Source organism: Cryptomeria japonica, chromosome 1, assembly GCF_030272615.1.
Source record: "Cryptomeria japonica chromosome 1, Sugi_1.0, whole genome shotgun sequence".
Classification (NCBI taxonomy): Eukaryota; Viridiplantae; Streptophyta; class Pinopsida; order Cupressales; family Cupressaceae; genus Cryptomeria; species Cryptomeria japonica.
Genome location: NC_081405.1, coordinates 392947286 through 393524001, shown reverse-complemented (window position 1 = coordinate 393524001; position 576716 = coordinate 392947286). Strand labels below are relative to the sequence as shown.

Genomic DNA, 576716 nt, shown 5'->3' with positions numbered 1-576716 from the left:
TTTCTTGTCATACCAGATTTCATATGGTGTCTTCAAAGTTCCTTTCTTTAGTTGTACTTAGTTCAGGGTGTAAACTGCAGTGCTAATTGCTTCTCTCCAAAATGTTTGAGGTACCTTCTTTTCTATCATCAAGGTTCTTGCACAATCCATAATTGATCTGTTTCTTCTCTCAGCTATCCCATTTTGCTAGGGTGTTCACGGTGCAGATACTTGCCTCTTTATACCATGATCATTGTAGTATAAGTTAAATTCATCAGAAGTGAACTCTCCTTCTCTATCAGATCTAAGACATTTCAGTTGTCTTCCTGTTTCATTTTCAACTCTTGCCTTGTACCATTTAAACATTTGAAATGCTTCTAATTTTTCTTTTAAAAACATTACTGACATCATCCTTGAGTAATCATCCACAAATTATATGAAATACTTATCACCATAATAACTCTAAACTTCATAAGACCACAAAGATCAGTATGCACAAGATCTAAAATTCCCTTAGAAGTGTAGGACTTACTTATAAAGCTTGATCTTGTCATCTTACCCATCTAGAATCCTTGGCACATAACATTTTTCAGGTTTCTCAAGACTCGGTAGACCTCTTACTCGGTGCTTCTTGCTTATTTTGATCAGATTATCAAAATTTACATGACAAAACCTTTTATGCCATAACCAGGTATCATCTATCTTTCCATATAGACACTTATTCCAAGTTGATTCAAGGTGAAATGTGTTACCTTTTGTTTGTGTCCCGGTAGCTGCTAACTTTCCATGTTTGTCATGAACTTTGACAATTCCTTTCTGAAACTCTATTTGGTATCTTGTATTGTTTAGCTGTGCTACACTCAACAAATTGTATTTCAAACCTTCAACCCAATAAACATCATTACATTTAGCATTGTCAAGAAGTGTTATAGATCCTTTACCTCTCACTGGACATGGTGCATCATTACCTAATCTTACATAACCTCCATCATAATCTTCTAATATAACAAACTTGTGTTTATCACCTGTCATGTGATGTGAGAATCCACTATCTATGATCCAAGAATCATTAATATTTATGTGAGATATTAAATCTTTTTCTTCGTACCTTTCTTCATCTGATCCATCTTTGATAGCCACATAAACAACTTCCTTTGTATCAGTTTCATCTGATTTATCATCATTAGATTCCTCATCAGCTATTAGATGTCTTTTTATCTCTTCTTCTGAATTCTCAGTGTCCTCTGTAATGATTATCTTTCTGTCTATCATCTTGATAATCTCTCTTTTCACTGGATTCTTTGTCAGGACAATTAGAAGCCATATGTCCTATTCTATCATAGTTAAAACATTTCAAAGGTAACTTTCCTTTGTACTTACCTTTTCCTCTCCGTGGCCTTCTGGCTAATATTGCTTCAAACTCTTCTTGCTTTCTGATTTCTTCATAAAGTTTGTGTACCTCCTCCATGTTTTTGCAAAATCTTTCACTTGCTCCACTGTGATTCCCTTCAGAGTACTTATACTTTCTATCATTGTAATCATCAAATTCATCAAGATGAAAAGAACTAAATGTAGACTCAACTTTATTTACCGAAGACCCACTGTTATCAAAGTTACTTAACTCAAATGCATGTAGCTTACCAATAGTAGCATCCAAAGAAACTGGCATATTGGGTACAGACCCCAATTCATTGATTACAGAGACTCGGATTGCATAAGCACGTAGAAGGGTTCTTAATAACTTACTTGTGACATCCTTCTCTTCAATGGTTCATCCTGCTCCTTTGATTTGATTGGCAATCTCCTTTAACCTTGTACTGTACTAGATTATGTTCTCACCTTCATTCATTCTCATAGATTCAATTTGTCCTCTTAGACTATCCACTTTTTCTCTTTGCACATGCTCATCACCACCATACATAGATATGAGCTTGTCCCACATTGCCTTGGCATCATTGCAGCCTTCTAGATCATTAAACTCTGAGTCAATCAATGCAAATGTTATTTTAATCATTGCTTGAATATGTTCTTGCTTTGCCTTTATCTCTTCCATTGTCAATGGATATTTGCTAGGTGTAATGAAATCATTCTCCAGATAATATACATCATATTCTGCAATTCCTAATAGGTACAGCTTCATCCTTTTCTGCCATGTAGAGAAACTTGACTTGTTCAACTTCGGTGCATCCCTCTTATACATCTCTGGATCTTTTCCTCAAGTACCTTTAAACTTTTCTTTCGGAGTCCAAAGCTCCGATACCAATTGTTAGCTCTGATGCCAATTGTTAATAAGATGAGAGGGGGGGCTGAATCATACAAACTTAATCTTCAATATATTCAACAAATTCAACCTCAGTAGCTTTAATAGATATATGTAACCAAAACTATAAAACATGCAAACTTAAGAACACATAATCTTAACAACACTCATAACACCAAATTTAACGTGGAAACCCAAATAGGGAAAAACCACTGTGGGATTTTGGACCCACTACGAAATATACTCTTCTAGAGTATGCTCGGTTAAAAGCAAATCCTATTAAAGGTTACAAACACATTGCTAGATGTGACCCGGTTAAGGGATTTCCCTCAGATCTGTTAGGATCTTCATCTTGTTAGAGGTGACCTTGTTAAAGGGTTTCAAACACTCAATCAGAATGTCACCTTGCTAGAGGATTTACAAATAAGACTGTTAAGTCCACTCAGTTAAGAGATTTTCTGTCACTTACAAATAAATAACAGTAATGAGTATGTCTACAACTTTGCATCTAAAATGCTAAAGCGAATTCTTATTTGCTCAATACAATGTAGTCATAGGACTTATCTTGTCCCTTTGCTGGGCTCCTTACTCTGTTATTCAAACAGGTCTTCAAGCTTTTGTGCTCGGTAATCACTATGTAGCATCCCTGTGCTTACACTTACCCGCATACATTGTTTATCAACAATTCCTTATTTATAAACAATTTTCTAACCGCTTAATCTCTTTGATCATATTTCCCATGATCAATCATAGCCATCATATCTTCAATCTTGACCAAGTTCAGTGTATCCTTTGATTTGAAAATGTTTTACCTCACCTTGGAACTTACATACATTTCTTGGAACTTGTGCTAGGGTATTGTGGTTCAATCTAAGCCGTAGATCTTCCTGTCGATCTTCCATTGCCATAGATCCTTAATAAACTTCATACACATTGTATCAATAATTTAATCATAACTAGCTCATCAGCTTCCATCATTAAATAACGCATGTATTCATCCAATGCATTCTGTTATTACTCGGTTGCAACTTGGTAAATACTAAACTTCACTCGATAGACATTCCGCCTTCATTAACCGATACCGATAACCTTAGGGTTTACCGACTAGGTTCCTTAGGGTTTACCAACTAGGTTCCTTACTTGGTAACATAGTATAGTATTAACCTTACAAATGATAGCATATGTAGGATATCAAAACAATATAAACAACATGATCTCATCATTGTTTAACTCGGTAATAGTTGCCCATTGAATAACTTATTCCTCCCCTTATTCATCACATTCTTTTTGTGTCTTTTACCGACATCTTAATTCTCTTCAAAACATACTTCTTAAGGTATGGCTACATCATACTAAATTAGAAAATCAATTTCTTGACATCAATGGCAAAATAATTTTGTGAAGACAGTAAACATCCTTAATCAGTTATATCCATAATTATCAACAACCTTCTCAATATTTTAATTGAAATGCCAACAATCTCTTATTGTCTGTTATAATGCCAACAATCTCTTATTGTCTATTATAATGCCAATAGTAATCAACTTGTAACTTACAAATATCCAAACGCTTTTACTGATATAAGTAAAACTTCATATTGCTGCCAGTTATAATGACTTATCAAAGTGGATTAAGTAGTTAAGCAAATCAATCATAATGAAACATAGCCACAAAAACATTCACCACTTGACACAATATTTTTGACATGGAAACCCAAATGGGAAAAACCACAATGAGATGAGACTCACAAGATAACTACCTGAACTCTTTTGAAGTTTGCCCTGTTAGGAGCCAAGCCTTTTAAAGCTTTTACAAAAAGTCTTGTTAAGAACTCATCCTATTAGGAACCAGCCGGTTAAGGGATTGACTATAATGCCTTGTTAGAAGCAATACCCTATGAGGAGTAACCTTTGTAAAGGATTTAGAATCCAAGATAATGAATCACCTTGTTAGAGGATTTGAATAACACCAAGCTTGTTAGAGCTTACCCGGTTAGGGGATTTAATGGTTGTAATTGTTAGAAAACAACAGGAGTTTGCTGATCTATTTGAATAGCACTTCACTTGCTTGTTCAGATCCTTTTCATGCTCCTATCTGCCTTTACTCAAACTGCAGACATAACATCTGGTTCAACAACCACACACTCAATTCAACTTTTCCAACACACTCAAACTAAAACAACTCATCGACCTTATAAACAAATCAACTAGGTTGGTAACACAACAAAAATCTAATTCTCATAGAGATTACAAACAAGTCGGTTCAAGTATGACCATTGGATTACATAACAATATCTACACATCATTCAAGAAAGCCTTGACCGCTCCTTAATCACCTCTTCATTAAACTTAGTAACTCATCACACGCTTTGCATTATATGAAGTATACTTGCTCATTCCCAAGACAAAAAACTATCACCTCAATGTGCCAAAATCACTTTGAAGCTCTCTTCATACAATATGCATATGTGTCATAATCATTACCACTCATCATCATATCATAAACCAATATAACCAATTTACCAAACTTAATCAGTTAGGGTTTATCAAAATAACAGGTAGGGTTTATCGGTTCAACTCTCTAATACTTAGCCATACTGGTTCACTCCACAAACTAACATCATTATCGGTTAATTGACATCAATGACAATATAACAAATCATTAATGCAATCTTCATGCAAATGCCAACAATCTCCCCCTTTGGCATTGATGGCAATACAAATATCAATACCATTGATTGTTCTGATTGTGAATAGGAATCCTAGTTTACATTTTACCAAGTACTCTCCTTTTCTTCAGCTTGTCTTCAGTTTGTCTTCAATTTCTAGCTGGTCATACATCTTGCCTTTGTCAATCATACAATTCTTCTCACAATGATCACATAGTTCTTCTCCCCCTTTGACAACAATGCCAAATAGAAAGTAAAACATGCAATTTAAAACTTCTCTATGTAGCATCAACAACCTGCAACTTGATGCTCCCCCTGTGGAATAACTCAACTTCTACACCAATCCTGCTATAAAATTCTACAAGTAGCTCCGAGACTAATGTAATCTACATCATGCTCAATTTACCTCATGAAGGGGTACAACCCCTAGCTGACTTCTAAGATACTCAAAAGTAGTCTTAGGCAGAGGTTTAGTAAAGATATTTGCAAGCTGCTCCTTGGTAGAAACATGCTCTAAGATCACATCTTTACTCTGCACTTTTTCCCTCAAGAAATGATACTTCAATTCAATGTTCTTGGTTTGTGTGTGCAAGAAAAGGTTCTTTGAAATATTTATGGCACTGGTATTTTCACATAAGATCTTTACAGGTTCTGTAAACTTCATCTTAAAACCTTCCAAAATGTGCCTCATCCAAATAGCCTGGGTACAATTCATATACGTTGCAACATACTCAGCTTCAACAGTAGACTGTGAAATACAACTCTGCTTCTTGCTACTCCATGAAACAAGTCTTCCTCCCAGAAAGAATGCTCCATCAGTTGTGATTTTTTGGTCATCAACATTACCTAGCCAATCTGCATCTGTGTACACATTCAAATAAAAGTTTCCTTCATATGGATACCATAGTCCATAGTCAACAGTACCTTTCAAATATCTGAAAAATCCTCTTGGTTGCTATCAAATGTGTTTCCTTTAGATTCTTTTGAAATATTGCAACTAGACCAACTGCATGAGCTATATCCAGTCTGTTGTGAACAACATAGTGCAATTTTCCAATCATTGACCTATACTCTTTCTCATCAATAGATGTGGCCTCATCTTCCTCAGACAACTTACAACCTGTAACCATTGGTGTCCCAACTGGTTTACAGTCACTCATACCAAATGTCTTTAATACCTCCTTCACATACTTAGACTGTGTGATGAAAATACCACTCTTCATTTGTTGTATTTGCAAACCTATGAAAATTTGTATCTCTCCCATTAGAGACATTTTAAACTCACTTTTCATTTCATTTGCAAATTCATTGCTCATGTCATCATTTCCTCCAAATATGATATCATCTGCAAACACTTCACTAACCAGTATTTTATCTCCTTCAGATTTGAGATACATGTTGTTGTCTTCACTGGTTCTCTCAAATCCTATCTTCATCAGGTGTGAATGAAGCCTTTCATACCATGCTCTTGGTGCTTGTTTTAATCCATATAGTGCATTGTGCAACTTACATGCCATGTCCTTCTTGTCAGTTAAAGAATAACCATCCAGTTTCTCAATGTATACTTCTTCTTCCAATATTCCATTCAAAAATGCAGATTTCACATCCATCTGATATACTTTGAATCCTTTTTGAGCTACAAAAGCCAATAAAGTTCTGACACCTTCCAGTCTGGCCACTGGTGCAAAAGTCTCACCATAATCTTCTCCTTCTTCTTGTGCATAACCTTTGCAAACCAATCTAGCTTTGTTCCAAACTACAACACCATCTTCATTCAATTTGTTCCTAAAAACCCACTTAGTGCCTATCACATTTTTATTTACCAGTCGGGGTACTAGATTCCATGTGTTGTTCTTCTTAATTTGTTCAAGCTCCTCCTCCATAGATTTAACCCAATGATCATCACAAAATGCTTCCTTAGCAGTTTTAGGCTCAATAGTGAATATCATGCAAGAATTATCCGTGATTCTTCTTCTGGTTAGCACTTCATCATCCTTATCTCCAATAATTTGTTTAGGATTGTGATTGAGTCTCACATACCTCAGAATAACATAATCATTATCTTCAAGTTCATCTTCATTATCATCATCTTCTCCTGAATCTACCTATTTAGGTTGAACTGGTACATAAGTAATCTCTTTACCGGTTTCAAGTTTCACAAGTTCTAGTTCCAAAAACAAAATGCAAGGGTCTTCATCCTTTTTCTCCACACTGGTTTCCCCTAAGACTTCAGGATACTCATCCACTCGAACATCAGAACTCTCTATGATTCTCTGTGTCCAGTTGTTAAAACACTTGTAGGCCTTACTCTTGGTGGAATAACTAAGAAATATACCTTCATCACTTTTAGCCTCAAATTTGCTAATATAGTTGCCTCTCTTAATAAAACATTTGCTACCAAATATCTTGAAATAACCAAAATTAGGTGATCTACCATAGCAGTATTCATAAGGAGTCTTGTCCTTACCTCTGTTTACCAAAATCCTATTCATTGTGTAGACAGATGTGCTAACAGCTTCTCTCCAAAAATTTTTTGCTACACCTCCTTGTATCAACATCATCCTAGCAGCTTCAACGACTGACTAGTTGTTTTTCTTTGCAATACCATTCTGTTGTGGTGTCCTTGGTGCAAAAAGTTATCATTTGATACCATTCTCTTCAGAATATCTAGTGAATTCTCTGCCTTAATCTATCCTCAGATACTTTATCTTGTTTCCACTCTCCTTTTTCAGCTAATGCACTAAATGCCTTGAACTTACCAAATGCCTCTGTTTTATCCTTCAAGAATGTGACCCACATCATCCTTGAGAAATCATCAGTGAAGATCATGAAATATTTATCACTTTGAATACTTCTAGTCCTTATTGGTCTAGATAGGTCTGTATGAACCAAATCTAACAAATGCTCTGCTGAAAAAGACTTGCTCTTGAAAGTTGAAGATGTCATCTTTCCCAATTGGCATTCCTTACAAAGAGCATTAACTAGTTTGTCCAATTGAGGAAAACCTCTCACTGTCTTTGACTTACTAACTTTAACAATGTTATCAAAATTCAAATGACAAAACCTCCTATGCCAAAGCCAACTTTAATCTACTTTAGCAATTAAACAGTTGATGACTGTAGGATTCAGGTGAAACAGGTTACCTTTAATCTTCTTGTCGGTTGCAATTAGTTCACCTTTTCTCCCATAGATTTTTCACATGCCATTTTTAAACTCCAATGGATATCCTTTGTCATTGAGTTGGGAAACACTCAATAGATTGTTCTTAAGACCTTCAACCTAGTAGACATCATCTGCACTACTCTTTCCATTAAGAGAAATAATTCCCTTACCTTTAACCATGCAGGGTGAGTCATTACCAAATCTTACAACTCCGCCATCAAATTTATTTAAAGAAATAAATTTTCTCTGGTCATCGGTCATGTGATGTGAACAACCACTATCAATGATCCAATCATCAGAACTATCCATTCGTGAAACTAAAGCTTTCTGATCAGATGATCTTCTTTAATAGCTACAAACACAATGTCTTCATTAGCATCACCATCAGATTCCTCATCAGTGATACCACCATCAACTGCAATAAGATAATCTCTCTTTCCTTTTCCCTTGTACTTCTTGAACTTGTCTCATTTGTGCTCATTAGCACCTTTAGGATAGTTAGCATCTATGTGTCCAATCTTGTTGCATTCAAAACATTTCAAAGGTAATTTACCTCTATATTTGTCGATACCTCTAGGCAACCGCTTGGCCAACAAAGCTTCAAGCTCAACTAAACTGTCTTCATCATCAACTTCTTTGATGGATCTAGATTCATAACTGTGACTGACATCTCTACTTTTTCTCATAGATGGGTCAGAAACAGAAGCTCTAAATGCTGATTTAGATTTCTTAATACTACCATCATAACTATTTAATTCAAAAGCAGTAAGCTTACCAATGATGGAGTCAAGGGTTACCTTGGTTTTGTCAATAGATTTCAACTCCTAAATGGCTGCAACTCGAATAGCATAGACCAGTAGTAGGGTTCTCAATACCTTACTAACTACCGTGGCATCATCCATTTTACCACTAGAACTCTTAATCTCACCAACTATCTCTTTTATCCTCTAACCATACTGTTGGATATTCTCACCTTCATCCATCCACATGTCATCAAACTTCCCTCTTAGACTCTCTTAGAAATCTTCACATGTTCATCACCACTATAAATCTCTTCAAGTTTCTTCCATACCCCATGTGCAATATCCAAACCATGAACATCAACATATTTAGCATCAGATAAAGAACTAATAATAGCCTCTAGTGCTTGATTGTTTTCTTGTTGCTCTTTCTTCTGATCATCAGTCATAATCCCAATAGGTGAAACATATTAAGTATTAACATGTTCCCAGTCTTGATTTCCAAGACTCTTGATATAAATTTTCATTTTGTCACTCCATATCCTATAGTCCTCTCTATTAAACTTCAAACCTTCCTTCTTCATCATGATCTACAAGATCTTTACCTCAAGTTGTTAGGCTTAGACCTTAGAGGACCTAAGAAGCTTTGATACCAATTGATGGTATGATGAAAGAACAAGGATATGGTCAACTACTGAGAGGGGGGGTGAATCAGTAGATAGAAAAACAGATAAAACTTCACCAATCTCAAAATCAATCTCTCAAAGTAAACTTAGAACTATCAATGCAATATCTTTGTCAAGATAAAAATTGTAAAGCTAAACCGGTTGACTATTAGAATAGATAACAGTAATCAACTTGTAACTTACAAATATCCAAATACTTTTACTAATATAAGTAAAACTTCATATTGCTACCGGTTATAATGACTTATCAAAGTGGATTAAGTAGTTAAGCAAATCATTCATAATGAAACATAACCACAAAAACATTCACCACTTGACACAATATTTTTGACGTGGAAACCCAAATGGGAAAAACCATGATGAGATGAGACTCACAAGATAATTATCTGAACTCTTCTGAATTTTGCCCTGTTAGGAGTCAAGCCTGTTAAAGCTTTTACAAAAAGTCCTATTAAGAACTAATCCTGTTAGGAACCACCTGGTTAAGGGATTGACTATAATGCCTTGTTAGAAGCAATTCCCTATGAGGAGTAACCTTTGTAAAGGATTTAGAATCCAAGCTAATGAATCACCTTGTTAGAGGATTTGTTAGAGATTACCCGATTAGGGGATTTAACTGTTGTAATTGTTAGAAAACAATAGGATTTTGTTGATCTGTTTGAATAGCACTTCACTTGCTTGTTCAAATCCTTAATGCTTCTATCTGCCTTTACTCAAACTACAGACACAACATCTGGTTCAACAACCACACACTCAATTCAACTTTGCCAACACACTCAAACTAAAACAACTCATCGACCTTATAAACAAATCAACTAGGTAGGTAACACAACAAAAACCTAATTCTCATAGAGATTACAAACAAGTTGGTTCAAGTATGACTGTTGGATTACATAACAATCTCTACACATCATTCAAGAAATCCTTGACCACTCCTTTATCACTGCTTCATCAAACTTAGTAACTCATCACACGCTTTGCATTATATGTAGTATACATGCTCACTCCCAAGATAAAAAATGGTTACCTCAATGCGCCAAAATCACTTTGAAACTCTCTTCATACAATATGCATACGTGTCATAATCATTACCGCTCATCATCAGATAATAAACCAATATAACAAATTCACCAAACTTAATTTGTTAGGGTTTATCAAAACAACAAGTAGGGTTTACCGGTTCAACTCTCTAATACTTAGCAATACCGATTCACTCCACAAACTAACCTACCAATTACAATTTTCTTTCACTAGCTCTTCCTACCAGTTACAAAACAATATTACAACAACATCATACCGGTTAATTGACATCAATGACAATATAACAAATCATTAATGCAATCTTCATGCAAATGCCAACAATATGATGTACCTATCCCAGTATTTGATGATGTGGTTTAGTGGATGCTCTTAAAAATGTGTAAATTCCTCAATTGTATTTATAATAGAAAAGGTGACCCCTTAACTCATGTGAAAACATTCTAAATTTTGTGTAGTGATTTCTCCCATGATCATAGACTCGTGGAAAAAACATTTTCTTGCATTTATAGAGATAAAGCTTTGCAATGGTAATTCTCTTTGCCTCCTTATTCTATCACTTCTTTTCAACAAGTAGCTAATTCATTCATTCAACAATTTCAAAATAACATTGGTCCTAAAATTACTTTGACCAATTTGATTCATTATACACAAGGAGCTAAAGAAAAAGTGAATAATTTCATTAGTAGACATAAACATTTGCATTCACAAATTACTTATCCAATGTCTAATGGTGATTTTCAAAGAATTTTCATTACTAATTTGCAAAAGGATATTAGAGATAATCTTCTATTTTTTTCATTTTAATCTTTCAAATAATCGTGAGCAGTGCTTCATAACTATTAGTTTCAAGTGAGCTAGTTTGAATCCTCATCTTCAATGGTTCTAGTTGATAATAATAAGAGTGCTCAACAATCATTCTAAAAGTTCCAAAATAAAAAACAAAGGTTTTATCAAGATCAATGATAATTCTTCCAATCATATTAATACACAAGTGGCAGTCACAATACCAAGTGTGATGCCTTTACATAGTATAATGCTTAGATTGATGAATGTTGATGTGTTGCACCTCCTAATCAAAATTTGTAAATTTTTCCTAATCCTTTGCCTTCTCATTATACTAATTTCATTGAATCTAATCCACTCACAATTTCTCCTAATGATATGGGCACATCATCTAACAATGTTGTGAACCTTATTGAATAAACCAAACCTAAGCCTAAACCATCCATTACATTTGATTCTAGGGATACCATTGAAGCAACAGATGGACCATTACACATTATTGTGAAGATTAAATGAAAGCTCTCATGAGGAGTGTTCATTGATTCAGTATGTATGGTGAATGTTATTAATGAAGAATATCTCTTTACACAACAATTTTATCAAGAAACATATGACATATCTAATTTTATTATTAAGGTGCATGATCATTTCACTTTTCCACTATAGGCTTTATGACTCTTCCAATTAAGGTTAGCACTAAGTGTCTAGATTTTACCTTCACTATTATCCCTACTTTCGATCAATTTTGAGTGAAGTTGGCACATCCTTGGCTCTCTTCCATGAAATCTATCCTTTCTACCACTCATAAATGTTTGAACTTATCTCATAATGGGCATATTATCATAATCAATAATAGCCTTTTTCAACCAACAACAAGATGTAAAAAGTTCACCCTTGATTAATTTCGCCCTTGGCAGCCTAAATTTTTGAAACCTCAAAATGATTTTCTTTACATATCTTATCAAAAATGGAAAAATGAGATGATATAAACCTTGAGTAAACCTAAAGACATTCTCCTCCTTGTATTGGACTTAGACTTCTTCCTACTCCTTCTTTTCCCCCTCTATATGTTGTGGTTCCACCCCCTACATCATATAAAGGAAAACACCCAACATACTGTATCTCTCAACCTAATGGGGTTTCTTCCATTCATCCTATTACAAGAGAAAAAAAGAAGCCTATTTTGATTGATCCTCAACCTTCACAAGTTTTGATTAGAACTAAAATAAATTGTAGTGCAAGACAATGTCGATGAAGACATTGTGCCAAGCTTCATGAACTTGATTCCAAAACCAATTCCTTCCCAAAGACAAAATGTTGACTTGGTCTCATTTGTCCAATCTTCATCTAACTCTAGGGAGGAATTCCAACTTAATCCACCACATCAAAAGTTAAAAATGTCTATGAAAAATGATGGTTCATTTATTTTATGTGTTAAAGCTATTATTGTGATTAACTTAGATGATGATGTTGATATTGATGTTAATGCTAACAATGTTGATACTAATGGTTTATTAATATGTATGTCATTATAGAGATTAATTAGAACTATCTTCATAATTTTTAAAAGCAATAACCCTAGCTCCTAGTGACAAACAAAGTGACTCATCATTAGAGCATGGTCCTTGTTTGGAAGTCACAATAGCTCCATCTATCATTCTCATCGTTTCTCCTTTTGCATCTTGTCTCGCACCCCTAAGTGATGTTAAGCAAGAATAGGGGGCAAATAATTTGCTTATGTAGCAAACTCTTATGTATGTTTTCTTGTATGTAATATCCTTCACCCATGATGTGTTGCTTGATATTTCTTTGTGTTATGTTACGAAATATTTGGATGACCCTTATTGCTTCATTGGAATAAGGTAATAAAGAGGTTGAATCTATCATTATTTTATTCTATGTGTATCTCAATTCTTCTATATGTTGTACATGTGCAATTTTTCATAAATGTGTTTTTTTGTTGTCTAATGATGCAAGGAATTGAGATCTCTCTTTTTGGTATCTACCATGTTGACCCAAAAGACTTATGTTTGTTTATCTTATATGCTCTTCTTTCATTTTTCTCATAGTTCCACTACCTTTGGGGGATGAGGTTATTCATTGCAATCACTTGATATACATGATTTAAATCAAATGTGCATATTGACCATAATTAGTAGATCTCTTATGTGATTTCTCATTATTTTTTGTGACCATTGCCCTTGATTTGTCCTTGTTTGGGGGCATATCATTGTGACAACATGTTTTTCTTATTGATACATGTATGTTACATTAAAGATATTGCTTCACATAATGCATATGCAATCACTTTAACATGGGGGCGTACACTTTTCTCATACCATACTTTGTGCACACACTAAGAGACTTGATTTGTATACTTTTGATCACACACCATGACATTTTCGATAGATGTTCTCATACCCACTTTATGGTCAATTCAATTCACTTATTTAGATTACTTTGCAAACTAAGCCTTTTGCTTTGTGATCTTTTACACCAATTTTTCAATTCAATTTTTTTAAATTCAACATGACTCTTAGTAAGAATAAGCCTCACTAGGCCAACATTATAATTATCTATTTTCTCTTCATATGTTTCTCCTTTTATCTTTATACTAGATTGATAAGATCTTAAGTCCTTGGCGGCTTGGTGTGTCTTTCCCTTTTAGTGTCTTCATAAAGATATTCCAATGCTACTCTATACTTTACCAATAGTAATGTGGGCTCATACTCATGCTAAAATGGGGGCTATGTGTAGTGTTGTAAATTATATCTCTATGTAATTTTGTCCTTACCCAGGCCTCACTTCTACATTCTAACCTTTCATACCCTAACTCTATTCACACAAACCCAAAGTAGAATCTTCAGCAATTTTTGGAGGTCCTATCCAAATTTTAATCTTGATTGGCAAGACTGGGACACCTTGGTCCTCCCAAAAGGGGCCTAAATTTGTACCTTGCAACAATCAGATTACTTTACAAACTAATTCTTTTTCTTTGTGATCTTTTACAACAATTTTTCAATTTAAGTTTTTTTAATCAACATGACTCTTAGTAAGAATAAGCCTCACTAGGCCAACATATTCATGATCTTTTTTCTCTTAATCTGTTGCTCCTTTCATCTTTATACTAGATTGATAAGATATTAAGTCCTTGGGGGCTTGGTGTGTATTTCCTTTTTAATTTCTTCATAAAATTTTTCCAGTGCTACTCTATACTTTACCAAGAGTATGAATGTGGGATCATACTCATGCTAAAGTGGGGGCTATATGTAGTGTTGTAAATTATATCCCTATGTAATTTTGTCCTCACCTAGGCATCACTTCTACATTCTAACCTTTCATACCCTAACTCTATTCACACAAACCCAAAGTAGCATCTTCAACAACTTTCGGAGGTCCTATCCAAATTTTAATCCTAATTGGCAAGACTAGGACACCCTGGTCCTCCCAAAAGCAAATTTGTACCTTGCAACAATCACATTTTTCAAGTGAGGAAACCTTCTTAGTGTCATTAGGTATAAAAGCGAGCTTCCTAACCCCTTCATTTTATGGATCTCTAATATATCTATCATATATATCTCAATTTGGAATTTCAATCCCTATCAAGCAAATTCAAGTGAGAAAGAAATTAAGCATCATCACGGTAGTGAAGGAGAAGTCAAGTTTAGATTTTAAGCATTCATAATGGCATGCATTATAAAGACACTATACATGATATCATTAACCTTTGCATGAAGACTTCAAGGAAAGATTTATCAAGGTGTCAAGTTCCAATTGAAGCATTTCAATTCAGATTTAAACTTGTCCTCAAAACTCAAACTTTTTAACTCAATAAATTGCATTACAACTTCAATTTTAATTTTAGGGTTAATTCCAAATCTAGGGTTTAACCTAGGAAAACCCCTATCAACAACACCATTTATCTTCTTTTTGTATGGAGGTGATAGACCTAGAAGCTACAAATTAAGATTCTGATAAAGAATACAATGATGATTAAATCTAGCTTTTGCAAGAGTAAAAAGTAGAGGACCATGTCACCCTAAGCATCTTAGTTTGACAAATTTCTAGTGAACTTATTAGAAAATATTTTAAGAAACATTCTGATTTTAAAAGTTTCTTGTTTGCCTAGATCTGATATCTAGAGGATTGGGTCATCCAAAGCATCTTGGTCATGTACTTTCAAGCCAAATTTTTTGACATAGGTGCTTCTTTATTCCTTCTTCTTAGATCTAGCTTTGTGTCTACATACTTCATCTGAAACCTACTATTCATATTATTTTATGTCAACTTTCAATCATTTGCCCTAGGTCTAGCATCTAAATTCAATAAATACACATTCAACCTCAATTTTCAAAAGGAGAGGTGAATTTGATTTTCATGCAATCCACTTCATACTTGAAGAGGAGTGGATCAATCAAATTCATTTCACTTTTTAATGTTAGATTTGAAAATAAGTGGATTTCCTAGTCTACATATCTTAACTTGTGATAATGTCCTATTTTCCACCATTACAATAAGTAATCACTTTATGTCTCAAGTCATAAGATAAAGATGCATGTCATAATATTATGCCATCCTATGTTCACCTTCGCTTAAATAACTAAAGGTTCGAGCCTTTGTAAAATTCATCCCATCATCATTGTATCATTTGAATTCTTGATAGAATATCTTTATTCTCTTATTTTTATCTCTCTTAAGCTTTCATGAATTGCTTTGATCTTAGGTGGTTATAATATTCAACCAACTTGCATTGTATACATAATTTTATACCCAACTCTAACATGGTATCAGAGCTTGTAGGATCGCTTCTCGTTAGTCTTATTTAAGATATCTAGAGTTGAAATGTTGGTACATTTTGGGGGTTTTGATTTCGTGGCTTTGTATTGAAGATCAAAATTGAAGCTTGGTGGGTCGATTCTAAGTTTTCCACTAGGTTCAAAAGGTTTAATAAAGTTATATTTTCCTTTTATTTCATCCAAATTAGGCATCAAAGGCTAGATCAATGAGGGTTTAAAGTTGGGAGATGGTTCCTAGATTTGAGAGGTTACCTACCATTTCAAAGCATTTTGACCCAAAATTGACCCTTCCATCATGCTTAACAGACCCAAAAACCCCATGATTGGCTATTAATTCATCAAAATTTGAGTACATTGCCCACAAACTTAGAATTTTTTTCTCTACCCAATCATACGAAATTTGTCCTTTTGTTTCATCCAAATTAGGCATCAAAGGTTAGATCAATGAGGGTTTAAAGTTGGGAGATGGTTGCTAGATTTGAGATGTTACCTACCATTTCAAAGCATTTTGGCCCAAAATTGACCCTTCCATCATGCTTAACAGACCCAAAAACCCCATGATTGGCTATTAATTCATCAAAATTCGAGTACATTGCCCACAAACTTAGAATTGTTTTCCCTACCCAATCATACAGATGTCATAATGCATACTTGGGTACATATTAAAAAACCAATATTTCATTTATTTTTTGATTTTCTAAAAAATAAAATAAAATAATTTAAATTCTTCAAAAAAATTGAAAAATAAAAAAAATATCAATTTTTAAACTAAATAATTTTTTTTTTTAAATACCATGACAAGGCTACATAGTAGACCTACATAGGTTGTATGAGCTATAACCATGTTGTGCAACAACACCACTTGGCATGTGCTTAGTATTTGTCTTGACCACCACATTCAATCCTATGCATGTGCAAGTAGCACCACCATGAAAGACCCCTACTTGACAAATGACATTATAATATTTTTTGACAAATTGAAACACTAAAATGCATTCAAAACACATCACCATCGACATAGGCATGTCATGTCAACATTTCTAGTCACCAAGGTATTTATGTCATCAATATGTCATCGATGATGTCACCTCCAAAACTAGTCATCAAATTTGATTGGGTTGATTATTAACATTAGCACTACATCATGCTAACATGAGGAGGGGTTAAAATATTTTACCCCCCCTCCGCTGAGCTTCTAAGTTTCATAGAAAAACATGAAATGCCCATAACTTGATCACCCAACCTCTTTTTTTGGAGTAATTTTTTTTAGGGGGTATAATTTCATGCTCCTTGTAGTGGTGCAATTGGTTGTTAATTTTGGTGCCTTTTTTCTATAAATTACATATTCTCGTAGATTTTTTTGAGCAATCCTTATTTTTGACCTTTTGGGGCTCCATTTGGGCTCATAGAGTAACTTTTTTAGAGGTAATATCTTTCATTTGAATAACATGAATTACAATCTAAATTGAAAACTTAAGCACCAAAAATGTGCAACAAAGTTCACTAGGAGTTTGGACCAAACTGCTGCAAACAAATAAAGTTACCTGCATTGCACAGAGATGTAACTGCAAATAAACTTTTGAACTTACATTTAACCCTTCTTTGTATTGTGATTCAAACATTGCCATAGCAGAAAGAGATCCAGAACCCATTGTGGCAAAAGGTAGAGTGTCTGTTGATCCATGAGGATATACCTGTATCCCAAAGAAAAAGTTCACAGAGAAATATATCTTTTAACCCGTGCCCAGCAAGAAAATGAAAAATGAAACAAATTACAAATTCTGATTGTGTATAAGCTGCTTACCGTATGTAAGTGTGGTCCAGTAATATCCACCCCACCAAGTACTAAGGCTGCACTCACATGGCCTTGGTAACTACAACCAGAAAATTAATATGTCCCAGTAAATTAATATGTCCCATTGATCCATAGTCTCTTTTGAAATTTCATTTACTCTTCTTGCCATCAGTGCTACATGCTAGTGATATTGAAGGTACTTTGTAATGGTGTGATTAGATTGATCTCATTCGATGTAAATCTTATTGTAGCACTCGCCAATAACCCTAGGGAAACTTACAACACTAGCTTAAAAGAGTGGAATTTTTCTTTGTTTACTAATTAAGTATTCATTTAACATAAACTAGGTAGTGCATTATACAATTTAGTTCATTTAGTTTTATCTTAGTGTTGCATATCAACCATTGTTTACCTAACTATGCTCACAACACAAGTGGGACCATATTTACTTAGTCACATAACTCCCTAGCGTGTATTGACGTCACTACTAAATTCAATGTTAAGCTTATGATTCATAACCAATGCATTAGATTCACCACCATCATACAAGCACGTCTATGCACCTAATGTTCTAGCTTATCATGGAACACCTCTACAAATGCACATGTGCATACTTTCTAACATAATATCCTCACACGAGGATAAACTAAATATGCTTCCCTCTAATCTCATAATGCGCCCTATCAACAATAAAGTTTAACAACTCCATACTAAGTAAGTTATGCACATTTCTAATCACTCACTCATCTAAGAACTAAAGTCGTACATTCCTTCAAACCTACAATCACATATGCATATTACAATCTGCATACTATGACATTACTAATGCATTGATACACCATACTCCTCCTAGTGCATGACATGAAATAAGGAACTACCATTATGTGTATTGCTTATGATAATAATGCATGCAACTCAAATCATAACCTATAGCCTTCATGCTTATGCTTCAACATGACAAGTATGAACTACTACCACTATGATGACTATTTTCATATCGCTGCCCTCTTTAAAATGCATCACTTAAGTACTAATTAACTAGCTCTATCACACTGCAAGAACACTAGCTTACTAATGCAGCTATATACCACCATGACATCGTTCAAGTGTTATTAGTTTTATTGCAGAATTCACATAATTATAATCATCCCATTTAAGTTCTTTAGTTTATCAATCTCTAGTTTTATTATAGTTTTCTGCCTCATGGTTGATTGGTTTTCATGTTACTAGCTAACTAGTTCTATCGTAGAATACATATGCACTAGCTTACTCATGTTTATATATGCATGTAGGCCTTATTTAGTTATTAGATATTTAATTGCAACCATCTCATTAGTGCATGCATATCCATATAAGTTCTTAAAGATGTAATCTTTCTAAGTTATATTACGATTTACAGCCTTATGGTTGTTTTAGGTTCTATGATGCTAACCATAGTCTCCATTGTAACTCATATTTTCTTATTCTAATATTGATAGCTTGCTATGGTCCTTGTTTAAATGTCATACTTAAATAAAGTTTCTCATAAACAAAGTACTTTCATCCATTGATTTTGCACCATCATTCACATGTTATTACATCCTTACCATATGCTATTTCATTTCCATTGCTTAAAGCTTAACATGAGGATAGTAAATAAAGCCTTTTTCCTTTATTTTCATATGATCTTATCCACATACATCTTTATATTTACTACTTAACAATATCCATGTCATGTAAAGGTCTACCTTGCTGATCTAACAAATCTTAACTATGAATTACTTACATTACAACTTCCCAATTTACATCATAACATAAGTGTGGCAATTCAATTACAAGGTTTGTGTTTTAAACAATGTTACGATGCTTCCAACAATGAAATACAATATACAAACGGAAATGATTACATCTGCATTCTATAATAATATTGCCTTACAAGTTTCCATAGAAAATCTACATCAAATGAGAAGTCATGGATACAATAATGGCTATCATTACATAATGAGTACAATTGTGAGTTCAACTCACTTCCTTTCCAACATCCCTATTCTATTACATAATAATAACATATAATATACATGAAGCATCCAATACAAGAATCAACTCCACGAATCCATAACTAACATGAAGAAAGATCCAAGTCCACGCAAGAAGAGAGGCATCAAAAAAGAGGGAAAACCCCCAATGGCAAAAAGCTCCATCCACCCGACCAATGTGGAACCTACAAGGAACCACCCCCCGAGCTAGGAGATGTTGCTAGGTCCCAACTCACACACTAAGCCTAGGTGACGCTTTTTGTAATGCCCCGCCAGGAAACCCCGAAGGGATAAGCTAAAATAACAAGAATAGAGTGCAATTTTTTTTTTTTTTAAAGTTACAACACATAAGATGCAACAAGATAACAAGATTCAGATTACATAGCGGAAGACTTCAACTAACTCCTAAAGAGTTTCCCAATGAGATTACTTAAATTTTCACCATACACTTAGCTCACACAATTAATCCATTAAGCCAAATATCTTAATAACGAGGTAATTCAAACTCAGGATAATTTCTTTCAAGGATGGAAATATAAACCACAACAAGGATTCATCATTAAGATCCCTTCCTAATTATCATTCAAGCTTTTCATTTAAAATTGCAACCCAAACATCTAACATTCTAATACACTAAGATTTCATCATAACATAAGAGATCTTTCCAAGCATATCTAAATTCGTTAACAACAACTGAGTATAATTCATTACTCTAAGATACATTATTTCTATGTTCCAACTTATTGCATTAAAAGGACGATTTCACACATGCATTACGATAAATCGCATCTCAACCAATTATGCATTCGATCAACATGGCATTCAAGATAGAACTGAATATAAGCATTTAAAGTTAATTCCAATTATCCACTTAACCATTCTAACATAAGTTAAACATACATGATAAAGCTGAATAAAGGAAACATAAGAGAATACATCACATAACACCATAATGATCTCGGAGTTCACCCCTAAAGGGCTACATCTCCGGGTCTACGCAACTGCAAGACCCCTTTGATAATTAATAAAGTTAAGAGTACAAGAGTTTACACCAAGTACTATCCAGCCATCAAGGCGATACATAAGCAATATACAAACGACCACATCGGTCAATCAATATATAAACGATCCTTACAAGGAACAGGATCCAGCTGAACATAATCAAAGCTAATATCATAAGAGTCCATGAGAGCATCCATAAAACTGAACCATCACCACCCAAGGGTCTAACATGAAACCGACACTCACAAGGGCAACGACGAAGGACGACTCACAAAGGTACTCAAAACAGGACAAGACGACAACACACTAGCGGACGTAGGGACAAGTGTCATCACACCACCTGGTATGGATACCATGGCAAGTCTTCATAGGTCCCGGCCCATACACTGGTAACCCTGGCAACCTAATCCGAACTTCCGGCCCATCCAAGCCTCATGTGGACCCACACATCCTCTCGTGAAGACAAGGAAGATGGTTTGCCATTTCAGGCCTTCTCACAGCATGCCGAATCTATGATAGCACTCGTCCCATGTGTGAGGCACATTATCTTATTTAGAGATTATTTTCTAATCTACTTAGGTTATCACTTATTAGACTCACTTTCGATGGGTTATCCAGCAGCCACTTTGGGCACGGCCCCCAATCGAAAGCCACTTTCCCATACGACACTAGACTAACTCAGACGAACTCAAACCACGGAATACACATGGTAAGACGAACGGAGTTCAAGAAGATACAATCATCAGGTCAAACACGACTCAAGATGAACACTTACTGACGGTACTCAATCTAGAGACCTGACAACTAAGGTCAACCATGAATCATCATTCGACTCACACTCAAGGAGGATATGACCCAAACGACACTACCACAATACAACAGTCAACTTGGGAATCGAGGACTAAAACAGGAACACCAAATCATCCAAACGACAGGGTCCTACTAAACAAAGCAATCTTGCCATTTCATAATAAAAGGCGATTACAGAAATTAAACTCGCAAGGCAATAATCAGAAAAGACAATATTTTCTCAAATTGATTTAAGCATTAAAATCGATCAAGTTTTCTACAAGATCTAAAAACAGGTTACAGTTATCTACCTCATCAAGGGATAAGTTGTTCTTGGTTTTCTAACTCCTAAGTTTCAAAGCATCGAACAGGCAAATTATGCCATAATGAGTTCTTAAACCAAATTCATACTAATTAAACTCAAACAACCATTAATCAATTAAACAAGGTATTTAATCTCCAACAAAACATCATTAACACACTGGTCTAAAACCAACTTCTACAGTTTCGTAATTTCAATTCCAGTTACGTAATACGGATTTCGGAAATAAAAATGCAGAAAGAGAATCTAAAGAAGCTAATCATTTCCAAAGTATATCATTTAAATTTCTAGTGCCCAACGATAAAGGTTTCACCACTTTTCAATTACTCAAATGATAAGAATAAAAACACAATATTCAATTGCGAAATAACAGTTGAAGCACTTGATTAGGAAGAAGGCATACGCCACGAAATGACGTTGACAACAATTAGCCTATAAACTCCTTTATAACGTAAATCAATATCCAATCAACCTTTCCAGATTACTGCCACCTCATTCATAATTAGGGAGCTAAATAACATTTAACATTAAAATATCTTTCATTAAAATGACATAAGATATCATATGTTTTTCTTTTCTTTTTTTTTTTAAAACTAAAAATTTCATTGTAACCGCATTTCAAACATTGTTTAAAACAAACTACAATTAAACAAAGAAATGCATTTAAATAAAACTAAGTTCCTTTTTATAAAAAAAAACGCATTTAATATACTATGTTTTAAACAACACAAAAAAACGCATTTAAAAAAATGATGGAGGCGAGCTGGGCGGGCCGTGCCCTAACCCTAGCCGCCGTCCATCCCAATCCGCAGGGGAACACCCTTACGGGCGGCGCCTCTGCGGTGCCTGCAGGCCCGCGGCGCCCTGCGGCCACCGCAGTGAGCCGCGGCCGGAGGCCCTAACACAGCGAAAGGCGGGGAGAAGAGTGGGAAAGGGGAGGCGTAAGGGGTGCGCGCGGGGGAAAGGGGAGGGGAGCGGGTGGAGCTCCGCTCCCCGCTCTCCCAAACCCCAATCTCCACGGTGAAATATACACTCACACGCCCACTTCGAAACAAGGCGTTAAAAAAAAACCCTCTTCGAACATACAGTTCGAAATAAAAAAATAAATAAATATTTTCCCTTTCCATAAAAAACACAGTCCGAACTAAAAATGGACGCACAGATCATTACAAAAAAAAACGTATAAATTTTCTTTTATTTTCTTCGAAACACAGTCCGAATTCCCAAAACCAAAAACGCCCAAAAGGGTTTGCTGAAGTTTTCGATTTAAGAAGGGTTTAGACAAAACAAGAACTATGTTATGGTATCCATTTCATTGATAATTTCCATTCTTCCCCAAGCACAATGGGATTCCAAACCACCCACACATCATTGAGCAATAACAAAACTTCAGATAAATCTCCAGCCAAATTCAAAATGGCTAACCGAGGAACTATTTTATTTTGAAATCAAATGGTTAAACAGAGCCTACCTGATCTCGCATTCCTGGCAAGACGACCTGTCGAAGAGTCCAAATCTCCAGCTCCCAAATCCTCCTTCTTCCTCCAAATTCCTCCAATTCATCTCCAAAATCTCCAAAATTCCTTCCCAACCAAATCTTCTCCAAATTTGTCCCTCCTCTCCAAATTTCCCAAATTGGGTTATATGGAAGAGTTGACCCAAAATTCACTATTTGGAATTAAAACTTTTATTTACAAAATAATTCATGAAATTAATCCTTTCTCACAAACACAAGAAGTTAACTTGCCTTTTCAATTCAAAATTCGATTTCCTCAATCAATTAAATCTAACCTTTCAAATTTCAGAATCCAACAGAATGCAATTAACTCTATGGCGATAAAATCTAAAACTTTCTTTTCAACAACATATAAAATGCATCAAATATTCGAAAACAGTCATTAATTCAAATTTACTTCCAATTTAAAACAGGCAATTCATTAACAACGAAAATCGCATAACGAATACCTAATTAATTTAATCCATTAATCCTCAATGCACAAACGCATATATTTAATCAAGAAATTACTAAGGACTAATTCATCAATTAACCAAACACACCAGGCACGCAAACCGAGAAGGTCAACCAAACAGACGACTCGCAAACCCAAACAAGAAGGGATTACCGACGACGACTGACGATGCTCACTTGAGCACGACTAAGGTCGACTAGGGTCTTATGACCACCTAATCCAACTCTAAGGATTAAAAGGTATGCTCAAACCTGCAAAACCAGGTGACGACGAACCTCGCACTCATGCGACTTCGTACCTGAAATCTCCTGCAACCAACGATCATACATGCATACATATATAATAACTTAATGAATGCGTTAGCTCGATGAATACCATGAAATAAGAACACTAAACAACTAGCATAAAACTAGTGAGAAAACCACATCAATAGCTATGCGTAAAATCAACATCTGATTATAATCATAATATCACGATAAACTGATCAAGATTAAACCAAGGTTAGAGATCGATTACGGTAGGGGTACTACACTTTTGACCAAAGAGACTAACTTTTAACACTTCACATACTGAACATACTTCAATATAACACAAAGAACAATAAACTCTAGAGGCTAGTAGAACATCAGCAAAATGCAAAATAAACACAGAGGATTCACATGTACAAGGGAGTGTCATCGTGTGTTGAAACAAGAACAGGGCACAAGCCTATGGGTATGCAGAGCCATCTCGACTATGGGAGAGAGACCAAGGGATATTGACTTACCATCTCCACGATCTTCTCATGCTTAGCCTAAAACATCCTCCCTAGGACTAAGTCATGAGGCACTGGTAAATTATTATCTTTTTATATTATCTAGCTACCCATACCCATTTATTATTTAGTTATTACTTGATTAATATACAAAAAGATCCCTTAGGCCCGAGAGGTCTGGACTTCATGTATCCTTTCAAGGAACCTTGTGATAGCCCATCTCTCATGACCCCTGGTAATGTAAAGAAGCCCACTCCCTTGACATTGATCCAAAACATCAATATAAGAGGCTCTTAACAGCTAAGTAAATCTAATAGAAACACATTCAAGTCATACCGCAAAACATCACATACCCAAAAGACCAACATCAATTCAAACAAAAAGGGGAGCCTCTTGACCAAAGGATAGCATAAAATAGATCATAACATGACTGCTATTAAGTAACTAAAAACTTAGTGAGCTCTTCACACTCGTTGCCACAAAATCAGCAGCATGAGACATCCATCCTCATGGTAATAACCATCATGAGGGTACATACAATTAGCAAAATCCAACTTACAAATAACAAGGAGTAAAAGTAAAGTTAACTTTTGTTTAAATAATTCACTCAAATGGCCTTTGGAACTAAAACATCCAACACTTGACATTTGAATTATGCTGAAATAAGTGAAGAAACAATTTGTGGCAGCGAGTGTTTTACGCTTAGCACTCACTAACACTCGCAGGATCACCCCAAAATTACGGAAAAACTTCACCAATAACTCATTTAGACCAATGACTAGCATTTAAACAATCAAATTCACTACAGCCACAAATACATACAACAAAATCATATTTGACAACTCAAGAAAAGAACCAAATCAAAAATACAATATCAGCTTAAGAAAGTTACTCATATCAGAACACCAATTTGCCAACATATTAAATAAACAATCATTGAAATCATACATGTATGGCAGGCTAAAAATGAAATAAATTTCATAATTTTTATATTTTTGACTAAATCTACCTACTGGAATTACGTTTTTGTTTTGGTTTGTAATTTCGTTTCACTTTATATTTTTCTTTACTAAATTGTTTGTTGGGAAAAATACAATTTTTATTTCATGTTTTTTTTTTAATTAAAATATTTTGTTTTAATGGGGGAGGTCATTTTGCAGCAACACACTCTCAAACCCATTGATTATGGGTGATAGAACAAAAAATTCAAATACAATTTGAGACATTCACAGTCACAATAACATAAAGTTATCAACAGTTGAATACTTAGACAAAGAAATTTCTTTCTCACATCTTTTAAAATCAATTGTAGGTTTGAAATAATAATCTACACCCAATTTCCAACAAAACCACAACATTCAAAATCCAACCCAGAGAACCTTAAATCCTTTCAGCATGTAAAATTTTAAGACAGAGAACCAGATTGAAGCAAAGAAACCCTTTTTAAATTTTACTTTTTTTTTTGAGAATTTGAAAGAAAGAGGGGAAACAAAATCCCTATCTTTGTCCTGTGTAATGGAGGAGGAATTTGAAGCATCTCTTTCTCCAACACAGCTGCAACACTCCTCCAATGCAAGCCTCCAATGCCCAAATCATCAACCAACGAACCAATTTCTTCCAGAAATCACAAATTGCCTAGAGCCAAAACTAGAGAGAGCTTCCAAAGAAAAGAAGAAGAAAAGCCCCCCCAAGGAAATGCATTCACGGAAGACAAAATAAAAATCCCCCAAATTCCATCAAACCCTAGCTAAAATAATAAAATATCTCCATATAATGATCTTTATGACTTTTTAATATTAAGTTTGTTTTTCCATTTATTCCATTGGATTCCAAAATTAAACTAATAATACCATAATATCATTTCTAATTAAAATTGTCATGGGGAATATAATATTGAAATAATAATAATAAAAAGGTAAATATGTAGAGGGGCTTATTTTAATATTCACCCTCATTATCAAATATAGCCAATAATTAAAACTAATTAAATAATCAAGTCACATACAATAAATAATAACCGAATCGCCAATAATTTGATAAATATTTGGGGTGAAATAATTTAATAATTATTAATCGCCACTCGATTTCAAAATCGCTAGATTATGATAATAATTTGAATAAGCGAAAATAAAAAATAATATTAATGTAAATCTCAAAAGCACAAATAATGAAATAATCAAAGATTATTAGAATATCAAACATCAAACTTTAATAAATCAAATTAAACATTATTAAATAAATCATTTATTAATATAAATGGCCACTAAACATAATTGATCAACGGACATAATTAAACAAATTAAATTAACTGACCAAATACACAGCTCACCATACCACACTCACATATCATGACGACATGATGAAATGGGGGTTCATACCAAGACTGACAACAACACTAGCAACCAAACTAGACCTAGGGTCTGAGTAGGGAACTAATGTCATCTCCGACCACATATTTGCCATTGGGAAGAGGCACGCTCGCACCTATCAAGCCAGGAGAGCTCACACCTAGTTGCCCAGGAGGAATGAATGCCTTAGTACCTGCAACCTGCAACCACAAAATGATACATGTGCATACATACATATATACATTTACATAGCAGACAAGTGGAGGAATTTCACAACGGCACGTCCCGCTCACAATGAGTGACGTGACGTTGATTCCCCCATTTAGATAGTCACACAGTAACCATACTGTAAACACATAGCATATGCAACATCACATCATGGGTAGATCGAACAAAGGTTAGCATATCCATTACACAATAAATAAAAATCAATAAAATCTATCAAAGTACATGATAAATTGAAATTCTAACATTATCTGTCTATGCATCAATTTTGACATAAATACACATAGAAATTAATCATCATCATATTAACATCTAAATCACATAAAGTCATAACTAAACATATGTATACTCACTATTATCAGGAAACATGAAATCGTGCAATGTATGTCTACAATCATCAACAAGATACACATGGAAAACCAAAATAACCTCCACGCATCATGCATGTCTAATCATATCTATCATACCCATCACTCAAAATAAAGATTCGATCAAGTCTACTAAAATAGAACAGGAGTCGACTCAAGGGTGAACTCTAAACCATCATTCATGCAACCAACAGATAACATGAGTCCCCATAATGTCTAACATCCTAATCGAAATCCTGAACACCCTTCAATGCCCTCGGTGAACCTATGGCGGGTATCACATCAACCAGGTCAAGGAGGGGTAATACACCTATACTTTGAGCATAGGGACAAATTTGGCATCTGTAAGAACTAAGATCTAGCTTGTTATTTTTGACTTATAGAACCTATAAATGCATTGAACCTAAAGTGCCAAAATCATGTTTTGTTGGGAGGATTCTTGATTGAGTAATTTGGTGGGATAATTTTGCATTGGCTGATTCCTTTATTTTGCATGTTTTTTTTGTTTGAAAGACAGGAAAATCACAAATTGTATTCCAAACATTATATAATTATATATGAAGTGTTAGAATGTTCTAATATCGGAGGAAAACTAAGAGGGGGGGGTGAATCAGTTTTCCACAAGTTTAATAGTTAAAGAAAATTGTAATCCTTTTACCAGAGCAAAATAAGAACAGCACAATGAAAGATAAAATATGAAACCACAGTACACACAACACAAATATTTTTGACATGGAAAACCTGGTAAAGGGAAAAACCACAGTGGGAAACCCTACCCACAATTAGATAATACTTCTATAGCAGTATGTAAAATAATTATAATGGGGATTACACTTGCAATCAGGCCAACCTCCTAGAGCTCATTGCTCATCACAAAAATAAGTTTCACTGACTTGCATAAACATCATACTACAATCCAGAGAAAATGAACTATGAAAGTAGCATCTCCTAATGCTTGATACAGTTTCGGTTAAGCACAGATCTATCCTGCAACACCAAATGTTTCAAAACCTTCATTGAATGATCTAACCTTGCTCGCACATAAACCTTTCTCTGATAATGCAGACATAACCATCGATACCCAAATTACATGAATAAGTCACCTATAAATATAGATCATCAACCTTGATAGCAAGATCGACTAAACCCTAAACCCATAAACCTATAATTACAAAAATTACATCACACGATACCACCACACCAATATTATGATTTACATTACATAGCATGGACCTAATTCAAATTCCCAAACAATTATATCCACCGAAAATCATGGTAAGACCAATCTCCAACCGATAGAAACACTCAATGAAATAACACAAAATAATCAACCAGATCCAAATAGGACCATCAAATCATCATGCTAGCTAATGCAAAGCCATCAAACAATTAGGACATGATCAAGAAGCACCTTCAATATGTTAGGAACCAATATAGTAAGCTAGACCAAAACCACTTAACTAAATCATTAAATATCACCAACCGGTAAATCTAACCGATACCAAGAATATCAATCGGTAAACCAAAACATAAACAATAGGTTTTGGAGCACCAAATCAGGAACCAATTGAATATGACAAGCATGTAGCCATCCTGAATAACCATCCAAAACCAAATCCAAGGTTCTAATACCAGAGGAAAACTAAGAGGGGGTTGAATCAGTTTTCCACAAGTTTAAAAGTTAAAGCAAATTATAATCCTTTTATCGGAGCAAAATAAGAACAACACAGTGAAAGATAAAACATGAAAGCACAGTACACACAACACCAATATTTTTGATGTGGAAAACCCGATAAAGGGAAAAACCAAGGTGGGAAACCCTACCCACAATCAGATAATACTTTTGCAGCAGTATGTGAAATAATTACAATGGGGATTGCACTTGCAATCAGGCCAACCACTTAGAGCTCACTACTCATCACAAAAAGAAGTCTCACTGACTTACATAAACATCAGACTACAATCCAGAGAAAATGAACTATGAAAGTAGCATCTCCTAATGCTTGATACAGTTTCGATTAAGCACAGATGTTTGCCTTGTAACACCAAATCCTTCACAACCTTCCCCGAATGATCTAACCTTGTTCGCACATAACCTTTCTCTGATAATGCAGACATAACCATTGATACCCAAATTACATGAATAAGTCACCTATAAATACAACTCATCAACCTTGATAACAAGGTCGGCTAAACCCTAAACCCATGAACCTATAATTACAAAAAATTACATCACACTATACCACCGAACCAATATTATGATTTACATTACATATCACAGACCTAATTCAAATTCCCAAACAATTATATCTATCAGAAATCACATTAAGACCAATATCCAACACATTTCACCAACCAATAGAAACCCTCAGTGAAATAACACAGAATAATCAACTAGATCCAAATAGGACCACCAAATCATCATGCCAACCAATGCAAAGCCATCAAATAATTAGGACATGTTCAGGAAGCACCTTTAGCATGTTAGGAACCAATACAGTAAGCCGGACCAAAATCACTTAACCAAATCATCAAATATCGTCAACTTGTAAAGCTAACCAGTACCAAGAATATCAACTAGTAAACCAGAACATAAACAATAGCTTTCATAGCACCAAATCTTGAACCAACTGAATATGACAAGCATGTAACCATCCTAAATAACCATCCAAAACCAAATCCAAAGGATCTAATCATACCAGATTAGAATCTGCCAAAACCAAGTCCAACCGGGACTAGGAACCAACCGGGATAGCAACAACCAACTAGGAAAGAACCATATCCAACTGGAGCACAGTGTTGAAATCAATGACAACACATAATCAATATTTCCAATAATATCCCCATTTGGCATTGATAGAAATATTAAATGTGAAAAACATCCAAGTACTAAGGAATGCCAACAATCTCCCCAAAGAATCAAGAACCAATTAACTATATTTCCCCCTAAGATTATCAGTTTTTCACATGAATACTATCTCTCCCTTTGACATAAATGACAAAGGGCTGATGCCAAAACAAAATACTAAACTAGATAGTTGACTACTCCTCCTGAGCAGGAGCATCATCTCATCAATCCAAATCAGAATATATGTCTAATAAGCTCACTAAATTGGTGCATCCCTGCATCACTAAGTCTCTGTCGGAGGGGTGGTGACCCCTAACTGATTTATAAGATATTCAAAAGTATCCTTAGGCAATGGTTTTGTTAAAATATCTGCAATTTGTTCCTTAGTAGGCACATAAACCAATCTGACTGCCTTTGCTTCAACCTTTTCCTTCAAGAAATTATACCTTATAGAAGTGTGTTTTGACTTGGAATGAAATGGTAGATTCTTTGGCATATCAATAGCAATAGTGTTATCACAATGAATAACAATAGGATCATCATAACTTACCCTTATATCCTTCAACATCTACTTCGTCCATAAAATCTGAGTACAATTAGTTGCAGCAGCTACATATTTAGCTTCAGCAGTAGATAATGAAGTGCATGATTGTTTCCTGCTAAGCCATGAGACCGATTTCTTCCCGAGAAAGAATGCAACACCTGTAGTTATCTTCATGTCATTAACATCACCTACCCAATTAGAGTCTGTATAGGCACATAATCTGAAATCATCATCCTTTGGATACCATAACCCATACTCTATTGTTCATGCCAAGTATCTAAATATTCTTTTAATAGAAATGTCATGACTTCCTCTCAGATCAGAGTGAAATCTAGAAGCAATGTAGACAACATTCATTATATCAAGTCTAGTATGAGTTAAGTATAGCAATCCACCAATCATTGATTTGTATCTAGATGGGTTCACTCTAGGGGATTCATCTTCCTTAGTCAATTTGCAAACAGTTATCATAGGAGTACCAACAAGTTTTGAATTTTCAAGACCAAATTTCTTTAATAATTCCTTCACATACTTAGTTTGACTAATGAAAATACCTTTATCAATCTGATTGATCTACAAACCTAAGAAGAATTCAATCTCTCCAATCATAGACATTTCAAATTCATTCTTCATATCATGAGCAAATTGCATGCATAGACTTTCTTCTCCTCCAAAAATGATATCATCAACAAAGACTTCAATGATTAGGATGTCATCATGTTCAATCTTATAATATAAGTTACTATCAACATTACCTTTCCTAAAACTAAGCTTTAAAATATATTTGTCTAATCTATCATACCATGCTCTAGGGGCTTGTTTCAGCCCATATAAAGCTTTCTTTAATTTGCATACCATGTCCTTGTCCTCTGATAAATAAAACCCATCAGGCTGCTCAATATAGATCCTCAAGGTCTCCATTCAGAAATGCACATTAACATCCATTTGATATACCTTGTAGTTCTTGTGTGCAGCATAGGCAAGAAATAGTCTTATCGCTTCAGTTCTTGCAACTAGAGCATAAGTCTCATCATAATCAACTCCTTCTTCCTGTGAATATCCTTTGCAAACCAATCTAGTCTTGTTCTTTACAACCTGACCTTTCTCATTCAATTTATTCCTCAAAACCCATTTAGCTCCAATAACATTTTTATCTTTAGGCCTAGGAACCAATTCCCATGTTTTATTATTTTCTATCTAATTCAATTCCTCTTCCATAGCTTTCATCCAATTCTCATCTTTACTTGCTTCAATAAAATATTCCAGTTCAATTTGAAAAATTAAACATACCTCTTCAACAGCTAACCTTATTCTTGTCATCACACATTTCCTCTTATCTCCAATGATCTGATCTTCATAATGATTCAACTTTACATATCTGGGAGTCTTAGAATTATCTTGACTTTCTAACTCTTTATGTTCATCAATAGTCACTATGGAATTTTTTGATGTTATCGGAGCAACTAGATCAATTCTCTAAACTAATTCTTGCACTATCGAATCTAATCTGATAAATTCATCTTCCGACCCATAGTAATATGATCTGATCTAATTGTTACCTTTCTCATCCACCTTGACATTTATGCTTTCCATTATCCTATTCAATCTTTTGTTATAACATCTATATGCTTTACTCTTAATAGAATAACCCAAAAATATGTTAGACAATTCAAATAACCGGAAGCCAACTGAGAGGGAGGGGGGTGAATCAGTTGTCACATATTACCGAAACCATTAGCAATTGGAACTTTAATACCAGAACCCAAAATATTGATATCAGAATAGCAGTTAAACCAATTAAGCATAAACAGTAATCGCAGAATAAAATCCATCCACATAACACCAAGATTTGTACGTGGAAAACCAGGTAAAGGTAAAAACCACGACAGGAATCCTACCCACAGTCAAATAATACTTCTGCAATAAGTATGTGAATTACAATTAAGGGGCCTACACTTGCAGGAAGGCCAATAGCCTAGAGTGCACTTCTCATCATAAAAGGAGCCTCACCGACTACATAGAAATCCAAACTACAATCCAGAGAAGTGTTGAACTACAAAAGATATCATCTCCTATGCCTGAGTACGGTTTTAGTTAAGCTCAATACCAAAGGACTAAATCCTCTTACATATACCCAATTCTATTTCTAATGATCGACCAACTCCTCTGCATGAATGATATTACTTTATTTGCACATTACATTCCTTGACCATAAACTCTAACAATAACCATGATGATCTACAATGAGATCTTACACCTATATATACAAACCCTCGACCATAAATAATTAGGTCGACCACCAGACAATAAACCAATTACATAATTATAAACCATGTCGGCTAACCAAACAAATAATATCAACATATAAGACATCCCGAAAATATATCAATAGGTCCTATCCACATATTACATTAAAGTCTGTCCATAACCTAGATCAACCAGGACCCAGTATAGGTCCACACGCTACAGCAATGATCTCCATCAGCCAAGTCTCAGATATGATCACCAACAACATCCTAAAACTCCACTAGAAGCTACACCAACACCACTTATTCAATTCATCAAAGATCTCCACCAAATGCTCTGCCAGTGAAACCCTCGCCAGAACCAGAAACTAAGCTTCTTAGCAAGTAGGATAGCATCTGATCATCAGACCAAAACCAACTATCCAAATATGAGTAAGAGTATTGTGAACAAGACAATTCCATCACCAAAATATACCGGAGCCTAATAGATCATGTTGGATCCAAATTAACCAGAAACCACTCAACCTACCAGGACCAGAAGGGTGTTGGTAAAGCATCCAAATAGCTAGTGTTGGCATCAATGACAAAACATCAATGCAACACATAATCAATTCCACCAAATAGCCAACAAAATGTTCATTCATCACATCTAGGATCAAATTTCCCTAATGCACCATCTCTTCTAATATAGCATTTACTTCCAAATATTCTAAAATATCTAACAATAGGAGTATGACCAAACCATAATTCATAAGGAGTCTTACCGGTATCACCTTTTATGTGTACTTTGTTGAAAGTGTATACCATGGTATTGACAACTTCTCTCCAATAGATATCAAGCAATTTGGCTTCCATCATCATTGACCTTGCAACATCTAAGATAGCTCTGCTCTTCCTTTCCACTATTCCATTTTGTTGTGGGGTTCTAGGTGTAGAAAAGTGTCTTTTGATTCCATGCTTCTCATAAAAGTTGTTTAACTCACCGGATGTAAATTCAGTGCCTTGATCTAATCTTAAACATTTTATCTTCAATCATGTTTCCATCTCAACCATAGCTTTGAAAATTTTGAATTTCTTAAGAGCTTTTGATTTTTCTTTCAAAAATGCAACCCGCATCATTCTAGAATAATCATCAATAAGCAACATAAAGTATCTATCACCTTGAAAACTTTTAGTCCTTTCTGGTGCACATAGATCAGTATGAATAAGATCAAGAATTTCATTAGATCTATCATGTATGCTTCTAAAAGAAGTTCTAATTTTCTTACCCATTTGACATTCTCTACATACCGGATTATGATGCTTGATAATCTTGGGAAAATCTCTGATAGTCTATGTTGAACTAATCTTCACTATGCAATAAAAAATGGTGTCACACATCCTCTTATTCCATAACCAACTTTCATCGATCTGAGCAATCAACCAAGCCTTCTCACCGGAGTTCAAATGAAGATATTTTCTTTGGTCTGAGTTCCAGAGGCAATTTCCAATCCAGATCTATTAAGAATCTTTCACCTTCCATCTTTGAACTGTAAATGAAATCCTATATCCACCATCTGACCTACACTCAAAATATTATTCTTCAAACCTTCAACATAATAAACATTGTCAGTATCAGTCTTACCATACAAGGATATAGTTCCTTTGCCTTTGATCTTGCATGCCTTGTTGTCTCCAAATCTGAATAGTCCACCATCAAATTCTTGCAAAGTCAGGAATTTCCTCTTATCACCAATCATGTGATGTGATTAACCAGTGTCTATAACCCATTCATCCTTCTCTTCAATTTTAGCAACTAGAGTCATCTCCTTAGTATGAGTTGTATCAATGACAGGTTCCAGAGAATCATCCTTAATAGCAATAAAGACCCAATATTTACCAAAACTTTCATTATCGGATCCACCTATAGGTTCATCATCACCAGCATAGTAACATGATTTATCCTTATTCCTTCTAAATCTAGGTCTACTCTGATATTCTGAATTAGGCTTATAACTTCTCACAAATCTTTCTTGATTCCTAGCAGCTCTTTCAGGACATCTAGAAGCAAAATGACCAATCTTATTGCATGAAAAACATTTAAAAGGAACTTTTCCTTCATACTTACTTCCAGCCATTCCTTTAAGGATTCTTCTAGAAATTAGGGCTTCCAACTCTTCAAGTTCTTTGTCTTCTCTCTCAATTTCTTCCAAATCATTAGCATATAAATCCTTCCAGTCTATCTTCTGCTTACCGGAGACAAATGCTTTAAATGCAGTCTTAATTTTAGTAACACTTTGATCTCCAAGTTCCTGAAGTTCAAAAGCAGTCAACTTCCCAAGTAATGTATCTTTGGTAACAAGGGTACTTGACATTGTCTAGAGTTCATTAATTGTAGTAGCCTTCATTTTGTAAGCCAGAGGTAGAACTTTCAGAATATTTGACACAACCTCATCCTCAATGAAATTTCCACCGTAGCATTTGATTCCCATGACAATCTCATTTACTCTATCCATGAAAGAACTGATCTTCTCATCTTCTTCCATCTTCAAAGTTTCATATCTCACCCAGAAACCTTCATGTTTTCCAATCTTAACTGCTTGGTCACCCTCATAAAGAGTTTCAAGCTTCAACCAGATCTGGTTTGAATTTTCCAATTCTATGATATTCAATAGCTTCTTATCAAATAGAGCACTTAACAATTCTTCTTTTTCTCTGACATCATTATCTACTCTTTTCTTCTTAGCAGGAGGTGTCGGTGTTCTAGAATTAGGATCACAAGGTGTATACCCTTCCTCCACTATGTCCCAAACTTTAGCTCCAAGACATTTCAGATGAATCTTCATTCATTCCTTTCATAATTTTTAATTTGTACCATCATATCTAGGACTCTCCTTCTGATAGGGATTAAATGTATAATTTGATGCCATCGGATCTCCTCAAGCAATTAAGCTTCTAAGAAGAGGACCTTGCCCTGATACCAATTGCTAGAATGTTTTGATACTGGAGGAAAACTGAGAGGGGGGGTGAATCAGTTTTTCACAAGTTTAATAGTTAAAAAAAATTATAATCCTTTTACTGAAGTAAAATAAGAATAGCGTAGTAAAAGATAAAACATGAAAGCACAATACACACAACACCAACATTTTTAACGTGGAAAACCCGATAAAGGGAAAAACCACGGTGGGAAACCCTACCCACAATTAGATAATACATCTATAGTAATATGTGAAATAATTACAATGGGGATTGCACTTGAAATCAGGCCAACTACCTAAAGCTCATTGTTCATCACAAAATAAGTCTCACTAACTTACACAACATCAGACTATAATCCAAAGAAAATGAACTATGAAAGTAGCATCTCCTAATGCTTGATACAATTTTGGTTAAGCACAGATGTCTGTCCTACAACACCAAATCCTTCATAACCTTTTTTGAAATATCTAACCTTGTTTGCACATACACCTTTCTCAAATAATACAAACATAACCATTAATACCCAAATTACATGAATAAGTCACTTATAAATACAGATCATCAACCTTGATAACAAGGTTGGCTAAACCCTAAACCCATAAACCTATAATTATAAAAATTACATCACACAATACCACAGGACCAATATTATGATTTACATTACATAGCATGGACCTAATTCAAATTCCCAAACAATTATATCCATCGAAAACCATGTTAAGACGGTAAACAAGAATTAATGCAGTAAATAAGAACAGTAAAGACAGCATAGAAAACACACCATAACACAAGATATTTAACAAGGAAACCCAGTGTGGGAAAAACCTCAGTGGGATTTTTGACCCACAATATTCACTCACTGGCCAATGAATGGATATTACTTACAAGAGGGGCCTGCACATGCAGAAAGGCCAACTGCCTAGAGCTCACTGCTCAATCACAAAAAGGAAGTCTCACTAACTTACAAAATGGATTATGAAAATCCAATATAATGTACTACTATAATTCAGCATCTCCTATGCCAAGTTCAATACTGGTTTAAGCTCATACAATAACCATAAACCTTATACAAAATATTTGCTCATCACTTCAACCATGTATCCATCCTGTCTTCTATCCTTACAAAATGATTTAAAATACCTCATACATATATGAGTCTTATTACAATATGCCTTGTCAGCTTTACAAAAGACATTTACAATTAAATACAACAAACAAAACTTTATTCCTAGCAGCTTGAGTGCCAATATACATTATTGCCACTGCAGATGAAGTGTATGTCAGTGTCGATGCTTGCTAGTGTCGGTACTTGAAGATATCCACAACGTTGCTGGTAAGTTTCCATCAATGACAACACCATCATTTCTCACTAGAGTATAGAATGCCAACATAGGTTCCCTATGACTTGGATAGAAGACTTGATGGACTATCTAGCAAGAGCCAAGTACTATTCTAAGGTGGATTTGAAGAGCGGATACCATCAAATCAGGATAAGAAAGGGAGATGAGTAGAACAAATCCTTCAAAACAAATGAAGGACTTTACGAATGGATGGCTATGCCATTTGGCCTCTCAAATGCTCCTAGTACATTCATGAGACTCATGAACGAAGTCTTGAAACCCTTTATCAATCATTTTGTTGTTGTGTACTTAGATGATATTCTGATGTTTAGCAAGAATAGGGATGAGCATCTAATACATTTGGATTTGGTATTGAAAAGGTTGAATGAAGAGCAGTTGAAGATCAATTTGAAAAAATGTGTCTTCTTGCAGGAGGAGTTAGTATTTCTTGGTTTTGTGATCTCCAAGAGCAGCCTCAAGATGGATCCATCCAAGGTGGAAGCAATCCTCAATTAGCCTACACCAAGAAATGCAAGTGAGGTAAAGAGTTTTTATGGTCTTGCAAGCTTCTATAGGAAGTTTATTAAGAATTTAAGTGGTGTATGTGCACCTATGATTGACACTATAAAGGGGGGTAGAAAATGTCAGTTTGTATGGATTAGTGAAGTAGATAAGTCCTTTGAGTATTTGAAAAGAAGGGTAGCAGAGAAACCTATATTGGTTCTACCTGATTTCCATAAGGTTTTCACCATAGAATGTGATGCAAGAAACAAGGCAGTAGGAGGAGTATTGAGTCAAGAAGGTAGACTAGTAGCCTTCTTTAGTGAAAAATTGAATGAAGCCAAACAAAAGTACTTAACCTATGACTTGGAGATGTATGCAATGGTCCAATCTTTGAGGAAATGGAGGCATTATTTGTTGCCTAAGGAATTTATAGTCTATACTGATAACCATGCTCTGAGTTTCTTGAATAGACAGGACAAGTTGAACCACCGACATATGAAGTGGATGAAATACCTTCAAGCATTCACTTTCACCATCAAGCACAAGGAAGGAGTGACAAATAAGGTAGTTGATGCCCTTAGAAGGAGGAACTTGATAGTGAATGAGATTCAGTTGGAAAGCATAGAAATTACTTCCATGAAGGATATGTACCAAGGACATGAGGACTTCAAAGAAGCATACCAAGTGTGAAAGGAAATGGGTGATAAGTACCACAAGGAGTTCTCAGACTTCATTTTGTAGGAAGGTCTACTTTTCAAAGGAAGCTAGCTTTGCATTCCTAAAGGCTCCATGAGAGAAAAAAATATGAAAGAGAAGCATTATGGGGGATTGGCAGGTCATTTTGGGATTGATAAGGCCCTTGAATTGGTTAGAAGATTCTACTTCTGGCCTAAGATGCAAACTGAGATCAGAAAGTATATGGAAGGGTGTATGATTTGTCAAAAAGCCAAGGGTAGTAGTTCAAATGTAGGTTTGTATACTCCTTTGCCCATACCAAACAAGCCCTAGGATTCGGTCGGCATCGACTTTGTATTAGGACTCCCAAAGACCAAACAAGGTTATGACAATATCTATGTAGTTGTTGATAGGTTTTCAAAAATGGCTGACTTCCTACCTTGTAAAATCACACATGATGCATCTCACATAGCAGGTATATTCTTCAAGGAGATTGTAAGGTTACATGGTTTTCCATTGTCAATTATCTCAAACAAAGATTCCAAGTTTATTGGGCATTTTTGGGGAACACTTTGGAGAAGGCTAGGTACCAATCTGTCATTTAGTTCAACCTATCATCCCCAATCTGATGGATAGACTGAGGTCATCAATAAGTCACTTGGAAACCTATTAAGGTGTTTAACTAAGGATCAAGGAGCTACATGGGATTCAATACTTCCTCAAGCATAATTTTCTTATAATGACTCAGTGAATAGGAGCATTGGTCACAGCCCCTTTGAGATAGTGTATGGGTCACACCCTAGAGGAGTATTGGAGTTGAGAGATGTGAAGGATTTGGAAAGAAGAAGTGCACAAGCAAAAGACTTTGTAGAAGTGATGAGAGACATACACTGACAAGTAAAATATAGGTTGGAAAAAACCTCAGACAAGTACAAGCGTGCAGTAGATAGGAAAATAAGAGATTTGCAGTTTAAGGTTGGATATATGGTGATGATTCATCTCAAGAAGGAGAGACTCCCTATGGAGAAATACACCAAGTTGATGATGAAGAAGATAGGTCCTTTCAATATCATCCAAAAGTGTGGAAACAGTTCCTACAAGATTGATCTTACTCTAGACATTGGTCTCTGTAACACTTTCAATGTTTCAGATGTATATGCATCTAAAGGTCCTTCTACTGATGTTTGTGATGCAGGTCAAGATGACTTTAGTAAGGAAGAAATGTTACAAGACCTACCTAAGCAGCCTAAGCTTGAAGTTGAGAATTTACTTGACAAGAGGGTGAGTAAGAAAACAAGGAGGCATACCTACTATGAGTACCTGGTCTAATGGAAGGACAAACCCTTAGAAGATGAAACATGGATGATAGAGCAGGCCGTAGAGAATATTGGATGCAAGGTTCCATATTTGCCAACTCAAGAGACTTGAGTTTTTTTCTATCCCTGGGAGTATGGTGCAGGGCACCTCTTGGTCTCTTGATTTCATTTTTTGTTTGAGTGTTAGATAGGTGGTCTTAAATCCTAGGTTGATGTGTTGGATCAGTTTGGATCCTCTGGATGTAATAAAGAACCCATTTGTAAGGCTAATTGGCTCTAAGGTCATTTATAAACCTGGAGACCAAATTAGGCCATGGGGTTCATATAGTGTACGATACATGTTGATAGGTTTTTTGGAGTTGTTTTAGGCCTAGGATAGGTCTACAAAGTCCATTTGGGGATTTGGCATGTCAAAAGTGTCAAAATTACAAAATTACAAAATTGTAAAAAAGTTGCTAAGCAACATTTTCCACCGATTGGGAAAAGAGGTTCTAACAACCATAACCAATTGGAAATAGTTGTATCCACTGGGGGAAGGCCTATTTAGGCCTCTCAGATCATCCATGTTGGTGTTGGAAGAGGTGTGTAAACATTTGGTGGATTGAGCAACAATAAAACTCAAATTTTACCCAATTTTCACTATTTTCCGTACAGTACGATCTAAAAAAGGAATTTGATTGCATGGAATTTTGAAGTGCTTGTGTAGTGGTGTGAGTGAAGGTTATAATTCAAGTGGTATGACTCCAATTGACATCATTTGGATTGAGTAGTGGTCAGTTTACTAAAAACAGTCATTCAAAACCCCGGTTCATAGGGTTTCACCATGATGTGGCCCTAACTTGAAAATTCCATTGAGGAATTCAATGAAATTTTGGAAAATGCAAGTTAGGGGAGTTTAAATTGAGATTCCAAAAGGGTCAAATATGGGAGTGAGGGTTGGTGTGGTTTCCACCGAAACCTAGGCTAAACAAGACAATGTGTTTAGTCTAGCCTACAAGGAGGAATGAACAAACAGTCACCTAGGGAGTTTATGGTGACCGTTTTAATGGTGGTTTTGGTCGATTAGAGGATAGGGGAATATGTCCAAGTGGTGAGTTTATTTTTGCAAACCCATATTCAAGGGGTTGCTTTGGAAAACAAGCCTAATTAGGCCTATTAGGTTCGTGTCCACAGTAGGTGCTTAGGGGTGTTGGAGAAGAGACAAGCCTCAATCTCTTGGTATTGGATGTAATCCCCAAAAGGGTACTCAAATATACATTTTTTCCAAGGGATATTTGGAATAATTTTGAATAAAGTTAGGATTACCGGTCTGGCAGGGCTAGTAGAATTAGGCCTAAATAGGGGTTTCTTGACCCGGGTGCACAAAGAAGACTTCCAACTTGATTGGAAGGTTAGGGTGCATTATCCTAGTTGTGAAACAGTCCAAACCCTCCCTAAGGAGTACCATAGGTGATTGATTGCCTTTAGTGTGTTTATAACCCTAGTTGTGGGGTTGTAATAGGCCTTAGACAAGGCATAGAGGGGTGATTTTGGGTCTTCTCTTTAGAATTCAAGGGGGGGAAGTTAGAATAATAAAACAAATCTAGATCCAAAAGTTCCTCAAATAGTAAACTACTGAAAACTTTTAATTAAAGATTTTATTACGAGAATGAATTAAGTAATAAAATCTTTAATCATTCTTCGAAAACTTCTATTCCTTTCTCTTTCTTCTCTTTCTTCTCTTTTTTCCAAATTGAAAAGAAAAGAAGTAGATACGATATCCAAAGTAAGTTACATGGCCAAGGGTAGAAATGTAAGTCTTCTAGTTGCCCACTCTGCACCATAACTCAACACATTTTTAGTTTTAGAAGCATTTTTAGAATTGTAACAATAAAAGACTTTTTTCAAATTCAATAAAGCTATGGTTCTTTCAAGATTTTCTTTTTTATTATTATCAATGGATGATTTGATTTAATTATTGTGATTTTCTTTTAAATCCTTTAATTTGTGTCATTTGTGTAATGCTAAAGAATAAATTTCACAAGCAATAAAGGTTATATGATGTGTTTTCATTTGTTCAATCAAGTCATAGTTGTGAAACTTAGTTTCCTTTACATAAATATTGAAAAACAAAATCTTCATATGAAACATTGATGTATTTTCTAATTCTAATCAGGTTGTGAACAAATTCATGTTTTTGTTAGGCTAGTTTGTGAGTCAAATTCAATAGTTTCAAACATAGTATTGGTGTATCACCTCCATCTAGTAGTAGTTTTTCAGTTTTCAAGCAAGCTTTCTATCCTTTTCCTAGGTAATCAATAGTCTTAGGAGGTGTTTTAGAAGGGAACTAGCCCATAATCTAGAGATTGATCTTCACAATAGGAAACCCATAGGCTTGAATATAATTCCATGTTGCATACGATTATCAAGCTCTTGAGTTTGACATAGGGTGCAAATCCTCATGACAACAATTTTTGGCATTCCCAATGGGATGATTGGACTATTTTTAGTCCATAGAATTTTCATACTTGTTGCTATTTTGGTGTGAACAGTAGTGATTCCAACCTTTTGAGGTGACAAACATCATACCTGGCGATTCAATCTCTCTCGCTTGAAGTAGATCTAGTGAATACAACCTATAAGAAGGATATAACTAAGGCCAAGCTCAAGGTAAACAAGGTAAGGTTTGACTTTTATTGAATATTTGCAACTTTCATTGCTTAAAAGAAAAGGGAGAGTAGCAAGAAGAGATACAGATCCTTCTTTATCAAGGAGGACACAATCTACTCCTTATTTTTAGATCTTCACCCTCAATACCTAGTAGCTCAAATCCATAAATAAATCCTCTAAAGAACCAAATAGTGAATCTTATGGCTCATAATAATCTTCCTCAAAGAGTTCAACCTTTCATACCATTTAACAAAGGTGTCCCTCTAAACCTTGCACAACATGATGGTATACTTGTAAAAGCCCTCAAAATTCTACCCCTTTTCACCAGATGAGGATCAAACCAATATTGTCAAAAACATCAGAGACATAGCTTCTTTGTGTGGAGTCCATAATATCACATAAGAGAATGTTGTAGTCATACTGCTTACAATGTCCTCTAAAGAAAAGTTCTTAAATGGTTTCAAGAGCTTGACTATAGGCTCTATTACTAGTTGGTATCAATTGTGTGGTCCTCTTTGCAATCATTTTAAGGACAAATCAGACCATTTATCATTGGTGGAGCAAATTAACACCATAAAGAGAGCCCCTCATGAGAACATGACCAATTTCAACTTCCATTTCCATAAGACATGGAACAAAATACCAGCTATAGTAAGGCCCTCTATTGATCATGATTTCTTATACTATCTCAAAGCTATCAATAGTGATATTTTCATCCTGATTCAGTTTACGGGTGGTAGTTCACTACCACAAGCCTTTAATATTGCTATTACGGTAGAAAAAAGTTTGATCCAAGATAGTAAAATAGCATGAAGGCCCCTAATGCCCATTTTTCCAAAAGTAAAACCACCTATACCCAATCAAATACCTACTATAGTTGTTTTCCTTACTGCTCCAGCATTAGGTTATCAAGTTTGACCTCAAGAAAAGGTTGTCCTAAATTAATCCCAAGAGCTACCGGAGATAAGAGTCTTGTTAAAAACTTTGGGCAATGAAGTAGTAAATATCAAGAAGCAAGTATGAAAAAATCCTAAACCTTATCAAGCTCCATATTAGGCCCTTATCAAGCTCAATATCAACCTAATAGACCTCCCAACCAAGTTGATCAGGGTCAAAAGAAGAATTACAGTGCAAAACCTTTCAATCATACAATCCTAATGATGTTGTCTCTTCAAAAGAGCTCATACCAATGCAAAATAACATGGCACAAGACTATGAGCAGTGTTTTCCAAGAAACCAACCTCATAATTAGGACACTTGGTCAAATGGCATGTTGAATCAGGCTCTTATGGTTCGTAATGCTATGTCTTCTCAGGATGTAGCACAAGAGACTAATGAGGAATAGGGTAACTCTAATGTTACCTTAATGAATTGGCAAGGTGAAGAATTTTGTGGGGTCAATCACCCACAAGGACAAAATTAGTCATATGTTCTTGTAGTGATCAACACAAGGTCAAGAAAGAGGGCCATAGACATGGGACAACAAACTGATACAAGCCAACAAAAAGCTAATAAGGGTAAAGATCAACCTTCTATGAGCCAACAAACCAATAAGGGGCCTCAACCTACTCAGAATATTCAGATTTTGCCAAGGGGTCAAACTATAGCAACCAAGGATCGGCCAAAAGTCTAGCCACAACCAATATAAGCACAAGTAGATGCTATTGTTCCAAAATTATAGCAGAAGGTTAGTACAATCCCTATCAATCTATTGGATCATTTGAAAAAAGTAAATGTTAGTGTGTCAATGTGGGATTCTTTGTCTCTTCCTGGGCAAAAGGATCTATTACAAAATGCTTTATCCACTATATGTTTGTCTAGTGAAACCTCTAAGGATTAGCCCAAAGTTGTACTTACAAATTATCTCCATTTAGAATGAATAGCCAACCAAGGAGATCAAACCCCCTCCTTTCTATGTGACTCTAATAATTGGCCCACTTTTAGTCCATAATTGCATGTCTAACTTAGGAGCAAGCAACTCTGCGATGCCAAAATAGTTAGTTGATAAGCTTGGTTTTCCATATGAGCCTTTTTCAAATGGGTTAGTTCAGTTGGATGGAACAACAATAAACACCGTTGGAGTGAGTAAGAATCTAGACCTTACCTTGCATGCTTGTTCAAAATTTTCAATCCCACAAGAAATCTATTGTTGAACAATCTAGAATACTGAGAGGGACAATGAATCAATATTCCCTTTTAAAAACTAAATTTCTGAAAGTCATTTTATTCTTAATTAATCTTAGCACAAATACAATGCATGCAACATAATTTAAAATGCAAGAGATGCACAAACATAAGAGAGACACCATATTTTTGCACATGGAAAACCCAAATGGGAAAAACCATGGAGAGGGTTAACTCTCACAATAATATAACTAACTATATGAGATTACAAGACTCATTGCCAAAGGACTCACCACCCAGATTACAATGGCTTACTACCATAAGGCTCACTACCAAGAGATAGAAACAAATATGAATTGAGAAAATTGCATCTACATATGCATAGGTTCAGTTCCTGATAAGTTCATAGATCTAAAAAACCACTTAAAATAGATCCGGTCAAGAAAATTTGCAACTCTTTTGCAATTAGCCTTCTCTAATCACACATACATCCACTATCGCACCAATTTTGCCTTTCTTCTTCACACACAACATGCTTAGCAACCATACATCTAAAAGACAAAACACACACACACACACACACACACACACACATATATATATATCTCTCTATGTATGTATGTATGTATATATACATACATACATATATATGTATGTATACATATATATATATATATATATGTATGTATGTATGTATGTATGTATATATATATGTATATATATATCTATGTATGTATGTATGTATGTATGTATACATATATATCTATGTATGTATGTATGTATGTATATATACATACATACATACATACATATATAGATATATATATATGTATGTATATATATATGTATGTATATATATCTATGTATATATATATCTATGTATGTATGTATGTATGTATATATACATACATATATACATACATACATACATATATACATATATGTATGTATATATATGTGTGTGTATTATGTGTATGTATATATATATACATATACATGTACATGTACATGTATATGTATATACATAAATATATGTATATGTATATGTACATATGTATATACATATACATATATATGTGTGTGTATTTATATACGTGTGTGTGTGTGTGTATTTATATATACATATATTCAGATATATATATATATATGTATATATACATATATATATATATGTATATATACATATATACATATATATATATATGTATATATACATATATACATATATATATATGTATGTATATATAAATACACACATATATATATACATATATACATATACACATATACACATATGTATATACACATATACATATATAGATATATGTATATGTATATATGCATATATCTATATATATGCGTATATATAAATACATATATATGTATATACATATATATATGTATTTGTATATACATGTATATATACATGTGTATATACATGTATATACATGTATACACACGTATATATGTATATATACATGTGTATATACACATATATGTATATATACATATGTATATACACATATATACATATGTATATACATGTGTATATACACATATATACATATGTATATACATGTGTATATACACATATATACATATGTATATACATGTATACATATATATAAACATGTATATATATATGTATACATGTATATAAATACATATACATGTATACATGTACATGTGTACATGTACATGTATATACAAGTATACATACATATGTATATGTATATATATACATGTATACATATGTATATATATACATGTATACATATGTATATATGTATGTATATATATATATATGTGTATATATGTATACATGTATATATATATATGTGTGTATATATGTATATATATGTGTATATATATATGTATATATATATATATATGTATATATATGTATAAATATACATGTATATCTATATATTTATACATATACATATACATATTTATCTATACATATATATTTATATATATATACATATTTATATGTATATATATATATATGTATATACATATATACATATACATATACATGTACATGTATATGTATATATAAATATATATGTATATATATACATATAAATATGTATATACATATATATACAAATTTATATGTATATATATATACATATATGTATATTTATATATACATATACATATACATATGTATATATACATATATGTATATTTATATATACATATACATATACATATGTATATATACATATATATATATATATACATATTTATATACATGTATATATACATATTTATATACATGTATATATACATATTTATATACATACATATATATATATATGTATATATACATATGTGTATATATATATACATATATGTACATATATACATATATGTATATATATATATATGTATATACATATATGTATATACATATACATACATATATATACATATATATATGTATATATATATACATACATATATGTATATATATATATACATACATATACATACATATATATATATGTATATATATACATATACATATGTATATATATATATATACATATATGTATATATATGTATGTATATATATATATACCGATAGGTATATATGCACCAAGTTGGCCTCAATAACACTTTCCCCAAGAATACTTGTCCATCAATCTTCTACATGTTTTCTTTCAAGAAACTTTCAATGATCAGATCACACGTTACAAGCACAAGATAAAAAAAAAGCATTCAAGGTTGGCTAGACCTGAAATGATCATGTTCCCAAGCATCCACAAGCACATTTTCAAAGCACAAAAACATGATCCAACTTGACATAAAGAAATTAGGGTCATAAAAAATAAATTACCAAAAGATCATCATTAGAAACCAAAATGTAGAGGAATGTGGAGCATATAAAACTATCAGAACTGTCAAATCATCAACCACCATTGCAATTGTATATACTTATTGAGCACCAAAACCTAAATACAACAACCTTAAGCTATGTCCACCAACATTCCCAAATTGCGTTACCATATCTACAACGACATATAAATGAAAAGCTTTGCAACCTTGAGATTTTTCAATTGTATGATGTCAGATGAGATTACCATTACTGCATATACATTCGTAGTAGAAACTCAATTACCACAACCAATATGAAAAACATATCCACATACTATCAACACACATTTTTGAAGTGACATCCTTCCACAAAACACATTTGCAACAACTGACTTTGAAACACTAACTTCCTGACATAACAACAAGGTTCTTCATCTTCATACAAACATACCTATCTTCCACTATTTTGCATCTCCTTCATACATACATACCTATCTTTCATTGTTCTACATTACCTTTGCTCTGTACACTGCCTTACAGTATCTAGACCAATCGAGATCACCAAGTCTGACATCAATGAATACCAAACATACATTTCTAACATCTATGGCATTGATTCCATATGTCTTAGTAGGAATTTCATTGCAAAGTTGGAGGATATTTTTCATCGGATTGGTCACATCTATTTTTTTGAGCTAGATATGGCACCAAGGTGACCATAAAGTTAGAGTCCTTGTTGACTGACCATATTGAAACTTATACTCCTAACCCCATTAATGCTAATATTTCCATTCATGATCATGAGGAACAATATGTTGCAAGGTGTGTTCCCTTGGTCTCCTTATGTTGTGCAGAACAGTGCTCGGGTTTGTGACATGGCTTAACCACATCATGTGGATTCTATAGGTCTAGTGGTTGTATCAGGCATTAACAAGTCAATCTTTTGCTGCAACGACAACCACACTTGTAACAAGTGGTATCAGAGCTTGGTCACAAGTTCAACCCCCTTGCTTGCATTGGGGGAGATTGTTGCAAGGTGTGTGCCCTTGGTCTCCTTGTGTTGTGCAGTGCAATGCTCGGGTTTGTGACATGGCTTAACTACCTCCTGTGGATTTTATGTCTAATGGTTGTATCATGCATTAACAGGTCAATATTTTGGTGCAATGACAACCACACTTTTAACACAATATGCTATCTGAGAGCCAAATACACCAATAGAAAACATACTTGACATAATTTTGTATGAGCGAGCAACTAAGAGTCATGAGGTGGACCCTTTTAGTCATATGGATGAGGTAAGGTTGGGTATTTATATGATTTATGAGCAAGATGTTGTTGTCCCAAACCTAATAAAAGATAAAAATCAGTAGCATGAACAACATTCTAACCAGCTTTGGCAATTGTACTATGATAGTTCAAGGAGCAAAGTAGGTGTCAGTGGAAGAGCGATGCCTATTTCTCCAAGTGGTGAAAAGTATTATTCAGCTATGAGGTTTGTTGTCATCTATACTATAATATAGCAAAGTATGAAACACGTGTCCATGGTCTCGAATGGGCAAGAAAGAAGAATATTAAGTGTTTGTAAGTGTTTGGTGACAATGAGTTGGTGGCAAATTAGGTGATAAATCTACATGTAACTAAGAATGATTTGCTCAAGTTGTGTAAGCATAGGAATTGGGACCTTATTGAAGAATTTGATGCTTTTAACTTGTTGTCCATTCTAAGAAATCAGAATAAGGAAGTTGATAGGATGGTTTCCTTGGGGTCACAATTTGATATTCCAAGTGAGATTAAAAAATTTCAAGAACAATAGTATGTAAAGGTGGTTGTAAGACCATCAGTACCTGATAACAACACCAATTGGAAAGTGTTTGATAATGATGAGAAAATCATTAATTTTTTGATTGAATAAGTTGAATTTTCAATTGAGAATCAACACAAATTGCAACAACAATATGATATTCAGATTCTACAATTGACGTCAAACAAGTTAAAAAAAGAATTGGTGGCTCTGGAATCCATTTTCAACACAGATGATCAAGTAAGAAAGGATAAAGCTAGCATATTAGTGATAAAAGACCAAAACAAGGAATGGAGCAAAAGAGTGTGTTTTAGACCCTCAATGTTAGGTCCCAGAGACAACTGAGTGGGGGGGGTGAATCAATTGTTTAATAAATTCAAACCAAAAATAACTTTACCAATTTAGTGCTTAACACCGATAAACCAGTCTTTTATGTCGATAGTTAGTTTTATCAGTTAATTGTAATACTGGTAAAGATTAATGCATGAAACAAAAAGACAAAGTCATCCACAACACATAACACCAATATTTGTATGTGGAAACCCTATAAGGGGAAAAACCACAATGGTAAACCTTACCCACAATCAAATGATACTACTACAGATAGTATGTGTATACAAACAAATGGGGTCTACACATGCAGAAAGGCCAAGCGCCTAGAGTTCACTGCTCAAACACAAATAGGAGTCACACTGACTACAATTGGATGGTTAAATCCAATAAGGATGTACTGCTCAAATTTGCATCTTTCTATGCTGGATTCAATACCGATGTAGTTCTAATTGTTTTCACAAAAACCCTCCTTCAACCTTCAAATGATGTCTACGTGTATAGCTTTGCTTATTCTCACATATACCTACACACAATCCTTTTCATATTCCACACGTGATCTTACAAGTAAGATCATACATTTATATCATAACCTAAGACCAATTTTAGTAGGTCGGCTCTAAAGGATATTACAATAAAATCAATTTACAAACAAAATAATGTCTACTGCAATAACCAATTCAACATGTCGGCTTGATGCATTTACAACAATAAAGAGACATCTCCATAGCATGTCGTGCTGATCTAGAAAAGATAAACATGTCGATGTATATCCTGGACCTATTTGCCGGTAACAACAAATATGCAAATACGAATATGCCAATGAACAAAACTCCAAGACAAAGTGTCCAAACGATGTCTTCAACATAACTAGGTGTTTTCCATGCTATTCCAAGTGCTGGTGAACATTATATCCTGTCGGTGTACCAAATACCGGTGACTGTGCATAAGTCACTTGCTTGCTAGTGAATGTTGCTAATTCTCTAAAGTGCCAGAGTTGATAAGGTTTAGTAGGTGTTGACATCAATGACAAAACCATACCAAAATACCAACAATCTCCCCCTTTGGCATTGATGGAAACACAAGATGGAAAAACCATCAAAGTGCCAAAACAGAAATGCCAAATACCAAAAAGTAACAATCTCTCCCCCTGGGAGTGTCATGAGTTTACCTTGTGTTTTTCCATACCAATCTCTCCCCCTTTGACATCAAATGCCAAAGCAATATAAAGACCATTTTTCAAATACAAAATACCAACCAATTCACTATACCAACTACTCCCCCTGAGAAGTAGCTTTCTCATCAAAGTCAGAGTAAGATATTTCTCTGTTATTTATACCGGTTGATGACTATCATCAATTGTCTAAGTTTCTACCGGTGGGGGTATGACCCCAAGCTATTCTTTGAGATATTCAAAAGTCTCCTTAGGCAGAGGTTTAGTGAAAATATCTACAATCTGCTCTTTAGCATTCACATAAACCATTTTAATTTCTTTTGCTTCAACATTTTCCCTTAGAAAATTCAGTTTGATAGAAACATGTTTGGTTTTGGAATGTAGTACCAGATTCTTAGATATATCAATTGTTGCAGTGTTATCACAATAGATAGTAATAGGTTCCTTGCATTTTACCTTTATATCCTTCAACATTTGCTTAAGCCATGGTACCTGTGTACAGTTGGTTGCTGCTACAACGTATTCTGATTCAGCTATTGATAAAGATGTACAACTTTGTTTCTTACTCAACCAAGAAATTAACCTGCTTCCAAAAAAAAATGCTTCGTCGGTGGTGCTTCTTCTATCATCCACATCTATTGCCCAATTTGCATCTGTGTATGCACATAATTCAAAGTTTTCATCTCTAGGATACCATAATCCAAGATTTGTAGTGCCTTACAAATACCAAAAAATCCTTTTTACTGTTGATTCATGATTTTCTCTAGGATTACTCTGAAATCTTGAAACAATACATACTGCATTCATGATATCAGGTCTTGTTTGTGTCAAATACAGTAAACCTCCTATCATAGATTTGTATCTAGTCGGATTAACAGGTGTAGATTCATCCCTTGGTGATAATTGTCATTTGTAGTCATACGTGTGCTTACTGGTTTAGAGTTCTCCATCCCAAATTTCTTTAATAACTCCTTCAAGTACTTGGATTGACTCAAGAATATACCTTTATCAGTCTGTGAAATCTGCAATCCTAAAAAGAATTTTATTTCTCCAATCATAGACATTTCAAATTATTGCTACATTTCAATACAAAATTCTTTACATAATCCATCTTCTCGTCCAAAGATTATATAATCAAAAAAAACTTCTATAACCAAGATGTCATCATTTGTCACTTTATAATATAAGTTGTTGTCAGCATTACCTTTAGAAAAACCAATCTTCAAAAGATACTTATCCAATCTTGCATACCAAGCTCTTGGAGCTTGTTTCAATCCATACAAAGCTTTCCTTAACCTGCAAACCATATCTTTGTTATCTGTTAAAGAGAATCCATCAGGTTGTTCAATGTAAACTTCTTCTTCAAGATCTCCATTCAGAAATGCACATTTAATATCCATTTGATATACTTTGTAGTTCTTATGTGCTGCAAAAGCCAAAAATAATCTGACTGTCTCAATTCTAGCTACTGGTGCAAAGGTTTCATTATAATCAATTCCTTCTTTCTGAGAATATCCCTTACACACTAGTCTTGCTTTATTCTTGATTACCTTACCATCTTCATTAAGTTTGTTTCTGAATACCCACTTTGTTCCAATCACATTTTTGTCTTTAGGCCGGGGAACTAATGTCCATGTGTTATTTTTCTCAATTTGTTCTAGTTCCTCTTCCATAGCTTTAATCCAGTGTTTATCTTCACATGCCTCATTAATTGATGATGGTTCAATTTGAGAAATAAGACATGCCTCTTCATTTTCCAGTCTTCCTCTTGTCATAACTCCTTTATTTTTGTTTCCAATTATCTGATCTTCAGAGTGATTCAGTCTTACATATCGGGGTGTCTTCGTTTGCTATTGTTCCTCAGTTACTATGGAATTTTCAAATGATACCAATGTAACTGGATCTTCATTCTGTACTGGTGGGTTCGATGTAGGTTGATTTGTTAGAATCTCTGCTGCCGGTTCAGAGTCTATGTACCTTGAAGTTTGTCTGAATTGTTCATCAATCTTCACATTTGTACTCTCAACAATTTTCTGCAATCTTTTGTTAAAACATCTATATGCCTTGCTCTTAGATGAATAACCAAGAAATATTCCTTCATCACTTCTAGGATCAAATTTGTCAATATACTCATCCCTTCTAATATAGCATTTATTTCCAAATATTCTGAAATATTTAAGAGTAGGAGTAATACCAAACCATAGTTCATGAGGGGTCTTACCGGTTTCACCTTTTATGTGAACTTTGTTGAATGTATAGACCGTTGTACTAATGCCTCTCTCCAATACACATGTGGTAGATTTTCTTTTGATAACATACTTCTTGCTGCATCCAAGATAGTTATGTTTTTCCTTTCAACAAATTCATTATGTGGTGGTGTCTGGGGTGTTGATAGTTGTCTTCTAATTCCATTCACTTCACAGAATGTATTAAGTTCCTTAGATGTAAATTCTCCTCCTTGATCTGATCTCAGACATTTGATTTTCTTACCGGTTTCATTATCTACCATTGCTTTGAACAGTTTGAACTTTCCAAGTGCTTCTGAACAGTTTTACCATGCAATCAAAATTTACATGACAGAGTCTCTTATGTCATATCCAACTTTCATCAATATGTGCAATCAAGCATGTCTTTTCACTTTTATTCAAATGAAAGATATTACCTCTAGTTTGATTATCGGTTGCAATTTCCAAACCAATTCTATTCATGATTTTGCATTTTCCATTTTTGAATTGTAACTGAAATCCTTTTTCAACTAATTGACCAACACTCAAAAGATTATGCTTTAAACCTTCAACATAGTAAACATTGTCAGTATTATGCTTACCATCAAGAGATATTGTACCTTTACCTTTGAGCAAACAAGCTTTATCATCTCCAAATCTCACTAAGCCTCCATTATATTTCTGAAAGTTCAAGAATTTACTTTTATCTCTAGTCATATGATGTGAGCATTCTGAATCAATGATCCATTCATCCTTTACTTCAACTTTAGCTGCCAGGGCCTGCTCTACCAGTTGAATAGTAAGTGTCGGTTGATCTTTTGTTATAGAAACAAAAACCCATCCATTGTCTGTCGGATCTTCATCAGAATCATCAGTTACTCCTTCATCAACAAGATAACAAGATTCATCTTTTTTCTTCTTAAATCTGTATCTCTGGTATTCAGGGTTAGGCTTGTATGTTCTCCTAGCTTCTTCTCTTAGTCTACCATGTCTATCAGGGTCTATCAGGGCATCTAGAAGCCATATGAGCAATCTTATTACAGTTAAAGCATTTAAAGGGTGTTTTACATTCATACTTACTTCGAACTGGACCATTAGGCATTTTTCTTGCAAATAGTGCTTCAAGTTCTTCAAGTTCTTCATTTTCTCTCTTGCTTTCCTCAAGTTCTCTTGCATAAAAGGCTTTCCAATTAGACTTGTCAAATGATGGTGCAGATGATGTTGATGCCTTAAAAGCTAGATCTGTCTTTATAGTAGCAACGGGACCAAATTCCTCAATTCCAAAAGCTGAAAGTTTTCCAATCAATGTATCCCTAGTTACTGATGTATTAGGCATTGTTCTTAACTCATTTATAGCAGTAGTCTTCATTTTATATGTCGGTGGAAATCCTCTTAAAAATTTTGAAACAATTTCATCTTCACTTAAGGTTCCTCCACAACATTTAATACCCAAAATAATTTCATTAACTCTTTCCATAAAAGCAAAAATCCTTTCATCTTCTTCCATTTTCAGATTTTCATACCTTACCCGGAAGCTTTCAAGTTTTGCAATTTTGACTATGGAATCTCCTTCATTCAGTGTTTCCAAATGATCCCAAATAGCTTTAGTAGCTGATCTATCTGATAATCCCATGATTTGTTGATCTATTAATGCGCTCAGAAGTGCTTCTCTTGCTTTGCAATAATTTTCTTCATCTTTTCCCAAGGTAGGTGGATTAGGCTGACTGGGAGTAGGAGCAGTATAGCCATTCTTTGTAACTTCCCAGATGTCCTTTCCAATGCAATTTAAATGTCTCCATTCTGATCTTCCATATGCCATAGTTGGTTCCATCAAGTTTAGGACTGTCCTTCCTAAAATAGTTAGTAGACATTGGATATCCTCAAGTTGTTAAACTTCTGCAAAAAAGAGGACTAAGCTCTGATACCAATTGTTAGGTCCCGGAGACAACTGAGAGGGGGGGGGGGGGTGAATCAGTTGTCTAATAAATTCAAACCAAAAATAACTTTACCAATTTAATGCTTAACACCGGTAAACCAGTCTTTTATGTCGGTAGTCAGTTTTATCAGTTAATTGTAATACCGATAAAGATTATGCATGAAACAAAAAGACAAAGTCATCCACAACACAACACCAAAATTTGTACGTGGAAACCCTGTAAGGGGAAAAACCACAATGGGAAACCTTACCCACAATCAGATGATACTACTGTAGATAGTATGTGTATACAAATGGGGTATGCACATGCAGAAAGGCCAAGCGCCTAGAGCTCACTTCTCAAACACAAATAGGAGTTACACTGACTACAATTGGATGGTTAAATCCAATAAGGATGTACTGCTCAAATTTGCATCTTTCTATGTTGGATTCAGTACCGGTGTAGTTCTAATTGTTTTCACAAAAACCCTCCTTCAACCTTCAAATGATGTCTACATGTATAGCTCTGCTTATTCTCGCATATACCTTCACACAATCCTTTTTCGTATTCCACACATGATCTTACAAGTAAGATCTTACATTTATATCATAACCTAAGACCAATTTTAGTAGGTCGGCTCTAAAGGATATTACAATAAAATCAATTTACAAACAAAACAATGTCTACTGCAATAACCAATTTAACATGTCGTCTTGATGCATTTACAACAATAAAGAGACATCTCCATAGCATGTTGTGCTGATCTAGAAAAGATAAACCTACTGGTGTATATCCTGGACCTATTTTCCGGTAACAGCAAATATGCAAATACGAATATGCCAATGAACAAAACTCCAAGACAAAGTGTCCAAATGATGTCATTGACATAACCAGGTGTTTTCCATGCTATTCCAAGTATCGGTGAACATTATATCCTGTCGATGTACCAGATACCGGTGACTGTGCATAAGTCACTTGCTTGCCAGTGAATGTTGCTGATTCTCTAAAGTGCCAAAGTTGATAAGGTTTAGTAGGTGTTGACATCAATGACAAAACCATACCAAAATACCAACACTCAAAAGCAAAGAAATAATTATGTCATGAAAGGACAGTCATAATCATAGTCACAGTCACAGGCAAGCTTCTCAGAATTATACCAATAAAAGATGTGATCATAAGATCACAGTCCATTCCTTAGAAAAAGGATACCTAAAACAAGTATAGAAGAGATCAAAGGACAATATTATTGTCATAGGGATGACAATGATATTGGTAAAAGATAGTGATAGATGAATCTTGGAGAAATGTAGAAATGGAGTGTGACAAGCCATTGAAATATTGCAGTCAAGTAATCAAAATAAAGATGCAAGTTTAATGGAAGGAATTTAAGAATCACAAGATGTGAACTAGGATGAATAAGGCAATGAGTCAGTGAAATCTTATTCCTAGTGATGAAAATTGGATCTTAAAGTTCAAGTGGCTTCTAGTGACTTGCAAGCACCTATGAAGGCACACAAATAGATAATCATCATGCACATGAGTTGAACATCAGTTCAAGGATTAGTCAAAGGAGGAAAGTGGTAGAATTTTTAATTCAAGGAGCATTTAAGGCCTGAAAAGAATGGATTTTGAAGTGAATATAGCAATTGTACATCAGTTGGAGATCCCACATAGCTAGCACATGGATTGAAAAGAGTCTTGGACCTGTTAACCTTCAGTTAGAATTGGCTTTGACTGCTTCCTTACAAGCTCTTCAATCAAATTTGACCCCAAAGAAAAATTTCATGCAAAGTAGATGAAGATTTCAAGTTGGAAGTAGTCAATTCAAGCTGAGTTTGAAGATGAAGAGGTGGAGTTCAACATTGGTCTTATCAATAAGTCGAGGAGAAAGATCCTTTTCTATAAGTCTTATTCTCTCTTTTTCATTCTTTTCTAGCACTCTCTTTGCTTGCATTCTTAGCAAGAAGCATTGTAACTCAACATATTTTCGGTTTTAGAAGCATTTTTCAGAATTATAATAGCAAAAGACTCCTTTCAAATTCAATAAAGCTATGGTTCCTTCAAGATTTTGTTTTTTCCTTGTTATCGATGAATGATTTGATTTAGTTATTGTAGACACCTAAAATTGTCTCATCTAATTAAATAAATATTTTTATTTATTTAATTATTTTATCCTAAGTCTTCTATTAATTAAATAAATTCTTATTTATTTAATTAATTCATTAATCATCTTCTAAGCCTTTCCTCATTTAAATAAATACTTTTATTTATTTAATTGATCCCACTTCCTCTATTAATTAAAGAAATCTGTATTTATTTAATTAATTCATTAGCCTTTTCTACCCATGACAAATTTCATTCATCTCTCAATTCTTCTCTTACTTCCCCCCTTTATTATTTAATTATTTTCTCTACCTACCCTTTAATCCTAGCCAACAATTTATCCTCTTCACCTCTTAATCTTATCCCTTCATTTCTTAAAGTGTCTTTTGTATAAGAGTATACCCTCTTCATTATCAACCCTAACAACTGCTTTAATCAAACCTTCTTGCGATCAAGCTATCAATCACAATCTGTTCTTTGTTGAGCTCTTGTGCACATAAAATCTGAGAGCAAATATATCAAACAAGATCAATGGAGATAGAAGACAATGGATATTGAAACCCTACTTGACATGTGAATGGTAATATTGTTTTATTTTGTTGATTTGCATGATATTAGGTATCTCCCTTGGTATTAGTGAATGTTTCATTGTAGGACCTAGATTGTTTGTGGTTGGATCTTTATGGTTTTACAATAGTTTAGATCATCATCACTTTTCACCTTATACATTTTGGCACGCCCGGTGGGACATGGATTTTTGTTGGATCTATATTTTTTGCATGTTTTTCTAACCCTATATTGTTGTTTTATAAAACAATTTGGAGAATAACCTTGTGCGGCTAGGGTTTTGGACACAAGATTAAGATTTTGGAGAGATTTTATCAGATCTCACAAATGGCTTGGAATTTTTGCATCAAATTTTTTTTTGTAGGTTGGGGACAATATCAGGAGTGTTCAATTTGAAATTCAGATATTTGGGAGCATATTTGATATTTTTTAATGAATTTTGTATGATTTCTCATTAAAAAAAAAAAAAAAATTGCACATAAATTAGCGAATTTTTGGATTTTCTTACATTTCTGGAAATTTCTCAGAATTATATAGGGGTTCTTTTTTTGTGATTTTAATTTGGGTGCAAAATAATTTGTGAAAAATCATATCTTTAAAAATTAGGGTTTTGCCATATTTTGATTAGATCTCACAAACGAATTGGAATTTTTGCATCAAATTTTTTTTCGAGTTAAGAAAAATATCAAGAGTAATCAGTCCAAAATTAAGATTTTTAGGAGCATATTTGAATTTTCTATGAATTTTTTATGATTTTTCATTAAAAAAATTGATTTTGGGAGAAAATTAGCAATTTTTTTAAATTTTCTTAAATTTTTGGAAATCTATAAGAATTATACAGGTGATCTGTTCTTTATTAATTTAATTTTAATGCAAAATAATTCATGAAAAAATATATCTTTAAAAATTAGGGTTTTTTCAATATTATGATCATATCTCACAAGCTACCTGGAATTTTTGTAGGAATTTTTTTTTGTGGGTTGGGAATTGTATCAGAAGTTTCAAGTGAAAAATTCAGATTTTTTGGATCAATTTTTAATTTTTATGAATTTTTTATTTATTTTTCATAAAATAATTTTGGGAACAAATTAGCATTTTTGGGGATTTTCTTACATTTCTGGAAATGTCTTAAAATTATACATGTGGTAAGTTCTTTATAAATTTAATTTTGATACAAAAGACCTCATGGAAAATCATATCTTTGGATTTGTCAAAAAAAACGTATTGTCGAAGGCCCTTATTTCACAAAGTCTTTTGGAATTTTTTAAAATTTACCTAACTTGTGTGCTTGCAGGAGGGGAATCATTTAAAAATTACTAACAAGTTTGGTACAAGACCTTTGGCAAGTATTTTGATTTTAAAATTTCTTGATTTGTCTTCTTTAGTCTAGCAAAACACTTCAATTGGTCCTCTAAAATTAACAAGTGTCTTTTGTGTCTTGAGCAATAGGCTCTTTTTGTTTTACCTTTTAGAGGGTTTTCCTCCTAAGTAGCCCATAAGGTCAAGTGAGAGGGAATGACCCAAGTGGTAACAGGCTAAAGCCAAGCTCTTCCAAGCCACTATAAATAAATGTGTTTGTGACAAAAGTTGCAAGCAACGGGTGTTACATGCTTCTATAACGGTGTTATGACTCCCCATAAACCCTATAGAGCGCAACCTCTATAGGTTGGGAGGCCTTCCATTTAATGGAGTGTAACACATTGTTGATTATAGCCACCCGAACGAATGGCCTTGATATACACATTTTTATGTTAGAAGCCAAAAACCTTCTAGTTGTTGGTGCAAGAGGTCGGACCTCTGAAGCGGCTCACATTCTTATGGTTCTTAGTAGAGATACAAAGTTTGCCATAGGGAGTTTTCATGGGGACTGGTGTTTGGCTGCTCCAGAGAAGTGAGTGTCGAGGGTGGAGCCAGTGGGGTCAAGCATCTAAGTATCCGCTCTTAATTGCGTAGATCGGGGTAAACCCCCAAGTGAGATTCAACAACTATTGTCCAAGCCAGCCCTACAATTTGTGCTTGCATGATCAAACACTCAAACATTTTCAAGCAAAAAAAAGAAACATTGTGTCTATCATGTCTTCCAAGTGTATACAAAACAAACAAGGACATTTATAATCACTTTTGAAACTGAAACACATTATCATTTTTGGACAAAAAAACCTTCACACATTGGGTCTTCACTATTTTGCTATGTTTTCTTGCCACTAAAAGTCAAAATATTGAGATTTGGTCACATTCAACAACTTCACAATTGGACAGAATTGCAAAACATTTTCAAAATCACGTATGGGTTTACTTAAACTGCATGTGTGTTCAGAACTAAGAAATTGCAAAAGGTTTGTCAAGAGAAAAAGGACTTAAGTTCTCATATTCAAATAGCTTCTAAGGTTGCTTCCTAGAGGGCTTCATTATTCAGTCAACTTGTCTTGGTCACACAAAGTCAATCATTTTCCTTCACTTGCATTGCCCTCATACATATTTTCCAAATTTGAGTCAAAAGGTTACTTTGCTTGTCCTCATCAAAATTTGCAAATATACTACAACACAACACTAGGTGATTCCCATATCTAGATCTATCATCTTAGGGTCTCATTTGGTCTTCTTGAGTCAAGGTCAACTTACCTCATCAAGAGATCCATCATCTCTTTGGAAGCCACACCTTACTCTAAAAATATACATACTTTGGTATTACACTCTTGGACATTGCAAGGATTACCCTAGATTCATCTACATCTCATACACCTCTTGCTCTTCCATAGTCTTTGCATTGTCATATTACCTTTCATTTTGGTCAAGACTTTAGTCCATGGTTGAAACCCATTCACAAAGGTCTAGAAGGGAAGTCGAAGAATCTTTAAGGTCTTTAAACATGAGTACCTATGAATTTGATGGTGACAAATTTTACAATCCATTTTACAATTGCAGTAATATACCAGACAATGACAATGACAACAATGATAACAACAATGGAAATGATGATGACAATGACAATCTATCCATGGATTGTGCAAAAGTTGAGGAAACTATCATGGATCCCCATTTTAACAAATTGGTTCAAGAGATCATGAAAAGGGATAGACAATATTTCCTACAAGTTATGGCACAAGTGAAACAAGATTACCCCATGATTTTGATATGTCACAAATTTTGGAGGATGATCCAAATCAAGAAAATCTAGCTCATACAAGGCTTAGGAGGCCCAATAATGGTAGTAATAGGAGAGAGGATCTCGTGCTTGAGTCACCTTCATCTTTATTTCAAAAACCAAAAGTTCCTAATACCTATGCTCATGCTTATTTTACTAGGAACTCTCATGAACAACCCCACAGTTGTCATTTCCCATGGAGAAGAACTACCACCACACATGCTCATGATGATACCCAAGATCATACCAATGCATACAATTATACTCAAGTGAATATTCAAAATCATGACACGAGGAGACCCTATGTCAGATTTGGGGGCAATAGCCAAGATCACTCTTATGATACCTCCTATCCTCATGATCATGACATGTATCGACCTAGACCTAGTGCTCCTCATTACAACACTATACCAAGTTGTCCATATACAAGCTATAACTATGTCCCTCCTCCATATCAACACATCTATGATTAATACCATTCATATATGCATTATATCCCTCCTCCTCCGCCTAGTGGCTCAGGTATGGGACTAGCTCAAAGAGAAAAGACACCACCCAAGAAAGACTTTCAACAACAAATCAAGGATTTGCAAAAGAAAATGGCGGACATGAATACACCAAAGCAACATTATACAATGAAGGACATATGTCCTTACCCATTTGATAGAAGCATTCCAATGCCTCCATTCCCTCCACATTTTGTGACACCAAATTTTGATAAATATAAAGGCAAAGGGTATCCTAAGGCACACATAAGACAGTTTTTCATAGCTTGCATTGAGGTAGCAAGAGAAGAAACATACTTGATGAGATTGTTCCCACAAAGCTTAGGTGAACAAGCAATGGAATGGTTCTCCCAAACTCCACCCAGAATTAAGTCATGGGATGATCTAGTAGAGGATTTCATACAACATTGAAATAGATGTGTTAGAAGCTACCTTGTGCAATACTAAGCAAAAAAATGGGGAATCTTTCTCTTTATTTTTACAGCAATGGAGAGGTCTTGTTAGTCGATGCTCTTGTGATATCCCACAAAAACAAATGGTAGAAATGTTCACTCAAAATGTCAACAAGGATATTAGATATGAGCTAAGAAAAACTTGTTTGTCTACCTTCAAAGAGGTCATTGAGAAAGGATTGGTGACAGAAAAGGTCTTTATTGAACAAGGTGTCATCAAGATATTCAAAGACAACAAACAGGAATCAAATGGGAAAGACAAACCCCGGTTTTGGAACAAGAATAAGAACATAGTCAATGATGGGGTAGTAGATGCAAATGTTGTGAAGCCTACTATAACTTTCCCTGGCACAAGTTCTTATAATATGAACAATGAAGTGAACAATCAAAGACAATCAAAACCTCAAAGAAAGTACAATCCATTGAGAGAGCCAATTGAAACAACATTTAAGAAATTGGTTGCAAACAAGCTAATAACACTACCAGATAATCCACCATATGAGCCGAAAGTAAAACCAAATTTGTGGAATGATGATGAATATTGTGAATATCATAAGAGGAAAGGGCATTTAACTAGCAATTGTCACAGATTAAAGAATATCATACAACATCTCATTAACAAAGGTGACATAGAAGTTGATGGTCACACCTCTAATCAAGAGCATGCGATGTTTAAGGAGCCATTTCCTAAACATGACAAAGGAAAAGACAAAATAGATAATCAAGCCAACTATGCTAAGATTTCCTATGATTATGACTCAACCATTAATCACATTCCAGTGGACAATCGTGTTTTGACCATTATCATAAAGGACAAAACTCCCAAAAGTTCTACCCAAAGGAGTAAAGTTGTTTTGAAATGCATTGGACCATCTTCCTCATCTTCCAAAACTGAAACCTCTGAATGTAAAGTCACCTTACAAGGCGTTCCATCCAAGACCACGGCCTCAGCATCCACCAAGAATGAGTATGACCCTATAGATCAACAAGGGAAAACACCTGCCCTCATTTCTATCCTTGAACTTTTATGCATATCCCCTTCACATAAGGCCATCCTTGATAAAGTATTGAGAGAGACCTTCGTACCCACTGATCTAAACATGGACTAGTTTCAAGCAATGGCGGGATACCTTTCCATTATGCATAGCCTCACATTCACAGAAGTCGATAATGCATCTGTAACCCAGCCTCATAACACACCTTTATATATTGAACCCTTTATCTATAAAAACCAAATAAAATGAGTCCTCATAGATGGAGGAGCGGGTCTGAACATTTGTACATTGAATACTATTAAACAATTGGGATATTTTGAAAAGGTTGTGAATTCTACACATGCAATCACCATAAAATCATATGATGATGAAGAGCGCTTATCCAAGGGCATAGTCACCTTACCTCTTAGAGTTGGGCCCGTTACAAAGGATGTGGTTTGTCAAGTCCTTGATTTAGAACTCAAATATAATATACTCTCTGGACTTCCATGGATTTATAAAATGAGAGTCGTTCCTTCAACATATCATCAATGTATCAAATTCCCTTAGAATGGAGTTGAAGTAATCATCCATTCATATATTGCAATAACCTAGGACCAAGATCTAAGATAATAATTCCAACCAATAGAGAAGCAACTCCATCATTAGCATATGTGGATCCAAAATTTGTGAAAGCTTCTACATCAAAGCAAGTAGAGCTCAAATAAAAATTCAAGGTTAAAGACATGGGATGTGGTGAGTATATATTTCATGTTGATGAACTCCCACTATCTCCTAAGACATTTATTTGATAGGAACAACTTACAAACAATTTACAATATCAAGGAATTGTGCATGAACCACCTAGTGTTGTGGCTACTAAGTATGAATGCAAATATCCTCTAGTGGTGCGAGCAGCTCTTGATATCAATAGTCCTAAGAGTGGTTCCAACAAAGAATCTATTGAATATATCACCAACCCTCTGGAGAACTCCTATAGCCTTACCATTTCATCCACTCATTCCATTTCTACTCCTCTCCTAGACTTGGATCAACAAGAATTACAAAATCCCTTACTTATTGGGGATCAAAAATCAATATTTGAAAAGAAAAATATAAAATTCAAAACTAAAGAGAATTCCTTCAGTCCAAATCAAAATCAAAAGCTATTGGACTCTATAAAAATCAAATTCAAGGATAAAATTTCTATGAAGAAAAAAGAACAAGAGTTAATCTCTCATAATATCAAAATAACTGGGGGCAAATGTTCTAAAATTTCAAGTCAAAAAGAATACTTGTTGATCCTAAGTCTCCATCATGCCATCCTACTTTCACTTCTTTTCACAATCATAAGCCTTCATTCCTCATCCACTTGTTCCACACATGCATCTCCTTTTGGTGATACATCACATCAATGGACCTTTAATGGAACTTTCTTGAGGGACTTTGTTATCAGGGATGCCTAAACTTCTTTAGGTAACACGCATATGGGCCTACATAGTCCACACATTAGTAATTCCATCATAAAGGAAGACAATCATGGGAGCAACATATCATTCAGTCAAGGAATGTCGCAGCTATGAAAACCAAGTAAAGCCTCACACATTTGAGGTGGGTGACTTAATTCTCAGAGAAAATCTTAAAAATCAGCAAGATGGAGAGAAGAAGGGCAAGTTCAAACCAAATTGGCTTGGTCCTTATGTCATCATAGTAGTCTATGTATCAGGTGCATATCAGCTCTCAAAACCAAATGGTGAATCTTTGGAGGATCTGATTAACAGCATGCACCTTCATAGGTTTTACATGTAGCTCTTTAGAATATCCTAATATCAAAAATACAAAAAAATCATTAAAAAAAAAATTGTTACTTGGTGAAAACCTGGCAAACAAGCACCTTGTGACACACAAAAAAATTGAAAAATTAGAAAAAGTAAAGAAATAAATATGTCCAATAGTGAAAACCACTTCGGTGGCATCGTGGGAAAGTACCATGGTGAAAACTGGGTTATCGGTGCCATGTGTAGAGACATTGCTCCTCCCTCCTTCAAGATTCAATATTATCCTTTCACTTTGCACATGCTTACAACCTATCCATCCATAATAAATTTATTCATTCCCATCATGGCTTGTTATTGATCTACTTGTTGGTGCCCAAAACCACAGATTGGAAAACCTAAAGATTTGCCAAATCCTCAAGCAATCCAATCAGCCTTGGCCAACGAACAGGGATAGTCAAAGAGTAAATCCCTTTGTACTTTAGGCTCCACTGAACCTAGGTGGGTATACCTCACCCTCTCAAGCACAACAAGAGTTATTTAAAGTGGATTTAAACTTTGCTAAGACAGCTCTTTGCAAGAATGGCAATAATTTCCTGTTAGTGTTGAGTGCTTTTATTTGAATGCTTTTGAAATTGAAACTGAATGTAAAGATAATTGTGTATAAAGATTGTTGTATTTTGGAAATAAAATGCTTTTAGGACATACAAGAAATATTCAATAGATTAGTTCAAAAGGCTTTAGAAGAATGTTTCTCTCTCAAGGACCTTATGCATATCAAATCAGAATCTCAGAGAATGAATAACAGACCAGTGCCTCTATCCAAGAATATATATGATACTTTGTGGACAAATAACTTTATCAACTTGGGAGACAATGTTAATCATCACTATAAAGGTTTAGTATGTGTCACATAAACAATAAGAACCCAATCTCACATTTAATGTAACAGCATGTCATTCACAATATAGCAAATCCTTAAAAAGATTTATCAAGAGGACAAAGAATATTTCATCAACATAGAAGTATACACTATATTTGAAGTAGAAACAACAAACCTTGTATATTAATCTCTAAGAAATGACAGCACACAAAAGCTACACTTGGAGATACTTCATTACAATTTGCTCGCACAAAATGATACTTCTTCTTCCTATAGGCTTCCCTAATACAAATGACTTTCAATCCTTACAGCAGCATGATGTTCTATCACCATCTCCCCTATCCCAAACAAAATTACTCCCTATAAGTATGTCAATGAAAAGGCATATATGAAAAGACACACCCTTTCATATACAAGAGGGAGTTACAGACAGTTGCATTCCCAAAGGACACACCCTTTGGTTTGAAAAAAAATTACAAGTAATAACCCTAAAATCAAACTAAAGAAATGCTTTAATAATGTTCTTTTATTTTCTTCCTTAATGAAGTTCCTCCGTAAATCTTTGAATATTCATTATCTTCCCAAAATCTCCTGCACATAAGATAAACCAATCAAATCCCTTGGTTTGAACATTAAATATATCTCACCTTCAATTAGGTTAGAAAATATTATTTGCAAAATCAATCAAACTCTTATTCATAGGATATAAATAATTTTCCGTAAAGAACATTTTAAATATATTGACTTAGGGTAAATAACATATGAATAGATTTCCTCATAACACTCAAATCCACTTTAATAAATGCTACTCATCATTTTACCTTGGGTAAAAAGGAATTAAAATACATTTTCTCTTTTAACAAAATAATAATCACACTTTGATTCCTCACATACATTATAAATATTTACCCTAACATGTATTCAATTAAGTGTTTTTAGGGGTAAAAATATTTATAAGAATACAATATAATATCTACTTTGGTAATAAAATGCTTTCAATGATTTTCAATATGCATTTAAAACATTTGCAAATATAATGTATTTCTCTCTTTTGACAAAAAATATTTATTTGAAATTTCTCAAAAGGCAAAGTAAAGAATACTATTCATCTAAATATAATACATTTACTTTCAAAACGCCTCAAATAATAAAGAACACTACATCTCAAAATAGAATATTATTCTTGGATAAGGAATACTCCCTGCTCCTTAATGTGCCTAGAAATTTAATTTTTACCATGTGTAACATCCTACACAAAAAATGACAAAGTTAGTTTATTGACAAATAAAAATATTTACATTAGGGATACATCAAAAATAGAATCTTTAATAATGTAATCCCTAGGGCAAAATATTTAAAAACAATAAATCTGCCTTAAAAGAGATATATGTATCATTTCTTTATAATATAACACTTTTAAATTTAGGGCAAAAATATAATGTGAAATATTCCCAAACATTTTATTTTAATAATGAAGTGATTTTTCTTCTTTAAATAAACTTTAATAATAAAAATCACTTTAAGAAATCCTTCTCAAAATTTAGTAAATAACATTTAAGAATATTTCCTTTTAAAATTTTCAAGAGTAAAAAATGATATTTAATAATGAATCATTTTCACCCTTAATAAATAAACTATTTAAAATACACTCACCTCATGGAAAAATTAAAATAATAATATTACCTCCAAATCTTTCATCGAGGTAGCTTACTCTATCGGGTTAGTGCAATTTATGTTAAAAATAATAATATTACCTCCAAATCTTTCATCGGGGTAGCTTACTCTATCAGGTTAGTGCAATGTTATGTCGATCCCCGATGACTTACTTATTTTTCTAGAATCATAAAACCATTAATAAAAATAATTTACCCTAAGAAATGTATTTTAGCAAAAGTCAACCTTTAGGGCAAAGCTATTTTTATTGCAATAAAACCCTCATAAAATTCTCCTAATACTTAGGATATTTTCAAGAATGATCTATAAAATGGAAATCACCTAAAATAAATAAAATTTCAAGATCAAGAAGTCCCTATAATAATGTCTTTGGAGAAAAATTCATAATTACTCTACCTTATGAGATAAAAACCTTTTACCTGTCTTAAAATACTTTAAATCTTTTATTTAAAAGATTCAAAGTACGCTCTTCATAATGTGCCCTTAAATCATTTATTTAAATGATTTAAATATATATATGGAAATTACAGTATTTATATATTGCTTTTGAAAATAAACTCTTTATTTCCTTCAACCGACTACATAGTGTTTGATCATTTCATTTGATCAAACACAAAATCTTTTATTTCCAGCACATCACACGAGCTCAAAGTTTGTGTTAGTTTTTAAAACATCATATAGTTTCATAACACAAATAATTTAAATGCTATAATATTAATTGGAGGATAAAAAATAATAGTTTTGAACTTAAACACTCTCCAATTAATATAATTAAGACTGATTGTGAAAAAAATAAAAATACTGTGATGGAATTCAATCAGTGTAACATCCCTGTAGGAGAAAACCGATCAATGTCTAGATAACATGATTTTGAGAAAAATTTAACATTGCACACAGTAAATTGCATTTGGATTTATTCTACAAGATATATAAAATAATATAATACTAAAATTTGACATAATAATACTTGCATGTAAACAGAAATGCAAAGGCATCTTACTTTCGAGCAAAAGAATTAGGGTTTGAGAGGGCACACCTGGAGAGATCCGAATTTATGAAGCACATACATACCTCGCATCATAGGTTCCTAAGAGTTGATCATAGGTAATACACACACTCGAATGGAGAAAATTGCTTTCAAGTGTGAACTTGGAACTCTAAAATTTGAAAATTTTAGGGTTCCAACACTACCTAAGATTGGTTCCCTTTCATATACCTTCCCTTTCCTTCCATAATAAATTAGGTTCAATCTGCAACTAGGGCGAAAATCCTAAATCTAGTGATGGAAGTGGTATCCTGAGCATCGCATGTTTTGAGGAGCGTCGTCTTTTCATTCCTACTTATTTTCATCCACAATTCGCAATAAAAGATCACTTGCATCATCGATCCACAATAAAGTTTCATTCTTCTTTGCAATAAAGTATCAGTTTCATGGATTCAGTTAGTTTCAGGTGAGACACAAGCAGTAGTGGGATTTCAACAAATCAAATCTTTCAGCAGACATTAGCAACAACATGGTTTTTCAACATTATATGTCCTTTATCAAGATGACAACATTTTGACCAAATCAAACATGTTAACATATGTGGCAAGAAACACAAATAAGTTGAAGATTTCATTGTGTGTCAGTGTCAATTCTTGGTTTTCTTTTGATTTTATCGTTTGGTGACATGTCTTTTAGCTTTTTTGGGATGTCTCTAACTAGAGATTATATCTCCAGGATGTCTTTGACTAGAAAGGCAGGGATGGGATATGTTCACCTATTGTTTTGTTGTTTGTGGATTGTCTCTTACTAATTCTATGACTTGTCCAAGGATATGAGGATACTATGTGTCTAGTGTGAACTGTGGCATTCCTTGTTTGTGACTGTCTAGTCTCCATGCAAACAGGTACAATGACTTTTTGGATCGAACCTATACCTCGATTTTCATAACCTATTTTCCATAATAAAGCTCAATGATGATAAAGCACAAGAAGCTCTTTCACTTCCATATATTCTACCTTCCATCCTCCTTTTGTGATTGTCCTCCATCATCCTTCTTGAGTCAGTGTAGCCCACTATCACATGATTGAGTATAATGACACACCAAAAATTTATGCATTTCATGTAGTTTACACTTGCATCATCAGATATTAGCATTTCATACATACATATAGATATCACAATCGCATCACATCTTTTATATATCATTGGTTAGTATCTACATTCTCATATATAAAACATAACATGCCAAAATAATAACACATCATGCATCTCATCCTGTAAATAATCATATCATATCATTACCATATACTCATCTACATTTAGTAAATATAAACCCATAAAAAGAACAAAAATATATTGCATTTCATCATGCACATATTTGCATCTATATCATAAGAATCATAAAATAAGCATAAAAGCATATAGAAACATCACATAGGAACACATGCATATACTTGCCACAAGGAATGGATCATCTCATATCTATCTATATATCAAAAAATAATAATAAGTGTCATGATACAATTATGTCAATATCACATATGGCTACAAAATCACCCAAAGGTGTCTACATCATCATACAAAAATTGATACAAAATGGGATCCAAGAGAGCTATGATGACCCTCCCTCGGAGCCACCTGGCCTTGATGGAATCTGAGCTATTGAAGGACCAGCCCCTGAATCATCTTGTTTGTCCCCTCCTATAGACCCTGTGAGACCATATTTTCACCAAAGCAATTAATAGTCTTGTGTTTGCCTAAATCTCAGGCATATATATAATGTGTCTCAATCCCATCACCTTGATCATGGTGTGGTCCTCAGAAGTCAAATCTATTCGTAACTGTTGTGTCATAGGGAATCGCTCTCTAGACTCAATCTGGGGTAAGTAATCCTGCATCCAATCAAATCAATCATGTCAAAACTAGTGGTACTCATTTTTATCACATAGTGTTGCTTATCTTATCCTATCCTAGCATAGTGGTACCTATGTCCATCGCATTGTCTTGCTCATTAGGTTGCATCCTAGTGTATATGTTTGTCACATTGCACTATATCCCATTATACTAGAGCACTCACCAAATTTTATCAATTTGATGGCTTATCCTATACTTAGCTTAGCAAACCTACCTATTTTAGGGCACCTGTTGAGTGAATCCTCTCAGCAGCTTATCCAATTGGCAACGTATGTTTATCACAAAATTGTTAATTCGAGCCTTTTTTTTAGTTTGTCTTCCCTAGGGCACCTATTTGAGTGAATCCTCTCAGTAGTTTATCCAATTGATAGCGTATGTTCATCACAAAACTATCAATTTTGGCCTTTTAAGACATAGAAATGATTATGTTGATTCCTCTTGAGTCAGTCTTTTTCCTGCATGACCTTGTCACCCTATCTTGTCAGTCCTCTCTAGCCTTTATTTCTTATCGAGAGATTATCTGCGATCTTTTCAAACATTTTCATCCAATCTCTCAAGGGGGCATATCATTCCCATCATGGGGCAACTTTGTATCAGTTTATCTTATCTTCTTTGAGCCAATGCGACAAGTTGCATTGTCTCAAAGAGGGGCAAAATGTAGATACCTAAAATTGTCTCGTCTAATTAAATAATTATTTTATCCTAATTCTTCTATTAATTAAATAAATTCTTATTTATTTAATTAATTCATTAGTCCTCTTCTAAGACTTTCCTCATTTAAATAAATACTTTTATTTATTTAATTGATCCCACTTCCTCTATTAATTAAATAAATCTTTATTTATTTAATTAATTCATTAGCCTTTTCTACCCATGACACATGGAATTCACCTCTTAATTCTTCTTTTACCTACCCCCTTTATTATTTAATTATTTCATCTACCTACCCTTTAATCCTAGCCAACTATTTATCCTCTTCACCTCTTAATCTTATCCCTTCATTTCTTACAGTGTCTTCTATATAAGAGGATTCCCTCTTCATTATCAACCCTAACAACTGCTTCAATCAAACCTTCTTGCTATCAAGCTATCAACCACAATCTGTTCTTTGTTGAGCTCTTGTGCACCCATAAAATTTAAGAGAAAATATATCAAACAAGATCAATGGAGATTGAAACCCTTCTTGACATGTGAATGGTAATATTGCTATATTTTGTTGATTTGCATGATCTTAGGTATCTCTATTGGTATTGGTGAATGTTTCATTGTAGGACCTAGATTATATGTGGTTGGATCTTCATGATTTTACAATAGTTTATCATCACTTTTCACCATATACAATTATTATGATTTTCCTTTAAATCTTTTAATTTGTCTCATTTGTGTAATGTTGAAGCAAGAAATTTCATAAGCAATACAGGTTATATGATGTGTTTTCATTTGTTCAATCAAGTTATAGTTGTGGAGATTAGTTTCTCTTAGATAAACTTGAAAAATAAAACCTTCATATGAAACATTGATGTATTTTGTGATTCTAATTAGGTTGTGAACAAATTCATATTTTTTTCAATTTTATTTGTCAAATTCAATAGTTTTAGACATAAGTATTGGTGTATCACCTCCAACTAGTAGTAGTTTTCAATTTACAAGAAATATTTCTATCCTTTTTCCCAACAAATTGATAGTTTTAGGAGGTTGTTTAGAGGAGAACCAACCCATAATCTAGAGATTGATCTTCATAATAGGCAACACATAGGCTGAGGATCATTCTATGTGTTAGTTAGATGAGAGAGGGGGTGAATCAGATAACCTCAATAATTATTACTCTAATCAGATTCAACCTCGGTAGAATTTACTTGATATGCAACTTATGACTGTAAATCATTCAAACTCATAAACAAATAAACATGAAATATTAAATCACATTTGACACCATATTTAATGTGGAAACCCTAATAGGGAAAAACTACTGTGGGATTTCAGACCCACAAGAAAATATACTCTTCTAGAGTATGCTCGGTTAAAAGCAAATCCTGTTAAAGATTACATACACATTGCTAGATGTGACCCGGTCAAGGGATTTCCCTCAGATCTGTTAGAATCTTCACTTTGTTAGAAGTGACCTTGTCAAAGGATTTCAAACACTCATTCAGAATGTTACCTTCCAAGAGGATTTACAAATAAGACTGTTAAGTCCACTCAGTTAAGAGATTTCCTGTCACTTACAAACATAAATAACAGTAATAAAATATATCTGCAACTTCACATCTAAAATGTTAAAGCAGATTCTATGTGCTCAATGTGCTCAAGATAATCTTGTCATAAGACTTATCTTCCTCCTTGTTGGGCTTCTCAATCTGTTCTTCGATCAGATCTTCAATCTTCTGTACTCGGTAATCACTTATGTAGCATCACTGTGCTTCAGTTTTCCCGCCTTTCTTGTTCAACAACATTAATTTATTTATAAGCGATTCCCAACCGCTTAATCTCCTTAATCACATTTCCCATGATTAATCTTAGCCATCAGATCTTCAAACTTGACTAGGTTCATTGTATCCTTCGATCTGAAAAATGTTTTATCTTGCCTTGAAACTTGTATACCTTTCTTGGTACTTGTGCTCGGTTAGGACCGTTCAATCTGTGCTATAGATCTTACTCTTGAATTTTAATTATCGTTGATCCTTAACAAACTTCTTGCATGACATTCCTATCTTCAATGAACCTCTAGCTCATTGGCATCCTTCATTAAATAACGTATACACTTTATTTAATGCATTTTTTTACTGCTCGGTTGATACTCGGTTAATACTGAACTTTACTCGGTAGACATTCTCTTCTCGGTGACTTTTTCTTTCATTAACTGACATCGGTAACCTTGGAGTTTACCAACTAGCTCCATGCTCGGTAAAATAGAATAGTATCAAACCTTTACTCATTCTATTACATGAAATCTTTTCCCTTTCTTGTTCAATCTTTGAATACATATATGTAGGATATCAAAACAATCAAAACACCATAATCTCATCAATGTCTAACTCGGTAATAGTTGCACATTGAATAACTTATTACTCCCCTTCATTTTCACATTCTTTCTGTGTCACTTACTGACATCTTTATACTCATCAAAACATACTTTTTAAGATATGGCAACATCATACTGAATCCGAAAATCAATTGCTTGACATCAATGACAAAATAATAATATTAAGACAGTAATCATCATTTATCAATTATATCATTCATCTCCAACAACCTTCTCAATATTATCAACCATCAAACTTATTGTAATGCCAACAATCTCCCAACTTATTGTAATGCCAACAATCTCCCCCTTTGGCATTGATGGCAATACCAACTTGATTTATTCCAATTGATTCAATCTGTTGTTATTCTTCTCCTGTTATCCTTGAGCTATATAATTGTCTTGTAATCTTCTATTATTAGTCTTCTCCCCTTTGAGTTGTAACAATCATGTCCCCCTTTGACAACAATGCCAAAAGTAAGACTGATCCATACTTACTCCCCTTGTGAAGTAATTTCCTTGTAGTTCAGACATATACAAATGTATCTCGGTCAGAGCAACTTGTCTTCATTCATTATTTCCTGCACAAATTTAGACATCCTTCTAAAGTGTGTAAATCAACATCAACTTACAAATAGTATTCTTTGGAGTCATAGAATTGATGATGTCACCAAACTCTGTCAGTGAGTGCTAGATAGGGGTAGGACCCCTAACTTACTTCTGAGATACTCAAAAGTGTCCCTTGGTAGTGGCTTTGTGAAGATGTCTGCGATTTCTTCCTTTGTGCTAACATATTCCAGCACAACATTCTTTTCTTGAACTTCTTCTCTAAGATAATGATACTTTATAGAGATATGTTTTGTCTTAGAGTGCATTATCAGATTCTTTGAAATGTTAATAGCACTTGTATTATCATAAAATATAGTTACTGGCCCGGTAACTGTCTCATTCATTCCTTCCAACAGTTGTTTGATCCATGCTACATTGGTACAATTCAATGCTGCAGTGACATATTCAGCTTCGGTTGTTAACTGTGAAATGCATCCTTGTTTCTTGCTAAGACAACTTACTAGTCTTTCTCCGACAAAGAAAGCTCCACCCCTTGTGCTTTTCCTGTCATCAATATTTCCTGCCCAATCAGCATCAGTATAGACTTTTAAGTCAAAATCATTCCTCTTTTCATATAGTAGACCATAATCTTCAATGTCTCTCAAATATTTGAAAATTCTCTTGACTGCTGTCATATAAGTTTCTTTGGGATCAGCAGAAAATCTTGTAGCTATACCTATTGCATGTGCTATATCAGGCCTGTTGTGAACTACATATTGCAACTTTCCAATCATAGATCGGTAGAATGTCTCATCAACAGATACAGATTCTTCATTCTTTGATAGTTTACAATTAGTAGTCATAGGAGTACTTACAGGTTTAGAATCCTCCATTCCAAATTTCTTCAAGATTTCCTTTATATACTTGGATTGAGTAATGAAAATCCCATTTTTCATTTGCAATATTTGTAAACCTATGAAATACTTTATCTCACCGATTAATGACATCTCAAATTCTTTGCACATTTCATTTCCAAAGTTCTTACATAAAGAATCATTTCCACAAAAAATAATATCATCAACAAATATGGCTGACATTAGTATTCCATTCTCATCATTCTTCATATACATATTGTTGTTCTCACTAGTCCTTGTAAATCCAATCTTTAATAAGTAAGAGTGCAACCTTTCATAACATACTCTGGGTGCTTGCTTTAGACCATATAAAGCTTTGTTCAACTTACATACCTGATCTTTATTCTTCTCTTCAATAAATCCTTCAGGCTATTCAATATAGACTTCTTCTTCTAGTATACCATTCAAAAATGTAGATTTAACATCCATTTGATATACCTTGAAATTTTTGTAAGCAACATATGCCAACAATGTTCTTACTCCTTCAAGTCTTGCTATAGGTGCAAAAGTTTCTCCATAGTCTATTCCTTCTTCTTGAGCATAACCTTTGCAAACTAGCCTTGCTTTATTCCGAATGACCTCACCTTTTTCATTTAGCTTATTCCTCAAAATCCACTTTGTACCGATTACATTTTTCTCTTTTGGTCTTGGGACCAGTGTCCATGTTTCATTTTTCTTGATTTGATCAATCTCTTTTGTCATAGCATTTATCCAATATTCATTGCTTAATGCCTCTTTTACTATCCTCAGTTCAAATTAGGATATCAGACATGTGTTGTGTCTCAAGTTGTTCCTTGTCATCACTGGAGCATCCTTATCTCCTATAATCTGACTTGATGCATGATTTCTTCTAACATATTTTGCTAATATAGGCTTGGTAGGCTCTATATGATCTTCTTTATCACTCAATAACTGAGTAATTTCTTCATTGGCTTTCTCGGTAAGACTTGTCAGTTGTAAATATACAAACTCTTCATAGTCTTTTGGTTCTTTGGAGTTTCCTTCATCATTCCTTTCTGCAAATTCATCAATTTTCAGATTTGCACTTTCCACAATTTTATTAGATGATTTGATCAAACATTTAAATGCTTTACTCCTAGAGGAATAACCAAGAAATGTTCCTTCCACGCTTTTTTGATCAAATTTTCCATTTCTATCATATTTGTGAACATAAAATCTACTTCCAAAGATTTTAAAATAACTTACATTTGGTTTCTTGTCATACCAGATTTCATAAGGTGTCTTCATAGTTCCTTTCTTCAGTTGTACTCAGTTCAAGGTGTAAACTGCAGTGCTTATTGCTTCTCTCCAAAATATGTGAGGTACACTCTTTTTTATCATCAAAGTTCTAGCACAATCTACAATTGATATGTTCCTTCTTTAAGCTATTCCATTTTGTTGTGGTGTCCTTGGTGCTGACACTTGTCTCTTTATACCATGATCATTGCAAAATAAGTTAAATTCATCATAAATGAATCTCCTCCTCTATCAGATCTAAGACATTTCAACTGTCTTCCTATTTCTTTTTCAACTCTTGCCTTATACCATTTGAACATTTGAAAAGCTTATGATTTCTCTTTTAAAAACATAACTGACATCATCCTTGAGTAATCATCCACAAATAATATGAAGTATTTATCACCATAGTAACTTTGAAATTTCATAGGACCACAAAGATCAATGTGTACAAGATCTAAAATTCCTTTAGAAGTGTAAGACTTACTTGTAAAGCTTGATTTTGTCATCTTACCCATCTGGCATCCTCGGCATATTGCATTCTTAGGTTTTTCCAAGCTCGGTAGACCTCTTACACGATGCTTCTTACTTATTTTGATTAGATTATCAAAATTTGCATGACAAAACCTTTTATGCCATAACCAAGTATCTTCTATTTTTGCATACAAACAATTGTTCTGAGTTGAGTCAAGGTAAAATGTATTACCTCTTGTTTAAGTCCTAGTAGCAACCAACTTTTCATGCTTGTCATGAACTTTGACAAATCCTTTCTGAAATTCTATTCGGTATCCTGTATTATTTAGTTGTGCTACACTCAACAAATTGTATTTCAGACCTTCAACCCAATATACATCATCAAATTTATCATTGTCAAGAAGTGTGATTATACCTTTACCTTTCATAGGACATGGTGCATAATTACCAAATCTTACATGACCTCCATCATAATCTTCTAATTTAACAAACTTGTGTTTGTCACCTGTCATGTGATGTGAGCATCCATTATCTATGATCCAAGAATCATTTTTATTTACGTGTGATATTAAGGCTTTTTCTTCATACCTTTCTCCATCTTATCCATCTTTGATAGCCACATATACAGCTTCCTTTGTCTCAGTCTCATCAGATTTATCATCATTGGATTCCTCATGAGCTACTAGGCATGTCTTTCTTTCTCTCCTTCTGAAGTCTAAGTGTCTTCTGTATTGGTTGTCTTTCTGTCCATCAACTCGTTATTCTTTCTTTTCATCATCTTTGTTAGGACAGTTAGAATCCATATGTCTAATTTTATCACAGTTAAAACATTTTAAAGGTAACTTCCCTTTATACTTACCTTTGCCTCTCGGTAACCTTCTGGCCAATAATGCTTCAAACTCTTCTTGATTTTTGATTTCCTCATATAGTTTGTGTACTTCTTCCATGTTTTTTGTGAAATCTCTCACTTGCTCCACTATGATTTCCTTCAGCATACTTAGACATTCTATCATTATAATCTTCAAATTCACTGAGATGAAAAGAACTGAATGCAGATTCAACTTTGTTTACCAAAGACCCATTGTTATCAAAATTACTTAACTCGGAAGCATGTAGCTTACCGATAGTAGCATCCAAAGAGACTGGCATGTTTGGTACAGACCTCAATTCATTAATTGTAGAGACTCTAATGGCATAAGTAGGTAGAAGTGTTCTCAGCAACTTACTTGTTACATCCTTTTCTTCAATAGTTCCTCCTGGTCCTTTGATTTGATTGACAGTTTCCTTTAACCTTGTACTATATTGGATTATGTTCTCACCTTCATTCATTCTCATGGATTCAAGTTGTCCTCTTATACTGTCTGCTTTTTCTCTTTGAACATGTTCATCTCCACCATACACAGATGTGAGCTTATTCCACATTGCTTTGGCATCATTACAACCTTCTAGATCATTAAACTCTGAGTCAGTCAAAGTTGATGTTATCTCTATCATTTCTTGAATGTGTTCTTTCTTTGCCTTTATTTCTTCCATTGTCATAGGGTAGGTGCTAGGTGCAATGTAATCATTCTCTAGATACTATATTGCATATTCTCCAATTCCTGATAAGTGCAGCTTCGTCCTTTTCTACCATGTGGTGAAACTTGAATTTTTTAGCTTTGGTGCATCCCTTTTATACATCTTCGGATCTTGCCTCAAGTACCTTTAAACTTTTCTTCTAGAGTCCAAGCTCTGATACCAATTCTTAGTTAGATGAGAGGGGGGTTGAATCAGATAACCTAAATAATTATTACTCTAATCAGATTCAACCTCGGTAGCATTTACTTGATATGCAACTTATGATTGTAAATCATTCAAACTCATAAACAGATAAACATGAAATATTAAATCGCATTTGACACCATATTTAACATGGAAACCCTGATAGGGAAAAACCACTATGGGATTTTGGACCCACAAGAAAATATACTCTTCTAGAGCATGCTTGGTTAAAAGAAAATCCTGTTAAGATTACATACACATTGCTAGATGTGACCCAGTCAAGGGATTTCCCTCAGATCTGTTAGAATCTTCACTTTGTTAGAAGTGACCTTGTCAAAGGATTTCAAACACTCATTCAGAATGTTACCTTCCAAGAGGATTTACAAATAAGACTGTTAAGTCCACTCGGTTAAGAGATTTCCTATCACTTACAAACAAAAATAACAATAATAAAATATATTTGCAACTTCACATCTAAAATGTTAAAGAAGATTCTATGTGCTCAATGTGCTCAAGATAATCTTGTCATAAGACTTATCTTTCTCCTTGCTGGGCTTCTCAATCTGTTCTTCAATCATATCTTCAATCTTCTATACTCGGTAATCACTTCTGTAGCATCAATGTGCTTCAGTTTGCCCACCTTTCTTGTTCAACGATATTACTTTATTTATAAGCAATTCCCAACCGCTTAATCTCCTTAATCACATTTCCCATGATTAATCTTAGCCATCAGATCTTGAAACTTGACTAGGTTCATTGTATCCTTTGATCTGAAAAATGTTTTATCTTGCCTTGAAACTTGTATACCTTTCTTGGTACTTGTGCTTGGTTAGGACCGTTCAATCTGTGTTGTAGATCTTACTCTTGAATTTTAATTGTCGTTGATCCTTAACAAACTTCTTGCACGACATTCCTATCTTCAATAAACCTCCAGCTCATTGGCATCATTCATTAAATAATATATACACTTTATTTAATGCATTTTGTTACTGCTCGATTGATACTCGATTAATACTGAGCTTGACTTGGTAGACATTCTCTTCTTGGTGACTTTTTCTTTCATTAACCGACATCGGTAACCTTGGAGTTTACCGACTAGCTCCATGCTCGGTAAAATAGAATAGTATCAAACCTTTACTCATTCTATTACATGAAATCTTTTCCCTTTCTTGTTCAATCTTTGAATACATATATGTAGGATATCAAAACAATCAAAACATCATAATCTCATCACTGTCTAACTCGTTAATAGTTGCCCATTGAATAACTTATTACTCCCCTTCATTTTCACATTCTTTTTGTGTCACTTACTGACATCTATATACTCATCAAAACATACTTTTTAAGATATGGCAACATCATACTGAATCCGAAAATCAATTGCTTGACATCAATGACAAAATAATAATATTAAGACAGTAATCATCATTTATCAATTATATCATTAATCTCCAACAACCTTCTCAATATCATCAACCATCAAACTTATTGTAATGCCAACACTATGTTGCACAAGATTGTCGAGCTCTTGAGTTTAGCATAAGGTGCAAATCCTCGTGACAACACTAACATTTTTTTATTCTTAGGGAATAGAAGAAGAAACCATTCCATCTTACAAATTTGATATTATATTGTTTCTATTAAAGTTGTGTGATGATCTACATTATTAAAAATAAAAAAAGATATCCTTCTCAATATTAGGATACATACCTTTCATCTTCTTCTTCTCAAACTCTTGCAAATTTTCAATGCAATATTTTGAGAATTTAATTAAACTAACCTTTTTTTATTCTTAGGGAATAGAAGGATAAACCATTTCATTTTGCAAGCTTGAAACTACATTCTTTGTATTGATAATGTGATGATTAACACAATTAGAAATAAAAGGAATACCTTTTTCAACATTAGGTTTCATACCTTCCATTTGTGATATTGTCATCTCCTTCAAATTTTGCATTTAAGTAGTTGGATCTACATATCATTTATTTCAACTGGTATTCTTAATTCTTTTCACATGATTAGATCATTTTCCTTTATGAAAAAATTGTTGGAAATCTACATAATGTCAAACACATCAATGCTATTATCATTTTCTTCAAATTTTGAATTGTAATCATAAGAGTGATTAAAATATTTACCTTTTTCATCCTTAGTGAAGTTAAGTTTTTTTTATTCTTAGTGAGTAGAAGGATAAACCATTGCACCTTACAAACATTATAATGCATGCTTTGTCTTGGTTATGTGATGATCTAGACACCATAAAAAAAATGTCTTTTTCAATGTTAGGTTTCATATCTTCCATTTGCTTCTTCTTAAACTCTTGCAACATTTTTTTTTTTTTGTGCTTAACTATTATGATTTTAGACTCATAAAATGAATTTGTATTTTTTTCAAGAGTGGTATAATTTACTATTTCTACGTCTAGGGCAAGAGTTGTTTTATGTATAAGGGATTCATGTATTCTCTACTAATACCATCCTTATGAAAAATATCGTCATAGAGTTTACTTTTAATTGTTGAATAGGAGATTTATAAAAGATTTTAAAAAAACCCTACCACTCTTGTGAATCATGCTTTAAATGAATTTTAGAGAGACAAGATTCAATGTCATTCACACATTCATAATTATTAGTACCACTATCTTACATAAAGACACTTTGAATATAACCAGAGATCATTATTTTCTAGATTTGAAATTTCAATATGAGTATTTTGGACATCACTAAGAATCATTATAAAATTCTCTCCACTTATTTTATGTTGAGCTTGCATTATTTATTAAACGTTAACTTCATTAGAAAGAACATTTTTCCACTATGAGAACTCATCAAAAGGATCTTTACCTTCAACCTATATAGCTCATTGTACCTATTGTTCTAATTCTACTTTAGACATCATTTCATCTTTTCTCTGGAATTTATTACTCCAGTCCAAATATTCTTTAGATGAGAAGTCAATTTTATTTCTTCTAGGTGGTTCCTGGAAGCATTTTTTTATTTTCTCTTTTTCTTATGAATGGAAGGAGACAATTCTTGTTCTATTGCTATAGATCACTTAATGGTTTTGTGAGACTTTGATCTTAACTTTTTTTCTTCCTTCTAACCTATCAATTATTTGTTAAATATTTGGATATTATTGTGAGGTCGGTTTTATTGAAATCCTCTTGACGGATACCTCATTTCTAAGTAACATAATTCTAAAAAATAGATATGTTTACAAACATCAAAATCAATACTTTTATACATTTTATGATAGGGTACGATATCTTCAATTATCCAACTTTTCCTTCCCATGCTTCCTTCATTGTGTCTGCCTTAATTATCATTGTTATTTTCCCTTGAAGAGTTTATTCCACCATACAATAGATATATAAAGAATCATCCCTTGATTCACAAGTTGGTAGGAAACCTAGGTCTACTATGATTGCAATGTCTTAGGCCAAAATAATAATCCAAATCTAATTCCACAAATATTTATTAGTTGAATAACAAAAATTTTGGGCCCATTTATATTACTTAATTTTAGAAAGCATATTTAAAATACTATTGATACATCAACAATTTGATATACTTGAATCAACAATGTCAACATAACATATAATCTTATTATAATGAGCAACAAATATAGATATAATTTGTGCTCTTTTTTTTACAATAATGATTATATTATATTTAAATTATTTTATTACACCATTTGATTCACACTAACAATAATGGAAAAACAAATCAATGCAATGCTATTGGATTATGTGTCTAATGAAACAAAAATGTGAATTTTGTTTGAGATTTCCATTTGAAATCGATAGGGTTTTCATTTTTAGATTCTTGTGTTCAAACACAAGTGCTCAAAAATAATTATAAAAGGAATTTCTTTTATGTAGATGTTTCCCTTTGAATGCATATATTTACCCTTTTATATCCATCATTACAATAATGGTTTGGACAAGATACAAACTCGTAACTTCAAATTAAAACAATGATTAAAAGCGAGAAAAAATCACACTTTAAAAAATCATGGTGCCAAAACTAACCATTAACAATAATACCAAACATGTTAGGTAATTATGGAGAGAACAAAAATGAAGACAAGATACTTGAGGGTTAGGGGTTAAAGTTACCACATGACTCATACCATAGGTGAAGGCATTAGGGTCTGAGCAATAGGAATGCTAGTAAAGACATGTTTTGAAAGTGTGAACAATACAAAGGATAGGGATATAATGGAAGGCATGATAGGTTGAAATAGCCCAAAAGTTTGAGAGGAACCAAGGAAGAGTTGGACTTAGATGAGAAGGTAAGATTAGACAAGGAACTTTTAAACTTTGATGACTAAACCAAGTTTGGAAGATTGAGCATCCCTTCAAACTCAAAGACTTGATAGTGAGGGAAAGAAGAGGAAGAACATGTATGTAAAATGAGAGATGGAGATTCAAATAATACTAAATGGATAGTTAGATCCATTGTAATGCCCGCCAAAATACCCTAGATAAATAAATCATAATCTACTAACAAATGGAGATAAAAAAATTTCTTTTAAATTAATCCTCACTACCACGCTAACACTAAAATATAGAGTGCAACATTACTACTATTGTTCATCAATGCAATATTAACTATATACATGATCACATGAACATAGCCATAGTAACATATTACGTAAGTGGAATAACCATTTAACCATTAACATATATCTACACAAACTCATACATTATATCCCTTCCCTAAGGTATCTCAACGTCACTACTTGACATTTAATTAACACATCACATATCTATCTAGAACACCATATACTATCAACCAACTAAACATTTACTTCCCATGCGACTATGATAAAACATAATCACATAAACATAACACTATCACCTTTCATACTCTTTAGGTTCATTTTAAAGTACCAATCGAATGTTCCTAATACCCATCTTTACTCATTTGAACACAACACATTAAGAAACTAAATGCATTTATCCTTATTTTACTAATGGTATTTGATAATTTCCTTAAGCACAACTCATCAAGAATACTATCCAAGTACATATTCAAGATCATAATAGCAATTACTTATCTACATCCAAATAGGATTCCATGATACTAAACAAATGCAAGTCATATGTTACCTACAAAAATAAACACAATCTAGTATTTCAATTCCTTAATTCATAATAAGATCTCATTCCCAACATGATGAGCATTTCTACAACACAATCTATATATTAATACATTATATTATTTTCAACAACATAGTCCTATAACATCAAGTTACATAGACACATATTCATATTATTCATTTACAAGACATCATAAACAACATTGTCACTAATATATAGAAATCAGCTCAATAGATCTTCCACATATTGAAGAGTCATACAATCTATAACTACACATTTATTTTCCATATCTCAAGATAACTAACATTGAAGATTAACATCTTTCCAATCAAGGTATACACAAATCTACTACAAGTCCTATTATACATGTTCTCAATATAATAAATACATAATCTTCTCTACAGTTGCATCCTTCATTTCACATGACATCAATTCAGGTTACTTAGAATATACTCCAAGATCCATTCACATGATGAAATAATATAAATCCATGTCCACGCACACTAACATCCAAAGAAGAATATCCCAATGGTAGAAGACATAAAATGACCTGACCATGTGGAACCAAATAGGAACCACCCCCTGTGCTAGGAGATGACATAAGAATCCAACTCACACTCAAGACCTAAGATGACACCTAACAACCTGACAACATAAGACCCCAACATAATAATCCAACAACATCACAAGGCTAAAACAAAGCAAACAACCTCCAAAGGCACAAACAACAATAAGGGCATATGGATAATGGACACGTGTGGGATAGAGTGTCATCACATGATAACCTCATGTGGCATCCATCTCCGCCTTGGAGTCACTCAAGGGAGATCAGGTATACCGCTCCAATGGTCTTCCCAATATTGGATCCTAAAACCCTCTCCCCGGGTCTGTCCAAAAGAGGCATACAATGTCATATTATCAATCTTAAATGGTGAATTCCTAAATACCCTTCCCACTAATCAAGTATTAATTATGTTATCACTTGTAATTAAACCATAATCTCTTCATGTGGTTCCATAGGTCTAGACCCCCTTCCTAGAGATCTAGTGCTCATAACCTAGGTCCAACACATGCAAGAGCCCACTCTCCCAAACATGAACCAATACCATAGGGTAGAAACATAGCAAGATACATCACAATAACAACATGAAGCTCATCATGGAATGCATCCAAAAATCATTCCAAATTTGATACAACTAAATCTTAAAGATAATCATCAACATGCAATTCAAGAGCCACTTAACAAGAACCAAGCCATAAGCTCAAATGCCAAATTTCAACAATAAAGAAAGAGAGCCTTAAGAATGTTAAATGCACATAAAAGTGGGCAACACATGAATCTGATAACATAGAATAATCCTCCACAGTGAAGCAAAATGTATCCTCTCATTGGAGCTGCAAATTATACTTCCTCAACAGCAAGGACACACTTAACTTGCTGGAGCAGCATATTAATACCTCAATGATCAAGCACAAAACCACTTGTCAAAGATGAAATGGATTCATACATATCACAAATGAATAGAACAATGCCCAAAAACCACCAAACATGATAAATCAAGCCTCTTGAATGAAGATCAAGCCAAAAAGACCAACTGAGGACCTCAAAACTGGCCCAAAAACATGTTAAAACTACTTTGGCACTTTTACAGCCCAGAGTGGCGCTTTTGCAAATAGTTTTAGCACTTTTGTATCTGAGTTGCAACTTTTGAAAAATCGGATGCAGAGGTGTTCAAACTTTCCCAGATTTGGGCACGCACTCAATCAGGGTCCAAAATCAACCCAAAACACATAAAAGACCATCACAAAGGTAGATTGGGATTTTTATAGAAATAATGAGTACATTCATTCAAAGATTTCAACTTTCATGAGCAATCCATATGCACAAAAGAATCACAGACTCAACCATACTATTGCAAAACATATCAAAATGACTCCAAATATAATGATAACTTGAAATAGGATAAACAAGGGCCAATAAAGCCTCAACAAGATACAAACAATGCAATAGAACATCATGCAGAAAATTAATTCAGACAAGAAGACATTTCCCATAACCATTTCTAGCAATATCAAGAATTGAAATCACTCCCAAAATTTTCCAAAACAATCTTTTGACAAGCACTTGCAAGCAATCTTTCTTGAAGATCAAAACCAGGAATAAAGTATTCGGATCCAACCTGAAAATGAAGCAAGGCAATGAAAAATTGATGAATAATCTTCCAAGAACCAGCAAGCTTCAATCACAATCCAAAACCAAGCCAAATCCTCGAGCAATATGTCAATTATGTTGGAAGCCAACCTCCCTTGTATACACAAGAAATCATTAAAATACCCAAAAATCAAAGCCTAAACTTTATTAAAAATCCCCCAATCAAAATATTCCCAATACCAACCCTTTACAAAGTTCGAGGAAGGTATTAAATAATATATATTTCATTTACCTACCTCCCCATCTGACCAATTAGATAAAAGGGTAGGTAGATTAATATTATTTCAAGTTAATATTATTTCAAGTTAACCAAAGAGGGGAGAAAAAAGATAAATAATTAAATAATAGTTTATACATCCCATAATAAAATATTATTCATAAATAGCAATATAATAAACTGCCACATAAATTAAATAAATAATCATAAATGAATTATAATAATTGAAAATAAAAAAAACATCGTTAAAAATAAAATAATTATAAAATCCAATAATCAATATTCAATAAAAATCAATTGAAATATAAATAAATAATAATAAACAATAAATAACAATTAAGCTCTTGATAAACAATAAATCATTAAATCAATTAAACAATAAATAAACGATTGATCAAATAAATCAATAAGTAAATTAATTATGAAATCTCAAAAAAATTAAATAATCATTTAAACACTGAACTAAAGTAAAATAAGATAAACTTCATAACCCAATAAATAAATAACACCAATAAATAAATAAATAATCAGATAATATTAATATCTCAATCTAGCCACTTAATAAACTATGCAATAGAATCAATTATTAATTTAATTAAACAATCATACTCACAAGACCACATAACAAGGGTCCTAACAACCACAATGTGCCGCAAGACAATACTAACATGACTCAACTAACAGGGTGACAACTTAAGCCTAGAGTGTGTGAGGGAAACACATGCCATCTCCAATAACTTTCAATTGGGATAAAGACATGCTTGGACCTCTGAGACTAGGTGGAGTCAATGTCTGGTACCTGCAAACCTACATCCACTACTCAACACAACATATACAATACATATACATCATAATAATCAGACAGGTGATAGAGAATCACAACATCACATCATGCTCTCTATGAGTGATATGACATCGTCTCTACTCATGAAGACAGTCACACAATATAGCATCAAAGCATCGCATAAAATCATGATCATGAAATAGGGTTAGTACCATAATAACATCATGTCATATAGTCCACATCTATAACAAACACATATAGATCCATAAATCATATAAATTCATCCATCATGGTGATTCCACTTGATAACATCCACATTTATCATCAAATGCCACATGTCATATAGTATGTCTAGCATCATCTGTCATATAAATCTCCAAACAAAATGAGTCATGTCAAATAGCATAAATCCACATAGAGTAACTAGCATCATCGATACCATCTAAGATAGAAGTAGAAGTTGTAAATAACCATCTAAGCATCATCCATATGTCTAAATAAGTCTATTAATATGTACATCAATATGCAAGTCTAGGAGGGGCACTACATCCTCCCCCCTTGGGCTCGGCCTACTCCTTGAAGTTGCCAAGGTTTAAGTTGAAAACATACACACATCAACACAAAATTTCTTAATCCAAACATTTCCTAGCTCAAGTGAGACGATGACTTACAAAAGTTTATTTTCTATGCTTCAATTAATAGAGTAAATACACTATGCACGACATAAAATAAGTCACAAAACTCTTGCTGGTTACCATAATCATGATAAATCATTGAAATATATTCAAGAGAACTTTATTTAATCACATTTTGAAAGATTAAAACTATAATTATTGTATCTGAGTTAGCATCTATAAGTAAAAATCATGACAACTCACAACATTCAAGCATGGCAACTCTTCTCAAACATCTAGTTTAATTCAATTAAGAGGACAAATATAAATTTTATACCATTTTCTACACATAGGCACATCCTTAAGAAGCCACATATCATACGCTTTTATGAGGAAATTTTGATTAAACTTCCTTCAAGACCAAATAGAATCAAGAGAATCACGCATTAACCAAAAAAAATACATTCTATAAATCTCAAAGGAAAGCAAGATTTGTAATATTCAACTTCTCAATCTCTACCACACTTCCGCTATGCTACTCTAATGCAAGCACTTATGCATCTATCATCCAATAAATTATTCAAAGGCATTCTATTCACTTTGCATGGAATATATACATAAACACTCAATGAAGATATGAAATCAACAGTTTCATTTGCTTTCATCCACTTACAAATTCCTTAATTTGAATGTGTTGGCAATTTGGAGGAATTGATTATATGTTGCATTGATGTTTGTCATTGATGTCGATACTAGTTGTTTTGTTGTCTATCAGGTTCCGGTAGAGTGGTTGGATTATGATGTTGATCTGGAGATCTTCTCCGGTATGCTTCGGCTTGTGGAACTGGTTTGGATCGGTTATTCATGTGTTCCTGATGTGTATCACATTCAGTTGGTTTGATATTTGATGATCTAGAAGATATCATTTGTTCTAGTAAGCCATTTGGTTACCGATAAGGGTTTTACCGGTAGAGCTTTGTTGAAGATCTTTTGGTGAATATGATAAGTAGTGTTGGTGCGCCTTCTATAAGGTTATCAGGATGCTGATGGTTATCTTGTTTGTGTTCCAGTTGATCGGTGGTGTTTCATTTGGCTTATGGCGACCTATTTTAGGTCTGGTCTTATTCTACTAGGTTATGGAGCGGTTTATGTAACGTGTTGGTTGATGCTCCTGATGCATTACCGATTGGATTTATTGATTGGTTTATGTTGTTTCAGTCTTAGGCCGGCTTGGTTTATCATTGGTTTGTGGGATTATGTAATAGATTTATTGTATTATCTTTTAGGTGGCCAACCTAATTGTTTAGGTCCCAAGTTGGTATAAATATGATGTAAGATCTCTTTGTAGATAATGGTATGTATGGGTTATGGATTATTTGTGTGTGAATAAAGTTGTAATCATATGCAAAGGATTTTTTTGATCATAGGTGATCAAATTGGGTTTGTCTAAGAGGTTTAAGACCTCCAATATTGAGCTTAACTGAAACTGTACTCAGGCATAGGAGATGCTATTCTTGCAGTTCATTCATCTTTCTGGATTGTAGTCTAGATTTCTTTTGTAGTCAGTGAGGCTCCTTTTGTGATGATAAATGTGCTCTAGGTTGTTGGCTATCCTTCATGTGCAGGCCTCTTATTGTAATATTTATTCATCTAATCAATGGATAGATATTGTGGGTCTCCAATCCCACCGTGGTTTTTCCTCATTGAGGTTTTCCACATATAAATATGTGGTGTTATGGTGTTCATCTTTGTGGTTGCATTGTTGCTTATTGTTATATGCTTTTATGTTTACCGGTTGCTAATTTTTTGTGTTAATAAGGTTAAATTTCTCCATTACGGTAGAACACTGATTCCCCCCCCCCTCTGTGTTCTTGGATCCCAACAGAATGCACTTCTATCTAACTTTCTTAAAATCTAACAAGTCATTAGTATATTTCATCCCATTAACATGTTCTCATTTACTCAATTGATACTAGCACTACCTAATTGTTTATTAAAGTTGGTGCACTTCTATGCGGTGTCCTCCCTTACACACACTATCAGAGGTTCCAAGTGAACATGATAGAGACAACACTGACACAAAATGAGGGCCCACAACACTCGATATACGGAATGACCCCTATGAAAAAAAAGACAAAGTTTAAAGTTAAGATCCTCAAATCTAATTATTAAATCATGAAAAGAAAGAAAATTTGCCAATGAAATCGATCAAGAAATAAAGTGTGACAAGTGCCACCGCAAGAACAAAGCAAATAAAAGAAGAAATTAGTGGCCAGTCCTAAAGAAAAGAGATCCAAGATCAAATTAACTCCAACGATACTTTACAAAATCACAAAATAACCAACTTATCCAAATCTACATCACTTTATGACCAATATCAGTCACACCAAAAGGGAGTAACCGCTACACAACACCCAAGGGTACAATGCCCTGAATGTGTTAGAGAGTGCGCACCAATATTTAAAATCATATGTTTGTTTATATATCATATTCCTTTATCATTTAATACGATACAATCATTTGCGATAATCTAGACAAGTATTTTTTTATGAATAATAACATATGCAAGGAGGAAATAAAGTATTTCATACAAGCAATACACTCATACATGATTATTGTTCAAGATATACTATCTATAAATGATCACATTTACCGATTTATAATAGAAACAAATCTTATAACTTCAATCATGCACCTGATGACATACTTTAACATGCATACACCATTTCAATGCTCAATACATAGTAAGCAAATGATTGGAATGTTCTACATGATGTTGCTAAACATTTGGTCACTCATATTTTTACTCTAACTAATAACTAAAAACAATAAAATATCATTATTTAAAGCAAATTTCAATATCACATTTCTACTTCAACCATCTATGGTCATTTCCCTACATGCCATTAACTAGAAAATTGTCTACATTAAGCATAAAACTTGATATCCTAGCCTTACTTGCCACCACTTAGTTTTCATTCAATATCACATACAATTTCAACTACATACATATGTTACCTTATCCAGCCTCATTTCCTATTATCACTTAATAATAATCATTCACAAACTAAACATTCTTAGCTATCAAGAAGCACACTTTATTTGAATAGGATAAGGAGATATAATCATGTCTTAATCCATCCATTTGATCAAGTAGGATATTTCATCAAACACGCAGCTCCTACTCAAGACTAGGACTTTTATCTTGCCAAACTAAATAAAGACATAATGGTATGATTTCAAATTTTCTATACATGCAATGGACCAAGTTTTTACTTCATTCAACACACATATTATGACATTATATTATAACCTATTAGTTTATAAGAACTTCCTACATTAATTATGCAAAAGAGATTTCTATCTAATCAGTTCTTCCTTAAAATAAATCATGGATACAATGCACAAGTCTCAATCTCCAAACAATTTCATTTATCCAAATTTTTCCTTTGATATTTATACGCGATACCACATTTCAACAATGAATATCCAAAAATCCTACTCATTATCAATAGACTCCTAAGTGCTATGATACTTCTACCCAAACAAAGAGGAGAGGGAGGAAGAACACTGCCAATCAACCAAGGTGTACACACAAGAATTATGCATGAATAGTTTGAAATTCCTAGGCATGCACCTTTATCATGCTATGCTATTCACATAATTTTCTAAGATATGTAAATCAACCTTCCATGAGATCTCCTAACATTACAAATGCAGCTACAAACCTCAGGTCCTTATTCAAATAGACTTTACTTAAATGCAAAATCACACACACATATAATCATCTAATAGTTCCATTGGTATCCATACTTCACTAATTAACTTCCTTACATTGACATATAAGAATAATTAAAAGAGAAGGGCATCCTTAGACTACCATTTCCTTATGTAGATGCATTCCATACAAGTTCTTCAATTTCACCTCATAGTCTTCACTGCATAAGACAAATACTCCATCTTGCTATTCATTAAAAGGCCAATGTAACAATCTCAAATACAATGCAAGTGCATGAAACTCACTCTTTCTTTTTCCACATAGAACTCATAACCTAACATTACCTAGTGAATACCCAATACGTCAATGAATGTACAATGAGAAATCCTCCTAAACTACTACATCATATTCCCTTTCAATTACTTCAACAAATACATAAAGATATATATCACAAGAATACATAATCTTTTTTACCTATACCAATCATCAAGATATAATGTTTTCTATTCCATATACATATCAAAAATAGATGTAACAAACTAATCCTATAATCATGACATTAGATAATCTCGCAATTTTCTTTCATTCCATGGCATGATCATTTATATAAGAAAACAACCTCTAATATTCAGGTAAGCACTAGAAATTGAAAACAAGCAAGACCATGTAGAGTCATATGAACATCACACTCATCTAGGGGCATGCATAATGAATGAATACACATATTACACACAATTATGATTCCTAGAAGGGATTAGGGAGAAACACATAGCATAATCATATAAAATCTCCTAAGTACAAATTACATTTTCCATCTCAAACTTTCAAAGATCATCTCAAGTCAACAGAATATTATAATAGATCACACAAGGCCAAGAGAAACAACCTTAACCAAATATCCTACTATTTTCAACATGGGTTCTGATACCAGATGTAATACCCGCCCAAATACCCTAGAGAACTAAATCATAATCTACTAACAAATGGAGATAATTTTATTTTCTTTTAAATTAATCCTCACTACCAACTAACACTAACATCTAGAATGCAACATTACTACTATTGTTCATCAGTGCATTATTAACTATATACATTATCACATAAATCAACATGAACATAACCATAGTAACATATTACGTAAGCGGAATAACCTTTTACCCATTAACATGTCTCTATACAAACTCATACATTATATCCCTTCCCTAGGGTATCTCAATGTCACTACTTGACATTTAATTAACACATCACATATCCATCTAGAACACCATATATTATCAACCAACTAAACATTTTCTTCCCATGCAACTATGATAAAACATAATCACATAAGTATTACTCTATCCCCTTTCATACTATATAGGTTCATTTTAAAGTACCAATCGAATGTTCCTAATACCTATCCTTACTCATTTGAACACTTAACACATTATGAAACTAAATGCATTTATCCTTATTTTACTAATGGTATTTGATCATTTCCTTAAGCACAACTCATCAAGAATACTATCCAAATACATAAGCAAGATCATAATAGCAAGTACTTATCTATATCCAAATAGGATTCCATGCTACTAAACAAATGCAAGAGTCATATGTTACCTACAAAAATAAACACAATCTAGTATTTCAATTCCCTAATTAATCATAAAATCTCATTCCCAAAATGATGAGCATTTCTACAACACAAACTATATATTAATACATCATCTTATTTCAAGAACATAGTCCTATAAAATTAATTCCAAATATACAAGAGCACATGGAATAACACATAGTCTCTTATGCTACATCCCATCCTAATGTTTAATAATACAAGTTACATAGACACATATTCATATTCTTGATTTTCAAGACATCATAAATAGAATTGTCATTAATACATAGAAATCAGCTCAATAGATCTTCCACATATTGAAGAGCCATACAATCTATACAATCTACAACTACATATTTATTTTCCAAATCTCAAGATAATTGATATTGAAGATTAACATCTTTCCAATAAAGGCATACACAAATACTAACATATTAGCTACCATCCACAAGATGTACACAAGACATTGCATGTATATCTCTCATTCATCATTCCTCTCTAATCAAATAACCTATACAATTGAATATCTGATTACAGCAATCTCACTCAATACATCTCATTCTGAATCCAATCTACTACAAGTCCTATTATACATGTTCTCAATATAATAAATACATAATCTTCTCTACCAATTGCATCCTTCATTTCACATGATATCAATTCAAGTTACTTAGAATATTCTCCAAGATCCATTCACATGATGAGATAATATAAATCCATGTCCACGTATGCTAACATCCAAAGAAGAATATCTCAATGTTAGAAGGCATCAAACCGTTCGACCATGTGGACCCAAATAGGAACCACCCCCCATGAAAGGAGATGACATAAGGTTCTAACTTACACTCGAGACCTAAGATGACACGTAACAACCAAGGGATACAACCTAACATCACAAGACTCCAACATAATAATCCAACAATATCACATGGTTAAAACAAAGAAAACAACCTCCAGACGAACAAACAACAACAAGGGCATATGGATAATGGTCACATGTGGGATAGAGTGTCATCACATGCTAACCTCATGTGGCATTTGTCTCCACCTTGGAGTCACTCAAGGGAGTTCAGGTATACCACTCTAACGGTCTTCCTAATGTAGGATCCTAAAATCCTCTCCCTAGGTCCATCCAATTCGAGCATAGAGCATCATATTCTTTATCTTGATTAGGTGAATTCATAAATACCCATCCCATTAATCAATTATTAATTATGTTATCACTTTCAATTGAACCATAAACTCTTCATGTGGTTCCATAGGTCTAGACCCCCTTCTTAGAGATCTAGTGCTCATAACCTAGGTCCAACACATACAAGATCCCACTCTCCCAAATATGAACCAAGACCATAGGGTAGAAACATAGAAAGATACATCACAATAACAACATGAAGCTCATCATGGAATGCATCCAAAACTCATTACAAATCTAATACAGCTGAATCTCAAAGGTAATCATCAACATGCAATCCAAGAGCCACTTAACAAGAACCAAGCCATAAGTTCAAATGCAAAATTGCAACAATAAAGAAAGAGAGCCTCAAGAATGTCAAATACACATAAAAGTGGGCAACACATGAATCTGATAACATGGAATAATCCTCCATAGCGAGGCACAACATATTCTCTCATTGGAGCTACAAATTACCCTTCCTCAACAGCAAGGACACACTCAACTTGCTAGAGCAACATATCAATACCTCAACAGTCCAAAATGGATTCATACATATCACAAATGCCCAAAAACCACCAAACATGATAAAACAAGCCTCTCAAATGAAGATCGGGCCAAAAAGACCAACCGAGGACCTCAAAAATGGCCCAAAAATGTGTTGACACTACTTTGGCACTTTTGCATCCCAAAGTGGCACTTTTGCAGTTAGTTTTAGCGCTTTTATATCTGAGTTGCAACTTTTGAAAAACCGGATGCAAAGGTGTTCAAGGGCACACACTCAATCAGGGTCCAAAATCAACCCAAAACACATAAAAGACCATCACAAAGGTAGATTAAGGTTAATATAGAAACAATGAGTCCATTCATTCAAGGATTTCAACTTTCATGAGCAATCCATATGCATAAAAGAGTCGCAAACTCAACCATACTGTTGTAAAACATAACAAAAGGACTCCAAATACTATGATAACTTAAAATAAGATAAACAAGGGCCAATAAAGCCTCAACAAGATACAAACAATGCAATAGAACGTCATGCAAAAAATTAATTCAGACAAGAAGATATTTCCCATAACCATTTTTATAAATACCCAAAATTGCAATCACAATCTCTTTTCAATAACCAATAATAGATAACTAAAATCACTCAAAATTTCCCAAAATAATCTTTTGACAAGCACTTGCAGGCAATCTTTCTTAAAGATCAAAACTGAGAATAAAGTATTCAGATCCAACCTAGAAACAAAGCAAGGCAATGAAAAATCAATGAAGAATCTTTCAAGAACTAGCAAGATTTAATCACAATCCAAAACCAAGCCAAATCCTCAAGCAATCTATCAATTTTCCCAGAATCCAACCTCTCGTGAATTCACAGGAAATCATAAAAATACCCAAAAATCAAAGCCAAAATTTTATTAAAAATCCCCCAATCAAAATATTCCCAAAAACCATATATTATACCAACCCTTTTCAATGTTCGAGGAAGGTATTAAATAAATATATTTCATTGACCTACCTCCCCATCTGATCAATTAGATAAAAGGGTAGGTAGATTAATATTATTTCAAGTTAACCAAAGAGTGGAGAAAAAAGAAATGATTAAATAATAATTTATACACCCATAATAAAATATTATTCATAAATAGCAATATAACAAACAACCACATAAATTAAATAAATAATCATAAATGACTTATAATAATAGAAAATTAAAAAAACATCGTTAAAAATCAAATCAAATCCAATAATCAATATTCAATAAAACTCAATTAAAATATAAATAAATAAAAATTAATTGACAATAAATAATAATAAACAATAAATAACAATTAAGCTCTTGATAAACAATAAATCATTAAATCAATTAAACAATAAATAAGCGATAGATCAAATAAATCAACAAGTAAATTAATTATGAAATCTCAACAATAAATTAAATAATTATTTAAACACTAAACTAAAGTAAAATAAGATAAACTTCAAAACCCAATAAATAAATAAATAAATAATCAGATAATATCAATATCTCAATCTAGCCACTTAATAAACTATGCAATAGAATCAATTATTAATTTAATTAAACAATAATACACACAAGACTACATAGCAAGGGTCCTAACAACCACAGTGTGCCACAAGATAATACTAACATGACTCAACTAACAGTGCGACAACTTAAGCCTAGAGTGTGCAAGAGAAACACATGCCATCTCCAACAACTTGCCATTGGATAAAGACACGCTCAAACCGGTGAGACTAGGTGGATTCAATGTCTGGTACCTACAAACCTTCATCCACCACTCAACATAATATATACAATACATATACATCATAATAATCAGACAAGTGATAGAGAATCACAACGTCACATCATGCTCGCTATGAGTGATATGATATTGTCTCTACTCATGAAGATAGTCACACAATATAACATCAAAGCATCGCATAAAATCATGATCATGAAATAGGGTTAGTACCATCATAACTGTTTGCAAAATATGTAGGATATTGAGTAGGATCAATAGAATATACATGTTGTTGTTGTTGGGGCTTGCTATTAGGATTTGGCATGGGTTGAGCTGGCAGCTGGGTAGGTTTAGATGTAGTAGCATTAGGAGTAGTGGGTGGCATTATAGTAGGTTGTTGAGGTTGTTGTAGTGGTTGTCGTTATCTCGAAGATTGATTTGACCAATGTTGGCCTCCTCTCCATTGAGGAGTGGGTTGCCAACTCCCTTTTGATGGTTGCCATGCTCCTTGAGTTTGAGACCAATTTCCCTGTGGTTGCTGCCACTGTGGAGATGGGTTTGAATAATTTGGGAATGAACTTTAGGGATTATACCAATTTTGAGGTGGAAAGTTCCAAAAAATTTGAACATATGGAGGTTGCCACTGATTATTTTGTGGAAGAATTCTCATTATAACAGCAAAAGATAATGGATTAGGAGGCATACCTTGTCTTGGGACCCATGGCCTTCTTTGAGAAACATAGAAGAGTTGTTCATCATCTCCATGTACTGGCTTGAACTCGAGAACATCAAGATTTGCAACCAACTTACATCTACAGTCCTTCTTCTTCTGCCTACAATGAGGTAAAAAATTTGCAAGCATTGTTTCAGCTTCCTCGTGCTTCTTCTTATCTTTAAGTGTATCTAAATGAGTGGCCATATTGTTTATGATATCCTCCTTAAAATCCTTCAATAAATGACTCATCTCCATCATGGAAACGCCACTGGTTGATGTTGATGAGGACTTCCCAAGCCTATAATGCCTATTTTTCTTGGTAGTGGCCTTGGAATATTTCTGGCAAATTTTACTCATATTGTCCCATGATTATTGAGTGATATCTCCTCCTCCCATAAGGTCTAGAGAATCTATAAATTCATCATTGATAACCCTCAAGAATTTGATCTTGAGAAATTCTTCATTTAAATTACTGTGTTTTGATTTCTTAACACAAAATAGAAATCTCTCAAGATAGTCTTCTAGACAGTCATCCTCCTTCTGTGTCATTCCAAAGATATCATCTCCATTATGGTTAGTTCCCCTACAATAGTCCTTATATTTCTCAAGAAAAAATTGTTTCATCTCATCCCATGTATCAATTGAACTATTCCCTAAACTCATAAACCATCTCAGGGTAGATTCTTTAAGAGTAGTAGGAAATATCGTTAATCTATGGGTGTTTGGGGTACTACTTCCTCCCCCCTAGGTTCCGACTTGCTCCTGGGAGTCGTAAGGATAGAAGGAAAACATGCAGCACACATTAGCACTGAAACTTATTTAACAAATATCAAATTGCACATAAGAATCTTTTTACCAATAAATGAAACATTACTGCTAAATCTTTTACGAATGCCATCATCCATTGGTAAGATACCTCCAAATTCATACATTTTATAACATTCTAGGAACTATCTATAATCATAGCAGTGAAACAAGAATCTTCTTCTTTTAATCACACCAAATTAATGCATTAATTGAGGTAAACAATAATTACAACACTCATCTACCAAATACGACAAGAAACATACCATCAAGATCAATTTCTTTTACCATTCCATTCTCTTCCTAATATATTATCGCACAAATATAGCTTCAAATTTCAAATTCTACAACCAAGTTAACTTTCATGAAATAAGAGCAACATAAATTACACAATTGCTTACACTTGTCAGGTATATAAAAACCTTTCTAATGACTATGTCCCATAACATAGTGACCAAATAACACATTTTACTCCATGATAAATATCCATCCACATAACTGGAATGTACAACTCATAAGGCCACATGTGAGCATGTCTAATTCTCGATCATAGATAACATGCATGATCAACATCTCTATGCTCGATCTCGGAATGAAAAAAATAACCTGATCAAAAATATCCAACATCTCACTCAAAGGCTTAATGGTGCTAGTGCACACACATAAGGGTGATACTTCCATACAAGACCCTCGTGACCATCCCTTGTTTAGTAAGGTGGTTAGCCTCTAAGAGATAGTCACCACACATAGGTAGGTAGTGGATCCTAGTTGCATCACAGCCTCACATACCCCCATCCTCAAGGTTCCCTATATCTACTTCCTCATATACACTCAACCAAGACTGTCTCATACATCCTTGGAGAGGAATTCACATTTCAACACAAGACCAACATACGAAAACAATGAGGATAAATCAGTTTAGCCAACAAAATACAGATGAATAAATATAATAAATCATCAATTCCAATAGTAAGGCAAAAAAAATCCAGAATTGCAACACCAAATCAAGTAAGCAAAAGATCACAAGATCGTGGCTAAACCTTCAAAGTCAAAATAGAATGAATTGCTAGTCCACATAAGAAATAAATAAGAATATCATAATTGCACATAACATCACTATGTGACTAGAATCTAGCCACCAACAAGGAAGGACAGAACAAATATCTAGATATCGCATTAGCTCATCATGTGGTGCGGCCTAGTCACACATCCACATGGCATGGCAGTGTGCACCTCGACATCACTCTGCATCATGTCATCACGTGGCATGGCTCTACCCTAAACAAGTCGGTAGGTCACATGGTAATGCCTACTACATCCTGCATCGTGTCTCAGCACAGCATGGAAATACTCCAAGAGGAAAAGACACGCAATGGACGTATCCCGCATGGTAGTGTACCTCACGGATAAAGGCACGCGCAGGTCACACCCCACATAGAGATGTACCTCTCAGGATACTCATCGTAAGCTAGAGGTATACATGGCTAGGGTCCACCCACATGTCTACCAATGCCTGCCATCTTGCAACTCATGTGGAAATAGCATACCTTTCATGAATACAAGGCAAAAGATCCTCCAAGACACACCATCACTATGCTCAAGAACTGCCATCAATATGCTCAAATAAAAGAGGGGAATAGGCTGGCACAAATAAACCATATAAATTGGTTCATCAAAAAGGGAAAGTATTGAGTACACCTTTAATATAGTTTCGTTATATACCTATATTTTCCCTTAAAATAGAGAAGCTAAAGTCGCTTCGCGCCAACATTACTCGTACATTGATCCATACTATTCGAGGAACGGTGACTTCTGATACTACCCCTCCACATTTTGAATTACCAACAAACTACATGTTGGCACTCAATAGGGTAACAAATAAGCAACATCACATAAATAGTATGGTTTCCCCATACTCATAAGTAAGCATACCCTCCATGGTTGATTACTTCACCATCCCATTGGCACATATAGAAAGCATTGGTTTCTCACAATACACAATGAAAGCACTAGTACTAGTTTATTCACATTTACGGGGAGTACTTTTCAGTAACGCTACCATCTACTCAAGGAAGGTCTCAATTGTGCTTCCTACATGAATAACTGAATAAAATTTATTCTCGATACAAGTACTGAAATTCTTTACAATTCAAAATTACTAAAGGAAGTAACGTCATTCCTATATCTTTTACTAATTCCACACAACATTCATACTCACATTACTAACCATGCAAATTTTCTTTCCAAAGCATAAGACTTCCATCTTTCAATATGAAGCCAAAATGCAAAATACAATTTTATATTCTTTATATACATTTTATTTAAATCAATGCATTCTTTAGTAGCATTTCTAAAAATCTTATAACTAGGTAAAAAGAAGGGGAAGAGAGTTTGATAGTCAACCTATTTCATACATATGCACAAAATAAACAAGATCACATAAACATGCTTAAATTTCTCATTATATATGCCTATCATCTTAATGGTGTGGTTTTCATTTCACTACCATTTTAGAAGAATGCCAATTGGCCTAACATGACATTTCCAAATACTATGGCTGCAACTGAATGTCCTAAATTTCCAAAAAAAAATCAAGATAGACAATCTTTTTCATTAATGCAAGACCTCTTGTGAACACTTACTACCCTTAATTAGTACGACATATATCATAATCTGCAACCTTTCATCACAAATCAAAGTACGATAAGAAGGTGAAAGAGGAGCTATCAACTAAATAATACGTATTTATGCATGAACATCAAACATGATTCTCATTTGTACCTTCTATTCATACTAAGTCAGTTATATATATACAAAAGCAAGTTCAATGTAGCAATGTTCAAATAGGTCCTCAATTGAGTCAGTATTATGAAACACATCATTACACTCCTAGCCACTATAACATGTTCCCTTTCCAACAAATTATTACAAACAAGGCAGTTTCACATATCAACTATTCGTACAAAATCACACATTACCTAAGATAGAAATTCCATTATGTTACTCCTACAACACACATGGTGAATTCCTTTATGAAAACATATAATTTCCTCTTAATAACCCTCATGATCTTTTAAACCCATAGCCCTCTTATTATCTAAATGTATAGAAGAATCATTAGGCTCACACAAGGGTTCAAGAAGTCACAACCTTTCTCTCGCAATTAGAAAACTTACATAAGTGATAAATACACATATAACAAACATTTTAATTTCTATAGAGAAAGAGGAGGAAGGATGATAATCATTCAATTCACTACATATAAGCACTCAACATCTACCATAAAAGTCCTTCAAGTTCACAACACTAAGCTAGATCATAATCATAATACAAGCACATTTCATACTTCCATATTTAAGACAAGCACTGCCCAACCCAATGGGTTAGTCTAGAGAGTACAACAATAAAAAATGGAGGTACATATGACTCTCTCTGCAATAAGAGTAATCATAGACCAAGATATATAATAAGCAAACAAAGCACATATAATCACTCAAAAGCACCAACATCAAGAGGGTGAAAGCACGATGTGAACACACATGTTATACACAATTAAGGTTTACTTGAAATAATACGCAAAAAGAACAGAGCACGAGTCCTTAAGATCTTCAAGATCATATGCCTCAATCACACGCATACAATAGGAGGACAAGCATACAACATAAGGTCTATACACCTCACACCAACTAAGGGCACAAGCGACATTAGAGATCCCAGTGTTTGCAACATTGGCTTTGATACCAAATGTAATGCCCCGTCAGGAAACCCCGAAGGGATAAAACTAAAACACAAGAATAGAGTGCAAATATTATTATTTTTGAAAGTTAAAACACAATAATGATACATTGAGTTAACAATAAGCTCATATTACATAACGGAAGACTTAACTAACACCTAAAGGGTTTCCCAACGTGATTACTTGATTCATCACTAACTCAACTCACGCTAAATAATCCAATTAAGCTGATTAAGCTTAATAACATAATTATACTTAAACAATGGTTAAGTTCGTGTGGTAGGTTAAATTATGGTTAACATGATTAAGTCCATCCATTGCAATTTAACCATACATTACATCCAACCTTAAATTAAAACATATGCCATGCATCTAATTCCATGCATACTTTAACTGCATTAAAAGCTAATGAATACTTTCCATTATAGTAACCTACATCCATCTTCATGACCCATATTACTGCATTTAATAACTTCATGCATGCATTTAAGATTAATATCATCTAATCTACATTATACATTTTAACCATAATGCCATTCATACATGCAAAATAAAAAGGAACTAGATGAACACAAACACCACATAACACCAAATTGATATCGAAGTTCACCCCTAATGGGCTACATCTCCGGGTCTGCTCAACTGCAAGACCCCTCTAATAAATAATAGGGTGAATAATACATAAGGTTCACATCCATTACATCTTGCCAATAAGGCATACATAAACAAATAATACATATGACCACACCGGTAAAAAGATACATGAATGATCCTAGAAGAAGAAAAAGGATCCATCTAAAACATAATAAGAAGCAAATACAAAAGAATAACTGGAGCACCCGCAAAACTAAGTCCTTGCAACCCATCATAAGCAACCCATGGTCTAACATGAATATCAAGTACTCTCAAAGGCATAAACAACCAGATATGACTCCATAATAGTACTCCTAGAAAAGACAACACAAACTACACAATAGTGAATATAAGGGACAAGTGTCATCACATAGCTTGGTATGGTTACCTTGGTAGGTCTCCATAGGTCTCGACCCCATCCACTGGGTTACCCTGGCAACCTTTCCTGAACCTCTGGCCCATCCAAGTCTCATGTGGACCCAACACATCCTTTCGTGAAGACAAGGTTGTTGGTTTGACATTTCAGGCCTTCTCACCGCATTTCAAGTTTGTACTAGCACTCATCCCATGCATGAGGCACAATTATCTTACTTAGTGTTTTCATTTACTAAACTCTCTAATATGCTATTAGGTAATCACTTATTTAGACACACTTTCGATGGATTACCCTGCTGCCACTTTGGGTGTGGCCCCCACTCGAAAGCCACTCTCCCGTATGACACTAAACCGCACTCAAACGAAACTCCTAAAACCAAGGTATACACAAGGACTAGCGTACGGAGTTCAATATGGTAGGAAAACCCACTTGGCCAAACAAGTCCTCACACAAGGTGCACTGACTAACAAATCCCTGACTTAGAGACATGACCAGCTATAGTCAACCACATAACAACATCCAACACTCGCATAAAGGACATGACCAGATACAAAAACATCACATGAAAATAATCAATACTCGAGATCAAGGACATAGCCAAATACCAAAATAACCATATGATGACCTTGCCTAAGGCCTCTAGACGAGGCAAAAAAATCACATGGAGAACCATTCAAAATTATTGAGAATCTAGTTGTGCTAATACAAGCCTGAACCCATTTGACCCATTTAATTCCAAACCCAAATTTCTTGAGCACAGTCAAGAGTGCCTACCAATTTACCCTATTGTAAGCCTTCATCATATCCAACTTGAGAATCATGGCCGGAATAGATAACTGAGAGATGGAATGAAGAATCTCATGGGCCACAATAGCCCCTTCTATCGTCTCCCTACCAGGGACAAAGCCCCCCTGCTTGTAATGCCCCGCCAGGAAACCCCGAAGGGATTAAGCCAAAACACAAGAATAGAGTGCAATAATTTTTTTTTTAAAAGTTACACCACATTAAGATACAACAAGATATCAAAGATTCAGATTACATAGCGGAAGACATCAACTAACACCTAAAGAGTTTCCCAACATGATTACTTAGTTAACACATTTCACTTAACTCACACAATTAATCCAATAAGCTGATTATCTTAAAAACGAGATAATTCTTAACTAAGGATAATTTCTTTCAAAAGATGGAAATATAAATCACATGCTAATGTTTATCCATTATGATTCATTCATACTTTACATTCAAGCTTTTCATTAAAATATAAGCCATGCATCTACTATTCTAACACACTGGAATTTTATCATAAACATATGAGATCTTCCATACACACTTAATTTCCTTAATAATGATTGAATATAATCCATTATCCTAAGCTACATTCTTTCATATTCCAATTTACTGCATTCAAGAAAGGACTGCCTATAAGCATTTAAAGTTAATTCCATCTTATCCACTTATACATTCTAACATAAGCTATTCATACATGATAAAGTTGAATAAGGGAAACATGAGAGAATAACATCACATAACACCATAATGATCTCGGAGTTCACCTCTAAAGGGCTACATCTCTGGGTCTGCTCAACTGCAAGACCCCTCTAATAATTAATAAAGTTAAGAATACAAGAGGTTACACCATTTACAATCTGGCCATCAAGGCGAAACATAATCAATATACAAACGACCGCATCGGTCAATAAATACATAAACGATCCCTGAAAAGAAAAGGATCCAGTTGAACATAATCAAAGCTAATACAAAGGTCCATTGGAGCATCCACAAAACTGAGTCATCACCACCCAAGGTCTAACATGAAACCAAGTACTTACAAGGATATAGACAATAGGATGACCCACAAACATGCTCCTAACAGGACAAAATGACAACACACTAACGAACGTAGGGACAAGTGTCATCACACAACCTGGTACGGTTACCATGGCAGGTCTTCATAGGTTTCGGCCCCATACACTGGTTACCCTGGCAACCTAATCCGAACCTCCGGCCCATCCAAACCTCATGTGGACCCACACATCCTTTCATGAAGACAAGGATGATGGTTTGCCATTTCAGGCCTTCTCATAGCATGTCGAGTCTGTGTTAGCACTCGTCCCATGTGTGAGGCACAACTATCTTACGTAGAGATTAACATCCTAATCTACTGTTAGGTTATCACTTATTAGACTCACTTTCGATGGGTTACCCAGTAGCCACTTTGGGCGCGGCCCCCAATCGAAAGCCACTTTCCCATACGACACTAGACTAAACTCGGATGAACTCAAAAACCAAGGAATACACATGGTCAGACGAACGGAGTTCAAGAAGGAGGGAACAACCATTTGGTCAAACATGACTCAAAAGAGGTACACTTATTGACGGTACTCTAACTAGAGACCTGACCACTATGGTCAACCATGAATCATCATTCGACACCCACACAAAGGATATGACCAACTACGACACCACCACAATACAACAGTCAACTCGAGACAGAGGACTGAAAAAGGTACCCCAAATCAATCCATACGATAGGGTCCAATCAAACAAGTCAAAGCTTGCCATTATTTAAACAAAAGCGAATACAGAAATTAAACTCGCATAGGCAATATCCAGCAGATATAATCTTTTCTGAATTGATCTAAACGTTAAAAGTCGATCACGTTTTCTACATGATCTATATTAGATTGCAGTTATTTACCTCATCTAAGTATAGGTTGTTCTTGGTTTTCTAACTCTCTAAGGTTCATTAGCATCGAACATACATAATAAGCCATAATGAATTCTTAAACCAAATTCACATGAATATAATCAGACAACCATTAACCAATTAAATAAGATATTTAATCTTCAATTAAAACATCATTGACATACTGGTTCAAAATAAATCCTACACATTTGTCTTTTCCAGAACCAATTTAGACTATACAGATCAAGGAAATACACATATTTAGGGAAGCCAAATAAAGAAAACCCATTCCAGATTAACAGATTGCACTTAATAAAAACATCATTGATATTCTCTTTTGAAATAAAATAACTCAATCTCACTTCTTCAAATAAGTATATAGTTTCCAAAAAAAAGAAATATACCCTTAGAAAGGAGCTATAACAAAATAGGTAAACATTTTCCGAATTAACATAATATTTTAATTCCACAAAAACCTTTTAACATAGCGGTTTATTTCCAAGAATTAACAACTAATAAATATTTGATTTTATTCTTTCTTTTCAATTTGCAAATGCCTATATTAGATCCTTGCAAATACATCAAAATGCAATTTAACCAATTAACATATTTATTAATTACTCATTAATCAATTATATACATTAATTAATAATTTAATGAATAACATTTATCATTAAATAATATTAAATTGTTTCATTAAATAATATTAAATTATTATATTTTTTTTTGATAAAAAAAAATATTAAAAAAAAAAGAATTTTTTTAAAAAAAACTAAATTTCAAAAGGGCGAAATGGGGAGTCGTGCCCTAGCCGCAGGGGCGCCACCGCGATGGGCGCAGGACCTGCGGCTCCCACGCGGGGGAACGCAACGCCCTGCGGCCACCGCGGGGGATACGCCGCTCCCTGCGGCCACCGCGGCGGAGACGTAGAGACTGCAGCCGCCGCGAGGGTCGCAATGAGCTGCAGCCTCCAATGGCTACGGCCTGCACGAAAAGGGGGAGGAGGAGGTGGGTGGAGCTCCGCTCCCTACCCTCCAAACCCCAATCCACTTTTTTTTTTTAAATCTCGATTTACCCCCAAAAAAAATCGGTTTTCTTTAAATTATAGAAATGGGTTTTTATAAATTTCTTTCTAACAGCAAAACCCCCATTTTTTTTTTAAAGAACAGTCTCATAATGAGACTTAAAATATTATTTTCCAGAATGATAAGATTTCTAAATTTAGAGGAGTTTATTCAATAACCCTCCAAAATAACCAATTTGGGACAAAGAGGAACTCATTCTTCATACAAAATTATCAGCAATCAGCCAAACTAACTAATTTCCACAACAGTTCTTAATCTTGGCAATCAATGGAGAATCTGGAACCAAGATAGCATGAAAAACATTCAAACCCTCTTTTTTTTTCTTTTTTTTTAAACAATAACTAAATTGATAAACAGATCCTACCTCGATAAGCATTCCTGGAAGGGATCTGATGGAGAGCCCAAACTTGCAGCTCAAGAAATCCTTCTCCTTCCAAAACCCCCAAATTTCATCCAAAAAATATTTTTCCAACAAACATTTTTCCAAAAAAATATCCATCCCTTAAATTTTCCAAAAGTCTAGGTTATATGGAAAAGTTTGACCAAAAAAACTCATTTTTGGATTTAAAATTTTTATTTAAAATGAATCACAAAAATCTTTATTTTCCACTATATCAACAAATTAAATTGCTTTTCAATTCAAAATTGATTTTCTCAATTAATTCAATTTAACCTTTCTATTTCCAAAATGCCAAGAAGATAAAATTAATTCTATTTCAATTAAAATTAAATCTTTCTTTTCGTAGGCATAAACATAATACATTTAATATTCAAAATCAACCATGAAATTTAACTTGCTCCTAAACTGACTCGAGCAATTCAATATTAACGATAATCGCATAACGAAACCCTGTTTAATCTAGTCCATTAATCTTTAATGCATGAACACATATTTAATCAAATTAAATACTAAGGACTAATTAATCAATTTAACCATACACACCAAGCACGCAAACCAAGAAGGTCAACCAGACAGACGACTCGCAAACCCAAACAAAAAGGGAATACCGACGATGACAGGCGATGCTTACTTGAGCACAACTATGGTCAACTAGGGTCTTACGACCACCTAATCCAACTCTAAGGATTAAAGAGGTACTCTCAAACCTGCAAATCCAGGCGAAGACAAACCTCGTACTCATGCGGTGTGGTACCTGAAATCTCCTGCAACCAAGAGTCATACATGCATACATATATAAACTTAATGAAAGCCTTAGCCCGATTTTAATACCACGAAATAGGAACACTAAACAACTTGCATACAACTAGTGCAAAAACACATTAACAGATATGCACTAAATCAATACATCTGACTATAATCATTATTTTATGATAAACTAGCTAAGATAAAACTGAGATTAAAAATTGATTAGGGCAGGGGTACTACACTGCTCACCCGAGATGATTTTAGGAATGAGATTAGCAAGCCTTAATGAAATAGCCTTAGTAATAATTTTAAATAAGGTGTTGCATAACGCAATTGGGTGAAAATCCACAAAAGACTTAGGATTCTCACATTTCAGAATAAGAGCAATTAAAGTTGAGTTAAGCTCTCTTAACATAGTCCTATTACATCTAGCTTCTTCTAAAACCAAACGAAGATCCTCCCCAAGAAAAGACTAGCATTTTTGAAAGAAGAGAGCAGTAAAACCATCAGGACCAGGAGCCTTATCCGGTGACATTAAGAAGAAAACATCTTTGACTTCTTGAATGGAAAAAGGAGCCATGAGCATTACATTATCCTCATCAGTTATAAGCTTAGGAATGGAAGAGGCAAAAATATCATTAGAGACAGATAACTCTTCTAAAAGCAAAGACTTAAAAAACTAGACACCCTCAGTAACAATCTCCGATTCTTCAATGAATACAACCCCATCAGAGTTCTGAATACAAGAGATCCTACAACGTTGGCATTTCAACTTGGTTGAAGTGTGGAAGAATTTGGTATTTTGATCCCCATCACTCAACCATAAATCTCTATATTTTTGTTGCCAGTAGATTTCTTCTCTGGAGAGGATCTCTTCTAACTGAGAATTCAAAGACTTATGCTTCTGAAAAGTAGTAGAATCCATGCCACCAATCATAACCCTATCATTAAGAGCTTCAAGTTCTTCCTGAATCTTAGCTTTCTCAGAAAAAATATTTTTAAAATGCAAAACATTCCATTTCTCGATTTCTAGCTTAAGATAAGAGAGTTTTTTAGCAAACCGAAACATCCTAGTACCTTGAACATAAGGAGCCATAGACCACCAGGATTGTAAGAGCAAAAAAAAAGAAGGATTACAAAACCACATAGGTTCAAACTTAAAAGAAGAATGACCAGGGGCTTTGTCATCAAAGATGGATAACACAACTGGAAAATAATCTGAGCCAGCATAAGGCAAGACCGAGGCAACCACATCCACATTAGAGGAGATCCAATTGTCTGACACCAGAAAATGATCAAGTCTCTCAGCAATCTGTGAGAAATCCTTCCTCCTATTTGTCTAAGTAAATGGCCCATTCAAAGTTTTACATTCCACCAGATCATTATTTAAAATGAAAGCAGAGAAATCCTCCAAGATACGTTTATTAGGAAGAATTCCCCCACACTTCTCATCATCAGAGGAGATGGCATTAAATTCTCCTCCAAAAACCACAAACTGACCATGAAGAGGGGAAAGAGTGAGGGATAAGGAATCCCAAAGAGCTTTCTTATCGCCAATTGACATTGGACCATAAACATTAAACAACTGTTTAATATTCAAAACACAACTTCTAACCAAAGCCAACATCCAGCAAGGAGAAGAAGCAACCAATTTCAAATCAATAGTCATATCCTTCCAAAGGAAGGCCAAACCCCCAGAATCTCCCATCGAGGGGGATACACAAAAATTCCAAGGCTTCCATTTGGAAAACAACAGATCAGCACCTTGGCAACTTAACTTAGTTTAGTTTTGGGTTATTGTATGAGGAATGGGAGTGAGTGTAGAGCGAAAAGAAGCAGGAATCCCATATTTTAAATTGGGAAATGGCGGAATCCCTGGGAACAGCGGATTTCTTGGAGATTGCAGTTTTTCTAGGATCAGAACTGGCAATCAGATAGGGGGTCAGGCACCTCAAGGGTCAGAAGAGGACAAGGAAAAAGAAAAACCGGGAGAGGACAAAGATTCAAACCCCAGGGACCCACATGACAGAGGTAAAGGAAAAAAATCATCTTCGCTCTTTGGAGTGAAGCCGCTGGTTAAATCTGGACTCCTGGAAGTAACAAACATTTCAGACCCCGCCTCTGGACAGTTTGCTATTTTTGCTCCAGACAAAGTGGTTGATATGACTGTTGATGGCCTTTCTATGACATTAGTAGGACGATTCTCTGGCTTTAGGCCTAACATTGATGATGTTAGGAATTTCATAAGGAGAAAATGGCTTGTTAAAGGACAAGTGAAAGTGGCAGCGCTGCCTAGAGGGTTTTTTACCTTCGCTTTCAACTTTGAAGAAGACATGAATAAAGCTCTCTACAAAGGCCCTTGGATGTTTGGCAAGTCATCCCTGACTCTTCAGAAATGGGCCCCGAATCTCATCCTCGACGAATCCTTCTTTGTTTCTGCACCAGTCTAGACGTGCCTCCCAGGTCTTCCGTTGGAACACTGGAATGAGGAAGTTTTCAAGGGCATTGCAAAATCCTTTGGAGAACTCTTGTCGATCGACCCGATGACGGTGGCTAAATCAAGGTTAGTCTTTGCTCGCATCTGTGTAAATGTTAATCAAATGACAGATATGCCTCAATCCATAGACATTATTTCTAAACTTGGAAAATGGTCCCAAGCTATTGAATATGAATCTCTACCGTTTGCTTGTTTCCATTGCAAAAAATTGGGGCATTGGGCTAAATCATGTCCACTCAAGAAAAACAAGGAAAACAAGATTGATAGCAACAACAACAAAAAGACCTAGAAAATGATAAATAAAAAAGGAGACTCATCAACAACTGAGTGTAACAAAAATAAGGATATAACGGATCTTATGAATGAAGCCAAGAGGAATGGGAGTAGTAGTAATGACCAACAAGATTGTGTTTGCTCTAATGACCAACCACGGAGCTCTAAAGAAGTAGAGCAAGGAATTGAGTTGAACAATAAAAAAAAACCCAGAGGACCAGGAGACTGGATCTGTTAGTCAGGAGAAGGAAGAATCCATTCCGGACCAGGAGGCTGGATTAGTGAGTCACGAGAAGGAAGAGACCATTCCAGCCTTTTCACTCTCAAAACCGGTTGAGGAAAACTTTAATGAAGCTCAAGACCCTTCTGATACTGAGCCTTTACTGATTTTAACCAATGGAAGCCCAAAGTCTCTCCTCTGTAAAACCCCTTCTCAAAGTGTGGATTTGCTAGATGGGAATCTCTAGATATTCGGATCGAGAGAAGGAAAATTGAACAAGGAGGAATTCAATGGAGGAATCTCAACTAGAAGCAAGATCAAGAAAAAGGCAGATGTTGGAAGTCAGAACAAAAAGCGGGGAAGGCCATCCCTAAAACATCAAAGGGAACAGGAAAGCTGGAAGAATCATGCTAATGGAACACAGTGTTCCATTAAGTCAGCCCTATCCCCAGTTAAAGTATGAAGATAATATCCTGAAATATCAGAGGGTTGAACACCCCTCATAAGCAGGATGTGTTACGGAACATCATCAGAGATCATAAACCGGATGTGGTCCTTGTTCAGGAAACCAAGATGTCTAAAGAAAAAGTTGAAAAGATTAGAATTTTCAAAGAAAATGGAGTCATAGGATCGAACTCGTAGGGAGCTTCTGGAGGAACTACAATTTTTTGGAACCAAAAACCATTACTGGAAAGGAAAACATCTCTGCTTCTAATAGGATCTCTATTCAGCTTGAGCATATTAAGGACAACTTTGTTTGGGTGTTATCTAATGTCTATGCACCTAATACCAAATCCGAGAGAGCTAAATATTGGGAAAACCTTGCAGCTGATAGACTCCAGTTTGCTGATCAAAGCTGGATTATTATGGGAGACTTCAATACCCCGCTCAAAGATGAAGAGAAGATGGGAGGTATCCCTTTACAACTTGATGTGAAACAAGACCTCATGGACTTCATTAATGACCAAGCTCTCATTGATGTGGATCTCCAGGGCATCAATTTCACCTGGACCAATAGAAGAACCGGAGCTGATCTGATTCAAGTCAAACTTGATAGATCTTTAATCTCTCCTGACTGGCTTTCTAAGTATAATTGTTCCCTTGCTTCTGTTATCAAAATTGGTTCAGACCATTACCCAATCTCCTTTACTGCCAACTCTTTTTTGGCAAAGAGAAACTTCCCTTTCAGATTTGAAAAAGCTTGGCTCTCCCATCCTTCTCTGGAAGCTTGCATTGCTGAATGGTGGAACTCTAAAGTGGAGGGTAAGGCTCTTTTTAGAAAAGCCAAAATTAAAACCTGGAACAAAGAGATTTTTGGGGACATATTCAAGAACAAAATTCAAGTCAAAGCTGAAATAAAGTATGTTCAGGATAGAATCCAAGAGGTGGGGTTGACCGAAGATCTTAGGATGGCTGAAAATGATCTTTTATCTAAATACCACTCCATCATTTCTAATGAAGAGACTTTCTAGAGACAAAGATCCAGAGCCTTGTTCCTGAAGGAAGGTGATAAAAATACCCGCTTCTTTCACTTAACTGCTCTTAAGCATAGGGCAGCCAACAGAATATCCAAACTAAATTGCAATAAAGGCATCCTAACAAAGGACTGCGACATTAGCAAGGAAGCTCTCAAGCATTTCAGCACCCTATTGGGTGATGTGGATAACCTGATTTTCAGCAAGCAAAACACCCTTTTACAAGCTATCCCTCCTATCCTGTCGGAAGCTGACAACCACCTTTTATCCCATATTCCCTCTAATCTGGAAATCAGAAAGGCGGTGTTCTCCTTTCAGGGTGATAAATCCCCTGATCTGGACGGCTTCCCCATGTTTTTCTTCCAAAATTTCTGGCACATAGTGGAGGCTGACATATGCAATGGTGTTAAGGAATTCTTTGGCTCCAGAAGACTTCTTAAGGAACTGAACGCCACCTTCATTGTCCTAATCCCAAAGATCCCCGGAGCTGATTCTCTTAACAAGTTTAGACCCATCAACTTGTGTAACTCTGTCTACAAGATCTTATCCAAAGTTCTGACTTCCAGGTTATTGGAAATTCTTCCAAGGATTATATCTGTCTAGCATAATGGCTTTGTCCCTGGAAGATAGATTTTGGACTCCATTATTTCCGTTCATGAAAATATCCACTCCCTGAAAGTGGCAAATAACCAGGGATTCTTCCTAAAGTTAGACATGGCTAAAGCTTTTGATAGAGTGAACTGGCAGTTTCTCCTTAGGATCATGAAAGCATTTGGTTTTGGTGACAAAGTTATTCAGCTCTACTCTCAACTCATGGAAACTTCCTCCTCTGCTGTTATTGTCAATGGCTCCCTGTCCAGTTTCTTCAAAAGCTCTAGAGGTCTCAGATAGGGGGACCCCATATCCCCTATCCTGTTCACCATTCTTGTTGAATGCCTGGGTAGATTCCTCCTTAAAAATGTAGAAGATGGAAATCTTAAGGGTCTGAAACCTTCTTCATCCAATGTTGTCTGCTCTCATGAACAATTCATTGATGACTCTATTACCATGGAGGAAGCCACCATCTTGGAAGCTAAAAATATGAAGATTATTCTGAATACTTATGAATCTACCTCTGGCCAAAAAATCAACGATAAAAGCTCTCTGTTTTTCATCAATACCCCGGTCCAAAGACAACTAAGGATTGGCAGGATTCTTGGCTGCAACATCTATGAGTTTCCCTCTACCTATTTGGGGCTTCCTTTGTGTCTCAAGCCTGAGGATTCCTTCTGGAACAAGCTAATTGACAAAATTAACTTGAAACTTGCTAGCTCGAAAGGGGCTATCCTAAGTCAAGCAGGTAAAATCACTCTGCTCAAAGCCACTCTCCAAAATCTTCCTGTGTATGCTCTTAGCTTGTTCAAAATCCCCTCAAAGTTTGTGGAAGCCATTGAAAGAATCCAAAAAAAGTTCCTTTGGTCGAGAGTGGAAGTTAAAAATAGAATTCCCCTTATTGCTTGGAATAAAATTTATTCCCCTAAGGCCTCAGGTGGGTTGGGCTTAAGGGACATTGGTTCTATGAATAAAGCTTTATTAGCCAAACAAATATGGAGATTCAAAGGGGAGGAAAGAGAATGGAACTCAATCTGGAAAAACAAATATCTCTATATGCAACCTTCTGAGGAAGAATTCTTTGACAACTCTTTTAATGTTGAAGGATCCGCCATATGGAATGTTGTGCAATCAGCTAAAAGCTGGGCTGCTGCTGGCAGAACTTGGAACCTTGGGGATGGGAGGAGAATAAGATTTTGGGAAGATAGATGAATCCTGGATAAACCTCTGGAGGAAATCCCAATCCTTAAAGATTGGAAAGACCGATTCAAAAGCAGGTATGGTAAAATGGTAAGAGATTACTGGAGAAATGGGAACTGGATTGATTTTAGCCAGCAGTGTCCGGGACTCAAGTTCCTTCAAATTGCTCTCTCTGCTAAAATCCTTAGAGACAACAAAGATGATAGATTGATACGGAGGGAAACTCTGGATGGGAAATACTCTGTTTCCTTTGTTGTGGCTATACACAATGTCCCGGTGGAAGAAATTCCCATCTAGGCTAAATTCTGGAATAAGAAGTTAGTTCCTAAGGTCAATATCTTCTTTTGGATTTTTATCCAAAATAAGGTATTAACCCTGGACAATCTTCATAAAAGAGGTATTATTTTTCCTAATAGGTGTTCTCTTTGCTGCAGGGAAGAAGAGATAGCTTGCCATATTCTCAATCAATGCACCTTTAGCCAGGATATCTGGAAAATCATCCTTACTAGGTGGAACCTGAGCTGGGTCTTCCCGAACTCTCTTGGTGACACCTGGCTTCAATGGCATTGCCCTAATTCTAATCCTAAAATTGTGGAGACTTGGAAACTTACTTTGTTGATTGTTATCTGGAATATCTGGAAAGAGCACAGCAACATAATTTTTAGGGATAAAAGGGCTATTCCTAAAGTGGTTGCAGATAAAATCTTTAGGAGTATTTTTTAATGCCTCTACTGCACTGATCAGGGACTTGCTGCTAAAGATGATTTTAAAGACAGGTGGAACCTTTCTACCACTACTACTAGCAAGGAGACTGGAAGAGAAGGTCTAGTCTGGTGTTTTCCCCGCAGGGATGGATTAAGGATAACTTTGATGGGGCTTCTAAAGGGAATCTGGGTAAAGATATGGGGTCATTGTCAGGAATTTTGCTGGAAGTTGTCTTAAGGCGGTGGCTGGTCCTCTGGGGAATCAAACTAGCCATTTTGTTGAAGCCTCTGCCGCCTTGAATACCTTAATTATAGCCAAAAATCTAAATTATGATCAAATATGGCTTGAGGGAGACTCACTTAATATTATTAAGTGCTTAAAGGGGGGATCGGAGCCTTTCTGGTCTATTGAAAATATCATCATGAAAGCTAGGGAGATCATTGCCAGTTTCAAAGAAATTATTATTCAACATGCCTTCAAAGAGAAAAACAGTGTTGCGGATTGTTTAGCGAATACTGGAGTTAACTCTGACTCTCAAATGATTTGGCATGAGGAGGATCTCAATTTAAATATCAAAGAATTCCTTAGAAAGGACCATTATACAGGCAGAGAAGGACAATTTAATCATGACATGTAAAAAGCATCATTTATGCCTTGCTGGAAAGGCCATCATTACTTGGCATTGCGGCAGATCTTGTATTATCTCTAATAAATTGTCGTACGCTTTGTGGGTTACTCAGTTCAAAAACTTGAGCAACATCGGGAAAGAAGGTTATAATTTGCAGAGAAACAAAGCAGATAGCTCGTATCCGAAGATGGGAGGAAACCTAAGGCGGAAAGAACCAGACAACATGTCGACCTGGAAAATGATGCCAAAAGTTTGGGCAAAATTGGAGAAGGGCTCTCTTACTAGCTTCATGGAGAAGCTTGAGGACTATGACAAAGGTAGGGTTAACTTAGCCATTTCCAAGATTTCTGAAAACTGGTCTAATGGCTCTTTTAAACTTTATGGAGTTAAGTTTAAGTTGGATGTTGGGTTCATTTCCACTGTGACCAGAATGCCCCACACTGGGCTTAATTTCTTTTGAGACCTTAAAGTCCCCAACAACGCAGTTAACTTGTTCCTGCGGAAAGAGAAAGAGAGGGCTAAAATTGGCAAGGCTACTGGGGGCTACTACAAAGCTGCAAACATCAATAAGTTGTGGGGTTGGCTTCTGAACATAATTATGGAGTACATCACAGTTGAAGGTCATTTCTCCAGGGCCCACACCTACCACTTCATGCTCTTAAACCATTTCAAACACGACAAAAAGATATCCCTACCCTACTACCTTTTTCGGTCCCTCTCCAGGTCCCTCAACAAACACAGGATTAACCCTTCTAGCCCGATTCTCCACTGTGGGCTTCTGCTGCTCATCTATGAGAATTGCAAAACCCTCGCCCTGGTGGAAAATAAGAGGATTTATGCCTCTCCGGGCAAGAAAAAGATGGAAGAGGGAGAAAATAGCAAGGAGAAGGCATCCTCCAGCAAAAAAAAGAAAAGTGTCCCTGGGTTGGAAACAGAGGACATTGTTCAGGAAAGCAGCGGAATGAAGATGGACGACTCCAACAGTGAAGACAGCTGGAAAGATGAGGAGCTGGGTAATGAAGAAGAAAGTGGCGATAATGAGCCTGGTCAAGAAAGCCCTATCCTCAGCGAATGCCCTAGTAAGGACAACATACCTTTTGATGGAAGAAGCGGATCCCAAGGTTAACGAGGAAACTACAGTGAATTCTGAGAAGGAAATGAACAAAGACTCTGAGAAGGACCTGACTAAGGATAGGGATAGCAAGGACAAGGAAAGTGTTGGTAAAGGGCTTATCCTGGATAACCTCGAGAAGCTCTCTGAGGCTAGAATGAATTTCAATAGATGGACCTATGAAACCCTTAAAAACCTGGAAAAGAAAGGGATAAATACGGATGAAAAGAGGGAGGATGAAAATAGAGAGCAGATTAATTGGAAGCAGGAAATGGAGAATAAGGTAAAATCACTGGAAGAGGGAAAAGAAGCGATGAAAAATCTAATGGGAGTTATCCCAAGTATCCTCTCTACTGTCACTAAAAACCTGGAGGACATTGCCAAGGTCTTTGATCATACTTGCACTCCTAAACCGGTCATGGATCTTGACCTGGAGGAAGAGACCATCCAGATTGGAAGCGGTGATGCTACTCCGGTGGGTGGTATTGCGAAGAGAACTAGGGCCAGTATCAAGAAAGTTGTGGCTGCTTCAGCAAAGGATCCCCCTAACTTCAAAGACAACATCAAAGAGTTGTATGAAATCAACAACACCCTGGCTAAAGCCCTAGAAAAAATCTGAATGCTGGAAGGTCTGCTGGCTTTATGGCGCTTTTTTGGGTTTTCTTTGGTTTTTCGCTGGTTTTTTGTTGTTTTGTTCTTTTCTATTTCTCGTAGCTTTGTTGTTTAAGTTCTGCTTGTAAAGGGTTTCGGGGCCCCTTCAAAACCTGCTTTTTCCTTAATCAAAAACTTAACTTAGTTTCTTGCAAAAGTAACACATCACACCTCATTAAATCCAACTGAGATTTAATGAGATGTATTTTGTTAGGGACATTTAAGCCCCTAACATTCCAAGATACAAACTTCATTTCCCTCGAGGGGAGGCATCCTCTCCCCTCTTCTCAATTGCTAAAATCAGCATTCTCCAGCTCAGACTTCAAGCAATGTTTAGAAGCCACAGACCGAGTAAAAGGTGGATTAAATTTTTTTTTTTTACCAGACCCTGATTTTGGGCTCAAGAGTGTAGACTGAATGCCAGCATCAATTTCTAATTGTGTGTAAAAGTTCTTCGGCTTCCTACCCCTCTTCGCAGGAGAAGGAGAAGGTAAAGTAGGGGATAAAGGAAACTGGAGTAGGGGTTTATTAATCAAAGGATCCAAACCTACATTCCCAACTCCCTCCCCAGATAAACCCAAAGCAACTTCAACATCATGAATTTTATCAGATAGAATATTAAAAGGATTGCCAGTTTGGGGGATAACTAGAGAAGAGTTTAAATTAACAAAATTTTGATCAATTGTATCAACTATTTTATCCGTAGCATTTGAATTCAAAGTAATGTTATGATCAAATACAACTTTCTGGACTTTAGAAATTAAATCATCATCAAGAAGGAAAGATTCCATACAATTAGCCATCAAACCAACATCTATCGGTGAATTGATGAGCGGGCCATCCTTCATAGACGAAGGGAAACCTAGAATTATCGCACCTTCCCCACCCTTCTATAAAACTGAAGGGTTATCGCCATCATCTTGCAGAGGAGGGGGAGGAGGCCGACAAACCTCATCAACTTTAGAAGTGAGAGGAACAGATTTAGATTTTGAAACATTAATCTCAGGCCGCGAGACCTTATCTGTAAAAGATAAACCCCAAAGAGAAACAAAAAGACCAACATCCATGATTATAGAATCCTTAGAAAACCACGCAGAATCACAGACAATACTCTGACGCCAAATACCATCAATTGACTTCAAATTATAATTAGAAGGAATCACAACAAATGAAGCAATCAAAACATAGATTTTCACCAAAAAAAACCCATCCCTGAAAACTGAATGTGAATGGATGAATTTCCCAAATGAATCCCCAATTTTTTGCAAAATATCTAAATCCGAAAATTCATAGGGAAGGCTAGGTAATGAAAACCAAGTGGGTATATTTTTAACATTATCTTGTGATATAGAAAAAAAGAGGTTTCCAACCTTCTACAAAAATTAAATTACGCCCTACCCACAAATATGATTTTTCCAAAGCCTTTTGTTTAGCCTCCATAGAATCAAAAATGACAAGGAAAGTGTTTGCAAAGAGAACCTGAAAGTATAGCATGCCATACCAAAGAGAATGAATTTCATGATGGAGCTTAGAAAGAAAAACATTATCTCCCCAAACCTGAATAAGAACTACCAAGGAATGCAAATCCCTCGCTTTCTTGTCAAAAGGGGCGTCAGCCGTAGAAAGACATGGCATTGGAGACCAAACCTTCTTTGGTGAATCTAAGCGTTTATTCCCCATAGCTGGGGCAACAAAGTTTGGCTGAGCCACGCGAGCAGGGTTTCTCCGAGGGCTATGGTGAAGATTTAGCCAAGGATTTTTTCCAGACCCTCCAATCCCACGTGACTTAGCATGCCTCGGAAAATTCTGTCGCGGCCCAAAGAAACCCTTAAAATATGAAGAACACGGTCTACCCGGATGCCCCCAACGCCACTCCGAATGAACCTTTGATAACACATCCACCCAAGCGCCATTCTGAAATACCCATTGCGGGACATGGCCAGAGTGATTCTCGAAAGGATCACGAGGCAGCAGAGGGTCACAGAGAGCTTCCTCACCCTAACGCCGCTTATCCTCAGAAACCCTAAAGTGTGAAAAGTGTGAATTTTTGCCCATTTTTCGCATCTGAACAAACAACAATTGATCTGGAGATTGGAAATGAAATCAAGGAGGATTCAAATTTGATATTTAACTACTACTCTTCCTTATTCCACAAATTTGAAAGATTTTTCAACAAACAAACACAGATTTCTTCAAAAACAAATCAATAATTTCTTTACAACAAAGGAGATTAACAATAATCCTACCTCCATATGCAATCCTGGAAGTGATTTGATGAAGAGCCCAACCTGCAAGTTCAAGAATTTCTTCTCCCACAAATTCCCAAAATTTTCCATTCCAAAAACAACTCTCCAAAAATCTTTTGAAAACCTAGGTTAAAAGGAAAATGTTTGACCAAAAATCCTTTTTTTTGGTTGAAATTATTTTTCCCCAAATAAAATCATATCCAAAATATTTAATATCAAAACATTGCTTTTCTTCCCAAAATTGATTTTCTCAATTAAATCAAACTAACATTTCTATTCAAAATGCCAATGAGGGTCATGGATAATAATTTTCCAATTCTATTTAACCTTTTCTTTCAAAATGCATATACTTAATTAATTCATCATTTAAAAATAATCATTTAACCAAACTTGCTACAAATATGAATTAAGCAAATCTAATTGTTGATTAATCACACAAAGGGGTCTTATTTAATTTAGTCCCTTTAATTTACGAATGCGTAAAAATACATTTAATCTAATTAAATACTTAGGATTTAATAATCAATTTTTTTACCAAACGCACAACATGCAACTCAAGAAAACCAAAGAAATACATGACTCGCATACCCAACCAAAGGGGAAACTGATGGACGACTAACAATACTCACTTGAGTGCGACTAAGGTAAAACGTAGGGTCTTACGACTACCTAATCCAATTCCTTTAGACCAACAAGGTATGCTCAGACCTGCAAAGCCAGGTGGCGATGAAACCTCGTACCTATGCAGTATTGTACCTGCAATCTCAAGAAACAATGAACCACACATGCATACATTTATATTCAATGAAAGTGTTAGCCTGGGGTTAATAACACGAATCAAAAGAACAACTAATGATACATAAAAATCAATGTGAAATTAGCATTTATGGCACACACATTAAGCATAATACCTAACTATAACCTTACAACATGGTAAATCAACCATCCAAGAATCTTGATGATACTAGTAGATGAGAGTTGTTACATGTTGACAGATGATACAATATGCTTTATATGGATGATGATATATTATGGTCTATGTTTATGTTGAGATTTATGTTTTGATAGTTATGCATATTTAGTGGTTTATGTTTACTTATGATGTTATCATGTTATGAGCTAACATTATTTTATATTATATTGGATATGATGATGATCTTTGATATTATTGATGATGTGTCTTCGTTATGATGTATTATTGCTACATGTGTGAAAAGAACAATGTCATACCACTCATTATGAGCAAGGTGTGACATTGTGATTCTCTTTCCACTAGTGTGTATACTTTGTGATTGTATATATATGTATATATGTATATATGTATATGTGTATATATGTATATGCGTGTGTATATATGTGAATGTGTACATATGTATATACTTATATGTACATATATATGTACACACACACACACACACACACACACACATATATGCATATATGTATACATATACACATATACATATATATGCATATACATATGTGTGTGTACATATATACATAAAGATATATATGTACATATATACATATACGCATACATATACATACACACACACATACATGTTGTGCATAGATATTTGGTGTTATGCAGGATTGCAGGTACTAGACATCGACTCCACCTAGCTTCACAGGTTTGAGTGTGTCTTTATCCCAATGGCAAGTTGATAATAGAGAATGATATAATATCCTATCACATTCTAGGCTTAGTCAATACCTTGTTAGTTCTACTATTATGGTTAAGTTGTCATGTGATATTTATTTAATTATTATGTGGGTTGATTCTATTGTGATAATCAATTAATGATGTTATGAGTTCTAATGTGTAATTAATAAATAATATTTATTGTGAGTTTAATGTTATTAAATAATTATTTAATTTAAAATTATTTGTTGGAGCGTTTTTGGGAATAATTGTTATTTATTTATTTGTTTGTTTTTTATTTATTTATTTGGAAATTTTATATTTAATTGGGATTTTAATTAATTGATTTTATTGGACCTTTTTATTTAATTATTAATTATTTATTCTTTTATTTTATTTTGCTTTGCTGATTTATTGGGTGTTTTATTTAGTAATTAATATTTTTATTTATTGTCACTTGTTTTCGAAGGTGGAACTCGAGTGAGCCTTATGCTTTGCATTGAGTCTTTATTTAGTTTTATGCATGTAAGATTTTCTGTGATTATTATTATTATTATTGGGAATTTCGCATTATACTTTTTTTAGGGCTTTTTGAGAATTTTTGGAAGGGAGTTTTGCGTTATTATTATATTGGCTAAATTTTGGAGAAGTTTTGCATTGTGTTACTTTGGAGAAATTTTGGTGAATTTGGAAGAAGAGTTGCTTTTGGTTTTCGAAGAGATTTTTGTATGGTTGTTCATTGTGATTTGCATATTGGAAGATTTATTGGTTTGTGTGGATTTGCTTGGCGTATCTAGATTGTGGTTGCGTCTTCAATTTCTTCTCTTATTTTTTAGATCTTTCTTCTATATTCCAAATTGGAGATTTTCTAATACCTTTGAATTTGATTTTTGAGAAAGGAAAAGATTGTATTCTCCATGTTTGGATATTGTTTTCTAGAATTTGGGAAGAATATGGAAAATTCTATATTCAGGAATTATATTTATTATGTATGGGTATTTTTCAGAATTATAGTTGTGTTTTATTTGTGTTATCATTAATTGTTTCTTTGGAAATTTATTTCCAGATTTTCTATTTTCAGTTTATGAGAATATTGGTTGATTTTGTGGAGAGTCTATCTCTATGTATTTGTTTTGTAAATCATGCCTTTTAGTATGAAGTTTGGATTTCTTTTGGTTAGAGTTACCGGGAATTGTTTTCCATGGTTGTGATCTTTTTTTTGTGAAATTATTGTTGTGAATTCATTTCTCTTTCTTTGGATTCTCTTGTTTTGACTTTTGGAGCTTAAATGCTTTCCTTCGAGTCGGTTTTGAGTTTTATTTTTTGTCTAAGAATTATCCTTGGTCGAAATAATCTTTATTTTACTTTTGAAATCATAAATTTACTAATTTTACTTATGTGCTAAAATAATCCACAGATGTGCTAAAAGATGCACCGTATGTACTAAACTGGGAGATTAATATGCTAGACTGTGTTGTAAAAGCGCTAAAAGATTGGATAGATGTGCTAATCTGCTTATTTTGATATTTTTAATCTTTTTGAAAATTCTGGGTTGTTTTTGCCAGTCTGAGTTAGACTAGAGACTTGTTTCTGAACTTGAGATTATTGAGATATTTTCTAGAATTGGGTTATTGGGATTTTGATGGTCTCATTATCATGTTTTATTGATATGGTATAAGTTGTCATCAGTTGGAGTTATGATCATGGATTAGTTTTATTATGATGATTCAGATTGTTCTATGAGAACTTTTAATTATGCATATCATGGCTATTATGAGATATATTGGAGATTTTTCATTATCCCTAGATCATAGGAACATATTAGGGGAAACTGCTTCCAATGAGTGTCAAGGTCACTCCCAAGAGGGTTATGTTGATGAGCCTTTTATAGTCACCTACATGCAGGTTTCACAAATGTGGAACCTCTCCTGAGAAGAGCAAGGATTGCGAAGTTTGTGCCCCCCAAGGTCATGTTAGTCAGGTCATGACAATGCTTGGGTAGCTCAAGGTCTATGCAACTTGTTCATCAAAGCGATATTGTTGGTTGCAGACAGTGCTTACACAGATCGCTTAGAAACAAAACTCAAAAGATATAAGGGTGAGAGAAAGGAAGATAATTGTAATGCCCCGCCAAGAAACCCTAAAGGATTAAACTAAAACACTTGAAAAAGAGTGTAAATATTTTTTTTTAAACATTAATAAACTAAAAGATGCATTAAGATAAACATGAATATAATTTGCACAAATGGAAGACTTAACTTAAACTCCTAAAGGATTTCCCAACATGGTTTACTTAATTAAACTAAACATTGCTTAAGGTTAATTAATCCATTTAAGATAAATTTGAGCATTAAATCTCAATTACACTAAACAATGATTGTTTCATACAATTGCATGTGATATCATTAACATTGCTATGCTTCATTCATGATAATACTTTCAATTACATTACATCAATTATTCTAATAAAATATATAAATCCTACCATCTAATTCTTGTCATAATACATTGTTTTTACATTGCAAGATTAAAATAATATTACATTGCACTTAAACACTAAGTCTCATAAGAATACATAATAATTACATCTTGCCATGAAGGCATACATGACAAATAATACAACTAGTCATATAAGGTCCAAGAACTACAAGAATGATCCAAGAAGAACAAATGGGATCCAACTAGAAATACTAAATGATCGAATACAAAAGAGAAACTAGAACACCTGTGAAGACAACTCTCACAAGAAGGAACAAACACACCCAATGGAAAGTGGCACTACCACTTGACTATGTGGCTCAAAAAGAACCACCCCACTATACTAGGAGATAGCAATAAGTGTTGGAAATTTGGAGGAATTGATTATGTGTTGCATTGATGTTTGCCATTTGTGTCAACACTAACTTCTTTGGTTGTCTACTAGGTTCCGGTAGAGTGGTTGGACTTTGATGATGATCAGGAGATTTGTCTCCAGTATGCTCTGATTAGTGGAATTGGTTTGGTTCGGTCATTCATATCATTCAGATGCGTGTCACATTCAGTTGGTTCAGGATTTGGTGATCTGGAAGCTATCATATGTTCTAGTAAGCCTTTTGGTTACCAGTAAGTGTTCTACCAAGAGAGCTTTGTTGAAGATCTTTTGATGGATTCGATAAGTGGTGTTGGTGTGGCTTCTAGAAGGTTTTCAGGATGCTGATGGTTATCATTTTCATGTTCCAGTTGATTGGTGGTGTTGCATTTGGTTTATGGTGACCTATTTTAGGTTCGGTCTTATTTTCCTAGATTATGGACCAGTTTATGTAATGCGTTGGTGGATGCTCCCGATGCGTTATCTGTTAGATTTATTGTTTGGTTAATGTTGTTTCGGTCTTAGGCCGACTTGGATTATCATTGGTTTGTGGGTTTATGTAATGGATTTATTGTATTATATTTTAGGCGTTTGACCTAATTGTTTAGGTCCCGAGTTGGTATAAATATGATGTAAGATTTATTTGTAGATCATGGCATGTGGTCGTGGTTATGGGATTATCTGTGTGCGAATAAAGTTGTAATCATATGCAGAGGATTCGGTCGATCATAGGTGATGGAAGGGTTTGTGTAAGAGGTGTAAGACCTCCAGCATTGAGCTTAACCGAAACTGTACTCAAGCATAGGAGATGCTATTCTTGCAGTTCATTCTTATTTTTGGATTGTAGTCTGGATATCTTTTGTAGTTAGTGAGGCTCCTTTGTGATGAGTAGTGCACTCTAGGTTGTTGGCCTTCCTACATGTATGGGCCCCTTATTGTAATCACTTACTTACTGCAAAAGTATCATCTAACTATGGGTAGGCTTCCCACCATGGTTTTTCCCTTTATCAGGTTTTTCACATACAAATCTTGGCGTTATCTGTTGTGGATGCATCGTATTTGGTTTATAATTTATGTTTGTGCTTAATTGATATATCTTATATTTGGGTATTTGGTTTATGCATTCCGATAAAAAGTTTAGTGTGCTTAAAGTTTCATAATCTGTTAACAATTGATTCACCCCCCCCCCTCTCTCAGTTGTTCATCGATTATCCTAATAATTGGTTTCAGAGGTTGGTCCTCTCTGCAAAAGCTTAACCACTTGAGGAATATCCTATGGCAAGTAATCATTCAACTTCAATTACTTACCAAAAAGACAGCCCTAGGCTTGAAGGAACAAATTACAGAGTATGGAAGCTTCAAATGGAGACTCATCTGAGATGTCTTAGCAAGGAGATTTGGGAGATCACTGAGAAAGGATATACCCCTTATGGTCTGATGTCTAGAAACCCTCCTCCAACAGACTTGGATAAGAACATTGAAAATGACTGTAGAGTGAGAGAATCCTTTTAAGCACCTTTTCAAATCAGTAGGTAATGGGATTAACGAACAAATCATCTGCAAAATCTATATGGGATAAGTTGGAGACTCTGAATGAAGGTGAACCTACTGTTAAAATTGCTAAACTTGATGGTTACTGGGTAAAGTATGAGAACCTAAGAATGGAGGAATATGAAAGAATTATTGCTTTTATGGAAAGAGTCAATGAAATTGTCTTGGGAATTCAATGTTGTGGTGGATCTCTGAGCAAAGATGAGATTGTTTCTAAAGTATTGAGAGCTTTTTCATCGGCTTACAAGATGAAGGCTACTACAATTAATGAGCTGAGAACAATGTCTAACACTTCTGTTAATAAGGATACTTTGGTTGGAAATTTATCTGCTTTTGAGCTTGTAGAATTTGGTCCTCAAGGAGCTGCAAAGACAAATTCTGCATTCAAGGCATCTACATCATCAACTAGCAAGAGTGATTGGAAAGAATTATATGTGAAGGAATCAGAGGATATGAGGAAACAAGATGAAGAGCTTGAAGAACTTGAAGCCCTTTTGCTAGAAGAGTACCTAAAGGTCCAACATGAAGTAAGTATGAAGGAAAATCACCTTTCGAATGTTTTGCAAGTAATAAGATAGGTCATTTTGCATCTAGATGTCTTGAGAGGAATTCAAGATTTGAAGAGAAATCTAGAAGATCTTTTAAGCCTAACCACGAATATTAGAACAAGCATAAGTACAGGAGGAACAAAGATAAATCTTGCTACTATGCTGATGAGGAAGGTGTAACTGATGATTCTGATGATGAACCAACAAAATATTCAGCTAGTGGATCTGGCAATGGAAAGGAATGGGTATTCTTAGCTATCAAGGAAGATGCTCTGAAACCTATCATTCATAATGAAGAGAAGGACCTTGCTTCTAAAGTTGAAGTTAACAAGGAATGGGTGATAGACAGTGGATGTTCACATCATATGACTGGAGATAAAAGGAAGTTTCTATCTTTTCAAGAATTTGATGTTGCTCTGGTCAGATTTGGAGATGACAAAGCATGCATGATCAGAGGAAGAGGAACTATATCATTGGATGGTAAACATAACACTGATGATGTTTATTATGTAAAATGTTTAAGGCATAATCTTTTGATTGTAGGTCAGTTGGTGGATAAGGGATTTCAATTACTATTCAAGGATGGAAAATGCAAAATCATCAATAGATCTGGATTGGAGATTGCAACCAATACTCAGACTAGAGGTAACATCTATCATTTGAACTCTGGTGAGAAGGAAAGTTTGATTGCACATATTGATGAGAATTGGCTATGGCATAAAAGGTCGTGTCATGTGAATTTTGATTGCATTGTAAAGATCAGTTCAACTAAGGTAGTTAGAGATATACCTAAGATTGTGAAGCTTCATAATCTGGTATGTAAGGAATGTCAAATGGGAAAGCAAGTCAGAACTTCTTTTAATAGTATTCAAGACAAATCTAATGATGTTTTTGATCTTATTCATACTGATTTATGTGGTCCCGCTAGAATAAGAAGTTTTCAGGGTGATAGATATTTCATGCTAATCATTGATGACTATTCTAGAATGATGTGGGTTACTTTTCTAAGGGAGAAATCTGAAGCCTTTGAAAAATTCAAGAACTTTAAAGCTATGGTTGAGATAGAGACAAGATTGAAGATCAAGTGCTTAAGATCCGATCAGGGTGGTGAATTCGCATCCGGTGAATTTAATAGTTATTGTGATAAACATGGGATAAGGAGACTGTTGGTTGCACCCTGGACACCTCAATAGAATGGTGTTGTGGAAAGAAAGAACAAAACTATCCTGGATGCAGCCAGATCTATGATGATGGAAGCTAATTTTCCTCATATATATTGGAGAGAAGTTGTAAGCACGATGGTGTACACATTCAACATAGTTCATATCAAAGGAGACACCAGTAAGACACCTTATGATTTATGGTTTGGTCATACACCTACTATTAAGTATTTCAGAATCTTTGGTAGTAAATGCTATATCAAAAGAGATGATTCCATTGGAAAGTTTGATCCTAGATGTGATGAAGGAATATTTCTTGGTTATTCAAATAAAAGCAAAGCATATAGATGTTATAACAAGAGATTGCAGAGAATTGTGGAGAGCACTAATGTCAAAGTGGATGAGCAGTACAAAGGACAAATCAGAACTTATGAGAGAGAATTGGAAGTGGAAATGATCATAACTAAACTGGTAACACCTGTACTGGAACATAATGTTGAGCCCTTTACCCCAGCAGTATCAGATAATTCAACAGTAACTAAAAATCAAAGCAGAGAAACAGAAAGTCAGAAGACTCCTAGGTATGTAAGGTTGAATCATTCAGAAAATCAGATCATTGGAGATAAGAGAAAAGGAGTGATGACAAGGAGAAGGTTGGTATCCCAAGAGGTATGCTTAATTTCTCAAATTGAACTAGCATTAGTAGATGAACCATGTAAGGATGGATGTTGGATGAAAACTATGGAAGAGGAATTGGATCAGATAGAAAAGAAAAACACATGGACTTTAGTTCCCCAACCTAAAAATAAGAACGTTGTTGGAAGTAAATGGGTTTTTAGGAATAAATTGAATGAAGATGGACAAGTTGTGAGGAACAAGGCTAGATTGGTAAATAAAGGATATTTTTAGAAGGAAGGAATTGATTATGATGAAAATTTTGCTCTGGTAGCTAGGATTGAAGTTGTGAGATTATTTCTTGCTTATGCTGCCCATAAGAAATACAAGGTTTATCAGATGGATATTAATTGTGCATTTCTAAATGGAGATCTTGAAGATGAAGTCTACATTGAGAAATCTGATGGATTTTCTCTTTCAGGTGACACTAACATGGTTTGCAGATTGAGGAAAGATTTATATGGATTAAAGCAAGTACCTAGACCTTATGCTAGATTGGACAAATATCTTTTGAAGCTTGGTTTCACTAAAGGTAATGCTGACAGTAACTTATCATATAAGATCACTAATGATGACATATTGATTATTGAGGTCTTTGTGGATGATATCACTTTTGGAGGTGAGGATAAGTTATGTATGGAATTCTCTGATAATATGAAGAATGAATTTGAGATGTCTATTATTGGAGAAATGAGATTTTTCTTAGGTTTGTAGATTACTCAGACTGATAAAGGTATTTTCATTTATCAAACTAAGTATGCTAGAGAGTTGTTGAAGAAATTTTGTATGGAAAATTTTAAACGAGTTGGTACTCCTATTATTACAAGTGAGAAATTGACAAAGAAAGATGTATTAGCTCTGGTAAATCCTACAAGGTATAAATCTATGATTGGTGGTCAATTATATTTGACTCAGACTAGACCGGATATAATGAATGCAGTTTGTATTGTATCAAGATATCAGAGTGATCCTAGAGAGAATCATGAGAGTGCAGTGAAAATAATTTTCAGATATTTACAAAGAACAACTGAATATGGTTTGTGGTATCCTAAAAATGACGACTTTACATTATGTGCATATACAAATGCAGATTGGGCTGGAGATATAGATGACCAGAAAAGCACATCTGGTGGAGCTTTATTTCTTAGAAAGAAACTTGTTTCATGGATCGGCAAGAAACAATCATGTACTTCTTTATCTACTTATGAAGTTGAGTATGTTGTTGTTGCTACTAGTTGTACACAAGTTCTATGGATGAAGTATGTTGAAGGATATAAGGCTAGATTGTAATGAACCGATAGTTATTCACTATGATAACTCTGCTGCTATTGACATATTAAAGAATCTGGTATTTTATTCTAAGACAAAGCACATATCAATCAAGTATAACTTTCTGAAGGAAAAGGTGGAAGCAAATGAAGTCAAATTGGTTTATGTGAACACTAAAGAGTAGATTGCAGATATCTTCACTAAAACTTTTCCCAAGACTTTAGAGACAAATTGGGGGTCTCTGCCCCTCCAGTTGAGACTTGAGTGATGTTGATTGGCTTTAGTCTGGTATGCATTATCAGAACTATCATTCATTATGGATTGATGAGATGGTGCTACTACTCTGGGGGAGTAGTCAGCTATGTGGTTCAGAGGATCTATGGTTTTTCTTTGATGTTTATGTCATATTTTTGGCATAGATGTCAAAGGGGGAGAGATATACATGTGAAAAATAGAGCTTAACAAAGACATTAGTCACAGGGGGAGTTTGGTCTATGGTTTGGTTAATTGGTTCAGAACTTCATTGATATATCATTTGTTGGATGTTTTCCATTGGGGGAGACTAGTTTGGCACTTCTTGGCACTTGTATGTTTTTCACATCTAGTGTTGCCATCAATGCCAAAGGGGGAGATTGTTGGAAATTTGGAGGAATTGTTAATGTGTTGCATTGATGTTTGTCATTGATGTCAACACTAGCTTCTTTGGTTTTCTATTGGGTTTCGGTAGAGTGGTTGGACTTTGATGATGATCAGGAGATTTGTCTCTGGTATTCTCTGATTGGTGGAATTGGTTTGGTTCTGTCATTCATGTTATTTAGGTGCACATCACATTCAGTTGGTTCGGTATTTGGTGATCCGGAAGCTATCATATGTTCTAGTAAGGATTTTGGTTACCAGTAAGCGTTCTATCGACAGAGCTTTGTTGAAGATCTTTTGATGGATTCAATAAGTGGTATTGGTAAACATTCGAGAAGGTTTTCAAGTTATTGATGGTTATCGTGTTCATGTTCCAGTTGATCCGTGGTGTTGCATTTGTTTTATGGCTTGACCTATTTTAGGTCTAGTCTTATTCTGCTAGGTTATGGACCGGTTTATGTAATGTGTTGGTGGATGCTCCCAATGCATTACCGATTGGATTTATTGTTTGGTTAATGTTGTTTCGTTCTTAGGGCGACTTGGATTATCATTGGTTTGCGGGTTTATGTAATGGATATATTGTATTATCTTTTAGGTGGCCGACCTAATTGTTTAGGTCCTGGGTTAGTATAAATATGATGTAAGATCTCTTTGTAGATCATGGCATGTGGTCGTGATTATGGGATTATCTGTATGTGAATAAAGTTGTAATCATATGCAGAGGATTTGGTTGATCATAGGTGATCAAATTGGGTTTGTGCAAGAGGTTTAAGACCTCTGGCATTGAGCTTAACTGGAACTATTCTCAGGCATATGAGATGTTATTCTTGCAGTTCATTTTTTTTTTGGATTGTACTTTGGATATCTTTTGTAGTTAGTGAGGCTTCTTTGTGATGAGCAATGCACTCTAGGCTATTGGTCTTACTGCATGTGCAGACACCTCATTGTAATCACATACTTACTGCAGAAGTATCATCTGATTGTGGGTAGGCTTCCCACCGTGGTATTTCCCTTTACTGGGTTTTCCACGTATAAATCTTGGTGTTATGTGTTGTGGATGCATGGTATTTAGTTTATAATTTATATTTTTGCTTAATTGATATATCTCCTATTCTAGTATTTTGTTTATGCATTCCGATAAAAGGTTTTGTGTGCTTAAAGTTTCATAATTTGTTAACAACCGATTCACCCCCCCCCTCAGTTGTTCACTGGTTATCCTATCAATAAGACCCACTAGAAAACTACAAGGTATGCACACATGGTCTAAACATGACATTGGGTAATCTCACATAAAGCATATACTCACAAACATGACTCCACAGTAAACTCCAGGTGATATCAACAAGACTACACACTAGTGACCATAAGGGAAGAGTGCCATCGCATAGCTTGGAATGGTTATCCTGGCAGGCCTCCATAGGCCCCGACTCCCATCTTGGGTTATCCTAGTAGCCTCTCCCAAATCCCTAGCCCCGTCCAAGTCTCATGCGGACCCAACAATCCTTTCGTGAGGAGAAGGTTGTTGGTTTGTCATTCAAGGCCTTCCCACTGCATCCTGAGTTTGTACAAGCATTCAACCATGAGTGGGGTACAATTAATCTTAATTAATGTTTAAGCTACACAAACCCCTAATATACTGTTATATTATCACTTAATTATCCAACTTTCGAGAGGTTATCCTGCTAGCCTCTTTGGGCCCGACCCCCACTCAAAATCCACTCTTCCTTATGACACTACACGAAATCCCAAAAGAACTCCAAGGCAAAAATACCAAAGCCAAATTACAAAGGGAGTTCAAAACAACTGAGTAAACACTTGGTCACACAAGCCCTTGCATAAAGGTTTAACGACTTGGACAAATCAGTCTACTCGCGACAACATGAAAAAGTCTAATTCCTTAAATAACCAAGGGGCTTGCAATATAACTTAATTACAAAGACAATCAAAAACAAAACAAACACCATCATTCATTCTAGAATAAATATTTATTTGTTTTTTCATCTAAATTCACATTTGACCAAGTTTACTTAAATTTCTAAAATTTGAAATAAATCAATTACTAACAGTAATTTCCCAAATTCAATTAAAAACTTCCAAATCAATATACACTAAATCAATTTAAAATACTAAAACCACCATAAACACATTTGAATCATATATATCTAAATCTGATTTTTTTTTTATAAAACAAAAATTTCTATTTTTCTTATTTCCCAAAAATATCTTTCCAAATGTAAATTTCCCAAATATATAAATATATATACTAATATATGTGTGTGTGTGTATTTAATTAGATAAAATAAATAAAAAATTAAATTAAATAAATATTTTAATTGCTTCCACGCAGCATACGGGAGGGGCGAGAGATGTGGGGCTATGCGGTGGTTCCCCCCATAGACTATAGGTAGCCATGGTTGTGGCTTCCCACAACTATGGGCTCCCCACAGCTCCCCACAGCCATGCGTGCCATGACTGTGAGGAACAGGGGAACTCCCCCCCCCCCCCCCCCCCATTTAAAATTTTATTTTATTTTTTCTCTTTTTGTTTAAAACAATAACTTTAAAAAAATACATGCCCAGAAAATATAAACAACCAAGTAAAAAATATCACAGAGTATAATTTACTCCTCTAAATTTCATTTTAAAAAAATAAAAATAAAACAATAACAATAAAGAAAAAATATTTGTAGCTCTGATAAAAACATAAAAATTTGGACAGCATAAGCCCCCATTTGAGAATAAAAAAATTATTTTCTTACAAAGCTTAAACATACAAAATTTTGAAACAAATTCATGAAATCACACGGTTGTGTATAAACAACAACCGTAGATTCTTGAAATTTCAAACCCCCAATTTGAAATTGATAAGAAAAATCTATAGAATTCTTACATCAAATAATAAGTACAAAAAAGCATTTTAGACACAAAATAAACCCTAGATTCATAATAAGAAACACAGACGTTTCTTCATCAGCACAAAAATTTCTAAAACAAAACAGAGGTTTTAAATCCAACCTAATAAGCTTTCTTGGTACAAATTTTGGAGAAGAGCACACCAATCCCTTTCCAATACAAGAGTCCTTCAACATAGGCAGTAAGATTTTCCAAAACCAAAATTTTTCCAAAATGCAAAGACACTAGAATAAAAAGAGAACCCCAAATTTTGGAAAATTCCCCAGAATATAAAGGGATTTTCCAAAAAAATATCTTTTAGGTCAAATTTCTTTCCTCATGAAAATTGAAAATGTATTTCCTTTTTTTATTATTATTAAAAATATTTACATGATTAAAATTTAAAAAAATAAAATTTCTCACACACAAAAGCCGTTAGATATTTTAAATTACAAAAAGGTAAAAATGACTTCTTATTTTTTTTAAACAAATGAACAAGGCAAAATATAAATCTCACTAATAAATAAAACCATCAATTTAACTAACCAAATAAGAAGAATTGATTTATCTATTTAACCACAAAAGTGCCCTTAATAATTTTTCCTTAATTTAATTTAATAAATGCAATACCCATTAATTATTAATAACCATAAGGTATTAATAATTAATTTCTTATTAAATAACATAAGAAGAGATAAATAAATTCACAAACGCAATACACACAAACTCAACTAAACAAAGCAAAGACACAGCTCACATACCAACATAGGGAAGGTTGACAAATGACTGACAATGCTCACTATCGAGCAAGGCTAAAGATAAAATTTAGGGCCTTAAGACTATCTCCTCCACTCCCATCGGATTAATTAGGTACGCTCAAACCTATGGAACTAGGTGAATGCAGTACCTTGTACCTGCAATTCCTCTATCACCGAACCACACATACATATACATATACACAAATACAGTAAACATGTCGGTGAAAGAGAATTGTGACTTTTTGTGTCTCATCGAAGTGAGTGATAGGAAATCATCTCCTCGCACCCCATACACTTTCCACACATACATGAAGACATATACATAAAGCATCTCATGTATAAGGTAAATGTGTTAGTCCATGGTCAATAACACATAATAAAATTATCTAATCATCTATAAACAAATAAAGCATAAACAACATTCACTTAATCTCAAATCAAAGCATAATCCAACATAGCATAATATCCGAATAAAAACATCACCACATAGTGTATCCACAATATCCACTGAAAAGTCAACCATGGTCAAAATAGTATCAAAAAAGTCTGATCGAGAGAGGGGTACTACAATAACCATACAAGCTTGTTGAATTAAAGAAAGTGAATTAAAATATTTAGATATTATCAATAAAAATTCGAATAGGATCACATGTGATTTTCATTGGCATGCGAGACCTACGATCTCATGTGCATGCAGAGCTAGTTAACTAATCTCATATACATAACAATAGAATGCATAACACTTAGATCATTCATGCCATCCAAATTGAGAGAAGATACCATGATAAAGAAAATACTAACTCAATTCAACATCAGTCATGGAACATGTGATCCAAAACAATAGCTTGCATTGATTATTCATGAAAAAATAAGTGTAATGGCTAGCACTGGTACTTAAGAAGTTCAACAAAGTCTAAAACTAGATGCTAGAAATGAAAGAAATCCTAACCTATGGCCTCAAATCATCAATTTTTGGACCCCTCAAATGGCATAATTCATTACAGTTATAGAGAAGTGCATCCTTCTTTTTAGGAACAAAATGTGTCTATGACCCAGTTACAAAATGGTGGGAGTCGTAGTCAACATACAAGTCACTACCTATGAACTTCACTTTACTACTACTAAACTAGTGTCATCAAAAGATGCCTCCTAGGTGTCATTGCTCCACAATCCCCATGTGTACAGTATCTTTTGTGGGTGGTGATGGTGCATGACAAGTGTAATGGGAAGACTGTGAGTGAACTGCAATGACCTCTTCAAGGTGATTCCTCCTTGCATATACATTTGCCTATTAACTACCTATTTGTCTTTTGTTCTTCTTGTAGTCTTGGTAGTTGTCAACGGAACAGTCTATAGAAGTGGTCGGTGGGTTGGCGACATACTCCATTCTGAATTTGGATACTCTAAGTATCTCCTTTGTACTCCCTAGCCTACTAACCATCTCATCCACCATTGCCTCTACTCCCTAACAATGGAATACCACATACATGTATCTGTTCATTATTTCTATATTCAATTCATTATTGGTTTCATAGTGGTCAGCCATGTAAGAATCCAATCTATTGAGTATGGTTTCCTGATGAAATTCTCCATCTTGCTTAAGGTTGTAACCATATTTGCAATTTAGTAATGAACTGCTCATACTATTCAAGTACACTGAGGAGTGGGGGATGTTCTTTAAGGACCTTGATGCGACACTACTCCATCATCTCTATCTTTAAGTCCAAATTATCTAAGCATGACTGCAGGATGTCAATAGCTTCCCCTCTCAATAGGTCTTCCTTTGTAATCACCTCCTCACCTAGTCCTTGGATTTTCTTAATTATCTTATGTTACCTTGAGAAATTAATGAGTTGTTGCTCCCACTGTGTTGAACAGATAATGAGGACTTTCTCATTGAATTGAGATTCTTCAAATACCTCCATGGTATCCTATAAAAACAATTTTACCATGTTCAATTGATCTTGAGCCCATGTTTTTACTATGGTAGCCACTTTTCTCATCTCGTACAATGCTTTTATTTCACTTTGCGGGAGAGATGAGGTAGATGGCAAGGTGTTTTCTATCCTGGAATCCAGTGGCTTGGCTATCTCTTTGATCAGTTGTTTATATTGTCTCAATTGTGCCTCGACTTCTCCTTTTGATTCATGTTCTTTCTCTATTCTAGTCTTGATAGTAGAAGTCACATCATCTAAAGAATCTATTTCCCCCCACTTGGTTTATTTACCCAGATTGACTTCTGACACTTGGTGATTTGGAGTGGTTTGGGGATATCCTTTAGGTGCTGGTAGAGGAGCTACTATACTGGCATTCATGTCCTCTGAGTCACTTCTTGATAGATGATGAATTGTTCTAGCCCTTTTAGTTCTCCTTGGGTACACAGTAATTGCTTCTTGTAACATGATGTTGGGAGGAATACTTTCTCCTTCTTAAAGGTGAAATTCAACCATTGAGGCATGTTGTTGTCTTGATCTCATCCCTGTACCATCACCTCTCCAATGACTCTGTGTGTTACAATATGTTTTTCTTGTTCTTCCCCTTGTTGCTCTTGATCCTGAGGTTGCTCATGAGTTTGTTGTTGTGTAGGATCTTCTTGTAGCCGATGAAGTTGAGGAACTTGTTGAGCGAAGCTGGCTTGAAGCACTTGTTCATGAGTTAGTTGTTGTTGCTTGGCTAACTCTTCTAACTTTTCAATAACCTCTTCCTCAAACACCTTTTATGCTTCATCTATGTGTTTATGTCCATTACCTTCCAATTTTTTGAGCAACATCTCTTGATCTTGAGGAGTGAGGACCATTCTTTCATCTTGTTCTTCATGTCCTTCTTCCTCCAACATTTGTACTTGCACCTCCATAGGTTGTACTTGAACTCCAGGTTCCTCTTGGGCCTTAGGTGTTGTATGAACTATAGTGGGTTGCCTTTTCTTTATTTCACCTTTCTTTTTCTAAGCAATCACTACAATAGGTTCATCATCCTGGTTGGAGTCAGTTTCGATATTATGAATAATTACCCGCTCTTATGTTTGAACGGGAACAGGTGTTGGTGTCCATGCCATAGGAGGAGCTTACTCTTTAGTGGTTTCAACATGCAAAGTACCCTCTGCTTGCATGATTCCAATAGGTGGAACAACGGGATGGATGGAAGCTTGAGAAACCGCTTGTAATCCAGTGGTTATCATGTTTTCAGCAGCAGTCTTGAGTAATTGTGATTCTTTCATTTTTGCATCCAATTGTCTTTTAAGCTCTTAATTGTTAATTGTTTGTGCAACAGTTTCAGGATCAATAGGAGTATTCTTTCTAGATTTTGATATTGTCCTTCTGATATACTCCTTGGTTGTTTTGGATTGAGGATTACCCATAGCTTTACCTTTTTGCTTGTCTTTTATGGTGCTTGGCTGGATCCTTAGACCTAACCATTGCATTGTCCTTTCTATTACCTTTTCTAAAACCATATCCACAACAACAATTTCTTGATTTTACCAATGAATAGGAGAGATATTTTTCTCATCAATCCCTTTTTTTCTTGTATACTAGATCCAATATCACTTTATCATCCCTAAAATCCTTGGGGAGATTGGTTTTTATGTTAAAGTTCCTAATCTGAGGAACTGTCGATCTGTGATATCTCCTCTCTCGAGCCTCAAAATTATCTTGCATGTCAACCCAAAAGTCCTCCAAAGATTCCTAGTGACTTGAATATGAAACATGCATCATTTTCTTCAGTTTACCTAGGGGATCATATTTCTCTCTTGCATAGTCCAATTCCTTCAGACTAAGATCTCGTAACTCTTGTTCAGCTACCTTAGTTGCTTGCAGGTTTTGACATGTATAATATTCCAGTGAGATAGGGAATGTAACCCTAGTTTTATGCTTAAGGGTTAAAAGTGGTTGCAATCCAAAATCTTCCTTTTATACTCAAGAATAATTATCTTGTTGCTGCAAAATATAGGAAGGAGGAACAACCTTCCAGTGAATCCACTTACTCTAATGTAAGTAGAGCATTGGTTTTGAAGTAACCAACATCCCCACTCACTTACCATCTTCATTTCTTCCCATGAGATCCTATAACCCACATCACCTATCAATTTGCAAATGATCGCATATGTGAATGTATCATTTATTCTTCTGAAGTGAAACTTAGCCTGTGTGAAGGGGAGATGGGTGTAATATTCCCACACCTTTTGTCTGCCCTAACTCTTCTCCCAACTTACCTTCTTTGTTTAGACCTGGGCATTTGCCAACCCAAGCTACTACCCATGTGATATAAGAAGTCATGAAGAACTTCTTTTATTGCAAAATTGTGGTTAGTTGTTTATGGATATTATCAAAGGCAATCTATGCCCAATCAAAGTATTCTTTCCCTATTAAGATTGTATGCATGTAGTGGAACATCCATAGATGGAAATGTCAGAAATATAGCTTATCAAAGGCACGACTTAGCATGATTACTAAATCCTTTGGTGCATCCTTGAAGTTTGTCCTCGGGATGTCTATTTCTTCTAAGTCTGTCTTTCTAGGTTCTTCCAGCCAAGCTTCATTGATGTGGCATTTATAATTGGAGGCATTCTTATTGAATATGGAGGCTGCCTCTTCCTCTATAGTTTGGTGGACTTCATCCATCTCAAAAAATGTCGAATTTCATACCAATCATCTCAGGAGAGAGATCTATTATCACATTTCCTAATCTCCTGATTATAATGTTGAGCTATTGTTAGGATAAGCTCAAGAGATTGTAGGGCTTGTGGAAAGATCATGGCTTCAACCAGTCCGGACCTCTTGATCCATCTTTAAGGTGCATCTAAGTCAGTTCTAACCACTTCCTTTCTTATGTCCTCTATCTCGATGTGACCTACCTTAGTATCGGGCACAAATTGTACCTATTTTTCAAGTTTAGATACCAAGGTTTGACCCTGATACTGGTACTTCATCGTGAGTGGATTTCTCTCTAGCTTTATCTCCTCTTGGGTCTTCTTTTGATTGGATGTGGATTGTTCCATAAGCCTACTTCAGCCTGCAATGAAAGATATTTAATCAGCTACATGATATTTGAAAAAGTATGAGAGACTTCAAAAATTTGGGGTTCCGAGGTCTAAAAGAACCTATTACAAGTGATTTCAGGATTTTGGGGTTTTGAGATCCCAAGGTTTAAAATGTGGAAATAGAGATCTACTTTGGGGTTTCGGGATTCCAGAACCCAGAACTGAGATAAGGCACCAAAAAGATCATTTCAGAACTCCAGGGTTCCAGGGTGAAGAAAACTTCAAAAGTTTGGATTTCGTGACTTCGGGAACTTGAAGTTCTGAGGTGCTTAAAATAAATTCTTAAGAAGATCTCCAAGATTTTTGGGGTTTTGTAGTCCCGAAGAGATATATTCAAGACCAAGAGGGACTCCAAAACTTTGGGAACTCGAAGTTCCTAAGTGGTCAAAAGGGAGTTCTGGGACCTCTGGGATCCAAGATCCCAAAATAGCGATACAAGGCCACCTAACCCTAAGCATCAACAAAACATCAATTTTATTGAAAGCATAAAATATAACTTAAACCCTAAACTACAAAAGCTGGAAACACACAAAATGAAAGGAAAACAAGACAAAGAAACAAAAGACCAACCTGGAAAAGGAAGGATGACGGAAAGGGGGTATCATGGGAAGCAAGATCACCAAAGGAGAACAAGAAATTTTAGATGATTGAGTGCACAAATATGCTGAAATAGCTCATTTACCACTATTTATACCCCCCCCCCCCCTTCGGGAGATTGTATAGTGCCTTTAATGCGAATGACCTCGGGGTTTCGGGATTTTGAAACTCCGAAATCGGGCAAACAAAATGCAGAGAAGCTTAGGATTCTGGGATTTCAGGATCCTGAGGCTCTGGAAAACAAATCAAACACCACCTCAATAACATGGGGTTCTTGAGTGCCAAGGCAAGGCAAAAACAAAGAGAACCTAGGATTTCAGGATTTTGGAATCTTGGGGCTCAAAACTAAAAACAAAAGAATAGACTTTGAGATTCAAAAACTCTGAAGTCTGACAAACAAACAAAACATGAAGAATCTGGGAACTTGGACACCCAAGATCTCAAAGCTCCAAAATAAGGAACAAAACAAACGCAACAAGACTTCGGGATTCCGAAATCCTGAAACCTTGAAGCCTTTTTCTTTCTTTCTTTGTTGTTCTTTAGAAATCCAGGTTCCCGGAGTCTCGAGGTCCCGTTTCTTGAAAAATAAAACAAAAGACAAAACAAGACCTCAGGACTCTGGGAACCCAGAGTTCTGAAGAACAACAAAGAAGGAAAGAAAAAGGCTTTGACGTTTCAAGATTCTGGAATCCCGAAGCAACACTCCAGGGTTTTGGAAACTCGAAATCCCAAAGGAGAAAAACACAACAAAAAAGGAAAGAAGAAAATAACAACTACAAACAAAAAAGGGGGGGACCCACATTTCAAAGGTTGAAATGGAGGGCATGAGTATGCAGAGCACAACAGGTTCCTTGTAAGGATGCTTGGAGGAATGCCAAAGGACCTCATAAGAGTTATTTGTAAATAAGTCATAACCTTAATTAATTTGTTTAGAGGTTGGGTAGTTTTCATATTAATAAGATAATAAATTGTTTTGGATGCCCCACTCATGACCTAGAGTGCTAGTATAGGCTCAGGATGAGATTGGGAAGGCCTCGATGGCATGAATGTACTCCCTTGTCTTCATGAGAGGTTGAGTTGGTTTTGCATGAGTGTCACCTACCTAGAGGTTCTACGTAAGGATGCTTGGAGGTCTAGGCTACTGAGAGGTTCCCAATAAGGATTCTTGGAGTTCTAGTTGTCAGCATGTGATGACACTTCTCCCTACATATGTGTCCTTGGTCTTAACCTTGTTTCTTGGAAGTCTCTAGCATATGTCTTCATTTTATTTGTGCCTATGTCTTGTGGGACAGATCTTTGTTATGTCATTTAGTTGCGTTCTTTGGGAGTCAGGTGTCAGTCTAAGTTTAGTGTGTGTGGGACCTTATATCATTCTTCGAGCACAGGGGGGTGGTTCCTTTTGGTTCCACATGGTCGAGTGGTTGATGCATTTTCTTCCATTGGGATATTTCTCTGTGTTGGACATTCGTGAGAGTGTTGGATATTCCTATTTCTATGGATCTTGAACTATAGAGCGTTTGTACCTCATGATTACTTATTTGTAGCGCATGATGTTATTTTGTGACAAGTTACTTGTAAATGATGTAATATGTAGTCTTATACATTGAAAATTTATGAATGTTATATATTATCTTATTTGTAATTCAATAATGATGTTATGATACCCTAGGGAAATTGGAAATTGTAGGATTGTAAAAATGTAATGAAGTTAAGAATGTTATCTGTTAGTATAGTTATTTCCATTTATGCACTTCATTGATATGATCAATTTATGCATGTAACTCATTATATAATTATGGAATTTGTGTCGTATAATGTGTTGTTATCTTAAAAAACAAAACACTCTACTTTTCAAGTTATGTGTTAGTTTCTCTAGGGTTTCGTGGTGGGCATTACAACTATAATGTATTGTAGATATTACTCATGATGGTCATTGTTTATTACATGTAGATTTCTAGAAGTCTGGTGAGGGATTATCAAGAGTATATGTAGTTATTGATATCATATCTCTTTTAATATTTTTATGTGTTGTTTATTTTGGTTCACTGCAACTTTGTAATCCAATATAAGGCATTAGTCCTAGAAGTGTTTGACCCTCTACACACCTTGAAAATCAATAATATCTTTAACTAGTAGCTTAGCGTAGGATGTAGCTCATATGGATTTCATGATTTAGTAACTTAATTAGGGAAATTATTTTAAGTTATCCATAACATTTTCATCTTCAAGAATCATCAGGTTAATAGAGGTCACATGTGTAATAGGTTAGTTTCGGTCAAATGACAAGTTTTGTGACCAAGTGAGGTACTATTACAATTATTTTATTTGTATATGTTTAGTCATAATTAAATTTTGTTAAATATTAACTCTAAGAACACCCTACTAGGTCCAATTAATCCCAAAGGAAAGGAAATATTGTACACTATCAACATTTGGCATATTATTACACACTCTTTGTTGATAAAATAGTCTATCCACTCTTCAAGAATGGCATATCCTTGGCCTTGGAGAGGGTTGATCCCTCTAGAAGTGTGAGCAACGAATTTAGACCCAACATGTCATTTAGAAAAATAAAACATTTATGTACATAAATATATAGTACGATATCTTGGAACAATAAGTCGTAGGAAATTATGAAGTCACACTACACAAAGAATAACTAAATTCCTTTCACATTATGCAAAATTTCCTTCTTTTTTACTACACCAATATTGTTTTGATACTTCAATCTACTTTGACATATGATATATCTAAGCGACTTCTTCAATGGAACCATGGAATAATATTTCTTGCAATACATAATAAGTTATTTTTGTTGACAAAGCTAGACATGTTCTTCTAAGGTTTGAATGTGTGCACTCTTCACTTTGTAAATAAACTAGTTATTAAGAAATCTTTTGAAGTCAATATTTTTAAAATGTGATGTATAATTCTTTTAAATATTGATAGAGGTTTCTTTGGATGCATTTACTGATGTGAATGTAATAAGTATTTGATAAGTGTCACAACACTATAGTGCATTGTAGATATTATTCATAATGGTCATTGTATTATTACTGTAAGTGGAAAATTGGATCCTAGTGACTCCCCACCTAGGAGAGAGAAAGGAAGCCACTAGGATGATTTTCACTTGGGAGGAACTTTACATTCAAAAGAGGGGTTGAATCCACTAGATCCAAATCCAAGAAAGACAAGGATCTAAATAATAAGTGGATTGCAAGTGGTTGAAGTGATTTACCCTCTTTTGTAAATAAGAAAGTTGACCTATTGACTATGTGGAAAAGAGAGAGGAAATGAGCGAAATGAGGAGCTACTAGTTCGGGATCATGCTGTAACTTCAAAACTGAGCTAATTAAACCGACACGGATCTGCCCTGTGAATTCAGAGAAAAGTCGTCGGGACCATGGTAGGAATGTACATGGGTTGCCGCAAAATCCTCGAAACGAAAAGGGTTCTTCTGTCTTTGCAAATGAATCTCAAACCTGTAATTATAGCTATGCACCTCAACCTACACACAAAAAAGAGAAGAAAGGGGGGGGTTGTGGATAGGGGTTTGCCTTAGTCAAACGTCGGTTGAGGAATCAACCTAGAAAGTAAGTAATTGCAAATGCTTGAATGTAAACAATGGAGATTTATACCTTGTAGATTTGCAACTTGTTGATGATGATTGCTTTGCTTCTTGAATTTAATCACAGATGTTGTATGAAATGACACGTAACATGAAAAAACCTAGCACATACACATGCTAGCAAATGAATATTGTAATGTTGCTCCCATGGATGAATGAAGAAGACTTGAATGCTTGATGATGACCTTGAAATCTTGTATCTTCTCCTTATGCTCTCCATCTATCTATGCGCTATCCATCTATCTATCCTCTATCCTCCTCTTGAATGAGGGTATTGAATTCCCTTTTATACATGCCTCAAGGATTAACTTTCAACCACCGAAGGCTGACAAAGTGGAATAACAAACCCCAAAGACAAAAAGTGCATAGGAGACCGGGCAACCCACAAATAGGACCACCCTAGGAGACGGGGACAGGGGCGCCATGCCCTTGTCCTAGGGGGGACAAGGGTTCCATGCCCCTATCCTACCTTATTTTGGGCCCCAGGCAAGATACAGAGTAGCCACAAGACATAAAGGAGGAAAGGAGAAGAGGTAGAAATGTAGAAGTAGGTCCCGGTTAGGGAAGGAGATGTTGTCGCCAAGGTGAGGACCCCAAATGTGGTTAAAAGTGTAGGGGTCCCAATTTTATGACACTACAATTACATGTAGATTTCTAGACATCTGGTGAGGGATTATCAAGAGTATATGTAGTTGTTGATATCATATCTCTTTTTATTATTTATAGGTGTTGTTTCTTTTGGTTTACTACAACTTTGTAATACAATTTAAGTCATTAGTCCTAGAAGTATTTGACCCTCCACACACCTTGAAAATAAAAAATATCTTTAACAAGTAGCTTAGCATATGATGTAGTTCATATGGATTTCATGATTAGGTAACTTAATTAGGGAAAGTATTTTAAGTGATTCATAACATTTTATTCTTTAAGAATCATCAACTCAATAGAGGTCATATGTGTAGTAGGTTAGTTTTGGTATAATGACAAATTTTGTGGCCAAGTGTACATTTGGGAACTATTACAATTAGTCTATTTGTATACATTTAGTCATTGATTAAATTTTGCTAAACATTACCTCTAAGAACACCCTCCTAGGTCTAGTTGAGCCTGATGTAAAGGGAATATTGTACACTCTTAATTAATTTGGGAAGTCAAACCAATCACCTTGCTAAAAGTTGTTGCTACCTACCATGGTCTGAGCATGGCCTATCAATTGAATTACAAAAATGTTTGGCTCGAAGGGGATTCTAAGAATATAATTCAATGTCTTAATTGGTCTCAGTGTCCTTTGTGGACTATCCAAATTTGGGTAAGGGAAGCCATCAAGATTATTGATTCTTTTGATAATTGTATCATTTATCATGCTTTTAGGGAGGCCAATTGTGTTGTTGATTATTTTTCTAATGTGGGGATCTTTAGCAATGCCAAACAATTATGAACTAAGGAGCATTTATTATGATTGAATGTTATGGATTTGATGGTGTATGACAGGCTACACTCATGTGGGAAGTGTTGACTAATTGGTATGGTGAATTCCTTGCATTATATCTTTCGTGTCATGTTGCCAGACTCCCACGCTTTATGAGTGATTTTCTTACTTGCTAGGACTTGGAGTTTTTAATTTCCTTGGTCGCTAATTACTAGTGTGAAGTGCAAAGATTCTATTATGGGGGGAGATAGGAACCTTCTGGAGCTAATTAACTATGAAGGGGTGAAGAAGAATGCTACTATCTGGTAGATTTAGTAGAAAGGGGATGTTACTCCTTACCTGGAAAGGCTTCATGGGTATGACCATAAATTGTCCAATTTTTTTGTTAAGGGATAGAATGAGACCTATGTCTCTATGTATGAAAAGAAGGTTGACCTCATGATAGAGCTTATCATTGAGATTACTGGCATGACAATGGATGGTAAGAAGGTTTTCAGAGACAAAAAGGCCTTAGTGGAAGCAGCGCAAAAATTCCCTAAAGGTAGAGGGGAAGCGTCTAATTAGGAAGCCAAAGTGTGGCTTTGAAATGGGCTCCTATCCTTAAGGTACTTATGCAGTATTTCTCCCTTGATGGCTGCTTTACTAATGATTTTGGGTATCATTTTGTGCTGGTTAATCACTTCCTTTTTATCTTTTATCAAAAGGTTGTGACAGATGTAGCTAGTTTAAAATCATATTATTAAGGGTGTATTGTGGCCCTGGAAACAAAAATGGAGAATATCAATTCTAACCTGGTTAAGTTTAGCATTGATAATGTGATTAAAGGGTCTACGAGCAATATGAGGATTTTGGTTGACAAACTACAACAAGGTAATCCTTAATTTATTGATCTAGAGGACAAAGGTAATCAAGCTGGTGTTGAAGAGGGCAAAGGGTCATGCACCCATACTAGAGGCCATCTTAAAAAGGCTATTGATTAGTTATTGAAGGACTTGCAGAATATTAAGAAGATTGCTTGAGAGGCTTTCAAGCATGAGCCTAAGGTTGTTGAAGTCTTAAAGAACCTAAAGTAACTACTTTCTTGTGTTTTTTTCTTGTCTTGGCCTAATACCTTGTTCTTGTTTGGTCTCTTTCCTCTGGATTTTGTTTAGCTTTTGTGTTTGTGTTGTTTTGCTAATGACAGCTTTTTGTATAGAGAGTTTCAAGTTCCTTCAAAACCTATTTGACCCTTTAATAAAAAACAATTGGCCTGTTATTACCCACTCTTTGTGTATTAAACGGTCTATCCACTCTTCAAGAATGATATTTCTTAGCCTTAAAGAGGATTGATCCTTCTAGAAGTGTGAGAAATGACTTGAGATCCAACATGTCATTTAAATAAACAAAACATTTATGTACATTTATATGATACCATATCTTGAAACAAGCCATAAAAAATTATGATATCATACTACACTAAGAATAACTAAATTCCTTCCACATTATGCAAAATTTTCATCTTTTATTACTACACTAATATTGTTTTGATACTTCAATCATCTTTGGCATATTATATATCTTAACAACTTCTTAAATGGAACCATAGAAAAACATTTCTTGCAATACATGATAAGTTCTTTTTGTTGACATAACTAGACATGCTCCTCTAAGGCTTGAATGTGTGCACTCTTCAGTATGAAAGTAAACTATCTTTTGAAGTTTTCATTGTCAATAATTTGAAAATGTGATGTATAATTCTCTGAAATACTAATACAGCATTGCATAAGACAAATTTTGATTGTATATAATGACACAATTTTCGATTTTACCTTTCTTTTAATACTAATTTAATTGTACCTATCAAAATTATTGATAAATAAATATATCTTATAATACTCCACTTTCTAAAAATTCATGTTAACAAATTTAATATTTTTTTTCTAATAATCACCTCTCCAACACCTTTCGTATCTTCTAGAATGAGGTTTATGAGACAACATTGATTCTACTTTGAAATATCCACTATGGATATTTGCTCCAGATTCAACTAAATGTTCCAAAGTAATTTAAACAAACAGTTTGCATGAAAACTGATTTTAATATATTGATCAATTGATTATATTGAAAATCATATAGTATCAGATTGAAATAGAGATCTAAATATTATCATCAATAAGATAAATCATTACAACCTTCAATAGAAAAACAACCAAATTATCTTTCCAATCATAACCCCAAAACTTATAGAATGATTGGATGCACAAGAAACCTCCCAATCACAATTACAACATGTACAGAAGGATTGGAAATCCACATACCAACAGTAGATATGATTGATATCTTCAACAAACACTAGCCAGAGTAGATCTTTCACCATCATAGCTAGTCTTCTCCATGAGGGATTCTGTCCTCAAGAAGGCTAATATGGACCAAGTCCAAATCTCCAGAACCTCACAAGGTTACAACCAAGAAATAATAAATCCAACCTATCCTCAAATGCACTCTCTTAGCTCTTTTATAACCTTTTGAATTTCCCTTGGCCTTCCATTTCCTTTTGTCTTTTCATTTTCTATTCTCACTTTATAATGTTATCCTTATGATGCATTTTAAAAAAAGAATAATATTACACTAATGGCTTATTAAATAATTAAACATGATTTTTATTATTTAATTATATCTTAAGCCAAAAGGGGACATTACAAGTCCTCCTGTCCAAAATTGCTTGTCCTCAAGCAATTATCACCAGGATCCCATACTAATCTTGGAGGTTTCCATGATCTTATTTTAGATGCACTACATACTATTGTCACCTCCTTATTTGTCCCCAAAAACATATTGATGATTATCTATATTATATTTGCAAACTCATCTTCAACATTTGATGAGCCCCATGTAATCCCAGGATTCCAAGTTAGTCTTAGGAAAGAGCCACCATGTTGATGTTGCACCATTCTGATTAAAACAAATTGACTTGTGTTGTCAAGGTATATCCTCAACTCCCAACATTCCAAGAAGTGCCCATCACCATAACCCAGATTGAAAAATCTGGATTCAATACTCGGGAACAAATATCGTGCCAACATCCCAATGGAGTCTATGTCATCATCAAAATAGAAATCAACCAATGTAGTATTTAATATAGTTCTCGCCACCATCTACATTAAAAATTGTGAGGACTCATCATTAATCTACCCACAATCAAACCAAATAGAACTTGATTGTTGATCATAGGGAAATGCACTTATTTGCATATCATGGATTGCAATTCTACGAACTATTGTGGGAATAGTACCATTACTAGAATAAAACTCACAACTCCCATCCTATCTCAATACTATACTATTGTGCTCAGCTTTATCTTCATCACTATAATTCAATGGAACTCCATCATCCAACTCAAAAAATGGATTGTCATGAATCACATCATCATCAAATTCAAACAAAGGATTACCAATTATTTCAAACCATTGTTCTTATTCATCCAAATTTCTAATTTCTGACTTTTGACAATGCTAGTCTAAACAAAAAGTTTCATGTATATTATTAAGCTCTTCAATTGTCTCCTCTATCGCCTTGGCCACTTCCTTATTCTTTTGTTTCCAAGATTGTTTAGTAGCAATAAACTGATTTTCTATTTCTCGTGGGTCCTTTGAGCAATCTTCAACTTCTTCTGAGTTTCCTTATATAATTCTTTGGCCTCTTTTGCAACCTTAGTGGCCATATCTCTATATCATAAATTACATTCAAGAAATTTGCCTTGATTTCTTCCATATTATTCTTAATTGATTGTAAATCAGAAAGGGGGATGTTAACCAAGTATTTTGATCTCTTAGTATGTTATGAATTAAATTTTCCACATACTTGTGTGTGCCATCCACTGTAGATAAAACCTGAACTTCTTTTTCAGCTGATACCAAAAGATGTCTTTCCCAATCTTGATCACCTGTGGATGATGAATTGTTGTCATGTTGCATGATGAAATCAAAATTCTTCTCAACTGTAGAGTTGTCCACAATTTAATGTACCTCATCCTTTATCTTTGCAATAAAAAATTGAGAATCCGAAACATAAGGGATACTAGGACTTTGCTCCAAATTAGATGCAAGCAAGAGAAAATTAGATTTGCACTTGATAGAATCAACACTTCCAATATTATTCCTACTACATGAATCTTGAGGGAAAGATTTCATTTTGCATAGCCAAAGACTTGTTTTGGAAATCAAACTAGAAACCTTCTGTGTCATTGAAATGAAAGGATGAATCACCAACATCTTCATTTCTAACCTCAGGTAGTGCACACTATTTTTGAATTTGTATCAACTTCTTGGGCAATCATAATTGCTGCTTTGACTACTTCATTGCTTTCATTTTCAGCGTGTATCGAAGCATGGACATCAAAAGAATTTTTTTGAAGAGTTGATACACATTCATCTTTAGGAAAGGAATTCTCTTTGTTCTCTAAATTGAATCTCTCATCTTCTATTTTCTACTCTTCTTTTTTCAAAATAGGCTTCAATTTTCCCTCACAAGAACTAAACACGCCTTGGAGTAATTCACCTGCAATGGAAAAAACAACCCACTCATTTTCTTGAACAATTATTAGCATGGATAATAGGGGCTGAATTATATACTCTCATTTATACACAAGACCATAATGGTTTTCATGGTTGCAATAATTTCTTTGTCATGTCTTCCATTGGTTGTGACCAAGAAATAATGAAACATATCATAGATCAAATCATGCATTTCCAAATCTATTAAAAGATTGCTAATTCTGATTCCTACAAATATTTTAAGTATAGCAATTCTTCTTGAAATCATCAAGATCTTGAAAACTATCTATGATCAAGTGCAAAACTCTGTCATTATCTACCATCATATGGAACTTGAGGTACCAAAATTCTCATGATTTCACTCAAACAAATTACAACCATAAGTCTTATATTACTGTAGACGTATAAAAATGACCACTTTCTTAAGTGAATATTTAATATTCATTTTACTCTCATTATTTCTATTTTATTTAATTTAATTTAAATTATTCACATTCATCTATTTGATTAAATAAGTTATTTAATTAAATTCACCTAAGTCTTTTCTACCCCTTTAATTAAATAAATCACTTTATTTAATTAATTTCCCTTTCTCCACTTTTAATTATATTTATATTTAATTAAATTGTTCATTGCAAATAAATAAATCTATTTTATTTATTTAAATCCCCCACTTGTATTTATGCAAGTTGCATCTATTTTAGTTGAAATAAAGTAATTTATTTTAATTAAAATTACCCTCCATCCACTTGCATTCTCCCACATCTCCCACTTGCCTCTCTAAACCCCCTTCTAGATTCTTCTAATCATTTCTAAATTAGCCTAATCTATCTCCTAAATATTGTCACATCCCTAAACAAAGGGAAGTCACTTCTCAAACCTTCAAAGTCTTTGAAAACCATTAAAGGCTTTATGTCTTCAATAAGTTAACCTTGAAAGTCTTCTAAACCATTAATGGTTAACTCAACCCTCTTGCATGATTAGAGACTTTCTCTCTAACTCAACCCTCATCTAACTCAAGGGTCTCATCAAGCATTCATTGCTTTGAACATGGTTATCCCTTTAACCCTTGCACAAGAGTTTACCCTTTGGGTAAAAGCTTTATCCATTGGATAACCCTAACCTAACCTTAACCCTTACCTCCTAAGGTAACCATGAGGTCTTTTCAAACATTTAATGTTTCTTACATCTCCTCTCAAGTAGTCTTATGTTGACAATTGTCACCATTTCATTGGTGAGAATTGTAAACATGGATTGATAGCTTTCAATCCTAGCCCTTGTTAAGATTATCCAATCTTGACCCTTCATTGCCTTGTTTTTCTTATAAATAGAACCCTCATTTCTCCATTTTCATAATCCAAGTTTCATGCATCTAATCTATACACATTTTTATAAAGCATCGAGTCTCTCTTTGAATAGAAATAACCTAAACTAGCATTTTAGAAGTATTTCCATTATCATAATAATCATATTAAGCTAGTGTATCATGTTAGGATAGTTCTTTTACTAATCCTTTCATCTTATCATCATATACATGTTAGTTTAATTCATATTTGTTAATATCATGCACATTTAGGATTGCATTCATGTTAGATTGATCAAACATCCCTCATTCTCATGATTGTCATCCCTAAGTCACTTTGTTCAGTGATCTGAGAGCAAAGGCATTAGCTTGAGGGGTCTTGTGAGATAAAGAACAATGGAACATCCCTTGGGAAGTTGAGTTATTCCATATAACTCCATAACTTGCACCAAGAGTCCCATTGGTGCGTGGACTAGTCCTGAATTCGTATTTTCCGTTTCATCACACCACTTTTCCCGCACATAATTACCATCTGAATGGCTCAACCATTTGGGCTGACTTAGGAAAGTCACTGTTGGAGTAAGAGCTTTTTCCAACTGATTTGAAGTTGATTGTCCTGCTATGCCTAAATATCCTTCCAATTGATTCAGAGTAATGAAAACATCTCTGGCTTTACTTTGTGAACTAAGTTTGATACCAACATCACTTAAAGCCTTTTCTATTGAAGCCATAGTTTAATTGAGAAGATCTAGATTTTTTCTTTCGACAAATAGTGTGCAGCCTTATTTGTTATAAATTTTGTCTTCTATACTCTGAATTATTTTGTCAAATGCTTGTCATGAAAAGGAGAGTTGAAGAGTTCTTAGATTTATCTTGGATAATGTAGATTTGTTTGTTCAGTTTCATGCATAATGAAAAACAAACAATATTCTATATTCAACAAAGAGAGTAATTGACTTGCATGCTCTAACCTTTAATAATTGTAGCAACACTTGCTCCAAAGAGTTACAAATACCACTTAAGAATAGCAACCTACCAAGCAAATACAACTGGAATTGATAGAGAAACCTACCAATGGCTGACATTTACTTGTCAAAAAATGCTCAACTCTGACTCTTATGTTCTTGCTATTTGTCCCTTCCTCCCATGTCACAATGAAAGAGCCCAACAAAGTCTACTATTTTAGAATAAGGAGCTATATGTCTCCAAAATGAATGCATATGAATTTTACAATTAGGATTCCACAACCAGGAACCATACTTGTGCCTTGAGAAGTACCTGACCTCACAAAATGAAGGGAATGAGAAGTTTTGCTTTGTGAAACTTGCTCTCGACACTTGTAGCCAAGAATGTCCAAGATGATGTATGCTATTCTTCTTCACTAAAACCTTTGTGTTCCCAATTCGCAAGCCGCACAACAACATACTCTGATTATGCAATACTGAGATATTGCCGGGTTGAAAGCTCTCATGAACAGGCAATGACCTCACGAACTGGCCGAACTAAACAACAATGAATATGTGTGCTTGACTCTTGAATCCTGTAAAAAATGAATCACCCCAAACTTTGACAAATAATTCCACGACTTCTTATTTTATCACCAAAAAACACATAGATTTGGCCCTTTCCTATGACCTCGAATAATACTATGAAGCAGCACCAATGTATCACATTCCTTATTCCTCTAAGAGAAGAGACATCACATTTTTCCTTAGTCTTCATTCATCTTGACAACAGAGTCAAATCGAACCCAAGATAAACTCATGAAGCAACAATTAAGCACCCACAAGATGGAAAGAGAATGTTGTGTTTGAGCAATACTATCCCTGCAACTAGAATACTCCTTACGCCAAGTAATGAGGATTGGCCACCAATAATGCTATCGATCGGCTTAGGAGCCAAATCGTCCCACCAATTACTCCCATGCAACGGAGTAATAGAGTCAGTTTACTGTCTACCAACCGTTTGCTCATGCAGATGATGCAAATATTATCTCTCCGCTGGAAAATGAAGAGTCACACTTGGAAAGAGACGCCATTTCTCGTATTATAGATTCCTCTTCGAATCGTATCACTATTGATATTTGGCTTTCATTGGACATCGCCACAAACCAATTACACTCGATACTTTGTTTGGCAATTGGCAGATCAGTTACAATTCCCTTCGTATATAGTCGCTTCTAACTTTTCCTTTTAAAAAAAATATTTGTCAATGAGCTTGACGGCAGATGAAACGACAATACAGAAAGAACCTGATGCTAAAATTTGAAGGGCCATGCAGAATAATTACGCTAAGAATTAAAGATACATCCTCGTTGCAACAACTGTGATGTGAAAAGGTTGCCACACAGACCACTCATCTTGAATAATCGAGGCCATGACAGTGTTCTTTCCTAGCAACGACTGAGTAGATACAACGATAGATATGATTTGGCGTTGAAAGTCGCCAAACACAGACTCTCCACACCACAGGTATACTGACTCTAGCTGTTTCTCAATGTGGAAATATCTCTGCCACGAACTACTCTCAACAAATAAATAAGAAGAATGTGAAATTCCTCCAAACCCACAGCATAAGAAGAATTGATCAGAGAACCCTCAAGCTGCTCATAGCCAATGTCGGGTCGGAAATAATGTCCACTATAACCAAAATATGATTTGCCCGCACAAATATTTGCTATGCTCGATAGTATCTAAAAAATAATATTGCAAACTATAGTGGAAGCCTCAAATAATCACCTTCTTGTATTAGTCGCAATATTACATCGAATGCGCCAGCCAAATGTGATTCGGCCCACAAATGTTTGGGCGCAATAGATTGATAGCATTGATAGAATATTAAACCCACGATAGAATTTGGAAGCACCTGAGAAAGAAATATCCAATAGCATCTGCAATAGAACTATATCACTTCACCATATGATAATTATAAACTCAGCACCAAACATTATGATATTTAAACAAGCTGACTTAATGCAATTCGAACCATTCTTAAAAAATTATATAGGATACAATATCTTTAGAAGCAAAATATTATTATTTCTGAATCAAATCCAAAACCTTACTGTTGAACCAATATATTTTCCAGCCAATTTATATTATCAGACAACCAAGGCTGCACTCATCTATCACTCATGAAACTTCACAGGCTGGTAAGAAAATCAGTTCTGATACCACTAAAATATCCCTTATAGATATTTGCTTTAGATTTAACCAGATGTTCTTGTTGAGTGAACTCGAGCATAAAATTTCACCTCAAGATGAAGTTTATTTACTTGAAAGATGGAGAAAATCTTAGTCTCAAGGATCAGAACATCTTTTTGTGACCCCGTGGTTTTACGTAGTACGCAGACATCAACTGTTTTACGAGGGGATTCCAACTAGTTTCTCTAGAATTAGCAAATATTTCACACCCTGGAGTAATTACTTTAACTTGCCTCTCCTTGAACAACCCAAAAAAAGAAAAACTTGAAATGAAATAAATTTCTATCTACGGGTTAGTTTCATAGTTCAATGCCTTTTCAGAAATGATTTGAAATAATGAAGAAAAACTTTATGAACAATAAGAAATTTTCTCAACTATTCATAAAATTTTGTAATCTTTTAAAGAATATTGCAATTAACAGAGAAGGGAATATGACACACTAGAAAAGATACGTAGAGTCATAAATTTCTTTGTCAACAACGACTTATAGTCTAATTTGCATTATCCATTGACCTTCAAACTTCATTATAACAGTCATTTGCAAAGAAAAGACACTAATATGATATCTATATACGTAAGAGAACCAAGAACCAGAGTCTCTAAGAGTACATGGCTCATTATAAATCTACAATTCTCAAACTTATGAAAATGAGGAACACTTTCTGCTATTATAGCATTTTTACAATAAAAGACAAAGTTATGTCAGCTCAACATCAGCGTTGGACTTGGTCAATGGGCTTTTCAACATTGGATTCTTGAGCTTCTTGCTCCCGTGTTATATACTTTTGGAGATTTAATAATGCTTGGGTTTCTCCTTCGCTTTTTGATTCTTCCACTGTGGATAAATTGTGTTCCTGCATGCGACACATGATCCTTAAAGGCTCTGCCTCTTGCCCTTTTGGAGTAACTTTCTCATCATAATCTCTTATGAAACTTTGAATCTGCACCATGTTCCTTCAAATTCACGGACTATCATACTTATTTGAATCCGATAGCCTCTGGTCCCACATATCCTCAAATTCCTCAAGCACTCCCTCTTCACCTAATTTGACCACATCTTCAATTAACCTTTCCATCAATATTTGTATAAATGTATATTTACCCTAAATGTTCGCTACTTCATTCCTTAGTTTTTGCAACTTGTCTAGACCATCTCGCAATCAATCCACTTTCCATGCATTGATTGCAATCCACATTCTGATTTTAGACAATTGTTTCGTAGTCATTATTCCCTTCTCTACAACTTCATCTGGAGTCATATATCCTATCACTTGTAGGTTGATCCTTTCCATCTCTATTTGTTCCAATATCTCTGCATGCTTATTATGAGCATAGGCTCTTCTTCTGATCAACTTATTCCATGCAAGTTATCTAGTCGTAACTACTTCTAATGAAGACTCAGCATGAGCTAGTACTTTCCCGATCCACTCATCCACCACTTTTGCCTTGCATTTCAAAGTGTTCACGACTTCTGCTTCTTGTGACATCAATACTGGATGAGTTGGAATCTTCTGCGGAATATCCCCCTTCTGAGTAATGCCTTTTATGAATTGTACTAATTTCTCTATTTGTGCCTTTTGTTCCTTCAACTTTCTTTGATCTTTTCGCAGTCTGTCTTCCATGATGGCTATCCCTTCCTGACTAATTCTTGGGCCTTCAAATCTTGAGGGTTTACCTAATTGCATGGTGGTTATCTGATAATCCTGTGTTGTTAACTCTTCTTCACCCTTGCCCACTATAGGCTCAACAATATGTAACTCTTGTTCTCCTTTTGCATTTAGGCAGGTAGCATACCTTACCTTAACCTTCATCGTTTTCTTTGCACTTGGTGCTTTGGTTAACAAACTATTGAAATCTAAAGGAACCACTTCTATCTGCTCTCCAAACAAATTCTATTGTTTTAGTCAATTGAGGATATTCCCACGTTCTGTGTGCGCTATGAATTTTCTTTTATGTGGTGTGTTACTTCTTTGTTCATCTTCCTGCACACCTTCCTTGAGCCTTTTCTAAGTTGTATTCTCCTTTTTACTTATTTTGGGGTTCTCCGTCGGATTATTATGAGATGTTCCTACCTCGAGACTTTCTTTTCCAACTTTGGATTTATTCCACTGTCCACTATATTCGGTGGATTGTTTAACATCACATCATCATTTTCTTTCCTTCCCTGAAGGTTTTGTGTAATTCTTGCATTTCTTGTTGCGGAATTTCCAACACTTCTTCATTTTGATCTTCATTTGCTTCTTTTTCACCTTCAATCAAATTTCCTTTTCCCTCTGTGGCCTACATTTTTTCATTTCCTCCCGCTTGTACACCTGGATTATTTTGGCTGTGTGCAATATTCTCGCTCATCCCTTCTTGTTCTTTTGCAGGTGGACCTTCATTTGAAGGCAATGTGTTCCATTCCTCAATTTTTTCTCCTTTTGACTTCGCAAAATCCATTTCTAAATTCACTGAATTTTCCATCACGCTTTGGCTTGTGGTTACTTTTGTTCCAACGGGTATTTTAGATGACAGTTTTTGCGAGACATTCCCTTGTTCCATCTTCTTCCACCATTCCTCCAAATTACCTTTGCGATGCTTTTCAAGTAGTTGATTTAAATTATTATTAAACCTTGGATTTGTTTCTTCTCCACCTATGCGAAGCATTCCTACTATAGGATCCAAGGTGTTATTCACAGATGGTGGGGAGGTAAATAAGTGAGTTGCAGTGTCATGAACCATATCTATCAATAATTATGTTATTAGAAAATAATGTATACTTTTCATTTATGTGATAAAATTGTAATGGAAATGAAATTTTTCTATGATGATAATACAATCAGAATTCAAATGCAATGAAATGATTTACATTACTTTACTTATGTAAATACAATTGAATGACTAGTGTTATTTTTACTACAAATTGGGATCATCATCATTGATGAGCTATTGAGTGCAAGTGGATGCAGGGACATGTGAACACAAATGAAGACGAGAACATGGTTCAGGTAGAGTTGTTGTAGCTCTTGGACTTCGCTAGAATAGATGGGAATCTCACACACCACTGTAGTATATGTGTGCATTGGTTGCATGATTTTGAATTACGATTGAAATTTCGTGAGTGATGGCAAAATATTATGTTTTATTTGTCTATGGGAGTGTAATTTGTTAATGATTTGAAAATAGATAGTGACCCTATGATTACACGTTCTTTGTGCAGGTGTATGTGATTTGGTGAAACTATATTTAATGTTTGGTTTTCAAGTTATATATATATATATATATATGAGTTCGAATAACTATGACTCAATCATATACAAATATATGTAGGTAACTATGATATATATATTGGTTACTCATAATGTGATTACTTTCTTATTAAAATTATGTATATGTATACATATACATAATCATTGAATATTATGTATATATATACATGTACATAATCATGATGTATGTATTTACATTTTCATAATCTCTATGTTCATACTTTCATATAAGTAATCATTGTTATATATATATATATAAGGTGGCAAATATTTTTGAATAAACATGAGTTAAGTAACTATCATTGCATGTTAAGTGGTAGTCGATACTAATCGACTTGGCAAAGAGACTTAGAAACTGTTTGCAAAGGTTAAGTGATATTAACATTGACCTTGCCACGAAACAAGCACTTAAGTGTTTGTATTGAACTCAAACACGAACTGCATATGTGGTGTACCATTGGACCAAGCCCACATAACCTTATTTGTAGCAGAAGGAAGTCGATAGTGGAGACTCTATTAATGGCGATTGGTAGTAAACAAAAACTGAGAGTAAATACCACTAAGACTTGGTGGTCACAACAGTGAGAGTAGTAGTAAATGCGACTCCTAGGAAACTACGAGTCAAGGAGAAGTTGATATTAATGTCGACTCTTGCAGTAAACAATGGGGATTCAATATGGTTACGGACCTTAGCAAGTGGAGTTTAGTTTAACTTAAAACACTTTGCATATAATACATTGTTGTGTGTGAGGAGGTACGTGGAGAATTTAGAGAGTAAATAAGTCTTTTGGCCAAGTTAGTTGTTAGACGTGGCAAGAGAAACTTGAACAATATTGTGACTCGCCCAAAAATATAGGAGACTAAATATCTGAAGTTTAGTATAAAATGGAAATTTAGCTCACGATAGAGGGGAGAGGAAAAGCAATACCATAGATCAGAGAATTCATACACAGGCATAGACATTCTTGTGAACTTGGAAGAGATAGAAGAAGTTTTCAGAGCATTTGAAAAGAGAAGGAATGTAGTAAGAAGACTTCCATAGGTGGATTCACATCTAGTATTTCAAATCTAAAGCTTGAATTCACAGGTAGGCTCTTAAACGAGCAATAGTTTATATATATTGAGAAGAAAAGAATGGTATTATTTTGAAATATGCTTGTTTAGATCAATATAAAAGAAAGTAATCAGACTTAGATTTAGTTCCATGCATTAGAAGTCATAATGATTCTTTTTGAAATGAAATATCATATTATTTAATACTCGTTGAAGGAAATTATTGAATTTAGATAGCTAAGTATGAAAATCATTGAAAACATAGATTAAGATCAAAATATATCTGTTATTTAAAAGAATGTGTACTCATTTTCTAATCAATTATATGTAAAGATACATACATGTGTTACACCTTCTTACTTTAATACTTGTTTTTTATTTACTTTTAAAAATAGAAGTGAAAGATTGTCTCTTTTCAGATATATATTCGTTTATGCATGAAAGATTGTTTTCTCAGTCAGATATAATTGATTGTAATGAAAAATTGATGTTTTCTATTTCTATTCAATGAACGATTGTTTTCTATATATATATATATATATATTATTCTAGATTTATATGAACAAAGCTAGATATGCTTGTGTTGTTGAAAGTTACCTTCCAAGATGGGTGCCGAATGTGGGTTATAGAGAGAGAGTTTTTTTTTCCAAACTAAATTTTATTGCTATGCATGGCATTATACTCGGCCGAGTAATCGAATAACCATTGAAATAGATGGATTCATTTATTTATCCACTCTACCATATCCTTGATTGAACTTGCTTGTTTCTTTATTGAATTGGAAAATTGAAAATGCATGTATTATTTTAGGCATGCACCAGATTCCATCTTGTCTATTGAATTCTTTTTGCTAAGCAATTCGTGCAGGGTCGGGTATTCTTGATTGACCAAGAATTCCGGGGAAGTGTAAACTTCAAGGCTGGGCGGAAAAAGCACCTGAATCTTGTTCTCATCTTCATTATAAAGATTATATTGAAGATAGCTTGGATTGCAGATTAAAGGACACATCTCTTTATTTCCTTTATGTTATGTTATTTAAACTTAAGGCATTAGAAAAGCCTAAGTATTGTATGAAGATAAGATTAAGATACTTCTACAATTTTCCTATTTTATGAAAATTCTTTATCTATTTATAGAAATCTCATGTTTATTATGATATCATTGGAATCATCTACAAGAGCTTAGGATGGAAAAGTGTTTGAAATAGACTTGTTAGAATAATTATGAGTTTATTTAAGAATAAAGAGTATTTTGTTTCATAATTGAATATAGAATAAATTACGTCTTTACATGCAGATTGGAAGATATTTATAGGAATGGCATACAATATTTTCTCTTGAGATGTCCTTCCCTCTCTAACTTCTCTAGATATCGATGCCTGTACATTCCTATTGCTTTGATCTTGGGGTTCTGCCATCTTACTTCTTGCTATTTGATTCAAGTCTGCATTAGTGGTGACCACCTCAACCCCATCTTGGTTTATATCTTCCATCATCACAGTACCAGGTTCTATTATCTTAGTCATATCAATGCTCCTTTTATGTACTAAGAAATCTACATTTTCTTTTGCATCCTTCGTTTTCCTCTTTCTTCTAATAAAGAACTTGTTGCCCTGCTTAACCATGTTCACCTTATATTCATCTAACCACCTTTTGGTTGCTTCTAGAACTAGCTGATTTACTTTCTCCAATGATACTAGCTCAAGCTCATTAGGTCTGGGTTTCATTACAAGCCTTTTTTCCACATTATCAGATACATAATTTGGCCTCAAAATTTCCTAATCATCATCAACTATCTCAAGGGGCACTTATATCCTTGTTTTAATTGGTCCTAGCCTTTTTACTTGACTCGATGTTAATATTTGGTAGTATTTTCTCTTCCATACTTCCTTCTCATCCTCACAGTCTATCCAATAGTCCTCCATGTCAGGGATGTGTTTGACCTTCTTGGCGATATAAGATCCTATCTTGCTTAGAGGATCATAATATTTTCTTTCATATTGGAAATACTGTAAATGTTTGGCTAGTAAATCTTGTTATGTCTTCTTAGGATTTTGTAGTCACCCACATATGAAGTCTTCCATCTTTACAGGAAACTTAAAACCCAACTTCCTATGAGAACTTAGATAGTTATCATCAAATTATACCATTTGTTTATAGAACTCCGTAAAACATGGCCAGATGGAAAGGTAGCTTAGCAGTTTGAAAGGTTGTCATGAAAACCCTTGCGTCCTCAAATAGGACCAACTAGGAAATTGAATATACCACCCTTCAAAATATTAGATCACATTCTGTACTTCTTTTGGCACTCTTTCTCTAGGTCTCCCTTCTAATTCTCGAGAAACCTTCATTATGAAATAATCATTAACCTCCTTGTAATGTAGCATGGCCTCGCCTCTCTCAAGTTGAGGGTAGTAAACATATACCAAACTCATACCTGTTGTTGTACCAAGAATACCTATAGTGTTTAGACCTTGGATGTTTGCCTTGACAACACATGCATATACCACATAGGAGGACATATAGAAATTCCTTGAAGTTTCCTCTATGTAGTGGTATATAGAGTCACTAATGAACTAAGCCCAATGAAAGGTTCCCGAATTCTTCCTGAGACTCTAGATATATGTAAATATCCAGCCATGGAACTAGCCACTGATTTCCAACCCTGCCATCCTACTAAGGAACATGATTGCTACAAATAATTCTAGGTGCATTTCTTTTCTTAGCACCAGGGTGGGTAATTTGGATAATATTCTACCCTGCCTTTTAACATACCATTCTTCTCTTATTGTTTGTTCACAAGCCTTCCTGAACCCATTAAATTCCTATTTTATCCGCTCTTTGGTTCTATCTATCTATGCTACAAGTATAGGAATCCCTAACAAATCTTTCAACCCTCCAAGCATTAAATCTGCATATATCCTTTGGTTGTAAACCACTCGTCTCTACTTGGCATCATAATGCTGGATGTATTGTTTCACCAAACCATGCGTGTCTGTAGCAGTCGAGAATCTAGTAGCTTGTATCAAACCGCTCCTTTCCATGTTTAGCATTTTCTCTGTTGCAATTGGTTCTCTCATTCTATCAATTATATCCCTAAGACTACAATCACCTAGGTGCATGTCCAGGTAAAATCTTGTGTTGGGTACCACTTGTGGAAACTTTCATTCAAATTCTCTCTTTAACTCCATTTTTTGGGTGGCCATATCATCTATTTCTTGGATCCCTATCAAAATTTTCTCAAATTACCACTATGTGCTACACACCAAGTTGCTAAAATATAAATATTTAGGCTAACTAAATTCTACCTTTTCGATTCCTCTTTCTTAAGGTACCCAATTTCACTCAAATATTTGTGCAGATTCATTAAGCTGAGTCAAGAATACTTACCTATTTCGCTATGTGAGTCACCTGTAGAGTCTGAGTACGGTACCACTTGCGATTCCTCTGGTGTATTCATGTAAGCTTCTTCGATCTGCCCTGTTGCACTTTTAGTATTGCAAATTATACCATTGCGTGATTTTCGCTTATAACATTACACATTAGTTACAACCTCGCATTATTAGCTTTCAACCTAGAATGGAAGGTAAAACATAAAAAAAACCTAAAAGATGCGGTGAATTTCGAAAACATGCATCCAACGACTATCTTGATGGCTTATGTATTTTTATTACTTCAGATTGCAGGCTTATAGATGTATCAATGATGTACTTTGATAACTATTCATAGTCCATTATTTGTCCACTTCTCGCTAAAGTTTGCTCATTCAATCCTTTCATAATCTCACTTTGGAGCATGTATCGCATCCCTTAAACAATGTTGGGCCTTAGGTTAAACTGATAAGTACTTTGGATAACTTTTAAATCAACTTCCAAGAATCCTTCACTCTCTACTAAATTAAGCTAAGCTCTCATGTTAACATTATATTTGCGGGATATCGGTCTACAGGAGAAATCCAACTTTAAACTTTATAGACTTGTGTTTTCATCTTACCCTTCTCTTCCCCACAAACCTTGAGACATTAATTTCCGAATAGTACTTCTATTGTGGATTAAAATGCTAGCGAAAAAAAAACTTGAACTTTTGCTATTTACTTAACTCCTAACTAAAAATCACTTTATTCTGCCTTATGCTACTATCCCTTTTAAACGTTGCTTATCTTTAGAATCCTTAATTAGCAAAATTTTGGCGGGTCCCCATTTTGTAACATAAATGGGGCATGTTGTGTGTACACATAACAGTTCCAAATTAATTTAAACAAACAGTTCACATGAAAACTGATTTTAATACATTCAACTGATTATATTGAAAAATATAATATCGAACTGAAATAGAGATTCGAATATTATCATCAATAAGATAAATCATTACAACCTTCAACAGAAAAACAACCAAATTATCTTTCCAATTGTAGCCACAAAACTTACAAAACAATTGGATGCACAAGAAACCTCCCAATCACAGTTACAACATGTACAGAAGGATGTAAAATCCACATACCTACAACATATTTAATTGATATATTCGTCAAACACCAAAGTAGATCTTTCACCACCGTAGCTAGTCTTCTCCATGAGGGATTCCGTCCTCAAAAAGGCTAATATGGACCAAGTCCAAATCTCCAGAACCTCACAAGGTTACCACCAAGAAATAATAAATCTAACCTATCCTCAAATGACTCTCTGAGCTCTTTTATAACTTTCTAATGTGCCTTGGCCTTCCATTTCCTTTTGTCTTTTCATTTTCTATTCTCACTTCATAATATTATTCTAATGATGCACTTAAAAAAAAGAATATTATTATACTAATGATTTATTAAAGAATTAAACATGATTTTAATTATCACGCCGAAGGCGTCTCCTACTATGAAATGCACCAGTTAACTTTTGCAAATCAACGGTTGGTATTGTCTAAATGCAGTGCAAGACGATTGAAACATCTTTGACCGTTGATCGATTTTCATCCGCATTTATTTTTGATTGTCATTTTTCTTCAGCATTTCATTTTTGTCCAAAGTCTGCCCATCTCTGACGGCAATATATTTGTCCGTTAGATTTTTCTCACTGACAGTACGGGCAGTTCAGACTTTTAAAAATCTGTGCACAATCGTTTAATATGTAAAGCGTGTTAGAGTGAATTATTGGAGAGACATTTTTTGGGTCGTATCACTCTATTTTTAATTAATATTATATTATGAAAAATGCATCGTATTGGCCTCGGTTTAAACAATTTCTAATGTTGATGGGATAAGAGTCCGTATTACATTTTGTGTGAGTTTTTGATCTGAAACCTGTCTCACGCCAGGAAACTACTCATCTGTTTGGTAAATCGTGCATAAAACAAGCCGATAAATTGAATGCATTGATATTTCTCTTTCCCCAAAGATTTTCATTAAATGCTAATAATAAAGTTTGTCAGTATTGATGGCTGGTGAAGATGGAGTGGAGCCAAGGTAAACATCGCCGAATCTTCTCTTTTTACTTTTTTACTTGATGTCCTCTTCGAGTTTCCATATTCTAACATTGGAGTGCGAAGTAAATAAAAAAACTCTTTTCAAAATAATACAGGGGACAAAATATATGATAAAACTAAAGGAGAAATTTAACATATGATTAAATGAATAGGGGAAAACTTTAAGTATGTTTATTATTCCTTTTAAAAGTTTTAGCTTTGTCATATTTTATTTTATTTATTAAATTGATTTTACTTAAAACTAAAATGAATTAAGATTAAGGGTCAACGTAATAATGCTTTCTCTATATTTTTAAAATAATAATTAAAAATACATTTAAGATTAAATTGTTAATAATTTTTTTAATTAATATTAGTATTATATAGATTGAATTATGTTTATTATTATATATTTTAAATTAAATTTGATTAAGATTATAATTATTAATTAATTAAAATAAAATTTAGTTTTTTTAATTAGAATTAGAATTATATAGTTTTATTTTAATAAACTAATTATTAAATTTTAAGATTGGAAAATACAATAAATATAAAATATAATTGATTAGTTATTATTTCAAAATTTATAATAATCATGAAATAATTATAAATATTTTAATCAAATATATTATAATTATAATTGTAATTAACAATTATTTTAACATCTATAATCATTTTGAATGTTTACAATTATGAATTATTAGTTAGGATTATTATAATCAGAACATTTAAGTAGTGAATTCCATTTTATATTATGTTTTATATAATGTAAATTCATTTTTTAGATAATATTATATATATTTTTCATATTCATTTGGGTACCTATCAAATGATCTTTGGACAAATCAAATCAAATAAAGTTTGAAGTGTAAGACAAAATAATCTTCTTATTTTTTAGATAATATTATATATATTTTTCATATTCATTTGGGTACCTATCAAATGATCTTTGGACAAATCAAATCAAATAAAGTTTGAAGTGTAAGACAAAATAATCTTCTTACACTCAATGAATAAATTTTGAGTATGCATTTATCTTCCCAACACGTGATGTTCAAAAATGCATAGTTGTCACTATTGAGTAAAAATGTCTAGCAATAAAGTTCTAAAATTAAAAATTGTGCAGATAACTCCAAAACAATGCCTCACCAGCCGGTCCTCCTTTTGTCGTAGATTTTATGATGGCAAATTAGCATATGTTCCTTAGGATGATTATATATTACTACCTATTTTGGGCATTTTGCACAATTTTTTCAATTTCTTGCGTTGAAACATTATCTTGTTTTACTGATAAATGCATTGTTTGCAAGTCAATATTTGGAGATCGAAATTGGCAATTGATTTCATCAGTGCCTTGGAGAGTATTGGCAGCCCTTAAATTAGCCTTCCTTTCTTAATGATCAGTTTCGTGCACATCTAAAATTTTCTCAGCAAATAGGAAATTTTCAATAGAAGATATTTTAATGATTGTTTTAGTCCCTTTAAATGTTACCACCATACCAAGAATTTGGGTTTGAATTTTTTTAATAGATCAAATAAATTGATGTTTCTTATCCTTTTAAAACTTCATTTTTCCTCTGTAATTTATTTCATATAGTTTTCTTGCAATTAGATCATTTACACAATTGATAAAACAAATGCTTATATTCAATAAAAAATAATGTAAGGCATATATTCAATTCCATAGTATTTGTAATTATATGAAAGGTGTTTTATCGAACTAGATATATGACATATTTTTGGTGTTTTGTAACCGTGTATTAAGTGTTTAAAAGAATGGCTTTGGTTCTAATCATATTTTACACATGACAAATTCTAAAATATAAATCTTCCTATCCTTGATTTATCCTTGATTTCAAAGACCCAATATTGGTGATAAATGAATGATCTCTATAGGTCACTCATCAAAAAATTAAAATTTGCATTATATCACTTTATCAATTATTGTTTTGGCTATTATTCTTCTCTATAGTTTGAAATCAACTATGCAACTATGTATTCTCTTGCAATAATCAAAATACAATTGAAACAAAACCTTTGAATGAGGAAGATATGCCAAAAAAAATTAGGACCTACTCTACACATGTTGATTTTGCATTTCCTTGAGAGGTTCCAAGGACATTTCAAATGATTATATTCAAGCAAAGATAATGTAAACCATGTATTCAATTTCGTGGTGTTTTTTATTATAGTGTGCATACTTGCTTGTAACACTATTAACAATTGATCATTTTTTCATGTTTATATATACTACCAAGTTCTAACGTATGATTCTTCTTATCCTTTATTTCAATGACCTCTTATTGGTGATAAAGGAATTATCTCTATATGATGAATTTTAAAAAATTATGATTTACAATGTCACTTTATCAATTCTTTTTTTCCCAATATTCCTCAATTTTCCAATGTTTATTATTTTGACCAATATTCTTTTATTCGGCATACCCATTGCACACCAAGGTGCAATTGCTAGTTTAAATATATTTTAAGCCCAAAAGGAAACATTACATAATAAGTTATGATGAATTACAAAACCTTGGAATAATTTTGGTTTGTTGCATGAATTAATGGGCATTCAGAATTGTTTACTCCTTGTCATGACTATATCCATCACATTCTAGTGCACCTTGCCCATTTATCACAGAAGTCCAACGTTCTATAGATTATACCATATTGTATAAAATCTAGGTCAAAACCCTCCGTACCCTTCTCCCAAGCCAGACTTTTCTCAAGAAGAGCGTCTCATATAAGCAAAGGTTTACTCGACATGGAAGGTAAGTAATTAGTATCACGATATTGGCACAAGTTAATTATCAAGATCTCTCTTAAGACAAAGGCGGGTTGCCACGGATATATTTTCTCTTAAGACAAAGGCGGGTAATCCTGAATATATTTCTCATTTGTTCACATTTTTAAGAGACTGATACTTGATTTCATTCCCAATACAACTAATCTTGCTAATTTTTGCTTCAAAGAATCATACTTGCTATGTTGGGTGGATAACTGTAATAGCTGAACTCAAAAATCAATATTGATGTTCAGGGAGAAACATGGAAACAGGTGCAGACAAGATGGATTTGAAAGGGAATATGGAAGACGAAATGTTGTTGAAGTCAACTGTAGAGGAAAACTTTCGTAGGGATCTGTATCCGCCAATTGAACCATACAATTCAGGATTCTTGAAAGTTTCAGAAATTCATTCCTTGTACTGGGAGCAAAGTGGCAATCCAGATGGACATGTAAGCAGCTGACTTTGAATCTTATCAGAATTTGGAAAATCTTCTGTAACTTTGAAAAAGACCTTATATTAGTGGACATTAGAATTGCATGGATCTCTAACAGATTTATGAAAATATAAACACCAACTACATACGTGATCCGTGAATGAAAAAGATAAAAAACATGCCACCAATGTTAAATCCATAATATTGTTTTGAATTGTTACTTATGGCTATTTGTATTAATGATAGTTCTCAAGCCATAAACTATGATGTAAATAATCACACTTGTAGCCAGTTGTATTTCTTCATGGGGGACCTGGAGGTGGTACAAGCAGTGGCAATAGAAGATTCTTTGATCCTGAATTTTACCGTATCATCCTTTTTGACCAGGTTTGCTCTTTGATAATTTGTATTCTAATTTAAGTAGCTTTTATTTCGCACTTGTTTTGTACTAACAAGTCAACTCTGCAGCGCGGTGCAGGAAAAAGCACGCCACGGGCATGCCTAGAGGAGAATACAACATGGGATATTGTTGAGGACATTGAGAAACTTAGAAAACATTTGGAAATTGAAGAATGGCAGGTGTGAATTTTTTTCTAGAATGATATAGGAAGTTTCTTACAAAATCTCATCCATCCTTCATGTACTTATTTTTTCAAAACCGTAGTGTGTAGAGGTAAAAATCGACAACTTGCTAGGTATTGTTGTTTCTTATTTTATATTCCTATTTCAATGTCACATAGGTGTTTGGTGGATCATGGGGTAGCACTATAGCCCTAACATATATCCAGTCATATGTTGAGCATGTGAGCCGGATTCTGCCCTGTATTCTTTTTAATGGATGATAATTGCTTGAATGTTTTTTGTGTATGACTCCTGCTTCATAATTTACCAGAATGAAAACGTTCCTTCTATTTTCTTAAATATATTGTTGATTTGACTTGCTTACTACTTGATGATGATTTCTTTCTAGATCACTGGGGTTGTCCTCAGAGGAATATTCCTCTTAAGAAAGAAAGAATTAGACTGGTTCTACGAGGGAGGTGTAGCTGCAATCTATCCTGATGGTAAGCCTCAGATTTCTTTCGTTAAAGTTTCACGATGCTACTCATAGATATGTTCTCGTAAAGGTTTTTATTAATAATTCTGAAAAGGAGAAATTTGGAGCAATATTAAAGGAAAGTAGAAGGCTGGTAGAGCTTTTACATCTATATTTTAAGGAGTGGAATATGGTGCGGAGTCTGACCAGGTTTTCAGAATTTCACTACCTTTGAGGAGCTCTACAATTATCATTTACTTGTAAGTTTTGCTATTTGAAAAAAGTTCTTCTTCCAAGGTGATCTGTGTGGGGTCCGAGAGTTGCATAAAGGAAAATTGTAATGTCCACAATCGGACGAACCTAGCAAACATGCAATTTTATTTGTATTTTTCTGAATTTTCTTGAGAAAAAATTAAGACCAAACAGCAAGTACAAAATCTGGTCACGAATTTCAAACCATTATTTGTTGATGTCAACAAATCATAAAACCTAAGATGATAAATATACTTAGTTTCAGCAACATGAAACTCTCCAAAAGATATTCAATTTATTTACAACTGAAAATTACGATGCTGATTCAAATAGGACTGGGCACTAATTTTCAGATTTTTTAAAAACAATTTATTGTTACTCTCAAGGCCGTACATCTGTACATATTGCTGATGCAAAGTGTATGGGGGATGGGAAAGTGTTTGCAATAGTCACAAGGCTGAAACATTGGTGTGTTTGAGTAATCCAAGCTAGGGAACACTAAAAGTTGTCGATAAACAGCTGCTAATTATTGCTGATCTTCCCTGGAAACATATGCAACATGTCCAAATCTAATTGTAATCTCCTAGAAATGCCTCCTAACTACTGTTTGCTGATGTATGATGACTGAAACAAGGTAAACCAGCAGCTGATGTGGCCGATCCAATGCACAAATGACTGATTTTGTTCCTCCAAATGTGGCACTCAGCTAGGTTTGCACAAATTACTGATTGAATGTAAAAATGAATGATTTGTTCCTCCAACGGTCTTGCCCAGCTAGGTTTGGCTGATCCAATGCTAAAATGACTGATTTCCTCCAAGTGAGGCACTCAGCTAGGGTTAGCAGATCAAATGCTGAAGACAAAAGTTCGAAGTTTATATAGAAGCTCCCAAATATGATATAGTGATAAACGTTAAAACAAAATTATTTGCTTGCAAATCCAAATTGCCCTAATGCTGGTATCTTGCTTGAAATCCCCAAAAAATCAGCAACAAACACGGTAGTGGGATTGTAGTAAAGTGAAAAATATTTTCGAATCGTCAACATATCAGCACAATTTTGATCCCCAGATGGAATCAGTTAAAATGGGAAACAAGGGTTTTTGTCATCAATCCCAAATGTGGAATTCAAGAGTGTCTTCATTCCTTCAGACCTTGAATAAACCAAGGGTTTTTGTCCTTGGATGCCCTAGATTGAACAAACTACTCAAATCATAAGCTTGGATGCAAAATGATAACTTGAGTGATGATCAAATGAGAAGCCAAGTGCTTAAGACAAAAAATTGAAAGTTTGTGTAGAAACCCTCAAATATGATATAGTGACAAAACAAATTATTTGCTTGCAAATCCAAATTGTCCTAACACTGGTATCTTGTATGAAATCCCCAAAAAATCAGCAACAAACACGGTAGTGAGACTGTAGCAAAGTGGAGATTATTAGTATTATGGTATTCGAATGAATTAACATTAATAATGAAAAGCTCTTAAAAGAGATTACAAACCAGAAGTTTCTAAACAAAACAAAAAAAGTAATTTAGAAACTAGCTAACTTGACTAAAAATTACATAACTGACCATTAATATTAAATAGGCTAAATATTAATCTAATACCCTCCCTTAATGGTCAATCTGTCAACTACACCAAGTTCCCCCTAAATTTAACAAACTTATCCGGACTTAGGGATTTGGTGAGAATATCTGCAGTCTGATCCTTTGTCAAAACATACTGCAGCTGAACTGATCCGTCTTCTACCAACTTGCAAATCCAAATTGCCCTAATGCTAGTATCTTGCATGGAATCCTCAAAAAATCAGCAACAAACTAAAGAAACACAGAAAATACTGAGAGGGGGGGCGGGGGGCGTGAATCAGTATTTTAACAAATTTTATCTTGAAACTATCAGAACATGTAACAAGGAATTCTCAAAAGAACATTAACACATGATATCACGTGGAAAACCCTTTCAGGTAAAAAATAACGGTTCAAAAGCTTTCAATAGCAATATATGGGCACCAATCTAGGATACATAAGTGAGCACCAACTCACACACAAGAGCACAAACTCTCAAAATGCTCAAGCACCAACTTTAGATCACTGAGGCACCAACTTTGAACACTTTTAAAAAAAAATTCTTCAAAACAAGAAGATCATTGTATCAATCTGAACATTTAAAATTATAACAGCAGCATCTTCAAATGAATAAAGGTTCTCACATAGAAATAATCCAGTCAGCTGCACCATGAAGATAATTATATTTTTCCTTTGTAGACACAATTTCTATCATCAGAATCCCCACAAATGACATAGAGGTCATATCTATAATATCTCTTCCATAAACTTAATTAAAGCCAATATCAATTCATGACTTCTTCAGCTACATACAACACACTAAAAAATTTGTAAGCAATTTGGAATTTATTGTCCGGACTTTGCAAAATCTATGAACCATGCTTATGCCCAAAAAGATTATCATCAATATTTTTAAGAGTCTTCATCCACGAATCAGCTTTCTGCATTAACACATGTGAGAACACTCCATATTCAATAACAACATCATCAAGATTTTTTAATACACAAAGCGCTTTTCACAAAGATTTCCAACCAACTTTTAATATTCAAGCAATTCCCCCTAAATACATTTGTGACACAGACACCTTTTTCTTCACACACCATCTATCATTTTAGAAAAACAATACATCACTTGTCATAATCACTTTTTGCAGAGATGAATGAATCATCCTTGTCGCAGAACAAAAAAAAACGGTTCTGCAAATCTGCACCTTAAAAAAAAACGACCCTTCATGCATCATATCCTTTAAGAGAGCTACACGCACTTATCACACTTCAACCAAAGAGCTGCCAAAACTCCAGTCTTCAGAAAATACGATATTACTTTCCAGCAAATACCATCATTTCAAAGCGAGTCCACCCGTGCAAGTAGACATAATCAAAGAATTTCAGCATGTGCAAATCACTTAACCATTTCCAAAAACGCAAGGAAACAAGATGTTTTTTAAAAAAAAAAAACGAAAAAATGCTGCCATAGCCAAAACAATGTTTTTACATACACGTATCATTGTGTTTGTTAAAAACAAACATTCTTTGAACCGCCATTGCAAAAAAAAATGGACCACAACCTTACGTGTCCTTACTCGTCCAAACAGAAAAAGCACAACCTGAACATGATTCCAACGAACCACTACCTATCTCAGCCACATAAAAAAATTGTCTTTATCTTATTGAGCTGCTGAAAACATACGACTTTTGGAAGAGTCGAAAAATAAAAATGTTTTTTTTTACATAATTCTTAACTGCACTACCTGTAGCAAACGAGCTTCTTTAGTTGAAGAAAAAAACAAGGAAACTTTGCTTTACTCCAAAACAGGAGACATGCCATACGTGAAGAAAAGATTACAAAGCATTGTTGAACCGTCATGGAGACACAAAAACAACTAACTCATGGAAGCTGTGGCATAAAATGGCTTGATAAGAACATGTAGGCAAGCAGAGAGCTGAAACACACAAGTCAAGCAGCTCAAATGAACAAATTATCAATGACAAAATAAACTCAACAATCTCCCCCTTTTTGACATTGATAGTAACCCAAAAATACTGAAACAAACTGAACCAAGAAGCTCCCCCTGTCTCACTTCTCCCCCCTTGACATCAATGACGAAACCAAAACTGAATAGCTGAAATCAATCGGTATACCTGAGCTGGGGCATGAAGTGAATCATTAAGAACTCCCCCCTTGAGTCCATCCTATGAATCAGTGTTGGAGTGAAACCACTCCAAGTTTCTGCCTTAGAAATTCAAATGTCTCTTTTGGGAGTGGCTTGGTAAACACATTAGCAATTTGTTCTTATGAGACACATATTCCAACTTAACAACTTGATTAGTGACCTGTTCTCTTAAAAATTGATATTTAATTGGAATATGTTTAGTTCTAGAGTGCAAAACAGGATTTTTTGAAATATTGATCGCACTTGTATTGTCACAGAAAATAGAGATAGGATTAACAGACTCAACCTTAAAGTCTTCCAATGTGTGTTTCATCCAAATTACTTGTGTACAACATGATACAGCTGCAATGTACTTTGCTTCAGCTGTAGACAAAGAAATAGAAGCTTGTTTTTTGCTTAGCCAAGAAACAAGACAACCACCAAGAAAGAAAGCACGTGCTCTTTCTATTATCTACTGAACCTCCCCAATTTGCATTAGTATAGGCTGCTAGTGTAAAATCTTGACATTTAGGATATCATAAGCCAAAATTCATTGTACCCTTAAGGTATTTAAAGATTCTCTTAATTGCTTGCACATGAGTGTCTTTAGGTGTAGCCTGAAACTTTGCAACATATTCAACTGCCTATATAATGTCAGGTCTAGTAGCTGTAACATAAAGCAAACTGCCTACCATAGACGTATAATATGTTTGATTTACACTAGGAGACTCATCATCTTTACTAAGTTTACATCCTGTTACCATAGGTGTACTTACAGGATGACAATCTTCCATTCTGAATCTTTTCAGCTTCTCTCTAATGTACTTGGTTTGAGAAATAAAAATACCTTCTTGAGATTGCTGAATCTGTAATCTCAAAAAATAGGATAGTTCTCCCACATAGACATTTCAAATTCTTTCGTCATGTTGGTAGCGAAATCCTTACACATACCTACACAGTCATTGCCAAAGATTAGATCATCCACGTAAACCACAACAACCAAAATGCTTTTACCTTTCTTTTTCACGTAAAGGTTGCTGTCCGCTACTCCTTTTCTAAAGCCTTGTTGTGTAAATACTTATCCAACCTGCCATACCAAGCCCGTGGAGCTTGTTTAAAGCCATACAATGCCTTTTTCAGCTTACACACATTATCAAGCTTCTTTGACAAAACAAATCCATTAGGTTGTTCAACATAAACATCTTCACTTAAAGTTCCATTAAGAAAGACAAATTTGACATCCATCCGAAATACTTTAAAGCCTTTAAATGAAGCAAAATCAATAAATAAATAATTGCTTCAAGACGTGCTACAGGAGTAAAAGTCTCATCATAATCTATACCTTCCACCTAAGCATACCCTTTGCACACTAACCATGCTTTATTTCTCACAGCCTGACCACATTCATTTAATTTATTCTTGAAAACCTATTTTGTGCCTATTACTTTCCTGTCCTTGGGTCTAGGCACAAGTTCCCATGCATACTTCTGAATTTGATTGAGCTCTTCTTTCATCGGTTGCTATCCAATGCTTATCTTCAACTGCTTCTTCAAAATTCTTAGGTATAAACATAAACAACAAGGAAACATCTTCATCTTCAAAATAATTAACATTCCTCCTAGTAGCTCTAGTTCTATTTTCAGGTAAGATTTGATCAACAGGGTGATTTTTTTGCACAAACTTAGGAGTCTTAAAAGTAGTCTTACCATGATCATTTTTTGATTCATTTTCAGAATGTGTATCTGCTGTCCCAAATTGCAAACTAGAAGAAGGAGAAGTGCTTGTTACCTTTGATTGAACATTTTTAGAGCTATTTTGAACATTATTATTTGTTGTTCCAGCTTGTGTATTTGAAGAAGAAGGTTGGGCAACACCTTTGCTATCTCATTTTGAGCACTGTTTCCACCATTTCCATTCTCATTACAAGTGTTAGTAATCTCATGAACTTTAACATTAACGCTTTCTACAATTTTATGTAATCTTTTATTAAAGCATCTGTAAGCTTTACGTTTAGAAGAGTAGCCGGAAAAGATACCTTCATTAGATCTAGGATCAAACTTACCTAGATTATCATCATCTCTTTTTATAAAACAGGGACTACCAAAAATTCTGAAATACTTAACAGTAGCTGGCTTACCTTTCCAAAACTCATAAGGAGTTTTGTTATGCTTTGCTCTCAACAAACCTTTGTTCCGAATATAAATTGCTGTATGAACAACTTCTCTCCAGAAAATGTCACTAACTTTAGCCTCATTCATCATGCTTTTGACCATTTCTTGAATAGTTCTATTTTTCCTCTCAACAACTCCATTTTGTTGAGGTGTTCTAGGTGCTGAAACCTGTCTCTTAATCCCATTTTTCTCATAGAAACTAACAAACTTGTAGAAGTAAAGTCTCCTCCATTATTAGAATGTAAACACTTGATTTTTAAATCTTTTTCATTCTCAACTAAAGCTTTGAATGCTTTAAATTTTTCAAGAGCTTCAGATTTTTCTTTCAAAAAATTCACCCAGGTCATGCGAGAAAAATCATCTATCAAAGCATAGAATATTTTTCACCTTGTAAACTTGCTGTCCTAGTAGCTCCACATAGGTCAATATAAACTAATTCAAGTGGTTTAGTGCTGTAAGTCTTTAGATTTAAAACTTGTTCTAATTTGCATACCCAGCTGACAATCCTTGCAAATAATATCTGCTAGTTTCTCAAGCTGTGGCATGTCTCTAATAGTTTCTTTCTTGTTGGTTTGAACCAGATTGTCAAAATTCATATGCCCAAGTCTCCTATGCCACAACCAAGTTTCATCAAGCTGACTCAAACAACACTTTTCACCATTAGAATCATCAAGAATATATAAATTATTTTCTGCTCTAGTTGCATTAGCAATATACTTTCCACTTTTACTTATGACACAACAGTTTGAATTAAAAACAAGATCATATCCTTGATCACATAACTGATTGACACTCAACAGATTGTGTTTCAAACCTTTAACATACAGGACATTCTCAATTTTAGTTTCTCCATCATTTAAGACAAGAGTACCTATACCTGCAACTCTTGTTGAAGAGTTACGTCCAAATCTGACTTTACCTCCATTCATTCTTCTAAGAGTCATAAATTTGCTCGTCACTAGTCATATGCCTGGAACAACCACTATCAACGTACTAGATGTCTTTCTCATTTTGTGCTAGGAAAGTAGTTTGCACAACTAAAGACATTTTGGAACTTGGCTTCTCCTTTTTCCTCCAAAATCTAACATTCTCCTTTGCTTTTCGTTTTCATCCACCTTTTTAGATGAATCTGTCAAGACACTTTTACAAAACTTTGCAGAATGACCAAAGTTATTGCATTGATAACAAATGATATTGTAATTCCTTAGAGAAGCAAAATGATTTTTATTCACAAAACAAAAATTTCTTCTAGGAAACATTCTGTCGTTTACAACTTGGTGACTAAAATAGTTGCAAGAAAAGCTGTAACCATAAAAATAAGCATTGTTAGATCTAGTCATATGAGTTTGTCCAGCATGAGAAATCTTATTGAAATTACCATTTCTGTTTTTAGAATTAGAACCAGCATTAGGCTTCTGTTGTTCACCTTCAGAGGATTTAGGACATTGACCTTCATCATGGCCAACTCCACTTTTGTCAAGTGAATGTTTTTGAGAATTCTACAGGCCATGTAGAGTCATGGTACCTTTCTGAAAAGTGTTCTCATTACTAAACTGCTGTGAGGATTTTTCAAAATTTCATAACTAGACAACTTCATTTTCAAGCTTTTCACAATCAAGCTCCTTGTCCTTGAGTTGTTTTCTAAGACCTTCTTCAAGCTTCTTGGCTTTTTTAATCTGCACTTTAAGATCTTCAATTTGTCTTCAGCAACCTCTAATGCAAGAGTTTTTTTAGAAGCCTTGTTACCTTCCTCTTGTAGCAGCATTTTTAGACCCTATTTCTTCTTTCTAAGCTTCTTAATTTCATCGAGTGCACAAATAAGTTCTTGTTCCAAATTAGTTTCAACTTTTTCATCGTATTTAGACAAAGTTTCTTCTAAAGCCATGAATAGGACTTCTCATCATTTAATGACTCTCCTTCACTAGCTTCTAATGAGCATCTTTTCTCTTTCGAATAGACTTCTTTTGGAATAATGAAACTTTTTGCCTTTCCTTAGGAATTTCTACTTGCTGTTTTTGTATTCATTTTCCCAACTGCTGTCTTCATCCTTCTCATAAAGACATTTTGAAGCAAATTGTCCTTTCTTCCCGCAATTAAAATATGTTAAGGACAGCTTGCCCTTATACTTACCAGAACTCTTCTTTGATTTTGTCACAAAATGAGCTTCTTCACCATCACTTTCTTCCTCTAAACTGTCATTAGATGCAAGACTCTTATCTTTGCCCTTCTTTGATACTTTAAAAGCAGTTTCCCGTTTTGAAGATGCTTCAACATTTGTTCTCATTTCATAGCTATCAAGATCCTATGTAACTTATCAACTGTAAGCTTATCAAGTTCAGCCATCTCTTCAATAGCTGAAACTTTAGCATCAAATCTTAGAGGTAGTGACCTTAAGATTTTTGGAACAACAATTTTATTATCCATTTTCTCTCCCAAGCCTTTCAGGGAATTAAACACTTCATCAACTCTCAAGAAATATGTTGCTATGCTTTCCTCTTCTCACATTTTGAGACCTTCAAACAGCATCCTATGTGTTCGAACTTTTTGCATTTTTAACCTTCTTGTCTCCTTCGTAAGCATTCTGAAGTTTTTCCCACATAGCCTGAGCTGACTCATAATGCATGACTTTAACAAACTTTGCCTCCAACAATCCACATAAAATCGCATTCATGGCCTTGACATTAATTTCAAAGGCCTTCTTTCCATCAACATTTGTGGGTGGGTTAGAAGGAGGTGTGTGGCCATTAACAATACTCATCCAAACATCAAAACCTAGAGACATAATATATGTTTTCATACAAACATTCCATGATCAAACAAGGGAGCTCTGTTGGTTGCTAGACCTTCAAGGGCATTCATTTTAAACTAACATGATCAGACCCTCAGGCTTTCAAGCTTTGACAGAAGGTGATCGACTCTAATACCAATTAAAGAAACATAGAAAATACTGAGAAGGGGGGGTCGGGGGGGTGAATCAGTATTTTAACAAATTTAATCTTGAAATTATCAGAACATGTAACAAGGAATTCTCAAAAGAACATGAACACATGAGATCACGTGGAAAACCTCTTTGGGTAAAAAACCATGGTTCAAAAGCTTTCAATCGCAATATGTGGGCACCAACCTAGGTTACATAAGTGAGCACCAATTCACATACAAGAGCACAAACTCTCAAAATGCTGAAGCACCAACTTCAGATCACTGAGGCACCAACCTCGAACACTTTAAAAAATAACTTCTTCAAAACAAGAAGATCGCTGTATCAATTTGAACATTTGAAATTATAACAGCAGCATCTTCAAATGAATAAAGGTTCTCAAATAGAAATATCTAGTCAGCTGCACCATGAAGATAATCGTATTTTCCTGTGCATACACAATTTCTATCGTCAGAATCCTCATAAATGGCATAGAGGTCATATCTATAATATCTCTTCCATAAACTTAATCAAAGCCAATATCAATTCATGACTTCTTCAGCGACATACAGTGCACTCAAAATATTGTAAGCAATTTAGAATTTTATTGTCTGGTCTTTACAAAATATATAAACCATGCTTCTGCCCAAAAAAGATCATCATCGATATTTTTAAGGTCTTTATCCACGAATCAGCTTTTTGCATTAACACACGTGAGAACACTCCATATTCAATAACAACATCATCAACCATCTATCATTTTTGAAAAACAATACATCACTTGTCATAATCACTTTTGGTAGAGATGAATGAATCATCCTTGTCGCAGAACCAAAAAAATGGTTCTGCAAATCTGCACCTTAAAAAAACGACCCTTCACGCATCATATCTTCTAAGAGAGCTACACACACTTATCACACTTCAACCAAAGAGCTGCAAAAACTCTAGTCTTCAGAAAATACGATATTACCATCATTTCAAAACGGTTGCACCAGTGCAAGTAGACATAATCAAAGAATTTCAGCCTGTGCGAATCACTTAACAATTTCCAGAAACGCAAGGAAACAAGACGTTTTCTTTTGAAAAAAACCTCCAACAAAGAAAACCCTGCCATAGCCAGAACAATTTTTTTACATACACGTATAATTGTGTTTGTTAGAAACAATTTTTTTTTGAAACCGCTACTGCACATAAAAATGGACCACAAACTTAAGTGTCCTTACCCATCCAAACAAAAAAAGCATGACATAAACATGATTCCAGCGAACCACTACTCCCTAGCTCAGCCACGTAAAAAAAACGTCTGTATCTTATTGAGCTGCTGAAAACATACGACTCTTGGAAGAGTCGAAAAATAAAAATACGTTTTTTTTGCATAATTCTTAACCGCACTATCTATAGCAAATGGGCTTCTTCAGTGGAACAAAAAAACAAAGAAACTTCGCTTCACTCTAAAATAGGACACGTGGCATACGTGAAGAAAAGTTTACAAAGCATTGTCGAACCGTCATGGAGACACAGAAACAACTAACTCATGGAAGATGTGGCATAAATGGCTTGATAAGAACATTTAGGCAAGCAGAGAGCTGAAACACACAAGTCAAGCAACTCAAATGAACAAAACATCAATGACAAAAACAAACTCAACACAAACATGGTAGTGGGACTGTAGCAAAGTGAAAGATGTTTTCAAAATTTCAACAAATCAGCGCAATTATGATTTTAAAATGGAATTCGATTAAAATGGGAAACAAGGCTTTTCCTCCTTGATCCCAACTGTGGAATCCAATAGTGTTTTCTTCCTTTCAAACCTCAAACAAACCAAGGGTTTTTGTCCTTGGATGCTCTACATTGAACAAACTTCTTAAGTCATAAAACTGGATGCGTAAGGATAATTTGAGTGATGATCAAATGAGAAGTCAAGTGCTCCTTTTATACTTTCTACTTTCCTTTATATTAAAAAATGGGCTCTAGCAAATAACAATACTATTTTTTAAAAGTATTAATGTTAAAAAATGTTTTATTTTAAGTGTTGAAAAACTCTATTATACTAATATTATTAATAAGTTGCCGCTTTTAATTAGGAATTAGTGGGCCTTTGTAATGTTCCCTTTTTGAAATAGGATTTAATAATAAAATTTATATATAAAAATACAATATAATATAATTAAAATTTACTTAAGTTTAATGAATGGCCAAAATACATGAAAGAATGGAGCATATGAATTAAGGAAGAATTAATGGAAGAAGAAAGGAATGGAAAGAAATTATGGAAGTGACTCTTTCAAAGGGTAGACATGATGAATGGTTGTATTCTTTTAAAGGGTTGTAATTGTGAAAGGCTGTGACTCTTTCAAAGGGGAGAAATTATGAAGGGTTGTACTCTTTCAAAGGGTGGTAATTGGGAATGGTTGTAACTCTTTCAAAGGGCAGAAATTATGAAGAGGTGTGACTTCTCTCTCACATTGGAAGATATAAAGGGGAGAAGGTTTCATTTGAGGACATCTAAGAGAGGTCAATTCAGAAAATAACTTATTATTCTCAAAGACAGGAATGAGGGGTAGTGACTCAATCTTAATGAAAGGTGATGACACTTTTGCCAATAAAGGAGAAATCATTCCAAGCATTCAAAGAGCACTTATCAATCATTACTCATGAATCCATCAAGCAATCATCAACTATCAAATCATGCCAACAATCAATTAGCAAATCATCACTCTATCAAATCAACATCCATTCAATCAACATTCACCAATATATCAAAATAGTATTCATTACATCATCACTCATCAATCATCTAATCAACAATCACTTAGTCATTGTTATGGGAAATCGATGTTATGTTAAACAATGAAGACGAAGTCTCCTTAGATAGAAAAATACAAGACGATGTTTTTAAACATAACAATTGTTAACTGAAGACGAAAATAGAAACTAACTAAACTAAACAAGATGACCATTAAAGAACATTACATTATTCTAATACCCTCCCTTAATGGTCTTCGTACGAACTACCCTATAGAAGATAATCTGCAGGTCGTTTGATCACAAACGCGAAGAAGGCTACTCCTTTTCTTCAGAACACACTATTGCTGTTGACACCCTCCATGGATTTGCAGAATGCTAATGATCAAGATAACCAAAAACCTTCCAACCTAATGTTGGGAAAACAAAAAACTGCCCCTCCTTGTAGCTAGAGACACCGAGAACAACTTCTCAAATTGAAACCGCGATTTTGAGGGAAAATTGGCAAACCCTTGTGCAGATTGTTGCCATAGCAACTCTATGTGTGATCCATAACAACTGCAAGAAACCACGATTTTTGTGGACAAAATTGTCAAACCCTTAAAATTGAAGTTACAAATTATCCTTTTTAAAAAAAAAGGGTAAAAACACTAGAACAAGAACACCTGTCAATTTTTGAGGAAAAAATTATAAACCCTTACAAATAATAATTTTTCTCAAGACAAAAAATTAGAAAAACCCAAATAACCAAAATCCCATGTGAACTTCGTGAATTACAGATGAGACATGATTTTTGAGGAGAAAAATTGATAAAAACACTCACATGATTTTTTGTGCAGAAAAATAAAAAAACCCAACAAACAATTTTTGAGGAAAACTCGTCAAAACCCACAATAATTTTTTAATGTAAAACCCACAAATAATTTTTAAGGAAAAAATTATTAAAAACTAGAAAATAATTTTTTCCTTTTTAGGGACAAAAAGTTATAAAAACCTAGAAACGAAAAAACCGTTGCACAGAGAATACATCGCCAAAACCCTTCACGTGCAAAAACAGTCACTTGCATAGATTTGTCGTCTTGCGCCAAAAACAATAAAAAGCAGGCTTGAAAAGGGCCACAGTGCCAGAAAAACGTGTTGGCAAAATGTGAAAATTGCGGCAAAAAAAAATGCGATCAATTTAGAAAAAAAATGCAATGTAGTTTTGCAAACAACCTTGTTGGAAAAAATCGCGAATAAACACGCTGCCTTCAAAACGTGAAATCTTAAAAAATGCGGGTAGAAAATGAAGATTGCTGCCCAGAACCTGCCGCTTAGAAAAAAACACGGGCTGAAACAAACCCACTGCCACTACGAAAATTAGAGAACAAAAAAACACGTGGAGTAAAAAAGTGATCCAAAAGAAATCTTCACGCGACCCAGAAAACGATAACTCAAAAACCCTAGTGATTTAGACTTTTTTTCATTAAAAAAACCTTAAATTTTTTTTTTTGGAAATTATATCCAGGTAGCAAGAGGATAAAAAATTCGCCAAATTCTGAAAAGCCCCATTGACTTGCTCTGATACCATATTATGGTAAATCGATGTTATATTAAACGATGGAGATGAAGACTCCTTAAATAGAAAAATACAAAATGATGTTTTTAGACAAACAATCGTTAACTGAAGACGAAAATAGAAACTAACTAAACTAAACAAGATGACCATTAAATACACCTGCGCACCGGTTTGAATGGGATAAAGCCATCAAGTACGAAGAATCCAACGTGAAGAAAGTCAATTTGGGGAGCGATGGCAATCCAAAGGTGATCCTGGTCAGGGACGATTGGAAATCCATACTGAAAGCAATAGCGTTTAAATTTTTTTTGGAATACAAGGATGTGTTCGCATATACGTATAGAGACTTGAAGGGAATACCTCCAGAACCGTGCGTACATAGAATACCCCTTGAACTTGGCGCCCAACCCGTACGGAGAAGGTTGTACAAAATGAATAAGAATTACGCGGCAAAGGTGAATGAAGAAATTGAGAAGATGCTAGAGGCTGGCATCATCTTTAAGGTTGAAACCATCGATTGGGTCTCAACAATTGTTGTCTCCCTGAAGAAAGAAGCAAATCAGATCAAGATGTGTGGATTTTCGTTGCCTAAATGCCATAACCATTAAAGATCCCTTCCCAATCCCGTTCACGGACATCATCTTGGAGGAGGTGGCAGGCCACGAGATATACTCATTTCTGGATGGATTTTCAGGATATAGCCAGATTAGCATTGCAGAGGAAGACAAGCTGAAAACAACGTTTATAGTGGAGGACGGGGTGTATGCGTACAATCGGATGCCCTTTGGCCTGTGTAATGCTCCGACCACCTTCCAACGGATCATATTGCACATTTTTGACGGGACGTCTGTTGGAAGTTTCAAGGCATTCCTCGATGATTGGTCTATCTACAGTAAGCAGGGAACCCATTTAAATGCACTCAGGGAATGAATGGAGAGATGTCGGCGGGCCCGATTGGCCCTGAACCCCAAGAAATGTCGATTCATGGTACCACAAGTTAAGCTTCTGGGGCACATTGTGTGCAAGGAAGGGTTGAAGACGAACCCCGATAAGGTAGGAGTTATTGTGAACATGGAGAGTCCGATGGATGTCACGGGAGTAAAATCCTTTCTCGGACATGTCGGCTACTATAGAAGATTTATCAAGAGTTTTGCACAAGTCTCTTGTCCTTTGGACAAACTCACGAGAAAAGGTGAACCGTTCAAGTGGGTAACAAAACAAGAAGAAGCATTCAAGGAGTTAAAATCCCGACTAGTGAGTGCACCAATCCTAGTGTACCCTGACTGGGACAAAGAGTTCCATGTTCACATCGACGCCTCCAACTATGCCATTGGTGCCACTTTGGTACAGGTGGGCGTTAAGGGATTGGATCACCCCATTTGCTTCGCCAACTGATTGCTTTCCAAGGCCGAACAGAACAATAGCATGACAAAAAGGGAGGCACTTGGAATGGTGTACTCCATACAGAAGTTTCGCCATTATCTCCTTGCAACACCATTCACCTTTTATGTGGACCATCAGGCCTTGATATATTTGGTGAATAAGCCAATAATCCAAGGATGGGTAAGCCGATGGTTTTGATGTATTTGGTGAATAAGCCAATAATCCAAGGATGGGTAAGCCGATGGTTTTGATGTATTTGGTGAATAAGCCAATAATCCAAGGATGGGTAAGCCGATGGTTGTTATTGTTTCATGAGTTCACTTTCACTATCATAGTACGGTCGTGGAAGAGCCATATCATCGCCAACCAGTTGTCAAGAATCAAGTTTGGTGAACCCACGGAAGGGGTGAATGAAGATTTCCCAGATGCCCATTTGTTTCAAATAGTAGCATTACCTCCATGGTACAAGAATATTGGGGAGTGTTTGTCCACTTCAACATTTCTAGGGGACATGCCGCCAGGGGAGCGACATAAGTTGACACTAAAGAGCAAAACCTTCCAGCTGATCAATCGCCTACTGTACAAGATGGGACTTGATCAGATCCTCCGTAGATGCATGATGGAGGAGGAAATTCTGAGTGTACTAAAAGAAGCTCACGACGGACTTGCAGGAGGCCACATGGGACTTGATGCTACCGCACGGAAGGTACTATTGGCAGGGTAGTGGTGGCCAACCTTGCATAATGATGCATGAGAAGGGGTTGTGGGATGTGATACATGCCAGCGTACGGGGAAACCACTTAAGCGGGATTTTATGCCTCTGTTCCCTTCTCAACTGTAGGAACTATTCAAAAGATGGGGTTTGGATTTTGTGGAACCCCTGAAGGTGAGCAACATGTATTGATGCCGATACATTGTCGTGGCCACATAATATCTCACCAAGTGGGCCGGAGCGAGAGCTCTCCCAGACAACACTACCGTGAGTACGACAAGGTTCCTGTACGAGCAAATTGTGACCAAGTTCGGGATTCCAATTCAGATTACAAGTGATCGAGGAGTTCACTTTGTTAACCAGGTCATTCGAATGATGACAACAAAGTTTAAAATCTTCCACAATCTATCCAGTCCGTACTATCCTCGAGCAAATGGGGCGGAAGCTACAAACAAGATACTCGTATCCATCATTTATAAGCCATGTGGAGTGGAACAGGAAGACTGGGAGGAGCGTCTTCCTGCGGTACTCTGGGTGTACCGTACAACATACAAGGTGACAACGAGTCACACCCCGTTCCAACTTATGTACGGCCAGGAAACCGTGGTGCCGACAGAGTACACTGTACCAAGCTTAAGAATTGCAGGAGACAATCGGCTAGGGGATGAAGAAAGCTTGAATGCTCGTCTTATGAACCTCACCAAGTTAGATGAACATCGGATGGTGGCACAGTGGGCGATGGAAGTGGCCCAACGTTGATGGAAGTATTGGCATGACAAACATCTTCGACGGATAAACTTCCGTCTCGGTCAGTTGGTTCTGAAGTATAACGACCGCGATGAACTTTGACTTGGTAAGTTCAAAGTTCGTTGGTTGGGGCCCTATAAAATCAGGGAAGTAGGGAAAAATGGAGCAATAAAAATTTCCACCTTGGACAACAATCCTATACGTGACCCTGTAAATGGCTCCAAATTGAAGCTTTATCGAGAACGTGATAAACCAGTGGTAGCCATCGATATGTTGGGGCCTTGGGCCATGCAACGAAGAGGGACTGGACAATTGGAAGGAGTAAGGAAATAGAAGAAGATCCGGTGGTCGTCGTAGAGCCTTACAGAGTCAACGAAGGTTGGGCCAAACCACTCACTTTCATAGAAGAAAGGTTGGTGCTGAAGCAAGTCGAAGGCATTGCAATGCCTCGAATTTATAACCACCTTACGAATGCCTATTTTGGTGACTCAGCCGTGTGGATACGCCTCACCAAACATTGGAGAAAAAGGGCCCTGTATGAAGGACCTCGTGAGGGTTACACTGCATATGACATTGACAAGGAAGCGGAAGCAAGAAGAAAGGAGGAACTTGCTGGAAAGGAGGAAGAGCCGGTCGACCTGGAAGAATAGATAGATTTGGAGGAGTACGGTGCAACTCTGGGACCATGTTTGAAGATGGTACTAAAGGTTGAGGATTTGTTTGTGGTACCAACACGTCTAGGTGAGTAGGACGCAAGCCCCAACTCGCTTTATCGAGTAATTCCTAATCCTGCAGGCCCACTTCAGGTTGATGGCGAAAAGGTAACATGGTACCAACTGTACGGGGGACGGTATATAGATGGACGCTACAAAGGAGTGGGGCCGACACCACTTCTTGATAAAATTTGGGACCTGGAATACGTAGGTACGTGTTGCTCGGAGGAATGCTATAGAAGGCCACCGTACGTGTGCACATGGCTACATGATTCTGAAATCAAAGTGAGACCTGAGGGAGATTCCACTGGGGTAAAAAGGAAAATGCAAGAACTGGAGAATGGGAATGATGTTGAAGAAGGACCGAGCAGAAAGCTAAGGAAAGGAGTTGGCAATAGAGTAAAACTGAGGAAGTGAACTGACAAGTACCATAGTAAATTGAAGGTATGAAGGTTAAAATTAAGAAGTACTTGCCAAGTGAAAATATTAAAAGAATATTTTAAAAGGAGAATACTAAAAATGGAAAAAGCAAGGCAAGTATCAAACATTAAAGGGAAAGGGTTAGGAAATATTAAAAAATTAAAACAAATGGGAAATATTATAAGGTTAGTTAAAGAAAAATTACATGTGAAAAAATGAATATTTTATAAAAAATTGAAGGCATATGCCCTAACCCTGAAATTGGAAAAAATTATTTAATACTTCTACTCGGCCAATTTAAGCAAATCAAACAGGCCAGAAGTTTTTAGCAAAGCCGTAGGCGAAGTGTAGAGGAGAAGAGTGAAGGCAGGTTCATACGGACCCGTACGAGCAAGGGAAGAACAATTGTACGAACCCATACAAGCATTGCAGGAAGACACATCAACGTACGACTGAGTAAGGAATTCGCAGGAGGAAGGAACATCAACGTACAAGGTTGTAAGGCAGCGGCAACACCAGAAGAACATATCCGTATGAACACCAGAGTAACCATCAGGAAGCAAATCGTACGACCATGTATGATCAAGAGGAGGGGTTTCGTACGATACCGTACGAACACCATACACGGGGATAGTACCAAGGAGGTGGCATCCGTACAGAACAATGTCGTACGAGCTAGTAGCTAGACATAATGGGATTGAAAGGTTGTACGGACCCATACTAAAAGCAACAGGCATACAAGGACTAGCAGGCAAGGGGGTTGCGTACGGTTCCGTACGACTGAGGGAAGCCAGCAGAGGAACGAACTGCGGTGAAGGGAGATTCCGTACGAGGCGTGATAGAGTCAGAGAAAAATTCGTTGGCATTCATACAAGATTGTAGGAAGTCCATACAGAGCTAGTTGGAGGGAGTCCGTACGGTGAAGGCTTGAAGGCATTGTACGACACCGTACCATGAACAACCATCAAAATTGGCGGTATGGTGAAGACAAGTTGGGGAGAGCCCCGCCGTGCTTGAAATTCGGACTGTTATAATAACGGTCAAGGGGAGGTAAAAGTAGCAAAAAAGTTAGCGGATCTCACACAGGTAGCGAAGGGAACCGGCATGGGGGAGGCAAGCAGCAACAAGAAAAGCAAAGTCAGGCCAAAAGTGCAATGCGACCAGGAGAAAGTAATTGTGGACACTCACATTCGAGAGTGTGACAGGGAGCGAGTGCCGCAGTTGGTGGGATGAAACACCGTTGGATTATGAGCTAAAGAACTTGCTCAGGAAGGCAGAAGTGGCCCATGCAATCTAGATGCCGATATTCAACATTAAGGAATTTGAGCCAGTCCTGCAAACTATGGTGGTAGGGTATGATTTTTGTAGTCAGAAGTCCATTGTGCAGTACGAAGGATGTACCATCATGCTCTCATTCAAGCCGTCCGACTTTCGACAAGTCTTTGGCATTCCGGACCGAGGAGAATCAACTACGAAGCCGACTAGCAAGCTCACACGAGAAAGAAAAGAATTTTTGCTAAAGTTAGTTTGCCGCAGCGACTTGACTCTTGCAAAATGGAACAGTTTGTGGAGTACCAGCAACAGCAGGGGACTGAAGCGTTCCTTCATTGCCAATGCGGACTGGCGATGCCTGATGGACCTCGTCAAAAGCAGGCTTACAGGAGCAAGTCGGGCTTCCGACATTGCAATTTCGATGATAGCACTCATGAACGACATCAGTATGGGTAAGGTGTACAATTGGTCGCAGTTACTTGTGGACAAAATTCATGATTTCCTGTCGCTGGAAACTAAAACATTGTACATGTGCCACCATGCAATTGCCCTTTTCTTGGAGGCAGTACGCACATAAGTACCCTTAGAGAAGGGTAAATTTCAGCTGTGGAGCCGGGTTGAGCCGAACAAACCAACAATGTATTATTAGGCCCATTGGGACACCCTCGGAAGTGACACCGGTCAACTTGCCAGGAAAGAAAGGAAGCAGGAGATAGAGGAAGAAGAATCTTCAAACGACGATATAGAAGCTGAGGAGGAGGAAATTGAGGATGTGGAAAGCAGAAGTAGTGATGAAGGGTTTAGGATGGCACCCCATAGCGGGGACTCTGAGGAGGATGAAGAGGTTGAAGGAGTTGGAATCCACGCACAAGGAGGGGAGGACAATGAAGGGGCAGAAGGGGACGTACACACATGGCAACAGGAACTACCGACACCAGAGAGAGTTGTAGTTGTTAGGAATCCCACAGATACTGAGAGGTGGGGGTGAATCAGTATCTAACCGGTAACAAGTATTTCTTAACTTAAAACATGCAGAACATATTATAATAGTGTACCGGTATGCAAGAAATAATGTAATAAACAGAATTAAGAACATCCACATGAAAAGCACACCATAACACAAGGATTTAACGAGGAAACCCGGTGTGGGAAAAACCTCGGTGGGATTTGTGACCCACAATATTCACTTACTGGCCAATACTGGCCAATAAGAGAATATTACTTACAATAGGGGCCTGCACATGTAGGAAGGCCAACTGCCTAGAGCTCACTGCTCAATGGGTAGTCTCATTGACTTACAATGTGGATTATACAAATCCAATATCTTGTATTGCTTTACAATAGCATCTATAATGCCTGATCCAATACTGGTTGCTGCTCTGCTTCTTACATAAACCCTTCAACCTATATTTCGCATAATAGGTCTGCCTTAATATTTCGCATACATCACTTTCTTTTCTTACTTCCTTACTTCTTGAATGTCTACAATGATCTCTTTTATATATAAGAGTCATTTTTCAACATGCCAAGTTGGCTTACAAATTTTTTACAATAATAAACAAAATATAATATAACAAAATCTTGTTGGCCTCTGTGCCGGTATACTTCCTTTCTTTGTGCCGGTGCCGGTGTCCTGAATGCCAGTGTAGAGTGTGATCTGCTGATGCCGGTGCACTAACTTGCCGGTGTAATGCCTTGCCGGTGCCATAGGATTGCAAGGTTGCCATCAATGACAAAACCTTCAATCACCTACAATGTCTCATTGGAGTGTGCATATGCCAACAATAGCACGGGTCAAATTTGCGGCCCTAAAATTGTCCCCTTCCGCTCACCTAGTATCTACACAGTCATTGACAGTCACCACGCCCCATGGAGAAGCCATGACCGTGGGCGTACTGTTCCAAAAGGTACTTGAAGGGTCCCCACAGGCACAATTACGAGTATCCCTTCTGTAGGTTGTATTGACAATTAGAGGGGTAGTTCACTCGACTGAAAGAGCCGTACACCTACAGACAGCTACGGCCAAGACCCCCACTGTCGAAGGCGCACAACACCAGGAAACACCTACGGCTGAAGGTGTTGTCGCAGGTACCGTATATGGGAAGACCCCTATGGAAACACCTACGATTGAAGGTGTTGCCGAAGGTACTGTATAGGGGAAGACCCCTATAGATGGCGGGCTAGTACAAAAGCTAGGTGTATTGGATGTCTTGTTGACGAAGGAGATAGGCCAAGGGTTGGATGTGGACGCATCCTTGGATAGCTAGCTGGGCCAGTTTGCATTGGCACCACATGTACCTCCACCCCCTTCACCACGCACAATGGCAGTTGGTCAGATCATGTAGGAAACAATCAAGAGCATTAGGCAGGCTCCCAGTATAGGGGGACGGGAAAAGGACGTACATATTGTGATTCATTTGGAGAATGAGAGCACCGAGTATGGGGACCATAGGCTGCTTGACACAGGGCCACCACTAGTGGGAAATGATGCAGACATGGATCTTCATATTTCTCAACCCGACCTGCAGGATCCAGTAGGGTCCATTCAACGGTTCATGACTGAGTTGGAAGGGTTTACCCAAGTGGCACGGGGTATTGTTGACATGGCTCTACGGGTAGTTGCAGGAGCAGTTTCGGAGGTTGGGAATCTGTTGGAGTTTATGAGGAGAGGATGCCAGGAGGAGTTTGAGCAACACTTCACCTAGCAAGGCTGGCCGGGGGCGAAGACTGAGCAAATGGTCACCACTTGGTAGCAGGGGCAGATCATGCAGGATCAAGGGGTGCTGGACCTTATCTTCCAAGGCATGGAAAGTTCCTATCGGGAACTATTTTTTCAGATGAGGCGGGCCCAGGCAGAACAGGATGTTGCAAAGGAAGTGGCTGCTAAGCTCCAAAAGGAGTTAGATAAATGCGCAAAACTTGCCACCGCGGAGAAACAAATCTGAGCTGAGTTGGAGGAGATAGTTGCGCACTAGGCGAGCTGTGTGTCGGAGCAGAATGTTAAGATAACAACACTGGAAGATAAGGTGGCAGCCTTGACAAGCCAAGTGGAACAGAAAGGCAAGGATCTACTGGAGGCATCACTATGGTGAAGAAAGCTCATGAGCGCCAACTGGTGGCCGAGCATGACCTACGACTCTGCACGACACAACTTCAACAACTTCAACTTTAGGCTCCAGATTCCACCACCACTCCAGGGACGTCCTCTCATCCCACTTTTGAGCAGTAGTTTCCTTTCTTATCCCCATTTTTTGTTGTCGTTTGGAAGACGACTTCCTTTTGGGGGGGCTGACGTAGAAGGCAATTATGTTGTCATTAAATAAAACTTAGCTGTCAGCATAATCTGGCATGTAATGGGTAATTTTCCAAAGGTAGTTGGTAGTTTTGGCAGTTGGCATTCCTGCCAACCGACTGAAGATTATATAGTCTGGCATTGTATCGGGATAAGGGAGTGTTGATTGTATATCCATTACCGAATGCGATAGAGACATATCTTTCCTGGCCTATATGATTTTATAATGTTCTGTTAATTACTTTATGAATATTGTCTGTGTATCATTTCTGTACCATGTAATTCAAACTGACACTTGTGGGACCAAACAATGAACCCCCATCATCCTTTGTTCTTGGAGGTACTTGTTGCTTCATTTTGAGTGAGGTTCTTAGTTGGGTAGATGCTGTTCTAATCTATAACAACAACACATGGTGGATTGGTCTCTATTTTGGGATACAAGATAGGGAGGCAATTTTGTGGTAGTTTGGCATTCCACCTGTAGCCAATGTTGAGTAGATGGAGTTTTTAGATATTGGGGAAGGTGGATGGCCATTTTTCCTATGGGATCTAGGTGGAGCACTCCCATGGATAGTTATGTTACAGGGAGTTGTCGGCAGCTTGAGGATGCTCCCTTTGGTGGATTTATGTGAACATGCTTATCCAACCACTCATAATATATTATGATTCTTAGACTTGGGATCTAGGGATTTACATGATAGATGGAGTGCTTCTTAGGTTGCTGCAAATCGATGATAGTTATATCAAAGTCATACAGCAAATTGGTGGAACCATATTACTGAGATTGATATGGGATCTTGGTATTTGGACTGGCATACAGGTGTAAATAGCATTTGGTTTGGTATGCAGATGCAGATTGCTTGAGGGCAAGCAATCTTTGGGAAGGGTGGATTGTAATGTCCCCATTTTTGCGCTTTCCTAAGCACCAGTTATTTTTAGAGGTTAGCCTATTATCAGTGGTCCTTGTAGGCTAGTGTGGTGATTAGGGGGCCCTTTGAGGGTGATTCAGGGTTATTCAGTTGGCCCTTTGGGTGTCCATTTCAGTACTCTCCATCTCAATGCATCATTTTATCTGTAGTTTGCATTCCAGAGGTCTTTCAAGCTCCATTTATAACACTATTTTTAGTAAGTCACCTGGATGTTTGGCTCCATACTTACTATTTATGGTAAGCCATTGGGATGGTTAGAGGGCACCACGATTATATCTGGAAAGCTGGCTAGATCGGTTTTAGGTTTGATATTTGGCATTTAATGGAGTTTAATGATTTAATTTAATTAATTAAACTCTAATCTAGCATTGACTTTTAATATAATTAATTAAATTAAATATCTTTATGATTAAAGGGGATATTGGGGGTCAAATGTGCATTTAATATATTAGTCTCATAAAGTGGTTAATTAAAAGCCATAAATGGGGTGCCAACTCAAGGAGTTATAAGGTTTTTGATTACGGTAAACGCAGGTTTTGAAGGGGCCCCGAAACCCTTTACAAAAGATCCTTAAGAAAAAAGAGCATTAAGAAACAAGAAGGAACATACATCTGAAAAACCAGTGTAGCAACTAGCAAAATCCAGCAAAAAAGCCCCACAAAACCAGCAATGACTAGCCAAAACAGACAAAGCACAGAAAAGGAACTACTTTATGTTTTTCAGGGCATTAGCCAAGTTTTCGCTAATCCCATACAGTTCTTTAATATTATCCCTAAGTTTAGGGATTTCCTTAGAAGAGGCCACAATGACTTTCTTCATGCTCGCCCTTGTTCTCTTTGCCGCTCCACCAGAAGTACTTTCCGCAATCCCAGTCTCGATTGCATCTTCATCAATGTCAAGGTCCACGACCGGTTTGGGAGAGCTGGAGCTTTCAAGGACCTTAGAGATTTCCTCTAGGTTCTTAGTGACAGCTGTCAAGATATCCGGAATCATTCCCAACAGGTTTTTCATTGCAGCTTTTCCTTCCTCCAGATTATCAATCTGAGCTTCCATCTTCTTAGCTTTTCCTCCATGTCCTACTTCCATTGCTTCTGGTACCTTTCATCTTCCTTCCTTTTCTCTTCCAACTGCTTCCCATTTTTTTCCAGATTCTTTATAAATTCATAAGTCCACCTGTCAAAACCAAATCTAGCCTCAGTTAGGTTTTTGAGATTATCCAGAAATAACCCTTCTCCAGCACACTCCTTATCCTTGCTCAGATTCTCCTTGACCGTTTCCTGCTCGGGTTCCTTATTCTTCTCCTTCTCAATATCCATTTCTTTTTCTTCATTAATCTTATCATCCTTCTCCTCCATTGGCTGGCTGTTGTCATTGCCTAAGCTAGCACTGTGAGTAGGACTATCTTGGTCGGACACATCCTCAGCTTCACCTTCCTCTTCCCCCACGTCCTCATCTTTCCAACTTTCCTCCCCTCCAGACTCATCCGTTTCCATCTCACTACCATCTTTTCCGGTATCCTCTGAATCATTCTTGTCCTCTTGGATTTTCATCCCAGTAGCACTTTTGCTCTTTTTGCTCTGAGTCGACTCTTCCTTGCTGGGTCCGCCTTCCTCCACCTTTCTTTTGCCTTTCCTTGGAGACACAAACAATCTCTTATTTTCCTAGATAGCAAGGATTTTGCAGTGCTCATATATGAGCAAAATGAGGCCACAATGAAGCACCGGATTTGAAGGATTCTTGCTGTGCAAAAGTCACTTTATCATATTTCTCCAATTACAAGTAATTATTATAGTATTAAAAGAGAGGGAAATTATAAAGAGTTGCTGGAAGCTTCTTTGGAGATTTATAAAAGGGCTCATTTGGAGCTCATTTGATATGTTTTGTTTGCAAATTTCATGTGGAGAGCTGAAGCAAGGGTTTGCTGGTTTGTGAAAGCCATATTTTTTCGAAGATGAAATCCCTCAAAGAGAACAGCGTTTGCAAGTGTAGAAGATCACCCAAGAACACTTAATTTGATAATCTCATTAGAGGTTATAATTGTGCTTCTTTGGATTCAATTCATCAAAGTTTGATCAAATTTTCAAGAGATTGAACGACAGCAGATTGAAAGGTTTTAATTGCAGATTGGAGGCATTGAAGATTCAATTAAGAGGGTTTCATGACAGCATTATGGCAATCATTTTGATATAATATTTGTGGGTTTTGTTGCTGGTTGAAGCTTGCATAGCTGGGTGCTAGGGTTTTGGACCCTTATTTTGAGATATCTTGATAATTTTGTGATCAAAACATTTTATAATAATTTTCTACATAGGGGCAACTGGTTTGGGGAATTTTGGAAGCATTTGGCAAAGGTTCTAGGTTTATATTAGCTGGAAAAGTTTATAAAATTATTTCTGCATATGGGTGATTGGTATTAGTGAAGATTTAAGAGGAAATCATCATTTCAGTCCAAGTAAACCTAGGGTTTGAAGGCATAATTGATATTGTGGATTTATGTGAGAGATTTCAAGCTTCTTTCCAAGTGTTCATTGCTGATTTGGAATTATCACCTACAGCCGTACCTCTGATGCACCACCTTCCTTGGCAAAATGATCATATGGCATCCTATTGTGTTACTACATCATTTGTATGATCTGTGTATGTTTTTATTTTATTTGGAATAAATATATATTACATTATTGAAGTAAATATCTTATTGTTGTAATTATATCAGACCTATATTAGATTTGATATTATTGTACCTTCATTGACATTTGAGGAGAAATAAGAAGTTTACTTTGTGTTCCTTCATTGCTTTGTATTCTATATTATTTTATGTACTTGTTTATGCCAAAACCCAATTGAAACAATCATACAACATTCAACTCAAGAATAAATGAGAAAAAATCAACAGGGCAGATTTAGTGTAGGATAGGGTAGGGCATTACACATGGAGTCATTTCCCAATGCATCATATTGATCACCCTCATCTTCATAGTACTTAGAAAAATCTTCCTCATAAGGAAGATCTTCTTTGCTCACCAATAGTGGAGCATTTGGATTTATAGGGATGGTAGATTGAACCTTGTGTAGTTGATGCTCTTTTTGTTCAAGGTGATATATCATCTCTTCTTCTTGTTCAACTTTTCTATATGATCTTTTGGAAGGAAGGGGATATTGGCCAATATAATGTGTTTCCACATCTGGATAACTCATGCCAATTTTCTGTGCATCCTAAGATCTATCCCAATTCATCTTCATCCTACCAAAAAACATATGTTTCTTTCTAATTGAGCCTCTTGTTGTTCAACAAGTGTCATTTGTTTTTGTATCTCCTTGAAATGATTTAGCAATTCTTCATTTCAATTTTTAATTTATATGATGTGCTAGGAGAAGTGTTATCCACCTAAGCATTAGTGGTGGTTTCATCGTGCATGGAGGTAGGTGGATGAATAGTGAAAATAAGGAGTTCCAAAGTTTGAGGGTTAGAGACCTTGTCATGTCCCCCCCCTTGATTGTTATATATAACCTAAATGGAACAATTATTATTTATTAATTAATATAATATTTATCAACAAATGATTATTTCAAATTATTAAATATTTATTTTTTAATTAATATTTATTTATCAATAATAATATTCTTGAAATATTTAAATTAATGTTATTAAAAACAAATATTACAATCTGTCATGGTGATGTTTTGATAGTTGATTATTTATTTAATATATTTGATATAGGAGTTGATTAATTATTTATTTAATTTAATATATCATCAATAAGTCAGCGATTAGTATACAGAAAGAATAAGTCAACGTTTAGCATACAACAACAACTAATCTCTCATGGGGATTACATTGATTATTATTCGACAATTTTATTGACAAATGATAAAGCAATGTGGCATGGCTGTTTGCTTAAAAGTTGGTGACTTGAACAATATACAGCAATTACCTTGGAAAACAAAATAATATTTTGTTTGATACATTAAAAGTATTAAAGCAATGATTATACTGTTGTCATTTTATGACACCCTTGGTTCATCAGTGAGAACCGATCAGAGATATGTTCCATGGACCAGCACTGCCTCAGTTGATCAAAGAGAAAACAATGGAATCATGAAGTGTGAAGTGTTGTCTTGTCAGATGGACGTTCCTAAGTCTTTCCTTCCTTGACCCCGGAACTTCAGAACCCCGAAGTTCCCAAGTTCCTAAGTCCTCAACCTCGGAACTCCAGAACCCCCAAGTTCTTAAGTCCTCTTCTCCAAAACTTTGGAACCCCCAGGTTATCAAGTTCCTAAGTCCTCTTCCCCGGAACTCTGGATCCCCGAAGTTCCCAAGTTCCTAAGTCTAGTTCCTAAGTCTTCCCTTCCTCGGAACTCCAGAACCCCTAGGTTCCCAAGTTCCTAAGTCCTCAACCTTGGAACTCTGGAACCCCCAGCTTCCCAAGTTCTTAAGTCCTCTTCCCCAGAACTACAAAACCCCCAAGTACCCAAGTTCCTAAATACTTAACCCCGGAACTTCGGAACCCCCAGGTTCCCAAGTACCTAAGTCCACAACCTTGGAACTCCGGAACCCTTAAGTTCCCAAGTTATTGAATCCTCTTCCCCAGAACTCCGGAACCCCGAGGTTCCCAAGTTCCTACGTCCTCAACCCCGGAACTCCGGAACACCTAGGTTCCTAAGTTCCTAAGTCCTCAACTTGGGAACTTCGGGTTCCGAAGTTCCCAAGTTCCTAAGTCCTCTTGCTCGGAACTCCGGATCCCCAAAATTCCCAAGTTCCTAAGTTCTGTTCTCCGGAACCCCGAAGTTCCTAAGTCTTCCCTTCCTTGACCTTGGAACTCCGGAACCCCGAAGTTCCTAAGTCTTCCCTTCCTTGACCTTGGAACTCCGGAACCCCGAAGTTCCTAAGTCTTCCCTTCCTTGATCTCAGAACTCCGGAATCCCGGAATCCCGAGCTTTAGTCTTCCACACTTCGGGAACTCGAGTTTCTGAAGTCTTCGGACTCCCTTCCGACTTGCAACACTTCCAGATAGTGTGATCAACACTCAAGGCTCTTAATGCTCCACCAACTCTTGCGACTTGTACTCTTTCTTTCATGGAGCTACAAGAGCACATTCAATGTCTTTTGCAGGATTTCTGTCAGGTGGAGTACAAGGCCATGCTTATTTGTGGTTACTTATATCATGTCTGCATGCTCCGACTTTGGAATGTCAGATAATCCACCTTCTGGAAGTCCTTTTCGCCTTGGGATTGCGTTGTCAGGGTATGGCTAGGTTGCTTGCATTGTCATAACCCCACATTTTTGTAATTATTTAATAAAAGATAACATTTATACCTCCCATTATTTAAATAGGAAATGACTCCTTGTTTATATTAATATAATGATCATGTTTTAATTATTAACTCTTAAATTAACTTTACCATAAAATATTGTTAAATAAATATATATTTATTGATACATAACATTTACCAAATAATGTGTTACTAAATAAATATAAACTATAAATATACAGTATAAAACTTAATGCATTATAATTATTATTATTATGAAATAAGATATTATCACCATGCGATATTATTAAATAGAACCATATTAATACACAAAAACAAAATACTTGCAATCTATCGTTGCCTTATAAAATAATGTTAAAAACCTTATATATTATTATGGGCGTATTTTACCTAGCAAATCACATTATATGTGATACAATGCGTATGATGGTAAGGCATGATGCGGTGCGTAAGGCTTAAAGCGCCGAAAGGAGTCACGGGGGAACCAGGGAGCGGTGACTCCAATAGTCACCACCGCTCACCCCTCCCTCAACAGTCACGACCCATGGTCGGGTCCGCGCCAACCCTCCCGATTGGTATTTAGAGCATGATGTGAGGCGGAAGAAGGGGGAATGCGCCAGGGATAGGATCGGGTGAAGACAAAGTTAAAAGCGGGAAGTACACAGGTAAGTCACTCATCCGCCAATATTACTTCTGCAGTAAGTTTATTTGTAAATCAGTAGGGTTACATACCTAAGAGTAGATGTTCATTAAAACCATCAATACATAAATGTATGTAGTTTATTTAATGCAGTTCATAGTATATACATAGATATGGCTAGAATACAATGGTATAAGATTAATATAATGAAAATCAATATATATATATATATATATATGGGTATACAATGTGAATAAATTTCCCATGGACTAAATTAACTAATAAATAGATTACAACTACAATTTGAGTAATAAACAACATTATTCAATTAAGGACTAGTAGGAATGAATTAAGATATTACCATGTTAATGAATGAGGCAATTTGCATATCCAAACCTAATGAGATTAATGAAGAATAGAGTAATAAGGATAGCAGGAACTAGGCCTCTGTCAGGTAGGCCACCCACTGTGGATGACTAAAGGTCTGCCGACGGTTGGGCCAAGGGGGAGTGTACCGCCCTTGGGCCTGATAAGCGCTACGGGCATCCTATTGTAGCTAGACCTCTTGATCTCATTAGGAACTAAATATGGAAATTGACTTATTGATAACAAGTGACCTTAAGTGAATTGGCTAATTACACTCTAGAAAAATTATTCATACCCAAAATCAATTGTTGAAATTCATTGTTTATATGTTTTTTTTAGATTGCGGATTTGGGGACATTACATGCATGTACACAATGTCAGGTGCATGCACTTCCCTGCATTCCTTGACTGACATTTGCTTGTACACACAAGGGTCAAGGCTTCTCTTCCTTGACCAATGGTCTCTTCTTTGCGGCCAGTTTTCTATATAAAGGTTGTTAAGCCTCATTGTAAAGGGTTCTCTCCCTGCTGGCTTGAGCTTTTCTATGCTCTTTCATTTCTCTTGAAGACTTGTATTTATCTTGCAATTCTGCAATTGTAAGTTTGGCCATTGGCCTTATAATGAATTGAAATCATCATTCTTGCCTTATTTCAACTTATGCATGTTGTGTATGTGTTCTTACCTTCATCGTAAGTGTATGTTTGTGGCTTTCTTTCACATATATGCCGTGTTAACCTTTTTCTGGGTGTGATATGTGGGAAGCCTTCTCCCCTCTTGACATTTAGCAAGTTCTAACTCAATACATGTGTTGAGGTCATTCATGCAACTGAAGTTTGTGCATCTCTTGGGTATTTTAGTTGATCCTTTGTGCCATTTCGGGTGGGGAGAGAAACATCTCTTATCTTGGTGCATCACCTCGTTTCATTTTAAGCATTTCTCTCTTCTTTTTTCCTCTGCAAGTTGTTAGGATAGGTTTAGAAGTAAAATTTGGAGTGTTGAGTTGGTTCAACACCTGCACTTGGATTTGTGAAGGAAGTCGACTTTCTCCGGAGATTCAACCCCCTTGCGCAAGGTCTCACACTTCGGGGATGTTTCCATGTTTCACAAGGTTGCTGAGTTGATAGTTCAGCAAGGGTGCAAGCTTTTGTGACAACAGTTTTTGGGACGCCCGGTGGGACAAGTTCTTTATCAAGATGAAGATTGGTGCTATCTTCTGTACACTCAACCTTCAAGAGGCACGTTTCAAGGACCTGGTGATGCTGTGGTTCAATCAATTTGGTGACCCTGCTGGTATGTGCCTAGCTCTTTGGTTAGAGCAGATCTATTACTCTTATTTGCAACATCTTTTAAATAGGCTTTGGCTTTCTCTATGCTACTGTCATGGAAAGATATTATGAACAGCGCTCTTTTCCCCCTCCATTTTATGAATATGCAAGTTATTATTAGCCTCCTTACCAACGAGATCAAACTAGGACTGCTCCTAGTTTCGACCCAAGCAACTCCACTCTAGTAGTAGGTGGGTACTTTCCTAGTGCTTACCACCCACCAATCCCTGCTCAACCTTCTTGGCATCCATCATATGTTTATCAACCCCAAGATGCCTCTTTTGCTCCCATTCAACATCCACATTGATGCAGAGGAATGCAGGGAAGTGTGATGGTTATGGGCCTTTATGAGGTATAAGGGAAATACAAGGTATTAAGATCTCAAACCCTACTAGGTCTACTAGCACCCAAATGGCTTAGATAGGTCAAATGCAAACCAAAGCTTCTCCAAATGATTCCAAAGGTATGGAAGGTGTCCTTAAGTCCAAAATGAAAGGATTAACCAAGTTTTGCCCTTCTGTGTGGTTGTTTACTAGCCAAACCCCAAATTCTGCCTTGTAGCCTATTTGCCCCTATTAGCCCTACAACGATGGAATTTAATTGTTTCCACTCAACTTTTCCAAAGAACTAAACAAATAAATCATATATTCTAGCACCTTTTTGGCTCTACTTTGACATATCAAAAACTTATAGGTGGTTAGTTTGGAAAGTATATGCTGTCCCGCAATTGTGCACTGTTTTGAGACCCCAAAATGGCAAATTTACAAAGGAGGTATGTGATGTCTTAACTCCCTGACTCCCAAACTTTCAACAGTCATCAAATATGGTGCAAAACCAAGGAATATGCAATTGGTTTCAAGGTTTGACCCCCCTAGATGCAAGATCCCAATTTAGTCTTCCTCAAACCCTTAAAAGTAGGGTTTCACACATATCCCTCTTCCAAACACTATTCCACCCAACTGCTAATGGATTCACCTTTTCTTGGACATATCTTAACACTTCAAACCATAAAATATACCCCTCATTAAGTCAGATCAGCTATTGCTACTCCTTAGCAAGCAATTTCTTCACTTTTCCACTCACTGTTTTTGGATCCTCCACCCAATCTGCACATTAACCTGTTAGAACTTTATTGTACATGTTAGAGGTGTGCCATCCCATGAATATTAGGCCTTTTACATTCATGGAATGACATGTGTCTACATCATTTTAATTCATGGTTATGTTAGGAATAAAATGTGCAATGTGTTTGTTTGAAGGCCTATTGATTAGGTCTAGACAGTGTAATAAGCCTTGAGGCTCCAAGGTGTGTCAACTTGGTCAAAGGCGCATAAAGGTACTAGGTGCATTTGTGAGGCCAAATGGCATCACCATCCACTCATATAAGCCCTCATTGGTTTTAAAAGCTGTCTTCCACTCATCACCAGGTCTGATTCTGATTTGATGATAACCTGACTTCAAATCAATTTGCAAAGTAGCATGACCCTCCAAGATAGTCCATTAGGTCTTCAATCCTAGGCATAGGAAACCGGTACCTAATTGTGATCTTGTTGATGGCTCTAGAATTAGTGCACATCGTCCATGTTCCATCTTTTTTTGGTGCCAACACAGTGGGTACAATACATGGGCTCAAACTCTTCCTAATCAACCCCTTATCCAAAAGGTCTTGCACTTGTCTTGCTATCTCCTCATTTTGACTAGGAGTCATCTTGTAGGCAGCTTTATTAGGCAAGGTCACTCCAGGAATTAGATCAATTTGATGACTGATTTCTCTGATGGGAGGCAAGTTATCAGGCATGTCTTTGGCCACAACTCCCTTATATCTATCCAACATGGTTTGCACTTCACTAGGAATCTCTCCTTTCTCACCATTTCCTTGCTTGGACTCATCTTTTGGGTGTAAAACTAAAGCATAGCCTTGGGTCTCTTCTTGTTTGGGGACTTCCAAAAACTCCTTTCCACTAAGCAACATGACATGTGGACTAACAATCTTCTCTTCTCCTTGATCCGGTAAAGGATCCATCTTAAATTGTCTACCATTCTTGGTAATGACATACACATTTTTCTCACCATCATGCTGTGCTTTGACATCATACTGCCAAGGGCGACCTAACAATAGGTGACAAACATCCATAGGAGGGATATCACACAAGATCCTATCCTTATAGTCCCCCATTTCAAAATCTACCCAAGTTTGTTCATCTACTACTACATGCCATCCCTTGTTAAGCCATGATACTCTATAAGGACTCAGATGTGGTAACCTTTTCAATTTTAACTTCTCTACCATTTCTAAAGCAACAATATTCTCCGTGGATCCATAATCAACAATCACTTTGCAAACCTTACCATGAGACTTACAAGTACTTTTGAAGAGTGACTTTCTTTGTGGGGGCTCTTTGCATTGGGGTACCTTCAACAATGTTCTCCTTAGCATAAGGCTTTCTCTATCCAAGGTAGGACCTGCACTTCCCATGGGTGAAATGACACTTTGTCCATCATCTTCTTGCACAAGTTGAGTCCTTCTTTCCAGTCCATGTGAGCTAGAAGCTTTCTCCGGGCATCTACTCATAGTGTGACCCACTTGGTTGCAATTGTAACATTTACCAGTGAGAACAGTAGGTCCTCTGCCTTGGTTTCCTTGCCTACCCCTACCAAAAGGTCTTCTTCCTCCTCTAAAGCCTCCATTCTTATTATTGAACTCTCTATTGGACTCTTGCTAGTTAGAATCGCCATTTTTAAAAGGAGTATTCCTTCCTCCAAAGCCACCTCTACCTCTGAAATTTCTGCCACCTCTTCCTCTATTATTTTGTTCTCCTCTCCTCTTTATCTTATCTTCTACCCTCAATGCCAATCGGAAGCATTTGTGCATAGTGTCTGGAGCCATGATGCTGATCTCATCTTGGATATTTTGTCTTAACCCATTCAGGTACCTAGCCACCTTCTCCGCCTCTTCTTCATGCTTCTTGGACCTAAGACTTAGCTTGTGAAATTCTTCAGTATATGCATTCACATCCAACTCCCTCTGTCTAAGATTTTGCAGCTTCTTATACATCTAAACCTCATAGTCTATTGGTAGGAATTGGTCTTTGATTTTGTTCTTCATCCTCTCCCAAGAGGATATCTTCTTCTTCCCTATGTTCACCCTTTCTTCTTGCAGCACTGTCCACCACAACAAGGTAGACCCCTTGAGTCTAGACTTTGCCAAACTCACTCTTTTCTCCTCTGGGACCTCTTTGTACTCAAAGTGGTTATTGAGTGCTTCTATCCATTCAAACACCTCTTCTCCATTCAGGCTACCGCTATAGATAGGTAGACTTTCCACATTATCCCTGTTTACTGACTTCAGGGCATCCAAGAACATCTTTTGATCAGGTGCCATATTCTGAGGGATGGCCTCCTACTCTTCATTCTCCTCTTCTGATTCATCATCATAAGTTCTGTCCTTTCCCTTGGACTGTCCGGTCTCTTTGAGTTTCTCTTCAAGCAACTCCTCTACCATCTTCTTGATGGCCTCTGGGTTCATTGCCTTAGGAGGCATTGTAACAGCCTCTACTCAAAATTCTGAGTCTGACATACACTATTCCACCCTTGGTATAGCTCTGATACCAATATGATGCAGAGGGTTTGGGATGCTATATAACTTTCTTGGTTTTTACTCAAAAAGGGTCTCCACTTGGTATCACCTAATGGACCAATGTCTTTAACCTTCTCAAGGTTTCTAGAGCTTTCCCTAGATCCTTCCCAAGGATCTCTTCACTCGGGACAACTCACAGCTGACAAGGAGTCTCCTACTCCTAAGGTTCCAACCCTTCAACCAAGGAAACCTAACAACCCCAAATCCCAAGCAACAAGATCTTTACTCAAAAGGTGGAATCTAACCAATGTGAGTGTTTACATTTGTTATATGGCATTTGCATTGATCTTGACCCCTTAGATGGGTGTTTACTAGCCCTTTGTATCTTTTCCCCTTTTGGACCTAGGAAATAGGGCTACAAGCAATTAACCCCCCATTTGGACTTTTCTTGATTTGTCTCACAACCTATCTGAACAACCCCCTCAATAAATTTGATATTCGAATACCCTTTTGGGCATTCTACAAGATTCCAAACTTCTACATCTGGGTTTTGAGTACGGATGGTCAAACCATACTGACCATATTTAGCCTCTTCTAGCCGGTATTGGGGTTTAAGCTCTCAAAAGCTTCACGAGACACAAAGGAATGAAAGGATAACTCTTGCCAAGGGTTTGCACTTGTTCAAGGGTCCTTCTCATGCCAAGTTTGACCATCCTTCAATCTGCTGTTCAAGGTTTCCACCCTCTTTTCCTACTACACAGGCTTGCCACTTGAGCGACGTCAAGCCAAGGGCATCATCTTAGGAAAGACAAATGACACTTCCTGTCTCCAAAACCACTAGGAACATCTAGTATACATGTCAAATCAAAATCCTTCCAGGTTTCAGATTGATCCCATAGAGAGATGTTGATTTGTGTCACTGTTTGCATCCAAACCCTGGTTTTGAGGATTTTGTCAGGCCATTGGGATAGAAAATTCTCTTTCTTCCAAACTTGAAGGCTTCAAGACCTTAGATCAACTCCAAATGGACGGTGAACCTCTGTTACAACTTGCCAAATGTTTAATTCATGCCCACCATTCACAGGGAATTATGCAAGAACAGAAATTCAAGAAAAATACAAGAGAACACAATCACTATTTGCTTGAAGACAAGAAATTCATTCAATATCATCTCTCTAACCAATAGGCATCATTCCTCTAGGCTTATATCACGCCAAGGAACTCCTCCAACTACCTCCAACGCATACAATCAACCAACTAACTGTAGGGATAGCCATATTTCAAAATCTTGCAAAAAAAGTTGCTTAAGACAACAATGCAACTTTGCAACTTTTGACAACTTTCTACAATTTGGTCTTGCCTTCACACCAAAGGTCAAGAATGAACATACCACACATTGCAGACCCCTAAACATAAAAAATACATATAAAATGCCCATACAAGGCCTACAATTTGGTCTTGCCTTCACACCAAAGGTCAAGAATGAACATACCACACATTGCAGACCCCTAAACATAAAAAATACATATAAAATGCCCATACTTATTGCACTGTCTAGACCTAATCAATATGCCTTCAAACACACATTGCACATTCTTTTCCTAACATAACTGTTGGTTGAAAATTTTGTACACTTGGGGAAATATACAAAATTGTGGTTTAAACCACAGTGTGTGAGTAAAACTCTCCTAATTAAGGCAAGGCTCCCCCTATCTAACTACAACTTTAAAAATAAAATAGGATGGGACAACAATCTTTCTTCTTCTTTCACGAAAGACAATATCCTTTTCTCTTCACAGAAAAGTGATAGCAATTCGATATAAAACAGCAGTAACAACTTTCGAAATGAAATGAGAGAAAGGAAATGAAGTTTCCTGAAAGCTCAAAGACTTCCGTCACTTCCTTTAGGACGGGACAACAGTATCAAGCTCAAAGACTTGATTATGTGAAGTCCTATCTACCCTTTTCTATACTAATTCTATCAAGAACAAATTATAACAGCTCAAAGACTAGAATATCTTATTCTTTTCTACTTAAAACAATGGGAAGCAATATAAGCTCAAAGACTCACAGCTATTTCTCACAAAATCTACTTCTAAATTTTGTTACGAACAAGTGTAAGAACACAGTTTTATAGCTTTTTCCCAATAGAACTTCCACTTTAACTAAATTAATCTTCAATACTTGCAGCTCAAAGACTGCAAATCAGATTCGATTAAGTTCTCAAAGAAACACTTGCAAAAAAGGAAATATGGGACTTACTCAAGAATGTAGCACAAAGACTCAAAGCTTGAGAAATTTTCTTCTATTCCTTTCAATTTTTCAATTTACACATAAAAGCTCAAAGACTTCTTTGCTGCAAATTTGGCAGAGTTTTTGCTTGCTTTCAAAAAGATAAAGATTACAATAAACCCCTATAGTATTTATAGAAGAGGAGCCTTGAGAAAAAGGTGGGAGGATCCTAACTAACTTGAGAGATTCTCTCAACCACCAAGACTAATTCAATAACTAACTATGACTTATTCAAACTTCAGTCCTAACTGAACTCAAACGGTAGTTGCCTTACATGTAATTACAAAAGTGCAAGTAATGACTTATCTTGCAATTTACAAAAAGGATTTTACATGTAACTTGTCAAAAGAAAAACTACAACTAAAAGATGACAAATTTGGAAAAATACAACTAAGTGTTGAAAAACACTTAAGCTGCAGTATGTGAAGACATGAATCCTTCGAACTTTTGGATGATCATTTGTAGCTCATTAGGATCCGGTTCATGGGTGTTCTTGGCCACGATCATGGTTTTCACAACAACATCGCTGCAACGAAGGATTGTGGCATTATTTCTCTCAAAGGAAGACTGATTTTCCCAGAAGTAACCTTGATAAGTCACTAAGGCTTGAATGGATGCTGCTGAAAATGGTTCACTTTTCCACTCTTGACGGATCTTCAACTGTAGATTAGAAAGAACCTTTTCTTCTATCAACAATTCTCCATCATGACCCATGATGGTGCATGAAGCTTTTTGACAATGAGAGACCATATCCTGAAAAACTTCCATTCGCAGCCTCATAGCATCATCAATGTCTTCAATAAGTGACTTAAGAACAAGGGCTTTGTTCTCCAAGAGCTCCTGATATTCCAAGTATACAACTCTTGAAGGAATTACCTGATGTTCTAGAAGAATGCTTAACTTTTGCTGAGGAATTTTAAGCCAAATAGTCAAGTTGTCTTCTACCTTTTCCAAGTTCCGTTTGAAAGTATCAGAAACTTGGTTCAATTGTTCTTCAATGGTTTTCAACTTGGCCATCATTTGGAAAACCTCCTTCAAGACTTGTGCAGATAGATTATGAAGCTGATCAACCCAAGATTCCAGTGCTTGTACCTTTTGAGCAGCTCTCTCAACTCCCTGGATTGATTCTCGTGCCTCGGAAGAACTTGTAGGATTGCTCACTTCACCAGTTGGTTTTGTGATTTTACGAACAGTTGCAACGAGTTGCCGGTTGTCCTCTTCTAGTTTATCTTTCTTAGCTAGAAGTTCATAGTATCACTGCACCAGTGAGGCTATAGAATACTGGGCATCATGTTTAACCACTTCATGCGTTTACTTGCCCAATTCTACCCTTGTGACTTTGTAATCAGCAACTGACATCTCTTCAAGTGGCTTATCTGCTAGAGGCTCAACAATTTCAACCACTTTCATCTTGTTGCTATCAACAGTTACTCTTGAGATAGTCTTGGCCTTTTTAGCAACCTTGGGTCTAGACTGTTTAAGTTGCTGATAATCAAAGGCATCAGGTGAGATTTCTTGCTTCTTCCTCGTTGGAGTAAAAGAACTAAGCCATGGAGGTAAAGCCATCAACTCTCCTTTAGTAGCAGCTGCGAGCAAAGGAGAAGCAGTTTCTGTTTGAACAACTGTGGTCATCCTGGGAGGAGTATCTGTTTGGATGGCGACCATGGTTTGCTCAGTAACCAATGGGCATGAAGATTGCCTCATAAATTCTTCAAAACCAGAAGTGGAGGTATCAATCTCTGACAGCTGGATACATGCAAGAGTATCCTCAGGAATTTCAAGCACACTCTCTCGTTGATGATCAGGAGGCAGCTCGTATGCTGAAATAGGAACGACATTCTGAGGAGACTCTTCCACCATTATATCAGGAGGAGAAAGGGGCGTCTCAATGCAAACTAAGGAAGGAATCTCATGAGGTGAGTCCGAAGTTGGAGACTTAGGAGCATCATCAGATTGCTGCTTTCTTCTAGATTATCAAGATCGATCACTTGAACATGAAACCGTGACTTTTCCTTTCCACGAACTGTCGCCTCCTCAGGAGGAAGCACTACTGCCCGACTAACTCACGATTTGATCCTGGTGCTAGAAGATGATGCACCTTCCTTATTGTCAATCTGAATCTTAGACTTACGTCCAAGAGGCCCCGTAGAATCATCTTCTTTTCCAACCTTGATTTTGATGAGTCTAACACCATTACCTTTGAGCCAAGTATTGGTGTTAGCTAAGATAGGCTGAAATCTTTCAAGAATGGACGTGCATTCTTTATGCGACCATTGGATTAAAGGAAGTGGAGCTTCCTCAACCCTTCGTGAAATATATTCAGGATCAAGTACATGCCCATCATCAATCATCCCTTGTGGAATATCCACCAAGTTCAAATCAACAACTTGCTCAATAGTAAGCCTGCAGTAATCCATCTTCAGAATTTCCACTTCTGTATGAAGATCCACCCAGATATCCTCAATACGATGCAAGTGCATGAAGGACTTTTTGATTTTTTCCTTCATACCCCGGTAATCAGAATCAGCTCTGGACATAAACCTTTTGAGTTTAATTTCTTGCATCTCATTCTCCATAGCCTTGCCTTTGACGGATGTGACAAGAGAATACCGGCCAATTTTCAATGGGTTTGTTGTAGAAATCTCCATTCCGACCTTATGTCTGACAGACTGATGAGCGTGCACAGCCATGATCTGTCTTCCCAATTCCATAAGTATGATCTTATCAGTCGGGTATCTAGGGAGCATGTATGGCTGCCCACTATAGCATCCGACTCTCATATAGGTAAAGGTCGGGAATTGAAGAAACAAGCACCCATACTCATTCACTCTTTCCCATGCCTCATCTGATACCCTTATGTTCTTCAGAGTTTTGTCAAACTGACACATGAAGTAACCGAAGAATGCATCTTGAACTCTGCTGAAATGCAATCTGCCGGGTCTCAAAGGCAGCTGATCATAGTATTCCCATACAGGTATAAGCGAGCAGTCACTCTTGGTAGAAAGTCCAGGGAAATGTCTGAGTGATGCTGCCAAATACACTAAGTATGAATTCATATAGAAAGTCATGGTGGAAGGGACTGCTGCAAGTTGCTCGCACAAGGCATCACTATGATAATTGGTGGTTTAGGCAAAGCCCATGATGTTCGAGTTTGCAACTGGTGCATAGTAATGTAATTAAGAAACAACATGCTAAGTATAAGGCTAGCTACAAGTGAAGTATCTTGTATGGACACAAGTGACATTTGGCCTACTTGAGAATCATTAAGTTGGTTGTCTAGAATTAAAAGATGAGAAATTATAGCTCATGATTGGAGACTTTGTATCACAAAAACATGTATACAATTTCCATCAAAATTTGTGTCTTTTCCTTGTTTATGGTCAATCACACCTTCCTAAACTATAATATTAATTGCTACTTCAAAGGAAATTCCGATTCAATTTGCTTTTTCATATGCATCCCTAGATTTGATTTTACGTGATTCCAGAGACTGTCATTTAGACAAGATGCATGAGATTGAAGAATTCTAAAAATGATTGAATTTGCATTCTAGTCATCCAAAGGTTTATAAGTACTAGATCTTCCATTTTATTTCAACATCATATATTTGCCATTATATCTTGTTGTGATTTGTTGATTATATTTAGTGATGAAGTAATAGGTTTCATCAAACTCTACTTAGTCTCCACTAAATATCTTTGAAGAAATATACCATTGGCCATGATTTGTGGCTTTGAATATTGATAATTATATTGGGATGTGTTGTGATGTTTTCACACCGCCCCATTGCAAATGGCGAGCCCCATTTTTTGCTTTCTAGCGTAGTTGTTTTAGCCGGTCGTCTAGCTTGGTAGTAGTTTCTTTGGTTATTAACCTTTTCCTAGTGAGAGATGCAATGCCTTTGATTGTCAAGATGTGATCAAGTCAGGTAGTCTAGCAGCAATCAGGTTCCCTTCTGGGCTAGTTTGGAGTCTTTGCAGCTCTAGGTGCTCAAGTGATAGGTGCAAGCCAAGTGATAGATGGAGTTTAAGGTGATTATCGGGTGATGCTTCATAGTGCAACCTTTAGGTCGAGCTAGGTTATGAGTCTCAAATGTAAAAGCATGGCCTTGCTAGAGCAAGTGGATATCTTTAGGATAGGATGGGGAAGTGAGGATCAATCAAGGTCTAAGTCATGATGAAAATTCCTTATTGAGTGATGACAAAAAATTACCTTGGTGAAATAAGATAAGGATGATTTGAAGTAAATTGAAGGTGGCAAGGTAAGTTGATGAAGGATCATGGCAAATAATGACTTGGAAAAGTGAGGTGAATCTTCCACTTCCACATCACTTCCACTTCCCCGTCAAAAGCCCGGCCATCTTAGAGGACTTCCACTTACCCCTCAAATCCCCAGCCTTCCATACTTACTTCCACTTCATCTTGAAATCCACAACCTACCTTGGAGAAGTTCCACTTCCCTCACATTCTCCCAACTTAGATGCACCACCCCCCTCACTTGCTAGGATCCACACCTTTTGGAAGTCAAGTACTTGAAGAGTTTCGAAAGACAATAATGAATAATGCTGATGAAGTTGACGTAGTGAAGAAAGATAAGGATGCCTTGAAAGTTAATTAAGCAAGAGATGTTAATGTTGAAGGAGAAGGGCAGTGGATTACACCACTTCCACTTGCTGGCCAAATGTCTGGCCTATCTTGAGCAACTTCCACTTGGCCTTCAAAACCCCGGCTATCCTTCATCACTGCCACTTGGCTTCCAAAAGTCTGGCCTGCCTCATCAACTTCCACTTGGCCACCAAAAGTCCGACCATCTCCCTTCCATTTCCACTTCATGCCTAAAAGCATATCCACCCTTAGTAGTCTTCCACTTCACTTCAAAAACCCTGGCTATGATTGATTTTCCGTTAATTTTGCAGTGAAAGTACATCATCATTGATATTTGATCAGGAGAAAGGAGGATTTTGATGAAGGGCAGAAGTGATTAAGATCAATAACTTGAGAAAGTCATCTTTCTTTCAACTTCCAATTGCCCTCCAAAAGTCCGGCCATCCTTGGAAAACTTCCAGTTGCCCCCCAAAAGTCCGGCCAGCATGAGCACACTTCTAGTTACCCTCCAAAAGCCCAGACTACTTTGCAAAGTTCCACTTCCCTTCAAAAAGCCCAGGCATCATGAAGAAGTCTTCCCTGGCACATCAAGATCCACAGCCTATGAAAATCACCTTGAAGGACTCAGAAATCAGAGATCAGACCTGAAACATAAGGAAAGTCAGTCTTGAAGTATCTCACAAACCCTCTCTAACCTGTAAACAATCAAAAATCAAGTCGGAAATATGAGATCAGACCTCATTGCAATATCAAAATCAGACCTGAAGCAAACATGAAAGAGACCTAAACCAGATAAATCAGTCCCAATTCATTAGCTTGAGTGACAAAAGCAAACATTTCAGACTGAGGAATTTGATTAATTTTGTCAAATTAATAAGTGTTTCTTTCAACTTACAATGTAATAATTTGTTATTTGCCTCTTGCAGGTCTGATTGCAAGTGAAGGTGGAATGCACCTTATGTATATAGTTAAGGTGAAGTCATGGTCTATTGAAGAATAATGCAAGGTAACAATCAGTTGGGCAAGGATCAACATACTTCAAGGTTGATTCAACATAAGCATCAAAGGTCTAGACATGCAAAAGAGTGAAGGTAGTGAATGAAAGGTAACTACAACTTAAAGATGTTGGGTCTCAAGTCATGCAAGCACAAAAGGCACTACAACAATATCAAGGTTGAAAGCTTCACCGCATAAGAGGAAGGTAACAAAGGTACTACAGCAAGGAGGAGAATTGACATAAGGATAAGACCTTATTACAATCTTGAATTTCCTTTGGAAATCCAAGAATCATTACTAGTATAGCTAGCATGTAATCCAAGACAAGGCTCCAAGTGAAGGAATTCAGGATAATTACAAGCATGAATAGTGAATGCATTACACTAAGAAGGAATTCTCCAAGTCAATAGGCGAAATTTTGTAAGGGGATCAAGGTGATAGTTCCAGAAGAGTTAATCAAAGCTAGAAGTTGATGCAATTTGGGAATATCTCTTGCCATCATCACCTCATGTGCTTGGAAATGTTGAGTATCAAGAGATATTGCCTGAATCACAAACACTTGTGATGAGTTACAAGAGGAATGAGTTGAGGTGGTGCCTAGTCATCTTCAACTCAATCACATCCTTCCAAGTCAGGGCATCCAGATTCAATGCAGTTGACTCATCCAACGAGGAGGATAACTACCACATGTGGAGGCACAAAGCTTGATGTACCTAACATCACCATTCATTGGTCAAACATTCAAGGAAGGAAATGTGTCCTATCTATTGTAATTTTATCATTGGTCAAGCATTAAATGTTATGTAATGGGTATAACAAACCCTAATTAGGGTTTCTATCTTTCAATCTTGGTCATTGATGTGGATGTAATCCTGGCCATTCAATTGTATTGAGAGCACTATAAAAGGCTCCACTCTCTCATTTGTAAAGGTCAATAGCAGGTTAATAGTTGATCAATAGTTGATAGCAGATAGCTAGAGTAGAGTAGGAGAAAAGGAGATTGTTGCCAAGACTTGTTGTAAGAAGCATATTATTTTTATTGAAGATATGGTGAATCTCATGTGCTGATTCAATATTTGCATGGTCTCTACTTCTCATTTATTTATTCCCATGTTCCAGCAGCATTCAAGCAAGAGTTCATGCAAAACATAAGTCCCCCTTGTGATTCCAACAATATCATATCAACCATCGAGCTTATCCACATGTCAAGACCCGACATTTGGAACCTTGGAGTCACCTCATATGATCATGAATTTTAACATTTGAGGAGATTTTGTTCAAGAGAGGATAAGGTACCTTGGTATTTTATTCTGTGTATGAAGTGCATAAAAACACATCAACAAGATGCTTGGGTAAAGTCTCACCAAGGTTCATCTTGCTAATGGAGAATTTAGAATTACAAGATGAAAGGTGCTACAAAAAACCTATCTTGCTTATGAAGTTGAAGAGGGATATGTAAACACCTAGTGCCTCCTTGCCAATGAATCTTTATAAAATGAAGAAGTTGTGAGAGTATGTAATGTTGTGGGCTCCAAAGCACATCAACACCATTGCTAATAAATAATTGACATTTATCCATAAGAGTAAAGCTCTAAAGCTTAAAATCCTGTTATTTTGTAAAATCATGCTCTAAGGATCTCACCAATGTGTGCAAATCATTGCATGCAATAAACATTTGAAGTGTCAAAAAACTTGTTAGACACCATTGCTATACTAAAATGTCCCTTGCTAATTCTGCCCTCAAATCACTGATTTCTACCCCTAGAAATTTTGTCAAACACTTGCCTTGCGAAATCTGAACTTGCTTGATTGGTGATTCTTTTTCGTATTTTCAATGAAGATAATGATAATATGCATTCAATGGATTCAAATGAATGTATGCAAATGACTGAAATGAATCTAGGATGTAATACAAGGTATATGTAATGCAATAAGATCGTTGATGTGCACCTACAACTAAAGGACATTAATGCATATACTTGGCAAGCAACCTACCTATGCAAATAAACACCTACAACAAGAGGGTATTTTTGTAAACAATTCAATGCAACTCCAAACTCCTTTATTTCAGCCTTTAGACTGATTAAATTGACTGGAAATGTATAGGCATAATCACAAATGGTTGGTGATGCATGGAAAAGGGGACATAGTCACAAACAAAGTTTAAATGTCAATATGTTAGTTTCCAACCAAAAACTAAAACAAATGAACTAAAAACCTCTAAGATGCACATCAAAAGAGATTAAGCACACAAATGAAGCATAAACAAAACAAAAGAGAGAAGAAAACTCCCTAAGATGCTCCCATGTTGCTTGGTAGCTCTCCCTTGTTCTTCTCCTCTCCAAGACCCAAATGAGTGAGTGTAGCTCTTAGTTTGAGCATAAAACTATGGATGCCAATGGAGGATTGAAATGGTTGAAAATAAAACACTAATGCTATGCAAATGCTAAACTAGTGTTGCTATGAGAAAGCCTTAAGTGTGAGCATCTATGCAAGTATAAGAACAATGCTAAAAATGTTTCCTTTTTTTGCTTGAGGAATGAGGCTCCTTTTATAGGGAAAATGGTTGATTGAATGGTCAAGATTGATTGGGCTTGTGAAGGGCTAGGATTGCATGATTCTCAATCCATGTGATAGTTCTCAAACCAATCCCATGTTGACAAGTGTCAACATGAGAGGGCTTGTGAGGAGATGGAAGGAGCATTTAATGCTTGAGAAGGCATGATGGTTATCCTAGGGGGTTTGGTTAGGGTTAAGTTAATGGATAAAGCTTTTATCCAAAGGATAAACTCTTGTGCAAGGGTTAAAGGGATAACCCTTGTCAAAGCAATGAATGCTTGAAGAGACCCATGGGTTGAAATGATGGTTAAATTAGAGAGATAGTCTCTAACTGAGGGCCAAAGGTGAGTTAACCATTAATGGCTATGTAAGAGCCTAACATGCTTTGGAAGACTTTGGAGGTTAACTTGTTGAAGAAATAAAGCCTTTAATGCTTTATGAAGACTTTGCATGTTTTAGAGAAGTGACCACTTAAGGAATGTGCAAATGTTTAGGAGGGAATTAGGCTAATTAGAATGGATTAGAATATTCTAGAAGAAGGGATTAGTGGGCAAATGGAGATGTAGGAGAATGCAAGTAGGGGGATTTTAGGATTAGGATTGTGCAAGTGATTAGAAGGGGGTTTAGGCTAATTTAGAAGGGCTTAGAAGAATCTAGGAGATTAGTGAGCAAGTCGGCTTGGCAAGTGGGTGAGGATAAATAGGCTTTTTGATTAAATGATTTATTTAATTAAAATAGTTGATGCAACTTGCATTTGTAGGAGAATGCAAGCGGATGGGGCTTTTAAATAAATATTTATTTATTTAAAATAGGGATTTGATTTGTGATTTTTAAATAAATGTTTAATTTATTTAAATGAGAGGAAAGGGGGGGATTAAATAAATTGATAAATTCATTTAATAGTTGGGCTATAGTTAATAATTTTTAATTTAAATAAATTTATGAAATATATTTAATTAAAATAGCAGATTAGGGGTTGAGTGAATTAATTAAACGTGAATATTAGTGTATTAAATAAATAAATATCTATTTAATTAGTGGACAAATTTATGTGTCTACAGTTGGCATGCAAACTTATTATGACTGAAACTAATACCCATATGATGGTGCAGCAATAATGCATTAAGGCAAACAGTTGTCTTGCATACTAAACTCAGTAAACCTGATTACAAGTGGATTGCTAAGTCTTAGCATACCAAGGAAAGATTGATTACAATGCAAGACTGTTTGATGAAACAATTACAAGGCTTCCTCAACATAGATTTAACTGAGTTAACTATATGCAAACTAGCATGAGAATGAATTTGGAAATCTTGACAGCAGATTGTAAACTTCCATGTGGCTGTGTTGAAGATTGTTTAGTAGCGATAACATGGCCTTCCAATGATGACTCTTTCAATCTGCTCTTCAAAACCCTTCTAGCTGCTCAAACGACTTGGATAATCTTTCACCATTAAGCTCGAACTTGACCTCTGGATGAAGCCAACAGTTAAACAATCTTCAGTTGATATCTCACAACCTCAAAATGTTGATACAATGAAGAAGCTATGCTCTCCAATGCTAAATAAGCAGAAACCCTAAGGTTCCTGCTCCAAGAGAAAAACTCTCCAAATGTACAAGTATAAAAATGATCTAATAATCCTTTTTTCATTTCTTTTGGTGCCTTTTATATTCATCTCCAATTAGGTCGATTTCTCTAGAAGGCTCTTTTAAATCTTTTAAATGATATTTAATATTTGCCTTTCACTTTAATAAATGCTTTAATAAATGGGCACACAAATAATAATATTTAATGTACTTTAAGTGACCTTTTTGAGGGTCATGGCCTAATTAGAGATAAAGTGAATTTTAAACTTTATAATTAATTATTAATAAAGTAATCACTTTATTAATAATTAAATAACATAACTCCACAAATAATCATTATTTCTCAATTCCGTCTCAAGCTGAGAGTTAACCATCGTATCCTTTGTGCAACCAATTGCCTTACTAAAAATAGTAAGGGTCCCTCTTTGACATCCACTGACTAACTATTAATAGTAAGTCCCCCAAAACCAAACCAAAGACCTTTGAATATGAATTCCTCAGAACATATGAAGGGTTTGGAGATGAAAACACCAACAATTGTGTCCTCTGGAGAGCCAAAAAACTCCACAACAGGGTTCTCTAATCACCAGTATTAGCCTACAAGGACCTAGTGATAGGCTAAATCCATTAACTCTGATGCACACTCAAAATGGGGACATTGCAAATACAAAATAGGCCACTTGCACATGCATTTTCTTTAGTGATTTGGTTTTGCATGATTATTCATAACTGGAATCAAACCATTGAGGTATGCGTTCACTTATAATGAGGAATTGTCTCTTATAAAGATGTTTGCAACCCACAATAGTGAATATGTAACAAAATTGAGTATTTGCTTAGACATTTCCGTTTGAGAAATTACCCAATAACATTCATAAACTAGGCAACGTCTAAGTTTCACCACAATAGGTTTGATGGACAAAGTTCTTCTATCATAAATAAAAGAAACATTTCCAAAATCTTCTAGCTTCTTGCTCTCAATTTTAATGGAGCCCCACATTTGCATTAACATGGACCCAATGCCCTCTACCTTCTTAGACTAATTAAAAGTTTCTATATTACATCTACCCCTGCAATAGCTCTTTTCGTTGCCTTGTTTAAGGGTGCTATTGTATGTGAAAGCTCTTCAACATACGTTATAAAATTGCTGAATAGGCTAAAGAATTTTCTGAATTGAATTGGTGTAATGAGGAATTCTAGATTAGAATAATTTGAATCCTCTTATTATCTGCTTGCGTGTCTTGAGCAATAGTGACAGCCAATGTATAAAAATCTTTGTGAGACCAAACTCACACTTAGATTCTCCTACAAATAGAGCTTGTTGCTTTAGAATCTCAATGATCAATTTTAGGTATCTCCCATGGTCCTTCCATGCTTTGCTACCCACCAAAATATCATCAAAATTTATCAAAACAAATTGTCCTAATTGACCATTGGATACTTGTTTTGCCATAAATTGGCAAGTACTTGGGGTAGTAGTCAAATGGGATGACATGATTAAGAACTCAATATGACCTATGAGGCATTTGAGAGATGTCTTGTGCATACATTTCTTGCAAACACAAGCTTGGTGGTGGCTTGTTCTCCAACCAAAAGATTTACTTGTAACCAATTTCTAACTCTATGGCCTGTTCAAATAATGACCTATGTACTGAAATAGTATGTAGGCTATCCACCACTAAGCAACTTGCCCCTTGCAAGAAGCCATCTTTTCTTTGTCTACTTCCATTTCTTTATTGGAGACATCTCTAAGCACTAAATATTTTCTTTTAGAACTAAATTGCTGATTCCGCGAAGGTCACCTAGGGAATGCAACCAATGCATACCCATACACATTTCCATTCCCATAATAGTCACTACATTACATACTTAATGCTCATCCATAGCTACATTGACTAGCCAACTTATCTAGGTATAGGGCATGCTAAATTTGTTAGGAGCAATGATATCAAAGTCATCAAAAACTTATTTTATTAAATTTTGCCTGCCTTTGAACTCTCATGTGGACACAATTGTATTAGTAGACACATGAATTCTCTTGACTTAAATTAGGCCACCAAGAGGGACAAGAAAATTTTGCTTGATCAAACTTAATGAGATCATTTGTTGCAATGATCTTCTATTTTCCTATTACATAGTTGTGATGTTTTCACGCATCACCCCATTGCAAATGAGGAACCCCTCTTTTTGTCAAATAAATCAAGTCTTTTGTGGTTAGTGTCATCTCCCAACCCTAAGGAATAAGGTCTTGTTGGTTTGGATTTTCGCCTTTGAAGGTGATGAAATGCCCAAGTATGGAATGGATTTTAAAGGGTATAGAGCCTTGATAGTTGTCGTCAAGTCGAGAATTATGGTTTTCAAAGTATTTTCAAACTGCATTGTGTTTATTGATTATCCTTTGAACTTTGCTTTTTGTTAACTTATGACTTGATTGATACTTGTAAGACTACAACATTTTCTTGTATTTTTAGGACTGATGTGAGATAAAGACTTTGGATGCTAAGAAGAGGACTTCGTTGAGAGGATGATATCATCATCCAAGGAAGAGATTGCAATGATAGAACAAGGAATTCACTAGCAGAAGGATGAATTGATGCAAATTTGACTAAGTATTGAAAGGTTTGCATGAACGAATGAAATTGAATAGCCAAAATTTGGCGAAGTATGGGAAAAATCCTTCACAGAGGTGGATTTGCTCTCATGATAGAAATTCCTCCTACACCCCTCAATTGCGCCCAAGGAAGAAATTCAATACATCCTCCTTAGGGTCTTATTTGTGCTCTGAGAGAGTAAGTGCAAGGCAGGAAGCAAGAATTTCTTTCAAGGCAAGGAAAAATCCTTCACGGGCCTTGGTGGTGGTGTTTTTTGGTGCTTCTGGTAGAAGTTTCTATTTTTAGTAGTGTCTAATTTTAGCACTTACTATTTTTAGTAAGTTCAACATGTCTTAGTTTTGGCCATTTTGGAGTTTGGAAACGCTATTTTTAGCAATGGCTATATGTAGTAAATTTCATTGGGTCTTTGTTTGGTCTAATTTTGAGTTTGGACACTTTTTTTAGCAGTTTCTATTTTTAGTAAGTCTTCTTTTGGGTTACGAATGAATGTCGACAATGAAGGAATAGGGAATATCCAGATCTAAGTCGATTGAACTGAAGGTCTAAAGTGAGGAAATTTGGCTAAGCCATGGCAATAATCCAAAAATCCTTCACTGCCTCCTAGGTGCACCAAGTAAAGGGAGTTCATCATGATCAAGGATTTTCTCCCAGTTTCAAAAATCCACCTCCAAGCTCAAATTGCACCTAGAGGCACAAATTCCTCACTATCAAGAATTCCCCCCTCACCTCAGAATCCTCCTCCAAGCTCAAATTGAGCCTAGGGGCTCAAATTCCTCACTGCCAAGGATTTTCTCCTAGTTTCAAAAATCCTCTTTTGCCTCTCATTTGCGCCTAGGAGTGCAATATCATAGGTGTCAGGGATGAACCCCTCAGGGAAAAAATCCTCCTTCACCGCTTAATGGTGCCTAGGAGCGCAATTTCCTTTAAGTGGATTCACGCCTAAAGACATAATCTGTGTGGCTATCTCAAATGTGCCCATGGAATAGAGGTGACTGAAGACATAGAATTGAAGTTCCTAAGGAGATATTTTGATAAAACATGGCATTCTTGACAAGTCAAAAAATGATAAAACATCAAGGATACGTCTATGCAATCCAAAGACAACATCAGGACATCAGGAAGCATGGAGATCAAGGGTGAAGAAGTCTAATTCAAGACAATCTAGTTCAAGGTATTAAAGGTTCAAGGCCTAAAAGATCAAAGTTCAAGTACAAATGTAGAGGGAAGAATTTCCTTTGGAAATCCAATATCAAAAGTCAGAAAGTTTAAGTGTGAAAGATTTCAAGATGACAAAATCCTTGACAAGGGAGTCCAATCCATTTCAAGAAGGTGAATTCCCAAGCAAGTACATGGAAGGAAGAAGATGATCAAGGAGATAGTTTCAAAAAAGTTAATCAAAGATAAAGCCTTGATCACAAAATGATGCAATTTGAGAATATTGCCTGTGATGAGTTATCGAGTCTACATGGCACCCATCATGTTGATGTGGCACCTACTCACCTTCACCGGCCAATCATGTTTATTCAAGTTGACATGACCAAATTCAATGAACCCGACATATACAAGAGAGCTTCTAGAAGGTGCTGATAATATTTTATTATTGGTTTATATTTGAAAGAAGGATACGTGTCCCCAAATGCAATTTCTCATTGGTCAATGATCCCACTTTTTAGTGTCACGAAAGCTATTGTTAGTAAAACCCTAATTAGGGTTCTATCTTGTAATCTTGACCCTTGATTTCAAATCAATCTTGGTCGTTCATTTGTGGGAGGAGCTCTATAAAAGGCCCCGCCTTCTCATTTGTAATTCACTAGATAGCTCATCAATTCAAGTAGAGAGCTCTCGCTCTTAGAGTAGAAGTAGAGTAGAAGGAGAAGACATTGTTGTAAGACTTGAAGGAATAAAGCTTGATTTCATTGAAGTTATGATGGATTCTTTCTCATTTCATCTTGTTGCATGGTGTTATTCCAATTTCTCAAAATTGTTAGATAAAGTGCTTTGATTTCAATGGAGAATGTAATGGTGTTTGACGAATTTTTGTGGCTCATAATTATTCTTATTGATTATAAGTTGCAGTGTACAGTTAGCTTGAGCCTTTTATATGGATGCTTAACTTCAATCATTGAATGTGCATTGTTCATTATGATATGAAATTTCTTTGCATAACCCTTGGAAGATTGCACCAGTTCTTGTGTTGTAGTTGATCTTGGCGAAGCAGGACTTGGTTATTTGGAATTCATCTGTTGGAGCACTATCCATTGATATCATTGTCCTTAGGAGTAGAATAGATTCTCTAACCCTTTCCTCTTTTTACTTTCAATATATATTTCTGGTTCGTTTGAAGAGAGACGTATCACAAAATTGCAATATCTGATGATCATGTTCCAGCTAGCATTGCAGAATTGAAGAATGATTCAAACATAAGTTCCTTTATGTTACTAGCATATGGCAACTACCATTGAACTTATCCATATGTTAGGATCTGACAAAGAAGAACCTTGGAGTCACTTGTATGATTTTTTGCAATCTTAGCGTACTTGAGATTTTGCTCAAGAGATAATAAGATACCTTGGTATTTTATTTTGTGTTGATGTGGTCATAAAACACTCATAAACAGAATTGGCGCTAGGAGGGCATGAACATCAAATCATTCATTTTCGCAAGCGAAGAAAATCAAGCTGGTTAGAACCAGTATGAGCTTTCAAGTGCCAAATCAAAGATATTCTAGATCTCTTATATTTCAAAAATTCAAAAAAAGTAGAAAAGTTGAGAAAATCCTTAAAAAAAAGGTAAAAAATCCAAAATTGAAGATAAAGTGAAAAACAGAAAATTCAAGAAGAGATTTCTCAATGAAGCAGTCACAGTTTCATGGCAAAAATGATCAAGAAGTTGATATTCTTCAGCTTTGGTGGAATTTGAAAGTGCAGCTACATTCATGCACCTCGTCAAAATTTGCATTACCAAGAAAATGGAGGATTTGTGAGACTATGAAGCATGATGAGATGCATTGCCTAACATTCTTGTCGAGGATAGGAGTGGTCTTACACGGAAAAATCTTCTTTTGGGATGTTCCAAAACCAAAATTGTGCATAAAGCTTGACGGTGAGGTCAATGGAAATGATCCTTTCTCAATATTCAAGTTGAGGATTCAGAGTCAAATTGAGATTGGTAATATAACACTCGAAGGTGTGTTGCTTCCCTGTTGGTGTTGAATTCACAATGCACCTCACTCAGAATTCACTTGTCCAATATGTGAAGACGCCATCAACCAAGCTAGATATCAGTTTGGATTATCAGAAATTAGAATTACCAAGAAAATGCATTTGGAACTAGCATCTTAGTCTTGCATTAGAAGAACAAAGCATTGCAACATCACCAAGTTGTGAAGGAAGAAAATTAGAAGAAGATAGTACAATTGATCAAGCATTTGAGTAGATGAAGATTGTTCCTACATCACACCAAATGAGAGGCCGTTGGAGTAAAGATCAATGAAGCAATATAATACATCCAAGCAAGGAGAACCACCCAAAGCGATTATTAGCATATGGAAGTGAATGAATATACAAAATTGCAAGTTATTGAAGGTCATCAAGAACTAGAAATGAAGGACCTAGCTTAAAGTGGAGATGATGTGAGAGATTTCCAAAGTTCATCCATCTAGGGAGGAAAACATGAAGAGGGAAGTGGTTCTAGTGTACTTGAAGAAGGAATAGTCTATGATGAGGAGGTCCGTGCATGTTGGCTAAGATGGAGGAAATGATAAGCAATTTGAGGCAAAAAGAAATATTTGACAGTCTATGGGCCACCCAAATGGAAATAGAGTATGAAAGGCAATTTGAATCGGCGCTTGAACTCCAAGGGGAACTGTTGAAACAAATTTTAATGTATGAATTGCCGACTAATGAGCAAATTGCCATGACAAAAGAAGAGCAACTCGAGTTGGTGCTAATGCCACTGATGGCGATTCAAAAGGAGCCGATGACTGAAATAAATCATGTTTCCAAATTTCCGTTTGAATCTAGTTCTTACAATGTGCCCATTGAGGATTGGAATTTCAAGTTGCATGTTGCGGATGCAAGTGGAATGATACATCACCAACTCCAGCCTTGTGATAAGCAGTAGACGATATGCAAGAATTTTTGCCCGAGAACGAAGATTGCCAGATTGCCTCTTTCTTTACTCCTGTATTTAAAAGCTATGAATTTGATTACGAAAATTTAGGAAGAATAACTTGTTTATCGATTAATCATGGTTCAGATGAGTTGCCCCAGTTGTTGATCTTTCTTGAAGTTTTGTTTGAGTTTGAGATTTGTATTGTGAAAGATTACTTTTCCAAGTTTAAAGATGAATCTGCAAAGCTTCGAACCATGACTAATGCCATTGTTGCTCTTGTACGTCCTAAGAAATCATGTTAGGAGTTGTATATATTTGGGTCTTGTGAATATTGTTTGTTCAATTTTTTTTTGTTTCTATTAGTTTAGGTTTCCTTTTCCTCTACTTTGAGTTGTTTGACTCGAGTTGTTGCCATTTAGTTTAGGTTTCCTTTGGGGGATCCCATTTGTGAGAAAGGCGTTATTTATCTTAAGCCCACTCAAGCATCTATACTTATTTATGTTTAGTCCATTTCTTGGATAACTATTTATGAAGTGCTTTGGAATCAGAGGTTGTTCTTTCCCGGTTTTATCATTTGGTTAGGACTTGTACTTGACCTGTAGGGGAATCACTTATTGTGTCTAGACACCGATATTGTAATGTCTCTACTAGTTAGAGATCACTGTCCTGCAAAACAGATTGTTAGAATACAACAAATATATATATATATATATATATATATAACTAATCTAACTTGCAATTTAACTTTAAAATACTTAATTAACACAATCACAATTCTTATCAAATAAAAAGGATACGAATGCCATGTGGAGATATGTCCTTAGGCGGCCGTGAAGCTCGCCTTCTTGGAACCCATCTTGGTTCCAAGCCATCCAGGAAATCGAAGGTGAATTCGATTCCTGTCTTGGATGTAATTTCCTACACCCAAGCCATCCAGGAAGTCAAAGGCTAATTTGATTCCTATCTTGGATGTAACTTCTTACACCCAAGCCATCCAGGAGATCGAAGGTTAATTCGATTCCTTTCTTGGATGTAACTTCTTACACCCAAGCCATCCAGGAAATCAAAGGTTAATTCGATTCCTGTCTTGGATGTAACTTCTTACACCCAAGCCATCCAGGAGATCAAAGGTTAATTCGCTTCTTGTCTTGGATGTAACTTCTTACACCCAAGCCATCCAAGAAATCGAAGATTAATTCGATTCCTGTCTTGGGTGTAATTTCTTACACCTAAGCCATCTAAAGAAGACCATATGTCAATTCCTTGCCTTGGATGATGCATCCCATCATCCAAGTCCTCAGAGGGGACCGGCTAGATCCGTCTCTTCTTGGATGAACTTAGTCAACCAAGCCATATATATGCATATAGATATTCAGTATATATACTGCCCTAGGGATTATCATAATCCCTCCCTTAGACTAAGGGAGTTTCTGTAATGTCCCCTTATGTTAATGTTTAGGAAATTAGGGAACAGTTGTATTGCAAGTCAATGGCAAGAGACTTCTTTAATCTCTAATAATGTCTAAAATGATAATGATTCAAGTAAGAATAATAGTCTATGATACCACTTCTAAGAGATTTATCCTTATGTTATACAATTGATATCATTTATAATCTGATGATATATGATATATGGGAACAATTCCACTGCTATCTCTGATTCAACACTTAGGTATATGCAAGATGATTTTGATCTATACATCCATACTTAGAGGAATGCAATCAATGTTAAGATTATCTCTGCGGTCTCTAATATGATTGATGACAATTGTGCAAGGATGATCCTAATTACAAAACTAAGCTTCTGCTAAACAATATGTATTATGCAATCAGATTTGTGTAATCAATGTGATTGGTAGCCGTCTCTGATTCGACAATGGAAAGTATGCTGTAATATATTCTGATCAGTATATATATATATGTATATATATATATATCGCTTATAGCGATGGGTGATCAGCTGCTCCTGATATGTCTTTATGAATATGCAAATGTGTATGATATCATTTACAGCGATATAGTGCTGTTTCTGATCTGTCTTTGTAAACTTACAACAATGGCGCTCTTCCTGATTTTGTACTTTATGTCTATGCAACCAGTTTATGCCGACGGCACTTGCTCACTTGAGTGATCCAACAAGGATATAAATAAAAATAAGAAATGGTTGATGATCCTCTAATGAATATGGATTCCTTATTAATATCTTATAATCCTGAATAGTTACATCTCTTTGATTTGGAACAGACACATCCTTCTCTTAATCGTGGCTCTCCGTGAATATTAATCGCATCCCTTAGTAGGAAAATAAGTTATTAATCGATGATGGTTAGTTAAGGTCTTAACCTAAATGTATAAACTATTGGTTATTTATTCTTCAACCCTTAATCGGATCTTTAATCAGCGATGATGATAGTGAGCAAATCGCATGTCTTTATATCTGCGTCTTGGTTTGTAAAGGTGTGATTCTTCTCTAGAGTCATATCCTTTGATAAATTATATTAACCTTTAATGAATCGCACCTCTTGGTAATACAATTTCTAATTAATTATTGATTAGTTCCCGATGGTCCTTTCTGAAATAGTGAAGGTCTTGATTTAATTATTAATTCTTCTCGTTATAGTAATCAATAGTGTGGAGCATTTGGGCGGCACCATAGTTCTGATACATATTATTATCCACGACACTCTCAAATGACATATTCATGCTTTATCGTATTTGGAAGTATCAATTGCTCTATTCATACTTCTTATAGGGGATCGACCCATGATCATAGTGAATTTGCTTCAGTTGTACTATCAGTCAGTTATTTTAAACATAATCTTTATGTGGTCTTTCCATCGTTTTCTTTATAGAATCTCTTGAGAAGTTATCTCAGACTATGGTCAAAGGAATTGGCCACCAATACATAAAGGCGCCTCACTTTCATCATACCCAAAATCTGCGTTCTCATTCTATGATTCGGCAATAGAGAAGATTTTCCTTACCGCCGTTAAGTTTGGTTCTATCATTGAAGATATGGATATATCAATCTTCGATATACCTTCAATTTTATGTGGCGCTCAATATAATGTGATTGCTGAACATGAGCAAGTCTGGGAGCGACGGATATAAGAATATCGATATTACTACTCTTATTAAGTCATCGTTTTCTTTAGTACCTCATTACCAATATTACCGCATCTTAATTTCTCCAATTATTCCTTGATAGCTTTTGTTTACAATTATGAGTGACTCATATGCGATTATTTACTGTGAGTGGCACGTCTCGATATGGCTATGATGGACCAGGGTCTGGATGTTGTAATATGGTCAAGCATTAACACGTCTAAAAGACTAAGTTAACATGTTTTAACAAAGAGTCAATTCATATTTAATCATAACATAGAACTGATTTATATAATAACCAATTTATATATATTAAGCATTACATAGAATCGATTCATATTAATTATCTCATAGAATCGAATCATATAATAGTTGATTCATATACATAATACAATGTATATTAATTAGTGAACTAAGTTGACTCGGTCAGTGTAATATATTCAATATATCTATTTTATGTTTTAATGGTAAAACTTCTTTAATAGTTAATATAATATTAATAATTTGAAATATGAACGTTACATTAAAATAAAACAATAATAATAAATAATAATCATAACAAATAATAAATATTAATAATCATATATTAAAGGAAAATCGTGAAGTCTCATAAATGAGACGATTTTCCAATATTATTAAATGTTAATTAATAAATGTTTTAATTATCATCTTTATTTAATCCCATGTCCAAAGAGGGGTTATGACAGTTTCCTCCCTATAGCCTCCAACATGTGATTACATTTATAATACATTTTTGCATTTTATTACTATTTTCCTATTCCATAATCCTACATGTACATATTCCTGATTTAACATGTATTCACTACATATATCCATAAAAATGTTCATTAACCAATATTCACATTTATTTCTTAACATATATGCCTACTATTCCTGATATGTATTTACTACTTATGTTTATACACATTCCTTAACATCTAAGAACCTTTCATTAACATATGTATTAAAATGTTCATTATTTCTATTCGTTAATATATATATTAAACTATTCATTATTTATATTCATTAATATATATATTAAAATATTCATTATTTATATTTATTGATACATATATTAAACTATTCATTATTCATATTCATTAATAGATATATTAAACTATTCATTATTCATATTTATTAATACATATATTAAACTATTCATTATTCATATTCATTAATACATGTATTAAGGTATTCTTTATTTATATTCCTCAACATATGTAACATCATGTTTATTATATATATTTATTAACATGTATAATAAAATATCCATACAAACTTACCTGTGCATAACCTGCTGGCGTAGCTTGCTGACTTTTCTTTCCACCCACGTAGCAAACCTCCCCATCCTTTCCACTCTACACTTCTTAAATATATATTTCTTTTTCGTGGCATGCACCTCACACGTCTGAGAACTACTTTATTTTCTGAGTTGTAATCTCAGAATTATTCTCTCACACACTCAAACCCATTATTTTCTTTTCTTCTTATGGGCCCAACCTCTACGTATGCCTTTTGGCTTATATAGAAAGGCATTCTTTTGAATGGTCATAGCCTTTAGTTATAGTTACTTTTTCTTAATCATGTCTTTTACTTATTACTAATCGCTGCTTTTGGTTAACTTTAAATGTTGTATCCTTCCATCAAATATTCTTTTATTTATACATGGGACTCCGAGTGCATATCCCCTTTCATACGAATCGCATCTCTTCTGAATAGAAGTTTACTGCATTGTTGTTCAAATATGTTATTTATAAAATCCACACTTTTGTATTGTCTTTTTGTTTGTGATTAACACACAAACTCTTATTGCCTGGAATATTAAATGATTCATTATTCTTCAGATCTGGGAATAAAGGATAAAAACTCATTCTCTCCTCCCCCATTTGTGAAGATATGATATCCTTTTAATACGTGATGAAAGGTTGTGATGGTGAGGAGATAAAACCTTTCCTCAGTCATGACCCTTCATAATGTCCAATTGAACTCTTAGTTATAGGTTGTTAGCTTATCCATCTTGAATCAGATTTCTCTATAATTCGTATGATAAGGCGTTAGTCTCCAGTTCGATGATAAGTGGCTATCATCGTGTTTCTTCATAATTAATTACTGATCATTATCATAGCAGTATTCTTTGTAATTACTGACAAATAGAAGATTACTGTTTGTCTACCATATATCGAGGTGCTGGAGTTGAATTGATAAATCGAAGGAATAGTTCTCTATGAATTGGTTTATAGATTTCCTTCCTCGATCATGACTATATGGCAATGGTGTGCTGTTGTATTTCAAATCTGATTATTATCTTAAGATCATGGATGACATGCTGATAGGATATCCTTAATATGCTGAACATTATATTGATGGTCTTGAATTCTTGCTTACCCAGATCGGGTGTAGATGTATTATGTAATTATTGGACTCATCTTCGATGCAATTCTGTTAACATTTCATTATCAGCCCGACTTATGGATCCTCCGGGGTACTTCACGAACATATACATGTTTACCATTTTACTATTTATACTTGTTGCTTTCTAACTTCTAAATATTGAGGCGGTCATCCTTGATCGTGCAAATGTTCTGCTCTTTACTTGCTATGCCAAAGATGGGGACATGACAGATATCTTGTGATTACTATATTTTTACACACTTAATCAATTGCTCTAAGTCATTGAGGTTTCCTTAGGAGACGTTGTGGCTAGTGAAAAATCCTAAATCTTGCTTCAGCGCCATTGTAATTCTCAAACCCATTGTGAACTTCATTGCTTATGAGCCAATCGCGGAATTGATGGAGAAAAAAGAAAAGTGATATCAAAAGAAAAGAAAGAAAAAAGAGAAGAGAAATGAAAAGAAATATCAAAGTCATTGGCTTTGGGAATTTGCGAATATGTCCATCAGGGCTATGGATACCCGGACTAGCAGTGGAGCAATGTTCGTGGGAATTATAGTGATAACCTCGTCGAGGCTATGGGTGCTTGATTGGCAGCGAGGCAATGTCCAGGATGCTTTTGGAGTTAAGATACCTACGTAGCTCGCCACGGGGGGGTCTTAATTATCTTATGAGCCGGAATGAATTGAATCGCACACACTTGGGTAATCCGAGATTGAGTTACTTGATTCAATCTGAGATTCTACTTCCTTTTTAAGTGTGTTTCTAACTATTTGATAGGTTGGATGTAATTTTCCAAAGATTCCAGGTGTGGATTGGGTTTTTATCTTTGCAATGTTCAGGAACATTTATTCGAATTGGCGCTAGATGTTGTGACATTCTCACACATCACCACATTGCAAATGGGGACCCCCTCTTTTCGTCAAATAAACCAAGTCTTTTGTGGTCAGTGTCATCTCCCAACCCTAAAAAATGAGTTATAAGGAATTGTTGGTTTGGATTTTGGCCTTTGGAGGTGATGAAATGCCTAAGTATGGAATGGATTTTAAAAAGTATAGAGCCTTGATAGTTGTCGTCAAGTCAAGAATTAGGGTTTTCAAAGTGCATTGTTTTTATTGATTATCCTTTGAACTTTGCATTTTGTTAACTTATGACTTGATTGATACTTGTAAGATAATGTTTTCTTGTCTTTTTAGGATTGATGTGAGAACAAGACTTTGGATGCTGAGAAGAGGACTTCGTTGAGTGGATGATATCATTGTCCAAGTAAGAGATTGCAATGATAGAAGAAGTAATTCACTAGCAGAAGGATGAATTGATGCAAATTTGACTAAGTATTGAAAGGTCTACATGAAGGAATGAAATTGAATAGACAAAATTTGGCTATGTGTGGGGAAACTCCTTCACAGAGGTGGATTTGTGCTTATGATAGAAATTCCTCCTCCACCCCTAAATTGTGCCCAAGGAAGCGGTTTAGTACATCAACAGGATGTCCCCAAGGACAAAATCATCCTGAGGGTCTTATTTGTGCTCTGAGAGTTAGTGCAAGGTAGGAAGCAAGAATTTCTTCCAAGGCAAGGAAAAATCCTTCATGGGGCTTGTTGGTGGTGTTTTTCGGTGCTTCTGGCATAAGTTTCTCTTTTTAGCACTTACAATTTTTAGTAAGTTTTAGCACATCTCAATTTTGGCCAATTTGGAGTTTGGACACACTATTTATATCAATGGCTATTTTTAGTAAATTTCATTGGGTCTCCATTTAGCTTGATTTTGAGTTTGGACGAACTTACTATTTTTAGCAAGTCCTTTTTTGGGCTACAAATGAACATTGACAATGAAGGAACAGGGAATATCCAGATCGAAGTCAATTGATGTGAAGGACTAAAGCGAGGAAATCTGGTTAAGGCATGGCAGTAATCCCAAAATCCTTCACTGCCTCCTAGATGCGCCAAGGAAAGGGAATTCATCATGATCAAGGATTTTCTCCCAATTTCAAAAATCGTTCTCCAAGCTCAAATTGTGCCTAGGGGTGCAAATTCCTCACTGTCAAGAATTCCTCCCTCAGCTCAAAATCCTCCTCCAAGCTGAAATTGCGCCAAGGGGCGCAAATTCCTCATTGCCAAGGATTTTCTCCTTGTTTCAAAAATCCTCCTCTACCTCTCATTTGCGCCTAGGAGCGCAATTTCACAAGTGTCAGGGATAAACCCCTCAAAGAAAAATCCTCCTCCACTGCTCAATTGCACCTAGGAGCGGAATTTCCCCTATTAAGTGGATTCATACCTAAAGACATAATCTCTGTGGTTATCTCAAATGTGACCATGGAAGAGAGGTGATTGGAGACATAATTGAAGTTCCTAAGGAGATATTTTGATAAAACATGGCATTCTCGAGAAGTTAGAAAATGATAAAACATCAAGGATACACCTAGCCAATCCAAAGACAACATCTAGACATCAAGAAGCATGGAGACCCAGGGTAAAGAAGTCTAATGCAAGGCAATCCAGTTCAAGGCATTCAAGGTCCAAGATCTCAAAGATCAAAGTTCAAGTACAAATGTAGAAGGAAGAATTTCCTCAAGAAATCCAAAGTGAAAAGGGAGAAAGTTCAAGTGTGAAAGATTTCAAGAATGACAGGATTGTTGACAAGGGAGTCCAATCCATTTCAAAAAGGTGAATTCCCAAGCAAGTACATGGAAGGAAGAAGACGATCAAGGAGAGAGTTTCAAAAAAGTTAATCAAAGTTAGAACCTTGATCACAAAATGATGCAATTTGAGAATATTGCTCGTGATGAGTTATTGAGTCTACATGGCACCCAACATGCTAATGGGGCGCCTACTCACCTTCACCGGTGAATCATGTTTATTGAAGTTGACATGACTAGATTCAATGAACCTGGCTTATCCAAGAGAGCTGCTAGAAGGTGATGATAATATTTTATTATTGGTTTCTATTCGAAAGAAGGACAAGTGTCCTTAAATGTAATTTTCTCATTGGTCGACTTGGCCCCACTTTTCTGTACCACATAAGCTATCGTTAGTAAAATCCTAATTAGGGTTCCATCTTGTAATCTTGACCCTTGATTTCAAATCAATCTTGGCCGTTCATTTGTGGGAGGAGCTATATAAAAGGCCCTGCTTTCTCATTTGTAATTCATTAGATAGCTCATCAGTTCAAGTAGAGAGCTCTCGCTCTTAAAGTAGAAGTAGAGTTGGAGAAGGAGAAGACATTGTTGTAAGACTTGAAGGAATAAAGCTTGATTTCATTGAAGTTATGATGGATTCTTTCTCATTTCATCTTGTTGCCGGGTGTTCTTCCAATTTCTCAAAATTGTTAGATAAAATGCTTTGATTTCAATGGAGAATGTAATGGTGTTTGATGAATTTCCATGGCTCATACTTTTAGCATCTTATTGAATGTGCATTTTTTGTTATGGTGTTCATTATGATATGAACATTCTTTGCATAACCCTTGGAAGATTGCACAAATTGTTGTGGAGTTGTAGTTGATCTTGGCGAAGCAGGTTATGGTTATTTGGAATTCGTCCATTGGAGCACTAGCCATTGATATCATTTTCCTTAGGAGTAGAATAGAGTCTCTAACCCTTTCCCCTTATTACTTTCAGTATAATTCCGGTTCGTTTGAAGAGACATCATGAAATTGCAATATCTGATGATCAAGTTGTAGTTAATATTGCAGAAGAAGTGAAGAATGATTCAAATGTAAGTCCCTTTGTGTTGCCAGCATATTACAACGACCATTGATCTTATCCATGTCAGGACTTGATAGAGAAGAACCTTGGAGCCCCCTATATGATCTTTTGCAATCTTAGCATACATGGGATTTTGCTCAAGAGAGGATAAGATACCTTGGTATTTTATTCTGTGTTGATGTGGTCATTAAACATTCATCAACAATACTCATGACAGATATTGGGCAGCATATACATATTCTTGATCGTCATTGCTAAGAATCACTATGACAACAGAGTACCTCATCCTCTCCAAGATGCATTCTAGGAATGCCTTAAATACTAGGATCTCACTTCTTTGTGCTTAGTCAATTTATTTGAGTGAAAGTATTTGTGTCCTTTATTGCTAGTGGTATTCTTAATTCTTTTCCCATTTTTAGAGCACATTCCATTATGGAAAAATTGCAGGCAAGACGTAATCTCAAGTGCATCTGTGCTGTTATTTTCTTCTTTGAATTATAAATTGTTTTGATATGAATGATTGAAATGTTTACCTTTTCCCTCCTTAATGAAGTCAAGAAAAATAAATGTTTTTTGTTCTTGGGGGATAGAAGAATAAAACATTCCATCTTGCAAACCCAAGATTGTGTGCTTTGTGCTAGTAACATCATGACTTCTATATTCATGCTGATTAAATTCTGACAAAGGATTTTTCATCAGTTTATAATTCATATAAGGGCTCACTTGGCTGAAGTGATAAATTTCTCCGTTTCTGGTTCTTGGGCTGCAGTTTTTGTATCCCCATATAAGGGATTTATGTAATTTTTTGTAGAAGTGATGACTTCCATTTTTTGCAACTCAAATTGTTCTTTCTTTTCTTCTTCACGTAGACTATGCTCGACTACAATCATCACTGATTCAGGTTCCATTCTTTCTTCTTTATCTTCATTATCAGGATCATGGTCCTTTGTATTCTAAATTACTTCAGGCTCATCTAATTCTTAGTGCTTATCCAATACTATCATTTTGTGTGGGACTCCCTTTGATTTACTGCCATAGGGTATCTTAGGAAATGATTTATATTTTGGTCTTTGTTGTGGCTTTGGGTCAGAATGCTTTCCCTTTGCAAGGACATTTTCTTTTTGCCATGCTCAATGGTCCCCTCAGCCAATTTTGACTTTCCTTCATCTGGTGATGTTTCAATTGGAACTAGAGTTTGCTTGCCATTCTGTGGCTGCAACTTTTCTCTAGCGGTTTGTTCAATATATCTTATTTCCTTTGTCCCACTGTACTCTTGGCTCCCTTCATTTTTATGAAATCTGAGAAAGGTATCTCTACTGGGAGTCTTTTATATTCTGCATAATTAACAATGATATCTTCGTTAAAGTTTGAATCCTTGCCACAGGAAAATCTTTTTCTGATAGTAGGAAGGTGGGTCAGAGAGGTTCGTCAATAGATCCACCTATTGTCCTTTGCTTCTTGTCAGCATCGTCTATGTTCTTGTTATTATTGGCTCTTGAAGAGCTTGTTTTAATAGTAAGTTGGTTTAAAAATGTTCTTGTTATTATTGGCTCTTGAAGAGCTTGTTTTAATAGTAAGTTGGTTTAAAAATGTTATTTTTGGATGTAGAACAATCAACTATCCAATGACCTAGAACAAAAGAACAATGACAACAAAATACTTGCTTCTCATTATCAAGTTGTTGGGTCCAAATGTGATTTTGCACCTTGAGCCTAATCTTTGTTGGTAGAACTTTCAATAAATCCATCATCACCAATATTGTTGTCCTCAATTTTTGATTTCAAAAATTGGACTATCACATAGAAATTTTTGTTAAAAAATGAAAAATTTTACTCTATGGCACGTTTTTTGAGGCATAAATTCGCCCCATCCTTGGAGTGGATCGATCGTTGATTCATCCCCAAGCTACGTTTCGAATTTCGTCGCGTTTCGAGTCCGTTTGCTATGTTTTTGCTTCAATGTAGGGGAATTTTTCGATAATTACCAGTAACTGGTAATTTGTCATTCAAAACCCCCTTGAAGCTTTTAGGCTTGTAGGGGAATTTTTCTCTAATTGCAAGTTTTTATAAAAACTTGTCATGGGGGTTTTAAAACCCCCATTACAAGTAGTTTGACTTAAAGTTAAAATAAAACTTGTAAATGGGATTTTAAAACCCCTTTGCATGTCTTTATAACTTAAAGTTATTTTTATAAAGTTAAAATAAAACTTGTAAATGGGATTTTAAAACCCCTTTACATGTTTTAAGTGAAATCACTTGTAAAAGGAATTCTATATCCCTATTACAAGTAATTTAACTTGTATTTCCTTTTCTAAAACCCGAAATTTGCCTTAGAGGCAAAAATATGAACATTTTGAAAACTTGTTGTTTTGTTTCTAAAATCCGAAATTTCTTCCATGCCTTTGCAAGCTGATTTGGGTTCGAATTTTTTGGAGGAAATATAGGGATTCCTTCCAAGTGTGGATTTGCTGCAACTTTGAAGGATTCAAACCCTTGTTCTGTGCATCTATCAAACTGATTTTCGCCATTTGTCTTCTTCAACGTTTTTTTATGAATCTTGCATTCATGCCATTTGCCATGGTTTGGAGGTTCGAATCTACCCATTCCTAAGGCATTTTTGATTCAATCATAAATGCGTTGGATTCCAAACTTCATTCAATCTATTTTATGCGCATTTTTGGTAATCGATTTGCCAAAAGGGCCCTAAAAACCAGTCACGTTTTTTGCAAGTTTTGCACCTTTCTCATTCAAGGTATGCTTTCAATCCTAAATCGTTTTTGCTTTCTCTTGTATTTAATGATGAATCAAATCATTTTCGAACTACTTCCTTGGCATTTTTCATGGTATTTTTGTAGCAAATCGGTTTTTCTTTGGTCACCATGCATGGCTAAGTTTCTTCCTTTGTTTAAATTCTATTTAAAGGGTTTCATCTTCCATGTTTGGTTAATTCTACAAGCTTGGATCTCTCCTCATCTTTGCAAGGTAATTTTTATTTTTGTATTTCTTTCTTGTTTCTTTCCTTGCATTTTCTTGTTTAAGGTTTAGTTTTGTTCATGTTCATATTGGGTTTATGAGAGGAAATTCCCCATTTTACAAAGAAATTTGTAAAGTAAAAGTTGTTCTTCCCCTTTGGAAATTCTCCTTCCTTACTTGCATTCGGGTTTTAAAACCCGATTGCAAGTAAGAGGAAAATTTGTGTTCTTCCCTTTTCGGACAAAGACTTAACCTTCTTTGATCCAAAAGATCAAGTTTCAAAACAAGAAAGATGTGTTCTTCCCAATGTGTTCTTCCCAATTTGCAATCTTCCTAATTTGCAAAGAAATCCGCAAGTGTGAAAAGTTCTACCTCAAAATGTGTTCTTCCCTTTTTTGGACAGAGACTTAACCTTCTTTAGTCCAAAAATCAAGTTTCAATGACGAAAAAATCAAGTTCTTCCCAATTTCGGGTTTTGAAATCCGGATTGCAAGTTGAAAGTTTTTCCCATTTTGGCATGACAAAGTTCCAAGTGATCTTCTCGAAATTCATTTTTACCTATCCGCTTCCAATTCCCTCATCCGTACTTATCATCTTCGTCATTTCCCGCATGCCTAAATACCTTTTTTTCGTCCATTCCTTCGATTTTCAGTTTGTAAATAAGTTTGCATTTGGATTTAGAAAACCAATTGCAAATGTGTTCTTCCCAACTTCCAAACTGAAAATTCATTCTCCTTCCATTTATTCATACTTCGTGTTTTGCAAGTATAATTGCATTCGGAATTTAAAACCCGATTGCACGTTTGTACTTCCCTCTTGTGTACTTGCAAAACATGTTTCAAAACCTGAAATAAGTTAAAAGCTTATTTTTCCACCTCTTATATTTCCTCTCACAAAGCCAAAGTATGAAAGTTGAACTTTCCCATTTGGAGGAGTGAAAATGTGTAAAGATACTGACTTTGATGTTTCCTTGATACTCTTGAATTTACATTGCAGCATTCCCAGTTGTTTCTAGATGACAGATGTATCATCATCTCCCACTCCAAAAAAGATGAAATACAGGTATGATAAATACCAAAATGAAGTTCCGCAGTCACAGATTTCCTCCTCCCTTGATCATATCAAGGATACTGAGATAGGGCATGTTGACATGTCCGAATTCATACAAAGGATTGAAGATCCGAAGGAGGGTGATATGCAACGGTTGCTGGACAGCCATATCCATCATGCCGCATCCTTTCCAGTTGCTGCCCTAGAACCGGAATTTGTTCTAGCATGTGCTCATCATTTTGACAAAGAGACACGAGTTATTAAAAATGATGATGGAGAAGTGATCATTCGCCTGGATGCAGAAGCTATAGAGAGGGTTTTCAAAATACCTTCTGAAACCGTTTATATAGAGATCTCCAAGCAAAGTGCAGCTGGATACTTTGCCAAAAGGGAGAAAGACTGTAAGCGTCATATCAACAAATGGATTCATGAACCTCGCACTGCGCTTACCAGATGGGCAAAGTTATATTGGTCTGATTTCAAGAATGAGATCGGTGATACTATTACTCTTCTTAGCCGTATGATGAGATTGGAGCATTCCAATGTTTTTGAACCTTGGATGTACCAATTTATTATGTTAATAAGGCAGTCTCAGCACATCTGTTGGGGCGAGATCATCAGTGATGCTTTGTGTGAGCAACTTGTAGTCGTCTCTACTACCTTCACCTTCTACATGAATTCATATTTGGTGTATATTGCTGCATCACTTAGACATTTCCCAGGTCTTTCCACCAAGGGTGACCGCATGCTTGTACCGGTTTGGGAATACTATGATCAGTTGCCCCTAAGATCAACTAGGTCTCATTTCAGAAGGGTTCAGGACGCTTTCTTTGGTCATTATTTGTGTCAATTTGACAAGAACCTAAAGAACAAAAGAGTCTCAGATGAAGCATGGGGAAAGGTGAAAGAATATGGTTGTTTGTTTCTCCAATTTCCAACTTTTACCTACATGAGAGTTGGATGCTATGGTGGGCAGCCTTACATGCTCCCACGATACCCAACAGATAAGATTATTCTCGTGGAATTGGGAAGGCAGATCATGGCTGTGCATACACATCAGTCAGTTAAGCACAAGGTTGGCATGGGTATTTCTTCCAACAACCCATTGAAGATTGGTCAATATTCTCTAATGACTTCAATCAAGGCCCGAGCTATGGAGATCAAGTTACAGGAAATTAGACTCAAAAGATTCAAACCTAAAGCTGATTTCGATTACCGAGGCATGAAGGAGAAGATCAAGAAGACCTTCATCCATGTACACCGGATAGAAGATATCTGGGTTGATCTCCGTACCGAAAAGGAGATTTGCAAGATGGATTACTGCCGACTCACTACAGAACAGATTGTGGATCTAAACCTCGTGAACGTGCCACAAGGTATGATTGATGATGGCAACGTTCTTGATCCTAAGTTTGTCAATCAGAATGTTGATGAGGCTCCACTTCCTTCTATCCACTAGTCCCATAAGGAAGGCACTTCTATCTTGGATAGATTTCAGTCAGTTCTTGCCGATACCAATATCTGGCTTAAGAATAATGGTGTCAAGCTCATTAAGATTAAGGTTGGGAAAGAAGATGATTCAACAGGTCCTCTTGGGCGGAAGTCTGAAATTCAACTAGACAACGAAGAAGGTGCATCCTCTTCTAGTACGAGGATTAAATTGCGAGTCAGCCGTGCAATGGTGCTTCCTCCTCAGGAAATAACAGTTCAAGGCAAGGAGAAGCCACAGTTGGAAATTCATGTGATTGATCCTGAAGCTTCAGAGGAAGAAACTCAATCTGATAATGCTCCTCAGTTGCTTTCTACAGAGTCCCCACATAATTCTCTTTCTTCACTTCCTATTGAGGTACCCATGTTTCCTCCTGTGATAGATGTGAGCTCTCAATCTGCCCCTTTAGTTTCAGAATCTCCGCAGAACGTCCTTCCACTTTCAGCAGCAGAACCATCTCAAGGTCATTCTCAGGAAAATTTGTTGAATATCTTTTCGGAAGATCCTTCATATGTACCTGTGTCTGATATTGATACTTCTATGACCTGTTTTGATGAGTTCATGACATCTTCATCACATCCTGTCGTCACTCAGCAGACTATGGTGGCTATCCAGACGGACACTTCTCCCAAGGTCACCACAGTTATTCAAACAGAAACTGCTTCTCCCTCTATCCCAGAATCAGAGTTGATGGCTTTACCTCCATGGCTCAGTTCCTTCACTGCAAAGAGGAAGAAGCAGGTGATCTCACCTGATCCCTTTGACTACCAACAATTGAAACAATCAAAACCTAAAGCTGTTAAGAGGGCAAAGACAGTTTCAAGGGTGACCATTGATGAAAATCGGATGAGAGTGGCAGAAATTGCTGAACCAATATCAGATAAACCAGTTGAAGAAATGCAAGCAGCTGATTATCGGATCACCAAAGTGCAACTGGGTAAGCAAACTCATGAGGTTGTCAAGTATGATGCTCAACAAACAGTGGCTACATTGGTACAACAGTATGATGAGGTGTTGGCCAAGAAAGATCAACTAGAAGTAGAGAATCAAAGACTCATGGCAGCCATCCAAAGTATTACTCAACCTTCAAGTGGAGAAGGCCAAGTACCTATTTCTTCCAGGGTCAGCGAACCAATCCAAGGTATCGAGAGAGCCGCCCAAAAGGTTCAAGCCTTAGACACCTGGGTTGATCAACTGCATGACTGATGTTCACAAGTCATAAGACAGGTATTTGAAACAATGGTTAAATTGGAGATCATCGAAGATAAGTTGAATCAAATCTTGGGTGCTTTCAAACTAAATTTGGAGAAGGTTGAGGGAAATTTAGTTTCTTGGCGAAAGATGCCTCAACATCAGTTGGGCGTTCTTCAGGTGCATGATGTAATTCCTTCCAGAGTCATGTACATTGAATATGAGGAACTTCTGGAGAACAAATCCCTTGTTCTCAAATCACTCATTGAAGAAATTGATGAAACCTTAAAGTTGCGTGAAGCAGTCTTTCAAGATGTTACCTCCCGTTGTAAAAAGGCATCTTGTGACATTTTAAATCAGAATGATGAGCTGCTGCCCGAGGAAGAAGTTCTTGCAGATCTGCAACTCAAGATTCATGATGAATGGAGAAGTGAGCAATTCTCAGTCGCTTGCATTCAAATATTGATTAAGTATCAAACTGAGCTGTAGGAAATCCGGTCAGCATTGGAAAAGGGCAATTCCACGCTATGCCAATGCCATGATGCCATCGTAAAGACTATGGTGGTGGCTATGAACACTCATGAACCAGATCCTGATGAATTGCAGAAAGTTATTCAGAAGTTCGAATTGTTCATATCTTCAAAAGGTGCAACTTAAGTGTTTTTAACACTTGTTGTAAAATTTTAAAATTGTAATTTCAGAATTGTAGTTTCCCTTTCGGCAAGTTGTCATCACTTGCATTTTTCTAATTACTTGTAAGGCAACTACAAGTTGTGTCCGATTAGGACTGTAGTTGGAATAAGTCTTTAGTTAGTTAATGAAGTCATAATTAGTTGTTGAATAGGTCTTGGTGGTTGAGGGAATTTCTCAAGTTAGTTAGGATCCTCCCACCTTTTTCTCAAGGCTCCTCTCCTATAAATAGAAGAGAGGGTCCTTTGTAATCTTTATCTTTTGGGAAAGCAAGCAAAAACTCTACCAAATTTACAGCAAGAAGTCTTTGAGCTTATGTATGTGAATTGAATGTTTTGAAGAATGATAAAGAAGGATTACTCAAGTTTTGAGTCTTTGAGCTACAAGTTTGAGTTTGATTCTTTTTATTTATTCTATGCAAAGTGTTTCTAAAGGAGCTTAGTTCAATCTGATTTGAAGTCTTTGAGCTGCAAGTAGAGAAGATTAATTAAAATAGGAAATCTCTAGAAGGAGCAGCAAGTCTTTGAGCTTGCGTCTATTCTTGAGGAAAAATTATTGTTTGATAAGAAATAGCAGTAAGTCTTGGAGCTTGCATTAGTTCTTGTTTTTGTGTTGAAAGAATAGATTATTCCAGTCTTTGAGCTGTTATCTATTATTCGTTGTAAAATTTAGTATAGCAAAGGGTAGATAGGACTTCCAATAGTCAAGTCTTTGAGCTTGATATTGTTGTCCCGTCCTGAAGGAAGTGACGGAAGTCTTTGCGCTTTCAGGAAACTTCATTTCCTTTCTCTCATTTTACTTAAAAGTGGTTACTACTGTTCATATTCAATCGCTATCCTTTTCTGTGAAGAGAAAAGGATATTGTCTTTCTTGAAGAAAGAAAGAAGACTGCTGTACCATCCTGTTTTTATTTCAGTTTTAGTTAGATAGGGGGAGCCTTCCCTTAATTAGGAGAGTTTTTACTCGTGTGCTGTGGTTGAAACCACAATTTTGTATATTTCCCCAAGTGTACAAAATTTTCAACCAACAAATATGTCAACAGAAGTAGCATAACAGGGGCTATTAGTCCCAAAAGACAGAGAAATGAAAGAATCAAAGTGCTTTTAATAGCTTCTAGAATTGGAGAGGAAGTTGGGTGATCTGATCCAAACAAGAAGCATGGAAAAGGATTTTGAAAGGGGATTGAAAGTCGTATATGAATTCATCATAAATGCAGTCTTGCTCTAGAACCAAGACCCTTCTGACAAACAACAATAAAGAAATTCCATGTATAGGGACAGATGTCATCATCACTATCAAAAAATGGTTCCTGTTAAAGGTTACCTAGTCATGTAGGTTACCAAGATTAGGCCAAAACTGATTGAATTTATAGATTAGACCCTTCTCCTTATAGTGGGCTACCTTAGCTAAAACTTCTGACCCAAAAACAACTAAGGGAGAATGCTTAGAGCACCAAATTAGAGGAGCACTGTGTATAGGCTTACCACTGTTTGTGGTAGAAGTAGTGTGAACCCCCATAGCAACCGTGTGTCCTTGGGCATGAGGAAACAGTGGGAGCTAAATTAGAAGATAAGGAGGCTAAAGACACAACAGGAGGCCATAGGGGAGGGGTGCTAAAGGACCTTAATCTGGGTGTCCAGTTGTGGAAAGAGGAATCATTATAGGAGAATCCACCTCAGAGATAAAAATGGCGTCAACCATTCCATGCAAATTCACCTTTAAGCTTCTTGTAGAGGAAGGAAAGACACTGGCTGAATTGGGTTTGGGAAGAGCAGCTACAACAGCAGCTGAAATTGCAGAAGCCATTATGGAACCTTTTGTAATACTTGGATGTTACTAGTCCGATTGAATATGTTCGTAGCTAGTAGGTATATTGGACTCCTAAACTTCTCATGTCTTTTCTTGAGTTCACATGTAAAATACTGTATTTCTTATCATCTCTCAAAAGATTCTCTAACATGTGTCCTAGTTTTAACATTTTCAACTATAACCCTTTGTTGACTCCATCTTTCCTTGCTGAGAATTGCCAGTTCAGTATAAATTTGGGCATAATATGCCAGCACCCTTCGTTTGACATGCATGCCAAAAGATGATGCAAGGGAGGCAAAGCTGAACCCACTCAGCAGTGACCTGTCAAACTTAACCAGGGAGTGTTGAAAGTCTTATAGCAGACAGTCTCTCTTACAATGATATTGACAACAATAATGCTGATATTGTCAATCACAGATTTATTAAAATATTGATGTGTTTCTGCCTGTGATGATTGAAGAAGCAACAACCACAAAAATACAGACACAAAATTTAATGCTAAAACTTAAACTGATTATTCTACTACTTTTGTGAAAAAACACATCAACGACAGGTATTATCAACTATGACAACTGATCCTTTGTTTCTGTGTTTTTTCTTTTTCCAGATGTTACAGATATGATAGCTTTTAGGAAAATGTACAACAAATTTAGTGAGAAGTTGTTTCATACTGTTATGAAAGAAATACCAATAGTTGTACAGAAAGTTCTGACTCTACATTTCAATTTCTTTTTTTTAAAGGAAGTTCATTACAGGTTAATCTTAAAGACGTCCATGACAGATCAGAGACACTTAAAGAAAAAAATGAGTCTGCTTGTATTAATTTAAGTCATAATGATTGTACTCAACAACTGCATAATTCAGTTGTGACTTTCAGTACAATTAACACTTGGAAAAGTGTTTGCATTTATGCAACATAGAAAAAAAACAAATAATTGTTGACAACAAGTCAATTTTATGGATTTTGTGCATTACTTGCATTTTTCTGTTAGTTATCATTCTGTTGACACCTGAATAGAAGAAGGAAGAAATGAGTCAGTGTAATGCAGAAGAATTTATCTCGCATTTTGAAAATCTTCTAATAATGTTTTGTGATCAAAGATTTTTTTGAGTGATGTTAAATTCTCTCATGTCAATTTAGTATGTAACATAATATTAAATAGTAGTTCTTATACAGTGTTATATTGTGTACACCCTTTCATTCACCTTTTCATGTGAAAAAATATCTATCATGTACCACGCATGCATTGCAATTCATTTATCAAGTAAATATTTCTTGTAAAAATATTTCTGCAGATATTATTTAGTAGTCCTACTAGACTGATTTAGCTGATAAGAATGCAGTTTCAAACCTTTGTGATCCTTTTTGTCTGATCGTAACATATATCTAGAAGGTGCCATTCAATCAGCTTCTGGAACAAATTGCCATGGTTCCCCATCACCTTGCATAAATTCTCTATGCTTTTCCACTTCTTTTTCTCCATATATACTCAGCGAGTATACGCTCAATTGGCATTTTCTCTTTTTAATATCTATAGAGTATATTACTAAATTAACTTTCATCAGCCGAAACCCTAGCAAACAGATGGTAACAATAATATCTATTATCCTCTGTTTCTATGTTCTATTAAAATGACTAAGCCTATTCATATTGATGCATTAAACACCATTTCACACTCAATTGCACAGGAGTTGGTAATACGAGATGTACATGGATTCAAATTAATAAATATCAAAGAAATGATTTTTTTCCCCTCAAATTACATCAGTCAGGAATATGAGTAGGTATAGCACTAGAGTGGAACAGCATGATAATTATGTCTTATCCCCTTAAGGAATCTGAAGCTAATTATTTTCTTTTCAATGACTTGATTAGCTTGGGAATCATTTAGGGATTTCATACCAGAGGAGGAAAGAGGTGACTTCGTGAATGCATATCACAAGCGATTGAATAGCAGTGACAAAGAAATACAGGTATGTAGCAAGGATTATAATTACAATTTTTTAAAATCTGTTCATACTGCTAAATTTTCTGTTGAGTTCTTAAACTATAAGATTTTTCGTAGTTGCAAAGCATAAATGATGCAACTTCCAAATCACGGATGCAGTGGGATGAGATACTGGACATATAAATTTCCTTCATGGAAGTTCATGTTGTACTGCTTTGTGGCTTGCTTTTATGTCCTACGACAAGGTCTATATCACCAACATATGGACAAACAAAATGATATTGATGCCTTATTATTTTTACCATGTTATCATTCTTGCCAGTACTTCAATCTGTTTGAACTCCATAGAAGTTCAATTTTTTTTAACATTTTTGAGACACTTCTCTTTTATTGTCTGGAGTTTAGCAATAGTTTTTTTATCTTTATCATGTTAAGACATAACAGAATTCTAACTGGTCAATATCTGTTTTACTTGAAGCATTTATTTAAATTTTACTAATACTTACTAATATACTTGAAAAGATTATATCTAGATTTGAAAATTATACGTTCAAACTAGTTAGGAGTTGTCTTACGCAGTTCCTTTCTTTATGAGTACTTGTTCTACATTATCAACTGATAAACACATTTTCTTCTTGAAGGATATGTATATTAGTCAATTATGCAATTTCAGGATTAGATTGTGTTAATCAAGAAAAAAAAAACAAAAAAAATTATTAACACAATCTAATCCAGAAATTGCATATTTGAATAAAACTTATTAAGACAATCTAATCCAGAAATTTGCATATTTGACTAATATTATGGATATGTATATATTTCATTTATTTAATCTTATATTTCTTTCCTTCTATTTCAATTTGCAACCTAACTTTAAGCATTTCCTTGCAGAACAAGGCCGCCAAAATTTGGACTAAATTGGAGATGGCAACTTCCTATCTTCTTCCCAATGAAGATTCTCTAAAGAAAGGAGAAGATGATGGGTTTGCTCTGGTAACAACAACTATTCATTGGGGAATCTGATTACATCTGATGGTGTTTCTTTGAAATTCAAGATGCAGTGATCATAATTAGGTTCAAGCTTCACAATCTATGAAATGATATCTTATGTTTGATCTCATATGCACAATGAAATTAATCATAATTGCTTTTATTGCCAACAAAATATAGCGAAGTCCAGAATCAGGTATGCTACTTGTATGAGATGTTGCCCACCACATCTCTTTTTTCTATCAAACGAAAGGTATGTTTTCTAGATGCTGAAAGAAACCAAAAGGTTTACTTAGGTAAATCTGTATCCACATATTGATAAGAAAATAAAATATTGTAGATAGGTATGTTACCATTAGCAAATGTTTTTGAAGCTGATTTCATCAAATTTTTGATAAGATGATGGCTTAGGTATAATGTCCCTTTTCCGCTCGACCTTTAAAAATAATTAAATATTAAAAATTAAGTTGTCAAAGCTAAATTTATGTTATATTTTAAAAGATGACTTTGCTAGTCAGAGCTCGTCTGGCAGTCCTATGGAGTTAAGAGGATATCGTGTAGCCTCAAAGGGAGTCACATTAGGATTTTTGAGGAACAAAATTGGCATGTCAAGGTTCCAATAAAGGCCAGTGCAGATCTGAGCGTATTCAGTTCGACCTGTAGTAATACTAAATTGCTGTCAAAGCCAGAAATAATTCGTTATTTGGGGTAGTCGCCTAGTAATGTATTGTTATCCCAGCAAGGTGTTCAAGTTGGAGGAGAACCATAGTTATTCAACTCTAATATTTGTATTCAGGATTCTTAAGTTTTACTGACAGGTCAGAATGATGGTTCAACTTTGTTCATTTATAATTTGAATTCAATGATTTGTTGAAGCTTCATGTGAACTGTTAAAGTTTAATTTGCAAAATCAGCACTATCATATTTGGTTCATTATATGCATGCAATTTTGTCAAACACTTATGCAACTTCTCAGAGAAAACTTTGCAAATAAATGAACAAACATTTCAAAGCACAAAAAAATGGGTACAGGTTATTACAGTGGTATCAGAACCAAGAACCTGACAGCCTGTGTTTTGTTTTTCCATTGCGGATTTCAGTGACAGGGGATGACAATTAGATAAAAGAGCCCTTCAGCAAAACATTTCAGCGACTTGTCCAAGCTTATCCAACCTAGGTCTTTATTGAAAGGAAAGTGTGGAGTTATTTCAATTTCAATTCAAGAACAAGTTATGAACTATGTATGCTATAAATGGATATGAGGAATTATGTCAATGTCTGATAATTCTGATTTTATCTGCAGGTCTGAAGGAGAGAGATCATTTAATATTTTCTATGTCTACTCCAAATGAATTCAATTGGCATATATATCATTTAGGCAACCGGTCAATTGGTGTATTGACCGGTCATGCCTTTTAGGCATGACCGATCAATGTAATGAATCGGTTCATATAAACACCGATGATTCAAAGTGCACGATGTATGTAATCCAACCGGTGCAGTTGTTAACTAATGTTAATTCCAAATGAAGCGGTGTATTCATTAAACCCGATAACAAATATGCCCGATATAATTACGCCTGATAACAGATGTGAACCGGTGCCAATGGTTATGCACCCGATAGCAAGTATGTATCGGCTAATAACCCGATGACTTATAGCATTTAATATGCTATCGGGTTAATACCCCGATATCATATTAATGCCAATTAATAATTGACATTAATATGCTATCGGGTTGTTAGCCCGATAGCATAATGATAAGTGATGTTTGTACAATCCGATAATCATATGCAATATAAATCTGACATGAAGCATGTAAATAACAGAACAAGGAAGGTTTAGGAAGATCTTATCTTGCATAAGCTACCATGCATTAACACTCCCTCTTAGCTTTGGAAGATAGATAAGGCAACCTGCATCACATTTCCTTTTCATAACTAAGATAATGTCAGTCAGCAAAAAAAATCATTTATACATGAGAAGTACCATCAAGACATATGATACAAAATAGAAGAACATCACCTGAGCATGTGACATAAAGTATTATTTTAACATGTGATAAAAGTAAGAGAATCATCACCTGATCATGTGAGAAATCATCAAAACATGTGATCTGTAAGATTCATCAAGATATCACCTAACACGTGACATTAGTATTGCCTAACACGCAATACTTAAGGATAAGTCTATGAGAAAGGTTAGTTTCTCATCATATCCAAGTTGTGATAAGTGCAATAACATTTATAAATGTTTATCACAACATAGTCATGGCAAATCCATGACTTACCAGAGATCCAATCATGATCAATGGTTGAGATATCACCTACACGTGATATCAGTATTGCTTAACACGCAATACAAGGATAACCATATGAGAAGTGTTTAAGTTCTCATTATATCCAAATTGTGATAATGCAATAACATTTGTACAAATGTTGTATCACAACATAGTCATGACACATCCATGACTTACCAGTGATCCAACATGATTACTGGTTTGACTATCATAAGATCATCACCTTATGATGTCTATATACAAGTGTTCAGTGTCTAAGAGATCGTCACCTCTTAGATATGAACACAGGTGGGAAGAAGCCAAGAGATAGTCCAGACATGACAAAGAAGTTTACACATTAAACATCTTAAATATATGTAAGTATAGATTACAAAGCAGATTACCTTTCTATCATACCTAAACCCTTTCTGAAGTGATCAACCTTCACTCTGGAAAGTGGTTTGGTTAGAATATCTGCAGTCTGATCTCCTGTACACACATATTCTAACTTTATCACATTCCTGTCAACCATATCTCGTACATAGTGATATGGGATCTCAATATGTTTGGACCTGTCATGAAATACTGGATTTATAGAAAGTTTTATATAGCTTTGATTATCACACTGAATGACTGTAGGTTTCATAGGTTCTCCAAATAATCCCACGAGCAATTTCCTTAGCCATACTGCTTCTCGGGCAGCCATTGAAGCTGCAATATATTCAGCCTCTGTGGAACTCTGAGCTACTGAAGATTGTTTTCTGCTGATCCAGGATATCATGGCTGACCCTAAACTAAAGCAGCACCCTGAAGTGCTCTTTCTGTCAGTCACACTGCCAGCCCAATCTGAATCTGTAAATCCATGTAGATCTATGTCAACCTTTTCATATTTAAGACCAAGCTTTAGGTTACCTTGTAGATATCTCATTATATGCTTTACTGCAACCAGGTGTATCTCCTTAGGTTCACACATGAACTGACTTAAGGCATTAACAGCATAGCAGATATCTGGCCTTGTATTTACTAGATACATCAGGGACCCAATCATTTGCCTGTATTGAGTGGGGTCAGTAGGTCTTGATTCTGCTGCTGCTTCTTTAAGTTTATGGAAGTTGGTTTCCATAGGAGAGGTCATGGGTCTGCAGTTTAGCATTCTAAATCTTGTCAATATGTCCGAGGTGTACTTCCCTTGGTTCAGTACAATATTATCAGAATTCTGCCATACTTCCAATCCTAGGAAGTAATGAAGAAGCCCCAAGTCTTTCATATCAAATTCTGTAGATAGATCTTTCTTGCATTGATCTATTAGGTGATTATCTCCTGTAATTAATAAGTCATCAACATATAAAATTAATATTAACATATCACCTTTATTTCTTTTGAGATAGAGATTAGGATCTGCATCATTCTTAGAGAAACCCAGCTTTGAGAGATAGGTGTCAATTCTTTCATACCAAACTCTGGGAGCCTGTTTGAGCCCATAAAGAGCTTTCTTGAGTCTACACACATGAGACTTTGCATCATGAATTTCAAACCCTTCAGGTTGCTCTAAGTAGACTTCTTCCACGATCTCGCCATTTAGGAATGCTGTCTTAACATCCATCTGATGTACCTTCCACCCCTTTGCTGCTGCAATGGCTAGGACAGCTCTTACTGATGTGTACCTGGCAACAGGTGCAAATGTTTCTTCGTAATCTATTCCTTCCTTCTGTGAGAACCCTCTAGCTACAAATCTGGCCTTGTGTTTTTCAATACTGCCATCTGCAGCATGCTTGATTTTAAACAACCATTTAGAAGACACGACAGACTTCTTGGTTGGCCTAGGAACAATCTCCCAAACATCATTCTTCATAATGGACTGATATTCTTCAGTCATGGCATCTATCCATACTTGATGTTTGAGTGCATCTGAAACATTGTTAGGTTCAGCTTTAGATAGATCATTCATAAGTGCAACATAGTTGATGAATTTATTAGGCCTCTTGCTTTCCCTGAAGGTTCCTGAAGGAGCAGCGAACTTCTGAGCTTCTACTATAGTTTTGGTGGCCCATAGTGGTCTTTTCTTGCGATTATCTATAGGTGGGTCTTGTGTTTCACTTATAGTTTCCTCAAGATACTCCCTCTGAAGCTCAGGAGTAGGTTCTTCTTCTAGGTTAGGAGTAGGATTATGAATTTCAGGTTCTATTATATTTTGGGCCCTTTTGAAGGCTAAATCTTCTTCGAAGATTACATCCCTACTGAGTTCAATATTTCTCTGTCCTTGTACATAGATTCTGTAGGCTTTAGAAGTTTCACTGTATCCTACAAGTATTCCCCTTTTTCCAGAGGGTTCTAGTTTTAGTCTTTTCTCTTTAGGTACATGAATATAGACCGGACACCCAAATATCCTGAGATGGCTGATATCTGGTTTTGTCTTGGTAAAGACTTCCTCAGGAGTTTTATCTTCAAGGTGTGAATGAGGACATCTATTTTGTATGTACACAGCAGTGTTAGTTGCTTCTGCCCAAAGGTTCAAGTTTAGATTTTGATCTAGTATCATGGCTTTGGCAGCTTCTACTATGGTCCTATTTTTCCTTTCAGCTACTCCATTTTGTTGTGGATTATAAGGTATTGTCAACTCCCTCTTAATCCCAGAATTTTTACAAAAGTCTTTAAATAGTTCTGATGTGTATTCCCCCCCATTGTTAGTTCTTAAGGTTTTAATTTTGTTTTTAGAGAGATTTTCTGTTAATGTTTTAAACTCTTTGAACCTACTTAGGATCTCTTCTGATTCTTTATATTTCAGAAAGTAGATCCATGTCTTCCTAGAGTAGTCATCAACAAAAATTACATAGTACAAAAATCCCCCTAGCGAGGGTACGGACATAGGTCCACATACATCAGAATGAATTAACTCCAAAACTTTGCTAGTTTTCCTAGTACTATTCTGAAATGCATTTTTGGTATTTTTACCTAAGGCACACCCTTTGCATGCCTCTGAATGATATTGCTTCAACTTAGGTAGACCTGTGACAAGGTTTCCCATGGTTGACAAAGCTCTATAATTCAGATGACCTAATCTCCTGTGCCATACTTCATTTGCATTAGTTGCTTCATGGATCAATGCTAGATTGGGCTCTATACATAGCTCATACAAATAACCTTGTCTTCGACCAATGACCTTAGCGTCTTTGATGGAGGATCTCTTTGGCCAAGCCAACACCTTGTTTTCCATGAAGGTCACTCTGTATCCTTGATCTTCTAGTGCTGATATGGAGATTAGATTTCTTTTGATGCCTGGAACATATAGTACTTCTTCAAGTTGTAGTGACATGCCTGACTTCAGTTTGATGGTGTAGGTTCCAATTCCTCTAACTGGATGTGAAGAATCGTCTCCGATGGTTACTTCCTCATCATCTTTCTCTATCATGGAGTCTAGTATTTCTCTAAAGCCGGTGATGTGTCTGGATGAACCACTGTCAATCACCCATGAGTTAGATTTGTTTGAAGTATGGCTTGTAAGTGCTGAGTAGAGGACATAGTTCTCGGAGTCATTTTCTTTTCTAGATTTCTTCACTTTTGCAAATGTGGCTTGCTTCCCTTTCTCCGGACAGTTTGCAACATAGTGTCCGAATTTGTCACACCTATAACATTGAACATGTGATAGGTCTTTCTTAGAAGTGTTCTTGCCTTGTTTAGCTTTTCTTTTCCTGAATTGCTTCTTTTTGTATTTTTTATTGATGTTTGTATTTAGGACTTGCAAGTCTTCATCTATATTCTTCTGTTTTATTCCTACCTTGTTCAATCGGGATTCTTCTTGTAGACAGTCATCTCTTAGTCTCTCAAACTTAGGATATTTAGACCTTGCACTGATGCCTTGGACGAATGTGCTCCATCCACTAGGCAACCCATCTAAAGCAATGAGTGTTAGTTCTTTGCCTCGGATCTCGTAGTCCAGAGTTGCAAGTTCATCTTTTAGAACCGATATCCGCATGAAGTAGGCGTTGATTGTCTCCCCTTTGTTCATGGTGATATGATTTATTTCTCGTTTTAGTGCTAGAGTACGACTTGCATTTGATATCTCAAATGTCTTTTCAAGTGCCTTGAACATTTTATAAGCCGTCTCCTGCTTTCTAATGATGGGCATTATATTATTTCTTACCCCATCCACTATTATTTTAATGGCCTTATCATTTCCCTCGATCCATGTGGATTTCTCGGTTTCATCTTCTGGTTGTGCACTTTCAGTTTGGACATATGAATCAACTTTGTTTTCTCTTAAAATCATTTTGATTCTAAACTTCCAAGCTGAAAAATCTTCGCTACCTCCAAGTCTATCTTCGAATCTGATAGCGTTGGCCATTATGGAAATGTGATGTAGTTTGTAACTTAGTCCTTGAATTTTATCAAAATTGAATAGCCTTAGGTTCGATTAACCTGGCTCTGATACCATGTGGAGTTATTTCAATTTCAATTCAAGAACAAGTTATGAACTATGTATGCTATAAATGGATATGAGGAATTATGTCAATGTCTGATAATTCTGATTTTATCTGCAGGTCTGAAGGAGAGAGATCATTTAATATTTTCTATGTCTACTCCAAATGAATTCAATTGGCATATATATCATTTAGGCAACCGGTCAATTGGTGTATTGACCGGTCATGCCTTTTAGGCATGACCAATCAATGTAATGAATCGGTTCATATAAACACCGATGATTCAAAGTGCACGATGTATGTAATCCAACTGGTGCAGTTGTTAACTAATGTTAATTCCAAATGAAGCGGTGTATTCATTAAACCCGATAACAAATATGCCCGATATAATTACGCTTGATAACAGATGTGAACCGGTGCCAATGGTTATGCACCCGATAGCAAGTATGTATCGGCTAATAACTCGATGACTTATAGCATTTAATATGCTATCGGGTTAATACCCCGATAGCATATTAATGCCAATTAATAATTGACATTAATATGCTATCGGGTTGTTAGCCCGATAGCATAATGATAAGTGATGTTTGTACAATCCGATAATCATATGCAATATAAATCTGACATGAAGCATGTAAATAACAGAACAAGGAAGGTTTAGGAAGATCTTATCTTGCATAAGCTACCATGCATTAACAGAAAGTTAGTGGGAAATATGCTTTATGCATTGGGAAAAGATCTGGAGTTTCTGCATCCGTCTGAAGATGCCCCACTTAATAGATTGAAGGAATTAGAAGCTCTTTTATTGAAGGTTGACCAATCAGATTATGAGATTTTGAAATGGGCTCTAGAGGAATCAATGATTGCTTTGGTCTGGCCCAAGCTTATGAGTCATCCTAACGAAGATGTAAGGTTTGTACTTTGTAGTCATCTCTTGCCTCAATGAACTCATAATATAGCTTCTGAAGTTCCATACAGACATAATGAAGGGGATATTCTAGCTGATTGAGGAGACTTTTCATGGTTTGGATAATACCAGACATCCTTCTTTTGCTAAGAGGGTTAAAATTCTAGAAATCATTGCAAAGGTTAGATCCTGTATGGTGATGCTTGATCTTAAATGTGATGATTTAATTCTTAAAATGTTTCACTGTTTGTTTGCTAAAGTCAGAAAATATCATGAGAAAAATGTTATAAGTACAATGCAACTATCTTGTCCTTGATTATGGATGAAGGTGATGATATATAGAAGCTATTGTTAGCTAACTTGTTGGGCATTTGGAGAAAGGAACAGGATGTTTCACCAACAGCATGAGTTGTCAAAAAGATTGGTTGAGCAGAAAATTGAAAAATAAAAAAATCAATTGACGGAAGATGAATTGGTTTCTTGTGGTTCACAGGTTAGGATCCCCCTAAAATGAGCAAGAACCAATTGAGAAGAGAGCTGCATTGTTCCACATGCTAGGAGGCCTAGACGCCTAGTCACACATGTAGAAACAACAAAGAAAGTGAATTAGTGTCTCCCATCACATTTTTATTGCAGCCAGGTGATGATGAAAGTAAAGAAGAAACTGAGACAATAAAACTTGAGGAAGAAGAAAAGGCAAAACTTGAGGGGAAGCTCCAAGATGATTTGGATGAAAGGTGTGTAGATGACACAAATTTTGAAGACGCTAATGATAATATTTGGTTTGCTGCAAATTCTAGATTTATAGATAATGATGAGCACTCAGATCAAACCAGGGAAGTGTATTCTGAAATTGAAGGAGAGGCACATGAGACCTATGGCATCTATGGTGACACTGTTGGAAGGTATGATGAAAATTCTGATTTTTGTATACCTACTAATAATAGTTCATTAACTTTGCATGATTCTGGCATTCATGAGGAAGATTGGAAGAAACAATCATTGGTACAACTTAAAACAAAGTGCAAACCTTATCTAAGTTAAATGACACGAAAAGCTTCGTTGAAAAATTAATGCAAAAGGTGTAAAGAGATCAGCTTGAATAGATTATTACCTTTTCAGATTTACAAGAAGTAAAGAGTACAATGGAAGAAATGAAATCAACATATTTGCACATGATCAAAGGTAGAGATATGGCCCAATTTGCAAATGAGGCTTTATCTATATCCAAAGAAACAAAGGCAAAGGTTGATGAACTCACCTTTGAGCTTAAATCAATTAATGACTTTTTGGAAAGAACTCAAATAGCATTACTTCAGGCAGAAGAACAAATTTCTACTCTCACAAAAGTTAGGGAGCGAGAAAATGAAAAGAGGGCTAAAAAATCAAGTAGGTGATGATGAGCTTGATGAAATTCAGGGAGATTTTGATTTAGAACTTTGTCCTAAAATTTCTCTTTCAGATATGGGATAGCGGAGGGATAGTTTAATTTAGAGAATGGTAATAACTTTCAATTCATAAATAATCCACTTTTTGACTTGGCTAATCCACTTTTTGACATGGATGCAAAATTAACATTTGATAATCACCTTTTGTGATGCATGTTGACAACATTTTGGAAGAATTTCAAGGGTGTAAACTCATGGGTTTGGAAGAGCAGTTTACTCATGATGAGTTATCTTTTGATAATTCACCTATTCTTTTGAATGTTGAGACACTACTTGATTGAAGGAACACAAATAGTGACAAAAGTAGGAAATGAGATCTAGGTGTTTGTTTAGGATATCCAGGACTAAAAACCAAAGGGGAGCATGCAAGTGAATGTCACAAGGATGTCATGTTGAAATTTTGCAGGTCTCTTAGTTTGTTTCTACATGATGGTTATTATGTTGGGCCAGAAGAAAAGGGAATGGAAACTTGGCACATTGGTATTCTAGGTTTATTTAGAGTGGTGCAACGAAAGCATGAGATAGTGTTTATGGAACGAAGCTACATCCTAGATATGACATTCCATGATAGTCCTAACATTCCTTGCATCATGAAGACATCACTAATGGTTATCTCAATGTATGTGAAGAATTTGATATCGTAAAGCTAGAAAGAGTTGAGTTTGCATTGGATGCATCTTATTGAAAAGATGATTTTAGAAACAATGAGATTACCTTTTGGAAAGATACTTCATTATAATAATGTTTGGTTTGTAATGGTCACTCTCTTGAGGAGGATATTGAATAAGAAATTCATTGTTTCTGATTCCCAATATTTTGTTCTCCATTTATTACTAGGGATGAAAAAATATATCCTTCACAAGTATCACAAAGTTTCAGCAGTAAGCAGCGAATTGTGGGAGAGTTTTTAGTCATGGTTTAGTTGTCTCTAAATTCCACATTGGCGATTACTGTTTGTTGCAATCATTTCATGTCGCTAATCTTCACATTTTCAGAGGCTGTATTGATGATTTTAGTTGATTTCTTGAATTTGTGTGCATGAGACTGCCATTATAACACTTGGAGGTTGGGTATTAATTCGGTGTTATTAGTATACAACAACAAGAACATTCATAGGATAGCTATGAATTCAATTGTCATTTTCAACACTGCTATCATCATTTGTATCAGCCACTTGAAAGGGGCATGTGTGATTGTTGTTGGTAATTTGATGATAAATGTTTTTCCTTCCAGCCTCAGTGTGTATGGTGATATGAAAGTTTGGGATCTAGGAATACACATGATTGGTGGAATTGCACAATGTAACAAATTCGTAGCGGATGATTGTATCAAAGTGGAGCAGTGGAATCATGGTGAAGGAATATTCTTTAAATTTATTTGGGATGCTAGAAACACATTTATTTTTATTTGAGATCAATTAGTGGTATCAGTGGTTGAGTTGGCATTGTTTGAGGACAAGCAATATTTAGGGAGGGAGGACTGTAATGTCTCTTTTTTGCCTGATCTTTAAAAATAATTAAATAGTTAAAATTAAGTCATCAAAGCTAACTTTATGTTATATTTTAAAAGATGATTGTTGAATATTATTCATAAAGTGTTTTAAAAATGACTTGAATCGATTGCTAGGCATTGGGGTACAAAACTTGCCCTTGTTATGAATGTCGAATTTTCTTAGAAAATGATAAATCTTTCCAAGGTTGCAATATACAAAATTCATTTCGGGTTTTGCAAGAAAAGAATAAGTTTAATGGGATGAGTTTCTTGTGAAGATTAGTTCAATTACTTTGGCTATATCATTTTAGTAGGTAACTTTGTTTAATAAATTTTTGAGTACAAAGGCTAGTCATTTTTTAGTATATGAGAAGCTGTAGATGTAGTGGAATCTCCTGCAAATATATTTTGAAAATTCAACTATGCTAGCTGCCCACAATTAGAACATCGGCAAGCAATAATATATATAGATATATATATTCTAAAAAGGGTATCCTGGAAATTTATTGAATCAACTTGTCGCTTGATGGAAGTTAGAGAGCTTGTAGAGTGTCCACATCTACTAGAAGGAATTTTCTTATATTTTTCCTTTTAGTCGTGACTGGTTGTTGTCCTCATTTTTGTTTCCAAAAATGAAGGACCACTACGTTAAAATTTTTGTGAAAAAATGAAAATTTTCACTCTATGGCACGCTTCCTGTTGTGACATATTCACACATCGCCCCATTGCAAATGGGGACCCCTGCTTTTTGCTTTCTAGGGTTTGTTTTCTAGGTCTTTTAGGGTTTTGTCTGTTAGCCTTTGCAGGATGAGTGTCGCCAGGGGATCAATAGGATGGTAGGCTTTGCTTGAGCCTGGGGAGTCAGCAGGTGCTCCAAATTAGGGTTTCTTTGAGAGTCTTCCTTAGGGCTTGGTTTTGCTCTCGTTGCTAATTGTGTCTTGCTTTGTGAGTGGATATCATTCTTGAAGGTCCGAGCTAGGTCGAGTTGGTGAGTGATGAAGTCTGAAATGTCATCCTGATCTTCAAATGCCCTGAAATTTGGCTAAGTCTGGAATGTCCTGATCCTGAAATTTGGCTAAGTCTGGAATGTCCTGATCCTGAAATTTGACTAAGTCTGGAAAACTGAAGAATCCTCCAAAAGTTAGATTTTGCAATATAACTCCTGGAGGTCCGAAACCACTCTCAAACATCCTGAAAGTATATATGGAATATAACTTAAAATATAAGAAATATCTTTCTTCTTTCTTATACTTAAATGTTATATTCCATAAAATGATCCTGACGGAGAGTCCAAAATGTCAAATTTCGCTCCTGACCCTTCCAAAGGGTCCAGAGCGAAATTCTCCATAAGACATTCTACTTTGACCAAAACCTAGAACTAAAGCATTCCCAAGCTTGAATGAAGGCAAAAGAACTTGTTTGAATGAAGAAATGCAAAAAAATAAAGTCAGGATCATGGCCTAAGGTGAATTTCGCTCCTGACCCTTCCAAAGGGTCCACAGCGAAATTCTTATTTCCTCTATTTTCCTCCTTAGCTTGACCAAGTTTGTAGACTTTTGAGGCATAATTGAGAAGGTTTGATGCAACTTTGCCTTGGAGAGGAGATTTTAGACCTTGGGATGATGGATTCTAGCCTAGGAGAGGAATTTCGCTCCTGACCCTTCCAAAGGGTCCAGAGCGAAAATCCTTATAACTCTTGTTTTCTTCCTTATTTTGGCTAGGCGTTGGCTTGATGGGAGATGAATGGGTATGTTTTTGCCTTGAGAGAGAGTTTGATTGATTTTGAAGAACAAGATTTTGGCCTAAAGGAGAATTTCGCTCCTGACCCTTCCAAAGGGTCCAGAGCGAAATTCATCATAAACTTCATTTGCTACCTTGTTTGACCTTGAAATATTCTTCCTCAGGTGGAAAATGATCTAAGTTTGCTTCTTGAAGTGGTTTGGAGTTTGAAAAGTGAGTAATCTAGCCTAGAATGAGATTTTCGCTCCTGACCCTTCCAAAGGGTCCAGAGCGAAAATCCTCCTAAGGCTCATTTCCTCCCTAGTTTGACCAAATTTTGAGTTGCAAGGCATCTTGAAGGAAAGTGTGGACATGTTTGGACTTTTGAAATGTTTGAAAGCGTTGGAGAAATGAAAAATCAAGCTCAAAACATGATTTTCGCTCCTGACCCTTCCAAAGGGTCCAGAGCGAAAATCTTCATGGACCTCATTGTCTTCCTTGTTAGGCCAAGTTCTTAGTGTCCAAGGCATGTTGGAGGAGGGATTAACATATTCTTGCCTTGAGGAATGATGGAAAGCAACAAAAGATGAAATTTCAAGCCTAGAGAGGGAATTTCGCTCCTGACCCTTCCAAAGGGTCCAGAGCGAAATTCCTTGTAAACCTAGTTTTTTGACCTTGCTTAGGCTTCAATCCTTGTTCCTTGGATGAAAAATGATGAAATGTATCTTGTAAGGAAGAGTGGGATTGAAAAAATGAAGAATTTTAGCCAAGAAGGTGAATTTCGCTCCTGACCCTTCCAAAGGGTCCAGAGCGAAATTCCTAAAATCCCTTATTTTCCTAGCAAAGTCAAGTCAAACTTGGGTTTTTGTAGCTTGTATGGGTGAGGATAAGTGTCTTCTTGCCTTTTAAGGTGGATTCAAGTTGAAATGATGGAGGAATAAGCCTAAAACAAGATTTTCGCTCCTGACCCTTCCAAAGGGTCCGGAGCGAAAATCCTAAAACCCATCATTTTCTCCAAAATTTGTACCAAGCCATGCCTAGACCAAGGTGAGGGATGCCCTTGAGATTGTCCTTGAATTGATTTTTGTCTCAAAAAATTATGATTTTGGGCTAGAAAGGGAAATTCGCTCCTGACCCTTCCAGAGGGTCCAGGGCGAAATTGTGCAAAACCTATCTTTTCCCTTAGTTTCATGCCAAATCCAGTGTGGATCATGATTAAAGAAGGCCTTAGGAATGACTCCAAATTGCCAATTATTATCAAACTTGAAGGAATTGAGCCAAAAAGTGATTTTCGCTCCTGACCCTTCCAAAGGGTCCAGGGCGAAAATACTAAAATCTCCTATTCTGCCTTACAAAAACAAATCAAACTTGGATTGGGTGAAAGAAGAAAACTATTTCCTAGCCTTGTGAGGTGGATTGAAGTTGGAATGATGAAAAATGAGCTACAAAAAGAGAAAATCGCTCCTGACCCTTCCAAAGGGTCTAGAGCGAAAAACACTAAAGATACCTTTTCCTTCAAGATTTGAGTAAAACTAGGCCTGGATTACAGTGAAAGAAGCTATTTGGAATGCCTTGGAGAGATTTGGACCTTCAAAAAATGTGAATTTTGAGCTCAAGAGAGAATTTCGCTCCTGACCCTTCCAAAGGGTCCAGAGTGAAATTCTGATGGAGCCTATCCTTGGAAAGAATCTTAAGCAAACTTCATTTTGATATCTTCTTGTTGATGATTTAAGGTAGGAAATACTATGTTGAAATGAATTTATTATGTGTCCTTAATCATCTCTTGTGGTTTGTCTTGCAGATGAAAGAAGACCAGGCCAGATCAAGGACGACCTCCACAAGACCAGACCAAGACAAGGACAACCTTCTCCAGCCCGGCATCAACAAGGACGACCTTCTCCAGCCCAACATCAACAAGGACGACCTCTTCTAGTCCAACATTTGAAGGAAAGACAAGGTGGCATCCCAGTCATCACTCCTCCAGTTAGGTTGGTCCACCTCAGCGTGTCCAGATTCAATGTACTTGACTCATGGGAGATGGCACAAACTTTGATGTACCTACCTCGGTTCTCCATTGGTCGAATATTCCAGAGAAGACATGTGTCCAAATAATGCAATTATTTCATTGGCCAGAATTGAGTTTATTGTAACAAACCCTAATTAGGGTTGTAAAATCTTGGCCATTGATCTCAAATTGATCTAAGCCATTGAATTGTATTGTGGGCACTATATAAGCCCTGGCTCCTCATTTGTAAAGGCTAATAGTGAGTCAATAGTTGATAGTAGGTGAATAGTTTGTCATTAATAGCTAGAAGGTTAATAGTTAGTTCATAGAGGTTAGAATAGCTAATGATTAATAGCAAATAGAATAGCAATTAGAGTAGAATAGGAAGAGAAGGCAAAGATTGTTGCCAAGATGTTGTTGTAAAAGACTTGTAAACTTCATTGAAAAAATGGTGAAATCTATGGGTCGATTCAACAATTTGCATGGTCTCTATACTTCTCAGATTTGATTTCATGTTATTAGATGAGTGGAAGAAATGTGTTTGATTGATGGTGAAATTTGTATATCCATACTACTAGCAGTTTGTTGATTGCAGACTTGCCTTGTGTAGTCAACTGGAATCATTCAGCTTGAGCTTAACTTCAATTGTCGCTTCTTCATTGACATCCATCAGCTTGATGGTGTCTATGCCTGTAGTGATGATTTGAACATCATAAAGCTTTCCTCCGAAGATCGCACTAACCTTGTGGAGATGGTCCTGGGATGTCAAAACAAGACTTAGTTAGAATTTCATCAAAGGTCATTCATTGCTCCTACATTCTTAGTATCAGAATTAGATCCTTCCCTCACCCTCATCCTTTTTCCTTTTTTTTCAAAATCTAGGCAAGTGAAATCTTGTGATTCCAGCAAATCAGACGTTCAGGTCATCGAGTGTAAGTCCCCTTGTGATTCCAGCAAAATCACATCATACCACAAAGAGCTTATCCATGAGTAGAGATCCTACATAACAAGAACCTTGAAGCTTCTCCGATTGATCCTTCTGCGATATCTTCAGCATTCGGGAGCTTTATTCAAGAGAGGATAAGGTACCTTTAGGTATTTTATTCTGTGTTTGGTCGTGTACAAAATACACATCAACACTTCCCGAGGCATAACTTCGACTAAATCTTGGACTGGCTTTCCTCGGTCCATCCTCGAACTACGTTTCGAATTTCGTCAAATTCTGGGTTCGTTTGCTATGCCTTTCCTTCAATTTCGGGTTTTAAAACCCCGACTACAGGTGGAGAATTTTCTTCAAACTACAAGTTTTAATGATATCCATTGTTTTGGGTTTTTGTAGGGGAATTTTTAGCTTATTACATGTGCATTTTTATTAAAAGATGTTACTTGCAATTTGTTTTAAATTTTCCTTCCTTCCTTTGTTATTTTTAATTGTTTTTTGGTCATGTTTAGTTAAAATAGGGATTTTTTGGCTCAACTGCAAGTAAACTTGCAGTTTGGTCAAAAAACCCCTACTTTAATGGTTCTTACATGTAATAGGGATTTTAAATCCCCATTACATGTGTGCATGTATTTCTAACTTGTTGTAGGGATTTTATTTCCCTTTTACAAGTTTTTAAAACTTGTAGTTTGCTCCAAAAAACCCGATTTTGCCTTGCAAGTGCATTTTATCATAATAAAACTTGTCATTTGGTTGAAAAAACCCGAAATTGCCTTGTAAGTGAAAAAGTAAAAAATAAAACTTGTCATTTGGTTCAAAAAACCTGAAATTGCCTTGTAAGTGAAAAAGTAAAAAATAAAACTTGTCATTTGGTTCAAAAAACCCAAAATTGCCTTGTAAGTGAAAAAGTAAAAAATAAAACTTGTCATTTGGTTCAAAAAACCCGATTTTGGCCTAGTGAGTGAAAAAGTGAATTTTAGAACTTGTTATTTGTTCTAAAAACCCTGATTTTCATTCCCTTATGCATTTCGAACTTGTCTTTTGCTCCAAAAAACCCGAAATGCAAGAAAAAAACGATTTTTGACCATTTCAAAGCAAATTTTGTGGAGAAATTGTTGGAGGAAGGAGGCGTTTTGGTTTGCATCCTATTCATGCATTCTTGGACATCTTTCACGCCATTTGGAGGATACATTTGCTGGTTTTTTGCCCTAAATCAGCAACCACGTTTTTCTTTAATGCCACATTTTGAGGGATTAAATCTTCAACAAAATGCAAACTCCTAAATCGTTTTGCCCTTTCTCACCTAGGCGTGGAGTTTGTAAGGAGTTTTAAGCTATTTAATGATGCCCTCCAATATGCAACAAGTGCCAGGTTTTTTCCTCCACGTGAATCATTATGGCTGCATTTTAGAAGTGTTGAATGCCACGCATCTTCAAGGACATGGATCGTTTTAGCTTGAAGTACCAAGGCGTTGAGGTTTAAGAAGCATTCAAGCATTTTCCATGACATTTTGCTCTTGCTTGGTGCCACGTTTTTCCATATAAGACATTTTTGCAAAAAACGTGATAAGGGTTTGGCATTACGGATTGCTCCTTTTTACCGGTTTTGCTTCTTCATTCCAAGAATTGTTGCATTATTGGAGAAGCATTTTGCATTTTTAAGAAAGGTATGTTCTCTTTCCTTTCTTTCCTTCATTTTATTATTTTCTGGTTTTCTTAATTTTCGTTCTTAGTTGCATTTTTGGCATGTGTTCTTCTTCCCCCAAAAATTGGTTTTTGTGAAAGAAATGTTCCCCTTGGTATGCAGTTTTTGAATTGCATTGTTCTTCCCAAAATTCCCTCTTTACTTGTATTCGGGATTTTTAATCTCGATTACAAGTTCGTTGGAAATTCTTGTTCTTCCCCTACAGTTAAGGAATTTAACCATTTTTGGTTAAAATTCCAAGTTGAAAAGTGTGAAATACCCCTCCCTTGCAAATTCGGGTTTTAAAAACCGGATTACATGTCGAAGAGTTCTTCCCATTTTCATGAAAATGACTTTCCCGGATTTTCCCATTTCTATCCATTCATGTTCCCCATATCCATACTTTCCATTTCCATCATTTCCCGCAAGTCAAAATCTCATTTTTTGTCCATTTCTCCATTTTTTGAATTTACAAGTGTACTTGTATTCGGGTTTTAAAACCCTGATTGCATGTATGTCCTTTCCAACTTGTATACTTGCGAAAATTCTCCCAAGATCCGAAATTGGTCAAAGTCAAGATTTTCCCATTTCTACATATTTCCCCTCTTCCTCTCACAAAATTGTGAAATTCAAGAATCAAAGTTTTACCCATTTGAAGAAGGAAGAATGATATTCGCAGCCGACTATGATGTTGCCTTAACTCTTTTAAGTCTTCATCATAGCATTCCAGGTTCACAATCAATGTCAGATTTGCCGACATCTCCAACTCCAAAGAAAATGAAATACAAATATGACAAATATCAGAATGAGGTTGCACCTTCCTAGGTTTCTTCTCCTTTGGATCGCATCAGGGACACGGAGATAGGGACACGGAGATAGGACACGTTGATATGGCAGAATTCATCAACAGGGTAGAAGATCCACAGGATAACAACTTGCAGCGGCTGTTGGACAGCCATATCCATCATGCATCTTCCTTCCCAGTGGCTTCCCTAGAACCTGAGTTCGTTTTTGCATGCGCCCATCATTTTGACAAGGAATCAAGAGTCATAAAAAATGATGATGGTGAAGCTATAATTCGTCTTGATGCGGATACAATCGAGAAGGTCTTCAGAATACCTCCTGCACCTGTTTATATGGAAATCACCAAAGAAAGTGCAGCAGAGTATTATGTGAAAAGGGAAAAAGATTGCAAGCGACACATCAATAGGTGGATCCAAGAGCCACGTCCTTCCTTCTCAAGGTGGGCAAAGTTGTACCGTTGTGATTTCAAATGGGAGATAGGAGACACCATCACTCTTCTCAGCAGGATGATGGGCCTTGAGCATTCCAATGTTTTTGAGCCATGGATGTATCAATTCATTATGTCCATACGGCAGTCACATCACATTTCATGGGGTGAAGTCATCAGCGATGCCTTGTGCGAACAACTTGCAGCAATTCCTACCACCATGACCTTCTTCATGAATTCTTATTTGGTATATTTAGCAGCATCACTTAGACACTTTCCAGGTCTTTCTACCAAGGGTGATCGCTCGCTTATACCAGTTTGGGAATATTATGACCAGTTGCCATTGAAACCCAACAAACTACATTTTAGAAGGGTCCAAGATGCATTCTTTGGATATTTCATGTGTCAGTTTGACAGAGATCTCAGGAACAAAAGAGTATCAGATGAGGCATGGGTCAAGGTGTCTGAGTATGGGTGTTTGTTCTTGCAATTTCCCACTTTCACCTATATGAGGATAGGATGCTATGATGGTTAGCCATACATGCTTTCAAGATACCCAACCGATAAGATAATTCTTATGGAGTTGGGAAGACAGATCATGGCTGTTCATACTTTTCAGTTTGCTAGACACAAGGTTGGAATGGGGATCTCTACCACAAACCCATTGAAAATTGGTCGATACTCCCTTGTCACATCTGTGAAGTAGGCCATGGAGGCTGAATTGCAGGAAATCAAGCTTAAAAGGTTCAAACCTAGAGCTGATTTTGATTATAGAGATATGAAGGAGAAGATCAAGAAATCCTTTGTGCATGTTCATCGCATTGAAGACATTTGGGTAGATCTCCACACAGAAGCCGAAGTTCTGAAGATGGATTACTGCAGGCTCACTGTTGAGCAAATTGTTGACTTGAAGTTGGCGGATATCCCACAAGGGATGATCGATGATGGGCATATACTTGGTCCTGAATACACTTCACGGAGGGTTGAGGAAGCTCCACTTCCTTTGATCCAATGGTCACACAAGGAGTGCGTCTCCATCCTTGACAGATTTCAACCTATCTTGGCTAACACTAACGCATGGCTGAAAAGTAATGTTGTTAGACTTATCAAAATCAAGGTTGGTAAAGAAGATGATTTTACGGGGCCTCTTGGACGGAAATCTGAGTTTCAGATTGATAACAAGGAGGGTGCTGCATCTTCGGGCACAAGGATCAAGTTACGAGTTAGTCGTGCAGTAGTTCTTTCTCCTGAGGAGACGACTATTCGTGGGAAGGAGAAATCATGATTCCATGTTCAGGTGATCGATCTGGATAATCCAGAAGAGGGGCAACAATCTGACGATGCTCCTAAGTCTCCAGTTTCAGACTCGCCTCATGAGGTCATTCCTCCAATTTCCATTGAGACGCCTCTTTCTCCTCCTGATTTGCTCGTAGATGAGTCTCCTCAGAATGCAGTTCCCATTTCAGCATACGAGCCTTCTCTTGATCGACAACAAGAAAGTGTGTTGAAAGTTCCTGAAGATAATCCCACTTGCATTCAGTTATCAGAAATTGATACTTCCACTTCTGGTTTTGAAGAATTCATGAGGCAATCATCATGCCCATTGGTAACTGAGCAAACCGTGGTCGCTGTCCAAACAGATATTCCTCCCAGGGTGACCACGGTAATTCAAACAGAAACTACTTCTTCTTCGCCTACGGCTGCTACTGGAAGTGAGTTGATGACTTTGCCTCCATGGCTTAGTTCTTTCACCTCGAAGAGGAAGAAGCAAGAGATCTCACTTGATGCCTTTGACTACCAGCAACTCAAACAGTCTAGATCCAAAGTTGCCAAGAAGGCCAAGACTATCTCTAGGGTAACTGTTGATAGCAACAAGATGAAAGTAGCTGAAATTGTGGAACCTATTGCAGATAAGCCATTTGATGAAATGTCAGCTGCTGATTATAACTTTACAAGGATAGAATTGGGCAAGCAAACGCATGAGGTCATTAAACATGATGCTCAGTTATCTATTGCTTCATTAGTGCAAAGGTGTGACGATCTTCTTGCGAAGAAAGACAAGCTAGAAGAGGAAAACTGACAGCTTATGGCAGCCATTCATAAAATCACAAAACCTGCTGCTGAAGGTAGTAACTCCATAGGTTCTTCTGGTTCCCAATAATCGATTCGTGGAGTAGAAAGGGCTGCTCAGAAAGTACAAGCATTGGATTCCTGGGTTGATCAGCTTCATGATCAATGTGTACAAGTAGTGAAAGACATTTTTCAAATAATGTCTAAGTTGGAAACCATTGAGGAGAAACTGGATCAGACTTCTAACACTTTCAAAAAGAATCTGGAAAGTGTTGAGAAAAGTCTGACAATCTGGCATACCATGCCCCAACAACAGCTGAGTATTTTGCAGGAGCACGCCATCATCTCTTCCAGGGTCATGTACTTGGAATTTGAAGAACTCATGGAAAACAAGACCCTTGTTCTTAAATCCCTCATTGAGGAGATCGGTGATGCAAGGAGATTCCGGGATGAAGTTTACCGAGGTATTGTCTCACATTGTGAAAGGGCCTCTTGCAATATAGTAAGTTAGGATGGAGAGCTGGTTCTAGAAGAAGTTCTTGCTGATTTACAGATGAGGATTCATAATGAATGGAGGAGCGAACAATTCTCGGAAGCTTCAATTCAAGCATTGATGAAACACCAAGCCTTTTTGCATGAAATCCAGTCTATCCTGGATAAAAACAATTCCGCGCTCCTCCGCTGTCACAACACTATTGTGAAGACTATGGTTGTTGCCAAGAACACCCATGAACCGAATCTTGAGGAATTACAAGCGAGCATCCGGAAATTTCAAGGATTCGTGTCTTCACAAAATGCAAATTAAGTGTTTTTCAACACTTAGTTGATGTTTCCCTCTTTTGTAATCTTTAGTTGTATTTTAGTTTTGACAAGTTGCATGTAAAAGTATTTTTTGTAAAATGCAAGTTACACATTACTTGCACTTTTGTAATTACATGTAAATCAACTACAAGTTGTGTCCGATTAAGACTGTAGTTGGAATAAGTCTTAGTTAGTTGGAGTAACTCTTAGTTAGTTAATGAAGTCTCAGTTATTTATTGAATGAGTCTTGGTGGTTGAGAGAATCTCTCAAGTTAGTTAGGATCCTCCCACCTTTTTCTCAAGGCTCCTCTTCTATAAATACTTGAGGAGTCCATTGTAATTATCATCTTTTGGGAAAGCAAGCAAAAACTCTGCCAAATTTATAGCAAGAAGTCTTTGAGCTTATGTATGTGGATTGAAAGTTTTTGAAGAATAATAAAGAAGGATTACTCAAGTTTTGAGTCTTTGAGCTACATGTTTGAGTTTGAATCTTTTATTTCTTCTATGCCAAGTGTTTCTAAAGGAGCTTAGTCCAATTTGATTTGAAGTCTTTGAGCTGCAAGTAGAGAAGGTTAATTAAAATAGGAAATTCTCTTGAAGGAGCAGCAAGTCTTTGAGCTTGCGTCTATTCTTGAGGAAAAATTACTGTTTGAGAAGAAATAGCAGCAAGTCTTTGAGCTTGCATTAGTTCTTGTCTTTGTGTTGAAAGAATAGATTATTCCAATCTTTGAGCTGTTATCTTTTATTTGTTGTAAAATTTAGTATAGCAAAGGGTAGATAGGACTTCCAATAGTCAAGTCTTTGAGCTTGATATTGCTGTCCCGTCCCGAAGGAAGTGACGGAAGTCTTTGCGCTTTCAGGAAACTTCATTTCCTTTCTCTTATTTCACTTGAAAGTAGTTATTGCTGTTATTCAATCGCTATCCTTTTTTGTGAAGAGAAAAGGATATTGTCTTTCTTGAAAAAAGAAGAAAGATTGCTGTCCCATCCTATTTTATTTTCCAAGTTGTAGTTAGATAGGGGGAGCCTTCCCTTAATTAGGAGAGTTTTTACTCGTGTGCTATGGTTGAAACCACAATTTTGTATATTTCCCTAAGTGTACAAAATTTTCAACCAACACTGGTGTAGAGGGTGTTTGAGAAGTTGTGGGTCTTTAGTTAGACTATTGAAGTATTTTGGGCTGCATCAAGCCATTGGTTGGGGAGGAAGACATTGAAATGTTATGTGCCCCCTTTGATGAAGAGGAAATTAGGATTGCTGCTCATCAGTTATGCCTGGACAAGATATCAAGTCTGGACGGGTTTACGACTCTCTTTTATCAAAAGTGCTAGAACTTCATTGGGAAAGATGTTTGGATAGCTGCAGAAGAATTCAGGAAAAAAATAAGTTTGTTAAGGATATAAACAATACTATGATTACTTTGATTTCAAAGAAAATAAATTGCCAACCATTCTCTGACTTTAGGCTGATATCTTTGTGTAACACAATCTACAAAATTATATCGAAAGCAATGGCAAATAGATTAAAAAAAATTGTTGGGGAAGATCATATCTGAAAATCAAAATGGGTTTTCTCTAGGAAGAGACATTATGGACAACATAATTTTAGTCAATGAGATTATTCACTCGATAATGGAATCCTAGACAAGTAGCATGCTAATCAAATTGGATGTCAGTAAGGCATACAATAGGGTGAAGTGGCATTTCCTCGTAAAAGTGATGGAGAGATTTGGCTTTTGCAGAAAATGGTTGGATAATTTATTTTATTGTATTTCAATAGTGTGTATCTCTCTCGCTATCAATGACTCTTTGAGCAGTTTCTTTGAGTCAGCCCAATGTTTGTGGTAGAGGGACCCATTATCCCCATTTCTTTTCATCCTTATGGTGGAGGCCCTTGGTGGTTTGATTCAGCATCAATAGAGTATGGGAAGGTGGAAGGGGTTCCTAGTGGCACATGGGGTTGAGCCAATCACACATGCACAATTCGTGGACGATACGATGGTTTTTGGGGAAGTTAACATAAGGGAAGTGAAGATTATCAAGGATACGCTTGAGCTGTATAGTTGGTGCTCCGGATAAATGATCAACAAAGACAAATTAAAGGTCTACTTTTTTAATACCAACAGAAGATGGCAGTGTGAAATAGCACAGGTTTTGGGATACGCAGTTGACACGGTGCCAACTGAGTATTTGGGGGCACCCATCTTCAGTGGAGTTGCTAGGACAAAATTATAGAATGAAGTGATCGAACAAAATCAAGGTAAAGCTGAGGCATGAAAAGGAAGATGGTTGATGCTTGTAGCTAGGATCACCATGTTGAAGGCGGTGCTAAGTGTTGTCCCAATATTTATTATGTCTTGCTTATCTCTGACAAGAAAAGCAGCTTCAATTTTTGAAGGATCTTGGAAATTTTTTTGTAAAGTTTATCTCTGAGTATCTAGATAAGTTTGGTACTTGTCAAACTCATTTGGATGAATTTTGATGTGTTTGGCAAGTTTTGCACATATAATCTGCATGGTTTTTACTAATATAATGGCTGTACAACTTAAGCTGTTTTTTTTCTCTTCTTTATAAAACTAGCATGCTTCTCTTCATCACACACTAAAGTGGATCTTTGATTCACATTTTTTCTGTTAATTGTTGATATTTTAAAAATGTTTCTTTGGATCCCACATGTTTTTTAAGCTGTGTTTCTCTGTTATTGTTTATATTCAATCATGCTGGACAAGTTAAATATCTTTGTACAGACATAGAGCATGTACACATGTTGCATTGTGATACATAAGAGCATATTTAGTCACCAGAAAGTTTAAATCTATGAATCTTGGTTTGCTTTGGTATGGCAGGCATTCGCTCGAATTGAGAACCATTACTTCAAGCATAAGGGTTTTTTCCCCACAGAATCTTTTTTGCTCGACAATGTAGACAAGATCAGACACATTCCTGCCACAATTGTGCAGGTAAGAATTTAAGCTCTGCTCATTATAGTCATGTTGACATCAATTTTTTTTGATTTGTATGTAGTATTTGAGCATCCATACTATGTGCCTTGGACTTTTGAGGAGCACTGAAGTTTTTACTAACACATCTTACAAAAATATATTTTGATATATTCCAGCCTAGATCTTAAATGTTTAAATGGAACAATCTACTTCAAAATCAAGCAAGTGATTTGATGGCAGTAAGATACAAGATGTCAGGGTATGAACCTATGGCAGTTGTAAACGCTGCTCGTGGAGCTAAATGGCCGAGTGCAATTTTTAATTTTCAGTACTCTAGGTGAATGCAACATTGGTGTTTTGTGACACTAAAACTATAATTAAGCTGGCAAAAATCCAATACAAATTATGTGAAAATATATCAAAACCTCATTAGAGAAAAGATTTGATTTAAAATTTGATTTCCTATATCATGTGACCCAGGGCCAAGAAAATGATATATTCACAAAATATGAGTACAAAGAAATTTGTGAGGTTGAGATCAATTAATGCTTAGATAACCATCAAGTATGGGCCATTATAGAGGGGTGTTATAAATAATGATCATCTTCTATGAGATTTAATCATGCAGGTCCATTAATCATTTATCATGATGAAAATATACTAACAATTCCTTGCATTTGAAAAAAAAAAGTGACTGTGCCTCATAAAGGAAATGTTTAAGTGTTTTTAAAGGGAAACATTGGTGATAGTGCAGCACAGAGGGAAACTCACATGTAAAGGTATGTAACATAAAAGTAATCTTCAATAAGATTATCAGGCTTTCTGTCATTCAAAAGAACCATTACTTTGTATTATAAATACTTAACAGTTAACACATAAATGGACTTTGTGTTCTGTGGAAACTATGCTGCTCTTGTGCACTTGCATGTTGCTGTTCTCTTGTGTTTGTTTTTGTGCTTTCAAGAAGCAGGTTACAGGATAAGGACTTTCATTTCTGAGTTATTGCCTTGCACAATGCTCTCAACTTTATGCAAACACACATTGTGTTCATTCTGTAAGCATAAAATTGATATCAGCACATATAATAAGCTGATAATCAATGCCTTCAAATTTTCTTTAGATATTTTTCACTAATTTAGGCTTTATTATTTTGAGAAACAGGAAATAAATAGCTCACAAATAACCTTTGACTTTTCAAACTCACTTATTTAATGCCTTTCGAAGTAAAAGTCTACATATATAAAACTTTTAGAGTTCCTCTCAATCTTCAGAAATTTTAAGCAATAAGAAACCACATTTATAAAACATTAAGTTATAAGCTGTTGGACTTTGTTTTTCTAGGCTTGGATAATGTAATAGTTGAAAGGATATTGTTGGAATATCAGGGTGCTTAAGATGAGATGCCCTTTTTACAAAATTCAGCAAACACAATCCTTCTAGGGGAGTAAGGCCTAGAAAATTGGACATTTATGATGAAATCGCCAAAACAAAAGAGAGAGTTGTATCCACTGAGCATATTGATGTAAAATATAAACAAAGCCAGTAAAGGCATCCTTCAAGACATTTGGGAGTAAATTTTGAAAGACATTTGAATCTGAACCAATGATTTATAAAGCTTCTTTTACAAGGACTGATAATCTCGTTAGTGTTGTCAACAGGTTATTGTAGGAAATACTACTAAACAAGAGAATACTTGTATAATAAAACAGAACTTTTTTGGGGAGATTCCTTTCTTTCTAAGGGAATGTTTTTTTTTAAATAAAAAAGGGTAATGATTATCGCATATAATTTATTGAAAGGCAAAGAATATGAAACGGGATGGATTGATAAATGCCCTCATGAATTACATTTTTTTTCATAAGAAGAAATCATATAAAGGGGGTTTGTGAAATGAAGTGCTTAGGATATGTTTGAAATTAAAAAGGAGTTACATTGACAGATTAAGTGGAGAATAGTAAAGACATTTAAAGAAAGAAGTTTGAATATTTAAAAAGGGACTCAAAAGAAAGGTATGTGAAAAAAATATCTTAGGACTAAGGACATGTATGAAATTGAAATGGAGTTACATTAAAAGATAAGGAGGAGAATTTCAGAGACATTTAAATAGAATTTCAGAGACATTCAAATAAACAAGTGTTGAACTTATAAAAGGCGATTAAAAGAAAGGTACATTTTTAAAGTATTAAAGGAACAATTGAAAGAGGTCAATTTTTTTTAACTTAAATGGATAAATAAGATGTTAAAAACTTAAAACTATATTGTAAACAAAGTGTGTTTTAGGTTGAACTTGACACCTTAAGAATGAAACTTTATCATGGTATCTTATTTATGTACTCTTAGAGCCGTCGATGCCACATCTTGATGCTTTTGAAGACTCTTATGGTGTATTTAGAGGATAAAATCTAAGTAGGTTAGGAAGGAGGTTGAAGGATGCGCAAGAGGATGGAGGCACTTTCCCATCTTGAGGTAGCTTCTCACTCAGAGATGGTACAGTACATGAGAGGCATCGTTTCTTCAATTTGTGTTGGATTGTTTTTGTTCCTGTGGATAGTTGAGTATGTCTTGATCTAGAGAGAGAAATTTGTAACTATTGATAGTTGTATTTGTCTCGATCCATGGGAGTGGATGGTTTTGGATAAATGAGCATGTCATTGTGAATAGTAGACCTGTGATGAAAAGCAAGGGTGTCATTGTGAATAGTAGACCTGTGATGAAAAGCAAGTGTCATTGAGTTTTATGCATATATGATCACTTTTCATCACTATCTTTTTGGTTGTTCCCATTTAGAGGGTATATGTTCTCTACTCTTTCCTCTACTAGAAAATATTTTTCACTTTCTCTATCATCTTCCAATGGGGGCAATTGTGTGTCTGCTGAATTTGATTGAAGATCTCAATGTGGAGTTGATGCCAAGAGAGAACTTGTGGTGTTCTCTTTGGATACTATTATCATGTCGCAGATTCTCTAGATGCCACTACTATGTTGTAGATTTAGATTGATTTTGTGTGCCGAAGTTACACCTGATGACGATGTTGCAGATTGTTGATGATGTTGACATGAACATATATTATGTTGTGACTGCTCTGTTTTGGCTTCCTGATTATAAATTTTATTGATTGGCTAGTAATAGATTTTGTTGAATGGCTAGTGACTGCCTGATTGAGATACTTGTTGCATTCTAGAGATTGTAGATGGCTTGTTAAAGCTTATTGATGCATTGTGACACCTTATGATAGTGCTCAAATATTTTTGGTGATTGGCAAGTGGTTAATGGTGTACCTAATCCCCCACATTGATTCGACTGGTGATGTTGTGACATTGATCTTACACTTGTGTCATTTGGTTGCACCTATTGATGATTCATGGTAGTTGATGGACGTTGGATATGTACATGTTCCTCCTGATGATGCACTTCTTTGAGTTGGTTCCACCTATGTTTGCACTTGATTAGTGCTACTAAAGAGTTTGATGAGTGGGATGCCAGCTTGTTAAAAAGTTTGTCATTGATGCCAAGAAGATATTCATTATCTTTGATAAATGAATGAGATTAGTAGACAATTGAAAGCTGTCATTGATGTAGAATTCATCATTAATGTCAAAAGAATTTGTTGATAGAAATATTATCATTCATATGAGGAAAATTGGACTAAGAGTGAAAATAAGAGTAAAGGTGATATAAGGAGAAGAAGGAAGATATCAAGAAATCATAGAGACATTTGTGAGGAATGGACTTCAGAATGAAGCAAGACAAGAGCCGCATTTGGAATGTTGGATGGAATTACAAACTAATTGAGGTTATAATGTCACGTGGAGATTACACTTCAGGAGCAGTGATTCGGAGATTAATAAGGTAGCAATAGAGATACATTTATAACATGCAGAAATTAAATATTAACGAGACATTGATTAGTATAGGTAGTGATAAAATGGAGTAACAAAGATAAAAGTGAACACTATTATGAGGAGCAGCAAATTTATTGAAAAGAGCAGATTACACAATTTATAAATACAGTGATTTTATTTGTATTATGAAAAGCAGCAATATTACATAAGACAAACTCAAATAAAACAAAAAATCAAATAAGAAAAAATATCAAATAAGACAAATTTGTCTTATTCACCTTGACTTTTTCACAAGAAAGAAAGGCAGCGCTCCTTTTTAAATACAAAACTATATGTCTTATTTGCAGCGGTTTACTATGACAAGAGGTGTGTTTCAAAAAAGTTTGCGAAGGATGTGATAGTAAAGTACTACTTGCTAAGGAAAAAAGTTGTGATTAAGAAATGAATTTTGTTAAAGTAACATCACTCCAAGAGGTGCAATTTAGTTTGTCTTGTTGGTGTTGGAAATAAGCCACACCCGAACCGACGATGGACTGGTCCAAGAGGGGCCAGTAGCTCAGTGGTAGAGCACTACAACAGCGTATGGAAGGTCCTAGGTTCGAGTCCTAGCTGGTCCATGTCTCAACATGGTATCAGAGCCAAGTCCAGCCTAGGAGCCCCAAGCACACGAGAGGTGTGGCTTAAGGGGGGGTGTTGGTGTTGGAAATAAGCCACACCCGGACCGACGATGGACTGGTCCAAGAGGGGCCAGTAGCTCAGTGGTAGAGCACTCCAGCAGCGTATGGAAGGTCCTAGGTTCGAGTCCTAGCTGGTCCATGTCTCAACATGTCTCAAAGAGGTATTCTAATAAAAGTCATATCTATTGGAAATACATGACTTAGAAGATATAAATAAAGATGGTGAATGGTGGATAAAGCAGGTGTGGAGATATGTGAAGTACATTTGAAGTGTGGAGAAAAAGAAAATATCAATTAGACATACACAAATCTACATTTGAAGGCATAGAAGAGAGATCAATGATGATATAGAAAAGAAATTCATACAGATATAGAAGAGAAGTTCATGTAGGCATAAAAGAAGATTGTGTAGACATAAAGGAGAAGGCATATGCAGATATAGGAGGATTATGCAGTGTTGATGATGAAATAAAGAGAATAATCTTGGAGTTATAAAGAAAGGGAAAACACAGTACAGGTTAAAGAAGAGAATGCATATAAACATTGCAATAATAAGGAGATCATTTGCAGATCTAATGAGCAGATTTTAGCAGGTCTTCAAGTGGAGTTTGTGATCACTCTTGATTGATGATCAGATTTATAGCAGATTTAAGGAGATTATAACAGTTTGAAGAAGAAAGTTATAGCAAATTTGTGGAGAAAAAGGTTATCCATCATCTGTTGAAGAAGCAGCATTGATAAGGTGGAAATTTGAATGAGGGGTTGATGCCTCTAGTGGTCTAGTGCTCACAAATTGAATTAGAGTTGGTGCCTTCAATGGGAAAGTTCTCACAAATTGAATGAGAGTTGGTGCCTTCAATGGGAAATTTCTCACAAATTGAAGGAAGGGTTGGTGCCTATAGTAATTTGCCATGGTTTTCTCCCGTAAGGGTTTCCACATATATCTTGTGTTCTCTTTGTGCAATGAATAGTTTATGAGAGTAAGTTATATGCCTATGATATTAAGTTGATAAAGTAAAAGTTTGTTGTTATATTGATTTACCCCTCTTTCACCCTCTCCCTCTCAATATAACTGTGTGCTCATCACAATTTGTGACTAACACAAATATTTGCAATTTTTTTGATGTTTTAAGTGACAATGATTCATATTTTTCCCAAATTAATCAGCTGGAGATTACTCATATTGGCCACTTGTAGATTGGTCCACTTTCGTGCGAAGGTCACATTTTAGGATGTCTCTTTGAACAAACTGTTGATCAGATTTTTGATGACGAGATTGCAATTACTAAATCAAGGTGTTGTTTATTTGGACAAGCCAAAATTCACCAACTCATCCCTATGAGGCATTAGTCAAAACATATAAGGTAAGCCTGATAAAAATATAACATTAAAGCTTATGCATTAAACAAAGCATTTTCTTTCACTACAAGAACTTTTTCTAAAGACATAATTATCATAAACTTCATAAAAAATTTGGTGTGTAATGATGTTATTTGAAGAAGCATTAATAATATATCAAAGTATCTTAATAAGAGTTCCACCAAAGGGACTGACGTTGATCTGCGACAATTTTGTTTTTAATTGCCTATATACAAGACACATGAGGGTGAGCCCAAAATAATTTGTATGGATAAATTTTATTGTTATTATGATAACGATGATAACAGATGTTACTTTTAAAAGCCAAAATGGTGCATAGTATCTAATAAAATTACTTGACAATGCAATTCATTCATCTTCCCTACAAAGTATGGTCTTCTAATTGTCTTGTTCATGCTATCCTTGGATAGGGTTATTATGTGAATATTTGGTAGGTACCCATGTTGCTACCCTTATGTAAATTTGCCTACAATCATGTTGGTGGTCTAAGATTAGGTCATTCTTGTCATGATATTAATGTCAACTATGTTCTTCTCTAGTCAAGTTGCAAAGATGTCTAGTTATGATTTAACAACTTTTACAAATTGTTTGAGGTTGCACTATGTCAAGTGAAAGATGAAGACGCTCTTGACCAATGGAGGTTGAGTAGTTACTAGAAATAGAATGAAATGGCCAAGGATTGGGCCTAAAATCATCAAATATTGGCAAATAGTTAAGAAAATCCCTCTAGCAATCCAATCAAAAGACAAAGTAGGGACAAATCTTAAAATTGGATACAATTTGAATTCAATGCCATAGGGAACAAGTGCCTAAGGTGACAAACCTAGTCCAAAACCATCCCAAGGGTCAAAATATGGTTAAGCCAAGTGAAACTTCTACCAACAGAACATTGTTAACTTGTTAAGTGAAGATTATATTTAAAACTTTGTCTTGGCAAAGCCAACCCAAATGGCAACAAACAAGTGGCAAAGAGATGAGAAAATGTGCAACAGGGAGAAAGTGTTCTCAAAAACATTAAGTGAATGTAACAACTTTCATTTGGCATTGCAGATACAAAATGGCAGTCAAGATGGTTGAGCCAACCAAAAACCCTACCCAAATTGGCTAAGTTTGATGAAATTGCGACAAGCAAAGAAGAGTTTAAGTACAAAGAAAAATCACAACTTTAAGTTGGTAAGTGAAAAAATTTGATAGTGAAAATGCACCAAATGAGTTAAAAATAGAAGTGAATTGCACCTTTTTAAGGGCAATACCATTCTAAAAACATTACTTCAATGGCAAGTAATGATCAAAATTGTGACTAGCATGAAGTCAAGTTAATAAAAAAAGAAAAGTTGCACATTTTCATGGCCAATGCCCTTCCAAAAAGGTGATTCAATCAGCAAACATAGACCAAAATTGCACTTAAATCGACGTAACTTCAAACATAAAGGAAGAATTGGACTTTTTACTTTGCAATGCCATCCACAAAGTGCACCAAAGGTAGGAGGGGTTTTATGAAGTTCCAACTAGAGAAAGAAAAAGTGTTAAAAGGACTAAGGCACACTTTTGCATTAACAATGCCTGTGGAAAGTGGTAGGGGTGTTATAAAAATGCACCCAAGGAGAAAACACATGAAGTTATGTGGTTCCATTTTTGAGTGGAATAGCCATTAATGAATGTTGTCTTCTTGGTTTTGTTGCCCTTTTTCCAAATTAGTGCCTAAATTAAGTGCTTTAAAGAAAAAAGTGGTGTAGGAGCACCTAAGGTCTAGTCAATGAGTCAATTAGGGTTTTGAGTGTTAGGAGTTAGGGGTCATGTCTTTTTGATTGAATAAGGTCTATTAAGACCATTTGTAATCTTATTTCATGTTTTTAGGTCGGTATGTCAAATTTGGAGTCGTATTTTGTAAAATTGCGAAGTTGTCAAAAAGTTATCATGCAACATTTTGCAAGTTTTGGAAGTCGAACGGTCATGCAACCCAAAAGCTTGTTGTGGCCGTGGGAAACTTCATAATTTGGTATAAATTGTATAATCCAACTGTTGGGAAAGGATTCTGCAACATATTTTTCAAAATTTGAAATCATTGGCATCATTTTGGGAAGTCTAATTTCTGCAAATTACTCTGTTTTCTGCATTTGTACGGTGTTGTACGGATTCAAATCAATTGGACAGCTACATTTGTGTGTGGAGTAATGAATTACTTTCCATTTGTCGGTGGTTTGAAGTTCTAACTCGTTGCAAGGATGAAGTTATTGCAGTTTTTCACGCGATGACCTGGTTAACTAGGGTAACTAGGGTTTCAACAACAAATTTGTGATTTCTTTGTTTTTTGCATTTGTACGGTGTTGTACGGATTCAAATCAACTGGACAGCTACATTTGTGTGTGGAGTAATGAATTACCTTCCATTTGTCGGTGGTTTGAAGTTCTAACTCATTGCAAGGAAGAAGTTATTGCAGTTTTTCACGTGGTGACCTGGTTAACTAGGGTAACTAGGGTTTTGTTGTGCGAATCACACACCCATCCCCGTCTTGGACAGGGACCCCCCAGTTTGTGCCTTTCTTTCCTGATCCTAAAATTTGGCTAAGTCTGGAATGTCCTGATCCTGAAATTTGGCTAACTCTGAAAAACTGAGGAAACCTCCAAAAACTAGAATTTGCAATATAACTCCTGGAGGTCTGAAACCACTCTCAAACATCCTGAAAGTATATATGGAATATAACTTAAAGTATAAGTAAGGAAATATCACTTATACTTAAATGTTATATTCCATTAAATGATCCTCCGAGGAGAACTGGACAAACTTGCCCAAGTGCCCAAGCTCGCACTTCTTGAGAAAACGTTTAAAATCGCCCAAAATGCCCAATTTTGGACCCTGGGGCTAAAATATGAAAAAGTTCAAAAGTTACGAAAATGCCCCAGAGGTTCGAATTTCACTTAAGTTGTCCAATTTCGGACCCCTGGGCCAAAAAAGTGAAAAAGTTGACAAAACTGGTAGGAGGTCCGAAAAAGTGAAATTACAAAAAGTGCCTTCAGGTCCGAATTTCACTTAAAGCACCAATTTCGGACCCTAGGGCCGAAATTCGAAGTTTCTTCTAAATTTGCAAAACGCGTTTATAGGTCCGAAATTCTTCTGAAAATTACGAAATATGTCTTATGGTCCGAAAATGCCTTTCGGCACCAAAGCGCGAAAACTCCAAAATCGCAAAGGCAGAAAGTATGCTAACACTCCGAAATCTTCAAAATCGCGAAGGACGCCTTAAGGATCCGGAGTTTGCTATAAATTGGCGAAAGTCTCCAGTTCGCTAAAGCACCTTTGCTCCAAAATTTGAAATAATGGCAAATCACAAAAGAGGCGTTGAAGCTCTGAAATGTGTAAAACCCTCTATGTCCAAAATTCGCCTTAAAATCCTCATTTTCGGACCCTAGGGGCGGAATGTGAAAACGTGAAATCTTGCAAGGCTCCTCCAGGTCCGAAGTTCGCCTTAGACACCCATTTTCGGACCCCGGCCCCGAAATTTTAAAAACCCATCAAACTTGCAAATAGTATGAATGCTCCGAAAATATCTCCAAGGTTGCAAAATGCTGGGAGCTCTGAAAGTTGTTTAAAATTTCGCAAAATATGCTTCAAAACGCTGAAAGCTCCAGAAGGTTAAAATCGCGAAAAATACCTTGGGCACCAAAACGTTAAAACCTCCAAAAATCCGAACTTCAAAGATTCGCAAAAACGTTGAATGGTCCAAAACCCTGGACAAGTTGTAAAAGGCACCTTAAGTTCCGAATTTGGCATTAAAATCACAAAATTCCAGAACGCCAGGAGGTCCGAAAATGATAAAGTTGCAAAATTCAAACAATCCGAAATTTCCCAAAAGGGGTGCTTTAGGTCTGAAAATGCTTAAAGTTTGTACGAAACCCCAAGAGCTCCGAATTTCGTCCAAAACATCAATTTTGGATCATGGGGCCGAAATTTAATATTTGGAAGAGATTGCCAAAATCCCCATGGTCCGAAATTTCACTTAAAACGCCAATTTCGGACCCTAGGGGGCTAAATTGGAGAATATGATGAAATTACAAAAGGTTCCCTCCATTCTCCGAAATTCACCAGAAAAGCATGAGAGTTAGAGTTTTAAAATTTGCAGAAGCTCTTCAAACCTCCAGAATCGCGCCATAAGAAGATTTCAAAACGCCCAACACTCGAAAGGTAAAATCACGCAGAAGTAAAACGCCCAAGGATCAGATTTCACATTCGAAGAGAAAGAGAAGCATTTTCAAGATACATCTCACAAAGAGCTTCTCAAGCCAAACGTCGTAATTAAATTTAATATTTGTTAAATTAATTAATTAATTTTTCAAATTGATTTAATGAAATGAAATTGGTTGATTGATCGCAGGATGTCATTGGAGAACCAAGAGAAAAAAAACTTGAAACGCAAATCAAGGAAGGATCGCAATCAAGGCTAGGCGCTGAAGATTGGAAAAAGAAAAGATACAGGAGCGCAAGAGCAACCAAACATTGGGAACCGTGCCGCTGAACAAAAATGAAGTCCACCATCGAGACCACAGACCAAAGAACACTCTAAATGCTTCAAGTTTATGCAGTCTCAAAAAAGCACACAGCTGGATTTAAGTCCAGAAATTCAGTTTTAAAGCTGAAATTGCTTTATTGTAAACTGCCTATGGGTCCCGTGCAAGATATTTTTGTGGATAACTATTCCCAACCACCAAGAAGATTGGATAGACTTGAATTAAAGCCAAATAGTGGCAGGTAGTTGAGATAGTTGCTGGTTGGATAACTGAGAATTAATTCGGCATGGGTCAAAGCTGTCAGCTTCTGGAAGACAGATCAGGGCCCTTGGATGCAGTCCATCCTAGCCTTCGGTTCAAAATTGTAATATCTATAAAAGGCAGAGGCCTTTCTTTTGTAAAGGGTTGGAGATTGTTAGATAGGGAGATGGTTAGATAGTTAGATTTTAGAGTTAGAATAGGTTAGATCTTAGTAGTAGCATAGAGATGCTGCAGAGATTGTTGTAATAGGCAGTTGAAATCAATATATAAACATTGATTTGGTGTTTATTGTCTTGTTTTCATCCTGTTTGCATGGTTTCTTTTAGTATTTTAGATAGATCTTTCTATTTTGGGTGTGCAGGTATTTGATAGATTCGGGCTCATACCATTGAGGATATGCTGATTGTGTATCCTTTTGTGTGGTTAACCTGAGCCTTCGATTGTGCTTAGTTCAATTGCAGGTGTCCGTCTGAGCTGCGCCAGAATTGGGTGCTTAGCCGTGCGTCTCCAGTCTGAAAATCTTCCAAGTCCCTTTGAAAATTGCACCGTTCCTGCAAGGTTGTGAGCCATTCTGGCCAAGCAGGAATTGGTTATGTTGAATCCGTCTACCCGCATACCCGTGTTGTTAGTTTTAGATCTCCTAACTGTAATGTCCCCATATCAGATTTGGTCTAATTTTAACCATAATCAAACTATTTTCAAAATACTAATGACTTAGACAACCTTGATTAAGAATCAAGTCTATCTTACACGAGTCAAATCTGTGATATTTGATCTTTCTTTAATCTATCAAGTACTTGCTAACTTACCATATTAAATACCCAATCTTATTTTGATTCATATAATTCTTTTACGCATTTATTAATTATTATTTGTATAAATTATTGCATGATATTACAAAGTAACTTCTAAAGTATTATGTAACCTTAACTATTTTATTAATATCTATTATTATTAATACCTATATTTACATATCATTATATTACTCTTATTCTGATTTGAGTATATATATATAAACTAAATAGTATTATCAATTATTTATGGATTACTAGTCTCCTTTTATATTATTACTATACAACTAAATAGTATTACCAATCATTTATGGATTTGCTAGTATCCTTTATATTATTACTGTATACTTTTATATTATAGTAATGTGTTTAGGGGCTGATATTGGCAGACAGATCTGATGCATGTCAGGTCTGGTCTGCCACTGGCTTGATATCCTTATTAAATATATTACACTCTATGTTAATATTTTCATTAATATTAACTTCTGCATAGAAACATATATATATATATATATATACATTATGTCAGTAGTTGGTTATTGCTGAACCCATTTATCACATTGATATTAACAATGTTACTAATATCATCATATTGTGTTATATTATCAGCATTATTTTATGTTATCTACATTTTATTATATTACATTTCGGTATTGTATTACATTGATAATATCATACTATATTAGCAATTTTATATCAGATTTTACGAGACATATTAGCTTCAGATTTTATTAACATCATTCCGTTAGTTTGACATCTTTATGTTATATTACACTAATAGCATTACCATGTTAAAATGTGAGTAAGTTAATGTGTTGTATTACATTAGCAGCCTTAACAGTATATCAATTTAACCGTATAAATTATATTAGTAGCATCCTACTGTATTAACAGCATTGTATTATATTAGCAGTACCATTTTGTATTAATAGCAATCCTATATCCTCATGTTCATACCGTACGTATTTCCTAAGCAGTGTGACTGCTGGCCATCTTTCCCTGCCGCTATTCCTTTCTGCCCTTTCCTTCCTTTCCTCTTCCTCCTCACGGTTTGTTCTTTAATACCAGCGGGGGGGGGGGGGGAAGTGTTGGAGCGGTCCCTACAAAGGACGTGGCTGCTGAGGGAGAAGGTGAGCGGTGGTGACTGTTGGAGTCACCGCTCCTTGCCCAATCTGCACTACCCCTTGGTTAATCGCATATCACCAATGCGCTCACGGGAGGTAATAAATAATGTATTAATCATAATGTTATCACCAATGCGCTGACGGGAGGTAATACATTATAAATAATGTATTAATCATAATGTTTTGATATAAATAATCTATATTGCATGTTATATATTTTATATCGGTTAATATCGTATGGTAATGTGGTTTTATTCCATACTAATGATTTGTAATGTATTTTGATAATTTATATTTTATACCAATATCATTTTTTATATTGAATAACACATTATAGGGTAAATATAATATTATATTATGTATCAATAGATCTATTTTATGTTTTAATAGTATTTTATGGTAAAACTTCTTTAATAGTTAATATAATATTAATAATTGAAATATGAACGTTATATTAAAACAATAATAATAAATAATAATCATAACAAATAATAAACATTAATAAGCATATATTAGAGGAAAATCGTGAAGTCTCATAAATGAGACGATTTTCCAATATTATTAATGTTAATTAATAAATGTTTTAATTATCGTCTTTATTTAATCCCATGTCCAAAGAGGGGTTATGACACTAACCCTTTCCTTTTGCTCTTTATTGCGTAATTCGAGAATCACAGCAGACTAGCTTGTTGCAAATCGTAAGTCCCCTTGTGTTTCCAGCAAAAACACATCAAGCCACTGAGAGATCCCGCAGTCAAGACCTGACAAAAGAAACCTTGAGGTAGTCTCCTTTGATCAAACTTAGAAAACAGCATTAGAGACTTCCTTATCTCAAGAGAGAGTAGGATAATCAGTCGGCTATTCTATTCTGCGTTGGCCGTATGGAGTTTGCAGCAATGCGGTTTCATCCACGTCAACAGGTTTCAACAACAAATTTGTGATTTTTCCCTACCCGGTTACCAAAACAACTTAAAACTTGGTGTGTGGATAGGAAATTGACTATGCTAATAGATTTTGAGAGTTTAGGCAGGGGCAGTTGACTGAAAGTGAGTTTGAACCAACCCTAAGCCTGGTTTATAGGCTTTTCCTAGCTTTTGTGCAAGTTCAAGCTACTAAGGGGACTAATACTGCACTGTTTGATGTTATCACCCTAAAACCGCCAAAATGCTTGGTTTTGACATCTCACCTAACTGTCCAAGGGGTTGAGCTGGTTTTCCAGGTTAAATTTGAGGGTTTGCTTTGTAAAAGAGGCCTAATTGAGCTCGGTTCAGTCATAGTTTGCTGACTTGGTCTGAAACAACCTACCCCAATTCTTTGTCAGGGTGTGTAAGGGATTAATGGTTATTCCCATATGCAAGGGTTTGTGATTTGGAGTAGAGGAGTGAAAGTTGTAAGTCAAAAAACCTAGTAGTAGGGCTAGTAGGAAGTAGCCCACCTAGGGTCCCAAATTGGAAGCATATAGTAACACCAAGCCAAATTGGTGATTGATTGAGTCAAGAAGGTTCACTCTCCCCTGTCTTGCATCAAGTGGTATCAGAGCTTAGGTTCTGATTGGGAGTTGCGTGTGTGAAGATAAGGTGGAAATAGTGATTACATAGAAGAAGAAGGGCAAGATGCCTCCCAAGGGTAATACAATCCTCACAAGAGAGATGAGGTCAGTCAAGGAGAACCAAGATGGTATGATGGCCGGGATAGCAGAACTGGAAGCAACTTTGAGAAGAGCTGGGGTTGCTAATGTGGATAGTGACCCGGAGGAAGAAGTAGGTGAGGAGGGGAATGAAGCTCCCCAAAATGTACCCCAAGAGGAAGAGTTGGGGCCAGAAGAGAGAAAGTTTATGAAGGTTCTCAAGGCTGTCAAAGGAGACCATTCTGACATGAAATTGGATGAAAGATGCCGGCTACGGAATGTAGCAATCTGACTTAGTTTTCTGATTTTTAAAATTCTTTGGCCAGCGGAAAAAGAAATTGGTTTTGTTTGCTTGTTTTGTGGTTTTTTGTTTTTTTTGTGTTTTTGCAAAGTATGCATGCCTTGGGATTTAGATAATGCAATTGAAAGACAACAATAAACATAAACTAATGACTGAAATAAAATTTCAGATTGAGTGATTTTTGTAACAGCAATTATCAAAATCCAATAAACAATGGAATTCACGAAAGACATGCCAAAATTGGCTTGCCAGAGGTCCAATGCCTTACCTGGAGGGCTACTTTATTAGCATAAATGAGTCCAGGTGCTGCTACAGGAGCTACCAATGAGTTTATTCCTCTAGAAAATAATTACCAAAAGCAAATCTAACATAAATAGACTAAACTGTTGCTGTTTCCTTCAAACCCCCAGGAGACTTCATTGAAAATGGACAATTTTGCACACTGATTTGCTCCTATCTCTCTCCAGTGACTTCATCAGCTTGAAAGAATGATTCCAATCTTTATTCCTACTACTGACAATGAGATTTGTACAGAAAATTCCAAGTAAAACCCTTCAATTTATTGTTTATGAATTCCTGGCAAGCTACGGGTGTACGGCTAGGCTGGGAGAGGTATGGCTGGCCACAAACTGCAATAATTCACCAAAATTTGCCCTCTGACTGCTCAGATCTGATTCTCATGATTAGTTGCTGCTGTAAGTGTCAAAATTCCTCTCAATAATACCCTTGTTGGTCAAATATAAGCATTCCCAGCACTCCAAATTGACAAAATATGAAAGCGTTTTTGTCCTTTCTCTCAGAAATGGAGGTCTACGTCCCCAATTCCAATCCACACACCTGCAAAATACGTTGCAGACCTGCAAAATAGTTTTCTTCTCAAAAATCTTCAATCACATAATGCAAAAATGAGCTCCCAAATGCTCTTTTAACATTCCTCAAACCCTAATTCGGATTTGGGGTTCGGGTTGGACTTTTGGCATCATTAAACATGTTAAAATGTTTATTTTTATTAAAAAAATTCTTCCCCTAAGTGGTTTGACCCATTGAGGGTCTAATTCTTCATTAAAAGTGGCCATATATTTAAGTTATAACTTCTAGGAAAATGTGCCAAGGGGCCACTTTATTAATATAAAGTGATTGTATTATTTCAGTTTATTATTATTTATTCATAAAATGAAATCCGCGACTCAGATTTGAATTCCGTTTGAAGCATTGTGATCACTGGTGTTGTCTGAGTCTTGCAGGCCAACTGACAGTTCCTCCTAAAAAGTAGGTGAAAGATCCCTGGTGGATCTCTTTTACCAATCTGCTGTAATTTTTATTTATTTAAATTGATTTTTCTTGCTTATTAATATTTTCTTTCAGAAATAGACAGAAGTTGCAGAAGGGTTGAATTCTTTTTGTATTTTGATGATTTTTCAACAAGTAAATAATGAAGTACAAGTACATGAACAAAGTACTGAAAATGAAGTTCATATACAGCCAAAACAAATTCGATTCAAGGCAGATTTCTGAATATAAAATCAAATATTTGACCAGATGAAGATTTCCAATAATTTCAGGAAGATTACAATCAGGAATAATTCCAACCTGGATGCTGAAAGAGTAACATAACTAGGAATGAAGTTGTGGCAAGATTCCAGCCCTCCAAGTGCTGCACGTGGGAAGGAAAGTGGCTGCCAGGTACAGCCGTACGGCTGCCAAGTACACCCAACTGGTTAGAAACCCCAAACCCCACGCTGAACTCTGTCAGAATTGCTGAACCTCCAGAAAGAATGCCGTACAATCTCCAAGATGCTAATAGCTGCAAACAAATCCAAACCACTGTATTGGTGGCTACGTCCCAAACAGGCAAGGCATTGGGGTTGGCGTCCCAGATGCTGAAAAGCTCTTCCAGAGCCAAATCTCAAATCCAAGATGTAAAATGTGTAAAAGATAATCATAGAATGAAGCTCCTATCCCCTTATAACCCCTCTCAATTGCAAATCGAACCCTAATTGTCTCCAAGTGGCGTGGTCTAGTGGAAATGTTATAATTTCTTATTTTAAAGTGGTCATGTTACTAGAAAATGACCTTTTTCCCCATAGACAGAAATCCGCTCACTGAATTGCCCTGAGACCAAAGAGAAAGATTTAAAGAATTTCAAGATCTTTCCAACGAGCTATCACACAATAGGATGCGCATCCAGATGAGACCAAAAATCCCCTTATTACTCCAAAATGGCTAACAACTTAGCCTTATTTAATTATTAAACGCTAACTTAGGAAATATTAAAAATATAACCCAAATAGCCACAAAATGCCCAACTGACATTACAAACCCTAAAATCATCCTGTCACCTGTCTGTGACTGAAGTCGGAAATCAAGGATTCACTGGTAGTCTCATCCCTAAAATCTAGGGATGTTCCTAAAATTTAGGAAACAAGCCCAATCTCTTTGAAACTGAAACCATCTAAAAGGTCATGAATAACCTCACGACTGGCAACTGTCACGACCTCCTAAAATTTAGGGATACCCCCTAAAATCTAGGAACTGCTCCAAACTGGCTCCAAACTGCCTGTAAAGCCAAAATCCAATCACTATATGCACTGAATGAGTCCCAATCAACCTCTGCTAGCCTACGAGACTCCAATGATAGGCCAACTCCTCTGTCTCCGATGTCCACTCTAGAAAGGGGACATGACAAGCCTCCCCTCTCGGAGTTGCTTGCCCACAAGCAACTGAAACACCAATCCTCCACCATCCCAAATAAGATGTAAACAAATCATTGCATGTAACTGCTGCTCATCTCTGATATAAACAACATGCAATGCCCCGGTTTGGAATGGCTCCTCAAAATGCTGAAGCACCTGTGCTGTCAAATCAACACTGTCTGGGTCCCAGAGCGAAGCATAGCTCCCGCTGAATACCTCAAGTGAGCAATGGAAAACTATATCATGTCCATAGATCAAATATCCATAAATGCCAAGACCACTAGTGTGTCTGTGATCACCAACATGCATAACATCCGTCATAATATCCAATGAATGCCAATCCATGGAAGACCCTCTGTGATCTGACCCCATCTGACACAAGTGACACACAACTGCCACACACTGCTGCTGATGTGCCGGAAGATCTAATGCCAACTCACTAGACAATATATAATACTGACTAAAATCATCACTGTCCAAGCTGGCATCTAAAAATATGTAATCACCAACTAGCAATGAAACAATCACCCTGTCTAGAGAATCAGGTGAAATTGCCACATCAACTGGCTCAAAGTACTCACTAGGAGTAACATCACATAACTCATCCACGCCAGCTATCTGATGACAATCAACCTGTGGATCAACTGTCGTCCCACTCTGCTCGAAAAACTGAGATGGATAGTGGGTAAACTCCAACTCCATCCTCGTGATATTCCGAACATACCGTCCAAGTGTCAACAACCATTGTACACCCACGACTACATCTATACATCTGAAGTGAAGCAACCCATGTAGGATCCACGAAAGGAAGGTACTACACATGTCTATACCATGATCCCACACAAACCACCTGTAGGACATAAACTGCTTCTGCTGCTCTCCTCTGATATAAGTGCCATATAATCTTAATATCTGGAGCAACATACTATAATCCCTATAAGACGCTGTATCAAATGAATCAACACCTGGATCCCAAATAAAACTAAATCCACATCCATCTGTCATGAAGAGACAATGATAGTAAGAGGCATCGTCGATACCGTGTCTCTCTATAGCCACTGTGAAACCATAAATACCACCAATCTTCAATGTTGAAATGGACCCATCAATAAGACAATTTCCAACAAGCAAAGTGTGATGGAAACCTCTCCAAAACCTTTGATCAGCGGCTGCAACTTGCCCAATTTCTCCACAAGTTAGTATGTCTTCATTGGAGGATGCCAAATAAATATATTGTTTAGCCATGCACCAAATATAGTCTCTTACACGCTGATCTTCATAGCCCACTATCACATCTAAGAAAACTGAGTCACCAATTAATAAGTACATCGCTGCCCTATCATATGAAAGAGGTGACAAGTCCACAAATGAATAGTAGATGTTTTTGTTCTGCAACATGGATAAACCTTCAGTGGCTGGTCCACTATGAATGCCACCTAACAACTCATAAACTTCACACCTAGTCTTCCCAACTTGAATGTTCTCAATGCAAGGTTTCAAATTTGACTCATTAGATGAAGGAAAATTGCTGATCAAACTCAGAAAATCAAACTGATTTCTATTTCCATTCAATATATCTTCGCTGTCCTTTTCTTCCCTTGGAAGAAATAAAGATCTAATGGATGATTCTCTTTGTATCCTTGCGTCATCTAACCGATTGTGACGCTCTTTGAGTCTTTGGAGGTGGTGTCTTGCTTGGGCAGCAAGCATTTTTGCTTGGGCAGCTCTATGTAACCAATCTTTGTTCAACTTTTGGCAATGTTTTATATCAGCTGCCACAAAGTACACAAAATCAGACTTATGGTGAGTTGTATTATTTGCATCAGCATAACCCATGCTTGTACCATAAGCACCCGCAAATGTAGAATGCAAATCTCTATTCTCTTCATGACCAAAGGCTGTCATATCTTGAGGGAGATAAGTTATGTCACTGCTGTTATGGACTTCAGAATTATGATCATACTGTGGTGACAAATCTTTGGATTCACTACACACCATTAAATTTCGACTTTCCTCATGGTCTTCCCAATTGAGAAGAGGAAGTAGTGTGACAAATGAATCCAAACTTACGCTGTCCATTTCAACCTCATGTTCTTCATCAATTGCTGATTCAAAATCAGTCTTTGGGCAATCTGAAAACTCATCAAACCTCTCATGAATGTCTTGTGTATTGCTTGAAGTTACAAACTCTTCCTTCACATCTTCCACCAAAAATGATGGGACAGCGTTGTAACCAACCAAAGAGGCACCAATTGGATCTACATGTCTCTCAAAATCTTCAAATAGTTTCCTACCAATCTCACTGGTAAACATCATATCTGCTCCTCTTCCTTTGCTTCCCTTGCTCTCAATTGACTCTTGTTTTGTTCTTGGTTGATGACGTGGACTTGAAAACATCAAGTCATCTTCAACTGGTACACACATGAATTGTGTGAAGGAAAGGTGGTCACGTATCTTTTTAGGAAGAGAGCAATACTTATCATAGTTGTTCATAACTATATCATTGAATGTCTTGGCAGGAGACCTTCTCCTTGTACTTGTTGAAGGAGTTGTACCCTTAGACTGTCTGGAACTCCTTGAAGGTGTTTGTTCAAATTCTTTTCCTGCTTGTTTATTTCTAAACAACCCTGTCATGATGTCCAATTTGATTTTCAACCAAACTAAACTCAAATCTGAATTAGAACTCTTGATCTTCACCCAACAGGCTGGCAAGATCAAAGCTCTGATACCACTGAAAGATCCCTGATGGATCTCTTTTACCAATCTGCTGTAATTTTTATTTATTTAAATTGATTTTTCCTGCTTATTAATATTTTCTTTCAGAAATAGACAAAAGTTGCAGAAGGGTTGAATTCTTTTTGTATTTTGATGATTTTTCAACAAGTAAATAATGAAGTACAAGTACATGAACAAAGTACTGAAAATGAAGTTCATATACAGCCAAAACAAATTCGATTCAAGGCAGATTTCTGAATATAAAATCAAATATTTGACCAGATGAAGATTTCCAATAATTTCAGGAAGATTACAATCAGGAATAATTCCAACCTGGATGCTGAAAGAGTAACATAACTAGGAATGAAGTTGTGGCAAGATTCCAGCCCTCCAAGTGCTGCACGTGGGAAGGAAAGTGGCTGCCAGGTACAGCCGTACGGCTGCCAAGTACACCCAACTGGTTAGAAACCCCAAACCCCACGCTGAACTCTGTCAGAATTGCTGAACCTCCAGAAAGAATGCCGTACAATCTCCAAGATGCTAATAGCTGCAAACAAATCCAAACCACTGTATTGGGGGCTACGTCCCAAACAGGCAAGGCATTGGGGTTGGCGTCCCAGATGCTGAAAAGCTCTTCCAGAGCCAAATCTCAAATCCAAGATGTAAAATGTGTAAAAGATAATCATAGAATGAAGCTCCTATCCCCTTATAACCCCTCTCAATTGCAAATCGAACCCTAATTGTCTCCAAGTGGCGTGGTCTAGTGGAAATGTTATAATTTCTTATTTTAAAGTGGTCATGTTACTAGAAAATGACCTTTTTCCCCATAGACAGAAATCCGCTCACTGAATTGCCCTGAGACCAAAGAGAAAGATTTAAAGAATTTCAAGATCTTTCCAACGAGCTATCACACAATAGGATGCGCATCCAGATGAGACCAAAAATCCCCTTATTACTCCAAAATGGCTAACAACTTAGCCTTATTTAATTATTAAACGCTAACTTAGGAAATATTAAAAATATAACCCAAATAGCCACAAAATGCCCAACTGACATTACAAACCCTAAAATCATCCTGTCACCTGTCTGTGACTGAAGTCGGAAATCAAGGATTCACTGGTAGTCTCATCCCTAAAATCTAGGGATGTTCCTAAAATTTAGGAAACAAGCCTAATCTCTTTGAAACTGAAACCATCTAAAAGGTCATGAATAACCTCACGACTGGCAACTGTCACGACCTCCTAAAATTTAGGGATACCCCCTAAAATCTAGGAACTGCTCCAAACTGGCTCCAAACTGCCTGTAAAGCCAAAATCCAATCACTATATGCACTGAATGAGTCCCAATCAACCTCTGCTAGCCTACGAGACTCCAATGATAGGCCAACTCCTCCGTCTCCGATGTCCACTCTAGAAAGGGGACATGACAGTAGGGACTCACTCTAAAAAATAGGAACCTCTGTCCAAACACCTGGAACTGCTCAAAAGGATCTTGCTTTGCTCCATGTTCCCCCGGGTGGTCATCTAGTCAATTGCCAGTTCTCCCTAAAAAATAGGAGACCTCCCTAAAAAGTAGGAACTGTCATCTGAAGGTCCAAAACGGCTCACAGAGCCCCTACAAAGCTCCATGACCCTCATAATGAGTCCCCTAACCGTACTGTTGACCTACGGGAACTCGAATGGTAGCTCAACCCCCGCTCATCTCATGTCGCCTAAAAAATGGGACATTACATTGGACTTGCCAATGTATGGTGGCAAGATGGATAATGAGGAGATACTAGATTGGATAGATGCCCTTCATAACTACTTTGATTTCAAGGAGGTCCAAGAGGACCAAAAGGTGAGGCTGGCCAAGACCAAATTGAAGGGGCCAGCATTGACTTGGTGGAACTACACTTAGTGAAAGAGGTTGAGAAGAGGAAAACCCAAGATTAACACTTGGGATGGAATGGTAGCAAAAGTGAAGGCCCAATTTCTACCGGGTGACTATGAGATTCAATCCTGTAGGAGACTACAGAACCTAAAGCAAAAAGAGATGGATGTGATGACATATATAGAGGAGTTTCATAAATTGAGCCTGAGGGAAGGGCACCATGAAGATGAAGTGGAGAAAATAGCAAGGTATATGAATGGGTTGAGACATAGCATACAAGATGAATTGAGTCTAACTACCCCCAAGAGTGTAGAAGAATGTTTTTAGTTTGCTAGAAGAGCAGAAGAGAAGGTCAAGAGGAGGCAAGAGCAGCAGGCCTGAGGTAGAGGAAAAAACAATAGAGGAAGAGGAAACTTTGGAGGAGGTAGATTACAATTCCAAAAGCATCAAGGGGAGACTAGTGGTCAGCAAGAACAAACCAATGAGCAAAGAGGAGGATTCAAGGGTAGGAGATCTAACACAAGGGGTAGATTTGGAAACCAAGGAAGAGGATCAAATACATTCTCAGGTAAGTGTTTTCAATGTGGCCAAATTGGTCACCCTGCTTGGAGATGCCCGAACAAACCAAGTACAAGCTCATATGTAGGAGAAAGGAGGACGCAAGTTGTTCATGAAGAAGAGGGAGAGAGTGTGAACTCACCATCATTGCATGCAACACCCGAGGTAGGGGAAACCTTACTCATGAGGACGACATTGACCAAAGTTCCAACCATCAAGGAACCACCACAAAGGAAGGCTTTGTTTAGAACCTCATGTAAGTCACAAGGAAAGGTATGTAAAGTGGTAGTTGATTCCGGTTAAACTGATAATTTAGTTGAAGTAGAGATGGTAGAGAAGTTAAAACTAAAGAGGATCCCTCACCCCACACCATATAAGGTGTCTTGGCTAAATAAGGGTCAGCAAGTACTTGTCAATGAGCAGTCTTGGGTAGAGTTCAATATTGGTACTTATAAGGATAAAATTGTGTGTGATATTATTCCCATGGATGTGTGCCGCATCCTACTTGGCAGGCCTTGGCAGTATGACAGGGAGGTCCAACATGATGGACGGAAGAATGTCTATGTCATCAAGAAGGGGGAAGTATCTTATACCCTTAACCCATTGAAGGAAGATGAGAGTGCAGTCCATGAAGGACCTAGTGTAATGGTGGTGAAGGAGAAGGAGTTCATGAAGAACTTGGAAGAAGAGGAGTGTGGATATGCCATTGTGGGGAAACCAATCTCAGAAGCAGCAGATAATGACAGCAAGGAAGTCCCTAAGGAGGTGGAGAGCCTACTTGACAAGTATGAGGGTATCGTAGTGAAGGAGTCGCCTAATTCCTTGCCTCCCATCCGTGATGTGAGTCATCATATTGATCTCATTCCTGGTGCAAGTCTACCAAACAAGGCAGCATACAAGATGATACCTCAACAATATGAGGAGATCAAGAAGCAGGTCCAAGAATTGCTTGATAAGGGCTTGGTGAGAAAGAGTTTGAGGCCATGTGCCGTGCCAACTGTTTTGGCACCCAAAAAAGATGGAGATTGGAGGCTTTGTAAAGATTCAAGGTCTATCAACAAGATAACCATTAGATATAGATTCCCCATACCCCCGATGGAAGATCTTATGGACAGTCTGGCCGGAGCAAGGTACTTTTCTAAAGTTGATTTAAAGAGTGGCTATCACCAAATAATGATTAGAGAGGGGGATGAGTGGAAGACAACTTTCAATACTAATGAAGGCTTTTATGAATGGCTAGTCACGCCTTTTAGGCTAACTAATGCCCCTATCACATTCATGAGACTCATGAATGAGGTCCTAAGAGGGTTCATAAACAAATTTGTAGTGGTATATTTAGATGATATATTGGTGTTCAGCAAGACAAAGGAAGACCATCTGAGACACTTGGACAAGGTGTTAGGAAGGATGTATGAAGAGAAGTTGATGATCAATCTCAAGAAGTGTGAATGGATGAAGGAAGAGTTGGTATATTTGGGGTTTGTGATTTCACAAGGAACCTTGAAAATGGACCCACAAAAAGTAGAGGCCATACTTAGCTGGCCAACCCCTAAATCAGCTGGGGAAGTAAGAAGTTTCCATGGTTTAGCAAGCTTCCACTGCAAGTTCATCAAGAATTTCAGTCATATTGTGGCACCCATGATAGACACCATCAAAGGAGAGAAGAGGAGCAGATTCCAATGGACCAAGGAGGCTGATCAGATTTTTGAGTACCTCAAGACAAGGGTAGCACATCAACCTATCCCTAGTTTACCTGATTTTAATAAGGTATTTATAATAGAGTCTGATGCTAATGGCTATGCCATAGGGGTAGTGTTGAGTCAAGAGGGGAAGCCAATAGCTTTTATTGTGAGAAATTGAATGAAGCCAAAAAGAAGTATTCATCATATGATTTGGAGCTATATGCCATGGTGCAAGCACTGAAAAAATGGAGACACTACCTACTGCCTAAGGAGTTTGTGGTATACACAGATAACTATGCTTTGAGTTTCCTAAATAGTTAAGAAAAGTTGAGTCATAGGCACATGAAGTGGGTGGAGATACTGCAACCCTACACCTTCACCAAAAAACACAAGAAAGGGCATGCTAACAAAGTAGCTGATGCCTTGAGTAGAAGGACAATGTTGGTACAAGAGATGCATCTTCAAAGTGTAGGAATTGATTCCTTAAGAGGTATGTATCAGACTGATGAAGATTTTCATGATGTGTTTGCTGTTTGTGAGTAGTCACAGGGGTCTTTTCTCAGCAAGTATGCAGATTATGTATTGCAAGGTGGTCTTTTGTTCAAGGGGGCTTAGTTATGTGTCCCAAAGTGTTCCATGAGAGAGAACCTAATCAGAGCGAAGCATAGTGGCAATCTAGGAGGACATTTTGGATGTGATAGGACATTGGACCAGGTCAAAAGGTTTTACTATTGGCCTAAGATGCCCCTAGATGTAAAGAGGTTTGTGGAAGGCTGTGATATGTGTCAGAGAGCAAAGGGGTCAAGTTCTAATGCAAGGTTTTACCAACCTCTGCCCATACCTAATAGACAATGGGAAGCCATCAGTATGGACTTTGTTTTGGGTCTACCAAGGACTAAAAGAGGATATGACAGTGTGTATGTGGTTGTGGACAGGTTCAGCAAGATGGCTCACTTCATTGCACGTAAGACAACCAATGATGCCTCCCGCATTGCAAGTTTGTTCTTTAAGGAGATTGTAAGGATTCATGGGTTGCCATTATCCATTGTGTTTGACAGAGATTCAAAGTTCATTGGACATTTTTGGAGAACACTTTGGAGAAAACTAGGAACAAAATTGACTTTTAGTTCTGCCTATCATCCTCAAGCGGATGGGCAGAATGAGGTTGTCAATAGGTCATTGGGCAACCTACTGAGATGTCTGACTAAGGAGCACAATCAGTCATGGGATTTAATCCTACCACAGGTAATGTATGCATACAATGATTCAATCAACAGGAGCATAGGGAAGAGTCCATTTGAAGTCGTCTATGGAGTCCATCCTAGAGGTATCTATGAGTTGAGAGATTTGAGGGGAATGGATAGGAGGAGTGCCCAAGGTGAAGATTTTGTAGTAGCCATGCATGACATCCACAAACAGGTCAAGGAGACACTTGAGAAGAATGTGGACAAGTATAAGAGGAAGGTAGACTTGAAGAAGAGAGATGCACAATTCAAGGTGGGTGATCTAGTGTTGGCACATTTGAGGAAGGAGAGATTGCCAAAGGGCAAGTATACAAAGTTGATGATGAAGAAGATAGGGCCATGTAAAGTGGTTCACAAGTATGGTAATAATTCTTATGAGATTGAACTCCCACCAGAGGTTGCTATCTCACCTATATTCAATATAGATGATTTGTATCCCTATAAGGAATCTAATTTTGCAGGTCAAGGAGAAGAAGGAACTGAAGATGCTGATGTGGAATGGGTCAAGGACCTCCCACTTGCTTAGCCCATGCAACTTGAAGCCATTTTGGACTCAAGAGAAGTGAAGAGGACAAGGAGGAAAGTATATAAGGAGCACCTAGTCAAATGGCTAGGACTACCTAATGAAGATGCCACTTGGATGTTAGAGGAGGATATAGCACAGCATGGGGTCTCAGTTGCAGATCTCATTTCATCAGGAGTATGAAATCTTTCCTCTCCAGGTGTATGGTGTAGGAGCACCTAAGGTCTAGTCAATGAGTCAATTAGGGGTTTGAGTCTTAGGAGTTAGGGGTCATGTCTTTTTGATTAAATGAGGTCTATTAAGACCATTTTTAATGTTATTTCATGTTTTTAGGTCGGTATGTCAAATTTGGAGTCATATTTTGTAAAATTGCAAAGTTGTCAAAAAGTTATCAAGCAATATTTTGCAAGTTTTGGAAGTTGAATGGTCATGCAACCCAAAAGCTTGTTGTGGCTGCGGGAAACTTCATAACTTGGTATAAATTGTATAAGCCAACCATTGGGAAAGGATTCTGCAACATATTTTTCAAAATTTGAAATCATTGGCATCATTTTGGGAAGTCTAATTTCTGCAAATTACTCTATACTCTGCACTTGTACGGTGTTGTATGGATTCAAATCGATTGGACAGTCACATTTGTTTGTGGAGTAATGAATCACTTTCCATTTGCCGGTGATTTGAAGTTCTAATTCATTGTAAGGAAGAAGTTATTGCAGTTTTTCACACGGTGACCTGGTTAACTAGGGTAACGAGGGTTTCAACAGCAAATTTGTGATTTCTCCCTACCCGGTTACCAAAACAACCTAAAAACTTGGTGTGTGGATAGGGAAGTGACTAAGCTAATAGATTTTGAGAGTTTAAGGCAAGGGAAGTTGACTGAAAGTGAGTTTGAACCAACCCTAGGCCTGGTTTATAGGCTTTTCCTAGCTTTTGTGCAAGTTCAAGCTACTAAGGGGACTAATACTGCACTGTTTGATGTTATCGCCCTAAAACAGCCAAAATGCTTGGTTTTGACATCCCACCTAACTATCCAAGGGGTTGAGTTGGTTTTGCAGGCTAAATTTGAGGGGGTTGCTTTATAAAATAGGCCTAATTGAGCTCGGTTCAGTCATAGTTCGCTGACCTGGTCTGAAACAACCTACCCCAATTCTTTGTCAGGGTGTGTAAGGGATTAATGGCTATTCCCATATGCAAGTGTTTGTGATTTGGAGTAGAGGAGTGAAAGTTGTAAGTCAAAAACCCTAGTAGTAGGGCTAGTAGGAAGTAGCCTACCTAGGGTCCCAAATTGGAAGCATATAGCAACACGAAGCCAAATTGGTGATTGATTGAGTCAAGAAGGTTCACTCTCCCCTGTCTTGCATCAAAAAGTAGGACAGATCTGGCACACCTTGTTCTAATTGGTCCATACCAAGAAGAAAGCAAGTTTAAAGAAATATAGTCAAATTCAAGCTATTTGAAGGGTTTGCTTCCTCGGTTATAAAGTTGCTTTAAAGAAAGCTTTAAGATATTCTTTTATTATTATTTGAGACCTAAAAATTTCACCTAGAGAGCTTATAAATAAGTGTTTTGAGTGCATAGATTGTAATGAAAGTTGATGCTAGACTTGTGATTTAGAAATTTACATTTAAAGGTTGAAGTCAATGAGTAACCTTGTCAATTTTTTGTGTTGATTATTGTTATTTATTAAAGTGATAACTTTGCATATTTCTTTAGCAATTTATTTTGTGGAATTGTACGATGTTCATTTGTTTAATCATTTCTTATTGATGTAGACTTAATGGTTTCTAGTTTAGCTCGAAATCAACATTCATTGATGTTATCCCATCAAATCTTTGTTTACAATTGCATATTGACCTCTATCTTACCTAGTAGAAATTTGTGCTAATTCGTGCTTGAATTGTTTATCCTCCATCAATCTGAAAATTTTGCTATAGGCTTTGACTATTGACAATTTTACATTTACGTCTAGAACAAGAACATAGTTAGCAATTTACATCCAAGGCAAGTACATAGTTAGCAGTTTACATTTATGCAATATCCCCCATGAAACCTTGTACAATGTTCATACTTCTAAATTTTGTTGATTTTAGATTAAGTAAGATCTCAGTGAGCTTCCCCTTATTATAGAGACTGCTTTGTTTTGTGTTGTCCTAAGAAAACCAAATTACAAGGCTAATAATTTTTGGCAATTCTATTAGTTAATGAAATACAAGTCGAGCTTGTGGAAAAATATTATTTCAACTCCTTTTCATTTGGGTTATGCATCAAACCACGAAGGTAGATAGGACATCTTGATCTTGCTTTTCAAACCTCTACTCAAGAACATTCTGTTGGGGCTTCAAATTTCCAAATAATTTCAAGCACCCTACTATTAAAAATGGTGGTCACTTCATGGAAATGACACATAATCGATGATTAATGATTTGAACAACTAGAGTAAAGAAGGATATGAATAAATTAATTCCAATGGACCCCATGAAAGACTAGTGTTTTTGATCTGTAGAAAAGATGATATGAACAGAGAATTAAAATGAATGAAACATGAAAATATAAGAAATACCCATTTCAGAAAATCAAGTTTCCAAGCTCCAATAAAAATATTAGATCTGTACAATGTGTTTTTGGTTGTAGACCATACAAAAGACCGTAAGAAGGCTGAAAAGCCTGTTATTTCGACCTGCATGAAAGAAGATGTCGACTTGGAATGAAAATGTATGCAAATATCAAATCTGATGAAGACCCATTTTAGAAGTGGATGTTTCCTACTGTTGTGACCTTTTTCACACATCACCCCATTGCAAATGGGGATCCTCTCTTTTTCTGCTTTCTAGGGTTTTGTTAGTGTCCTGTGACCTTTTGCTGCAGTTTCACCAAGCCTTGTCCAGTTCAGAGCATTTCAGGCCCTGACAATTGAAAGTTAGTTTTTGCAAGTTATGTGATTCCGAAGTGTGAACACCACCAGAGTGCTTAGAAAGGCCAAAGGATGAAGATCGCAATCGATTTGGACAAATTTGGACAACTTTCTATTTTTAGAAAGTTTTCTATTTTGCTTTTTCCTATTTTTTAGGAAGTTTTGTTTTTGGCATTTTCAACCCGATCCCCGGTATGGCTATTTTTATAAATTTTTTCCTATTTTTTAGGGATGTCTGCTTTTTGCTTTTTCGGGATGCAAACCTAGGGTTTACACTTGCACCATTGACCAGCTTCAACTGGGACTCAAAAATTCCAAGTTTTGACCTAAAAAGCTAAATCCCTAGATTTTAGGCTTTTTGCTTTTTCGGAATGGGAACCTAGGGTTTGCACTGATACCACTAACCAGCTTCAACCGGAACTCAAAAATTCCAAGTTTTGACTTAAAAAGCGAAATCCCTAGATTTTAGGTGGCGTGATGCCTCAGATGATCCACCTAGGCATGGATTTCAAATTTCAAGTTAATCCGATTAAATTTGATTAAGCTGTGAAATTTTGAATTTTTTCTAAGAAATTTGGCTAAGTCTGGAATGTCATCCTGATCCTGAAATTTGACAAGTCTGGAAAATTGGAGAATCCTCCAAAAACTAGATTTTGCATTATTAGTCCTAGAGGCCCGAAACCACTCTCAAACATCCTGACAATATATATGAAATACCACTTATACTTAAATGTTATATTTCATATATAGTTCGCCCTCTTGAGAGACCTCCAAAGTCCGCCATGGGTTGGGAGGTCATGTGGGAGCACTCTTCAAAGTCCGCCCAAGCATGTGGAGAGCGCCTCAAAGTCCGCCCAAGGTGGAGAGCGCCTCAAAGTCCGCCCAAGGTGGGAGCACTCTTTAAAGTCCGCCCAAGCATGCCAAGTGATGGAGAAGCCTTGTCCAAAGTCCGCCCAAGAAGAGAGGTTATGTGGGAGCTAACTTCAAAGTCCGCCATGCCTGGAGAGTCATGAGGAGGGACCTGCAAAGTCTGCCCCATGCCTTAGTCAAATTTACACCTTGATGGAGGCCATGAAGGAACACTCACCAAAGTTTGCCACACCTAGGGAGGCCATGAAGGTGATAACTCCAAAGTCCGCCAAGGCTAGAGAGGCCATGAAGGTGATAACTCCAAAATCTGCCAAGGCTAGAGAGGCCATGAAGGTGATAGCTCCAAAGTCCGCCAAGGCTAGAGAGGCCATGAAGGTGCTAACTCCAAAGTCCGCCATGCCTGTGTGTGGGGTGCATAGGGGTATAACCCAAAGTCCGCCCAAGCATGCCAAGTGATGGAGGAGCTAAGGCTAAAGTCCGCCCCATGCCTTAGCCAAAATTTCGCCTTGAAGAGAGCCATGAGGAAAGGTCTCCAAAGTCCGCCATACCTTGGAGAAGATGGAGATAAATTTCAAAAGTCCACCTACGCATTGAAAAGTCAAACAAAATCAACAATATGCCAGTGATGTCACAAAATCCACTGAGATTTCAAAATTAAATCCAAAATGAAGAAAATATCTAAGGATTATTAAAAATCCTCAAAATAAATCCAAAATAGAAAGTTTTCAAAAGGAGAATATTGGAAGATTGATAAGGATTTCGAACTTAAATCCAAAATGGAAAGTTTTTTTAAAGAGAATATTGGAAGATTAATAAATATTTCGAACTTATAGCCAAATTGGAAACTTTTGGAAGATATTTTCTTCGAATTTGGAAACATGACAACACTTTCCAAAAGAATGAAGTTAAAATTGGAAACATGATTTGGAAGATTTTAAGGGTTTTTGATTGAGGATTTAACTTTATTTACAAATACTTCGTTGTAAACTTCATTTCTACACCAAGAAGTTCGAAAATATTAAGGAGAGCATAGTAAAATACTTTCAGTTTGGAGTTCATCTGGAGAAAGTTTTGGATATTGCTGGAAGTTGGATAAACTTTTTTGACAAAAGTTTCTCAGATTTTTGGAGAAAGACAACTAGTATAAGGACGAATTATTGAATCTCTCTTGAATTTTTGAGTATTTTTGAAGTTATCTTGAAGGTTGGAGAATTTACATGTGAAAATCCCATTCTCATGGCTAAGTATGAAAATGAAGTGAAATTTTCCAAACACTTAGCCGTTCGCAGCCTCGATTTTCTTTAATCCAAGATAGATTTCTAACTTATTTTCCTTTGGTTTTACAGGTCGTAGGAGGAAATAGAAGCGGGATCATCATAGAGATCGCAGTTGGAGTTTCAAGCCAAACGAAAGATTGAGGACAAGTTCACAGGCAAGGTTCATCCGGGCGTGAAGATAACCAAAATTTGGCCAAGTATGGGAAATGTTTCACAAAGCAAATTCCAATTTCCTCAATCATGATGAAGGCATGTTAGGGTATCGAGAAGGACATGATCATAGCGAATGCCTGAACAACTTGATCCCATCCTTTCATATTTGCAAGGGGTTATCTAGAGCTTTTACCCTCCTCCCACCCAACAAAAATTGGCAACTGAAGGCAAGATCATCACAGAAAACACAAATGGAGTTTCGAGCCAAATTCAGAATTGAAGACGAGACCACGAGCAAGGTTCGTCCGAGTATAAATAGGGCCAAAATTTGGCTAAGTATGAGAAAAACTTCGCGAGGGGATTTCTTCTCCAAATTCGAGGCACTTGAAAGAATCTCAAGGCATCAAGAAAGAAAAGTTCTCAGACTTGGTGAAAATATGGAAAAGTTAGATAAACTTCCAACTTCTTGAAGAATTTCACCTCCTGAAGGAATTAAAAAAACAAGCTCCCAAGCATAATCAAATGGCGACAAGAAGGAATCAAATTTCCATACTTAGACGATTTCTTGACACAAATTGGAGAATTCAAGGAAGACATTCAACACGTTGAGGTGGCGCCTCGTCATCTTCCAACCAATCAGATCGCTCCAAGTCAGCATGTCCAGATTCGATGAACCTGACTTATCCGGAAGCTTCTAGAAGGGCACACTTCACAATGCCACAACCTTCTATTTTCATTGAGGGTTCATTTTTAGCAAGAAAGACAAGTGTCCCAAATGTAATCTTCTCATTGGTCGAGGGTAGTTAGTTTTGGGAAACCCTAATTAGGGTTTGTGGCTTTCAATCTTGGCCCTTGATCACTGTTCTATCCTGGCCATTCATTGATTTTCGAAAAACTATATAATGCTACCTCCTCTCATTTGGAGGGTGTGAGGTTTTTTGATGTATTGTTGCTTAAGGTCATTTCCAGATAATATATTGCAAGTGCGCTGCTTTGTAATCTCTATTATTTGAATGATTTGCATGGTTTCAATTGCCTCAACACCTAGTTAGAATTAATTTAGATTTGCTTTCATTGTTGTTAATTTGAATGAAGGATTTGATAAGTGTCAATTGATGGTGTATCTCCGCTCATACTTTTGGTGTATGGATGATTTCCATCTCATCGTGCAAAGTTAGTCTGAGCCCATCCCCTGTGCATCCCAACATCTTGATCATAAGCACAACCCATTGAAGATTGCACCGGCCTTGTGTAGTTGTCCCTAGTGTGGTGAAGCAAGGTTTGGTTTCTCGAGAGCACCCAGTTGATACCGTCTCCAGAGTTCGTAGGATTAGATTAGCCTTCCTAAACCCTATCTCTTTTTCCCTTTCTTTTGAAAGTCTAAATCCTAGAAAATTCCCCCAAAAAAAAAGAAAATCCTAAAATTGCTAAATCCATCTAAGTCCAGCAGTTCAAGATACTTGTCAAATGTAAGTCCCTCTTGAAATTTCAGCATACACTACCCAAGAAGCTATTCCACTAAAGTCACTTGTTCACACATATAGACCTTGGAATCAGTAGTGATTTTTCAAGAGAGGATAGAATACCTTCGGGTATCCTATCCTAATGTTTGGTAGATGATAAAACAGACACCAACACCTACCACCACAAAAATTTTCAGATTCGTATCTGAAGTTTAAGGCTGCCGACCAAACAAAAACCCGAAAGATAGCTTAAAGCAAGGTTATTGACTAACTAGTTTGCATATTAATTGCAAAGGGTTTTGTTAATTTTAATGTAAAATGGTGACTTTTCACCCCAAAAGGGGTATGGTGCCCATTCAACCACATATATAAGTGGTTAAAAAATGTAGATATGAGAGTGAGAAAAAAAGAAATATAATAAAAACTCTGGATAATACTATTGTACCATTTTTGAAGTTTTTAATAGAATCAATTGTTTTCTTCTGCATATGTGCTGTAGATTCTCTCATTTTTGTTGGCAATTTGTGATATTATCTAAAGGAGATAAGGTTATTCGTATTCTTACAGCGAAGTCTATTTTCCTATATTATAAATTTGGATTAAAAAGATCTACTCGTGGATTGTAATTGTTCCTTGTAGTTCAAGGTTAGGGTTAAATTCATTCAGGTGGTTTATGATATAAACATTTAACAGATCTCATAAGAAACAGTAACTAACATATTTACCAAAGGGGGTGGGTTTAAAAACTGTCTCACAAATCATACATTAAGTCCTAGGGAAATATAAGACTCTGTAGCCCAAATAATCAGAAAGACACTGGTCATTCACAAATCACAACCTTTACCATATTAATTACCTTTGCATTAAACTATAGGATAAGTGAGTAGGATTCATAGAACCAATTAGCAATAGTATACATACATATAGATTTCAAGTACAAAGATCGAATAGCTTCCACAACAACAATCTTGAACTCATCTAAAACCACCTATCCTAGGAACCTATGCCATTCTGAAGTAGGGAAGAATTTAGATCAAGATACTCAATCTGCTATAAAAAGCATTAGTCATCGAAAGCCACTAGTGAATAGGTATAACCGCCTAGGTCTTGCAGAGCCGAAAGTGAGGGAGTTAGTAACCAAATAGGTTCACTCTATAAGTTGGCCAAGTCAATTGGAGGGTTTGATCATAGGAGTTGGCATTTCCTTAGAACCTATCCAATCTGTTGATTTGAGATCCAACACATTCAAGGGAAGATTCATTTTAACCAATAATTTAAGAGCTTATTACCATATTTTTTATTGGTTGCTTGGCACTTATAGCTCATGATGACTTCCCATAGGGCTCTAGGAAAACTTTTTCGAAATTCCATGGTAACAGCATACAAGACATTGATGAATACATTTCAAAATTCATTATAGCTTGCAGCAATCTTGGAGTAGAACATGAATGTGTTGCATTCAAAATTTTTGTTCAAAGCCTAGTTGGATTAATAGTAGAATGGTTTCATTATCTTGCCACCAATTCCACCACTGACTAGGATATCATCCATATGAAATTCTACTCATTTTTCAAACTGGGTGAGAATAGTCATATGTTGTTTGCTCAACTCTCCAACACAAAGGATGGCAATAAACCAATGAAGGAGTTTGTTGCACAATTCTAGCTCCTCACTAAAATGATCGACTCAACTTTGAAGCCATCTTTAGAACTTCTCGAGTTGTTTCATAAATGCCCCACCATCAAAGATCTTAGTCAAATCAATGGGAATTTATGAATTTCATTTTAGGGGACCGCACCTTCAATATCTTCTCATCATAATCATATCATCATTTTCTTTTGAATTTCCTTTGTGCACACCAAAAGTTTGAGAGTATTCTTATAAGAAGATTAAGAAGAATAGTTTTGCATTGAACTTGGTTTCATGGTTGCCTAATAGTTCTTTTCAGGTTTCCCACTTTTACCTACTACAGGGGTAATATTGTCAATATTGCAAAAATTGTCAAAATTGCTAATGTTGTCAAAACTTGTCAAGTGGCCAGGATTACGAGATATCGTTGTGAGGAATGGATGATAGGGCATGTAGTAGTAAGCTTGCTTGTAGTCCCATCAGGAATTGCAAGAACACCACCTTAGGGTCAATAGTTGCAAGATCATCATGTAAGACCTAGGGGTGGAATTGGTGAAAATTTGACTAAGTAGAAGATGACTCCTTTGTGGCATGCACAACTTCATATAGGCTTGCATATCATATGCGCTCTTGCATAGAGTGGTACAAATAGGACCTTCAAGTATACTTTGGCAACCCCTCTAATCCACCTTGCTTCATATTGCAAATCAAAAGGTTGGCTATGCATTATTCTAAGGAGGAGAGATTTTTCACCATGTTTGTGCAAGCCTCCCTCCTAAGTGCACTCAAGACAAGTTCAATGTTAAAATTGTTGAAGTCAAATCAAACCCCCTTGTGGCATGGATTGATTTGTGCAACCATAGGCATCAAACCCTCTCTAATCTAACTTTGTGCATGACTTCACTTCTAATACGCTCAAGAAAGGGTAGGGATCACAAGAATTTGGCTAAGTGAAATGCAACCCCCTTTGAGCATGCATGATAATCATCTAAACCCACTCTATATTGCATTAATACATGCCACTCCTCTAGATGCGCTCATGATCTAGGAGTGTAGGCTTACCTCAAAATCCTGCTCCTCTATTTGTGCATGAACACAACTTATTTGCGCCCATCTTCTTTTTGTGTGCAAGGGTACCTACAACATGCGCTCAAGATTGTATAGCTCAACTTTTGAATCCTGGTCAGTTGATTGAGCAATCAAACCCCTTCAAGTCTGCCTACCTTTATTTGTGTATCCACGCACCTCATGTGTGCGCAAATCAATTTATGCAAGGGGGACCTTAAATTCGCCGGTGCAAGTAGCCTAGTCAAATCCGCTAGTGTAGGATGGAGGTTCAAATACTCTTAGGGAGGGAGAATGAAATGTTTTTAGTCTAAGTTTGTGCATGCACCTACTATAAATGCGCTCCACCTTAAACTCTTGTAAGCTGCTCTCAAGGCTGCTTATGGCATCTTATGCACACCCACCCTTGAAATGCGACCAGCACCAAAGTTATGCATATCAACCCTTAGAACCCGCTATGCAAGGACTCCTCTAGCATGCGCTCATGCACTATGTTGTGCGAACTAACCTACCAAGTACGCCCACTTCTAGAGCTATGCAATCAACATGTAAGGGCCACTTATGTTTATGCACTAACAGTCTAATTCCGTTAATACAAGCTAGGGTAGCATTTGCACCAAGGTTGAGGGTAATCCATGTACAGGGGTAAATCTGTAGAAGCATTTTGTCACTGATGTCTATGTTGGTTGTTATCAGTAATGTGTTTTATTGGGCTGCATTTTGGGTATACTCTGATGAATTTTAAAGGCCATTGGCAGAGACTTATCCTTTGGACAATCTCTTTCTTTGCACTTATATTGTTTGGAAGGCTTGTCCTCTTCTATGGATTTGATTTGATTTCAGGCTGTTTCGATGCTTGTCCCTGTGCTTACATGTGGCATGACTTCTCTTTGTCAGATATTAGTTATGATGGTGGCTATGTTTTTGCAGCCGAGCTATATTATTGGTGCGTTGAAGTATTCTGTGCTGGCTCAGAAATGAGTGGATTTTATGTGCAAGTTGTTGAACGATTTGCTATCATGAAACTGCTCTTAAAAAGATCCATGTTAAGCTCTGAATACGATCATTTAAGATTGAAACTGAAGACATTGAGTGTGACACGTACCTTTTTTTTTGGCATATGGTGAGCATCTTTTGTGTTTGTGTGTTATTCAAAAACCGTTTCAAGATACATAAAGCCTCTGATGTATCTCTGGTTGGATTCGTAATTGGAATCGGTGTTATCTTCTGTGATTTTTGGTAGTTTTCTGAATTATCTTCTGGGCCTGTGTGTCGGACTTTAGTTTTGATTATGATTGGGCGGTTTCTGCCAGTACGTTTTTTTGGAGCTATTTTTCTTCAGCAACTGCAACTAAGTCCCAAGCTTCTTAAAAAAAAAACGCCTCTTGAGTGTGTTCGCTGTTGGGTTTTGTGGAGTCGAGATGATTATATTTGGTGTGATTTTTTTTTTTCAAATGGGAGATGAATGGTATTGCGTGTAAAAGAATTTTGGCAGCTGCATGGTTTTTTGGTATCATGGAAAGCATATTGTGCAATATATTCAACAACTTTGTATGATGGATATAAGTTTCTGTGCAATGTGGTGATGACAATGAGTTGTGTTTGTCTATTTTGGAGTTATTGTAGTGCATTTTCTTTTGGTTGTGTATTGGGTTGAATAATTTACAGCAGTTGTTTTGTTTAGGTTGAGCTGTGTGTCTGGGTGTACGCCTGAAAATATAAAACTGGGATTAAATGCAAACTTTGGAATATATTAAGATTACTGTGTCCATTTTTAGATGATTATTTTGCAGTGAAACGTTTGGAAAAGTAACTGTGATTTGATATTATGTAGTGAGAAAAGTTCGAAATAAAAGGGGTGTGGATGTAAGATTGAAGAATAATTTTTTCTTATTTGGATTTCATTTTTGTTTATCTTATGTTTTTGGAATCAAGTAAGATGATTGTTTTAAGAAGGATATATCTTCACTGTGTGTCAGAAGCTTACTGTGTTGGAAAGACATTGATTACATGTTGAGCTATTCTGGAATTTCAAAGTAAAACAGATTGTTTATGTGACAGAGATTGTGCAAAGAAAAGAGCAACTTGCATGCAGAGAGTTTTACAGATTTGGGTACCATTATAAATTTGTGAGCTGTAAAGTTTTTGAATTTGCTTTAGAGAAGCTGTAATTGTATTGGTTTCTACGAATGTTTGAGTTGGAGCTCTTCACGAGTTTGGTGCCTCTTTTGTTCAGAGTCAGTGCTCTTTATGTGAGTTGCAGCTCACTGTATATTGGGTTGGTGCCCACATGTTTTGATGAAAGCTTTTGATGCCATGGTTTTTTACCCGAAGGGGTTTTCCACGAAATAATATGTGTTCTCTCTGTGATTTTTAGTTCAGCTCTGTTTATTTGAGTCTCTTTGTTTTATAATTTTTTTTGAAATACTGATTCAGCCCCCCTCTCTCAGTATTTCTGAATTGGTCAACAAAATCTACACATGATTTTGTGCCTACATACTCATGTAATGTGCTCATAGGGAAACATTTAATAAGTTCAATAAGAAAAGGAGGGTAGTAAGTAAGATTCAATATTATAAGAGTTTTAATTCATTATCCACTTGTGTGTAGGATGGACAAGGCTTAAAGGAGGAAATTCATCAAGGTGGAGGCTAGCAATTAAGTACCTGAGGTGTGCAAAATGAAAACCTGAACTTCTAAAGCAAAGGGGAGGTCAACACATACACCTAACATCATCAACATTGCAATACAAAGGGGAGACATGTTTGAGGAATTTAGGATCAGGGTTTAATGAGGAAAAACATAAGACAATCTTGAATTTTCTTCAGAAATCCAGGAATAGCTGTCAGTACAAAGAGGCTGAGGAATGTTTTAACATGGACGTACCTCCACACATCGAGGCAAGGAATTCAAGTCTAAGCAGGAATCGATGCAAGGCATTAGAGGTCAAGTACACCATGAACAAAGGGTTCTACATTAAGCTCAGGCATCATGAAGGGTAGAGTGATTCATCAGGACAAAGTGATAAAATGCAAGTATGACCAAGTAGATAGTTTCAAAAGAGTTAAGCAAAGTTAGAAAGTTGACTTGATCACAAAGATGATACAATTTGGGAATATGCCTCATTAACATCACCTTGAGCGATGGGATAATGTTGAGTATCAAGAGATATTGCTCAATCACAAGCACTTTGTGATGATCTACATGAGGAGCAAGTTGAGGTGGCATCCTAGTCATCATTCAACCAATCATGTTGTGCCACATCAAGACGTCCAAGCTCATTGAACCCGATCCATCTAATAAAGGAGTAGGTGACACATGACAGTGCATTGGGGATTGTTGCTTTGTACCTAAGTTCATTTCTCATATGTCGAAATTCAAGGAAGGACATGTGTCCTACATTGTAATTATTTCATTGGTCGAAGGGAAGTTAGTTGTAACTAACCCTAATTAGGGTTTTATCTTGTAATCTCCGCCATTGATCTCGAATTGATATGAGCCTTTGAATTGTAATGAGACCTCTATATAAGGTTTAGTTCTCTCATTTGTAAAGGTTAACAGTGAATAGTTAGTGAATAAAAGTTGCTGTAGAGTAGGAGGAGGAAAGTCGAAGTTGTTGCCGACACTTGTTGGAGTTAATACATGATTTTCGTTGAAGCATGGTGGACTTCTATGTGTTGTTTCTACATGTTGCATGGTTTCTTGTTACTTCTCAAATTTAGATAAAGTTCATTGATTATAATGGAGAAATGAAATGGTATTTGATGGAATTCCGGTTCATACTTTCTATGGTTTGTTGATTGTAAGCTATAGTGCAAAGTTAGCATGAACCTCGTTAAGCATTAGTTCGATTGTGGATATTTACTTCCACTGTGCTAGTATTGGGTGTTTGAATGAATGTTCATAATATGAAAACCCTTCGTTATCCTTTGGAGATTGCATTAGTTTTGTATAGTTGTTCCTGCATGGCAAAGCAAAGCTTGATTATGGAATCCGTCTATCAAAGCATCATCCTTTATTGTCATTGTCCTTGGGATTAGATTAGATTTCTTAACCTTTATCTCCTTTCATCTTTATTTTCTAAGTGAATTAGTAAGATTCCATGTTTCGGCAGTGTTCATGAAAATGTAAGCCCCCTTGAATTATACATCACCGAGTCTATCCATAAATCAAAGTTGATTGTAAACTTTGGAGTTGCCTTATTTGATCACATCGTCTTAGCTTATAAGGTTTCTTTGTCAAAGAGAGAAGATAATACTTGGTATTTTATTCTCTGTTTAAGGTGTCCTAAAAACACATCAATAGCACCACATAAACATGTGGTCATTCAAGCACTTATGAATCAATTTGTTTGTGCTTTTTTGTGTGAATGGTCTAAAAAACACTCTAGTTTCTCTCACATCTGGAAACTGCTATAAGGTTGGAATAGAATGCAGATGGAAAGCTTTCAAAGATTGGGTGTTGTGGCATCAAAATATTCTCACCACAAATCTGCAAGTGACGTTTATAACTTTGTAAGATATTAAATTTTTTAGTGAACTTAAAAGTAAAACTTAAAATAAATTCTAAACTAAAAATGAACATATTTTTACTTGGCTACAAAGTGTATCTCCTATGAATACATAAAGTTGAAGAAAACAATGCCCGTGTTACCCTCTTATAACACTGTAACTCATCATGTACGAGATCTTCTTAATAGACATGTTGAGGCCAAGCGTAACGTCTATATTTGCTCTAAATGAAGGGAAGAAGAAAATTTGGGTTCAAATAGTAGGCAACTATATGAATATATTGATGGATTTGCTGGTTGCACTTGTACAAATGCTAAATGGCTTCTTTGATCTTAACTGTGGCCTCATACAGATACTGGATGGGGTTTTATCCCTAAGAACCAATTGCAGATTCCTAACCAATGGTTCTAACACCTAAAACAAGAGAGTGAATGAAAAGGAAATTAAAAAATTAAAGTAAATAATAATTTAAAAAAAATTATTATCAGCAAATTAAACTATGAATATATTACAAAAACAGTTTTGTAACAATAAAAAAAAAAATCAAATGGAAATTTTCGATAGAAAACTTTCTTTGATCTCATCCACGGTCTTGAAAAATGTATCATAAAAATGGTCTTCACAACCCTCCTTGCTTCAAACTTCTTGCAATAAGGACTCTCTAACCACTTTTCACTCACAAACATGCGCTGAAGGTTGGAAATTGTAATTGTTATACTTCACAAGGTAAGGAACTTAGTGGCAAAGTGCGTGACTCCTAACACACAAGGTCCTTGCCATTAGTGTTCTCTCTCATGAAATTTAGGACCCATTTGTAATTGTAGATGTATGCTTGTCTCTTCCATTGCATTCTTCACATAGATTAATTTCCCTATTTCTTCAAGGAGAGGGTCAAGACAATAGGTAGCATAAGGGCTCCAAAACAGTGTAGTGTTGCTCACCTCTAGTAGTTTACCAATTCCAACATATGCAAATGCATTGTCTGTAACTATTTGGATAACATTATCTGCTCCTGTTTCCATGACCCCCTCATCCAACAAGTTGCATAAGGTCTCAATATTTTTCAACTCATTGGAAGGATTGACTATCCTCAAAAAAACTGACTGTCCTCTTGAAGCCACTAAAAAGTTAATGAGTGTCCTATTTTTGGTGTTTGTCCACCCATGAGATAAAATCAACAACCATTAGTTTTCTAAATCCATTTTTGTGCCTATAGTAATGTACATTTTGGACCTATTTGTCCATAATTGGACCACCCAATTCATAATTGCTTGGGGCCACGAACTCCTTACCTACCATGGTCAATGTAGTAACTAGTTGTAGAACACTGAAGTACTACTGTTTGGGGGGGGGGGGGTTGAATCAGTAGTACACAAAACTATAATCTTTCATGACAGCTTTAAAGTTCTTTCAAACTTTAATCTGAAAAGCTACAACATAAAAGATGCAACAACTGAAACTGTGCAAGATGGAACAACAAAAACACAAAGCACAAGATTTAATGTGCAAACCCAATGTGAGAAAACCACGGTGAGAAATGCCGCTAGGATCTACTGTCCTAATCCGGCCTCACATTAGAAATATTTTACAAAATTTTAGGGCACCAACCCAAGGAATCACCAAATCCCTTCTGTTTAAGAGCACCAATTCTACAATCTGAGTATCAACTAAAATATGATTTCGAGTCAATTACAAACTGAACAATAATCAATGTTCTTATTCTGAGTTCAAAAGCATTCTGAATATTGTTGTTTCAATCTGAATATCAAACATTATAACCCCTCTGCATTGCATTACACAGAAAACACGTATTTTAATTTGAAGCTGATTCTGATTACATAATCAAGATGTTTCTGTGTGGTAGAAATAAATCTGCACAAAAGAATGTACTGAGTCTGAATAAAATCTGTACTGAGTGATATTCTGATCAATTCGAACTGTCAAATATCTGAAATCTGTATATGAAAAATCTCCAACCCACCAATACTCTTCCCAAATCAAATAACTATATTAGACAGGAATCAATAAATATCAAAGTGAATCATCAATTTCAGATGCTATAAAATGAAATATATACCATTCACTGTCAAAATCTTTCTCAATTTGCCATCAAGTTCTGTTTTTCATTGTGAATGTATGTTCCCAACACTCTTGCTGTGATCAGAATGATGTCTTGAAACTGTCTACTATACATTTAATATCCTTATTGAATTCTACTTGTCATATTCATATGAAGAACAAGCTTTCTTCTCCGAAATATAAAGTTATTCTGAACAATCTTTTCAACGTCTTTTTCATTATATTTTCACTCAATTTCTCATCTCCTAGCAAACACAAATAGAATCCAGCATCGGTTACAAAATGGTTATAATTGTTTGCTTAACTAAACAAAAGCTGCCTTTCTTAATATGACTGTTTTTATTAAAATGTGTATAACACAAACTGCCTCAAGTTCGAAATAGAACTTGTTGTCCTCATTTTTGAAATTTAAAAATTGAGGCAACACTCACGAATTTTCTTCTTAAAATTCATGTTTTTTATTCCTCTAAGGCACGTTTTTCGAGGCCAAAGATCGTTTTGGTTAGCATCTAGTCATGTGTATAAGTTTTTGTCATCTTCGTTCAGGTTTCAGTCATTTTTGGTTATTATTTTTGCCCTTTTCAGTGCAATTTCGGGTTTTGAAGTTAGTTTTGCAAGGGGAACTTTTCTAAGGCATTGCAAGTAATATGTAATAGATTGTTCTGCTTTCCTATGGTCCCTTTGTCAACTTGCTGAGGTAATTTTGTCAAACAATTGGCTGTCTATCATTTAAGGTCTCTGATACCTGCTGCGTTTTGGTTTGTTTTTTGAAGTTTGTCTCACAAAATTAATCATGCCAATACATACATGAGATAAACATAACTCACAGTCAAAAGAAAACTTCTATTTAATTGTTATTGCAGAAAATTTTCCAGATTTTTATTATTGTTCAGCTTCCAATACATCCAGTGCACTAAAGACAAAATAACTACAAGTCCTTGAATGCAAGAGGAATGCACATAACTATAGAACCTGGTAACATCGCTTCTTTCATTCTGAATCAATTCCAGCAACACTATGAACTGGAGACTGTTTGAAAGCACCACACACTCCAATCCACATTCCACGACGTAGGAGTTATTTAATTCACCAGCCTTGACAATGTAGTCGCTTCAGGAAAGTGTGAACTACATCCCATGCCTAGCTGCCCAAGCTATGTCTTGACCCCTGTGTACTGCGACAGGATATTTCTCTTCAAATGGCCAGCCAATACCTCATATGTGGAAATATTACTTCTGCAACTCTCAAAACCTGTGAACTCGATATCCCTGCTGGAAGTTAGTATGAGGTGGGAGCAATCTTTTCCTCTTCGTTACTTCTATTCTGTAACATTCACCCAGTTCAGAAAACGTGGTTCCCCTGTCAATCTCCTGTAGGTCTTCGATTTGATGCGCAAAGCTGTGATTTTTAAACTTGCAACTATTCTTCAGCATTGCGTATTTCTCTTAGAGCTGCCACCATGATTTTTTGGTATTCACGCCCTTGCTAGCACTACACAAGGTTAAACAATGCAACTCGACTCTGTAGCTGTCTCTTAGCAACGTAAACTAAATAAATACCTTCCTTAGTCTTGCAAATTTTCTCCAGCAAACTCTACGGATCATACTGAGGCCATTCATCGCCTTCAATATCTGATTGATTTCAGGATTTTCCCAGCTACGCCCAGCTACTACAAATCGATTCTTTCCTGAAAATACTGTTAAACTGTTATTACAAACTCAGATGTTGTGGCTAAAGGGTAATACCTGAATACTGCAATTACTTCCCAGCTGTATTTTATCAGCAGACCATAAGTTCATCTTCAATGTCATTCCAATGTTCATTTGATTTTAGGAAACTCTCCAGACCTTGTCTTTCACAGGCATAGAAAGTAGTTGTCCTCATTTTTGAAAATTTTCAAAAATGAAGGACTATTACATAAATTTTTTTGTGATAAAATGAAAATTTTACTCTATGGAACGCTTCCCGAGGCAGAATTTCGACTAATCCCTAGACTGGCTTAATCCTCAGTCCATCCTCGAACCACGTTTCGAATTTCGTCTCATTCTGGGTTCAATTGCTATGTCTTTTCTTCAATTTCGGGTTTTTTTTCTCCCTAACTGCAGGTGGAGAATTTTCCTTGAACTGCAAGTTTTAATGATTTCCATTGTTTTGGTCTTTGTAGGGAAATTTTTGGCTAATTACAAGTGCACTTTATTGAAAAATAAAAACTTGTAATTTGCTTTTTATTTTCCCCTTGATGCTTTTTGGCTTTTTCAGTTAAAATAGGGATTTTTTGGTTAAGTTACAAGTAAACTTAATTCTTTTCTAAAACCCCTACTTTAATGGTTTTTGCTTGTAATAGGGATTTTAAACCCCTATTACATGTGTGCAAGTGAATTATAACTTCTTGTAGGGATTTTATTTCCCCTTTACAAGTGATTTTAAACTTGCACATCTCTCTCCAAAACCCAATTTTGCCTATAAAGTGCATTTTTGAGGATTTTAAACATGTAATTGCATTTTAAAAAACCCGTTTTTGCCTAGGAATGAAAAAGTGCAATTTTAAAACTTGTTATTTCCTCCAAAAAACCTGATTTTCAACAATACATGCAAATTCGAACTTGCTATTTCCTTCAAAAAACCCGACTAACAAGGAGAAACGTTTTTGTTGAAGATTTCAAGCAAATTTTTGTGGAGATTTTTTAGGAAGGAGAGGCGTTTGGGATTCTTCCCTATTCTTGTACATTTGCAAACATCTTTCACGCCATTCTAAGGTTTTGGGAGTTCAATTTATTGCTGGTTTCTTGGTGTCAAAAATGCAAACACGTTACCAAAAATCATGTTTTTCTCCTTCAAGGATGCCACGAATCAGCAATCTCCTATATCGTTTTGGCTTGGTATGCTAAGGCGTTGAGGTTAGAAAGAGTTTTTGCCACTTTCCATGCCATTTCCCTTGGGTTTGCTGCCACGTTTTTATGCAAATGGCATTTTTTAAAAACGTGGCAAGGGTTTGGGTTGTGGATTGTCTTTATTTATTGGATTGTCTTCTTCATTCCAAGATTGCTGCATCTTTTGGAGAGGCATTTTCAGTTTGAAACAAGGTATGATTTCTTTTCTTTTCTTGTTTCATTTTCTTATTTTCTTGTTTTCTTAGTTTCCTTTCTAGTTGTAATTTTGTAAATATGTTGTTCTTGCCTCTAAAATCGGTTTTGTGAGAGAGATTTTCCCCTTCATAAGCAATTTTTGAATTGCATTTGATTTGCCCCATTTTCCCACTTTACTTGTATTCAGGATTTTAAATCTCGATTACAAGTTGGCTGGAAATCATTGTTCTTCCCTTACGGTTAAATGATTTAACCATTTTTGGTTGAAATTCCAAGTTGAAAAGACGTGAAATACACTTTTTTTCAAAATCGGGTTTTAAGAACAGGATTACATGTTCAAAAGTTCTTCCCATTTTCATGAAAATGACATTCCCGGTTCTTCCGATTTTTATCTATTCACGTCACCCATATCCGTACTTTCCATTTTCATCATTTTCCGCAAGTCTAATTCTCATTTTCCATCCATTTCTCCATTTGCAAATTTACAAGTGTACTTGCATTCGGGTTTTAAAAATCCGATTGCATGTATGCTCTTTCCAACTTGTATACTTGCAAAAATTTCCCCAAGATCCGAAATTGGTCAAAGTCAAGATTCCCCCATTTCCATTTATTTCCCCTCTTTCTCTCACAAAGTCGTGAAGTGCAAGAGTCAAAGTTTTTCCCATTTGAAGAAAGAAAAATGTTATTTGCAGCTGAATATGATGTTGCTTTAACGCTTTTAAGTCTTCATCACAGTATTCCAGGTTGTCCATCAATGTTAGATTTGCCATCATCACCAATTCCAAAAAAAATGAAGTACAAATATGACAAGTACCAAAATGAAGTTGCGCCTTCCCAAGTTTCCTCTCCTTTGGATCATATCAGAGATACAGAGATAGGGCATGTAGACATGTCAAAATTTGTCAAGAGGGTTGAGGATCCACAAGATAGCAATATGTAGCGGCTATTGGACAGCCATATCCATTACGCATCTTCTTTCCCGATGGCTGCCCTAGAACTTGAATTTGTTCTCGCTTGCGCCCATCACTTTGACAAGGAGACAAAAATCATTAAACATAATGATGGCAAAACAATAATCCGCCTTGATGCAGATACAATTGAGAAAGTTTTTAGAATACCTTCCGCACCTGTTTACATGGAAATGTTCAAAGAGAGTGCAGCTGAGTATTATGTGTGTTAGTAGCCTAAGTGGTTCAGGTGGTAGCATAGGGAACATCAATATACAATGTACAATACCAAAGTATCACAATTCATTAACATGGAACCAATAGCGCACAACACAGTATACCCGAATAGATTTGCGTAACACAGGTGTATATCATATTCATCTCCAAATACCATGTTTTCCACAATGTGCTACAAGTTTACAATATAAAGAGTTCGCGGTTAGTTAGGCCACCAACCGTCCGGCAACTAACTACCCGCAAAAACAACTTAATACTATTATTTTCTATTAAAGCATTAAAAAGCCTTATTTACTAATTACTGGCTTACATCATCCCCCCCCAAAACTTGTTCGTCTTCCAGACGAACACTACAACAATTAAACAAGAAATATCTACTTAGAGGGACAAGAGGACGTCCCTGTTCTCGTAGTGGTCCGTTCTCGGAGTATCTTCAGGTCCCTCTCTGCAGGAAGTTGCTTCTCTCGAGTGGCTTTCAGAAGCCTGAGTGCATCCATTCGGTCCTTCTCAGAGGCAGCCAACTTCCGTTCTGTTTCACGTCGCATGGTTCTCTCTTGAACCATTTCTTGCTCCATAGCCTGGATCGTTTCTTTTAGCTCACTCTCTCGCTGAAGGGCTAAGGTATGGACTCCTTCCATTCTGTTTGCTTCCCAGGTCATCCTTTGGAGCTGTAAGAATGTAGCACGGAAGGTCTGTTCTATGGAAGTGAGAGCTCTCATTACTTTCTGATTACCTTCTGTATGTTCACTAAGGATCCGTGGTATTCCCCATTTTGCTATTATCTCTGGAATTCCCGTGTTGGGCCAACCTTGGTTCCTAATTTTCTCTGAGAACTCCCTCTTGCAGCCTTCTGTCATAAACGCCAGTAGTGCTTCCGCTGCTCTTACTATAGCAAGCATATCAGACCCTCGAGACTGATCTATCATCCTCTTCGTGGCTGCCCTCATTACTTCCAACTCGGAAAGAAAATTCTGCGCAACTGGTTCCCACTCTTGGATTCCCTCTGCTGGTGCTAGTGAGGACGTACTGTGCCCTTTTTCGATTTCTTCAATCCTCTGGCTCTCCTGCTGATCAGTCCCCAATGATGGTGAAGGAGGTGGAACCTCTATGTCCATCTGGAATCTTGCTAGCAGGCTGTCTGCTTCTGTCTCCATGTCTGTTTCCTCAGTCCCCTTTTCTTTGTCTCCCTCTGGCTCTTCACCGTGTACTCCTTTGGTATTTCCTGCCTCCATGGTTGCAAGTGGATCAGTTATGGGTGCTACTACCAATGCAACAGCTCTAGCCGCTTCTACGCCCCGGGTTGTGCTTATATGAAGGGTGTGGGCCCCAGCATGTCCCCGCAAGTCTACTAACTGAGATGGGGTCCCTGTGACTCCAGTTACCAAATGTGCCGTGGTGGGAATCTGTGCTGGTTCGAAGAGTACCTTTTTCCTTACTCCCCATCCTGGTACGGCTGGTATGCCCTCCATACGGCTCTCTGTCCCTATCTGCCGCGACCCTCCTACGTGTTCTCCTTCCTGTTCTCTACCCATTGGCTCCATCCTGAATTCTCCTTCATCTTCTTCTGAAGATGATATGTATGTTTCTTCTCCCCCTGTATCTACCTCTTCCTCAGAATTGTTGTCTTCTTCTCCTCCATCTTCTAAGTTTCCTGCCAGTTCTAGCCTTGCTTTTTTCCTTGGTGTTTTCTCTGTGGTTACTGTAAAAGTGTCCAGGTGTAGCCAATAGTACATGGCTGGCTTGTAGGGCTCCACCCGGCTTGAGGCCACAAATCCTCCTCTGTTTTCTAACGCCACTTGAGTTCTCAATGCTTCCAAGAAGAGGGCAATGAGGTGATGGGGCACGTATAGGGTCTTGTGTTTGAGGAGCATGGCTTCCTTCACACGGTCGGAAAGGACTCGGCCCTAGTTATAAATTTTGCCATTACTCAATCCGTGCATGAGGCGTAGCATCCATATTGCAACATCGGATGCTCAGCTTGCTGCTGTTAACTTACTCTTTATGATATCTAGGACACATCTCCATTCTGGTGAGGTAAGATTTCTTCAGGCCCCTTCTATTGCTATTCTGCCATAAACTGTTCCATTGCTCTTCTGTGAGTGCGTCACCGCAGATATGCTCCAGTAGCCACTTCTTTTCTTCTGTAGGCATTTTTGCTGATGGTTTCATAGTTGAATCGCTGCTACTGGGAATGCCGAAAACCTTGCTGAATTCTTTGGGTGCATAAGAAATGACCACTGTTTGTCCCAAATAGTCAATTACTGATCTATGTCTGTCCTGCTCATATCCATGGACCATGGCACGCAGTATAGGCTCGAATTCTTTTAGGTTGAAGATGGGCATGAAAATGATTTTGTCAACTTCTGCTTGCTTTAATGAACTTTTTAGGGGGTGGTCCTCCTCATTGTTTTCCCACCACTTCCTGCACTCGCTTCCAATTACTCCTTCAAACGTGACATTCTCTACATTCACCTGTTCTGATGCTCTTTCTTGGCTTTTCTTGCTGGTTCCTGGCATGGCCATTGCTTGCTTGTTAGAAGTGCTAGCTTTGTAATTTATTTCATAACTTCCCTTTTTAGGGTTGCCATGACTCCCTTTCACCATCTTGTGCGTGTATGGTGATGTACCCGAGGGCTGTGGGCCTATACGCTGTGACTGAGGCTGAGGTGTTATGTAAGCTGGTGGTTGCGTGCTTTTTTTTCTAACTGCCGCCCCTTTTTCGCTGCTGCTCCGTGTTGTGCCACTGGTGCTGTGTCCTACGCCCCAACTCCCTCTTGTGCTGCGTACGCCTTCCTTCGCCCTGCTGCGTACCTTACCTTCTTCCCCGCCGCGTACGCCTTCCACGCGGTTGCCTTCCTTCCCGCCGCGTACGCCTTCCACGCGGCTGCCTTCTTCCACGCGGCTGCCTTCCTTCCCGCCGCGTATGCCTTCCACGCGGCTGCCTTCCTTCCCATCGTGTACGCCTTCCACGCGGTTGCCTTCCTTCCCGCCGCGTACGCCTGCCTTCACGCCGCGTACGCTCTTCTCCCCGCGGCTTCCTTCCCACCACGTACGCCCTTCTCCCCGCTGCCTTCCTTCCCACCGCATACGCCCTTCTCCCCGCGGCTGCCTTCGTTCTCGCCGCGTACGCCTGCCTCCACGCCGCTACGTACGCCTCCTCCTTCCATGCGTACGCCTTCGTCCCCGTGTCTGCCTTCCTCCACGCGTACGCCTTCCACGCGTACGCCTTCGTCCCCATATCTGCCTTCCTGCACGCATACTCCCTCCTCCACGCGTACGGTCCCCTTCACTTCGTTGTGCGCTTGTGTCTCCTTGCTGCGTGCTCTCTCTTCCACCCTGCGTACGCCCAACCCGCGTACAATGTGTCTCTTGTGTGTGGCCTCTGCCTCCTTATGTTTTTCTTGCGTTATTATTTTTACTTTTTTGGTTTTGTTTTTTGATATTTTGCCTTGGTCTTTTATTTTTAAATACTTCCGCCTTGATTTTTTTCTTATTCTTTTTCTCTCTCCGTCCTCCTCTCTTCATTTTTTCTTTGTGCCACTTTATTTCTGTTTGAAAATTGGCTATTTTATTTTTTTTCAATCCCCACCATTTTAATGGTCATCATATTAATGGCTATGGACTCCCTTTCTTTGTAGATCTTTAGTTTTGATCCATTTACTGGATCTTTGATGGGGCTATCATCTAGATTGGACAATTTAATAGCTCCATTTTTTCCCACCTCCCTTACCTTGTATGGCCCTAGCCATCGAAGTTTAAATTTACCTGGTCGGAGTTCATTCCGACCATTGTACTTGAGTACCAGCTGCCCTGGCGAGAACTTCATCCGCCTTAGATGTTTATCATGCCAAGCTTTCCTTCTGTTCTGAGCCACTTCTATGGCCCATTGGGCTATTAGGCGGCGCTCATCTAATTTTTGTAATGTCATAAGTCGTTCCTTTAGGCTTTCCTCATCCCCCCATCTGTTTTGTACCGCTATCCGCAAGGTTGGTATAGTGTATTCTACTGGCATTACTGCCTCCTGTCCATACATAAGCTGAAAGGGGGTGTGTGTAGTTGTCGCTTTGTACGTTGTCCGGTAGGCCCACAATACTACTGGTAATCGCTCTTCCCAATCTCCTTGCTCTACTCCACACGTCTTGTAGAGAATAGATACTAGTACTTTGTTGGTGGACTCCACTTGGCCATTCGCCCTGGGATAGTATGGACTAGATAATGTGTGGAAAATCTTGAATTCTGTTGTCATATTGCGTATCACTTGATTGACGAAGTGTACCCCCCTATCACTGGTGAGTTGCAGGGGTATCCCGAACCGGGTCACAATGTGTTCATAGAGGAACTTGGCGGTGCTCAAGGCTGTGTTGTCGGGTAAAGCTCTGGCTTCGGCCCACTTGGTGAGGTATTCTGTGGCCACCACAATGTAGTGGCATCTATGTATTTTGCTTGTCCTCATAGGTCCTACAAAATCCAGTCCCCATCTTTCGAACAATTCCTGTGGTTGGGACGGGAACAGGGGCATGAAGTCTCGTATGAGTGGCTTACCTGCCCTTTGGCACGTGTCGCAGCTGGTCACCCATTCCCTCACATCCGCATAAAGTGTAGGCCACCAGAGCCCTGCTAACAAAATTTTCCGTGCCGTGGTATCTGGCCCCATATGTCCTCCGGCTAGTCCTTCGTGAGATTCTCTTAGGACTCCAGGAATTTCTTCCTCTAGGACACATCTTCGCAGGATACCGTCCGGACCTAGTTTATATAGGAGCCTGTGGATCAATTGGAACGTGGTACTTTTTAGTGCGAGCTTCCTTCTCTCGCTTGGGCTCATGTCACCTGGAAATGTTGCTGTAGAAAGATACTGCCCGAGTTTCTCGTACCAGGAAGGTAACACAGCTATCTTGAATAATTGGCCATCGGGGAAATCTTCGCTCACTCCTCCTTCTCCTGGCTCCCCGGATTTTATTCTAGACAGATGATCAGCCATTATGTGACTTTTCCCTGGTCACACCACGACATTGAAAGTAAATTCCTGAAGCAAGATCAACCATCGGCTTACCCGTCCTTGAATAACTGGTTTGTTCACCAGGTACATGAGTGCTTGGTGATCCACAAAAAATGTGAATGGGGTGGCCAAAAGATAATGGCGGAACTTCTGCACTGCATATACTATTCCCAAGGCTTCCCTTTCCGTGGTGCTATAATTTCTTTCTGCTTTTGATAGTAGCCTACTAGCAAAATATATTGGGTGGTCTAAGCCTGAGGATCCTGGTTGCGTTAAGATGGCTCCAATTGCAAAGTTAGAAGCGTCCACATGTACATGAAATTTATTCTCCCAATTTGGGTATGCCAAAATAGGTGCACTTACCAATCTGGTTTTGAGTTCTTGGAAGGCTTCGTTCTGCTCCTTGTCCCACACAAATGGTTCCCCTTTCCTTGTAAGGCGTTCAAGTGGAAGGGACACTTCTGCAAATCCTTTAATGAACCGTCGGTAGTACCCAACATGGCCAAGGAAGGATTTGATCCCCGTAACATCTGTTGGGCTATCCATGTCGAGAATAACTCTGATCTTATCTGGGTCTGTTTTTAACCCTGCCTTACAGACTATGTGGCCGAGTAATCTCCCCTGTGGCACTAGGAACCTACATTTCTTGGGATTGAGTGCCAGTCTTGCTCGTCGACACCGGTCCATGCATTCTCCCAGTATCCTCAAATGGTTTTCCTTATCACTATAAGTTGTCCAGGAAGGCCTTGAAGTTCCTAGTGGCCTTTTTGTCAAAGATGTGGAGTATGATCCTCTGGAAAGTGGCTGGGGCGTTGCATAGCCCAAATGGCATACGGTTGTACGCAAAAACTCCATCTTCCACAATAAATGTGGTTTTGAGTTTGTCCTCCTCCGCAATGCTGATCTGGTTATAGCCGGAAAAGCTGTCCATGAAGGAGTAAATCTCATGCCCTGCTACCTCTTCGAGGATGCTATCACTAAACGGTATCGGAAACGGGTCCTTAATGGTTACAGCATTTAATCTTCTGAAGTCCACGCAAATGCGGATCTTGTTTCCTTCCTTTTTCAGGGAGATAACAATGGGAGAAACCCATTCACTAGTTTGCACTCGGAAAATGATCCCGGCATCTAGCATTTTTTCTATTTCTTCTTGTACCTTGGCCGCATAGTTCTTATTCATGCAATAGGGGCGTTTCCGCACATGTCTTGCCCCTTCCATCAAAGGTATTCGATGTACGCATAGTTCCGGTGGTACTCCCTTCAGATCTTTATAAGTCCAGGCGAACACATCTTTATACTCCAAGAATATCTTAAATGCGGTTGCCTTTAGTACAGGGTTCCAATCATCTCCAACCATTATCACTTTTGGGTCCTTTTCATCTCCCAAGTTGGTGCTCTGAACCTTTGGTTCCTCGTATTGTACCACATCTTTCTCAAATTGGTGTGCCGGTGTGCTATCTACTTCTGCCCCTCCTTCCTCGTATTCCGCAAATTGTGGCAGGTAGGTGCCATCGTTTCCTAACTCGAGGATTTCCAATACATTGCACTCTGGTTGGAAGATCTCATAATCTTCCATCTGCCAGTGGAATAGTCCACTTAGAGAACTTGTTTCATCTTCTAAGCAATTACCGAGGCGGAGCACCCCTTCTCCATTGGGCTCTATCTCGCCTTTTTCCCTTACGGTATTCCCCTCCGAGTTAGAATCTGAGGCCATTTCTTGACTCACCTGCTGGTTTCGCAGGTCAATGACATATTTGTTTCCCTCACTTTCAATGGAAAGGGTATTTTTTTTCCAGTTGTGGTCTGCTTTGGCCGTGACCAGCCATCCTCTTCCCAGAAGTGCATCATATCCCTTCCGGTCCAATGATATGACCATGAAATCTAAAAAGAAGTGTTGTGTCCCGATAGTTACCTTTTGGCCCATAAGCGTGCCCAATGGTTTGATGCCATGCTGATCGGCTCCTACGAAGTGGAAGGCTGGCGGCCAGAGTGTCGGTCTCCCCAAGGTTTTCCATGTCTCCTCAGGTAGCACGTTTACCGCAGACCCTCCGTCCACGATGGTGTTAGTAAGCCTGAACCCGAGAATCTCCATTTCTACTACGGCTGGTGTCCTGCCTACCCCTACTGTCATCAACATAGGATCATTAGTCTCCTTTGCGTGGTTCCTTCCTTCCATTTCCTCCTTGTGGTTCGGTGTCTTCCCCTCCTTCCTGGTCTCCTCCATTTGGTTTATAGCTATCCGTAGTTGTGGTAGTGTTTGCAACAGATCCACTACGCAGACCGGCACCGTGGTTTGCAGTAGCTGTTTCATTATGGTTGTTTCGGAGTCGGTTCGCATGGTGTTGGTGGTTTTGTCGGGTGCTGGCTTTCTCCATTCCTCACTCATTTCCCTTTCTACTTCTCTTTGTGCCTCTTTTAGTCTTCCCTTCTCTGTGCCTGGGTCAAGGTATATTAGTTTCCTTGTATGAGATCGGGTAATGGCTAGTACTTCTAGGCACCGTGCGTCTAGTTCCGGCCGTACTACCTCCAACATGTTCACGCCTTTCTGTCTTGGACATTCCGTATCTTCGTGATTGCCCGGCCCAGACCATTTGCAGAGTAGCCCTCCTTGCCCAACACCACTCTGGCAGTCGCGTGCAAAATGGCCCCATTCGTTACATCGTCGACATTGTATCATTGGTCTTCCTTTTGCATTGTATTGGATGCGACCCCGTGGTGTATTATTATTGCTGCTGTTGTTACTCCCCCTCCGGCTGGTCCTATAGCTGCCTGGTGACGCATCTGGGTTTGTGTTCTTGGTGGGTGTAGTGGGTGGTGTTGCCTGTTCTTGAGTATAAAGTACCTGGGCACTCCTAGCCTTCAAGTTGTAGGGGCATTCCTTAATAGCATGTCCCAACACTTGGCAGATGTCACAAAAAGCTTTCTTTGGACAATTGGTTTTTGTGTGTCCCTCCAGTTTGCACTCTGTGCACCAGAGGTCTCTGCCCTCCCTACTTTCTTCTTTTTGCGTCCTCATTTCCCGCATCATCCGTCTCATATCCTTCCTGAGTGCTTGTATCGTACGTGACTCCTCCTTGCTCTCCTGATCACTACTATCTTCATCGCTTGTACGCTTCTTGCCCTTTGATGTCTTGTTCTCACTTTCAATAGCCATGGCTCTATTGTATGCCTCCATGAAAGTGGATGGGGGTACTACCTTCATCTTTTTCCGCAGTGATGGTTGCAGACCCTCAATAAACCATCGCTTCTTTAACCCGTCAGCCAGGGTATTATCCATTTTGCCAATTAATTCTTTTAGTTTGCAGTAGTAGGACCGTACCGTCTCACTCTTGCCCTGTTTGGTGTTGTATATTTCTGCGACGATCTTGTCATTGTCCCGCAGTAGCTGAAACTCCTCCTCAAATGCCTTAGCAAGTCTTTTCCAGGTATCCTTTGAAGTGATGGGTAGGTCCGTGTACCAATCAATGGCAATACCCCGCAGGGTGGCTGGAAATGCTTTTAGCTAGTTATCCTCATCATCCTCGCCATTGGCCTGCCATATGGTGACACAAGTTTTACAGTGGCGGGCGGGATCCTCCGATCCTAGTCCATTGAATCTGGGGAGTTTCTGTTTTTCGAAGTTATGTGCCATCTTCCGTGTACTTCCCGAGTTGTCCTGGGAATTGTTGGATAGCTCGGTTGGCGCAGTTGTTTCTTCCCAATTATCACTGCTACCTAATACCTCTGGGCTGTTGTGACTCTTGTCCCACGCTTGTGTATGTTGTCGAGAACCTTCCGCCACGCTCCCTCTTTCTTCCACTATCTTGTAGAGTTTCAGGTGCCTCTCAAGTTGTTCTTGGATCCGTAGGGATCTTCTTACTATGTCTTCTTGGTTCCCTTCTTGTTCCTCCAGGGCTTCTTGGTTTCGATCTTTGTTTAGTGTATTTGGCATTAATTTTTGGAATTGCGGCGGTTTCGTCGTTGTGTATAGTCCCTCTGTTCTTCTTCCCTTTGATTCCTTTCTTTATACTGTTGGAGCACTTGCTGCCTGCGTTGCTCCCTTTGTGTGTTCTCCCGTTCCTCTTCACGTTCCACGAGTACACGTGCCAACAACCTTGGAAGGCTACCCAGGAGATCATGTATTGCCTGGTTCACGTTGAGTTCTGCCCGTACCGTATCAGCCGAGACAGCGCTCAGTTCCGCTTCTTGCTGTACGTACCGGTCCACAGAAATGTCCCACGCGTGAATCAGGTCCTGTGTCAACTGATCCTCCCTGGTTACTTCCGTGTTATCTTCTATGTCACTGTCTGTCACTAGGATATTTTGGTCGAATGGACGACCCATTATACTTCCATCCCGCCAGCTTTCCCTCCTCAGACCTTCAGGTTCGACTTAGGCAGCGACGCCAAAATGATAGTAGCCTAAGTGGTTCAGGTGGTAGCATAGGGAACATCAATATACAATGTACAATACCAAAGTATCACAATTCTTTAACATGGAACCAATAGCGCACAACACAATATACCCGAATAGATTTGTGTAACACAGGTGTATATCATATTCATCTCCAAATACCATGTTTTCCACAATGTGCTACAAGTTTACAATATAAAGAGTTCACAGTTGGTTAGGCCACCAACCGTCCGGCAACTAACTACCCGCAGAAACAACTTAATACTATTATTTTCTATTAAAGCATTAAAAAGCCTTATTTACTAATTACTGGCTTACAATGTGAAAAGGGAAAAAGACTATAAACGACATATCAACAGGTGGATCCATGAGCCACGAGCCGCCTTCTCAAGGTGGGCTAAGTTGTACTGCTGTGACTTCAAATGGGAAATAAGAGACATCGTAACCCTCAGCAGGATAATGGGCCTTGAACATTCTAATGTTTTTGAGCCCTGGATGTACCTGTTCATCATGTTCATAAGGCAGTCCCATCATATATCATGGGGAGAAGTCATCAGCAATGCCTTGTGTGAACAACTTTCAGTAGTCTCTTCCACCATGACTTTCTACATGAACTCATATTTGGTGTACTTGGCAGCATCGCTTAGGCATTTTCCAGGTCTTTCTACCAAGGGTGATCGTTCGCTTATACCAGTATGGGAATACTATGATCAGCTGCCTTTGAGACCCAGCAAATTGCATTTCAGAAGAGTCCAAGATGCATTCTTCGGTTACTTCATGTGTCAGTTTGACAAAACTCTAAAGAACAAAAGGGTATCAGATGAGGCATGGGAAAGGGTGAGTGAGTATGGATGCTTGTTTCTACAGTTCCCGACCTTCACCTATATGAAAATCGGATGCTATAGTGGGCAGCCATACATGCTTCCTAGATACCCAATTGATAAGATCATTCTTATGGAGTTGGGAAGACAAATCATGGCTGTCCACACTCATCAGTCTGCCAGACATAAGGTTGGAATGGGAATCTCTACAACAAACCCATTAAAAATTGGTCGGTATTCTCTTGTCACATCCGTTAAAGCCAAGCCATGGAGACTGAAATGCAAGAAATTAAGCTCAAAAGGTTTAAGTCTAGAGCTGATTTTGATTACCGGGGTATGAAGAAGAAGATCAAGAAATCCTTCGTGCAGGTGCATCGCATTGAGGATATCTAGGTAGATCTTCGTACAGAGGTCGAGGTTCTGAAGATGGATTACTGCAGGCTCACTGTTGAGCAAGTTGTTGATTTGAACTTGGTGGATATTCCACAAGGGATGATTGACGATGGGCACGTACTTGATCCTGAATATATTTCACGAAGGGTTGAGGAAGCTTCCCCTCCCTTTTAATCCAATGGTCACACAAGGAGTGCATACCCATTCTTGAGAGATTTCAGCCTATCTTGGCTAACATACACGCTTGGCTGAAAAGTAATGCTGTTAGACTCATAAAAATCAAGATTGGAAAAGAAGATGATTCTACGAGGCCTCTTGGACGTAAGTTTGAGATTCAGGTTGACAACAAGGAAGGCACATCATCTTCGGGCACAAGGATCAAATTGCGAGTTAGTCCGGCATTAGTGCTTTCTCCGGAGGAGGCGACAGTTCGTGGGAAGGAAAAGTCACGGTTTCATGTTCAGGTGATCAATTTGGACTATCCAGAAGAAGGGCAGTAATCTGATGATGCTCCCAAGTCTCCAGCATCAGACTCGCCTCGTGAGATTATTCCCCCAGTTTCCATTGAGACGCCCCTTTCTCCTCCTGACTTGCTTGTGGATGAATCTCCTCAGAATGCCATTCCTATTTCGGTATACGAGCCACCTTCTGATCATCAACAAGAGAATGTGCAGGAAGTTCCTGAAGATACTCCTGCTTGTATCCAGTAGTCAAAAATTGATACCTCCACTTCTGGTTTTGAAGAATTCATGAGGCAATCTTCATGCCCATTGGTTACTGAAAAAACCGTGGTCACCATCCAAACAAATATTCCTCCCAGGATGCCCATGGTTATTCTAACGGAAACTGCTTCTCCTTTGCCTACAACTGCTACTGAAGGAGAGTTGATGGCTTTACCTCCATGGCTTAGCTCTTTTACTTCAAAAAGGAAGGAGCAAGAAATCTCACCTGATGCCTTTGATTATCAACAACTTAAACAGTCTAGATCCAAGGTTGCTAAAAAGGCCAAGACTATCTCCAGAGTAACTGTTGACAACAACAAGATGAAGGTAGCTGAAATTGTTGAACCCATTGTAGATAAGCCACTTGAAGAAATGTCAGCTGCTGATTAAAAAGTTACAAAGATAGAATTGGATAAGCAAACGCATGAGGTGATTAAACATGATGCTCAGTTTTTTGTAGCTTCATTGGTACAGCGGTGTGATGAACTTCTAGCAAAGAAAGACAAGCTAGAAGAGGAAAACCGACAACTTATGGCAGCTGTTCATAAAATCACAAAACCTGCTGCTGAAGGGAGTAACTCCATAGGTTCTTTCGGTTCCCAAGAATCAATTCGTGGAGTGGAAAGGGCTGCTCAGAAGGTACAAGCATTAGATTCCTGGGTTGATCAACTTCATGATCTATGTGCACAAGTGATGAAAGATATTTTTTAGATGATGTCTAAGTTGGAAACCGTTGAAGAGAAACTGGATCAGACTTTCGATACTTTCAAAAAGAATCTAGAAAGTGTTGAAGATAGTTTGACAATCTGGCGTACCATGCCCCAACAACAGTTGAGTGTTCTACAAGAGCATGCCATCATCTCTTCCAGGGTCATGTACTTGGAATTTGAAGAGCTTCTGGAAAATAAGGTTCTTGTTCTTAAATCCCTCATTGAGGAGATTGGTGATACAATGAGATTACGGGGTGAAGTTTTTCGAGATGTTGTCTCTCATTGTGAAAAGGCTTCTTGCAACATATTAAGTCAGGATGGAGAGCTGATTCCAGAAGAAGTTCTTGCTGATTTATAGATGAGGATTCATAATGAATGGAGGAGCGAACAATTCTCGGCCGCTTCAATTCAAATACTGATGAAACGCCAAATCTTTTTGCATGAAATCCAGTCCATCCTAGATAAAAACAGCTTTGCGCTCCTCCAATGTCATGATACTATTGTGAAGACCATGGTTGTTGCCAAGAACACCCATGAACCGGATCTCGAGGAACTACAAATGATCATCCAGAAGTTTGAAGGATTCGTGTCTTCACGTGCTACAACTTAAGTGTTTTTCAACACTTAGTTGTATTTTTCCACATTTGTAATCTTTAGTTGTAGTTTTTCTTTTGACAAGTTACATGTAAAAGTCTTTTTGTAAAACGCAAGTTAACTCATTATTTGCACTTTTGTAATTACATGTAAAGCAACTATAAGTTGTGTTCAATTAGGACTGTAGCTGGAATAAGTCTTAGTTAGTTATTGAATAAGTCTTGGTGGTTGAGAGAATCTCTCAAGTTAGTTAGGATCCTCCCACCTTTTTTTGAAGGCTCCTCTTCTATAAATACTTGAGGGGTCTATTGTAATTTTGATCTTTTGGAAAGCAAGCAAAAACTCTGCCAAATTTACAGCAAAGAAGTCTTTGAGTTTTCATGTGTGAATTCAAGAATTGAAAGGAATAGAAGGAAATTGCTCAAGCTTTGAGTCTTTGTGCTACATACTTGAGTTTGTGTTCTATATTATCTTTCTTGCAAGTGTTTCTTAAAGAGCTTAATCACATCTGATTTGCAGTCTTTGTGCTGCAAGTAGTTGAGGTTAATATAGATTAAAATAAATATTTTGTTGAGAGAAGCTGTAAGTCTTTGTGCTTTCACTTGTTCTTAGGAAAATTTAGGAATAGATTTTGTGAGAAATAGCTGTGAGTCTTTCAGCTTATACTACTTCCCATTGTTTTAAGTCGAAAAGAATAAGATATTCCAGTCTTTGAGCTGTTATAATTTGTTCTTTATAGCATTAGTATAGAAAAGGGTAGATAGGACTTCACATAATCAAGTCTTTGAGCTTGATATTGCTGTCTCGTCCCGAAGGAAATGACGGAAGTCTTTGCGCTTTCAGGAAACTTCATTTACTTTCTCTCATTTCATTTTGAAAGTGGTTACTGCTGTTTATATCAAATCGCTATCCTTTTCTGTGAAGAGAAAAGGATATTGTCTTTGTTGAAAGAAGAAGAAAGATTGTTGTCCCATCCTATTTTATTTTCAAAGTTGTAGTTAGATCGGGGGAGCCTTCCCTTAATTAGGAGAGTTTTACTCACACGCTGTGGTTGAAACCACAATTTTGTATATTTCCCCAAGTGTACAAAATTTTCAACCAACAAAAGTGTCACATCTGAGGGATTTCGTCCCCAAATGTCAAAATTTCGAGAACTGAATCCAAAAGACCAATTTCCAAGATAACACAATTTCCCAAGATGCTTTTTCCAGCATTCAATGTACACATTTATTTCTTCATTTTGGCTCCAATCCCAATGCATCGTGAATGTGGGATAATTGTAGAATAGAATAAAATATTAATATCCCTTTGTCTCCAAAAGAAGGGGTACATTTAATATTTTCTTTTTTAACATTAGCTACAACATTAAATAACCCCTTAAGTTAAATAATTAAATTTAACTTTAGAAACTTTTGATTTTTGCTTGAATAATTAATTCCTTCATTCAAAAACAATCCAGGCGAATGAATAAGTGCACCAAAATGAAGTTGATCAAAATCGCACCAAAAAATTACTTGACACTATGCCCAAACTGACTTACTATAAATAGTAAGTTCTTGGAAACCCTATCAAATCAACTCCGTTTGGCCTGAAATTGAATTTGCCTAGGCCAAATCCAACACAGATCCCTACAAAGTCCTGGTTAGCTCTTAGGACCATGATAAAAAGGGCTAACGACAAATCGCCAGATAACTGCTAAAAAGGGGACATTACATGATATCACTTACTAGCAATCGGGTCTTAAGGACCCAATTACAAGTAAGTAATGAGTTTTATGCATTGGAGTTTAAAGACATGTTGTCGTGGGTCTAAGACCCGATTACATATTTTTCTTCGCACAATTTAATAATATTACTTGTAATCGGGCTTTTGAAACCCGATTACAAGTGCGTTTTTCAAAAGTTAAGGAAAGTATGTCTTGCTATTGTGTCGAGTTTGTAGAACCCAATTTCTCTCTGCTTGCATATTTATTATCTAGTGATTTTGTTGGGGGTCATTTAATACGTCATTGTTATGGACTAGGTTTTCTCTTTCTAGCATCTTATTTGAGTTCCTCATTGGGATTTTAGAGTCATTTTCAAATCCTTCCATTTTGGAGCTGTGGTAGTGTTGGTGTCTGTTTCATCATCTACCAAACATTAGAATAGGATACCCGAAGGTATTCTAACCTCTCCTGAAAAATCACTACTGATTCCAAGGTCTATATGTGCGAACAAGCGACTTTAGTGTAATAGCTTCTTGGGTAGTGTATGCTGAAATTTCAAGGGGGACTTACATTGACAAGTATCTTGAACTGCTGAACTTAAATGGGTTTAGCATTTTTAGGCTCTTCTTCTTTTTTTGGGATTTTCTGGGATTTAGACTTTAAAAAGAAAGGGAAAAAAGAGATAGGGTTTGAGAAGGCTAATCTAATCCTACGAATTCTGGAGACGATATCAACTAGGTGCTCTCGAGAAACCAAAGCTTGCTTCGCCACACTAGGGACAACTACACAAGGCCGGTACAATCTTCAATGGGTTGTGCTTATGATCGAGATGTTGGGATGCACAGGGGATGGGCTCAGACTAACTTTGCACGGTAGAATGGAAATCATCCACCTACCAAAAGTATGAGCGGAGATACACCATCAATTGACATTTATCAAATCCTTCATTCAAATTAACAACAAGGAAAGCAAATCTAAATTAATTCTAAGTGTTGAGGCAATTGAAACCATGCAAATCATTCAAATAATAGTGATTACAAAGCAGCGCACATGCAATATATTATCTGGAAATGACCTTAAGCAACAATACATCAAAAACCTCACACTCTCCAAATGAGAGGAGGCAACCTTATATAGTTTCTCAAAAATAAATGAATGGCCGAGATCAAACAACGATCAAGGGCCAATATTGAAAGTCCTAAACCCTAATTAGGGTTTCCCGAAATACTATCAGTTCAAACAAATGAAAGAGTGACAATTGGCGCAGCTGCTAATTTCACTGAGGTGAGTGGCCACTTTCTTCTTTTAGAGATTCAACGTATCTGGACACAATGAGCTTGACCTCCTCCATGGTGACACTTGGCAAACCGCCAATCTGGAAGTCGATGAGGTCCACATCATCGGCACATGTGGCAAGGATGCCTTCCCACTCCACTGCTTGGGTGAGGAAGTTGTCATCGATGGAAAGGAAGTTTGCAATCTTTGAAAGATCGCCTTTGTTAATCATCCTTGAATCCCTGAAGAAGCTCGCTTGAATCTTGGCTCTCAGGTTCTCTGCTTGTAAATGCTTATCCCTTAGGCTTTCCTTCTTCCAGATCTCTGACGCCACATGGAATACCTTGCCCAGGATCTCTCTAACACTTGCCTCTGTCTCAAAGCACTTGGTCTCGGATTTCTTCAAAACCTCAATCCGAGTGACCAGAGTATAGTACCATGTGCCGAAGTCGTACCTGTCTCTTGTCTGTATGATGCCTGCATCGACTAAGCTTCTCTTTGACATGCCTCGGATAACCTTCAGATGAGGGAGTATTTCATTCTGAATTTCATCCACCTCTTTCCAATTGGATGCTAGATCCTGGATACGATCAATCAACAAAGAAGTTGCCTCATGTGCCGATACTAAGTTTTCCACCAGGGTGTCAACACGCACCGAAGCGTCTGAAATCCATTCCTTTTCTTGAGTGTACGAGGCCTTCATATCATCATAGTCCTTCATTGATCCCTGCTGAAGAGGCTGTGGTGGAGTAGCCAAGACTTCACGGTTGAGTGGGCTGGTAAGATGGAGAACATACTTCTTCCACTATTGGTTCTCTTCTTCAACCTTCTTCCTCTTTTCCTTTTCATGAGCTAGCCTTGCCTTCAGAACGTTGCAGGAGTCATCAAAGTATTGGACCTCTTGGTCCTGGGTGGGCTTACCCAGCTCTATGGTGGTAACCTTGTAATCATCTGCGGTGACATTGTCTCTGGTCTTCCCTTCTTTGGGCACCGCTATCTGGACTATCCTGAATCCGGCACTGTCTCTCTGAATTAGGGAAAACTTCCTAGCGGGTTTGGGTGGTTTAGCCATAGAGGGTTCATTCACCTTCTCCATGAATGCTGCGGTGACCTCCTCGGATGAGTGGGCCTCCTTGGGAACCTTGGCCTTTATCCTTGCTCTCAGCCAATCCGGAATGGTTGATTTCTCTACAGTGTTCCAATCAAATTCATCATCTGCCTCTCCTGGGTTTGCTGGTATGCCATCCAAGAACATTGTAGGTGCTTCAATTTGCTCTCTGTTTGGACTTTGGAAGACCTCTTTCACCACTTCCTCAATTGGCTGGGAAAGCACTCTTACTTCATCGTCAATCACACAGATGTTCATCTCTTGCTCCCTAGTTGCACTCTGATCAGGCGCAATGGAAGCAACACTTAGGATGGAGTGACTCTCGCTGGATTCTCTTCTCTCACCCACAACCCTTTTCCTTGTGACCTTTGTGGAGCTTCCAACCAACTCCTTCCTCTTTCGAGACCCAACACTTTCTGGATTTTGAACATCGCCGACGGAGGTACAAAGGTCGACGGACAGAGTATCATCTACTCCCATTAATTCATAAGTCAAAGTCACACCTTTGGCCTTCAATTGTTTTGTCTTTTCAGACGCCCACCACCTTGAGTACTCAACCACCGACCTCATGAGGTCTGCTAGATCTGATTTCTCTCCCTCTGTCCAATCTATTAAGACTAAGGGTTCATTCTTCATCTTTTCAAAGCCCGGCTGCTGAAGTTCTAGGCTTTCTTCTACCTGATCGACAACTCTGAATACTTCCGTTGCTCTCACCATACTCAGAAATTCTTGAGCAGAATCTCTTCCGGACCTCGAAACTATCGGCTGCATTAGCCCAGTAGTCTTCTAGATCCAGTCTGTGCTCAAACGTTGTCCCTTCAATCTTCTTTATCCTATGGAATGGATCGAAATCTTTTCTTGCCTTGTATTGATAGAAGGGATACCAGGCCAGCTCCTCTGCGGTTGCAGTAGCTTGTGATGATGGACATGTTTCCAGCCCATTACCAATTGTGAGTGAGGATGTTCCTGTCTTCTTCTGCTTATCCCTTTGAATCACTATATACTCCTCCAATTGTCTCACAACCTCGAGCAACACCACTCGATTGGTAGGGTAAGCCAGAAGCTTGTATGGAGGCCCGAAGAATCCCTGAATTCGGAGTTAAGTGAATTTTGGATATTGTATGTACCAACACCCGAACCGACCGATGAAGTCCATAGACTCCTGAGAGAGCCTCTGGTGCAAGCCACCTTGAAGTGTCCAGGTGATGTGCATCAGGAAGGTATCATTCACTCTTTTAAAATGGAATTTCTCCTCCATATGGAGCTGGGGATAGCAATCGTACACTGGAAACTGGTTCTCCTTGTTCCCAACTTCTCCTCTGCAAGTGAGACCTCTGTATCTGTAGGTCTCGGCCAACGAATAAAACAAGTAAGAACTCATGAAGAAAGTCCTATTCGTCTCCAGGTTCCTCAATTGGCTGTCTAGGTTGTCGCTGATCATCCGGGCCCAGTCTATCATCCTTACTCCATTGATTATTTCATTAATGAAATAATACATCCAGGGTTCGAATGGAGCTCCCTAAGGATTTCCTATTATTCTATTGAGCAGGACAATCATGTCCCCAATGTCCTCCTTGAAGTATGCTCGCACTAGGCTCTTTCTTTGGAGTTTGGAGGCGCCCTTGCTCGGCTTGTCTAGCCAGGAATGGTTGACTATGGCATCATATTCCTCTAGGTGTTCCTGATACAGACTGTCAGCTTCGTCCTTTGTCATATACACTGTGTTGTGGTACTTTGGAATCCTGAAGGCCTCTCTGATGGCCTCATCGCTAACATTCGCCAACACTCTTCCATCAGGTGCAACAATGTCCTTACTGATGGGGTTGTAGTGTTTGGCACATTCGACTACTAGTTCATTGCACTGCATGGTGGGGAGGAAGCCAGCAACATGCACGGTACCACTCTTCATCATCTTTCGCGCAATGGTGGTAGGCACAAGGTTGTCCAGACCAAACATTCGCTTCTTAAACTCCCTCAGATTGATGTGTTCGAGGTTGGTGTCGCTGATGTTCTTCCACTTTGAAGTCATCCTTGACTTTGGAGGAGCATCTTTGTCTACCTGGAATTTCATAATGTCTAGAGCCTGTAGGCAAATGATGGAAATTTTAAAGTTAGAAAATGATTTGCAAAGTTTTGAAAATAATGGGGCTGCGAAATGGCTAAGTGTTGGAAAATTTTCCATTTTTTTATTCTCATACTTAGCCATAAAAATCGAATTTTCACCTTAAAACCCTCAGTCTTAAGGCTGGTTGTGGTTACCACCAAGTGTCGAAACTTTCAAAAAAATTTCATACTTAGCAAAAAAAAATGATTTTCTTCCTTCAAAATTTTCGAAAAAATCATTTATTAAATTCTGGAAAATATTCAGAAAATTCACAATTTTAATTTCACCTCTGACTTGGATAGAAGTAAGGCTAGAATTTTCTCCAAAATATTCATAAAATTCAGAAAAGTTTGGATGATCCTTCCTCATACTAGTTGCCTTTCTCCAGAAATCTGTAAACCTTATGCCAAAAATATTATCCAACTTCCAGCAATATCTAGAATTTTCTCCAGATGATCTTCAAACTGACATACTTTACTAAGCTCTCCTTAGTAACTTTGAACTTCTTGGTGTAATAATGAAGTATTTGTAGACAAGGTTAAATCTTCAAGTAAAACCCCTAAAATCATCCAACTTATACTTCTAATTTTTAAAAAAAACTTTCCATTTTGATTTAAGTTTGAAGATATTCATCAATTCTCCAATATTCCCTTTCAACAAAACTTTCCATTTTGGATTTATTTTGAGGATTTTTAAATAATCCTTAGATATTTTCTTCATTTTGGATTTAATTTTGAAATCTCAGTGGATTTTGTGACATCACTGGCATCTTGTTGATTTTGTTTGACTTTTCAATGCGTAGGTGGACTTTTGGAATTTATCTCCATCTTCTCCAAGGTATGGCGGACTTTGGTGGTCTCTTCTACATGACCTCCATCAAGGCGAATTTTTGGCTAAGGCATGGGGCGGACTTTAGCCTTTGCTCCTTCATGGCCACCTAACCTATGGCGGACTTTGGTGGAGGCTCCTTCATGACCTCTCTAGCCTTGGCGGACTTTGGTGGCTTCTCCACATGCTTGGGTGGACTTTGAGGCGCTCTCCACCTGCTTGGGCGGACTTTGAAGAGTGCTCCCACCTTGGGCGGACTTTGAGGCGCTCTCCACATGCTTGGGCGGACTTTGAAGAGTGCTCCCCATGCTTGGGCGGACTTTGAAGAGCTCTCCACCTTGGGCAGACTTTGAGGCGCTCTCCACATGCTTGGGCGGACTTTGAAGAGTGCTCCCATATGACCTCCCAACCCATGGTGGACTTTGAAGGTCTCTCAAGAGGGCGGACTATATATGAAATATAACATTTAAGTATAATATTAAAATACCACTTATACTTTAAGTTATATTTCATATATATTGTCAGGATGGTTGAGAGTGGTTTCGGGCCTCTAGGACTAATAATTAGTTTTTGGAGGATTCTCCAATTTTCCAAACTTAGTCAAATTTCAGGATCAGGATGACATTCTAGACTTAGCCAAATTTCTTTCAGGACATTTGAGGATCAGGATGATTTTTCGAGCTGATTATCCTTTGAACGTGCCATGACCCCCTAAAATATAGGAACTTAGCTTTTTGGGTCAAAACTTGAAAATTTTGGATCGCGGTCGAAGCAGGTTAGTGGTACAAGTGTAAACCCTAGGTTTGCATCCCGAAAAAGCAAAAAGCCTAAAATCTAGGGATTTAGCTTTTTTAGGTCAAAACTTGGAATTTTCGAGTTCCGGTCGAAGCTGGTCAGTGGTGCAAGTGTAAACCCTAGGTTTGCATCCCGAAAAAGCAAAAGGCCTAAAATCTAGGGATTTAGCTTTTTTAGATCAAAACTTGGAATTTTCAAGTTCCGATCGAAGCTAGTCAGTGGTGCAAGTGTAAACCCTAGGTTTGCATCCCGAAAAAGCAAAAAGCCTAAAATCTAGGGATTTAGCTTTTTTAGGTCAAAACTTGGAGTTTTTGAGTTCCGGTCGAAGCCAGTTAGTGGTGCAAGTGTAAACCCTAGGTTTGCATCCTGAAAAAGCAAAAAAGAAGACATCCCTAAAAAATAGGAAAAACTTTCTAAAAATAGCCATACCGGGGATCGGGTTGAAAATGCCAAAAACAAAACTTCCTAAAAAATAGGAAAAAGCAAAAAAGCAAACTTTCTAAAAATAGAAAGTTGTCCAAATTCGTCCAAATCGATTGCGATCTTCATCCTTTGGCCTTTCTAAGCACTCTGGTGGTGTTCACACTTCGGAATCACATAACTTGCAAAAACTAACTTTCAATCGTCAGGGCTTGAAATGCTCTGAACTGGACAAGGCTTGGTGAAACTGCAGCAAAAGGTCACAGGACACTAACAAAACCCTAGAAAGCAGGAAAATCAGAGGGTCCCCATTTGCAATGGGGCGATGTGTCAAAAAAGTCACAACAGGTAGTCCTGTGTGTTTTTCCTTTGGTTTCTTCAAGGGTTTCGTTTTGAGGTAAGTTTTTACTATTTCTTATGTATTTCTTGCTATTAATTGAATGGATATGTTCTTGGTTCTTAGAAAAGTGTGATTGCGTTTTCGAATGGCATTTTTGGGTCTTTTCTTTTGTTGCTTTACATTGCACTTGTAATCGAGCTTTGTAATCCCGATTACAAGTTTGTTCAACGACATTCATTTGTAGGTTCAAACTCATATCAATGCATTTGCACATTACTCTTCCCATTGTGCATCTATCCTCCACCGTTTGAAGAACTCTTTCACCATTTCCTATATGCGAGATTGCTAGCTTGGAATTGGGTCTCAAGGACCCGATTACAAGCTCTTATTTCCCCCTCTGCATTTTTTTGTTGGCAAAATTCTCATATTCATTTGCAAGTATGCATATTTCAAATTTGCATATGATTCACTTGCAATCGGGTCCTTGAGGCCCGATTGCAAGTTCATTGTTACATGTCGACTCTCTTTTTCACTTGTAATCAGGCCTCAAGTACCCGATTGCAAGTCATCCATCTATTGCTATTTATATGCAAATATATTCACTTGTAATCGGGTCCTAGAGACCCGATTCCAAGTGAGAAGTTTTAAGTTCTTTCCTATAATGTCTTCCACTTGCAATCATGTGTATTTACCCTTAAAGTTCATCTCTAAAGTTGCATTGCTTACCATTCATATGCACTTGTAGTCGGGTCTTGAAGACCCGATTGCAAGTTTTCATTACCACTCATTTTCAAGAAATACACACTTGCAGTCGGGTTTCCAAGACTATTACAATTGTAGGGTATAAAGTTTTATATCCATTCTTTGGTCAAGCTTGCTTTCATTCCATTTGCAGTCTATCTCTCAAGATCCGAATTCCACCATTGTCCTTGTCAAACCTTATCCACAAAGCATCTTTTAAGTTGCTCACTCTTTCATGATAAATGTCAAGATAGGTCTAGGGTTGAGCATTGATTTTCCAAGTTTTGGCATCATGGCTTCCCCAATAGCTTTTGAAGATGTCTTAACTCTCTTGAGTTTTCATCACAATGTTGTAGATTCATGTTCAATGTTAGAAGAGCCGACATCTCCTTCCAATAAGAAGATGAAATATAAATATGATAAATACCGAAACGAGATTGCTCCTTCTCAAGTGAGCTCCGAGGTGGATTAAATCAACGACACTGAGCTTGGACATGTGGACATGTCTGAGTTTCTTGAAAGGGCAGAGGGATCACCAACCCATGGTATGTAGTTGCTCTTGAATAGTCACATCCATTTGGTTTCCACTTTCCCAGTGGCTGCCTTGGAGCTAGAGTTTGTGCTCGCCTGTGCTGCTCATTTTGATATTGGATCTAGGACTATCAAGGATGATGATGGTAATATCATTATCAGATTGGATGTGGAGACTATTGATAAGATCTTCAAAGTTCCAGCTGCCCAGGTATATGCAGATATTTCCATGAAGAGTGCTCTAGATCATTATAATCAAAAGAGGCCGGACTGCATAAGACATATCAACTCTAAATGGCTCGAAACTCCCAGGACTTGTTTCTCAAGATGGTCTAAGTTTTATCACTCTGATTTTATTGAAGAAGTCAGCGATATGATCATGTTTCTCAACAAATTAATGGGAGTGAAGCATTCCAATGTGTTTGAGATGTAGATGTACAAGTACATCCTAGTCATGAGGAAAGGGCAATCTCACATATTCTGGGGTGAAGTCATCAGTGATAACCTATGTGAGCAGCTGTCACAAGTTCCAACCACCCTTACCTTTTACATGAATTTGTACTTGGTGTACATAGCAGTGTCACTTAGACGATTCCCTAGTCTACCAAAGGTGATAGGTTGTTGGTGCTAGTATGGAGGTATTATGAGCAACTTACTTTAGGGTCTAGTAGGATTCACTACAGGAGGGTGTAGGATGCCTTCTTTGGTCATTTCATGTGCTTATTTGACAAAACACGCAAGAACAATAGAGTGTCTGAGGCAGCCTAGAAGAAGGTGAATGAGTATGGATGTTTGTTCTTGCAGTTCCCAACTTTTACCTACATGAGGGTTGGATGTTTTGAAGATCAGCCATACATGCTTCCTAGATATCCTACTGATAAGATCATCCTGATGGAGTTGGCTAGGCAGCTAATGACAGTTCATGTAGTCCAGTTAGCCAATCATAAGCAAAGTATCTATATATCCTCTCACAATCCATTGCGAATTGGCTGTTATTCTTTGACAACCTCTGCTAGAGCCAAGGCAATGGACACAAAAATTCAAGAGATCAAGTTAAAGAAATTCAAGGCGAGGAAAGATTTTGATTATCGAGGAATGAAGGATAGAATCAAAGGAGCCTTCACTCATGTCCATCACCTTGAGGATATATGGGTTGATCTTCGCACATAAGAGGATGTTAGGAGAATGGATTACAACAGGCTCACCTTGGAGCAAATTGTGGATTTGGATTTAACCAAGATTCCAGAGGGAATGATAGGTGATGGTAAAATTCTTGACCTGGAATACACAGAACAAAGGGTTGTTGAGGCTCTTCTTCTGTCCCTCCAATGGTCAGAGGAGTGTACTTCTATTTTTGACAGATTTCAGCCCATCCTTGTTAACACCAATGCTTGGCTAAAGAACAATAATGTCAAAACCATCAAGATCAAGGTTGGAGCAGAATGTGATTCAGTTGGACTAGTTGGGCATAGATCCGAAGTCAGGGTCAAATCCAGAGAGGGTGCTTCTTCCTTGGGTACAAGGATAAAGCTAAGGGTGAGTAGAGCCTTGGTCATTCCTCCTCAAGAGGTGTCATTGAAAGGAAAAGAGAAGCCTCAAGTGCAAATTCATGTCATTGACCCTGAAGGCGAAGCACATGAGGATAGTACAACATGATCCCCTCCCACTATGGACTCAGATTCTCCCCACACATTCCCCAATTGTCATTTGATGTAACTATGTCTCCAATTGACACAGATGTGGACTCTTTCTCTACAGTTCACGTGAATCTTGTTGTGCTAAGTGCAGCTGTTTGCACTAATGTTTAATCATCATATGCAGAAGTACATGCAAAGGTTTCTCATGTTGGCTTGGAGAATGTCTTTGATGTTAACCCCTCCTATGCCACCGTATCCAGCATATCAATTCCAAAAATTGATTCTTCTGCTATGAGATTTCATAAGTTCATGATTGAGGCTTGCCATGATTTGTCATCTGAGCAAACACTTGTTGTTGTCTAGACAGAGGCTTCTCCTAGACTTACAATTGTGGTACAGGTAGACCCTATTTCTTCACAAACCACAATTGTCGTCTCAGATGCGAGCTCATTAGATCTACCTCCATGGTTAAGTTGAATCACTCCTAAAAGGAAGAACTAGGAGATTTCTCCTGATATATTTGAATTCCAACAACTCAGGAAGCCTAAGCCGAGAGTCGCTAAGAAGGTAAAGACAGTTTCACGAGTGATTGTGGACAACAATAAAATGTAATATGCAGATGTGGCAAAGCGTCTAACTGAGAAACTGCCAGAAGAAATGCAATTATCTGATTATAGGCTCACAAGGGTGGAACTAGGAAAGCAAATGCATGCTAGAATTATGCATGATGCTCAGGACTCGATGGCTTCACTAGTTCAAAGTTATGATGAGCTCTTGGCAAAGAAGGATAAGATCAAGGAGAAGCATGCGCAACTCATCTCAATGATCGAAAAGATTACTAATTCTTTAGAAAAGGTTGATCCTTCAAACTCTTCCACTTTTGAAGAATCCATCAAATAATTGGAGAAAACTGCTCAAAAGGCCAAGGCAGTTGATTCTTGGGTAGATCAATTAGTTGATCAAAGCACTCAAGTGGTGGAGAAAGCATTGCATGTGGTAAGCAATGTAAGAGCAGTAATAATGAAGTTGAATCAAACTCTAGAGACTTTTAGCCAAAGTCTAGAGTCAACGGAGAAAGTTTTGAAGATCTGGCATGAGATGGATCGGGTTAAGCTTGTGCAGCAATATGGTGCTACCAAACATGGGGGGGTACATTGAATTTGAAGAACTCATGGTTAACAAGTCATTGGTTATCAAAGACCTTATCAAAGATGTATAGGCTACTTTTGAAATGGGTTCTGAGGTGTAGCGGGATGTCGTCTTTAATTTTGAGAAGGTGTCTTGTAAGATCTTAAGTCATGATGGAGAATTGCTCATTGAAGATTTGATACTTACTGAATTAGTGTCAAGACTTCGTCAGGAACTGGAACCATAACAATTTATTGTAGCTTCAATCCACCGGTTTGTGAATTGCCAAGTTTTCCTTGACAAGATGTAGACTATTCTTGAAGAACATAGGGTGGCAACAGTAAGGTATTTAGATGTTATCATCAAGATTGTTGCTATTGCAAGGAACACAATAGGTCCAAATCCTGATGAGTTTTAGAAGTCAATTGACAGATTCCAATCCTTCATGGCTAGAGATAGAAGAGAATAAGAAGTGTCTCATGACACATGAGTTTTGTTTTATGCATTTTCTTTTTGACAAATTACATGTAGTGTTAGGACTTGTAATTACAAGTAGTTTTATCATTTATGTAAACAAATTACAAGCTGGTTAGCAATAGAATTGTAATTTGAATAAGTCATAGTTAGTTAAGTTGTGGAAAAAGTCTCAGTTAGTTAGACTTCTCCCACTTTTTCCTCTCAACCCCTCTCCAATATATACACGAGGGTGCTCTTTGTAATTTCTCTTTTTTTCAGCAAGCAAGAAAACTCTACAAAAAATTGCAATCATAGAGACTTTGCGCTTTATACTTGTAAATTATTTTTTCTCAAGTAATATCAAGAAGGTTTTGAGTTTCAGACTTTGTGTTGAAATCATACCCCTATATCCATTGTGTTCTTATGTCATAGTGGTATATTTTTTTGCATTTACTTGAGATTGCAGCAAGGTTGTGGAAGGGAGCTTTAATCTGATTTCTTGCAGACTTTGTGCTGCAAATAGTGAGGGTTAAATTAGGATAGTTAAGTGTAAAAACCTGAGAAGAGTTGCAAGATTTCGTGCTTGTGGCTGTTCTCATTTGAAGAAATGCATTATATTTGCAGACTTTTTGCTATTAGATGTTGTATATTGTTCTCGTCTTAATCATTTTGAAAAGGTAGATAGGATAGTGGGAATTTAGACTTTGAGCTTTGTTTCCCTTAAATTAGGAGAGTTTTATACTCACACTGTGGTTGAAACCACAATTTTGCACATCTTCCCAGGTGTACAAAATTTTCAACCAACAGAACTATCTTTATTAAAACGTCCGCCTTCATTAATATGTTGGTGTTATAACACAAATAGAATGCAGTTAAGAAGTTACAACCGCCTTCAATCAGATATGTGCCAATAGAAACGTATAGGTCTTTGTATTCACAAAGATTTAAATAAAGGCTTTATACACAGTGAATACTGATTCTAATTCTTCTTCGAACTCTTCAGAGAAAATAATGAACCAATAATACTGATTCGAATTCTTCAGAGAAACTAATGATCCAATCTTGTGTAAGTATAAGCATCTATTTTCCTTGAGTTATTCTGTCATTAAGTTCATTCGAAGTTTGATATGTGTGCACTGTTTTGTTACAAATGACAGAGAAGGAGAAAATAGGTACAGCATCAACAACTTACAAAATGTGATCCAATACAATTCCATATGTTTGTATTGAAACCTTAATCAACAAGATATGCATTGAAAACATCTGTAGAACTTGGAACGTTTGACATCAATGGCAACTTAGTGACTAACACTAGTTCCTTCCAATAAAGAATTGAAGCAACATTAAAGGGAATACTATTGTGGTACCAAGATTTGGCATATGGCAACTTCACCCCATGACTTGATTTACCATTCCATGTATACCTTCCAATGAAGGTGCACCAAGAATGTTTCAAGAAACAAAAAAACTGGAACTCTAGCTACCTACAATGCATAATTGTCATATTCATGACCCAATGGAAGAAGAGCCACCTATATCTTTCCTAGTGTTTGACATTGTAGAATTGTGAAATGTAGATGAGGCTCCCATTTGCATTGGAAGCACCTCCATAAATTAGTGTAACGTAGTTTAAAAACTTGGACTTAACAATAACTTCACAAATTTATTGAACTTTTAGAAATACATTAATTTTTAAAAATGTGCTTTGAAAACATGCATATTACTGAATTTTGTTCAATACACTTTGTAGACCAAAAAACGATTTCAAAATTTTAATACTTATAAAATTCTAGTTTCCATATCAACAAAAATTACAAATCATAAATTTCTTCTACAATTAGAGCTTGGAAATTTCTGATGCTGCTATGTGTGTGTTGTGGAAGTGGATGGTATAGCTATGATATCCTCAATAAGAGCTGCAATAGGAGCCTTAAGCATAGGACCAAGTTGTGTATGTGGTGAATCCACCCTTGATGACATGCCAAACTCACCTTTTGAAGTTTCATATGGTGCTAAATTTTCTTTCCATTCAGCTTCATCCCTCTTGAAATCAGCAACCCTATCAATAGTAAACAATGGATTCACATCCTGTGATGACCTCGTTTTCTGGCTGGGTCAACCAGCGCCAGAAATTAAATAATTAATAAATAAATTTTAATAAATGAATAATTAAATATTTCAAAATAAGGTTTTGGGCTGACTTTTCCAGCTTGTGGGCGTTGTGTCTTGGGCCAACTAGCATTTTATAAACATTGTTAAATATTTTATTAGAGGCCGACGTACACTTGGAATATTATTTTTCTTGTGTGGGCTGACTTGTGTTAGTGGATTATTATTTTGTATGGACCAACTTGTGCTAGTATTCTAACTGTTGCCTATTTAAGAGGTGGAGGAGTTCATTTGTAGATCATCTTGGAGAATCGTAATTAGCTGCTACAACACACAATCATCTGAGATGCCAACCTCAGAGGCTTTACTAGATGGGTTTCAACCCCTACCTAGCTCACATTTCTCCTAAGCGCCTACAAGAGTACTCACGACCTGAGGGTTCTGTAGGACTAAGTGAATAAGGAAGAATACATGGAAGAACACAAGTAGAACATTTCGATCAAGAGACTAGAATGTGTCTCAACCCCTACCTTGCTCACATTTAGACTCCTAAGTGCCTACAAGATTACTCATGACCTGAGGATTCAGTAGTTGCAAGGGAATAAGGAAGAATATACGGAAGAATACAAGTAGAACATTTCGATCAGGAGACTGGAATGTAGCATATTGTAGGAGATCACTTAGAAGGTGACAACTATGCACACAGGGGATCATGCCTAGACTCAAGGCAAAGACATCCATACGTAGCAGGGAAGGTGTCCATTCGATCCTTCTAATTGCCTAGATCCAGTTGTAAGGGTACTGTTTATTAGACTCTGGTAATATACAATCTTTGATTTGAATGCAGATGTAGAGCAGAATTGGCCTCTGTAAGGAAACTCTTGTTTTTTGAAACTGAAGTCTTCTCTGTAAGTAAAGTAAATAGCTGATTAAAAATTCCTGAAATTTGAATTCATAGTATTCTGGAGAATTGCTCTTGAATAGTCTATCTTTAGCAATTAGTTTAATTTTCAGTTATTACATATCTATAAACCAATTGTTCTTTTGAAATCATTTTAAGGCTCAGAGATATAGGAACTAGGATTCTTACAGTGGTATCATAGCCACTTTCTTGCCAACATGTGAGAAGTTTTGCTGCTTCATGACAAGACAAAGGTTTGAGTCTAATGCAAATAAAAGGACAACCAAAAGAACGTACCAAGGAAGTGGCCAGATGTTACGCCAAATATATGAACTTAAGGCCAGCCATACATCAAGATTTGTCCTTTGCTGACTATTTTGAGCTTAAAATGTATGGACCAAGGAGAAGAAGATTTGGAAAGCAATCCTGCAAGGAAAGTTTCACATTGGAATGATGGGATTATAAAAGGTACATATTTGAAGCCATCAAAATTTTGAAGATTATTTGAGATATTTTAATTGGATAAATCCAAGGAGAAGGGAATTTTGTTATAGCATAAGATGAATAAGAAAAGAAGAGGAATATTCAATAGCAACAAGGATGGAACCTCAGGTGGTGAGGAGTATAGAGAATCATGAAGAAGCTAGAAAAGAAGTGGTGATAGAAGAACCAAAATAAAGATCAGAATCCGAAGATGACAAAATGGAGGATTCCTCAATGACAGGGGATAGCAATGTCCATGAAACATCAACCCAAATTCTAGGTATTGAAATAATTGCATCATGTAATGATTCACAGCATATGAGAATGATTGGTCCATATAATACAATGCAAAATATTAGTTGTGATGTTGTGATGATTGCTTTGTTTGAGATTGAGCGCAATAAAGAAGACCTATAGGTTTATCTAGAATGTCCCATGATTATGCACTACATGGAGGTGGGCCAAAAAACATTTGCATTCCTTTGTTCCAGGATTGATAAGTTCATTGATGGACTGTGGAGAGAGATGCTTATCTCAGAGTAGTGCAGCTGAGTGGAGAAGCAGTGGTTCTGAGGTTGGTATGGGACCCTGGCATTCAGTTTGGGTATGCAGGTGTGGATTGCTTGAGGACAAACAATCTTGGCACGGGAGGATTGTGATGACCCTGTTTTCTAGCTGGGTCAGCCAACCCCATAAATTAAATAATTAATGAATGAAATAATTAAATATTTAAAAAAAGTTTTGGGCCAACTTTTCTTGCTTGTGGGGTTTGTGTCTTGGGCTGACTAGCATTTAATAAACATTATTAAATATTTTATTAGAGGCCAACATACACTTGAATATTATATTTTTTGTGAGCCAACTTGTGGTGGTGGATTGTTATTTTGTATGGGCAGACCCATGTACTAGTATTCTAACCATTGCCTATTTAAGAGGGTGAGGAGTTCATTTGTAGATTATCCTGGAGAATCATAATTAGCTGCTACAGAACACAGTCATCTGAGACGCCAACCTCAGAGGTTTTACTAGGTGGGACACAACCTCTACCTAGCTCACATTTTTCCTAAGCGCCTACGAGTGTACTCACAACCTGAGGATTCTGTAGGAGCAAGGGAATAAGGAAGAATATATGGAAGAATACAAGCAAAATATTTCAATCAAGAGACTGGAATGTAGCATATTGCAGGAGATCACTCAGAAGTTGACATGTATGCACACAAGGGATCGTGCCTATACTCAAGGTGAAGACATCCATATGCAGCAGGGAAGGTGCCCCTTCTAAGGTGCCCATTCGATCCTTCTAATCGCCCAAATCCAGCAGTAAGGGAACTGTTTATCTGACTTTGGTAATTATACAATCTCTAATTTGAATTCAAATGTAGGCATCATTGGCCTCTGTAAGGAAACTCTTGTTTTTTGAAACTGAAGTCTATTCTTTGTAACTGAAGTAAATACCTGGTTATAAGTTCCTGAATTTTGAATTCATTGTATTCAGTAACATTGCTGTTGAATAGTCTATCTCTCTCAGTTAGTTTAATTTTCTGTTACTACATATGTATAAACCAATTGCTCTTTTGGAATCATATAATTTCTCAAAGATATAGGAACTAGGATTCTTACACATTCTCAAGCTTAACAACCCACTCTAAAAATGGATCAATCATGTGTATCTCACCTCTATACCTTGTTTTCATGTAGATGAAGGTTGCACCACACAAACATGTGGTTATTCGAGCACTTTTGAATCACTTTGTTGTGCTTTCTTGTGTGAATGGTCTCAAAAGCACTCTAGTTTCTCTCACAACTAGAAGTGCTATAGGGCTGGAATAGAATGCAGGATGCAAGCCTTCAAGGATTGGGTGTTGTGGCACCAAAATATTCTCACCTTAATTTGGAAATGCCAAGAGAAAATGTCAATCAAGATGGTTGAGTCAATTAAAAAATCTACCCAAAGTGGCTAATGTTTGATGAAATCACAACCAACAAAGGAGATTAAGTATAAAGGGAAACCTTAACTTTGAACTGTCAGTGCCAATGTAAAACTCCAATTTGAGCTGCTAACATTGAGTGAAAAAATGCAAAGCATGAAGATGATTTAAAAACAGAAGTGATAAACACTTTTTCAATGGCAGTGTCATTCTTAAAATATGACTCTAGTGGCAAGTGATGATAAAAACCCACAACTAGCATGAAGTCAATTTAAGAGAAACAAAAAGGCTGCTCTTTTTAATGAGCAACGGCATTCCAAAATGGCAATTCAATTGACATTCATAAAGCAAAATAACACCTAAACAAAAGTATCTTCAAAGATAAAGGGCAATTGCGCTTTTCACTTGGCAATGCCCTTTGAAAAGTGCATCAAAGGTGGCAAGGACATTACGAGTTCCACTGACAGAAAGAATTGCTAAAAAGAGCAAGGCACAATTCCATAGTGAGATTGCCAGTGGAAAGCGGCACTTAGGTGGGAGTGGTGTTATAAAAGTGCATCAAAGAGGAAAGCACTCTAAGTTAGCAAATAATCCTACCTTATTGCTTTAGTCATCCTATTTCCAAATCAGTACCCAAGCTAAGCAATACAAAGCAAAAAGCAAGAGAAATGTGGCACCACCTTTTCTATTTGGCCTTTGTCAAGGGGAAAGTAGATTTAAAGCAGTAGGGAGTCTATTTTAGGCTATTTGAAGGGTTTTCTTTCCTCTTTTCAATTAGTAAGGATCAGTTTGCTTTAAATCAAATCTTTAAAAATACATTTATTATTATTTGAGCCCTAAAAGCTTCTTCTAGAGAGCTTATAAATAAATTATCTGAGCATGTAGATTGTATTAAGAGTTGGTACTAGGCTTATGTTAAAAAAATTCATTCGAAAATTGAAGTCAAGTCATTGTGCTTGTGTGTAGTTAAGTATCGTGGATGTAAAGCTTATGTTTTTAAAATCATTCAGTTATTTTTAATGTTATCTAGAGCTTGTTGAACCAATGTTTGTAATTTTTTAAGTTAAACTGAATTGAATAACCTTGTCAAGCTTTGCATTGATGCTTGTTATTCATTAAAATAATGACTTTGAGTATTCCTTTAGCAATTTATTTTGTGGTATCGTGTGATGTTCATCCATTTAATCATTTCTTGTTGATATAGATTTACTAGTCTCGGTTTTAGTGAGAAATCAACATCCATTGATGTTATGCCAGGAGATATTTGTTTAAGTTGAATACTAACCTTTTTCCTTTAGCCAATAGGAAGGTGTTCTTGTTTGTGCTTAAATTGTTTATCCTTATTTAATTTGAAAATCTAGATGCAGGCCTTGGCTAACGACAAGTCGATACTTGCATTTAGGGCAAAAACATAACTAGCAATTTACATTTATGAAACTCCCCCAACCCCTTCGTCCCCCATCCCCACTCTCCACAAATGAAATCTTGTACAATGTGCATACTTGTAAATTCTATTAGTTTTAGTTTTAGTTAGGTCTTAGGGAGCTTTCCCTTATAGTTTGAAGAATGATTCTACTATACACACTTCCATTTTGTGTTGTCTTGAAGATGACAAATTAAAATGTTAACATATTTATCATCAACCATCTTGACTATTCAAAGTTATCTTTTGATAGTTATAAAACAGAGTAACATATAATAGTAAGTTAACTTGGAGTGGAATTAGCTCCACTTATTATTCTATATCTTTTTAGTATTTATTCTATTACCCTAGGTATGCCTATATCCTTATTGCTCAAGGATGTGCACGTTACTGTAAGCAACTTGTCAATAGGGTGAGGTGCATTGATTTTATTGTTAACTTATAAATAATGAATTGCATTTGGATTTCCTCAGTTTTCTTCCATAATTCATTGATTAGGATCCTTCCTCGAAATTCACAGCTGTAGAGGATCCAAGGGTTTGCAAGACTTCTAAATAAGGTTTTCTTTTTTAATATTTTATCTCATTTTCAAACGTCAGCTTCTCTATGGTGGGTTTTCAAACCATAACAGACCTTCCAACATTGTTAAATTCTTTCCTCAATACTTAGGTTACATTTTAGTTTATGTTAAGCACAATATCTAAATAGTTTTGATAGTATCTAGATTTACATGGAGAACAGATTGAGAGAGGTGAAGAGATGCAAACTTTTGAAATGATTCTCCAAAGAATTGGTAGTTTTCCTATGGGGATCTCTAGCAACGTTGGTGGCTGAGAAAACACCATGGTCTGTTTAACTTCTTTGGCAGAAACTCATTCTGAGCTTTTTGCCAATTGTTAGTTTATACCTTTGGTAATATTTAGGATAATTGATAAACATATCTTCCTTCAAACCCCTTTCTTTTTGCTATAAGGAATAACAGCTCTAAAATAGACAGATGCATATCATTGATAATAGAATGCCACCTTGAGTTGAAGCAAAGAGAAACAGTACAGACAAATTTCTGCTATTGCTATGGCTGGAGGCATATGAAACTGTATGCTGAAAGGAAGCAGTACCATCAAAAGAAGGAAAGCAGATAATCATCATATGTGTTGTTCAATACTGATATATAATTGCAGATGTTACTGATTGAGATAGTGCAACTGATCTATAGTTTAAGTGCATTGCTGAGCTCTGTTGGGTTTTCCTTGAAACCTCGTTTGATACTCAAAATAGAATGGTTGAAAACTATTTATAAAGCATTGCCAAAATGTGTTGCTATTGAATGGTGACATCGATTTGTCATTCTTGAAGCCTATCTGAATAAAGTTACTACAGATTAAATGGAAGTTATTGTTTCCTTTTACTTATTTTTCATCACCCAGCTGAGATTATTTTTTACCATATATTTGCTGTTATGGAAGAAGGTTGTCAGCGTTAATTGAACTTAGATTTTGCCATATGTTTTCTACAAATCATTATCTTTTCTATGAAAGAGGGATGGTGATAACATATGGGCTACCTAACATAAACTTTCTCATGATGTGACTAATCACAGGGAAGATACGATGTTGTTTGCCCAATGATGACTGCATGGGATCTTCACAAAGCATGGCCTGAAGCTGATTTCAAGGTAATGTTTACAGTGCATATTCTAGGATGATTAAATCTTACTCTAGAATTTATTACTATGTAGTTAATTTTCTCTTTAAAGCTTCACCTCTATGTTATAACTTCAACCAGAAGGAAACAGCTTTACACTAAAAATCTCTTTAGCACAATTCAATTTTCTATTTTGCAGAAAGATTTGGACCTTTAATGATTTATGTGTTACAATTGTCTTCTCAATCATATAGCTTCAGGCACTGGTTATTTTATGACTAGAGCTCGTGTTGTGTGTTGATTTACCAATACGTTCGAAGAGAGAAGTTCATATAAGGAAGGGATCTACAGCTAAAACTCAAAATTTTTACCCTAGAATGTCTGAAGTTCAGGAAATGTTTTGTACAGATTTAAGCCTTATTTTTTATGTTAAAAGCTTAAACTAGAGGAAAGCAACTAAGGCTACAAAAATTATATTGCATGATCAGATTGCTATCTATTCTCAACAAGGTTTTGGAGCTTTTATGACATGATCCCTATGTTACTGGGTTCATAGACCAAAGCCTTGGATCCTGGTCAATTCAAGTGGTGTTCATTCAAGAGATGTTTTAAAACTATGGATTCATTTTGGACAAACCTAGGTGAATTTTTCAAGAACCAAAAGAAATCTTTTCAGAATCTCCGTATAAATAGTTTTTATTTTATTTTTATTTTATAATATTTATTTTTGTTTTTAATTTTTTATTTTCACTGGCAGTGACTAGGAAAGTCAAAAATGGGTTTTTGTGAGTGGCGTCCAATGCTCAGGCATTTATAGAGGATGCTACAAAACATAGAGGTAGATTGTCTGCAATTGATAGAATACATCCCGACTAGGGAAAGTCAGGTGTCTGCTTTGTGTTCCCCTTGGTTCTCTTGGACAGCAAAAAAATGGGAAATCGACATGTGTCTTTTTTTTTTGTCTCATTCTACAGGGTCTCCAGCACCAACAAATATTATTTCAAATAGTTCGAGCGGGCTTTTGTTTTGATATTACTTCAAATCTCAATAAAATCATAAATTTAATTTTAATCACCTATAATCCAATTTATTAAAGTTATCAATATTGGATGTTAAATAATTTTGAAAATAATTATATATAATATTTAATACTATTAACATTATTTATAATTATTATTATATTAATATTAATATTTGTGAATATGAACTTCATTTATAATTTTATTATTATATTATATAATAATTTCATTAATATCGTATAAGGCTCGTAAATATTTTCATATATTAAGAATATTTGGAAATATGTATATTGATTCTAATATTCTTTGTTTTTAGATTACAAATGTGTATATGTCTGACTTTTATATGTTTTTTTGTATGAACGAACCCAACTCCCTAAAACATTTGCCAGATCTAAGAACTGAATCTGTGAAATCAAACGAAGACCTGAACCAAAACCAAAACTTAGCACGAACCTATTTGTAATTTATTTTCTTGAGTATATAGATTTGTGCCTCTGATTTTGCATGAGTGAATATAGTATTATATATTATGTTTACAATGCCACAGTAGAAAAAGAGAAGCTGATATAAAGATGGGATTTATAAATAAAATGTGACATGTTAACCCCTCAATATTATTCCAAGCATTATTCTACTTGGTGCAAGATCTTTCAAACATAATTTCTTTTGGTTGAAATTATTTGGACCAATGTTCCTTTTGGGAAAAGTTTATCATCACCCACCAAATCCAAGAACATGACATGCTTCACAATTCCAATTTGTATTGCACATACGTGCCTTACATCATATATCCAAGGATTCAATTGCTAAGGTACCACATTATTCATATCATCAACTTCTACTTTCAAATCCCTTTTTCTAAATTTGGAAGGAAGTCTATCTTATAGTTTCTTCTCTCTATTGCAAGGATTTATGCTAAACTTATCAATTGAATCATGAGTCAAAATATGCAAAGCATTACTTCTTATAAGGAAGTAATTTATCTCAAATTTTTGTATTAGTTTACAATATTGTAGGGAATTTGTCTGTGTTTTATAAAACTTCAGAAGCTTCAAGCAACTTGTTATTATTTTAAATTGTCCTTTTATAGACAACAAAAAAAAGAACAATGTATAAGGTAAAACCTTACTTCAAATTATAAGGGTAAAGCTCCCTTGTAAAACAAAAAATTCACTAAAACCCTAGAAGACTAGTTTTTGGACAAACTTACAGTTTCCACATGTAAATAGTTTGCTTTGGGGGTTTCAACATGTAATAGAAAATAAATTAATCTGCTGCATCCATTTCCTTATTGGATATGAGCACACGACTTAACAGTTCATCAATAGGTAAACAAAAGATTTAGTATCTTTTGTGACTGAACAAATTGACCCATTACAACACATACAAACACTTTATAGTTGAATTGGAGACAATAGAAAGTATGTGCAAACAAGAGCTGAATTAAATATCTGGATCACATACACAGGACAAGACTTCACAAGTCAAAATACCCAACTACTGTATGCAAGGCTACGAACACTCAAATTAATAATAGTCACAAGAAAACGCTTGCAAATATTGATAATCTATATTCAATAAATGAAATCCCTTACACAAAACGATATTCAATGGAAATGAAAAAATTGCATTTAGCATAACAATTTCATCACACAGAAATAGAGTTTGAACAATAAACTGTCACACAAAGTGTAACAAAATTACAATTACTTTGTCCAAAGAAAATACCCATAAATATGGGCTTTGAAAGTACCATTTTTACACAATTACATGTCTCCTAAATATAAAATTGTTTTCAAAATAAAACTTACATGTATTTCTTCTAGATAAGGCTTATGCTCTAGAAATAAGTTCAACTAAAATAAAATATATTTGTAGAAATATCCCAAAATAACTGTTTTATACAAAATTGATTCTCTTTTTAAACATCATCTAAACATAGTTGTTCACACACTTTCAAAATAGCAATCGCTTGGAGGATTGTGTTGGCTGCTCTAGCATCTAGGTGATCACTTGATACTTTCTTCATATTTGTACTCTCTAGAATCTAAACACATTGAACACTAGTTTGACTTCCTCTAAAAGTTGTATTAGGCTCAAATTCCTTTAAACAAAAGATTAGTTGTTAAAATTGAACAAAATCAATATATACCTATTCTTCATTATAATTTCATCCATCCTTTGTACTTAGAATAAAATCAATATCGTATAATCTTGTAGCCTTCAAAAGGAACTTTTTGATGTTTCAAATAGGATGATAAACAAATTGTTTATGCAAAATTATGGCTTTTTGGTGCTCCTAAAGGCTAATTTGGCACTTTGGCACACATGGTGTGCCATTTGGTACTTTTGGTGGCAATTTTCACTTAAGACACCAAAAGCACATGGATTTGCCCCTATGGCACATTTCATTTTTCACTTATGTTGCTAAAGAATATTGGCAGCATTTTGGCACATCTACCAAAAGTGCCATTTCATGCACACACATTGCCAAGGCCATTAATAAGGTTTCCAAGTCCATTAATAATCTATTTTATCATATATTTGTATAAATTACATAATTAGGATGTTTTATGTTCTTATTCGGGAGCCAAGACTAATGCGTATACTATCAAACACCTAATTGTATTTAACAATCAAAATCAAGAAACTATACCTGAAGAAAAAACATCATAGGAGATGGACATTACTTTTTATATGTCAATGCCAATATTGAACCTCTACGACATGTAGATCTTACATCCATTGCGTGCCATTGACGAAATCCTATCTAAACCCCTAAAAATTGGAAAACTCCTAGTATCTATCACCAACATGTGTTAACTAACCTTATGATATGTCTTAACACTTCTTTTGGTAGAGCATGATCCTTGACTCTTGTCATGCTGGAGCAACGATAAGCTTATATATATAAGGTCATAGGCTTTACAATTACGATGATCACCTTAAGATGAGTGGGACAAGCAACATTGAGAGAACAATTACTCTCCTCCTATGCCTTTGTAGAGTCCCTTCCTCAACCTTAGTTATGATGTCAAGAACTCAGCTCCCGTATTGATCTTAGTTCAGTATTGACATTAGAGGGTACAAAAACATTTCTCTTAAATTTAGTGTCTAAAGGGTTTATAGTTTAGTTTAGTTAAGACAATTACATTACCTCAAAGGGATCCATTACACTATACAACGGTCCTATAGGTCACAAGGTTGACATCCAACACGTGGGTAACAAAGGCCATTCACTTCATTTAATTATTATTTGGAAACACAATATTTAATATAAATCAACAAAAATAATAGATAATATTCTACTTACGAGTACATAGATTTTTGATATATTCCAATTATAAAGCTTAGCACACAATCATCAACCAAATAGACAACGATAAAACACCATACCATATTGGTGAAACCAAAAATCAATTGTGTACTTTATTGAATGAATTACAAGCATATATAAAGGCAATTACAAGAGCTTCAACAAACTGAAGCAAAAATAGAACTACATCTTTGAACTACGTCTTCTAAAGATAGATGTCTAAAATAAACTAATAAATAAAATCTCTTAAATGACCATTAATAGACGAACTAAAACTAGCTAACTAAAAATATTTTAATACCCTCCCTTAATGGTCATTCTATCAACTACCCAACTGATTATAAAATCTGCTTATCAAAAGGCATAGAAGGCTGATTACTTCTTCTCTTCAGAATGCTCTATGACATGAGTTTGCTTCGCTCTTGAGATCCTCCCTAGTTGGACTTCTGATCAGACCTCTTTCTGCAGAACCTTTGGATATGTCCAAGTCCACCATAATAATGACAAGTGATGTTCTTCTAAAACCCCTCCTCAGGGTTGCGCGGTCCTTTCTGCTGAGTGGACTCACCTTTGCCTTTGTCCATGGCAGTAAACGCCTATTCCACACTAGCCATGTCAATGCTGCTACCAAACTGTTGTCTCCACCTGGCTTGCTGCAAGAGTTTATTGCACAACGCATCAAATTTCAAGTCAACATTAGTGGACGTAATGTTGAGCATCTCAGTAAGTGTTCGTAGGACCTGGGCAGGCTCTTCAATGTGATAACGACCATATCTTCTTCCTCCATCTTGCGACCAACAGCCTCCAATTGGTCATGTATTTCCTTGATCTTCGTAAGATGTTCTTGTAGTGACATCATCTCATCCATCATAATTGAGAACATGTTCATCAGAAAGAATGCTCGGCTCTTGTCGAATGTCTCATGAAGATTCTTCAAGTGATCCCAAATCTCATTAACTTTCTTGCTTGATGGCACTTTTGGAAACATATCATCGATGTCTAATAACTTTAGCAGCATAACCGCTTCTCGGCTACACTTATCAAACTTGGTCTGGTCGTCGCCCACTATTGCCAGACGAGTTTCTTTACCTAGAACAATTTGTTCAAGGCACCGGTACTCAAAAATCGAAAGCATCCACTGCTTCTAGATGTTGTAATTCTTGTCATTGAAGCGCTAATTACCTTCCAACATGATGTTGGTCAATGACATTATCCGTACGTTTTCTTATGCATGAAAAACGAGGTCAAACTCCAACTTTAAAAAATCTGATTGCACAAATTCTTAGAAAAAAAACAAGCTGTAGATCGAAGAACCTAGAAACCCTAGGTGCCATTAGAAAAAATAACGAAATTTGTCTAAAAAGAAAAGAAAATTGTGAAAGTCGTGCATAGAAAATTCATTGATGCCTAGAAAAATTGTGGCGAACACCCTTGTGGTGCAGGTGAGAAGACTGTGAGTTGAGTAGAAGATTGGCGTAAAGAAAAACACCCGAAAAATCGCGGCGAAGGAAATGCGCCACCAAATCACAAATGCGCCACCAAAAAAAAATCGTGCACAAAAAAAAACTGACGTCTGAAAAAATCATGCCGAAAAAGAAATGCACAAAAAACACACTGGTAAAAATCGTTGCGAAATGCAAACACGAACTTTAGAAAAAAAAAACGACCTTCAAACCTGTGTTTTGGTAAACGCGCCTTAGGCCGTCAAACCCTAGGTAGACTGTGCCCAAATTGCAAGTCAAAAACGTGGCCAAAGGAGCCCACGATTTTCTTCTGAAAAAATCAAATATCAAAACAATGATATTTTCATTAAAAAATCAATTAAAACTTCTGGAAAAAAAATTCTAGGTAAAGAAGCATGAACTTTAAAAAATTCGCCAACCAATCTTAACCTACTGTGATACCATGAAACCAAAAATCAATTGTGCACTTTATTGAATGAATTACAAGTACATATAAATGCAATTACAAGAGCTTCACACTAAGAAAAAATAGAACTACGTCTTCTAAAGATAGAAGCCAAAAATAAACTAATAAATAAAAACCCCTAAATGACCATTAATAGACGAACTAAAAATAGCTAACTAAAAATATTCTAATAATTGGTAATGCTTACCATTAATTGCCCATAGTTGGCAAAGGCCATCCCAGGGAGTCAATCCTAAACTCAACATAGATTCATGTACATAATTAGAGCAAGCAAACCATCCATACCTACTAAGAGTTGTTCACACTTACAAATCATAATGGCTTAAGTCAACATTGTCATTAAATAAAAGTTAGTAGGTTTCCATAACTCCTTTATAGCCAAATTATGGCAAAGTTTATCAAGCCCTTATTTCTTGGAAGAATAGACCTCACTAGATATAGAGGCCAGCCTATGCCTTTCCATACCTCACTAATCTAAGACACAAGGCCATAGGGATCAATGCAAAAACATTGATTGTTTTAATTCAAATAATATTAGAGGCATTCTCCCACCTTCACCTCATGACAAATCCCAACAATAGTGACTTTAAACATTCGTCCAAGGTTGGAGTAGATTTTGGAAAGGCAAACACGCTAAACCTAAGAGTAGTTATGTTTGATGATGATGGATTACCTTTTATTAGCTTAGACCCATACAGTGGGTACATATTAATTGGAGGTAAGATCACTACCATCTAATGCAAATTTAGCCCCAAGTTGAAGCATATTATAAAGGAAGAGATAGTCAAGTTTAGGAACAACCCCAAACCCTTTCTTACAAACATGGGTCATAGAGCTACTTCCAAATGGGATTGAAGTCACATGTAGTTCTCCAAGGATTTTAAAAACTGGGATGAGGACATGTCTTTTACCAAGTTAAGATAATTTATACAAATACTCGATAGTATCACCACTTGCTGTCTATATTAGCAAGGTGTAGCGCACTAAGATTGTTGACCTTGATATATATAATTTCCCTAAGAAGGTAGGAACTAACTTAACAAAGGTAGATCATGTGGATGAATCAAATCACAACTTTATATGATATTACCTATCATATCAGCTTAGCAAGTTAAGATGGTACATTTCTTAGGACAAGGTTCTTGAATTATCTTTACATATGACAATCCCAATCATCAACAATCTATATACTTAGCTAAGAATTAAAAATATCATCTTGTAATCTCCCCTTCCGAGGAGTAGTCGATAAGACCACTTAGCTATTTTATTCCCGTAGGCTAAAGTCTCGCAGTGAGGGAATAATTTAAATTGATTATTTAATATTAGCCAATAAAGTACTTTTTAAGGGTAATGTTATCTAATTAATATAATAAAGCATCATAAAGCGACTTAAGTTTAATAATTAAAAGGGAAAAATTAAAGTTACTTTATATTTAGACTTAATGAATTATTTAGAGCAGGAATTTTAAAAGGTTTTTGAGAATGTTGCCCAGGTGTTATAAAAGAATGTTGTGGAGCTCATTTTCACTATTCTTGGCTTTATTTTATCTATTTGAATTTTGGAGCTTCTTGTGGAGGGGAAACCCTAGGACGAAATCCTAAGGGATACTAGGTTTAGTGGTTTAAGATTCTACCCTAGCTAGTCGCAGGGGAGACCGCTCAGATTTTTCGCAGGATTTAACGATTGAAACTTTTAGAAATTTTTGAAGACTTTTGCAAAGAAAAATTTCAGAGTTTTGGAACTGAAGTTGCCAGGAAACTTACACCGTTGCCAAGGTTGGAGATGGATATCAGTGATGGGCATTGAGATGGTATGAAAAGACAAGCTATATGCTGTTAATCCTTTTGACTAGGCAAGTAAATGAAAAGAGTCTGGGATGGCATGAGTAAGATATTGCAAATTGGGCACAAATATACTGGGACATGGGATTTGAAGAATGCCTCACACTGCTGGGCCTAAGTATTTCTTCAAGCTGGGCGTGATATTAATGTTAGTTGGGTGGCCATATTGAGTGCAAATTGTGAGAACTAAGGACAATGTTTAGTGAGAACTAAGGACAATAAGGCTGAGTCAATGGGTTTAATGATCAGAAATGGCATTTAAAAGACCAACCAATGCATATCAGGGGCTGTGAGAATAGAAGTAATAACATTGTAGATTGCTGGGCAAAAAGGAGCTCCATCTGGTGTGAGGATTTGTGCAGATCCGCCATTGGCCATGGGTAGATACAGTGGCCATCAAGGCCTTGGTGGAGAATTTACAAGATTCCAAGCTAGCATGGAAGCATTGGGAATAACTATACTCACTGGAGATTGGTGGTTCAAGGGTCTGTGTTATGCAAAGTTTGCATTTGCAAGTACAAGTCAGTACAGACCTCTATTACTGTATTTCTGCCTCTAATTCTGAAACAGAATGACAGATTTCTGATTTTTGATGTGTAGTTTCACTATAAGCTTAATTACGTTATTATGTATATTACACATTGTTACGATGGTCTAAAATTACTACAAACCTGAAACATACAAACTTGCAAGAAAAAACAAGAACTTATCATTCACAATGATAATCAAAATGTTTGACAAATTTAGTCTGACAGTTGGTTGCAAAAACTTAGTTGTAATTTTACACATCCACCTTAAACAATACACCTTAGATTGTAATAGTGTCTTATATGGACAAATTGTCAAATATAGTCCAGCCCCAAAATTTATGCACAACAGTTTATTTAATACAAAATGTGCCCTCCTATAGAAAAGCATAAGGTAGCAATGGTCATAATAGCATCACGAGAAAAAAGAAAATTGAAAATACCCCAAAATGGCCCCAAATGACATTCTACTATAATAGGATTTAATGATATCAAGTATCATAATCACATTATATTATGGATTTACTCGGTTAGTCTTTTTGGTTTCACTGTTTGATGGTTGAGGCCCTGCCTCCCTTGATCTCTTTTGTATAAACTCTATTTTTGGTCTCTCGATTTCTAATATAAAAAAAAAAAACACCACATGCATCAATGAGGCCACAATAAGGAACCCTCACAACAAACTCTTTATAACTCAGTAATAAATGTAATGTCCCTTTTCTAGGAGACAGGTAGATGAGTGTGGTTGGCCTACTATCAGAGTTCCCTTAGGTCAGCAAAGTGGTTAGGGGACCCATCCAGTGATCATGGAGCTTTGCAAGGGGCTTTGTAAACCATTTTAGACACTTAGATGGCTTTTCATATTTTTTTAGGAGGGTTCCCTATTTTTTAGGCAATGACTGGGAGTTGGTCCCAGGGTGTCTACGAACTATTTTGGATGATTTGAGACCATCTCCTAAATTTTAGGGAGGGGTCCTATTTTTTAGGGAGGACTACTAGTTGATTGGTTGACCACCCGGAGGGCCTCGAAGCAGAGCAGGATCTATTTTTTGAGCATTCCCAGATGATTGGAGCCAGTCTCCTACTTTTTAGGAGGATTCCTACCTTTTAGGGGAACACTGCTAGTTCACCTGCTTCAATCAGTCATCATCCTTGGACAGGTAGCATCAGCCGGAGTTCAGTTTGGAGTCCAGATGAGCAGTTTACGAATAAATTGGGAAATATTAAATAATTTCTTAAGTTGGAATTAAATAAATAAATAAATAATGATAAAGTGAAAATATAAAATTACTTTATATCTTAATAATTTAATAAAGTATCCATATAATAAAGCAGCCCCCCTTGTGCCATGATGATTAGGAGACATGAGTTAAGTTGTTTTTAAAACAACTTAATTTTATTAAGAAAGGGGAGCCTAAGGAGACCGCACATCTTGAGGGAGATATAAGGGAATGAATAAAGTTAATAAGATGATGAAATAAAGTTTAATAAAGTTTATTTAAATAAAGTTTAATAAACTTTATTTAAATAAAGTTTTGCAACCCTAAAATCAAATTAGGGCTTAGAGTCAATAAAAAGACATACTGGAGGCCATTTTGCATTATTGTAAAATCATTTTTTACAGCAGAATTTGGAGAACAGAGCTCTGGAGCATGATTTGCATGCAGAGATCAGGCCTTGGGAACGAAATCTCCCTTGGAAATCCGAGATTGGACGAAACCCCAGTCTTGTTAAAGCAATTTCTCATCATAGCATTCAATGGCAGGTTGAATACAAGCTGCTGGGAGGTTATTTTCAGTGATTAGCAGTAGCAAGGGTCATATTTTGGAATGTACATTAGATCTGGGCTCATTTTGGAGCACTATCAGTCATATATCAGCATTGTTGAGGGCAGATCACACACAGTTCAGACCTAATTCAGAATTTGCATTGAGTTTGGGAAGGGTTTAATGTGACATCAGCAGATCAGAGGTTTCCATCAGTCAAATTCGTCATATAATCCTTGTTTAACCCTAGCTGTACCATCTTCTATGCTCCTTACAGCAGCTCCTTGCTTGGCGTTAGGGTTTGGTGTTTATTAGAGGTGCTGATCAGATTGTCTACAGTCTGAAATTCCTTGATCAGACTTCATGATTATGTCATTACTGAAGAAAATGGTATGTAAATGATCCATTTGCCTCTATAAAATTTATAACTTCAGTTATTGGTCTCATAGTTCAATTCTTCTGATTGTTTTCAGTCAAATGTATTGTGCATTTATTTCATTCAGTTGAAAAACTCAATCAGCATCCAAAACTCAGAAAACAAAGTGAAAATCAGAATTCTCAGTGATTAGACAGCAGGAGATCTTTCAATAAATCTGCCCCTTTTTGGTTCACAACCTACCATGGACAATCAATGCAACATAAATTTTTTATTATAAGTTAAACTTCAAAATGTCCTTACAAGGAGACAGTCATTATAAATCCTCCAAGTAGCAAGCAACTTCTACCCATTTCCATGGGCATGTTTGTACCCATATTCATGATAGGAGAATAAATCTTATATATTATAGTACCCTGATACCAAGGGTAACTTGTACCATTAAAACTCAGTTTAAGAGTCACTCCAATATACTTCAGGCAATTCAATGATATCAACTTTGAACATATATCATACGGGCAGTAGCTTCAAAAGGTTTACCTAATGAATACTCTACTTATTAAAGTAGTTACTTCATTTCTACCTTGTAAGATATAGAGTCACAAGTCTCCCTGTACATCTAATGACATGTGTTCTTGCACATTTAGTTTATATATTCAGATTTAGGACTTCCCATTTCATGTTTAAACATGATCAACTAAAATTCAAGCAAACATGATTACTGCTCCCTACATAGTGATAATCTATTTATCAATATGTAGTGAACAATGATAATGTACAATATCTTACCTTCACATCGTTATAGTGCTCTATAGCATGGTAGAATACTGGTAAGAATAACCCTTACCTTTTATAAGTGAAACTCTAAGATGAATATATATATAGCCCAAATAATCACTCAAGTTGCATAAACTTAAATTTGGGACAGGTGGATGAGCATCACCTAAGGGGGTTGGCAAAGATCAGATCTCTATATTGTATTAGATTTGGAAGAATAGAGAAACACCTGATCATGGGGTGTTGGTTTATAATTATTAATAATATGCTAGTCAACTATATGCCCTTGGAATTGACTCCATGTTCAAACTCTTTGAAGTGGCAAGAATACAAAACACAGGAATTTCTGATCAAAATCAATAGAAAAAGATCCAAAGAACACTACCTTACCTAGAGCCTTTTTTCTTTTGCATGCCTTTTCGTTGGTCTTCTCGACATCGCATAGCTAGAAAAAAAGAGAGCTTATTGTTTGCCCAATCAGTCCACAACTCAAAAGACTCCTTGGCCTCCTACTCCTCTTGCATTGTCTATGCATATGACGAAATTCCTCCATCCATAAGCTTTAAAGGACATCCATAGGCTATTTGAAATCTCTCCTTTCGGCTTAGGCAAGGAGGATGCCAACCAAGGTTTTGGAGCCTAGATTTTACACCTGGAAAGTGTGTTTTATTTGCTAAACTTTTTTAACAAATCTGTTTTTGTCTATATTTTGCTCATCATTCCTTCTTTTCTTCTAGCATGGAGATTGGATGACAATGGGGAGGATATCATGCCTTATTAATAGCACGACAATGTCCTTTTCCTCCTGTGCCATCCCTCATTAAATTACTATCTCCCCCCATATAAAAGAGGGGCTACACTTCAAAATTATTTCTCAAGTTTTTTGGTCTGGTTGGCAGCAACCACAACCCCCCCTCCTTTCTTAGTATTTGTTTTCCCACTCTTGAAACAAGGGATGTGATAGAGGAGAAGGTGCACTATTTCCCTTGTAGTAGGAATTAACCATCTGAGAATATAATAGAGAAATGAGAGGCATGGCTAATGAAGAAAGTATTTTCCTCAAGATATAAAGCAAGATTCATTAAGCTGGAAGAAGATACAACAAGCATTTCTCAATCCATTGGAAAGCTTGAGTCAATTGAGGAAGATTATAGAGACGCTTACAAGAAAGTTGGAAGTGTTCATGGAGGGTCATAAAGAAAATGAAGATTTGAAAAAAGAGAAGCCCTTGTTGGGTCCTGAAATCGCTGTTCACACTTCTAGAAGGATTTGTCCAAATCAAGGCCAAGGAAATGTTGTTTTTAAGGTGGATGTATGCTCATCAAAAAAGGGTGATGGATAATAGGCCAATTGATGAGAGTGGGCAAACTCTTCACTTTGGACTCGACTTAACCTAGAATGGTATTTCTAGAGGTGACCTTGAATAAGCTTTTTGTTACAAAGATACACAGGTGAGAAACAATTAGCAATAGTACCCAATTAATGATATCAGATTTCCACAATCCATAGTTCTGGTCACTATTATTTTTGCATTAGATTCTGATAAATTCTTCCCGTCAACGTTTTGGATCACATTCCATGATCCATCATTTGGATAATAGAGAGCTAATGAGAACAAATATGACCTCTCTTTAGCTGATATGGACATGCAGGGACATGGTTCACCAAGTTAAAAACTACTAAGGTTCATTGAAGATATTTCCCTCGATATAAAATTGAAACATGAAATGCATATGAAATTTTGTTTATTATAAGGTGCATGGAGGGTCAAACACTTTTAGGGCTGGGGCCTTATTTGGGTTATAGAGTCACATTCAACTATTTGAAACAACAAACAACAAATTACAGCAGTGTTATGATATTTGGCAACCAATTCTACTTAATTACCTTTCTCCAAATTTGCCAATATTCATATGTAACAAAAAAGGGACCATTATAAATATGATTTGTAGTGAATTAAAGTGTTGTGTCACTTATCAAATTCGTGTTACAATTGCACCAGCAAATGTGGTGAGAGGAAATTTCAAAAGGGAGGGCATGTCACACCTCTCTACTCAAAATCTTCCAAAATGCCAATTAGCTAAGGAGACAATTACAAATATTTACTTCAAATAAATATCAACCAAATCTACTTAATAACCTTTCTCCAAATTTGCCAATATTCATATGTAACAGAAAAGGGACCATCATAAATATAATTTGTAGTAAATTAAAGTGTTGTGTCACTTATCAAATTCGTGTTACAATTGCACCAGCAAATGTGGTGAGAGGAAATTTCAAAAGGGAGGGCATGTCACACCTCTCTACTCAAAATCTTCCAAAATGCCAATTAGCTAAGGAGACAATTACAAATATTTACTTCAAATAACTACCTCTCGATAACTTCTAGAATGAATTGCTCATGTGGTGAATGAATTGGCAGATTTGGAACCTCTTGGTGTGTTTTTTATGCACGCGCAACTCAAAATAAAATACCCAGAGATATCCTATTCTCTCTTGATCAAAATCTTCTATGTGCGAAATAGATGAACTGTGTGATCACAAAGACGACTCCAAGGTTCTAGGTTCAATGCATATCATCTCAGTTGGTTCGTTGTGATATGCTGGTAATCTCAAGGGGGACTTACACAATTGTTCGAGGAGTGAATCAATCAAAGGATTTTTCTACTTCTTGACTCTTGTAACTTTCTTCCTTTTTGGAATGATTTTGCAATAAGCTCTTTTCAATTATGACTTGGAAAAAAAAGGCAAAAGGATGAGGGTTTAGAAAGATAGTTCTAATCTTAATCTAATCCTGTGAACTCCGAAGACGAAAATTGCAAAAGTGCCAATTCTTGCTTTGCCAAATTCAACAAGTACACAAGAACGATGCAATCTTTTGAGGAAATCAAAAGATTTTCATATCACTCATATTCACCAACATCTTGAACAATGAATAAAGTGATAGAAGTTAAGTTTCTTTTACTAGTTCATGCTAACTTTGCACGATAAATGAATCATCCAATAATCAAAAGTATGAACACATCAATTCCACATTAAGCAATTCTATCAAATCTTTCATTCAATCTACCAACTTGAAAATGAAATCTATTCTATGGAGAGCCGAGAAACCATGCTAACTTGCAAAAGTAGACAAAATTCACCAACAATTGAACAATGAATAATGTCTTAGCACTTAAGAAGTATTATTATAACAATTTCTCAAAAATCTCTCCCTTTACAAATGCGAGGAGGATTTGTATAGGCATCCCATTACAAAGCAATGACCTAGATTGATTTAAGATCAATGGCCAAGATAAATAGATAAAACCCTAATTAGGGTTACTTGCAAAAAAAACTCCTTTCAGCCAATGGGAAAATTACAACACTTTGTATAACCAATGAGAAAATAGGAGCCACTTGTTGAGTCTGGTTCATTGCATTTGGACATGTCTGAGTTGGAACTCTTGGATTGGTTGATTGATGACTGGGATGCCACCTCAGCTTGCCTTGCAGATTTGATTCCCCATAGGCATTTTCTCTTGATCCAAAGGATATTCAAGATGATTGGAACATTTTCTTCATTATCATTGTCTCTTGAACTTATCGCTCCTTGGTATGGAATCTTTTGATTTTGGATTTCCCAAAAGAAATCCAATGTAGATGTAAAGCCTTTTATCCTTGTATGACTTAATCTTCTTGAATGTCTTGATGAAGTGTGAGTCCTTCTTTGTTCCATTCATCCTTGGATTCCAACTTGAAGTGCGAGTGTTGTCCTTCCGTCATCTTTTCAACTTGTTCCTTGTTTCATCGACACCTTCTTGGAAGTCTCTTCCTTTAGTTAACATCAAGTACCTGAAAATATGAAATTTTTTCTAAGTTAAACAAAATAAGCTTGATGTTATTTTGACGAATTTTTAAAGAATAACTCTGATTTTTTTATTAAACTTTGAAAATCAAACAAAGAATCAGACTGAGTATGGTCTGAAAAACAAAAATCAGAGTTAGAATAACTAGGAATTTGTGAAATTTATGCTTGATAATGAACTTAATAATTGAAAATCAGACCTAGAAATATTCTGGAAACTTGAAATCAGACTCAGAAAATCATGAAAAATTATGAAATTGAGTGTGATTTTGAACTTGGAATTGAAAATCAGAAATCGAAAGATTCTGGAAATCAAAATCAGACTCCAAAAACTTGAAATTTAGTCTGATCAGACTTCATGAAGGAGTTTAGAACTTAAAATCAGACTTGGAAAGCCTTAAGAGTTATGAAACAATATCTGATTTTAAGGGTTTCTGCCTCTGAGACTAAGGGAAACACAAAAAGCAGCCCTGCTCTATGGATGAAACTCGAAAATTTGAAGTGAGAACACTATGCATTGGTCTGGTTATCAGAAGTTTAGAATAAGAGAAGGAATTTTGAGGCCGAAAATATGAGAATTTTATTATGAAAGTGCTTCACACTTGCAAGAATTGAAGAAAAATCTCAGAGAAAGCTTCTGATTAGTCTTTGAATGCCTTGAATTCTCCCTTAGAACTCGCTTTGAACCTGCAATTACACTTCTAATTTGCCTAAAACTTTGAAAATATGCCAAGAAAAGTTCGAACTTCTTGAGGATAGAAGGAAAATCGTGAATAGCGAATTGCTAGGACTGATGTCTTATAGGAAACTCGAACCGTGCCTTGCCTTGTTTTTTTTGTTTTAATGAATTTTTAAATGGCAATGCACTTGGTCACAATTTGGCCTTCAAATTGAACTTTCCTTTTTTTATTGCTTTATTGTTTATATTTTTTTTTTGTTTTAAGACTTATTGAGAATTCCTTTTTTTTTTCCTTAGAATCTTCTCTTTTAGAAACCTTTTTGCTTTATTTCCTTTTCAATTTAGCCAAGTTCAAACTCTTTCCTTTCATGAGTTGGGCGAATTTCTCCTTATACCCAGCTTTTTTATTTTTTATTATTGAACAATTTTTGCCTAGGCAGACTTTGATGTTAGCCAAGGAACTTTTGACCATGGCATGGGCGGAATTTGCAAGTGTGAAAGGAAGATTCACCATGAGGTAGGGCGGACTTGAGGCTGGATTAGGAATTTTTTATACTTAACCAAAATTTTCAACCTTTCCTCTTCCAAGCACCAATACTTAATCACCTTTATTACCCCTTCTTGGGTGGACTTCAACATGAATGAGGAAGTTTTCCACTTGCCTTGAGCGGACTTTGCTTGTGCTCAAGGAAGTTTTCCATGGAAACTTGGAATTCTTCTGTGGAAACAAGGAATTTTTAAAAGGAATTCAGGAATTTTTTCCAAGGAAACTAGGAATTTTTCTCGAACCAAGTTCTAGACTTAGTCAATTTCTTGTGATCTTCAATAAGCTTTTTGGAAATTATCTTCTGGATTTGAAAGTTATTTCATACTTGGTTTGTTTTGGATGAATTCTCTTGACTTGACACATCTTCTAAACCTGAAACTATCCAAAACCTAAAAAAGAAAAAGCAACTTTCTATTTTTAGAAAAAAAAAGCAGGCCGAAAAAGCGGGTTCCCCGATTGGCCCCAAAATGCCAAAAACAAAACTTTCTAAATTTAGAAAAAAATAAAAAGCAAATTTCCTACAAAAAGCAAATTGTCAGAATTGACCCCGAGAAATTGCGATTTTACTCTTTCATCCCATCTGAGACCATTCGTAGCATTAAAACATTCTTTTGACCGTTCCTTCACTTTTTGACTTTGATGACTCCAAATTTGATAAAACTTGACCCATTTCCGAGACTTAAAGACTGGAGACCAAAGCCCTAAACTAAAAGCAAAACAAAATAAGAGGGGGTCCCCATTTGCAATGGGGCGATGTGTGATTACGTCACAACAGAACCCTAGAATACTCTCTACACTTTGGTCATGTGAAAACAATGAATGACTACTCTCTTTGATGTTGGATGAACTTGCATTTATAGTTAAAAATTAAAATACAAGGTTGTAGCTCAGGGCCATGGTACTATAAACTACAAGATATATGTGACCAACATTGGAGGGCACACAAATCTACATTAACTCTAAAATCTTGTTAGTGGTACTCTGCAAAGGACGCTCATACCCTTTGAGCATTTTTTTCCATAGAGTGTGACTAAAATCATGGCCTAGGACATTCAGTTGTAATTGTAGGGCATGGAGAGAAACCTTTCTTTGATCTACAAATTGTTCCCCTCTTTAACAAGGAATTGGTTTTAGTATGTAGGCCAAGCAAGAGTGCATGAAATCTAGTGGAACAATGGCTTGGAGATGGCTTGTGTAATGCTTCCTGCGTTTGCATTTTGTCATTTGATTATCTTGATCCAATCTAGACTTTGTATTTGCTTTATTTCATGACTGTGTATATTATTCTTTTGTATCGGCACCCACGTGGTGCATCCTGCTTATAGCTATATTCTTTTGTTCATATGATGATATCATTGCTGATGTGTATAGTAGGTTATACTTGTAGTTTCAGTGATGATTATATATGCATGATGACTCTATGATGATGTGGCATGATGTTATATGATGATGCCTGGATTATTAGATGAGGATATTTTGGTTTTATTGGTGTTATGTGATTACTTGATGATGCTTTGATGATGTAATGTTTTGATAAGATGTGATGCTACTTACCATGGTTTCTATGTGACCCCGACTGGGGAATGATTAATGATGTTTCAATTATGTGTGTGTGTGTGTGTTTGTTTGTTTTGGTTGATTTAGGTACAAGGCATCAACTCTACTTAACTTCATAGGTTTGAGTGTTCCCGCATTCACTGACAGTGGCTACAAGAGGTAGCACAAGGCCAAACATGTTTCCTAGCGTAAACCATTGTTCCTAATCAGGATGATTCATCCCCTGACTCATGTGATTACACCTTCGGGTTGCTATTGAGGTAATGACCCGTTACCCTGCTGTATCATGTGCGAAACCAGTAAAGACTGCATGTGCATTAGTTGTCAATTGTTTATTGTCGTCACATTAATATTCATATTAGTGGTATTTATCATTATAGTTGTGTTGTCTCAATTTTTGAACAACCCTTGCAAATTTTTACTCAAAATTCGGAGTTTTCTTCTCTATGGCACATTTTACGAGGTTTAAAACTCATATTTGTTGATGTCAAATCGTTAGTGGGTGTGTTTGTCATCGTTGTTCAAGTTTTGGTTGGCCTTTGTTTTCGTTTTCTTAGTCTTTTGTTCAAAATCGGGTTTTGAGTCCCTCTCTGCAAGTAGGGACTTTTTATTTGAATTGCAAGTTAATTGACTTTACTTGTAATCGGGTTTTACAAAACCGATTACAAGTTAACCTGTTCTAATTAAGTATTGGTGCACTTGCAATCGGGTTCCTAGAATTTGATTACAAGTAAAGTTCGCTCTCCAAGGGAAATGAAATAAAGCAGCTTGCATTGGGTGTTTCAAAACTTGATTCTATTCTCCCTTTCATTGTTTCGATTTTGCACTCTTTTGAAGCCCGCTTTAAAGGAGGAGCTTCATTTAAAATGCAATCTTTTTGTCAAAAAAGGATTGCATTTCCTTCAAAGCATCTATTTGAGCCCTTATATGGAGTTTCGAATCTTCATTTAGCCCCTTCTGTTTGGAACTGCATCTGTAGTTTGTGATTGCAAGCCTTTTTTAGTGCTTCATGGGTTCATTTCCAGGTGAGTTTGATTTTTTATTTTATTTTGTTTCTCTTTCTTAACATTTGAGCGTTTGTGTCAAATCTTTCATTGTTCCAAGCTCTTGTTTGTTGCAAGTCGTTTTTCAAATCGCGTTTTCTTCTGAGGATGTCGAATGCAATAATTATTGTGTTTCTTTGTCTTTCATGTCATTCAAATTGTAAGGGTATGTGGGTTTTTGTCTTTTCTTGCAAGTTGTGATTACTTGCAATGAGGTTTTTAAAACTCGAGTGCAAGCCTTTCTATTTGCCTTTGCATGATTACTTGCAATCGGGTTTTAGAAATCCAATTGCAAGCATATAACCCGAACGCCTATTCTTAAGTTTCCTCACTTGCAATCAGATCTCCAAAACCCGATTGCAAGCCAATATTGCAAGAATGTAGAATAAGTTACACTTGCAATTGGGTTTTGAAGACCCGATTGCAAGCTAATATTTTCCTTATGCAATCATCCTCACTTGTAATTGGGTCTCCAAAACCCGATTACAAGTGCAAACACCTTCATTTCCTTAGTTCTTGCCAAACTCGTTTTTCACACTCTGTTAATCATATTTCACTTGCACTTGCATTCCGCCTCCCAAGATCCAAAATTCGCCTTTTGTCTCCATGTGTCATTTTCGTATTATATCATACAAGCTCGTCCATTCATTTTTCCCTTTCTTGTGATAAAATATCATGATAGATCAAGATTTGGGCATTAAGAAGGTATCATGGCTTCTCCAATAGCCTGTGATGATGTTTCAACTCTTTGGGGTTTTCATCGCAGCATTACAAATTCCTGCTCAATGACAAAGGAACCAGCATCCCCTTCAAACAAGAGGATGAAGTACAAATATGACGAGTACTAGAATGAGATTTCTCCTTCTCTAGTGTGTTCTTCTGTTAGTGAAATTAAAGATGCAGAGATTTGGCATGTTAATATGTCAGAATTCCTTGAGAGAACAAAAAGTCAACAAATCATGGCATGCAATTGTTTCTTAACAATCATTTTCACTTGGTTTCCACTTTCTCGGTGGCTGCTCTAGAACCAAAGTTTGTCCTTGCCTACGCTAGTCATTTTGATAAGGGATCCAAGACGATCAAGGACGATGATGGCAATGTTGTCATCAAACTAGATGCGGAAACCATTGACAAAATCTTTAAGATTCCCCCTACTCCATTGTATGCAAACATAACCATGAAGAGTGCTCTTGATCACTATAATAAAAAAAGGGAGATTGCATAAGGCACATTAATTCCAAGTGGCTTAAGACACCCAAAACCTGCTTGTCTCGATGGCCCAGGTTGTACAGTTATGATTTCAATGAAAAAATCAGTGACATGATCACTTTCCTGAGAAGGATAATGGGGTTGAAGCAATCTAATGTATTTGAGGTCTGGATGTATAAATACATCGTGGTTATAAGGAAGGCTCAATCACATATTTTATGGGGTGAAGTGATCAGTGATAATCTATGTGAGCAACTCTCACAATTTCCAACCACTCTCACAATCTACATGAATTCCTACCTGGTATACATAGTAGCGTCACTAAGACAGTTTCCAGGTCTTTCTACCAGGGGTGATAGGTCGGTAATACCAGAGTGGGAATACTATGATCAATTCACCTTGAGACCTAGAATGGTTCATTACAGGAGAGTGCAGGATGATTTCTTTGGTCATTTCATGTGTCTATTTGATAAGACACTTTAAAGCAAAAGAGTGTTTGGGGCAGCTTGGAGAAAAGTGAATGAATACAAATGCCTGTTCTTCTAGTTTCCAACTTTCACTTACATGAGAATTGGCTGTTTTGAAGGTCATCCATATATGCTTCCAAGATATCCTAATGATAGGATCATCCTAATGGAATTGGGGAGACAGCCGATGGTAGTTCATGCATATCAGTTAGCTCAACATAAGTCAGGTGTCAATATATCTTCACACAATCCACTACAAATTGGCAAATACTCCTTGACAACTTCAGCAAGATTCAAAGCAATGGAGACAGAGCTTCAGGAAATTAAGCTGAAGAAGTTCAAAGCTAGGAAGGATTTTGACTACCAAGGTATGAAAGATAAAATCAAAAGGGCCTTCACTCATGTTCATTGCATCGAGGATATCTGGGTCAATCTTCGTATAGAGGAAGACATTAGGAAGATGGACTATAGTAGGCTGACCTTGGAATAGATTGTAGATCTGAATTTGATTAAGATTCCAAAAGCCATGGTAGATGACGGAAAAGTACTTGATCCAGAGTATATAGAGCAAAGGGTTTCAAAGGCTCCTCTCCCATCTATGCAGTGGTCACAAAAGGAATGCACCTCGATCTTTGATAGATCTCAATCTACCCTTGCTAATACCAACGCTTGGTTGAAGAGCAATAATATTAAAACCATAAAGATTAAGGTTGGAGCAAATGATGATTCAACGAGACTTGTTGGGTGTAAATTAGAAGTAAGAGCCAAGACCAAAGAGGGTGCTTCTTCTTCCGGTACCAGAATCAAGCTTAGATTCAGTAGAGATTTGGTTATTCCTCCAGAAGAGGTATCATTGAAAGGAAAAGAGAAGTCTAAAGTGCAAATCCAAGTTATTGATCATGAGGATGAACAACAAGAGGAGAATGCTCTGAAATCTCCCACTACTTCGAGCACAAAATCTCCTCATACCGCCCTTCCCCAAATGTCTTTGGATGTCCCTATGTCTCCAATAGACACATATTTGATTCCTTTTCTAAGGTTCATGTTGTTCCTGTTGCGCCAAGTGTATCCACTTGCATTGTTGTTTCATCATCAGTTACAAAATTATCTTTGGATACCTCACATGGCAACTTGGATTTTTGATGCAAATCCTTCATATGCCATCTTATTAAGTATGCCACTTCCTGAGATTGACACCTCTGCAATGAACTTTGATAGGTTCATATCTGAAGCCTGTCATGATATGACATCTGAGCAAACACTTGTTGCTGTTCAAATTGAGGCCTTCCCTAGAATAACAACTGCAGTACAGACTAATCCTATTTCTACCCAAATTATAGTTGTTGTCACTGAGGCAAGCCGTTAGATTTACCACCATGGTTGAGTTCAATCACTCCTAAGAGGAAGAAGCAGTAAATCTCCCCTGATGTGACTTTCAATAGCTTAGAAAATCTAAGTCAACGGCTGCCAAGAAAGCCAAAACAGTGTCACGAGCGGTTGTGGATGGTAACAAGATGAAGTATGCAGAGGTGGCAAAACCTCTTATTGATAAGCCACAAGGGGAAATGCAGCTATTTGACTATAGATTCACAAGAGTGGAGCTAGGAAAGCAGACTCACGTTGGAGTGATGCATGATGCTCAAGGTTTTGTAGCCTCATTAGTTCAAAGTTATGATGGGCCCTTAGCAAAGGAGGAGAATGCCAAACTCATTTCAGTGATCCAAAAGATCACTAAACCTTCAGAAAAGGTCAAATCCCTAAACTTCTTCCACTTTCGAAGAATCCATCAAACAAGTTGAAACAGTTGGGCAAAAGGCAAAGGCTATTGAGTTTTGGGTAGATCAATTGACAGATCAAAGTACTCAAGTGGTGAAGAAAGCTCTACAGGTGTTGGTCAATGTGAGAATAGTAAAGATGAAGCTAAACCAGACTTCTAAAGCTTTTAAGCAAAGTCTGGAATCTATGGAAAAAAATTTGAAAATTTGGCATGAGATGGATCACGTGAAGTTAGAGGTCTTGTGCGAGAATGCTGTGATACCAAACAGAGAAAGATACAGTGAATTTGAAGAACTCATGATCAACAAGTTATTGGTTATCAAGGAACTGGTTAAAGATGTGGAAGCCACGCGAGAAATGAGTATTGAAGCGGAGCAAGATATTATTTCTAGTTTTGAGAAAATGTCCTGCAAGGTGGTAAGTCAGGACGAAGAACTGCTTCTTGAAGATATGATAGTCTTTGGGTTGGTGTCAAGGTTTCATTAGGAGCTTGAATCTGGACAGTTTGTACTGGCTTCAATCGATAGATTTGTAAATTACCAATTGTTTCTTGATAAGATGCAAACTGTCCTTGAGGAACATAGAGCAGCAGCAATAAGAAGTTGCAATGTCATCATCAAAACTGTTGCTGTTGCAAGAATTACAGTGGGTCCAGATCTTGATGAATTGAAGGAGTCGATTCGCAAATTCCATGTTGTCATGGCCAAAAATAGGAAGGAACAAAAAGTGTCTCTAGACACTTAAATCATGTTTTTGTTTTGTTCTAGGATGTAATTTCCCTTTGACAAATTACATGTAATGCCAAAAATTGAAATTACAAGTAGTCACATTACTTATTCTTGTAACTTCTAATTACATGAAAACAAATTACAAATCGAAAGACAGGACTAAAATTTGGAATAAGTCATAGTTGTGGAATAAGTCTTAGTTAGTTGGACTTCTCCCACTTTCCGGTCTTAGCCCCTCTCCTATATATTGGAGGGTGCTCTATGTAATAGGAATCTTTTTGGCAGGGAAGAAAAACTCTGCAGAAATTTACAGCAATAAAAACTGTGTTTTATACTTGTAAATTTCACTCAAGCAATATAAGGAGAACATTTGAGTTTTCAGACTTTGTGTCGATACTTTGTTAATATATTCATTGTGTTCTTATGTCATAGTGATATATTTTTCTGCATATAGTTGAGATTCTAGTAAGGTTGTTGAAAAGAGCTTTAATCTGATTATTTGTAGACTTTGTGCTACAAATATCGAGGGTTAAATCAACATGGTTGAGTGTTTATGATAGAGAAAAGCTACAAGACTTTGTGCTTGTAATTGTTCTTGTTCATTACAGTTTAGAAGTGCATTATACTGATAGACTTTGAGCTGTTGTATGTTGTATGTTGTTACAATAATAATCATTTTAGAAGGTTGATAGGACAATAGAAGAGTTGATGACTTTGGGCTTGTGTTTCTATTTTCCAGTCCCGGGGAAGCGACGGAAGACTTTGTGCTTTTATGGAAAATTCACTTCCTATTGTATAAGCATTTTTGTAATTGTTGAAATTTCCTGAAAGTTTCTGAATTTGTTACTCTAAGTTGTAGTTTCTTTTCTGAAAGAGAAAAGAATATCATCTTTTTGAAAAAGAAAAAAGGATGTTGTCCCACCCAAGTTAAATTAGTATTTATAAGTTATAGTTAATTTGTAATAGTTAGGAAAACTACGAAAGGGGGAGCCTTCCCTTAGAATTAGGAGAGTTTTTAACTCACACACTGTGGTTGAAACCATAATTTTGCATGCCTTCCCAGGTGTACAAAATTTTCAACCAATATTTTTTGGTGACTTCATTGGGGACACGAACACATTCGGAAGCCTCGAGCTTTTGTTTGAAGTCAACTGTCTTATTGTTTCAAATGTTTGTTTTCTTGATCTTATTGCTAGATCTTGACGCTAGAGGGATATCACTATTATGTCCGTCCCAAGAAGGGTGAAAGTTCACAAGAAACTGCATCAAGTTTGGCTAAACAAGCTAAGTTTGATCTTCTCACTACCATATCCCTTCTTTCATGAACTACTAGTTTCCCACCATCCAAGAAGAAACAACCTATCCCTAGTGAGGTCTCACCATTCTTTTTCAAGCCATTAATTCTTTCCATCCCTATTATTCCAAAGATGGCTGCTAAGGTCCTTGGGGAGCAGCTTTTGGCCCTTTGAACCTAACTCCACCTCTCCATCCCCTTCCACAAGGCTCACGAAAGAACCTCCCCAAGTTCTATGGTGATGGCAAGCAACATCTTGATGAATATATTAAGGCTTTTTATATGGCCTGTGGTGTTCTTGGAGTAGAGCATCAAGATGTTGTAGTACGGTTGTTTGTGGAAACTCTGCAAGGCATTGTAGCTGATTGGTTTTATAATCTTTCCTTAGGTTCCATCACTTCTCGGAACACAATCAAAGACAAATTTGAGAAACGTTTCAAGCCTGTTGAAGATGAACATGCTTTGTTAGCTTAGCTAACACAAATGAAAAAGGACGTGCATGAAGGCATGCGTGAATTCATTGCCAAGATTAATAAGCTGGCAAATAGAATTCCCACTGCTTCTCAGCCTACTCTCGATAATTTCAAATGCTTTTTCATTAACACAGCTTCCAGAAGTCAATTTTTTGCTAAGAAGAGCTATCCCAACAAATTTGGCAGTTGCTCAAACTCTGGCAACAAAAATTGAAGATGATTTGATCCTAGCTGGAAAAATCAGGAAAGATCCTAATCGATCTAAAGGGAATTCATTTCCAAAAATGTCTACCTTAGGCACTACTAATTCAATGGTGCAAAAATTGGCAAACGAACTTCTTGCTTTGAAGAAGCAAATTTCCCAAGGTTCTTTTGCTGCCCCTTACAAGGATATTCCTAGAAGATCATATCCGAACCCTACTACTAACTATACTGCTAAAAATCAATCCAAATATCCTCCCTCTCCTGAGAGATTTTCAGTAGAACCACCTCCGTAAAATGCAATTGTGGGATACTACGAGATAGATCAAAAATAACCTTCATTCCATGATTATTAGACAGAGAATATTGCTGCTCTCTACTAAGAAGAAAACGAGGTGGCTGGCGACTCTACTATAAGGTATATGCATTATGATGATTTAGCAACGGCTGGAGAAATCCATGGTCAAGCATATGCTATAATGACACGTTCCCAGATGCAGTTAGTTCAAAAAGAGGAAGCAGCAAAGGCAATGGACGATTTTCAATTGTTGATCACTATTGCCAAAAAAGGAACACTGTTGCCTACCCTTCCTAAGGATGTAGCGAGAAATCAAGTAATAAAAATCCTCCTTTTTCTCTTAATGATCTGAAGTCCAATGCATCTAACCCCAAGCTTTAAGTTGAAAGTATTCCTTCCTTCATAGGTGGTTCTTTCTGGGATTTTGATATCATTGATCGCTCTAGGAAGACAAAAATTCAGATGTTTGAGGTAGAGTACCTTGAAGCCAATCCAGACCAATTTGATAGATTGGTCAAGTTTGTTAAGAAAAAGGATACTCGTCCTATTCAAAGTTTTGCCGAGAATACCCCTCTTGCTCGAGAGCGCAAGGATCTGCCCAATAACTTGGTGACCATTCCATTATCAGTCCCAGGAAAGATAGAACCCTTTTATATCTCTTTGCTGATCAATGGTTTTAGGTTGAGAATCTGTGTTCTAGATTCTGGTGCTTCTGATAATGTTATGACAGCCAAGGTAGCCAATGCTCTAGGATTAACTTTGACCAAGATTTTTGGTAATTGTTGTTCCATGGAGAATAAACAAGTGCCTATGATTGGGCAAATTAAGGATGTGCAATTCACATTTGCAACTTTCCTTGATAAGAAAATAAAGATGACTATCCTCATTGCAGATGTTCTCGCTTCTTATGGTATGTTGCTTGGTCGTAACTTCTGTAAAGATGTAGGAGGTGAGCTCAACATGGACATGACCAAAGCAAGAATACCTGTTAAGGGTATTGTGCAGAAATTGGTACCAGAAAGGGAAACTAAGTACACAGTGGTCAAGTCCAAATGATTCCCATACACAAATTCTTTTTGAATCTATAGGATTTGGAAATTATTATCTACATTTGATGAAATTTCAGAATTTGCTGAAGATCGGCCATCTGATGACTTTTCACTTCTCTTGGATAGTGAGAAGTTTGCCGATGCTAATGAAGATAAGCATTGGAAGTCGGTTCTAGTGAATCCTTCGTCATGGTTGAAGAAGTTCAATCTTCTACTATGATTGAAATAGATATAAGTCCTTCCCAAAATTCAGAAGGAGCAAGCACCAACAACTCTAATGATGTATCGACCTTGGAGTTTGATGTAAGTTGTGCTTCCAATGGGCCAGGGGCAGGTATTGTTCTTATTTATCCAATAGGAGAAATTTTTCCCTACTCTTTTAAATTGCAGTTTGCCAATACCAACAACACGGCCGAGTATGAGTCTTTGTTGTAGGGCATGGAAGTTTCTCGTAAAAGAGGTATTAGGAATCTCTATGCGCAAGCGGATGCAGAATTAGTAGTTTGTCAGGTAAGAAATATATATCAAACAAGGAATGATAGACTCAAGCACTACCGCAATCTTGTGTGGGATAATATTGAAAGTTTTAATGCTTTCAATATCTTAGTGGTACCCAAGGAATATAATGACAGAGCTGATTCTCTTGCAGTTTCAGCCACTCTTTTATTCCACACCAAGATTTTGGTCAAGACAAGTATGTCATTGATTTGATTTTTAGACCCAATGTGCTTGATAATTGGGATCATTGGCAGATTTTCAATGATGACAAATAGATTATAATTTTTCTTCAAACGAAGGACAATTTTAATAATTTGTATCTTGAAGGTAGTAACTCCTTTTCTTCTAAGTCAATTTCAGATACAACATCTGAGCCTAATGAAGAAATTTTGCAGTTGAAGGGAAATAAAATTTCTAAAGGTTTGGTTTCACTTGAGAAATTGTTCAATGAACATGATTGTTATATCAGAAAGCAACAAGTGAATCCGAATTTTTCTATAGGATATGATAAATACAATATCGGATCAGAAGATGATCCAAAGTTTGTAAATATTGGAAACAATTCTACTCCCGAAGAAAATGACCGGTTTATTCAACCTCTACTCCAATATATTGATGTATTGGCATGCTCATATGAAGATCTCAAGTCTTTTTATTCTAAGGAGGTGCAACATGATATTCCTCTCAAAGTCAGTGCAATACCTTTCAAGCGGAAGCAACGGCAATATAATCCAAAACTTTCAGGTTATTCTCTCAGAGATTCAAAAAATGTTGAATGCTCAGATTATCTTTCCTATTCACCATTCAACGTGGGTAGCAAATATAGTTCTGGTGCGTAAAAAGAATGGAAAAATTCGTATGTGTCGATTTAGAAATCTCAATGAGTGGTCACTTAAGGATAATTATCCTTTGCCAATAATGGACCAAGTATTGTAGTCGGTGACAGGATCTCAAATGATGTCTATGTTGGATGGCTTTTCAGGTTATAATCAGATTGAGGTAAATGAATCAGATCAGCAAAGACCACATTTACTACTCCATGGGGTACATTTGCATATCACACGATGCCCTTCGGGTTAATAAATGCAGGTGCTACCTTCCAAAGAGTTATGGACTTAGCCTTCCGTGGTATCCTTGGTAGGTATATTGTTGTATACCTAGATTATCTCACAGTTTGTTCCAAAGACCTTGAGAACCATCTCTTTCATTTGCAGGATGTATTGGAAAGGTGCCGCAAACATGGTATTTCACTCAACCCTAAGAAATGAATCTTTGGGGTGACAGAAGGTAAACTCCTTGGACACGTCTTGTCCAAAGAAGGGATGAAAATTGACCCAGATAGAGTTAAATCCATTCAGAGTCTTTCATTACCTGCTAGCAAGGCTGCTGTTCATTCTTTCTTCGAAAAGATCAATTTTTTACATAGGTTTATTCCTGATTTTGCTAAGAAAACTCGTCATATCACTGATATGATGAAAGGTAAAACTACTTTCCATTGGAGTTCGGAGGGGAAGGCCGCCTTCAATGAGATCAAGAAGTCAATAGCTCATGCACTTGTGTTGGTCTATCCAGACTATACAAAGGATTTCATCATGTATAGCTATGCTTTCGAACACACCATGTCTGCAATTTTAATGCAGAAAAATATAGAGGGGATTGAATCTCCAATTGCTTTCATGAGTTACCCATTGAAATCTCATGAATTAAAATACTCCCCAATGGAAAAGAATGCTTATGCTGTTGTAAAGGTGGTAAATTATTTCAGATTCTATATTCTAAATTCCCCTCTCCAAGGGAGAGCTTATAATTTGTAAATTGAGCCCATTTTTCACACTTAGTGTATTTTTCATGCTTTGCTCTCAAAAACTTTTTTCATGGCCACTTTGTGATGGTTGAGATTGAATGATTTTGGAAGGGAGATTTTGTGGGTGTGAAATTGTTTAAATTGGATTGTGGAAGTTTTGCTGCTGTTTGAATCTTGTGAGCATTGGTGGAATGCGGGATTTGTAGTTTGAATTTGAATGATTCTTCCATTTTGAGGTAGGTTCTCTCTCCTCTTCTCTTTTCTCTTCAAATTGTATCTTCTATGGATGTGTATGATGCATTGGGGAATGTGTTTTGATCATGTTGTGATCATATTTTGTTTCTATAAGCGTTTGATTGTTGAATTTGTATGTGTTGTGGGATTTTGATCCAAATTGGGGGTGTTTTTGGGTAATGCTGCCCAATTTCCTTTGGGCATGTTGTTTGGATTATGTGTTTGAGTTTTTCAAATGTTGTGAGGGAGTTCTCAAATGGGTTGGTCCCCAATTTGGCCTCCCATACTTTATTTTTGGTTGAACTTGATGCCTTAGATAGCTTCCCGGAGCAAAATCCTGCAACTGCCTCTAGATTTCTACAACTGCCAATAGATACATCTGCAATTAGAATTATGCATTTACTTTTTGAATCATGCATTTGCTGTTTGAATTATGCATTTTCCATTTGGGTTACACTTACGCATTTGCTTCTAGGGTTATGCAATTGGCTGCTCTAATCTATCTTTTGGGGTTTGACCATTTTCGTGAGTCCGCTGAGTTGATAAACCAACTTGCCTTGGTGTATAGGTCCAATCGGCTTGTGATATGATGAATTGTTGTGTTAAGGCATGCTTCCATGAGATGCCAAAGAGAATTTGCATTCATACTTGTGATTTGTGACCAATTTGGTGTGGGATTCTTGACTTGAGCCCTTATGTTTACCACTTGAGCAAGGCATTGCATTGCATTGTGAAAATGAACTCATGAGTGTTTACCGCTACAGTGTCAATTTAGATTATAGAGTAAATAGAATGGAAGTACATAGATATTATTCATGAAGTAATTCACAGAACATAAATAGAATTCACAATATGGCCAAAATGATATATCTTTATTTCATTAGGTAAATTGGGTACAATAATCAAAGTTATCACACAATGTCCTATTGATGTGTTTTTTATGACATCTAACACAGAATAAAGTTGCCTAACGGTCACTTTGCTCCCTCTTGATCAAACTACAATTGTATGCTAAGATTGCGGAAAGTTCAGACAATCGACTCCAAGGTTCCTTAATGCAACGGACGTGACTTAGTTGGCCGATGTGATATACTGGTAATCCAAGGGGCCTTACGTTTGGATCATTCTTTCACTTCTTTGTTATGGCGTGGAACTTCATCATCAGATATGGCAATTCTGCGATGCTTCTGCTTCGAACGGATTGAACTGGAATGAACTGAAATTAAAGGGGAAAGGGTTAGAGGATCTAAATCTACTCCTAAAGGTAGTGATACCAATGGATAGTGCTCTGGTGGACAAATTCCAAATAAACCAAGATCTGCTTCACCAAGATTAACTACAACTCCGCAAGAACCGGTGCAATCTTCTGAGGATGTTGAAGGATTTTCACATTGAGAAAGTGCATTTGAATACCCAACACGGCGCAATCCAAACGACTATTCACAATCGAACTTAGCATAAATTTGGGGGTTCAAGCTCACTACATCTTATAATCAACAAGATGCAAAAAGTATGAATCATGGAAATTTATCAAACACAATTACATTCTTCATTGAAATCAAAGCACTTTATCTAATAAGTGAGAAAATATAATTCTACTCATGTGAAGAAGGTGAAACCATGCAAGTTTTGAAAAAATAACTTAAGTGGACACCATTAGAGAACAATGTTTCACTGTTATTATCTCAAAAACTTATTGCAACAATTTCATACAAAACTTCCTCTTTTTACAAATGAGGGTTTCACCCCCTTATATAGGCTTCAAGCCTTGGCTACACACAAAACCCTAATTAGGGTTTTCCCCCAAAAGATTCTCCACCCATGATGCAACAAGGTGGGAATCAACAATTAATGGCCCATCATGCCCATATACAATTAATTTCACATGCCCAAAATGGCATCCATTTGTGCACTAAATGCACCATTTCCTCTCAAATTCTCCCAACATGTAATAAACGCTCCATCTCTGAAATACAACAGTTACATGGAAAAGATGCTCCACCACTACATTTAGTATGGTGACAACCATGCATTGAATTAGCCGCCTCCATGGTCAAATATTCCAGTAATGAATGCGCCATTATGCCTTCATGCAACTGTTGCATGCAAAAAGATGCTCCGTTGACTTAGCATGCGTTGACTCAGTTGCCACTTGGCAAGACACCCCTGGAGAGAAAACTCCCAAGAAAGAGAAAAGTTAATCTAGGAAAATTTTTCTTGAAGCTTTTGAACTTTCCCTGCCTTGAAGAAGATTTTCCATCAATTTTCAGCATCTCCTATTTTTTATGGACTTTCCCCAAATTAGGGTTTCGGGTCCAGGAGGGAGAGAATTCTCCTACAAATCCAAATCTGTAAAAATTTTGAAATTTGGATGAGATTTGGTGTCTCAAAATGGATTTTTTTTTTTAAATTCCGAGGGGAAATTTTTGCTTTTCTATCCATTCCTGACCTTCAATTTGCTCTTTGCCTTGGAAAAACTTACATCCTTGAGTGTGGAATTTGCTTGATGAAGGAATTTGATTTTTTCCTCGAATTCTCTATGCCTCAACCATTTCAACACTTTCTCCTTGTCTTGGGTGCTCATTCCTCTTGGTGAGGGAATTCAAGACTTTTACACTTTCCAAGGCCACCTCACTTTGGTGCCCTTCTCCCTGCCTGGGCATTGAACTACTTGGGTGATGGAATTTTGATTGTTTGGAATTTTCCCTAACCAATCACCTTGGCACCCTTCCCGATTCTTTGGCGCTATTTCAACCTGGGCAAGGAATTTGCGACTTTTGATCCTCCATGGAGACCTTGATTTGATGCCTTCCCCTCTTTCTTGGGTGCTAGAAGCACTTGCTAGTGGAATTTCATTATTTTTTAAGTTTTACATGCCTCAATCATTTTAGGTACTCATTCCATGCTTAGGGCGCTGAATCGTCATGAAGGAGGAATCCCTGTTGGCATAATTGATGGAGATGATGAGATGAGAAGATAACCGATAAAGTTGATATGATCAGGTATATGATGTCAAGGGGAGATTGTTGGCTTGATGATGATGATGATATAATTGTAATAGGATGTTTTATGACTTTATTTGTGTTGTCATTGATCGCAACCATGTTTGTTTAGTCATCTAGATCATCTAGACCAACCGGTAGTGGAATCAGTTATACAACAAAACTGCTAAGTTGTTGTCAATTGGTAAACAGGAACAAAGCGATGATCAAGTGATTGGTACAGACGATTAGAGAAGATTCAGGTGTTGCAGTTAAGAATATATGTTCATAACATTGGCATGAGTCTGTGATGAAATCACATCAAGTTTGGTGAATCGGAAAGCACATTTGTAATTGACTGTTATGAACTCTGTGAAGAAGAATGAATACCGGCATCAGATCTTTCACCGGTAATGATTTAAGGTTTGGCGGTGGATCTTATCATGATCATAACTTAATGATGACATGTCATAATCTGTGTGTAATGATAAGATGGTATTTGAGCGCGTACAAGGATTAGATTTCTTGGGAAACAACAAAGTGCTTAGAAGAATGTAACAAGGGTTTGATTGCTTATCAAATCGATGTGTGGTGATCATTCAACGGCGGAAATCATCTAGAAATTTGTTGTAATGATTTGTAATGTATTTTGGTGGAGTGTTTTGCTGCACTAAATGAAAGTTCATTTTATCTTGTTGATGTAATTAGGGTTTGTAGCCACCCTAACTGAAAAGTGTATGTAGGGCTAGTTGGAGAAGAGATTTAGTGTCAGTGGTTTGTGAAGAAGGTATTGCCGATCCAGTTTGAAGTGTCTGCATGTGTGTAGCAGAGCTGTGCTGAAGAGGATCTGTACTAGCAAGCAATGAAGTGTTGTAATCAGATCATTTGCCCTGTTGTTCCCTAACAGTTATAGCAGTTTGAAATCCCTTAACTGGGTAGATCCTAACAGGTCTGATATTGTAAATCCCTTCACCGGGTGGCTCATTAACTTGAGTTTGAAATCCTCTAACAAGGTTGAGGCAAAATCCCTTGATTGGGTGACTCCTAATAGGGTCTTCTCTTAACCGGGCTAGGCCTTTAACCGAGCGCATTCCAAAAGAGTGCAAATACATATTGTGGGTGCTAATTCCCACCATGGTTTTTCCCAGTTGGGTTTCCACATCAAAAATCATTATGTTATGGTTTGCATGCTTTGTTGGATATTTGCTTATGTGGTTTTATTTCTTGCATGCTTATTGATTTTCAAGTTCGTGAAAGTAGTTATCAGATTAATTAAGTTTTTGCTTGCATTGATTCACCCCTCCCCCCTCTCAGTGCCTTATAAGTTTATCAATTGGTATCAGAGCTTAATTCCCTTAAGGATTAACCGCTTGGGAAGGATCTCTAAGGCTAACATGGGGGAAGGCTCAATGAGTTACAAAGAGCTTTCAAACAAGCTTGCAAAATCTGAAGAAGCCCTTGATGAACAAAAGGTCAAGTACAAAGCTTCATTGGCTAAGAGAAGAGAGTTGGCTGAGCAGTTATTGGAACTCAGTGAAAGCAGTTCATCTGAGGAAGCAACCATTGATGCCTTGTCTAATGAGGTGGAAAAGGTGAATGATGGAAAGGCAAATCTGAGGAGAAAGTTGGAAGCCCTTACCATCAAGATGAGCCAAGAGTTGGAAGCCAGGAGGGCAGTTGAAGACAAAATAAGAGATAAGGAGCATGAGATCTTTAAGCTGAACAGGGAGATTGGTACCTTGCATGCACATCTTCATGAGACCAAAGAGGAAATACAAGCTGATCTAGACATGGCTATGTCTCTTAGAGAAAGTATCACAAAGAAGAATGAGGAGCTTACCAAGGAGTTGGCTGATGCAAATGAGTTATTAGCTAAATTCAACAAGAGCACTGCTATTCTTTATGAGTATATTCAGACACAAAGGCAGAAAGGAGATACACATGGCTTGGGATACACAACCTTTGAACAAGGAGAGCCATCTGGTACCAAGGACACCATGTATGAAGCCAAATCTGCACTAAAGACCAAGAAGAACACCGATAAGAGAACCTACAAGCCAGTATGTTTTAACTTTCATAAGGTACGTCATACTGCAAATGTTTGTAGAAGTAGATCCAGTACTTTTGATGGATATAGACCTAATGCATATGAAGGATATAAGCCTAGTACTTTTGATGGATATTGCTTCAATTGCAACAAGTATGGGCATAGAGCTGTTGAGTGCAGGTCAAGAGTAAACAATCAGAGGTCTTACATGGATCAGAGGTCTAATGGTGAATGGCAGAGATCTTACAATTACCGGAGAAACCCTACTTGGTAGAGACCTTATGTGAACTGGTCTAGTCCATATGAAATGGAGAATAGATGGAATGTGACATGTTCAATCTATCACAACTATGGTCATGTGGCTATGAATTGCTTGAGAAGAACTGATAGAGGCAATGCTGGACCATGGAGAGCATCTGGAATGGCATGTTTCCATTGTCACAAACCGGGACACATTGCAAGGTTTTGTAGAGCTAGAATGAACCAACCGGTTAATCAGTCTGTTGATCGGAAAGGAAAGGAGGTAGATGTGGAAGAAACCAGAAGTGAGATGAATAAGATATGGAGGAAGAAAAGTGAGGAGAAACCATCGGAGGACTCCAATTCTTCACCTGGTGTGGAGAATCCCTCACCGGAAAACTAAGCTATGTATGAAGCTTAGGGGGAGTATATTGTCAAATCCATTTCTAGACCCCCTAAATGGTGTGCGGTAAGTCAAATCTGCATGTTTTGATGCAAAATGATGTTATGAAGTGATTTTGAGATGTAACCGGTAAATTGGATGTAATATGTGAACTGGTAGCAAGTTCTAGGGTTGAGCGGTGATTAGGGTATGTTCAACTGGTTTAGCATTAAATGTAGTTGGTAAAAGGCAAATAAAAAAGTGTTTTATAGCCTCATTTTTCACTTAGCATTTTTGAGAGCACATTTGCACAGCGACAAAAACATAGAAGAGCATTTGATTGCTACTTTGGTGAAGTTGATAGCAAATTGTGAAGATTTGTGGAAAAGTGAATCGGTGGAAGAGCATTCAGACCAGAAACCCTAGTTGCAAAGAAGTCTGATACTTTCAGCAAGTTTAAGGCATTCAAAGCCTTAGTGGAGAAAGAAACCGGTAAGAACCTAAAGTGCCTGAGATCTGACCGGGGTGGAGGATTCACATTAGCTGAATTTGTGAAATACTGTGATGAGAATGGAATCAAGAGACAACTATCTGCACCAAGGACACCACAACAGAATGGGATTGCAGAAAGGAGGAACCAAACCATAGTTTAAGCAGCAAGAACAATGTTGATACAAGGGGATGTACCTAAAATGTTTTGGAGAGAAGCAGTTAGCACTGCAGTATACACAATGAACTGGATATTGGTCAAGAAAGGTAGTGACAAATCTCCTTATGAATTATGGTATGGTCATACTCCTAATGTTAGTTATTTCAAAGTCTTTGGCAGCAGGTGTTACATAAAGAGAGATGAGTATACCGGAAAGTTTTATCCTAAAAGTGATGAAGGAACTTTCCTTGGTTACTCAAGTAAGAGCAAAGCATTCAAGTGCTTTAACAAAAGAACCAAGAAGATTGTGGAAAGTGTTAATGTGAAAGTTGATGAGTATTTTGACAAATCTGATGATGCCAGCAAGTCTGATGCAATAGATGAACAGAAGCTAGTGACCATTGAACCGAAAGTTCAAAATGATGCTGAGCAGAATAGTGCAGAGGATGCTGCTCAACCGGTGGATGAAGAAGAAGAAGAAGAAGAAGATGCTTCTACATCAGAACCGGTTATACATAGATATGTAAAGTTGAATCACTCTACAAATCAGATAATTGGAGACTGGAATGTTGGAGTACAAACAAGAAGAAAGATCAGAGAAAGTGCTTGTCTAATTTCCACAATTGAACCTAAGACAGTGAGAAAAGCTCTCAAGGATGGTGATTAGATAAAGGCTATGAAGGAGGAGCTTGATCAAATAGAGAAGAACAACACTTGGTCACTTGTCCCCAGACCAGCTGATGAAAATGTGACTGGTACTAAGTGGGTGTTCAGGAACAAATTGAATGAAGAGGGTGAAGTGGTTAGGAACAAGGCTAGACTAGTTTGCAAAGGATATGCACAAGAAGAAGGTGAAGATTATGGAGAAACCTTTGCACCGGTTGCTAGACTTGAAGGAGTAAGAATGCTACTTGCATTTGCAGCATTCAAAGGATTCAAGGTATACCAAATGGATGCCAAGTCTGCATTTTTGAATGAAATTCTAGAAGAAGAGGTTTACATTGAACAACTGGATGGGTTTGTAGTGACTGAAGACAAGGACATGGTGTGCAGACTTCATAAAGCTTTATATGGGTTAAAGCAAGCTCCAAGGGCATGGCATGAGAGACTCCATTCACACTTGATAAAGATTGGATTTCAAAGAACCAGCGAGGACAACAACATTTACTTGAAAACAAAAGGAGACAAGTTATTGATTGCAGAAGTGTTTGTAGATGATATCATATTTGGAGGAGATGATGACATGAGTTTAACTTTTGCAAAAGAAATGAAAAAGGAAAAGGAAATGTCTTTGATAGGTAAAATCAAAATTTTCATTGGTTTGCAAGTCCAACAGATGAAAGGAGGAATCTTTATCAGCCAGGCCAAATATGTGAAGGAGGTATTGAAAGCCTTTGGAATGGAAGACTCTAAACCGATTGGAACCCCTATGGTCACTGGTTGCAGATTATCCAAGGAAGATGATTCAGATCTAGTGCATGAAAGTGAGTATAGATCAATGATTGGTAAACTACACTACGTTGTTCATAGCAGACCGAACATTGCTCATGCAGTTGGTATAGTGGCTAGATATCAAAAAAGTCCTAAAGAGACTCATATGGTGGCAGTGAAGAGAATATTCATGTATCTTAGAGGAACTATTGATTATGGATTATGGTATCCATACAAAGGAAACTTCTCTTTGAAGGTATTCACAGATGCTGATTGGGTAGGTAATATAGATGACCGGAAAAGCACAACCGGTGGTGCATTCTTTCTAGGAGGAAGATTCGTATCCTAGACTAGTAAGAAACAAAGTTGCATTTCTCAATCTACAGCAGAAGAAGAGTATGTGGATGCATCTATGAATTGTACTCAAGCAATATGGATGAGACATGTATTAGAAGGATTCAAGGAGAATATGACAGATTCGATGGTCATATGTTGTGATAATACAAGTGCAATAAACATTTCAAAGAATCCTGTATTGCATGCTAGAACAAAGCATATTGAACTGAAGTATCATTATTTGAGAGAAAAAGTGCAAGAAAAGAAACTCAGGATGGATAATGTGTCAAGCAAGGAGCAGTTGGCTGACATCTTCACTAAGCCATTGCCTAAAGCAACCTTTCAGTATCTCAGAGGCAAGCTAGGGTTATACCCCTACAACAAGTCAACTAAGATGATGTTGCAGCATCAATCCAGTGGACTAATTGAAGATCTTTCATTCTAGATTGATGAGAAAAGGGCTACTCCTCAGGGGGAGCAACAGAGATGAAGAAAACAATAGTAGCAGAAGATGAATTTGACACTTTGCACCTTTGACATTGTTGTCAAAGGGGGAGAAGAACAGTGAAGAGCAGGAAGAGAAGAACTGATGAAGGGAGAAGAACAAGTGAAACATAATAGAAGAAGAAAAGAACATGAAGCAGTCACCGGTGAGGAGGGACCTCAAAGAGATATATTCAGACCGGCCAACAAGAGTAACACAACGGAAACACAAAGATATGCTAGAGGCAATGCAGAACAAATTGTTTTATTTCATGAAAATTGATTACAACCAACCAATAACAACCGGGTTACAGCATAACTGGCTCACAGGCTTGGTATAGCATACAAAATATGTCACAACCGGGACCTAGAATCTTAAGATCTATCTTCTATGCACAGTCTCGCTAATTGATTCTTCGATTCATTACATTCTAATGCGCAATTACAATTATATATGCGATCCAAAGGATCCAGTCGGCCCAAAAAGGGATCAAAACCCGAAGAACAAGACCTAACGTGTAAAATTAACAAAGTTGGCCTCTACCAAAAGATCCCTCTAGAAAATCCAAAGGATGAAGCATAGATTGCAGAAAAAGGTCGGCCACACGCCAAGGAACATCGGAATCAACGCCCAAGGCTCCGCAAGCTTCGGAAGGGGTTTCGGTAGATCACCAAAATAGGTCCAGGTAACCGGTAACAAGAACTGTCAACCGGTAACTAGAAACTGTCAAGGAAACCGATAGCGATATCTTGTCGGAAAATGATCCAAATGCAATGCGGTCTGGAAATAAGAAAGATGATCAAGTCCTCATGTAGAATCCAACTCCATAAGATCCGGTGAGCCAAAACTGGGACACACAGAAAGAAAGGCTGAAACTGCAGACAAAAAGCAAAACAGAAAGAAAATGTTTTTGGTTGATGCAAGATTGCTATGAACCGGGGATGCTCCTACATCAGAATAGTACAACAGTCATAACAGTTAGAGTTCCAGTTTTGCATAGTGAGCTTTTGGTGTTGCCATCAATGCCAAAAGGGGAGATTGTTGGCATAACTGATGGAGATGATGATGAGATGAAAAGATGACCGGTAAAGTTGATATGATTAGGTATATGTTGTCAAGGGGAGATTGTTGGCTTGATTATGATGATAGAATTGTAATAGGATGTTTGATGACTTTATTTGTGTTGTCATTGATGGCAACCATGTTTGTTTAGTCATCTAGGTCATCTAGACCAACCGGTATAGCCTAACTGGTAGTGGAATCAGTTAGACAGCAAAACTGCTAAGTTGTTGTCAACCAGTAAACAGGAACAAAGCGATGATCAAGTGACTGGTACGGACGATTGGAGAAGATTTAGGTGTTGCATTTAAGAATATATGTTCATAACATTGGCATGAGTCTGTGATTGAAGTCGCATCAAGTTTGGTGAACCGGAAAGCACATTTGTAATTTACTGTTATGAACTCTGTGAAGAAGAATGAATACCAGTATCAGATCTTTAACTGGTAATGATTTAAGGTTTGGTAGTGGATCTAATCATGATCATAACTTAATGATGACGTGTCATAATCCGTGTGTAATGATAAGATGGTATTTGAGCGCATACAAGGATCGAATTTCTTGGGAAACAACAAAGTGCTTAGAAGAATGTAACAAGGGTTTGATTGCTTATCGAATCGATGTGCGGTGATCATTCAACGGCATAAATCATCTAGAAATTTGTTGTAATGATCTGTAATGTATTTTGGCGGAGTGTTTTGCCATGCTAAATGTAAATTCATTGTATCTTGTTGATGTAATTAGAGTTTGTAGCCGCCTAACTGAAAAGTGTATTTAGGGCTAGTTCGAGAAGAGATTTAGTGTCGGTGATTTGAGAAGAAGGTATTGCCGAACCAGTTTGAAGTGTCTGCATGTATGTAGTGTTAGACACAATGCACCACTGAGAGGGGGGTGAATTAGTGGTTCTCAATCTTTTCCCTTAAACTATCCTATGTGTGTATACCGGTTATCAGTGTTAACTTAATGCAGACTCACCGGTTAGTGAGAAGACCAACACAAATGCTATCACACACAAAGAGACATCACATAACACCAGTATATACGAGGAAATCCCAAGATGGGAAAAACCTCGGTGAGAAATGTTGTTGGAGACCACTGCTCCAATCCAGCCTCACAATAGATTTGATTACAATGTTTAGAGCACCAACCCAAGGAAAACCATCTCCTGACTTTAGGGCACCAACCCAAGGAGCTAAAACCCCTGATTTAGGGCACCAACCCAAGGAGCTACAATCCCTACACCGAGCTCCAACTCAGTGATTACAAAATCATATTTTATACCAAATTTATCTTCTTGTTACAAAAGAACTTTATAACTCACAAGTATGTCTCTCCACCAGTTCTCCGCTCTACAGATCTCTATCGGTTCTCTATTCACCTTTTCTCTGCAGCAACCTTGTCTCCTGCAACAACTCACACTCTGCTGCACGGTTGCCTATTCAACATCTTCTCCCTCTCTACAGGTTCTGCACTTTGCCGGTTCTCTCCTCTTTGCTAAACTGCTGCTTTCCACCTGTACTACACTCTGTCGGTGCTATGCTTGCCTTCTCTACAGTCTTTTGCAATTCTCCTCTGTCGGTATGGTCACTTTCAGTTTTCTCATTGTTGCCGGTTGAGCACTTCAACCATGTTTTTCCTCACACTTAGTCTCTTCTTCTTCTTCTTGATGACCACTTGACTGATTTCTCCTTGCATGTAGCAACACTCTCTCATCTAGTGGTAGCACTCAACAATTTTGGCTTGCATATTTATAGCCTGGTTTTCCCGCCTAAAGCCAATTCAAATTTCAGGCGGTTAGGGTTTCCTCATTGACCTCGAGGCAAACCAAATCCAATCAGATCTCATCCGATCTGATCTCCTAGATTGATGAACTATAACTCATCAATCAATCCTGCCATTGTCGTGCCTTTTTGATCACGCCTTCTATTTTTGGCAATCTGCTTTTGATCTGTCAGCTGATTTCTTGGTCGATTACCACGATTGGTCTCCTCAATCAGTCTGAGCTAGATCTCAATTGTCCTCCTGACCTCAAGCCGCAAACCGCTGCAGTGCATCCTGTGAATCTCGCAGTCGACATAAATGTCGACCTGTCACCAGCTACCTCGCCGCCTGACACTTCATCGACTCAACACACCAACCTGTGCATGCATGCCACTTCATCTCCACGTGGCAACTGTGTTGGCATCCACCTTTGCTTGATAATCTATGTCGGTATGGATTGAATCACCGACCAACTCCATTACCGAGTTCATCTACCGGCTTACTAACCCTGCTGGTTAAACCCTCAAACCGGTCTGTCATCAACCTTGCACTCTGGTTCTCTTCTGGTGGAACACTCAACTGGTCAACACTCTTGCTAACCTCCCTTATGCACATCTTCATTAGATGGGAGTCTTTTACATCTGCACTTTGTCTGTATTACCGATGGACATACATGTCGGTAAACACCTTGATGATACCATGTCATCAACCCTCCATAGCCTCTATAACCTAACTATCACTCAACCACTTATTTAGCGGGAGGACCAGAGTACAATATGAAATAGAGATAGGTGGCGAAGCCAGCCTCTTACACTTATTCAGTGGGCATTAAGGAACAATTCGTAATGAAGTTGCTATTAGTACTACTAATCAACATCACAATAAGTAACATGAATTGCAAATCAAAAGGTATTGCTATCCAACAACTGCAAATGATGTCCAATGTTATTCTCAAGTTTCAAGAGACTCTCCACCAAAGAAACAACCCCCCAAACTCCAAACACTAAATCTGATATACTTAACAGGCAAACTGAAAATACAGACCAGCAACATAAAACTTCACTAAAATGCTCATAACTCCAAAACTTGACAAAAAGGCTTGAAATCGAATGTTGAAGAAGGCTAGAGAGGAGACGCCAAAACCCAAACCCCTGACAAGTAGCAATTTCACTTAACATATATTGCACGCTTCCCAATGCAGACACAAGCATGGTACAGCCTAGGAGAGGGCGAACTTCACTATAAAATTCAAATCTGCATTAAAACCTCTGAAAATTTGCAAAAAGGATCGCCTAGGCCAAAGGAAAACATAGAGAGAATACCCAGAAGCAACAAAAACCCTCTCGAAGACTTGTGATTGAATTTCACTTTCAGCTCCACAATAACCAACCACCTGAAAGTTCACAAACACCTCTAAATATCAAAAAACTAAAAAGCCTCACTAAAATCCATTTCAATATAGCTCAATATATTCTTGTGGATGAGAAATAGTCTCTCCACAAGAATATATTGAGCTTTAGAAAAAGTCTTTAAACTGATTTGCTTGTTATACCATCGCGAAGCTCTCAAAAAACCCAAAAAAACCCAGAGAATTCAGCTGCTTCCGCCACCACTTACTAAAAATAGTAAGTCAGTCAAACTCCATTGTTTCCTATGCATGTTCCCTCATTGTTAAGCTTTCTGAAAACCCAAAAGGAATCCAGAATCAGAACTGTAAAATTCCAACCTGCAAGCCACCAAAACTGCCAAAGCATCCTCCTAGAAAATAGGAAACCCTAATTTCTGCCTCTGATTGACCGACGGGTCTCGGAATTGGCCAATAATCCACAAAACCAACTAGAGCGGAAAAGGGGACATTACATCAGGTGGCGTTGCACACTACCGTTGGGGACCGGTGGACCTTGTTCGTGAGCACCTTGGAGGGCTTCACACTTCCTCTCTCTTTATCATTGCAAGTTGTAAAGAATATGTTATTTGATTTAAGCATTGTCTATTGTGAACACTCCAAATGGAGAATGGTGTAATGAATACATAATGATATGAGTAGAATAGATGTCCATGGACTAGTGTTGGAATTGGTCACCACTCATGAGTTTGTATGCTTTCTATTTGATTCTAAATTATGATGTTATCATAGGAACACTTCAATTGGTGCTTTAAAATGAACTTAGACAAGTAATGTAATGAGTAGATGATTAATGGATTTAACTCTTGATCGTCTATGAGGTCATGAACAATGCTTAGATGTGTTACGAAGGTAATGACATTAGGGAACTGTTGGTGTAGGTTTTATCATATACTAAACATTAGAATAAAATGTCCAAGGATACTCTACCCTCTCCTGAACAAAATCACAACATGTGCCAAGATTGCAAGAAAGATCACACGGCAACTCCAAGGTCTAATTGTCTAAGTCTTCCACCTCTTGACCTTTTGTAGTTGGTCCCAACTCAAAGGTGGTAATTTCATTCTCCTGATGAGTTATATCTTCTTTTGACTTGTTTACTTTTGGTACAACAATTTGGACTGTACAACAGTCTCATCTCTCTGGATTGTGGAAAACTTCCTAGCAGACTTCCTTGGCAACAACTTTGCCTAACCTGGCTAAGAAATCGACCGTGTCATCTTCTTCTTCCTGGACTTCCACTGGTACTTTTACTTTCAATCTATCTTTCAGCCAGTCAGGAATCGTAGGCAGCTCAATGCCTTCCTCTTCCTGATTACTCTCTTCACATGGAAAATTCAGACCTCCTCGAAGAGCGGAAATCATTCCTTCCTGAAACTCATCACTCAGAATATCCATTTCATTATCGGATTCCAATATCTTCGTGCCTGTAGGAGATGGAGGTTCTTCATCTTCTTGCTGGACTGACATTACATTTCCCCCATGGATTGGAGGAGTTTTTATTTCATCAAGTGGTTGATCCTCAATAATCATTAGGCTTTCCAAATTCCTAGATGTAGCAAAATGGGGTGGCTCCGACCTCTGCTTCTTTTGAGCAAGTCCCTCATTCGCAACCTCCTTCCTTTTTGACCGTGAATGGTCATCAACTGCTCCCTTCCTTTTTCTTGAATTGATGCTTTCAATTGCTGGTGTAATGTCCCCTTTTCCGCTCTAGTTTGTTTAGGGGTATGTTGGCCAATCTCGAGACCCATTGGTCAGTCAGAGGTAGAATTAGGGTTTCCTATTTTCTAGGAGGATGTTTTGGCATTTTTGGTGTCTTGTATGTTGGAATTTTAGTTTTACAGTTCTGATTTTGGATTCCTTCTAGGTTTTTAGAGAGCTTCGCGATGGTGTGACATGCAACTGAATCTGATGACTTTTCTAAACTTACTATTTTTAGTAAGTGGGGATGAAGGTAGCTTACTTTTCTGGGTTTTTCTAGGTTTTCAGAGAGCCTCGCGATGGTGTGATATGCAAATGAATCTGAAGACTTTTTCGGACTTACTATTTTTAGTAAGTTGTAATGGCTGCTCAATACGTGGTTAAATTTCATGTGGACAAACTTACTATTTTTAGTAAGTGACAGTTGCTTCCCAGTTTGTGCCCTAACGGAGTTTGGAGACACTATTTTTTAGGGTTTTGGGTTGAGCTAGCGCAGCACAGGCTATCTATGGCAGTCCATCTTGGCATGATGATCCAGAGATTCAGTTCTATTTTTGGCAGGCAAATTGGATCCAGCTTCTTCAGCTTGATTATATGATCAAATGGACCTAGTCATTTATTAATTAAATGACTTAAGTTATTTTTTCTTTTTGGGGGTGTCCATCTTAAAAATACTTTATTAAAGATTTTAATCTTTAAAAATGTGTAAACAAGTGCTTATGTTGGGTGATTCCTTGTTGAGGAAAAATATTTATTTCAGTGAAATATTAGCTAAGGCATAATGGACACGCCTAAGGGAGAAATAAGTTAATTTTGCAATATATTTCACTTATTCATATTAAACGCCTAAGGAGGAATAAGTTGATTTTATAATATAACGCACTTTATCACCTTTGGATGCCACATTATGCTTTATTGAAATTTTTATAAAGTATATTTTCCTCTTAGTGAAGGTTGATTTGGGGAAAAAGAGAAATGAAATGTAAATTTCAAAATAACATGAAGTAAATGTGTGTTTGGGTTTGGCATCCATTTGGAGGGAATGTGATTTTGAATTTGGAGACACAAAAAGCTATAAATAAGATTGTTGGGCTCTTGTTTTGGCATCTATGAGAAAAATATAACAAAGTGTTATCAAAATTTCGAATGAAGCTTCGGGGAACACTTACCTCCTAGCCATAGCTCGATTTCTTGCTTGCAATATAGCAACTAGTTGAGCCAGACACTGCTTTTCATTCAAGAAAGTGGATTGAAGACAATGTTGCAGATTTCTGTATTAGTTTGTGATTTTGGAGTGCTATAGGTGTCTTTTTTAGCTGCTGGTTTGGGTATTTTGTAGCACGTTTTCATTCATATCTCTCTACATGTGCATTTGTTCATTCTAGGTATTGGCTTATTCTTCCATTAGGCCATGAGCGAATATATTTGTAAGTTTTCAGTGCCTAAGTCTGAGTATTAACTTTTTAAATGCAAGTCGAACTTTCTGCCTGGTCGTTCCCTGCTGTAAGTGCTTTGATTAGCATGCATTATTGTTTGGAGTCTGTTTGTGTTTTCTCAGTTTTGGCTTCATCACCTAGCTTCTAGTCATCGTTTGCATTTGTTCTTGGGTCTTTTTGTTGGGTGTGCATAGAGGTATGAGCATTTTGGTGAGATTTATGGTTGCTGGTCTGTGTTTTCCAGCGATTGGGTTGCATATTAAAATCTGAAAATCATTAGTGTGGTTTGTGTTTTTTGGTGAGGGTTGTTTGTGGGCTTTGGGAGTGCATAATTTCAGTTTGCAGAGTTGGACAGTGTTTTTCTTTATCTTAAAAATCTCATGCTCTTATTTGTAAGTTGTTTAGTAGTACTGACATCAACTTCTAGATTGTAAAAAGGAAAAAAGAGGCCCACTAAATAAGAGGAAGAGGTTGGCTTGCTGCCTACATCTAAAATTTGTAATACTGCCCTCCTGCTGCGTAAGCGGTAGAATTGATTGTTATTTTCTTTCCCAATCCTCCTGCTGGATAAGCGGTTGAGTGATTGTTATTTCACTTCTTGGCTTGTCCTTGGCTGGTTTACCGCGAGGTGATTTCTTTAATTTTACTATCACCCGCTATATAAGCAGAAGGGGTTGGCTTCCCGCCCAAGCATTGTAATAGTTCCAGTTATTTAAAGCTAACAATCCCTTCAACACCGTATGCTCTCACCTTCCCATATTGGGCACTTGGTGATCAGAAAGTGGAAGGGTTACAATTTCAACATTATTGTATTTTAATTTCCTAACCTAACGGGTTCTTGTTGTGTTGTAACTGGAAATAAATTGAAAAAAAATTGTGGGGACATTACACCTGGCACTTTCTTCATTGGAAGAGTATGATTCCATGGCGCCCATCAGGTTATACGTGTGAGTCACACCTCTTCACTTCAGCCCTTGGACTTGCTGGTCAACCCACCACTATGAATACTTGACAACTAGCCGCATCAAGGTGGTTAGATCAGCGAGTTTTGGTTCTGACCATCATACAAGAGGGAGAGGCCAATTTTCATCAAAGTACAGCTAAGTGTATTCTACATCGTCTTCTAATTGATCAGGCACACGGAAGAGTTCAGTTGTTTTGATCAAGCTTACTGGCTGTCTGGACCATAGCCTTTTCTTGACTTCAAACTCATCTACAGGATCTACCCAAAAATCTTCTAAGTCAATCTTGTGTCTGTATTTTTCTCCATTCATTGATTCGATATGATTTTGAGGATCAAAATCAGCTCGGGATCTATAGGATGTGAGTGGATACCACTGCATCTCCAACCTGGCACTCTCAGCTACCTCTGTTGTTGGACAAGACTCTAACATATTCCCAATGAAAATTGGAAAGGAAATAGCCGCCGTTTGCTTTGTTCTTTGGAAGCCTTGATATGTTTCCAGTTGCCTAAGGACTTCAAGCAAGACCATTTTGTTGGTGGGATAAATCGGAAACCGATAAGGACATCCAATAAACCCCTGGACTCTTATGTATGTGAATCTCGGAAACTAGATAAACTAGGATCCATACTTGCTTATCAAACTTTTGACTTCTGGAGTGAGCCTTTGATGGGTTCCTCCTTGCAATGTTCTGGTGATATGCATCAGGAACGCATCATTTACCCGCTTAAAGTGGGTCTTCTCGATCAGCTGCACCTACAGATAGCAATCATAGGACTTGAACTCATTCTCACCATTGCCTACCGTGCCTCTGCAAATTAGTCCTATATATCTATAGTCTCTTGCTAACAGGTAGACGATGTAGGAACTCATATAAAAGGATTTTGTCCTGAAAAATTGCTCAGTTGTTCATCCAGGTTGTCACTGATTATTCGAGCCCAATTAAACATCTTAACTCCAGAAGTGATTCCATCAATGAAGTAATACATCCATGTCTTGAATGGCGCACCTTGAGGGCTTCCCATCACTCTATTCAGCAGTATAATGAGATCGCCATAGTCCTTCTTGAAGTCAGTGCGGAATAGCTTCTTTGGCACCTTCTTGAGACTGGGTCTTGGCTTTTCCAGCCATGACTTATTAACATTTGTTGCACAAAGTTCAGGCTGATTTTCATAAAGTCTTCTAGTTTCCTCCTTAGTTTTATATGAAGTCCTGGATGATGCCATTTCTCATCATCCGGCGAGCAATGGGTGTGGGCAAAAATTTATCTAGCCTGTACATTCTCTTTCTGAATTCTTTGAAGTCTACATGCTCGAGGTTGGTACCCATGACATTTTTCCATTTGGAAATGATTTTTGACTCTGACTGCAACCCCTTATTGGCGAACTTCATCTGAGCTTTCCTTGAAGGTCCTCCTTTGGTTGTCATTAACCTACAAAACACTTGAAAATTTAACAATATTTTTGAGAAAATTTTAAAGTTTGACTCTAGTTTTGGACATTTTACCTCAGAATTACACTTTTAGCCTATCAAAAGCTAATTTTTTTTTTATGAAAAATCAGATTGAAAATGGACGAATTTGGCTAAATACTTAGTAGATTTCGAAAAATAAATGATAAAGACAGAAGAAATCAGTCAAAAATGTGAATTTTTGAACTTTTGGAATTTACTTTTGACTGATTTTGGTGGAAATTTGCCTTTAATTCTAAAAATTTTGTCTTTGACTCAGAAAAGTGCTTTATTCTTTGGGAATTATGTCTTTTGTTTAGAAAATTTTACTTATTCTCTGCCTTTTCAAAATTTTTCTCTTTCTCCAAAAATTCTTCTTCAAAAATCTATCTTTCACCCTTTGCAATCAAACTTTCAACCTTCAAACTTGATAATGAATTTGAAGTGACAGGTTAAGTTGATATAGAGTTGAGAAGTTCAATTTTTAGGAAGCTTCATGTCTTTTTTTTTTTTTTCTTAGGTGCATCAAATTTGGACATGTTTTATCTCTTTGAAAATAGAAACACAATCTCCTCTATGGGCGAGTTGGCATGGAATCTTCTAGAAATTTTTTTCTGTGTTGATCTTATTTTCCCTTTGAAAATAATTCTAGAGTTTGGAAAAAATATAAAAAATATTTAGAGTGTTGAACTTTATTTTTCCAACCTTTTCACTCTTGATCAATCTTTTCATGTGCTTCTTGTCAAAATTGTCTATTTCTCTAGCCATTTTCTTTCTTCGTCATGGTGAACTTTATCATCTTCATGTCTAAGCCAAATGCCATAGGCAAACTTTCTTCTTGTTTAGTCATCTTCTTTCTAGGGCGGAGTTGATAGTTGATTAGACATCTTTCACTTCTTTGCTTGGCGGACTTTAAGGCATTCTAGCCAAGGTGGACTTGGTATCATTCTTACCATAGCATCTATGTCATCATGTGTTGGGTGGACTTTAAAGTAGATTCATTTGCTTCATAGGGCGGACTTTAGGAATGTCCTGCCATCTAGCTTTGCTTGAGCGGACTTCACCTGCTTCTTGCCATACCCAACCTCTTGGGCGGACTTTAAGGTCATCTAGCCAAGGCGGACTTGGCAAGTGTTTAGACTTGACTTGCTTTTCATTCCTTCCAAGGCATACTTTAAGGTCATCTATGCTTAGGCCAAGATGGACTTGGAGCTATGTTGGACGTGCTTTATATCTTACTAGGCGGAGTTTACCCCTTGTTTGGATATGCTTTTAATGTGCCTTGCTTTCATCCCTTGCTTGTGGACAAACTTAACCCTTCATGCTTTATCCTAGGCAGACTTTGTAGTGTGTCTAACCAACTTCCAATGCTCAAGGTGGACTTGGATAGGCTTTGGACAATCTCTTTCATATGCTTAGTGAACTTAACCTTTTCATTGGACAAGCTTTCCATGCCTTGCTTTCTTCTTCTCATGTCTAGGCAGATTTCCAACTTGTTTTGCCATAGCATCTTTCTAACCTTGGGCGGACTTTACCCCTTTATTGGCCATGTCTTTATGCCTTGGGCAGACTTTGTGAACCTTAAGCCAAGGCGGACTTCAAGTCTTATTGGACATACCTTTTGCCATGTCAAAAAAAACAACTCTTGGGCAGACTTTGGCTTGTGTTGGACATCACTTGTTTAGGCAGGTCGAACTTTGCTCTTGCTTTGACAGTCCTCTTCATGTGCTTAGCAGACTTCACCTTATGTTTGGCCATCCTTCCTCTTGGCTGGGCAAACTTTGCCTTTGCTTTGGACAATCTTGCTTGCTGCAGGTCGGAGTTGGAGAATGTTTTGCCAAGGCGGACTTTGCTTCATCTTAGTCATCTTTGCTTGGGCGAAGTTTAGGCTGCCTTTGCCATGCTAAACCTTAGGCAGGGTAGACTTGGAGGCTGATCGGCCATATCTTCTTGTGCATGCAGGTCGGACTTTGTGGTCTCTCAGACTATCCTTAGTTGTTGGGCGAATTTGAAGATGGCAGCCTTTAGATGCCTTAAGCCATGCTTGCTATTGAACTCGCTCTTGAAGAATCTCTTCGTAGCCAAAATTCTTGTACTCAACCATGACCATACCTGGAACTTCTGGAACAAACCCTAGCTTGGGGTTTTTACCTTGCTTTTTACACTTAGAGACAACATAAGTTTTTGATTCTAAAGACATGGGCGCCGATGCCATGACCTGAGGGACCCAACCCTAGGTCTACTTTCAAAAAAGCAGAAAAAAGAAAAAAGCAAGCCAAAAAGGTTGCTTCTCGGATTGGTCCCAAAGTGCCAAAAATCAAAAAAGCAAAAAGCAAAAAAGTAGAATTCCTAAAAAATAGGAAGGTGTCATAATTGACCCAATGCAATTGCAATCTTTGTCCTTCAGGCCTTCTAAGTGCTTTGGTGATGTCCAGACACTGATCGAGGCATGATTTCTCTATTTGGCTCGGACGACTTCTCAAAAATTTAACTCTAAACTAAAGGAAGACTTATGAAATTGCAGAGCTAAGACAAAACCCTAAAAAGCAAAACAAATTGGGGTTCCCCATTTGTAATGGGGCGATGTGTGAAATAGGTCACAACAGGTTCCCTTAGAGGAGTTTGTTAGAGTTGAATGTTGAGTCTTTTTCTATGCATAGTTGTAGATGTATAGTTAACGTATCTTGAGGTGTGAGCTTTGTTCACATGTATGTTCTCACTTAATGTTTAAAAAAAAAATGTTTCCATTTCTTCTTTTGTGCTTCTTGCTCATATCCTCTAGGGTTCCTTGGCAGAGTGTTATAGTCTGAGGACCATCAAGGCTTGAAACTTAGATCACATTGGTGTATTCATTTCCATCACCGGAAGTACCTATGAATTCACATCTTTAAGATAAACAATTGTTTCTAGGTTGAAAAATTTTGATTGGGTAGTTGCAAGACTTTATTTGGTAATTAATGGCATTTTGTGTCATGCAGGAGGGTAGGTGGGAGTGAATAGTCCAAAATGTGGAAGTTTTGGAGTTCCAAGGATTGGGGGTTGGGGACACCTCATAATCAATACCATTGTTGAGAAGTTGAGAATTAAATGTATGGCATATTTCATGCTCAAGGAAAACAAATAGGGGTATCCCTTTATCTTTTACTTTGAGTTTGAATGAACATATTAAGGAACTTATTGGGAGTTGGAAATAGATGTGGTACGATTCATCCCTTAAGATATGCAAATTGGTATAAATTTGAACTCATGATCCCAAAAAGGTAAATAGTGTGAAACATCAAGAATTAGGATTCAAGAGTACTTCTTATGAGGCACCCAAATAACTACATGTTTAAACCCACGATCTTGTTGAGGTAACATAATGAAGTGTCAAGAATTAGAGATTGGGGATCGGGGATACTAGATACCTTGAGCCATTTTAGAGATATCTCTACATCTTTGACTTCAATGAAAATATATAGAAGGAAATGTTGGGAGTCAAGGATTGGGGATATGAAGGAATATGTAATGTCCCCATTTTTACGCCATGTTGTTCCATCTGCATTGGCCAGCTTCCAAGGTTTTTCCGTAAGTTTATAGGTGAGCTAGGAGAACTCTATATATTTTAGAGAACTAGTGTTCAATTTTTCTTGGATTTAGACAATAGTGTGGTGATCAATTGGTTTTCTTGTTAATGGCAATGCTCTTTGTAGCATTTTTGGCCTTCTGGGTTGTTCTCCATGGTTCTCAAAGAACATTGCTATTTTTTGTAAGTGCCTATTTTGACACTCGACATCACTCTTCTGCATCAGTTGCCTCTTTTGTGATTTTCGGTGTCTTGGCGACGCTTTTCTCATCGTGATCAGGTTTATTTTAATTATTACACTAAAGCTATAAAGTAACGATATATCATTTACTTTATTATTTTATTCTTAATAAAGTGATGTTATGTCACCCCAAGCTGGATGCCTAGGGAAAAACGGGACTTGGACTTAGTTAATTTAAAATTGTAAAAGGCCTTTTTGAGGGAAATGAATTAATTTGAATTTTAAATTGTTCTTTTTTCCAGTCCAACTCTATAAAAGGAGGATTTGGGCTCTAATTTGGATTATTCAAAGAAGTGCACATAGTAAGATGCTGCCAAAATGAATAGAGAAGTTCTTCCATGGTTTGATTGAGGATGTAAACCCTCATCAAAGATCACTAGTTTTGGTGGTGAAAGATCCTCCCTAGCTGGTAGTGTGATTTCACACAGCAATCACATTTGCTTTTCACATTTTTTCATAGTAGGATGAAAATTTTTAAGGTATTTTGAGTTGCAAGCTTTTGGGTTGGTCCTAGAGTTTATTGCAGATTTTTTTGGGTATTTGTTGATGCTGTAGGTGTTTTCCAATGATGGACATGCATTGGTACTTGCTGGTTTCCCTTGCTCATGGGAGTGTGACCAAGAGCAAAGACTATTCAAGCTGATCAGAGATCTCCCTTTCAAGGTTGGGTGATCAGTTTTGAGTGTTTTTTGTGTGTTGTTGCAGATATCTTTTATGTGAGTGGCCATACTGCTGAAGGACGGCTTTGTGCTGCCTGGTGTGGGTTCCAAAGGACTGGGCACTTGGTTTCTAAGGGGCATTTCCAACCAAAAAAGGATGCCTAGCCCTCAAGTTTCATTAGCAATGATTGTAGGTTGAGGAATCACGTTTTTGGATGAAGTATGGGTTATTTGCAATGTCACCCCTACTTCTAGTGCTGGCAAATTGGAATTGTACAGGTCTGAAACTAAAATGAATTGCAAGTCACATGAATAATGAATTGTAAGTCACATGAAAAATCAATAGCAATTCTTGTAATGCCCCGCCACGAAACCTCGAAGGGATAAAGCTAAAACACACGAATGGAGTGCAATAATTTTTTTTTTAAAAATAAGACACAACATAAAGATACAATAAGATATCCAATTTCAAATTACACAGCGGAAGACATCAACTAACACCTAAAGAGTTTCCCAACGTGATTACTTTATTACACAATTAACTTAACTCACTCTAATTAATCCAATAAACCGATTGTCTTAATAACGAGATAATTCTTAAACAAGGATAATTTCCTTTCAGCAAGACAAAATATAGATCACAAGATAAAGTTCATCCATTAAGGTTTATTCATACTTTTCATTAAAATTTGCGTCATGCATCTAATTTAATCACACACTTGAATTTCATCATAAACTAACGAGATCTTCCCATGCATACTTAATTTCCTTAACAATAACTAAATACATTCCATTATTCTAATCTACATTCTTTCATGATCCAATTTACTGCATTTAAAAGACGACTACATACATGCATTTACAATTAATTTTATCTAATCCACTTACACATTCTATCAAAATGCCATCCATACATGCTAACACTAAAACATGAAACATAAGAACAAAAGAAACACATAACACCAAAATGATCTCGAAGTTCACCCCTAGAGGGCTACATCTCCGGGTCTGCTCAACTGCAAGACCCCTCTGATAATTAAATAAGTTTAGGGTACATAAGTTCCACATCATTTACATTCTTGCCATCGAGGCGAATCATACCAATAAACAACCGACCACATCGGTCAATAAATACATAAATGATCCTTACATAGAAACGGATCCAACTGAACATATTAAAGGCTAATACAAGGTCCATTGCCCGATAATATTCTAACTAGAGGCCTGACCCGCTATGGTCAACCACAAAACAACACTCAACACCTACATAAAGGATAGGACCAGTTAAAACACCACCACAAGGCAACAACCAAACTAGAAACCAAAGACATAAACAGGTACCCCAAATCATCCGAACGACAGGGTCCAAACAAAAATTTCAACATAGGACACAATGACAACCCAACCAGAATTGCAATGAAATTAAGCTTGACTGCAAACACCATTTACACAAGATCCTAATACAGGCAAACTTTTCTTAAAATAGCCAAAAGCATAAATAACTTGCAATCAAAGATTCTCCAGACAATAAGAAAGTACAACTATTTAATACAAAGAAATCAATTTGCCATTTGTCAATAAGTTAAATAAGATCTCATAGGAATAATTCTCCTAATGTATTTTAACATAATTATCAATTATAAAAATTATAAGCTTTTCTGAAACATTCAAACTATAATTTGATTTTATAACTATAATATAATCGTATGCATACCTATATATATACATCGTATATATATATATATATATATATATATATATATATATATATATATATATATATATATATATATATATATATATCAACTCATAACCAGTATTTAAATAATATAATACCTACCATAATGAAAACACAACTAATATATAAATATATATAAATCATAAATTATTATGATTACTCAACCCCTCAGCACGAAACCCGAAATAACCACGTCGCAGTACGCACAGGATAAAAGAATAATTAAAAAAAAAAACATTAATATTTCGGCCCTGGCATGGTAGCCCTTACTATCGCCGGTAGCGGATGCTACCGTAGGTAGCTCCCTACCCAAAGTTACATATTATTATTTTATTTTATTTTTTTATTTATTTATTTATTTATTTTTTTAAAACATGAAAATAAATTCGAGATTCATAAAAAAAAACCTTTCGACAGAATTTACATAGAAATAAAATTCCCAACTTAATAAAATTCATTCACAAAATTTTATTCCAATTACATTTTTTTTTTTAAATTAGATAATCCAATAAATTTAATTCACAATTAAATTTATTTCTAAAGAAATCAATTAAATTCACAAAGAGTTATTTAAAGGATTATCTGAACAAATCAACAAGAGAGAATAATTTTTTCCATAGTAATTTCTCCAAGTTTCTCAAAATTAAATTACTCCCATTAACTAGAAAATTAACATCAAGCAAGAATTTTAAATCAAAACCTGAATTAACCAGAAGAGGGTTTTGGATCTGACAAATAATTTACACACACCATTTAGAGAGAAATATAATTATTTTCTTAAAAATCAAGAAATCAAAGAAGCCACCCAACCTGGTATAGCTTTCCCGGAAGAAATTTGTAGAAGAGCCCTAATCTTTTCAATAAGCTTCCAATAAATTTCTTCACCTAAATTTCTGACCTGTTCCCTATGTATTTAAAATAAAGACCTATTCCCTATTTAAACTAAAATTCTAGGTTCAATAGCTTTTTCTCAAAAACCTAAATTTAGAATAAATGTAATTTTATTTTATTTCCTAATTTTATAATAAAAGATAAGCTAACATGCAATAATTAAAAATCATTATTCTTTCTTTTTTTTTCTCATGCAAATTAATTGATTTTCTAAATAAAGAATTAAAACAATACTTTAATTCCAATTAATTCTTTTATTCATTTTTTATTTATTCTTTTATTTATTTATTTAAAATTCTAGGAACAATAAATATAATTAATCTAATTTGTTTTTCTACTAAAATTTAAATAAAAATATATTTCTAATATCATGCAGCTTGCAACTTATTATAATTAATTAATTAATTAAGTTTATGGAATTATCTCATAGTTGAATTGTTTATGCATTGAGATTATAAATTTAGTTAATTAAAAGAAATGTTTTTCTCCCTCATTTAATTTTTAATTAACAAAGCTAATAGTTGCATTTCACAATATTAATGAGGGTTAAATATTTTTAATTAAATTAAATTCTCAAAATCAATCTTACACACTATATAAAATAAATATGAATACAACTCACTTTTCTAATCAAAATTGATTTTCTTAAATAATTAAAATTTAACCTTTCTATTCCAAAAAAAAAAAAAAAGGGATTAAATTATTTTTATTTCGAATAATTTAAATCTTCTCTTTCAAAATGCATAACTAAATAAACTCATGATTTAAAATTAACCAGTAAATTAAACTTGCTACTAACATGAATAGGGCAATTTTTAAATAAATGATTAATTATATAAAAGAAACCTATTTACTTTAGTCTTAATTACTAATGCATAAATGAACACATTAAATCAAAATAACTACTTAGAATTAAATACTCAGTTTAACCACATGCCAAGCACGCAAACCAAGTAAGCCAACCAATTACTCGACCCGCAAACCCAAATGTAAAGGAAACTGACGGAACACAGGCGACGCTCACTTGAGTATGACTAGGGTAAACTGAGGGTTTTACGACCACCTAACCCAAATTCTAAGGACGAAAGAGGTATACTCAACCCTGCGAATCCAGGTGAAGACAAACTTCGCACCTAGGCGGTACTGTACCTGCAATCTCCTGCAACCAAGAGTCACACAAGCATACATATATATATATATATATATATTTAATGAAGATGTTAGCTCGAGATTAATAACAAGAATCAAGAGGACAATTTAAACTTACATAAGAATCGATGCCAAAGCACATTAACAGATACACACAATAATCATAATATCTGACTACAACATTACCTCATGGTAATTCAACCATTCAAGATTGCCACATAAAAAGTCAACCAAGGTCAAACCGATTTTACAAAGCTGACTAGGGTAGGGGTACCACAATTCTGAAACAACAATGTTGACTCTCTCACCAATGCCAACCTTGCGTGAAACAACACCAACTGTGATCAACTATGAAATACTTGTAGGGGATGATGGTAATATGCTCATATGGGCAAGGAAGTGGATATTTACTCACTGTAATCGACTATTGAGCAGGTCTGTAGCTCATTCAGCACTAGAGAGAACACCAACCAGCCTGGGAACACTCCCAAACAACTCCAAAGTGATCAAAAGTAGAAGACACATCGATAGACACGTCCCACACACTCCAAACTCATCATTTGCTTAAATATTGAGGTTGCAGGTCTGATAAAATGCTACAACAGTGGAATCTTTCATTGAAAATACCTCAAAAACCAATTTAAACTCCACCTAGGAGTGCCAAACTGCTCCGAACACACCCGTCTCCTCTAACCTCTAGATAGCAGAAAATTGACAACCCATATTGTAATAATATATTTTGAGTCATGCACCTCTGAATGGGGTGCTGGAATAACAAGGTGGCTAGCTTAGAATGTCCATAACTCTTCAATTCCTCAATCTTTCAAGAGAAAGGCCCGAAAACATTAACCGGCACCTCTAGCAATGTAAGAAAACCTCCAAAATGATATGTGCTTCTGCTCAGAAAGTCTTCACGCCATGCTTCAGGCCTAAGTCACAAGGTTCGAATTCGAATTCGAAATCGACAGCCATGAAATTCGGATGAAATTCAACACGGGAAAAATTCGAAAAAAAAATTCGGATAAAATTCGCCTTATATAATTTTGTTTATTTTTAAATATATGTATACTTCTAATAAATTATCAAAATAGCATATGCATACTTCTAATAAATTATCAAAATAGCTTAGCATTGCTAAAATCAATGTAATAAAATATATAATAAAATACATTATAATAAGAATCATTAAATCATCATAATAAAATATATACAAGTATTATAAGCTTTATTATAATGCTTGCATATATTTTTTTATAATAATGAAAAAATCACTGTAATAAAATATTAAATTATATAATTTTTTATTTTTTTTCTTAAAAACAATTATTACACTAAAAAATAAATTAGAAAACTATAAAAATAAATCACACTAACTCAGGCAAAAGAAATCACACTGAGTCAGGCAAAATAAAAATTATAAAACTATAAAATATTTCTTGTATCTATGGACTATGACTATCGAATGCAGCCGAAAAAAGGCGCCTTCCTGAACACACTGTCATTGGAGCTTGGTAAAGTGGAGTCATGGCGACGTGGACTGTAGTGCAGGGCCCAGGCTGCAGCTATGGCCGTCGACGGCAGCGACAGCAGTGTTTAGAACAGGCTCTAAGAATGACGGGAAGCCTTGCAGCGACGGGAACTCACAACACACTGCAATTCTTCCAGCGACAGCGACCCAGCAGACAACGCACTGCAACTTCTTGCAGCGACGGCGACCCACGCACTGCAACTTAAAAATCCGCCGAATTTATGGCCGAATTTGAACATATTATTTTAAAAAGTTTGAAATTCGAAAAAATTCGAACTTCATGCTTGAAAATCGCCGATTTCTATGACTTAGCTTCAGGCAACCTGCAATGAGGTATGATCTCTGTTAGGAATCTGTGCCAACAACAAACAATGTCAAATCACCTCACAATGGGGTTGCCCAGCCACAAAAAACACTTCACTATCAGATTTTATGACATTAGAGTTCAATCACTATTTTTCCCTCAAGTCTGCAATCAATTTTTTTTAATATCTTTATTTCCTAAAACCTTGAATCTGCAAACACTCTGAATACAATGGCGATCCTTGAGTAGAATCACACCAAACCAGCTAGGGATCGGCTTTCAAATCTGAAACCAGTATTCAAAAGATGGTTTTCGTCTTCAATCAATCCTTGGAAGAACTCCCAGGTTCAATTTGACAACATTTTGTCATGTATTCTTTTGCATATGCAAATGAGCTCCCTCAACCTTCTTTTATAGCTTTTGTAGGGAAAATAATTTGAAATTATATTAATTATATTTTTGCCTCAAAAATTGACCTTTTTGAAATAATAATAATTTTTCATGTGCAAAGGCCCCCTCAACTAGGCATCTAACTTTAAAAAAACAACTTATGACCTTCCCAACGAGCTATTACACTAAGTTGCCCTTTTATCATTTCTTGACATTAGACAACATTAGTGAAATATTAATTAATTATTCAATAACTCGCCCAAGTTGCGGAAACCACTTGTTGCCTTTGTCTTTGTCGGTCATGCTTTCCTTGAGTTTTATTGGTTTATGTAAGCTGAAATTTCCAAGGTTTAACATCTGCTAGCTCATGACTAATTTCTCAAAACTTCATTTAACCCTAACAAAGCCATTTTATACTTAATAGGTTGTGTGTTGCTGCTTTATTTTGGTCTTTTCCCTTGGTCTTGAAACCTTCGTCGGGTCCCAACGAGGTTCTTAAAACATCCTTGACTCACAATGAAACTTTCATTTCAAAGTTTTAAATCTTCTTCGACATATGGTCTTATTTCAAAACTTATGTCGAGACCCCATAAGGTTTTCACAACCTCATTGGTCTCTAACAAGGTTTTCAAAACTTTCAAAGTTTCGACAAAACGCCATCTTCCAAAAAGATTCAAACTGTATTTATCTTTGATATCAATCTTTAGACACGGTTTCGAAATCATCATCGAAGCTCGACAAGCTTTTCATAACCTTGTCGATGCTCGATAGGGGTTTTGTAACCTATTCGGAACCCAACATAAAATTTATAACTTTGAAAGTGTTCAATCATTTTACAAAGAAAACTCTTGGAGAAGATTGATCTTTGGCCATAAAAAAGGGTTTCGAAACCACTTTTGAAGCCCAATAAGGTTTTTCAAGCCCTCTAAAATGCCAACTCGCAATATCAAGCCACTATATTCAAATTAGTGACACAAATTCTCATTTGAAGGAAAAGCATACTTGCCTACAATTAATGCTCACCATTAATTCTCTTCTGACACATCAAGACATTAAATGCAAAGACATATAAGGAAATTTAGCCATCGAAAGATCACATTTCAACGAGCATTTGAAGACGATTTCACAAAGAACAAAAGGGCAAGATTGTAGGTAACTTGTAGAAGAAAATTTGAGGTAAAAGACTTGAATTCATTGAAAGGTACATTGAAATCTCTCTCCTAGCTTATTGTAAATCAGAATACAATTTAACCGATCAAAAAGAAATCAGAATGCAATTTAAAAGAGGACTTTTAAATAAATTATGCGAAAAAAATGGGTTTCTATATACCAAAATTTTGTCAAAATCATTTCTTGAACGCAAATCTTCTCTGTGTTCACTGAATTTTGTTCATTATAAAATTTAAGTATCTGCATTATGAGCACATATCCAGCCTATCTAGCTGTATGCCTCAAATTGGTGACACAAGGTTAGCGCATATTAACTTGAAAGATTTTTTTGGAGAGAAATAACAAAGAAGATAGACCCCTAATAACACAAAGGTTGATAGAAAGTGGACTATTGCAAGCATCTGGTTTCCCAGTAGCCATACAATGCACAAACTTGGTGATTGAATGTATAAATCATTATAACATGGAAACCAAGGAAACAAGGACCAACAATAACAATTTGCTAATCATCATAAACAGAGAAATTATCAGTTCATGCTTTCATATACCAGAAAGAGAAGCATACATGGACTTAAACTTCATGCTTTCTTATCATCGATTCAGTGAGAAGAAAGGTCAATATAGTAATGTGATTGCACAAGAGTGGTTTCCCACCCCCATGAAAGGTAAATCACAATTGCCAAAATGACTCGATAGATCTCACTTCATAGAGATCTCAAATATGATGGTTCTTATGCACAGACTAAAGGGTAATGAGAATGCCCATGATTTTGAAGAATGGATGATGTATTTCTTCATCCAGCTAATCATTCATGGTGAACAATTTTCAGATTGGGCACAAATTATCAATGATAACCAGCTTCCCATTGAACATTTTTTTCTTCATGTCTTCCTATTTGTTTTATGCATTGGCTTGGACTAGACAATGGTCTGGTTTACGTCTAGCGGAAGTTCATGATGATGATCCAGATTTTTGGTTACTACACCCAACTCTAGTTGGAGAATAGCTACAAGAGATTCAGAAGGGTGAATGATGCATTCACCATGAAATTGGTAAGGAAGATACAAGGGGATATCGGTATGAGAATATCTCCTAAGGACATCCAATTTATGGCAACCATTTCATCCAATCTCAAAGGTTTACCTATATTAGAGTTGGACGATTTTATGGACTCCCATACAGACTGCCCAAATATGTTGAAGACAAATTCATCCTTATGGAAATATGGACAAGTGGGAGAGGTAAATAAAAGATGCTAGGAAAGGAATAAAATCGGCATCCAATTTCCCATTGGCCTCGGTTACTACTCTTCTAAATCTCTGTTAGATATTCTCAACATTGAGAGATTTTTGGTAAAGTATGCAAATTTTATGAAATGAGATTTCCATTTGATAGTAAAGATTTTGTCAGAAATAATTTGCAATTAGGTCCAAGTTCTCACTATCCTGCATCTAGAGGATTATTGGGCAGATTGTGCCAATGAATATGAGGTGAGAAGAAGAGGCTGGATGAGAATGACCTTAAGGAAAATTTTGACCTTAAAACTCATTGGGATATCACACACATTGAGGATGATGAATCTGACTTGGTGGATCCCATATTCATCAATCATATATAAATGCAATCAATTCTACCTATTGATTGGAGTGCTAGGGAGACTGAAAATATTGAAATCAGAGCTATTGTTGTAATAAAGAGAAGCTATGCATGGTTAGCCAAGAAAAGAGGGAAGTCAGATGTGAAACCTCAGGGATCACAAGATAATCCAAGACAGGAGGAAGAGGTCAAGATTAACATCTCTCAACTTCAGGCATAGCCTCCTTTGCTGCAAAATAGTTAGCTTCAATTGGTTGAGAAGGTGATGGAGAAGAACCCCCAAAGAAGAGAACTCCTAAGAAGACTTGTAGAGAAGCTCCCCCAAAAGGCAAAGACAAAGAAAAGGAGGAGGTGACAAAGGAGGAAATTGTAGACGTTACCTCATCCCAATCTCAGGCAAGTGAATCTCCTTGCCCTCATGCTTCTTCTGATCCTCCACCAAACATGCCACTAAGATCACCACCTAGAGTTGGTCCCACTACTCTCTTGATAATGAAGCTTCTAGAACTCCTCCTATAAGGAAAGCTTTACACTTTTTCTCTCCTCATACCAAACCTATGTCAGTTGACCTACCTCTACCTCATGGCTTGAAGAAACTCTCTCCAAGTTGAGGAGAACAGTTTGTTGTGTGTTTTGCACACATGCCCCTGTTTCAAGGGACCCCCATTTTGCTTGCCTCTTCAAAGTCCTGTGTAGGAATTTTGTCTAGTTGGCAGAGTAATTGCAAGGATGAGAAGGCAAAACTTGAAAAGATGATTCAATCTAGCATTTCAGACTGATCAAAAGTCCTAAGTCCTGGAAATGGTGAAGCATGAATTGAGTCCCGAGAAGGGTGAGTCTAGGGAGTCAACATATCATTGAAAGAGGAGTATGTAAACTCACATTCCACTTCAAAGGCTGATTTTCTTCTAAGTGAAGGCCAAAAAGTTTCAAGGGCTACAAGGGGCGTTTTAAATGGCAAGCTATTAAAGTTCACGTTTTTGCCTAGAGAGCCGAATTTGCAAAGGAGCCACTAAAACTTAAGTTTGCCTTTCCTTCTAAAATCTCTAATATCACAAAAGTAAAGGGCGTTCAAGAAAGAAAAAACTTGGTATTTTAACAAGCTTTGCAAAAAGTAGTCGCTAAAGTGAAAATCGCATATTTTCACTTAAAAACCCAAATTTGGAATATGACTTGGGTGCTTTAAACATTGCTTTCACTTTCGTTAGAAGGCTGAGTTTTGCAATTTCCAAGGGAGGCATTTAAGTTAAATCATGCAATTCATCTAAAAAATCATGAATTCTCGTAAGGGGCGTTTAAAACGTTTGGTGCTTTTGGTGGTTTCGCAAGAATTGAAAACCATACATTCTTGTTCAAAAACCCAAATGGACTTGGCAAAGGGCGTTCAAAGGAAAACTCAGTGTTTTTATAAATTTTGCAAGAAATAAGAGTTCCCATATTCCGCCAAAAGGCTGAGTTAAATGAGAACTCACACATTTTACTTCCAAAAGCCGAGTTTCTGCTTGATAAAGGGTAAGGGAAAATAAGTTCCAAGGTGTTGTCCTTTCAAAGATAAAAATCGCATAGTTCTCCTAAAATTCCCAAGTCTCTTCAAGGGAAAGTCGAGCTATAAAGAGGTTCGGCGATTTTTCAAAGTTGTGAGCTTTTTGAAGGCGTCACATTTCTTTCAAATAGCCCGAGTTTTGCCTAGAGGAGATAGAAGAGCTCAAGCATTGTCCAAAGGGGCATATGATTTGCAAGGGCCGAATTCTCTTAGAAGTTCGGCATCTCCTGCAAATTTGCAAGTCTAGTAAAGTAAAGTCATCACGTTTCTTTTAAATAGGTCCTGTCTTCCAAAGAGAACTAGGGTTTGTATGCAAACCTAAAAATTCGAGGTTCCTCCCCAATTTGGAAGCCAAGTGATTTGTAGATTTGCGTGCAATTCTACTTATGGCCGAGTTTCCCTATTAAGGTGAGATAACATTTTAAAAAGTGAAATTACAAGGAGATGTTTTAAGTCAAAATTTGCACAATTTTCCTTGTAAACCCAAATTTCTCCCTCAGTACCCAAAACGAGTGAAAAGATAAAATGAAAATAAAAGTTAAGAGGGAAAGAGAATGAGGAAGGGGGGGCATTGTAAGTCGCACGATTTTCATTCCTCCTTAAAAGGCCGAATTTTCTTCAACAAGGGGCATTTAGAAGTTGCTAAGTTTTTTTCAACACTCGTTTGTTAAATTTATTTAATTTTTCGAAGTGATTAATTTAGGTTGAACTCGCTTGTGCAAATCAATGTCGCTGGAAAGAGCTAAGGTGGCAACCTGAAGCGCAAATTGAAGATAGGATCGCGATCGACACCTGGAAGCGAAGATGCGGAGCGCAAGATCAAAACAACAATCCCAAATCGTTGCCAATGAAGAACGCACTGCAGAGCTACAAGGAAATGTTGAGGATATGTGCCACCACTGAACCACAAGTTGAAATACACCAACAAGATTGAAGACAAAAGAACACTCAAAATGCTACAAGTGTATGCATACTTAGAAATACACAGTTGTAATTGATTCTAGAAAATCAATTTGTAAACTGAATTGTTTTAATGTAAATGGCTACTTGTGGGCCCCGTTTAATGTATTTAAAGCAAGGGGGTACATAGGTCAGTTACTCCTCAACTACTTGATTGACCAAATTGATGTCAAATACTGGTCGGTGGCTGAGGAGGTGGTTGGGAGGACAACTGAAAATAACTAGGCATGGGTTAAAGCTGCCAAGCTTCTAGAATGCAAATTGCATCCTTTGGATGCAGTTAATCTTGACCTTTCATTCAAATTGTAAAGTCTATAAAAGGCAGAGGCTTCTCTCATTGTAAAGGGTTAGATTTGAGTAGTGAGAATTTGTTGGTTTTTTAGGAGTTAGAAATTAGATAGGTTTCAGCAGTTAGCGAATTTGGAATAGAATAGAACTGTTGCAAGAAATTGTTGTAATGGCAATTGAAGTCAATATATGAACATCGAATATGGTATTTGTTATCTTTGTTTTCCTTTGTTTGCATGGTTTCCTTTCAGCTGGTTAATTAGAGTTCAATGATTTTAATGGAAAAATGTGGGGGGTATTTGATGAGGTTTCCGGTTCATACCATTGGGGGCCTGCTGATTGTAGGTCACTATGTATGGTTAGTCTGAACCTTACTTGTGCTTAGTTTAATTGTAGGTGTTTGTCTTAGGCTGGGCCAGAATTGGGTGCCTAAGTGAGTATCTCGAGTCTGAAAATCCTTCATCCCTTTGGAGCTTACACTATTCTTGTTGAGTTGTAAGGGTTTCTCTAGCGAAACAAGGATTAGTTATTCAAAATTTTTCTACCCGCAGCATCAGCCATTTCTATCATTGTACTTAGGATTCCTAAACCCTTTCCTTTTGCTTTTATTTCCCCGGTCTGAGAATCGTAGCATCATTGGATGCAGACCAGCTTGTTGTAAACGTAAACCCCTTGTGTTACCAGCAAAACACATCAATCATTGAGTTATCCCATAGTCAAGACCTGACATTTGGAACCTTGAGGTTGTCCCCTTTGATCATCTAAAACAACATTAGGGATTTCCTTATGCAAGAGAGGATAGAATACTTAGCATTCTATTTTGCGTTGACCAGATAGTTGGTAATTTGACTTTTGCCACGTCAACACAGTCCAAGTAACTCTTCTAATAGAGACATTTTGGGGCAATTGCTATAGAGAACTCCAAAGGCCAAGAACCTAAAGACCACATCCAGGCTATTGGAGGGTTGTACGTAGAATTAGCACATCCTTTTGCACAAAAGGATCCAAGCCAAGCAACTGCAAAAGATTTCAATATAACAAAGATCAATTTGGGACCATCTATTAGAGCTAGGGATGTCCATAATTTTTAGGTAACGGCTTCTAAACTTGTGGAAAGAACTTCAAAGGATAAACAGGATAAGGATGAGTTGAAGCAATTAGTGAAATTTTTAAGTGATTGTCTGAAGTCTTTAGTTGACCCATCTCCCCAACCATTAAGCCAAATAGGTACCTGGTTTGGCCCATGTCCAGCTGCTGGGAAGGAAATGGTTGGTTAAGTTAAAAAATATAGATCATATGATAAGGTCAAAAAGGGCTCAGTGCAAGACGTTGTAATCAAAGGAACCAAGTTTATCCAGGATATAAGGAAATTCTGTGATGATATTGAACCACTAAAAAAGGGCATTGATACAGAAATTGTGAACACTAAACATGAGGAATCCTTGTGGCAGCAGGCAGACAATGAATTGAAAGAAAATCTGGATCTTGAAATGGATAAATTGGTTGCAGAGAGGATACTTCTAGGTACTAATGAGAGCTAAATGCCTTAAGTGGAGAAAAAGTATAGAGTGGAAACTTACATTCTTGAAATAAAATAGCATAGAACAGAACAAGCTGTAACATTCTTGAAAAAGTAGACTGACAAGATCACTAGTACAGTAGCTTGTCTTTCAAAATAAGACCATGTTATGGTGATGACACCAGCACAAATGAGCAAATTGTGGGGGCATTTGTGGGCAATGTTTAGAAGTTACATGGCCTTTCTAAGACAATTTTAGTATTTGATATCCTTTTATTGTAAGTAGCTTCTGGGGAGAATTATGTTCACAAACTAGAATATAATTTACTACATTTCACACCCAAATCAACAATCGAGTCAAAGTTTTTTTCAACTATTTGGAGGGATATATCAAATGTCTTAGAAACAATGTTTGATGTGGTTAAATCCTATGAAATGGAATTACATGCCCACTTCTCAAATTTTGCTACGATGATACCCTTTACAACCTTATATGGCCATACCATAAGAGCTCAAAAATTTCGTTTCGATGGATTCGAAAGTTCCAAATGTATGAGATATTGTATAAGAATGTCAAAAAATAGTTTGAGTTCTGGAAGATAATTTAGATGTGTAATCATATGAAATAATAGGCAGGTCAACATCATTACTGAATAGAGAATTTTAAGAATGTCACTAGGTACACATTGGTCTTTAACAATGTATTTTAAACAAAATTAGTTGAAGCTCAATAGCAAAAATTTGAAGTTATCCTCAAAATTCTATGATATTTATAGTCTTTTTCCTAAAATAACTCCCAAATTCCTTAGGTCTTGAACTTGTCAAAAGAAGGATTTATTCATTATGCCTTGTGTTATCTTGTTTGAAGAAATTATTGCATGCATTCACCAATCCAAATTGATCTACCTATATTTGTGGGTTGTGATGGACAGAAGCTTTATTGGAACCTATAAACTATCATTCTTTCCTATTGTAAACTCTAAACTTGGCACTAACGATGAAATGCAATGCATTGGTCTTAATTAATTAAGATACAAATATACTCATATTTCAGTTGATTTATCTGTTACGCACCAGGCTGACAGTATGGTTTCTCTTAAGATTATAGTAACTTTATACACCAATCAGCCCAGTATCTCTCTTTGTGATTATAATCCATATGCATGGGACAAGACCTCAAGGGCTGTAATGTGTTGTTTTCTAGAAGTGCACTCTTTATATCTCGAGTCAACATATTTTGAATATGTAGTCTCATAGTACCATTACGCTGAAAAAAATCCACAATTAATTCGTTGTAGTATTTCTAAATTTCTGTAAATTTTACTTTGAATAGATTTTAGAAATTAAATTTCAAACTACAACGAGGGTTTTTCTTTTAACTTATATGTTAATGAGGGTTTAGGTAAACAATGCAGGGTGGCCCCTAAAATAGTAGTCCATGCTTCCTGACAGGTGACCTACTGTTTTAAGGCCAGCTGAATGTTTTATAAAGCTTAATCCTCTTAGGTGAAAGTAATATAGAATTTTTTATGTCCTATGCAATTTTATAAATAGTGTTTTAATAACATTTGCTTTTGTCTATACACACTGTATTTGACATGAAAAAAAAAGTGTTTTTACTCTGTTTTTGTGCATTGTTATCCAGTTCTGACTTTTTGCCGTTGAATTGCTTAATAATAATACTTTATGAAGCCATGTCAATGCCGTGTAAATGAAAAGCTACTATGTTTATTTAAATAGATGATTGATGAAAAGTAAAACTACTCAAACAGATTGCCATTTATTACCAAAGTTTGTATACTGACAAATGACAATCATACTCAGGTTTAATGTTTGAGCAGATACCAAAACCTTATGCATGTCTTGCATTAAGGTTCCAAATTCGGAAAGAATGTTAAATGTAATGTAAACTGGTCAAAATTAAATAAAGACCCATATCCACGCTTCTTGTTTTTTATACCATTAAAGAGAATAGTAATTGTGTAGCTATTGCCAACATATCCCTTTTGTGAACCACGTGACTCGTACACTTGTCTATTACAGATAAAGACAAGTTAGTGATGAACTTCAGTTTCCTTTCTAATATCAAGGTTCAATATATTTCTTCTAACGGTAGTAAAAACATTATGCAGTAGCATCATATATGTTTTGTATGAATAGTTTTTCTTCGTTCTTTTCTACAAACAGGCCAAATCACTGTAAATACTATATGCCTTTTGAAGCGTATTAAATTTGCCCTTCTCATCCAAAATTAAATTGTTTCCAAAGTAATTTGGTGATCAATAATCCAAAATGAATAATAATTTGTTATTCTGCACTTCTACTTCTACCCTGGCATCTAGGCTCAATATATAATCTCAATATATAACCATATAAAAGGCTTTTCTATGCTACTATAAAAAAAATTGTTTCAAAAAATTTGTATATTAGATATATTAATATCCCATATGGAAACTTATTTGATTTTTTGATGCTTTTGGGGTTGTATTTTATCTCTCGTTTGCCTTTTCTAGATGATTTAATAATTGTGTTAATAAGTCTTCCTTCTTTTTTCACTTGGCACAGGTAGTTTCAGATGCAGGGCACTCAGCCAATGAACCAGGGATAACATCACAACTAGTAGCAGCAAATGAGCGGCTTAAGGGAGTACTAAAGAAGAGGAAGTAGCAAATGAGCAGCTTAAGGGATTACTAAAGAAAAGAACTAATCTGTTCATTAATAAGTTCTTACTGTTATTTTTTAGTGAGCAAGTCCAAAAGAAAATTAGAAGATTGACAAACCCCTATTTCAAGAAATAACTCCAATATCGGAGTTCATTTCATGCCAATTCTATTTGCATGATATATGATCTGAAGGACCAAAATTGCGTCTGCTTTAAAGACTGATACTATTTGCAATGATATGATCTGAAGGACCAAAATTGTACCTGCTTTAAAATAGAAACATGTCTTCAGTGCTTTAGACTGAAATTCTTCAAAGATACCTATAGAATTGGATAAGTTGACTGAGCATGGTTGGTTCTGTGCTTGCGAAAAATGGAAGGTTTGTAAAATTGTGACATCATTCATGATACACCTAATGATCCATTCTTCCTCCTGCTTTACTATTTGTTAATAAAAAAGAGTCTGGATATCTCAATTTATATGGCATTTTGATAGTTTACCATTTCATTAAAGGTTTTAAACACAAACTAAAACATTATGAGTCTAAAGACGTCTTTTTTCTCTTACAATAGTTAATGGATTTCTGTTTGGATGTGGAGATTTAAAAGTGTAGTGCTCTTCTGACCATATTTATGCAATTTACAGAAATTCTCTTACAGTTCAATTCAGAATACATATTCTTGTACAATATTTAATTCATTCTATTGGTACAAGAATGAACCTGAAACTCCTGTTCTAGTGACCAAGAGGAATTTTCTCAGTCAAATTAAGATGCACATTCTAGTTGTAAATGCAAGACGACAATTTCTATATTTGTGTCCTCCTCTATCAATACAAGTTAGCAGCAAACAGATTTTCTTGAAGAAATCTAACAGTGAGCCATATCCATTAATTATGTGCGAACAAATTATTCTTTGATATTCAAATGCATCTGCATATATATCGATGCAAAAGCATCCTAGGGATCAAGTAACTTTCACATCCACCTAAAATTATTCTTACTTTGTGTTTTTGGTCCTATTTTCAGTTTTCTGCAAAAAAGATTAGCTTGCACATGTTTGTGCCACACTATTATGTTCTGGACCTGTGCAACTCTTTCTTTTTTGTGCAGTTTCCTCTTTTACACAAAACTCAGTTGGACTGAGATGTTCCACATACCTTGCACAAGCTTTGGATAAGCATAATTTGACCTAGACAGCTTGCACTCTATTGTGCAATCTCTGCGATCTTTAGTGTTACTGTGCAAGTTGGTGGATGGTTTATGATCTTTGCACAAGTCCTTATGCAAGCCTTTACCTGCTTTGCCAGACTTTGCCTCATTCTTTTGTTCTTGTGCAACATGTGTGAAATTTTCTGAATGTTATTTGAATCCCAAACGTGCCAAAAGGTTGATTATGTCCAATCATCAATTACTTTCCATCTGGTGGGCAAAATTGATTGACAACTCACTTGACAACATAAGAGCCACTTCGAAATTGGAATTGACATGATTTACATGCTAGTTGAGTTTGTGTTAGCAATCCTTGAAATGGCAATTACACACAAGATCAACAACACTTGGCATGACTGTTTGTTGGTTGAAAATTTTGTACATTTGGGGAAATATACAAAATTGTGGTTTCAACCACAGTGTGTGAGTAAAACTCTCCTAATTAAGGGAAGGCTCCACCTATCTATCTAAAGCTTAAAAATAAAATGGGTTGGGACAACAGTCTTTCTTTTTCTTGCAAGAAAGGCAATATCATTTTCTCTTCACAGAAAAGTGATTGCGATTTGATATAAAACAACAGTAACAACTTTCGAAATGAAATGAGAGAAAGGAAATAAAGTTTCTTGAAAGCTCAAAGACTTCCGTCACTTCCTTCGGGACGAGACAACAATATCAAGCTCAAAGTCTTGATTATGTGAAGTCCTGTCTACCTTTTTTTATATTAATTTTATTACAAACAAATTACAACAACACAAAGACTAAAATATCTTATTTTTTCTACACAAGACAATAAGAACAAGTGTGAGTTCAAAGATTCATAGCTATTTCTCATAAAATCTACTTACTTCTAAACTCTGTTAAGAACAAGTGTAAGCACAAAGTCTTACATCTTTTTTCCAATAGAACTTCTACTTTAACTAAATTAATCTTCAATACTTGCAGCTCAAAGATTGCAAATCAGATTCGATTAAGTTCTCAAAGAAACACTTGCAAGAAAGGTAATATGGAACACAAACTCAAGAATGTAGCACAAAGACTCAGCTTGAGCAATTTTTTTTTATTCCTTTCAATTCTTCAATTTACACATAAAAGCTCAAAAACTTCTTTGTTGCAAATTTGGCAGAGTTTTTGTTGCTTTCACAAAGATAAAGATTACAATAGACCCCTCAAGTATTTATAGAAGAGGAGCCTTGAGAAAAAGGTGGGAGGATTCCAACTAACTTGAGAAATTCTCTCAACCACCAAGATTTATTCAATGATTAACTGACTTATTCCAACTACAATACTAATTGAACACAACTTGTAGTTGCCTTACATGTAATTACAAAAGTGCAAGTAAAGACTTAACTTGCAATCTACAAAAGGCTTTTACATGTAACTTGTCAAAAGAAAAACTACAACTAAGAGATTACAATGCTGAAAAAATACAACTAAGTGTTGAAAAACATTGAAGCTGCAACATGTGAAGATATGAATCCTTCGAACTTCTGGATGATCATTCGTAGCTCAGCGGGATTCGGTTCGTGGGTGTTTTTGGCAACAACCATGGTCTTCACAATGGTATCATGACATCGAAGAAGCAAAGAGTTGTTCTTCTTCGAGATGGACTGGATTTCGAGCAAAAAAGTTTGATGTTTCATCAGAGCCTGAATTGAAGCAGCTGAGAATTGCTCGCTCCTCCATTCATTATGAATTATCATCTGTAGATCTACAAGAAATTCTGGCATCAGCTCTCCATTTTGACTCATTATGTTGCAAGAAGCCTTCTCACAATGGGAAACAATACCTTGAAATACTTCACCCCGCAATCTCATTGCATCATCAATCTCCTCAATGAGGGATTTGAGAACAAGAGTTTTATTCTCCAGAAGTTCTTCAAATTCCAAGTACATGACCCTGGAAGAAATAATGGCATGCTCCTGAAGAAACTCAATTGTTGTTGGGGCATGGTGCGCCAAATTGTCAAACAATCTTCAACCATTTCCAGATTTTGTTTGAAAGTGTTAGAGGTATGATTCAATTTTTCTTCAATGGCCTCCAATTTAGACATCATTGGGAAAATGTATTTCAACACTTGTGCACATAGATCATGAAGTTGATCCACCCAAGAATCCAATACTTGTACTTTTTGGGCAGCTCTCTCAACTCTACGAATTGGTTCTTGGAAACCAGAAGAACTTGTAGGATTACTCCCTTCACTAGCAGATTTTGTAATTTTATGAACTACAACAAGTTGTCGGTTCTTCTCTTCTAGCTTGTCTTTCTTTCCTTGAAGTTCGTCATACCGCTGCACTAATGAGGCTACAGATTGATGGGCATCGTGTTTGACCACTTAATGCATTTGTTTGCCCAATTCTATCTATGTAACCCTGTAATCAACAGCTTGCATTTCCTCACATGGCTTATCTGTAAGGGGTTCAACAATTTCTGCCACTTTCATCTTATTGCTATCAACAATTACTCTTGAGATTGTCGTGGCCTTTTTAGCAACCTTGGGCCTAGACTGTTTGAGTTGTTGCTAGTCAAAGACATCAGGAGAGATTTCCTGTTTTTTCCTCTTTGAGGTAAAAGAACTAAGCCGTGGAGGTAAAACAATTAGTTCTCCTTGAGTAGTTGTTGAGAGCGAAGGAGAAGCAGTTTCTGTTTGAACAACCGTAGTCACCCTGGGAGGAGTATCTATTTGGATGGCGACCATGGTTTTCTCAGTAACCAATGGGCATGAAGATTGCCTCATAAATTCTTCAAAGTCAGAAGTAGAGGTATCAATCTTTGACAAATGGATACATGCAGGAGTATCCTCAGGAATTTCCAGCACACCCTCTTATTGATGATCAGGAGGCGGCTCAACTGCTGAAATAGGAACGACATTCTGAGGAGACTCTTCCACTATTATGTCAGGAGGAGAAAGAGGCGTCTCAATGGAAACTGAGAAAGGAATCTTATGAGGTGAGTCCGAAGCTAGAGACTTAGAAGCATCATCAGATTGTTGTCCTTCTTCTGGATTATCAGGATCGATCACATGAACATGAAACCGAGACTTTTCTTTTCCAAGAACTGTTGCCTCCTCAAGAGGAAGCACTACTGCCCAACTAACCCGCAATTTGATCCTGGTGCCTGAAGATGATGCACCTTCCTTATTGTCAATCTGAATCTTAGACGTAGAGTCATCTTCTTTTCCAACCTTGATTTTGATGAGTCTAACACCATTACTTTTAAGCCAAGTGTTGGTGTTAGCAAGAATAGGCTAAAACCTTTCAAGAATGGAAGTGCACTCTTTGTGTGACCATTTGATTAAGGGAAGTGGAGCTTCCTCAGCCCTTCGTGAAATATATTATGGATCAAGCACATCACCATTATCGATCATTCCTTGCGAAATGTCCACCAGGTTCAGATCAATAACCTGCTCAACAGTAAGCCTGCAATAGTCCATCTTGAGAACCTCCATTTCTGTACGGAGATCTACCCAAATATCCTCAATACAATGCACGTGCACGAAGGACTTTTTGATCTTTTCCTTCATACCCCGGTAATCAAAATCTGCCCTGCACTTAAACCTTTTCAGTTTAATCTCTTGCATCTTAGTCTCCATAGCTTTGGCTTTGACGAATGTGACAAGAGAATACCGACCAATTTTCAATGGGTTTGTTGTAGAAATCCCCATTCCGACCTTATATAAGTCTAACAGATTGATGACCATGTACAGCCATAATTTGTCTTCCCAAACCCATAAGAATGATCTTATCAGTTGGGTATCTAGGGAACATGTATGGCTGCCCACTATAGCATCTGACTCTCATATAGGTAAAGGTCGAGAATTGAAGAAACAAGCACCCATACTCATTCACTCTTTCCCATGCCTCATTTGACACCCTTCTATTCTTTAGAGTCTTGTCAAACTGGCACATGAAGTAACCAAAGAATGCGTTTTGAACTCTTCTGAAATGCAATCTATTGGGTCTCAAAGGCAGTTGATCATAATATTCTCATACAGGTATAAGCGAGCGGTCACCCTTGGTAAAAAGACCAGGGAAATGTTTAAGTGACGTTGCCAAATACAACTAACTATGAATTCATGCAGAAAGTCATGGTGGTAGGGACTGCTGCAAGTTGCTCGCATAAAGCATCACTGATAATCTCTCCCCATGATATATGATGGGATTGCCTTATGAACATGGTAAACTGATACATCTAGGGTGCAAAAACATTGGAGTGTTCAAGACCCATCATCCTGCTAAGGAGAGTTATGATGTCTCCAATTTTTCACTTAAAGTCACAGTGGTACAACTTAGCCCACCTTGAGAAGGCGGCTCATGGCTCATGAATCCACCTGTTAATACGATGTTTGCAGTCCTTTTCCCTCTTGACATAGTACTCAACTGCACTATCCTTTGAAATTTCCATATAAAGAGGTGTTGGTGGTATTCTGAAGACTTTCTCAATTGTATTTGCATCAAGGCGGATTATTGCTTCACTATCATCATTTTTAATGGTCCTTGTCTTTTTGTCAAAGCGATGGGAGCAAGCGAGAACAAATCAAGGTTCTAAGGCAACCACTGGAAAAGAGGATGCGTGATGGATGTGAATGTCCAACAGTCGTTGGATATTACTATCCTGCAGATCCTCCACTCTCTTGACAAATTATGACATGTCCACATGCCCTATCTCCATATCTTTTATGCGATCCAAAAGAGAGGAAACTTGCGAAGGTGAAACTTCATTCTGGTACTTGTCATATTTATACTCCATCTTCTTTGGAATAGGAGAGGATGGTAAATCTAACATTGAAGGACAACCTGATATATTGCGATGAAGACTTAAAAGTGTTAAAGCAACATCATAATCAACTGCAACTAACATTTTTTCTTCTTCAAAATTGGAAGAACTCCAACCCTTGCACTTCACGATTTTGTGAGGGAAAGATGGGAAATAAATGGGAATGGTGGGAATTTGACTTTGACGAATTTCGGATCTTGGAGAACCGTTTTTTTGTTGATGAAAATCGACATTGTAATAAAACCCTAAAAAGGTCGACTTTGTTTGTTGCCCTAAAAACGCATGTTATAAGCGGCTGGGATGCTTAAGGCATTGTAAGGTTGATGTACTATTTTTGCTGGATAATAAGAAAGATTGGACGGCTGTGTATGGTGGACGTAACCCATTTTGGGTGAACCACGTTAAATCTTTGTGTTATCTGTGTCCTATTTTATCTTTTGTATTTAAATCTGCATATAATTGTTAGTTCATATTTGCTTCGGATCTGCTTGAAACCCTAACAATTGGTATAAGAGCGAGGTTTTATGTAAATTGGTAGGACTTTCAGATTTGAGTGGGAGCAATGGAGGATTCAAAATTCAAGGTCGAAAAGTTTAACGGCTAGAATTATCAGTTATGGAAAATGCAGATGGAGGATTACCTATATCAAAAGGATTTGTGGCGACCATTAGAAGGAAAGACAAAGAAAGTGACCACAATGTCAAATGAAGAATGGGACATTTTAGATAGAAAGGCAATGGAATCCATTCAATTGTGCCTTGCACCGTCTATAGCTTTCAATATAACAGAAGCAAAAACGGCTATAGATTTGATGGCAACATTGGCTAAGTTGTATGAGAAACCCTCAGCTTCGAATAAGGTATTTCTTATGAAGCGTTTGTTTAATTTGAAAATGAGTGAGGGAGGATCTGTAGTGGAGCACTTAAATGAATTTAATACAATTACCAGTCAATTGTTTTCGGTAAAAATTACTTTTACAGAAGAGGTTAGGGCTCTCTTGATTTTATGTTCTTTGCCAGAAAGCTAGAATAACTTGGTTATGGCTGTAAGTAACTCTGTCTCAGGAAAAAATACTTTGGTATTTGATGATATTGTTGGTGTTATCCTAAGCGAGGAAATGCGAAGGAAAAGCACAGGTGAGACTCCAACATCATCAAGTAGTGTTTTGAATGTGGAGAACAGAGGAAGATCAAAAGAAAGAAGAAAAGGCCCTTGGAATGAGAAGTCACGAGGGAAGTCAAAGAAAGGACACTCTCAATCTAGAGGAAAGAAAGATTGTTGGTACTGCGGAAAGCCTGGTCATCTAAAAAAAGACTGTTGGTCTCGGAAAAACAAAGAAGGAGACAAAAATGAAAACGACAGTAAGGAAGCTAATATTGCAAGTAATATTTTACAAGATGTTTTAATCTTATGTTTGGATAATGTTAATGATTCCTGGGTAATAGATTTTGGGGCTTCATTTCATGCTACACCCCATAGAAAATATTTTCTAGATTATGTTCAAGGTGATTTTGAACAGGTATATTTGGGTGATGATGAGCCCTGTCAAATTGTTGGAAAATGAAAGATAAAGATCAAGTTGCAGAATGGTAATGACTGGTTTCTGCAGGAGGTAACACATGTTCCTAACTTAAGAAAAAATTTAATTTCTGCAGGGCAACTAGGTAGTGAAGCTTGCATAGTTACCTTCTCAGATAGTATTTGGAAGGTCAGTAAAGAATCATTAGTAGTAGCTAAAGGTGCGAAGGTAGGCACATTATATCTGTGTACTGGTAACACTTACTCTACCTTAGTTGCTACAGATAAAGTTACTTCAGGGACAACAACAATAGATGTTGCAAGAACATATTCGATAATGTGGCACCATAGGCTTGGGCACATGAGTGAGAAGGGGATGAAAATCCTTCACTCCAAAAATCTATTGCCAGGACTAAAGAAGATTGATTTAGAGTTCTATGAAAACTGTGTTTATGGCAAACAGAAAAGAGTCAGATTTCTCAAGGTTGGGAAAGGGAAGAAGAGTGAGAAGTTAGAGCTTGTGCATTCAGATGTATGGGGACCGGCTCAGGTATCATCTCTTGGTGGCTCTTGTTATTATGTTATTTTTATTGATGACTCAACCATAAAAACATGGGTATATTTCCTAAAACAAAAATCAGATGTTTTTGAAACTTTTAAGAAATGGAAAGCTTTGCTTGAGAATGAGACAGGAAAAAGGTTGAAGTTTCTCAGATCGGATAATGGAGGTGAGTATTGCAGCAAGGCATTTGAAGATTACTGCTCCTTAAATGGGATTAGAAAGCAAAAGACAGTTCCAGGAACTCCACAGGAAAATGGTGTGTCAGAGAGAATGAATAGGACTATCATGGAATGCGCAAGGAGCATGAGATTGCATGCTGGATTGCCCTTACATTTCTGGGCAGATGTTGTACATACTGCTGTCTATTTGATAAATAGAGGACCTTCAACCCCTTTGGATGGTGGTATTCCAAAGGAGGCATGGACTGGTAAAAAAGTAAATTATTCTTTTCTAAAAACCTTTGGTTGTGAAGCTTTTGTCCATGTTGATAAAGAAAACAGAACCAAGCTTGATGCTAAATCTCAGAAATGTACCTTTATTGGATATGGGATAGATGAATATGGCTATCGGTTATAGGATTTTGAAAATAAGAAAATAACTAGAAGTAGAGATCCCGAATACAAGTAAAGAGGAAAAATGGGGAAGAACAATGCAATTCACAAATTGCCTTGGAAAGAGGAAAATCTCTCTCACAAAACCGATTTTTGAGGCAAAATAAACATATACACAAATTTACAACTAGAAAGGAAAAACAAGCAGACAAGAAAACAAGAAAATGAAACAAAGAAAGAAAAGAAATCATACCTTGCTTCAAACTGAAAATGCCTCTTCAAAAAGATGATCAATCTTTGAAAGAAGAATGGAGAACTCTTAAATAGAGATTAAACCACATTCTAAAACCCTTGCCACGTTTTAGCAAAACACCTTGGGTAGCAAAACGTGGCAACAAATGCAAACTTAGAGGCATAAGAAGTGGTCAATCCTTCATCAAACCCCAACGCCTTAGCATGGAAAGCAAAAACGACTTAGGAGATTGAAGCTTCGTGGAGTTTGGATCCACCAAAACGTGGGTCTTGGAAATCATGTGGAAAACGGTTTAGCAGAAAATAAGGGTTGAACCATTCACCAAATCGAAGGCAATGTGTCCCATAACTCACACAAATCGCCTTGCAACAAAAACGCCTCCTTGCTCCATGAATCTCTCCACAAAAATTGGGAAGAATTTGTGACAAAATTGTCTTAGGAGAGGAAAATCAGGTTCTTGGGAAAGAAATACAAGTTTCATTTTACATGCAATAGAGGAAATCGGGTTTTAATTCCCATATTGCAAGTTTAAAATGTTAATTTCCCCTCAACAAGGCAAAATCAGGTTTTAGAAATGCAATTACAAGTTTAAAATTCCCCAATTTGCACTTTATGAAGAAAATCGAGTTTTTTGGGCATAATAGCAAGTTTAAAATTATCACTTTATTCCATTTCTAAGCAAAAATCGGGTTTTGGAGAGAGATATGCAAGTTATAAATTACTTGTAAAGGGAAAATAAAATCCCTACAACAAGTTTTAATAACTTAACACATGTAATAGGGGTTTAAAATCCCTATTACAAGCAAAAGACAATAAAATAGGGGTTTTAGAAAAGAATTACAAGTTATTTATAAATATGCAATTTAAAATTGACTTATAACTCATCCAAAAAATCCCTATTATGACTTTAAAAACCAAAAAGCATCAAGGGGGAAATAAAAAGTAAGTTACAAGTTCTTTTTTTAATAAAGTGCAATTGTAATTAGCCAAAAATTTCCCTACAAAGACTAAAACAAAGGAAATTATTAAAACTTGCAATTCGAGGAAAATTTCCAACCTGTAGTTAGGGAGAAAAAACCTGAAATTGAAGGAAAGACATAGCAAACGAACCCAGAATGCGATGAAATTCGAAACGTGGTTCGAGGATGGACTGAGGAAAGCCAGCCCAAGGATTAGGTGAAATTCTACCTCGGTAAATGTGCCATAGAGTAAAATTTTCAATTTTTGACAAAAATTTCATATAATGGTCCTTCATTTTTGAAAACAAAAATGAGGACAACAACTGGCTTTGACTAGGGAATTCTTTCATTTATCCTTCAAGATTGTGAAAGAATAGAAACCAAATATCTAAGTGCCTTCTTCTTATCCATTGGGCCACAGACTCAATCAACGCAAAAACAAACAAACAAAAGACAAAAAGAAAAAAGAAAAAAGAAAAAGACATTATTTACAAGCAGTTACCTCGAACGTTCATTCAATGTAATGCTTCAAATGCTGACCATTATAGGGCAGCGCAAATGGTGTACCATCACGATAAGCCAAGATAAAACTATCTTCTCCAGCAATACGGTGAACAGTGAAGGGTCCTCGCCAAAGAGAATCAAATTTTTCATGTAAACCTTTCGGTTCCCTTTGCTTATCCCAGAGCAACACACGATCACCAACTTGGAATCATCCTCTTTGCTTTGTTTTTTTGTCAAAAAGGACTTTGACTTGTTGTTGATGCTAAGCGATCCGGTCCACCACTTGTGTTTTTTGTTCTTCTAGTTGAGAAAGGTACATGATCCTCTTGTCTAAAGCATTCTCAAAAGTTTGATCTTCAATTGCTTTAGCCAACTTAAGAGCAGGAAGTTCCAAAGTGATGGGTATCTCTGCATTGATCCCATAAAGAAGCTGAAATGGTGACATTCCAATGGCTCTTTTGGGTGTAATTTTGTCTGCCCATAAAGCATCATAAAGAGCCTTATGCCAAGACCTTTGGTTCTCTTCAACAAGCTTGTGAATAATGGTAATCAAATTCTTGTTACTTGATTCCGCCTGACCATTACCTTGAGGGTAATAATCAAATGAATGAGCTAACAAAACACTATATTCAAAACAAAATTGTGTAATTTCAGAGGAAGAGAATGTGGTTGCATTATCAGTCACGATCTTGTTTGGAACACCAAATCTAGAAATAATATTCTCCTCTAGGAATCTGCACACTATCTCAGAAGTAGCATTCTTTACCGGTATTGCTTCCACCCACTTGGTGAAATAATCTATAGCAGTAAGAACATACGAATGACCTGCACTTGAAGAAGGATTGATCACACCAATGAAATCAATGCCCCATTGTCGGAAAGGTTCTTCAACAATCACCGGTTTCAATGGTAACACTACAAGCTTTTGTTTGCCCACCAACTGCTGACAATGTATACATTTTTGCACCCATTTAAAAGCATCTTGAAAGAGCGTAGGCCAATAATACTTAGCTCTCAAAATTTTGTGAGCAATCGCTGGTGCGGAAAAATGACCACCACAAGCCTTATCATGGAAAGATTCCAGCAATTTGGTTTGTTGTGATTTGTCAACACAACGGAGGAAAGTACCATCAATTGCCCTTTTGTACAAACCAGTATCCCATAATACGAAGTTCGCAGCTTTCAGCTTGATACTCCTCTTTTCCTTCAATGACAAATGTTGTGGACATTCACCATAAGTCAAGAAAAATGCTATATTAGAGTACCATTCATCAATGGTGTTGACAAACAACACCTTGGAAAGATCTTCAAAATCGTCCAATTCTTGCTCCTCTAGAATCCCTTCTGCGATGAGTTGACAAAGTCCTCTTCCTCGAACAAGCTTCGTAGGCCTAATCTCCAAATCGTACTCTTGGATTTTGGCATTCCAATTCTCTCTTTTCATGCCAAACTCCTGTTGTGTCAAGATAGACTTGACTGATGTATCAGATGTATCAGGAACTAAGACAACAGTATAAGAATTCAAGATATAAAAACGGAAATTCTTGACTGCTTTAACAACCGCATAGGCATTCTTCTCAATAGAGGAATACTTGAGTTCATGATACTTTAAAGGACAACTCATGAAAGCAATAGGAGATTCAATCTCTTCTGAATTCTTCTACATCAAAATAGCAGACATAGTATGCTCGGAAACATAACTATACATGATGAACTCCTTGGTGTAGTTGGGACATACCAACACAGGTGCATGGGCGATTACATCCTTGATTTCATTGAATGCAACTTTTCCTTCTGAATTCTAACGGAAAATAGTCTTTCCCTTCATCATATCCATGATATGACGAGTCTTTTCTGCAAAGTCAGGAATGAATCTCTACAGAAAATTTACCTTACCAAAGAAAGAATGAACAGTAGTCTTATTGGATGGCAGAGGAAGAGTTTGAATAGATTTAACCCTTTCAGGATCAATTTTTATCCCCTCCTTGGAAACAATATGACCAAGGAGTTTTCCCTCGGTCACCCCAAAAACTGACTTCTTGGGGTTAAGGGAAATGTCATGCTTGCGACATCTTTCAAGTACATCTTTTAGGTGAAAAAGATGATTCTCACAGTCTTTGAAAAAAATAGTAAGATCATCAAGATATACTACAATATATCTTCTCACGATACCACGAAAGGCCAAGTCCATAGCTCATTGGAAAGTAGCTCCTGCATTGATCAACCCAAAAGACATTCTACGATAGGCAAATGTACCCCATGGAGTAGTAAATGCAGTCTTATGTTGATCAGGTTCACTAACCTCAATCTGATTATATCCTGAAAATCCATAGCATTTCAAAACCTGTCACTGTTTGCAAAACTTGATCCATAATTGGCGATGGATAATTATCCTTGAGTGACAATTGGTTAAGATTTTTGAAATCAACACAGATACATATTTCTCCATTCTTCTTACACACCGGAACTATATTTTCCAACCATGTTGAATGATGGATGGGAAAGATAATCCGAGCATCAAGCATCTTTTGAATCTCAGAAAGAATGGTACTTGAAATTTTTGGATTATACTGGCGTTGCTTTTGTCTAAAGGGGACTGCACCAAGCTTGAGGGGAATATCATGTTGCACTTCCTTGGGTTGAAAATATTTAAGATCATCATATGAATATCCCAAGACATCAGGGTATTGGCGCAAAAGCTGAATAAACTGATCTCTTTCATCTAAAGTGCAGTTATTGCCAATATTGACAAATTTGAGGTCTTCATCTAAGCCAATATTATATTTCTCATATCCCATAGGAGAATCAACACTTTTTTGTTGCCGCCTCTTGATATAATGATCATGTTGATCGAAAAAAATTTCAAGAGAAACCAACCCCTTGGGAATTTTATTTCCTTTCAGCTGAAGAACATTTTCATCCGATTCGGATGATGTTTCAAACATTGAATCTGATGACGAAGAAGTAGGAGAATTACTCCCTTCAAAGTATAGGTTGTTGAAACCATCTTTTGCTTACAAGAAATTATTAATCTGCTTATCATCATTGAAGATTTGCCAATGATCCCAATTGTTAGGCACACTAGGTCTACAGATTAATTCAAAATGTATTTATCTTGATCAAAGTCAAGATGGGGAATCAACAAAGTATCTGAAATGACAAGGGAATTAGCCTTGTCATTGTACTCACGAGGCACAACTGAGATGTTAAAAGAATCAAAATCTTCAATATTTTCCCATACCAAATTATGGTAATACCTGAGTCTATCATTTCTAGTCTGATATATACTCCTTACTTGACAAACTACTAATTCTGCATCACCCTAGGTGTGAAGATTTTTTATTCCTCTTTTCAATGCAATGCTCATTCCTAACAAAAGCGACTCATATTCAGTCGTATTGTTAGTATTAGCGAATTGCAGTTTGAAGGAATAAGGGAAGATCTCTCCCTTAGGAGATATGAGAACTACGCCAGCTCTGGATCTATTTGTAGCGCATCTACCATCAAACTCAAGAGTCCACACATCATTTGAACCGTCATTTTCATTAGAATGACTAGTACTACCTTCATCCGGGACGGATGCATTATGAAAAGAAAAGTTGTCATCATCTTACATAGGAGAAGATGAACTCTCGTCTTGTGTAGGAGAAGAGCAAAACTCTTCTTGTTGAGAAGGTAGTGGAGCATTTTCATTAGCAACAAGAGATGAAGCTTCTTCAACCACAACATATGAACTTGAAGACCCATCTTTCGAAGCTTGGTCTTACTCAACATTAGCGAATTTTTCATTAGCTAAAAGTAGTGAAATGTCAAAGCTGCTAGAAGGGCAATCTTCAACGAACTCTGAGATTTCATCTATATGAAGATAATAATTCCCAAAACCTAAAGATTCAAAAAGAATCTGAGCATGGGGATCATTAGACTTGACAATCGTGTATTTGGTTTCTCTTTTAGGAACTAACTTCTGCACAATACCTTTGACAGGTATTCTCGCTTCGTTCATATCCATGTTGAGTTCACCTCCAACATCCTTGCAAAAATTATGACCAAGTAACATTCCATATGACACAAGAACGTCAGCTACCAAAACAATCATCTTTACTTTATTATCCAGGAAATCTGCAAATGCAAATTGAGCATCCTTGATTTTCCCAATAAGAGGCACTTGTTTGTTTTCCATGGAATAACAATGACCAAAAGTTTTGGTCAAGGTCAGCCCCAAAGCTTGAGCAACTTTAGCAGACATGACATTATCAGAAGCACCAGAATCCAAGACACAATTGCTCAATTGAAAACCATTGATCAACAGGGAAATATAAAAAGGTTCTATCTTTCCTTGGGTAGTAGATGGAATGGTCACCAAATGATTGGGCAAATTCTTGGGTTCTTGAGGGGTAGTATTTTCAAGTATAGGACGAGTTTCCTTAATTTTAACAAAATTAGCTAACCTATCAAATTGATCAGGATTAGCTTGTAAGTATTCAACTTCGAACATTTGAATCTTGGTCTTCCTAGCATGATCAATAATGTCAAAAGCTTGAAACGAACCAACTAAGGAGGGATAAACATTGTCCGATTGTGGTTTGGGGTTAGGCATACTGGGCTTGGGATCAATAGAAGAAGTAAAAGGAGGATTAATGTTACTTGACTTTTCGCTGCATCCTTTGGAATATAGGGCAGCGGTGTTCCTGTTTTAGCAATAGTAACAGGTGATTGTAAATCACTTACAACTTTCGCGGCTTCATCTTGTTGAGCCAACCGAGTCTGGGATCTTTTCATCACGGCAAATGCTTGACTATGAGTCCTTTTAGCAGCAACAGAGTCATCATAGTGCATATAGCGTATAGTAGTCGCCAGTTACATCTTCTTCTTCTTGATGAGGAAGAGCAACATCATCAGACTGATAATCAAAATAAGAAGACTCATTTTGATCCATCTCATAACCAATTGTTGCCTTTGAAGAAGGTGGTTCAAGTGCAAGTCTCTCGGGAGGAGGAGGTAACTTGGGTTTATTCTTATCAGCATAACCGGTAGCAACATTAGGATGCATTCGTCTTGGGATATCCTTGTATGGTGTAGGATAGGAATTTTGAGATACTTGCTTCTTTAAAGCAAGAAGTTCATTTACCAATTTCTGCACCATTGGGTCAGTAGAACAAGAAGATGAACTCTCCATATGTGAATCTCCTTTGGACCGATTAGAATCCTTTTTTATTTTACCAGCTAGGATCAAATCATCTTCAATTTTAGTAGCCATTGATTGAGCAACAGTTAAATTAGTGGGAGATGCTCGCCTTAAGAAGAAACTGACCTCGAGCAACTGAGTATTGATGAAAAAGCACTTGAGATTCTCAGGAGTAAGTTGAGAATTGATAGGAATTCTATTTGCTAATTTGTTGAACTTAGCAATGAATTCACACATGCCTTCATGGGTATCCTTCTTCATTTGGGTCAATTGGGCCAGCAAGGCATGTTCATCTTCTACAGGCTCGAAACGTTCTTCAAACCTATCTCTCAATGAGTTCCAAGAAACGATTGAACCAGCCGTAAGATTGAAAAACCAATCAGCTACAATACTTTGAAGAGTTTCTACGAACAAACGAACAAGATCTTGATGTTCTAATCCAAGAACACCACATGCCATATAGAAAGATTTGACATGTTCATCGGGATGTTGCTTTCCATCTCCATAGAACTTGGGAAGATTTTCCTGGGAACCTTGTGGAAGTGGATGAAGAGATGGGGTTAAGGCTAAACGACCAATAGTTTCTCCCCACAGACCGGGAGGAGGACGTGGAGGTAGATTAGCCATACTAGATAATGAGGATATCAGTGGTTTGAAAAACAAAGGGAAATTTTCACTTGGGATAGACTTCCTTTTTTCTTGATGGAGGGTAACTTGTGGTTCGTGAAAGGGAGGATGTACTAGTAAGCAAATGGAACCTAGCTCGTTCAACAGGAGATATTTCTTCAGAACTTTCACCCTTCTTACGATGAACATAAACACGCAAACCTTCCAGCTTAGAGAACATATGAAAAACCACGGTGATAAAATTTTGAAAAAATCAGCAAGACACTAGACTTCAAATGAAAGCGTGAGGCTTCCGAATGCGTTTGATCCCCAGCAGAGTCGTCAAAAAACTATTGGTTGAAAATTATGTACACTTGGGGAAATATACAAAATTGTGGTTTCAACCATAGTGTCTGAGTAAAACTCTCCTAATTAAGGGAAGGCTCCCCCTATCTATCTAAAGCTTAAAAATAAAATGGGATGGGACAGCAGTCTTTCTTCTTCTTGCAAGAAAGGCAATATCATTTTCTCTTCACATAAAAGTGATAGCGACTTGATATAAAAGAATAGTAACAACTTTCAAAATGAAATGAGAGAAAAGAAATGAAGTTTCCTGAAAGCTCAAAGACTTCCGTCACTTCCTTCGGGACGAGACAACAATATCAAGCTCAAAGTCTTGATTATGTGAAGTCCTATCTACCATTTTCTATACTAATTTTATTAAGAATAAATTATAATAGCACAAAGATTGAAATATCTTATTCTTTCTACGCAAGACAACAAGAACAAGTGTGAGCTCAAAGACTCATAGCTATTTCTCATAAAATCTACTTACTTCTAAACTTTGTTAAGAACAAGTGTAAGCACAAAGTCTTACAACTTTTTCCCAATAGAACTTCTACTTTAACTAAATTAATCTCCAATACTTACAGCTCAAAGACTGCAAATCAGATTCAATTAAGTTCTCAAAGAAACACTTGCAAGAAAGGTAATATGGAACACAAACTCAAGAATGTAGCGCAAAGACTCAAAGCTTGAGCGATTTTCTTTTATTCCTTTCAATTCTTCAATCTACACATAAAAGCTCAATGACTTCTTTGCTGCAAATTTGGCAGAGTTTTTGCTTTCTTTCAAAAAGATAAAGATTACAATAGACCCCTCAAGTATTTATAGAAGAGGAGCCTTGAGAAAAAGGTGCGATGATCCCAACTAACTTGAAAAATTCTCTCAACCACCAAGACTTATTCAATAACTAACTATGACCTATTCCAACTACAGTCCTAATTGAACACAACTTGTAGTTGCCTTACATGTAATTACAAAAGTGCAAGTAAAGACTTAACTTGAAATTTACAAAAGGCTTTTACATGTAACTTGTCAAAAGAAAAACTACAACTAAGAGATTACAATTCTGGAAAAATACAACTAAGTGTTGAAAAACACTTAAGCTGCAGCATGTGAAGACATGAATCCTTCAAACTTATGGATGATCATTCGTAGCTCAGCCAGATTCGGTTCATGGGTGTTCTTGGCAGCAACCATGGTCTTCACAATAGTATCATGACATCGAAGAAGCAAAGAGTTGTTCTTCTCCAAGATTGACTGAATTTCGTGCAAAAAGGTTTGATGTTTCATCAGAGCCTGAATTGAAGCAGCTGAGAATTGTTCGCTCCTCCATTCATTATGAATTCTCATTTGTAGATCTGCAAGAACTTCTTCTTCTGGTATCAGCTCTCCATTATGACTCATTATATTGCAGGAAGCCTTCTCACAATGGGAAACAATACCTTGAAATACTTCACCCCACAATCTCATTGGATCATCAATCTCCTCAATGAGGGATTTGAGAACAACGTCTTTATTCTCCAAAAGTTCTTCAAATTCCAAGTACATGACCCTAGAAGAAATAATGGAATGCTCCTAAAGAACACTCAACTTTTGTTGGGGCATGGTGCGCCAGATTGTCAAACTATCTTCAACCCTTTCCAAATTTTGTTTGAAAGTGTCGGAGGTATGATTCAATTTCTCTTGAATGGCCTCGAACTTAGACATCCTTTGGAAAATGTCTTTTAGCACTTGTGCACATAGATCATGAAGTTGATCCACCCAAGAATCCAATGCTTGTACTTTCTGGGCAGCTCTCTCAACACCACAAATTGGTTCTTGGGAACCGAAAGAACTTGTAGGATCAGTCCCTTCACCAACAGGTTTTGTAATTTTATGAACAACTGCAATAAGTTGTCGGTTCTCCTCTTCTAGCTTGTCTTTCTTTGCTAGAAGTTCATCATACCGTTGCACTAGTGAGGCTACATATTGATGGGCATCGTGTTTGACCACTTCATGCATTTGTTTTCCTAATTCTTGTTAGGCACAATGCGCCATTGAGAGGAGAAGGGGGTGAATCAGTGGTTCTCAAATATTTTATTTTACTAATCCTATGTTAGTATAGATCTACCTCAATGCAGACTGACCGGTTAGTGGAGAGACCAACACAAATACAATCACATAAGGGACATCACATAACACTAGCATATACGAGGAAAACCCAAGATGGGAAAAACCTCGGTGAGCAATGTTGTTGGAGTCTACTGCTCCAATCCAACCTTACAATGAAAACATAGTTACAAAGTTTTGGGCACCAACCCAAGGAGCACCAACCCCTGACTTTAGGGCACCAACCCAAGGAGATACAACCCCTACCTGATTTATGGGCTACAACCCCTGCTTTTAGGGCATCTACCCAAGGAGCACCAACACCTGCCCCAAGCTACAACTTAGTGTTCACAATATAAACATGAAATACATAAGTAGTTATCTTGTTACAAGTGAATATTGCAACCTTATCATATGTCTTACTATGTTGGTGAGATACCTTCTCTGCTACACTGACTCACTCTTCTGTTGCTCTCTCCTATTGCTTATCTGTCGATGAACTCTACCAGTACACTTATCTTCTTCTTCTACTTTGTTGAATCTCCCCCTTACTTTCTTCTCTCCATTGGTATAACACTTTGTCAGTTCTTTGTCTTCCTTCTTTGCAACCTCCTTTACTTTTGTTGCTTTGTCGGTATGAACACTACAAACTCTTCTCTTCTATCGGTTGAACGCTTCAGCCAGGTTCTCCCTCACTCTCACTCACTTCTCAAATGCTCAACAAGCACTCAGAAAATTTTCTCTTGCCTGTAGAAGTATCACACTTCACAATAGTACCACATTCTTCTACTACAGCACCACTTTACAGTGTCTTTTGCCTTCATCTTTATAGAGTGGTTTCCCGCCAAAAGACCATTTTAAAAATTAGGCAGTTAGGGTTTCTTCACCACCCTCGAGGCAAACCAAATCTAATAAAATCTTGTCTGATCTGATCTTCCAGACTGCCAATCTGCAAAAATCTATCATTTATGCACCTCCTAGATCACGCCTTCCATCTTTGGCGATCTTCTTTTTATCCCATTGGCTGGTCTCTTGGTTAAACACTAGGATTTGATTGTATTGTTTCCTTCATCTGCCTTGATCTCCTCAATCGCTCTTAGCTGGATCGTAGTTGTCCTTTAGACCTCGAGCCACAAACCCCTGCAATAATCTGCAACATGTCTTGTGATTTGTGGGACCTTTTATCATAGTCGATCAACTCTACACCTCCTCGTCGACATACATTCCATCTTTATCTGATGTAGGTTCAGCACCTCATGTACGTTTGCCATTTCATCCTTTCTTTGCATCATTGTCGGTATCCACCTCATCACACTTTTTTGTTGATTCATGCCTAGTCACCAAACATTCAAACAACTGGTTCCATCTACCGCTAAGCAAACCCTACTGGCATATGACACCCTGCCAGTTGTCCTTCTTGTCATTACCTTTCTTAATCTGCAGGTGTAACCCTCAAATCGGTCTTTAGACATGATAGACCTATGCATGCACATTCCCATCAAGTATTTGCACCTTGTCCATATTAACGATGGACTTACATACCAGTTACCACTCTTGATGACACCATGTCATCAACCTTCACAAAACTCCATCTTTAATCAGGTCAATCTATTTCTGGATGCATCTGCTTAGCCTTACCTTTTCCCTCATCAATTATGTTCATTCCTCTACTAGTTTGTCAAGGTGACAAACACTTCTAACTTCCTCTAAACTGGTATCTCAACATGCCTTCTTTGTTGGTCCTAATCTCATGTACTTAAGGCATTCCCTCAATCCATCGGTGGATCTGATGTGAGCCTTCAAGTGCTTGCCTTTACCTTTTCACACTTATGCACACAATGCATACTAAGAGATAATATCCACTTACCGGTGGAGTGACACCTTGCCTCTTTCATCCTACAATGCTCTTCATGTGACTTCCTTGTTTGTGCAACATCTTTTCAAATAGGCACATGTGATTTGAAGTGAGCACATTCACTGTCAGTCATTTCTTCTCATGATGACTGCAACTTCTTTTGGTGAGAGTCTCGTTGTTCTGCAGCCTCACAGTATACAGGTGGCCTTGTTCTTTCTTCTCCTTCAGTGTTGATGTGATTTAGGTAATATTTTGTCTCTTCATCACAAACAACTACTCAAACACTCCTCTATCTCATCACACAAGTCAAGCACCAACTTGTGTACTAATGACTCGACTGGCCACTTGTTCTTGTCTTCTCGGTTTACCGGTTTTCTGCAACGCAAAGTGATATCAAGGATATCACATCTTGTACTATTTCATAGAAGTGTTGCACATCTATCTCTACTATTGGTGGTCATCTCATACCGGTTGACATCATGACAACACAATGCCAACAATCTCCCCCTTTGGCATTGATGTCAACACATGTAGTATCTGACATACTACATAGTCTTTCTTCCCCTTTACTGTGATCCATGGATTCACTTACATGCAATATTCAGTATACTACAGAATCCTTCTCCCCCTTTGACAAAAATGACAAAGGGTACTGTCAGGATATCATTCCTTCCTATGTTTACTGGTCACTGACATAATTCTTTCTCCCCCTTTGTCTTCATTGGATGTAACACTTCTGTTGATACCACTTGTTATTTTTGTCACCGATTGTTACATCTTCTCAAGTCACAACACTTGAGATGGGGAACTTAACCATTAGCTGACACCAATTGAGCGTGCAAGTCCGAAGCAATTTGAACTCAAGTTGCAGAAAGACTGTTACCATTTGTTGATGTGTCAGTGAATACTACTCATCTAACGGTCAACCTACAACACCTCTGCAATTCCCATCTCCCGTAGCTTGGCAGTCAGTATCCTTACAAGTTCAAGCAAGCCATCTCTTCATCATGAGCACTTGAACTCCCCCTGAGTCATACACCTTAGGTTCTTATCTCCAGTCAGGTACACTACCGAGATTCTGATCTTCTCCATATACCGGTTTAGCTGTACATATGTGATCATCTAATGATCCTTCAATTCCATTATATCCACCACAACTTATGACATGATCCTGGATCTACACAATGCCAGATAATGTTATCATCATGCCAAGAGTCAGACCAGTTAGCCCAAAAGCATGCATGTCTAAATGAATAACGATGGGGCCAACAAATGTCATTATGGTTTTCATCAATACCACCTAAGACATAACTTGATGTTACCGGGGCTAATACAATGGTCTCCTACTTCATTGTCTTACAAAACCTGCACGTACTTATTAGTACACAAGTCGGTAACATCTTGCACAAACTGGTTAACATCTGAATCCAATTGTTGACCTTTACTCATTGAAGCATGCAGTGGTGAACCAACACTGATGAGTAGGTGTGTAGTTAAAGAAGCCTCTACACACACTTATTAGTTCCTTCCTTTTCATTGGCAACAGTATGTTCTTCCATGTTGCCCTCTTTACTGAGGGGGGATGAATAATAAATTCAATGTGCCACTCCCCCTGGGGTCTTGCGTCTCCTTTAGGCCTTAGGAGATATCACCTATGCCTTGGATGCACAGTGTTGGTCTATGGTCTTCTTCCTCCATGCGTGCTTGGTCTCATCTTTTTCCCCATTTTCAGGCTTGGGAGCAAGTCTTTCATTCTTCTGCTAATGGGTCTTTCCATTTCTTGATTCTCCATCACAGCTAGAAGTAGTGTTGTAGTAACACACAATATCCATCCCAACTTCATGATTGGGAAATGTCTTGACATACCGGTTTGACCATCTTCTCCTGGTTGTGTTGTTGTGACTAGCAGTCGAAACCAGTGGACCTCTTGCTCCTACAGGGAGTTTCTCCTTTGGTTCCATGCAGGTCTCTGCCTTCCATATGATCTGTTTTCACTTTTCTGCAGAGCATAGCCATTTTGTTGGCCTCCATGTGATTGCAGGTTCCTCTTCCTGCATTCACACTCTCTATGGCCAAAACCAGTATAGTTATGACAAATAACATTTTCATAACCGGAAGAGGGGACATGCATGTATCTATTCCTGGATACATTTTTCTCATATGCATGTTGTCTATGAGATCTTAGATTATTTCTTCTAGATCTCTTTCTGCATTCTTATGCCCTATGGCCATAGGCATTACATGCAAAATAGTAACCGGTAAATGATGGCATATGACTTACAAATTTATTTTGCCATGCATGAGGAGATCTTACCGGTTTTGCATCTTCATTTCTTCTTCTTTGAGAAAGGATCCTTAGTTGTCCATTCTGTGCAGCTCTTCCATCTGGTCTCTTCTTCTCCCACATTTTCTTTCCCCTGTGGGTGATAGCATTTCTCTATCCTCTATCGGTAGGAGGTCTTCTTTGTTGCTTTCTCATCCTCTTGCTTCCAGTGAAGCTTTCTACTCTCATCTTCCCCTTTCCTTTGGGATCTTCAATGTTCCTTCTTCTTGCAACACTAGTCTTCTTTCTTGTTTGCAAGTCCTCACCGATTGTATCTAGATCAATCTTCTTCTGGGGAGCATTTCTTACTGAGAAGGTTTGGCCTTTGTTTTCTCCATTGGAGGAGGCAAACCAAATGTCATTGTGAGGGACATCATTGCTGGTGGAGCATTCACCGACACCACTTCCTGAACCTCCAGTATCCTTGGCATGATTTTGATTCTTCAGTATCTTGTCCAAGGTATCTTTGCTGCCATCGAACCAAACTCTTACCTTGAGCTCATTTTGACACTTCTCAAGATTATTTCGAAGAAACTTCATTTCTCCAAGCACTTGTTGATTTTCTTCATTCTTCACTTCTAGCCTAGATGCTAGATCTTCACACCGACACTCCTTGGTGTCACCTACTTGAGACATCAACTCTGAGAGGCTTTTCTCAAATTCCTTAAGGTATTTTGATAGCCGGTTCTGCTCTACTATGGAAGTATTCTTGAATAGTTTGTATTCCCTTCTAATTCTATTGAGTTCTTCAAGTGCATTTACAAGCTCTTCTTCAAGGTCAACTTCTTCTTCTTCATCATTATCAAATGGATCTTGATGGCTAGATCTATCTGCCATGTCTTCCTCTTCATCATCATCACTGCCCAACACATCTTGTTGGGGGGAACTGTTTGCCTAGCCACTTTCAGATTCTTGAGCCACGAAGAGGTGAGCTCCTTCTTCATTACTGCTACGGCTGCTAGCAGATCTATCTTCATCATCCAGATAAATATGAGATGTATTTCTCATATTTCCTTCAATTGTTGGTTCTATAGTTGAGGGTTCATTTCCATAGAGCTTATTCAATCTTTCCCATAAGCTCTTTGTTGTTTTACACCTGTCCACCTATGAAGATACATCACCTGTGAGTCCATTGAATATAGCCTTCATTGCCTCTTCATTGCATCAGTTTCTTCTTTCTTCTACAATTCTGGTAGGAAGACAGATCTTTCTAGGGAGACCATCAACTACTGACATCCATACATCAAACCCTAAAGAGGATAAAAAAACTTCCATTCTGCAACTCCAAATAGAAAAATTTGAACCATCAAATATAGGAGCAGAGATTGACACTAAACCAGCCATTGTGTCCTTAAGCCCGAATCTACCCAAGTTGGAGAAAGCTCTTCTTATTGGGAACCTAGGCTCTGATACCAATTGTTAGACACAATGCACCACTAAGAGGGGGAGGGGGTGAATTAGTGGTTCTCAAACCTTTTCTTTTACTAATCCTATGTGAGCATAGATCTACCTCAATGCAGACTGACCGGTTAGTGGAGTGACCAACACAAATACAATCACACAAGGGACATCACATAAATCTTTTCTTTTACTAATTCCTAGAGAAAAATCCCCCCCTCCTAAACTAATTAAAGAACAATCATGAATCATATAACAAATCTAGGAATAGAATGACTATTTACTTGTCATCAAAGTAGCAAAACTTGAGGCATTATTTTAGGTAGACACTATTTGCCTCAATAACTTCCTAGAGAACACTAGTCAAGAAGTTGATACCATATGAGCCACTAAAAACATCCACACAAGAATCATCACTATGATACTTATGTAAAGGTTCAGAAGAAAAAATACCCACATTATCATTATCACATGATTATATAGCATAATTTCCCCACACCAAACATGCATTCCTTGTTTATAAAGTAACTTATCAATTCTATGAAAACTCCAAAAAATAATATGGCCACATTTAGGACACTTCTCCCTCATGAACAAGGTAGTCCTCTAGACACTCTCCTACTTCACTTACTTTTTCCACATGAATAATATAGACTTATGTACACACACAACAACATGTTTGCAATATGTATACCTACTACTTTCAATTTATACATAGTAGTTAAAAATTAGATATATATTATACATGCATAAGGTGGGGTGTATATGTTTCATATGATAATTCTAACAATTAGGTACCTATACAAATATTTCATATCCATTCAATATCGCCTAATACTGTGAGCCTCTCCTTGTAGGAGACATTTAATTACATGAGTCATATTTAAATACAATGGTTTGGTAAAAGTGACTTGATTATTTGCTTCAATTAAATATTTGAAGTTGTAGGGTTTCAAAGAGAAACAAAGAAATATCACCATCTTTGTCCACTATCATTGTGTTGAGCTTACCTTCCAAATATAAAGATTTTCTACATTCCTTATTTAACACAAGTAATTTAGACATTGTGTAAGGGCTCATACTTTTCCAAATCAAACCTTTCTCTAGTAATTCCTCCAATTTGACTCACATATTTAGATCAAAGTAATGTGACACCTTATTATAAAAATTAGATCCTTGCAATGGAATATGTCATCAAGAGTAATCCTTCTAGCATCCCACTACCAATCACATCTCTGGATTCCTTGAGAAACACATCAATCTCTAGCTCCTCTAAGTTTCATGAATCTTCTTGCTTCGACATGAGATCAACTAGTAGTGCATAGAAATCCTATAAATCTCTCACCTCCTTGATAAAATTATTTTTTGTCAATAGTATCACCTTTCCTTCTATGCACTCCTTTCTTTCATAGCTATTAATTTAAATTTCTTACCATTCTTGGTGACAATATAATCATTTGTCCTCCCATTTTGAATCCTAAAACTATCATGCTACCAAGGATATCTAAATAATATTTTATGCATTAATAATAATATCACACTAAATATCACTATGTAATCACCAATGTGGAAGGCAACCTTGCATTTCTTTATCATTATAAGTTATCATTTCTACTATCAAGATTCCTCCTAGGTTGTAAGGTGTGCAACAATATTCAACCAAATAAAAGAATACCAAACCAAATTAAACTTCATGGAACACCAAAATTAATGAATTTTCTTATATTAAAGAGCATATGATTGTTGAACAAAATGTACCACTGAGAGGGGGGGGGAGACTCAGTGGTATCCAAAACCCTTGAACCTTTTCTTACTAAGAGAGAGTACCGGTTAGTAAAACAAACACAAGTAAACCTACCGGTGAGATAATGCAAGACTTCATAATGTAATCACACAAAGGCACATCACATGACACCGGTATATATGAGGAAAACCCAAGATGGGAAAAACCTCAGTGAGAATTGTTGCTGGAGTCTACTGCTCCAATCCACCCTCACAATGAAAACCTTTGGTTACAACATTTAGGGCACCAACCCAAGGAGTGCCACTCCTACTTTAGGGAACCAACCTAAGGAGCACCAACCCCTGTACTGAGCTCCAACTCAGTTATCTATTATGTACATAATCAATTAAAAAAGTAATAGTCTGATTATAAGTGAATCTTGTAACCACTGCATACACTTTACCCTATCGGTTTCTCACCTCCTCTACTTCACCGATTGACTTCTACTCTTCCTTTAATCTCTCTCTCAACCTCTCTTCTCACCTTCACTTGTAGTTGTTGACACACCAGTTCTATCTCTCCCTGTTGGATGAACAGTCAGAAAATACACCTACTGTCGATTTCTCTGCTCACCAGTTTATCATTTCTCATCTCATTGCCTGCCAAATCTTCTCTCCCACACACATGCAGTTGCTTCACTCTCCACTACCTTCCAATTGGCTTGAACAGTGTCAGTTTCCACCTCTGCAACACACTTTGCAGTTTGTTGGTTTGTCTGATCTTGCCGATTAATTTACTGTTAAACCCTCTCACTGGTTTAACCTTCCCTACTAGCTCTTTTCTTCATATGTTGAGTTCCTTGACTCTTCTCAGTCTTATCTTCTCTTCTCTATGCTCAGGATCACTCTCCTTCACATCCCAACATCATCAAATATGGTCTTCTACCTTCATACTTATTACTGAGATTTATAGCCAAAACGTAGCTTCAAATTGTTCGTGCGCAAGGTTTTCTTCCACTGATCACGAGGTCAAAAATATCCAATCAAATCTCGTTCTATGTGAGGATGAACAACCTGCAAGCAAACAGGCATCTCCTACCATATCTTCTTCCTTCCAAGGCACGTTTGTTAATCTTATCAAACACAAATAGTCCATCGGCAAGACTTAAGATCAATCACCATAAATAGTTCTACAGATTGCATCACCAACCTCATTTTGCACCTACACACCCTACATCAATCACCTCTGTTCGACCTTCCTCAAGCCACACACCTCTACAATGCCTCCCATGATTTTCATAGACAACATTAAATGTCGACCAAATACCAACAACCTCACTAACACAACACTTCACTGACCTCTGCAAGCTTGCCACTTCAACTCCGCATGGCATCCCTATTGGTATCCATCTCAGCTTAGACCTCTGTGTTGGTTCAGGAAAGATCACCGACCAAACACTCAATCGGTGCACACCTACCAGACATCTAACCCTACCGGCTCTCTAGCCCTGTTGGTACGTCTTCCCTTACCGGTTAACCTTCTTGCCTTCTCCTTCCTTGTGTCGGTGGATCTTGTCAGTCCGGTCATCAACCATGTCGGTCCTCAACAACAATCTAGGATGACTCATCATGTGCATCTTCATCAAAATGAAAGCACTTCACTTTTGTCTCTTTGTTCACTTGGTTGTATGTCGGTATCCTCCTTGTTTACAGATTAAAATGTTCCTGTGTACATACTGGTAATGTGCATGATATCTTCATGTCATCCATCTCCAACTATTATGCATCTGTGGCAACACCACTTTCCATCTGCATACCAGTAACTCCTTGTGTGCAACTGTAGAGCCTTATCTTCATTTGACCGGTTCACTTCTCAACCGATTTTCCAAGGAGGAAAACTCACCATCTTAACTCTTCCTTCTCTTCCTTGGTATCACAACATGTCTTCACATGCTAATCTGGTGCACGTCTCTGAACTTATCCTTAGGAGGCTTCCTCATCTTCTACTTTGGTCATCTGGTCTATGCATCCAATCACCCACCTTTTCTTACTCTGACTAACTTATCCCAAAGATTCATGATGTATGTCATGTATGTTGTGGGATAAGCAAGGTATTACCATTTACCCGGGGGAGGAATAGACAATTACACTTTAACTGCTAAACACCAGTGGAGGAAGATCTATGTCACCTGCTGGTAAAGATGTGACTTCACTCAAGAGAGGATACCTCTTCAACTTGACATATGTCCTGTTAGATTTTCCATCTGTCATATTTGCTCACAGAAACAACACATACTTTGTCAACCTTCTCTTTCTCGGTGGGAGTTCTTCTAGTTGACCTCATACTAGCATATCAGTTGCACCGATAACCCTTCATTAGATCATATTATAGTGAGCTCTACCGGTCACACTCTTTCCAGTTCTCATCACTCACTAGTCACTTCTCTATCATGCTTGTTCAACATCAACATGCATAATCACAAATGGGTTCCTTCTTCCCAATACTAATATGTAAATTGGTTACCCCAACATGCTTACCTAGTGGCTTCACTATCCACACTACCACTTGATAGCACTAACAACATATCAACTATTTTCCCATACCGGCTGTCCTACTTTATGTTATACCAGTTGATATCAATGACAAAACAATGCCAACAATAATTAGGTCTGAGATCTTATCTACAATAGCTTCTTATTCCAAAATCTTCATCAAACCCACAAAACTATGACAAATCTAGACCACTCGATTTACTCAAAAAACCACAAACCGATACTACTTGAAAGCCAAATAAAAATACCAGGATATGACTTTGATTACAAGCATAATAATATTAGAATATTGTTGTATCACATATACTAGGCTCAAATTAACCAAAATCCACACAACTTTGTCTAAAAATCACTGAAAACAACAACCAAAGAGTCAATGAATTCGAAAATGAAACAACAAAAAATCTTATTAGTTTCCTTCATCCCAAATGAAATTTTTGGATTATAGTCCCTCTATAATCAAAGGGTTTTCATCGTCTAATCACCCAAATCTCATGGGTTTTCATCCACAAACCTTCTCCTACAATGGGTTTTCTTCAACTAAAGAATCTATTTGCAAATATAAAAATATGAAAGATGAGATAATAATCAACATGCCTCCAAATGAAACAAACAAACATATTTATAAACATAAAAGATCAAATGCCCATTGGGATACATTACTATGAGTTTCTCTAGAAAACCTTTGATTTTCTTTCTTGAATTTATTACTGAAAAACACCTTTCCAACAACTCATTTTTCCTCATAATTTACTTTTCATTTGAAGAATTAAAGGGACACATTTCCCAATTTCCCATTAGGCCTAATAAACATGTTCTTTTTTTGGTAACCCAGGTATCCTCATGTCTCAACCCAGCACCCACACCTGAAAATTTACCTTGGCCATTAACAATGAAGTTGGGGCTCAAGAGAGGGGCGAGGTGAGGAGAGACTAGTCCTAGAGATAGACCAAGCAACCCGCTTTCCAGACCCATTGAGTGAGTACAAGGCCTTGAAGTCGAACCCAGAACCAATGAGGAGAAAACCCACGACCCAAGCCAACTACGCTGCCTCATCGCGTTGGCCTAATAAGCATGTTATTTAATGTTTATTTGTCTCTTTTTTAATGAAACATAATAGACAATTATCAATATTAAATAAATTATCCTTTCTACATTTTTAAAATTAACTTATAGAGATGTAAAATGGGTTATTATTTGCCAAAATCCAAATTTAAACAAAAAGGGACATGACACAAAGACTTTTCAATTGTTTTTCAATTGTGTTCTTGAGATAATATGTTCAATTTTTGGGTGTTTTTGGGTGCTTTTGGAGGCTTGGTTTTTCCTTTCAAAGGGTTTTCCCGAGGTACATGTGGTGTTATCTTATAGTGTGCTTGTTATTTATTTTTTACTATGGATATTGAATACTCATTTTGAATTTATTTCTCTCATGAGGGTTATTAGAAAATGGACTATTTTTGTTGAAGTTTGCTGCTTTTATTTGGTATCAAAACCTAGTTGTCAAGTTGTAAAAGGTGATATTTTCTTAGTTGTTAACCCTTAGTGTAAGTAAATCTTGTGCACAATTGAATATATGGTATTTTAGGAAATAAAATGAATTTTTTGATCTTTTATATGTATTACAAATTTAGGTCACATGTTTAGATCAAACTAATAACATATGTGCATTAAGAGTAATCCTTCTAGAATCCCACTACCAATCACATCTTTGGATTCCTTGAGAAACACCTCAATCTTTATCTACTCTAAGTTTCATGATTCTTATTCCTTCTACATGAGCTTGACTAGTAGTGCAAATCCTATAAGTCTGTCAAATCCTTGATTAAATCATTTTTGTTCATTATTATCACGTTTCCTTCTATGTACTACTTACTTTCATAGGTATTTACTTAAATTTATTACCATTCTTGGTGACAATATAAACATTTGTCTTCCCTTTTTGAATCTTAAAAATATCTCTTTACCAAGGTTATCTAAATCATTTATTTCATGCATTCATAGGAATATAACAAAAAATATCATCTACGTAATCACCAATGTGGAAGATCACCTTGCATTTCTTTATCATTATAAGTTATCCTTTATACTATCAAGATACCTCATACAGTGTAAGGTGTGAAACAACCTTAAATTGAATAAAAGAATAACAAACCAAATTAAACTTCATGCAACACAAAAGAATTTTCTCGAATCATTTAACCCCGATTTGGTCATAGTTGAGTTTTTTAATGACCTAAAATCACATTTTTCTCCAATGCCCTGTGTTAGTTGGCAGTTGTATTGCCTTTATTGTGGAATTTTGGGATTGTGGCACATCCTTGGTGTGAGTAATTTTAAGTGAGAGGTAAATTTCTTCATTCACGCCTCTAGGAACTCTTAAGTTGTCCCTAGTTTCTCAAAGAGAATCGGGTCTATTAAGGAAATCCTCTCTATTCTAGAGTGATGCTTGAGGAAGAGAGATCATGTCTAGAATTAAGGAATTCTCTAGATGAGTATTGTTTCAATTTTCTAGTATTGTGGGAGATTTTTTCTCCTTGTCTTTTCAGTTTTATTCCCAAGGGTTAAGCGCCTTGGAATTATAAGAGACCCTGGGGAGTTTAGTTTTGTGTTTTGTTGCCTCAGAGCTTTTATGCCATTATTGGTTGAGTTGGTGGCTAGATGGGGTTCCTAGTACATGTGGTAGTCTTGGAGTAGGACATTAAAGTTTGTATATTCTCTTTTGACCATGTAGTTGGTCCTTGCCCCAGTCATAATGGTAGTTGGTAAGGGCGTTGTGGTAATCTCTTGTTAGTTATACCTTGTAGCTAGTGTTTACTTAGTCATGCACCCCAAATATGTGAGAGTTATTTTGTTTTGGCCTACAATTTAGGAGAGTTGAGAGGTCTTTCTTGTGTGATTGATTTTTTTGTACGATCGAGTACTAGGTTGACCCTAGTTTGACCCTATCCTTGGCTTTATTAGGCTTTTAGGAGTAAGCCTATTCCTAGGGGATGCAACACCCCTCCTACTTTTAGATTTGAGATGTGTAAATCTTGGTATTTTATTGTTGCAAATGTGATGATTGATGATGTTGATATGTTTATCATGGTTATCATTAATGGTTATCATTGATGTCAACATGTGGGTTTCTTTGAGGTTTTTTCAGTTGGTGATCCGACATATATTTTCCAATCTATTTGGTGTTTTGAAAGTTGTGCTTTGGATGATGTTCAGTGCTAATTGATAATTGATAGTGTTGTTTGTGGTTCAAATTTATCCATTCTCTGAATATGATATTGATTGCTTGGATTCATGATTATCTTAGTTTCATTCTTATTTTACTAAGTTGAGAAGTGTTATTTTGGGTCTGATCCAATTCAGAATTGGAGACTATGTAACAACATTCATGTAGTGTGTGAGTTTTTGTGATGGATGTGTAGCGTGTTGATATGACCAATGAAACGTGTTTTGGTGTTGTCCACTTCTCATTCCTTCCCACCATGGGAATGATTAGTGCAGACCTATTTAAAATTATGTTTGGCTGACTTGGAAGGTTATGTAGTCAGGAGGACAATATAAGTAAAGGATGATCATATTGAATAATGTAAGGAATACATGCGAGATTGAAAAGTTAAATTTGACTAATGATGTGAGAACTTGTGCCAATTTATGTAGTGTGTTGTTGGGGTCAAGAAGTTGTTCTAACATTGCTATTTTGTGGAAGTTGTATCATAGTGGTGGTTTTTTAATTTTCTTTCTCTTCTAACAATAAGCCTTTCTGGGCAGTAAGCCCTCTCGCAATTAACATTTTGGCAATGAGCTACCTTTGTAAAAGTCACCTTAACTGGTGTCACCCTAATAGGTGTTATATATTGAGAACTAACATTCTCCATGGTTTTTCCCTTCTAGGGTTTTTCACGTCATATCTAGTGTTCATTGTGTATGATTTCTTTTTGTATGTGTGTTCTTTCATGTTTACATCTTCTCATAGTAAATAATTCATATTGTGGTTATTTTGGATCTGTGAAAGAATTAAAGTTCTTAATTGACAATTGATTCACCCCCTCTCAATTGTTGGGCATTCAACAATTGGTATCAAAGCTTTAGTTCCTTGGAAAAGAGCTTAGCCGCTTGAGGTAGATCTGATCGCACATAAACTAACTATTCCTATCTTTGAGGGTGTCGAACATGGCTTTTGAAAAGTAAAGATGAGAGGTCACCTAATCTCCTTGCAATAAAGCACTCGAAAAAAAGTAGAGGCTAAGTACGTATTGCCCACAAATGGTCATACTACTCTGGATGAGGTTCAAGCTTATGAAGAGAATGAAAATGCAAGGTATGCGATCTTTAGTGCTTTATCAAAAACTGAATTAACAAAGGTTATTTCATTGAATTCTACTTATGAAGTTTGGGAAAAGTTAAGGGAAATATATGAAGGAAATAATAGAGTTAAATGATCAAAAAAGCTGATAGCTAAGCACAGATATGAGAACTTGAGAATGGAAGGAGAGGATATAACAAGTTATTTCAAGGGGTTGACAGTGTAGTAAATGAAATCAGAGAACTTGGCGACACCTTAAATGATGAAGGCATGATAGAGAAGATCTTGATGACTCTACTAGAAATCTATAGTGATAAGATATATGTTATTGAAGAACTTTATGATCTGAAGAATTTCACTAGGGAACAACTATATGGCACTCTAACCACGTTTGAGATGAAGAAGTTTGGAAAAGACAAAGCTAATTTTGAGACAAACTTTAAAGTTGCTCAGGAAGATCCAGATGATGAAAGTTCAGATGAGATGGAAGCAAATTTTGTGAGGAAGCTGAAGAAAGGCATTGACAAATATAAAAGGATGCCACCTCTTAAATGTTTTAGATGTGGTGGTCACATAGCTACCAAATATTTTGAAAAAAGGATCAAGACAAAAGTTTAAAGAAGGTAAAGGAAAGTTTAATAAGTGAGCCTATTATTTTATAGATGATGTTGGTATTTCAGATGATGAATCAGACTATGAAGAAGGTGTCTGTTTGTTTTTGGTAGAAAATGATGTACCTAAGACTGATGTCTCTAACATACTATCCTCTGAGACTATTAAAATTGTTGCTACTGCTTTACATGCTAGAAGAGATAAAAATGAATGGTTGATTGATAGTGGATGTTCAAATCATATGATTGGTGATAAAAGTAGGTTTGTTAAACTTGAAAAGTATGATGGAGGTTTTGTTAGGTTTGAAGATGATCAAAAAACACAAATTGTGGGAATTAATTCTATTACCTTTGATGGAAAGCATAATATTGAAAATATTTACTATGTGAAGGGTTTGCATCATAATCTCCTTAGTTTTGGACAAATGTGCGAAAATGGCTATAATAATGTGTTTTAGGGTGGTGGTTGTGAGATCTGGAACTGTTATTGCAGCAGGGAAAAGGACTTATGAAAATATGTATCTACTAGAAGGAGCAACAAGACACTATTTGTTATCATAGTTCAATGATAGCTAGCTCTAGCATAGAAGGATGTGTCATGTCAACTTTAACAATTTGGTGAAGATCAGTTCAACGAGTGTAGTAAGAAATTTACCAAGGCTGACTAAACCAAATAACAATATTTTCAAGGAATGTCAAGAGGGAAAGTAGATAAAAGGAACATTTAAAGGAAATGAACAATCTTCTACCAGACTGTCGGACTTAGTGCACACAGACCTATGTGGTCCTACCAGAACAAGGAGTATACAAGGTGAGAAATATTTCATGCTCTTAATTGATGATTATTCTAGAATAACATGGGTTGTTTTATTAAGAGAGAAATCAGAAGCATTAGAAAAAATCAAGATATTCAAGGCAAGAGTTGAGAATTAAGTTGATAAAAACAGTGATTATTTTAGTGGCTAATATTCGCCAATTGGCCATTTTTAAAAATTTAAGAATCAAAATTTGGCTAATAGTTCAAGTTTTAAGGTGACCTAAATCGCCACATTTAAAAAAAAAATCATTTTACTCTTCTTTAAATTGCGAGAGTTTATTTTATTAAAATTTTCAACTCAAAGATTTGCCAAAATATTCGATACATGATTGGATCAGATTCGCCAAAACTTAATAATTTATTATACAAAATTAAATTAATTCACCAATAATACATCATAATTATTAGCTATTTTAGGGTTTTATCATTAATCTTTAGTTGCCACCATTGATTCAAAATTTAATCTAATGACCATCATTGCATTCCATTAGGTAAATTGTACCTACAAGTTGTAATGCTCATGGGCGTTGAGTTGATTTTCAATTGTTGACCTCAATGGAAATCAATGGTATAAAAACAATTTTGGGCCCCATGAGTATTACGAATTTTAAGTACATTTTATTTGACAAAATACAAAGAGGGCTATTAGATTAATTTAAATTAATGACAATAACTCAATAAAGTAGTGTCTACCCTTTAAACTCATTAATGATTTCCACCTTAGGCCTCTACTTTTCTATAAGAATTTATTTTTTTAAATGAAATTATTTGCAATAGGAATTAATGCATACTCATATTATTTTGTAACTCAATAAAGCAGTGTCTACCCTTTAAACTCATTAATGATTTCCACCTTAGGACTCTACTTTTTCATAAGAATTTGTTTTTTTAAATGAAATTATTTGCAATAGGAATTAATGCATACTCATATTATTTTCTAAGATTCACCTAGATTTTCTACCAAATAAATTTCATGTAAAATAATTCGCCAATAAAATTAACATTTTTCTTTAAAACATGAAAGTTTCACCAATAAAAATAATTTTTTTATCCCAAATAAATTAAAATTCGCCAAGATTTTATATCTTTTTTTGAGGGGGGGTTTCTTATAGTTATCACTAGATAAAATAATTAAGTGTTTGAGATCTGACAAAGGAGGAGAATTTACTTTTGATGAGTTTAACAATTTCTATGAAAAACATGGAATTAGAAGATAGTTATTTGCCTCAAGGTCACCACAACAGAAAGGTGTAGTGGAAATAATGAATAAGATTATATAAGAGGTAGCTAGACTGATGATCAAAGGAAGAACTATCAGAGGTTTACTGGAGAAAAGTTGTACATACAACAATATACACCCTTAATATAATTTAATTTCAAAAGAGATATGGGAAGACATAATATGAACTATGGCATGAAAGGATTTCAATAGTAAAGTATTTCAAGGTATTTGAAAGCGGATTTTATATCTGGAGAGATGAAGATAATCTTGGAAAATTTGACAGCAGGGCAGATGAAGGCATATTTCTAGGATAATTTAAAAGCATCAAAGCTTACCAATGTTACAAAAAAAGACTAAACAAAATTGTTGGAAATGCAAATGTGAAGGTTAATGAATATATTTCTTAAGACTCTGATAAATTGGTAGGATATGAATCAGACGAGTCCTTTGAAAAAATAAGGGAAGAAGAAAATAAAGAAGAAGAGAAGAAAAATGAAACTCAAGATGCTTTGACAACTACATCAAAAACCCCAATGTATGTACAGAGAAATCACTCTGAGGATCAAATTATTGGAAGCAAGAATAGAGGAGTTGTTACAAGAAGTAAGGTGGCTCGAGAACAAGTTTTGTTATGTTTATTTTTCGAGACTAAAAAAAAGTTAGTAGTAGAATCTTGCAATGATCAAAGTTGGATGAAGACAATAAGAGAATAATTAGACTAGATTGAGAAAAAATAGACATGGGAACTTGTACATAGACTGGTAGATAAAAATGTAATTGGAACTACGTGGGTATTCTGAAACAAGATGGATGAAGATGGAAAGGTTGTAAGAAACAAAGCAAGGTTGGTTTGCAAGGGTTATACTAAGGTTGAAGGCATTGACTTTGAAGAAACATTTGCTCCAGTTGCTCAAATGGAAGCTATTAGGATGTTCTTAGCTTTTGCAGCTTTCAAGGATTTTAAATTTTATCAGATGGATGTAAAATCAACATTTTTGAACAGTGAACTGATAGAAGTTTATATTGAAAAACCAAAAGGATTTAAGTTGAGAGATGATTTAGATATTGTTTGCAGGTTGAAGAAGGCTCTATATGGATTAAAACAAGCTCCTAGAGCTTGGTATAGAAGGCTACACAAGTATTTGATTGCTCAAGGTTTTCAAAAGGGATTTGTTAACAATAATCTTTATTTCAAAGTTGATTCGATTTAAGTCTTAATTGTTGTAGATTATGTTGATGACATAATTTTTGGAGGAAATGATGGTATGTGCAAAAGGTTTGCTAGTAAGATGTGGAAAGAATTTGAGATGTCCATGATCGATGAGTTAAATTTATTTCTTGGATTGCAAGTGAATCAAAACAACAAAGAAATCTTCATTTCTCAGTCTAAATATGTCAAAGAATTGCTAAAGAAGTTTGGTTTGGAGAATTCCAAAGTAGTGTGTACACCTATGACCATCGAATGTAAGTTAACAAAAGATGATAAATCTCCTAAGGCAAATGTAAGTACAGATCAATGATTGGAGGACTATTATATCTGACTGCAACCAGACTGGATTTCATGTATACTATTTGTTTAGCAACTAGAATTCAACAAGAACCAAAAGAATCACATGCTATTGTAGTGAAAATGATTTTTTTGATATTTGAAAGGAACTAAAGAGTTCAGATTATGGTATCCCAAAGATTCAGAATTCACTTTGATATCTTATATAGCTACAGATTGGGCAAGAAGTGTTGATGACAAAAAATGTACAAGTGGTGGAGCATTTTTCCTTGCCTCCCAGTTAGTTACTTGGTCAAGTAAGAAGCAGGAATCCATATCATTGTCCACTGTTAAAGTTGAGTGTATTGCAGCATCTTTGTATTGCACACAGGTGTTGGCAATATGAAGGAATTAATTATGTGTTGCATTGATGTTTTGTCATTGATGGCAACACTAGATGTGAAAAACATCCAAGTGCCAAGAAATGCCAAACAAGTCTCCCCCTATGGAAGACAACCAAACATCTCCCATAAAATGATATATGAATGAAGCTCTGAACCAATTCTGAATCAAAAGACCAAATACCGCCAAACTCCCCCTGAGGAGTGCAATCAATCTAAAAAATAGATTGCATAGGTTTTTCACATATATTCCTCCTCCTTTGACAACAATGTCAAAGATATGACATAGATATCAAACAAAATATGAAAACTCTAAATCTCAAGGTTGACTACTCCCCCTGAGTAGTAGCACAAAAGAAGTCAGATTGGTTTATGTGAACACTAAAGATCAAATAGTAGACATCTTCACTAAACCTTTGTCCCAGGAATTATTTGAGTATTTGAGAGACGGATTGGGGGTTTCTACCCCTCCGATAGAGACTTAAATGATGCAGATGTGCATCAGTCTGGTATGCATTATGAGAGCTATCTTTTTCTCCAGATTGATGAAATAATACTACTATTGAGGGGGAGTAGTCAGCCTTGAGATTTAGAGTTTTTATATTATGTTTGATATCTATGTCATATATTTGGGATTGTTGTCAAAGGGGGAGGAATATATGTGAAAAACCTATGCTATCTATTTTTCAAATTGATTGTGCTCCTCAGGGGGAGTTTGGCAGTATTTGGTCTTTTGATTCAGATTTGGTTCATAGCTTCATTGCTATATCATTTTATGGGAGATTGTTGGTTGTCTTCCATAGGGGGAGACTTGTTTGGCATTTCTTGGCACTTGGATGTTTTTCACATCTAGTGTTGCCATCAATACCAAACGGGGAGATTGTTAGCAATATGAAGTAATTGATTATGTGTTGCATTGATTTTTGTCATTGATGTCAACACTAGTTGTTATGAATGTTTACCAGCTTCCGGTAGAAGGATTGGATTGAGAAGATTATCAATTGATTGTCACCGGTATAATCTGAATGATGGAATAAGTTTGTATGAATGGTTCATATGCTTTTGAAGTATGTTTCAGTTAGTTGGTATTGACTTGATGATCGGATGCTATCTTATGTTCTAGTAAGCCTGCTTTATAGGTCCGGTAAGGGTTTCATCGGCAAAGCTTTATTGAAGATCTTTGATGTAATGCATAAGTGGTGTTGGTGCAGCTTCTAGAAGGGATTCAGGATGCTAATCGTGATTGTGTTCATGCCTCGACTAATTGGTGTCATTTCTTTGGCGTGTGTGGATCTAATTTAGGTCTGGTGCTATCTAGGTTATGGACCAGTTTCATGAAACGTGTTGGTGGATCCTTTTGATGTGCTTCTAAGATGTTTTATTGTTTAGATGATGTTTTTTTGGCCTTAGGCCGACATGTTTTATGATTTTATTTTAGGATTATGTAATAGATCTATTGAATTATCATTTGGGTGGCTGACCTAATTGTTTAGGTCCAGGGCTTGTATAAATAATCATAGGCGAGGAGCGAATAATATAATAATCATTTGTGAAAAGTATTTGGTCGATCATAGGTTATCGAGTTGGGTTTATGTAAGAGGTTTTAGACCTCAGGTATTGAGCTTAACCAGAACTGTTATCTGGCATGTTTGATGCTATCATAGGCAGTTCTTATTTCTAGATTGTTGTCCAAATATTTTGAGGTGGTTGACCTCTTTTGTAGCCAGTGAGACTCCATTGTGATGAGCAGTACACTCTAGGCAATATGCCTTCTTGCATGTGCAGGCCCTTATTGTAATCATATACTTTCTGCAGAAGTATCATCTAACTGTGGGTAGGATTTCCCACCATGGTTTTTCCATTTACCAGGTTTTCCACGTACAAATCATGGTGTTATGTGTTATGGTTGCATGGTATTTATTCTCTGGTTTTCAATTATGCTTTATTGCTTTATCGGTTATTCCGGTATCTATTTTCATATATTCTGCTAAAAGGTTTTAAGTGCTTTAATTCACATAATTTATGGACAACTGATTCACCCCCCCTTTCAGTTGTCCACCGGTTATCCTAACAACAATTAATTTGGATGAAACAAACTTTGAAGGATATTGGTGTGTTATTCGATGAACCTATCTCAATAATGTGTGATAACACTAGTGTAATACATATTTCTAAGAATCTGGTACAACATTCTAGAACAAAACATATATCTATTCAGTATCACTTCTTGATATAAAATGTGTTAGATAATAAAGTAAGGCTTGAATATGTACCTACGAAAGAATAGATTGCATATATTTTCACCAAGGTGTTGTGTAAAGATACTTTTGAGTATCTCTAGTAGAAGTTAGGGGTATTACCCCCTCCTAGTTTGAATTTATGTGCATTTGGATGTGCATTGGTCCAGTGACTTGCATGATTATTCTTTTTTGGACTAATGCTTGAGGTCTTCCTCTTAGGGGGAGTAGAGTAAGTTTCATAGGGGGAGTTGTACCCTCCTTTGTCCTTGATGTCAAAGGGGGGGTGATTTAGAGTTGCAGTTGATGATGATGTTGCAGAGAGAGTTGCATAGATATAGTAAGCATGTTTGTTGTTGTTGGATGTTGCCATCAATGACAAAGGGGAGATTGTTGTAAATTTGATGATTTATGGTGTTGATATGTTTGTCATGGTTGTCATTGATGTCGATATGTGGATTTCTGTGAGGTTTTGTGGGTTGGTGATTCGACATATGTGTTTCAATTTATTTGGTGCTCTGAAAGTTGTGCTTCGGATGATATTCAGTGCTAACTGATAATTGATAGTATTGTTTGTTGTTTGGATTTCTCCATTCTATAGATGTGATTTTGATTGATTGGATTCATGATTATATTAGTTTCATTCTTATTATACTAAGTTGAGAAGCGTTATTTTGGGTCTGGTCCAATTCAAAATTAGAGCCCGTGTAACGATATTTGTGTAGCGTATGAGTTTTTATGATAGATGTGTAACGTGTTGATCTAGTTGATGAAGCATGTTGTGGTGTGGTCCACTTCTCATTCCATCTCACCACGGGAATGATTAGTGCAGACCTATTTCAAATTATGTTTGATCGAATTGGAAGATTATGTAGTTAGGAGGAAAGTATAAGTAAAGGATGATCATAATAAATAATGTAAGGAAGGCATGCGAGATTGAAAAGATAAACCCAAGTGATGATGTGAGAACTTGTGTGAAGTTGTGTAGTGTGTTTTTAGGGTCCAAAAGTTGTTTCGACATTGCTATTTTGTGGCAGTTGTATCATAGCAGTGGTTTTTCTTTTCTTTCTTTCTCCTCCATTAGTGAGCCCTCCCACAATGAGCATTCTGGCAATGAGCCACCTTTGTAAAAATCACCTTAACCGGTGTCACCCTAACATGTGTTATATATTGAGAACTAACATCTCTTTGTGGTTTTTTCCTTCTAGGGTTTTCCACATCATATCTGGTATTCATGTGTGTGATTTCTTTTTGTATGTGTGTGCTTTCATGTTTACATTTTCTCACAGTAAATAATTTTTATATGGTGGTTATTTTGGGTTTGTGAAAGGATTAAAAAGATTAATTGACAACCGATTCATCCCCTCTAAGTTGTCTAGGCATTCAACAGTTCTAACTATGTATCTAGAGATGCATGAATTGTGATTATGCTTTGATTTGATCATTCTATATTCTAATTCAATGTGTATAGGGTGCCTTTGTGTATTATGATCTATATGGATCACCCATTTTGAGTTGGAGATCCCTCAACATGTCGATCATTGTTGTTATTGCATTAAAATGTGTGTGTATAATTTATTTTTCCTATGAGGGGTAAATGTATTTTCTCTTCATGATAGTTTACGTGATGTATCTATGATGGTGTTGTTGGCATATTTGTCATTGATGCCAATGACTTCATGCATACTAGCTAGTTTTTCTCTAGACATTAAGACAAGATAAGATCATGCAACAAAATTGTCTTATATATTAGACTCAAGAACGGATCATTATTCTTATTAACTTTGCAGTGTTAATGTCAAGATGTCATTTGAACTTGTGTTAAGTGTTTTTAAGAGCATCATAAGATTTCTATTGAGTGTTGTTATAACCACTTTCAAAAACTAAAGGATAACTATAATTGTTGTTGAAACTGAAGGACAACATAAATTCTTAATGCAAATAGAAATTGAGATTGAAGATATAAATAAATTATATTGGGTGGTCATCGAACTAGAGGTTAAATACTTAATTAAGACAATAACTAATAACTTATTCAAGCCTATTTGTAACTGAAGATACTTTATTTAAAGCATTCAACAAAGTCGATATTTTTAATAGTGTGATATATATGTTTTGGAGATGACATGTGAAATAAAAGATTAATGTATAAACATTGTAAGTTGTAACTTTTAAGAAGAGTAGAGTCTGAGATACTTCAAAGGTAGAGACGTGCAATAGATGTTTGTGAGAAAGAAAACATTGGTGTTTAATATCAATCTATTTGAAAGACAATCAACCTGTTCAATGTGAAAGGATGAAAATAGGTGTGAAGCATTTGAAGTGAAGTAGTATATGATAACTAACTTGTACTTTATTTTAGATACTTAGGTATAACTTCTACACATGTTATTTGTGTGATTGATATTTTTAGTAAGAATTATACACATATTTATGCTACTACAATTGATATAAACTTCAGTTTTTGTCTTGGACATTTAACGATACAAAGACATTTGATATCCATTCTCAATACATCATCTTGTCAATATACAGAGATATTTGGTAACTATATTCAATGCATCATATTGTAGATATACAGAGATAATTGATATATCTCTTTTCAATATAATATTTTGTAGATGAACAAAGGCATTTGATATTTATATTAGTCTCTTAGTTTTTAGTGCGCTTCTCTTTAGATTATTCAAAAATAAATTGATGTTTTAGATTGTCAAAATTTATTTGTATATTGGATCCTTGAAGTGGCAGTTAAACATTATGTCTAACTATATTGCTCCTAGATTTGGTGCTCAAAGGTTTTGAACAATGATCTAAATGTTTAAACAAAGAAGTTGGTGATTTCTTAGAGTTGGTGCTCCAAAGAGAAGGGATTTGGTGATTCCTTGAGTTGGTGCACTAAAAGTTTGTAAATAATTTTAACTTTGAAGTTGGATTAGGACAATAGATCATGATAACATTTCTCACCATGATTTTTCCATCTTGGGTTTCCACATATCTTCTTGTGCATTGGTTTTATTGTGTGTGATTTTTTTTTTTCTAATTTCAGTTTAATGCTTTCATTTAAAAATTCGGTTTAAAAGATTTTAATAAGTTGGATAAGAATTTGAGTTTTTTTTACTATTGATTTAGCCCCCCCTCTCAATAGCAAACCTATGATCTACAATTGGTATTAGAGCCAATTGTTAAAAAGACCTAATAAGTCTAATTATATCATGTTATTAGAACACATGGCTAATCTAGAAGGTTCTTCATCAAATAAGGCACCTCTATTTGATGGCACCAATTATTCTTTCTGGAGCATTAGAATGGAAAGCTATATTTCTTCCTTAGGATTTGATGTTTGGATGGCTATAGAAAATGGCTATACTATGCCTAGAAACTTCCTTTAACTGATCCTATAGATAAAAAAGATTATGAAAACAATGCTAAAGCTAAAAATGCTTTATTGTGTGGTTTATCTAACATAGAGTTTGTCAAGGTTATGCATTGTAAAATAGCCAAGGAGATTTGGGACAAGTTGAAGAGTATTTATGAAGGAAATGACAAAGTGAAACAGGCCAAGCTTCAAACCTACAAGATTCGTTTTGAAAGCTTAAAGATGAAAGATGAAGAACATATCGCATAATATTTATTAAGAGTATACGAGATAGTGAACACTATTAAAGGCCCTAGAGAAAAAGTGGAGGATAAAGAAATTGTTTAGAAAATTTTAAGGTCATTACCATCCAAGTATAATGCTAAGATTCCTACTATAGAAGAATCTAGGGATCTTAAAACTCTTACTATTGATGAACTACATTGGATACTATCTACTTATGAAATGAGAACATTTGATGAAGAGATCACCAAATTGAGAAATTTCTTTCAAATCCACAAAGAAAGCAAAAGAAGAAAGTTTGGGATCAAACTATCACATGGATGAAGAATTGACAAATTTGGTGAAGAAACTAAGGATAATTTTTAAGAAATCAAAAGGAAAAGAACCCTTGATAGTTATGGTAAAATCTAACATTTTTCTGCCAAGTGTCCTTATACCAAAGACGATCAAGAAGATGAACAAGACAAAATAAAGTATTACAATAAAAAATGAAGTTTTTCAAAGAAAAAGAACAATTTGTGAACCAAATAAGAAACTTCAAATTTAGAGGGTAGTGAGGAATCTGACTCAAAAAATTTATTTATGGCAATTGAGTCTACTAACCTAATTTCAGTGATGTAGATTTCTTGCAAGATATAGAAGAATGAGAAGTGAGCCTTGAGGCAAAACTTTTATATGCCTTACAAGAGATTAAAAATGTGAGGAAAGAGATTACACAACAAAAAGAAGGTAATGAAAGCTTGAATCAGGAGCTTGAAGAAAGAAGTAAGATGATTATCAATCTGTAGTGCCCCTACCCTAGTCGGCTTGGTAAAAACCGGTTTGACCTTGGTTGACTTCCTATGTGGCATTCTTGAATGGTTGATTTATCGTGATGCAATGTTGTAGATTAGATAATATGATTATTGTGCGTACCTGTTATTGTTCTTTTGCATCGATTCTTGTGTAAGTTTAATTGTTTCCCTAATTCTTGTTATAAATCTCGAGCTAATGCCTTCATTGAATATATATATATATATATATATATATATATATATATATATATATATATATATATATATATATATATATATGCTTGTGTGACTCATGGTTGCAGAAGATTGTAGGTACAGTACCGCCTAGGTGCGAGGTTCGTCTCCATCAGGATTCGCAGGGTTGAGTATACCTCTTTCATCCTTAGAATTTGGATTAGGTGGTCGTAAAACCCTCGTCTTGCCTTAGCCATGATCAAGTGAGCGTCTTGTGTGGTCCGTCGGTTTCCCTTTTCATTTGGGTTTGCGTGTCGTATGATTGGTTGGCTTTCTTGGTTCACGTGCCTTGCGTGTGGTAAAATGGAGTATTTTATCCTAAGTATTTAATTCAATTTAATGTGTTCATTTGCGCATAGGTAATTGAGAAATTTAAAATAAATAAGTTTCTTTTATGTGATTAATCATTAATTAAAAAGATCACTTTATGTATGTTTGTAGCAAGTTTAAGTATTTAATTTGATTTAATGTGTTCATTTACGCACTTGTAATTGAGGAATTAAAATATATAGGTTTCTTTGATATGATTAATCATTAATTAAAAAGATCGCTTTATTTATGTTCATAGCGAGTTTAATTTAATGGTTAATTTTAAATAATGAATTTAATTAGTTTATGCGTTTTTAAAAAATGAAAGATTTAAAGCTATTTGAAATAGAAATAATTTAATCTCTTTTGCATTTTGGAAAAGAAAGGTTAATTTTACTTAATTAGGAAAACCAATTTTTATTAGAAAAGCAAGTTTAATTTATATGTATATTTGATATAGTGTGAAAGATTGATTTTGGGAATTAATTTAATTAAAATATTTTATCCTCATCAATATTGTGAAATATAAATGTTAGCTTAGTTAATATTGAGAAAATTAAAATTAAATGAGAGAGAAGCATTTTAATTTTAATTAGAAAAGCAAGTTAGATTATTTGAATAGTTGAAAAGAATGATTATTTTCATTTTTTATTTAAAAAAGTGCTTAAATTCAAAATTAGAAAATTAGGTCAAAATTTCATTCTTTTAACCTAGGTTGAAAATTATTTTGAGGGTGGTTGATTTTTTTTTTGGGGGGAAAAAAAAAAGATTTTTGGATGGAGAAATTGGGGATTTTGGAAAGGATGGATTTTTCTACGGCTGCAGGTTGGGCTCTTCTTCAAAAATCTTGCCAGGAATGCTAAACGAGGTATGAATTCTTGTTTACTTTTGTTTATTTCATTGTAAATCAAAGAAAATGTGTTGAGTTCTTCCTAATGAAATTCTGGTTTTGAAAATCCATGAATGTTCTTAAAATTTAGGTTTTAGTTTTGTGAATATTGGTTGTTTTGGGTCAAGATTGTTTAAATGGTTTTGTGGTTGAGCAATTCTTGCCTATGTGAAGGGTATTGAGTGTTTGGAAAAATCATGAACTTGCTGGGAAAATTTCTCATACTGTTGTTTTGAACATTCTGAAAAAATATATATATTTCATTGACTGTGGATGAAAGAGATTTGGGGGTTTTTAGTTTATTATTATTTTATTTTTTATTTTTTTGGGTATTGATTTTATTTAAGATCAAACATTTCTTTTTATGAAAACAAAATTTAATCCTTGTTTTGGGCTAGGGTTTGGTGGGCGAAGGAGTTGAGGCTCGACTCATGTCGCCGCCTCCCCCTTCCCCCTCCTCCCCATGGAAATTTATGTAGAGAGTGGCACCCGCGGTGGCCGCTACGAGCGGCACCCATGGTGTCCGCTGGGAGCGGCGCCCGCGGTGGCCGCAGGGAGGGGAGCTGAGGGAGCTTCCCATCTCTCCCATGATGGGAGGTGGGCCCCACAGTGTTTCCCCCCTTTTTTCTTAAAAGGTTTTTCTTAAAACAAATAAAACCTTTTTTTATGCATAGTCTTTTTTTAATAGTTTATTTCATTGTTAATATTTCATATTATTAATATATATTTTATTAACGAGTGTTAATAAATATATATTAATCAACATTTAATTGGAAATCTATGATTTATTCAATTTGTTATTAATATATATTTTATTAATGAGATAAATATATATATATATATATATATATAATTTAATTGAAAAGCATGTAATATTAAATTATTAATTGTTTATATTTTATTATCCAGGGGCTAATAATTATATAATGATTAATATTTAAGTTTGGGAATCTGTTTAAATGAGGGAATACTCTTTGGGAATTGATAGAATAACATTTTTTTTTTATTGGAGATTTTTGAAATAAATTATATTTATTATTCGGTGATGTTTAAATTAATATATTATCCAAGGATATATTATTTTTGGATTTAAATGTTATAGGTCATCTGTGAAATTTAGAAATGGAATACTAAAGTATAGGAGTAATTGGAAAATGAAATGTTTAATATTGGATACTCTGAAAACTTAAATGATATGTTATAGAAATATAAAAAATTTAATAATGCATTGATTGGAAAATTGGTAAGTTAATAATATCCTCATTTAGTAAAAATAAATGGTTTAGTGATGTTCTTCCTCGATTTTATGAAATAGGCAAATGGAAATATGGTAAGTTTAATTTATTTGTATTCACTGTGTTTAAAGTGATGGCAAGACCCTGTTATGTTTGTTTAGACCCTGTCGTTTGTCTGAATTGTGGTTGGCCCTAGGATGGTCAGGCCCCTAGTTAGAGTACCGTCAAGCAATGGACCTCTGTATTAGCTTTTAATATGCTTAGTTGGATCCGTTTCTATGTAGGGATCATTTAGGATTTATTGACCGAAGTGGTCGCTTGTATATTGGTTGTGTTCGCCTAAAAGACAGGAATGTAAATGACATGAACCTTATGTAATCTCAACTTATTTAAATGATCAGAGGGGTCTTGCAGTTGAATAGACCCGGAGATGTAGCCCACTAGGGGTGAACTTCGATACCATCTTGGTGTTATGTGATGCTTTTGTCCTTGTGTTTCATGGTTAGTGTTAGCATGCATGGATGGTATTTTGATAGAATGTATAAGTGGGTTAGAAGAGAATTATTGTAATGCATGTATGTAGTTGTCTTTTAAATGCAATAAATGGATCATGAAGGAATGTATTCTGTTAATGTTAATGAAAATAAGTATGCATGAAAAGACCTCATAGTTATGATGATGCTAATAGAGCGTTTGGGAACAAGATGCATGGTATGAGTTTAATGCAAAATTGAACGTAATGATTGGATAATGAATATGATGGATGAACTCATTTGGTTATTTGCATTTTAACCTTAATAAATGTACTTCATCTTATTAGCTATGTAGTACCCCTGCCCTAATCAATTTCTAATCTTAGTTTTATCTTAGTTAGTTTATCATGATTATAGTCAGATGTTTGATTTAATGCATAGTTGTTGATGTGGTTTCCACACTGGTTGTATGCAAGTTGTTTAGTGTTCCTATTTCATGGTATTAATATCGTGCTAACGCTTTCATTAAGTTTATATATGTATGCATGTATGACTCTTGGTTGCAGGAGATTTCAGGTACAATGCCACATGAGTGCGAGGTTCGTCTTCACCTGGATTTGCAGGTTTGAGTGTACCTCTTTAATCCTTAGAGTTGGATTAGGTGGTCGTAAGACCTTAGTTGACCATAGTCGTGCTCAAGTGAGCATCATCAGTCGTCGTCAATATTCCCTTTTTGTTTGGGTTTGCAAGTCGTCTGTCTGGTTGACTTTCTTGGTTTGCGTGCTTGGTGTGTATGGTTAAATTGATTAATTAGTCCTTAGTATTTAATTTGATTAAATATGTGTTTGTGCATTAAAGATTAATGGACTAAATTAATCGGGATTTCGTTATGCGATTATCGTTGATATTGGATTGCTCGTCTTAAATTGGGAGTAAGTTCAATTAAATGGTTGATTTTGAATATTAAATGCATTTTGTATATGCTGTTGAAAAAGAAAGATTTAAATTTAATTGCAATAAAATTAATTTAATCTTTTGGCATTTTTGAAATAGAAAGGTTAAATTTCAGTTGAGTGAGAAAATCAATTTTGAATTGAAAAACAATTCAATTTATTGTTATAGTTGGAAAATAGTAATTTTTGGGAATTATTTTTAAATAAAAATTTTAATTCCAAAAAATGAAATTTTGGTCAACTCTTCCTTATAACCTAGACTTTTGGAAAATTTGGAGGATGGATATTTTTGGAAAAATGTTTAGTTGGAAAAATATTGTTGGGATGAAATTTGGGGGTTTTGGAAGGAGGAGGAATTCTTGAGCTTGTAGGTTGGGCTCTTCAGTAAATCTCTTCCAGGATTGCGTATGAAGGTAGGATTCTAAATTGTTTTCTTGTTGCCAAAAGAATTTACTGTTCTGGTTGAAAGAAATGAATTTGTTATTGAAGAATCGGTTTGATTGATTAATAGAGTAGAATGGAAATAAGATCTTGAATTATCCCTCCTTGATTTCATTCCTTGTTTTCAAATCAATTTCTGGTTTGCTAAGAATGATTTAAAATTAAAAAAAATTGAAATTTAGTTGGGGGTTTGGCAGATTAGATGTTAAATTTGTGAAGATCAATCTTGTTTGACCAATATGTTGTTGGTTTTGGAGAAATTTTCCCCTTTCCTGATCTGGGTATTTTTAAAAAGATTGCAAATGGGTGAATAAAAATAAAAATTTATTATTCTTTAGTCTCTGGGAGACTGTTTTTTTTAACTGTGTGTTGCACAATGATCTTTTAAAAAAAAATAAAAAAATAAAAAAAAATTAAAAAAATTGGAAACCCCAACCACGTGGGAGATTTCCCCACCACGTGGAGGGGTGCTGCTTGTCCATTGGGCAGCAACGCTTCCCATGGGGGCTGCGTGCTCCCTTTGGGAACAACAATGCTCCCATGGGGGCTGTGTGCTCCCATTGGGCAGCAGCATGAGCTCCCAAGGGGGGGGGCCCACGTGGGGGTCCACGTGGGTACCCTCCCCCATATAATGTTGTTTTTTTTAGTTTTAAAAAAAAAATGTGTTTTTTTTTAATGTATTTTTTTTTAATTCAAAAAAAATATATATATATAATATTTTAATATTATTTAATGGTAATTTTTAATTAAGTTTTTAATTATGATTAATGTGGCATAAATTATAATTCGTGATTAATTTGAAATTAATTAATCGTATAATGGAATATATATGTTAATTAATATTCAAATTTCATTTTATGATTAACGCACTTTTTCTAATTAAAATCCAGAGTTGCTAATTTCGCAATTAAATATTAATTGGTTATATTTTGATTAATCTTGGATTAATAAATATATACCTTACTTATAGCTAATTTGAGTATTTGGCTAATTGAGGAAGTATTGTTTTAAAAAAAAAAAAATAGAATATTATTTTATTGGAAGATTGTTGAAATTGATATATTTACTAATTGATTATGTTAAAAAAATATTCAAGAACATATCATTTGAGTAATTGAGAAGTAAGTGAAATATTTTATCAATGAATATTTTGATCATTTAAATAATATACTATTGGAAATTAATAATGTATTGTTTGGAATGTTGATGAGTTAATGGTATTTTCAATTTGTAAAACAAATGGTTAATTTATATTTTCCTTCGTTTGAGAAATAGACAATGGTACTATTGCAAATTGTGATGTTGTATTCACCTTGCATTGATGATTTCCTGTTAGTGTATTTTTGGAAACTTAGATCATGCAGAAAACTTGATCGACTTTTAATGTTTAGATCAATTCGGAAAAGATTGTATCTGCTGAATATTACCTATGCGAGTTTAATTTCTGTATTCGCTCTTGCTTATGTAATGGCAAGTCATGCTTGGTTTGATAGGACCCTTTTGTATGGAATGATTTGGGGTACCTGTATCAGTCCTCGGTCCCGAGTTCACTATTGTATTGTGGTGGTGTCGTACTTGGTCATATCCTCTATGTGGGTGTCGAATGATGATTATGATGATTCGTGGTTGACCTTAGTCGGTCAGGTCTCTAGTTAGAGTATCGTCTATCAGTGCACCTCGTATGAAGTAATGTTTGACCAAATGGTGGATTTCTCCATTTTGAACTCCGTTCGTCTGACCATGTGTATTCCTTGGTTTTTGAGTTCGTCCGAGTTTAGTCTTTTGTCGTATGGGAAGGTGGCTTTTGATTGGGGGCCGCGCCCAAAGTGGCTGTTGGGTAACCCATCGGAAGTGTGTAATGCCCCGCCAGGAAACCCCGAAAGGGATTAAGCCATAACACAAGAATAGAGTGCAATAACTTTTTTTTTTTTAAAGTTACACCACATAAGATACAACAAGATATCAAAGATTCAGATTACATAGCGGAAGACATCAACTAACACCTAAAGAGTTTCCCAAAGAGATTACTTAAATTTCACAATTCACTTAACTCACACCATTAATCCAATAAGCTGATTATTTAATAACGGGATAATTCTTAATTAGGATAATTTCTTTCAAAAGATGGAAATACAAATCACAAGCAAGACTCATCCATTAAGATCTATTCATAATCTTCATTCAAGCTTTTCATTTAAAATTACAAGCCATATAACTAATATTCTAACACACTAAAATTTCATCATAAACATAAGATATCTATTCAAGCATACTTAATTTCCTTAACAACAACTGAATAAAATCCATTACTCTAAGTTACATTCTTTCATATTCCAACTTATAGCATTTTAAAAGATGATTACATACATGCATCTACGATAAATCTCATCTAAACCACTTATGCATTCGATCAACATGGCATTCAAGAAGGACCGCATATAAGCATTTAAAGTTAATTCCATTTATCCACTTAACCATTCTAACATAAGCTAATCATACATGATGAAGCTGAATAAGGAAAACATAAGAGAATACATCACATAACACCATAATGATCTCGGAGTTCACCCCTAAAGGGCTACATCTCCGGGTCTGCTCAACTGCAAGACCCCTCTGATAAATAATAAAGTTAAGAGTACAAGAGGTTACACTATTACAATCTAGCCATCAAGGCGATACATAAACAATATACAAACGACCACATCGGTCAATAATACATAAACGATCCTTGAAAAGAAAAGGATCCAGCTGAACATAATCAAAACTAAAACAAAGGTCCATTGGAGTATCCACGAAATGGAGTCCTCACCACCCAAGGTCTAACATGAAAACGATACTCGCAAGGGCATAGACAAAAGGATGACCCCCAAAGGTACTCCTAACAGGACAAAACGACAACACACTAGCGAACGTAGGGACAAGTGTCATCACACAACCTGGTATGGTTACCATGGAAAGTCTTCATAGGTCCTGACCCCATACACTGGGTTACCCTGGCAACCTAATCCGAGCTTCCGGCCCATCCAAGCCTCATGTGGACCCACACATCCTCTCGTGATGACAAGTACGATGGTTTGCCATTTCAGGCCTTCTCACACCATGTCGAGTCTATGTTAGCACTCGTCCCAGATGTGAGGCACATTTATCTTACTTAGAGATTACATTCTAATCTACTTAAAGGTTATCACTTATTAGACTCACTTTCGACGGGTTACCCAGCAGCCACTTTGGGCACGGCCCCCAATCGAAAGCCACTTTCCCATACGACACTAGACTAAACTCAGACGAACTCAAAACCAAGGAATAGACATGGTCAGACGAACGGAGTTCAAGAAGGGAGAAACAATCATCTGGTCAAACACGACTCAAAGATGAACACTTACTGACGGTACTCTAACTAGAGACCTGACCAACAATGGTCAACCACAATTCAACATTCGACTCACACATAGAGGATATGACCAAATACGACACTACCACCACACAACAGTCAACTCGAAATCGAGGATTGAAACAGGTACCCCAAATCATGCCATACGACAGGGTCCTACCAAACAAAGCAAAACTTGCCATTACATAAGCAAAGGTGAACACAGAAATTAAACTCGCATATGAATATTCAATAGATACAATCTTTCCGAATTGATCTAAACATTAATAGTCGATCAGGTTTTCTACATGATCTATATCAGATTACAGTTATCTACCTCATCTAGGAATAGTTTGATTCTTGGTTTTCTAACTCTCTAGGGTTCACAGCATCGAACAGACATATAAGCCATAATGAGTTCTTAAACCAAATTCATATTAATAAAACTCAGATAACCATTAATCAATTAAATAAGATATTTAAATCTCCAATTAAAACATCACTGACATACTGGTTCGATATCAACCTCTACAGTTTCATATTTCCAAGCCCAGTTGCTCTATACGGATCACGGAAATATAAATATAAAAAGGGAATCCAAAATTAACTGTTAATTAAAGAGTATATTTATTATTCCACGATAAATTAAATATACACCATTAACGACTGATAGTGCACAATAACCTAATTAATTATTAGTTAATATATAATTATTAATCTTTATTAATAAATTATATTTCACTAATAATTATTGCATTACACAAATCTCAAATTAAATATCGATTATTTTATATATATAAATTAATTCCCATTAATAATATATATATATAAAATAATTAATAAATAATTGAAAACTTTATTTTAACCCAAAAATACTCTTAATTTAATAAATTTATTTATTAATCTATTTTTTTTTTCTTAACAAAAAAAAAAAAAAAAAAAAATTAAAAGAGGGGGGGGGGGGGGGGGGGGGGGGGGGGGGGTTTCCACGTGGACCCCACGTGGTCCCCCAAGGGAAGCCCACGCAGCCCCCAAAAGGGAAAGCGCTGCTTCCCCAAGGGAGCACGCAACTCTCCCCAAAGGGAGCGCTGCTGTTCCCAAAGGGAAGCACGCAGCTCCCATAAAATATATATAATTTTCTTTTTTTTTAAAATGATTTTCATTTTTCACACAAAGTTGTTTACTGTGTTTTACACAGTAAAAAAAAATAGTCTCCCAGAGACTAACAGAAATATAAATATTTTTCTCTTCTTTTTTTTTTAAAACCAAAACCCCATTGATATATTTTTAAACTACCCAGAACAGGGAAGGGGAAAAATTTCTCCAAAGACCAACAGCATATTGGCCAAATAAAATTTGATTAACATCCATATATCAACCAACAGCAGATATTTCTGATTTAAAACTTGAATGAGAAGGCATTAACTTAAAATTTTAACAAATTTCATTGAAGAACAGCCATTCTCAAGTTTATTTTTTTTTAATTTTAAAAACAACCAGAGCAACCATAATCCAGAATTGAAATAGAAATAGAACAAGAAAGGATTGGATGGGAATTACAAACACAACTGTATCATTTTTCCCCAATAGCTGAGATTTTTATTTATTTTTAATCTCCACAAACAGATTTCCTCAAAATCCAAAACAATTTCTGATAAGCAAAGAACCAAAATATAAACCAGAATCTTACCTCTTAGAGCAATCCTGGCAAAGATTCAGTGAGGAGCCCAACCTGTAGGCTCAAGAAGTTCCTCCTCCTCCAAACCCCCCAAAATTTCTTTCCAACCAAAAATTTTCCAAAAACCTCCATCCTCCAAAATTTTTCCAAAAATTAGGTTATATGGAAGAGTTGACCAAAAATTCCATTTTTGGAATTAAAATTTTTATTTAAAATTAATTCTCAAAAATAATTCTTTTTCCAACTATATCAACAAAATAAATTGCTTTACAATTCAAAATCGATTTCCTCATTTAATTCAATTTAACCTTTCTAATTTCAAAAGCCAACAGAATACAATTAAATCTATTGCAATTAAATATAGAACTTTCTTTTTCGACAGCATATACAAAATGCATTAATATTCAAAATCAGCTATTTAATTGAACTTACTCCCAAATTAAAACGAGCAATCCAATATCAATGAAAATCGCATAACGAAATCCCGATTAATCAAGTCCATTAATCTCTAATGCACAAATACATATTTAATCAAAATAATTACTAAGGATTAATTAATCAATTTAACCATGCACACCAAGCACGCAAATCGAGAAGGTCAACCAAACAGACGACTCGCAACCTGAACAAAAAGGGATCACCGACGACGACTAACGATGCTCACTTGAGCACGACTATGGTCAACTAGGGTCTTACAACCACCTAATCCAACTCTAAGGATAAAAGAGGTACACTCAAACCTGCAAATCCAGGTGAAGACGAACCTCGCACTCATGCGGCGTTGTACCTGAAATCTCCTGCAACCAAGAGTCATACATGCATACATATATAAAATTTAATGAAAGCGTTAGCCCGATATTAATACCACGAAATAGGAACACTAAACAACTTGCATACAACTAGTGTGGGAACCCACATCAATAGCTATGCGTTAAATCAAACATCTGACTATAATCATAATATTTAGATAAACTGAATAAGATTAAACTGAGATTAGAGATTGATTAGGGCAGGGGTACTACAAAGTGAGTCTAATAAGTGATAACCTGTCAGTAGATTAGAATGAAATCTCTAAGTAAGATAAATGTGCCTCACACATGGGACGAGTGCTAACATAGACCCGACATGCTGTGAGAAGGCCTGAAATGGCAAACCATCATCCTTGTCTTCACGAGAGGATGTGTGGGTCCACATGAGGCTTGGATGGGCCGGAGGCTCGGATTAGGTTGCCAGGGTAACCCAATGTATGGGGTCGGGACCTATGAAGACCTGCCATGGTAACCATACCAGGTTGTGTGATGACACTTGTCCCTACGTTCGCTAGTATGTTGTCATTTTGTCCTGTTAGGAGTACCATTGTGGGTCGTCCTTTTGTCTATGCCCTTGTGAGTACTTGGTTTCATGTTAGACCTTGGGTGGTGATGACTCAGTTTTGTGGATGCTCCGTTGGACCTTTGTTTTAGCTTTGATTATGTTCAGCTGGATCCTTTTCTTTTTAGGGATCGTTTATGTATTAATTGACCGATGTGGTTGTTTGTATATTGTTTATGTTTCGCCTTGATGGCAGGATTGTAAATGGTGTAACCTCTTGTATTCTTAACTTTATTAATTATCAAAGGGGTCTTGCAGTTGAGCAGACCCGGAGATGTAGCCCTTTAGGGGTGAACTCCGAGATCATTATGGTGTTATGTGATGTTATTCTCTTATGTTTCCCTTATTCAACTTTATCATGTATGAATAGCTTATGTTAGAATGTATAAGTGGATAAGATGGAATTAACTTTAAAAGCTTATATGCAGTCCTTCTTGAATGCCATTTTGATCGAATGCATAAGTGGTTTAGATGAGATTTATCGTAGATGCATGTATGCAATCATCTTTTAAAATGCAATAGATTGGAATATGAAAGAATGTAACTTAGAGTAATGGAATATATTCAGTTGTTGTTAAGGAAATTAAGTATGCTTGAAAAGATCTCATATGTTTATGATAAAATTCTAGTGTGTTAGGATATTAGATGTATGGCTTGTATTTTAATGAAAAGCTTGAATGAAGATTATGAATAGATCTTAATGGATGAATCTTTGCTTGTGATTTATATTTCCATCTTCTGAAAGAAATTATCCTGATTAAGAATTATCTCGTTATTAAGATAATCAGCTTATTGGATTAATTGTGTGAGTTAAGTGAATTGTGATTTAAGTAACCTCATTGGGAAACTCTTTAGGTGCTAGTTGATGTCTTCCGCTATGTAATCTGAATCTTTGATAGCTTGTTGTATCTTAATGTGGTGTAACTTTAAAAAAAAAAAATTATTGCACTCTATTCTTGTGTTTTGGCTTATCCCTTCGGGGTTTCCTGGCGGGGCATTACAAGCTATATTTCAATTGTAATAGATGAACTCATTTGGTTATTTATATTTTAACCTAAATAAATGAACTTCATCTTCTTAGCAATTACTTTAACTATAATGGGTGAACTCATTGGCTATTTACATTTCAATCTAAATAAATGAACTTCACCTTATTAACTATATTTTAACTATAATGGATGAACCCATTTGGTTATGTACATTTTAACCTTAATAAATGAACTTCGCCTTATTAACTATATTTTAACTATAATGGATGAACCCATTTGGTTATGTACAATTTTAACCTTAATAAATGAACTTCACCTTATTAACTATATTTTAACTATAATGGATGAACCCATTTGGTTATGTACATTTTAACCTTAATAAACGAACTTCGTTATATTAGCTATATTGTAACTAAAATGGGTAGACTCGTCAAGTTAACCATATTTTAACCCTAATGGATGATTTTACATGTGATCTATGTTTTAACTTCTATGAGTAAAATTTCCTCATGTTAGCCTCATCTTCAACCATAATAGATGAGTGCTTCCTAATTTCTATAATGTTAATTCACGGAACAAATCATATCCATGTTTCAAGAAATAGCATGTAAATAAGATATCCTGCTTAATTGGATCAAATGTCGCAAGTTGAGTTAGGTGTTAAGTTATGTAATCACGTTGGGAAACTCCTTAGGTTCGTTTAGTCTTCCGTTGAGTTATCTAAGTATTAGATAACTCCAATGTATCTTAATGTTGTGTATTAAAGTTCAAAAAAAAAATATTTGCACTCCATTTGAGTGTTTTAGCTTTAACCCTTCGGGGTTTCCTGGCGGTGCGTTTTACTTGGTATCAGAGCCCATGTTGCAACACTGGGATCTCTGGTTTCGCTTGTGGCCTTAGTTGGTGTGAGGTGTATCGATCTTATGTTGTATGTTTGTCCTCCTTGTTGTGTGAGTATGATTGAGCAGACCTTAACTTGTGTGTTCACACCCTATTTTCACTTTCTTAATGTGGGTGTTTTGGAGTGATTATATGAGTTTTGTCCGCCTATTGATGTGTTGGTCTACGAATTCTCTTATTCTGAAAGATAGTCGTATGTACCTTCCTTATTGATTCATTGTACTCCTTGACTAATCCATTTGGGATGGTTAGTGTCATCTTGAATCTAAAAGTGCGAAATGTGCTTGTTTATGGTTATGATCTAGCTTACTATTGTTCGCTTGAAGGACTAGTGTGGTAGGTATGGAATGCTTAATATGTAGCAAATTGAATAATTATCACCCTTCCTCCTGTCTCTCTCTCTAGAAAGTAAAACAATTTTGATATGTGTAATTATCTCTTATTTGAGTTTTCTTTTTGCGAGAGAAGGCTATGACTTCTTGAGCCCTTGTGTGAGCCTTATAACGCTTATGTGTATTTAGATTATAAAGGGCTTTGGGTTTGGAAGTTAATATTGGTTATTGAGAAAAATTGTATGTTACATTAAATAATTCTCCATGTGTCTCGTAGGAGTAACATAATTAAATTCGATCTTAAGTAATGTGCATTAATATGTGAATTGTTGTTATGTGAAAATTACCTTGTTTGTAAAAGAAGTACCAAAAGAGAACATGTTATAGTAGCTTCAAGAGTGTATTAATGTGTTCCACGAAAGATTGTTTTGTGTGCTTCTTCAAACCAGTTTGATTTAGGACCTATTTTTAGCAATGCTCCTTTGAACTTGCCTTTGGATATAGATAATTGCCTTATTGTGTTTAGAAAGTGCGAATGAAAGACTTGTTTGATGTGTATGCATTAATGTGTATTATTTAGTTGATAGCTCCTCATTTACCTTCTTGTCATACTTTGATTTTCAAAGATAGGTTGCAAATTTTGATATGTTTTCATATTAAATTAAGAATAGTGAGTGCTCTCAAGAGGTCTTGTATTATCGAAAGATTATCTAACTTGATTTCTTGTTCAGAAAACTAGAACATTCTATTGCAACCATAATAATTGGAAATGTCATGTTAGGTTGTTTTGGCATCCTCCTAAAAAGATAGCAAAATGAAAATTGTGCAACTAAAATGATAGACTTATATGTGAGCATATAGTGTAACCTTGTGGATCTTATGTATTCGTAGGAAATAGTTTAATTTTCAAACTCTCTTTCCCCTTCTCCTTGCCTAGGATCATAAGTTTTTTTAGAAATGCTACTAAGAATGCAGTGATTTAAGAAGAATTTTTATAACGCATATGAAATTGTATGTTTGCTTTTGGCTTCTAATTGAAAGAGGAGAGTTTTTCGCATTGGAAAAGAAAATTGCATACTTAGTAATGTGAATGCAAATGCTTAGTGGAATTTGAGAAAGATATCAGAATGACGTTATTTCCTTGTGTAAGTTTGAATTGTTAAGAATTTCAGTACGTGTATCTAGAGTAAAATTTATTTAGTGATTCATGTGGAAAGCATAGGTAAAACCCTTCTTGAGTAGATGATAGCGTATTGAAAATTACCTCTGTAAATGTGACGAAACCAGTAATGGTGCTATACCTTGTGTGTTGTAAGAAACCCGTGCTTGCTATGTGTGCCCATGGGATGGTGAAGTAATCAACCATGGAGGATATGTTTGCTTATGAGTATGGGAAACCATACTATTTAAGTGATGTCACTTATTTGTTCCCTTACTGAGTGCCAACCGATGGGTTGTTGATAAGTAAATATGTGAAGGGGTAGTAGTAGAAGTCACCATTCCTTGAAAAGTATGGAACGACGTACAAGTAATGTCGACGCAAAGTGACTTTAGCTTCCCTATTTCGAGGAACAATATAGTTTTGTAATGAAACTGTATTATAGGTGTACTCAATAATTCTCCTTGTGATGAACTGATGTATAAGGTTAATGTGTGCCAGCCTAATTCCTATCCTTTATTTTGAGCATATAGATGACAGTTCTTGAGCATAATGATGGATTTTATTGGATCATCTTTTGCCTTGTCTTCGTGAGAGGCATGTTATTTTTCACATGAGGTGCCAATTGACTAGTGTTGGTAGACTTGTGGGTAGATCTTAGCCATGTATACCTCTGGCTTTCGATGAGTATCCTGAGAGGAACGTTGCTATGCGAGGTGTGACCTATGCATGCCCTTTTCTGTGAGGTACACTGCCATGCAGGATACGTCCATTGCGTGCCCTTACCGCTTGGAGTATTGCCATGTCGTGCTGAGACACGATGCGGGATGTAGTAGAAATTGCCATGCGACCTACCAATAGGTTTAGGGTAGAGCCATGCCGCGTGACGACGTGATGTGGGGTGATGTTGAGGTGCACACTGCCATGCCATGTGGATGTGTGACTAGGCCACACCACATGATGAGCTACTGCGATAGCTAGACGATTGTTCCTTCCTTCCTCATTGGTGGGTAGATGCTAGTCACATAGTGATGTTATGTGCACTTATGATATTTTTATTTATTTATTTCCCTATGGGCCAGCAATTTATTTTATTTTGACCTTGAAGGTTTAGCCATGATCTTGCGATCTTTTGCTTACTTGATTTGATATTGCAATACCGGAATTATTTTCTTGCCTTACTGTTGGAATTGATGATTATTATCTTTATTCTTCTATACTTTGGTGGCTAAACTAGTTTATCCTTGTTGTTTTCGTTTGCTGGTCTTGTGTTGAAATGTGAATTCCTCTCTAAGAACGTAGGAGATGGTCTTGGTTGAGTGTATATGAGGAAGTAGATGTAGGGAACCTTGAGGATGGGGGTATGTGAGGCTGTGAGACAACCAAGATCCACTACCTACCTATGAGTGGTGACTATCTATTGGAGGCTAAACACCTTACGCAACAAGGGATGTTCATGAGGGTCTTGTATGGAAGGTAGCACCATTATGGTGTACCCTAGCACCATCAAGACTTTGGGTGAGATGTTGGATATTTATGATCATGTTATTTGTTCTGAGATCAGGCATAGAGATGTTGATCGTGCATGTTATCTTTGACCGAGCATTAGACATGCTCACATGTGGCCCTTTTGTGTTGTGCAAACTAGTTATGTGGATGGTTATTATGTGTAATCATGGTTTGAAAGGTGTTAACTTGTCACTATGTTATGGGACATAGTCATTGGGAAAAGTTCTTATATGCATGGAAAGTGTAAACAATTGAGTTATTTACATTGCTCCTATTTATTGAAATGTTAATTTGGTTGTAGAAATTGATATTTGAAGCTAGTTCTATACAATAAAGCTTTGTAAAAAGATGAATTGGTAAAAGAAATTGATCATGAGGGCATGTTTTCTTGCCATGTTTGGTAGAATGAGTATGGTAATTGTGGTTGTTTTTTTTTATGCTATAATTGGTGTAATGATAGGAAGAAAATTCTTGTTTTTCTGCTATGATTGTGGATAATTCATAGAATATTTTAAGAAGTGTATGGCTTTAGTTGTACCTTGCCAATGGATAATGACATTCGTAAAGGTTTTAGCAATAATGTTTCATTATTTATGGAAAGATTCATACATGCAAAATGACAATTGTTAAATGAGTTTCAGGACTAATACGTGTTGCATGCTTTCCGTCTAGCCTTACGACTTCTGGGAGTAAGTCGGAGCCTAGGGGGGAGAATGTAGTGCCCCTACCCTAGTCGGCTTGGTAAAAATCGGTTTGACCCTGGTTGACTTCCTATGTGGCATTCTTGAATGGTTGATTTACCGTGATGTAATGTTGTAGATTAGATAATATGATTATTGTGCGTACCTATTATTGTGCTTTCACATCGATTCTTGTGTAAGTTTAATTGTTTCCCTAATTCTTGTTATAAATATCGAGCTAACGTCTTCATTGAATATATATATATATATATATATATATATATATATATATATATGCTTGCGTGACTCATGGTTGTAGGAGATTGCAGGTACAGTACCGCCTAGGTGCGAGGTTCGTCTCCATCAGGATTCGCAGGGTTGAGTATACCTCTTTCATCCTTAGAATTTGGATTAGGTGGTCGTAAAACCCTCATCTTGCCTTAGCCATGATCAAGTGAGCATCTTGTGTGGTCCGTCGTTTTCCCTTTTCATTTGGGTTTGCATGTTGTGTGATTGGTTGGCTTTCTTGGTTCACGTGCCTTGCGTGTGGTAAAATGGAGTATTTTATCCTAAGTATTTAATTCAATTTAATGTGTTCATTTGTGCATAGGTAATTGAGAAATTTAAAATAAATTTCTTTTATGTGATTAATCATTAATTAAAAAGATCTCATTATGTATGTTTGTAGCAAGTTTAAGTATTTAATTTGATTTAATGTGTTCATTTACGCATTTGTAATTGAGGAATTAAAATATATAGGTTTCTTTTATATGATTAATCTTTAATTAAAAAGATCGCTTTATTTATGTTTGTAGCGAGTTTAATTTAATGGTTAATTTTAAATAACGAATTTAATTAGTTTATGCGTTTTAAAAAAATGAAAGATTTAAAGCTATTTGAAATAGAAATAATTTAATCTCTTTTGCATTTTGGAAAAGAAAGGTTAATTTTACTTAATTAGGAAAATCAATTTTTATTAGAAAAGCAAGTTTAATTTATATGTATATTTGATATAGTGTGAAAGATTGATTTTGGGAATTAATTTAATTAAAATATTTTATCCTCATCAATATTGTGAAATATAAATGTTAGCTTAGTTAATATTGAGAAAATGAAAATGAAATGAGAGAGAAGCATTTTAATTTTAATTAGAAATGCAAGTTAGATTATTTGAATAGTTGAAAAGAATGATTATTTTCATTTTTTATTTAAAAAAGTGCTTAAATTCAAAATTAGAAAATTAGGTCAAAATTTCATTCTTTTAACCTAGGTTGAAAAATATTTTGAGGGTGGTTGATTTTTTTTTTTTGAGAAAAGAAAAAAGATTTTTGGATGGAGAAATTGGGGATTTTGGAAAGGATGGATTTTTCTATGGCTGCTGGTTGGGCTCTTCTTCAAAAATCTTGCCAGGAATGCTAAAGGAGGTAGGAATTCTTATTTATTTCATTGTAAATCAAAGAAAATGTGTTGAGTTCTTCCTCATAAAATTTTGGTTCTGAAAATCCATGAATTTTCTTAAAATTTAGGTTTTAGTTTTGTGAATATTGGTTGTTTTTGGTCAAGATTTTTTAAATGGTTTTGTGGTTGAGCAATTCTCACCTATGTGAAGGGTATTGAGTGTTTGGAAAAATCATGAACTTGCTGGGAAAATTTTCCATACTGTTGTTTTGAACATTCTGAAAAAATATATATAGTTCAGTGACTGTGGATGAAAGAGATTTGGGGGTTTTTAGTTTATTATTATTTTATTTTTTATTTTTTTGGGTATTGATTTTATTTAAGATCAAACGTTTTTTTTATGAAAACGAAATTTAATCCTTGTTTTGGGCTAGGGTTTGGTGGGCGGAGGAGCCGAGGCTTGACTCATGCCACCACTTCCCCCTTCCCCCTCCTCCCCATAGAAATTTCTGTAGAGAGCGACACCCACGGTGGTCACTGCGAGTGGCTCCCGTGGTGGCCGCTGTGAGTGGCACCCGCGGTGTTCGCTGGGAGCGGCGCCCGTGGTGGCCGCAGGGAGGGGAGCTACGGGAGCTTCCCATCTCTCCCGTGATGGGAGGTGGGCCCCGCAGTGTTTCCCCCCTTTTTTCTTAAAAGGTTTTTCTTAAAAGAAATAAAACCTTTTTTTATGCATAGTGTTTTTTTTAATAGTTTATTTTTGATAGTTCTGATACTAATTGTTAAGTATAGATGCCAAGCTAACAAGATGAGAGGGGGGGTGAATCATATAAACTTAATCTTCCATAAAATCAACAGATTCAACCTCAGTAGCTTAAACAGATATATGTAATCAAAACTATAAAACATGCAACCTTAAGAACACATAATCATAGCAACACTCATAACACCAGATTTAACATGGAAATCCAAATAGGGAAAAACCACTATGGGATTTCGGACCCACTAAGAAATATACTCTTCTAGAGTATGCTCAATTAAAAGCAAATCATGTTAAAGATTACAAACACATTGCTAGATGTGACCTGGTTAAGGGATTTCCCTCAGATCTGTTAGGATCTTCACTTTGTTAGAAGTGACCTTGTCAAAGGATTTCAAACACTCATTTAGAATATCACCTTGCTAGAGGGTTTTACAAATAAGACTATCAAGTCCACTCGGTTAAGAGATTTTCTGTCACTTTACAAAATAATAGTAATAAAATATATCTGCAACTTCACATCAAAAATGCTAAAGGAGATTATTATTTGCTCAATATAATCTAGTCTTGGGACTTATCTTGTCCCTCAGCTGGGCTCTATACTCTTCTAATCAAACAGGTCTTCAAGCTTCTGTGCTCAGCAATCACTATGTAGCATCCCTGTGCTTACAATTGCCTACATACATTGTTTATCAACAGTTCCTTATTTATAAATAATTTGTTAACCGCTGAATCTCCTTGATCACATATCCCATGATCAATCATAGCCATCAGATCTTCAAACTTGACCAGGTTCAATGTATCCTTCGATCTGAAAACGTTTTACCTCGTCTTGGAACTTGCATACATTTCTTGGAACTTGTGCTAAGGTATTGCGGTTCAATCTGAGTTGTAGATCTTTCTGCCGATCTTCCATTGCCATGGATTCTTTAACAAACTTCATGCACGACATACCAATCATTTAATCAATTCCATCTCATCAGCTTCCTTCATTAAATAATGCTTTTAATCATTTAATGCATTCTGTTACAGCTCAGTTGCAACTCGGTAAATACTAAACTTCACTTGGTAGACCTTCCACCTTCATTAACCGATAGCGATAACCTTAGGGTTTACTGACTAGGTTCCTTAGGGTTTTACCGACTAGGTTCTTTGCTCAGTAACATAGTATAGTATTAACCTTACAATCAACAACATATGTAGGATATCAAAACAATCTAAACATCATGATCTCATCATTGTCTAACTCGATAATAGTTGCCCATTGAATAACTTATTTCTCCCCTTATTCAACACATTCTTTCTGTGTCTTTTATCGACATCTTTATACTCATCAAATCATACTTCTTAAGATATGGCAACATCATACTAAATTAGAAAATCAATTTCTTGACATCAATGACAAAATAATAATATTAAGACAGTAAACATCCTTAATCAGTTATATCCATAATCATCAACAACCTTCTCAATATCCTAATCAAAATGCCAACAATCTTCCCTTTGGCATTGATGGCAAAACCAATTGATTTGACCTAATTGATTTTGAAATACTCTCCCCCTATCATCAGACTTCTCCCCCATACAATAGTCTTCTCCCCCTTTGACAACAATTCCAAAAAGTAAAATAACTAAAACATGATTTCTTCCGCTGAGAAGTGAATTCTGTGTTGTTATGTGTCAACTCAGTCTCGGTCAGAGCATTATGTCTTCAATTCCTGTTCCCTGTATTTGTTTCCTGCACACCTTTAGAAAACATCCTAAAGTGTGTAAATAAGCATCAATCCACACATAATATTCTATAGATTCATTGAATTGATGCTTTCACTGAACTCTATTAGTGAGTAGAAGATAGGGGTAGGACCCCTAACTTGCTTCTGAGATACTCAAAAGTGTCCCTTGGCAATGGCTTTGTGAAGATATCTGCTATTTGTTCCTTTGTGCTAACATACTCCAACACCACTTTCTTCTCTTGAGCTCCTTCTCTAAGATAATGATATTTGATAGAGATGTGCTTTGTCTTAGAGTGCATAACATGATTCTTTGAAATGTTAATGGCACTAGTATTATCACAGAATATAGTTACTGGCTTGGTAACTTTCTCATTTATACCTTCCAATGGTTGTTTGATCCATGCTATATTGGTACAATTCAATGTTGCAGCAGCATATTCAGCTTCTATTGTTGACTGTGAAACACATCCTTGTTTCTTGCTAAGCCAACTCACTAGTCTTTCTCCTAAAAAGAAAGCTCCACCACTTTTTTTCTGTCATCAATGTTGCCTGCCCAATCAGCATCAGTATAAACTTTTAAATCAAAGTCATTTCCTTTCTGATATACTAAGCCATAATCCTCAGTACCTTTCAAGTATCTGAAAATTCTCTTGATTGCTGTCATGTGTGTTTCCTTGGGATCTGTAGAAAATCTTGCAACTATACCTACTGCATGTGCTATGTCTAGCCTGCTGTGAACATCATATTGTAGCTTTCCAATCATGGATTGGTAAAGTGTCTCATCAACAGATGCAGATTCATCATTCTTTGATAATTTACAATTGGTAGTCATAAGAGTACTTACTGGTTTTGAGTCCTCCATTCCAAATTTCTTCAATATTTCCTTTATGTACTTGGATTGAGTAATGAAAATCTCATCTTTCATTTGCAGTATCTGTAAACCTATAAAATATTTTATCTCACTGATTAATGACATCTCAAATTCTTTGCTCATTTCATTTCCAAATTTTTTTCATAGAGAATCATTCCCACAAAATATAATGTCATCAACAAATATCGCTGAGATCGGTATTCCATTTTCATCATTCTTCATGTACATATTGTTGTTTTCACTTGTCCTTATAAAACCAATCTTGATTAAATAAGAGTGCAATCTTTCATACCATTCTCTAGGTGCTTGTTTCAGACCATATAAAGCTTTGTTCAATTTACATACCTGATCTTTATTCTCTCCTTCAACAAATCCTTCAGGTTCAATAAAAACTTCTTCTAATATACCATTTAGAAATGCAGATTTGTTATCCATTTGATATACCTTGAAATTTTTTTAAGCAGCGTATGCCAACAATGTTCTTACTCCTTCAAGTCTAACCACAGGTACAAAAGTCTCACCATAATCAATTCCTTCTTCTTGATCATATGCTTTGCAAACTAGTCTTGCTTTATTTCGAATGACGTCACCTTTTTCATTTAGCTTGTTTCTGAAAATCCACTTTGTACCGATTACATTTTTGTCCTTCGGTCTTGGGACCAGTGTCCATGTGTCATTCTTCTTGATTTGATCAATCTCTTATGTCATAGCATTTATCCAATCTTCACTATTAAATGCCTCTTTCACTATTCTCGGTTCAAATTCAGATATCAGACATGTGTTTTGTCTCAGTTTGTTCCTTGTCATCACTGGATCATCTTTATCTCCTATAATTTGACTTGATGCATGATTCCTTCTGACATACTTGGCTAATACAAGCTTGGTAGGCTTTGTATGATCTTCTTCATCACTCAGTAACTGAATATCTTCTTTATTTTCTTCAGTAACTCTCTCGGTAGGACTTGTCGGTTGAACATAGACAAATACTTCATAATCTTCTGGTTCCTTAGAATTTCCTTCATCATTTCTTTCTGCAAATTCAACAATTTTCACATTTGCACTTAAATGATTTGATCAGACATTTAAATGCTTTACTTCTAGAAGAATAACCAAGAAATGTTCCTTCTTCACTTTTCTAATCAAACTTTCCATTTCTATCATCTTTGTGTACATAGCATCTACTTCCAAAGATTTTGAAGTAACTTACATTAGGTTTCTTGTCATACCAGATTTCATATGGTGTCTTCAAATTTCCTTTCTTCAGTTGTACTTGGTTCAGGGTGTAAACTGTTGTGCTTATTGCTTCTCTCCAAAATGTTTGTGGCACTTTCTTTTCAATCATCAGGGTTCTGGCACAATCCACAATATATCTGTTTCTTCTCTCAACTATCCCATTTTGCTGTGGAGTTCTCGGTGCAGAGACTTGTCTTTTTATACAATGATCATTGCAGAATAAGTTGAACTCATCAGAGGTAAACTCTCCTCCTCTATCTGATCTAAGACATTTCAGTTGTCTTCCTGTTTCATTTTCAACTCTTGCCTTGTACCATTTAAACATTTGAAAAGCTTCTAATTTTTCTTTTAAAAACATAACTGACATCATCCTTGAATAATCATCCACAAATAATATGAAATATTTATCACCATAATAACTTTGAACTTTCATAGGACCACAAAGATCAGTGTGCACAAGATCTAAAATTCCCTTAGAAGTGTAGGACTTACTTGTAAAGCTTGATCTTGTCATTTTACCCATCTGACATCCTTGATACATAGCATTCTCAAGTTTTTCCAAACTCGGTAGACCTCTTACTCGGTGCTACTAACTTATATTGATCAGATTATCAAAATTTACATGACAAAACCTTTTATGCCATAACCAGGTATCATCTATCTTTGCATAAAGACAATTATTCCGAGTTGAGTCAAGGTGAAATGTGTTACCTTTTGTTTGAGTCCTGATAGCAGCTAACTTTCAATGCTTGTTAAGAACTTTGACAATTCCTTTCTGAAATTCTATTCGGTAACCTGTGTTGTTTAGCTGTGCTACACTCAACAAATTATATTTCAAACCTTCAACCCAATAAACATCATTACATTTAGCATTGTCAAGAAGTGCTATGGATCCTTTACCTTTTACCGTACATGGTGCATCATTACCAAATCTTACATAACCTCCATCATAATCTTCTAATTTAACAAACTTGAGTTTATCACCTGTCATGTGATGTGAGCATCCACTATCTATGATCCAAGAATCATTAGTATTTATGTGAGATATTAGGGCTTTTTCTTCATACCTTTCTTCATCTGATCCATCTTTGATAGCCACATAAGCTACTTCCTCTGTATTAGTTTCATCTAATTTATCATCATTTGATTCCTCATCAGCTATTAGGCATGACTTTCTATCTCTTCTTCTGAAGTCTCGGTATCCTTTGTAATGATTATTTTTCTGTCTGTCATCTAAAAAGTCTCTTTTTTTAGTAGAATCTTTGTCAGGACAATTAGAAGCCATATGTCCTATTTTATCACAATTGAAACATTTTAAAGGTAGTTTTCCTTTATACTTACCTTTGCCTCTCGGTAACCTTCTCGCTAATAGTGCTTCAAACTCTTCTTTCTTTTTGATTTCCTCATACAGTTTTAGTACTTCTTCCATGTTCTTATGAAATCTTTCACTTGCTCCACTGTGAGTCCCTTCAGAATACTTACTCATTCTATCATTGTAATCATTAGATTCACCAAGATGAAAAGAACTAAATGCAGATTCAACTTTATTTACCGAAGACCCATTGTTATCAAAGTTACTTAACTCAAATGCATGTAGCTTACCAATAGTAGCATCCAAAGAAACTGGCATATTGGGTACATACCTCAATTCATTGATTGCAGAGACTCGGATTGCATAAGCAAGTAGAAGGGTTCTCAATAACTTACTTGTGACATCCATTTCTTCAATGGTTCCTCCTGCTCCTTTGATTTGATTGACAATCTCCTTTAGTCTTGTATTGTACTGGGTTATGTTCTCACCTTCATTTATCCTCATAGATTCAAGTTATCCTCTTAGACTATCCACTTTTTCTCTTTGAACATGTTCATCACCGCCATACATAGATATGAGGTTGTCCCACATTGCCTTGGCATCATTGCAGCCTTCTAGATCATTAAACTCTGAGTCAGTCAATGCAGATGTTATTTCAATCATTGCTTGAATATGTTCTTGCTTTGCCTTTATCTCTTCCATTGTCAATGGATAGGTGCTAGGTGTAATGAAATCATTCTCCAGATAATATACACCATATTCTCCAACTCTTGATAGGTGCAACTTCATCCTTTTCTACCATGTAGAGAAGCTTGACTTGTTCAGCTTCGGTGCATCCCTCTTATACATCTTTGGATCTTTTCCTCAAGTACCTTTAAACTTTTTCTTTCAGAGTCCAAAGCTCTAATACCAATTGATAGTTCTGATACTAATTGTTAAGTATAGATGCCAAGCTAACAAGATGAGAGGGAGGGGGGGTGAATCATATAAACTTAATCTTCCATAAAATCAACAGATTCAACCTCGGTAGCTTAAACAAATATATGTAATCAAAACTATAAAACATGCAACCTTAAGAACACATAATCATAACAACACTCATAACACCAGATTTAACGTGGAAACCCAAATAGGGAAAAACTACTGTGGAATTTCAGACCCACTAAGAAATATACTCTTCTAGAGTATGCTCTGTTAAAAGAAAATCCTGTTAAAGATTACAAATACATTGCTAGATGTGACCCGGTTAAGGGATTTCCCTCAAATCTACTAGGATCTTCACTTTGTTAGAAGTGACCTTGTCAAAGGATTTCAAACACTCATTTAGAATGTCACCTTGCTAGAGGGTTTTACAAATAAGACTGTTAAGTCCACTCGGTTAAGAGATTTTCTGTCACTTTACAGAATAACAGTAATAAAATATATCTACAACTTCACATCAAAAATGTTAAAGCAGATTCTTATTTTCTCAATACAATCTAGTCATAGGACTTATCTTGTCCCTCTGCTGGGCTCTATACTCTGTTAATCAAATCAGTCTTCAATCTTTTGTGCTCGGTAATCACTATGTAGCATCCCTGTGCTTACACTTGCCCGCATACATTGTTTATCAACAGTTCCTTATTTATAAATAATTTGCTAACCGTTGAATCTCCTTGATCACATATCCCATGATCAATCATAGCAATCAGATCTTCAAACTTGACCAGGTTCAATGTGTCCTTCGATCTGAAAATGTTTTACCTCATCTTGGAACCTGCATACATTTCTTGGAACTTGTGCTAAGGTATTACGGTTCAATCTGAGCTATAGATATTTCTGTCGATCTTCCATTGCCATGGATTCTTTAACAAAATTCATGCATGACATACCAATCATTTAATCAATTCCAACTCATCATCTTCCTTCATTAAATAACGCTTTTAATCATTTAACGCATTTTGTTACAACTCGGTTGCAACTCGATAAATACTAAACATCACTCGGTAGACCTTCTGCCTTCATTAACCAATAGCGATAACCTTAGGGTTTACCGACTAGGTTCCTTAGGGTTTATCAACTAGGTTCTTTGCTCGGTAACATAGTATAGTATTAACCTTACAATCAACAACATATGTAGGATATCAAACCAATCTAAACATCATGATCTCATCATTGTCTAACTCAGTAATAGTTGCCCATTGAATAACTTATTTCTCCCCTTATTCATCACATTCTTTCTGTGTCTTTTACCGACATCTTTATACTCATCAAATCATACTTCTTAAGATATGGTGACATCATACTGAATTAGAAAATCAATTTCTTGACATCAATGACAAAATAATAATATTAAGAGAGTAAACATCCTTAATCAGTTATATCCATAATCATCAACAACCTTCTCAATATCCTAATTGAAATGCCAACAATTTCATATTATTAATATATATTTTATTAACGAGTGTTAATAAATATATATTAATCAATATTTAATTTGAAATCTATGATTTATTCAATTTGTTATTAATATATATTTTATTAATGAGATTAATATATATATATATATTAATAATATTATTTAATTGAAAAGCGTGTATTATTAAATTATTAATTGTTTATATTTTATTATCCAGGGGCTAATAATTATATAATGATTAATATTTAAGTTTGGGAATCTGTTTAAATGAGGGAATACTCTTTGGGAATTGATAGAATAACATTTTTTTTTATTGGAGATTTTTGAAATAAATTATATTTATTATTCGGTGATGTTTAAATTAATATATTATCCAAGGATATATTATTTTTGGATTTGAATGTTATAGGTCATCTGTGAAATTTATAAATGGAATACTAAAGTATAGGAGTAATTGGAAAATGAAATATTTAATATTGGATACTCTAAAAACTTAAATGATATGCTATAGAAATATCAAAAATTTAATAATGCATCAATTGGAAAATTGGTAAGTTAATGATATCCTCATTTAGTAAAAATAAATGGTTTAGTTATGTTCTTCCTCAGTTTTATGAAATAGACAAATTGAAATATGGCAAGTTTAATTTATTTGTATTCACTTTGTTTAAAGTGATGGCAGGACCCTGTTATGTTTGTTTAGACCCTGTCGTCTGTCTAAATTGTGGTTGGCCCTAGGATGGTCAAGCCCCTAGTTAGAGTACTGGCAGACAATGGACCTCTGTATTAGCTTTTAATATGCTTAGTTGGATCCGCTTCTATGTAGGGATCATTTAGGATTTATTGACCGAAGTGGTCGCTTGTATATTGGTTGTGTTCGTCTAAAAGGCAGGAATGTAAATGACATGAACCTTATGTAATCTCAACTTATTTAAATGATCAGAGGGGTCTTGCAGTTGAGCAGACCCAGAGATGTAGCCCACTAGGGGTGAACTCCAATACCATCTTGGTGTTATGTGATGCTTTTGTCCTTGTGTTTCATGGTTATTGTTAGCATGTATGGACGACATTTTGATAGAATGTATAAGTGGGTTCGAAGAGAATTATTGTACTGCATGTATGTAGTCATCTTTTAAATGCAATAAATGGACCATGAAGGAATGTATTCTGTTAATGTTAATGAAAATAAGTATGCATGAAAAGACCTCATAGTTATGATGATGTTAATAGAGCATTTTGGAACAAGATGCATAGTACGATTTTAATGCAAAATTGAACGTAATGATTGGATAACGAATATGATGGATGAACTCATTTGGTTATTTGCATTTTAACCTTAATAAATGTACTTCATCTTATTAGCTATATTTCAATTGTAATAGATGAACTCATTTGGTTATTTATATTTTAACCTAAATAAATGAACTTCATCTTCTTAGCAATTACTTTAACTATAATGGGTGAACTCATTGGCTATTTACATTTCAATCTAAATAAATGAACTTCACCTTATTAACTATATTTTAACTATAATGGATGAACCCATTTGGTTATGTACATTTTAACCTTAATAAATGAACTTCGCCTTATTAACTATATTTTAACTATAATGGATGAACCCATTTGGTTATGTACATTTTAACCTTAATAAATGAACTTCACCTTATTAACTATATTTTAACTATAATGGATGAGCCCATTTGGTTATGTACATTTTAACCTTAATGAAGGAACTTCATCATCTTTGCAATATTTTAACTATAATGGATGAACCCATTTGGTTATGTACATTTTAACCTTAATAAATGAACTTCGTTATATTAGCTATATTGTAACTAAAATGGGTAGACTCGTCAAGTTAACCATATTTTAACCTTAATGGATGATTTTACATGTGATCTATGTTTTAACTTCTATGGGTAAAATTTCCTCATGTTAGCCTCATCGTCAACCATAATAGATGAGCACTTCCTAATTTCTATAACATTAATTCACGAAACAAATCATATCCATGTTTCAGGAAATAGCATGTAAATAAGATATCCTGCTTAATTGGATCAAATGTTGCGAGTTGAGTTAGGTGTTAAGTTACGTAATCACGTTGGGAAACTCCTTAGGTTTGTTTAGTCTTTTGTTGTGTTATCTAAGCATTAGATAACTCCAATGTATCTTAATGTTGTGTATTAAAGTTCAAAAAAAACAAATTTGCACTCCATTTGAGTGTTTTAGCTTTAACCCTTCGAGGTTTCCTGGCGGGGCGTTTCACAATCTAAAAACTAAATTTGAAGAAGGTAAAAGACAGATCGAGGTAATGAATGTTGAACTTGTTTTGATATCAATTAGTTATTTAAATTTGGAAAGAAAATTATTGAGTTTAAAGGAACAACTGAAATTGGTTTTTGATAAATAAATAAAATTTAAAAAGAGTTCAAATTTGTTGACTGAAATGTTAGATAGACAATGATTAAGTAACAACAAGATTAGTTTAGGATTTGAAAAAGGTCAGCGGTATAATAATTAGATATTTGAAGAGAAAATTAAAACTTTAGCACACCAAAAGAAGTCACAATGTCAATTCCCTCCAAGAACAAAGTTTGCAAACTTAACCTATTCCTTTTATGGCTACTATAATTATTGTAATTTTTTTTTTAATAAAACTACAAAATGTAGAGTTAGACCAAAAATAGAAGTTAATTTTGTTAACCAGAATCATTTCAATGTTTTAAAGGATCACAACATGATACATTTCAATTGTCAAAATTTTTGTCATGTTGCAAGAAATTTCACTTAAATTTTGCAGAAAAGAATAGGGAAGAGAACAAGTTTTTGAACAGAGGAACATGAAATGTGTGGAGGAAGAAGGAAATAAAATTAATGATTGTTCAGACAACACTACATGCCAGGAAGCAAAAACTTTGGATTTTTGATAGTGGTTGTTTGAATCACATGATAGGTGATAAAAATAAATTCACCAGATTTACGGACTAGAATGGAGGAGCCGTAAAATTTGGTGACAGGTCATCCATACAGATTTGAGGTAAAGGTTATTTGAGTATTAATGATACTTTAACAATTCAAAATGTCTTGTATGTTGAGAAATTAAAGTATAATAATTAAGTGTTGTCCAAATGTGTGACAATGGATACTATGTTGTATTTAATGCTCATGGTCTTGAAGTTAGGAGAATCAACTCAGGAAAATTAGTTGCAGAAGGGAAGTGAACAAAAAGCAATGTGTATGACTTATGAGAAGTTAAAGGTAAAAATTATTTGGTAAGCAATATGATGCTAGTTAGCTAAGGCTTAGAAGACTAGGGCATATAAATTTTGATAATCTAATCCAAATTAGTAGTTTGAACTCTGTTAGAAATATGCCTAAAATTTTTAAGCCTAAGAACATTGTTTGTAAAGAATGTCAACAAGGTAAGCAAACAAAAGTTATCTTCAAGAAAAAAGAATACACAAGTTTTCAACCTCTTGAATTGATTCATACTGATCTTTGTGGTCCTACAAGGACTAAAGGCTTAAAAAATGAGATGTTTTTCATATTGTTTGCAGATGATTTTTCTAGGATGAATTGGGTGGCATTTCTTAAAGAGAAATATGAGGCATTTGAGAAATTAAATTTTTTTAGAGACATGGTTGAAAAAGAGAGTAATTATCAAGTTAAATTCCTTGTGAATTTATGTCTAATGAATTTAATGAGTATTGTTAAAGGTATGGCATCAAAAGACACTTTTCTACAACAAGGACACTACAACAGAATGGTGTGGTTGAGAGAAATTATCATATAGTTAAAGAGATGACACAAACTTTGCTCAATGAGGCTAATATATCTAACAAATTCTAGGTGGAGATATTTTATACTCTCAATAGAGTATAGTTGAGGCCCAACAATAAGAGAACTCCTTATGAACTTTGGTATGGAAAACCTGCTTCTATTTAGCATTTCAAAATACTTGAAAGTAGGCATTTTATTAGATGAGATGAAGATAATTTGAGAATTTTTTATTCAAGATGTGATGAGGGAATTTTTCTTGGTTACTCCACTCATAGTGAGCCATATAAATGCTATAATAACAGATTGAAAAGGGTTATTGAAAGTATTAATATCAAAGTTAATGAAGTCTTGCGAGAAAATGATTTATAAGAAACAAGGGCAACACAATCTGAGAAGGATAATAAATTTGAAATTGATGCTACTAAACATGGTGGTGTTGAAATAGGTTCAACAAATGGTGGTAACATGGGTTCTAAAAATGACTTGGAGCAAATTGTTGACAAAATTCCTTCAAAGTTTGTAAAACAAAATCATTAGAGCAACAAATCATTGGACATATTGATGATGGCAATTAGACAAGGAAGAAAGTGGTAAAATCTTCTAATGAAGAAGATGTATATCTTTCTTTACTTTTTCATTTTAAACATAAATTATATACTAATGGTAGTAAGGATGAAAACTAGATTAAAGCTATGAAAGATGAAGTCAAATTGAGAAATATAAAACATGGTAGTTGGTTCCTAGGCCTGCAAATAAAAATGTAACTGGTGCAAAATGGGTGTTGAGGAATAAACTTAATGAAGATGAAAAAATTATTCAAAATAATGCTAGACTTGTATGTAAGGGATATGAACAAATTGAGGGCATTGACTTTGAAGAAATGTTTGTACCTATAGCCATATTAGAGGCTATTCATATGTTTTTGGCTTTTTTTGTTTACAAGGATTTAAAGTATAGCAAATGGATGTTAAATCAACGTTTCTAAATGGATATCTAGAGGAGGAAGTTTAAATGGAACAACCAGAAGGTTTTGTATGTGCAGGTAAAGAGGATTATGTTTATATGTTGAAAAAAGCCTTGTATAGTCTAAAGCGGACACCTCAGGCTTGGTATTCCAGGCTTGATCAGTATCTTTTACAACAAGGTTTTCACAGTGAATGCATGTAGCAACTTATACTCAAAGGAAGTTGATGATAAAGTGTTTGTGGTAGTAGTATATGTTTATGATATTATTTTTGGAGGTAATGATGATGTTTGCAAGGATTTTTCTTCATAAATGCAAGTAGAATTTGAATTATCTATGATAGGAGAACTTTCATTTTTCCCTGGTTTGCAAGTATCTCAGTTGGATGCAGGGATATTTTTATCTCATAATAAGTATACAAAGGAGATGCTTAATAAGTTTCAAATGAAAGATTGCAAACCTATAAGTACTCTTATGATCACTGGTTGTAAGCTCAGTAAGAATGATGAATCACCAAACACAGATTAAACTATATATAGATCTATGATTGGGATTTTGTTGTATCTAACAATATTGAGGCCTAGTATTATGTAAGTTGTTTGTATGGTTGCTCATTTTCAATCTTCCCCTAAGGTTTCACATATTAATGCAATGAAAAGGATTTTCATGTATCTCAAGGGTAATATGGATTATGGTTTGGGGTATCCACAGACTAATGATTTCACTTGATAGCATATACAGATGCAGACTAGGCAGGTTGTGTTGATGATAGATGGAGCACCAGTGATGGCACATTTTTTTGGGGGAACAAACTAGTTGCATGGTTGAACAAGAAATAATATTTTGTTACTTTGTCTACAATAGAGGCTCAATATGTTGTCACTGGTTCTTGTTGTACATAGGTTTTGTGGATGAAACAAACACTTATGAATTTGAAGGTGGTATTTGATCATCTTGTTTCCATATTTTGTGATAGTTCCAATGTGATTAATAGTTCAAAAATCATGTTCTTCATTCATGCACTAAGCATATCTCTAAAAAATCACTTTTTTAAAGAAAAGATTATTGATCATGAAGTTTTTCTTGAATATGTTTCTACCAGAGTTTTGTGACTTGCCATGACTCACCAAAACTCGATGAGTCACAAGCCGAGTGACCCTCGGAAATTCCTGGGGGGCTTGGACCCGGACTTATCGAGTTTTGGCTGAGTCATGGCAATTCATAGGACTCGGTGACTCGGATCGGACCCGATGAGTCCCAAGTTCAGGACCCGGCGAGCCCAAGTTCAGGACTCAGCCGGTGGCAGCCACCAAAAAATTACAAAAAAAAAAACATTAAAAATTGGTTTTAGTTGTTTTTTTTTCATTTATATTTGATTCTAACTTGTAAAAGGCATCTCATTTCATTCTATTGAAAAAGTAGGAGGAGAAGAGTGAGTTGTGAGGAAAAAGAAGAGAGCATAGTAGGGGGCAACTAGCAAGGTGGAGGAGTAAAATTTCTTCAACAAATCACATTGGGGCAGTGTAATACTTGCACTTGGTGCATCAAAAACTTGTTAGAGAGGATTGGAAAGAGGTTTCATTTCATTTGAACCTTCTTATAAGAGGTAAGATTGATATTTTTGGGTGTTTAATAAGCAGAATTTATATTTAAAAAAAATAAAAATTGTGATATGTATTCATTTCTTTCAAAGAAATCAACAAACCCTACCATGTAGATTGTTTTTGTTTTCTCAAAACTTAAAGAAATCAGAAAACCCTACAATGTACATCTTTTTTTTCAATGTTTGAAAACAAAAATGTACATTGTAGGGTTTGCTGATTTTTTCATGTTTTGAAATGAAAAAAATAATCTACATGGTAGGTTTGCTGATTTCTTTGAAAAAAAATGAATACAAATTCTGTTACATTGATTTTTGTAGCAAAATTAAAACATTGCTATTAAATTTTTTTTGTATTAATTTATAATTTAACAATGCACAAAAATTCATTTTTTTTGTAATTGTGTCTTATTCCAGCAACCTTCAACTTTTGAAATAGTGTCTAGTTCCACTCCTCCTCATAGAACAATCCAAGGTAGAAAAGATATATCTTGGAAATATACTGAACCTTTCCCTGGGCAAAAAAGAGGAGAGGAAAAATGTAAATTTTGCAAAACAATCTTTCATGGAGGCAGATATAGATTGAAATACAACCTTGCCAACATACGTGGCCATGACGCAGAGCCTTGCACACAAGCACTTCTTGAGGCTATTCGTGAGTGCCAAGTGCTATTAGAGACATTTGAGACTCAAAAAGAAATAAAGAAGAGGCAAAGGGAGGAGTTGGCTCAGACTAGCATTTGTTGTGTTGGAGAGTCTTCTTCCATGCCTCCATATCATCCTAGTGTGAGCGCTAGTGCTACTGCTTCTGTTTCCGGTAGTGCCAATGGTTGTGGGAGTATTAGTGCAAGCATTGGTCCTAGAATTCATAAATCTAGAATGGATTCATATTTTGAGCCACGCACTACTCTTGGTGCCCAACCTTCACTTGAGAGAATGGGTTGGAACAAAGAGGTACACGATAAGGCTAAAGGTGCGATTGGAAGATTTTGGTTTTATTGCAATATTCCATTCTTTGCAGCCAGATAATTCCTTTTAGTTTTTATTTGATTGTTTTAAGTTTTTAATATTTGTAGTTTGTTTTGTCTAATATTTATACTTATCTTATTTAATTTATTTGTGATAGGTCTCCTTATTGGCAGATAATGGTTGATGCCATCACTATTTGTGGGGCAGGTTTCAAAGCCCCTTCTAATTCTGAGTTAAATGGCCCAATTTTGATAAAATCGATGGCTGATGTAACAGCCACATTAGAGGATCAGCGAGAGATATGGAAGAAGAAGGGTTGCACCATCATGACCAATGGTTGGACTGATAGGAGAAATAGAACACTCTTAAATTTTCTTGTTTCTTATGTAGGTGATTGAATAACTTGAATTTTATTTAATGATTCGTATTTATTTTTTATTTAAGATTTATTGAATGATCATTGTGTTAGGCCCAATATGGAAAGCTAATGTACTAAGAGGGGAGGGGTGAATCAGTACTTCAAATCCTTTCTTGAACAATAACTTTACTGTTAAGCATAAACCAAAAATAGTTGTAACATAATACAATGCTAAAACAAATAAATAACAATCATACATGATTCACTCCATAACACATATATTTTGGTTACACAGAAACTTTTGGTTAGAGAGAAAAACTGTGGTGGGGATGGCACCCACAACTTCACTACTGCAATAATAAAGGTTGCTCGGTTAGAGCTACATGTTTAGCTATTTCTGATAGCTTACCCTGTTAGGAGTATCAAGATCTTTAGATATACCTTGCTAAAGGATTTTACAACACTTAAACTAAATGTTGCACCTAGTTAAAGGCTTTACAATTTATAGACTTTGTTAGAGTCTTTTTACCCTGTTAAAGGTTTCTCTTACAACTCAAAATATTACAATAAAATCTTTACAAATATCTACAAATTTACATCTGAAATGTTATAGCAGATTCTATGTGCTCAATATAGTATTACCTTGCTCATAGCATACCTCGGTAATTGATAAATCAACTCAGTAAACTGTTTTGTTTACTCCTTCCCTTAACTGTTCTCTGAAATCTTTCTCGGTGACTTCTGAATATTTCTGACAGTCATAACAGTCACAACACATTGTGCTTACTCATGATATTTCTTTTCAACTTATCTATCACACGTCTCATACTCTTTTTTTTCATCTCTGATCCTTAAATCATTCTACATATAAATAGATCTCTTAGGATGGTGATTTTGTTCATGCATCGATCTTACAAACAAGATTCATTGAATGAATAACTATACAAAATATTTCATTGGATAGATATCCTCAAAATCATACACAATCTTTAAGGTGCAATTTCCTATGTGATAACAGTTCTTTGTTCCTTGATCTTGTAACACGTTTCCACACATGTGTCCAGGTTCAATGAATCTGGTAACACATTTTCACTCGGTATATCACTTTTTTTGCTTCTCGATAGACATAGAGTGTTACTCGGTAGACAACTTGGTGTATACTAGACTTTGTGACTTCTATCTTTTGTAACCGATTGCTTTAGTGCTTATCGACTGAATGTTTCAGTAGTATTAACCGACTAGAGTATATAGGATGACTTTGGATATAAAACTAATGACAACTTAGTAAATAGTAACAATCTCCCCTTTTGACATTAGTTTTGAAATGTTTGACAAAACCCTTTCAAAGTCATAACTCAAGATCTATATACTTACAAAATTTGACTAAATTGACAGTATATACAATAGTCAATACATAGTATAGTCAGATATACTCCCCTTATCAATATACTGTACATAATTCTGATTTTGCATGCTTAGAGACCAATGTTCTGTGTTTACTGCACTTTGTTCTTTGCTCTTTGATCACTTCTTGGTGTTTACTGCTCCCCTATCAAATTCAACTATGCATTTGGATACTCTGTTCTGCTCAGTATACTCCCCCTGTATACTACACTCCCCCTTTGATACTTTGATACTATACTCCCCCTTTTTGACAAACATCAAAACTAGTTACCATTCGGTGGAGGCAACTGGTCAAAAATGGATTTATACTTTGTCCTTGCATCGGTGAGAGTAGTAGAGAGGGCATCCTTGACACTATCCATGAGTGAATTCTGAGCTGTAATGTCAGCTAGGAGTGAGATTAGACCATCTAGTGTGTTTCCCTCTAGTTGAGTGGATAAATGAGTGGCTCGATTGATATGCTCTTGCACAGATGAAAGATGAGGAATGAATAGTGTTTGAAGAGTCATTATATCCATCCTGATCTTGTGCTCTTCATTTTGAAGTTCCAACTGTTGAGCCATAAGAGTTTGCAATTTGGTGTAGAAATTCTGAATAGAATTTGGCTCGGTAGTCAATGTACTGGAGAGATTGGTGATCTCTTGTTCAATGACTTCAGTTTTATTTTTGATATCCTTAATGAATAAAGAGAATGTACAGAGCTTTTGAAACAAATAAAGAATATTCTTAAGTTGAGGGGACAACTCAGCAATAAATTTGACTAGTTTGACTTTACCGATAGCAATCGCTTTCTGTACCTCTTCAATCATTTTTGCAGTTAGCTCTTTATCCTTCAGCTTGCTGAGGTATTCAGATGCGTCTACTCCTGATGCTTCTAATTGAGTGAGGAGTTCATCTAGTTGCATATAGATGGCATCAGCTTTATTCACGGTAGCTTTAGGTAGCATGTCTGACAATAATGCCTTAACCTTCTGAAGTACACGGTTCTTTTTCTGAATAGCCATATGTCTTTCCTATTCAGCTTTGGCTTTGCATAGCTCTTTTAATTCAATGAGTGCTTGCCCTTTCAGTTTAGAAATGTCAACATTTGGCAACACAATGGGCTTAGACAGATCTATCTTGAAACTATGTTTCTTCATTTTCTTGTCTCTAGATGATGAGGCTTTCACCAGTTGAACTAGTACAATGGCTTTGGAGGCTTCATCATCCTTGGTAGGTTGCTCAGTAGAGGCAACACTTTTGTCGGTTCCTGTAGCCTCTATTGTGTCCTTCGGTGGTTCTGTGCTTGGGGTCTCAGTGGCAACAGTTTCTATGCTTGCAGGTGCTTGAGAAGTTTGTTCCTTAGTGGTCTGAGAAGTAGATTCTCCTTTGGTAGACTGTTGACCCCCTTTCCCTTGATCAGTATCCTTAGGATGCTCAGTTGGGACTTGTTGAGTGACCAGAGGATATGACTTGACTTGTTCCAAAACCGATTCACTGGATACCAGTTTGGCATAGGCATTGCCTTCTATCATTTCTTATCCTTGATCCTCAAAAGCCATGACATCCTCATCTAATTGAATAGTTTCAGTAGGATCTTGTTCAATAATGTCAACTATTTCAACTTCACTTTGAGGTTCAGCATGAGGTTCATCATTCTTGAGTCGGAATATTTCTTGCCATTTTTCCTTAGTTTCATTCTCAACTTCAAGATAAAGATCGTTCATCATTTTCAATGCTCTCTACTTTACTTGAAAGTTTGTCTATGAGGTCTTTAAATGTTCTTTAATTTCATCTACCGACATGTCTGGAAAGAGATGTACCAAAACTCTTTCTCTAACCTGTTTCTCTGAGTCCATAGCATATTGCCACCTGGTGTCAATATGTGAATACAATGTTTTAGGAAGGAAATCAATCACTTCCAATGGGACTATTCATAATTTAAGTAGTGTACATACTACTGCTTCTTCTATTTGCCTCTTTTCATCTTCATTTCTGGAATCATATTTCACATATCTAAAAGCTCCAAATCCACCATATTGTTTCAGGTTAGCACAAAAATTATCAACGCTATGTACATCTTCCTTTTGTCTCTTAACAATCTGAAATTTGCTTGCATCTTCAGACTCTATGGCAATTGACTCTTTGCTCAAAATGAGTCTTCGAGGCGATTTCTTATAAGTCCTTGTGACCTTAGGCATTGTAACATTTTTCTGCTTCTTACTCGGTGACACTGCAGATGATCTAGTATTAGGTTGCTTTGCTGGAGGAGTCGGTGATACTTGTGAGGAGTCATGTTTCTTCCTTTTCAAAATTTTGCCTTTTGGCAACTCGGTGCTCAAAGTAATAGCAACTTCATGAGCTTCAGATTCTTCCTCAATTGCAAGTAGTTCACTCTTGACAAGAGTGGAGGAAGAACCTTCTCCAAATTTCTCAGTTAACACTTTAATCATTTTAGTTACTTTCCTTGCAGCCTTAGGTACTACAATGCTCATCTTAACTTTTTCTTTAACCTCTTCATAGGTTCCGTACCTGATTTCTATAGCATGCCTTAGAAGTGCAAGAAAGGCATCTATTTGCTATTGTGAAATGTCAAAATCAATCTCATAACCCATAGGTGACAAAGATTGAGTTCTCGGTTCCACCGCATTGACATAGCAGTAGTCAATGTCTACTTCAAAGCATATATCATCCTTGTATTTCTCCACTAACTTAGGTGGAATCCTATACCTGTTATGCATCCTTTCCTGAAACATGCTGAAGTAATCATCCATAATCTCATTAAAGTTATCACCTAGCTATTTGATGAAGTTATTGATTTGATGGGTGATTGGTTGGTGTAGCTCCCAAACTACATTACCGATAGATGGAAAGAATTTCTGAAAATAGAAAAACATGCATACCAAGAGTGATCCAAACTTCAGTGTGTTAGCCGAGTTGTTCTTCTTTGGCTTCCTTATGGTGTTTATATTTTCAAACATATTCTTCAACAACACTTCACAAAGATCAATCTTCATTCCCTTCTTCACAATTTTATATGCTAAATAAACAGCTGCACATGGTACATTGTTTTCCCTTGCTGGTTGAAAGAAACAATAGCCTATTACTCTAATGGCAAACTTCAGCTCCGCATCTATGACATTATTCAGTTTTAGACCTCTGCAATCAGATTCAACTCTGGTTAAAGTGATCAATTCCTTCTATGAAATCATTTTCTAAGCTCGAGCATGGTCATAAATAGGGTATTCGGTTATCAAGTGAATGATTTCCTTGGTGATTTTGAATGGTTGCTCCTCTAACGACATGAAATCATCATGAACTCTGCTCAGAACAAACTTGACCCATTGGGGTTTGAAGACACGAGGATAGGTTAGGGCTTCGGTCAATCCCTTGACTTTAATGTGTTCAAACTTGTTATCTAGTTTTCCATCGACACATAATTCATCATATGTGTCCTTGATCTCAACATGACCTAGTTCCTCAACATGACATTTGGTGAAAAATCTGATATCCTCAACCAATAGAACCCTATCCGGAATGAGTAAAAATGCCTTTTTATCATCCGGTTCAGATGCTACTTTGGGAGGTAGGGAATATTTCAATGAGGGTTTCTCAATGGTTTTAACAACAGTGGGTTTCTGAATCTTTGGAGCCATTACAAACTCAGGATATCTACTAACGAAGAAAGCTTAGGGTTTGAAACTTAACCAACAAATGCTTTCACTTAGTAAATATAAAATAGATAATCACACTGATATTTCTCAGTTAGCTAGCTCTTAGAAATGCTTGAGATCGATGTGTAGATACCTTGAAATTCGCTCGGGAGGTGTTTGATCACCTTTGAATCGCTTAGATCTGCTCTTTGAAAACTTGGTAAGTGTGAAATGACCACGCAAAGTACTTTAAGTACACATTTTACCTTGTCGGGCTTCATGCAGTTAGGTCAAAAAACATTAAATGCACTCGGTTCCACTAAACCGATTACCTTCCTTTTTGCCTTTTACCGACTAGACAAATTTCCTGCATTTACCGACTAGACTGGTGCTCCAGAAGACTAGATAGAATTTCAAACTCGCAAGTGCATCTTAGCTATGCAGATTTTGGAATTAAGTACATGATAAAATAGGAACTATTAATATCTAACTTTGAGAGAATGTAGTCCCTTCATACCTTTATCGATTAATTCGAAGTAGATGCACCTAACTTGGTAGGTAAGGTACTTTCTTCATTAGTTGATCCATTTTCCTTCTTTTTCCAAATCATCTATAATTTGCTTCTTATTACCTTAGTATCTCCTCTGGGTTGATCTCTGCAATCTCCAGCCAAGTGTCCAACTTTGTGACAATGAAAACATGCCATACCAAGATTTCTCCATGATCTTCAGTTGTTCATTCCAAACCTTATAAAGCAGTTGGCACTTATATGTCCATATTGTAATCCCATGGTACTACAACATATTGTCGATTAGGATCTGTGTGAGTTCAGTAACCTCTAGTATTTGCTCGGTGTGTAGACCACATATAGTTCTTCTGCTTAAACCAACACTTTTTGGTACTATGTCCATATCTATTGCAGTTTTTACAAAACCCTTTGAAGTTTGCCTTCTGATAATTGCTAACAGACTTTGTCCTACATTGATTAGATGTGTGACCATACTTATTGCAATTGTTACAATAACCATTAGACCTAGTGACAGTCGGTTGCTTACCTTTTATGATTTGGCATAAGTTGGTAGTATGTCCTTGTTTTCCATAGTAGTTGCAAATAGGTTTCTTTCCTTTGATGTTCTTCTTGTTTCCAGCTTGCTTTGATGATTCTCCTCTCTCGGTAGTGTGGATTCCCTTCTCAGTAGAGTCTTTTCCTTTATAACCGAGTCCTGCATCTTTGTTGGGTCCTCTTGTATTCAGTTGCTCATCCAACATCTTTGATGCTTCATAACTCTTCTTCAATGTTTCTTTTGATTTCTTCTCTGTTTTAAGTTCATCAGTCAATCTTGATAGTTCAAGTTTCAATGGTTGATTCTCATCATCTTTTGGATTTGCTTCATGATGTGCATAACCCAATTGATCTGATAGATTACTTTGTATTCCATTCATCCTAGTGATTTCATCATTATTTTTAGACACTAATGCTTTAAGCTGTTGTTTTTCTCTTTCCATATCTCTTATGTTATCCTCGGCTATCCTCAATGCATCAAGATTTTTAGTCATCTGTGTGCTGAAATGCTCATGTTCTCTTTTCATTTCTTTTAGCTGTTCAATCAGTGCTTTGTTCTTTTCTTTCAGTTCTCCAATCATTTCTTCAGTCTCTTCAAATATACTATTCTTAGATGATGTCTTAGTTTGTTCCACCAGCTCTTGTGAGTCCTGTAGATCATCAGACAACCTTCTTCTGACTTTCAATGATTTTTGCATTTGTCTTTGCATGTCTGCAATCACTTGATTAGAATGATCCAACTCTTCTTGCAGATACACAATTCTCTGAGATTGTTTATAGCCTTCCATTGATAAGATCTTTTTCTTTAGGTTGTTAAACCCTTTTCCAAGATTGAAGCTCTGATACCAATTGTTAGGCCCAATATGGAAAGCTAATGTACTGAGAGGGGAGGGGTGAATCAGTACTTCAAATCCTTTCTTGAACAATAACTTTAATGTTAAGCATAAACCAAAAACTGTTGTAACATAATACAATGCTAAAACAAATAAATAAAAATCATACATGATTCACTCCATAACACATATATTTTGGTTACGTAGAAAGTCTTGGTTAGAGAGAAAAACTGCAGTGGGGATGGCACCCACAACTTCACTACTGCAATAATAAAGGTTGCTCGGTTAGAGCTACATGTTTAGCTATTTCTGATAGCTTACCCTGTTAGGAGTATCGAGATCTTTAGATCTACCTTGCTAAAGGATTTTACAACACTTAAACTAAATGTTGCACCTGGTTAAAGGCTTTACAATTTATAGACATTGTTAGAGTCTTTTTACCCTGTTAAAGGTTTCTCTTACAACTCAAAATATTACAATAAAATCTTTACAAATATCTGCAAATTTACATCTGAAATGTTATAGCAGATTCTATGTACTCAATATAGTATTACCTTGCTCATAGCATACCTCGGTAATTGATAAATCAACTCGGTAAACCCTTCTATTTACTCTGTCCCTTAACTGTTCTCTAAAATCTTTCTCGGTGACCTCTGAATATTTTTGATAGTCATAACAATCACAACACATTGTACTTACTCATGATATTGCTTTTCAACTTATCTATCACACGTGTCTCATACTCTTTTTTTTCATCTCTGATCCTTAAATCATTCTGCATATAAATAGATCTCTTAGGATGGTGATCTTGTTCATGCATCGATCTTACAAACAAGATTCATAGAATGAATAACTACACAAAATATTTCATTGGATAGATGTCCTCAAAATCATAGAAAATCTTTAAGGTGCAATTTCCTATGTGATAACGGTTCTTTGTTCCTCGATCTTGTAACACGTTTCCATACATGTGTCCAAATTCAATGAATCTGGTAACACGTTTTCACTCGGTGTGTGTTCATTCGGTATATCATTTTTTTGCTGCTCGGTAGACATAGAGTGTTACTCGGTAGACAGCTCGGTGTATACTAGACTTTGTGACTTCTATCTTCTGTAACCAACTGCTTTAGTGCTTACCGACTGAATGTTTTGGTAGCATTAACCGACTAGAGTATATAGGATGACTTTGGATATAAAACTAATCACAACTTAGTAAATAGTAACACATTGATCATTGATTTTACTTTGTTTTCAAATTTCAAGTGGCACCATGTTCATGAAGTCCATTGATGCTTCCGCACATTCTAAAAATGTTACTTACCTATGTGAGGTTATGGAGGAGGTCATATATGAAGTGGGTGAGGATAATGTAGTACAAGTGGTGACCAATAATGCAACAAATTATGTTTCTATAGGTAAACTTTTGATGGAGAGGCACCCATCTATATTTTGGTGTCCATGTGTCATCCAATGCATTGACCTCATATTGGAGGACATTGGTAAGATTGCATAGATCAGGAAATGTGTAGAGAAGGCAAAAAATATTTGCAAATTTGTATACAATCATACATGGGTCCTTAACTTAATGAGGCAATACATAAGGTAAAAGGAGTTGGCTCATCTTGGAATTACTAGATTTGCCACTAACTTCGTCACACTGTAATCCTTGATTTAGAGTAAGGCAGGTTTGAGACATATGTTTGTTGGTGAGGAGTGGAATTTCTCATCCAATGCTACGAGTGTTGTAGGAGTTGATGCCACAGATTACATTTTGATGAGCCAAGCTTTTGGACCCTTGTGCTGAGATTGTGAAGGTAAAATTTTTAAGTATTCTACATTATGTTTTAAGTTTTAACTTTTTATTTTTATTCATATTTTTCTTTCATTTTCTTATTTTCATTCACAATTTCACACTTACATTAACTGATTTTAGATATTGTTTCACAATATTTGCAATTCATTGAGCCCTTGGTAGTTTTCCTACATGTTATTGATGGGGAGAAGCCCACAATGGGATATATATACAAGGGAATGGATAGGGCCAAGGAGGGCATCAGATCTGCCTATGAAGGGGATGAGAGTAAGTATTGTCCCATTTGGGATATCATTAATAGGAGATGGTAGGCCCAACTTCACAAGACCCTTCATGCAGCTACTTATTACCTCAATTCAACATTCCATTTCCACCCTGATTTCAAGGCGGATGAGGAGGTTCTTATTGGGCTATACTTAGTGATAGAGTTAATTTCACCTCATCATAGCAGTAGTATAATCTAGGAGCTAGAGGCCTTTTCTAATGTAGAAGGGGAGGTCTTCTCTCGTCAGCTTTGCAAAGAAAATCGGACAAAAATGTAGCAAGGTAAAATGTATATTTTAAGAAATTAGAGCATAATTTTTTTTATATGTTTCAATTTATTATTAATTATTAAACAAGGCTGATTTTTTTCCTCTTTCTCATCTCAGATAGGTGGTGGCAGATGTTTGGTCCTAAAATACCAAATCTTCAATGGATAGCCATTCATATTTTGAGCCAACCATGCAGTGCTTCCGGTTGTGAGCGCAATTGGAGTATGTTTGAGCACATACACTCCAAGAGGCACAGTAGACTATCTGTGGAGAGGTTGAATGATCTAGTCTTTGTTCATTACAACCTCTGTCTTAGATAGAAACAAGTTATGGACCATGACACCACCCCAATCATGCTAGAGGAGGTTGATCTAGAATTTGAGTGGATCAGTGAGGCTACGGATCCTATCTTTAGTGATGAGGACTTAGATTGGATCGATCAGGTAGATAGAGAAGTTGAGGTTGTAGCCATGATAGAGGAGGAGGTTAGAGCATGAGAAGAGTCAGAGCTAGAGCTAGAGCCAGACATAACTGATATTGGTGAGGGTAGAATGGAGTCACTAGTAGAGAATATGGTTGCTGACGCATCCATGACCTACCTTAGATGCCTTCGTAGGAAGGACTCAGGCTCCTCTGAGCCATAGATTTGTAGTTGTTTTACTTTTGATATATGTGTGGAACTGGAACATTTGAATTTTGATGTCATGGATTTCATATTCCATGAGTTTTGTAATATTTTTACATTTGACACTATTTATATATCTATGGTTATTGGTTTCTATTTCTTTCAGCTACAATTTATGTTTATACTAATGCGATCAATCTATACTTGTGTATGTGATCAAATTAGCTTCTATTTGATGATGTTATTATGTATTTAAGGTTTGTTTAATAAAAGGTGCATGAAACAAGTTTTAAATCCTTAAAAATAACTAAATTTCTTGGGTTTTTCACTTTGCCGAGTCTTGTCGAGTCACCCTTGCCGAGTCCACACCAAGTTTGAGTCTCATTTGTATGGTTCCTACAAGACATCAATTGGTGGATATTTTTATAAAACCTCTTCCTATTGCAAATTTTGAGCATCTTCTTGCAAAACTTGGGGTTGTGGATTTGCCACACTAATTTTGATCATAGATTAGCATCTGCTTAGGGGGAGTTCATTTCATTATTTTTTTTCTTGTTTGTCCCCTACCCTTTGTCATTGATGTCAAAGGGGGAGAAAGAGTGGATGTTTTCAGATTTGTTGCAGATGCTTTGATGATGCTTCAGTTGGAATGTTCAGATTTTGAAGGTTCAACATTATTCAGTTTCATTATTTAGTTTTTGACAATTTAGTTTTGATTGTTTAGATTATGTTTTAGTGGTTGAGTTCTCTTTAGAATGTTGCTTATTTCTTCAACAATTGCCTAAATGCTTTCCATTTTGTTTATTGGTCTCAAATGTTGATTTTTGTCATCAATGCCAAAGGGGGAGATTGTTGGCATATTGTTCCTTGATGTCAATGGGTTCATGCATACTGGACAAGATCAAATCAGGCAACAAAATAATGTCTAATTTATTAGACTAAAAAATGAATCATTATTCTTATTATCTTTGTAGTGTTAATGTCAATATGTCATTCAAACTTGTGTTAAGTATTTTTAAAGACATAATAAGATTGTTATGGAGTGCAATTATAACTACTTTTAAAAACTGAAGGATAACTATTAGTGTCGATGAAATTGAAGGATAACATAAATTCTTAATATAGATAGAAATTGGAATCAAAGATATAAATAGTTTTGAATAAAGTATATAGGGTGGTCGTAGAACTAGAGGTTAGTTATTAGTTAAGAAAATAACTAATAACTTATTCAAATTGATTTGTAACTAAAGATGCTTTATTTAAAACATTCAAGGAAGTTGATATATTTAATTGTGTGATATATATGTTTTGGAGATGATGCATGAAATAAAAGATTAATGTATAAACATTGTATGTTGTAAAATTTGAGAAGAGTAGACTCTGAGATACTTCAAAAGAAAAGACGTGTGATAGAAGTCTATGAGGAAGAAGACGTTGGTATTTAATATCAATCTATTTGAAAGGCAATCAACCTATTCAACTTGAAAGACTAGAAATGAGTGTGAGGCATTTAAAGTTTTGAAACAATATACGGATAACTAACTTGTAATTTGTTTAAGATACTTAAGTATAGCTTCTACAAATTTTCTTTCTGTGATTGATATTTCTATTAAGGATTATACACATGTCTATGGTGCTGCAATTGATATAAACTTCAATTTTTGTCTTGGACAATTAACGATATACAAAGACATTTGATATTCATTCTTAGTACATCATCTTGAAGATATACAAAGATATTTAGTAACTGTTTTCAATGCATCATCTTGCGGATATATAGAGACAATTGATCTCTCTTTTCAAAATATTATTTTATAGATACACAAAGATATTTGATATTTGTTAGGATAACTGGTGAACAACTGAGAGGGGGGGGGGGTGAATCAATTGTTAACAGATTATAACATTTAATCCACTTAATAACCTTTAACCAGATTTGGTAAAGCAAAAATAGATATTGGTAAACAATGCAACTTAACAATTAAACAAAAAATCAATCCAAAGCAACCATACCACATAACACCATGATTTATACGTGGAAAACCCGGAAAGGGAAAAACCAGGGTGGGAAGCCTACCCACAATCAGATGATACCTATGCAGAAAGTATGTGTTACAATGAGGGGCTTGCACATGCAGGAAGGCACACTTCCTAGAGCATACTGCTCATTACTAAAGAGTCTCACTGACTACAAAGAGGCAACAACCATCTCAAGATAAATGGACAACAATCCAATAGAGTGAACTACCAGAGATAGCATCTACCATGCCTAATTACAGTCCTGATTAAGCTCAATACCAGAGTGCCTCTTCCTTAATCCCAATTTGATCACCTATGATCGATCAAATCTCCTTCACATATGATATTACATTCCAAGACCATGAACACTTATTATAATGAGATCTTACACCATTGTATACCAACCCTAAGGCCTAAACCAATTAGGTTAGCCACCTAAAAGATATTACAATAAGATCATTACATAAATCCAAATTACAATGATATGCCATGCCGGCTTAAGACCAAAGCAACAATAAACAATCCATAGAACATCCCAAAACATCCCGATAATGTGTAGAGAACACATTATCATGATACCGGTCCATAACCTAGATAGGTACCAGACCTATTCTGGGTCCACCATGCTAAAGCAATGTCTTCAAGCAGTTGAAGCATGATCAAAGAACATCTTCAACATCCTGAAATCCATCTAGAAGCTGTACCAACACCAATTATGCATCCTGTCAAGATTCCTCAGTGAAAGCTCTATCAGTTAAACCTTAAACCAATTCCAATAAGAGTGTATGATAGCATTATTGTCAATCAAATTGCACCCGTAATGAACAAGCTGAAAGCTCAAGCAACTTGGTGACACATGGGATAATTCTCAGGCCTGTGGGTTGCCTATAGTGAGAATTAACCTCCAGATGAAGGGTTGGTTCCCTGTGAATAACTCTAAATCTTTACCAAGAAAAGGGATAGGAAAAACTAAAAATGAAAATAGAATGACTTACAAATGCTAAACCAAGGAGAAGCATCAATAAGATATCTCAAAATGATAGAGACACATTCCTAAAAACACCAATCTGCACAAATAGACTTCTGGTTCATAGCACATAAATATTTCATGCATAAGATTTAAACTTCAAGAAATTGAAAGGAAAGAGAAACTTTCACAATCAACCAAACGAACCAATTTATCACAATGCACAACCTGTGACTTATAAATGAGACAAAAAATTTAAAGGTTATTTAAACAATAACACAATAAACTAGCTCTCAATCATGAATAAGAAAATGAACTATAAAGACATAAGGCATAAGCTAATAATTTTTATTTAGTATTCTATCATAAAACTGCATATGAGCTACAAGAATCTATTCTCTGCTAAAACCAGCAAGAGAATCATCAAGAACTAGTGAAGAAAGATAGAAATTTTTCACTTTATACAAAAACCTTCCAAAAGGTAGAGGAAAGATAACTCTAGAATGACTGAAGATGAACTCCCACTGAAAATATCTCTACTGAAAACTGATCCTCTTGTAAAAATAAAAACCACCAAAAAGGCTCAAAATCATGAGAAAAACTCATGCAATTCAGTTCAAACTGTAAGTCAACTAAAAGTTGACACATATGGCACTCAAAATCAATCTCAAGATCACGAGAAAGACATATGCAAATTTGCTTTGAGCTGGGTAACCGGACCTCAAACTACCTGATGGCTTTTCTTCTCATTTCGCATGGATCCCTGGATGCTAACTAGCATTGCTTTCTTCATTGGGTCATTGAGTTAGCATCGAAATACTTATTCCGATGGCCAATGATATTTTTGCATTTCACCTGCTTTTCTATCGGGTCATCGGAGTAGCATCTAAATACTTATTTCGATGTCCGATGACATTTTCCAAACTGTGCACTCCCTCAATGGTTTCCATTGGGTCATTGGGATAGCACTGAAACACTTATTCCGATGGTGGATGATACGCTCCCAACTGAATGTTGTTCTATCAGATTATCGGGCGACATCCAAACATGTTATATCGATAACCGATAGCTCCACTCTGACTCACTCCAATCCGTTGGCGACCTCATTAGGATATCGGGGTAGGTGGAAAACTAGTTGTTTCGATAGCCGATGGTAGCACTCCATAGATTTATTTGATGGGCCCCACCACTTGGTCGCCAATCCGCAATGAATAAACACCGCGCATCTTCCGATCGTGATATAGCGACCACTGCTAGATCTTCATGAACCTGTTTGATATTTATCTCTTCTGAGTTTCTCTCTTCATTTGTGCCATGTGTCAACCTCTGGTTCGCTCACTGGTCCACCTTGTCTGCCATCTTAACTGCCACGTCATTAGTCTCCATGTTGCATATGATATCCAGTGAGCATCTTTATCATGCGGTATAGCAACGACCATTGATCTGCCCTCAACTTCTCAATCTTTAACCTCTTAGCCACTCACCATTTCTGCACGTGCTTTGTCGCCATGTCACATATGATATCTAGCGAGCATCTTCATCATAGCGGTATAATGACCACCATCAGATCTCTCACATCATTGTTGATCTTCCCTCAACTTGCTCGACCTTTAACCTCTTCTGATTTTCTCTCTTGTGTCACGTGTCAACATGTGTCACCCCCTGATTGGCTTCAAAGATCCACCTGGGTACCACCTATCTATCAGGCCTGCCACGCATCTTATTCTGTCGGATATCATTCTTTTGGCCAAACTACTCCCTCCGTGAGCCATTTACAAGTCTCATTGAACATGTAGTTTCATCGATGTTATTCTTTATCGGCAGGATTGCTTCTGATTTCTTCGATATACCCTATGTCGATGGAACTGAGCCTTCGGTGAAACCTTTTGGAGACTCATCACGACCAAGGTCTGCTTGATAAGTCACCCATCCGTGCCATGTCAATAGCCATTGGTCCGCCACCTGTCTGCCACCTGTCCTTGGTCTTATACTCTCTGCCCTACCACGTCATTAGTCGCCAAGTCGTGTATGATATCTGGCAAGCATCTAACCATTGCGACATAGCGATAGCCATTGGATCACTGCGATCTACATCTGATCTTCCTTACTTTCTCGCTCTTTAGTCTCTTCTTGCCAGCCGGTCATAAAATTAGGACGCCTTGAGATGCGCACGCATGCGGGGTCCACTGGGCGATGAGCCTCTTCTTGTCAAAAGCCCGTAAGCTTTGACACTATAGTTATATGTGACTTTAGTTTTAAATACAAAAATGCTCCTCCCAATGACCAATGTGGGATAAATGTTCTTCATGCCTGGCAATTGAAAATGCTTGGAAGTTCTCTGGCCTTTTAAAACCCTCTTTGGTGCTCAAGTAAAAACTTTACACAGGCTAATTGCATTTGCTCTGAGTTTCTTTTGGCCTTACATCAGCCATGCAGGGGATTTGGTGATACACTTGCCAAATGAATTTGTCTGAAGGTTTTAATAGCCACGCCATTTCATCTGCAATGGAGCAAAAATATCTCTGTGATCTACAGCATGTTGAGCTCAACCCTTGTGGGAGCCACATTTTAACCCACACGTTGTCTTACTTTTCCTATATCTACACATGAAACAAACAAGTTAGACAAAAAAAATGCATTTCGGATTTCTTGTTCATGATTTGACCTTTTCAAAATGAATGAATGAAATGCTTCATTAGGGCACTAAACTTGGCATGTGCAAAATTTGGTAACATTTTTGGTGACCTCTGCCAAGTGTTTGCCTGCTAAACACTATAGACCAGTCATGGCTTATCCATTGGGCTTATAGAATCATCTCAACCCTCTCTCCAAATGGAACCTCTTGAATTTCAGCTGCTCCACAACATGACAACAAAACAAAAACAAGAAAACTAGAGAAAAACAAGTGGTGCTACCTAAAACAGAAACCACAAAAACTATGCATGAGCACTTATTGAAAAATAGAAAAACAAAAACAAAAAACAAAATGTGTATCAACACTTATTAGCTTAGATGAAATCTCAAAGGCAGGCTTTGAGATGAATCCCATTAAATGGGATTGGAAGGGTTTTACCATTCAACTTTGAAATTTGAAAAGCATTATGTTGCTTTTTCTCAATAATGATATATGGGCTGTAATAACCCACCATAATTCATCCAACAAAATTTGAGTATATATTTTTTTTTTTTCCTATTTTTTTTTTTCCCTTTATTATGTTTTATTCAATTGCATACTCTGGGCATCCGTCCAAATAGGATTGGGCATTCATCCATTCGGGATGAGCTTCTAACCATACGGGTTAGGCAGTTGTCCATACGGGACGTAAATTCCATCTATCCAATACGGGATAGGCATCTACCCATACGGGGTAGGCATCCATCCAAACGGGATAGGAGATGCTCTGGCCAGAGACTTAGACTCATCGGGACCATTCGGGTCCTGAGCCACTCACTAAGTACTACATTCTTCTAACAAGAATGCACCGAGGTCGCCGTCCTTAGGAGTAATAAGAAAATAATACAAGCTTGAATTCCGCCTCGGAATTTGGCTTAAAGCCTCGGGAAGTCAAGCGAATCCATACGGGATTCCTTCCGAGTATGCATTGAATTAAGTTTGATTATCTTATCTTTCATTTAGGATTCTTACTCAACCAAGCCTAGACCCCACCCACGAACGCCTGAGTACGAGGGACAACTCCGTCCCAAGACTGCCTACATACCCGCTTCGGCACGGGATCAAGGCGTAAAGTATGTAGTTCTATTTTCTAATCTATGGTTTGATGTAAACTGATTTGTGGGTACGCAACCCTTTCTAGGGTCAGTGTCCCAGACAGTTTCTCTGCTGTTGCTACCCACGAAGGTAGCACTTAAGCGAAGGCTCAAGATGGCCTATTGCTTGTGGCCTAAACAAAATAATTAGAACCTAATACTTATCATGAGCGTCACCCAATTGCAAATCACCAATATCCATTCGAGGTGAATAAATAAATAAATAAATAAAGTAAATTTCACGAGAGCTTTTAACTTGACCATCCCTAAGAAGGGTTTACTATGGTTTATCTCAACGGATGTGAAATTCATTTAAAAGTTATCTTATTAAATTATCGATCCAAGAGGGATTACCCGCCCCTTGGATTTTTAACTTCCAAATGTCCCTTATTACTCCCTGACGATTTATAGGGACGATGCCACAGACGTCGTTAATGCAGCTTTATTAGGCGTTAAGTGCAGTAGTTCAACACGATGGCATCACCCGTAAGCGTGACCCAGAGGCACCATATATACCGAACGCTGCTAGTTTTGGTTTTCCAACTTCCTTTATTTAGTTATCTAACTACGAATAACGAAAATGAAAGCGTAAATAATTGAAGTAACTACTTGAAGTGTAATTTGCATAACAAATGAAACTTGCATAATAGTAATTGCATGAAAGATATAATTATCCTATAAATAATTCGCATGCTATGAACCATTAACGGAAGCAATTAATCTATGATGTAAGATGACTTAACGAATCCAAAATAACGATTAAATCTAAGTATTTGTAATAAGGTAAGTTAATCTCTAAGGACCAATCAAGTGTCCCAACGATTCTTTTTAGAAGAATTAATCTTGCTACACATTAATCCCATTTTTAATTGAAAGTCAATATCCTTAAATTTACACTAAGGAAAAAAAATCATCATTTCCTAAATGTCATTATTATCAACTTAAAAAAAAATTAACTAAATGGTAATTAACTTAGATTATTATTTTTTAAAAAGAAAAACAAATTAAAACTTCAAATTTCGAAATACTAAAAAAAAAATCAATTTTAAAACTTAATGGAAAAAGGCTTGCATTTTATTATGATAATAAAGGGGGTTGCGGGGTGGAGACCACGGGTCCCATCACCCCTGCGGCCCTGCATGCGCAGGTCCGCAGGGATGAGGGGATGCCGTGGGCCCCCCGTACCCTGCGACGGTTTATTGAAACCGTCCATGCAAACAACGACTAATGCACGTGGAAAGCCGTGCGTTACGGAGGCGTAAGAAGATTTTTCTAACGTTTGATGGGGTTTCTTGCTTTTGGGTTATTTATATATATATATATATATATGTTATAATATTATTATTATCATTTTTTTTTATACAGGAGTATTATAATTATTTTTAATAAATTATTGAAGAGTACTCAAAGTAGGGTAATAATAGGTAATTAACAATGTTTGTAGATTAAATTTCAGGGATAAAATGAAGCAGTAACCAGGGGGATTTTTCCATTTCCTTTGTTTTCTACACAGGGAAAATTCATTCACAGAGAAAGAAATAGATTATTTCTTTTGTTTTTCACACAGAGAAATTCTTTCACAGAGAAAGGAATAGTTCATTTCTTTTCTTTTTCACAAAGGGAAATTCTTTCACAGAGAAGGGGATTCATTTCTTTACACAGGGAAAATTCATTCACAGAGAGAGGAATTCATTTCTTTACACAGGGAAAATTCATTCACAGAGAGAGGAATTCATTTCTTTTATTCTTTACACAGGGAAATCTAATTTTTATCAAAATAACCTGAAGACAATGAATCTAATTTTCCATTTACTCTACTTCTTTCAATCTGAAACTAATCTCTTATCAGAATTAAAACAATGAATCTTATTTTCTACAAAATCTGAAACTAAGAATTTAAACAATGAATCTCATTCTACAAAATCTGAAACAAATTTCTTATCAAAAATTTAAACAATGAATTTCATTCTCTACAAAATCTGAAACTAATTTCTTATCAAAAATTTAAACAATGAATCTTATTTAACAATAAATCTCATTCTCTACAAAATCTAAAAACTAATTCCTTATCAAAATTTCAACAATGAATCTCATTTAAGCCATAAATCTCATTCTTTACAAAATCTAAAACTAATTTCATATCAAGAATTTAAACAATGAATCTTATTTAAACCATGACTCTCATTTTCTACAAAATCTAAAACTAATTCTTTAACAAAACACAAATGAATTTCATACTCATAATTAATCTAATCAAATCTAATCTACCATAAAAATGAGATGCATAAACTAAGTTGAAGGAACCTGGATGCTTGAAGATGGTGTAGAGTCTTCCTTGATCCTCCAAATTGAAGAGAAATCCTCCCAACAAAAATCTTAGCTACCAATGAAAGTGGACTACAAAGGAGAATTCAACTTGCAGAAATTTCTTATGGAATAGCTAGCTTTTCTTTTGAAACTTGTACCTATTTTATAAAAGAAATTTCAAATTCCCACTACCTAATTATTAATTGAAAAAAAGAGATTCTCTCCCAATTTGGCCTCCATGCAAATTGATTAGGCTTAGTGGGAGGAGTTACATGCAAGGAGGTGGAGAAGCCTCTAGAAGCTTCTTATTCCTCCTACAACATGTGCCTTAATTTGGGGTGAGGGAAATTAAATAACAAATTAAAAATATATATGCATTTTCCATGTGTGTGTGGTTTATTATTTTTATTCCCTTACAATATCCATTCAATAATTCATCCAAAGAATATAAATAGAGTTTTGTATTTAAATCAAAAAAGGTGATAAAGGAGGGTTGTGACATGGGCCATCCCATATGGTATCAAATTTAGTATGCTTTCTAGGCTCACTCTTTAATTCATCCTACTTCAAAACCAAATCCCCCTCATTGAAAACTCTCAGAGCTACCTTCCTATCAAAATTCCTCTTCATCTGAGCTTGATGATTCTCAATAGTCAACAATGCTTTCTTTCTCACCTCCTCCAACTCCATTAGTTTTGCCAACCTAACTAGCATGGGTTCATCTTGCAACATTTCTATCTCTCTAATTAGAGTTAGTGTAGGCATTTCAACTAAAATTGGGAGTCTTGCCTCTTTACCATAAACAAGGACATAAGGAGATATACATGTAGCTCTCTTAGGGGTGATTCTATCAGCCCACAATGCATTTTTTAGCTGAGTGTGCCAAGTTCTTTGATTATCTTCAATTGTCCTCTTGATTATCCTAATCAAGTTATTATTAGTAGACTCAATTTATCCATTACCCTGAGGGTAATAATTGGATGAAGTACTCAAAAATATGTTGTTCTGGACAGCCCAATCAATAATCTTAAATCCTACAAAAGCTAATGCATTGTCTGAAATAATAGAATCAGGGATACCAAACCTTGCTACTAAGTCCTGATAAAAGCTTAGGACTTCACTTTCATTTGCCTCCTTCAAGGGTGTATAGCTTCAGTCCACTTGGTAAAGTAATCAGTGGCTATCAAGATCCATTTATGCCCAGAACTTAAAGGTGGATTGATGACTCTGATAAAATCAAGACCCCACTTCATGAATGGTTGTTCAACTTGAACAAGTTGCAGGGGTAAAGCTGTCATCTTCTGTTTGCCTGCAAATAGTGCACAATTCTTACATTTCCTTACCCAATCATATGTGTCTTTATGTAAATCAAGCCAAAAATATCATGCCCTCATGATCTTTAATGCTGTAGTCCATGGTGCAAAGTGACCACTAGCTAGTCCATTATGGAATTCATCTAATATTCTCTCAGTTTGATCTCATTCTATGCATTTTAAGAATACACCATTAAAATATTTTCTAAACAAAATTCCATCCAAAATGATATAAGGAATAACTTGAAGTCTATAGTATCTTCATTTAGCATTGTTCAGGTCTTTAGGACACTCACCAGTCTGAAGAAAATTCATTATTTCTTGCACCCAACTTGTAGGAGGTGTTGCTACAACAATTGGTTCATTATCTTCATGAACTAGGATAACTTCTTAATTCTCTTGTTCGGTGTTTTCATTGTGACCAGCAAGTTGTTCGCATAATCCCTTACCTCTAATCAGCTTCATTACCTTTATATTGACATCATACTCCATCACTTTCATGATCCAACCAGCTCTTTTGTCATTAAGATCTCTATTTAACAAAAAAATCTTTTATACCAGGATGAGCAACCATTAGGTGAATTTTGTTATTTGAAAGCATGTGTCTAAATTTCTTTAGACTTCTAATGACTGCTAATGCATATTTCTCAACAAAAGAATAATTTTGTTCATACCCTTCTAGGCCTTGGCTGAAGAATGCTATTGGCTGCTGCAATCCCTCATCATTCTGCTGAATCAACATAGCTGAAATAGTATCAAAAGTACCAAAAGAATATAATATAAAATCCTTTGTAAAGTCTGGATTAATCAAAGTAGGCACTGATGCTATGGTAGCCTTAATTTATTCAAAATTATTTTTAGCCTCTTTAGACCAGCTGAAAGTAACATTTTTCTTAAGCATGCTAGTCAATGGCTTCAAAATAATGCTATATTGGGGATGAATCTTCTTACAAAATTGATTATGCCTATAAAACTTTGAAGGCCTTTCTTATGTGCAGGTAAAGGCAAAGCTAAAATAGCACTTACCCTCTCTAGATCTATGGTTATTCCATGTTTGGAGACAATATAGCCCAACAACTTACCCTCGTGTACAACAAAAATGCACTTTTTAGGATTTAAAGATACTCCATATTCTCCACACCTTTCAAAAATCTGCCTTAAGTGAGAAAAGTGCTCTTCTACATGCTTTGAAAAAATGGTTACGACATCAAGATAAACCAAAACAAATTTATTTATAAGACCTTGGAAGGCCATATTCATTGCCCTCTGAAAGGTTGCTCCTGCATTAGACAAACCAAAAGGCATTTTCCTATATGCCATTGTTCCCCATTTTGTAGTAAAGGCAATTTTAAACTGGTCATCCTCTTTTACCAGAATCTGATTATAACCAAAATAACCATCAAGTAGTAAAAATCTATCTGAACCTGAAACTACTTGTAATATCTACTCCATTGAAGGCAGTGGGTAATGATCTTTTAGAGAAGCTCTGTTAATATCTCTAAAGTCTACACAAAGTCTAAGCTCACCATTCTTCTTTCTTATGGGAACCAAATTTGAAATCCATGATGTATGCTTTATAGGAAAGATGATATTACCTTGGATCAGCTTGTTTAGTTCTGTCTTCATGAGATGCTTGAGTTTTGGATTAAGGGGCCGTTGCTTTTGTCTTACAGGCTTGGCATTAGCTTCCAACTCTATGGTGTGTTGGGCTAATGCAGGGTTAAATCCCTTCAAATCTTCATACTGCCATGCAAATACGTCATTGAACTCTTGACAAAGCAAAACAAATGTCTGTTTCTCTTCAGTTGTACATACCTTTCCAAGCTTTAAAAACTTATCTCTGAAGATCTCAATAGGTTCGTAGTGCTCCTCTTTAACCAGCATGCCACTTTTTCCCTTTCTAACCTAATCATCAGTGTTAAAGATTGAATCAAGGGTTACCAATCCCTTTGGCAACTTATTACTTTTCAATTGAAGGATCTTATTTTTATATTGCTTTACAAATTTATGCTGATTACCAGCTGCAAATTCAGCCTCTTCAATAAGAAAATTAATAATGTGTTCACCTCAATCAAAGAATTTCCAATTGACACTATTATCTGGAATTGAAGGCCTAACAACCACTTTGACATATTTTTGTCTTTCAATACTACTTACCTCATTGGGTATGTCAAATTGAGCACCCAAGGCAGCCAACTTATCTTCTTCCTTATTCTAATTTCTAAGCATGAACAACAAATTGAAAGCATCAAATTCTTCAATTACGTCCCATATTCTATGCTTATACATTTTAAGGACATCATTTTTAGTCACATTTCCACCTCTTACTTGATTTACCACTAGCTCACTATCCCCAAATACTTTCAAACACTTTACATTTCTTTTTCTAGCCCATTCCAATCCATGTGCAAGTGACTCATATTCAGCTGTATTATTAGTACAGCTAAAAGAAAATCTAAGGACTGAAAAGTATTTCTTACCTTCAGGAGAGATTAACATAAAACCACCTCCAGAACCAACCTTGCTCCTTGAGCCATCAAAATAGAGTTTCCACAATTCATTGTTCTGTTGATCACCCTACTGATTGGATAATTGATTGTCATCCTTTTCAAGATTAGGGACAGCGACACCTTCTTTATGGATCATGTAGAAACCTAGCTCTAATTATTCCATATTCTTGAATGGATCTTCCTCAACATTCTCTACTTCCCATTCATCTAATACTACATCAAGTATCCCTTCTATTGGGGTGTTTGGATCTGGGATATCAGGTTGTTCATTAGGATCTTGTATAGACAAATTTGCATTAACATCACTTGGGATGTATGGTTGTATATGATCATTAGCTAACAATTCTGATTTTATGGTCACTTTGGTACCATATCTTGTTCTGAAAAACATGTGTGACCAATCAGAAGACAAATACCCAGCCAACTTGGTTGTGAAATCTCTGGACAAGCATAAAGCAAAGTAAGGTGGAAGATCTATGATGTAGACATCTTGTGAGATTGAGAAGTTTGGGCATGCATGCAATATGAGATCCAAATTTTTAATCACACCTACTATGTTTACTGCTATCCCATCTAGCTGGACTACTCCTTTTGAAAGAGGCACATATGTCAAACCCAACTTATCAACTGTCTTCTTTGGTATGACAGAACTACTTGCACCTGAATCAATAATATAATTATGTACTAGGTGTTGACCTATGATTAAGGTCAGCTAAAAAGGAGGGGGTTTAACCTTCTAAGTTTTTGTTCACCCTTCTTTTCTTGAGGGGCATTGGATAAGACTACTTTGGGTTTCTCATTAGGAAGCTCTTGTGACAAAGAGATGTTAGACAAGGCATTTTTAAGCAAATCCTTTTGCCCTAGAAGAGCTAAGGAATCCCACATTGAGACACTAACATGCATCTTTTTCAATTGATCCAAAATAATAAATGAGCTTGTACATGCCTTCTACTGCCCTCTTTTAACAACAACATCCTCTTGAACTTGTGCTATTGGTAATTGACCTCTTGGCTGATCTTTGTTGACCACTAGTTGCTCTTTTGGTAGGATTTGTATATTTGGAGTGGGTTGAGGTCCAGGTGGTGCTTGTTGGATTGTAGAAGCTTGATTGATGCCTTTATCAGCTTGTTGTCCTATATCAATGGCTCTCTTTTTGGACCGTGTATTGGCTGCAATAGAAGTGTAGGACTGATTCTGATCTTGTGGCTGATTTACTCCACAAAATTCTTCACCTTGCCAATTGACCAAGGTAACATCCGGGCCTTGTTCAGAATGAGAAACTTGTTGATCATGAGTTCCATGAGTACTATCTTCTGAGACAACGACATTATTTTGAACCATTAGTGCTTAATGTAGCATACCATTCGAACAAGTGATCTGATTATGAGGTTGGTTGCAAGGATAACACTAATCATAATCCGATGCCATGTTTTGAGCTGGGACGATATCTCTGGATGTGCTGGTAGTGTTGGGATTGTAAGGTATATTGGATCTTTGGTTATAATTTCTCCTTTGACCCTAAGGGTCAGCTTGATAAGGAGGCATGTTTTGTTGTTTGTTCTGATAAGGGGCTTGATAAGGCTTGGTGTTTTGGTAAACTTGCTTCTCAATATTGGTCATTTTGTTACCAAATCCTTGGAACATGGTTTTCATTTCATTTTTAAACTCTTGAAACTCTTGATTTGAGAGTGTGACAGTATTTTCTTGGGCTGCAACTTGATAATTTCATGTTGGTAAAGGTGGGACAGTGGCTAGAAGAGGCTCTAAACGAGGTACAATAGGTTGTATTTCTGGAAATATGGGCATTGGGTGCCTAGGAGGTATTTTACCAGCTTGAATTAGGCAATTTTCTTCTCTAATAGCAACATCAAATGCATTTGGTAGAGTATTTGCACCCATAGATTGAATCATGACTGAAATGTCACTATTAAGGGCTCTAAGATAAGATAGAAATGCATGAGAAGGAGTAGGCCTTACCGTGACAGGGATTCTACTCCAAGTCTTTTGGAAACAAAAATTGAAGCTAGTCACTTGCTCTTGAGGGGATTTCTTTATGGTACTCAGTTGTTCTAATAGTGACAAAAGGTCAGATTTGTCCTCAAATTGTGAATTTAATCTATCACCTAGCTGATCCTAGGTATCAATTGAGTTTACAGGTAGTCCTCTGAACCACTGAAGCACTTTCCCTTTAAATGAGGCAGCCAAGAGTCTGATTGCAACATTCTCTTGTGTGATAGGATGTACATCACACAACGAAGCTACATCCCTTATATGTTTGATTGGAGTGGTTTGATCTTCTCCCGTGAAAAAAGGTAAGCTTTTCAATGCTGCTACAGGAATATCATCATAATGAGTAAGATTCAAAGGGTTGCCTTGATTGAAAGGTACAAAAGGTTGAGCTCTTGGCAGAGCCATTGGGATAACAGGTGGATTTACTTGTGCTATTTGGGTAATAGATGGTTGAATTGGAGTAGTTGCAAAAAGAGGATTTATGCAGGTGGCAAAATTAGGCTGAGAATTATGTAGAGGAGAAGAATTAGACAGGAGATCAGAATCTAGAGTTTCTTGAAAAACTTCAACTCATGAACTTTCTGGAAACTCAACTGTTGAATTTGTTGCTTTCTCTATCTTTTTCGTTGTCCTTGACCTTCTCTGTGATAGTGGTAGCTCAATATGCTCAATCGGATCCTCGCTCTGTCTGGTTTGATACTTTCTCATATGCTACAATATATCACTGAATCTGCAAAGAAACCAAGAAAATGAGTCACCCGGTATGACAATTGTTGCCTTTGAAGGCTAGAATTGTTGCTCCTCACACCAAAAGCAGCAAGAGTGAATATTCGTTGAACTGAGATAGCTCAAACATGTCCCATCGGGCATGCCAAAAATTGTTGTCACTCAAATTGCACCTATAATGCACAAGCTGAAAGCTCAAGCAACTTGGTGACACATGGGATAATTTTCAGGCCTGTGGGTTGCCTATAGTGAGAATTAACCTCCAAATGAAGGGTTGGTTCCCTGTGAATAACTCTAAATATTTATCAAAAAAAGGGATAGGAAAAACTAAAAATGAAAATAGAATGATTTGTAAATGCTAAACCAAGGCGAAGCATCAATAAGATATCTCAAAATGATAGAGACACACTCCTAAAAACACCAATCTGCACAAATATAATTCTGGTTCATAGCACATAAATATTTCATGCAAAAGATTTAAACTTCAAGAAATTGAAAGGAAAGAGAAACTTTCACAATCAACCAAATGAACCAATTTATCACAATGCAGAACCTGTGACTTATAAATGAGACAAAAAAATTAAAAGTTATTTAAACAATAACACAATAAACTAGCTCTCAATCATGAATAAGAAAATGAACTATAAAGACATAAGGCATAAGCTGATAATTTTTATTTAGTATTATTTCATAAAACTACATATGAGCTACAAGAATGTATTCTCTACTAAAACCAGCTAGAGAATCATCAAGAACTAGTGAAGAAAGATAGAAAATTTTCACTTTATACAAAAGCCTTCCAAAAGGTAGAGGAAAGATAACTCTAGAATGACTGAAGATGAACTACCACTGAAAATGTCTCTACTGAAAACTGATCCTCTCGTAAAAATAAAAACCACCAAAAAGGCTCAAAATCATAAGAAAAACTCATGCAATTCAGTTCAAACTCTTAGTCAACTAAAAGTTGACCCATATGGCGCTCAAAATCAATCTCAAGATCATGAGAAAGACTCATGCAGACTTGCTCTGAGCTGGGTAATCAGACCTCAAACTACCTAATGGCTTTTCTTCTCATTTCTCATGGATCCCTAGACGCTACTTTGCCTGCCACCACTTTCAGCTTCTAACTGTAACTAGCATTGCTTTCTTCATCGGGTCATCGGGTTAGCATCGAAATACTTATTCCGATGGCCAATGATATTTTTGCATTTCACCTGCTTTTCTATCGGGTCATCAGAGTAGCATCAAAATACTTATTTCGATGTTCGATGACATTTTCCAAACTATGCACTCCCTCAACAGTTTCCATCGGGTCATCGAGATAGCATTGAAACACTTATTTTGATGGCCGATGATACGCTCCCAACTGAATGTTGTTCTATCGGATTATCAGGTGGCACCCAAACATGTTATACCGATACCTGATAGATCCACTCCGACTCGCTCCAATCCACCGGCGACCTCATCAGGATATCGGGGTAGGTGGAAAACTGGTTGTTCTGATAGACGATGGTAGCACTCCACATATTTCTTTGATGGGCCCCACCACTTGGTCACCAAGCCACGACAAATAACCACTTTGCATCTTTTGATCACGGTACAGTGACCACTGCTAGATCTTTAGGAACCTGGTCGGTATTTATCTCTTATGAGTTTCTCTCTTCATCTGTGCCATGTGTCAACCTCTGGTTCGCTTGCAGGTCCACCTTGTCTGCCATCTGGACTGCCATCTTAACCACCACATCATCAGTCACCATGTCACGTATGATATCCAACGAGCATCTTCATCATGTGGTATAGCAGTGGTCATTGATCTACCCTCAACTTCTCGATCTTTAACCTCTTGGCCACTCATCTTTTTCGCATGTGCTTTGTCGCCATGTTGCATATGATATCCAACGAGCATCTTCATCATAGTGGTATAGCAACCACCGTCAAATCTCTCGCATCACTATTGATCTTCCCTCAACTTGCTCGACCTTTAACCTCTTCTCATTTTCTCTCTTGTGTCATGTGTCAACATGTGTCACCCCCTGATTGGCTCTAAAGATCCACCTGGGCACCACCTGTCTGTCGGGCCTGCCACGTGTCTTGTTCTATCGGATATCATTCTTTCAGCCAAACTACTCCCTCAGTGAGCCATTTACAAGTCTCATCAAACCTGCAATTTCATTGATGTTATTCTTTATCAATGGGACTGCTTCTGATTTCTTTGATATACCCTATGTCGATGGAACTGAGCCTTCGGTGAAACCTTTTGGGGACTCATCGCGGCCAAGGTCTGCTCGATAAGTCACCCATCTATGCCATGTCAACAGCCACTGGAGTGCCACCTATCTGCCACCTGTCCTTGGTCTTATACTCTCTGCCCCGCCACATCATCAATCACCAAGTCACGTATGATATCTGGTGAGCATCTAACCATTGCGACATAGCGACAGCCATCGAATCACCGTGATTTGCGTCCGATCTTCCTTTCTTGTTTGCTCTTTAGTCTCTTCCCACTAGTTGGTCAAAAAATTAGGATGCCTTGAGATGCACGCACATGCAGGGTCCACTGGGTGACGAGCCTCTTCTTGCCAAAATCTCGTAAGCTTTGACACTATAGTTATATGTGACTTTAGTTTTAAATACAAAAATGCTCCTCCCCGCGACCAATGTGGGATAAATGTTCTTCATGCCTGGCTACTGAAAAATGCTTGGAAGTTCTCTGGCCTTTTAAAACCCTCTTTGGTGCCCAAGTAAAAAATTTACACAGGCCGATTGCATTTTCTCTGAGTTTCTTTTTGCCTTACATCAGCCACATAGGAGATTTGGCGATACACTTGCCAAATGAATTTGTCTGAAGGTTTTAATAGACACACCATTTCATCTGCAATGAAGCAAAAATATCTCTATGATCTACAACATGCTAAGCTCAACCCTCGTGGGAGCCACATTTTAATGCACATGTTGTCTTACTTTTCCTGTATCTACACATGAAGAAAACAAGTTAGACAAAAACAATGCATTTCTATTTTCTTGTTCATGATTTGACCTTTTCAAAATGAATGAATGAATGAAGGCTTCATTAGGGCACTAAATTTGGCATGTGCAAAATTTGGTAACAAGCATTTGATTACGAAGTCAATACCAACTGATCAAAACATGCTCAAGGAACATGTAATTCATAAAATCAAACATACTCCATTGATCCAAACATGTCAGAAGTGTCCAACAGATAGCCTCTTCTGTCGGTAACACTAGATCTTCTACTGGTAACAAAAACCTATCTGCCGGTAACTAACCATAACAACTAGTGTTGACATCAATGACAAAACATTAACACAACACATAATCAAATCATCCATAATGCCAAAAATCTCCCCCTTTGGCATTGATAGCAACACTAGATGTGAAAAACATCTAAGTACCAAGAAATGCCAAACAAGTCTCCCCCTGTGGAAGACAACCACCAATCTCCTGAATATCAATAACTCCTCCCCTATGAATGATATCTCTGAATTTATTTTTGACATCACTATCACTCCCCCTTTGACGTCAATGCCAGAAATCTGACAAAAATATCAAAGCAATAATGTAAACCTCTGAATCTCAAAGCTGACTAGTCCCCCTAAGTAGTAGCACCACTCATCAATGCCAGAATGAATAATATCTCTGATAATGCATGTCGAACTGATGACAAACTACATCAATCAAGTCTCTTTCGGAGGGGCAGAAACCCCTAACCTGTCTCTCAAATACTAAAATGATTCCTTAGACAGTGGTTTAGTAAATATACCTGCAATATGTTCTTTAGTGTTCACATAAACCAATTTGATCACAGTTGAATTTTCTGATTGTGTCGCTGTAACTGTCTTAGTTTCCTGTATCGGTTGAGGCATTACCGGTTCAGTTATGATCATTTCCACTGTCGATTCCCTATCATATGATATAGATTTATTTCTGTACTGCTCATCCACTTTCACATTAGCACTCTCCACAATTTTCTACAATATTTTCTTATAACATATATATGCTTTGCTTTGAATTAAATATCTAATAAATATCCCTTCATCGCATCTAGGATCAAACTTTCCAATTGAATCATCTCTTTTGATATAGCATTTACTTCCAAAAATTCTGAAATATTTAACAGTAGGTGTATGTCCAAATCATAATTCATAAGGGGTCTTACCGGTTTCACCTTTGATGTGAACTCTATTGAATGTGTAGATTTTTGTACTCATTGCTTCTCTCTAGTAGATGTGAGGCAATTTGGCTTCCATCATCATAGATCTTGCTGCATCCAAAATGGTTTTGATCTTTCTTTCCACTACTCCATTTTGCTGAGGAGTCTGAGGTGCAGATAACTGTCTCCTAATACCATTTGTCTCATAGTAAGTGTTAAATTCATGAGAAGTGAACTCACCACCTTGATCTGATCTTAGACATTTGATTTTCAATCCAATTTTTATTTTAACTTTTTCTTTAAAGATCTTGAATTTCTCAAAGGCTTAAGACTTTTCCCTTAGAGAAGTCACCCACATCATCCTAGAATAGCCATCAATAATCAACATGAAATACCTATCACCTTGAAAGCTTCCAATCCTTGCTAAACCACATAAGTCAGTGTGAATCAAATCAAGTACATCATTATATTTATCATGTATGCTCTTAAAAGAAGTTCTAACTTGCTTTCCCAATTGACATTCCTTACATACTGGATTATGAGGCTTCATAATCTTAGGTATATCTCTAATTGCCTTTGTTGAACTGATCTTAACAATACAATCAAAATTAACATGACAAAACCTCTTATGCCATAACCAACTCTCATCAATATGAGAAATCAAACATGTATTATTACTAGTGTTCAAGTGAAAGATATTACCTCCAGTCTGAGTACCGGTTGCAATCTCCAAACTAGTCTTGTTAATAATTTTGCATTTTCTATCTTTAAACTGAAGTTGGAAACCCTTATCCACCAATTGACCAACACTCAAAAGATTATGCTTTAAACCTTCTACATCCATCCAAAGAAATAATACCTCTACCTTTGATCATACATGCTTTGTCATCTCCAAATATGACTTGACCACCATTGTATTCTTGCAGGGACAAAAATTTTCCTTTATCTCTAGTCATATGATGTGAGCATCCACTATCAATTACCCATTCACCCTTATCTTAAACTTTTGCTGCCAGGGCCTTTTCTTCATTTTTGATAGCCGGTTCTAGTTCATCTTCCTTTAAAGCACAGAACACCCATTCCTTTCCATTTCCGAATCCACTAGTAGATTCTTCTATCAGTTCATCTCCAAAGTCATCAGTTACTCCTTCCTCATTAGCTATGTATCATTGTTTATTTTTCTTGAATCTATATCTGTTCTAGCTAGGCTTAAATGATTTCTTAACTCTTTCCTCAAATCGTACATTCCTTTCAAGACATCTAGTTACAAAATGACCAATCTTATTACATGCAAAACATTTAAAAGGTGCTTTTCCTTCATACTTACTTCCTGTCGGACCTTTAGGTACTCTTCTAACAAATAAGGCTTCAATTTGTTTAAATTATTCATCTTCTTTCCTCATGTCTTCCAATTCTTTTGCATATAGGACTTTCCAATCACTTTTGTCAGTGGGTGATGATGATGATGCATGAATAGTAGGTTCAGATTATACAGCTCCGAAAGATCCAAATTCTTCAAGCTCAAAAGCAGATAATTTCCCAATCAGAATGTCTCTGTTAACTGAAGAGTTAGCCATTGTCCTCAACTCATTAATTGAAGTTGCCTTCATCTTGTAAGTCAGTGGAAGGGCTCTCAAGACTTTGGAAACTTTTTCATCTTCACTCAAAAATCCTCCACAACATTTAATTCCCATAACAATCTCATTTACTCTTTCCATAAACACAACAATTCTTTCATTATATTCCATCTTCAAGTTTTCATATCTTACCCGGTAACCATCAATTTTAGCAATTTTGACAGTAGGATCACCTTTATTAAGAGTTTGCAATTTGTCTTACATAACCTTTGTTGATGATTTATCAGTCAATCCCATGATCTGCTGATCAGTAAGTGCACACAAGAGGGCTTCTCTAGCTCTGCAATCATTCTCAATATTCTTGTCCAAATCTGCAAGAGTAGTATTATCGGATGCCAGATCATAAGGTGTGTATCCTTTCTCAGTGATCTCCCAAATATCCTTGCCAAGACATCTAAGATGAGTCTCCATTTGAATTTTCCATATCCAATATTTTGTTCCATCAAGATTAGAGATTTCTCTTCTAAAAATAGTTGCCGATGGATTAGAAGTGTTAGTTGCCATAGGATCTACCTCAAGCGGTTAAGTTTCTACAAAAGAGGACCAAATATTTGATTCCAATTGTTAGGATAACTGGTGAACAACTGAGAGGGGGGGGGCTAAATCAGTTGTTAATGGATTATAACATTTAATCCACTTAATAATCTTTAACCAGATTAAGTACCTGTAAAGCAGAAACAAATACCGATAAACAATGCAACTTAACAATTAAACAAATAATCAATGCAAAGCAACCATACCGCATAACACTATAATTTGTATGTGGAAAACCCAGAAAGGGAAAAACCATGGTGGGAAGCCTACCCATAGTCAGATGATACTTCTATAGAAAGTATGTGTTAAATGAGGGGCTTGCACATGCAGGAAGGCACACTGCCTAGAGCGTACTACTCATTACAAAAGAGTTTCACTAACTATAGAGATGCAACAACCATCTCAAGATAAATGGACAACAATCCAATAGAGTGAATTTCTAGAGATAGCATCTACAATGCTTGATTATAGTCTTGGTTAAGCTCAATACCAGAGGCCTTTGACCTCTTCCTTAATCCCAATTCGATCACCTATGATTGATGAAATCTCCTTTGCATATGATATTACATTCCAAGACCATGAACACTTATTACAATGAGATCTTACATCATTTTATACTAACCCTAGGGCCTAAACCAATTAGGTCGGCCACCTAAAAGATATTACAATAAGATCATTACATAAATCCATATTACAACAATATGCCATGCTGGCTTAAGACCAAAACAACAATAACCAATCCATAGAACATCCTGAAATATCTCGGTAACGTGTAGAGAACATGTTATCATGATACCGGTCCATAACCTAGATAGATACCAGACCTATTATGGGTCTACCACGACAAAACAATATCTTCAAGTAGTTGAAGCACGATCAAAGAACATCTTTAGCATCCTGAAATCCATCTAGAAGCTACACCAGCACCAATTATGCATCCTGTCAAGATTCCTTAGTGAAAGCTCTATTAGTTAAACCTTAAACCAATGTCAGTAAGAGTGTATGATAGCATTTGATTACCAATTCAATACCAACTGATCAAAACATACTCAAGGAACATGTAACACATAAAATCAAACATACTCCATTGATCCAAACATGTCGGAAGTGTCCAACAGATAGTCTCTTCTACCGGTAACACTAGATCTTCTACCGGTAACCAAAACCTACCTACAAGTAACTAACCATAACAATTAGTGTTGACATCAATGATAAAACATAAATACAACACATAATCAATTCATCCATAATGCCAACAATATTCAGATTAGCCTCTTAGTTTTCAATTTGTTTCTCGTCAGATTATTCAAAAGTACATTGATGTTTTAGATTGTCAAAATGTATTTGTATGTTTGATCCTTGAAGTGGCAATTAAATATATTGTGTAACTATATTGCTCCTAGAATTGATGCTTTAAGGTTATTGAGTTGGTGCTCAAAAGAGAAGGGATTTGGTGACTCTTTGGTTGGTGTCCTGAAAGTTTGTAAATCATTTTATCTATGAGGCTGGATTAGGACAGTAGTTCCTAGCATCATTTCTCATTGTGGTTTTCATATCTAGGTTTTTTGCATTGGTTTTATTGTGTGGTGCAATTTTTCTGATTTCAGTTTGAATATTTCATTTAAGAATTCAGTTTAATATCTTTTAATAAGTTGGATAAGAATTTGAGTTTTATTTACTACTGATTCACCCCCTCCCTTCTCAGTAGTAAACATGTGTTTTACAGGTATTTACCTGATTTTGTATGCTTAAATTGAGTGATGTTTGATAAATTGATGAAATGTGATTATGGCATTAAATGTATGTTGAGAAGAAATAATAATTTAATTTTAATTTACTTTATTTTAAATATTAATGTTGATGTTAAAGTTAAATGACTATGTGTTCTAAATCAGCTAAATGTAATTAAGTGATATGTGTGATATTTGATCCTATTCATGGAAATAGCATGTACGTCAACTATTATATGTATATAAGCATAGGTACACTTAATGTGTGTTGAGTGATTGTAAGTACAGAGTATCAAATTCTCTAGGCTACAAAAGTCTGAACATACCATGACAATGGTTATGAGATGTCAAGCTGGCCAAATATGTTTAACTCTTAGCTCAATGTACTTAGCCAAAGTGCAATTTCCTATGTTACTACAGTGTTAAATCCTAGATATTATGTTTGGTAACATTCTATAAAACCCTAATCCCCTATGTGATCAACTCATGAAGAGTGTTAGGTTATTTATATTAATTTGTGTTTTAATTAAATTTAATGTTGATATGAGATTTTTAGTTTTTAATGGTTATATATGTTTTAAGAATTCAATTGTGGCTATTTATATTCATTTTGAACATATAGCATAGTTGGGGTTAAATAATTTGATACTAAGAATTAAATTTTTTATTGTTAATTTTATTTATTATTTTAATTATTTTCAAAAAGTGAATGGGTTTTTATAAGGGTAAATTGTTTCATTTTGATACTTAGATTTGGATTTTTTGAAAATATGAAACTCTCATGTGCTTGAGTTTTTGAATTTGAATTGGGAAGCCATTTGTGAAAGGAATTTGATGAGATTTGTTGCAATGAGATAGGAATAGGAAGGATTTTATGTTGCTCCATGGATTTTGGCTCTTGTTTGGCATGCTTGGAGATTTTATATTTTCAAATTTGAAGAGAATTTGAGGTAGGAACCTCATTTCTCTCTTATTTTGTTTCTAATTTGATGTAAATGAATTTTCTTGTGAAAAGAACCATTCCATTAGTTTATATAATTTATTTGATTGTTGTGAAGAAAACTTGTGAAATCACTATTTGATACCCTTATCATGCCCAAGTTTATTTGGAATTATTGAATTATGGATTTTATGATGGGAATGGACTATTGGGAACCTAAGGACTAAAAGAATATTCTTATAATTTTGAATTTTATCTATTCTTGAAGCTATTTTTGTGTAGGATTTTATTATTCATTGGTTTTGAGGAATTTTGGGGAAATGTTTAAAAAGTATTTTTTTTTTGTGAAAATATGATGGATTATTATGTGGAATAATGGATTTTATAGTATAAAGTTTTGATCGGGATCAACTTGGATCTAGTTTCATGTGGTTATTGCATTTTGTGAAATTATGGTTATATGATGAAAAATTGTGAAATTGAGAGAATTATGATATTATTTCAATTTGATTTTGGATTTTATTTCCATGTTGATTGGAACATGATGAGCCTAGGGTGGGTATTAGATTTAGTGATGGGAGTGGCTCCCAATGTGTCTGTGGCTCAAAGTGACTAGTAGGCTTGTTCACAACGTGGAGAGTTGCTTACTCAAGTGATAACTAATGAAGCATGGATAATAAAAATTAAGATAATGGATGCCCCTTGCACGACTTCAATGTTCATATAGAATAAAGATTTCTTGGGAAGACATGCTTTCTCCTTGGGGAGGAGCATTGGAATTGTATGGTCAGGTCTCCCTTTTGGTTTGAGAGGACTAATCAATCTTGTGTGAGCCATCTAAGCTACACGATGAAACTCTGTAGTTGAATAGTACCTACAATATGTTTATGTCTCCCTTGATGGTGGTGATTTTTCTATGACTATATCATTGCCCTAAATTTTGTCCTATCATGTTGTGATCCCCTCATTCTTGGATGTTGTGTATTATCATTCCTTGGTGATTTGTACTCTAAATGTTTGGATTGAGTGTTCTATCTCTCCTTTTATGCCTTATCTATGTGATTTTTTATGGCCTTTGTGAATATCTCCTAGCGTGGATGGAGTGGTCAGGTGGCATGTATACCACCATTGAGGTTCACAAGATATCAAACAGAGCATGCTCATTGGATCCTTTTCATGTTTGCACTTATTAGTTTAGCCAGTTCGATTAAATGTAACTTGTCTATTGAAAAAATGTTGAGTCTATTCTAGTGTAGTTACATAATCATGTATATTTTACCTCTCTATCAAGATGGTTGTAATTGTAATTGAATTTTAATGATGATAGTGTAGATGGATTGATTTGTGTATCTTGGTGTTGGAGTCAAGCACAACTACTTTGTAATTGATTATGATGCTTAGGTTTAAGTAAGGAAAATGTGAAGGGATATTATTTTGGGCTTAAAATCAATCTAAGGTGGTTTAATAATACCTTGGAGGGTTTTGTAGATCCCTCATGGCATAGATTTAACTTGTGTCAAATAATGTTTTGTTGTGATTTTTTTGGTCCCATTGGAGTCCTTTTGAAGTATCTTATAAAGTGTTACGAATATGAAAAAGTGTGTTAATTACATGTTATTATGTGTCCTGAATTATGATAGGAGATTAGTATGTTGGTAATATCATTATGCACATCCCCATCCTCTCCTTGTGTGTTGGTGGCATCTAGTGTGTAGGGGAGTTGTGTGTCTTTCTTTTCCCCATGTGTTTCTAGCATTTCATGTTCTAGGAGAATTTTGGGAACCTTAAGTATTCTCCAATGCATTCATGATGTCTTGGTGACTAATCCATTCTTTTGGTTCACTCATTGGTCAAGACAATTGTGTATCTAGAGGACAACAACATGGTGCCAGTCTCTTAGGAACACTAGCACACCGAGAGGACATGAGTGTCACTAGAGGATTCCAACACAATACACTAGTGTCTCTTTGGTGCACTAGTGTCTTGGTTGGGTGCTCAAGTCCTCCTATGATGCCAATATCATTAATTGTTTGTTAGTTGGGTTATCAAGACCTCAAATGGGTAAAACTTTCTCATCAAAGTTGCTCATTGGATCATGAAGTATTTGAGGAACCTTTGAGGGGGTACATTCATGTATCCAATATTTATTTTTGGTGTTTATTGTATCAGTTTATGTGCCCTTTTTTATAGGAGGCTAATCATTTCACCTAAGAGGAGATGGTCAAAGATCATTTGGTGAATAATTTTAAAGTCTTATAAGTTTTGTAATGGTCATAATCCATTTTTAATAATCCTTGAGGTGTCTTGAGCCTTCCCATGTTATTTTTTAGATTTTAGGGACCTCATTCTTCCAGCTGTGCATCATCAAGTTGTGACAAGATGTCACTATTTGTAGTTTGAGTTATTAAAATCATGGTTAGTTTGAAAGAGTTTGGAAATTGAGTTGGTTAGCATAGTTTGATGTGGATTGGAGGTTGATGATTTTCTCGTCCAATCTTGGTGTCATTTTATGAGAGCACACGATCAAGGTGCATGCCAATCATTGTCAAGGAGTTTCACTTCCTCTCTCTCTTTAGTCATTTCACCTTGGTGAGTGGTTCCACATTCATTAGTCTTTCATTGTTTCCACCTTGCTAATACAATGGTGTGGTATGGTATACTTATTCTAATGTATCATTATATCTCACGTTCCACTTGCATGTATGTGGTTTTGCAAGTGTGATAGGTTTTGTCATACCTTTTGTGTTGAATTCATCAATATCTTGTAGAATATTTTTAAAAATATATATATTGTAGATTTATTGGCTTGTTTCCTCATGGGTTCCTTGGAAATCCATTATATTTTTCCCTTTCCACCCCAACCTTATGCATTAAGCTCTCTACAATGAATATCCTCTACCTTAAGTGAAAGTTGACGAGAATCTTTGATGGCACATTTGTTATCAAAACATTATCAATAAAATTGTGGAAACCATTTATATACATATAGAGTGTATTCTCACTAGAGGATTAGATGTTGTTGCACACCTTAAAAATTACTAGGTAAGCAAGTAATTATTATCATATTTAATTAAGTGAATAATGTTCCCACGTGGAAAAGATAGCTGATATGGATGGAATATTGGTGTTAGGGTTAAGATAGACTATAGAAATAAACAATGTTAAATATAATACAAAATAAAATAGGAAAAAATAATGATTCACAATAACACAAAGATTTAACATAGTTCACCCAATATGGGCTATATCCATAAAGAAATAGTCACCCACTTCTTTTTTATTATACGTCAAAGAGAAACTTAAATTCTAATATTTTTTCACATTCTATAGTCACTTATTTATCAAGCCTTCTTGGTAGTTTACAAAGGTTGGTTTATATACAAAAAATATGGCTATTTTTTTGCTCCAAGGGTGCCACCCTTAGTAACTCTCACTAGGGGCATTGTCACCAAACCCCTACCATGGCATTATTAGTCACCACAGACCAACAATCTCCCACTTGGATATTGATAAAGCCCCACACCAAATAATATCCCACTTGGAGACTAATTTTGTAGCAGTACTGCTACACATGTAGCTCCCAGGAGATTGAGGCATTTGAAATTGGCTTATTTCTCATGTCCACTATTATCATTTATGAAGGCCAATAAAAATTGAATAGGAAATAAATTTCTCCTGACTTACTACCTTTTTTAACATATCTATAGGATTTTGGCTAGTGTATGCCTTTTATAGCTTCAATTGTCCATCTTCTAAAACTAATCGTATGAAATGGTACCCGAGCTATATATTTTTAGTCTCAAAATGAATGGATAATATGTTTACAAGATGAATGGTGCATTAACTATAATTGTACAATCTATCATTCTCCTTTCCCTTTTCCAATTCCTCCATAAACCATTGTAATGAAAGGATCCCTTTAATAGCCTCTATAGAAGAAAAATATTCCATATTTATTGCAACAACCTTTTGTATTGTGAAATCCAACTAACTATTATTCTACCTTCTATAAACACATTCTATGGTGCTCCTCTAGCTAACAATATCACCTCCAAAACATAGTCCTAAGTAGTAGCACCTCTTAAATAATTCATAATTAACTTTACTACATTCTCATGCTTTTTTCCAATATTTTTAATATACCTTCTCACAACTCTGATTGCATGTGCAATATCTAGCCTTGTACACACCATGACATACATCAAGCTACCAATTATTGAGGAACATGGAACCTTGGAGGGTAAGTGCAAGAAGTTGAGTCCACTTAGTGTGGAAATTTTTGTTGGCATTATACACTCTAATGAGAAATGATGGTGTTGTCATTGATGGCAACCTACTGGCAACCTTCTCGCAACCACCTGGCATTCATCTGGTAAAGCCATCGGCAGGCACCGACACTAGCTAGACATCTACATATACCGGTAGACACATCATTGACAACGACTTCGATACATACCGACACTCAGCCGACATGGAATAAACTTTTGTATTTAATGTAATTATCTTTTGTAAAGCCGACATGGCATATTGTAAAAGACTCATATATGTATGATATCTTATAGGTCATTTTGTAGCAGAAGTAAGAGTATAATTGTGAATTATGTATAAGGAGATATAAGTTGACAACGAAGGTTTTGGTTATAGTATGAGCTTAAACCAGTACTGAACCTAACATAGTTGATGCTGATTTGAAGTAGTACATTGTATTGGATTTCATAATCCATTTTGTAAGTTAGTGAGACTTATATCTTGTAAATTGAGCAGTGAGCTCTAGGCAGTTGGCCTTCCTGCATGTGTAGACCCCTCATTATAAGTAATATTTATTCATTGGCTAGTGAGTAAATATTGTGGGTTACAAATCCCACCGAGGTTTTTCCCACACTGAGTTTCCTCGTTAAACATCTTGTGTTATGGTGTGCTTTCTATGCTATCTTTATTATTCCTATTTACTGCATTAATTCTTATTTACTGGTACACTATTTTGGAATGCAAAATACTTAATAAGGTTAAATATTTTGTTAACTGGTTAGATATTGATTCACCCCCCCCCCGCCCCTCTTAGTATATTTGGGACTATCATTAATTCTAACAATTGGTATCAGAGCCTAGTCCTCTATTTTCAAAAGCCTAACATCTTGAAAAAGATTATGACACCGGTATAGATGGAGAACTTAAGAAAGCAATTGGAAGGAGCTCTTGTAGACCATGATTCAGAGAAGTTGAAGAATATAAAACTTGAAGATGATCTAAGGACTGCACATGAATTCATTCAAGGACTTTAGGAGAATATTACTATTGCTAGAAATAAAAGAAAAGAACTTCATGAGAAGATGCAGAATGATAATGACGAAAAGGAAACTCTTGATGAGCTTATGAACAAAATGAGACAAGTAAACCTTACTATGAGGAATGAAATGCAAGATATGACTGAGATTTTGTAAAGACATTGAAGACAGGAAGAAGAATGAAGATGACTTGACTAGGAGACTCAATGATGCTGGAAACAAAAATCTAAGACTCAGTCATGAAAATGATATGTTAAAGACAGATCTGATTCACATTCAACATGATAAAACTGAACTTATGAGACAAATGGGAATTCTGGAAAATGAGTTGGCTACTACAAATCAACACAAAGAGAAATTCAAGAAAAGTTCAGAAGAACTTGATGATATGCTGAAAAGTCAGAAACCTAATGGAGATACAAATGGACTTGGATTTGAAGTTAGTGAAAGTTTCAGTACTGCAAACAATCATGATCATAGTAAACCAGCAAGACAACCTAATGCTTACAAATTTAATGGGAAATGCTTTAACTATAACAAGTATGGTCATATAGAAAATCAGTGTAGATCTAAAAATAATCAAAACATTAATGCACCCACCTGTCAATGTTCCAAATGCAACAAAGTTGGTCATAATTCAGAAAACTGTGGAATGAATATAAGATTTTATGTTTGTGGAAGATTTGGGCACTTATTTAATCAATGCAGAACACAAACTGACATTGGATATGGAAAGGCTATTCAGAAGAATAATGTGACTTGTTATGCTTGTAACAAAATTGGACATATTGCAAAATTTTGTAGAAGCAAGAATTCATCGACAAATAATAATGGACCCAGTTTGAAAGGCAAAGAAAAGGTTGATGAGGTAAAACAAGAATTCTCAAAACAATGGATTAGAAAGACATATCAGAATCTTGATGAGACTATTTCTTCACCGATAGAACAAAGTATTACTCCACCGACAGGAAATTCTTCATCCAACTGAGAAGTACCCTTTGGGGGTATTGTAGCGAGTTGAACATCATGCAGAGTACCCTCAGTTGATGATGAGAAGATAGATTTCTTCTTTACCGGTAGATGTGTTAAGTTTTCACTTAACCGGTGAGCATTTAATGTGGTTGTTGAAAGAAATTTCATTATAAATCATTGATTTTCCTTCATTTTTGATTCACTGAGCATTCAAATTAGCAGAGAGTGCAAAATCCAAGCGAAGGCATTCAAGGTGAAGGTGTGAAGCAATTCCTTTCAAGCATTCAGAATTTATCAGTCAACTTAAGGTATTTTCAAATGGCTTCCTCTTCTTCTCCTGAATTTATTACAAACCCTACTATTGTGGAAAATATAAAACACCCTAGGCCCATATTTAAAATCATTCCTGAGATAGCTAAGCAAGATGATTCCATAGGCGCATTTTCAAAGATTCCTAAAGGTGTAGCTTATGTTGAAGACCCTAGGATATATATTCACTGCAATATTGAAGAATTAGGTTCTGAGGAAGTATTAAAGATGTTTAAAACCATAATTTGTGATGAAAATGACAATGTCAAACCTGAGCACAAGGTTATTGAGACTTTAGATTTTGTGGAAATCTTGAACATCCCTGAATTTCCAGAGGAAGTTGTGAGAATTGTCCTAATTAGGGCACATGGATAATTTCTTTGGTTAGATTCAGTCTACAAATTCACCCAGTAAGCAATTAGGGCAGTGACAAGTTTACCCTCAATCAGGAGCAGACCTGACAAAACTAAGAAGGTTCCTAATAACAAAGTCATGACCTTAACCAGAGCAACATCTGATAGTAGATCTCTGAGAGTAAATGACATCAAGGACATTAATGTGAGATTCATAAGTATGATTTTAGGCTATAAAACTACACATGCAAACAGACTTAATTTAGTTTCTAGTCTTTGCATTAACAGTGCTTATGAAATGGTAAACAATAATGAAAAAATAGATGTGTGTGAATGGCTGAAGGATGAACTAGTTGATAACCTGAAGAAGATAAAAGATGATAAGAAAGGGACATTTCGTTTTGGCAATCTTTTGGTATGCCTTATGTTGTATTTCTCAAAGGAAATCCCTGGTATTGGACAGAAAGACATTGGATATGACATACCGGTAGGCAAACAGTTGCAAGAAGCATTCATCGACATGGGTACTACTAAGGAAAACAACATAACTAAATATCTCAAAGATTTCCAAACCAAAATGAAAACCAGAGAGAGACTACCATAGAGCGTAGTAGATAAATATGATAAGGAAATCTGTTTTGTGATTAAGAAAGATGAAACATGGATGGAAGTTGTATTACCTAGAACTGTATGTTGGCATTATGTGAACTGATATGTGGACATAATGACATTGTATGTTGTCATTGATGTCAATATGTTGAAGAGGTATGAACCGACATATCTGAGAACTGGTATAACACTATGAACCGATATTTGTGCCAAAGTGAAGCGGTGTGCTTGTTCAAGGTGAACTGGCACATGGAAGCATTGTATGACTACAGGCTGGTAGTCTTAACTTCAGGGTTTCTGGTTGAAGTGCTTCAATCCTGTATGGCTCAACCGGTGACATTGTGTGATGAGTTAGCATTGTAATGAAGAACAAATCATGTTGCCACATCAGCCTTGTGCGTGTGAAGGATCTTGCATAAAGGAAATTATTCCTATCTACCTCAGGAATATGCAAAGTCTGTAAACCGTGATAACGTGTGATGGGTTATTAGCCGCCATGAAATCAGTAGAAAATGAACGATGGAGAATGTCTTGAGATTGGATCAAGATTGTTGCATTCAATACAGTATGATCAACGGTCAAGATTGAACCGTTTAAATTCCTTAACCTAACAGGTCTAGGGTTTAGGGTTTATGCTACTGACCCGTCTGTTGTCCTATAAGGTTGATGTCATGATTCTTTCAGAAGTTGTTGGCAAAAATTATGTGTGAGTATCCAAAAGAAGGAATACGTGATTATTGCTAGACCAGAGGAGAGAAGTGATACCTGCAGGGTGTAAGTGTAGAAGGTGAAGAGGAGCTTAAGAGGATCTACATTGGCAGTGAGTGTTGTTATCAGATCATTGTAATACCTGTTGATCTCTAACCACCTCAACAGTTGGAAAATCCCCTAACAAGGTAGCTTTAACTGGCTTGTTGTAAATCCCTTAACAGGGTAACTCAAAGTTATTGAGATTTGGAAAGCTAGAGAGCTCTAGAAATCCTTTTGCTATTGAGTTCTTGAAATCCTCTAACAAGGTACCCTTAACTGGGTATTGTAGCCATCCCTTAACCAGGTGATCCCTAACAGGACCGGTTCCTAACGGAACCTATTGTATCTGTCTTTAACAGGACAAGGCTCCTAACAGAGCGGACTTCCAAAGAGTTCAACAACAAGCTTGTGGGTATTCATCCCCACCATGGTTTTTTCCAATTGGGTTTCCACGTGAAAAATGTGTGTCATGTATGATGCTTTTATCTTGTGATGCCTTTTTATTGCCTATTAAGCATATGATGGTTCTGTGTTTTATGCATGTCAATAAAACATGCTAAACTAGCTGTTGTGAAGATATGATGATAGATTACCTATTCATGCATAAGGGCAAAATGGTAGTGTAGTTTTGAGTTGAGTGGAAAGGTAAGTGAGTAACCGGTTTATGATTGTTTTAATTGTTCTGGGGTCTTACCGGTTGTACTCTATTTCAAACTAGTGTCACTGTTTGCCAGTCATTTGGAGTAATTGCCGTTGAACCGGTTTAAGACATCATTTTTGTCTATACTGATTCACCCCCCCCTCTCAGTACTGGTTTGGTACTTTTCGTTCATCATTAAGTTATCACTGTATGGGTAACAGAAATGGGTTATGAGGTAGATATCAACATTGTTGAAACTTATGCAAAAGCTTTATTAGATGCACCTACAGAACCATCTGAAGAAGTTTTTGGTAGTGCTGAAACAATTGAGAGTGGTGTACAAACAATGAAACAAAGGAAGAGAAGAGAAAAGTACATAAGAGATGCTTCTAAATAGGTAAAGGAAATAAAATAAAATGTTATGAACCTTATTGGTATAAAGGAAAGTGAACTAGAAGGACTGCAACTAGAGGCACATATTTCATCGGTTGGCACATCATCTGATAGTGAGATACCTGTTGAATTCAAGAGAGTTGATAGGAAGAGAAAACCCTCACCGATACCCTCTCCTCCACCCAAGAAAACAAGAACTTTGAGAAAGAAACAACAAGCAGTAAGGCAACCATCAAAGAAACTTACACCCAAGAAGAAACAGAAACAGGTTATACCACCATTGGATAATTTGCTAATTGAAATAACTGATGATGGTAACTTGGCAAATGTGAGCAAATTGTATAACACATTCACTGATTTAGAAAAGGAAAGTATTGAAAACATTATAATTCTACATCTGGACATATACAAGAAAGTGTTAATTGAAGTTGTAGATGATTTACCAAATGATATGTATAGAAGGTTAGATGCAAAGAGGATTGCAGTAATGGAGTTGGACAAGAAACTTAAATTGAAAAAATCTAGCTGTACAATCAGTTAACTCTAAAGAAGAAATTGATGACCTAATTTGTGAAGCTAACAGATCATTTTTTGCTAGTGGTCACCGACAAGTGAGCTTAATGGCTGGTAGAGTTAATGAAATTGCAGAGGAAACAACTGATAAAAGGGATATCTTTTTTGTAGAAAAAGGAAAACAAGAGGAATTGAACAAGTAAAAGAAAACATTTAAGGTATATCAGAAGGAAAAGGACAAAGGGAAAGGTAAAGTTGATGGAATACCAAACATCAAAATAACTGACAACTTACCACCACCCTTGGATATTGCACCGACACATTTTGTTGATACACCAGCTACTGACAGTATAGGTACAACACATGATGACACTAATCCTGAATCAAAAATTCTATTCACCATGAATTTTGATACTTAGGAAGTGAGCATTGTTGTAGACAAGGATAACACATAGGTAAAGAATGATATTACTGACAGTGGAAACATTGCTGAGCAACCGGTAGAGAATGTTGAGGTCAAAATGCAAACAAAGCAAACTGAACAACCTTTGGAGAGTGGAATGAATATTGGTAGTATAGATGTTGGCACTGAAAAACCTACTGAGATAGAGTTACCAGCGGCTGAGAACACATAGAAACAGAGAAACCGATAGAGGAATAGGTACACATTGAGGCAGAGAAACCGGTAATCACTGAGAAACCCAAACCATTACAGGTTGAAACACAAACTCAGACTGATCCACCAAAGGTTGATACAAGCAAATTGGTAATTAATGTTGGAAGCACTAAAGTGATTAAGGCAGTTGGTCAGACATCCGGTACTTCTTTAAGTGAATTCAGGCCTACCAATGTGACAGAGGTACTCCTAGACTCTATTAAGAAGATAACTGACTGTAATGCATTGGATTATAAAGAAATTGATGATACCATACCTATTGTTAAGATGATTGCACCAAAATGTAATATAGATCATGTAAAGGATTCTTTAGGAAAGTTGGACACATTGTCTAAATTTATTGTTGGAAATGTAATAATAGTTGATAAGGTGAATGAGGATACATTCAAAGAGAAAATGGAAAAAGAAAAGGAAAAAATCTTTGAGGATACAATAAAGAAGTGCACTGAACATATTAACACACTTTTACCAGCACTGAATACAACAATTTTGGAGTATAAGGAACTGTACAGTTCACATGCAAGCCACATCTGTTGACACAGGACATTAAACAAGAAATAAGAAGAGTACAGAAGGAGATAGATGATATAGCTGATAACATTATTGGTTCATCCGAACCTATATTAGTTATTGAGCAATAAATAAAAGGATTTGAGGAAAATTTGGAGAAATTTGAGAAGGAAATAACAAGGATCAAAGCAAATGCCAGAGAACTAAAGTATAAACTTAGTCCTAAGTTGGATAATCTTATCTCTCTGAGAAATGAGATATCTAAGGCATTAATTCAAGGAGAAAGATCACCGGAGGAGCATATGCATCATCTCACCGACATGATCCAATGAACTGAGACAACCATGAACGATATAAACAGATTCATGCAGAGTTTAAAATTGGTTTTGGTAGACATATTTCAGATTGTAACCAACCGGTTACAAACCTTAAGGTAAAATTTTGCACTCATTTGACAATTTTTGACAACCTTTGTCATTGATGTCAAAGGGGGAGTAGTAGACAAAGAAAAATGATCATTTAGAGGAGATCATCTGCTCAGGGGGAGCACATCTTTTTGGTAAATTTTTGGACTTCACTTTTTGGAACAGTTTTTGGATTTTTCTCATGAGTGTTGCCATCAATGCCAAAGGGGGAGATTGTTGGCATTCTACACTCTAATGAGAAATGATGGTGTTGTCATTGATGGCAACCTACTGGCAACCTTTTGGCAACCACCTGGCATTCATTTGGTAAGGCCACCGACACCGGCTAGACATCTACACACACTGGTAGACACTTCACTGGCAGCGGCTACAATGCATACCGACACTCCAGCCGATAGGGAATAAACTTTTGTATTTAATGTAATTATCTTTTGTAAAGCTGACATGGCATATTGTAAAAGACTCATATATGTATGAGATCTTATAGGTCTTTTTGTAGTAGAAGTAAGAGAATAATTGTGAATTATGTATAAGGAGATATAAGTTGACAATGAAGGTTTTGGTTATAGCATGAGCTTAAACTGGTACTGAACATGGCATAGTTGATGCTGATTTGAAGTAGTACATTGTATTGGATTTCATAATCCATTTTGTAAGCCAGTGAGACTTCTATCTTGTAAATTGAGCAGTGAGCTCTAGGCAGTTGGCCTTCCTACATGTGCAGGCCCCTCATTGTAAGTAATATTTATTCATTGGCTAGTGAGTAAATATTGTGGGTCACAAATCCCACCGAGGTTTTTCCCACACCGGGTTTCCTCGTTAAACATCTTGTGTGTGCTTTCTATGTTGTCTTTATTATTCTTGTTTACTACATTAATTCTTATTTACCGGTACACTGTTTTGGAATGCAAAATACTTAATAAGGTTAAATATTTTGTCAACCAGTTAGATACTGATTCACCCCCCCTCTCAGTATCTTTGGGACTATCATTAATCCTAACAATTTTACACTTAGAAAAAAAGGGCAAATTAGGTGGAGCACATGGGAGATGAAATGAGATCCAAATTAACCCTGAGATCTCGAGCCTAAAACTGTATTGGGATCCCGAGCCTAGTTTTTAGAAATGGGATCCTCTTCTAAAATGAAATGGGAACCTTTTTGAAAAATATATAATTTTTGAAAAAATTGGGACCCAATTCATTTTTCACACTGAGATACCAATTTGAAGACCTCTAGCCACCTCCCAAGCCCTCTAGGTAGGCCATTTTTTTCCCTATTTTACTTTTTTTTTTTTGGTATTTTTATCAATTTATAGAAGAAAAATTATTGTTTTATTTAATTTTTTTTTTTATGAAAGGTTATTGTTTCATTTAAGTTTTTTTTCCAATTTATAAATGAAAAATTAATGCTTAGTTTAGGTTTTTTTTCAAAATTTAAATCTAGGTTTTAATTTAAGTAATTTTTTTATTAAAATTCTTTGTTTTGAATAATGAATGTTCAAATGAAAATGTATAAAAAACAAAAAACCAATACTAAAACAAACATCAAAATGAAAAACAAAAATCAAAATGAAAACGAAATATGACCCCTAAAAGATGTTAAGTCAATCACATAACCCCATGGACATATATACTTTCAATGTTTACTTTCCAATCAACATTTAGAATTGGGACCTCTTCTTGAAATAGGATCCAATCTTAAGATATTAATTGAATCACACACATGTGTGAACCATTGAGACATTCATTATCACATTCAACCCCTTAAGACATTCATTTAAGTAATGTATTCATGAACCTGGTTACATGTACTTTCAATGTGTACACCTAGTGTATTTAGAATCTCATTAGGACCTCTACCATCAATCATTTGTCTAGGAACCCCTTAAGACATTAATTATCACATATGACTTCAAGTTAAAACATTTATCATCACACATGACCCAAGCTTAAGACATAATTAATTAGATCTCATGTACGACCCCTTAAGACATTAATTATCATACTGTTACCCCCATATTTTTGCTTGTGCCTAAAGTCTCACAATCAGCTAAAAATTAGTTATTGTTTGTTGAAGTTTTTGTGGCCAAATTCCATGTCAGCTAAGAGATTTTAATTGTTTTATTTTTAGCTTACCCATATGCCCAAACAATTAAATCACACTTTTTATGTGTCATATGCAAAAATGATTTCTGGGTTATGCTCTACTTGGCCCATTTATTATACTGTTAAAATTTCATAACAAACAAAGCTCTCAGTAAAAAGTTATGCAGGTTTTTCTATGGCAGCCCAAAGGAACAATTATCATTGAACTTGAACCTTGAACCTTATTAGGTTCAAAAGGTTCAAAGGTTCAATGCGTAGCCAGATATGAAAACAAAGTGATAAATCAAATATAATGTGGGTGTTGTTTGTGTTTTGAACTTTCTGATTGAACCTCGCAGGTTCAAGGTTCAAGCGGTTCAAATTGTTCAAGCAGTTCAAATTTCGGGTTCATTATAATTTTTGCTCTTTGAACTTGAACTTTGAACCTTCTTTGGTTCAAGAGCGCATGTTCAAGGTTCAAGGTTTGATTTTAGAGATTCATCAGATGTAGGTTCAAAGTGTGTAAATTCAAATTTTCAAAAAATTCAAAATCCAATAATATTGACATGATTAATGTTTGTAATTTTCAATGTAATCTGGAATCATGGATTTTCTGAGACAAAAACAATCAGTCTTGATGCAGGGGGCATAACTTTTAATTGAACCGTTGGATCGCGCTGAAATTTTAATATGTTTTAGAAAACCTAGTTTTCTAAATTGTCACTGGAGAGATTTGAAAAATATGGTCGGGTTAAAAAGATATTTATCTCTAAGTATGGGTCTATCAAAAATTTTGAGATAAAAGATTTGAAGCAAAATAAAAAAAAGTTGTCGGAAGAAGAGGATAAAGGAAAAGATTAATTAATAATCTTTTCAAGAATCAGTTATTGATAACTGATATTCTTAGCTATATATATGTAATGAAAGAAAAGAGAGGGGTTCTGAAACTGTGATTTTGGAAACAATAGAAGAGTTTTTTTTTAGGAATTGTGGGAAGTGTAAATGATAGCAGACTGTTTTACTTGTTAATTTCAGTGAAATACTCCATCTTTGAATGGAATGGAATGTCTGATATAGCTTTTGAAACCTGTGCGTTTAAATATATAAAAGATTTCTGTTGGGATATTTATATGTTCATGTATTGGATTCCTTTCTCTGATTTTTATCTAATATCAATTCCGTGAATCAATCTGATGAATGAAATCAGCTGAAAGCATTTGAATATTCTGATTCCCCTTGTCCTGTGAGGCATGAGCAAGTATCAATTAGAGTTCAAATATTTTGATCACTTTATATAGGTTAATCATTATTTGAAGTTTAATGTTTTGTTATACATTCCGGTAATCATTGTGAGACGTTCATTTTGTGTTGACAAGTGAATGTTAAAGCCTTTCTTTGCTTTCTGGTTAAAAGTGAATTATATCATAAAATTTGGTCAAAATTCATTTTAAATCTTGTAAAGAGGGAGCTGTACCTCTCAATTCAGAGGAAGATTATCAATTCAATGATAATCTATCCAACTGTTGGTGCTCTTTGTCCTTTATCCCCGACATTTGGAGTTAGTATGTGTATGTATCTGTTGAAGGACAAATCTGTTCACTAACACATACAACCCCGTACATGTACTTTCAACATGTATATATTTACACCTAATGTATTCAGGATAGATCATAAGGACCTCAACCTTCAATCAAAATTGTCTAGGACCCCTTAAGACATTAATTATCACATGTGACCCCAAGTTAATTTAACATTTATTGTCACACACGACCCAAGACACAATTAATTAGATCTTGAATGTATGACCTCTTAAGACATTCATGTATTCTATATCCTCTTGTGTCTTCAGACACATCTCCTTAGTCAATTTAAAATTATGGTACAAAGGTATACTGAATCTTGCATTTGAAATATTTTCAACACCTTCTCTATGTACTCACTTTGAGACAATATTATGTGTGATTTTTTCCTATCTCTTGTTATTCACATACCAAGGATTTTTTTTTTGCACCCAAATCCTTCATACAAAATTACTTTGTTATTTTTTTTATTAACCTCATTTATATGCTACATATTAGATCTAGAAACAAGCATGCCATTAACATACAATAACATTTAAATATAGGTACTGATTTTAAATCTCTTAAAATAAACACAATGATCAGAATGACACTTGATATAACCTTGTTTAGCCATAAATTATCAAATTTTAAATACCATTGTTGAGGTTTTTTCTTCAGGTCACACAAGATCTTCTTTAACCTACGCACTAATCCTCCTTACCTTTGACCTCGTATCCATGTGGTTGTTGCATGTAAATTTGAACCTGTGAATGTCCATGGAGAAAAGTTATTTTTACATCTAGTTGTTCAAGATGAAAGTATTTTGTAGCCACAAGACTTAAAATAGTTCTAATTGAAGTCTTTTTTAATACGTGAGAAAATATTTCATCAAAACCAATACTTTTTTTTGTGCAAAACCTTCTACCAAAATTCTAACCTTGTACCTTTTGTGTCTCCATGTTCTTCTTTCAACTTGTAAACCCATTTGCCTTCAAGAAATTGAAATAAGTCCCAAGTCTAGTTTTTTATTAAATATTTCACCTCCTCTTTCATTACTTTCTCCCACTTATTTCTAGTTTCTACTTGCATTTCTTCTTCATAAATTTTTGGTTCACTAGAATCAGTCAGCAACACATAATACAATGAAGGAGAGTATCAGTCAGAGGCTCTACTTATCCTAGTAGATCTTCTTGTAGGAGTTTGAGGTACCTGTTATTGTTCTAGTTATTGAAAATTCTAATTTTATGGCACCTTTCAAACTACATTTTTTGGGATTTCATCAAGCATCATAGATTTTGTGTTTTCTTTTTCTTGTTTATTTCCCTGCAATTTATCTTTTTGCATGATCTTCTGATTGAATATGACATCTCTACTCCTAATGATTTTTTTATTCTTGTATTCACATAAATGATAACCAAAATAAATAAACCTCCATACCAAAAAAAAGTGCACTTCTTGGATTTTTCCTCAAACTTTATTCTATTCTCCATGTCAATATGTATAAGTGCATCACAACCAAAAAGTTTCAAGAAGAGTAGTTTAACATTTCACCCATCCATGTATTCTCTATAATACCACCATCTAAAGAACTTGAACACCCTCTATTTATTAAGTATACAATAGTATCCACAACATCCACCAAAAAGTCTAATGGAAATCCTACATGTAATCTCATACTCATTGCACCCTCCATGATTCTTCTATTCATCATTTTAGACACCATTTTATTGTGTTGTTCTTAGATGTTGGGATTAATGTGTCTCAACCTTAGCAAATCATAACATTCATTTTGGTACATTTATTTTTTATTTTATTTTATTTATTGCCTACAAATGTCTAGTCATATAGTGGGACCCACAGTCTTGGTGGCATCCTACTTGGCAATGACTGTATGACACATATGTTGCACATGTGGATTTAGGCATCCCACTTTGAGGATATTGACAAGTGCCAACCTATGATAGAATGGACAAGTGGAAGGAGATAACTTTTACATGGAGAAGGTGGGTGCCCAAGTTGGATTATGACAAGTTGTAAGAGAATAAGCTAATAATAGTCATTTATGACATATTTTCTTAAAACTATAAGTGTTGTAAGTTATGACGGTTGTCAAATGCGTAAGAGCATTTTTCATACCTCCAAATAGTATGTGCCCAAATTAGGAAGGGTGGATGGGGAGTAATTTGGAAGTGTACATATATCATTTGCATGCTTTTTGGTGGCCAAAAAATAGGGCCAAATTTTTTGCATGACCCCATCTTGTAACTTCATCTAGAAGCTTCCTCCTGAGTTGTATATCTGTATAAAAGGAAGCCTTGTCATGTTATGTTTTGCAGGTGATGTGTTACACTACTGAAATTAATCCAATTTGTGGAAGATTGTGGATTGTTAGTTTTAAATTCCTATTGAAGAAGCTAAGTGTTGATATTGTATTGTAAGAATTTGATTACTAGATTACAAAGTATTGTACTTTTGGAGTGTGGGGTTTTTCAACCAAAAGGGTTTTCCCCATAATATATCTTGTGTTTATTAAGTTTATCTTTATGCATGTTTATCTTCTCCTTATGAATGTGTTTCTAATTCTGTAATAGTTAAGATTTGTAAATAAAATTTGCACTCTCTCCCACTAGATTAGTGTTAGGAAACATTTTTCTCACCTTAATTTCCTTTCATTAGAATTATCTTTTTATTACAAATATGTCTTTGTCTTGTCATTGATGCCAACCCTTTTGATGCAGAAGTAGAGTTTTGGTTTTAGAAGCTATGTTTTGGTATGAAGTTGGTCTAGTGCATTTGTGTTTTGATATGGACAAGTTTGTGTATAAATATTGTCTTTTGAATTTACAGAAAACTCTTTCATGCATGAATTGTTGATCTAGTTGCTTCTTTTTGGTCTAGAGTTGAACATTACGTTTCATTTTTGGTCATGTTGGTTCCCAAACCAACAATACCTGAGTCCTAGAGGAATTGCCACTAACTCATCGATAGACTCAGGGAAGGATTTGGCCAACGAACAAGATTCAGTCACAAGACTAAAATCTCCTGCACTTCTGGCTCTGCAAGACCTAGGCGGGTGAACCTATGCAATGTTAAAACAACTAACATATTTATAATACTTAGGACATTAAATTTACTACATATCATCCTAATAAAAATATACTAAGGAAGATGGTTTAACTCCTAGTAATGGCTTTAACCTTAGTTTCTAACTATCTATGCACTTCATTGAGGAGGGGTTCTCTACACTAATCCTACTCCTAATGTAGAAAATAAAAAATAGGAAACAAAAGAGATTTAAAGAGAATGGATTGATTCTGATGTCTGGGTGCAAACCCCATAACCAATGCCTTCATCAGGGCAATAGAGTCAAATTACAACATGTTACATTAACCCAAATAGACCTAACTATAACCAGTAGGTTCTTAGTATCAATACATTACATTAACACCCCCTACTATAGTTCCATTGCAACCTTTCTTATATATCCTACATGTACACAATACCATTTCATTATTCTATAAAAGACACCTTAATCTCTTCCTTGAAAAGAAACAAGAAACAAGATAAACACCTGAGCTTGCAGGGACAAAACAAAGGATCCTTACTTGTTTATTTCATAAAATAATGGCATAACACGCTGGATACAGTTATAATAAAAACATTGAATCTTGTATGCATTCTGGTTATACACTATTTGCAATGGAAAAATGATAATAGACTAAAAAAATGAACTCTAGCATACTCCTAATCTTCGACCGTACATGGAATAGAACCCCTGTTCAGAACCAACCCCTTCACATTGGCCCTAAATTCCCTTTTATAATAACAAGGGAGCAAAACAATCTTTAGGCCAGGTGAGACACATATCAAAATTTGATTGCATGGGACAAAATACATAATGAGGTGTCCCTCTTCCTATTCTATGAGAATAGCCTTGCGATGTGGGACCATGAGCCCGAGGACAATCAGAAGAGGTAGGTGTCTTGAGCCACACAAATATTTTCCTTAAGTTCATCCCCTGTTGTACCTTGACCGATCTCTGAACCTAGATTATCACACTTAGTAATCTACATGCTTTATGTCCTCTCATCTTCTAGGTCGGTGACCCTCTAGCATGCTCAAGGAAGTAAAATCTCACTGACTGAAGATCTTTTGATTTTATGGAGCCTCTCAACCATCTTCTATCCAATCTTCATTCAATGCGAGACTCCCTCTTGATGCCATCACTGAAATCCACTCTGATTTGGTTACAAAAATATACCTGCAGTATGTCGACACAACAAACTCTGCCGGCATGGTCTCTTTATCGACAGGTGGAATCTGGCCAATCTGCATGTGCCACGTCCTCAAAATACTCCCCTATATGCTTTGGTCAACTTTCATCAACCCTCTATGTGGACACTTTGATCATCGGGTTGCATGGTGGTGTTTTGCAGGTCGCATAACATGCGTGTTATGCATTCTTGATTCCATCTCATGGTCTTAGGCATCACGAGATAACAAGTTCCACCTTTCTCTTTGTCTTTACTTATCCCACGCTGCCTCTGAGAAATCACTTTACCCTCACAAGATAAGCCCCTTTATATTTTGCCTCTATCATCTTCTTATCCCATGACCCTTTCCTTATCCCCGAGGGGACGCGCGGGATAAGGAAAACCATCTTTGTTCCTTTGCTCTCTTACCTCGCAGCCTTTGGAGATATCCCATGGGATTAAGCCTCCTCTACATTTTTCTTTGTCAGCCTTACCTTTTCCTATCCTGCAACCTCTTTTCTAAGCTTCAAAACATGTGTAGGATAAGTTTTTTCTTCGCGACTTTCGTTATCCCACTTGAATTTTCTAGTCACCTTTTGGACCAACGAGATAAGACTTTCATGTTTTGACTTATGATTCCTTATCCCATGGTCATTTCCTTATCCCTGTGGGGACGTGCGGGATAAATAAATCCTTTTTTGTCCCTTTGTTCTCTTATCTCACATTTTATTTTTATCTTCACTCCTAAGACACCCATGGGATGGCAGGGAAAGAAAAACGCTCTACCCCACAACCCTGCACCACATTATTTGGATGCCTCTTAGTCCCACATGAAACTCCTTCTAAGGGGTTCAAGCTTCCCCTACTATCTTGCAACACACAGCTCCTCTACTTCCTTCTCTATTTGCCTTCGCATCCTTACCTCCTATGGGATAGTGAGGTAGCATTTCTTTGTTTGAAGAAGTCATCCTGCGAAGTCATCAATTCATTGTTTCTATTATCGTGACACTTTCCTTATTTGTGACTCCTCACAGGGAAGCAGGGCATCACTTTTCTCAATCTTGCTATCCCGCAACATATTCTTCTGCCCATTTGATGATTCACAGGGTGCACACTTTTGCTTTTGAAACACATCCCACGATCCCCTGGCCTTTAGAAGCTAACAATTTATGATTTGTGGGATAGCAACCAAGGGTTTTCATACACATCCCACTATCCCACACTGACCTAAGACACAAAGAAGACTTAAGTAAAATTTTTAGCACATGGTAACCTTGTATGGGTAAGGTGGTCATGCGAGGGGCCTTCCTAGGGGATTTTAAGGCTTTAAATTATGGGGATTTCTTTGTTGCGCTTAGTAATACAATAGAAAATGAAAATAAATTCCATGATCGGTGACTTCTAACACGTGGGACTAATAAATAGATGATGAAGAACCCTTCTGACTATGACTTAGAACATGGACACCGATGAATATAGGTCAACTGCAAAATATAACACAACTTGGGAAAACAAAGGGGAGAACTTTGATATGCATATAACCCCTTTTGAAAAACCTTAAACCCTAAGCTTCCACATGCAGGTAGGGCACAAATAAAAATAAATTTTAACATCTCCAAGAGGTCCATATTAATCTCTATACATTTCATATTTTGGTTTAGTTGTATATTTTGGGTCAAAGATGTGCATAAAAGTTACAACCTTTCTTTTAGCCATCTTGGTGAAGATGTTTGTTCTAGATTGGTATATATACATACACAAGATAGAAGATAGGATATATATATATATATGTATGTGTGGAATACAATAGTGAATGCATGTATGACTTAATGTAAGGATGGTTATGTAAGTGATGTTTCTATATCAAAAGGCATTATAATACAGAGGTGATAGTTGATACAAGGACAATGATCCAGAGACTTAGAGGTCTAGATATTTTAGTCAGGTCTGAATTTGTGCTATAATATAAACTATGGGAAACATACAAAGATTTATTTATTCATACAATTCATTTTCTATAATTTATAATATTGTATCTTGCCCTATTGTAGTTAGCATTAGTGCGCAACTCATTTTTGTTGTATCTTGCACCAATAGTAGTTAGCCTTGGTCTGGAAGTCCATAGCATTGAGCTCCCTTTTGTAAAACATTTCTATATAATGGATCAATTTTGCGAGTTAGCGCTCACCATGGTTTTTCCTAGTTTGGTTTTTCCACATATAAAATATTGGTGTTCATGTGTGAATGGTTTTATGATTTCTTTATTTAATACTTCATGAAGTGGATGCTTGGAATAAAATTCTTTGATGGAAGATTGGAGTTTTAAATTTTAGTTAATGTTGATTCACCCCCTCCAAGTATCTATTGTGTGTTCAACAATTGGTATCAGATCAAGGTTCCTCTTAAGTAAGCTTAACCACTTGAGGTAGATCTAGAGTCCTAAACACTATGTTTAAAGAAGAACTAAATGATATGGATGCCATGGAACAAAGTGACTATGAATGTGAAGGTATCGTAGACATGGAAGGAGAAATAAGATCCGCTCTTCTAGATTTGGATGAGAGTAAATTAAAATTAAGAAAGTTTGAAGACAAAATTGTGTACCTGAGAAAGTTGTTGGATGAAGGAAGGAAGCAAATGGATGATCTTGATACAAAACTAAATAAAAAAATAAAGAACTATACTGAGCTTGAGAAAGAGGTGCATAAACTAAAAAGGGAATTGAAGGAGGAAAAAGAACAAATTGGCAAAGGTGTGAAGTTGAAAGGCAGAAGTGAAGTTCTTGATGTTGTACTTAGTGCTAAAAATCAAAGCAAAGACAAAGAAGGCTTGGGATATAAAGAAAATCCCAATGATATTCTACTTTAGAATTTTTAGAAACCTCCTCTGCTTCCTAACAAGTACTCTTTCAAGGATAATTGTTTTTCTTGCAATAGACATGGACATAGAGCTAGTGAATGTAGAACTCAAATTAGAAATTAGCCTATTAAGAGAAGATTATATTCATGCAAAAAGTTTGGACACAAAGCAAATGAGTGTTGGAATAGGATGATATGGAATGGATACAAAAATACAAATATTGAACAATCATTTCATGGAATATATTACTCCTACAATAGATATGGGCATAAAGCTTTTGAATGTAGAGCATCTAATATGTTCATAAGTAATGAAAGTTATGGAAACCATCATCAGAGGAGTATGATTTTATACAATTGTAACAAGATAGGGCATATTTCAAAATATTGCAGAAACATATCTAAGATGTCTTTCAGACCAACAAAGAATGTGGACATTAACCTTGAGAAGGAGAAGATGAAAAAAATGAGGGTTAAGAAATCTGATGAAAAGACAAAGCAGAATACAGGAGTTGTGTCAGCACTGACTGAGGGTGCTTCTTCCTTAAGAAACTAGATTATCTTACTAGTCTAAGGGGGAGAAATGAAATAAATTATGCACCCCCTCAAATTTTGGAGCAGAGAGATAATTTTTTGCTACTCTAGAGTATTTTATGGTTGATTTAGTGTTGCCAAAAAAGGAAGTTAAAAAAAATAGCAATTTTTTTAGGAAGTATACTTGTCATTAATGTCTATCCAACTCAAAAGGAAATATATTAATAAGACACTTGATTATTTCAATCACTTGTGAAAACAAATCCTAAGGACACAATGCAAAGAGGAGCTCAGATTGTTGCACAAAAAAAATCCTAAGTTTGTGATATGTCGATTCTGGTTGTTGTTGATCCAAAGTTGAAGCCTCGACCTATGTTGAAATTATATCCATTTGTAGCAATGTTAAATGATAAGGATGGAGAATTTTCAAAGGTACTATTCACTACCTATATAGAGAGGATGTCGCGCTTACATACATGCTGAAATGGAAGAGATGAGTCATCTCAAATTTAATGACCTATGGGAAAAAAATACTGAAGAAGATGGTATGACACTAAAAACTGAATACAAAAATATTGGAGTTGTTGGGTCAGACATTTGGATAGTCTTTCCTAATTTTTCTTATGAACCGAATAGATTAGAATCATTTTATGTTAAATTCATGACAATACAATGTACCTTGACAAATCCTACTAAACTACAAAGGATGTTCTTTGAACCCTAACTAGTTTGTGTCAGTCGAGAGGAATACCGACTAAATGGTCTATGAAGAATGACACTGTCTCTAATCTGATATGAGTGAAAAGTGATGGAAGGGTAATCAAGATAAAAAATATCACTAACCCTAGAGTAAAGCTTGCTACAAAATTCTTAGCATACAAAATCTATTTTCATAATTGTGAAGGTACAACCATATCTATAGAAATCCTTACAACCTTTAGAATTGTGTTATGTAATGAATCTTTTGATTTGTGTGAACTTATTTTGGGGGAATCAATGGAAAACCTACATAGAACAAGAAAGAGAAAATATCCTTTCAAGTTTGGTTCAATAAATAATTTGTCTAACTTTCATGTTCTTGAATGAACTCCCTAGAAGATACAATATTGTATGGGAGAAGACATCTTCATTGGGAACACAAATGGGGGATAATGTTAGAAGATGTATGTTGGATGACAATGATTATTGAAGGTTTTGGGTGGATAGTTTAAGGAATTTCAAACATTTATGCAATAGAGACATAACTTTTCATTTGATTTCATAAATTGATACAGAGACACACTCACTTTTGCAGTTAGTAGGGATAACTGTTATATCATTACGGTGGAACCATGTATTGGGTCAATTCCAGAGATACCCTATGAAATATATAATGAAATAGCTAAAGGAAACATTCTACAAGTGATGAATTTGGACAAGGATCCCAATAAGACCTAGTTCAAGACTATGGAAGAGATTGAAGATAGTTTGAGGAAAGAAAGATCAGTAAAAATTTTAAATAAGATAATGCATATGCTACTTACTAAAATGGGGCATCCAAAAGTTGCAGATAAATATGTGCCCCGGATTGTCTCCAATTATGCCCAGTATTTCAAATGTATCCAGAATTGTGCAGAGTGAAAGTGCCACTATGGAGAAGAAGAGAAAACCTAGAAATAAATCAAAGGGGTAGAGACAAGCAAAATAAAAAAGTGAAAGCACTGATGAGGAGGTCAAAAAAGAAAGATTCGTGATCAATCCTATAAGTAGAAAGGTGAAATCTAAGGAGACTATTGAGAAGGAGCCTCCGGTGAAGAAGCAAAAAAAGAGGTCCATACTTTGGACAAGGAAAGAGGAAGTATTCAACAAACAAGAAGAGTCTTGAGGTAGAAGTCTTAAGCTTGGATAGCTTGATTAATGCTCTAGTTGATAGAAAATCTTTAAGTTATGTTTTAGAAGTCTGTGATGAGTCTCAACCAATGAACAAGGATATTTTGCCAAAAAATATAATTAGATATATTATTTTTTTGATAAAACTTTGAATGAAATTAAAAATGAAATATCATAAGAACTTTATGAAATTTCAATAGAGAAAAGAAAAGATGCCATGACCAAAGAAACAATCTTCATAAATGCAACAATAGATAGGGTCTATAGTCCTTTAGGTAAAGAAGCTCGATTAAAGATTCAACAAGTACTAAGTGATCGATTTCACACTAAGGAGAGGGTAAATATTATCATGGGTGATGACCTTGAGGATATTAAGAGAATAAGAAGACATACAAATGATATTGCTGAAGAAGTTGCAAAAGAAGTCACCATCTCAAGATCATAAAGAACATTAATTTGGGAGAGCCTAGTGGAAGCAATGTTGCTTTGATGTCTAGAGCAGATGTGCTTGTAGCTGAATTGGAAACAATTCTGAATTTTATAAGTATTTTAGATACAGAGACTGATAAAGTTGAGAGGAAAGAGATAAAATGCGAGTTTGAAAAAGTGTTTGATAACCTAGAGGATTTGCATATAAATGATGCTTAAGACTCTTTATTGAAGTCATATGGACATGCCTCTGAAGGAGAAAATGTAGAGAAGAACATTACACAAGTAAAAGGAGAGGGAAGTCCTGAGGAAGAGATGAAAGGAGTAGAATTTGAAAAGACTCTAGTAATTCCATCAGTTGTTGTGTTAGAAATACTTATCAGAGTTTTCATTGATGTCAAACCTGGTAATCCAAATTTCTCTGGCTATGGATAAGAACAATATATATTGAAGTGAAAGATAGGTATGTATGTTGTAGATAGTGGAAGATAGGTATGTATATTTCTATGGATGTTGTTGTTGATGTTGCAATCTTTTATTTCTCTAGAAGTGTGTATTGGCAATATGAATATGTGTGTTTGGATATGATAGTTTTGGTGTTGGTCATGGCATTTGATTATGTTGTTTTGAAGTCCTTATTTGAATGTTGTGCTCCAGTTCTATGTTCAAAGTATGTAGTAATGAGCAGTTTTTGGTGCTCTGGATCCCTCTGATTCTTTTGATTTCTGGTGATACTCATTTGATGGTTGGTCAATTTCATCTTGAATCTTGCAATACTAACTTGGATCGTGAGTATTGCCTTGGTCTTAGCTATGATCTATCTTGGTTTGTCTTCCTAGGCATTCTACATTGTGCTCTGGTAATTGTGACATTTTGTTAGTGTGTTGTTTTGGCACTTCGAGGATATGTTTATTTTGGGCTTGGCCGACATTGAAAGTTGATGTTTTGATCTGGTGATTGTACTGTGTATCTTAACCATTGAAATGTTCTTTTGGAGAAATTTTTTGAGGCCGACCTAATGTATAATTCTAATTGACTCACACACATACACGAGATCTCTTGATTGCAATATACATACACACATATACATATACAATCAATGTAGTGAGTGAATAAGAGAGTATGAGAAGGATATATTGCAAAGGAGACAATAAGCATGAGAGAAGGATAAAGTGGTAAGCAAGTTGATTCAGTGTGAGTAGATTGATGCAGTCAGATAGAGATGTTTTGTAGAGGTTCTTAACTAGATCTTAGATAGTGTATTGTCAAGGCTTTAAATAGAACTAATTCCATGCATGTGTAGATGCAATTTTCTCTGTTCACTCCTTTTGGTAGTAAGTGTTTCCGATAGTAAGCCATTGTATCAGAGAAGTATGCTCTCTAGGTAGTGAGGCCTCCGACAGTGAACCTGTTTTATAATTCCATATAACGTTATATTATCTTAAGAGTTAACCCTCTCTATGGTTTTTCTCTTGTTGGGTTTTCCAAGTATAAAAGTCCGGTGTCTCTTGTGTGACTGAGTTATGTTGTGGAATTCTTTTCTATTTTTATTTCAACCATAGTTAAGATTAAGTTAAGCTTCTGGATATTAATTTTAATTTTAGTATATTGAGGAATATTGATTCACCCCCCTCACCTCTCAGTATTTTGTTATGTCCAAAATGTTGTGTCTGATATTGAAATTTCCCCTGAGCTGCTACATGTTCCTGTTTCTCAAGGTAAATTGGATATTAACATGCTATCTCCATAATAGATGTTATTACTAAGTAACTCTTTACTTTCTAAAGAAAGAAAGAAAAGTTTTGTCTCAAGGGTTTTGCTTGAGGACATGCTAAAGTTTCTCCATGAGAAATGTTTGGAAGTAAAAAAAGAATCTTGGAAAGATGAGTTGCAAATGAGAAATGCATTTGATAAGCTAAAAGGTAGAGAAATAAATTTTGAAGAAAGATTAGCTAAAATTTTAGAACTAAATATGGCATCACAAAGATTATAGTTATTGCAGAACAAGTCTATAGAATCTCACACCAAGCTAAAGGAAAAGATCACCTCACTTGAGGCCAACATATATCATGTAGTAGAAATATTTAGAGTCAATCTATCTTGGTCAAAGGCCACTAAGGACATACACAAGAATATTTTGGATACATAACAAGCAATATTGGATATTTCAAAAACTTTTGATCCCCTAACTGAGGAAGATGGTACATAAAGGATGAAACTTGCACAGATGAATCAGAATTTAGAGCTATGGGTTGTTCAGAAAGAAACTATGAAGAAAGACTTTGATAGGATACATGACATAGTTGAGATGGATATATTTAGAATGTTAAAAGTAACAAAGAAAGCAAAGGAGTTGTTTGCTATTGTCTTGTCTCGAACAAGTTGCAAGGAAGAAAAAACATTTGTATTTTAGAAATGGAGAGTCAAATTAGAGTGCTTTGTTCTATAGATATAGATTGGAATGTTGTTCTACAGCAATTGTAGACAGTGCATGTTGGAGCCATTACTCAAATTTTACAAGGTGCTTAAATTCTTTATGGTAGTGCATTTAATCTTGTATATTTGGGCTTTTTTTTCCTAGGGGGAGTCTTTGTATCCTTTGTCTTTGATGGAAAAGGGGGAGAAAAGGATATATTTTGGACTTTGGTAGGTAGAAAGAGATAGAATAAATTTTTTGATATAAGGATTGGCAAGTTGTATTGCAGGTGTTGCCATTAATGACACATGGGGAGATTGTTACAAATATTTCTTTGTCTTGTCATTGATGTCAACCCCAATTATTCAAAAAGAGTTTTTTGGGTCTAGAAGTTATGTTTTGGTCTGAAGTTAGTCTAATGCATTTTTGTTTTGATCTAGATGAGTTTGTGTATAAATATTGTCTTTTGAGTTTACACAAAACTTTTTTATGTATCGGTTGTTGATCTGGTTTCTTCTTTTTAATCTAGAGTTGAATGTTTGGTTTAGTTTTTGGTTTGAATGTATATTTTGGGTCAGAGATGTGCATACATGTTACAACCTTTCATTTGACTGACGTGGTGGAGATGTTTGTTCTGGATTGGTATATATACATACATAGGATATAAGATAGGATATATGTGTGTGTGTGTGTGTGTGTGTGGAATATAGTAGTTAATGCATGTACGACTTAATGTAAGAATGGTAATATAAGTGATGTTGCTACATCAAAAGGCATTGTAATATAGAGGCAACAGTTGATACAAGGAAAGTGATCTGGAGACTTGAAGGTTCAGATATTTTGGTCAAGTTTGAATTTGTGTTATAACAAAAATTGTGATCAGCATACAAAGATTCCTTTATTCACATAGTTATTTTAATATAAGTTATAATATTGTATCTTACCCTATTGTAGTTAGCATTAGTGTGCAAGTATTTTTGTTGTATCTTGCACCAAGAGTAGTTAGCCTTGGTTTTCAATTCTGAACTAGTGAGCTCCCTTTTATAAAACATTTCTATATAGTGGATCATTTTTGTGAGTTGGCGCTTACCATGGTTTTTCCTAGTTTGGGTTTTCCACATATAAAATATTGGTGTTCATGTGTGAATGATATTATGATGTCTTCATTTAATAATTTTTTAAGTGGATGCTTGGAATAAACTTGTTTGACAGAATATTGGAGTTTGAAATTTTAGTTAGTGCTAATTCACCCCCCTCTTAGCATTCAATGTGTGTTAAACACTATTGTCTATGAATCCCATGGTATGAAAAGAAACTATCAAACTCTGTTGCAGTATTCACCTCCATTATCAGATCAAAGACCCTAGAACTTATTTCCTATCTGGTTCTCAACCAAATTTTTCAATTTCTTAAAAGTTTCAAATACATTAGATCTTATGGGAATGAAATAAACCCAATTTTTCTAGTTGCTTCATCAATAAAAGTAATTTAATAATAAAATCCACCAATAGATGATACCTAATCTAGTCCCCATACATATAAATGCACAAGATCTATCTTTTCACTCTTCTTTTCCTTCCCAACTCTGAGAAATCAGACTCTTTTATTTTTCATAAAGACATGTCTCACAAAAATCTAAATTAACTTTTTTTAAACCTAGTAATATTTATTTGGAATGGAGAATCCCCATCCCCTTCTCACTCATGTGAAAATCATATTCCTATGGAATCTAAAGAAATAGAAAAATCATAATTACTAGTGCATAAATACAATGTACCTATGTTTTCTACCAATGAGTCTTTAGTGACCTTTCACCAATTGTCTATAAATATAACTATGCAACCTTCACTTCCTAGTTGTATTCTTGAATTTTTAATTTTTTTCTAATCAATAACATGCCTCACCTTTTTTTAGTAACCATTTATTTCCATTTGGTAATTTTATCTATATCTTACTCTTTCCAACAATTTTGCATGGTTCATCATCGTCCAAATAAACCTATACATTTCTCCTTGAACATAGTCTAGTTAGAAATTCCTATGGTTTGTGGCATGAAATGAAGCCTCTAAATCTAACACCCAAGAATTAATAATTTAATCTAAATAAATAATTAAATTATCTTGCAACACATCACCTACTATATTTTCTTTCTTTTTATTTTCTTGTTGTGATATTGCTATCAAAATTCAACTATGTAGTTTTTGAGTCAAACTCATTGACCCATAATTCATGAGTAATGGTTCACAAGAACCCATCTCTCATGAGAATGAACGATATACTTAGCACTCATTACATCTAGGTGATGCTCACAAAGGTGAAGCGTTGATCCTTCCCGGGAGGTCACCTATCCTAGTACTACTCCAAATCGAGCGTGCTTTAACCATGGAGTTTTTTCCAAGGTTAAACCCACTCAGATTGCAACCCCATTTGCAAAACCTTCAACAATTGTTGTGCCTTATGAACCATTCATTTATAGAGCCCCTTTAGCTTAGCAGTTCAAATTATGATATTTCTACCAGGATTCAAATATTTAGTTTTTGAATCAAACTCATTGACCCATGATTCATGAGTAGTGGTTTACAAGAACCCATCTCTCATGAGAATGAATGGTATACTTAACACTCATTGCATCTAGGTGATTCTAATAGAGATGAAGAATTGGTCCTTTCCGGGAGGTCACCCATCCTAGTAATACTCCAACTCAAGCGTGCTTAACCATGGAGTTTCCTCCAAGGTTAAACCCACTTAGCTTGAAACCCCATTTGAAAAACCTTTAGCAAGTGTTGTGCCTTATGAACCATTCATTATAGAGCCCCTTTAACTCATCAAGTGATAAGTAGGAGACATTTTCCATAGCAAGCCAAATTGTGATATTGCTATCAAGATTCAACTATGTAGTTTTTGAGTCAAATTTATTGACCCATGATTCATGAGTAGTGGTTCACAAGAACCCATTTCTCATGAGAATGAATGGTACACTTAGCACTCATTGCATCTAGGTGATGCTCACAGAGGTGAAGCATTGGTCCTTCTTGGGAGGTCACTCATCCCAGTACTACTCCAACTCGAGCATGCTTAACCATGGAGTTTACTCCAAGGTTAAACCCACTCATCTTGCAACCCCATTTACAAAACCTTCAGAAAGTATTACCAATCTCCTTATTTTCCCTTTCAAGACCAACAATCTTTCTTCAAGTGTTATTTCTTCCGAATATGCCTACACTACAGTCTTACTCTATGTTTGGATCTACCCTTCTTATATTTTTCACATTTTTGGGGGGTTTTTACTCTTTTACTTTGAATTCCCTTGTTCTCCATAGTCAAAAACATTACCTAATGTCTCACCCATGTTTTTTTATTGCATTCCCTGACTAAGGATAACACTAACAACATCATCAAATTTTAAAGTGTTTGAACTAGAGATAAAGTTACTTGCAACCATGATCAAGTCATTCCTACTTTCTTGCAATGAGCAAAAAATTAAAAAACCCCTAACCTCATCATCAAAGGTTACTTTTACAAAACTCAACTGACTAGTGACTATGTTGACCTCGTTTAAATGATCAACAAAAAATCTAACTTCTAAAATATTCATATTAAATAAACATTTCATTAAAAAAAACCTTGTTGGAAGTTGAGGGTTTTTAATGCAATTTGTCAAATTCTGATATTACATCCACCATTGTTTTCTTTTTATATTTTGAAAGCCATCGACAATGCCAAGCACAAGCCTATTATTCCTAGCTCATATCTAACAAGAATCTCTCATTCTAGATTTGTCATATTTCTTAGCTTCTTGCTTTTCCACCGAATGGAAAGAAAATCCTCTTTGGATATAGATAGTCTTTCATTTGCATCTTCCATAGCTTATGGTTTTGGCCATTGAACTTTTTAACCTTAAAATTTCTGGACTTTGGTACCAATTTTTAGGGTTTAAATAGACTAGAGAAATAAATAATATAAAATATAAATGCTAAATGAGAGAGACAAAAATAACAAATTGACAATAACACAAATATTTAACATCGTTCACCATATGTGGGCTAATCCATAGAGAATAGTTGTTTTCTTCCTTTTTATTATCCAACAAAGAGAAAATTTGATGTAGGAGCATTTGGTGGTGTAAGGGCAATCTTGCATCACCCAAAAAAAAAAATATTTTTAATAGTTTTCTTTTAATGTTTTTGCCTTCCTGGATACCTATTTGGGTGAATAAGATTTTCCAACTGTCGAAATTGTCTAGTTGCTTTTTCTAGCCAACCTACTATTTTTCAAAAGTTTTAATTTGAAGGCAGATAGAGCCAAAAATTTGTGGGAAGCTTCAGAATGGAAAAATAAGCACTTTGGTGAAAGAATCAGGTCAAAAACATTCATGATTTGAAAGTTATTCAAGTTTTAGTTTCTCAAAAAAATTGCTAAAAAATCTTATGAGCTAGATTTAAGGCACTAAATGGCTCCAAATGGCCTTGAAAATGGTGGGAATCAGTAAAGACCAATGCCTTGATTCCTTACTGGTTTCATATCATTTCAAATGAAAAATCCCACGTTTAACCTTAGAGACAGTTTTAATAACTTGTTAATGTAACAAGACCATCATCTCAAAGGCTTCCATATGAATTGCAATTAAAATGTGACATCCAGTTAGTCTTACTGAATTTAACTTTACTTTGAAATATCAATAAGACAATTCAAAGTTTTCCAACCAATCCTTCAAACTGAAAATTAATCTTAATTACAACAACATAAGATTGCATAATGAAACAATCTATGTAAATAGATTTATCCAAGGAACATATCAATCCATTGAAAAGATAGATACTATCATGAATGAGAAACACTTGAATCTTTATATTGAAAATAAAATACTTAAACCAATTGATTTCAGTGCATATCCTCCATCAACTTGGTACTTCAGACAACAAGTTCATAAGAAAAAGCATGGAGACTGTCTTGATAAAAAAAACTATAAACTTGTGATATATGTCTCTCCTAAAATTTCCTCCACATATAGATGAGGATTCAGTTTGAAAAATTAAAGGGAATACCTTTTCATTAAACTAAAATTAACAAAAAAACTAACTCGAAACTAACTACCTAAAAATTGCCCTAACAAACTAAAACTATAAAATACAAAGTCATATCTTTAAACATCTTTTGATATCTATGGCTGGTCTCTGAGTATCTGATCGCACTTTTGAATGTGCTTCAAATATCCCTCTGATTTGTAGGTATCTGCATCATAGATAATATCTCTACCACAATCTCCAAAGTGATGAAGTTTTCCATCTGCTCAATTGTGTCTGTCATGTCAAGTAAATCAGACCAGGCAATGTTAAGGGAAACACTGAGAAGACTTTGTCACTCCACAATCCATTTATACTTATCCTTAAACTATCCATTATGATCTTCAATTTCTGGAAAACCATGTTGTACTATTTCCTTACATTCATTAAATTCTTTTTGCAATTCTGTGTCAAAGTCTTCATGCTTTTTCAATAGCTTTTGTATTCCTTTAATGACTTCAGCATCTGTATTGGCCATTGTCTTATCATGCAACGGAGTTTCTAGTCTATTATAAATCCGGTTGTGAGATATTGCATTATCCATATTCTTTTGATAAACAACCCAGAAATCTTCAAGGAAACCCTACAATTTTTCAAATCTCTTAGTCAATAAAATAGAGGCTGTGTCATTCCTCACACTCTGCACTTTCTTTTTCAACTTTTTCTTTTCCAGTTGCACTTCCTTGCATTTCTTTTTCCACTGAGACCCATCATGGATTTGTGGCACAGGCTATCCTCTATTTAGCAATTCTTCATATAATCCCTTGTACTGATCTCTTTCTTTGATCACTTTGACTAATTGTGCTTTATTAAATTTTGAAATATCAATACCCATATCAGCAGTAACAATGGGATCTACTTCACCAACTTTCAATTTCATCATGTGACCAAAGGCTTTATCCACATCAATGATTTTTGGCCTCTTATTTGGAGGGTAAAGAGCCCATAAAAGAAAAGCCTCTTCATTCTGGTCAAATCTAGAGCCGACATACACATCATTTTGACTTTTCTTGCAATTGTGAATATATCCCTCAGGGTCATAATTGACCCTAGCAGCATATTTGAACAAATTGTATTCTTTAGTCAGTTTCCTATCAATGGCTTCATAAGCCTTTGTTGATACAATGGTAAAATCCCCAAAACTAAGAGTCCCAGGTAGGAAAGTATGCTTATGCATACCTCCAAAATGTTTGGCATTCAAAACACTTATGTCTCACAATCTCCAAATAAGCAATTTTGTCTGGTACAAGTTTTGGCAATAGATATGGGGTTCCTTCAAAACCATAAATCCTAAAGCAAGTAAAATCCTTGTGAACAAACCAATCGCCCTAGTTCTGATTGACAATACCTCTTTCATCAAAAATAACAGGTCTAAGAAATCTTTTAACTTTTGTGGAAATAGATCCTTCACACACGACACCATACATCTGGTATAATGGCTTTACTATTAGCTCTTCAAACTTGATGTAGTTTTATTTCACATATCATGAATCCCAAAATGATGTTCACATCTGTACTATTTGTGTCATGCCCATAATTTAGGGCAAGAACGGGATAAATTTTTTTTTTAAACATAGCTGTTAAGAGCATTAAATCGACAAATTTAAAATGCTACAACAGGTTTTGTCTTAACTATGTTTGGATTAGCTTTATTTACTAGCTCAAATATTCAGAAATTAAATAAGATTAAATGCAGAATTTCAATTGAATGGTTTTATTGTCTACTCGAATTTAATAAGTCAATTAATTTAGATAATTATTTGACGCGGCAAAGTTAATCACGGATAGCTATTAATTGATTTTAGTAAGCTAAATAAAAATTCTTCTTCTAACATCCATTTTAGTCCCTATAGATAAGTAATATTGCCTCAAAATTAAGTTTCCCCCCAACGTTTATTTTAACACACTTTAAAATAATAATATTCTGCTTGAATTAAAATATTTCAACTATTTTAATTAAGTCATTTATTACTACTTAAAATTTTAATCTAAAGTTTTCTCCATCTATTTAATTCAATTTAAGTAATTTACTTTGTAAGTTTATTTACCCATTTTAATCACCAAGGTTAAATATTCTTATTCCATTTTGATCTATCCAACAAAAAATTAAAAAAAAACAATGAATAAAATCTATATATATTATCATTATATAAATATATGAAATTATATATATATATATATATATATATATATATATATATATATATATATATATATATATATATATATATATATATATATATACGATTATAAGCATCTATACATAAACTTCATGGCGATTGCATGACAAAGAAAAAAAACCTACTCTTAATACTATAAAATGCCCTTTCTTATTTTTGTTAAACATAATACTTTTTTTTAAAACTTATTTTATTTGTCTTTTACCCTAGCCCTACCCGGGCTAGGGTTTTATCTTATTTTTCCACAGTGTAGGGTGGACACGGTAGGAGCGGCAGTGTCCATTTTTTTTTCCCTCCGTGATAAGGTAGTGGGGGGGGGGGGTGGGCACCACCCACTATGTGCCCACATAGTGGTGGCACTTCGGTGTCGCCCACTGTGTGTTCACACAATGGGGGCCCACGGGCCCACCCACTATGTGCTCACGCAATGGGGTTCGGCCCCCGAAACCCTTGGTAAATTTTTTTTTTTTTTTTTTAAAACAAAAGTTTTAATATGTATTTTTTTTTGTTTATTTATTTTTTTTATTAAAAAAAATGCAGTAAATATATGTATATATATATATATATGTAGATATATATATATATATGTGTAGATATATATATATATATATATATATATGTATGTATGTATGTATATATATTTATGTATTAAATATATGTATTTGTATATATAAACATATTTATGTATATATTTACAAATATATATACAAATATATATATATATTCGTATATATATTTGTAAATATATACATAAATATGTTTATATATACAAATACATATATTTAATACATAAATATATATACATACATACATACATATATATATATATATGTAGATATATATATATATATATCATATATATATATATATATATATATATATCATATATATATATATATATATATATATATGCATTTGAACAATCAATATTTTTTTTTTATAGTTGACTATAAGAAATATATGCATTTTGGCATTCATACATGCATGCAAATTTGTTATACATATGTTATATATGTGTATAACTACTCATATCTATATTTTCAAAAATATATACATGATGAAACTAGGGTATGTTGAACAATAAATTTAAAATTTTAAAATTTTCCTAAAGGTGTGAAAAGTTGGAGATTGTTTATATTTTGCCTTAGGAGGGTCATATGAAAAATATCTATGAAACTTAAAGTGTTTCATCAATAATAAAAGATCATCGGCCAACATATTACATCGAACACCTCAAGAAGAGTCTCGCCGAAAGGAAAGTTTCATCGAAATGAAACATAAGGTGTAGAGCACTAAGATGACTCCGGAGAAATATATCTTTTGGTAGATGAAAGAAATGACTCATCGGTGCTCCAATTTCATCAAAAAGCGGAAAATGAACAAAAGGTGATGTCGGAGAAGTTAAGCCACCAATGAAACCTAAAAAATGTCCATCGAAAGACAAATCCCATCGATAGCAATAGGGTTTCATCATCGAAGAAGAACTTCGGCAGGACTATCAGATACTTTATCGAAATAGAAGTTTCATCGATAGGGAAAATATATCGATGAGAAAGGGACTTCGGCAGGCTAGCATGAAGTTTCATCGAAGCATAAGATTCATCGAAAACAATTTTGATGGAAGTCATGACAAATTCATCGACAAAGATCTCATCGAAGAAAGGATGGTATCGAGGAAGCTAAAATATGATTTTCAACAAGAGCCATTTACCGATGAGATAATATCGAAGAAACCAAACATATTCTTATCGATAGTGTTTTTCGATGAGAATGATACATCGAGGAAGCACTTGAGTCATCAGCCAAAGTTATGGTTGCATCGATGAAAATCTAATATCGAGCAGGGCTTGGAATAACTCAGCGACATATATTTTTCACCGAAAGGAAGGATTTCCTAACAAGCAAATAGTATATCGATGAAAAGCGGTTTTCCTGATACAAGGCTTTCATCGATCCCGAAAGAACATAAAATAAGTTGTGTCGAGGAAGAATAACTTTCGATGGGAGATTAAAGAGCTCCATCGAAGACAAAGGTTTCAACGAAAAGCTAATCCACAGTCACTTTAGCTGAACATTGGTTCCCGCAAAGGAATTAAAAGCTTAAATTGAAGGTGTCACATCTGCAATTAAGTTCAAACACTTGAGTAACCATTGCAAGCACAAAGACATTAACTACTGTGTCTGATACAAGTTGCTCACAAAATTGCAGCTAAATTTATTGAATTTTCATGAGAACCAGATAATTGCCAAAATTCAGAAAGTTGCAGGAAGCTAGCTGAGGCTCGAAAGGAACAATCCAAGCTGACAGAAGAGGTTTAACAATTCTCCAAGTAAGTGTGATATCCTGTATTGATTGAAGTCATGGAACCTTCATCTTCTTCTAAAAAGAGTAGGAAAGGAAAAGAATTAGACCCTGAAGAAAAACCTAAACGACAGAAGAAAGAGGGTAGAGCTTTAGTTCAGGATTTGTTGGACCAATGTCCAAATTCCAGTGTAAGGTCCAAGAAAATAAAAAATGAGGAGGAAGGATTAGAAGACAGATTTGAACATCTGGGAGACATATGGACTGAAATCAGAGGACATGAGTTGTTTTTATTTGGTTACAAGAGAAGGGAAGCTCCTGAGCCCATAAGTAACCTGTGGAAGAGGAATTTAGGGAAACTGGTGGTGCCGAATGTATTTGTAGATGTTGAATTAATGAAAGCCCTAGCAGATTCCTATAATCTAGAAACCAAGACCATATATGATTACCGAGGAAATCCTATGGTGGCAATCAACAAACAGACAATTGATATGGTGTTTGATTTAGACTGAGATGTAGAGGAGAAGATTGACATGCAGAAATTGTCACAAAAGTTTTTCAATTTAGAGGACATCTATAGGAAATGGAGATTACCCATTCACCGGCCAAAGGTCAGAGGATCCATAGTTCCTTTCAGTACAGTTGACAAGGTGCCCTTTGATGTCAACCAATTCCATCCTTACTTCAAGTATACGTACTATGCCGCAGCCCAAGTTTTAGGCTTAGAGGCTCATCCTCTCATGGATATTGGGGTTATGGTTCTATGTGTTGACTTGCAATCAAAAGACCCTAGACCATTTGATTATGCCACTTATGTTGCAGAAGCCTTAAATCATGGGTTAGAAAAGCTAAAAGGAGACCTTGTAAATATTCATTTCTCCTTGTATTCTTTGTTGTTACATGTTATTCTTTACTGTGGACAAGAGTCCAATTTCTGGTCAGATGATTTTAGCATCAGAGCTTATGATAAAAGTGGTTTGAAGAAACCAGTCCAATTGTGGGTCTCCACGTGGGACCAAAGGTTTACAAACAACCAATACTGGCACTTCTAGGAATACTTTGTAAAACCACTCAGTGCAGCCCTCGAACAACATAGAGACTATACTTTGTCCCCTGAGATCAGAAGATTCCTCAGACTGAAAGATTTCTCTCCAGAGTCTCAAATTGATCATAACTGGGGTGATTGGTACTGTCACCCTAATCATACAGAAATCAAAGTATTCGGGTATGAAGGGAAGCCATACATGCTCCCAATTATAGTGCCAAACAGGGTGGCTAGTCTGGAGATTGTAAGACAATTGTCTGCTGTCAATGCCAAACATCTCACAAATTTTGGTAAACAATCTATTGTGCCAGGGCTACTAGTATTTTCTGATTTTATTGTTAAAAGTTCCAAAAGTTATCATTTACTCCAGAGTAAGTTAGATTATTATGGCATGACTCTGGGTAGTCCTAGAGAGAACTTTGATCCTGAGGGATATGTGAAAGCTGCAAGAACATCTTAGAAACTAAGGGCTAGAATACATGTGGCTCAAATTCCAGATGATTTAATTAAGAATCTTGAAAGGGAGGAAGCCAAGGCCTTGAGAGAAAGATTTGAGATGACTTGGGAAGCTTTCAAATGGAAGAGAGTGAGGGGGAAAGTAGATGGAGACCTACTTGGAGATCTCCAAGATCCCTTGGAGGTAGCTAAAAAATTGCTTCAGCATGAGGTAGAAATTATGAATAGAGTGCCCCCACAGTTTCTCCATTTTATCAAAACTGGGAGAGACAGTGAGCCATTGGCTCATATGTCACCAAAATCAACTGCTAGTAGCATCCTTGCTGACTCCTCTAGAGAAGACTATCCCCCTGGCTTTGAGGTAGAAGTGGATATGGAAACTGGTGAATTCAATATCAGGGAAGTGGTTGATATCAGAATGACAGAGCATGAAGATTTTATTGCAGAAGAAGGGTTCACTTCCTCAAAGGAATTCCTTTCATTCTTATACCAGTACAAAGGGGCTCATGTGAGAAGAATTATGGCTGGGAAACCAAAAGAAGAATAGATGAAAAGGCTGCAAGATGAGATTGATACTCTCATGAAGGATATGACCCCTGAAAAAGGGAGGAAGATGCTAAAAGAGGCTGGTGTCATTATCTTTTCAGGTTGGGACATGAATTCAACACTTATGTTTGACAAATTCCTGAAGAAACAAGACCCGAACCAACAGGTATTACCCCAAGAGGTAGATAAATTGTTTACAAGTTTAGGATATGATCCTGATCAAAAGGCTTTGTTGCAATGGGCACTGTACCCAAAAGGGAAAAGGCCAATAATTATGGATATAGAAGAAACCTTTGGACACCTTATGGTCCATCAAGTAGGGAAGACTGACCCTAGGGTTACAGCAAAATTGAATCTAGATGTAGCTAGGCTAAATGTGGATCAGACAGAATTTTTGGTCAGGGAAAATATTACTTACAAGGGTTTATATGAGAAGACTAAAGATGAGAACCAGAGGCTACAAACAAGGATACTGCAACACGAAACAGGAACTCCCATAAACGAGTATACTGCATATCCCGTAGGTCGAAGCCTGGATGATATTTCAGACGCCTCATACTGGAAGTACAAAGCAGAAAAGGCTACCAAGTAGGTTGAAGATATGAAGCAAAAGATGTATAAGGTGGTCAATGACATAATTGATCACAGATTCAAATCAATGATGCCTGTTGCGGAAAAGTATTGGTTTACATATACCGGAACTATAAAGGCTTTTGATCAGCATAAGCAGCTTGCATCCAGAGTTAAAGGGATCATTGATGTCACACCAGAGGAGCAAGCAGAGATTGATACTTTTGCAGGACCCCATGAAGAATTTGGAAGTATGCTGGAAAAGGAGATACAAACTTTGGATAAAGGGAATACCCCTAGGGTGCCCTCTTTTTATAGGGAAGGTATATTGATTACCTTGGATCAGTGGAAAATAGAATGGGTGAATATCAAAGAGCAATCATTACAGGAACTACAAAAGAAAGAAGACCCGACGGCATTAGCGAACTACATCCTGTCAGGATACAATGTACAAGAGTTTGAAATGAAGAAGTTGGTTGACGCTGTCAAATTTTACAAAGATGACAAATATACCGAACACATGGGAATGTTTAGTCTTCTTGTATTTAGACTAGTTAACAAACTGTCTTCCTAATCAATGTATAAACAAAAGGACACGTCTCTTGTCATGACCCTTCGTTTACATATATAAAGTGAAGGATTTTTGTATGAAAAGGAGATAAGAAAAGATAGGGCCAGAGAGAAACAGAGTTTTGGGGCTAATCAATTGTAATCGAAGATTGAAGAATCAATACAAGATCAAATCTTTGTTCCTATTCCTAATTTGCAGAGTATTCTCCTTTGTGGCATTTGTGTGTGATATTATCATAATAGATAAGATTGTTTATATTCTTTCAGTAAAGTATTCATTCTGTGTTATTTCTAATTGAATCAAAAGATTTATCTGTGGATTGTAATCATTCTTGATAATTCTTTCTTGTGTGGTCTCATAAGGCTGGGGTTAAATACACACAAGCAATTTTATAATACAAGTGATTAACTGAGCTCATAGGGAAATAACAATTGACAGACCTATAAGGGATAGGTTTAAACATAGTCTCATACAGCATATGTTAAGTCCATAAAGAAGTAACTGACTCTGTAGCCCAGAACATGTGAAAGGCACTGATCATTAAGTATAACCCTCATTACAATTTATAAAATTCACAACTGGACAAACAATAATAGGAGTAGTTGAGTAGGAAATATAGAGTAAGTTGGCAATAGTGTACACATATAAAATTCTAAGCACAAAGATCAAATAACTTCTACAACAACAATCTTGAACTCATCTGCTATATCCATCCTAGGAACTAATGCCATTCTGAGATAGGAGGGAGCCAGATCAAGATACTTAATCTGCTATAAAAGGCACTAATCATTGAAAACAATTAGTGAGTAGGTATACCCACCTTGGTCCTGCAGAGCCTAAAGTGAGAGAGTTAGTAACCAAATAGGTTCACTCTATAAGTTGGCCAAGTCAATTGGAGGGTTTGATCATAGGAGTTGGCATTTCCTTAGAACCTATCCAATCTGTTGATTTGAGACCCAACAGGGTATAAATTTCCCTCTTTTTTTTTATACATTAAATCTTCAGGTACTGTAAATCTGCAACTTATTTAACAGTTTTAATGCTATATTGAGGTTTATTTCTTTATGCTTATTTCTGCAGCAAAATATTGCTCGAATTTAATAAAATTTAAACTGCAACTAGATAGATAGCATATTAATTAAATTAATTAGACTATTTACTCTAGATGTTCTTTTTGTAATGAAAGTAAATAACAGAATTAACTAATCCTAAAACAACAACTATATTAAATAGAGAAATTATTAAATTAAACTATAGAGATGGTTATGATAATGTTAGATTTTATTTTCTGTATGCAAAATAAAATCACAGATTTAATTAAATGCTTTTATTTTCAGCCTTTGCATGCATGCAAAAATCAATTCTATTTCTTTCCAATTAAATAAAAAGAATAAATTTAACTCTTTTCCTTCCAAGAAATATTAAATACTCTACAAGATTTAACCTCCACTTTAGGACTAGAACTTAGAAATAAACCATTTATCTTTTCTGCAAATTAACATGATAATTTCTACATATATATAACAAAATAACATATCTCCCAGTCTTTATTGCTATTTTACAAATAGCCTCTCATATCAAACAAATGGGGACTTTTCAAAGGGTATTAATTACATTTACAACATTTTTCCTAAATCAATATCTTCCGCCATTACTGCATGCCCTGATATTTCTTCTAACAACCTGTAAATAAATTAAAACTATGACCATGGAGTGCTCACCTCCTAGCCTAGGCTAACTGGTAGCCGCCCCGGAGCTCGGAGAACCAAGCCCTAGATGGGTAATGAACATGCAAACACAAAAAGACAGAATACACACAACTCAAACACATCCCAACCTAGGCTACACTGCACCACACATTGTGATGTCCTTTTCAAGGGTGGTAGTGGACCAAGTACCCTGAGGAGAACTGCAAGTATGGAAAAACATGTAGCCACCTCATGGCAAACCAAATACATCAAGTATAGCAACCCCTTATTCCTTATGCCCCCCAAGGCTTTCATGCCTTATTTCCCTCCTTATGACCCCCAATGCATAATCAAGCCATGCAGCAAGGGTCACACAAAATCCCTTGTGATCGCTCTCATAACGAGAGTCTCTCACTCGAGGGGTTTCACTTCTACCACCCACAAGATCCTCCTCTCTCCCAAGAGTAGGAGATCATGGTTACTCCCAAACACACACACAATGTATAAAAAACAAAATACCAAATAAATTTCCAAGAGAACATGCATGGAAACAAATCTTTTACACAAACATTAGTTTCAAACACATGCAATAAGAAACCCATTATAAGAAGAATACAACCAACCTTAATCTGCCCAAAGGTAGGTTAGTTTTGTTGAGGATGAGCAACCCAATTCCACGGTTCTTCTCTTTCTACCCTTAGTGAAATTCTCTATTCAACAATCTAGCTTATTCTTTTCAAAATCCTTTTGTCTCCAAACATGGAGAGTGGGTGATTACCCTCCAAAATCTCTCTTTCTTGCTTAAGAAGATACTAGTGTGAGTTCTCTCCAGTTTCTAAAACTGAAAAGGAAAGTAAGGTAAAAATGGAAAAGGGAACTCTCATTCGAAAAGGAAGGTTCACAACTTAGTTCCAGTCTTCAAATTTCAATTTTCGCACAACTTAGAAAAGTCACTTTTTTGGGTGTCTAAATGGTCACATGGGAGTAGAAACTTGCCTAAAATTACCCCTAACCCTTAGGTATACCTTATGGGCTTTAGGAAACCCTATTAAACTACCCCTAGGTGTCCATTTAACCCTTTTTTAACCCCTTTGAAGTTTATTTTCGGGTCAAACCTATGTTGACCATCCCAAAGATTCTTTACCCAAGGCATTTATGGAAATCACATCACATTAATTGAAAAAGCTATAGTTAAACGATTCCCACCAAGAGACAAATTTAAAAATTCAAACATAAATCCACATGTGTCAAGTGACACAAAGAAAATACTTTTACAAATTTATACATGAAATCGTCTCTTGTGGATTTTACATAAATCAATTAAATAACACTTAACATGCATACATCATTTACTATTATGAATAAAATACAACACAACTGGGTGTTGTCTCTCCCAAATAGACAAACTCTGGCTTTACGAACATACATAGGTCTAGGTTTGGTTCTCCATAATATTTCCATGGTCACATGGATAACTTCTTGCGCATCTCAATTTACACATTAGTAATTTTCGATAACCTCATATAATATTAAACACATGAATTAGAATACACATCAAATACTTTGCATACAATTTACATTTGAACAATTCAATATATCTCATATCCAAATAATTCCACATAAGCATTTATCATAATTCTCCTAATTTTGGTCCACACCTAAAACATACATCTTAATTCTATCCTCATAATAAAGTCTTGCAAATCCAATAATGACATACATCATCTCCAATTTATCCTATTCTAGAATCATATAGAGTTCTATATCATGAAGCATCAACATTCATCAATGTTATCCAAATCATGGAATCATATAAGTTCTACATCCAGACATAGCTGACATACGTTAAATCAAGATTATCCAATCAATGGATCTTTTAGGATTTCCAATTCCTAGCACATCAAAATATACACCACAAGATGCAATAACTCTATAACTTGGTTCAATTACTTTTCTCACAAATCTATCGGTCTAACATAGTCCATTCTATTGTATTAGATAGCATATATTACTAGGGTCAAACATGGTCAACTAAGTTAATCAAAGCTTGGTTTGGGGAAGGCCTTACAGGTTGTTCTTTACTTGCTCTGTCCACTGCGTTCAATTTTAAATTCATTGGCCACATACCCCTAAATCTTCCACAAAATAAAATCAAATGCATTAACAATGAGTAAAACTTGAAAGTGGGCTCCCTATTATCTTTGAGGTTCAAGAAACCTTCATGTATTTTTTCTACAACATAAGTAGCATAATCAAAGGGTCTTGGCTCATACATCTGTACATTTACTGCTAACACCAGTGGCCCAATATTAGCTACATTAGGGACCTCTATACCTCCAACCTATCTGCATGACATATAGGTGTACTGTAAGTAGTGTCTGAAAATGTCCATGTTGAATGGGGGACCATCCTCTTTGGTTACAATGCCCTTTTGAACCTTATGGAAATATAAGTTCCACCCTTTATAAGTAGTATCCATTTTAACAAATTCCTCCTCTAGTTCTTCAAATGACAAGGGTACATCAGGGTTAGGGTCTAAGCTAAAAACTTCATCTATGGTGCCACGGCTAAATTTGATAAACACTTCGCCATTTGGAAACTGAATGTATCTCTTCACATAATTGTAATTTTTTACCAAGACTTCCATCAATCTGACATTTATGAAAACATTTGGAACCACTAGTTTACCTAAGTTGGTTATCCATGGGTTACAAATTGGCACTTCTCTGTCCTTTCTCAAAAATGAAACAGGAGGAGTTCATAACCTCTCACCTTTGTCCACACATCTCCAACCCCTTTAAACTTGTCCTCAAGCTGGTCTTTTCTGGGCAAATTCTATTTCGACCTCCTTGATTTTGGGCCTGGGGACTACAATTGATCAATGATATCTTGATTCAGTTTCCATGCAGGAGGGACTTTCGCTGTTTTGGATTTTTTAGATGTGGATTCGGAGCCCTTAGCACTCCTGTTTCTTCCTGATGAACTTGCAGCATCCATGATGCATGATGAATTGTGAGCAATAATTCTCACCTTGTGTGTTTTTTACTAAGATGCAACCTACATTTGGTTCTTAATTTGCCTCGTGTGAGCCATCAACCTCCTCAATTGCACACATTAAATATAGGATGCTTTGGTTTTAGTTTTGAATTGTATTTGTAACAGCTCATCAGTATATACTTTCCTGATGAATTAATCCCTTTGGCGCCATCGAAAATATTTCATTCCTTAAGTCACTTTGTTTTTAATCGGTGTGTGTCTTCCCGAGCCCTCCATCGAGTATCAACATAACCTTGAACAATCTCTGTCAATAGTTACTTTTTCCCTGATAAATCTCTTGCTCTATTGTTTCCATTAGACATCAGGATAGCTTGAAATGTTACACCCCAATAGCCTTATCGGCTATCGGCAAGACATCAATTCACATGTTCCGATAGCGAAAGTCACACCGATGATGCTTTAGTAATGAATTGATCAATGTATATCCTCTTGATGTGTCTATCAGGTATCAGGATAACTCCTATCCCATTTTAGAGATAGTTAATCACTTCCTAATGACCTTTGGCTTTGCTAGGGTGCTTTCTTTGGGGTAGGCTACACTGATGGTTTGATTTGTACAGTTGTGGAGTTGTAATGGACTTCTTCCATTTCTCTTCCACTTCTAGACATCCATACTTAAAGACATCCATACTCTCTTGTTGCTTAAAGAAAATGGAGAACTAAATTTTAATAAGATTAAGAAGCTACATACTCATCATGAGTAATGAGAAATAAACAAGCTTGTCAAGCTTGAAATCAATGTGTAAGGCTAATTGTGCCATTTTGTCAAAAGTTGTCAAATAGTCCTATTTAGGTCTTGATTGTTCAAATAATATAAATGTACCCATGGAAGGGTAATAAATGTTTAATATGTTGTTTTGAGTCCATTCTAAAGTGTTCAAAGTATCTAAGTAATGTTTAGTGGTCATTCATGTCAAAAGGCAAAAGTTTGAAGGTGTCACTAAAAAGTTGTAATGCAACAATGCATAAAATGTTGTCAAATTGTACATTTCGGTCTTAGGGGTAGTTGGAACACTTATAGAACCATGAGAGGCTATAGAATCCATCATTTATTTATATTAAGTGTGTGTGACAAAGCTGGAGGAAATTCTTGTAAGGATAGATCAAATAAAGCCTCTGACTGTCACTTTATTTTGCAAGGTTGTGATAGTTACAGGGTTGTATATCAATTTGAAAGTAAAAATTTCATGTAATTGTTTGTTGGATAAATAGGAAGGAAGTGTATTTCTATAAAGTATGTATTGGAAAATGTTTTTGATGAAGATTCAATGAGAAAATTGATATTTTGTTCAATACTTTTAACTATTGTTTTTTATAGTCATGATTATTTGTTGCTTTACATGTCTTTTCCTAATAAGATTGGGATTGAATCCGGCCCCTAATAACCTATTTCAGGTTGTATAATGAAGAGTTATCTTTAATTCAAGATAGGTTTGAATTTCATCCATGGATTATAAAGATAGTTCTAATGGTTTTTGTCAAAACTATCATAAAACCCTTTTTGACAGGGTTGCAACAAAAGAATTGATTATAACCCTTAATGTAACCGCTCAAGTTTCTTCATATTTTGGATTCTAATAGTCAATTCAATTCTTTTTATATGAAGTTGGTTTCATGTTGACTTCTTTGTAAATTCATCATTCCTAAGTTGATTCTATTAGATGACACAATAAAAAGATTTCACTTTTTTAAAACTCAAATATTTTTCATCAACTTGCCAAAATCAAGCTTCTTTTTTAGCCAAGAAAACTATCTAAATAAAATAGTCTTCATAATTGAAGAGAGTCTAGGATTAAGTAACATTTCAACTTCTATATAACTAGCTCTAAGAAGACTGAAGTTTCGATAGCCCGACTTTTTTGTGTGTGAAGAAAGACCATGTCAGAAAATATCAGCGAAGAACAAAATAAGGAGAGAATTGCTAGATTGTGGTCTAACTTAAAAAGAAAAGGTGATGGAAAATGTTATTTTCCTTGAAAAATTTGTAAGGGCTTAAAGACTAGAAGACTTCTAATCAAAACAACTAAGAAACATTGTAGGCAACATGGTCACAGTGAAGGGGGACATGATTATCATCCATTGGTAAGTTGTTCATTATATCATTTTAATAATTTATATACATAAGAAATCACTTCATGATGCGATCATGATCATGGTTTATTTATGTTGATCATTTTTATATAGGTCGAGCTCACAACCCAGAGAATATGTTTTTCAAAGTGGAGGAACATGGAGGTGTGAATATCGAAGCTAAAGATAATGATCCCATGGAAGATGACAATCATGCACCAGAAAACACAATTGAAGATGATGGTACAAATAAATTGATCCATGACACATTTAGTACTAGCGCAGCCGATCATGATGATCAAGATGACTTTGATGTTGTTAATGATTTATCTCTACTTGAGAAGGCATACGAACCCCTTTATGAAGGCTCTCAAACAACTCTTCTCTCCACTGTATTGTTATTGGTGAGCTTCAAGGTTATGAATGGTTTATCCAATATAACAATCTCATGTATGTTAAGGTATGGCGTATATGTCATTATAGTTAATAAAGGGTGAATCATGTACCATTAATATTCTTTATATTAATAAATTAATGTTCTTTAGATTGATAGGTGAGTTTTTGTTACCACCATCAAATATTCTACCTCACTCATACAGAGAATTATCTTCCATTCTGAAAGCTATTGGAATGGAGTATCAAGCAATAGATGATTGTCCCAATGATCATATTATATATCATAAACAACATGAATTTGAAACAGAATGCCCTGAATGTCATATTAGTAGATATCAAATAGATCAAATAACAAAAAAGGTGCCTCACAAGGTTCTTCATTATATTCCCATTATTCCACGTATGCAACAATTATTCAGGTACACTAGCTTGGCATAATTAATGGATTACCATGCATGCAATAGAAGTCGAGATGACATTATTTGAATGCCTTTGGATGGTCATCATTTATGGACATAGAGGAAAATTGGCCACACTTTAAAGAAGAACCTCATAATCTCAAGCTTTCATTGGCAGCGGACGGTGTCAATCCATTTGGAGAGATGAGATCTCTTTACTCGATGTGGCTAGTTTTTGTTATCAACAATAACATTCCTCCATGGATGTGAATAAAGAGGGAGCACATAATGTTGGTGATGATTGTTCCAGGTATTTAATCATTTAATAATCATCTACATTTAATTATAAATATTACAGTAAAATGGTCATAATAATTATGTAATGTTTTTGTTCATTCAACTAGGTAAGTACCAATTTAAAGATATGAATGTGTATATTGAGCCTCTTATCGACGAGTTGCTGGAGTTATGGAATGGTGTCACTATGTATGACGTCTCTAGACCAATACGACAAAGACAATTTCAATTTCATGCAATGCTTGTACGGACAATACATGATGCCCCAGGGCTAACACATTTTAGTGGTATGTTACAGTGTTCAAGTTGTGCATTATAATTATAATTATAAAAAATAACATATTTAATCCAATTATACATTATCTTGTAGGTCTTCAAACAAAGGGAAAATTTGCATGTTCAGTTTGTGGTCCAAAGATGAAATCCAATCATTCAAATTGTTTAGGAAAGAAGGTGTTTGATGAGTATAGACACTTCCTCCACAGAAATCTACTGAAAAACATATTTTCAATGGGAAAGAAGAGACTACATCAAAGCCACGAAGAATGACACCTTGCCTATGGAAGTTGAAATATAATAGAATTAATCATCAAGGTAATGTCATTCCATCTAATAGTTTATGTTTGAAATTTGTTTCTATTGTGTTTTGTTTACTGATGATGTAATTGATGATTGTGAAGGTTGTCAAGCCATTAATGACCACCTTCTAAAGGAACTAAAAAGTTATCTCAGACAATTTAGTAGGTTTCCCTACTACGAGCAGCTACAAATTGTGCATTTGTTTGATACTATGCATATTGGAAAGAATATAATTGAGACATTATGGAAAATATTGGAGGGAAGGTGTGACAAAGAAAAAATTGTCAAAATTTGTAGTGACATTCAGGAATCCAATCATGCAATGAAAAATGTCATTCAATCAAATACAAATGGAAACCGGATTAATATAAGTGCCCTTCCTTGGTTATTAACAGACCAGACAAGCAAGGCTATAAAAGAAGCCATACAAAAAATTTGGTTTCCCATAGGATTTGCAGTGAACATAAACAATCTCATATCAAAGAAAAGAGAATTTGGGCCAGGGATGAAAACACATGATTGACATACCTTCATTAAGGTAATTTGTGTTCTTGTGTATTTACTAAATATTAATATACTACACATGTACTTTTCATTGTATTATGTTAGAAAATAATGAAAAGATCATTTGATAATTGTTGCAGTACATTCTACCTCTATCTTTCCCAGACAACTTTGACAATAATGTCAAGCAAGTCATATATGATCTTAGAAAATACTGTTAGCTCTGATGCCAATTGTTAATAAGATGAGAGGGGGGGGTTGAATCATACAAACTTAATCTTCAATATATTCAACAAATTCAACCTCAGTAGCTTTAACAGATATATGTAACCAAAACTGTAAAACATGCAAACTTAAGAACACATAATCATAACAACACTCATAACACCAAATTTAACGTGGAAACCCAAATAGGAAAAAACCACTATGGGATTTTGGACCCACTAAGAAATATACTCTTCTAGAGTATGCTCGGTTAAAAGCAAATCCTGTTAAAGATTACAAACACATTGCTAGATGTGACCCGGTTAAGGGATTTCCCTCAGAACTGTTAGGATCTTCACCTTGTTAAAGGGTTTCAAACACTCAATCAAAATGTCACCTTGCTAGAGGATTTACAAATAAGACTGTTAAGTCCACTCGGTTAAGAGATTTTCTATCACTTACAAATAAATAATAGTAATGAGTATGTCTACAACTTTGCATCTAAAATGCTAAAGTAGATTCTTATTTGCTCAATACAATCTAGTCATAGGACTTATCTTGTCCCTCTGCTGGGCTCCTTACTCTATTATTCAAATAGGTCTTCAAGCTTCTGTGCTCGGTAATCACTATGTAGCATCCCTGTGATTACACTTGCCCACATACATTGTTTATCAACAGTTCCTTATTTATAAACAATTTGCTAACTGCTTAATCTCTTTGATCACATTTCCCATGATCAATCACAGCCATCAAATCTTCAATCTTGACCAGGTTCAATGTATCCTTCGATTTGAAAACAATTTACCTCGCGTTGGAACTTGCATACATTTCTTGGAACTTGTGCTAGGGTATTGCGGTTCTGTAATAACCCAACATAATTCATCCAACAAAAATTGAGTATATATTTTTTTTCTATTTATGTTTTATTCAATTGCATACTCTGGGCATCCATCCAAATAGGATTGGGCATTCATCCATTCGGGGTGAGCTTCTAACCATACGGGTTAGGCAGTTGTCCATACGGGACGTAAATTCCATCTATCCAATACGGGATAGGCATCTACCCATACGGGGTAAGCATCCATCCAAATGGGATAGGAGATGCTCTGGCCAGAGACTTAGACTCATCGGGACCATTCGGGTCCTGAGCCACTCACTAAGTACTACATTCTTCTAACAAGAATGCACCGAGGTCGCCGTCCTTAGGAGTAATAAGAAAATAATACAAGCTTGAATTCCGCCTCGGAATTTGGCTTAAAGCCTCGGGAATTCAAGCAAATCCATACGGGATTCCTTCCGAGTATGCATTGAATTAAGTTTGATTATCTGATCTTTCATTTAGGATTCTTACTCAACCAAGCCTAGACCCCACCCACGAACGCCTGAGTACGAGGGACAACTCTGTCCCAAGACTGCCTACATACCCGCTTCGGCACGGGATCAAGGCGTAAAGTATGTAGTTCTATTTTCTAATCTATGGTTTGATGTAAACTGATTTGTGGGTACGCAACCCTTTCTAGGGTCAGTGTCCCAGACAGTTTCTCTGCAGTTGCTACCCACGAAGGTAGCGCTTAAGCGAAGGCTCAAGATGGCCTATTGCTTGTGGCCTAAACAAAATAACTAGAACCTAATACTTATCATGAGCGTCACCCAATTGTAAATCACCAATATCCCTTTGAGGTGAATAAACAATTAAATAAATAAAGTAAATTTCATGAGAGCTCTTAACTTGACCATCCCTAAGAGGGGTTTACTATGGTTTATCTCAACGGATGTGGAATTCATTTAAAAGTTATCTTATTAAATTATCGATCCAAGAGGGATTACCCGCCCCTTGGATTTTAACTTCCAAATGTCCCTTATTACTCCCCGACGATTTATAGGGACAATGCCACAGATGTCGTTAATGCAGCTTTATTAGGCGTTAAGTGCAGTAGTTCAACACGACGGCATTACCCGTAAGCGTGACCCAGAGGCACCATATATACCGAACGCTGCTAGTTTTGGTTTTCCAACTTCCTTTATTTAGTTTTCTAACTACGAATAACAAAATGAAAGCGTAAATAATGGAAGTAACTACTTGAAGTGTAATTTGCATACAAATGAAACTTGCATAATAGTAATTGCATGAAAGATATAGTAATTCGCATGCTATGAACGAAAGCAATTAATCCATGATGTAAGATGACTTAGCGAGTCCAAAATGACGATTAAATCTAAATATTTATAATAAGGTAAGTTAATCTCCAAGGACCAATCAAGTGTCCCAATGATTTCTTAATTTTTAGAAGAATATAGTCTACAATTTTAAAGTCTATTAGGGATAGTTTAATTACAATCTTGCTACACATTAATCCCATTTTTAATTGAAAGTCAATATCCTTAAATTTACACTAAGGAGAAAAAAAATCATCATATCCTAAATGTCATTATTATCAACTTTTAAAAAAATTAACTAAATGGTAATTAACTTAGATTATCATTTTTTTTTTTTTAGAAAACAAATTAAACTTCAATTTTCGAAATACTAAAAAAAACAAATTTTAAAATTTAATGGCAAAGGCTTGCATTTGTTTATGATAATAAGGAGGGCTGCGGGGTGGGGACCACGGGTCCCATCACCCCTGCGGCCCTGCATGCGCAGGTCCACAGGGATGAGGGAATGCCGTGGGCCCCCACCGTACCCCTGCGACGGTTTATTGAAACCATCCATGCAAACAGCGAC

The 576716-nt window shown here is 36.0% G+C and overlaps 3 protein-coding genes across 5 annotated transcripts; 1 reads left to right on the top strand and 2 right to left on the bottom strand.

Annotated features, from left to right (window-relative positions):
* Nucleotides 1-107640: 107640 nt before the first annotated feature.
* Nucleotides 107641-108669, bottom strand: LOC131066465 (uncharacterized). Its single transcript, XM_058001226.2, has 2 exons — nucleotides 108330-108669; nucleotides 107641-108239 (listed from the first exon to the last, which is right to left on the bottom strand). The coding sequence occupies exons 1-2, from the start codon at nucleotides 108667-108669 to the stop codon at nucleotides 107641-107643; spliced, it is 939 nt and encodes a 312-aa protein (XP_057857209.2).
* A 55971-nt stretch (nucleotides 108670-164640) lies between these two features.
* On the top strand, nucleotides 164641-412796 carry LOC131070931 (proline iminopeptidase-like). Of its 3 annotated transcripts, none has more exons than XM_058006623.2 (11): nucleotides 164641-164792; nucleotides 165061-165257; nucleotides 165531-165629; nucleotides 165711-165821; nucleotides 165983-166045; nucleotides 166213-166306; nucleotides 239330-239427; nucleotides 240294-240395; nucleotides 264227-264340; nucleotides 344487-344561; nucleotides 412220-412796. In XM_058006623.2, exons 1-11 carry the CDS (start codon nucleotides 164786-164788, stop codon nucleotides 412319-412321), a joined length of 1062 nt encoding a protein of 353 aa, XP_057862606.1. In that variant the 5' UTR covers nucleotides 164641-164785; the 3' UTR covers nucleotides 412322-412796. The 3 variants fall into 3 exon arrangements, with proteins under 3 accessions (XP_057862606.1, XP_057862608.1, XP_057862607.1); XM_058006625.2 differs by having other exon boundaries at nucleotides 164645-164895; XM_058006624.2 differs by having other exon boundaries at nucleotides 164646-164891.
* A 4062-nt stretch (nucleotides 412797-416858) lies between these two features.
* On the bottom strand, nucleotides 416859-425445 carry LOC131070880 (uncharacterized). The gene is made up of 4 exons (XM_058006541.1): nucleotides 425110-425445; nucleotides 424454-424523; nucleotides 423091-424147; nucleotides 416859-417069 (listed from the first exon to the last, which is right to left on the bottom strand). The coding sequence occupies exons 1-4, from the start codon at nucleotides 425443-425445 to the stop codon at nucleotides 416859-416861; spliced, it is 1674 nt and encodes a 557-aa protein (XP_057862524.1).
* Between the last annotated feature and the right edge of the window lie 151271 nt (nucleotides 425446-576716).

Bases quoted from the DNA above. Each gene is read 5' to 3' on its own strand.
- LOC131070880 (XM_058006541.1), bottom strand. From the start codon at position 425,445: ATGGGATATGAGAAATATAATATTGGCTTAGATGAAGACCTCAAATTT. The intron at 424,148-424,453 runs GTTAGAATTCAG...CTGTTGTCTTAG, and splicing joins GAAGGGAAAGACTATTTTCC to TTCCTGATACATCTGATACA. The intron at 417,070-423,090 runs GTCACCATTTCA...GTTTAAGTGCAG, and splicing joins CCCAAAAGAGCCATTGGAAT to GGCAGATTTTGATTACCGGG.
- LOC131070931 (XM_058006623.2), top strand. The intron at 239,428-240,293 runs GTATGTAGCAAG...ATTTCCTTGCAG, and splicing joins GCAGTGACAAAGAAATACAG to AACAAGGCCGCCAAAATTTG. The intron at 240,396-264,226 runs GTAACAACAACT...TTGGTATGGCAG, and splicing joins AAGATGATGGGTTTGCTCTG to GCATTCGCTCGAATTGAGAA.
- LOC131066465 (XM_058001226.2), bottom strand. From the start codon at position 108,669: ATGGGAGATTCTGGGGGTTTGGCCTTCCTTTGGAAGGATATGACTATT. The intron at 108,240-108,329 runs GTAAAACTTTGA...TTCTGGTGTCAG, and splicing joins AAATAATGATCTGGTGGAAT to ACAATTGGATCTCCTCTAAT.